Source organism: Nymphalis io, chromosome 1 (genome assembly GCF_905147045.1).
Source record: "Nymphalis io chromosome 1, ilAglIoxx1.1, whole genome shotgun sequence".
Classification (NCBI taxonomy): Eukaryota; Metazoa; Arthropoda; class Insecta; order Lepidoptera; family Nymphalidae; genus Nymphalis; species Nymphalis io.
Window position 1 is genome coordinate 7,284,022 of NC_065888.1, and position 573,222 is coordinate 7,857,243.

Consider the following 573,222-nt stretch of genomic DNA (forward strand, 5'->3'; position numbering starts at 1 on the left):
TATTAAATTTGATTAAATTTGACGGGCAATGATGCAAGGTACTTTCCTATTTTAAGGCAAGAGGGACGTGAACTAATTATTATTTAATTGAATCTCGAAATATAGAGACGATGAATGTTTTAATTAAGAGTTTAGATGGGATAAGGTAGTTCATTCAATGATAATGTATATTGTAACAATATAGTTTATTTTTTTCGTATATTTTATTTATTATAGTCTTTAGTTTCACTCTTATTAACAATATTTGCGTTCAGTATTAATATTAAATCACTCTGGTCTTGATTGTTAGAACTTCTCAATTGTGATTATGTTCGGGATGTAGTCTGAAACAAATATTAACGTTCGTGTTGAAGAAACTTTATTTTTCATTAAGTATAACGTTATTATAAACTACTAGTTTTTACTCGCGTTTTAGAGGGGAGGCTTTTAGGGGTTTTATACTTGTAAAAAACCTATGTCTTTACTAGGGGTTCAAGTTTGCTTCATACCAAATTTCATCAAAATCGGTTCAGTGTTTTAACAGTGAAAGGTTAACAGATAGAGTTACTTTCGCATTTATAATATTAATATAGATGGTACATACGATTTTACGTTCTTAATTCTTATCGTTTGCAACGAATTTAACATGAAAGCATGTACAAATAATGTAATCAATAATAGTTTGTATTTAATATATGCATGAAATATTATTTAGTATCAAAAAGATATAAGAGCTCAACCAAAAAATAAATGTTAACTTAATTTAGTGTTTTGAAAACACTTGACAGATTCTCGTTGTAGTTAGTGCCTAACTAATAAAAAATCTTAAATATACGTATTTAACAAAAAGTGTTAACCGCACACGGAACCTTGACCGGCTAAATAAATTTAGTTAAATAAGAAACTAATACATACTTAATGTATTTTTTGTGTGCCACCGCCAAATCAACCATGGCCAAATTTGCTTTTATGACCAAATCCACCACCACCTCCGAAGCCGCCTCCCCCGCCGCCGCCACCACCGCCTCCACCGAAACCACCACCGCCAAAGCCGCCGCCACCGCCACCTCCGCCAAAGCCGCTGCCACCGCCAAAGCCGCCGCCACCGCCACCTCCGAAGCCGCCGCCACCACCAAAGCCGCCACCTCCACCAAAGCCACCGCCACCGCCAAAGCCACCGCCACCGCCAAAGCCTCCACCACCTCCGAACCCACCACCGCCAACTTTTCGTCTGCGTGGATGAACTAAAATCATGACATGATATCATTTATTTTTATATTGTTATTAATGATACAGCATCTTTTTAATTAAAAGTATAACCGCTTAAGACATAAAAAAACACAAACATACCCGGCGCAGCGTACACATAGGCGATGACTACGAGGGTCAGACAAATTAACACTAACTTTGCCATTTCTGGACTGTGATGGTCAAATGACCAGATACAGCTTTTATACGAAAATAATTGGTATAAATGTTTACTATGATCTTAAAAAAAATGTAAGTGTTTGATATAGGGGAATTACCGCATCGGCTATTTGATTAAGGCAAAAAATTACAATATCTAGACACTCGGTAGCGTGTCAAGCCAAGCTCAAGCAAACAGAACTGGCGAGCAGCACCGTGTGTAATATTACACGAACCATTTGGAGCCCCTTTGGACCTCTCATAACTCAAAAACTATTTCACATAAACATGTCAAATTTAGCTCATATATTGATACTTGCGAGATACGTATGTGCTTAAAATTTCATAAACACACCTCAAACGGTTCTTTAGATATTAACGTCCAAAAATCGTCATTTTTATAACTGACTGACCTATAGATCAAAACTAACCCAGTTACAGATGACCTAGAAAGTTCAAATAGAAACTAGTATATTTTAATCATTTTATTATAATTTTTCAATTAATTGATTTTTGGTTTGAAACACTTACTTATATTGCCTGTAATGTAAGAATAAGCAATCAAAATTGTTGACAGACGGTCTTTATGTGAATTTTAAAGTCTTCATATGAATATATAACGAGTGGAGTACCACCCTTAATTTTTTTTAATCCAAACATATCAGTTTTAGTACTTATAACCACTTATAACTAAAAGTATAGTCGACTTTCATATTTACTACTTTATTAATAATTATTTATAAGTAATGATCTTACACTATTGATGTGCGTTAAATATTAAAATAATAATGAATACTAAATCCCAGTTAATGACTTGGCTAGTTTTTATATACGAATTAAAGTATAGCCTTCGCAAGTTCTAAAGCTGGAACTTTTTATTTTATTCTTCAGAAAATTTGGCTTGCTGGTAGAAACTAGCCATCGAACATAGGGCTCTTTCATGACTGTTTTCGTAGGTACTTAAAAAAAATTCGTATGTGAGAACTAGCCAAGTCAAACCTTCAAGGCTTCAACTTATTATCTTAAGTTATAAGAAGAAATATTTTAAATTGTTATAGAATATTTTATGTTGTTATAAATAAATTTCAAGACTGACCATTGAACTTGGCACCCATTTAGATCTCACTTCTTTTGCCGTTGAAGTCAACAACTAAGGCATATATCATAATATCGAACATGGCTCTCATTTCACATTTATGTTTTTGATGGGATTTATAAATACTATAAAATTATCACCTAAACAAAACGTTCATGTTGCTACATTTTCATAAGATCATGATTAATACACTAGCTATTTTTATCAATTTTGATTTGTATATGCTCATTTAATCCATATCTTAAAATTAAATCAAAATCAAAATGATTTATTCAACATTGAAGCATTACACTTGCTTATTGATAATCAGACCAGTAACTACCACCGGTTCGGAAGAGAAACACCCAGCCCTGAGAAGAACCGGCGAAAGAAACTCAGAGGTTTTTTTTTACATGTATCATGTTTCATTAACAAAAATAAAAAAAGAGAGAGAACGAACCATGTAGTGATGGTCTCATTCCCAAGGTGTACATGTATCCATAATGTATCCATAAATTCATTAATTGTTTAATAACCTTTTGCACAGAAGCGTTCCTTTACATTTTTTTTAAAACTCTGCAACTGAGGCAGTTTGAACGCTTTCTGGGATCCTGTTGTAGAACCGTATACATTGCCCCACAAAAGAGGTACTGACTCTATGCAGCCGAGTAACGGGAGTAATTAATTTGTGTTTGTTCTTTGTACCAATGTTATGAGTATCACATTTTTTCACAAAATCGTTAATATTTTTCCGTACATACATAACATTATATAATATGTATTGAGAAGCAACGGTTAATATTTTAATTTCTTTAAATTTCTGTCTTCTATCTAATAGGTTTATTATGATATATTTACTAAGAATTGTATGTTTGTTATGTTCAATTTGGTTTAAGAAATATTTGGTTTGTGAGCAGGCTGTGTAAGTACTGAGAAAAAAATATTAGCAATTTCTGATACACGTAAATAAAAGCTTGTAATATGTACCTATGCTTTGATGTTTAAATACAAGCGGGTAACGAAGATTATTATAAAACCTGTATACAAAAATATTATAAATATTATAAATATTACCTGTGTAGATCACAGAAGTGATATGATGTGCTTATGCTAGTACTTGTTCTGTGTATATTGTATGTACATTGTATAAAAGACCCGCTATATTTTTACATTATCACATATTACAAATATGTATTAAAAAAGAGGCAGTCAATATTTTTGTTCCCTTAAATTTATTTCTTAAATAAAGTTTGTATATCAACAGATAGTTCCATTAAATTTGAACGTTTTGATTAGTGATTTTAATACGTTTTGCTGTCTTACCAGTTAACACTAGGTTTTTTACACTAAGCATTTTTACGATCATAATTGACCAATGGATAACAAAGTGTACGGTCCTCATAAAAACATAATATATAAACTTTTTTTACGTATTCAAAGTTATGAAGATTAATTATTACCTAACATTATTAAGATATCATCATCGTGAACGTAACTCTTTTAATATTTTAAATTGATATAATGCACGTTTTAACAGTTTTACTATTAATTATTATTTCTGAAACTGCTTACATTCGCGTTGAGGATTATTCACGTGATACGCTTCATAATTAATAAAGCCTTTTTTCTTTAATATATAAATGTAAGAAAGATAAGATATATTAAGATTGATTTTCAAATAATTCATTACTAAAAATCTATAATGCAGCTGTATTTCATTGGCAGCTATTTTTTTTTTCAATGTTAAAATATTTTTAAATTCAGCACACGTCATCTAAATATCATCTTAAGTTTTAATAGCATATTCCGAAAAAGTTAAATAGTATGTTACGAATTTCACACCATAATTTGTATAAGTTTCAGACAATTATTTTTTAATGTTTTTGGTCGATTTAATTGGCCCTTGCGCACAAAAATTGTTCTTCTTTGTATACAAGTAAAACGATAGTTCACTTATTTAATTCTTCTACGTGTTATACGGAATATCTTAATTGTTTAGCGACAGGAATCGATGATAACGACGCTTTATGAATACGTTTGCCTAATGAGAATGCCACAAACTGTATCAAGTATAAGACAGATCACAAAATTTTTAGACCCATTAGTCATTGAATAGTCTATTCATTTTATAAAATGAATAGACTATTCAATAATCTATATTATTCTGGGTTTATAACATTAAACATATATTTTGGAGTTTAAATATCTGATTATTCCAACTAATCGTGGGAAGATAGGCTTGTTATTTATAACTGAACATTAATATTTCGATCAAATACTAGAATGTGTCGGATAGAAAGACTTAAACGGTGTGCGATGGAATCCGGTGTGTAATTATATTTAAGGAGGGTGGGTTATATTATATTTTAGAGTAATAAGTTAATTTATTAAATACTAAGCTGTAATAAGTGTTTTTTACCAGATCACGTATGGTTGATATTCCTGGATGTTTTGTAAAGGAAACACTGATCGAAATTATAGTAATAAAAATAGTCTTAAATGCTTCAGTTTAAAAAAAACTAGTCTTCAATGAGTGTCAATTGTATAATATAAAAAGCAAAAGATCTATCTAAACATATAATATCCGCATTTTTATACCAATTTGGTTTTAAAATGATTTATTTAATCAATTAAAATTGGTTTCATATTTAAAAAATTAGAATGACTCTTTATTTAATTAATTTATAAAAATCACAATATAATTTGATTAAATCAGTTGTATATGTTGTTATCATTTATTTTATATAAACAAAGGTGCGGAACAACGTCATTTTCCAGTGGCAGTCGCCGTGGCAAATTCTAAGATATTTATACCATAAGTTTTGAGTAAATTAAACAAGGAATATGTAAACAATACTATATTTTGTTTGATATCACATTGAGCTTGTTGAGTTTGTTTTCTTGAACTTATAAGGAATTTTTTATTCTTGTATAAAATTTAACGTCTGAAAATAAAAGAAAAAGTTATTAATAAACATAATGTTAACACTTTGTGCAGGCTCATCTTACTTTTATTACAGGATAAAATATCTTTAAGTTGGAATTTCTCACAATGTTAAAAATCATGTGTAGTATTGGGCAGAGGTGACCATCAGGTATATTTGCATGTCTGATCAATAAAAAAAAACTCGAGTATTCCATTTGTAGGTACAATCTAACAATTCATTATAAGAAACAATTAAAAACCTTAAAGCTTCAAGTGATTTAAGATTGGTTAAGGTAAATCAAAAATTAGGACCGCATAGGCGGGCCGGCCGTCAGAGCGTCACGGCCTCCTCATTAAGACGGAAAGGGTACCGCTGGTTTTTTAGTGGGTATTCCGATGTTCGGGGCGCACTCGGCGCCTTGGACACCGGTGAGCCCCACATACCTCATACTGTTTCCGTGGAGAAACGCGTAAAGCGTTTTTCCAGCGTGGAAAAAATAATATATTTAAATATTATTTTTTTATAAAAAAAAAAAAAATATTATTCAAGACGTATTGATATAATTGTATCCAATAAGCTGTTTCTATATGAAATTCATTTTTAATTTACCATGCACCTACTATAGATAATATTTTTAAACAGATACATTAATATACAGAATAAAATAATTGATCCATTGAGACTATTTAAAAAAATGTATCTTCTTACCCGTATCCACCTTTTTGTTTATGGCCTCCGCCGCCACCGCCGCCACCAAATCCAAATCCACCACCACTTCCTTTTCCACCTCCGAATCCTCCACCTATACCGCCGCCGCTACCCTGGCCAAACCCACCGCCACCGCCGAATCCACCTCCGCTACCGTGACCAATGCCACCACCCCCTCCTAGTCCACCTCCACCATTGCCGTGTGAACTTCCACCATTGTTGCCTTTATTATAACCTGAAAAGATAAAAATTATTTAACTGCGTTCAATAATTTTTGAAATATAATATATGTAATTTAATTGTATCTATTAAATACCTGGAGCTCCATGGACGCAGGCAACGACCACGAGGACCAAACAAACTACTAAGATCCTTACCATCTCAGGATTGTGCCCACCGAAATCCGAAGAGAGCTTTTATACATACAAATTTGATGATGTCGTCATTAGATTAACATCAACGATGTACTTTACTTTTTGCAAGTGTTTTTTGTGCCAATTTTAAGTATTTTCGAATGCTTAATCAGTTTTTAATACAAGAAAATAGATAGAACTCACATGGTTCTGTAGACTACCAGAGCCTTACACAAGTTTTAATATTTTTTATAATTAATGTTTATTATAATAAGGAGTTTTATAGTTGTTTACGTTCATAAATAGGATATTTGGATGACTATATAATGTAGGGTTTTAGATAGTAGTTATACTGGGTGTATAGCTCTATAACCACTAAGGTTTTCATCAAAGTATTTGCAATCAAGAAATAAGAAAGAACTTATGTAGTGATACCCATTACAGATTTAAACAAAAATAATAATTTAGTTTCTCATTAAATAGAGCGCGAAGAAGAGGCACATAGCAACTAGTATGCTGAGTTGAATAATAGAAAACGTTGAGGTCATTACGTATAAACAATCAACAATTTGTTTATTTTTTTAAAATATATTTTTTCGTCTGATAAAGACAAATATTTAAATATAAATATATATAAAAGGGAATTGAGTTATGATTATAAATTTTGACTGTAGCAGAAAATAAAAATAAAAATTTGAAAGTAGTTATAAAAATATGTATGTATCAATTTTAATCCACGCAATGTTGTAGTATTAACTAATCATATAATTTTTGAGAGGAAAAAATATATAATAAGTTGTATTAATATTTTCCATGAATTATTTATTTATTTATTTTTCCTTATAAAATTAGCAACAAGACAGAACAAGAAATCAGTACATAAATTAATGCATTTATGCAATTTCAAGGTTAGATCTAATGTATTTTATAATAGTATTTAGCGCTTTTAGTGTGAAATTTACTTTAAGCGAGGTTACAATGATTTGATTCAATGGACATTTAAAACTGGATCTCGAAAAGGTTTTAATATTGTTAACATAAAAAATAAAATTTAAAGGAACGTTTTATAGGATTTTCCTAAGCTAATAATAAAAGCCGAGATGGCCCAGTGGTTCGAACGCGTGAATCTTAACCGATGATCGTGGGTTCAAGCCCGGGCAAGCACGACTGAATTTTCATGTGCTTAATTTGTGTTTATAATTCATCTCGTGCTTGACGGTGAAAACATCGTGAGGAAACCTGAATGTGTCTAATTTCATTGAAATCCTGCCATATGTGTATTCTACCAACCCGCATTGGAGCAGCGTGGTGGATTAAGCTCGAAATCTTCTCCTAAAAAGGGAGAGGAGGCCTTAGCCCAGCAGTGGAACATTGACAGGCTGTTACTGTTACTAAGCTAATGACATTTTAGATGAGAACACACCTTGAGAACGAAACGACCGCCTTCTGGCCGTTAAATAAATACATCATAGTAATCATTTAAAGCAATCATGATTTATTCAGTAGATATTTTTAATAAATAATTTGGATTTCTTCGTACTTATATTAGTCCTTAATATAAATAATTTGATTACTACATATTTAATAATACATATTTACTGTTTCATACTGTAGCCTTAGAACCGATACGTATGAGATATTATAGTGCTCGATTGTGGGCACAAGCATAGGTACTCTATTCACTTATTCATAAGTGCGCATGGTGGGGCGCAATTCGACAAGACGAGACAGGGTTTAGGGGTAGGAATGGCCTTACGTGTTCACCGAGATACGGGATTGTTAACACTGCAAATATCCAAACATTGGGCTACTATTGAGAATTTCTTGAAAAAAAAAACAAATAAAAAAGTAGCCCATGTCCTTTTTTGGGTTTCAAGGTTGTTTCATAACAAAATTTCATAAAAATCGGTAGAATGGTTTAGGCGTAAAAGGGTAACTGTCAGACAGATACAGTTATTTTCGCAATTATAATATTAGTGTTATTAGTTATATTCAGAGAAATAATATATAATCGCCATTACCATTTTATTACCAAAAACTGACACTTCCAATCTTATGTTAATACTATAAATACTGTTTATTAATTTGTTAGTGCCGGCAATATTCACATACATTACAATTGTATCATCACAGTGTAGTTTTGTATGTTTATATAAAAATAAATAAATGCTATAAAATCGGGTAAAAGGCGACTCGGCCTTATACTTAAAAAAATAAATAAAAATATTAGTTTGAATGGATAATGGAAAAGGTTGATAATGATAGGCAAGATCACCTTTAAATAAACTGATAGCGTCTGAGATAAATTTTAAATTACAATTTATTATCTTAGATTTCAAACATACCTTTCCTTCCTATTAATAGAATTGAATGAAACATTCTTCATGTCATGTCGCAGAAGGAGGCAGCGGAGCGGGAGTGTGAGGAGAGGGCCTCTGCAGACCCGCTTCGCTGAAGAAGACCGGGGAGAAGGCGTCAGCGCTATGCGCATGTTTTTCTCCCACCGTAAGTATTGCAGGGGCTAAGGGATCTCTGCACTCCGAGAACCCCCTAGGATTTAGAGACCGGCAGAGGCGGGTCAACCGTCGGTGTAGTATGCGCAAGCGATCCCGTGACGTCCCTCGAAAAGACGGTGTGGGTACCGTTGGTTTTTTAGTGCGTATTCCGGTGCAGGCTCAGGGCAACCCTGCCCTAAACAAAAAGGCAAACATCTCGGCTATGGTCGCTTTCGTCTTATCCAGGTTTCGAAGTTCAGTACAATCAAGGAACGACGTGTCCGATGTAATGTGATATATACAAAAATATATTATATTAAATAGAGGGAAATACTATGTTTATATTTCTTTTAAGAGTAAAAATAATAAGAAACATGAATAGTTAAGTACTATTTATAACTATTGCTAATTATCGAAAAAGTTTATTAAATATTGAATCGTGTGCGTAAGCGATTTAAAAGTAGTTAACAACATACGAGATTAAAGATTGCTCAAATTTCACCCGTGTGAAACCGGGACGCGTAGCAATGGTTTGGTTCGACGGCCGACAGGGCTCAGTTAAGAACACGTGAATCTTAACTGAAGATAATAATACCCAGATTCAAATCCAGCAACATCAATCAGTTTTTATGTGTATAATTTGTGTTTATAGTTTTTACGTGCCCTTTACGTTTTCTTGTTTTTGAAGAAAAAAGGTGGGTCTCAGGACAGCAGTGGGGCTTTTACGAATCTACTTTAATTAAAATTAATAAATATGTATACAATAAAAGGTGATTTTATTTACTAAAGTTGGAAATAGTAGTTTAATTACCTAGGAATGAACCAAGCAGATGAAATATTTATTGACGTAATTCAAAAGAATTTATGATAAATGCAATAATTATTGTAGTCGTGATCCTGATGCTACGATAAATAAACGTTTTAATATAATTGACAAGGATTTACGAGAATATTCCATATGTTGTGTTCATGTTTAATAAATTTATGATATCTCGGCTATAAGTCAAGGTTTGGAAAAGCAATGCCGATCTCTTAATAACCTCAACTATAACTATAAATAGTATATAACAGAGTCGCTAAATCCTTCGTTCTGTATCTCCAACTCCTTCTAAATCACGCAACGTAATTGGATACGGTTTTCGTTGATAGAAAGCATTAAACGTGGATGGGTTAAATATATAATTTGTACTTATTTTGTGCAAAATGGCTGGACTATGTCAGTTTTTTTGTCCAAAAAACAGTTTTCGTAAGCTTACATGGCTAAAGCTAGCTAAACCTTAGGAGATACATCAAAACAACTACCAAATTGTACATTTTAAAAATGCCTAAAGAAAAGTCTGAGATGCTGATGATGTATTTATTTTCTACGGTACACTCACAATAACTATTTTTACCTATTAAAAATTATTAAAAAAATACAAGTTAGTTGCGAAGCTGTTTTCTTGAATTCATTAATAACCCATATTTATATTAATATGTATGTGTCTATTATAGTTAAGTCGCAATAAAAGCTTTTTTTTTAAATTAGTCAAATAAAACACGGGTAGAATCGAAAGATGACATTTGTACCATTATATTAATTCTTATGCAATTAAACATTTTATAATGAAAGTTCATTATGTACATGTGAATTCCTCTTTAAATTATTCGAATCGGATCATTCGTTTAGAAGTAACTACGGATATGAAAATGCTAAAAGTAAGAAAAATTTAAGTGTGAGCGAGTCACGGATTTTGGGAGCGAACAGTGCAAGTAAGTTTGATATATTATTAACCTACACCTTATTTTATTACATTTTAATATTTTTATTATCTGCAACTTGAAACCCCTATATTAAAAATACAGCGGCTGCAGTGACTCGATTCGCAATTTTCGATTCATATGTTCATCCTTCGCTCACAAAAGGTTGCAACAGTAGTTAGGTCAGGGTAATTTCAGCTAAAAATATGAAGTATATTTTAGTTTACTTCAAATTAATTGTGGACATGTGATTCTTAAAAATGATAATACAGCCTTCAACTATTTAAAAAGCTAGTAATGAACTATAACTTCATGTAACAACATAATTGCCGTCTCTTCTATTATTATCAGCTGATTGAATCAGCCAGGAAATCAAACAACGAATTAATATTAAATACTAGTCCGAACTATGTAATGATTATTATTAGGAAAAAAAAACTAAGTTGCTTGACGGTTTGTTGTATAAAAACTATTACTTTATCAAAGTTAAGATTCCTTGTATTAGTTATAAAGACTATTCTATTCGTAATATTATGCTTTGGTATAGTATTCTATTTGTAATAGTAGCTTTTATAATCCTTCGAAAACATACATATATAAAAATTAAGGGTTATTTTTTTTCCTGTATTATTATAATATTATATACGTATTAATAATGACAGAGGCATAGAGGTATCCGGCATTGATTGCTCATATACATAGCCTTCTGGCGTACTGTAATGTTATTGATACTTAAACTAATCATAGACAATTTACTACATTTTACTGTTTTGACGTATATATTTATAATATCGGTAGGCGGACTGGCAAATTTGCCACCTGATGGTATGTGATTAATCTCGCCCATAGACATTGGTGCTGTAAGAAGTATTAACCATTATTACAACGCCAGTGCCTGTAGTTACACTGGCTTACTCACCCTTCATATTGAAACACAACAATATTAAGTATTGCTGTTAGTATATGTGATGAATGGGTGGTACTTACTTAGACGAGCTTGCACAAAGCCCTGCTATCGAGTAAACCTTTCTTAGCTTAATATTTAAATAATTACTTATATTCCAACTAGTTATTTAGTTTATTTTTTTTATACAATAGGAAGGCGGGCGAGCATATGGGCCACCTGATGGTAAGTGGTCACCAACGGCCATAGACATTGGCATTGTAAGAAATGTTAACCATCGCTTACATCATCAATGCGCTACCAACCTTGGAAACTAAGATGTTATGTCCCTTGTGCTTGTAACTACACTGGCTCACTCACCCTTCAAACCGATAAGATGTTGTGTCCCTGTGCCTGTAATTACACTGGCTCACTCACCCTTCAAACCGAAACACAACAAGTACTGCTGTTTTGCGGTAGAATATCTGATGAGTAGGTGGTACCTACCCAGACGAGCTCGCACAAAGCACTACACCACCACCACCACCAGTAAATATTTAAATTACATATTTATAGAACTTATAGAGTTTATGTATGCAGGATTCTTCGTAGTCTGCAAATATCAATAGGAACATCTTTTAATTTATGGCCGCCAAGGTCGTCTTTAAAATGCATGAATATTATGACAAAACGGTAATCAAATATCATACATACAGTTTTTTTTTGTTAAATAAAAAAATAAAATTACTTTTTTAATGAAACTCAGTTTTATTATCAGATGGTAATACTTGATAAATTTAAATACATTTTATTGTGACTAATGGAGTTTTCCACGTGTTATTAAATGTTTATTCATCCTTTGATCTATTGTGAGAATGGCGGTCATTGTCATTAGGATCACGACAAATGGTCATGGTGAAGGGATTTAAATCACAAAGAGCTATTTAATATACTAAAGTAAGTGTTTGTTTTGGATATATCATGATTATACTCTATAAATTATTTATATTTTATAAATCTTCTATCCTGCTATATATATATGTACATACAAACATCGTGGATGTTTTAGATTCGACCCGGTCGTATTACGGGATTTATTTTTGATTTAAAAATATCATTGTTACTCTTATGAAGTCGTTGATAAGCAGTTAGTTAGTTAGCTATATATATATATATATATATATATATATATATATATATATATATATATATATATATATATTACGATTTCGTAAATACATTATTAAATAATTTTGCTAAATTTAACGTAACTAAATTTAAAATTAGTTCTATAATTGAATTGTAATATTTTAGATTAGCTAGTAGAGTTTAAATAATATTAATGTATTGAATTTAACCAGTAAAGATTTTAAAATAAAACAGGCACAGAGAGCTAACATCTTAGTTCCCTAGGTTTGTGGTGCATTGGAGTTGTAAAGTATGGGTAATATTTCTTGACAGCGTCCATGTCTATGGGCAGTTTAACCCCTTACCATCCTAGCCATTTGCCATCTTTTATTTATTTTAAATTAAATAAAAAAATGTAGTTCAAAAACGACCACAGTTTGTATGTAATAAAATTATTTATTTACAAAGTCGTTAAAAAACTTAATAAAAACATTAGCAGATATGACTGTTTAAACAGTGTGTATCATCGTGTATTTCCCCAATCCCCATATTCTAAATAAATGTATAAGTTTGTGCAATGTTTAAGATATTATCTTAAAACAAAAATTATTTCAATTTAAGGAACTTCCAACGATCAAATTAAAGATAGGTGTTTATAAGCTTATAGAGATATGTATATTCTGGCTGTGGCTGATGTAGATATAGGTTTACAGTATATTTCTATTCGTCGGAATATTCGATTTAAGCGCCGAAGAAACTTCCATTAAAACGTAAGCTCTATGCTAGTCTACCTACTATCTTATGGATCGCAAGCATATTTAGTTAATTATTTGATAAATACTTTTTTATATATCTTAGTTTTAGGTGATAGCTCAAAGCGAAGAAAAAGACGTAACTAGAAAAATTGTCCTTTATCAAACCACAAAATTCAGTTTCATTCATTTTATATTACAGCAAAATATTAAAATGTTCTTTCCTCGGACTCTTGAAGGAGATAGTTTTAGTTTAAAAATAAAATAATTTTAATCAATAGCGCCAGATATCAATTGTCATACATTTTTATCGCATATGAAATGGGTATTTTATTTATTAAGGCGTTAGTTTATTTATTATTTATCGTCAATTTTTTCGACAATTTGTAAGTAGAATAATAATTAATTAAATAAATAAATAATTATACCGAATAATTGTTTCATTATAATTTCGATCGAATAATAGGCTAAATATTCGTATTCGGTAAAATCCATATTCGGCCCACCACTAATAAGCACATGTTAAATCAACGTGCGTTTTTATAACATGATGAGCCAGTTCAGTCTTAACAAAAAATGTAATTGCTCGGTAGAATCCAAAAACGTGTTTCATGTTTTTTTTTTGTTAATCAAAGGTTACGGTTGAATATATAAATAATTTTTGGTATAATATTTCATTAAATAATTTCAATTCCCTTTATCTATATATAAATAAATAGACAAAGACAAAATAGTTCAAAACATGAAAATCGTATAGATATATACCAATGGGTGAACACCAGTAGAAATAAATATAAAAGTTTATTCTAGGAATATTTAGTTTGTAAAATCTAGTTAAAAATATAAATTATTAAATTTAAAGGTAAATCAAAAATGTCTTTTTGGACCTTTTTTACTTTAAAATTTCTGCTGAGTTGTAATAGTTTTGCCGTCAATATCAAAGTTAATAGAAAAAATTATAAATGTGAGATTATTAAACTATTTAAATAAATTTAAGCTTTTGTCAGACTCTCAATATGGTTTTCGTCAGGGCAAATCCACGGAGGACGCTGTTGAAGCTCTAACCTCGCACATTGTTAAGAGTCTTGACAGTGGTAAAAGGTCTTTGGCTGTATTCCTTGATTTAAAAAAAGCCTTTGATACGGTCTCTGTCCCCATTCTTGTGAAAAAGTTAGAATATTTGGGAATCAGAGATACCTCGCTGGGTCTTTTTAGGGACTACTTGAGCGACCGAACTCAAGAAGTCAAAATTGGACAGTTTGTTAGTCGTGCCTCAAAAATAACTTATGGAGTACCGTGTCTTAGGACCTACCTTGTTTCTAATTTACATTAATGATCTCTGTAATTTAAAAATAAACAATGCTAAAATATTTTCCTATGCAGACGATACCGCAATTGTTTTTACAGATACTAGTTGGACTAAAGTTAAAAATACAACAGAAAGAGGTCTCTTCACTGTCTCCTGTTGGCTGAAGTCAAATTTACTGTCTCTAAACACAACCAAAACAAACTACATGCCTTTTTCCATCTATAATCGAACCCAGCCAGATAGTAACTATAATATTACAGTTCATGTTTCCAATAGCATTAAATTCGAGGATTGTAATAACTGCTCCATGATCAAACGAGTGAACTCTTTCAAGTACCTTGGTGTGTTAATAGATCAAAGACTATCATGGGATGCACAGCTAGAAGCTATAGGATGTAGATTGCGTAAACTAATTTGGATATTTAAGATGTTACGCCACAAAGCCTCTTGGGCCTTATTACATAAAATATATAAAGCTTTGGCGCAGTCAATATTGGAATACTGTATTCCTGTATGGGGAGGAGCTGCTAAATCTAAGTTCATTGAAGTTGAGAGAGCGCAAAGGCTTTTGCTAAAAGTTATCCACTTCAAGCCACATCGCTTCTCAACGGACACGCTATATTCAATGAGCCAGATACTGACTGTCAGACAAATGTATATCCAATGTATCATTCTTAAAGCTCATAAATCATTAAAATTCATTAAATCCAGTTCATTAAACAGAAGAATAAAACATAAAATTGCTGAAACGTATGGTGCTAAGACTACTTTTGCTAGCAACCAATATATAACACGTTCTGCCTACCTTTATAATAAAATTAATAAAATTCTAAACATATATCCCGAACAATATTTTAACGTCAAACAGAAATTATTTGAATGGTTAAAAACAAAAACATACGATGACACCGAATTAATTCCGTTTCATAAAACATAATCTAATCTACTGTAATCTACACATCCACCCACCTACACATACACACACACATACACATACACACACACACACACACACACACACACACACACAAACACACAAGTAAAATTTATTTTGATATAATGTTAGTTTACCTACTGATTGTGAGTTTTAGTATATAGTAAGATATTGTTTATTCTTTTTAAGAACATGGACAGAATTGTATGTTATGGAAGAGCGGGTCCTTCTGTCACGAGTATTATATTATACTCACTAGAGGGTCCCAACCTTTACTTGCTATGTACAACTTGATAAAGAATAAACTATTTTTTCATTTAAAAAAAAAAAAAAAATTGAACTTAGTTTGTCCTGTCTGATTATCAGGTTAGTATATCACACTTCTGTATGATTTCAATGAGACTATAAAATATCGGTTTTCTTTTCTATTACTTGTTTAATAGAACTTTCAAGTTTAATTTATTATTATGTAAATACTCAATGTTGTACGATAATCGTATTGCTTGTAGCCGTCAGTTTTCCCGTCTCGAACTCCAAGATCGTAATAGACAGCTCGACTAGTATTTGAAAATGGATACCTTAGCGGTAATTCTGTTAGCAGATCATTGTTATTATTATAGACATAATAATAATAATAATGTCCTCCAGGCCGATTTCAGCCACGGCAGCCAATCTCAAGAGAGATTAGTCAACTACGTAGGAGATATTATAGTGCACAAATGTGTGCGCAAACACAGGTGTACTCTCTATTCCCTAACTCTCATAATCCGGTGGGACGGCAATCCGACACGATCGGAAAGAGTTCAGACGCAGGACCATCGGCTTTATGTGCTTTCCGAGGCACGGGAGTGTACACACTTCCAACTTCCAGACTCCGGGCTGCTACTGAGAATTTTCTGATAGAAAAATCCAACAACATTTTATTACCCCGACCTGGGAATTGAAACCAGGATCTCTGGGTCTGCGGTCTTACATGTAGCCACTAGACGATCGAAGCATTTTAGACATATAAGATAATAGCCAGCAGAAATAAAAATCCCTGTAACAACATACGTATAAGTTTGTCAGGAAAAATTCATTACTTAGCGTTAAAATCACCTTATTGTGCCTCTTAATTAATCTTGTGTTATTTATAATGTAAAATTTAAATCTTTGGCATCTACAATAAATATTATTATTATTATTATCATTATATATAAATAGTCAAGTGCAATTTCTTTCACTATGTTTTGACAATGCTGTATATTTTCGGTCTGTAAGCCGATAATGTAGATTAAGGAATAATAAAAAAAAAATTGTAGTTTTTATGCGGTTTAGCAGAAGTTTAGTTCAAGTAGATTACTAATTAAGTGGATTTAGTCATAATGCTGATAGTAAATATATTTCTTAAGGATTTAGCAAAAAAAAAGAGTATCGATTGAAAAACTTATATTTTTATAACTACAATTATATATAAATACAATCACATCATCACTTGACTTTAATTATGTCTAAGATTAATTACAATATGTATGAGTCAACCTTATATTAACAATGATCAATGGGTCATTTATATGCTTATAATAATTGCTTTTATCATCAATTTTTCTCATAGAAATATTTTTATGGAGGTTTTTTATGTAATTAAAACTGTTGATGATTGAGTTAGTTGTATATTTTAAATCCATTTTATACAAGTTTCAACAGAAATTATGTTATTTTCCGTAACTGCTAGCGCTAGCAGAGGCAGATGCTTTGGCACTAGCAAATGCACCTCCTTGTCCACCACAAGAACCAGACCCACATCCACCACAGGATCCTGAACCGCAACCTCCCCCGTTGGCACCACCAGAGCTTCCGTAGCCACCAGAACCACTGCCAGAGCTTCCATAGTCTCCTGAGCCACCGCCTTGGCCACCTCCATGACCACCAAATCCACTTGAACCTCCAAGGCTTCCTAGTCCACCTAGTCCACCGCCAAGCCCACTGCTAAGTCCTCCTCCAATGCCTCCTCCGAAACCTCCGCCAAGACCACCACCTAATCCACCTCCAGATCCAGATCCACCATGCCCCCCTCCGAACACACTACTACCACCATTTGCACTACCGTAACCTCCAGATCCACCATGTCCTCCACTACTACCTCCACTTCCAGTTCCGGATCCTCCGTATCCTCCTCCTAAGCCACCACCAGCACCACCGCCTAGACCACCGCCTGCCCCTCCTCCATAACCTCCAGATCCACTGGTACCACTTCCAAGACCACCTGATCCACCAAGGCTACTTCCATGGCCTCCCGCAGAACTTCCTCCAAGGCCAGATCCGCCGCCGTATCCTCCGGATATACTACTGCCTCCTCCAAAGCCACCTGATCCACCAAGGCCGCTTCCATGACCTCCTCCAGAACCTCCTCCAAGGCCAGATCCGCCACCGTATCCTCCGGATCCACTACTGCCTCCTCCAAAGCCTCCTGATCCACCAAGGCCGCTTCCATGACCTCCTCCAGAACCTCCTCCGAGGCCAGATCCACTACCGTATCCTCCGGATCCACCACTGCCTCCTCCTAAACCACCTGATCCACCAAGGCCACTTCCATGACCTCCTCCAGAACCTCCTCCAATGCCAGATCCACCACCGTATCCTCCGGATCCACCACTGCCTCCTCCAAAACCACTTGATCCACCATGGCTGCCTCCATGACCTCCTCCTAGGCCACTGCCATATCCTCCGGATCCACCACTGCCTCCTCCAGAACCTCCACTTCCACTACCCAAACCACCTCCAGCTCCGCCGCCATAACCACCACCAGTGCCACCTCCAAATCCGCTTGATCCACTTTGGCCCTTTCCACCACCATTTTCGGCACCGTTTCCACCACCGATTCCACCGCCAATCCCACCACCGATTCCACCACCGGCCCCTCCTCCTAGTCCTCCAGATCCATCACTACCGCCAAATCCTGAATTTCCGCCGCCATATCCTCCTTTTCCATTAGAGCCACCAGTTCCTCCACCAGACCCACCGCCAGCTCCAAATCCAGCACCCCCTCCATAGCCACTACCACTTCCTCCACTGCTATAACCACCTCCACCGCCGTATCCGCCATTGCCAGTTGTACCAGTGAAAGCAAAACCACCCGATTTGCCATCATCTGACTTTGTATATATAGATTTCTCATTTCCTCCTCCTAAGCCTCCACCACCGCCTGCTCCATTTCCTCCTCCGAAGCCACTACCACCGCCACTGCCAGCTCCACCAGCAAGACCTCCACCTATTCCACCGCTGGCACTGAAGCCACCACTTCCTTTAAGATGGTTTATGCCTTCGTGAACTTTTCCAAGAATGCCGTGTACACCTTCACGAATAACATCGAGTCCTCCTCCGAAGCCACCACCGGCACCACCTCCAGCGCCACCAACGCCTCCGTAGCCAAAACCTCCTCCACCCCCGAAACCGAATCCACCACCCCCACCTCCGCCTCCGCCACCGCCGTAACCTCTACGGACTCTTTCTGTAATTTGAAAATAAATAATATTTAAAAAACAAACATTACTATAACACGATTTTTTTAATAAAAGTATAATAATTATGAAATATTCTCGAACATATAATTTATTCAATAGATATTTAAAAACTTTTTGATTATTCATTAATTATTATAAGATTTCACCCAACAGAAATAATAAAACATTATTTACTCATTTTGTTCAGAGTATGGATGCAAAAAACATAATAAGTGTAAAAAGCTTATAACTTACCAGTAGCATTTGCGAAAGCCAAGCAAATGGCAAATAATAAGTAAGCCGACCGTCTCATGGCTACGTGTTTATGAACTAGCTGTGATATTGTTTTATCATCCTTTTATACATCTTTACTTATCATTATCTACGCAATCTGAGTCAGTTCATGAGAACAATAACATACTCGTACCGGGAAAACAGCAACCCGTTTGAAATTCACTAACGCGCGTTTGTGGAATCGTTCTTGTTTGATTGTTAAATTAGTTTTCCATCCGTATAATTATATAACACAGATTGTTTTGTTATTACCGATAAATAACTATATATGTTTTTTAATATTATCTATTTCATAAAAAAAATTTTTGGATGTTTATTGTAAATAAAAGCCTTAATAGTTAAATATAAGGCGCAGGACTATAATGCATGTTAATTACATTAAAAGCTTTAATTGCCTCTTAACAGGTTTTTTTTTTGTTTTGTAAATATCAATTTATATATCCGACTTCTTGATATGGTAGCATATTGTACAATGTTTTTGGTTTTGAGCGTCAATTTGTAATTGACGATTGATTTAACTATTTAATGGTAGGTTTTCTGTTTTCAATCTGTTTATTTTAGATTGTATTGTATTGATTGTAGTATTTCCATCTCTAATCCATGTTATCGACCGCAAAACACGCTTTTGTTCCTAAAATTCGTGGAAGGAATCGTGACTATTTTCTGAGAAGCCTACATAGAACCCGCGCATATAGATTTTCTTCTTACTGTGTTCGTTTCAATAGAACCAGTCAAAACCCTAAGTAATGTATTTTTTTTTTATATTCGCCGAGAGGGCAAATGACTACTCCACCTGATGGTAAGTGGTAGTAGAGTCCAAACGCGACGACGGCCAGTACAGACGGGAAAAACGTTCTGCACTAGCCGCCTTCGCCTTGTCGGCCCGCAAGATGCTTCTTCACGCCTCGTTTGAAGGAACCCGGGTTGTAAGAGGAGGGGAACACGTGGAAGTGCGACAAAGAAAGGAGTTACCAAATTTCTTTGTTCGCGATGGAATTGATGTCACAGTTAGGCGGTGACATCGAGAACCAGCTCGCGTGGACTTAAGAAGGAAGGGGGAAGCAGGGTATCTTAATAATTATGTTTCTGCTCGATTATTTATTTTTAAATTTATTTCGCCTGTTTCGGATTTAATTATAATTGCTTACCAAGGCTTATTTTTTAAAGAGAAATAATAAATTTTGCTCTATTTAGATATTTATTATACATGCTGATTTCAGTTGTGGGCTATGTGACATACTTTGTAAATGTATGTACTAATAATACATTAAAGTTATAAGTGGAACTAGAAAATGATTATCCAGAAAACCTATCGTTACGTAAAATTTAGAAAAAACATATGACAAGTTATAAATCTTAAATTTATTTCAATGAAATCAAATACAGATAAATGTTTCTCGATAACGAGAGCTTTCATCTAATTTGAAAATCTCAGATTGAAATCTATTCTTACCTTTTCTTTTGGAAATAATAACAAGATTAAAGCTTATTTGTAAAACTATTTTAGTAACATTGAATAAAATATAAGTAATATATTAAATACAGGTAATTAAAAAAAACGAAATGAATTTTTAAAAACACAAAAACTTTAATCTAATATTTTCATGAGGATGAGAGGATTATATACAAATAGGTTCAACCCTAAATTATATATTTTTGTGTAAAAGCCCTTGTAATTAATGATTCAATATTTAAAACATGTTTTTGACACGATTATCGTTCTAAATAACTTTAAATGTGTTTGTTGTAATTAATGAATACCGATGGATTTTGTTTTATTGCGTATAAATATTCTCACAGCGAATTTCTAACAATATTTTTGGGAACATGGTTCATATTTTTTTGCGCTGTGCTTATAAGAAGACAAGAAAGATAAAATCATGTCTGCGAGGTGGTATTTCCAAGGCTGAAGGTCAATCCTCGACGCAAACTCGTTACACAAATTTAATGGAACCTTTAATGTTGCCACACATTGGAATATATAGCATATAGAATAGTATCGCATAGGCGCACTTGTGTACATCATCGAGTCTTTTAAATATTCTTCATGTTGTTATACGACTAGCTCGTTATTGATGATATGGTATATTGACTACAATAAGAGTACCAACCACTAACCCGCATTGGAGCAGCGTGGTGGAATAAGCTTCTAACCTTCTCCTCAATAAGAGGAGAGGAGGCCTTTAGCCCAGCAGTGGGACATTCACAGGCGGTTACGGTTACGGTAAGAGTATATTGCTCAGCTCAATACCAAACAAATAAGAGTACTGCAGTCTACGGCTATTTATTTATAAATTCTGATTGATATAATATTGATATAAAGACAGTTTGTTAGATCGCTATAGTTATGTAGTTCGTAATAGTGCAACTTGATGCTATACTTTCATGGAATGTGACCCTAGTTCTTAATTAATTCTTACTATAGATGATGGTGTTAATTATATATAACGTAATATTTAATAGCTCACTGGGATTGATTTAGTTAAACTTGCAATTACATTTAATTGTGCAGCGTAGTTTCATTTATAAAAAATATTTTATCATAAATTCATTCGCAATAAAGTAATATAAAACTTTTAAAATATCTCAAGCATTTAGAATTATTAAAAAATAATACTTTGTTTTGTTTTTAATTGTTTATTCCTTATGGTGCTTTTCTGAGTATATTAGTTGATAATTTAAAATGCATTTTGTATTTATTGTGTTTTTAAGCTCAAAAAATTAAATTTAGGTTTGTACATTATACACGTTTTACATTGTATACGTATATTTAAAAAAAATGTACTACTATGTAAAAATTCACTGAAATTCTGCCACATGTGTATTCCACCAACCCGCATTGGAGCAGCGTGACGGAATAAGCTCCAAATATTCTCCTCAAAAAATGAGAGGAGGCCTTAGCCCAGCAGTGGAACATTCACAGGCTGTCACTGACTATGTAAAAAAATAACAATAAACGAAAGAAAGGCAAAATGTTGCCTTTGCTTAAATGTTTATATTTAAGCTCGGGCAATATTTTGGCATAATAGTTTACAAATAAATGAGTAAGTCCGGATAGGCTTATAAATTTTCAATCGTTAGTCCAACTGTATAATTTGTTAACTCTCTTAATGCTTTTAATATAATATGTGAAGATAAAAAGGTTTGTTTTTTTACTTCATAAAGTAAATATGTATTTACGTGTTCATCAATTGACCAAAACAATTTGCTATATGTAGTAAAAAAAATCCGTCTAACCTTTTCCGCAATTTTTTTTCTATTGTTGTTGTGTCTATAGGCCATAGAGGTTGTTCTAGTCGCTGCCGGTCACGATACACGCTAAATGCATCTTGCTTCATATAAAAAACCACATCCGGCTCCGTTTGCTGTTTTAACTGTGATGTCATGTGTGATTTTATTGATTTTAAAGTAGGTGTACAGGAAAAATATAGATACAAAAAATAATAAATCGCTTTTTTTGAAATCTGGTATTTCAAGGGACCTTCATAGGCAACCTATATGTCGGCCGCAGCGTTACACGCTAAATTCAACCAAAAAGTCTCAAAACGATGACTAATTAAGTTTGAGAGAAACACTAACAAATTAATATATTTTAATTGCAGAAATACTCGAAGGTTTGCTAAGATTATAATTGAAAACACTAATATTCATTAAATTTAAATTTAGTTAATATTTTAGTGTTTCTCTCAAATTGTGGTTACGAACATGCCAATAACGAGTGTGAAACATCATCTATTACACCACACACTTCAAAATTGGGAGTGTCACTTCTGATTAGATGTTTAAACTTTCCTAGTGTTCGGATCTAAATCTAAATGCTATAAATAGCTTTATGTAAATCAAAATATTTATAGTTTAATACAATTATTTTGGTGCGCTCTACCGCGCCTGACAATTACAGATAAACTATAAAAGGAGATGGATAGATAATGATAACGTACTAATTTGAATGAAATGTTAATGCATCATAAAAAGTAAAACTTTTTTTTCAACATTTGATATGTTTTGTCCCAAAAGCATCAATAATATTACAGGTCATCGTATTGTGATATTAAAAATAAATATGACTTTGGGAAAATGATTTGATATTCAAAACGAATTTTTAAACGAAAATCTCATTATTCATTTCAAAACTTAATATAAAATGTTAAAATTTAAGAAATATTAACATCTACGGATATTTTTTATCAATTTTTCTTCTGCGTTTTATTAAAGTATTGTTTTATTTCTAACGAGCATGAATATTTTTATTGTGGGTTTTTTAATTATGACATCATTTAGTGCATTATGTACCTACCTCCCTACGTGGCATTATTTATTCAGCAGAATGGTACTTTGTTTTAAAATAAGCGATTTTATATTTTATTTTCCTAACTAAAACTTGCCATAACAAATACATTAACTTACAAAAACTGCATTAGAATTTAAAACAAAAAGGAATCAATTTTATTTCACACACATAAATTTTATTTATTCAGGATACATTACAATGAAATATTAATAGAGTTCCATAACAAGAAAAAATCTACTGCCGTCTCAGTACAATTTACACATTTGTACAGTTTACAATATCAGTAAATAAAAGGAATTACATAATTTTTCTTACTCAAAAATAAAATATATATTAATTTATTACACAAGACCAGACGAAGAAAGTAATATATTAGGAAAGTCAATTACAAGGTTACCGTTTAGTTGGGCAAGAAAAAATATATAGTAAAATCATTTTAAGGTTTTTACTTTTGTCGAATTTAAGTGCAATGTTTCTGTTGCACTAGTTTAAATTTTTGTAAATTAATTTTATTTGTAGCCGAGATGGCCCAGTGGTAAGAGCGCGTGAATCTTAACGGATGATCGTGGGTTCAAACCCGGGCAAGCACCACTGAATTTTCATGTACTTAATTTGTGATTATAATTCATCTCGTGCTTGACGGTGAAGGAAAACATCGTGAGGAAACCTGCATGTGTCTAATTTCACTGAAATTCTGCCACATGTGTATTTTACCAACCCGCATTGGAGCAGCGTGGTGGCATAAGCTCCAAAATCCTTCTCCTCAAAAAGGAGAGGAGATTAATTTTATTTGCGAGCTACTCCAGCCTGATATCTATGTTCGTATCACAGTAATCCATAAAACGATTCATAGTATTTAAGAAACGATGATAATGAATTACTAAAAGTATTTACTATATGTATTTTCCTAGCTAAAGCCCACGTAAACGAATTTCAAACATCACTTTTTTTAAAGGACTTAGACAAGTAATTACTCCAATTGACATTTAGTGGGCACCTTCGCCCATAGACACTGACACTGAAAAAACAATAAACAATCCCTTAGTCAATGCGTCGTAACATTTGGACCAAAGAGGTATATCTTACCCTTTATTATTTTATGAGTAAATATATAGCCTCGTGTAACTGCTAAATGTTATTAAAACAAAAATATCATGTTTTCTTCGTAATCTGCTCAAAATATTATGTTTCTAATTCAGAGAAAGATGAAATTGTTTATATGTTTAATTATGCTTTCCTGCTTTGATAACGGCCTCAACATAAACATAGACTATAAAATTAGTACTAAGAATACAAATAGCAAAATACTAACTTATCACCACGCGCGTTGCAAAAATAAATAATTATTTATATTAAAAAATGGGTAAACCACGTTATTAATTTTTTTTTTCACATTTTGATATTGTAAATTTTTAATAGAAATTAAATAGGAGTATTTGAAATAATTATTTACTTGTGAGATTAAAAAAAAAAATTGTGTATGCATGTTGATGGTTAGAAAATTATTTTTGGTATACATCTATAAGAACTAGGAGGGTAGAAAAATTTTCAATTGAGAAGAAGTAATTTACTTACTTATAAGCAGGCGTTTAAAGTAGTTAATGCAGTAATACTTTTTAATTTAATACTTATTAATCTACGTAGTCAATATTTATGTAATTTTAATCGTATAGAAATCATTAAATTATTTTTAGTTCTTTATTATCGCTTATATTGTTTAGTTAAAAATTGCTTTCTCTCTTCTCGCCAAATGATGATTGAAGATTCTATAGAACATATACAGTTTTTTACAACACAATATTATATTAAGTTTCACAGCAGTATATTAACAAAAAATGTATTGGCTGTGCTGGACTCTGTCGGAATATTTTTTTATAGCTTTTGTAATGCCGTGAGGGTTTTTTCGATAGGTTTTATGACGTATTAAGTGGCGTGCGAGTTTTTGTAATTAGGCTTCGCGAGTCATACATGATTATAAATGATGTAATGGTAGGCAGAAGAGACAAATCCAAATACCTTGCCTACATGTATTGCAATTATTATAGCGACGGTATGCAATATTTCTATAAAAGTCAATAAAAAGAGAATGAGAATGTATTTAAAAATGTTTATTGGTTTTAATTTTTTTCTTATAAATAAATAAAAATAACTGCTTGTATATATTGTGCCACATGTATAATATTAGCTCCACCAAAGGAAATTTGTAAATTTGTTTCAGGTGACAAGTTTCAGTAATATTTGTTAACAAAAATTGATGCAATGTTGTGTAGTTGCCGAAGAGTTTCTGAAGATACGCAATCAGTGGAATATATGTACATTATGTTACGCAACAAATGAGAATATAACTCATAAATAATATGTTTGTTTATCTTACATTTACATATATTATTGGTAAAATCTGTGATCTATATTGTAGAACCGACAATAGTAGATATGGTTCAGTAGCTAGAACATGTGAATTTTAACCGAAGATTGCGGGTACAAACCCGGGCAAGCACACTGAATTTTCATGGTGCTAATAATAATTGGAGGAAAACAATGTGAGTTTCATATGTTGCACGAAAATCTTGTGTATCTACCATCCCACATTGGAGCAACGTTGTGGAATGAACTCCAAACCTTGTCCTCAAAAGAAGAGGTGGCCTTAGTCCAGCTGTGGGATATTTAGAAGCTGTTATTTTACTATGTCAGATATTGTGTTACTACTTAGGATTACTTGAGGAAAAACGTTTATTAATATTATTTCATAATAGCATTAAGTATCTTTTTACAGTGGTATCTATTTTCTTAGTTCTCTAGATAAGAGGGCAATAACTTGACTGCGTGCCACAGTTCAAGGACGTAAACGTAGACTTCCATCAATAGTCAGGCAAAAAAATTGAAAAATAACTTTGGGACTAATACCAATATACGAGTATATAGGATATAGATGGATTAGTATATATTTTTGCTGTGTAAAATCTCAAGTCTAGTATGAAAGATTTTTATTAATAATCTGACCCGCTTACATAAAAGTAATATTTTTTTAATAATAATATAAATATAGCGTTATTTTTGGCCGAATGTTATACTTATTTCATTTATTAGTAACATGAAAGTTTTAAGTTAATTTCGCCTCTATGTATTCTCGTGCTAACTTAAACAATTTTGTAGCAATCATTGTTTTGTCATACGAAGTAATCATTTGAATTGCTAATTAGTTAGTAATTGTAGATTTAGGTTTTGAAAATATGTAAAGAAAATGAATTTATTGATGACATATTTCGGTCGGATAATGGATAGTAATTAATAATACTCATTTTTATGGTAAATTGTGTTATAAAGAATATCAGCATATATTAACCGATTGACATTATAAAATATATATAGGAATCGTGATTGCAATACATTGTAACTGACTTTGAAAAATAGTTTATGTGGTAAGGATCTTACAATATAGCGAGATATATTCATGAATTTCAATAACATTATGTCTTCTTTCGAGCACTTTTAGCATCGTTTATACAGAAAATAAAAACTCATTTTTGCCTACAAATTATTTTTTTTTCGTTTTAAATTCCTCTAACCTTGCTAAGTGTAAAATCAAAGCATTGCATGAAATAAAAAGGTTTTAAACGGTTTAAAATGTAAACTAAATTAGTTAGACACATATTATACCGGTTTATTATATAATTTGTATTATATTGTACACTGAGATGGTCCAGTGATTAGAACATCTGAATCATAATCGTAGATTGTAGGTTAGAACCGGGGTAATCGCCACTGTTGACGTGCTTAATTTATAATTCATCTCGCGGTCGGTAGTGAAAAAAAACTTTGTGACGAAACCTATATGTGATGGATAAAAATCTGCATTATATGTGTATCCACCAATCCGCACTAAAACAGCATGATGGTAATTTTTGTAAGCTTATTAGAATCTTTTGCGTCGGTCTGATTTATATAGCGTGTCACATAAACAATGCATAATAATTAATGTGATTGTTTAGTTTGCAAAAACAGTTATAATTGATTCTAAGTAGGAAAATTATTATGGAATTGACTTAATGAGAGGGAACGACTATGTCTAGAAACTTTTATTTTTTCGTAATAATTAATTTAATTTTATTTGCAAAAACATGGATATCGTTTTCGTCGATTTCCATATAGAACATGAAAAATTAATAATATATGGTTGGTTATGTTATATTTTTAATGTCTTGCAGGTTTTTCTAAATACATACATGTCGTTTTATGTAGAATATTATTAATTTTAATTTTTAATTAGAATATTAATGTATAATTTTGGTACGAAATGTAATCGTTAATTTTTTTTCTATTTAATTGAAATAAAGTAATTAATAATTAATTAATTGAAATTGAATGATTACATTTAAATTTTATTGAATAAAAATTTATCAAATGATTAGGTACTAATACAACACTTAACATTTAATTGAGACGCTAAAAGCGTCTAAATTAAAGTTTCTAATTTTAAACGAGGCTAATTTCTGTCTCTAGATAAAAAAATATTATAAATAAGTATCTATATCAGATTTATTTTGTTGTAATAAAAGAATTATATAAAATAATACAAAATTATATAATATGTAAAATAAAAAAAACACTGACTTAAAAATTCAATTTATTGTTTATAACAAAAATTGAGAATTAAAGATGTTGAATTTTTTCGTTAGTCACGAAACGTTGTTTAACAACTAATATATTATTTATTTAAAACATTTTTATGACTTTTATTAATTGAGTATTACGCCATCTATTATCACTAAGTTTAACTTATGAACGACAATAAAATTAATTTGTCTTTAGATGCAAACCACTAATGCGCGAGTAATACGTATATACGCTAGATGGCGCTACAAATCGAATGAATAAGCTTTTAGAATCCTGTAAGTTTGCATTATAACAGGTTTTTTAAAATTTACTGTCTTGTTTTGGGGGCCCGTATGCCGTTGCATGGCTGGTAGCTACACCTCCTCGTCCTGTGCTAAAAGCATTAGCGATAGCAGTTGGACCACCAGGGGTACCACTACCTGACCTCCCACCGTAGCCGAAGAACATTGGGAAATAAGCTCCTGTTGGCATCCTAGGGAGATATTCTTCACCATCTTCTTCGTCTTCATCTACTGGCCGTTTGACCTGTTTCCTTTTAGTGACACGTTTTTTCGGAGAAGGCAACGCTTTAGGTACCTCTTCTGTTTCAGGTTCCGTCAATTCAGGGGTGATCACAGATTTTAGCGTCGTTGTAATTTGTTCTGTTTTTTCGGTTGGTTCGGCGATTTCTGAAGCTTCGGTGATAACCGGTAGCTCGGATATTACAGCGGGCTGTTCAGGCAAGGGTTCAGATTGTTCAGGCACTTGTGGGTAGTAGACTTCATTCTGCTGTGGGGGATAATTGAACTCTGGTTGTGTTTGACGCCTCCTGTCTGGTAAATAGTATTGACTGGTTTGTGGTTGGTATTGTTCCTCAGGCTTGAACATAAAAGCGGCCATACCGGCTCCAACAGCCCTTGGATTGTAATACGGGTTGTAGTAGCGACTCAACGCCATACCTCCACGGGAGCTATCGACGGAGCCGTATGAAACTGAAAAAGAATCAAGTTTTACAAATCGTTAAATAAGAAATCTATGCCATCTATGAAACAAAAATTGTAAACAACATAATTTAAATTTAGTATGAATAAAGTAACGATTGTTTTATTACAAAATAGCTAATCAAACTTTTACATTTTAGTTTTATTTTATTTCAGTTATTTGAACAAATTAAAATCTAATTTACAACATTAATGTACAACTACTTTTAATTCAACTCACTTGAGTCCACATTTCCGTAATAGGGATAGGGATATCCTTTCGCTTCCAACAAAGCACTTGCAAAGACGAAGAACACGCAAAGGATCTTCATTTTTCACTGATTTACACTTGAATTGCCTTTGTATGTCGAAGGGTGCTGTGCGGTATAATGCTGTCGAGCTATTGTTGGTAAGGAGCAGACGGCGCGTTATATAGTCCAGTCTGGCTAGCGTAATTGAGATTCATGGCACGCTGGTTAGCCTGCGCCTGCGCATGCTACGATCGTCATTTTACACGATTCGGCAGTGTTCTCCTACCGTTATGGGAAACTGGACATCCTAGAGACGGCGAATGCTCGACACGTCTCCTATTTGGTGAAACGTTGAACTTATAGTTTTGTTTACGTGCCGATGACTCATTGTTGCATTTTCATCCCGATTTTTTTTTAAATCAATATAATTATGAAAATTTATCCTATAAATGCATATCTCCGGTCTTTTAAAGTAGTTAAACTGTAAATAGAAAGAATATTAAGAGTAAGATTAATGGATCTTAAAATATTTTTTGTAATCCACATATTCTTTTCTGACAATGTCTCCATCAGATATGCTCATAACTCAATCCAATTTAAAAACATCCTAACAATTCTGTTTATTATAAACATAAATTACGTTACTATTATTTTGAGCAAACCTAACCATTATTTGTAACACAACTTTTAAATAAACAGAGCTGTAAATTTTAATTAACTAGTATATTCGAGTTAATTGACTAAATAAGTCAGTCATTTATGTGTAATTGTGTGTGAACATCATTAAAAAAATATAAATAAATAAGTGAAAGGATTTAACAGTTTAAACAAAAGTTTATGAAACGTACATTACTAAATATGTCACAGATAAAATAAATATGTCCGAGTAACATATTTATTTGAAACCAGTTGGCATTATATCTCCAGACAGTCATTACATTACCGGGTGGGCTATCCGGGCGCCGGCGGGCTGCCTTCCTATCTAATAAATACGGTTACGGTTGCTTCTTGTAATAAAACAAATACTTTGTAATCATTCTTATTTAATAATTAAAGGTTATTTTTTATGTAAGTACACTTAGCGCAATAATAAAAGATAAAACATATAAATACAGGAAGAATGTAGAATATAATATGTATGTTAACGTTGTAAGCTGTAATAAAGCTAAGAAAATTAACGTTAGAAAATTCACGAATTAATTTCTCTGCCTATAAACCTTTGCACGCCCTCTTATTAATATTTCGGGGATATATTTGTGTATTGTGTGGATTCCTATGTAAATACATTTGTCTTGGCTTGCCTTGACTGACATCAATTACAAAAATAACCGATCAAGTACTGATTAAGAAGAAGTATAAAACTGACGTTTTGACAATTTTTCTATAAAAGCTGTCTAAATTAATCATTAATGCTTTCATTTCCGTTACGTAAAAGTTAACATGCGATTTAAAAATCGACCCTTAATTAAATAGTATATATTTAAAATAAACTTTATCAACTTAACATTCTCACTTTATGCTATAAAAAGCTTTCTATCATTAAAAATTTTATTTATAAGTCTTAGATTAAATACAGCTTTAAAAATTTTGTGAAAAAAATTATTTAGATTTTTTGCATTAAATCTTTAGTTGTAAGCAAATTTAAAAACAATTTTCTTATTAAATATGGGTAGGACTTTCAAAAAGCTACACTAACAAGACAGCGCCGCTTAGAGACTTAAACTAAATTTGTATTTTTATAACATTAGTACACCATTACTGTAGCTATTATCTTCAAATTAAAAATAATAGTCTAAATCGACATCGCAATCACAATCAGCAAAGATATCGCGGAAAAGAAACACACAAAAAAGTAAACCGAATTGATTTTCTTTATTTATGAAGTTGCTTAAAAATTGCAAAGTAAGTGTCATTATCGAATAAATTATACTTAATTTTCAGCCGATAGGGCTTTGTTCAGACTCATCTTTATCGGTACCACACATTCATCAGTGAGTCTACCGTGAATAATCAATACTGCTGTGATATTGCTGTTACAGTTTGTACAGTAAGTGGACCAGTGTAATACCAATTTAAAAAATAATAACATATTAGATTCCATGGTTCCATGAGTAAGACATTATATATGTAAGGTGTATACTTCATACCGTGCCAGTGTGTATGAGTGAAGTTGATCATTCGCCATCAGGTTATCGTTAGCTCCTCTACTAATAAATCTTATATTTAACAAAAAGGTTACTAGTGTCAAAATGTATTTTTAGTTTATTGTCGTAGAATAATGTTAATGTTGTAAATAATGTTTGTTCAAATGTTGTACTTTCTTTTTATTGAAAAAAGTCATGCAGCCCTAGCGCCAGATATATTCACCAATCCTCATTGGAGTAACATGTTGGAATAAGCTCCAAATCTTCTTCTTAAAAAGGAGAGGCTTCATCCAGCCGTGGGACATTAACACACTGTCACATTTTTACATACATGATATATGATATATCAAGCTCAAGTCAGATCGTGCATGGAGTACTGCAGCCATTTATGGGACGGCTCTGCTAAGTACCAGCTTGAAGCTTGGGATTCAGTGGATCGTCTTGCTAGAAGGCTCATTGGCGACCAGACACTGGTCGCAAACTCCAGACCTTGGAACACCGTCGTAAGGTTGCCTGTCTGTCGGTTTTCTACAGAATATATTTCGGTGAGTGTGCCCAGGAACTATTTGATTTGGTTCCTCCGTCACCTTTCTATCATAGAACTGATTTGCTTCCTCGTTTCTGATACGCACTGCTGAGATCTGGAATACCCTCCTGACCTACGTTTTTCCCACCACCTACAATATGGGTACCTTCAAGCCTAGAGTGAATAATCATCTTCTAGGCAAGCGCGCCCCATCTTAGACTGCATCATCACTTTCCATCAGGTGTGATAACAGTCAAGCGCTAGCTTATATATTTAAAAAAATATATATTTAGAAGACTTATTAAAACAATTAACAGTATAGTTCGCGTATGCCTGTACACAGGCCCGGACACTGCACGCAGATATAAGGCCCCTAGGCACTTTGACATTTAATGGCCTCCATCCCGAAGCGAGGACATTCGCCAGAGAACTAAAGTCACCGACATCGCGCTTAGAATTAGCTCGCTGAAGTGGAAGTGGGCTGGTCATGTCTCCAGGCGCATTGATGGCCGATGGAGCCGACACGTGTTGGAGTGGAGACCACGCTTAGGCAAACGTAGTGTAGGACGCCCTGTGACAAGATGGGCCGACGATTTAAAAAAGGTGGCAGGTTCGGGATGGATGCGGACTGCCCAAGATCGAGATGGTTGGCGATCTATGGGGGAGGCTTTCGTCCAGCAGTGGACGGCAAAAGGCTGAAAAAAAAAATCCCGAAGCGGTTAAAGCAAAATTATATTATTTTTGGCTGTATGGGCTTAGGAATAATTTCGGTGCTGCATGTGTATACAAAAATATCTCTCATATTTTAACCAATGTAATATTTTATTTAATGCCAATAATAAATATTTGAATTGATTTATTAATTTTAGGTAAAATTAACACTTTTTAATATATAAAATCCTTTGATTGCTCATATTATTTAACAATATTTCAAATTAAAAAATCGCGCATACCTATACTATATGTAACTTTGTTACTAAAAATAAGTGCACTTTAAGAATGAATTAGGTTAAAATCAATTGACGAAATTTTGAAATGCACTGCTTGTTAAGCAAAAGATCATATCAAGGTATCGAGTCTGTTTAAGTAAATCAACTACGTGGCTTGTCAAGAGTTCATTCATAACGATTTATTGCGCTAGCGCCCCTGCGCCAGAGCCTTGCACCTTTCTTAGAAACTTTACGATAATAGCAGGCAGAAATTTTAATGACTAAGGAAATTCTTATTGTTTGTTGTTACGCTTAAAAATACAGTATATTGACTCCCTCGTTGGTCTAGTAGCTTGATGTAAGGCCGCAGACCCGGAGGTCCTGGGTTCAATTTCCAGGTCGGGCCAATAAAAAGTTATTGGGTTTTTCTGTCAGAAAATTCTCAGTCTGCAAGTCCGGAGTCTGCAAGATGGAAGTGTGTGCACTCCCGTGCTTCGGAAAGCACGTAAAGCCGTTGGTCCTGCGTCTTAAGTCTTTCCGGTCGTGTCGGATCGCCGTCCCATCAGATTATAGTCGGAGTTAGGGAGTAGAGAGTGCACCTGTGTTTGCGCACACACTTGTGCACTATAATATTTCCTGCGTAGTTGGCTAATCTCTCTTGAGATTGGCCGCCGTAGCCGAAATCGGTCTGGAGGAAATTATTATTATATTTGTTCTTTTAGCTAATTTAAAAGTCTTATAAGTAGAGAACAGTTTATATATTTTTGTGTTAATCTTAGGAAATATACTCTATTGAAATCAGATTTAGTACCACAACATTTTTAAGTGCAATATTTCTATTTACAATTTATAACATAAGGAGGTCTACTACGATTATGCTTTATCAGAAATATTCCTTTTTATAAGAATGGTTTCACACATTCGAGACTGTAATGTTGCTCTTCTTTTATTTACATTAACATGAATTATATGTGTCATTATTATAACCTTATCATGAATATTAAAATTGACAAATAGATAAAGCCACAAGTCGATTAAAATAATTCAAAAGACTCGTAATGTATTTGAAGAAAAGTACTTTAGAGCACACCGAAACTTAACTTTAGTCTAATCTTGCCGACATGTATCTATTACAAAATGAATGAGGTACATTGCTTTATTTTTAAAATACTTATACAATTTGATTGTTATTTCAGACACGAAACTGCTACCTAGCTCTGATACGATCCTTTTCTACCGCCGCGATAGCATCGCTGCCCACGGCATAAAGTGCCTCTAAGTGGTTATAACAGTCAAATTTGCGAGTTTGCACGTAGCGTACTTGTTACCGGAAACATTTATATGACCACCTGGTAACTTGACTCATCCACGATTGTATCTCGTAAGATGTTTATTGGGATCACGTAGGATTGGTTTGATTTATTATAATGCGTATGCAGTCTTTTTATAAAGACATTGTACTTAGTGAATTCGCTACGAAAGCGAGGTCTTCGCCCTTTTGCCTCTATGCGAAATGTTTTTCAAGTGAACACATAAAAGTTAAAGTACAATTGTTGTTTCATTCAAACAATTAAAAATAAAACATGCCAACAAAAGTTAAATTTGCAAATATTATAGCGCCAAAACAGTTTGATGCCAATTGCCTCTATAGTTAGATACCTTAAGTAGGTTGTGTAATTGATAGATTTTATAAAAGTGCTAACTGTTGCAATCAAAGAAATTGACAACTATTTCAGCGGAAACACTCTTTATAATTATTATTTTTATCTATTTTATATCTATCGCTTTAGAAAATAAAAACATTTGTGGCATTTCAAAAGTATACAAAAATATATAAAACCTTGCACAGGTTTAAAAAAAATGATTCAGTAATATAAATAAACATAACATATTAATATATATACAGATTGTATTGTATATATATATATTATATTCGTGTACATTTATTTCCTAGTAGAACAATCTGATGCTGTTATTTCTGACACAAATTAGTTGAATCAAATTTTGTGTAAATACCACTTACATTATAAAATCCATATAAAAACTAGCTCAAGAATAAAACATAGCCTTAATACTGGAAACAGGTTGTAGACATTGATATTCTAAGAATAATGCAAGTCGATCGATCGTCTCGTAACAATAGGAAACAAAGGATAAACAATAGTAGGATTTCTTTATAGAGGGCAAAAGAGTCGCGACTTGATGCCATTGTAACATTTGCAATGCATATCATTTAGTTTCAATCGGACACATATTCAGTAAAATAATACAAATTCCACAAAAAAGAACATTTTATTAATAAAAATAGAGATTAGAATTTAATTAGTTACGCTTTTAAGAATTGATTCAATTTATACTTACTTATTTTTATCTGAACATTAATTTCAAGATTCTTTTAAGTTACAAAATATGTTTATATATTTTATTTACGAAATTATGTTTTGGCATCATAATCTACAATAATTCTAGCGATTGCCAACAGCCTCACAATCAGAGTATATATATTTTAAATTATCAAACGCTTCCGAGAATTGCATGCATATAGTTTACTTGGTAGACATTCAGCCTGCGCTTCACCTGTCAGATCGACCGATACAACATCAAGATAGTCTGATAACAGCAAAAGAGGTGCAGTGCAAGGACCTCTTTGAACCACCGTTAGCTTCGTTCTACTGCTCGTACCCTAGTCTGTGATCTATGTTTTGAAAGTCAATACTGTTATCAAAGTTTAAAATCGAAAACACAAACAGAAATGCTGGCGATACTAGTCCCTAATAGCCAACGTTGCATACATTTATAGTGCTTTTGATGAAAATGTATTAGCAATTTGATCTTTATATTTTCGACTGTATATTAGATATTCTTGACTGTATTTAACGGAAAATATAATACTTAAGCAAAATAATAACGGAATATTATAATAAATTAAAAGCAATAATTCTATTATAAATATTTTCTTTAAATAGCATAAAAATATAAGTCGCATCTATGTACGTGACTTGTGCGAACATACTTATTCATAAATCAATATGAAACCATTGTCCTTAGCGAATAATCTTCTAATGAAATTACGTCAGAATCGTGCTCTCACTTCGTTAGCGGCATGACAGAAGCTATTGAATGCTATTGAAAAATCCAAATACGCAACTATTCCATATTCAAACAAAAATTGACGTCAAAATATGAATTGCATCGAACGAACATAAATGTGTGTTAATATTTCTACAAATACATACTTATATTAAATGTGAACTTTGCTAGATTTATTTACTAGATAAATTAATTAATCGTATTTATAAAAAATATAATTTAATATGTACTCATTAAATCGTAAGTAAGCCGATCAAGTGGAAGTTCTTTAAGAATATATCAAGCGATTATTAATTTCAATTAGGTACTAATGCAATGAAATATTTATATGAACACATTTTTTTGGGCATAAAGTCCGAATATTAAATTTTGTGTTATTATCACACCTACCACGTGTTCTAGCAAACGAATCAGGCGTTTTCCTGTTCTTTGTACTTTATATGTTCATTACCATATACTTGCTATGGAGACGTGCCTAAGTTCACGATCGATATTGTTATTATTTGCTTCTAGATCACTACGTGGATCGCGTAGTAAGACAATTCTATTCAATTTTTATCAGTTATCGTCTGGTGTAATTTTTTTGCGTTTTGTTTGATTTTTTGCATCGACTGTGACAAGACCCATGCCATGTTTAACAATGTCAATGATAACTCTTTATTATGATTTATGACTGGACTGCGTTACTTCATGAAGCTCAACATAACAGGGCAAATGAGCGATAATACCGCAAACATTAATAAATAAAGTCAGGTGGAAAAGAAACGATTATAGAAATATTGGCTATATTAGATGACATTTAGGTCGGTAAAATGACCGAAACATAAGTAAAAGAACCTCTTGGAAGTCATGTAATTTTATATATGAATAAAATAAAAAGTTATTCATTGTTTTGATGATTTCACACATGTATAAGGCAACACACAATATAAGTCAACTAAACTAAAACTATTTAGTTTAGTATAAAGAAGTTTGAAAGAAACTTCCATGACGGAAAAACTAAAAGGAGATAATTTTTATCATAGTATAGATATATTATAAAGAGATAGTAGCGCAAGAGATATCTCTTCTTTTTTTTACAGTGCACAAGAGTGTACGTAAACACTGGTGTACGTTCTAACAGCTTTACGTGCGTTCCGTGGCCCGGGACTGTGAACATTGCAGAAAAATTCAATAACTTTTGATAAGAGCTCGACCAGGCGTGACTTTAATTGGGATTTGAAGCTTTAGAAGCTTATATCAACAGGATAGCAAAATGTCATATTAAATGAAGAATATGAGGCACTAATGTAAATAGTTATAAGACAAGTGAAAACAATGAGTAAATTAATATAAATTGTATAATTATCACTTCCCACAAGATTGTTATAGTTTAGGGTTTAAACCTATTAAAGTATAACAATATTATGCTTGTGCTAAGAGATTTCGCTCTCTATAACAACATATTTAATATTATAGCAATTTGCAAGAAATAATAGCTTCTGAAGTTATGTCTAGAACTTTAGATATAGAGATAAATAGAAAACACACTGTGCTCGACCCTGGTCCATAAATGGGATAGAGACGAGTGAATGACAATGATCATGGTATTATATACGTATGCAGAAGTAAATACATAACTATTTTTATGTAAGTTTTAACTATACATATATACATATCTATATAAAAAATTAATAAAACCATATACATATATTATGACTGTTTATACATGACATAGTATATTTATATTGGAGTTACATCTTCCTTGCATTTGGCTTGAAATTGAACAGAGTACAATTATTCTGGACAAAGCATAACTGTCCAGGAGAAATACAGTAACTCTTCTTTATTTATAAAAAAAAATCTATCACGTAGCGTCCCGATTGACATATTATGCGAGTATTTTCAGAAATGCCGCGGCTCTTTGCGTCGCAGCAGATAAAGTACCTTTTTATTTGACAAGACGGTTATCACGACAATCATTTCTGTCACCTACATACGTACACAGACTATATATTCTGAAGAAGTTCTGCTTTTAATATTCCTAACATCTTTCAAAGCAATATAGACGTTTTAAATGTGTACTTCAGACGGTTAAGGCACAAATTGTTATGATAATCGACTTTACTGATGAAAATATATAATTTTTATAATATAACAACCGTTATAGTATAAAATATATTTATTTTTAAATTATACACTTAAATCTTCCTCATGAATCGCTCCGTCCATTGGTGTAACTGTATGAGAATCCGTTTGCTATTTTTTGAGTCTATCGCGTTCAGAAAGATAGACAGGCACGGCGGGGGAGTTTGTTTTATAATATGTAACATGTATGCAATGCAACAATATATTTTGGAAAAAATATAAAAATAAATAAGAAAAGAGACGTGATATATAAATATTAGACGAAAATAATTATTTTACTTAGTGACAACTAATCTTTATGCAATCCGCAGCCCACTCATGAAATATATTGCTGAACTCTATCACAACGATTATAAAAAAGTATCTAATTTTTAATTTATGACTTCTTCAGTACTATTCAATTAAGATGCGCGGTGCGACAACAGAATTTTTATTGTTGTACGATGAAATAAATTCCACAAGAGCAGCTGCAGATCATGATATTTGAATATAAAACCTATGCGAGGTCGTGTCTAAATTCCGTTTCGAAAAAATAGTTCTCTTTCAAGTACTGTCGTATAAATCTTAAAAAGACAATGGGTTTGCGGAACGGTCAATTAGGTTATGAATATTTCATTGATTTTTTACATAATTGAGTTAAAATGCGCAGGTGTCCTTATGTATTTTGCATGTATATCAGTAATTATAATTAAATAAAACACACGATTCGTTTAGATGTGATACAAATACTGATTGTTACGACAAAATGATTGGCGCCGTCACGTCTTTTTAAAGACCTGAAACTTACATCAAGAAATAGGTGATCGTGTTTTTGGATATTTTAATAAATGTAGATTTTTTTATCATTCTTAGGACGAATGGTGGCAAATATCTCATTTATGGTCAGTGATGAACTCTATAAAATGTTTAAGCCATATGGATATATCTAAGATATATTAGGCGTATATATGAAATTGGCGTTTTGTACGGGAGGAATACAAAGTCAATTTTTTTTGTAAAATATTTCGTTTAGGGCAGGATTTGGCTGAGTCTCCAGGGTTCATGCGACGAGCGCTTCCGATTATCTTACAGTATCCACTTTTCATCACAAGTAATGATTCGATTTAAAATCCCTTCATTATTGTGTCAGTTGAGCAAAGTAACACAGCAGTCGACGCGTGTTTGCAAGTTCGATTCACTCAATTCATGAGGTACCATTAATCCTTCGAGCTGTTTCTGTAACACTGGTGCCACGGTAGAACTCGTACTCTTAAATATACCGATATTTTATGTTTTCCATTGTGCGGTAATAAGCGACGCTAAAGAAAAAAATAATGAGGAAAAAACAAATGAATGACTGTTTTCAAAATTCTAATGTACCAGCTAAATGAATTTGTAAATTTGAATTTGCAATTCTTAACCAAAGAGGAGATATTTCAGATCAAAGCGGTCAGTACGACAAAACGCTAATTTCATATGTAAGGACCTAATATCTAAGATGTTCTCTTTTGTGCCTGTAATTATATTAGCTCACCCACGCCCATAGACAATGGTTTTTTAAGAATTGTTAACCATCGCTTACATCGCCAATGCGTCACCAACCTTGGGAACTAAGATGTTATGTCCCTTGTGCCTGTAATAACACTGGTTCACTCACTCTTCAAACCAGAACACAACAAGAAAAAGTACTGCTGTTTTGCGGTAGAATATCCGATGAGTGGGTGGTACCTACCCAGACTAGCTTGCAGAAAGCCCTACCACCAGTAGAGTTAAGTGGTCTCATTCTCAAAATTTCAGTTTTATCATAACATTTTGTCTAAATTGATGAGAAAAAATACCTGTCGTGCTATTCGTTAAGAACTCACTTCATTATTCACCCGTGAAATGTTGACAATCGACTTATAGTGATATTCTATTGTAATGTGAGTACTTTTGGAATGTTATTATTATTATGGTCAATGTCGCACATCACTTTCTGCAATTTAACGACCGTTTTTGCGGTGAGTTTTGTTCTTACAGAATAGTCCTACTGCTCACTAAATGAAAATAAAACCCGATTTTGTTTGATTTTTCTTTAATAAAGGAAATTCAGATAAAAGTCTAGAATGGAATGTGAACCCTTCTAGCTGAAATTACGGGTCGCATTGGTGTGTGCATGCTAGCGGATATGCATCTTATGGTTTCGTGTCCACTCCACAATACTTAGATTCTTTAACTCTTTGGAGGTATACGGAGCTGGCTGCACTGATTTCACTAGTTGCTTTAGAACGCTATCCTAATCTTCTTGAGACTAGACACAATTTCTAGCAAAGCTACGCTTCGCGAGCTCGCACTAATTTATAGCCTCGGGCCGTGGAAGGTTTAGGTGTATAACTCATTACGGTTTTGAATAAATTTAAATAAGGTTTAAATATGATTGCTGTATATGTCAGAAAAAATCATACCAACACGAAGTTTCACTGCTGTGCGCCACCAGCAGAGTTAAAAGTATTACGACATAAGCGTTTTACATCGTAATACTTATAACTGTATCTACTATATCGTAAGACAAAGTTAAGGGTAGTTATTTGATATATTTCACAGAAACATCACTAAATTAACAAGCTGGTCAAGGTGTATTTAATGGTATATATATGCTAAGTAATGTAATTATAAAATTATATTTTTATATTCTTTAATTTTAATTCTGTAGCCGAGATGGCCCAGTGGTTAGAACGCGTGAATTTTAACCGATGATCGTGGGTTCAAACCCGGACAAGCACCACTGAATTTTCATGTGCTTAATTTGTGTTTATAATTCATCTCGTCCTTGATGGTGAAGGAAACCTGCATGTGTCTAATTTCATTGAAATTATGCCACATGTTTATTCTACCAATTCGCATTGGAGCAGCGTGGTGGAATAAGTTCCAAACCTTCTCCTCAAAAGGGAGGAGGCTTTAGCCCAACAGTGAGACATTAACAGGCTGTTACTGTTACTACTCTAATTTTAACTGTTTTTATAATGTGTATTAGCATCGCGTCTTTTTTTGCACAATTTTTATACGAAATAGAACACTTTTTTGTACACCATTCATGTACATGTAGATATGTCATATTATGAATAATATAATTTTAGACTAGAATCAGGCGTCTTTTATAATAAATACTTAAAATGTATATACAACATTTTATTATAAACAAATTGTAAGTTTACCAGTTAAAGCTCCTGCTTCGTGTGTATCAATTAACCCAGTATCCATATAAAGAAGTATACAAATACAGATGATAAAACTTATAATATATACAAACTTTAATAAAACTAGAAGAAAATCAAGTTAATAATCGCAACCTATTATGCTCTTAGCTTTTCGACACCTGTTTTTTATAATTTTAACCTTTGTTTTTGACCCAAGACCTTTTTTTTCGTCGATCAAAATAGACCTCATAGTCTGATAAGTGTACAAATTAACCTTTACATTCCCGTGGAGTTATTTAATGAATGATCAATACCTTAAAAACGAATCGATATATTTTAAAAGATCAAACTTAAAGTATAAAAATAAAGGCGGCAAGGCGGCCGGAGGAACGACATTTGCATACAAATACATAAAAATTTACGAATCGCGTTTTTAACTTACGCGTGTAATTAATATAAAGGCTATAGGTTCTAAATCTTGTCGTTGCACGATGCATATTTTATTAGTGTTTACGGAAGTTTGAAATTCGTTGAATATATACCCATGTTTAATATTGTACATACAATTTGTGAACATTTATTGATTACAAAAAATATTTTTTGTTAAATAATATAATTTTTTTTTCTCTTCTCTGGCGGGAAATATATTAATTATATTTGCGCGAAAAACACATCTCCTGTCACAGTCACATGTCACCTACACTTCAAACATATTTTTATTTTTATAATCAGTCGTTCAATCAGACTGTGGAAAAAACTCAATAGCACTTTTTATTAATTATATTATTTTTATTTAAGAGATCTTAACCATATTCTTCAATATAATTTAAAAAAATATGTGCGACATAAAAAAATATTATAAAAGATCGCCAATCGTTTTAGAAAGAAAAGAAAAGCAAATGAGATCGCACACCGCGAGGGCGTGATTTTGCTGGCATTTTTGTATTTTTAATTTGTAGTACCACTTGTACCTAATTATGCAACGTAATGATATTATATTTAAATCATTATGATTAACAAAATATTTTATACAGATGACTTACTTAAAGTGTAAATTTTACACTACAACATAATTAAAGGTACAATTATATTAGAAGCTTTCAATTCGTGCAATTTTATTATTTATTTTGACAATAAGCCTGTGAGATATGTACGACTATAAAGCACACACAGATTATTGTGTACATAAATAATTTAGACTGAAGACTAGTATAGTTTCATTCTATTTTTAGTATCGATATTTTTTATTTATAATTATTGCTGTAAAAATATACCTTTATCTAAAACTTTTTTGTACATTAAAGACAATTTTGCAATAATCCTTAACTAACAAGTGTCTAAAAAAGCATTTGTTTTTGTTTTTGAACTCGCTTGGGTTACCATATAGAAACACTTTTCTATGCTGTGTTTCGGTGGTTAGAAGGGCGATGGAGGCATTGTCATTACAGGCACAAGCACTTCTGGTTAGAGGCGCATTGACAATAATAAGAATGGTTGGCATTTAAGAAAAAAAATAATATGACATTGGTACTCAGGACAAATGGCCTTGCCTGTATGTCTTATTATTTAAAAAAAAATCTACGAAAAAAAAAATTAATCAGTTGTTACTAATCAGTTGTACAGTTCACTTTTGCACGTGTAGTAGATTTTTCTTAAAATCATCAGAACGTGTCTCCTCGACGTCGTTAAATCAGTGATAAAGCGAATTCGTTTCAAACTTTGCCGAGGAATGGATGGAAAAATTGGCATAACAACAAATCAATGACATCTTTTGCATGAAAATCGTGTAATAAGTTCTCCGAAGCTGTAACCGTATTCTAGGCATACGTATGAAATAAGTAATCGTTGATGGTGCGCGCGCGCCTCTAACGGTGGTGATCCTTCCAGCTTGCCGACTGATTGTATTCAAATATGGCGTGATTCTCATTTATACAGCGCGTTTTTTTATTCATTAATTATTAATTACGTTAAAGTCTTATAACTTCCAAAAGTGATAAGAAAAGTATCATTATCTGAATATGCAATGTTGGTAATATTTATTAAATATTGGCAATGTTAATAATATGGGAAGTATTAAATCTGCTTTATATGAGATCCCTTTTTTATCCCTTGTAACTATATTTTTTTCATGAAGCTTCACAATTAATTTTAATGATCGGGCTATATATTTTTCCAAGTAAATTTGTCATATTAGGTGTAGCATTCGGTTGTGTGATTATACTTAAGGGTGTGGTTAAAGTGAAAAATCGTAAAAATAAACTAAAAAAGCATTTTTTCCCTACGCTGACTGAATATTTTGACGGATAAAGAAGCAATACTTCACACAGATTTATTTGCAAAATCCATCCTGTATATCCGAATAAGTGCGTAGAACATTATTCGCAGCGCGTGCGCTTCTCATTGTCGTGCCTGCGCGCGTCTCGCTCTATGAATACCATTGCTGGATTTGGCACTTTTTTTAATCTATCATATATGCCGACTACACATGCGTACACAAAGTAAATCATTATGGCATTATGCTTTAAGTTAGAGATTATGTTTATATATTTCTTAAAACAAAAACAAATGTTATTTAATATATTTTTACGATTGAAGTGTACCTAATTTATTAACTTAAAAGTCTCACTGTTTTCTAAGGAATCCTCTCTTCTTTGGAAGAAGATTTGTAGCTTATTCTACCACGCGAAGAATGTTAAATTTTAATGAGTTCAATAATTATATTATACATTTTATGTTGCTATAGTAAAATGCCTTGATCGCTTTTTTTAAGTAAACTTGTTCAGACATAAGCGTTTTTATGGGGAAAATATTCGTAAGTTTAGTGTAGTGTAGTAACCCTAAAGTTAAACAGTATAAAATCCTATAATTTTTAAATATTGTAATATCTGAAATACATAGTTATGAATTATTAAATATCAATATAATGAATCTCAAGAAACCCCGGTGACCTAAAAGGAAAATAATTTATGAATTTCAAATTCTAATTTTTGAATATGCATTATTATCACGACGAACTAAAATTAACTATCATTATGTCTTAAGATAATAATATTCGTCGTCATGTATGGAAACTTAAACATGCTTTTTACGTTTGATTTACTTCAAGATTCTGCTTAATGATTTGTATAAAATGTAATGTAATTTTTCACTTCTTTCACGAAGGAGTCGCCTTCGTCTATATTTTACTCCTCAAAATACTTTTGTTGTATTGTACTGACCTTATTATTACATGATTTTAAAATCTTTAAATATCGTTATAAATAATACTAATATAAAGTGTATACATAATACTTAAAGTATGGATAAGAACTTTCTTTATTTGAAATACCTTTTTTATATTCATTTAAATTGTTTTTTTTTTCATAATTTAGTTACTTTTATTATTGTTAACACTGTAACTTTTGCAGCATCTAGGACTGTTAAAAATGTTGATATTGTGTAGTTTTGACTAATAAAATATTGTTTTCATCGTCTTTTAAATCTGCATTTTAATAAAATAATAATTACTAGCAAATTCTCAAATGTCTTTAGAAAAATACAGGAATAATAAAAAAAAAACCATTAACTTTTAAGCTACTTTTGAAATAAGTATTATATAAAATATGTTTCAATATTTTTGTTGAATAATAAAATGTATGAGCTTTATAACATATTACATAAGTTTATACTTATATATATTTATATTATTACAAAGAAAAACAAAAATAAGCTTAAGTAAAAACTATTTAAGTTGAACACAATGGAAAATGTATCTTGAGATTAAGGTGGAGATTGAGATTAAGGTGAAGATTTTACACTTGGTAGGAAGACCAAAGCAGTCACACCAGGTAGGTAACGAGGAGAAGCCAGGAGGCCAGTAGCAAGAAGTCTGAAGGTCGAGTGACACCTTTAAAATGACGGCTTCTCAATGATTCGGTTGGCAAAGGATCGGGTTAGGAAGTATTTATCAAGCAGTGGGTTTATGTGGACTCAAATCGGTGTTTATTAAGGTGAGTATGATTAAACTTAAATATATTTTTCACTTAAATCAAATTGATATTATGAAATACAAACATTTCATTTTATATACTTGACTAGTTAGTAAATTACATTGTAGTGATAATAATTAATAAATCTTCGTTTCCGCGACCCGGGCGCCATCTTGTAAGTTAGTTCTGGCGTCAGTCCTCGCTTGACGATTACCGGATTGACTCTTGATATGAAGGACTGATTCTACCACAACCTCTTCTACGGCCTGTTTTACGTTGTTGTCTGAAATATATATATATAATTATGTTAAAACGTTGTATTATAAATTTTACATGGTTTAAAGATCGGTTTCAGTGACTAATTCTTTTTTTGAAGTTACAGAACAATTGTTTTTCAACAAATTAATTTATATCTAGATATGAAACATAATACAAAATATCACTTTTTGAAAATTGCGAACGAAGACAATTAAATGTTATTATCACCGCTAATTAAACATTTATAGGTATTATCAAATAAGTTATACATTAGTAATTATTTTATTAAGATCATAATAATATTTATACTCTACTACTTAAAATTAAAGTGTAAACCTTCATCCTTAATCTTTACATTACCACAATACAAGAATTGTATCTACTATTTATATGATCTAAAACTCGCACTACACGTTACCTTTTGTTGCTTTTATGTTTAGCGATCGATAGACTCTTGGCGCCATTTATTTTTAGAATAACTAACTTTGCATTCTTTTCACACACAACTGTACTACTTCTGCTTATAGAAAAAAAAAGAAATATCTCAGACCATTTGACTCGCAGTAATATTAAATGTGAGGTCGTTTTATATTTAAGAATTTATTTAAATAAATATGGTTGCAATGATTCAGTAAGATGAGTTTTCATTATTTTGGAATATTTTCGAAATAAATATTTTAGTAAATTTACATTTTAGATTGCTTAGTAGATAAATTGACGTGTTTTATTAAAATTAGGTTTGAAAGTAACAATCAATTTTGCTATGAGTCAGTTGTGAACATTGTGACAACAATTTAACATGATGTAAATGACTCATTATGACAAGTTACGATTGTTATGTTCCTTGGCTTTGGTTACACATTGTGCATAAGTTACTTATTGACACTACAAATCTTGTATTTATCTATATATCAGGTAAAAAGTGTATGCTGCGGACTATGCTTAGGATCATTTCACATAAACATTGCATTTGCATCGGTTACAATATAAAATTTCATATAAAGCTTTATGATGATGTCACCTGGTCCTACCCGGAAATTTAACCTAAGCCGTCGGAATCTACAGCCTTATAAGCTAGTGTTGCTACAGCCTTACAACCAACGATGCAATACTGTTTAAAAAAATGCATTTTAAAGTCAAAGTTCAAATTATTATTATTTTGGCATTACCTTTTTTTAAATCCTATATCGGCTTGAGATGTCTGATTTTTGAGAGACGTTTATATAAAATGTAAGATAGATTTATATAAAATAAATTATACTTTCTAGGTATTTTTGGTCGTTATTATCTTTTTTATATTAATAACAAAACATTTTAAATAATTAAAATTATATAGCAGATAATATGAAAAGTAAGAAAAATAAAATAGTTTTCGACTTTCGTAATTACAGGTAAGTAAATAAGTAAGCATTTCTTTATTTTTTGTTATTTAATAGAAAAATTTACGGTGATTTACGATATTAACTTTGTTGTGCATATAATAATGAATTATAAACTAACGAAAACCAAATTTAAATAATTTAAAAATTTTATTAAAATTTTCATTAAAGCACAAATTTGTTAGAATTAATTATAAATACATATTTTGTATCAGAATAAAATGGTTTGTCATTCCATTGTCCTTTAGTTAGCTGGATATCAAAAATCTTATGACGTAAAATATTGAAAAACAAAATAAGGAAAACGCAGATTAGTTCATATTATGAACTCGTGAGTTCATTTTGACATTTTTATGAAATGTTTGAAATAAAGTTTAGTTATTGAATTAATTTTTACCGCTTACGTAGTGTAATTAATTATTTATGTAATGGTATATGTTCTTACGTCACAATCTTTACAACGCAATACAAGATTTGATACATATACACTCGCATGTAATATCATACTTTCAATAACAATAATATACATACGATTTCAATTTATATCAATTGTCTTTTACAAAATGAATAATTAAAACAAATATAAAAAGGTAACAAATTTTAAGTCTTTGAATATGAGTTTCATTTGTGTGATGTATAAATGCCATGGCCATGTTTAGTTAGTAAAAATTGTCTATCGAATTGTGTTAACTTCGTAGGTATTGATTTAAAATTCAAAGGGTACTTACCATTGTTGCCGAATTGGAGTTTCGATTGCGGTGCAGCGGACACTAAGACGATGTAGAGAAGGAATATCACAAGTAGGAGACGCATGGTGAGTGGTGTATTGACGGTGGACGGTGACGCGACGATTCTGTAGCGACTCGACTGCGGACGGCGAGCGATTGTCAACAGTCTCACCTACGTGCTATCTAGGACGCGGTGGGCAATTCTAGATTTAATTTCAATATCTAATATTAATATTTTTTTGCATTATATTTGTATTAACATGAAATTAATAAATAAATTATTAAATCAGTACGTGCAGTAACAATTTTTTTTAAAGTTAAATTTACTGTACTTTTAATCCATTGTCAATTTTCTTTAAATTATATCTTTTATGTTTCTTTGGTGTAGTGGCTAGATGTAAGGCCGCAGACCCGGTGGTCCTGGGTTCAAATCCTAGGTCGGGTCGCCTGAACTCTTTCTTGTCGTGTCGGATTGCCGTCCCATCGGATAATGAGAGTTAGAGAATAGAGAGTGCACCTGTCTTTGCGCACACACTTGTGCACTATAATATGTCCTGCGCAGTTGCCTAATCTCTCTTGAGATTAGCCGCCGTGGCCGAAATCGGTCTGGAGGACTATTATTATTATGTTTTATGTACGTATATTTATGTTTTACCATAACATACATATATTAGAAGAATAAAGTACAAAATAATTTTTGTGCGTTAAATACAAATATCTTTAAAGAAATTTATATTAATGGTAAAATAAAATGCATAACGAATTTTATATAATAATTTATTACAATATTAGAGAATAGTCCACCCGATTGCATAAGTTGCAGAGGTGGGTGAGAACTTGAGAAGCGAGTGCGGGTCGCCTGACTGCTTCGAGTATAGTGAGGAGCGAAGCGATTGAATTAACGCGAATATTATATAGCGGTCTCGTATACACAAATTAGTCTTGTAGCTTATAAGTCGCGAAGACGACTGCCAGCTTTCGTAATTATTATATGCTAATAATTTTGAATGAGTTTTATAAAAATAAGCTTAAAAAACATGAGAAAATAATTTAAAATATTCTATAAAATTATGTATATAATTTCATATTGTATTGTATTATTACATAAAGGTACTATATAACATCGCTTTTTTCACAAAAATTTTGACATGACTATAACCAGATCCATTAGTACCCAAGAGGCGTATACTTATTTACTAGAAGTAATTAGCCTTATTAGTAATGGTGGTAGTTGCATATAAACATGTCAATACATGTTACGCATATAAATTGTATTATTATTATATCTACTAATATAAATATAAAGATAATTTTTTTACTACAAAAATATATTTAAAAAGAAAGTATTGATAATTTTATGTTTTATAATTAAAGATAATGTTATATTATACGTACATTTCAAAATTTGATTCCTACAGTGTGGCTAGTTTTGATCGAGTTGTTATCTGACTAACATCATGTAAATATGTATATTAGTCGATTGTTACCGACATAATAAATATTTTACAATAATTGCTTGTGGCATTTATTGCAACAATTATAAATAAATGTAGTAAATTATATGTAAGTTACGTGTATCATCTATATGAAAGTCAAAATATGCATTAAGCATGATTGAACGGTACACGAGCCCTGAACAAAAAAGGAAGAAAATAGGTTACGAAATTTACGATCATCCAGAGAAGTATAAAATATCAAGATTGCTGTGGCTGGATATAATAACCGTAAAGTTTCTGACTAAACAAACGAAAAACCTTTAAGCAAACCAAAATCTAAATCTAAGATTATTCAGAAAAATAAAGACCAATTTATTTATTAATTTTGTTGAGTACCGTAAATAACATTTATTATATTTATTTATGTATACTTTATTGTTCATCACTACATCATGATAATGTTACAGGAAAATGCTTAGAACTTATTATTGTGTAGACGGGGATTTTACGGTAAATAGCCTTTTCTTTAAAATAACCCAAATGGGAAGTCTTAACATAGCATCTGGGTAGGTGGTGTAGTAATAACATTACAAATAAATGTGTACAAACTAATACTTATACGTAACACATATAAACTATGTATGTATACATATATACTAGTTACTATTCTCTATTTCAGTAATTTATAATATAAATCTTTAATAGTACTATCATTAAGGAGCAAAGAGTTTGCTAACACAATTCGGGTAGGAGTTGGTAAAAGATAAATTTAGTTTAAAAATGGGTTAAAAGTTGGGTAGAGCCAAGTCCTTTTCAAATATAAATTTGGTGTAATGTAGTTGCTGAACATGTCCTTGTGAATCCAGTCAAAATTTCCAGGATGATTGAAATCTCTAGACGGTCCACTAAAAAGATCATTCATTGGCCATATCATTGGATTAAACGGATTAGCCCATGGATTTACATTTGACCCAATATTTTCTGATTTAGCTGAAGATGAAACAGCTACACCTCCTGGATAAAATTTTATAGAACCTTCCGCTATATTACCATCAGAATTTTTTAGCCAGTTTATGTTATTTGGGAACAAATTGGCCGTATTTTCATCAGATTCCTTTATTCGCTTTGAAGATTTCCCATTTTTTATTGCAACAGGTATTTTATTATTTTGGTGAGGGAAGAAATGAATATCTCCAACTGAGGATAATCGCCCGTTTCTTGACAATATCCCAGCGACACTGGCTACACTCATCATATCATTTCTTGGCACAATTGGTATTTCAGTATTATAAATATGTGGCTCAGTCCCATCAAATTTATCTGTTATAATAAATAAATAAATTAGATTAATTTGAGTAAAACTTCCTTTTAATTTAGATTGTGGAATATAAATATAATAAAATAGCAATATTTCACTTATATACCGAATTATTCATTCACATTATAGAAAAAAATAAACCAATAGATTTTTACATAGCATTGGTTTGTATAATTTTTAGTAAATTGTTTTCATCTTATTAAAATTAATGAAATGTAAACATTTATAAATGCAGTTGTATAATTAAATATCATTCTTGCCTTTAAAAAATTACATTTATTTTTATTATCGTGTATAAAATTATAATTATCTCGCTGAAGTGGGCTGGTCATGTCTCCAGGCGCATTGATGGCCGATGGAGCCGACACGTGTTGGAGTGGAGACCACGCTTAGGCAAACGTAGTGTAGGACGCCCTGTGACAAGATGGGCCGACAATTTATAAAAGGTGGCAGGTTCGGGATGGATGCGGACTGCCCAAGATCGGGATGCTTGGCGTTCTATGGGGGAGGCTTTCGTCCAGTAGTGGACGGCAAAAGGCTGAAAAAAAAATTATAATGCCTTGTATATAAATATATTTTAACATAAGCTTCAGGTTTATTGGCAGAAGCAAAAATATTTGTGGAACTTATAGAAATAATATAATCATGCTATCATTCAATGAAATGGATGAACCAAAAGCATTGTTTAAAAGTAAAATAAATAGCCTGCATAAATATTTCCGACATTTACAAATATAGAATACAAAATCACTTTTGAAATGAGATACATGGTGTGAAGCGAAACTCGAAATGCACCGTTGCATTTCGAGTTTCGCTTCACAACATGTATCTACCAACGTCATGCTATATATTCCGACAGAAATTATATGTTTACTATCGCTATCTGGTGGTAGAGCTTTGTGCAAGCTCGTCTGGGTAGGTACCACCCACTCATCAGATATTCTACCGCAAAACAGCAGTACTCGGTATTGTTGTGTTCCGGTTTGAAGGGTGAGTGAGCCAGTGTAATTACAGGCACAAGGGACATAACATCTTAGTTCCCAAGGTTGGTGGCGCATTGGTGATGTAAGCGATGGTTAACATTTCTTACAATGCCATTGTCTAAGGGCGTTTGGTGACCACTTACCATCAGGTGGCCCATATGCTCGTCCGCTTTCCTATTCTATAAAAAAAAAAAATCGCCCTGTAATAAACGAGACTTAATAACTTTTCGTTGACTACAATCTGCATAATTGATTTGTTATAACTCTCATTCAGTTTGAATGTGAGAAATGTACAATTGATACATTGTAACTTATACTTCGGTTTGTAATAAGGTATAATGACACGTTCAAAGCTGTTTCCTTGTGATCTTACTAATCTATTCGTGATCAGTGTATTGAATGTTCAATGATTCTCGTTTTTGCTTCATATTTGCAAGCTTCTTTGAACTCTAACAGTACTTTTATTGCGTCAAGATTAAAAGCTATTCCTGACGTGATAGAATCATAAATCAGACGGGGTAAAGTGTATTATTTATATCGGTAAAGTTAAATTCGACTTACGGTACTCGAAAAATAGGTGGAGTTTATACGTTTTGCGGTTATTTTTAATTATGGTTATCGAATACTCGAAAACGTTTAGACAGATGTGTATAATCTCAGATGATATACATATATATATATATATATATATATATATATATATATATATATATATTAAGCATATTATAATTTTTGAGAGAATTCGGAAATAAACATATTTAACAATTCACAATAATATGGTATTTTTAAATAATTACTTTATGTTATATGTATATTTAAATAACTAAAAATTTTTACGTTTCTGTTGGGTTAAATAAACCTTTTCGTCTACCTGGTACTGTCTGGGTATTTAAGTATCACAGCGAAATCAATCGTTGAATTTAAATGAAAATCCTCTTAGTGATAGCCTAGTGTCTTAAATGTGCCTAACAATACTTTTCGATAGTGGTCCTATGTTAAATAGCATAATCTATTACACGAACTTTTACTAAAGAATGTTTTTAATAATAAATAAAAAATACAATTAACGAATAATATGGTATTTTTAAATAATTACTTTATGTTATATGTATATTTAAATAACTAAAAATTTTTACGTTTCTGTTGGGTTAAATATTTTCCTATCGTACTATTATAATCATTTTAAAAGATTCAAATATTTAGAATTTTATTACCATTTTATGAAAAAAATATTTCTTTTTGTTATTATACACTTAATTATATCATAAGCTTTAGTATAAATAATATAAGAAGACATACTAGCTCCAGGCTACACTACAGAGGATAAAATTTCGTCCGTTTGTTTTATTAGAGTTTGACGTAATTAAGAGTATTTATTAAAATCTCAAGTAGATATACAAGTTTTATGAAATGAGATCAAAATTATGACTAAAAAACATTTAAATCCTCTTTTACATATTAAGAAGCAAATTTTTTGCATATTTGAATTTTATAGTATCACTCCAATGTGGATCCATCAGGTTTACCGTAAGAATCGAGATGAATTTATGAGTGTCAATGGCTTTTGGGAGTATTTTGTGACCCAATGGTCGAAGTGGGGGATATTATCTTCATAGTATATAAGCTCGGAGAAATGATTCACATGTATTCATTACATCGACGAAAGGTCCAATCAAATATATGAAAATAAATTAATCAAGATGAACGCCAAGGTTATTGTAGTATTATCTGCGCTCGCGCTTAGCAACGCGGCTCCTGCATCTTATGGTAAGTTGACGTAATGTGACAATGAAATTTAATGTTTAACTGTATTATCTGTATCCTCCTCATCGATTTCGATGACGGTGACCCTAGCAATTAATTGTTATTTCTAGCATGAGCCCTAATGTAACTCGCTAGACCAAACTTGGTTTTAAAAACCCTACGACACGCGTTACAGTACAGTTGGTCTCTCTTTTCTTAACTGGCGCTTTAAATGTTTAATTTATAGAGTTAACCTCATATGTATACAAACACAATTTTTTTAATACGTGTACAATGTTCAAAACTAAACTTGATTTGATTGTTTTACAAGTTTTAACTGACCGTGATGTGGATACGTTAATTTTTCTTTTTTCTTTTAGGTGATGAATTACCAGGGCTCGTTTGGCGTGTAAGCCGATCTCCAAATGTAGCTTTTGGATTTGGCAGTGGATTCAGCAGTAATATTGGTGGCATCAGCCATTCTTCTAGCGTCGGGTCATCTTTCCAAAGCGGTGATGCCAGCGCTTACGGTGCTGGTATTGGATCCTCAGATGGCAATACCTTTGCTAGAGGCATTGGTTATGCAAATGCTTCACCGTACTCGCACTTTAGATTACAACAGCCTAACTATGCTGGTTATAATAACGCATTTGCAAGACCCTACGGCTCCGCTGTATCCTCAGCACAAAACTTTGGCTCCGCTGTGTCATCTTCTCAAACCCAAAACGGTTTTGGCTCGGCGGTCTCCTCAGTTCAGAACAACGGCTTAGGTCCCTACCAATCAGCTATTTCCTCTGCGCAAAACTTGCGAGGCCTTGGATCTGCTGTATCCAGTGCTAGCTCAAATGGTTTTGGCACAGCTGTTTCTTCCGCTGAAAATATTGGTGGATATGGATCAGCCATTTCGATGACCCAGAATCATGACCAGAATAACTTTGATTCGGCAATTTCTGCAGCCCAGAATATTGGGGGTTATAGATCGAGCACGGCGCAAACTATTCAGCAGCAAGGTGGTTCTCTACGTCACAGTGGAGCGACCAGCATCAATGGACCTGGAATTCAGACGGCACAATCTCACGCAATTAACAACGGGTACTATTAATAGGAGTTTGAAATTAAACATATATATAAGGATGTTGAGAAGACTGCTGGCCACTTATGTCAGTGTCTTTTATAGAATCATATTTTTATGTTTCATAGAGTAATTAGTTTTATTAAAAGGGTTGAATAGATTTTATTTGTTTTTATTTTTTTATTACAACACATACCTATTACACTTTATTTTATATTATACATTACCAAATTTGAAATGACTTTAGCAATTACTTTACAAAACGATAAACTTTCACTGATTATCAGTTTTAACTCTAAAAATGGGTACATTTTTCTACTGTCGCAATATTTCTATAAGTAATACACAAGACAAGACTAGGTAATAATTCAATAATTAATCATAATATAAGAGGAAATGTAAAGGCAAAAATACTCATTCAAAGTTCAAACCTTTAATGTCTTGTATAAAAAAGAATAAATTAAATGTTTAATCAGAATATTTAAAATTTTAAGAGTATGAAATGATAAAAATAGATAATGCATTATATTTAAATATACACTTATAAACTTAGTTATCGTTGCTTAATATTTTTATTATCGTAAATGAAAAATATGTATATAACATGTATATGTATATAACATATTTTTCTATGCCTCCTAATTTTAATGAAAATGGAAAATGCAGTTCCTAGAGTAATGTCCAGGTGAGGGTTAGTTTGATTTTAGCTCTTCCCCTTTACTGTATATTTACAATGCATCGACAATTTATTAAGGGTTAAAGTAAATAGTTAGCGCAATAAACATTTTTTTGTAGTTTTTTGATTCCTTAAATCAAATAATAATTCATTAATATAAATATTACATTAAAAAATTAATTTAATAATTTGATAGAATAAATTTACACAATAAAATACCATATAAAACATTGCAATTTGAATAAAAGTTTGTAATAAAAAAACCCATATGACTCGCGCACAAACTATTCGATATTGAAGTATTTTGGGTCCAACGCTATTTTTGATTTATATTAATGATTTCTGTCTACTTACTCTTAAAAGTTTTAAAATAATAACTTTTTCTGATGACTCTGTTTCAATCTCTAAGGGAAAATCATGGGATGAACTATTTAAATATGCTAATGATGACTATAGGGTCGTAACTCAATGGCTTGACCAAAACCTCCTAACGTGCAATCCAACAACCAAAATTAAACTCCATGAATTTAAAAGCACATTATTGTAGTAATTATTCTAAGGATAGACAGTGAACCGTGAAATACTGAATCAAACCGAATCTATAAAATACCTCGGAATAATAATAGACCGACACTTACGATGAAAAGAACAGATATCAGTGTTGAGTCAACGTATTAGAAAATTAATCTTAATTTTTAAGATTCTCAGGTATGTTTGTGATTTAAATCTTCTGCGTTCCATTTATCGCGCTTTTTGTCACTCTTTACTGCGTTATGAAATTCTGTAGGCGTATTCGTAAGGCGTTTCTGTATGGGGTGGTGCAAGTAAAACTGCAATGCTTACACTAGAACGAGCCTAGAGGACCATATTAACGATGACATTTAAGGATTATATGCATCTGACCGTTTTACTATACAAAAACCTTCCATTTCTAACAGTTCGGCAAATGTATATAATGGAATCGGATTTGAACCCGCAATATACCGTTTAGATAAATGAGATCCTGGCTGGATACCATGAGCCCAAAAAAAAATAATACTCACGCTATTGTGAATTGTTAAATATGTTTATTTCCGAATTCTCTCAAAAATTATAATATGCTTAATATATATATATATATAAATTATAATATGCTTAATATATATATATAATATGCTTAATATATAATGCATTTTCCATTTTCATTATAATTAGGAGGCCTAGATAAATATGTTATATACATATACATGTTATATACATATTTTTCATTTACGATAATAAAAATATTAAGCAATGATAACTAAGTGTATAAGTGTATATTTAAATATAATGCGTTTCCTATTTTATCATTTCATACTCTTAAAATTTTAAATATTCTGATTAAACATTAAGTTTATTCTTTTTTATATAAGACATTAAAGGTTTGAACTTTGAATGAGTATTTCTGCCTTTACATTTCCTCTTATATTATGATTAATTATTGAATTATTACCTAGTCTTGTCTTGTGTATTACTTATAGAAATATTGCGACAGTAGAAAAATGTACCCATTTTTAGAGTTAAAACTGATAATCAGTGAAAGTTTATCGTTTTGTAAAGTAATTGCTAAAGTCATTTCAAATTTGGTAATGTATAATATAAAATAAAGTGTAATAGGTATGTGTTGTAATAAAAAAATAAAAACAAATAAAATCTATTCAACCCTTTTAATAAAACTAATTACTCTATGAAACATAAAAATATGATTCTATAAAAGACACTGACATAAGTGGCCAGCAGTCTTCTCAACATCCTTATATATATGTTTAATTTCAAACTCCTATTAATAGTACCCGTTGTTAATTGCGTGAGATTGTGCCGTCTGAATTCCAGGTCCATTGATGCTGGTCGCTCCACTGTGACGTAGAGAACCACCTTGCTGCTGAATAGTTTGCGCCGTGCTCGATCTATAACCCCCAATATTCTGGGCTGCAGAAATTGCCGAATCAAAGTTATTCTGGTCATGATTCTGGGTCATCGAAATGGCTGATCCATATCCACCAATATTTTCAGCGGAAGAAACAGCTGTGCCAAAACCATTTGAGCTAGCACTGGATACAGCAGATCCAAGGCCTCGCAAGTTTTGCGCAGAGGAAATAGCTGATTGGTAGGGACCTAAGCCGTTGTTCTGAACTGAGGAGACCGCCGAGCCAAAACCGTTTTGGGTTTGAGAAGATGACACAGCGGAGCCAAAGTTTTGTGCTGAGGATACAGCGGAGCCGTAGGGTCTTGCAAATGCGTTATTATAACCAGCATAGTTAGGCTGTTGTAATCTAAAGTGCGAGTACGGTGAAGCATTTGCATAACCAATGCCTCTAGCAAAGGTATTGCCATCTGAGGATCCAATACCAGCACCGTAAGCGCTGGCATCACCGCTTTGGAAAGATGACCCGACGCTAGAAGAATGGCTGATGCCACCAATATTACTGCTGAATCCACTGCCAAATCCAAAAGCTACATTTGGAGATCGGCTTACACGCCAAACGAGCCCTGGTAATTCATCACCTAAAAGAAAAAAGAAAAATTAACGTATCCACATCACGGTCAGTTAAAACTTGTAAAACAATCAAATCAAGTTTAGTTTTGAACATTGTACACGTATTAAAAAAATTGTGTTTGTATACATATGAGGTTAACTCTATAAATTAAACATTTAAAGCGCCAGTTAAGAAAAGAGAGACCAACTGTACTGTAACGCGTGTCGTAGGGTTTTTAAAACCAAGTTTGGTCTAGCGAGTTACATTAGGGCTCATGCTAGAAATAACAATTAATTGCTAGGGTCACCGTCATCGAAATCGATGAGGAGGATACAGATAATACAGTTAAACATTAAATTTCATTGTCACATTACGTCAACTTACCATAAGATGCAGGAGCCGCGTTGCTAAGCGCGAGCGCAGATAATACTACAATAACCTTGGCGTTCATCTTGATTAATTTATTTTCATATATTTGATTGGACCTTTCGTCGATGTAATGAATACATGTGAATCATTTCTCCGAGCTTATATACTATGAAGATAATATCCCCCACTTCGACCATTGGGTCACAAAATACTCCCAAAAGCCATTGACACTCATAAATTCATCTCGATTCTTACGGTAAACCTGATGGATCCACATTGGAGTGATACTATAAAATTCAAATATGCAAAAAATTTGCTTCTTAATATGTAAAAGAGGATTTAAATGTTTTTTAGTCATAATTTTGATCTCATTTCATAAAACTTGTATATCTACTTGAGATTTTAATAAATACTCTTAATTACGTCAAACTCTAATAAAACAAACGGACGAAATTTTATCCTCTGTAGTGTAGCCTGGAGCTAGTATGTCTTCTTATATTATTTATACTAAAGCTTATGATATAATTAAGTGTATAATAACAAAAAGAAATATTTTTTTCATAAAATGGTAATAAAATTCTAAATATTTGAATCTTTTAAAATGATTATAATAGTACGATAGGAAAATATTTAACCCAACAGAAACGTAAAAATTTTTAGTTATTTAAATATACATATAACATAAAGTAATTATTTAAAAATACCATATTATTCGTTAATTGTATTTTTTATTTATTATTAAAAACATTCTTTAGTAAAAGTTCGTGTAATAGATTATGCTATTTAACATAGGACCACTATCGAAAAGTATTGTTAGGCACATTTAAGACACTAGGCTATCACTAAGAGGATTTTCATTTAAATTCAACGATTGATTTCGCTGTGATACTTAAATACCCAGACAGTACCAGGTAGACGAAAAGGTTGAGGGATTTTTTATAAATACTTTTAATAAATTTAACTTTTCAATTATTTTTTCTTATTGTATTACGTTTAGAAAATATTCTAAAAGATAAATATACTAAGAGAGAAAAAAAGATTGTTTTTTAATAACTTCGATGATAATAAATTTAATTTAAGAATAATTTTAATAACAACACAGTAAAATATATAGTTTAACAAATATCTTGTTTTTTTAAGTGAATTAATAAATAAAACTAAAAATATTTCAATTTAGTTCCTACTAAACCATCTGAAGTCGGTGAATTTGAGAAATTATTATTTAATCATTTAAATAAGGCATCGAAGATAGACTTTTATATGTAATTAAAAATATTAAAATTAATAATTGAATTTAGGTTATAAGATTTCACTTCTTACGAATTAATGTAACACCACAATTTGGTCTTCAAATACAACTCGATAAAAGTTAAAATTCCTACTTGAAACAAATATTTATTAGTCAGGGTTAATAAAATAAAACCTTAAAATATCACAAGGTGTATCTAATTGTCCAATAATATACAACATACAGTAATTACATAAAAATTGGCATTCACAGTCTAACGACTATTTGAAAAGGTTATAATTAACTGTAACTGTATAATTAAGTCATAATATTCTTAAGCTTTATTTAAAATTATATCCTATTCAGATTGGTGTATTTAATTAGTAAAGGTGAATAAACCGATGAAAACATTTTAAATAGTTGGAGGTCTAATCTTACCTCTTAGAAGGCTTCTCGATCCGTACTATAACTAACAGGCCTTCATAGGCAGTATCGTAACTAGGGTCACAAATTTATAATCCCTTTGATGTTAACGAAATACCAAAATGAAACAAGTATTGAATAAGTAATGATCACTTATAAATGGAATCGCAAATTTTAGCAATAAAAGTATTATGCGTTACGTCTGAATGTCAAAACATTTAATTTTTTATATTAATTGAAGGCTTTCCTCATTATAACAACCGGGGTATTTAAATTATTCCCAAAACAGGGAATCTGTTTTGGGAATAATTTTCAGGATTTAATTGAAACAAAATTTTTAGGTTATGAAATTTTACTTTTTAATATTTATTTTACATTTTTTTAATTAAAATATTTTTTTGTTTTCCTACTACACCCAATCGTTGTATTGTTTGTTTTTGTTTCCGTTATCAATAATACTTCAGCATCTTTATATGGTACTGGATTAGCATTCTCACGTGTTGAAATCTAAAACATTCAATTAAATTATTAATACAGAATGGTTGCCACATATATTTCTATGTTAACCTCTTGACTCGGAATCTAATAATATTATAAATTCATGAAGAATGTTAAATAATGTTGTCGTTAGGAAATTATAAATAGGAGAACGAATTAATTAAAATAACATATTTACATATAACAAAGCAATTAAGGTTATTTTTAGACTCCGTATTTATTTGTTTACATTATCGACGAGACGATATTTTTTATCGAAAATCGGAACATTTTTTTTAGCTGACGCTGGTAGCATTTACATTTACATTGATAAATTATTATAGGTTATGAATAATAAAAACTGGAAAATCCTAATATCTTTAGGATTTTAATACAATATAGGTTCCGTCATGCTATGGCATAAATAAACATCACTGAGAAACTATATTTGGGGACAAAATAGTCGTACTTACGCGTGAAAACACACGCCGGTAATTTTCTTCTTGCTGTCGCTTTAACATGAAATAATACGACAATGCACCATTGTATAACCATCGATATGATATAAGGATTGTTGTATCCTGATGACCAGCGCCACCGCATATTCCGTATTTATAGCATAATTTGTTCTTGACTAAATGTCGTGGTTCCCTTTTATTTACTTAATTGTTATCTGTTATCATAAAAATATATATTTAATACTATATTTTTTTAATACATACTAATCGATACATAATATAAGATAAAACATGTGAGTGGTATATTGACAGTGGGTGGTGACACGGGCGATTCTGTAGCGACGCGGCTGTGGACGGCGAGCGATTGTTAACAGTCTTACCTATGTGCTATCTAGGACGCGGTGGACAATTCTAGATTTAATTTCAATATCTAATATTATATTAACTATATTTGTATTAACATGAAATTAATAAATAAATTATTAAATCAGTACGTGCAGTAACAATTTTTTTAAAGTTTAATTTACTGTACTTTTAATCCATTGTCAATTTTCTTTAAATTATATCTTTTATGTTTCTTTGGTCTAGTGGCTAGATGTAAGGCCGCAGCCTCGGTTGTCCTGGGTTCAAATCCAAGGTCGGGCATTTCGAGTTTCGCTTCACACCATGTATCTCATTTCAAAAGTGATTTTGTATTCTATATTTGTAAATGTCGGAAATATTTATGCAGGTACCTACCTATTTATTTTACTTTTAAACAATGCTTTTGGTTCATCCATTTCACTGAATGATAGCATGATTATATTATTTCTATAAGTTCCACAAATATTTTTGCATCTGCCAATAAACCTGAAGTTTATGTTAAAATATATTTATATACAAGGCGTTATAATTTTTTTTTTCAGCCTTTTGCCGTCCACTGCTGGACGAAACGCCAGAACCATAGAACGCCAACCATTCCGATCTTGGGCAGTCCGCATCCATCCCGAACCTGCCACCTTTTTTAAATCGTTGGCCCATCTTGTCACAGGGCGTCCTACACTACGTTTGCCTAAGCGTGGTCTCCACTCCAACACGTGTCGGCTCCATCGGCCATCAATGCGCCTGGAGACATGACCAGCCCACTTTCACTTCAGCGATTCTTGAAGAATCGCTCAGGCTGTTTAGCATCTCTTCCAAATCCTGCAGAGTCTCCGCCATGATGACAATGTCGTCGGCAAATCGCAGATGTGTAATGTGTTGGCCATTTATATTAATGCAGCGTCCGTTCCAATCGAGCGTCTTGAAGACGTCCTCCAATGCATTGGTAAAAAGTTTCGGTGATATTACATCTCCCTGTCTTACCCCGCGATGCAATTGGATTGGTCTTGTGCTCTGATCTTGTACTTGGACGGTCATGGTTGCGGCTTCGTACAAACACTTCACCACCTGGACATACCGACAGTCGATTAGGCATCTCTGCATGGATTCCAGAACAGCCCAGGTCTCGATGGTATCGAAGGCTTTTTCGTAGACCACAAACGCTAGGTATAGAGGCTGATTATATTCCTCGGTCTTCTGTATTATTTGCCTTAGTGTATGTATGTGGTCTACGGTGCTGAAGCCTTTTCGAAACCCAGCCTGTTCCACGGGTTGGAAGTCATCGAATTTTCGGGCAAGACGATTCGTGATTACCCTCGAAAACAATTTGTAAACATGGCTTAAAAGTGAAATGGGGCGGTAGCTTTTCAGAAGAGCTTTATCGCCCTTCTTGAAAAACAGCACCACCACACTTCTGCTCCATGTCTTCGGTGTTATACCATTGTGGAGGACGGAATTAAAGATGTTAGCCAGCTCTCTCAGAACTGGTGTGCCTCCTGCTTTGAGAAGCTCTGAGGTAATTTCGTCATCTCCTGGAGCCTTGTTGTTTCCCGAAAGAGTTGCTCGAGAGCAATCCTAATCTCGCCCAAATCGATGTCGGGAAGATCGTCTGATAGGTGGCGTGTTAGTCTGGCTCGTGGTTCATCCGCACTATGGGACTCAGGTGGAGGTACACGTGATGAGTATAAATCGCCATTGTACTTTTCGACTTCAGCTAGAATCTCTGGTTTTGAGGTGACGGTTGTGCCTTGTATGGTTCTGAGTTGTGTAAGTGCCTGACACTCAGATGGCGTCATGTTCTGCTGTTCTCGTCTCCTCGTCATCTCGTTCAGAGTTTCGCCTGAGAGCTTCGACTTACGTCCATTGCTCTTTTGTCGAAAGTAATTTTGGCCTACCTCGCGGATGACACGCACCAGACCATTGGTGGCGTCGTCAATGCCCTGCCTGGTTTCCAACATGGCGAATCGGTTCTGTAGTTCCAGCTGGAAGCTTTCGCAACCAGCTTCGACCTGAGGCAGAGTTGGTCTAAGAGTCGACTTCATTAACCGCGATCGTTATTTCAGTATTATAAATATTAGAGAATAGCCCACCCGATTACATAAGTTGCAGAAGTAAAAATTAACTGTACTTAACTGTTAAGAAGTTTAATTTACTGTACTTTTAATCCATTGTCAATTTTCTTTAAATTATATCTTTTATGTTTCTTTGGTCTAGTGGCTAGATGTAAGGCCGCAGCCTCGGTTGTCCTGGGTTCAAATCCAAGGTCGGGCCAATAAAAAAGCTATTGAGTTTTTCTGTAGAAAATTCTTAATAGCAGCCCGGAGTCAGAAAGTTGGAAGTGTGTACAATCCCGTGCCTTGGAAAGCACGTAAAGCCATTGGTCCTGCGCCTGAACTCTTTCTTGTCGTGTCGGATTGCCGTCCCATCGGATAATGAGAATAGTCATAATAGTAAATAGTAAGTTGGAGAATAGAGCACCTGTCTTTGCGCACACACTTGTGCACTCTAATATGTCCTGCGCAGTTGCCTAACCTCTCTTGACATTAGCCGCCGTGGCCAAAATCGGTCTGGAGGACTATTATTATTATTATGTTTTATGTACGTATATTTATGTTTTACCATAATATACACATGGTAGAAGACAAATATCATTAAAGATATTTACTTATATTAATAGTAAAATAAAATGCATAACGTATTTTATATAATAATTTATTACAATATTAGAGAATAGCCCACCCGATTACATAAGTTGCAGAGGTGGGTGAGAACTTGAGAAGCGAGTGCGGGTCGCCTGACTGCTTCGAGTATAGTGAGGAGCGAAGCGATTGAATTAACGCGAATATTATATAGCGGTCTCGTGTACACAAATTAGTCTTGTAGCTTTTAAGTCGCGAAGACGACTGCCAGCTTTCGTAATTGTTATATGCTAATAATTTTGATGAGTTTTATAAAAATAAGCTTAAATAAGTTAGTTTTAATTTAAATTATGTAATTGATTTCAATTATTTTTAATTAGATATTTGATACCATAAATTATCAAAATGTATAACGGTCTCAAATGTGGTACACACGTGAAAATATTTTAAAATATATTATTTCAATACATATCTCATGTTCTTTAAAATTATGTATGTAATTTCATATTGTATTGTATTATTACATAAAGGTACTATATAACATCGCTTTTTTCACAACAGTGTTTGACATGACTATAACCAGATACATTAGTACCCAAGAGGCGTATACTTATTTACTAGAAGTAATTAGCCTTATTAGTAATGGTGGTAGTTGCATATAAACATGTCACTACATGTTACGCATATAAATTGTATTATTATTATATCTACTAATATAAATATAAAGATAATTTTTTTACTACAAAAATATATTTAAAAAGAAAGTATTGATAATTTTATTTTTTATAATTAAAGATAATGTTATATTATACTACATTTCAAAATTTGATTCCTACAGTGTGGCTAGTTTTGATCGAGTTGTTATCTGACTAACATCACTTCCAACGGACGATGCGGGCTTAATTCCCGTCACGAGTCTGGGTGCATGTATTCACAATTATTTAAAGTTATACATGTAAATATGTATATTAGTCGATTGTTACCGACATAATAAATATTTTACAATAATTGCTTGTGGCATTTATTGCAACAATAATAAATAAATGTAGTAAATTATATGTAAGTTACGTGTATCATCTATATGAAAGTCAAAATATGCATTAAGCATGATTGAACGGTACACGAGCCCTGAACAAAAAAGGAAGAAAATACGATCAAAATACAAAATTTACGATCATCCAGAGAAGTATAAAATCTCAAGATTACTGTGGCTGGATATAATAACCGTAAAGTCTCTGACTAAACAAACGAAAAACCTTTAAGCAAACCAAATCTAAATCTAAGATTATTCAGAAAAATAAAGACCAATTTATTTATTAATTTTGTTGAGTACCGTAAATAACATTTATTATATTTATTTATGTGTACTTTATTGTTCATCACTACATCATGATAATGTTACAGGAAAATGCTTAGAACTTATTATTGTGTAGACGGGGATTTTACGGTAAATAGCCTTTTCTTTAAAATAACCCAAATGGGAAGTCTTAACATAGCATCTGGGTAGGTGGTGTAGTAATAACATTACAAATAAATGTGTACAAACTAATACTTATACGTAACACATATAAACTATGTATGTATACATATATACTAGTTACTATTCTCTATTTCAGTAATTTATAATATAAATCTTTAATAGTACTATCATTAAGGAGCAAAGAGTTTGCTAACACAATTCGGGTAGGAGTTGGTAAAAGATAAATTTAGTTTAAAAATGGGTTAAAAGTTGGGTAGAGCCAAGTCCTTTTCAAATATAAATTTGGTGTAATGTAGTTGCTGAACATGTCCTTGTGAATCCAGTCAAAATTTCCAGGATGATTGAAATCTCTAGACGGTCCACTAAAAAGATCATTCATTGGCCATATCATTGGATTAAACGGATTAGCCCATGGATTTACATTTGACCCAATATTTTCTGATTTAGCTGAAGATGAAACAGCTACACCTCCTGGATAAAATTTTATAGAACCTTCCGCTATATTACCATCAGAATTTTTTAGCCAGTTTATGTTATTTGGGAACAAATTGGCCGTATTTTCATCAGATTCCTTTATTCGCTTTGAAGATTTCCCATTTTTTATTGCAACAGGTATTTTATTATTTTGGTGAGGGAAGAAATGAATATCTCCAACTAAGGATAATCGCCCGTTTCTTGACAATATCCCAGCGACACTGGCTACACTCATCATATCATTTCTTGGCACAATTGGTATTTCAGTATTATAAATATGTGGCTCAGTCCCATCAAATTTATCTGTTATAATAAATAAATAAATTAGATTAATTTGAGTAAAACTTCCTTTTAATTTAGATTGTGGAATATAAATATAATAAAATAGCAATATTTCACTTATATACCGAATTATTCATTCACATTATAGAAAAAAATAAACCAATAGATTTTTACATAGCATTGGTTTGTATAATTTTTGGTAAATTGTTTTCATCTTATTAAAATTAATGAAATGTAAACATTTATAAATGCAGTTGTATAATTAAATATCATTCTTGCCTTTAAAAAATTACATTTATTTTTAATATTATCTTGTATAAAATTATAATGCCTTGTATATAAATATATTTTAACATTACGAATACGCCTAAAGAATTCCATAACGCAGTAAAAAGTGACAAAAAGTGCGATAAATGGAACTCGGAAGATTTAAATCACAAACATACCTGAGAATCTTAAAAATGAAGATTAATTTTCTAATACGTCGACTCAACACTGATATCTGTAACTTTCCATCGTAAGTGTCGGTCTATTATTATTCCGAGGTATTTTATAGATGCGGTTTGATTCAGTATTTCACGGTTCACTGTCTGTCCTTAGAATAATTACTACAGTAATGTGCTTTTAAATTCATGGAGTTTAATTTTGGTTGTTGGATTGCACGTATACTAAAGTTTATAAATTTCATTTTTGATTTGATGTTTAACGTTAGGAGTTTTTTGGTTAAGCCATTGAGTTACTACCCTATAATCATCATTAGCATATTTAAATAGTTCATCCCATGATTTTCCATTAGAGATTGAAACAGGGTCATCAGCAAAAGTTATTATTTTAGAACTTTTAAGAGTAAGTAGACAGAAATCATTAATATATATCAAAAATAGCGTTGGACCCAAAATACTTCAATGTACGCATAGGTTGTGCGCGAGTCGTGTGGATTATTTTTATTACAAACTTTTATTCAAATTTCAATGTTTCTGCAAGGTTAATAAGAACAATTTTCTCTTATCCTATAGAGTTATAAATTTATTCTATCAAATTATTAAATTAATTTTTTAATGTAATATTTATATTAATGAATTATTTGATTTAAGGAATCAAAAAACTACAAAAAAAATGTATATTGCGCTAACTATTTACTTTGACCCTTAATAAATTGTCTATGCATTGTAAACATACAGTAAAGGGGCGGTGCTAAAATCAAACTAACCCTCACCTGGACATTATTCTGCATTTTTCATTTTCATTATAATTAGGAGGCCTAGAAAAATATGTTATATACATATACATGTTATATACATATTTTTCATTTACGATAATAAAAATATTAAGCAATGATAACCAAGTGTATAAGTGTATATTTAAATATAATGCATTATCTATTTTTATCATTTCATACTCTTAAAATTTTAAATATTCTGATTAAACATTTAATTTATTCTTTTTTCTACAAGACATTAAAGGTTTGAACTTTGAATGAGTATTTTTGCCTTTACATTTCCTCTTATATTAATTAAGTATTGAATTATTACCTAGTCGTTGCTTGTGTATTATTTAAAAAAAATATTGCGACAGTAGAAAAATGTACCCATTTTTAGAGTTAAAACTGATAATCAGTAAAAGTATATCGTTTTGTGAAGTAATTGCTAAAGTTATTTCAAATTTGGTAATGTATAATATAAAATAAAGTGTAATAGGTATGTGTTGTAATAAAAAAATAAAAACAAATGAAATCTATTCAACCCTTTTAATAAAACTAATTATTCTATTAAACATAAAAATATGATTCTATAAAAGACACTGAGATAAGTGGCAAGCAGTCTTCTCAACATCCTTTTATATGTATATGTTTAATTTCAAACTCCTATTAATAGTAGCCGTTGTTAATTGCATGAGATTGTGCCGTCTGAATTCCAGGTCCATTGATGCTGGTCGCTCCACTGTGCCGTAGAGAACCACCTTGCTGCTGAATAGTTTGCGCCGTGCTCGATCTATAACCCCCAATATTCTGGGCTGCAGAAATAGCTGAATCAAAGTTATTTTGGTCATGATTCTGGGTCAACGAAATAGCTGATCCATATCCACCAATATTTTCAGCGGAAGAAACAGCTGTGCCAAAACCATTTGAGCTAGCACTGGATACAGCAGATCCAAGGCCTCGCAAGTTTTGCGCAGAGGAAATAGCTGATTGGTAGGGACCTAAGCCGTTGTTCTGAACTGAGGAGACCGCCGAGCCAAAACCGTTTTGGGTTTGAGAAGATGACACAGCGGAGCCAAAGTTTTGTGCTGAGGATACAGCGGAGCCGTAGGGTCTTGCAAATGCGTTATTATAACCAGCATAGTTAGGCTGTTGTAATCTAATGTGCGAGTACGGTGAAGCATTTGCATAACCAATGCCTCTAGCAAAGGTATTGCCATCTGAGGATCCAATACCAGCACCGTAAGCGCTGGCATCACCGCTTTGGAAAGATGAGCCGATGCTAGAAGAATGGCTGATGCCACCAATATTACTGCTGAATCCACTGCCAAATCCAAAAGCTACATTTGGAGATCGGCCTACACGCCAAACGAGCCCTGGTAATTCATCACCTACAAGAAAAAAGAAAAATTAACGTATCCACATCACAGTCAGTTAAAACTTCTAAAAGAATCAAATCAAGTTTAGTTTTGAACATTGTACACGTATTAAAAAAATTGTGTTTGTATATATATGAGGTTAACTCTATCAGTTAAACATTTAAAGCGCCAATTAAGAAAAGAGAGACCTAAGCCATCCTACACATATACATACAACTCTGCGGGCCAACTCTACTGTAACGCGTGTCGTAGGGTTTGTAAAACCAAGTTTGGTCTAGCGAGTTACATTAGGGCTCATGCTAGAAATAACAATTAATTGCTAGGGTCGCCGTCATCGAAATCGATGAGGAGGATACAGATAATACAGTTAAACATTCAAGTTCATTGTCACATTTCGTCAACTTACCATAAGATGCAGGAGCCGCGTTGCTAAGCGCGAGCGCAGATAATACTACAATAACCTTGGCGTTCATCTTGATTAATTTATTTTCATATATTTGATTGGACCTTTCGTCGATGTAATGAATACATGTGAATCATTTCTCCGAGCTTATATACTATGAAGATAATGTCCCCCACTTCGACCATTGGGTCACAAAATACTCCCAAAAGCCATTGACACTCATAAATCCATCTCGATTCTTACGGTAAACCTGATGGATCCCCATTGGAGTGATACTATAAAATTCAAATATGCACAAAAGTTGCTAATTAATATGTAAAAGAGGATTTAAATGTTTTTTATTCATAATTTTGATCTCATTTCATAAAACTTGTATATCTACTTGAGATTTTAATAAATACTCTTAATTACGTCAAACTCTAATAAAACAAACGGACGAAATTTTATCCTCTGTAGTGTAGCCTGGAGCTAGTATGTCTTCTTATATTATTTATACTAAAGCTTATGATATAATTAAGTGTATAATAACAAAAAGAAATATTTTTTTCATAAAATGGTAATAAAATTCTAAATATTTGAATCTTTTAAAATGATTATAATAGTACGATAGGAAAATATTTAACCCAACAGAAACGTAAAAATTTTTAGTTATTTAAATATACATATAACATAAAGTAATTATTTAAAAATACCATATTATTCGTTAATTGTATTTTTTATTTATTATTAAAAACATTCTTTAGTAAAAGTTCGTGTAATAGATTATGCTATTTAACATAGGACCACTATCGAAAAGTATTGTTAGGCACATTTAAGACACTAGGCTATCACTAAGAGGATTTTCATTTAAATTCAACGATTGATTTCGCTGTGATACTTAAATAACCAGACAGTAACAGGTAGACGAAAAGGTTGAGGGATTTTTTATAAATACTTTTAATAATTTTAACTTTTCAATTATTTTTTCTTATTGTATTACGTTTAGAAAATATTCTAAAAGATTGTTTTTTAATAACTTCGATGATAATGAATCTAATTTAAGAATAATTTTAATAACAACACAGTAAAATATATAGTTTAACAAATATCTTGGTTTTTTTTTAAGTGAATTAATAAATAAATCTAAAAATATTTAAATTTAATTACTACTAAACCATGTGAAGTCGGTGAATTTGAGAAATTATTATTTAATTATTTAAAAAAGGCATCGAAGATAGACTTTTATATGTAATTAAAAATATTAAAAGTAATAATTGAATTTAGGTTATAAGATTTCACTTCTTTCGAATTAATGTAACACCACAATTTGGTCTTCGAATACAACGCGATAAAAGTTGAAATACCTGCTTGAAACAAATATTTATTAGTCCGGGTTAATAAAATAAAACCTTAAAATATCACAAGGTGTATCTAATTGTCCAATAATATACAACATAAATTAATTATATAAAAAATGGAACTAACTATTTGAAAAGGTTATAATTAACTGTAACTGTATAATTATGTCATAAAATTCTTAAGCTTTATTTAAAATTATATCCTATTCAGATTGGTGTATTAGTAAAGGTGAATAAACCGATAAAAACATTTTAAATAGTTGGAGGTCTAATCTTACCTCTTACTCGATAAATATAATGATACTGTTTTATTGTTTGTATTAAGTTTAAGTTTAAAGAAGAATTTATTTCTCATAAAGAATTACAGTAATTCACTTACATGAGAAAGTTACAAACTAATATAAAAATCTAAGCGTACAGTGTTACAAAAATTCATAAGAAAGAAGGTAGATGCAGAAATTTTTTCTTCTCGATCGACGATCGACGAGCTTGTTAAACATATCGCCCGCCGTGTCACCTCAGGAATACAAAAGTATGGATGCGGCATATTTAATGAAATCTGTTCATCATTTTATTTTATTATTATTATTTTTTTAATATATATATTTTCCTTTTTTTCCATTTTCTTTTTTTTTTTCATTTTTTAGACAGATTTTTTTTTTGTTTTTATAATTTTTTGGAATTATTGTTTAATTTATTGTATTGTTGTATTAATGATTATATTACAAGAAATAAAATATTTATCTTATAACATGATCAAATACACGGATATGGACAAGCCTAAAAGGAAGGCATCTCGATCCGTGCTATAACTAACAGGCCTTCATAGGCAGTATCGTAACTAGGGTCACAAATTTATAATCCCTTTGATGTTAACGAAATACCAAAATGAAACAAGTATTGAACAAGTAATGATCACTTATAAGTGGAATCGCAAATTTTAGCAATAAAAGTATTATACGTTACGTCTGAATGTCAAAACATTTAATTTTTTATATTAATTGAAGGCTTTCCTCATTATAACAACCGGGATATTTACATTCCCTGTGTTGGGAATAATTTTCAGGATTTAATTAAAACAAAATTTTTAGGTTATTAAATTTTACTTTTTAATATTTATTTTACATTTTTTTAATTAAAATATTTATTTGTTTTCCTACTAAACCCAATCGTTGCATTGTTTGTTTTTGTTTCCGTTATCAATAGTACTTCAGCATCTTTATATGGTACTGGATTAGCATTCTCCTCACATGTTGAAATCTAAAACATTCAATTAAATTATTAATACAGAATGGTTGCCACATGTATTTCTAACAATAATATTATAATAATAATAATAATATTTATGTTAACCTCTTGACTCGGAATCTAATAATATTATAAATTCATGAAGAATGTTAAAAAATGTTGTCGTTAGGAAATTATAAATAGGCGAACGAATTAATTAAAATAACATATTTACATATAACAAAGCAGTTAAGGTTATTTTTAGACTCCGTATTTTATTGTTTACATTATCGACAAGTCGATATTTTTTATCGAAAATCATTTTTTTTAGCTGACGCTGGCAGCATTTACAATTACATTGATAAATTATTATAGGTTATGAATAATAAAAACTAGAAAATCATATTATCTTTAGGATTTTAATACAATATAGGTTCCGTCATGCTATGTCATAAATAAACATCACTGAGAAACTATATTTGGGGACAAAATAGTCGTACTTTACGCGTGAAAACACACGCCGGTAATTTTCTTCTTGCTGTCGCTTTAACATGAAATAATACGACAATGCACCATTGTATAACCATCGATATGATATAAGGATTGTTTCTCGGCCTTTTCACTGGATTATTAATGAATTAATACTGATCGGTGGGTATGGGTAGCCACCATGGAATTCGCCATAGCCTCCATCGTGTCCTCCGTAACCACCCTGGAATCCATGGCCGCCTTGGAATCCATTGCCACCCTGGAAACCATGACTACCCTCATGACCAGCGCCACCACATATTCCTTATTTATAGCATAATTTGTTCTTGATTAAATGTCGTGGTTCCCTTTTATTTACTTCATTGTTATCTGTCATCATAAAAAATATATATTTAATACTATATTTTTTTTAATACATACTAATCGATACATAATATAAGATAAAAACATGTGAGTGGTATATTGACAGTGGGTGGTGACACGGGCGATTCTGTAGCGACGCGGCTGCGGACGGCGAGCGATTGTCAACAGTCTTACCTACGTGCTATCTAGGACGCGGTGGACAATTCTAGATTTAATTTCAATGTCTAATATTAATATTTTTTTGTATTATATTTGTATTAACATGAAATTAATAAATAAATTATTAAATTAGTACGTGCAGTAACATTTTTTTTAAAGTTTAATTTACTGTACTTTTAATCCATTGTCAATTTTCTTTAAATTATATCTTTTATGTTTCTTCGGTCTAGTGGCTAGATGTAAGGCCGCAGATCCGGTGGTCCTGGGTTCAAATCCCAGGTCGGGCCAATAAAAAAGTTATTGAGTTTTTCTGTAGAAAATTCTCAATAGCAGCCCGTAGTCAGAAAGTTGGAAGTGTGTACAATCCCGTCCCTTGGAAAGCACGTAAAGCCATTGGTCCTGAGCCTGAACTCTTTCTTGTCGTGTCGGATTGCCGTCCCATTGGATAATGAGAGTTAGAGAATAGAGAGTGCAACTGTCTTTGCGCACACACTTGTGAATGAATTAACGCGAATATTATATAGCGGTCTCGTATACACAAATTAGTCTTTGAGCTTATAAGTCGCGAAGACGACTGCCAGCTTTCGTAATTGTTATATGCTAATAATTTTGAATGAGTTTTATAAAAATAAGCTTAAATAAGTTAGTTTTAATTTAAATTATGTAATTGATTTTAATTATTTTTAATTAGATTTGATACCATAAATTATCAAAATGTATAACGGTCTCAAATGTGGTACACATATGTGAAAATAATTTAAAATATATTATTTCAATACATATCTCATATTCTATAAAATTATGTATATAATTTCATATTGTATTGTTTTATTACATAAAGGTACTATATAAAATCGCTTTTTTCACAAAAGTGTTTGACATGACTATAACCAGATACATTAGTACTCAAGAGGCGTATACTTATTTACTAGAAATAACGTACATTTCAAAATTTGATTCCTACAGTGTGGCTAGTTTTGATCGAGTTGTTATCTGACTAACATCACTTCCAACGGACGATGCGGGCTTAATTCCCGTCACGAGTCTGGGTGCATGTATTCACAATTATTTAAAGTTATACATGTAAATATGTATATTAGTCGATTGTTACCGACATAATAAATATTTTACAATAATTGCTTGTGGCATTTATTGCAACAATAATAAATAAATGTAGTAAATTATATGTAAGTTACGTGTATCATCTATATGAAAGTCAAAATATGCATTAAGCATGATTGAACGGTACACGAGCCCTGAACAAAAAAGGAAGAAAATAGGTTACGAAATTTACGATCATCCAGAGAAGTATAAAATCTCAAGATTGCTGTGGCTGGATATAATAACCGTAAAGTTTCTGACTAAGCAAACGAAAAAGTTTTAAGCAAACCAAAATCTAAACCTAAGATTATTCAGAAAAATAAAGACCAATTTATTTAGTAATTTTGTTGAGTACCGTAAATAACATTTATGTATACTTTATTGTTCATCACTACATCATGATAATGTTACAGGAAAATGCTTAGAACTTATTATTGTGTAGACGGGGATTTTTACGGTAAATAGCCTTTTCTTTAAAATAACCCAAATGGGAGTCTTAACATAGCATCTGGGTAAGTGGTGTAGTAATAACATTACAAATAAATATGTACAAACGAAGACTTATACGTAACACATATAAAAAATTAAACTAAAATAACACTAGTTACAGTAGTTCAGTAATTTATAATATAAATCATTAATAGTACTATCATTAAGGAGCAAAGAGTTTGATAACACAATTCGGGTAGGAGTTGGTAAAAGATAAATTTATTTTAAAAATGGGTTAAAAGTTGGGTAGAGCCAAGTCCTTTTCAAATATAAATTTGGTGGAATGTAGTTGCTGAATATATCCTTGTGAATCCAGTCAAAATTTCCAGGATGATTGAAATCTCTAGACGGTCCACTAAAAAGATCATTCATTGGCCATATCATTGGATTAAACGGATTAGCCCATGGATTTCCATTTGACCCAATATTTTCTGATTTAGCTGAAGATGAAACAGCTACACCTCCTGGATAAAATTTTATAGAACCTTCCGCTATATTACCATCAGAATCTTTTCGCCAGTTTATGTTATTTGGGAACAAATTGGCCGTATTTTCATTAGATTCCTTTATTCGCTTTGAAGATTTCCCATTTTTTATTGCAACAGGTATTTTATTATTTAGGTGAGGGAAGAAATGAATACCTAAAACTGAGGATACTCGCCCGTTTCTTGACAATATCCCAGCGACACTGGCTACACTCCTCATACCATTTCTTGGCACAATTGGTATTTCAGTATTATAAATATGTGGCTCAGTCCCATCAAATTTATCTGTTATAATAAATAAATAAATTAGATTAATTTAAGTAAAACTTCCTTTTAATTTAGATTGTGGAATATAAATATAATAAAATAGCAATATTTCACTTATATACCGAATTATTCATTCACATTATAGAAAAAAATAAACCAATAGATTTTTACATAGTATTGGTTTGTATAATTTTTGGTAAATTGTTTTCATCTTATTAAAATTAATGAAATGTAAACATTTATAAATGCATTTGTATAATTAAATATCATTGTTGCCTATAAAAAATTACATTTATTTTTAATATTATCTTGTATAAAATTATAATGCCTTGTATATAAATATATTTTAACATAAGCTTCAGGTTTATTGACAGATGCAAAAATATTTGTGGAACTTATAGAAATAATATAATCATGCTATCATTCAGTGAAATGGATGAACCAAAAGCATTGTTTAAAAGTAAAATAAATAGGTCACAAAATCACTTTTGAAATGAGATACTAGAGAGAGATATAGAGAAACGGTTCTACCAACGTCATGCTATATATTCCGACAGAAATTATATGTTTACTATCGCCATGTTATGAACGGGACTTAATAACTTTTAGTTGACTACAATCTGCATAAGTGATTTGTTATAACTCTCATTCAATCTGAATGTGAGAAATGTACAATTGTAACATATACTTCGGTTTGTAATAAGGTATAATGACACGTTCAAAGCTGTTTCCTTGTGATCTTACTAATCTATTCGTGATCAGTGTATTGAATGTTCAATGATTCTCGTTCTTGATTCATCTTTGCAAGCTTCTTTAAACTCTAACAGTACTTTTATTGCGTCAAGATTAAAAGCTGTTCCTGACGTGATAGAATCATAAATCAGACGGGGTAAAGTGTATAATTTATATCGGTAAAGTTAAATTCGACTTACGGTACTCGAAAAATAGGTGGAATTTATACGTTTTGCGGTTATTTTTAATTATGGTTATCGAATTCTCGAAAACGTTTAGACAGATGTGGATAATCTCAGATGTTATATATATATATATATATATATATATATATATATATATATATATATATATATTAAGCATATTATAATTTTTGAGAGAATTCGGAAATAAACATATTTAACAATTCACAATAGCGTGACTATTAATTTTTTTTTGGCCCATGGTATCAAGCCAGGATCTCATTTATCTAAACCGTATATTGCGGGTTCAAATCCGAAAAAGCACCACTGACTTTTTAATGTGCTCAAATTGTATGTACATACAATAATCATTCTCGTGCGATGAAGGAAAACATCAAGAGGAATCATGCAAGTGACGAATTTCGCAGAAAATAACCTTCTTATAATAGGATTATCTGTTCGATGTCCTAATACGGCATTTGCACACCACACATATAATAAATACACTAAACTATCCATCTATCACTAATATTATTTCTCTGTTGTTAATATAAATATAAAGAATAAAATTTAAATATTGTGTCTATCTTTGTTGCTTGTGACCCTTGGGATCCATTGAGTGGATCTTATACTTTGATAACAATAGTTAAAGTTTAAAAAACGTATACAATGTATAACGTAACATATAACGTATAATAATAGAACGTAAATCATTAGATTTGTTAGGTATTGGCAGTTCAGCAATATTTACGTTAGCTGACTCCTTAACTCTACCATCTATTGTGTACAACGGTACTGGCTTATCTTACGGTTCCACCTAACGGCTGACATAAGTAATCAGGCTCACCAAAAATCTTTTGATTAAAAATCGAAAATTACAGCCAGTTAAATAAAGCGTGTCAGTAATTAATCAACAGATTGTTTGTTTGCAACATACATTTATATTATAAGATGTCGAATTGTAGATATGAGGTTAGTTTTTGAATGAAAACTTTAATTTATGAGTCTCGATCCGTTTCTCTCGGTCTGTTCCGTCTTGACGTTTCTTTCGAATATTTTAAGAATTCCAAATGGTCATACTAAAAAATTATAGCATTTAAGATGAGACATTGATGATTTTATGCTATACTTTATAGCCAATTTAAAAAAAAAAAAAAACAATATTTTTGACATTCGTTCACGAACGTTAATTAATTTAATTTTAATGAACGTTTAATTCGCCTCCGCGCTTTTATTTGATAATGTCTTAATAAACTCTTTTAAATATTACGGCAAACTGAAGACTGTTTTAACTAAATTACACTGTAAAATATATATATCATAAAATGCTTTAGGATTTTAATTGTCTTTAATTTTATAGGTATTATTAGATGGTCTGTAGGAAATGGCTAATTGTCCGTAAGACCGGTCCGTGTTCTTCACAATTTAATAATTCGTTATAAGCATTTTTATATACACGTATTACATAGACATATATAAACAATAAAGCATAAATAAATAGTAGCGCATACAATCTATATCTTTCGTTGTTAGTCTCGTGTGAGTTCATCCCTACCATTTATCAGATAGACTTTGAACACTTGTTTTTGAAACCCGCGTTACCGTATACCTATTAATTTATCCAAACTACAACTTGGTTTATTTCTAATACAAAATATACAATATTAAGGGTATAATGAATAGTGCAGTTAACACGTAACTGAATAATTTGTAGTATGTAATAATGCTAAGTAACCCAAGTTCGATTCATATTTCCCTCCATACTAGGTGAACTGTACGACGGTACAAGAAAAATTCTCGATCACGTGTCACTAGCTGCATAATATATGCAAAAGTTACATACTGCTCCTAAAATATATTTTTTTTAAAGAAATTTGTTTCTCATGTTTATGTACACGCGCGTGCATGTGTATGTGTGTATGTGAGTGTGTGTATGTTTGCATGCAAAAGATTGTAAAGAGCTTTTTTTTTAAGTTGTGCTAGTTTATAACGTCAGCGTCACGGTAGAATACGAAAGCAATCCCGTGGCGCTCCTCGTTAAGACGGAAAGGGTACCGCTGATTTTTTAGTGGGTCTTCCGATGTTCGGGGCGCACTCGGCGCCTTGAACAGCAGCGAGACCCACATACCCCCCCACTGTTCCCGGGTGGGAAACGCGTAATGCGTTTTTCCAGCGAAAAAAAAGGTCAGATTTTAACAGTTTTTCAGTTTTTCACATTTTATTATATAGACACGGGGCTAAATAAAGATAGAAAGATTTAGTAACGGCTAACTTATGCGTTGGTCGATCATATACTCTGTCTGGTCGCCGCTTGTTTTGGGATATATTACTTTGCTTTGTATGTTGCGTCATCAATATATCCATTATATACATTTGCCGAACTGTTAGAAATGGAAGGTTTTTGTATAGTAAAACGGTCAGATGCATATAATCCTTAAATGTCATCGTTAATATGGTCCTCTGTACTCGTTCTAGTGTAAGCATTGCAGTTTTACTTGCACCACCCCATACAGAAACGCCTTACGAATACGCCTACAGAATTTCATAACGCAATAAAGAGTGACAAAAAGCGCGATAAATGGAACTCAGAAGATTTAAATCTCAAACATACCTGAGAATCTTAAAAATGAAGATTAATTTTCTAATACGTCGACTCAACACTGATATCTGTAACTTTCCATCGTAAGTGTCGGTCTATTATTATTCCGAGGTATTTAATAGATTCGGTTTGATTCCGTATTTCACGGTTCACTGTCTATCCTTAGAATAATTACTACAATAATGTGCTTTTAAATTCATGGAGTTTAATTTTGGTTGTTGGATTGCACGTATACTAAAGTTTATAAATTTCATTTTTGATATGTTTAACGTTAGGAGGTTTTGGTCAAGCCATTGAGTTACGACCCTATAATCATCATTAGCATATTTAAATAGTTCATCCCATGATTTTCCATTAGAGATTGAAACAGAGTCTTCAGCAAAAGTTATTATTTTAGAACTTTTAAGAGTAAGTAGACAGAAATCATTAATATAAATCAAAAATAGCGTTGGACCCAAAATACTTCAATATCGAATAGTTTGTGCGCGAGTCATATGGGTTTTTTTATTACAAACTTTTATTCAAATTGCAATGTTTTATATGGTATTTTATTGTGTAAATTTATTCTATCAAATTATTAAATTAATTTTTTAATGTAATATTTATATTAATGAATTATTATTTGATTTAAGGAATCAAAAAACTACAAAAAAATGTTTATTGCGCTAACTATTTACTTTAACCCGTAATAAATTGTCGATGAATTGTAAGCATACAGTAAAGGGGAGGTGCTAAAATCAAACTAACCTTCACCTGGACATTATTCTAGGAACTGCATTTTCTATTTTCATTAAAATTAGGAGGCCTAGAAAAATATGTTATATACATATACATGTTATATACATATTTTTCATTTACGATAATAAAAATATTAAGCAATGATAACCAAGTGTATAAGTGTATATTTAAATAAAAATTGTATATTTAAATAAAATTTCATCCTCTTAAAATTTTAAATATTCTGATTAAACATTTAATTTATTCTTTTTTATATAAGACATTAAAGGTTTGAACTTTGAATGAGTATTTTTGCCTTTACATTTCCTCTTATATTATGATTAAGTATTGAATTATTACTTAGTCGTGTCTTGTGTATTATTTATAGAAATATTGCGACAGTAGAAAAATATACCCATTTTTAGAGTTAAAACTGATAATCAGTAAAAGTATATCGTTTTGTGAAGTAATTGCTAAAGTTATTTCAAATTTGGTAATGTATACTATAAAATAAAGTATAATAGGTATGTGTTGTAATAAAAAAATAAAAACAAATGAAATCTATTCAACCCTTTTAATAAAACTAATTACTCTATGAAACATAAAAATATGATTCTATAAAAGACACTGAGATAAGTGGCCAGCAGTCTTCTCAACATCCTTATATATATATATATATATATATATATATATATATATATATATATATATATATAAGGATATATATATATATATATGTTTAATTTCAAACTCCTATTAATAGTAGCCGTTGTTAATTGCGTGAGATTGTGCCGTCTGAATTCCAGGTCCATTGATACTGGTCGCTCCACTGTGCCGTAGAGAACCACCTTGCTGCTGAATAGTTTGCGCCGTGCTCGATCTATAACCCCCAATATTCTGGGCTGCAGAAATAGCTGAATCAAAGTTATTTTGGTCATGATTCTGGGTCAACGAAATAGCTGATCCATATCCACCAATATTTTCAGCGGAAGAAACAGCTGTGCCAAAACCATTTGAGCTAGCACTGGATACAGCAGATCCAAGGCCTCGCAAGTTTTGCGCAGAGGAAATAGCTGATTGGTAGGGACCTAAGCCGTTGTTCTGAACTGAGGAGACCGCCGAGCCAAAACCGTTTTGGGTTTGAGAAGATGACACAGCGGAGCCGTAGGGTCTTGCAAATGCGTTATTATAACCAGCATAGTTAGGCTGTTGTAATCTAATGTGCGAGTACGGTGAAGCATTTGCATAACCAATGCCTCTAGCAAAGGTATTGCCATCTGAGGATAAAATACCAGCACCGTAAGCGCTGGCATCACCGCTTTGGAAAGATGAGCCGATGCTAGAAGAATGGCTGATGCCACCAATATTACTGCTGAATCCACTGCCAAATCCAAAAGCTACATTTGGAGATCGGCCTACACGCCAAACGAGCCCTGGTAATTCATCACCTACAAGAAAAAAGAAAAATTAACGTATCCACATCACAGTCAGTTAAAACTTCTAAAAGAATCAAATCAAGTTTAGTTTTGAACATTGTACACGTATTAAAAAAATTGTGTTTGTATATATATGAGGTTAACTCTATCAGTTAAACATTTAAAGCGCCAGTTAAGAAAAGAGAGACCTAAGCCATCCTACACATATACATACAACTCTGCGGGCCAACTCTACTGTAACGCGTGTCGTAGGGTTTGTAAAACCAAGTTTGGTCTAGCGAGTCATATTAGGGCTCATGCTAGAAATAACAATTAATTGCTAGGGTCGCCGTCAGTTAAACATTCAAGTTCATTTTCACATTACGTCAACTTACCATAAGATGCAGGAGCCGCGTTGCTAAGCGCGAGCGCAGATAATACTACAATAACCTTGGCGTTCATCTTGATTAATTTATTTTCATATATTTGATTGGACCTTTCGTCGATGTAATGAATACATGTGAATCATTTCTCCGAGTTTATATACTATGAAGATAATATCCCCCACTTCGACCATTGGGTCACAAAATACACCTAAAAGCCATTGACACTCATAAATTCATCTTGATTCTTACGGTAAACCTCATGGATCCACATTGGAGTGATACTATAAATTTCAAATATGCAAAAATTTGCTAATTAATATGTAAAAGTGGATTTAAATGTTTTTTATTCATAATTTTGATCTTATTTTTAAAAAACTGGTTTATCTACTTTTAATGTTATCCTCTGCAGTGTAGCTGGAGCTAGTATGTCCAAACGCGACGACGGCCAGTACAGACGGGAAAAACGTTCTGCACTAGCCGCCTTCGCCTTGCCGGCCCGCAAGATGCCTCTTCACGCCTCGTTTGAAGGAACCCGGGTTGTAAGAGGAGGGGAACACGTGAGCTGGTAAGGGATTCCATTTTTTGGAAGTGTGACAAAGAAAGGAGTTGCCAAATTTCTTTGTTCGCGATGGAATTGATGTCACAGTTAGGCGGTGACATCGAGAACCAGCTCGCGTGGATTTAAGAAGGAAGGGGGAAGCAGGAATCAGAGAGAATAATTCCTCAGAGCACTCGCCGTGATACAGTCGACAGAAAGCGCTCAGTGCTGCTATCTCGCGACGCAATTGTAAAGGTTCAAGGGTGTTTGTGACCTTTACGTCGCCAATAATGCGTACTGCACGTCGCTGCAACCGGTCCAAGGCCTCCAGTAGGTACTTAGCGGAGCCATCCCAAAGGTGCGGGCAATATTTAACGCAAGACCGTACCCGTGTTTTGTATAACAGGCACAGTTGTTGTGTCGTGAAAAAACGCCGCACCTTGTTCAGAGCTCCGAGTTTCCGTGAAGCTGTTTTTATAATAACCTCGATGTAATCCCTTGGACTAAGGTCGCAGCGAACGTCCATCCGCAGCATGGCGATTTTGCTTTGTATCATCAGCGGTGTGCCACAGAGGGAGGGAAGAGGGGAAAATGGTAACTTTTTCGCTGTGAGAGCGCATACCTGTGTTTTCTTGGCATAAAACTCAACAAGATTATCAGAACCCCATTTGGCGATGAGCTCTAACGTCCTATCGAGTTCAATGACAAGATTCTCCCGCCTCTCCTCAGTTTCCGCCCACCCAGCCACTACGCGTCCGTGCTATACACCATGCACTGTACTATCGTCTGCATAGCAATCTATGTTCCCAAGAGAGAGCATATTTTTATTTTTTTATTTTATTTTATTTATTTTAAGGACCACTAGTAGCTACTACATGTTTTAATGACAAATGTAAAACAATTTAGTGAAAATAGCTAACATGTGAAGCTTTTTAAAGTAGCCACAACAATTACAATATTTGTTTTAAAAATATATTAACACATAATTATAGCAACATGAGTAGAAAGATTAAAAAAAAAAAAGTCCAAATTGGTACAAATTAAAGATCATAAAAAAATAAACATGCACTTAATAAAATTAAAATTAATAACACAAATAGTTTGAAATTGATATAGGTACAAATTAAAATTAAATAATTCATTAAATTCATGCAAAGTTTACGTTATAAAAAAATTACTAAAAATATACTAATTAATACAAAATAAAATTAAGATAACATTATTTATTATTTATTTATTTATTTATTATTTATTTGCATCTCTCAACAATTCTAGCGCCCGTTTACGATAAATCATGGCAGAGTCATTAAAAATATCTAGATCTTGACAAAAACCATTGTACAACCGTGATGATCTAGGCATTGGTGCATTACATCCTAATTTCGTTTTTGATATTCTGACATCAAAAGTGCCCAGAAAACTACGAACATTGCGCCTTGGAATACGATAGTATATCTTTTCAAGTAAGTAAGTACAGTCGATCTCGTTACGAATTATCTTAAATAGGAAAGAGAGATCTAATAATTGTCTGCGTACAGAGAGACTATCCATATTAAAGTCTTTCAAGAGATTGCTGTAATTTTTATTAGATTTATTGTATGAGGTTTTTTTGTTTCTGGATAGATGATATACAAATCGCTTCCGTATTCTCTCTATACGCAGACGATGTACATTGTAATAAGGATTCCACACAACACTACCGTACTCCAGTACACTACGCACGTAAGCGTTATAGATTATTTTTTTCGTGTTATTCGTGAAGTGTTTACCATTTCTAATTAAAAATCCTAACGTTTTGGAACTTTTCGTAATTATTTTATTGAAGTGCGGGACAAAAGTAAGCTTGTCATCAAAAATGACACCCAAATCACTTATTTCAAAAACTTCCTCCAACTTGATGTTATCAATGATTATATTGAGATTTCGCGTAAATTTTATATGCTTGCATTTACTGACGTTTAATTCCATTTTATTATTTTTACACCAATTATATATAGCATTAATATCCACCTGTAAGAGCTCTGAGTCAGCTAAGTTGTTTATTACTTTTGTTAATTTTAAATCGTCCGCAAATAAAAATACTCTACTATAATGTACCGTATCGCAAATATCATTAATGAAGATATTAAAGAGCCAAGGTCCTAAGTGTGACCCTTGAGGAACCCCGTAACGTACCGTAACAGCCTGTGAATGTCCCACTGCTGGGCTAAAGGCCTCCTCTCCTCTTTTTGAGGAGAAGGTTTGGAGCTTATTCCACCACGCTGCTCCAATGCGGGTTGGTGGAATACACATGTGGCAGAATTTCAGTGAAATTAGACACATGCAGGTTTCCTCACGATGTTTTTCCTTCACCGTAAAGCACGAGATGAATTATAATCACAAATTAAGCACATGAAAATTCAGTGGTGCTTGCCCGGGTTTGAACCCACGATCATCGGTTAAGATTCACATGTTCTTACCACTGGGCCATCTCGGCTCTTCATTGGGTTCCTCATGACTTTGACCAAGTCATGAGGAGTCATGACCCCGGAGCAGGCTTTATATAGACTCGAGCTAAAACCTTTTAAGACAACAAATTGTTGTCTATTGTATAAATATGATTTGAACCACTCAAGCATATTACCATTGAATCCGTACTTGCTTAATTTTAAGAGTAAAATATCGTGCGAAACTTTGTCGAAAGCCTTGGTTAAATCGGTATAAATTGCGTCAACTTGCTTGTGGTTATCAATAGCTGGCACAATGAATTCACTGTACGAAACAAGATTTGATGTTGTAGATCGACCCTTTATAAAGCCATGCTGGTTATTATTATTCATTTGCTTTACATGACATTCTAGATATGGGTAAACTATTGCTTCAAATACTTTGGCAAAAGTGGAAAGTATGGAAATCGGTCTATAATTCTCAATACACTCACTGCCCTTGGACTTATATACTGGTACGATCCTAGCTATTTTCCACTTATCGGGAAAAACACCTGAGCGAAGTGATTCGTTGTATAATAAATATAAAGGGAAACTTAGTACCCATGCACATTTAGAAATAAATATAGGAGGGATATTATCATAACCTGTCCCTTTAGTTGTATCAAGTCTTTTTAAGTATTGATAAATCTGTCTTCGCGATATTACAAAATTAGTGAACGCTCCAAAGTCATGTTTACATTGATTATTATAAGATGGTAATGTATATGAACTTTGAGATTGTGTGTAAACAGAAGCAAAATACAAGGCAAATTCGTTACAAATTTCTGATCCCGATTTCATTACTTTTTGTTTGTAAGTCATTATGCCTGGGAGTGCGGTACTATTATCTTGTTTGCCCTTAAGGTATGACCAAAAATATTTAGGATTTCTACTAATATTTTCTTCAACAATCTTAATGTAATTATTGTAGCAAATTTTCGATAAATCTGCACAACGTTTGCTCAAAAGACGTAATGAAATTTCATCAAGTGGGTTTTTATATATTTTGTATTTATTTAAAAAAACTTGTTTCTCTTTATATAAATTTATCATTTCCTTAGTGAACCATGGAGGATATTGTTTACCTTTTTGTTTCTTTTTTGGTACATATTTTTCGATCAATTTGTTCAAAATTTTATAAAATTTATCGATCATTAGGTTTATTGACTTACAATTACAAAATTCGCTTAACCAATTGATATTATTTAATTCTGAAATTATACTTACGTAGTCAGCTTTAAAATAGTTCTTCTTATCACTAATAACATTACTTTTTAAAGAAGTTCTTGATGAATAAGAAACTAATATATCTAAGGGAGGATGGTGGTGATCTGGAGGCACTATTGGCAAAATAGACTTACTAATTTTTATGTTATTATGATTACTGAATATTAAGTCTAATATTTTATTATTGTTATTACTAATGTTATTATGTTGAACTAAATTATTGAGAGATGCAAAATCAACTAGCAAATTTCCTAAGGAACTATTAGAAATAACATTATCATCAGTAGCGAACCAATTGATATTACTTAAATTAAAATCACCCACGAGCATAACATTTTGTCTATTCTCTGCAATTCTACTATTAAAATTATTGATAAAATTAGATAGCATATTACGGCTGACGGGAGGAGGCAAATAAACTGCACATAATGCAATTGAGTTACACTCATCGTGACAATTTTCTCGTTCAATATTTATCCAAAGATCTTCACACTGACTTTCACAAAAACTGAGTCGCATTGATTTCAGTTTATTTGAGACCGCCACTAAAACTCCACCACCATCTTTTTTACAATGTAAAAGTAAACTATCACGATCTCTTCTGTATACTGTATAACGGTTGTCGAATACTTCATGGTTCTCTATTTTATTATTAAGCCACGTTTCTGTTAATATAATAACATCATAATTTGTACACGATAAATTGCAGATGAAGTCATGAGTTTTAGTACGGAGACCTCGGACGTTCTGGTAGTATATATTAAGACCGTTGAATTTTATAACATGAAACACTAAAATGATCTATGAGTTTAGAGAGCAAAGCAATTTACTGGATATTATTCAAAGCAGTATGATATTTACATAAATACATTCTGAATGTTCTGTCTTTCTCATAAATACCTTGCCCTGTCTAACCCACACAAATCTGTATTTTTTTTCTTTAGATTTTATTCGAGCTGCTGCATGTAAAGACTTAATAGCCGGTGACAAGTGTTCCATAACATATATTGGCTGCTTATCTGCTGCAATACCTATGTGACTTGTGTTAAGTTTATCGTCAGGATGCGATTTATTGTAATTGATGACACATGCTAGCATCGTGTCTCTCATTCGTGGTGTGGATAGCTTTACAATCACAGATCTGGGTCTTTTGTCGCTGTTGTTCAATTTTGCAACTCTAGTACAGTGATGTATATCAGACTCCTTTAGATCACATGATATTGCTTTACTCAGTTGCATTACTGCACTAATTAAATTTTAATTTTTATGCTCAGGAATCATTTGTATTTCAATGTTATTTGATCGATTATACTGCTCCATAGTATGTATTCGTTGTTGCAAATCAGATGTTACATTTTTTAGTGCATTTTTCTCTCTTTCCATTTCCGCAATTTTATCGTCGTAACTTGCAATTATTTTTTTAGTAGATTCGTATTCTTCGCTCAAAAAAGTCATCGAGTTTTCAATAGTAGATATTTGCTCTTTTATAGGTTTAAGATTTTCTTGAATCATTTTGTTTAACATGTTAGTGATATCATCCAATACTAAATATTTAAAGGCCTGAAACTCATTACGAATGATTTGTTCAACGTCTTGTTTAGTAAGTTGTTCTGATGCAGGCGACCACTTTTCAGACTGTTTGCTTTTTTGCCGATTTGTCACATTGTAAGATTCTGGAGAAGTATTATTTCTTGTTGTTATTATTTTTTTCTGTGGAATCATTCTTACTTAGTAACGACTATAACAGCAACTTCTTAACAGAAAAATAAATAAATTGAAATAGGTCACCAACAATTTGGGTTTGAACCCATATCGCTCGTGCGTGGAAGTATGGTTCACACCGTTGGGCCAACGATATGGTTATCGTTCAAGTAAAAATTGCGAACTGTATGTACAATATTATAATCTGCGCCTGGAGATTTTATTAAACACCCGCTACAAAAAAAGTTATTCTCTTTGTATCTACTCACTTCACTGTATATTTTTTAAAGTATTTCTTTGTTTTAAAATAAATTACTAGAACTTTAGGTGTTTCTTAAAATCGTTTTATAAAGCATTTATTTTTATTAATACACTACTTTCTTAACTTATTTTGCTCGTAAAATAAGTGACTGCCCTCAGTAAAAGTACCTATATTATATAATTATCGTTTCACCCTTTTGCGTATTAAACTTATTCAAACAATAATGTTTTTATATAGATCACACACTGTCTTTGTTATTTACACATATCTACGTTTTATGATTTCAAAACACAGTCCTTATATTTTTAAAACAATTTTTTTTTACGGAGCTATATAGTTCCGTGCGCTTACGTCGATGACACACACATAATATCATTGATATGCAAAAGAAAGAGTGTGGGAGATAGCACAGATCCCTGGGGGACCCCAGCATTGACTACATAGAATTGTGAAGCGCAACCATCAACTAAAACACGAAGGCTACGCTTGTGTAGGAAGCTGGCAATCCAGGTGCATAGCTGAGCAGGCAGACCATATGCCGGCAGCTTGGAGAGAAGACTTCTGTGCCAGACCCTGTCGAAAGCCTTGGAAATATTTAGGCTGACAGCCAACGATTCTCCACGCTTGTCGATAGCTTCACCCCAGAGGTGTGTTACGTACGCTAGAAGATCACCTGTGGACCGTTTTGGTCGAAACCCGTACTGACGATCATTAATTAGACAGTGATCTTCTAGGTAATGGATCAGTTGGTTGCTTAGAATCCGTTCCATCACCTTACAAAGTACTGAGGTGATAGCTATTGGTCGATAATTTGCCGGGTCAGACCGATCCCCTTTTTTGGGAACCGCTTGCACATTAGCTCTTCTCCAAGCCTCCGGCACACATCCCGAAGAGAGAGAAAGTTGGAACAGGCGCCTTAACACAGGAGACAGCTCCACCGCGCACTTCTTCAGCACTATGGCTGGTATTCTATCGGGACCGCTAGCTTTCCGTATATCAAGTGATTGCACCTCCGCACGTACATCACGTCGCCTGATTTTGATGTCAAGCATCGTGTGGCCACATGAAGGTATTGTTGGTGGCAGCGCACTACAATCATCGATCACAGAGTTGTCGGCAAAGAGTTTAGCCAGGAGGTCGGCTTTCTCCTGCGCACTGTAAGCTAGCGATCCGTCCGGATTTCTGAGCGGTGGCAGCGAAGGTTGGCAGAAATTGTTTTTCACAGACTTGGTCAGACGCCAGACGCTACGGGAGCCCCTAGGATGCTAAATAAGGTCATGACCAATCTGTATAATGCGCTGTGCATCCGCTCTCGTGTATGCCTTCCTACAGGACTTGGAATTTTTATTGTAGTTTGCTTTCAGTGAGTCAATGTTAGATGCTCCGCTAACGCAGCCGTTGGTCCACGCGCGATATGCCGCCTGCTTAGATAATACAGCGTCGGCACATTCATGAGTGAACGCGTTACGCGTACCCCTACTGATGAGATCTGAGCTAGGAATGTAGTATTCCACTCCTAACATGATCTCATCAGCAACAGCAGCGGCACTAGCTGTCGGGTCATTCCCACTGAAGCAACGTTCCTTCCAAGGGACTGACGCATAGTAATCGCGCATACCATCCCAATCTGCCGACTTATAGTGCCAAACGCGACGTTTGCATACCGCTGATGGCGGCACCTTGGCCTGTTGCACTTTGGTAGATATAAGGCCGTGATCCGAAGAACCAAGTGGAGCTTGAACCACAACCTGATATTCCACCGGGTGAGAAATCAGCAGAAGATCCAGTAGAGAAGGCGCTTGCCCATCAATGTCTGGGATCCTGGTGGGCTGATCAACCAATTGGGTCAAGTCGTGTGTGAGAGCAAAAGCATGAGCAGTTCTTCCGGCATGGTCAGTTTTGAGGGATTTCAACCATGATTCATGGTGAGCATTAAAATCCCCCAAAAACACCAATTCCGCGTTAGGAAGCGTTTGGTCAAATAATCGGCTTGTCTCCAAGTCACCATTGTGGGATTTGTAGAGGCACACGTAGACTCGACTCTGACGAACCAGGTCCACACGTACCACCAACATGGAGAAGGAGGGGTCCTCCAAGCAGCGCAATCGGTGACAACAAACATCCGCCCTGACGAACAAGCATACTCCGGCTTTCGCTTTGAAAGATTCTTCAAGCATGTAGCCGGAATAGTTAAGGTTGCTGGTGTCGGCAGGGCGGAGTATTTGCGTCTCCGTGAGGAACAACATTGCTGGCCGTGCTGTCTCGAGATGTGGTGGACAGCGTTGAGGTTAGCGTGGAGTCCTCGGATGTTAGAGAACTCGACCTCACACAGCGTGGGTATGGTGGGGGTGTGAACCGCTGAACGACCGTTATTTCTTAGTTGCGCTACCATTTGGAAAAATAAGGAAAAGAGACGTGAAGCGAGCGACGTATTGCCACGATAGGGATGGGCAAAGTATGGAGGCGTGTTTTCCCAAATGGTTGCCAAAAGGGAAAATATACTGATCCGCCGGACGGAAGGGCCCCCGAAACCCCCGGAAGTGGCCGCCGGGACCCCAGCTTCCGGTCACCAACCGGCACGACGGTCCACCCCGAGATTATGCGTGGCCTGGTGGGGCAGCCTCGCGAGCTGGTTAGGCATGCTCGAGCCTACAGGGGCTACGGGTGGCCAGCGGAACAGCCGTTTCTTCAGGTCTCCCTGTCCGGCAGGTCAATACAGTTTCCCCCGGCATTGGTTCAACAGCCGTCTCCACTGGACCAACACCCATCGCGGCAATACTCGCTCGGGCACTGGCTGTACGCTGGCTGACCTCGAAACGCGGCTGCAAGCCACTTCACGAGTTTTTCACCATGCGTACGGTGGTAACAAGCCAGGCGGATGTTAGCATCCTATCACCAGATGAGCAGATGGTCGCTCAGATATCCCTTAGTCGCCTCTTACGACACCCATGGGAAATAGCATAGCATAGCAATGTATGTTCCCAAGAGAGAGCATATCATTGATATGCAAAAGAAAGAGTGTGGGAGATATCTATATAATCTGATATATAGATCTTATATTATTTATACTAAAGTTTATGATATGATTAATTATATGAAAAAAGGATATAAAAAGATTAAGTGTATGATAAGAAAAAGAAATATTTTTTTCATAAAATGGTAATAAAATTCTAAATATTAGAATCTTTTTATCTTTTAATAGTACAATAGGAAAATATTGTATATAATATTTAACCCAACAAAAATGTAAAAATTTTTAGTTATTTAAATATACATATAACATAAAGTAATTATTTAAAAATACCGTATTATTCGGTAATTGCATTTTTTAATTATTATTAAAAACATTCTTTAGTAAAAGTTCGTGTAATAGATTATGCTATTTAACATAGGACCACTATCGAAAAGTATTATTAGGCACATTTAAGACACTAGGCTATCACTAAGAGGATTTTCATTTAAATTCAACGATTGATTTCGCTGTGATACTTAAATACCCAGACAGTAACAAGTAGACGAAAAGGTTGAGGGATTTTTTATAAATATTTTAATTAATTTTAACTTTTCAATTATTTTTTCTTATTGTATTACGTTTAGAAAATATTCTAAAAGATAAATATACTAAGAGAAAAAAAAAGATTGTTTTTTAATAACTTCGATGATAATGAATTTAATTTAAGAATCATTTTAATAACAACACAGTAAAATATATAGTTTAACAAATTTAGTTAGTACTAAACCATCTGAAGTCGGTGAATTTGAGAAATTATTATTTAATTATTTAAAAAAGGCAACGAAAATAGACTTTTATATGTTATTAAAAATATTAAAATTAATAATTTAATTTAGGTTATAAGATTTTACTTCTTTCGAATTAATGTAACACCACATTAATTAATTAATAAATTAACGGTCTTCAAATATAACTCGATAAAAGTTAAAATACCTAATTGAAACAAATATTTATTAGTCAGGGTTAATAAAATAAAGGGTTGCATGTCAGTCACCTCCACGTGGTGCACCGTGGGCAACGGGGTCGACAAGCAATCCGATGTTTTTCCGGATTGCTTGTCGACCGCAGCTGAGACTGCCGCGGTGGAAGTGTCACGGGCCGCTCCTGCTACATATTCAGCGTGTTCAGCAGAGTGGACTAGCGAGCGGCTTCGTGGCAAGTAGGTGGACTCCAGGGTCCTTTTGGGCCACCGGAGAGAGAGGAGGAGTTGGTCTCCGGGGTCCTTTCGGGCTGCCGGAGACAGGAGGATGTAGAAGGAGGACGGAGAGGTGGGTTCGCCCAGTTTCGCTGTCGATGCTGGGTGGACGGTCTTCGGTCACCGCCTTCTCAAACTCATTTCCCTATCCAGGCTTCAGCCTGTGGTTGGACTGAGGGCCTTGCCTTTACTGGCTGGGCCAAGACAACCTCAATAAAAACAACCGGTGGGTCGCTAAGCGACGGCCGCTGGCGGGGTCGCGGTGGTGAGCTACAGCGTTCCCGTAACGGCGTAAGAGGCGGAAACGGGGATGTTTTAGTGGGTAGGATGGCTGGCTTTCTGCCCCGTGAGTCCCACATACCCGTCCCGGTCGTAGTCCGGGCGGGAGGCGTAAATGCCTTTTCTCCTCGAAAAAAAAAGGGTTAATAAAATAAAAACTTAAAATATTACAAGGTGTATCTAATTGTCCAATAATATAAATTAATTATAAAAAATTGGTAATTACAGTCTAACGACTATTTGAAAAAGTTATAATTAACTGTAACTGAATAATTAAGTCATAAAATTCTTAAGCTTTATTTAAAATTATATCCTATTCAGATTGGTGTATTTAATTAGTATATAATCTCAGAGGGAAGCATACTATAATTTTTGAGAGAACATATTTAACAATTCACGATAGCGTGAGTATTAACTTTTCTTTTGGGCCCATAGTATCCAGCCAGGATCTCATTTATCTAAACCGTATATTGCGGGTTCAAATCCGAAAAAGCACCACTGAGTTTTTATGTGCTCAATTTGTATGTACATAAAATAATCATTCTCTTGCGATGAAGGAAAACATCAAGAGGAATCCTTCAAGTGACGAATTTCACAGAAAATAACCTTGTTATAATAGGATTATATGTACACTAAAGTATCCATTTATCACTATTATTATTTCTCTGTTATTAATATAAATATAAAGAATAAAATTTAAATATTGTGTTTATCTTTGTTTCTTGTAACCGTGGTTCCTAACCATTGAGTGGATCTTATCAGATAGACTTTGGATGAACTTTAATTAATCAACAGATTCTTTGTTTGTAACATACTTTTATATTATAAGATGTCGAATTGTAGATATGAGACTAGTTTTTGAATGAAATCTTTAATTTATGAGTCTCGATAACAACTGTTCCATTTTGACGTTTCTTTCGAATGTTTTAAAATTTCCAAATAGTCATCCTAAAAAATTATAGCATTTAAGATTAGATTTGATGATTTTATGCTATACTTTATAGCCAATTTAAAAAAAAAACAATATTTTTGACATTCGTTCATGAACGTCAAAAATTAAAATTACGCTACTCAGAGTCAGTAGTATAAAAAACTTTTAATTCGCCTTCGCGCTTTTATTTGATAATGTCTTAATAAACTCTTTTAAATATTACCGCAAACTGAAGACTGTTTTAACTAAATTACAATGTAAAATATATATTTCATAAAATGCTTTAGGATTTTAATTGTCTTTAATTTTTTAGGTATGATTAGATGGTCTGTAGAAAACGGCTACTTGTCCATAAGACCGGTCCGTGTTCTTCACAATACAATTATTAGTTATAAGCATTTTTATATACACGTATTACATAGGCATATATAAACAATAAAGTATAAATATATAGTAGCGTATACAATCTATATCTTTCGTTGTGAGTCTCGCGCGAGACTAACTACGAACACTTGTTATTGAAACCTGCGTGAAGTTTTTTTCATATTATTATATCAACATATACGATATATTTATTTATTTGTCCAAATTACTACTTGGTTTATTTCTAATACAAAAATATATTAAGGGTATAATAAATAGTGTAGTAAACACGTAACTGAATAATTTGTAGTATGTAATAATGCTAAGTAACCCAAGTTCGATTCATATTTCCCTCCATACTAGGAGAACTGTACGACGGTACAAGAAAAATTCTCGATCACGTGTCACTAGCTGCATAATATATGCAAAAGTTACATACTGCTCCTAAAATATATTTTTTTTAAAGAAATTTGTTTCTCATGTTTATGTACACGCGCGTGCATGTGTATGTGTGTATGTGAGTGTGTGCATGTTTGCGTGCAAAAGATTGTAAAGAGCTTTTTTTTAAGTTGAGCTAGTTTATAACGTCAGCGTCACGGTAGCATACGAAAGCGATCCCGTGGCGATCCTCGTTAAGAAGGAAAGGGTACCGCTGGTTTTTTAGTGAGTATTCCGTTGTTCGGGGTGCACTCGGCGCCTTGGACACCAGCGAGCCCCGTATACCCCCCCACTGTTCCAGAGGGGGAAACGCGTAACGCATTTTTTAAGCGAAAAAAAAGGTCAGGTTTTAACAGTTTCTCAGTATTATCATATGTAAACATTTTTAAATATTTATGAAGTTTTGTCTTGAGATTGTATTTAGTAAGATCTTTGATGATTATATTCATACACATTTTATTATATAGACACGGGGCTAAAAAAAGATAGAAAGATTTAGTGACGGCCAACTTATACGTTGGTCGATCATATAGTCTGTCTGGTCGCCGCTTGTTTTAAAATATATTACTTTGCTTTGTATGTTGCGTCATCAATATATCCATTATATACATTTGCCGAACTGTTAAAAATGGAAGGTATTTGTATAGTAAAACGGTCAGATGCACATAATCCTTAAATGTCATCGTTAATATGGTCCTCTGTACTCGTTCTAGTGTAAGCATTGCAGTTTTACTTGCACCACCCCATACAGAAACGCCTTACGAATACGCCTACAGAATTCCATATCGCAGTAAAGAGTGACAAAAAGCGCGATAAATGGAACTCAGAAGATTTAAATTACAAACATACCTGAGAATCTTAAAAATGAAGATTAATTTTCTAATACGTCGACTCAACACTGATATCTGTTCTTTTCATCGTAAGTGTCGGTCTATTATTATTCCGAGGTATTTTATAGATTCGGTTTGATTCAGTATTTCACGGTTCACTGTCTATCCTTAGAATAATTACTACAATAATGTGCTTTTAAATTTATGGAGTTTAATTTTGGTTGTTGGATTGCACGTATACTAAAGTTTATAAATTTCATTTTTGATATGTTTAACGTTAGGAGGTTTTGGTCAAGCCATTGAGTTACGACCCTATAATCATCATTAGCATATTTAAATAGTTCATCCCATGATTTTCCATTAGAGATTGAAACAGAGTCTTCAGCAAAAGTTATTATTTTAGAACTTTTAAGAGTAAGTAGACAGAAATCATTAATATAAATCAAAAATAGCGTTGGACCCAAAATACTTCAATATCGAATAGTTTGTGCGCGAGTCATATGGGTTTTTTTATTACAAACTTTTATTCAAATTGCAATGTTTTATATGGTATTTTATTGTGTAAATTTATTCTATCAAATTATTAAATTAATTTTTTAATGTAATATTTATATTAATGAATTATTATTTGATTTAAGGAATCAAAAAACTACAAAAAAATGTTTATTGCGCTAACTATTTACTTTAACCCGTAATAAATTGTCGATGAATTGTAAGCATACAGTAAAGGGGAGGTGCTAAAATCAAACTAACCTTCACCTGGACATTATTCTAGGAACTGCATTTTCTATTTTCATTAAAATTAGGAGGCCTAGAAAAATATGTTATATACATATACATGTTATATACATATTTTTCATTTACGATAATAAAAATATTAAGCAATGATAACCAAGTGTATAAGTGTATATTTAAATAAAAATTGTATATTTAAATAAAATTTCATCCTCTTAAAATTTTAAATATTCTGATTAAACATTTAATTTATTCTTTTTTATATAAGACATTAAAGGTTTGAACTTTGAATGAGTATTTTTGCCTTTACATTTCCTCTTATATTATGATTAAGTATTGAATTATTACTTAGTCGTGTCTTGTGTATTATTTATAGAAATATTGCGACAGTAGAAAAATATACCCATTTTTAGAGTTAAAACTGATAATCAGTAAAAGTATATCGTTTTGTGAAGTAATTGCTAAAGTTATTTCAAATTTGGTAATGTATAATATAAAATAAAGTATAATAGGTATGTGTTGTAATAAAAAAATAAAAACAAATGAAATCTATTCAACCCTTTTAATAAAACTAATTACTCTATGAAACATAAAAATATGATTCTATAAAAGACACTGAGATAAGTAGCCAGCAGTCTTCTCAACATCCTTATATATATATATATATATATATATGTGTGTTTCTCTCCTATTAATAGTAGCCGTTGTTAATTGCGTGAGATTGTGCCGTCTGAATTCCAGGTCCATTGATGCTGGTCGCTCCACTGTGCCGTAGAGAACCACCTTGCTGCTGAATAGTTTGCGCTGTGCTCGATCTATAACCCCCAATATTCTGGGCTGCAGAAATAGCTGAATCAAAGTTATTTTGGTCATGATTCTGGGTAAACGAAATAGCTGATCCATATCCACCAATATTTTCAGCGGAAGAAACAGCTGTGCCAAAACCATTTGAGCTAGCACTGGATACAGCAGATCCAAGGCCTCGCAAGTTTTGCGCAGAGGAAATAGCTGATTGGTAGGGACCTAAGCCGTTGTTCTGAACTGAGGAGACCGCCGAGCCAAAACCGTTTTGGTTTTGAGAAGATGACACAGCGGAGCCGTAGGGTCTTGCAAATGCGTTATTATAACCAGCATAGTTAGGCTGTTGTAATCTAATGTGCGAGTACGGTGAAGAATTTGCATAACCAATGCCTCTAGCAAAGGTATTGCCATCTGAGGATCCAATACCAGCACCGTAAGCGCTGGCATCACCGCTTTGGAAAGATGAGCCGATGCTAGAAGAATGGCTGATGCCACCAATATTACTGCTGAATCCACTGCCAAATCCAAAAGCTACATTTGGAGATCGGCCTACACGCCAAACGAGCCCTGGTAATTCATCACCTACAAGAAAAAAGAAAAATTAACGTATCCACATCACGGTCAGTTAAAACTTCTAAAACAATCAAATCAAGTTTAGTTTTGAACATTGTACACGTATTAAAAAAATTGTGTTTGTATACATATGAAGTTAACTCTATCAGTTAAACATTTAAAGCGCCAATTAAGAAAAGAGAGACCTAAGCCATCCTACACATATACATACAACTCTGCGGGCCAACTCTACTGTAACGCGTGTCGTAGGGTTTGTAAAACCAAGTTTTGTCTAGCGAGTCACATTAGGGCTCATGCTAGAAATAACAATTAATTGCTAGGGTCGCCGTCAGTTAAACATTCAAGTTCATTTTCACATTACGTCAACTTACCATAAGATGCAGGAGCCGCGTTGCTAAGCGCGAGCGCAGATAATACTACAATAACCTTGGCGTTCATCTTGATTAATTTATTTTCATATATTTGATTGGACCTTTCGTCGATGTAATGAATACATGTGAATCATTTCTCCGAGCTTATATACTATGAAGATAATATCCCCCACTTCGACCATTGGGTCACAAAATACTCCCAAAAGCCATTGACACTCATAAATTCATCTCGATTCTTACGGTAAACCTGATGGATCCCCATTGGAGTGATTCTATAAAATTCAAATATGCACAAAAGTTGCTAATTAATATGTAAAAGAGGATTTAAATGTTTTTTATTCATAATTTTGATCTCATTTCATAAAACTTGTATATCTACTTGAGATTTTAATAAATACTCTTAATTACGTCAAACTCTAATAAAATAAACGGACGAAATTTTATCCTCTGCAGTGTAGCTGGAGCTAGTATGTCTTCTTATGTTATTTATATTAAGGTATGATATGATTAAGTGTTTGATATATTGTTTGAAATATTTTTTTCATAAAATGGTAATAAAATTCTAAATATTTGAATCTTTTAAACTGCTTATAATAGTACGATAGGAAAATATTAGATATAATAATTAACAACAGAATCGTAAAAATTTTTAGTTATTTAAATATACATATAACATAAAGTAATTATTTAAAAATACCATATTATTCGATAATTGTATTTTTTATTTATTATTAAAAACATTCTTTAGTAAAAGTTCGTGTAATAGATTATGCTATTTAACATAGGACCACTATCGAAAAGTATTGTTAGGCACATTTAAGACACTAGGCTATCACTAAGAGGATTTTCATTTAAATTCAACGATTGATTTCGCTGTGATACTTAAATACCCAGACAGTACCAGGTAGACGAAAAGGTTGAGGGATTTTTTATAAATACTTTTAATAAATTTAACTTTTCAATTATTTTTTCTTATTGTATTACGTTTAGAAAATATTCTAAAAGATAAATATACTAAGAGAGAAAAAAAGATTGTTTTTTAATAACTTCGATGATAATGAATCTAATTTAAGAATAATTATAATAACAACATAGTAAAATATATAGTTTAACAAAAATCTTGTTTTTTTTAAGTGAAGTAATAAATAAAACTAAAAATATTTAAATTTAGTTACTACTAAAGCATCTGAAGTCGGTGAATTTGAGAAATTATTATTTAATTATTTAAAAAAGGCATCGAAAATAGACTTTTATATGTAATTAAAAATCTTAAAATTAATAATTGAATTTAGGTTATAAGATTTCACTTCTTTCGAATTAATGTAACACCACAATTTGGTCTTCAAATACAACTCGATAAAAGTTGAAATACCTGCTTGAAACAAATATTTATTAGTCCGGGTTAATAAAATAAAACCTTAAAATATCACAAGGTGTATCCAATTGTCCAATAATATACAACATAAAGTAATTATATAAAAATTGGCATTTGCAGTCTAATGACTATTTGAAAAGATATAATTAACTGTAACTGTATAATTAAGTCATAAAATTCTTAAGTTTTATTTAAAATTATGTGCTATTCAGATTGGTGTATTTTATTAGTAAAGGTGAATAAACCGATGAAAACATTTTAAATAGTCCTCGTTGGAGGTCTAATCGTATATCACATACCTTTTACTCGATAAATATAATGATACTGTTTTATTGTTTGTATTAATGATTATATTACAAGCAATAAAATATTTATCTTATAACATGATCAAATACACGGATATAGACAAGCCTAAAAGGAAGGCATCTCGATCCGTGCTATAACTAACAGGCCTTCATAGGCAGTATCGTAACTAGGGTCACAAATTTATAATCCCTTTGTTGTTAACGAAATACCAAAATGAAACAAGTATTGAACAAGTAATGATCACTTCTAAGTGGAATCGCAAATTTTAGCAATAAAAGTATTATACGTTACGTCTGAATGTCAAAACATTTAATTTTTTATATTAATTGAAGGCTTTCCTCATTATAACAACCGGGATATTTACATTCCCTGTGTTAGGAATAATTTTCAGGATTTAATTAAAACAAAATTTTTAGGTTATTAAATTTTACTTTTTAATATTTATTATACATTTTTTTAATTAAAATATTTTTTGTTTTCCTACTACACCCAACCATTGCATTGTTTGTTTTTGTTTCCGTTATCAATAGTACTTCAGCATCTTTATATGGTACTGGATTAGCATTCTCCTCACATGTTGAAATCTAAAACATTCAATTAAATTATTAATACAGAATGGTTGCCACATATATTTCTATGTTAACCTCTTGACTCGGAATCTAATAATATTATAAATTCATGAAGAATGTTAAAAATGTTGTCGTTAGGAAATTATAAATAGAAGAACGAATTAATTAAAATAACATATTTACACAAAGCACTTAAGGTTATTATTAGACTCCGTATTTATTTGTTTACATTGTCGATATTTTTTATCGAAAATCGGAACATTTTTTTTAGCTGACGCTGGCAGCATTTAGATTTACATTGATAAATTATTATAGGTTATGAATAATAAAAACTTGAAAATCCTATTATCTTTAGGATTTTAATACAATATAGGTTCCGTCATGCTATGGTATAAATAAACATCACTGAGAAACTATATTCAGGGACAAAATAGTCGTACTTACGCGTGAAAACACACGGCGGTAATTTCCTTCTTGCTGTCGCTTTAACATGAAATAATACGACAATTCACCATTGTATAACCGTCGATATGATATAAGGATTGTTTCTCGGCCTTTTCACTGGATTATTAATGAATTAATATTGATCGGTGGGTATGGGTAGCCACCATGGAATCCGCCATAGCCTCCATCGTGTCCTCCGTAACCACCCTGGAATCCATTGCCACCCTGGAAACCATGACTACCCTGATGACCAGCGCCACCGCTTATTCCGTATTTATAACATAATTTGCCAATAACCACGACATTTAGTCAAGAGACTAAATGTCGTGGTTCCCTTTTATTTACTTCATTGTTATCTGGTATCATAAAAAATATATATTTAATACTATATTTTTTTAATACACACTAATCGATACATAATATAAGATAAAAACATGTGAGTGGTATATTGACAGTGGGCGATTCTGTAGCGACGCGGCTGCGGACGGCGAGCGATTGTGTACAGTGCTACCTACGTGCTATCTAGGACGCGGTGGACAATTCTAGATTTAATTTCAATATCTAATATTAATATTTTTTTGCATTTTATTTGTATTAACATGAAATTAATAAATAAATTATTAAATCAGTACGTGCAGTAACAATTTTTTTAAAGTTTAATTTACTGTACTTTTAATCCATTGTCAATTTTTTTTAAATTATATCTTTTATGTTTCTTTGGTCTAGTGGCTAGATGTAAGGCCGCAGCCTCGTTGTCCTAGGTTCAAATCCAAGGTCGGGCCAATAAAAAAGTTATTGAGTTTTTCTGTAGAAAATTCTAAATAGCAGCCCGGAGTCAGAAAGTTGGAAGTGTGTACAATCCCGTGCCTTAGAAAGCACGTAAAGCCATTGGTCCTGCGCCTGAACTCTTTCTTGTCGTGTCGGATTGCCGTCCCATCGGATAATGAGAGCTAGAGAATAGAGAGTGCACCTGTCTTTGCGCACATACTTGTGCACTATAATATGTCCTGCGCAGTTGCCTAACCTCTCTTGACATTAGCCGCCGTGGCCGAAATCGGTCTGGAGGACTATTATTATTATTATGTTTTATGTACGTATATTTATGTTTTACCATAACATACACATGGTAGAAGACAAATATCATTAAAGATATTTACTTATATTAATAGTAAAATTACGTATTTTATATAATAATTTATTACAATATTAGAGAATAGTCCACCCGATTGCATAAGTTGCAGAGGTGGGTGAGAACTTTAGAAGCGAGTGCGGGTCGCCTGACTGCTTCGAGTATAGTGAGGAGCGAAGCGATTGAATTAACGCGATTATTATATAGCGGTCTCGTATACACAAATTAGTCTTGTAGCTTATAAGTCGCGAAGACGACTGCCAGCTTTCGTAATTATTATATGCTAATAATTTTGAATGAGTTTTATAAAAATAAGCTTAAAAACACATGAGAAAATAATTTAAAATATTCTATAAAATTATGTATATAATTTCATATTGTATTGTATTATTACATAAAGGTACTATATAAAATCGCTTTTTTCACAACAGTGTTTGACATGACTATAACCAGATACATTAGTACCCAAGAGGCGTATACTTATTTACTAGAAGTAATTAGCCTTATTAGTAATGGTGGTAGTTGCATATAAACATGTCAATACATGTTACGCATATAAATTGTATTATTATTATATCTACTAATATAAATATAAAGATAATTTTTTTACTACAAAAATATATTTAAAAAGAAAGTATTGATAATTTTATGTTATATAATTAAAGATAAAGTTATTATATTATGCGTACATTTCAAAATTTCATTCCTACAATCTGTATGCATGCATTCACAATTATTTAAAGTTATACATGTAAATATGTATATTAGTCGATTGTTACCGACAATAAATAATTTACAATAATTTCTTGTGGCATTTATTGCAATAATTATAAATAAATGTAGTAAATTAGATGTAAGTTATGTGTATCATCTATATGAAAGTCAAAATATGCATTAAGCATGATTGAACGGTACACGAGCCCTGAACAAAAAAAGGAAGAAAATAGGTTACGAAATTTACGATCATCCAGAGAAGTATAAAATCTCAAGATTGCTGTGGCTGGATATAATAACCGTAAAGTTTCTGACTAAGCAAACGAAAAAGTTTTAAGCAAACCAAAATCTAAACCTAAGATTATTCAGAAAAATAAAGACCAATTTATTTAATAATTTTGTTGAGTACCGTAAATAACATTTATTATATTTATTTATGTATACTTTATTGTTCATCACTACATCATGATAATGTTACAGGAAAATGCTTAGAACTTATTATTGTGTAGACGGGGATTTTACGGTAAATAGCCTTTTCTTTAAAATAACCCAAATAGGAAGTCTTAACATAGCATCTGGGTAAGTGGTGTAGTAATAACATTACAAATAAATGTGTACAAACGAATACTTATAAGTAACACATATAAAAAATTAAACTAAAATAACACTAGTTACTATTCTCTATTTCAGTAATTTATAATATAAATCTTTAATAGTACTATCATTAAGGAGCAAAGAGTTTGATAACACAATTCGGGTAGGAGTTGGTAAAAGATAAATTTAGTTTAAAAATGGGTTAAAAGTTGGGTAGAGCCAAGTCCTTTTCAAATATAAATTCGGTGTAATGTAGTTGTTGAACATGTCCTTGTGAATCCAGTCAAAATTTCCAGGATGATTGAAATCTCTAGACGGTCCACTAAAAAGATCATTCATTGGCCATATCATTGGATTAAACGGATTAGCCCATGGATTTCCATTTGACCCAATATTTTCTGATTTAGCTGAAGATGAAACAGCTACACCTCCTGGATAAAATTTTATAGAACCTTCCGCTATATTACCATCAGAATCTTTTCGCAAGTTTATGTTATTTGGGAACAAATTGGCCGTATTTTCATTAGATTCCTTTATTCGCTTTGAAGATTTCCCATTTTTTATTGCAACAGGTATTTTATTATTTAGGTGAGGGAAGAAATGAATACCTCCAACTGAGGATACTCGCCCGTTTCTTGACAATATCCCAGCGACACTGGCTACACTCATCATACCATTTCTTGGCACAATTGGTATTTCAGTATTATAAATATGTGGCTCAGTCCCATTAAATTTATCTGTTATAATAAATAAATAAATTAGATTAATTTAAGTAAAACTTCCTTTTAATTTAGATTGTGGAATAAAAATATAATAAAATAGCAATATTCCATTCTTATTATAGAAAAAAAAAACTAATAGATTTTTACATAGTATTGGTTTGTATAATTTTTGGTAAATTGTTTTCATCTTATTAAAATTAATGAAATGTAAACATTTATAAATGCAGTTGTATAATTATATATCATTCTTGCCTTTAAAAAATAACATTTATTTTTAATATTATCTTGTATAAAATTATAATGCTTTGTATATAAATATATTTTAACATAAGCTTCAGGTTTATTGGCAGATGCAAAAATATTTGTGAAACTTATAGAAATAATATAATCATGCTATCATTCAGTGAAATGGATGAACCAAAAGCATTGTTTAAAAGTAAAATAAATAGGTAGGTACCTGCATAAATATTTCCGATTACAAATATAGAATACAAAATCACTTTTGAAATGAGATACATGGTGTGAAGCGAAACTCGAAATGAAACGGTTCTACCAACGTCATGCTATATATTCCGACAGAAATTATATGTTTACTATCGCCGTGTTATGAACGGGACTTAATAACTTTTAGTTGACTACAATCTGCATAATTGATTTGTTATAACTCTCATTCAATCTGAATGTGAGAAATGTACAATTGTAATATATACTTCGGTTTGTAATAAGGTATAATGACACGTTCAAAGCTGTTTCCTTGTGATCTTACTAATCTATTCATGATTAGTGTATTGAATGTACAATGATTCTCGTTTTTGCTTCATCTTTGCAAGCTTCTTTGAACTCTAACAGTACTTTATTTGCGTTAAGCTGTTCCTGACGTGATAGAATCATAAATCAGACGGGGTAAAATGTATATTTTTTTTATATCGGTGAAGTTAAATTCGACTTAAGGTACTCGAAAAATAGGTGGAGTTTATACGTTTTGCGGTTATTTTTAATTATGGTTATCGAATACTCGAAAACGTTTAAACAGATGTGGATAATCTGAAATGGTATATATATATATATATATATATATATATATATATATATATATATATTTTAAGCGTATTATAATTTTTGAGAGAATTCGGAAATAAACATATTTAACAATTCACAATAGCGTGAGTATTAATTTTTTTTTGGCCCATGGTATCAAGCCAGGATCTCATTTATCTAAACCGTATATTGCGGGTTCAAATCCGTAAAAGCACCACTGAGTTTTAATGTGCTCAAATTGTATGTTGCTTGTGACCCTTGGGAGCCATTGAGTGGATCTTATACTTTGATAACAATAGTTAAAGTTTAAAAAATACATATAACGTATAATAATAGAACGTAAATCATTAGATTTGTTAGGTATTGGCAGTTCAGCAATATTTACGTTAGCTGACTCCTTAACTCTACCATCTATTGTGTACAACGGTACTGGCTTATCTTACGGTTCCACCTAACGGCTGACATAAGTAATCAGGCTCACCAAAAATCTTTTGATTAAAAATCGAAAATTATAGCCAGTTAAGTAAAGCGTGTCAGTAATTAATCAACAGATTGTTTATTTGCAACATACATTTATATTATAAGATGTCGAATTGTAGATATGAGATTAGTTTTTGAATGAAATCTTTAATTTATGAGTCTCGATAACAACTGTTCTATTTTGATGTTTCTTTCGAATGTTTTAAGAATTCCAAATAGTCATACTAAAAAATTATAGCATTTAAGATGAGACATTGATGATTTTATGCTATACTTTATAGCCAATTTAAAAAAAAAAACAATATTTTTGACATTCGTTCACAAACGTCAAAAATTAAAATTACGCAATCAAGTCATAAAAAACTTTTAATTCGCCTTCGCGCTTTTATTTGATAATGTCTTAATAAACTCTTTTAAATATTACCGCAAACTAAAGACTGTTTTAACTAAATTACAATGTAAAATATATATTTCATAAAATGCTTTAGGATTTTAATTGTCTTTAATTTTATAGGTATGATTAGATGGTCTGTAGGAAATGGCTAATTGTTCATAAGACCGGTCCGTGTTCTTCACAATACAATTATTAGTTATAAGCATTTTTATATACACGTATTACATAGACATATATAAACAATAAAGTATAAATATACAGTAGCGCATACAATCTATATCTTTCATTGTTAGTCTCGTGTGAGTTCATCCCTACCATTTATCAGATAGACTTTGAACACTTGTTTTTGAAACCCGCGTGAAGGTTTCTGCATATGATTATATCAACACAGATGATATACCTATTAATTTATCCAAACTACAACTTGGTTTATTTCTAATACAAAATATACAATATTAAGGGTATAATGAATAGTGCAGTTAACACGTAACTGAATAATTTGTAGTATGTAATAATGCTAAGTAACCCAAGTTCGATTCATACTAGGTGAACTGTACAACGGTACAAGCAAAATTCTCGATCACGTGTCACCAGCTGCATAATATATGCAAAAGTTACATACTGCTCCTAAAATATATTTTTTTTAAAGGAATTTGTTTCTCATATTTATGTACGCGCTTGTGCATGTATATGTGTGTATATGGGTGTGTGTATGTTTGCGTGCAAAAGATTGTAAAGTGCTTTTTTTTTAAGCTGAGATAGGTTATAACGTCAGCGTCACGGTAGTATACGAAAGCGATCCTGTGGCGCTCCTCGTTAAGACGGAAAGGGTACTGCTGATTTTTAGTGTGTCTTCCGATGTTCAGGGCGCACTCGGCCCCTTGAACAACAGCGAGCTCCACATAACCCCCCACTGTTCCCGGGTGGGAAACGCGTAAAGCGTTTTTCCAGCGAAAAAAAAGGTCAGGTTTTAACAGTTTCTCAGTATTATCCCATGTTAACATTTTGAAATATTTATGAAGTTTTGTCTTGAGATTGTATTTAGTAAGATCTTTGATGATTATATTCATACACATTTTATGATATAGACACGGGGCTAAAAAAAGATAGAAAGATTTAGTGAAGGCCAACTTATACGTTGGTCGATCATATACTCTGTCTGGTCGCCGCTTGTTTTGGGATATATTACTTTGCTTTGTATGTTGCGTCATCAATATATCCATTATATACATTTGCCGAACTGTTAAAAATGGATGGTTTTTGTATAGTAAAACGGTCAGATGCATATAATCCTTAAATGTCATCGTTAATATGGTCCTCTAGGCTCGTTCTAGTGTAAGCATTGCAGTTTTACTTGCACCACCCCATACAGAAACGCCTACAGAATTCCATAACGCAGTAAAGAGTGACAAAAAGCGCGATAAATGGAACTCAGAAGATTTAAATCACAAAGATACCTGAGAATCTTAAAAATGAAGATTAATTTTCTAATACGTTGACTCAACACTGATATCTGTTCTTTTCATCGTAAGTGTCGGTCTATTATTATTCCGAGGTATTTTATAGATGTGCTTTTAAATTTATGGAGTTTAATTTTGGTTGTTGGATTACACGTATACTAAAGTTTATAAATTTCATTTTTGATATGTTTAACGTTAGGAGGTTTTGGTCAAGCCATTGAGTTACGACCCTATAGTCATCATTAGCATATTTAAATAGTTCATCCCATGATTTTCCCTTAGAGATTAAAACAGAGTCTTCAGCAAAAGTTATTAGTTTAGAACTTTTAATAGTAAGTAGAAAGAAATCATTTATATAAATCAAAAATAGCGTTGGACCCAAAATACTTTAATATACGCATAGGTTGTGCGCGAGTCGTATGGGTTATTTTTATTACAAACTTTTATTCAAATTGCAATGTTTTATACGATAATAAAAATATTAAGCAATGATAACCAAGTGTATAAGTGTATATTTAAATATAATGCATTATCTATTTTTATCATTTCATACTCTTAAAATTTTAATTCTGTTTAATTAAATCTGATTAAACATTTAATTTGTTCTTTTTTATAAAAGACATTGAAGGTTTGAACTTTGAATGAGTATTTTTGCCTTTACATTTCCTCTTATATTATGATTAAGTATTGAATTATTACTTAGTCGTGTCTTGTGTATTATTTATAGAAATATTGCGACAGTAGAAAAATGTACCCATTTTTAGAGTTAAAATTGATAATCAGTAAAAGTATATCGTTTTGTGAAGTAATTGCTAAAGTTATTTCAAATTTGGTAATGCATACTATAAAATAAAGTGTAATAGGTATGTGTTGTATTAAAAAAATAAAAACAAATGAAATCTATTCAACTCTTTTAATAAAACTAATTACTCTATGAAACATAAAAATATGATTCTATAAAAGACACTGAGATAAGTGGCCAGCAGTCTTCTCAACATCTTTATATATATATATATATATATATATATTAAACAGCAATATATATATGTTTAATTTCAAACTCCTATTAATAGTAGCCGTTGTTAATTGCGTGAGATTGTGCCGTCTGAATTCCAGGTCCATTGATGCTGGTCGCTCCACTGTGCCGTAGAGAACCACCTTGCTGCTGAATAGTTTGCGCCGTGCTCGATCTATAACCCCCAATATTCTGGGCTGCAGAAATTGCGGAATCAAAGTTATTTTGGTCATGATTCTGGGTCAACGAAATAGCTGATCCATATCCACCAATATTTTCAGCGGAAGAAACAGCTGTGCCAAAACCATTTGAGCTAGCACTGGATACAGCAGATCCAAGGCCTCGCAAGTTTTGCGCAGAGGAAATAGCTGATTGGTAGGGACCTAAGCCGTTGTTCTGAACTGAGGAGACCGCCGAGCCAAAACCGTTTTGGGTTTGAGAAGATGACACAGCGGAGCCAAAGTTTTGTGCTGAGGATACAGCGGAGCCGTAGGGTGTTGCAAATGCGTTATTATAACCAGCATAGTGAGGCTGTTGTAGTCTAAACTGCGAGTACGGTGAGGCATTTGCATAACCAATGCCTCTAGCAAAGGTATTGCCATCTGAGGATCCAATACCAGCACCGTAAGCGCTGGCATCACCGCTTTGGAAAGATGAGCCGATGCTTGAAGAATGGCTGATGCCACCAATGTTACTGCTGAATCCACTGCCAAATCCAAAAGCTACATTTGGAGCTCGGCCTACACGCCAAATAAGCCCAGGTAATTCATCACCTAAAAGAAAAAAAAAATTAACATATACATACAACTGTGCGGGCCAACTGTACCGTAACGCGTGTCGTAGGGTTTTTAAAACCAAGTTTGATCTAGCGAGTCACATTAGGGCTCATGCTAGAAATAACAATTAATTGCTAGGGTCGCCGTCAGTTAAACATTCAAGTTCATTGTCACATTACGTCAACTTACCATAAGATGCAGGAGCCGCGTTGCTAAGCGCGAGCGTAGATAATACTACAATAATCTTGGCGTTCATCTTGATTAATTTATTTTCATATATTTGATTGGACCTTTCGTCGATGTAATGAATACATGTGTATCATTTCTCCGAGCTTATATACTAGGAAGATAATATCCCCCACTTCGACCATTGGGTCACAAAATACACCCAAAAGCCATTGACACTCATAAATTCATCTCGATTCTTACGGTAAACCTCATGGATCCACATTGGAGTGATACTATAAATTTCAAATATGCATAAAAGTTGCTAATTAATGTGTAAAAGAGGATTTAAATGTTTTTGATCTCATTTCATAAAACTTGTATGTGTACTTGAGATTTTAAGAAATACCCTAAATTACGTCAAACTCTAATAAAACAAATGGACGAAATTTTATCCTCTGCAGTGTAGCTGGAGCTAGTATGTCTTCTTATATTATTTATATTAAAGTTTATGATATAATTAAGTGTATGATAACTAAAAGAATTTTTTTTTCATAAAATGGTAATAAAATTCTAAATATTTGAATGTTTTATACTGCTTATTATAGTACAATAGGAAAATATTGGATATAATATTTAACCCAACAAAAACGTAAAAATTTTTAGTTATTTAAATATACATATAACATAAAGTAAGTATTTAAAAATACCATATTATTCGTTAATTGTATTTTTTATTTATTATTAAAAACATTCTTTAGTAAAAGTTCGCGTAATAGATTATGTTTTCAATGTAACAAGGGGCACTTATTATACTCAAATGTATTGTTAGGCACATTTAAGACACTAGGCAACATTAAGATGATTTCCATTAAAATTCAACGATTGATTTCGCAGTGATACGTAAATACCCAGACAGTAACAGGTAGACGAAAAGGTTGAGGGATTTTTTATAAATACTTTCAATAATTTTGTCTTTTCAATTATTTTTTCTTATTGTATTGTAATAAAACTAAAAAAAAATAAATGTAGTTACTACTAAACCATCTGAAGTCGGTGAATTTGAGAAATTATTATTTAATTATTTAAAAAAGGCATCGAAAATAGACTTTTTATATGTAATTAAAATTATTAAAATTAATAATTTAATTTAAGTTATAAGATTTTACTTCTTTCGAATTAATGTAACACCAAAGTTTGGTCTTCAAATACAACTCGATAAAAGTTAAAATACCTACTTGAAACAAATATTTATTAGTCAGGGTTAATAAAATAAAACCTTAAAATATCACAAGGTGTATCCAATTGTCCAATAATATACAACATAAAGTAATTATATAAAAATTAGCATTCACAGTCTAATGACTATATGAAAAGGTATAATTAACTGTAACTGTATAATTAAGTCATAAAATTCTTAAGTTTTATCTAAAATTATATCCTATTCAGTAGTATTTTATTAGTAAAGGTGAATAAACCGATGAAAACATTTTAAATAGTCCTCGTTGGAAGTCTAATCGTATATCACATACCTCATACTCGATAAATATGATGATACTGTTTTATTGTTTGTATTAATGATTATATTTTTTAAGTAAGACTGCGTTAAACATAAATAGCTTTCTCTATAAACGTTGTTTAGTGATTGTTTAACTAATTTAAACAATGCTGTCTTCTTCTTTCGGAGTTAAACTCGATTAATGACAGAAAGAGAGAAATCAGTTTTGTCAGGCTGAATATAGGGAAAAATGCATAAAAATGAGCCGTATTAAATAATAAATAGATAATTAATTCAAATTTCACTTTACAAAAATCCATAATATTATTATTTTACCTACTGCTTTATTTCTGGATTAAAAATATTCTTTTTTGGTAATTATTAATTAATACATAACCTCTATTGGTCCAGTGGTTAGCTTAAAGACTGCAGATCCTGAGGTTTAAAACCCGGGATCAAGTTAATAAGCAGTTAATGCGTTTTTCTGTCAATAATATCGGTACGTATAACCGTTCCAACTAAATATTAGTAAATAGAGAGTGTGTTGTTGTTTTTGTGCACTGTAATATCTTCTGAGCGGAGCTTCCTATTTAGATTGGCTACCGTGGTGTAAATTCAGAGACGTACTTTACATACACATTTATCAAAACATTTTATCGCTTCAAAAAAGTGAAATGCTGATTTTATGTTTTTAATTGTATTTATTATACAAGAAACAGGTTTAGTTACATTAGTTTAAAAAAAAATACTATTTATATATCACAGATAAGAAATAAGTAATTACTTAAATTATTCTTTATTCGATCTACTGTAATCACCATCGTAATCCTCATCAGTCGGTTTGTTATCCTCATGTGACACGTCATCATTAAAACCGAAAGGTCTCTGAAATCCATAACCTCCTTGACCATTATAATAGTTCCCATTAAACTGGTTATTATATGATCCATAGCCGTTATCGAAATAACCAGGCCTTTTGTAACCATTGTAACCTCCATTATAAGGATTACCATTATAGGGGTAACCGTTGTTATATTGGTAGTTATTTGGGTTGGTTTCGCTCCCGTAACCTCCACCACCAGCGCTTGCTGATGACTGAGATTGACTGATTCCAATATTGATCGGTGGGTATGGGTAGCCACCCTGGAATCCGCCATAGCCTCCATCATGTCCACCGTAACCACCCTGGAATCCATGGCCACCCTGGAATCCATTGCCACCCTGGAAACCATGACCACCCTGATAACCAGCGCCACCGCATATTCCGTATTTATAGCATAATTTGTTCTTGACTAAATGTCGTGGTTCCCTTTTATTTACTTCATTGTTATCTGTAATCATAAATATATATATATTTAATACTTTTTACGTTACTTATTTTTGTAATAGGCACTAATCGATACATAATATAAGATAAAAACATATGAGTGGCTGAATGTATACGTGAAATTATGATAATTATAATTGAGTTGTGCTTCATATACAGTTTCGATACAAACAAACATCTTATAGATATTTCGTTCACAGAAAAGCTATGTCAGACTTACTGTGTAAAGAAAAAGCATAAAAAGAGGTTCCCGTAGATCAAAACTCTTATCTTAGTACCAAGCATGTTCAAATAAAGTAACAACTAGTACGACTGTTCCTTTACAGATTTTTTTTATTCATCATAAACGTATATCTTAAAAAATATTATAGTTAAAAAAATATAAATTTATTGGTTTCATAAAATCACTTGCATAATCATATACATAAATATCAATATAATAAATATATAAAATTAGGAAACAAACTTTGATAAAAGTGTGTAAAAATTACACACTTTACCAAAGATTAATTCACAAATCTATTTTAAAAATCGTGATCGACATTCCGTCCATTAGCTAACGGTACAGATAATTTTAGATCGGATGGGCCTTATAGATTAGAGCGATAAATAAAGCTAAATTACTACCTTTAGCGAAAACAAAACTTCCCACAGCGATGGCGAAGAAATAGACCAAGTTCGAATACTTTGCCATTTTGAATACAGTATAGAGTATGTTAATATTTGCACGTAAAATAACTTTTATACCACATGCCACGAGGTCGACTCCCACGTTTGAGACATTGAGAGCCTTATTAGAATTTCCCACGGAAGTATTTTGATAATAATGTTCCGATTTTAATACCTTATAAAGTATACGGAAGTAATGTGGTTGATTCACTTTGCATAAATAAATTTAACACAAAAATTTAAACTTTAATAGTTAGAAAAAATAAATCAAAACAACCTGTATGTGAACCTTTCAACATCTTGTAATTAATGGTTTATAAATTATCTATCAAAATATCAGTCAATATTTACCCAAGTATTGAGAGCTTGTCCATAAACAGCTATATAATTGGTAAACCGGTAGTTTTGTAATTTAGTCGAATAGTATTCAGTGCGGTAAACATCCATCCTAATAAAATAGAGAACAGATAATAAATGTCCGGATTGATCGCTAGCGGAATACCAAAGTGTCAATCTAATTGAATTTTATAGGATTTTTTCAACAACTAAGTAAGGATCTAATAAAGGGTTCAACGAACTCTTACAAATGTATATTAATTATTTACAACGGATTATTTTTATAGTAATTTATAGATACCGATAAAAAAGTAATGTTAGTTCATGTATATTTAATATTTTTGCATTATTGTCATTTATTTGGACTGTAGTCACGGACAATAATTGTTGCGTGAAAAAAACATGGCCATGGGCTACGATATTAATCAAATAATTAATAATAGTTCGTACAGTAACAGTAACAGCCTGTAAATGTCCCACTGCTGGGCTAAGGCCTCCTCTCCCTTTTTTTTTTTTTTTTTTGAGGAGAAGGTTTGGAGCTTATTCCATAGTTCGTATTCAACCACAATAATATAATAAAATCATAATTAAAAAATCATACTATTTTTTTTCTTTAATACATCGAAAATAAAGATGCGTGAGTCCATGTAAACAAATACCTAGCATAATCTTACTAAAAAACTTTGTGCAAAATTCTAATAAAATCTAATTAAATACATACTATAATTAATTATTATGTTATATTTTAAGAAATGCCTAATAAAAATATTTATAAATGCTTAATGCTAATAAAAATGTTTAATTTTGCAATTTATGACGGAAATATAAGAATTTATTTTCTAAATTTAAGTTTCGGAATATTTAAAACAAAAAAAAACGATGTAAAAAATAAAAAGGCATCATCTCAGAATAAAGTTAGAAACTATCCACAACGCAAGACGATTTAAACACATTCTAAGTCCTTTATTGTCATATAAATATAAAAAAAATGTAGGATCTAGTCATTGAGGTCAATTTTATTAGTATAATAAACCTAAGAATATAAAAAATCTAACGGTGTAGTATTTTAGCACTTCTGTAATAAAACTATGCAATTAAATTGCTGTTGACAAGAAAGTTATACATGGTAATAAACTTTCTTCATTTTTCAAGTGATTTTTTAATAAATATTATATTTATTAAAAAATATTAATCAGTATTTAATAAATATTATATTTTAGACAATCGAATGATTGTACCATGCCATAGTATTGCAATACAAACTTTGAAACGTGCATCTTTTGTGGATTAATACTATAGACATTTTACTTCGTGGTAATGCCTTGTGCAAGTCCCACTGACTAGGTACCACCTACTCATCATATATTCTACGGCCAAACAGCAGCAATATTTAGAACTGTTGTTTGATTTGGCAGGTTTGAAAGATAAGTGAGCTAGTGTAACTACAGGCACAAGGGGCTTAACATCTTAGTTCCCACGGTTGGTTGCACATTAGCGATGTAAGGGATAGTTAATATTAATTTCTTACAATATCAAAGTCTCTGGGAGCTAGTGACAACTCACCATGAGATGGCCGACTTATCAGTCTGCCTGTCTGATACCATAAAAAAAGACTCGTACTATCGGTGACTTTTAAATTTAATCACGCTAATTAAATATACACGATAGATGGATCTTATTAATCCCGAAGATCGTGGGCTCAAATCTAAGCAAGCTTGACTGAGTTTAATGTACTTAATTTTTCTTCATAAATGTGGATCATTGTTAAGAAATCTACATTTAATTATGTTGGATTAAATTCTGCCATATGTAAAACCACCAAGCCGCACTTAAGCTCCAAATATTTGGCCATCAGTGGGGTCATTAATCATGCGTAAAGCATCTTTATTATTTTGCGTATATATTAATTAGTTTTAGATTAAATTTATCTATGACTTTTAAATGGCTGAATGTAATACTAACTTATAACGAAGAATTATAAAAAAATGCGAAGATGTAGTAGGTATATTAAAAATTGATGTATATCTTAGTATATAGAATATTTAATTAGTTATTTTGCAGGAAATCAGTTCATTAAATTTGTTGTCTGTTTCTAGCCCAACTATGTTACTCCAAAAAATGAAATATAAAAAATGTATAAAAATAGTATGTTTAATTTAAAAGTAAATGTTTTATTGTAAATGTTATTTATGTATGTAATATTATTTACATTATCGATTACAAGCACAGTAATAATAATACACATAATCTAATATCTTTAAAAGTTATGTATGTAAACATTCTATTTATTCGCGTGTGTTCTTGAAATTGAGATGGCTATAGCGTCTCCATTGACGCTTTTTGCATTACTGATTGCTGAATTTTCACCTTTACAATTATCACAAGGTTCTTTAGGGGATTCATTTTGTCCATCGTTGTATTGTTGGTACGAGGGTCCTGGTCCTTCTGGCAGACTTGGTTCGTGGTGACGGTGGTGTTGATGGTGCCAGATTGTGGGTGGTGGTGGCGGTGGTCGCGGCGGCGGAGGTGGTGGAGGTGGCCAATATGCTCGTGGTACAGGCGGCGGCGGAGGTGGCCAATGTGGTCGATAGGGTGGCGGTGGTGGTGGCCAATGAGGTCGATCGGGTGGCGGTGGCGGAGGTGGAGCTGGCTGTGGATCGCAGTAATATGGCGATCTTTTCAATCTCTCTATTATCGTACCATCTGAAATGTTGTTGAATATATTATTTAAAATATTATTTTATTTAGCACAATTGCATCACCGACATGTATTTAATGTAATTAAATTGATGATTTATAATTAGATGATATTAATTTCATTTAAAACGCTATCACAGATTAGTCTTAGCTCACGTCTCAATAATAGTTTTTCAAGATAATAATCAAATTGAATATATTTAAAACTCAATTAAATTATTATAGTTTATCATTAAACCAAATAAATTTCTGTTTCTCAGTTTATTCGTTGTATCGCAACGCTTAGTATTATTATTCAGAAAGTCAAGTCAATTTTGAACGTTTTGTTGAATGTTAGATTAAAGTTGTAACGACTTACACAATGTAAACAAAATTACATTTTAAATATTTCAATCAAGACTTCTTTTATAACATTCACATTTCTTAAGCATTTAATAATTTATCTCTTTCTTTCATCATTGATTTGATATTCGAAAGAAGAAGACAGAGCATTTTTTTAACCAATACCATTTATGTTTAAATTTTATTTGTTAATCAAAAAACAAAAATGACTATAAATTCTATTATTGAATTGAATAATTGTACTTATAATATAGTACTTATAATATAGTACTGGTGGTAGGGCTTTGTGCAAGCTCGTCTGGGTAGGTACCACCCACTCATCAGATATTCTACCGCAAAACAGCAATACTTGATATTGTTGTGTTCCGGTTTGAAGGGTGAGTGAGCCAGTGTAATTACAGGCACAAGGGACATAAAATCTTAGTTCCCAAGGTTGGTGGCGCATTGGATATGTAAGCGATGGTTGACATTTCTTACAATGCCAATGTCTAAGAGCGTTGGTGACCACTTACCATCAGGTGGCCCATATGCTCGTCCGCCTTCCTATTCTATAAAAAAAAAAAAAAAATATTGTAAATTATATAGTATTATATAATTATAGTATATAATATATTGTAATATTATATATAATTGTATTATCCGCTTTAAAAAATAGGAAAAGTTTATTAAGCCAGTCTTATTACCAAGAGAGCAAAACTTTAGAAAACATTATGTACTTAAACGAATTTAAGTATAGGTACAGTACTGAAATAAGAACAGTATCAAATAATTATTAAACACTTACGTTTTAAACTAAGAGGTGAACAATGACTAACAAAAACGACTGTAAACAAGACGAGCCCCAGTCGAAGCATTTTGGTACTATGATTAAAAACTTCATATGTTACATTTTATATTCATACCAACAACACAAATACTGCGAAACGCTGCCATCACAAATGTGTGATAATTTATTATGTCAATTTAAACTACGTGCGAATTAATATATTTTGTACTTGTCTGTTTCCATGCATTTATTTACGTAATATTTGATAATGTTTATCACAATATACCTAAGCGGGAAATTACCCTAGGTATTTAGAAATTCCCCAAATTAAAAGTTCTTCAATATAATAGTAAATAAAATGTTTTATGAGGGGATTAATGTATTGTTACCGTAACCGTAACAGCCTGTGAGTGTCCCACTGCTGGGCTAAAGGCCTCCTCTCCTCTTTTTGAGGAGAAGGTTTGGAGCTTATTCCACCACGCTGCTCCAATGCGGGTTGGTGGAATACACATGTGGCAGAATTTCAGTGAAATTAGACACATGCAGGTTTCCTCACGATGTTTTCCTTCACCGTAAAGCACGAGATGAATTATAATCGCAAATTAAGCACATGAAAATTCAGTGGTGCTTGCCCGGGTTTGAACCCACGATCATCGGTTAGGATTCCCGCGTTCTTACCACTGGGCCATCTCGGCTGTATTGTTAGATACTTAGTAATATATGTAATGATAGATTGTTATCTTTTATTGATGTTCTATTTCTAAAAACAGGTAGAGGAATATTGTAGGTACATAAATGGAAGTAATGATCTTGTCTAATTATGTTCTTGTCTTGTTTAACTTCAATTTTAATATGTTATTATAAAACTAACGTACTTGAGATTACAACTCAACAAGATGTAGTTGGTTTGATCTCTTAACAATAAAACTGATAAATTACCTAATGTTCATTAAAATCTTATTTAGGTTAAAGTTGCAAATAAAAGAATGATAATAAGCTGGCTGATTTTGATATCGATAGTTGATCTCGTACTACTAAAGTTCAAATTCAAAATAAAGTTTTTGAATTTGTGGTAGATTCAATCAGTAAAATAATCTAATATAAATAAAGATTCAACATATCATATTACACTTTCTTATTGATTGACAAGAATCTACCCCCGTTTCCGAAAGAACCTCCTTCACCCATAAAAATTAAAAAGGATACTAAATTATTTGCTCATGTCTAGCTCTGAGGTTTATGGTCAAAATCATCCTCGAAACGAAGAAAATCGATGCGGCAAACTGCACTATCACAAGACGTTATAAACATGTAAAAATAATAAACTCTGCTGCGTTTATAAGTAATGTAATGTCATTTTTAATTAAAAGTACCTTGTTTTGATTATAAGTTCAACAGAGAAGTAATCATTTGATCTTAAGCAAATAGTTCCGAAAATTCACAAAAAATATTATAAAAATAATAGTAATATCTAGAACAGAATATACAGAAAGACTAACTTATCTGCTCATATAAGTGCGGCGCTAGGTACCCGTCTGCATGTCAGTCACCTCCACGTGGTGCACCCTGGGCAACGGGGTCGACAAGCAATCCGATATTTTTTTCCGGATTGCTTATCGACCACGGTTAAGACTGACGCGGCGGAAGTGCCTCGGGCCACTCCTGGTATTTCGCTGTTCAGCTGAGTGGACTAGCGAGCGGCTTTGTGGCAAGTAGGTGGACTCCGAGGTCCTTTTGGGCTGCTGGAGAGAGGAGGAGTTTGTTTCCGGGGTCCTTTCGGACTGCCGGAGACAGGAGGATGTAGAAGGAGGAGAGAGAGGCGGGTTCGCCCAGTTTCGATGTTGATACTGGGTAGACGGACTTCGGTCACCGCCTTCTCAAACTCGTTTCCCCATCCAGGCGTCAGCCTGTGGTGGGACCGAGAGCCTTGCCTTCACCGGCTGGGCCAAGAGGTGACAACCTCAATAAAAACCACCGGTGGGTCGCTAACCCATAGCGACGGCCGCTGGAGGGGTCGCGGTGGTGAACTAGCGCGTTTCCGTAACCCCACCGCGGTGAGGTGGAAACGGGGAGGTTTTAGTAGGTGGAACGGCTGGCCTTCTGCCCCGTGAGTCCCACATCCCCGTCCCGGTAATCCCGGGCGGGAGGCGTAAATTTAATTTAGCATTAAGCAACAAAAGAAGTCTGGAGTCATATTTTTTCCAAGATTGGTAAATTTTCCAAATATGAGAAGTCTGATTACTAATTTAACTTACTATCTGTTTTTATTTATTTATATTATATCATCATCATGTTTATGTATATGATCATGATGAGTGTCCTAGCCGGTTTCGACCACTGCATACATTCTCCAAAGCCAACTTAGCCATCTTATAGTGCACTCGTATATGTGAAACTTAAGTGCACATTTTATTCCTTTATTTTCATAATGTAGAAAGAAATTCGATTTTTTTAGTAACTTTAAGGAAAACAGGATTAAACTCAGGACCTCGGGATATGAAGCGTTTATATGCCAGCTGCTAGACCCTCGAGGCAGTCATAAATAGCTATATACCTATTATATAAAAATATTCTTATAAGAATATAATTTATAGGATTATATATATAGGAATCCAGATATGTTTTTTAACTAAACTCAATTGTTATGTAAATTAATTAATAAAATAAAACAAAATTTTAATTAAGCTCATATTTTAATACCATATTTATTGATTATTTATTTTTATTTTTTTTAAAACTTGGGAGATTTTTGTTGCATTTCTTACAATATTTTTATTTACATTAATAAATAAATCAGACAGGACTCTTAATATATGTCATGTAATAATTTATTTAACCTCCAATAGAAAGCGCTATTGCTGACCCACTGTGACTCTTGGCATTACTCAGAGCATAAGTACTTTTCTGGCACGTACTGCATTCCGAATTCTTGGCAGCTTGTAAGCCTTGAGAGGCTAACTCAAGAGCTCCATGAAGGGCGGATTGATGTTGACCGTACCCTGCTCCACGGTTGCTACTAGACAGAGCTGTTTGACCAGCTACCCCGGCATTATATCCAGCGGACTGTTCGGATCCTGCTGTGGAATTTAACTGTTGTGATTTAAAGGTTTCACTTCCACCAGCCTGATTTTCATAATCACGAACTTCTGAACGTCTATTGACGTTTCCATATCCATAACCATTTGATCCGCTCTGCGCCGATCCTTGAGAAGCAGCGTATTGGCCACTGTTTTCAGAAGATGAAGATTGAGCTTGCGAGCCGCTAAATCCACCGGAATAGGATAGCCTTCCTTCGTCAAAGTTTCTTTGGTCTCTACCGACACCGTTTTGCTGAGATTCAAATTGATTTCCCTCACCATTTTGAACGGAATAGCGAGACTCTTTGAAGTTTTTCTTATAACCACTTCCGTGCCCTCCAATATTTCCAGCGTAGCCTGAATTAAAACTTGAAGATTGGCCATAGCCCCCATTCGATTCTTGACCATAGCCGTTTGATGCACTATTTAGGTTTGATTGACCAGAAAAAGTTGATGATTCATCACGAGTTATATGACTATTTAATCCTGAGTACCCACCACTGTAACTATTCCCCGATTTTCTCTTTAAATAATCAGCTGAACCACTTCCAAGTTGTCGAGAAATCGATTCTGAAGATTTAGAACTATAGTGACCGGCGTTTTTGAGACCAACAGAACCCGTATTGTCATTATTTTCAGCAGATTGTCCTTCAAATTGGCCTTGGACTGCACCAGCTTCAGCCAATGAAAATGCTGCGTTCGAAGTTGGAATTTCACTTTGAGCAGACGCGGCAGCGCCACTGAAGACTCCTCCATTGCTACGGCCTACACCACTCCAATTATGTGTTCGGTAAATAAAAGGTGGCGGTGGGGGAGGAAAAGGTGGTGGTGCAAACAGTGGTTGATTATCGTGGTAGTGTACTCCATAGTGCGGTGATCTCTCCACTCTGTGCAATTGTGCATCTGAAATAATTACAAATAAAATATTAATTTATTTTATATTGATTACTAAAATTACATTTATTTAAATTAAATCGTTTTAGCGATAATACCTCTATAAGTAGCAGCCTGCACGGCAATTGCAAGGCAACAAAATCCCGATATAAACACTAACTTTGCCATTTCGTAGTCACAAGTACTTGTTATGATTAAAAATTCAGCTATTTTGTCATTATATAGTCATATTGAAGTGTGATAATATTTTTTTTTCTAAGAATAGTGTTCTGATGTGATCGTCGCTAGCAAAACGATAATAACACGAACAAATATAACATTCAATTTGAGAAATTCACGATATATTTGTATTTCAAACTAAGTCACTTTAGAATAATTTTTATTAATTTAATGTGAATTGGGTACTTTCCACCATTGCGCCATATCTTATTTATAATATTATTTTTAGTGTCAGTTTAACATCTGAAAGTTATTAATTGTATACTATATGACAAAGTAATTAATTTATTAATCAATTAGTTATATGAAATGGCATTTATATGGTACAAAGGCACCCAAATTAATACATTTATGTCAACAATTCATTTTTTTATTATTTAAATACGAAAATTTCGTATTTATAAAACTTAATATTATATTGCTTAATTATTATATTGTTATTATTAAAACAATTGTGATCTTCATTCAAATATCTAAATCAAATATTTAAAGGAAACTAATGAAATATTATACATTTTGTCCTTGGGTACATGAATGAAAGATAACGAAAATCTTTAAAATGGTACTCAACATGGTGCTTAGCCCAACTCACTACGCTTCACTTAGCAATACAAATTGCCTGTATTAATTAACAACTAAATTTAATTATAATTAGTACGCAATTAATAATTAGCACTTTTATAATAATGTCATTGTCATGACGATAATGACGTATAAGTTCGGACTAAATGTAAATATGTACAAATAAAAATTTATATTTTCCTATTTAATAAGCAAATACTCGTTTCACCATTATTTTATAAAAACAGGTTTAATTTTTTTAGAGTTTTATTTAATTTTATCTATATTAGCCGCGAGTGGAATATAAGAAAATCACGTTACTCAAAATTTAACGAAAGCGCTGTATTTTTCAAGCCAATTAAGCTAACTAGGTAGCTTACTTTATTTTACAACTGTATGCTGCTCCAAGTGGTGGTTGGGCTTTGTGCAAGCTCGATGAGTAGGTACCACCCACGATATTATACCGCAAACCAGTAGTACTTTTTATTGCTGTGTTCCGGTTTGAAAGGTGAGTGAGCCACTGTAATTACAGGCACAAGGGACATAACATCTTAGTTCCCATTGGCGATGTAAGCATGCATGCATGGTTAACATTTCTTACAATATCAATGTCCATGGGCGTTCGTGACCACTTATTATCTGGTGACCCACATGCCCATCTGCCTACCTATTTAAAAAAAAAAAGTAAACTTTAAACATTAGAAGATACTGCAACTTTTAATTAATACACCGTTCAATGCCTATACTCTTACTATAATGTATAATATGTACGATAACGTGTACTTTTTTCTTTCTGGAAAAACGCGACTACGCTTGCCACCACGTGAAGTGCGTGGTATGTGGGACCCGAGTATACGTCGGAATACCTACTAAAATACCCGCTCCGTCTCTTCGGGGGACGACACAGGATCGCTTGCCCATATTGTGGGATGACGTGTACAATTAAATAAATATAATAATACATGCGCTTTTTCATACTTCTTGTAATATCTGCCAAAAGTATATATGATTAAACTATTATACGGCTTAAATAAAATATTATAGGTCTATCTTCTATGGTTCACTCACATTAACTATTTTCATCTATTTAAAATTATTAAAAAATACAGGTCAATTGCGGAGCTATTTTCTAGAATTCCTTAATAATTCTTATTCAAATAATTATATTAGTTAGCTTGAGGATTTAATATAGATTGAAATTGTCTACTACACTATACCATTCGAATGATTAGTTTAGAAGATACCACAGTTTCTTAATTACGTGCAACCTAAAAATGCTCGCAGTCGGCCGGCACTCTGCCGCCGTCGCGTTCGCACTCCGACCAGCGTGTCTTCTTTTAGTTATTTTATATAATTGCAAATTAGGTTTAACTTATTTTGATTTTTTAAGAATAAAACATAATTTCTTTTAATCTTAATAACAATTTTAATGTCGATGACTATTGTATTTATTATATTAAATGCGCTAAATTCATGACCAATCCGCGAGGCTATAAGTCTAACTAGTATGTTAAGTAACAGTTACTGCTTTTTGTTCATTTTAGTAAAAAAAAACGAGTAAGACATTCGTACCATTATATTAATCCTTATATAACTAAATAGTTTCGTAATAAAGGTAGTAAGTAAATTATTCGAATCGGACCTTTCTTTTAGAAGTTACTCCGAATATAAAAATGCTTAAAGTAAGAAAAGTCGAGATGGCCCAGTGGTAAGAACGCGTGAATCTTAACCGATGAACGTGGGTTCAAACCCGGGCAAGCACCTCTGAATTTTCATGTGCTTAATTTCTGTTTATAATTCATCTCGTGCTTTTCGGTGAAGGAAAACATCGTGAGGAAACCTGCATGTGTCTAATTTCATCGAAATTCTGCCACATGTGTATTCCACCAACCCGCATTGGAGCAGCGTGGTGGAATAAGCTCCAAACCTTCTCCTCAAATAGGGAGAGGAGGCCTTAGCCCAGCAGTGGGACATTTACAGGCTGTTACTTTACTTTTACTTTTAAGAAAAGTGTGAGCGAATCGTGGATACACGCAAGTGATCTTAGTATATTATTAACCTACAGTTCTTTATTTGTGAACTAGAAACAGTTGAATAGTTTATAATTTTAATGTTTTTTCATATAAAACATTAAAACACTATATTAAAACTATATGTAATCTTCGATCACTAATAAGAACTAGTTATCGAAGTATGTATATTGTGTAATGCACATGTAATATTTTTAAATATAATTTTCATTTAACAATACTCATAATAATTTAAATATGGGATGTTTGTAAAAAAGTGTAAGTTTATCGTTTGTCTTTTTAACTGTAATTGTGTCTAAATTTCTGAGAAATAAACTCATGATAGAACAGTTTAAACCTTTGTTGTTTTAGTTGCTATTATTGTTAAAGTCCTCATTATTGAATATTGATAGTTCATCATTTCTCCTATAAAGTAATTGTGTAAAATGATTTGTGAAACTATAATAAAAGTTAAGTAAAAGACCTACATTCTGCCCGTGCGAAGCCGGGACGGGTATATTCGTTAATAATAAATAAAAGTGTATGTGTAGCATATTTATCACAATGCCCGTATTTTTGAGAGCAACAGGAATTGAAGGTAAAAGTACTTCTACTCATAAGTTTTTTTAGCAAAAGGTTATTTAACCTGATGTTAAGTGATTACCACCACCCATAGACATTGTCACTGTTAAAAATATTAATCATCCCTTACATACCCATTACCCCATTAACCTGGAGACTAAGACATTATGTCCCTTGTGCCTCTACACAAGCTCACTCACCCTCCAAACAGTTACACAACAGTACTAAGTATTTTTTGGCGTTAGAATAAGTGATGGATGGATGGTACGCAGATGGGCTTGCACAAAACCCTACCTATTATTTTATTATGTTGTATGACGAACATTTAAAGTAAAATATTATATAAGTAGACTTTTATGAGCACTAACAGCTCTTTTTGCAAGTTATTCTAACAACAGTTTCAATATATGTGACGCAACTCAAATTAATATAAAGTTATAATAAAAATTATTGCATTTATATGGTATAATTAAGTGGGGAAGTAAAAAATGAAGCATAATCAAGAAAAATATTTTAATAAAAAACTTGCAAATGTCCTCCAAAAAAAATGTCACCTAATTATTTTAATACAAACACATCACTAGCCCCTTGAATTCGCAGTCGCTTGAGACAAAGAGGTACCACGACCACCAGTGCTTATGCTAACACTCTTAGCGATGTTTATATTGACACCCTGTCTTCCCGGTATATTTGGTCCAAATCCTCTTGAGGGCCCACGTCCAAATCCACCTGGGCCTTGGAAGTTACCGCCCGGTCTTCCAATGCCAAATCCTGGTCCAGGACGCCCAAATCCAGGACCCCCGAATCCTGGTCGGGGAGGATACCTATTGCCTCCAAACGATGTAGCACTGGCACTGGCTTGGCTGAATTGAGGAGAACGGCGTTCTCGTAATTCTGAAAATTTTGATTTTGATTGAATTTTAAAATAATCAAATTTACTGAGGTCACATAAGTATATAACTGAATACCTAAATAGTAATCGAATTATATCTAATTTCTTATTTAACAACCTTATTTTCATTATTTTATATTTATATAATATTAAATGAGCAATTCTTATATATATATATATATATATATATATATATATATATATATATATAAGCAAATTCTTATATATATATATATATATAAGAATTGCTATATATATATATATATATATATATATATATATATATTGTATATCTCGAACATGGCTCTAATGATTTTGATGATGGAGTTACAATTATCGAGGCTCGGTCGTCCAGTGTACTATCATTTTTATAAAAGAATAGAGTCTCCAGTGTAAAGCTAGATTTCAAGAACAATTGAATGTAGTATCTTAGTAACAACAAAAAGTCAATCCATGTTGTAAAATTTACTTCTATCTCAATTTATAAGTATATATTGTAAAATTGTAACTAATTTATTATTTATGGATAAACACAAACCTGCTTCAGCTATGGTAAGAAGCACCACGCAAACTAATGCGAAAATTAAATTAACCCGTGTCATTTTTGGTTTCTTGATAAATGAAAACTGTGACCATACTAGACATTGGACTCTATTTTATATGATCGACAACACTCACTTAGCGTGTTCAAGAATATTAGTTCTGTAAACAAATCATGTCATTACACTTTAATGTAGTACTAATGATAAACATCGGATTTACTTTTCTTAACTTTTTGAAAAGATCGTTTAATTTATTCTCGTAGCGGACGTGCAATCAATATGCGTTTAATTATATTAACGATGTTGGACATATGACGATGTTGATAATTAGTTTTTTTTTTTAATTTAATTAATATTTTTAATAATTTATATTATAAATATGACATATCTAATTGTTTTTTTTCTGATTTGTATTATAACAATAATCATCAATTATTGATTACTAGTTTTTACTTTAATTAATATTTTTAACTATTTCAATTATAAATATGGGGATCTAATTGTTTTGTTTTCCTGATTTATGACAATGAAATTCAGTTATAATTCAATTTTAACATCTATTAAAATTTATTTATCATTTTTTGTTACTTTTCATTTATGAATCTGGAAGTATGTACACTTGTAATTGACATGCATATTAGATATATCAGCAATATTTAATAAATTTATTTGTAAATGCTTTCTATGTCAGTTGTAAGTGTGCTTTTACAAATAAATAAGCAATAATAAAAATATATTGCACAACACAAAATCAGTCACATTGCTAAAGGATAAAAAAATGACATTTAATAATTTTATCGTTTGAATATTGAATCAAGATTTTGGTGATGAAGTATTTTAAACACACTTCACAATAACGCAAGTAGTCATTACCATTTATATTTGAAAAAATTTATAAAAATGCGAAAATGTTGTTCTTTTTTACTGAAGTTGGTATTTTATTCATCCTATATTTATATATTATATATCTAGATTCCTTTCTTATATTATATGAATAACGACGTTGATGCTGATGCCATTTTAGATTGTAGGTATATATTGCGGCCTACTATTGGGTGTACTGCTATGAGGTAAATTATTCGGGGACTGCCACGTTGGTCTAGTGGCTAGATTTAAGGCAGCAGACCCCGAGGCAGGACCTCAGGGTTCAAATCCCAGCTCATGCCAATAAAAAGTTATTTGGTTTTTCTGTCGAAAATTTTCAGTTTCAGCCCGTAGTCTGGAAGTTGGAAGTGTGTACACTCCCATGCCTCGGAAAGCACGTAAAGCCGTTGGTCCTGCGCCTGGACTCTTTCCGGTCGTGTCAGATTGCTGTCCCGTTGGATCTTGAGAGTTTTGGAATAAAGAGTGTACCTGCGTTTGCGCATACACTTGTGCACTATAATTTGTCCTGCGCAGTTGGCCGTCTCATGAAATTGGCCGCCGTGGCCAAAATTGGTCCGGAGGACATTTTTATTATATTGGCGTCGAAGCAGCTTTTCACAAAGGCATTTACATTTTACACTTCATTTTTTTATTTTAATTCTAACATATGTACCATATGACATAAAATTCACCCTTGTCAGATGTAAATACAGAAATACATCGCCTAACCTCATCGACCACTAATTGTATTAAAATTTATATTGAACTAATATTATATTTATTTTATTGTAAGAAATAAAAAAGGATTTGCTTCAAATAGCTTATCAAAATTTGATAGCAATAAACACGTGTTAACGTCAGATATAAAAAAATAATACAAACATCAAAAAAAATATATATATATAACTCAAAATACAGAACATGCAAAAGTAGTATTTGTCCATATTTTGCGAATAACTAGCACAAATTGGCGTCACATAAAAAGATAAGTACAATGAGGGCAGAATTCATTAAAACGCCCGTCCTTAATAAATTGCATCGGCATATCAGTATTCTCATTTGGAAGTCCTATCTTCAAAGACAGTGAGTACATTTTGATATATTGTCCAGTAAAAGACAATACGTCACATAAACATATGTTTTTAGGCGTAGATGGCGAGTTTTACTTGCGGAAGCGCTGTTTTCAGCTGTATTATTCCTAATAGCGATATTCATCGCGAAACCGGTATTCCTTACCCCGCTGCAAGCTGTTCCTACTGCGCCACTCACATCGTCTGATATCTTAGCGTCTCTGAATAAGAAGAACCTACTAGGTTATGCTCCTAATAATGAGCCATTTAATGATATTATGATTCAAGTCGCAGAGAGTCTGGGCGTTGGTAAGAAACATTTCATAGAATACATATTTTATATATTTCATTATCTTAATTTATGTGTTTAAAGTGAATTATTTAACTTTTCCTTATTTAATTTATATGGAAAAAACAAGTAAAACCTTCACGTATTCTTGTTAAACATACTGAGGTTTTATATTTCGTTATTCAATTCGTAACCAAATACTCGGTACATGTTTGATGTTCTAAAATGTTTACAGATATAATAAGCGCTCCGACCGAGGACGATCTTAACAATATATTGTATAATCGGTCTCAGGGAACCCCGATCACTGATCCGGTTATTTGGATCATATGGAAACCAATGGTACAGTATTATTTTCAATTTATTTTTATTATGTGGTCATCAGAAAGATTAAGAAAAGCAAACAGAAAAGGCAGATTTAAATTTTAAATCATATTCAAAATTTTAAAAGATCTAATGTTTTACTTGTGAATACTTGATGCGCCATTCAGCTCTGTCACCTTTACCGTTGATATTGACAATGTCGATATAAAAAAAAGGTTTTCCTTATTTGGCATTACAGGAAAATCAACAACAAATAATATTAATTTGAATTTAGATTTTTGCGGCCAGTTGTGTGACCTAAGTATGGCGTTGCATACATTAATTTGACTCACCGCTTAAACCGGAACTAGCTCATAGAATGTAACTTAAGTGTCTTTGAAAAATCTTTAAAATTATACTGGTCATTATTACCAAAGAATTCGTAATATTTAAGCTACTCAATATATTTATTATGTTCAACTATTTATTTTGGGAAACAAATAATTCAAGATAATAAATACAATTTAATAAAGGAGCATAAAATTAAAACATCGACCAATAAAGTTTCGACAAGTTAATAATGTGACTAGAGCTATAAATAAGTAAGCTAAGATGATCTAGTATAAATTAATGATCGACAAGGTAAATATACATCATGAGGAAATTTGTTTGTGTCGGAAGAGATTTTGGAATATAATTCTGGAAAACAGTGAATTAAGGCCTTGTCTAGCCACTACTTGTACCACGGGCGATCAAAGTGCTGCTACTTTACTTTTGCTCGTTTATTTTAGTTAACAGTTGCTTAAGTAAAAAAAAATAACATTTAATTATTTTCGCAGAAAAGTAACATGTGGAAATTTAGCATACGCAGCACCGAACGCGCCCGACATGTGACGAAACCGGAATATTCTTCAAGTTATCCACATTTACGAACCGGACTATTGGCAATACAACTCGCAATTAGCCAGGCTATATTAATTCACACCAGTGCTTCAACGCCACAGTATGAGGTAATTCAAACAGTAAAACCTTATATTTCCATGTTCAAAAAACAAAAGATACCTATAACATTATAAATCCCATAGTTGGCAGCGCATTTTCATAGTAAAAACTTTTTGCAGTACCAACGTTTATAGATTGGTAACTCATTATAAGTTTGCCCTTCGTCCATTAGCTCGAATTTTTTCCTATAAGAAACATATATAAATATATGAGTTCGCTTTTATTCGTAAGTTAGGTGACTCGGGGATATGAGGCCGAAATTAGAATTATATCTATAATCTAAGATCGATTAAATCGAATTTCGTACATACATTTTATAAGGTTAGAGTTATCGCATACAGAACGATTGGAACTATCGCGCATTTCTCCCATGAGAAAGAATAGCATATTTGTATCTGCTATTTTATTCACATTTTAGAATACATGTTTAGGATTTATACCACTTGTAATGCCAGTGTCTATTGCAAAAGTAACTTACCAGCGGTTTTAAGATGATACATTTGCTTTGAAAATTTTAAAATACTTGGAATCGAAGATTTCGCCGATCAAAGTTAATTAAAAATTAAAAAAATTTGAGATTATTCGACTCGATTCGATTTTGCTAGATTATTTGTCTTATATTTTTAATATGATAACTTTTCATAGTATTATTATAATTATGCTACCTTAATGAGTATTGTTTTTTAATTAGTAATTAAAATACAAAAAAAAATACAAAAAGGAAATTTGCCGAAACCCGGGATTGAACCGGGGACCTTTAGATCTTCAGTCTAACGCTCTCCCAACTGAGCTATTTCGGCTTATACTTGATTGTTGAAATTGTGAATTTAATATTGCGGTAGGGTAATCTTCATCATATCTTATTTTTAATTATGGTAACATATTTGTATAGAGTCGCCCAATCGGGATAACAATACAAAGTAAACATCGATAGCATACAATTATGTATAAGCTTGTTAATTTTCATTGGGATTCCGCGTATAGAATGTGAAACATTCATTTATATTTTCAGAATTTACGAACGTGATACTTATTAACAACAATACCATTTTGAAGAAGTGACTAAACTTAATTATGAAAGAGTAACTAATATTTATTGATTTCCATAAGAATGATTTGTTTTTCGTATATTAATTAGACATAAAGTTAGTTCAAGGATACATCTGGTCTTTGCGCATACATAAATTCATCTTATAATGTTGTATTTGTAAAAATAAAATAATATTGAGATTCCGCGTTATTATAAAAAATATGTGAAAATTTCGAAAATATAGTACACTACTTTTATTATACAGTGTGACATTTACTTGGTTAAACTGGAGTTTAAAAAAATCTTAATCTATATACACGACCACGGCCTGTGGCTCCTGGTTACAATGATTATTTTATGAACGTTATCATTTTAATGTTAAATGCGGTTATGTGGCGGTGCAAATTTAGAAATTATAGCATATTAATTATTGTGCTATATATCCGTTGCTTGTAACGACTTTGCAACTCCTAGAAGCCAATCAGGTAGACGATATCTCGGTATCTATCCTCACTGATAGATATTATAAATGCGAAAGCGTGTTTATTTGTTACGCTTTCACGTCTAAACTACTCAAATGATCATCATAAAATTTTGCATACACGTTAGGGGTACAGAAAAGGGCATAGTGTATCCAACTCCTGACGCCCCTCCCTACTAACACCACTCCCTACTAACACGCTGATGAAATTAGTACTATATACAATGAAATACAAGCTTAAAATCACACCGTTCTAAGAGAATGAAGCTGTACTACCGCTTGCTAGTTCAGCGTTCAACTTTTTAATAATAAAAAGTTGATAAAACGTGTGTATGTAAAAGCAAATATGCAATTACGACTTTTAAACTAATAGATGAAGACACCACTAATAGAAGATATACCTACCTACATGCTTAGTTTATAAGGCGTTCAACTTGACTATTACACAAAAAGAAATTAATACAAAATTGCGTACCAGGTACTATTTTTATGGGTTCTGTATAAAATTACTTCAAACTTACATATTACTTAATGTTGTAAAAACCAATAAAACCTCTTTTTTATATACATATTGGCACGGGCCGTTATACCTTATATGGATATGTTAAGATTCCGTTATATTAAATTAATTAAATTAACTTTAGTAGTTGCTCTAAAGTTTTAATAATTTATTATAACGCGTGTTTTACAACAGGTCTGTAAATCATAAAGATTGATTCAATATTAAAACTCATCTGTTCCCGTTCTGTGTTATAAATGTTACCATATCAAATTATACTTTCGGTGATCTTAACACAAAAAACAAAATAATAATAAATAAGTAAAATTTTCCTGATTATGTTAACTTATTATTTTATTTATTAATTATTTATTATAAACAAAAATGCAGAATTATTACTTGCATTACATATTTTTGCATTGTACTTTGTAATGATCTTTGGTCCCGTACCTCTCTATTCCTCTTTGTCAAAAAATCTTATTCTGTATAATATACCAATGACCTGACTTAAATTGAACCCAGGACCTCGTGATCTGCAACCTTATATCTAGCCACTAGATCAAAATGAAAATGATTTATTGAATCATTACACTTGTTTATTGATAGTCAAACCAGAAACTACCACCAATGCAAACAGTATACATTAGTGAAACTATTAATAGCTAAAGTCGTTTCCGTATTTCCAGCTAAGCATGGCGTCGATGCCGGTGTCGCCTTTGATGCAGCAAGAACAAGTGCGGAGGGCGATTTCAGCTATTCTATTGTGTTATACTTTAGCTTTGCTCCCACCAGTGCTGGAGACTGAGTCATTAGTAGTATCAGAGACAATTAGCAGGTTTAAAGTAAGTAATTAAGCACAAAACCCAATAGTTCTAAATATATCTAAGTCTATATATGACTGCCTCGTTGGTCTAGTGGCTTGATGTAAGGCCGCAGACCCAGAGGTCCTGGGTTCAATTCACAGGTCGGGCCGATAAAAAGTTATTGGGTTTTTCTGTCAGAAAATTCTCAGTAGCAGCCCGGAGTCTGGAATTTGGAAGTGTTTTCACTCCCGTGCCTCGGAAAGTACGTAAAGCCGTTGGTCCTGCGCCTGAATTCTTTCCGGTCGTGTCGGATTGCCGTCCCATCGGATTATGAGAGTTAGGGAATAGAGAGTGCACTTGTGTTAGCGCACATACTTGTGCACTATAATATCTCCTGCGTAGTTGTTTAATGTCTCTTGAGATTGGCCGCCGTGGCCGAAATCGGTCTGGAGGACAGTATTATCATTATCTAAGTCAATACAGAAGTCCAATTGAGTTTTTGTACTTTACCTTTATTAAGTTTGATACAGTGTTGTTATTGAGTACCTATTTGATTTTTTTTGTAGTTAATAATAATTTCAGTCCAAAATAATCATTTACATTCAACCAAGAACACTTTTTACGTATAAAATCAAAATTTTACATAATTATAAAAAAGTCACATGACCTCTTGTGTAATCTTTTTCATTATGTTTTATACTTTAAATGGGACATTTTAAACCAGAGCTCTTAAAAATGTAGTGCAGTTTTATAATTTATTTCATAATTTAATACGTAAGTAAGTAACAATCAAATTTATATGATTTTTCTATGGAATGAAAACCAAAGAAAGTATTAAATTGAATTATGGTTTGTTTTTAAGTCAAGTTAAAATTTTCATTTCATTTTCTACTGCGTTGTGGCTTAGTTTACAATATACCATCACCATAAAATAAACTTCTAGAATATAGTTAAGAATTAATATATGACGTATTCAAAATGTAGTTTTTATTTTAGATATGGTTTATTTTCTAATAAAATATACATCCTCAGCGATCTCTTTGCATTCGTGGTGTAGACTACTCCTCAATGTACTTCGCCTGGTTTGTGTTTGCATTAATGACTGCGCTGCCTGTCTGTCTTTTGGGCAGTATTGCTCTTATCCTGATATTTCGTTGGATCCATCTACTTTTCGCCATGACACTAGTTCTCGTTTATGTGTCAGTCATGATCATGCTAGCATTGATCATGGCCATGTTTCATAATAAACGTAAGTAAAAAAATTAAAGATTTTATGGTGATTGTGCCTTATTATTTCTTTAAATTACATTAAACTCAATTATAGTTTAAAAACTACACGTTTCGTTTGTAGCTTGGATTGCATGTGTGTGGTCTACTCTATTTACATTACTACAAACGTTCCTCGCTGAATTAATAGTGCATCACAAGATCGATTTAAAACACGAGGTCATGACATTCTTTTTACATCTCATCATTCCGCCACTGGGTCTCATGCATGGACTCAATGAATTCGCTCTGTTGCAAACTAGACGTGAGTACATATATGCCAACATATTCTATTTATAATTAATAATATCATACATTAAATGACAGCCTGTTTTGTGAACCTGGGTTCAAATCCCATGTTGAGCCCATAAATTATTGTTTTTCCATCAATAAATTCTCAGTAGCATCTCGAAGTTCGAAAGTTGGCAGTGTTGGTAGTCCCGTAACTCGGAAACACGTAAAGCCGTTGACCCTGCGCCTTAACTCTTTATTATGTTTAGACAGTACACCTACGTATGCACACACACTTTACTGGTGGTAGGCCTTTGTAAAATCTCGTCTGGGTAGGTACCAAACACTTATCAGATATTCTACCGCAAAACAGCAGTACTTGGTATTGTTGTTTTCGGGTTTGAAAGCGGTAAGCCAGTGTGACATAACATCTTAGTACCCAAAGTTGACATTTCTTAAAATGTCAATGTCTATAGACATCAGTTAACCCAGTTACCGTGACCGAAATCGTTTAGGAGGACATCATAATATAGTATATAGTAGGTACGTGATTACACAATAATTGAACCATGATATTTAAAGAATTATAATCAATATTAAGTTTCAATGGTTATTTTGATATGATTACAGAGGAAGGAGAGTGGGAAGTAAATCGCCTTCTGTTCACTATAGTTTCTTGGTTAATTATGATTGTAATCTGTTTTGGAATACTAATGCTTTTGCAAAGAACAGTAAAACAACGCACTATTGGAGGCCAAATGTCATGGAAATCGATAGTTTTTAGGAAAACTGAAGTTAGTTTATTAATTTAAACAAAAATGTTATTTGACACATTCGATTGTTAATCCGTCCTTATTTATCCTTCTTAAGATATTGCGTCATGTATATATATTTTAGGATCTAAGTAAGCTACACCGAATCGAAAATCCTACGGGTAATGAAAGAGAAAAATTGCAAGAAGTGGATGAACTCGTCGCTAAAGCTATAAGCTTCCGAGGGGTATCCAAGGTAATTTAAAAATGAAATTATAATAATATGTATAATATATATTTTACAAGTAAATTATTTCAATTTTACAATTTATATAATTCATTATTATTGAAAAACTTTAACATCAAATACATGACAATATATAGTAAATAACAGCCTGTAAGTACGAAGCTGCTGGGTAGAGGACTCCTCTCTTAAAAAGAAGATTAGGAACCGACTCCATCATAGTAATGCAGTATTAGAATTATATCTCTTTTATGGAGGTTTCTTCGCCATGTTTTCTTTAACTTTCGCATATCAGTAGAAATTTGAAATATAATATGTTCTTAAAATAATCAGTTATCATTACATGAACATTAGAGAAAACGAAGGATTAATCAATTCATAAAAAATATTCAACGTTGGATTATTCAAATCATTGATGTGAAATATTGGTATACACTTTCAGAGTTTCATGGGTGGTCAGGTCTTAAGTGACATCACACTGGATATATATAGAAACGAATTTACCATTCTGTATTCTGAACCTATTCAATCCAAAATGATTACAACGATTGAAGATCTTTTAACTGGTGAAATTAATTTAATTATTAATTAGTTTAATTGTACTTATTTGTGGCTTACTGCAGTTTAAACTACTATTGTTTTTGTTGTATGATTACAATATAGTGACCGTAAAATAACCATGTATTAACCATGCCCACATAAAAATATTAGTAATCATTATTATCCGATTAATGATGATAGGTAAGCATATAAACAAAGTGGTGTAAATGAAATCTATTCCTTATTTTTTTCTAATTATACATATTCACTATTTCATTAAAAGGGCTTACATACCCCGACAAAGGATCCATCAATGTATTAGGCGAGATATTGAAACCTGGTCGTAGTCTAATGGCAGTACCCAATATGATGGGTTACTGCCATCGTAGTGGCTGTCTCGTCGAAGACCTTACAGTAGAAGAGCATCTTACATTATATTGTTTTGTGAGTTTTTATATCTTATGATATTATATAATCTTCAGTTTTATACCAGTCTGCTTTTATGAACAAGAAACAAGGGGACCGGATCAAAGTTTCGAGATGAAATATATATACTGTAGTCGGTATTCGCATACTTTAATTTAACAGTGACGATGTGTGATAGCGTATATGTATGTTATAGTGCTTGAATTGTGTTTATTGCACGTTACAACAACGTAATTTTATTTCATGCATATTTACTATTTAATCATTTGTTCTTGTAGCTGTGCCTATGGAATGAACCTACTAAATATGTAATAGAATATTCTGATATTCGTATCAAACGTCTTCTGTCTGATTGTGACTTGGAAGGCGTAAGATATGAGTATGTGCGGAATTTGGACGCTTATTACCAAGCGCTGCTCTGCTGGGCGATCGCAATATTATTAGAACCGAGGGTTAGTAAACTCCAACCTACAAGAAATATAGCTTATAATCCTACTCCCAAGCAATAAAGCGAGGCTCCGTACTGTATCAACGATCATTTGTCTTTCTAACCGTATTTTGTTTTGTTTCAGATAATTATAATACCTGTTTTGTTAACCGATACAATATATACTTCTGTTATAAAGGACAAAATTATGGTACCATAAAAAATACTAAATTATGTTAAACCAATTAAATTTTATGTACTTTAAGTAGTAAAGGATTATACAAATATAATTTAAAATTTCAGCGTTATAAAAAATACCTCACAATTGTAAAGTTGTGCTTCACGAGCATTTCTGTCGAGTTCGCAGATCGAGTTTTTATATTTGATAACAGGGTGTTAGTCAGAGGTGGTACACCAGCTTACATCTTTTTTAAATATGGTAAAATATATTATGTTAATAGCTTTAATAACATTTTTTATTACTCTAGAAAAAGTACATTTGATCAATTGGCCAAGAATACCGCTGATGTCTGTTTATGTGAGCTGAGAAAAAGCCTCTACACTTACTAAATTTATAAAATCTGACTATCCCATGTTTTCCTTCAGTACTGTCACCAACGACGACGTTATAAAGCACGTGTCCGCTATTACCTCTGACGCGACGGGTGGTGACGGTATAATCAGAAAAATGATAACCTTGGTCCTGAATAAAGTTGTACCTGTTTTCTGCCATCTATTTAACTTTTCGTTATCCTCTAAAACTTTTTTCTAGTACATGGCGCGTTGCCCATATTATTCCTATCCCTAAAATTTCAAATCCTACAACACCTTCACACTATCGACCAATTTGTATTCTTCCTTTTCTGTCTAAAGTCTTTGAACTTATTGTCCACTCTCAGCTTACTTACTATTCCTGTTACAGCATGTTATTTTAAGCCCTTTCCAGTCTGGTTGTCGTTCGGGACATAGTACTGTGACGGCACTTACTAAAGTTCTTGATGACATTAGATACGGATTAGACCAAAGGCATATATGTATAATAGCTTTACTAGACTTCAGCAATGCGTTTAATACGGTTGACATTGATATCCTCCTAGCCATTTGGACTCACTCAACATATCTCCAGATGTTGTCGAGTGGTTCCGAACCTATTTATATGGACGCCAACAGCGTGTACATGCTGAAGACAGGTTCTCATCGTATTGCTATCTCAATGCCGGTGTTCCCCAGAGTAGTGTACTTTCGCCGCTTTTATTCTCTATCTTCATCAACACTGTTACCAATCTTCTCTCCGTCCCTTTTCACTTGTATGCCGATGACCTGCAAATCTATTTGACTACACCGGTTGAGAATATTGCAGATGCTATAGCTAAATTAAACTCTAATCTTAACATTATTACCCGCTGGAGTAAATCTTTTGGATTATCAATAAATGACAGTAAGTCACAATTATGCACTATGGGCACCCCTAAGCAACTTTGTAAAGTACACAAAATTGACCTACCTGATGTTATTTTTGATGGGATGACTTTGCCTAATAACAATGTTATTAAAAATCTAGGAGTTTTAATGGATGCTTCCTTTACCTGGCTACCACAGATTGCTGAAATTAGCCGTAAAATATTCGCGACAATCCATTCTCTTCAAAGGATGAAAAACTTCCTACCCACTAAAACCAAACTACTACTTGCCAATTGCCTTCTGCTACCAATTTTGGATTATGCGGATGCGTGTTACCCTGATTTGTCAGAGGAACTAATTAACAAGTTGGAACGCCTGCAAAATATTTGCATAAGGCTTATATTTGGACAGAAGAAATTTGACCGTATTTCAGAGTATCGTTCTACCTTTAGGTGGCTTACAATCAAAGATCACCGCAACTTACATGTTCTTTCTCTTCTCTATTCTATTCTGTTTCACCCCTGTACTCCTCCCTATCTGTAGGAACGCTTTAATTTTCTTGGTTCGGACCCAACTCTTCAACTTAATCTTCGCTCCCAGAGTGACAACAAATTAAGTTTGCCTATATGTCACTCTAAACTATATGCTAACTCATTCACGGCAAAGGCAGTAAGACTGTGGAATACACTTCCATCAGATATCCGTCAATCCTCTTCAATTTCTATCTTCAAAATTCGTACTAAAACTATTACCTATCTACTTCCTTCATACTTCATCTGTCCACTCTTAATGATATAAATGTTTGTATTGTAAATAGATATATGTATGTATTTATGTATATATGTATTGATATATGTTGTATGGTTTGTAAATGTATATATGTATCTTTGTGTATGTATTGTTTACATTTATATATATATGTATGTACTATGCACTCGCCCGTTAGGTCCTGCCAGCATCTTAATGCAGGGTTGTCTGGAAGAGATCACTACTTGAGTGATAAGACCGCCCTTGCACGCATCATGTTGAGGTCCACAATTTTATTAATATAACATCGCTTCGCTTGAACTTTTGTTTTTCTTTTTTTTATTTACTTGTGTTTGTCTTTTCTTTTTTCGTTGTGAGTGTGTAATAAAGTTATTTAATAATAATAATAATAATATTTCATGTTCAATTTAACTATTACAATTATCATGTTTAATTTAACCATTACAATTTAAATCAGGCAATATGTACTCATGTTCAGTATTACTAGGGAATTGGGATGTAGCAATGACTATACGATTAAAGGATCATAAAACTTGCCTGCTAAGGAAACAGCCTAACATTGCTATTTGTATTTTTTACTCAGAAAATAGAAAAATCTATTTCAATTATTTTATATCTATGTGAAAAATAAATTATATTGTATATAGGTCGAGAGTACCGTGTTCGGTTAACCTTACGAAGTGCTGGAAGATTAAATGAGGATAACGTAAACAAACTTCTTCAGAGGACATCAGAAGCTGGTGCTACAATAAGAGCTCATTTAGGATCTCTCCTCATTTTGCGACTTCCAGCAAGTCCCACGGCTAATGTCGCCGCATTGATATCGGACCTAACAAAACATTCTCACAAATATGGAATCGTGTCTATGAATATTAGCTTACCTGATTCTGAAGAAGTGTGTAATAGGTGAGAAAGAATATGTGCTTCAAAGGAAATATAACAACACACTATTTATGGCCAAATACCTAAGAAAACTCTAATTCGGCATTGACTTACGTGCATTTTTCAATCTGATATTTTTTTCTTACCTTTTGCCAATTTTACACTGCACTCACTTCACTTATATATAAACACAGAGCCATCTATGAGTCCAGGGCCGCTGTGCACGGCACCGTTGAGGAACACGAAATTACAAGAAACGCCCTGAATAATCTGTCTGGTAAATAGAAAAGTGATACTTTTGCTCTCATATCAACATGGAATTCTAAAAAAATATTGTTATTAGTATAAAAACAACCAAAAATTCGTTTTTTTCATAGAACTACACAAGATATTTCCAAATATTTACTTGTTTAGATTTGACATGCTCTAATTTAAAATTTCTATCCCAGTAATCGTATTAGTGCATTCAATGGCTACTTCGACTTATCTTTTATTAGAACCCATACCATGGAGAAGGAAAACAAGTTCATTTGGCAATTTAACTCATTTAAGTTATATGGCATGGAAATTCATCGATTTTTACCGTCACTACAGATTCTATTTTATTATTACGGTAAGTAAAAAAATGTCTTATATAAGGTTAAAAATGAACAATTTATATAGCTATGCAAATAAAGTTTTTAAGGAAATAATTGAATTATTTTGGATAATTTTTGTTAATTTGTGTAATTCCTCTAATAATATTCGAGTATAATTTCAAATTGTATACCAGGTCCTCTCAGCACTTGTTGCGGGCGTATTTATTGGACTTACCCTCGCAACTGTTTTAGTCGAGATGGAAAGAGACAGAGCTACGAAAACAATATTACATGGCGAGGTCATACTTTAAATATTTCCTGAAAATATATTTAAGTTTAAAAACTAATTTTATATTTTCATGTAAAATAATATATACTTGGCAATATTACAAAATTTTAAACATTTGCACAAAAGTTTAACGATCGCATCAATAACATCAGCAATCCTACTAATATTATAAATACAAAAGTTTCTGAGGATGGATTCACGCAAAAGCTAAAGTAAAAATAAACGAAAGCTAGTATTTAATAAATTATTCACAAAAATAATTAAAAAATTCCAACAAATTAAAGAAGGTCGTCAAATCCACATTCGTTAAGACACATTGTTAACTTAACTCATTTTCACTAAAAAGTTCATGCCTTATCATGTTTGATTATATTCAAATATTCAAAACTAGGTAGGTAGGTAGCAAAATAATATACAGTGCCAATAGCAACCTAAAAGTTGACATGTCTTTTTATTCATTAGATGTTAACTGTAGAGTCATTGGAACTCAAAACCAATTTAATACTGCGGTCAGACAATTCGAGCGATGCAAAATCTGTTGCCAACTCGTAAGTAACAATATAACAAATAAAACTGAACACGAACAAATAAACAAACAAGAAAGCTTGATATTTGGATTTATTTTAACATTGAGTATTTAATTGAAGTTGTATAATTCTAGTTACGTTTTCTCTGAAACAAACGCAACTGAGAAACAAATTGAAAATATGCATTATACAGCGCTTTTTTATCCGGAGGTAATATATACAGATATAATTTTATTGGCGAACCTCTTTAATGAAACTTTTCGACTTGTTTTAAAATTAATAAAATTATTTTAAGTCAACTAGTTAGAAGATTTTATTAGAAGATTCAAATCATTTTTTTAATTTAAAGCAATCATTGCTTATATATATATATATATATATAAAATATATATATATATATATATATATATATGGCTCATTAAAGACCTAAATTCATTTAGTGATACCTTAATAACCGTCCGAGTAAACCGTGAATATATCTTCATTAGTTATTGATATTTATTACGTATCTGCGATAATATTGCAGGTTTTCGTAAAATCATTATTTTTTATTGTTTTAAACATTTCTTAATTTATTAAACACAAATATTATTTTAGAGTCTTACTGAATATCTCGTTACTCGAGCGATAGATTCTCCTCAGCAATACGTATATATGTTTGCATATGGATTAGATGTTGCTTCCAAGAATGATACCCTTAATGTAAGTGTAATAAATATTAATATTTCTTTTTTTTTTTTGTTTACGTTTCTTCTTATTATATTTACCTACTCATTAAACTTTAGATCATATTTATATTCTACATAACCAAAATAATATTCAGGTTCAAGTTCTATACAGTCCAATGCACTACGATCAGGGTGCAGCTGCTAGATCTTTGGCTCGGGCGTTCATGGCACTCATACGACATTACACATTAACATTAGATGCGAGCATAGAAGTCACTGACGACCCACTTGCTTTGGATCTTTCGACTGTAAGAATTATTGACATAGAAATTTCATTATAAAGTCGACATTCATATATATGAATAATATTTAAAGCTGTCATGCAAAATTCGTTTCGAAAAATACCTCATTATTATTTACAGTGGTTAAAGACTGCTACAGCTCCTCCGATATTTATACAATTTCTACTCATACTGACAATATCACATATAACTATTTTACCTTCTAAAGAAAGCGGATTTATAAGACACATGCAGGTAATGTTGTTGCTGTACTCCTATCGTATTAATGTACGTACTTTTATTATGTATTGTCAAAAATATTGACAACTGGACATGGTCTAGATATTGTTGTACACTCATACATATTGCGGTCCGTAGCGCGCTCGCAAGTAGCGATATGGCTAATGCCTCTTGCGATATTTATGCAATATTAGTGACCATTTATCCCTATATAGTGATTAAAAGATTGTAAATCTACTCAGAGCCTCATTTATTTAGTAGAAAACTTATAAGGTTACAAATCATATTTGAAACCCGGGCGGATATATATAAGGAATTCTATGTATACTTTTTAACTATATAATTGGAATATTTTATAAATATTACTTTTAATTTCTTTTATCGTAAGTATTTAGATAGTTCTTATTGTTAACGATAAGTATGAGTAAGATGAGGTTTATTATGTTATTTCTATCCAATAGGTTCATGCAATGAATTTCTCTCCGGCTCGCTACTGGTGTACACTGTTCCTGTGTGATTTTATGCTATACTGTTTTCTCGTCTTTTTAATGACAGCTACAATGATTGTTATCATGGCCTTACTGGCACCAATGACCTTTTATTACAGTGATTTGGGTATAACATTTTGTTTACTTTATTGAATACATAATTATTATAAACTTTATTCTTTGATGTTAAAGCGATATATAGCTATTATTTTTATCGTAAATTTGTCTTATCACTTAATTTAATCGAAAATTATGAACACACAATAATAGGCAAATTCTTATTAATCTTAATAACTAATTACAATATTAAAGTAATATAAATTATGTATTTAGTTCTATGGCTAAACTTAAAAATGTTGATTTTAAATACAAATTTGTAATTTTTATATATTCAACTGTATAAGGATGAGTTTTCAGTTGTGGTACCTCTTATGTTAACGGTTTATGGCATCGGTTGTATTCCGCAAGCGTATTTATTTAGCTTGGGACCTCAAGCTGCTCTCAACACTATGACTTTTGTTATACTAAATCTTGTTTTTGGTAAATATTTTCACATTTCTCCTCCTTGTATTACGAATTCATAATAATTATTATATTGTCTATTCAAAAAAAATCATTCTAAGTCAAAATATTAATTACTAGGTGAAACAACCGTCATAGCGAAATTACTTTACGGCAACGCGCTCAACTATGTCTTGAATTTTATGTCACTTTCCCCGCAATTCAACATGGCATATGCATTTGTAAAAATAAAGAAGATATTTCTTTACAACAGTGAATGTATCGTATTTAAAAGGAAAAATCTATGTTCCTCTAAAACTTTGCATAAATGTTGTCGTAAGTACCTACCTACTTTGTATTATTTGAATTAATATAATTCAAAAATCAAATGTGAAAAAAATTTTCTTTAATCGTAAATAAAATGAAGAGTTTTAATCGCTGATTTAATTTGTAACTAATTGGCAGTTTTCGACCTGTATTTGAAATCGGATACCAATGAAGACAAAGTTTATTTTTCATTATTTCAGCTAAATGTGGTGTTTTACAACAATGCTTTTCTAGAAGATTTTATCTAAATAAGAATATGGGAGTTTTAATGGAGATGATTGCTATATTATGCACCACCGTCGTATTCATGGCATTGTTGTTATTATGGGAATATAAATACATACAGCGATTATGGACGTTTTTATTAAACAAGTGGGTATATCCAAAAAGACAGCTATATGAGGCAGAGACGCAAGGAGCAATACGCGAGAGAGAAGATGTTTTAAACAAGCAAAATGATCTTAAGAACAAGCAGCGTTGGTTTTTTCATTATATTTATAATTTATTTGATTACCTAATTATTATTATACGATAAAGCTTACTTGAAATATATATATTTATCTATATTTCTTAATATTGCATTTTAAAATCTAGAAAAGAAGATAAACACTTACGGTGAATACCTCTTAGCATGCAACGTTTCTAAGAAAATATACAGGAAGACCAATATTTCCAACGTTTATTTCGGTCTAGGTAAAGGGGAAGCGCTAGCTATTTCCGGTCTTTTAGAACATGGCAGGCTGGAGCTATGCGAAATATTAGCTGGTATGATTTTTTTTAATACGTGCCACCTCCTATACTTAATTTTGTAGATACCTACATAAGTATCTAGCTTGTTAACATATAAACTTTGTTTCATACAGGATATAAGCTTCCAAATGAGGGAGATCTGTGGTGCTCATCGAAATGGACATTAAGTAGAAATCCTCATATGGTAATTATATAAATTTAAGGATTCAGATCAGAACTTAATTATTGGTGGTCGATGGTTTTCTCGGGTCCCATTATTATTAATTATGAAAGTGTAATTGAAATATATACGCAAATATGAATCCGAGGCGTACGTCATGATTCAATTCAACCTGTGTTGAATAGAAGGATAATTTACAATTATGTTTACGCATTATATTTAAAAATAACAATTATATTTAAACATAATTATTAAGCCCTGAAACTAAATTACTTTTAAAAGTTATTTATATTTTCAGTACGCTCGCCAAGTGACTTTCAGTTGTGATCACGATCCTCTGCCATTATGGATGACAGTATATCGTGCTTTGGAAATGATAACAGTGCTGCGTGGTGTGCCACAAGCTTATGTGAAGGATGAAGTCATGAATTACATCGATGCGCTTGGTGATTATACATAATTTTCTTCCCTGTGCAATTCTTAAAAATAGTAGTAACCTGTTTTGTACATTTTTGTAAGTTATAAGTTATTGCTAATTTCTCTTGAACTGTCAATATTATATAATTTAATTCATTTTAAATACCTAGTTAAAATATGTGATAAGTTCTATTTTGGATTTAGTATTAACATTTTTTTCATTAGAACTTCACCAACATGTCAATACGCGTATCCGCTATCTTCCGTCAAATGAACGCTCTCGTCTTAAATTCGCTGCAGCTGTTGTCGGAGCCCCACCTGTCGTTATACTGGACGAATGCACAGCATACCAAAAGTATTCTGTGACGAGGGCTATGTATTATATATTGTACAATTTAAGAAAACGAGGCCATGCAATTGTTATAAGTTCCAGCAGGTATTCCATGTTTATTATTTTATTTTAAGAGTAATGAATTTCTGTTAGGTACAGCGGGTTTTATTAGTGTTGCGAAAAAAGTTATATAAATAGCTTCGAGCCAAAAGGAAATAATTACCCACCAACAACCACAAGCCAAATAAGCCTACTTTACATATATCTAAGCTTTAAACAAATCCACTAAGCGTTTTTGGCTTCATAGAAGGAACGTTGCTTCAGTGGGAATGACCCGACAGCTAGTGCCGCTGCTGTTGCTAACGGGATCTTGTTGGGAATGGAATACTACATTCCTAGCTCAGATCTCGTCAGTAGGGGTACGCGTAACCGTTGGTTCACTCGTGAATGTGCCGATGCTGTATCTTCTAAGCAGGCGGCATATCGCGAGTGGATCAACGGCTGCATTAGTGGGACATCTAACATTGACTCACTGAAAGCAAACTACAATAAAAATTCCAAGTCCTGTAGGAAAGCATACACGAGAGCGGATGCACAGCGTATTGTACAGATTGGTCATGACCTTGTTTCGCATCCTAGGGGCTCCCGTAGCTTCTGGCGTCTGACCAAGTCTGTGCAAAACAATTTTTGCCAACCTTCGCTGCCACCGCTCAGAAATCCGGACGGATCGCTAGCTCACAGTCCGCAAGAGAAAGCCGATCTCCTGGCTAAACTCTTTGCCGATAACTCCGTCATCGATGATTGTAGTGCGCTGCCACCAACAATACCTTCATGTGGCCATACGATGCCTGACATCAAAATCAGGCAACGTGATGTGCGTGCGGAGCTACAGTCACTTGATGTACGGAAAGCTAGCGATCCCGATGGAATACCAGCCATAGTGCTGAAGAAGTGCGCGGCGGAGCTGTCTCCTGTGTGTTAACACACAACTGTTTCAACTTTCTCTCTCTTCGGGATGTGTGCCGGAAGCTTGGAGAAGAGCTGCACATTAGCTCTTCCTAGCTAGCTAGCGGTTCCCAAAAAAGGGGATCGGTCTGACCCGGCAAATTATCGGCCAATAGCTATCACCTCAGTACTTTGTAAGGTGATGGAACGGATTCTAAACAACCAACTGATCCATTACCTAGAAGATCACTGTCTAATTAATGATCTTCAGTACGGGTTTCGACCAAAACGGTCTACAGGTGATCTTCTAGCGTACGTAACACACCTCCGGGATGAAGCTATCGACAATCATGGGGAATCGTTGGCTGTCAGCCTCGATATCTCCAAGGCTTTCGACAGGGTCTGGCACAGAAGTCTTCTCTCCAAGCTGCCGGCATATGGTCTACCTGCTTAGCTTTGCACCTGGATTGCCAGCTTCCTACACAAGCCTTCGTGTTTTAGTTGATGGCTGCGCTTCATAATTCTATGTAGTGAATGTTGGGGTCACCCAGGGATCTGTGCTATCTCCCACACTCTTTCTTTTGCATATCAATGATATGCTCTCTCTTGGGAACATACATTGCTATGCAGAAGATAGTACAGTGCTTGGTGGATACCACGGACGCGCAGTGGCTGGGCGAGCGGAAATTGAGGAGAGGCGGAAGGATCTTGTCATTGAACTCGATAGGACATTAGAACTCATCGCCAAATGGGGCTCTGATAATCTTGTTGAGTTTAATGCTAAGAAAACACAGGTATGCGCTCTCACAGCGAAAAGTCAACATTTTCCCCTCTTCCCTCCCTCTGTGATACTCCACTGGTGATACAAAGCAAAATCGCCATGCTGGGGATTGACGTTCGCTGCGACCTTAGTCCAAGGGATTACATCGAGGCTGTTATAAAAACAGCTTCACGGGAACTCGGAGTTCTGAACAAGGTGGGGCGTTTTTTCACGCTACAACAACTGTGCCTGTTATACAAAACACAGGTAGGGTCTTGCGTGGAATATTGCTCGCACCTTTGGGATGGCTCCGCTGAGTACCTACTGGAGGTCTTGGATCAGTTGCAGCGACGTGCGGTCCGCATTATTGGCGACGTAAAGGTCACAAACACCCTTGAACCTTTACAATTGCGTCGAGAGATAGCAGCGCTGAGCGCTGTCTATCGACTGTATCACGGCGAGTGCTCTGAGGTGAGTATTCTCTCTAATTCTTGCTTCCCCCTTCCTTCATAAGTCTACGCGAGCTGGCTCTCGATGTCACCGCCTAACTGTGACATCAATTCCATCGCGCACAATGAAATTTGGCAACTCCTTTCTTTGTCGCACTTCCAAAAAATGGAATTCCTTACCAGCTCACGTGTTCCCCTCCTCTTACAACCCGGGTTCCTTCAAACGAGGCGTGAAGAGGCATCTGGCGGGCCGGCAAGGCGAAGGTGGCTAGTGCAGAACACTCTTCCCGACTGTACTGGCCGTCGTCGCGTTTGGACTCTACTACCACTTACCATCAGGTGGAGTAGTCATTTGCCCTCGGGGCGAATATAAAAAAAACAGATTATTTCGTCTATATAGCATAACATTTACAAAACAAAATGTCAATATAGCCGGAAGTATCGACTGTCGTTTCCATTCAATGTCAGTTGTTTATTTGTCTTATGGTATATTGTTTGTTATGGTAGGCAATTTAGATGATAAATGAAACGATGATTTTTTGGTCCTACTTCCTAACAATAAAAGAAGTTCCCAGTGAAGTGTCTTTGATCATGTAATGTTTTTCTTTTCATCAGAGTAGAGAGCCACCTACCAGTTACTAGTCGTCTAGCTATTTTGGTAGATGGTCACATCTACGACATTGACGAAGTCGATATGCTAGTTGAACGGTACAGTGATAAAGGCTTTACGGTGGTACTCCATCTTAAAGATGAAGTAAATGTCAAGATGATATTTTCAAGACATTTCAAGAGTTTTGTCATAAATGACATATCCGAGGTTTGTTATTTGAAAATTTAGTCTATAATAAAAACTTAGTCACTTTTATCGTATCTAAATCATACTTGATATTATATATTACTTATTATATGTTTTTAATTTCCTGATTTTACCAAGATAATATTTGTACAGGTATTAGTGAATGTTCAAGTTTTAGATCCAGATTTAACTTGGGCGAGTATTTTTGAAAAAATGGAAGCACTCAAAGTTGAAAATAGACACGTTTACTCGTACATAGTGTCGGCCATACCCATAGACTATATTTATAATACTATATTAAGTCATAAAACCGGACACAAATATGACGATGCACCAAAAAATCGCTGTTACAAATATCTTTTTCCTTATAAGCCAATGGTTAAACCATCAAATGAAAAACTAGCCCAGCTGATACCCTTTGAAAGGAGATTTAATATTACTAAGTTAAAAGAACTGCCATGGTCAGTGATTTTCAATAGGTAATTTTTTTGTTGCTAATGTAACAGAGGTTAGGCAGAAATTATTTTATTATATAATATAGTCAACTATTATGAGTGCATTAGTGGCAATCTAAATTATTTTTTAATATAAAGCAAGAGTAAATGTTATTTAATTTATTATATGCAAGCAGCAATTTATTATATGCAAGGCATAGTTAGTAAAAAAGAAAAGCATTTTGTTAATAAATAGAATAATGTTTATTTAATATATGCAATTGTTATTTATAAGCAAGATACAGTGATAACTTGCAATATAAGCAATAAATATTGTTTAGCATAAGCTGGTGTTTTCTTAATGACTAGTGAGATTCAAGAATGGAACACTATATAGTGTTATATATTTTATATAGTTCCAGTTGGTAGTGTATGTTTGGTCATATATTCAACAGTGTAGAGCCACCTACCAGTTACGGCTTGTTTAGCCATATAAAACACTACCAACACCAAGACGTATGAAGCTAAAAAATATTTACATAACATATTTTGTAATACTATTAAATTCATGATCAATCATTGACTAATTAGGATTTAAGTAGATTTAGAAATGGATATATATTCACATAACACTTACAATAAAACTAATCTTGTTATCAAACATTTTTCAGTATTCTTTGAAAATCAAGTGTCTCAACAAACCAATTTGTTGACTTTTCTTTCAAATGTTGAAAACATGATAGAAAGAATGAATGAATGTTTTATGTACGTTTTTTTTCATTTTAGTTTATTACTTACTTTACTGGCCATTGGTCTTGACTGACATATGATAGTTATACTAAGTTATTTTTCTGTTTAAATTGTTTCTAAATTGAATATGATTTTAATTGTTTAAAATCATATTAGATAATTATTTTGATTAGTGTAATAGTATGTCTCGAATATTTTTTTTTAACATAACAATTTAAATGTATTTGAAACTAATTCTATTAGAACGTTCCAATTAGTTCAAATACTGTTATGGAACCACTGTTCCATCTCTTAATTGGTACTACAGTAGAACCTCTATGGCTACAATTATCCGAAACATTATTACTGGCTGCCTCTGCCATGAGCAGCAAATTGTTTACGTATGCGGAGGCATTTGCCACTTTTGAGATTGGTCTTGAATGCTTCGAAAGACATGAAGAAGATTGTCCAACACAAGCAACTTCTCCTTCTTAAACCACTGCGAGATGTAGCCACTCAAAAGTGTTACAGCGGTTCATAAAAAAGTTTTATCAAAAATTTCATATTTTATGTATTAATTGGTTCGGATGATCAAGGTTCTACCGTACTAATTATTATTTTGATTATTCTAATGTAATGTAGTATGGGACCTATGTAGTTCATTATTAGAGCCTCTAGCTTGAGTCATGATGTTCTCTAATCTATTTGTTGTTTCACGGATCATAGAGAATTCGGACAGGTCTGGAAGGTCTAACACAATGTGAGCAGAGAGGCGCTTATAAACAGAATTTGTATCTTTTTTATTTCTCCTAGCCTCCTCATATTTTAATTGTTGTTTTAAAAATATAGACTGTTTCAACATCTCCTGAATGTTTTTGAAGCTTGTAGCTGCACCATCCATTGACTTTACGGCACTGTAATTGAAAATCTTTTATTAGATATTTAGATTGTAATGTTATGCATTGTTTTGAAGACGAGATTAAATGTGTTAATTATCCTGTGGAATCATGTTTTGGAGTAAAGAGCACAATATATTAATTTAATGTTTGCTAAAATTCATTGAAATAAATCTGATTTTCTCTTCATTGATGCTAAAACAAAGCCTGAATTGCAACTTCTAATGTAATTATTGTTGTAATTACAATTATTTACAGATGTTCTATTTTGTTTTACTTTTAATTTTCTTAAAAAACAAAAATTAATGAATTTTATAAAAATTATACATCATAAGATCTAGTAGAATTAAAATAAATAAAAAAAATATTTCATACACAATTTATGCAACTTGTTTTCAAGATTTTACTGTAAATATAATTAATAAGTTAACTGACAAATTACGTACAATACAATAATATATTAGTCTCACAATTACTTCAATGTACCTCAAAGCGTACTCAACATCATAGCATCTGCCTTGCAGTTCATGCTGCAATTTCGTGACTTCGACTCTGCGTTCAACCATGGGTGGTAAAGCTTTTCTTACATGTTCCTGCAGTCTGTATAATGCTAGCGAAGGTTCATTTGCTACAATATGCATGTTTTCAGAAATACGCTCAGCCGCTACAGTGACAAAATAGAAATAATTTAGCAATTTTTACCCTGTAAGGTACTTGTTTAGACTTTAGGGTATTTATTTATTTTACTACCTTTTTTAGCTTTTGATTCCAAGTCTGTATCACCTTGATAGACGAATGCCATATCGAATATCGTTAATCAAATGTTTACTTGTCAGAGGTTTAACTAATATTGTGTTTAAGCAAAGCAAGCAAATAAACACCGTTAGTTCAATTTACGTGATATAAACTTCTCGTAATTTATTGTCTCGTATTATTTTATTGTCTCGTAGTATTATTCTCGTAATAAATTTAAAAGTAAAATGACATTTCAATTTTTTGTTCTGCTTGTGACAAGTCAACACTGACATGAGACATTCCTTTTTATAACTGAAAATTAGTGATATTATCCTGTAATTGTTTTAATTAAGAAATTATCCCTGTAAAAATAACCTGTTATAGACATTTTCAAAACTAAAATTAATAATATTTATTATTATAGATTTTATTTACTACTATTTACAAAAATAATTAGTACAACATAAACATAATTTGCACTAGCACAGTAATATAAAAAAAGCATTTTTACAGCAGTAAGTAATTAAATGTAATGATTATTTATTCTTACTGAACAGTGGAATAACATTAGATATCCAACAATTGCTGCAAAATTAATCAAGAAAAAGTTTTTTTTAATGTGACATTACAGATGTACGGAACTTCATAAAATATTACAAAACGTTTTGCAATTAAAATGTAATTTTACTACACATATTCAGTTACAAAATAAATAGGCAATTAACTACATTTAATGGATCAATAAAAAAAGTATTCGCAAGAAGGTGGGTCGTATCTATGACAATTATTGTAAATGCAGTTAGCTGAATGTTATTTTAATAGTAGACCAATTACAATTAGGAATGTTTCACAATCAAACGATAATGCTTAATCAGGACCGAATTGTTTATATGCTTAAGAATTACAATACTTACAAATAATGCTTCTTATATATGTGATTCATGATTTTGTTTCTTCTTCTTAAACATTTTATAAGTTCATCGAATTAAATTAGGTTAAAGTAATATTTTATTGAAAAATTTGAATAATTTTATACTGTTCGTGTTTTTCAACAAAGTTCTTCAAAAATGTAAAGATAAATTCACTCTTTATTTACCTTTTATATTTTGACTTCAGCTTTATAATACGAAACAAGGTTTATTTTTTTTTTCAGATCACAATATTATTTAATTTAATATTCATCGCAGGTAACACTAAACTAAACTCTCCACCTGTCAATTGTCATAATTAAACGTAGACGGCTGTCTACGTATTTAAATAATAACAGTGACAAAATGTACAAATCTGAATAAATATTAACATAGAATAGGTAGTAAAAAATATTATATCGCAACATTTTTATTTTAACAACAGTTAAAAAGTAGACAAAGACTTTGCTTTTGAACAAAAGGTAATAATTAAGTAATTACGAGATACCGGCCTGGGATTATCGTATTCATTATCGTGATTATATTAGATATTGTTATCAGTTTGTTTAATTTAAAATGCACTTGAATTTAAATTTTAGTTCCGTTTGCTTAATATCGATAACATAATTAGTCGGTTGAAAACGTACACACACACTTATAAAATCATATTGCTGTAGGAGATTATAGGTATTATTTATATTTTTGAATTTGTTTGTAACTTAATACATTTTTTTTATTATACATCATAATAATTATTATATATTATATATTATTTAGTATTATTTAGTAAATTATTTTATTTTTAGATCGCTTAACATCTGGCCTTGTCAATTTAATGCTGTTTAAAATGGTAAGTAATGAAATGTATGATTTATCTGCCTGATTTTAGAAAATAAATATTTTTTCGTTTTTTAGAAGACTACAAATAGTAATATTCTTCAAAATGTGTTGAATCCCATGCTTCCCATCAATATGTTACTCAAAGGATATTCTCTCTGTATTTTGGTTGTGGATGTATTGTGGGTAATTGTGAATGCCATATATGCAATTTTACAGACTATTTATGAAGTATTTAAACCTCCTCCTTTGAAATCTGTAGAAGATGAAACAGTAATGGTAAGATATGTAATACAGTAAATGTTTATTTTAGTCTACCATAAATTTGAAATAATATTAATTTTGCATAAGGATAATTATTTAGACAATAATTATATACTTATTTATGATTATTGATGAGCATAATAATTTTCTAATTATTGATTATTAAATAGATTATCATTATTTTTCAGGTAATTGGCTCTGGCAGAGGTGTTGGTAGAGAGTTAGCTATACAGTTAGCTTTCCTCGGTGCCAAAGTGGTTTGTGTAGACTATGATGAGTCTAACAATAGTAAAACAGTAGCATATATTAATCGTAAAGGTGGTGTCGCACTAACCTTCACTAAAGATATAACAAAGAAAGAAAATATAGAATGTTTAGCAGAGGAAATAAGAAGGGATGTTGGTTTCATCAGTATGATGTTCTATTGCTGTGGAATCCCCAGTCCAAGGGCCTTGATGACACAACCACCACAGGACATTCATGACACTCTAGATCTTACTTTAACATCATATTTTTGGGTTGGTACCCAAAAATTTTTCAATAAAAAAACATATAAGAAATAGTATACTACATTAATTTATATTGTTTATTGCCATATTTCATTTTTATTATCTAAAATATATTATGAATACCTCAAAAGTTACAAAATAAGACTTGATTTAATACTTATTTTTGCAGCTCATAGAAAATTTCTTACCTGAAATGAAAGCTAGAAACCATGGCCATATTGTTGCTCTGACTTCTGTGGCTGGTCTCAGTCATATTAAAGATCAGATGCCACTAAGTGTTGCACAGTTTGCAGTGCAGGGGCTTGCAGAATCACTTATGGAGGATCTTAGAATTAATAAGATTAATGAAGTTTATGTCACTCTTATACATATTTATCCATTTATTGTTGAAGACAGTTCAGACTTAAGATTGAAGTAAGTATTGTTATTACATTACTATAAAAATATGTTTTTTCATATGACCAGCCTAATGTATTAATAAGTAGGTAATATTTAAAATAGTAACAGCTTGTGAATGTCCTACTGCTGGGCTAAGGCCTCCTCTCCTTTTTTTGCATACAAGGTTTGAGTTTTTTCCATCACGCTGCTCCAATGTGGGTTTGTGGAATACATATGTGGCAGAATTTCAGTGAAATTTGACACATGCAAGTTTTCTCGATGTTTTCCTTCACCGTCAACCACAAGATGAACACAAATTAAGCACATAAAAATTCTGTTGTGCTTGTCCGGGTTTGAACCCACGATCATTGGTTAAGATTCACGCGTTCTAACCACTTGGTCATCTTGGCTCTCAATATTTAAAAAATAATGTAATTGGAATCAGTTCGTTTTTAATCTTATCTAATGTCAATGTCCACTATAATTATCCTCAATATTTTATAAAGATCAAGTACACACTTAGTGTTACAGTTATTAAAGATAATTTATTTTATATTATTTTAAGAAAAACTTAGATTTAAGGTGAATCTTTTTTATACATATAGTAATTAAAGTATTGTTAATGATGTATCCTAATTGTTATTTTCTAGAATATCCAGTTACTTTGGCACAATAACACCTGCTAGAGCAGCCAACTCAATTTTGGAAAGTGTTCTACGCAATTATCCAGAAGCATCTGTCCCTAAACGTTTACTAGTAATGGGCAATCTGCTTCGAATTTTACCGAGGAAAGCGACAGTGCTTATTAGAGATCTCTTGGACACTGGAGTAGATTTTGCATGATCTGTTTAATATTTACATTAGTCACTCAAACATAATAATTAAAATCTTTGTTAGTATATATCACAATTATATTAATTTAAATGATAAATGATTGTGAGTTAAGAATCAAACTATTCAAAAAGTTATTTAAAAATATTGAAAGATTTCCTATTTTATAATTATATCAAGATATTAATCGCATTTAGTATGTACTTATTTGTATATTATATATTTTAGTTGTGTATACTTTTTATGAAAAATTGTTATTGTTTAAGAAATATGGTATAATTCATGCCATATCTATTATTTTTATAGTAAGTATATAAGAGTGTATTGCGAAATATTTAAAATAAGGCTGAAAAAGATTAATTATTTTAACAATAAAATAAAAACTTAAATTAAGTGATTTATTTAATGGTTGTCTTTTATATTTTTGGTCCTTAAATAAGTATTATGTTAAAATGTTGTTCCAATATCGGTTGGTGAATACTCTTTAGTAGTAAGACGTTTTTCCTAAATTGTAAATTTAAATAGAATACATTAAAACTACGTATAATATGGTGGTTGTCTGTGTTTGAATTGGCAAATTTTAGTAAAGATTCAAGTGTTCTAACAACTGATTCTCTCGGGTTAACATGAATATTTTAAGTTATATATTCTTTTTTATATATTCTTAATTTTGGGTTAAAAATTTCACATTAACATGAAATGCAATGAACCTGCTCTTTAAAAAGAAGTATCAAATAAGCTCACTTTTAAATTACACCTGTTCTTAATTAGAAAAAAAATAAAAGTTTTTATTTATATGTCCTTAAATATTATCGTTATATCGTTTGTACTTAAATCATTTTATGTTTTAGTAAAAACAGAACACGAAAAATTAAAAATCATTTTTTGAATTGGTATCATAGTTTAATCTATGACAACATTTTTACAAATGTCATTATATTTACTTACAATATTTGGTGGCGCTATTGTACTAGTTTTTTATTCTGGACTAAGTCTGTGTTACTTTTGAAGTGAAAAATAACTTTGCAAGAACCAACTTGGTGCTGTGTTATTTTTAAGTAAAAATAATATTTTTTAAAGAAAGTGGGCGAAGCGTTTGTGAAAATACTGTCGCAGACGCTTTCGAAGTAAGTTATAGTTTTTTATCCTAGCGCAGACTGGCACTACGAGGCGATCGATATTACAAAATTACGCTTTTATTGGTTATTTAATTAATTGTTAACTGTAAAAAGAGATAGTTAAATACCTATTCTTGCTTAATAAAGTATAAAATTATTGTACGTAATACAGAACAGTATATAGGTCAATCTTGTTATAATTTATATTAAGTTATTACCAAGCCACAGTTTAAATCTGCATTATTAGAAAAGTTTATGTGTCTTAAATTATTAAAATATTTAACGAAAATAGTATAAAATAAAATTCGAGAGAAAATTCTAAAACCTTTAATAATAACACAAGAATATATAGCAGTCAAACATATATTATAGTGTTAATAATTCAGCATATTAAATATACTACAAAATAGTTTTTTAAGCAAATTGAATTTTCTTTTATATTATACTTATTTGACAAAAGTTTCTGTTTCATTACGAACAGTTTGTCATAAATAAATAGGAAAATGAATAATTGTTTTTCTCAGCTTTATTTAATTTAGAAAGTATTATTTCCATAGTAGAGTTGTTTTTAAATAATGAAAGAAACACAGATTTTATTTCTAAAATAACAACAATTTGAACAGCGATACTCAACCTTTATTTTGCAGGGGCCACAAGCACGTGTTAGTCCTGATGGGCCACAAACAAATTTATTATGTATATTTAAACATTTTTTTTTATAATTTTCTGACGATTCAAACACTTAGCAGTGTCCGTGGTCACAAGCAGTTGGTTAATGCTAATGATTTAGGTGTTAAAAAACCTTTAAAATTTAAAACAGTAGAACATAAACTAACACCAAGTGGGCCAACGTCAAAAGCCCGACGGGTCATAGGTTGAGTACCGCTGATTTAGAAGAATAGAAAGAACTTCCATTATTTTTTTTAAATCCTTATTCTTTAGTGTATAATATAATGTTATATGTCTTCACTGTGCAACTACAGGCACAAGAGACAGAACTTGGTTCATGAGAATGGTGATGCATTATCAATGTTTGAGATAGTTAATATTTTTCACAATGCCTATGTCTAATCTTAGTCATTTGCCTGTTTTAATTGCATACTTCTTAAAATATTAACTCGTTATTATGTTATATTAATATATGATTAGTTTTTTGTATTACCTTGTATATGGTAATGGTAGGGCTTTGTGCAAGCTCGTCTGGGTAGTTACCACCCACTCATCATGTATTCTTTTTTTATAGAATAAGAAGGGAAGAGAAGAGCGTATGGGCCACCTGATGGTAAGTGGTCACCAACGTTCATGGACATTGGCATTGTAAGAAATGTTAACCATCACTTACATCACCAATGCGCCACCAACCTTGGAAACTAAGATGTTATGTCCCTTGTGCCTGTAATTACACTGACTCACTCACCCTTCAAACCGGAACACAACAATACCAAGTACTGCTGTTTTGCGGAAAAAACAGCAGTACTTGATATTTTTAGGGACATAAAATCTTAGTTAGTTCCCAAGGTTGGTGGCACATTGGCTAAGTAAGGTATTGGTGTGTTGGTGACCACTTACCATCTGGTGGCCCATATGCTCGTCCGCTTTCCTATTTTATAAAAAGAAAAAATTAAATTAAATATTTATTTTTACAGTTAGAAAAATTATAAAAATGTAATTTTAATATATTTATATAATTTTTTTTTACAGTAGCAACCTGTGAATGTTCTAATGCTGGGCTAAGGCCTGCTATCCTTTTGTTTTTTTTTTAATATTAATGAGTTCAATATTATGCACATATATTATTTTACGGTTATACAGATTAACTAACTATCCATGCCATGTTTGCTTGATAATATATTAATATAAAAAAAATCTTCCATGCTTTAATAAAGGGGGGAACTCAGTACTAATCGGTATTCCAACTCTTAAATTTTAGTGTCCATTAATATCCGCTAATCTGAAGTCTGCTGTGCTGAGAGATCCATGGCTAGCTATTCGTCACAAGTTGCCAATCCTGGAGTCAGGGCAACCTCCATTAAGTAGGGCTCTATGGAAATTGACAAAATCAAACCCTAACTTTCTGTAGAAACGAAATCTCAAAATCAATACGAATAAATATTATAATTTATGTAAACAACCAGTAAGTGTACCAGACACTCTCCTACTCTTTCACTCTCATAATCCGATTGGACGGCAATCTGACACGACCGGAGGGAGGTCAGGCGCAGGACCAATGACTACGTGCTTCCTCAGGCATGGGCACACTTAAATATTTTATAATTAATAAAATAATAAGTAATAAAAATCGTTTTTTAAACTATTAAAAATTGATCTTATATAGTGCAGCCATAAATAAAAATTCGTTTTAATTTTATCGATCATTTCTAAATTCCTAAAATGTAGTAATAATCAATTATCAAAAAAGAATAATAAGACAAACTGTAGGTTCGCCAGTAGAAAGAAAACAACGAACATTCAACGCCGTCCCACTGAGAACTTTTTTTTGTTCTTCGAAAAACGAAAAAGAAGTCGAACGTTAACCTCGGTTCACATGCAGCTCGTTGGCGCTTCGAATCTCGTGCTAATCACTAGTACCAGCCGCTTCTAAGCTGTTTGGTTTCCAAACAGAATGTAATTCAATCAAAAATGTATCAAGATGAATAAACGTGCAAATCTAAGGGTAATAAAAATATTATCCCCAGGACATAATATCGACAAATAAAATTATAGTTGAATGGGAATGAACGTTTATGAAAAGCTTATTTTTTGAATTTACATTTTTCTTTTGTTGATTAATTACGTCTTAATGACGTAAAGCATTAGGTATCCCTAATTCTTTGTCGAGAATGCTGGCGGTAAGTTGTATTTACGGAGTATAATCATCATTCAATAAGTACTTAAATACTATATTATAATATTTTTTTATACTGTTATAGCATGTAATGAAGTTCGTTCGATTTTTAATATAACAACTTAAAGGACATTAATCAAATGTTCCGCAGGCCTTAATTTCTTTTTATATCTCTTATATTTTGTTTGTAGTGTTTTTATTTAATTTTTGCCTCGTTCATTCATCATTCATTATAATTTCAATATTAAAATTGATTTCAAGATTAAAAATATATGTATAGTATTTTAACGTCGTTTAAAATCTTGGTAATAATTTTGCTTTTGCCGCAGGTGCGCCGTTATCGTTTCCAAAGGTGCGGTATTCCGACGTTAAATTTGAATATGCCATTATTCTGGTTCTCTTCTCATTCCATTTCTTTCACGTTGAATCTACACTTACAACTTTTTTACGAGCCTTTCTTTAATTTAAATTATGTTTTATGTTTATATTATGCGAATAAATATTTGCTTTCTTAATATTTTGCTTGGTTTGATAAACATTTTCTTAATCAAATATATATTTGAAATAATAATCGGGATACCGATATGTGAATTAGTATAAATATGTTAATTCTTAATTTCATTTTTATATTGGTATAGTATATGGTAATACTTTCTTATTTCCATATATATTAAAAATAAAAGGCACACAACGGTTTTTATTGTAGAAATATATTACATTTACTATTGGCAACATATCAGGAACCATCTGATTTCCCTTAAATGTTACACATTTTCAGAAAAGGGGTTTACTTTCACAGTTTGGTCAGCGAAATGTTCGTTTCGCGTATAAAAATAAAGGCAAAAGACCACGGAACTTTCATGCCTCTTATTATAAAATTGACGAGTTTCCTTATAAATTTTTATCCTCGATCTAACATTGGGCATCAAAATACTTACTGTGCAAGCCCGCTTGGATAGGGTACCAGCCACTCATTACATATTTTACAGCCAAATAGCAATTTTGACAGCAATGCTACAATAATGATGGATTCTAGTTTGAAGGATGAGTGAGACAGTGTAACTATAGGCTCTAAGGATATAACATATAAGTTCCCAAGCATGGAACGGTAAATATTTTTACAGTGCCAATGTCTATGGGTGGTGATAACCATTTACCATCTGGTGGCCGATTTTCGTGCCTACTTATTTTATGTATTAAAAATGGGAAATTATTACTTTCTGCTGAAATCAGTCTTTTAAAGAAAGTATTTCTACATGCAATCCATTGATGTAATTACGATTCAGCTAGTAAAACTCACCTGATGCTTTATGCGTTATTGCTGAATCAAATTATGTAAATTACTTTTTATATCTAAATAACGCTAACGTCAAATTTCAGAATCGTCAAAATTTCTGTAATAGTCGTTTTTGAACAACTTATTGTCTGTTTTTCAACAACGGTATTTTTATTTATTTTATTAAAACTTTTTGAGCACCTCAATGTGTAGTTGGAACAACAGGCGGAATTAATGCCTGAAGGCGGTAATTAGTTATCAAAAATATACATACAAATGTAATATCAACAAAATAAATACAAAGCTATAATAAATATATTATAAACTTAAGTAATGGTGTATTATAGATGTCATAAGTTGACCAGAACTAGGAAGTTTCTGACAAAATATGCTCACGGAGACTTGTTTTAAAGTTAAATTTAGAGATAGCTTTCCTAATGTTCAGGTACTTTGTTCCATATTCGGACAGCTTGAACGGAGTAAGAACTAGAAACGAAACCAGAAGTATGAATAGGAACAGAAAGAAGATAAGAATCGTTAGAACGCAGCTGACGATTGTGATAATCACATAAATCTCCCTTTCAAATAATCAGAAAAGAGAGGGTTAAAGAGAATATTCATTTTACAAACTTATTAAATACACTGAAACATTAAAAATCTTAAAAATAAGATAGGCATAAGAAATGACAATTGAAAACTTCTAGAATAATTAAATTATTAACGCTTCTGATTACCTAATAAAATGATCATAAATCATGTGTGTTCATGATAACTTTGACTACTTCATTTAAATAAATTAAATCTTATGTTAAAAAAATAAAAGGTTAGATCATTATCAGTAGAGTACAAGATATATGTTTTATTATGGTAAAGATATATGTTTTATATGCAATAGATGTTAAAAATATATAATGAAAAGAATGTATAAAAATTATTGTATATATACAATATAACCTATATATAGTAATTTAATTAGTAATTCTCGGTAGAACCAGCGGTAGCTTTTTGTTACTGGTGGTAGGGCTTTGTGCAAGCTCGTCTGGGTAGGTACCAGCCACTCATCAGATATTCTACCGCAAAATAACAGTACTTAGTATTGTTGTGTTCCGGTTTGAAGGGTGAGTGAACCAGTGTAATTACAGGCGCATGGGACATAACATCTTAGTTCCCAAGGTAGGTGGCGCATTGGCGATGTAAGGGATAGTTAACATTTCTTACAATGCAAATGTAAGAAATGTTAACTATCCCTTACATCGCCGGGTGTTGGTGACCACTTACCATCAGATGGCCCATATGCTCGTCCGTGTATATGTAATACTATAAAAAAAAACCATTCAATTGTATCCTATAACATGAATGTGATTATAAGAGCCTACTTGAGTAAAGTACTAGTATTTTTTTGAGTGTCGTAGCACCAAACATTTAACTAAGACGGCTTCCCTTCAAAAGCTTTGCTTAATGATGATTACAGAGCAGTGTTTAGTAAGTACTTATATTATTAAGAAATCGACAAAGGTCTAAAGGCGTAGCTTAGTATTCTGCATAATAGGATACAAATTGAAACTAATTCAATGAGCTAGAGTCTGATTCAAATATGAAAGATCAATAAAATGTTGACTCGAACAAAAGTTGATAAATAGGCAAAATTAATTGTGAAATAGAAAAGTTACTTCTAACTTTTATCGTTGATTGGCAACTAAACTAGTATATGTCAGAATGCGTCTGGCAACTTATGACAGTTCAGTTAATTAAAGAGTGCGGTTTCGAAACACTTCAACTTAACTGGAAACTTTTAATTGAACACACATGATTCGCAGAAACATCCCAAGATTACGGTTTAAGAGCCTACACCCTATAACTTTTATGATTTTTGTCAGCTTACATCGTCATTGCTTTGAAATACTTATATTTTTGGCGATAGATTAGAACTAGTAGTAGTACTTACTATAAGTTCTACTCAATCCAGTAGTTATTCTAATGCCAAACATGTATATTTATACAGAATACAAATTGATTGAGCCAGCCTAATTGCATTGCGTTTGTAGTAAGAGAAATGTCTTGTAACTCTAACGATAACAATATAATATGAAAATTATCTCACCACAAAATCTATAAAGAAACAATATTTAGTAATATTTTTAATCAAGTCCATAAGAAGTATCGTAAATTTGTGATTTTTCCAAGCTAGTTAGGATTCCTTTTTTACTTTCAACTTCGTATAAACAAAGGTTTGCCGTTATCATTATGAATTGAGTATGTTTTGTCTGTTGACCCCTTGTTCCATCCAATTCGCTAAGGCTTGTGGTTAACGCTCCTCTTGTCAGTAATAAATTGTTTTGGGAAACATCTGCAAGATTAATAGTGGCTTGACACGTGCTAAGTGAAAACGGCAACACGTCGAATATATTTAGTCGAATTTGAACGGTAATTTCTCGAAGCACCGTCGAATATTTATCGCCCCTTTAAATACTATATTTTATCTCAATAATATTTTTTTAATGGCCCGGTTCTTGAGCGTTGAAATTCAGTTAATAGCATTTGAACTGCGGTATAAAACGCCGCGTGTATCTGCGTCGAGAGAGCACAGGAGCGACGTTAAAAGCTTTTATGTTTTCCGGACAATGGCTCCTAAACGAAACTGTTGGCATAAATTATCAATGTCGCACTCTATACATGAGAGTATGTTTGGTTTATCATTCATATACATTCTTTTAATTAAACCAGCCTTTTTTGGACTACAGATGTAAACTTTTATGAGTTTTAATTTGGCTATATCTATCATTTTGATCGTTTGTTTTTAGCTTCTTTGTTGGTAAAATATTCGTCATAATGTTATAATTAAAAAATGTAATGTTAACAATCTATATGTTTGTCATATTATGACATTGTTATTTCACTGGCTCACTGGCAAATTTTTATTCATAAGTGAATAATATATTACTCCCTTGGAAAAAAATAGAATTATGCTTAATAAAGATACGTACATATATAAGCTCTTTGTTGTCGCGTTTGAATAAGTTGTAACAAATTATTTATATTTAAATTAATTCAATAACCTTTGGCGTAAAACAATCGACGATTCTTACTAAAATCTGATTTGTATTATCTAAGATTTTTTTAATGTATGTCAAAACGATTTAAAAGTAAATCGTACAAATGATTGGCTATAGATTAAAAGTAGTTAAAGAAATAAATATAAGCAGTCAACCTAACTGTAAATATATAGCCGATGAGCGATTTGCAAATATTCTACTTTCTCCGTTTATTTAAATTTGTAATTACAAAAGACCTTAAAGCACATTAAAAGGAACATTATCTAAATTTATTCAAAGATTTTCATTCGTAGCCGTTTTAAATAGGACGACTAAGGTTTAGAATAATTGGTAAGAAATATGGGATACAGGTGGCTGTGGCGAGGTAATAAATAACCGTCTAAATAAAATCGTCGTAAACGTTACACCGAATAATATAATTCAGCCTTAAGGTAGGCTTCGTGTGTCTTTAAAATTCTTAAGGAGTTATCTCGTTAATTCAGACTTTTTTGTATTTTGTTTAAAGATTTAGTGCACTCGCGTTTTCGAAAGAAACATTCAACGCGACGTTAAGAAAACGCGAATTTTTTTAACCGGTTCGAACCGGTGTTGGCAGCTTTCAGTAACGACGCAAGTATGATTTATCGTGGATTACGATGGTGTTGATTACTATTAAGATTCGAAAAGTTTTTCTGAAATGCGTTTAATTGTAGGCGTATTAAAAAGTAACTACACGTATAATGCATGTGTATTATATATAGATCATTTAAGAGAATTCAGAATTAAGGTGGATCGAAGATTAAATTACTTTCTAATAGGTAAAGGTTGTCTTATTGTCGTCTTAATACTAATAAATTAAACATTATTGGTATTTTATGAATTAAACAGTGGAAATTTTTAAACAATATAAAATTTATTACAGATGTTGCATTTGTATTTGTTGTGAATAACCGATGCGATATCATTAAATTGTAACCACGTACGTATTGAAGGACGGGTCTATTATATTCAGCCACAGGAAATAAAACGCCATTAGTATTACGTCAATATTAAAGATTGATATTGAGATAATAATATTTAAATTTTTTGTTATATATTTTAATGCTTTACCATTGATTCACTTATTTAAAACATTTTATTTACCAAGTTATTGCATTTTGCATAAGGTAAAAGTCGTTATTGACTTTAATATCAAAGTATTCTCCAGCAGCAATTTGCTCTACTTATAAACATTGTCCAAACTTTTATACATTGGATAAAATGATGGATGAGGTTGTGAAATATAGGATCTTTCTAGGAAGATCGCCTAAAACGGATTATTTCTGATTTGGGCCATCCCAGTCCATATTAATCATTCTTGTGTGAGTGCGAAGTCTTGTCGCACGCACTTATAGCTTCATCTAGGGCCATATTTGGAAATACAATACTAACGTTATATGCTTTTATGGTGTGCTTTGTAACGTTACAAAATAACTTAAAAGGTATTATGAGTTGATTTTAAGCCATTTAAGCACATTCTTTAAATTCATTACGTTTTTGAAGAATTCGTCTTAAATGGATGAATGCAAATTAACTTTTTAACATTAATTGCAAAGCGTAGTATTTTTTTCAAAGGTTGCTTTTTATATTTAAATATTTGCGAATAATTGATTCGCATGTGTCGAGTACTCGGAGTTCGATATCGGATTCTATTATCACTAAACAAACTATATCTGCCTCGTGCATGAACGCCATTATTGTTTTAGTCAGTTTTTACTGATGTTTGCAGAATACGAATATTTTATATTTGAGTATATCAACTTCAGGCCCTCTAACGAATATGAATTTTTAGCATTGAAACAATTTCTCTTCAAAGTTGGTGTTTTCATCTTGTATCAATGTTTACCTTGTCAGCTAGCTCACTTATAAAATGTAATGCAATAGTACTATTCCATTGAAAAAGTCGTGGCAAAGTTTCTTTGGAATTCTGTTCTTACTCTGGTAAGCATTCAATGGATCCTTAGAATTAAAAAAAAGAACGTTTGTTTTCATGGTCCGTTTAGCTGCCAATACCATACCGATACAATTGTCAATAGCCAGTCGATGTTCATGGCATCGTTTATGTGTTTATCAACTGTGTTAAATAAAGCGTGGAACATATTATTTTGTGTCCATTAATGTGCTCTCTCCGTAGGTAACAATGATTAGAGTGGACAGCTCGATGAATGTGTTAGGTTCGTATAGCTGCAAATGCCGCTGCGATTCAACTGTCACTACAGGAAGTGTATGGTGGCGTTTATTTACCCATTAACTTTTATGTGAAATAACGGGAGAGTATACAGATTTTTGGACGGTTAGAATAAATAGTGATTACGATATTTGTGTTCTAGTTTCTGATTTGTGGATGTGGATTATATATTTGCTCTTAGGTTTTGGTGTTAAAAGCATAGATTTAGTTGAGTAACTTACATTCTAAGCTGATTGGCATCGCGTGAAGTCTAGCTTTGGACTAGGACTGAATCTTGAAAGCCTAACTTGCAGAGTAATTATATTATATAGTTAATCTTTAGTCTGTCTTAGATAAGATGTATTGTTTCAAAGTGAATACGTAGATAATAAACATGAAATCTCATTAAAAGTTTAGTGTTTGACAAATCAGCTTTGCTTGTATCGATACAAAAGGGACTTGATGAAATCTATTTATATCTTCGCGTAGATTTTCTCAATGATTTTCAACTAAAATTCTAAGATACTAATATCCAATAATTAGAATCTAAACTGGTCAAAGTAAAAATAAAATGGATCCATTTCACAAAGGGATATCACTTGATTGTGAAACAAAATTGATCGCAGTGTTTAATCTTTGAGATTATTTTACAAAAGTTTGTTATTTGATGCATGAACAATTGATGCCTGTAATTTTTGCCTTATAAATCAAGAATAAAATAACAAATCAAGTGGTGCCGTGAAATCTCTCAGTACTTTGTTAACCAAGTGCTTTTTTACATGATTTAGCATTGAATATTATATTTAATTATTTTAATTGTTACTTTTCAGATCACAAAAATTTAAATTTTGAAACAAAATTATTATACTTAATGTAAAGCAATAATTTCATGTAATGACTTAAAAGCTGTTTACTTTTATTAGATTGTATTCGTCTGCAAGATTATGACAATCTATTACATTTATTCTGCTTATTTGATGTAACGAAGTAATATAATAAGCACCCACGGCGGCCAATCTGAAGAGAGATTAGCTAACTGCCAACGAAGTAATGTAATTGATATACAGAACTAAGGTTTTTAATGTTTGATTTCGCATGAATTCTGCCGACTAATTTTACTTGCTTTATCATGTCTTCAGGACTTCGACAATGTTCGATTTTCTTGATATTGTTGTATTAATTTATTAATACACATAATGAAGAATATAATGAGGGTAGAACACATTAATTATTTTATAAAATAGAGACCAGAAACAGATGTCTTCACAACGTCCGAGTTTAAAATTTGCACTTGATAAAGATCCCTATATTAACTCAGCGCAAGAGTTTAGGTAAGTGAAATTACAGAGAACATTGTTTGCTGAAACTGTAACGTGGGTCGGCAGTGAAATAAATGAAGTTTTAGCAAGGTACAAAGTTTCTGCATGTCTAGATGTTTTGACTCGAGCTCCGGAGTTAATGTGTAAACTTGTACCGTGAATAATTAAAAACGTACAACTTAATGTAACCAATTTTTTTTATACAAAAACTTTGTTACTTCTCACAAATTTCTTTGCTGTTAAACTGCCAACGCAGTTTTTAAAGTCGTTGAAAAGGTCAGTTTAAAAAATGTTATTTCTTAAGTTTTAGTAATTTGTATTATGCTGTTAATTTTAAAAGTGATGGATTCATTTTCGATTGCCGATTGTTTTGAGATTGCTCTTATATGCCGCTGATAAAATGTAGCTTAAATAAGAATTTCCTTTCTTTCGACATTCTGACAGACGTCAATCTATTTAATGTAAGTATAAATACAATAAAAGTTTTTAAATATTAGATATTATTTACGGAGAAAAGACACGCTACTTATGATGATGTAATCAGAGAGATATTTACTGTTCGTGACAAATATAATCCGATCAGGAGTATCTGTCGCATTGAGATTGAGTTGATTAAACTTGGCTATCTTTCACAGCTCACCGCAGTCGATTGGATCTAGAAGTAACTAAATACCATATTTTCGTTTATATTTTTTTACATATGATTCTTGTTAATTTATTTATTCTTATATTTATTGATTAGTTTATCTATAATTAAATGTATCTAATGAACCTTATATAATTTACTATGATGTTTAGGTTACCTTTTCTAACCGTATTTTTTTAATGTAATAATGTTACATACATCACAGTTAAAAATATATTGAAATAATAAAAATAAGAGTAAGTGTTACCAAAATGAAATCCAGGCCAGTACTATAATGTATTCATGAAATTATGAATCTCAGTCTATCAGCATCATATTACGAATCAACAACCAATCAAACAAATTCCTCCGGGGGGGGGGGCAGGTTAATAAATTTAAAGCTCATATCAAAAACATTGATAAATAAGGCTATTTACTGAACAAAAGTCTAAATAAATAATTAAAAAATCGTGGAGTTAGTAGTCGTTGATTTTCATGCAGAATAGTATAAAAATATTGTATTTAATTAGTTAACATAATGGGTCGCGAAGAGTTACTACTGAGTTTCATGCCGGTTCTTCTTGAAAAACCTGTAACATGTCGAAACCAAAGTGGTTTTTTGAGTGTGAATGTATATTTTGATTTTGAAATAAAAATGTATTTAAGTGTGACAATAATAGTAATGTGCAAACGAAGCCTTCGTTAAATCATATTTTTTTAACCATATATTAATATATCGTATATTTTCACGAACATGCAGTAAGAACATAAAACACTGTTTTTGTGAGACATCTTTGTTTGGTATCAAATTATTTGATACCTACAGTATGAATATTTGAAAGCGCTTAAAAGCTCTAACGTTTAATGGCGGTTAAAAGCTTGCATTCAAGGTTTATCGGTAAGGTTTTCTACATATGGTAAAAGGTTTGTCTAAAAATAGGGCATAATTTATTTGTTGTTGAAAAAGTCAATTTTTACTAAAGCTATGACTTATAAGACGTATTTCTGATAAATAAAAATACTAATGCTTTTTATTAAAATACTTTCCAGCTATAATTTAAACAACTTTTTGTTTTACATTTAATTATAGAATGTGATTTTATAATATGTTTTTTCAATTGTTTCAGAAATTTTGCTTCGGCTGTTTGATGACTACAGTAAATTCATACATTTAATGGAATTGATGTAAGTTTTGATATCTTTTGATATACTGTACATGTTTTTATTAATAAGATTTCGATTAGAAGTTCGACTTATAAACTTTTTTAAGTAGCCAGTTTTATTGCCTTCTCTGTCTATTGAATATAGTTTAGTTTTGTACGTGTATCTATTAGTTTTTTGAAAAAATGTATAGATTATCTTTGATACTATTATTAAATGTTTAGAAAACGCTTATATGGTAGGCGTAACGTAAAACTTTTACAAAGAGTTTCATAACTTTCAGTGCCGAGTAACTCTGGTTGAGTTAGTAGCTATCGTACTCTACTCAATGGCCGGAACGTTATGCCTGACCTGGTGCAGGTCGGGGCGGCGTATTTACTGCCTTTGTCGTTCAAAGTGTTCTTGCTTTGTGACGTCTTATTTAATTTTTCATAATATATTTATTTACCTCGTTTTTAGGATAGTTGAAAGTAAAATACTTTTAACCGGATTTTATGATTTCTCATTTATTCAGCCATCCATTATATAATACATTTTGGGTTGCTTTATTCGAAAAATATATTGAACATATATAATCTGACAAAATATGATTTAGGTTAGATTAAGGAGTTTGTTTTGTGAGTTTGAGTCACTAAAACATTCCAAATTACGATAGTAGCTAATATGATAATATTTTTTTAATTTTGGCAAGTTTTGATATATATAAATTGTAACCTGTTTAAAACTTTGCAAAAAAAGCGAAGAACTCCCAATAACTTTTCCAAGAAAGAAGTAACGACTTTATATATATATATATGTATAAGTACCTTTATGGTTTCATATATTGCCTATAACTCTTTTGTTACACTTAGATAAAATAAAAAAACAAAACATTTAGGCAGTTAAACTTAATTTACTTTTTACAAAAATAATATATCAAAGACTTCAATTCATGCATGATAATTTAAAAATAATTATTGTATAAATGACCATGGAGTAGTTACCAAAATACTAGCAATTCTACGTTAATTAAAAACTTCGTTTCTCGGGGCGAAAAATAAGCCAACCATAATTGTAAAGTGTGAGTAATTATTTTTAGCATTCATTTTTATGCTTAAGTAAATACTTAAGTAAATTGCTTTAAAAGCTAATAAAATCTATCCTAATTGAATGATAATGAATGATGAATATTAACATAATTGGTATTAAATATAAAATTGTATTAATTTATAATTTTCTATTTCGTACTAATATCCTTAAATGAGAAATTGTATTCGAGCGTTTTTAATACTTATTAAATATTAAGCAAAGTTTAATTTAAAAATTGTAACTTATACTCATCATTTTAGGATCAAAACAGTTTGTTATGTTTGTACCGTATTTGATACCGTATTTGATAGCCGAGATGGCCTAGTGGTAAGAACGCGTGAATCTTAACCGATGATCGTGGGTTCAAACCCGGGCAAGCACCACTGAATTTTCATGTGCTTAATTTGTGTTTATAATTCATCTCGTGCTTAACGGTGAAGGAAAACATCGTGAGGAAACCTGCATGTGTCTAATTTCATTGAAATTTTGTCACATGTGTATTCTACCAACCCGCATTGGAGCAGCGTGGTGGAATAAGCTCCAAACCTTCCCCTCAAAAGGGAGAGGAGGCCTTAGCCCAGCAGTGGGACATTAACAGGCTGTTACTGTACCGTATTTACCTGCGTGCAATGCAATAGCTTCGATTGAGATCACCTTCAATGCTGTTACGTCATGCTTGTAATAGCTAAGTTTTCACTCTTATACTGCAATATTAAATACATAAGCCATTATAACATTGGATATAAATTTGTCAATAAAACTCGCTATAGTTGCTAGATTTCATTTTTGTAGTAGTTTTTCATTTTAAATACATATATGTATATGATTTAAACATGATCTTACTTTTAGTCGATCTTCCTTACTTGTATAGATCTTATGCTGATTTGAAATAATAGAAAAACCAAGTGCCTATGTGTACAATGATAGTATAAAGTACTTATATGTACAATGAGAGTAAAATAGTTTTTACTACAAGTTTCACTTGCTCTGGTTTCTACTTCTTATTTGATTTAGATAAAAATCTCTATGATTTAATCTATGTCAGACTACAATATAAAACTCACCAAATATTCCTTTAAAATTTCACCTAGTCCATTATGTTAGCTATCAACCAATTCAAGAACTTTTCTTTAAGCAATGAAAATGCAACAAATAACAAATTAAAAAATTCCACGGTTAATTTATAAAATTAAAATTGACCTGACGGAGTATTTTGACTTTTAAACACAATTAATAGTAATACTCACACACTATAGTATTACATTTAATAGAAATCATAGACTAATCACGTTACCAACACGATATCATCATTAGACCAAAGCTCAGTTATTCAAAGTTTGCAACTCTCCATAAATGCCTTCTATACAAGTCCATTTCCGTTAGTATTGCAAGCCCTTATCATGAAAGTGCACTACGCTTCAAGCCGATTACGTGAACGCGTACTTCCCACGCTGCAACACAATGAACATCAGAACGAAAGCTTTCCGTAAAACAACAATGCTCATTGTTCACTATCTAATGAATTTTGTATGAACAAAACGTTAATGTCAAAAAAGTTTTCAAAAAATTCCGGAAGTCAGGCCATCATTGAGATCGGCGAACGCAATTTCCAGAACCCTCGTCAAATCAAATCGTCCTTTCAGTGCATTTATATTAAAGCATCAGTGAAGCGTGAAAATTATCTTTGGTGGAACAATCATCGATTTGGGGGTCAGGACCGGGTAGCTACATCGCTGCCAATTATACTTTGTGCGTGCCCAAAGTGCTTTATCTAATTCACTGGGCAATGGATTTAAGTGACGGCTGACGATGGGCCTACGTTTCTGGAGAAAATAAAGAATGACGTAATGATTGTTTTTTCTTTTATTTTATAGCGTGAGCAACTATAACACTTTAGCAACTGTATCATTGCATACATGTTTTACTAACAATAGAAAATTCTTATATAAAAACCTATAACTATAGTATTTTTTATAAGAAAATCAATTCAATAAAAATATATTGTTGTTCCCTTTTATTTAGTTACCTTTTTGTTAATGATTAAGCTTGTAGGCATGAACAAAATAAAGTGTATGCCTAATTTGTCAAGCTTTTCTTCCAGTTGCGTTGGGTTAAGATTTACCTATATTATCTTTCCTTTAGTTATTATTAGATTTATACAATCTATATTCTTTCTAACTTTATGTATTATATACATTTACTATGTGCCATCTTAAATAGTCTCAGCTATCGTCAAGATAAACAAATTATTTATTTATACGATTAGCTACATACGATGTCTCGTTCAGTTATTTTTTACTGCTGCGACCTGCCGAGTCCAAAAAAACGTAATATGTGGCTGTTAACATTTTTATTGTTTCTTCAAAACAATAATATGTAACTTATACGTGTATTATGTTATTTGCTATTTTTTATGGAAAACAATGAACTGTGCAATAGTTCCGCAAACGTAAAATTGGCTACGATTAGAGTAGTTGTCTTGGTATTTCCTATACATAATATATCATCAAGATATATAACTGATTTATAGCCCTCCTTACGTAAATAGTTTATGATTTTTTAATTAATTTCGTATAAATCAATACGCCATCGTATTGCGTGGGCGTGGTTTGCGCCGAATTTATATCGTCTTTTTCCTTTTAGGCATAATAAAAACAATAATTTTTCACTAAAATTGCTAGGAACGTGCGAACGTTGCCTCGCTCGGAAAAAAATATGAAGTGACAAGTTCAATAGAATAAGTATAATATATATACGTATATAAACGAGCCTTTAGGAATAAAACTGCCTTTAGGATAAAAGGACTACCAGGTTAATTTTATCTTCGAATGAAGTGACGAAAATATATGTTTTTTTTTGTTTGAAAATCATAAAGAAAAGTTTACTGTATATGTTTGTATTCTTTCATGTTAGTCTGTTGTGACCAATAAATTATAAAATAAAAGTGTGATGTGAATATATTGATATCGGTTTTTTGTAGTAAAATAGAATATTTCAAAACGTTATAATTTGTAGAGGTAGACATTTTATTTTACCTTTGATGCTATGAGTGCTAAGTCAGTGTAATTGTTTCATTCGTTCCAATTTGTACGACAGAAATTTTATTCATAGCTCAGGAGTGCACCTACAGGAAATATTGTAAGCGAAAGGGAAGAATTTCATTTATCAAAGATTTTTATTCGTGAAAGACTTGAAAGAATCAGTAATTTTATATTTACTAATGCTTTCAACAGTTCCTACAGTGAAATATTGAGAATATTTTTTCTAGTGATTCTAGAATCTGCTGTGAAGCTACAATAGTATAACCAACAATTAAAGCAAGAAACATACGCTTAATATATAAATAAGTAGTTTTTTATGTATGTATATTGCTCAATTCTTATTGATTTATGAACTTTAGTTGAATGTACCAAATATTGTAATTATTTTGATTACACAGTTATCCATATTGTCATGAATGATTAAATGAAATAAACAACAATAACAATAATAGCTTAAATTAAATTTTTAGACTTCTATTTGCGTGTGTTCTAATATTCATATTTTTGTACCAGACAGATGTTAAATATCTAGATTTTTCGTCGGACTTTTGCCTAATAAAGGTGAGGGCGAATTTAATTTCGTGAAAGCGGCGACGAGAGACGTTTGTATCGCTAAGGTGCCTAATTCTTACCTACATTTCTTCCCTTTTCCGTTCTGTTTATTTAATACTGAGTTTCCTTTTGTTGCCGGATTATCATTAATTATGATTGCTTAAGTCCTTCTTTCATGGGCTTTTATAAGATAATTGATACAAACTTTTGTTAGTTTTGGGGTTTCTGATTTATGGTGTTTTGTTTTTATTATCTTTAAATATTTGTAAATGTCTATATTATGTAAGCTCCAGCGGATGATAAATAGCCTAAGCATATTATCAAACAATATTTTACTAAAATTTTATTTTAAGAGGTCTTATTTAAAAAAAATGTCGTGGTGTTAGAAAACTTATTTTTCTGTAAATTTCGCTTACGGACTACGGATAACGTAATTTATATATTACCAGTTCTTTTTTAAACTTGCTCACGTAAAATCAAAATAATTAATATATATACATAAATAAGAATATATTTATAAAAAAAAAATACTTTACACCATCACTGCACAAAAAATAGCGTGCGGTAATATACGATAGACTTGTGTGGTTCGAACTAGATAATAAGTGAAGTAGAACGATGTAACCCACGGACAGATAAATCTTGCGTTTGAGTTGAGGGCATGAATTGTTTTATTTTTGCTTAATGGTTTATATCAATCAATAAAAATGTAACCACGTAATACATGTATATAATCCAATTAAAAAATACCTATCTTTGATAACGAAAACACTAAACTTAAATAATAATAGGTTGTATATAAAATACATTTTGTATAAATTTTATGTTCGTCTATTCCATCTATTAAAAAATTTAACTTTATGCAGATGAGTGAAATATATAAGACGTCAGATGCCTGAAATATACAGATGTATAAGAAAATCAAGCTAATTTTACTTTGAACTATGTATGAGCTTTACCACGTTCATGTTCAGCTAAATAAATATGTTCATACAGTGTACAGTTTTGAATGGTAAACTCTAAACATTTATCATTTTCCTTCCGCTGCATTGAAATTTGTTACTTAAAAAATACTGTAGGTATTTAGTATTAGGTAATACATATTACATTGAACGAAAGTTAATTGAAGGGTCTTGGACGGTTTATTTAAAGCACTCGGATATCTATTTGTCTGTAGCCTGTAAATTTCCCAATGCTGGGCGAAGACCTCCCTTCCTCACGCTGTTCCAATGCGAGTTATTAGATACGCACGTGATAGATTTTATTGTTTCAGTATCACAGGTTTCTTAACACTAAATAATTTATATTTCTATAATAGTCTACTAATATTTAATACTGAAAATAATATAATAGAATGTTGATTTTTCTGTACAGTAGCAGTTTAAAATCAAAGTCGACTTGAAGCAAATCAATAAAGTCTGATTTATAACTTAGTTATCTACAATATCCCAATGAATTTACCGTTAACACCGATCTAAATTTCATTTGATTTAGAGTTCAAAGTTCCACCATTTTTAATAGATTAACAAAGAGTTTCAGTTGACTGGATAATTCACTAACTTCAACTGAATTTTAAGTCATAGTTAGTAATTTCTTGGAAAAATATTGTCAGTGCTAATCCTACCAAGTAATCGAATTAGATACGACCATTGTCCTGACAACTCTCCTCGTTTGTTTCTAGAGCCCTCCGATTTTCTTCTTCCAAGGAGTTACTGCTCATTTTAATTGGAATTAGAGCATCGCCCCTTGCTTCACGGTTCACTTCGCATTGTTCGCTAGAAACATGCTTCGGAATAAACAAATCAAATAATAAATATTGTTTTTTATATTTTAGCGTGCTTTCATTAAGTGTTTTTTTTAATAGCTGTTCTTTTAATTCTACTGAATATTTTTCCGAGGAAAATATAATAATCTTGAACGTTTTAAGTTTAAGTAATACAATTAAATTCGTAAATTAGGACAATGTTTTTATTACTAAGTACAGTAAAAATATATTTTTTACGTTATATTGAGTAACCAGTGTTGATTTGTTTTTCATGTTTTCGTCTTTGGCTATACTCTTCATAGTATACGAACTTATTTTTTATGCTGTGATATTCTGCCTTGTTCTAGGGCTATATGTTAGTTCTTTTCTATTTTTATCTTGTGTATTCTTATGTATAATATTAATAAAAATCTGCATTGTGATATTTGACTACTTTGTTTTAAGCATCTGTACATAATTAATAATACATCGTGTTTTATGATGAATATAGTATAAAATTGATATAAAAACGAAAAAAACCGTTTAATAGAAAATGACAAATATTGTTGGATGTAAATGTCGTAAGTGAAGGCAGGATTTGAAGATGGGTTTGCTAAGCGAGGCCGTATCCGGATAACGGCGGACGGATGTCGACCCTAGTTACATGTGAATTGTCTTACTAATGAAATAAAGATTGAGTTAACATTACAACTACTGTTAGTGATCACAGCTTCAAACTGTATAATAAGCGTCGTGCAGGAGATATAGTGCACTCAGCTAGACACGTCAAAAATAGCGAACAAATTAAATAACTATTTAATTTTATTGATCAGTACAATGGAATTCCATTAACAATTTATCTCTTTTTTCTCCCAAATTGTCCATTTATATGTCATTTTAATGTTTTCGTAGGTACAAACTACTGCTATGTGCTTTTTATAGGTAGAGTGCAGTAGACAGATAATAATCATTTGAAAGTATAAAACTATTTCATTGCTCGAGTTTGTTCACTTATTTATTTGAAACCACACGATATGATGCAGGTTTCACCACTATTGTGATAATTTGTCTGGAAAGGTATACAGTAAATTCATATTTAAATTGGAAGCAGTGAAGATATTTGATGTTTTGTAATCAAGTTGTTAAAAGATGTTTTTTGAAGGCTAACTTGGTTTACGCTGAATAAAATATAAAGGGTACATCAAATGAATATCTTATGGAATCATGTCTTAAATGTCAGATATAAATAATGCCGCTTGCTTAAATCCCATTATTTAATAGAATGTCACGGGAAGAATCCGTATTTTTTTCCATGCACAGTCGGGCTGGATAGCTAGTAATAGAGAGCAACGTGGATATATTATGTATAGATATAGATATATAGCCAATATTTAAATATGAAGTATGTTTTACGTAAAAAAGCCGAGATGGCCCTGTGGTAAGAACGCGTGAATCTTAACCGATGATCGTGGGTTCAAACTCGGGCAAGCACCACTGAATTTTCATGTGCTTAATTTGTGATTATAATTCATCTCGTGCTTTACGGTGAAAGAAAACATCGCGAGGAAACCTACATGTGTTTAATTTCACTGAAATTCTGCCACATGTGAATTCTACCAACCAGCATTGGAGCAGTGTGGTGGAATAAGCTCCAAACCTTCTCCTCAAAAAGAGGAGAGGAGGCCTTTAGCCCAGCAGTGGGACATTCACAGGCTTTTACGGTACGGTATACGTAAGTTTTGTTCCGCACATCGAGAACGTGTTCAAGGAGTGTCTAGCTCCTCCTAGTTATTTGAAAATCGCCTCTATGATTTAATCTTTTATTAAGCTTATAGTTTAGAGTTTAAACTGTACCTACAATAAATTATAATCCAAGTTACCGTTATTGACATGAATTTTACAAAATACGATTATGTAAATTACGAGTATATGTCGAATAAGTATCTCTTGATAAAGTAAAGAAAAACTTTTTGTCTGCTGCAACAAGTTTTGAGTTGAAAGAATTCCTTAGTTCTTTAATATCAAAGTGGATTAACGTGATGAATATGCTGCTGCTGCTCCATATCGATTGGGGATATCTGTTACTATTAGTAATGAAACGTAATGAAGCCGCATATGTATCAACCCCCATTGAGCGGTATAGTGGAACTTCTAATTTTATACCTACTCAAGAGGAGAGTACACATTTGCCCAGCATTGGGATGATTTATTGGCTGTTACTTCACTTTTATTCAAATATAAAATGAGGTCAACTGTATTTAAATAAAAAAGTATAATTATAATATTTTTCATAATTTAATTGGCTTCGCATGTTTAATTAAAAAATACCAAATTCATTATTCGGTGCAATGACCGATTGATGTTTTCGACAAACCTTTAAAACAACTAAATATTTTAAAACTGATTCAACTATATAGTATCGATGACCTTTAAGAGTAGAAACATAGAATTACGATTTGTAAAATAATATTGAGTTATAAATACTAACGTACGATTTTGTTTCTCCACGTTTTTAATCAACTGGACGACAAAATATAACAGGAGGTATTTTTAAAATAAAACAAAACTCGACCCTTTATTAGACCATGTATACATTGGAAGAATATTCGCATTTATATAGTTTTTTTTTAATTTTATTTTTTTTAGAAAATATTTAACATTCTCAGTGCAGTATTAATTGTGAGACTTAATTTAAGTGGCACATCAAAGTATTTTTCATACATGGGCACGTTCGTGTTACCGACTTATATAGTTTTATCCTCCAATATACATATTTCAACTTATATATAAAGTAGTAAGTAGTAGCAGTAGTAGAACTACATATATTGTATACTTATATACTCGCACGAGTTAATTATTTTCAATTCACTAGAGCGAATGTTTTTGACAGCTGCCACAACGGTTATATTCTTTTAGAGCTAATATATTATTATTATATTATCCTACAATTTGTAAAAATACCGCTTGTTTTATTTTAATTTAAATTATAATCGGACACTAAATCCTACTGCTAACTACTGAATAATGTTACTATATTATTGCATTCACTATACAATAAGGTTCGTTATAATCTGCGAGGTAAAATTTAAAACTTGAGGACATTAAGTCTTACTTATATAACTTTGTTCTTTATAAAGTATAATGATCTAAGTTTTTCCAATAAAACACCTTCCCGTTAAGTGATGTTAAATGAAAATTGTATCGAGTTTTTTTTATTGCATATTTTAAAAGAATAATTTAATAATTATAGTAAATTTGTATTAATTTTGAAACTTTATATCGTAAATGTGTAGAATGTTATTCAGAAATGTTGAAGGTACTGCAATTGCATTTAAACTTTGTTTTATTATAAATTTTGCAAATTGTATATATGTACATTTAAAAAAATAGTAGCTGTTGTCGCATCTCAATGTATATTATATTTAACATAAGTTAAAGATACATTCATGTCATTTTTCCTTCAGACTACGTATTTTTTTATATAAAATTTTATTCTTTAAATGTGATATGATCCATATTCAACTTGAATATGATATTCTACTTTACTATAAATTATAAAACGATTAATATGTTCGTTTAAAGTGCATGATATTTTATTAAAATATATCTTCATTAGGACTACACCTTTACACAATATATCGAACCGGTTGTAATTGTTATCTGTAATATTATACTGTTGTATCGAAACTGTTAGCTGACCGACGACCGCAACGCAGCCGGCTTTCACATTCTGCTTGAGTGGAGTTTGGCCAAATTGTCTCATTTATTCCTTCATTTACTTTTGTAGTACTTAAAAGATTTTTTTACTCTAAAATGAATATTATTATATATATTATATTAGATAGGAGCTGCCCGTCACTATTTCGTACGAGTAAAATAAAGATTTTTATCCTGAGACATTTGTAACTTTGAGATTAAGTCATAAATAAAAAAATATTAATAAAGGTTGTGCGTTGAAAATTAGTAATTTTATGTGCTTTATGTAACAAATAAACAATAAAAAAACGTTTAGAAAAAATAATATACTTATTTAAACAATAATGTTATTATATGTCGGCAACAGCGACACCTAGGTATCCATAAGTACAAAAAACACATTTTATCAAAATCGATCAAACCTTTGAGGAAGAAAAGGAATACAAACACGCCCATAGGAATGTTATATAAGCCGAAGATTAAAATTGATGAATAATATATAAATACGCTTTAAAAGTTAATTGTATACACACTGGTACTTATTTGAATGGTTCTTAAGTGAAGTGGTATTCGTTCGTTACGGAACATTTAAAAATAATCGGGACTGATTTCAAAAAGAAAAATTGCTTTTCTTTAAAAGGTTTAGTGTCAATAAAATAATAATGTTACATACATTATTACAAACTTGAGAATTAAAACCAATTTAGACAAGTATTTGATACCAAAGCATAGAAACCTATTTATTTCTGTGTAAGGAGTAAAAAAAGATAGTGATTCAAATATGACTCTTTATACATACATAATATTTTGATATTGTTTTGATGATTTTTATACATATGTGTTCGGTTAAGTTAATTATGCTATTTGTCGGTAGATGGCGTTAACCAAAAGAGTCTCAATTCTGAATCGCGCTGGCCAGAACCCAAGATAAAACCATAAAGTGTTTAAAAATGTTATATTTTTTTGTCTTTCAATACAGTTATATATTTCAAGGTGTGTTTTAATTTATCAAATATAAAATAACAAATATAAAATAATTAAATATAATATAATATAACAAATGTTTGCTCGACAAAGTTGCGAAATAGTAACCGATCGTTTTGATGATATCATATGCAATTCCGTTATTTAATCGCCCCTTTGTTGCTTATAATTCGAAATTTACAATTTATCAGTTAATGCATCTACCAATAAATATTTATTATAACATTATTGTTACAAAATTACGTATTAGGGGCTTAATTTGTACATGTTAACTTTAGTTATGTTTTATTATATTGGTAGAGTTAATAAAAAGTATATAATTATTGAAATAGTATTAAAATTTACCCCGAATTATATTTTTTATAAAAATGATTGTAGCTATCAACAATCTTCTGATGTGCATAAACTTTAATCAAAACAAGAAAAAAGCATGAGATTTCTTTTTTTTGTCATCATAAGTTTCAAAATAAAAAACATTATTAACAACAAAATTTTTTTGTATAGTAGGGAACACTCGAAAAAAGGAACGGCAAAACGGTAAACCCATTTGCTGTTCAGTTTGTTTTGTCCCACCCAAAAGCGAGTTTCCCAGATATTCTACCACACAACAGAAGTACTTGGTATTTTTGTGTTCCTGTTTGAAGGGTCACGACGTTTTGTACATTTGGATTTTACTGGTACGATTTTAGCTTCAAGTTGTATTAGTAAATGAATCACCTAAATAAACAACAATAACATCCTAATAGTATTATATATATATATATATATAGGGCTTTTATGGATATATATATATATATATATATATATATATATATATATATATATATATATCCATAAAAGCCCTATTTTGTTTATTTACGTTAGATTATCACGTTATATAAATATTTGATTAGGCTACGGCTAGGCTTACGCTTCTGTGATCCTGACGACACTATATCAGCTGAAACTTTTATAGTAAAGGAATAAGAAAGGTTTAGTGTCGTAATATGTTACGTATGACATGTAACATTCTCAAGTAAGGCAGACTGACATATAATATCTGTAAATGATTACCACTAATATTAATACATAAATGGTGGGAAGAGTGGTTTGCCACCTGACATATTAGGTCAATGACCGATATTTGATAAAAAAATAATATAAAAACAATATTAAAGTTATAACATATTGTTAAATGAATAAAACCAATATAATGTTGCATAACTCCTTCTTTATGTTAAATCAGATTCAGCTGCTTTTTTATTATGAGAATGAAAACGTTTATATTTTTTACGAGAGCGAAAAATGTTTTTTTTAGGACAACGTTTTACATTATTATAAACAAATAGGAATGAAGCGTAACATGACGAATTTATTTAAAAACGTGTCTAACATTTTTGCCTCCAAGGAGTGTTTAGTAGTTGTCTCCCTTATATTTGTTGTTGCCTAGTGGATGTAATACGAAATCTTAATGAGAGATACAAACTACATCTGTTTAAGTAAGTACCTTTATGTCTAGAGTGCTCTATTTGAGTTTTCAATTTGTCTCGTTCGACTGAACACCGTTTAATGTGTTTTCACTGCGTTAAAGGAAAACGTTGTTAGTACCTTAAAAAAAAAACTATCATGAAACAATGTGAAAAATAAATTTTGGATTTTTTTTATATAACTAAAATGAGAGATGAGTATGAAAATTTTATTGACTAGATATCACTATTAAGCCTTATTAAGTTTTAGTATAATTACCAAAGATTCACAGCCTTAAGATTCTCATCACAGCCTAGTTAAATTTGTAGGTCGATAACACTAACGCATTTTTATTCAAGAGTTTAGCTCTTTAAAATTCCAAGATTCTAATAAAAAAAAATTATCACTCCCTCAGCATTTTTCCGCGGCTCAAGTGCCTGTTTCAAATCGAGAGACTAAAGCCGGGTTTAATTTGGACCTGTAACGGAATTTCATCTTCGTTCAAATAAATTTTGGGGCGACGTAGCTTCTAACTAAATTTCTATTATTCTAGATTAATAAGTTTCATTATGATATATAGAATCAAGGTAAATTTTCGAATATATGAAATTACAATTGTATTTTTAACTACTGCATTTATGGACATGATTTCGTTTGTATGGTATTTGTATTTTGTTTGGTATATGCGTTTGTATGGTAAAGTGTATAATCGCTGCATCAAAATACATCCAACTATTTATATCTACCTTAATTAAGATACATTTCCAACTTCTTCATTGATAATGAAGTTGGAGATAAAGGGTTCCCTAGACATGAGATATTAAAAAGTTTTATGTTTTAACTAATTCCAGCATGTTACTGTCACAACACTTAATTACTCTAAAATTCGGATGTGAACGATATAATTAGTTCTCATCTTAAACTTCTCTTTGTCACAGACGTGTCTCTCAGTCTTATAAGGCGTATAATAAATCAGGCTGAGTGTGACACAGACTGCGTCTCTAACTTTTAGACGCTCATGTTAATTCATTGTTTGGTATGTCTTTATAACTAAAATCAACGTGATGTTAATTTTAATTGCGTTAATGGCTTTACAGTCACGACTTTTGAACTGGCTTGCTTACTTTTAAGTAGATATAAAATTAAGGCGAAATTGGTTTATTTGTTTGTTTTGCAATATTATCAATTCTTGCGATAAGAAACCAATTTGATCTGTAGAGCACTGTGGTTGTTTCATATTCTTGTGCCTGTTTTCATAGAAATAAATTATAAATTCATTACTAACAATTATATCTCATCGAATCCAAACATTAAATGACTAATGAAGATAGCGCTTTATAAGTATACGACTTGAGATCGTTCAGCGTCATTGAAAAGACATACATTACATAGTTGACCCAATCAAAGGTCGCTCGGCGATAGACATTCACCACAATTTGTTTGAGTTGAGCGAATATTGATGTAGTAATTAACAAATTGAAAGTATAGATTGGAAGGGACGTCGAACAAAATGAATTAAAATCCTTAATTATAGTTATTCAAAGGTTAACTTTAAACATTCATTTAATAAAATACTCTTTTATTACGTAATGATTTATTTAAACAATAACATTATCTATACTAATATTATAAAGGTTTTAGACTTGAAAACGTCACACTACATCCTATGGGGGAAAAGCACCGACTACTACTAACTATAAAACTTAAACCCTTCTTCGTATTAAAACTATTAAGTTCGTTTGATTCTTAATTTCAACGAGACAATGGTCACGTTTGGTAATTGAATGATACTTAGATTATACTTTGGTCCCATCGAACAATTAAAATGAATCCAAATAAATAAATGATGCCAATAAGCTTAGTTAGATAAGCCCTTTACAGAAAGGCCTAATCTAATCTTATTGTAACCTAGATCGACCTATCTTGATTGCCCATTGTGTAAATACTGGAGTGGCTCTTACCATGGTCTTGAATAATGAGCAATAGCCATTATATCGGTTTTTGATGTGCAACAATATTGATGACAATAATAGTGAAAGCAACTAGGTGTCATTCTTATGTATATATCGTAGAGTGACAGCGCAGTTATATTATTTTTAATTATGCCAAGCATGTTTAAGTAAAAGATAATACCATAGCAAAACTAAAATACAATATTATATATAATTTGCAACTTGCTAGACAAACAGATTTATTTGCATATATACATAATTGAACTAATTACCAAACCAATAAACTAGAAACAAATGAAATAGCAGAATAAGTCTATAAATATGGACCTATTGAAAATTACGCACTACATTAAATAAAACGATCACAAACACGATTTTATAATGAGATGACACACCTTATTCATATATATACAAAATATTAGAATTTGTTTTTTATTTTATAAAATTCTTACATTTTACATAATATAATGTTAGAAAAGCTATGATATAAACATTCTATGCTCTTGAGTGAAACTCGGATAAAAATACGAAATGTAATCCGTTTTACCGGTTGCCAACTGACGCTGTCGGCGACGACTCGCATGATATTTCGATCAAATAACCGCTCTCGTGAAGTGCTCGCGATCTACACGTGAATTTTCTAGAGTTCTAGACTAATTCACTCATATAAATATATTTTATACTCATACTAAAACTAAACTGCCATTTACATCGTAGACTCTTCTGTAAATTCTTGCTACTCTCTCTACGAAATATATAATGTGTATTAATAGCTTTGTAGCATGTAAGTCACTATCTGACATTTTATAGCTAAAATATGTGTACTAGAATTTATTAAGTACCTACTACTTATTTTCATTTCCAACGCTTAGGGTTGGATTTTGAAAGGAGGATAAATAAACCCTTTTGGAATCACTCGACAGGCTTACTTAAAAGCGTCGTATGTTCGAATCCTTAAATCCGGCAAAAAATACGTACATTAAAACGACTTGCCTATATGTAACGATGGCAGTATTTATTCGGTTCGATTTTTAAAACAAATTCGATAAGTGCACACATTGACTGGTTCCCGTTCTATTTTCTGAGGGCGTAACCTTGTTCGTGACAAATATTCTTATGTTACATTTGTCAATGTCGGAATGATTATTGTAAAGATTAATAGTGATATTATTAAAAATTCTAAAAATTACAGGCTTACGTTACATTATATGTATATACTAATTTTAACCTGTTAACTAAATAATTAAAATAAATAATAAATGTCTATGAATGAAGATCTCAAAGTACCATTGTCATTGTCTGTAAATGTTCCACTGTTCGGCAATTCCTCCGCTCATTTTAAAAACAGTTATGTATAACATTAGGTCCTTACATATGAAATTGGCGTTTTGTACGGGAGGAATATAAAGTAATTTTTTTTTTGTAAAATATATTTAATAAATCAAAGTATACACCGTTGTTATCTATGCACTTTTGCCATCTCATAAGTAGTTCATTGATCCCTTTACTACAAAAACCATGGGGCGAGAATCATTAAAGATGAAGATGAACTCTTTGAAGATGGTTTGGACTGCCGCATCGGAGTTGAATTTTTTTCCTTGTAAGAAGTTATCCAAATTCCGGAAAAAATGGTAATCTATTGGAGCAAGGGCCGGAGAGTACGGTGGATGTCGCAGACATTCCAATTGTAGCTCATCTGACTTAGTGGTTGTTTGTTGTGCAGTGTGTGGTCTTGCGTTGTCGTGAAGCAGCAGTGGCCTAGAGCGATTGACCAATCTCGGTTGTTTAGCAGCGAGTTCTTCCTTCATGGTTTGCAGTTGCTGACAATAGATATCTGCCGTAATTGTTTGGACAGATTTTAGAACGCTGTAGTGAACGACACCGGCGCTAGTCCACCAAACACTCACAAGTAATTTTTTCTGAATTTAGATTTCATTTCGTTTATTGCAGGATTCGGCTGGGTCTCCAGCTCTCCACGAGCGCTTCCGATTATTGTACAGTATCCACGTTTCATCACAAGTAATGATTCGATTTAAAATCCCTTCATTATTGTGTCGGTTGAGCAAAGTAACACAGTCGACGCGTGTTTGCAAGTTCGATTCACTCAATTCATGAGGTACCCATCGTTCAAGTTTTTTTACTTTCCCGATTTGCTTCAAGTGGATTAATACATTTTTATCACTTACCCCGAAGCCTTCAGCTATTTCTGAAGTGCTTTGTGATATCCATTACAATTCCACTTCCACTTTGGCTTTTCCACTTTGGTCTCCGGCCGTCCACGGGGTTGGTTCTGAAGGTCGCCGCCTTTCTTTTGCGACACCAGCGCCGTACACATAATTAATCCTTCGAGCTGTTTCTGCAGCACTGGTGCCACGGTAGAACTCGTACTCGTAAATATACCGATATTTCATGTTTTCCATTATGCGGTAATAAGCGACGCCAAAGAAAAAAACAATGAGGAAAAAACGAATAAATGACTGTTTTCAAAACTCAAAGGTACCAGCTAAATGATTTTATAAATTTGAATTTGGAATTCTTAACCAAGGAGGAGATATTTCAGATCAAAGTGGTCAGTACGACAAAACGCTAATTTCATTTGTAAGGACCTAATAATAGTTATGCGGTTGGTTGATACATATTTGGCGGAATTTCATTCATTACATGCACCCTGCATGCCAATTCTACAAATTTATAACGGTTACGATACGTTTCCGATTCTATTCCGATCCAACTTCGATCGAACAGCAACTGGATCGTTGTGTTAGAAGAATAGGATAACGGTTAAACGGAAACGATTACGTTTCGATTCGATTGCGATAATGAAATTTACTTTACCGCCAAACATGATTTGTGTTATAAAAACGAATTCCCTTGTGACTACTACAATGTTTAATACATTAGATCTAATCCTTTTTTTTTCGCTGGAAGAACGCATTTACGCGTTTTTCCTCATATGAGGTGGGGGATATGTGGAAATAGCCGGCACTGAAGGCGCCCGAATAGCCACTAAAAAACTAGTGGTACCCACTCCGTCTCTTCGGGAGACGTTACGGCATCGCTTGCGTATACTACCGCTAATCTAATGCTACGCCAACGTCAGTGAAATAGCAAGAAATATATATTTATGTAATAAATAAATTCGTTGCACTGTGATATTGCTATAATTTTTTTTTCTTTGATGGTGTTACCAGTAACACGTCCTTAATAAAGACATATGCAACCTCAATACACAATCTTTACGATTCTGTGGACATGGTTTATGTTGCCAATATATTTTATCCTCTCTCGGAAGGTTCAGGAACCCTACAAGACGAATTGAGTTTTCAAGATTTATTTGTTTTAGCTGAAAACGTTTGTTTCGACAGTAATTTAAAGTCATTTTACGGATAATAATGTTTTACTTTATGTTGAGTTAATTTGTTATCGAAAGGCCAACATTGTTTTAGTTAAAATATGAGGAAGAGAAAGTTTGTTGCATGTATTCGACAGTTAATAAATAAATTACATTTTCGTTGACTAGTTTATTATCATTCACTTATTTTTAAAATGTTGTTGATTTATTAATGATGAACGTTATTGAGGTTATAATGACGTCATACTTTAGAATTCGTCCTACATACTCGTAATTCTATAATTATAACTAGTCACACATAATGTTTACCAAAATTAAATTTTAATTTTAATTACATACTATAAAATAAAAAAATATCTAAGGAATAAATATAAAACTTCAGATTTTACAGACTGGCAGTTAAGGCGTAGATATAAAATAATAATTTGAATGTAAATAATTTCTTTTAACATTTTAAACAAGTTCGAATTGAAAAGTTTTCTTCTCTCTAGGAACTTGAACAATCGCTGAAACCATTGAATCGTTAAACTTTTCATATAAAATCGTTTTGAACTCGAACATGGTTTGTTTACTTATGGATATATATTTTTCTATCTTCGATATTTGCTCTGAATATGCATCTGAAGAGTTGATGCATCCTTTGTTAAGCCCGTGAAGATAGTACGAAGAAAATACTATTACTTATATAATATTTTAGTTAAACATTTCGACTTTGCTCGTGTTGTTGCTCAGTTAACTTTTTTTTTAGCCAATTTGAGAATGTATTACTGCTTTATTTTTATTTAATTGGGAGTCAATATAGTTGTTGACCTTGTACAGTAGTGGCTAGTGGCCTCGGGAGCAGCAGACACCGAAATCCTGGGTTTAAACCTCGGGTTGGTGTTTCGTTAATTAAAAATGAGATTTCGTTTTTCTGTTAAAAATTCTCAGAAGCGGTCTGGAGTCTGGTTGTTGAAAGTATGTATCGTATGTACACTGGGTCTAAAACATATATCACCCATAAGTATCCACTACAGAAAAGTAAAGAATAAGGATGACATATTTTGTGAACATCCTCTTTATTATGAAGAACTTTATATGTTTATATAACTGACTAAAATATACTGACTAGTTTTTATATTTATATTTTATAATAATAACCAACGTTATATCATAGTAAATATACACGATAGTAAATATCTTACATGCAATCGAACCAAGAAAATAACTTTATGGTATAGACATATAACATTGAAGGTTAATGGTTAGAAACGCGAAGAAAACACTGAGCTACGTGATTCCACGTGAGAGATACCAGGGGAGTGGTAGTAATGAAATATACCTAAGTAATGTCGCACTTGTTTAGAAGTTTCTATAAAAAAAATTTATATCCCAGTGGTACTACTGTTTTCAGATGTGAGCGTGGAGATTGGAGAGCCATTGTCACGGTCCAGCGCGTTTAAAAATTCACTGATATATTGCTTATACTGAAGTGTGTTTTGATAAAATAACTTTAGTATTATTTCTTTATTATTCTTTTATTTTTTATTCAGATTAATCCCGACATTTTATATTAAGAATAAGTGATGCCGAACAATGTTGGATTCCTTGAATTATTGAGTGGCTTCTGATTGTCTACGTAACAAGTTAAACTTAGAGTGCTTTTGATATAGGAATTGTGTTTATAAAACACATTTTTTGTCGAAATGTTCTTATTGTGCCAAAGTATCAATATACGAGACATTAAGCTATTTCAACAGTAAGTTGATGTTTAATGTTTCTTTGCTATAAATAAATATACATTCATCCACCTTCAGACATTTAGTTTACCTACTACCTATATAAGCAACTATTAACGGGTCGCCTAGCGATGTACGTAAATTGTAAAGATGTGTGCATGTACTAACTTTAATTTTATTTAATAATAATGTAATATCTTAGAGTCCAAGGTTGGTGATGCATTGGCAATGTAAGCAATGGTTAACATTTCTTACAATGCCAATGTCTATGGGCGTTGGTGACCATTTATCAGGTCGCCTACATGCTCGTCCTTCGTTTTTGTTTTTTTTTTAACTTTTCTTTTTGTAGCAAGTAATAGTAATTAATGATTTAATTATCATGTAGTGTTTGCTTTCAAATGATTTTACATATTCTGTAGATGTTATTATAATTGTGTGTATGAATAAAAATGTAAAAATCGTTAGCAAACCTTATAAATAAATAATAAATGTAAAAGATGCAGATTCGATCCTGACCCCTTGTGCTGTTATCGTCCCCACACCTAACACAATCTTTACGCTTAATTAGAGGAGTAAATAGGAGTATTCGTATTCCCTTAAAAACGGGGATTACATTTATGATATTATTTAAAGTATACAACAAAAAATTTTAATAATCCATCTTCTTTATATTATTATATGAATGCTAATAAACTGATTAAAAATAGTTTACAGTTTATTTTCGAAAATGTCATTTTACAACAAAAACACCTCCGTCTAAAGCTAAACAGTACACCGGCCATCACGTCGCAGCTTTCCTGGTCGTGTCCCACCCTCTATAAATTGTATTGGAGCCATAAATCCAGCCGTCGATACCGACCTGGGATATAAAACTAGCTACCCTAATAGCCACTCTAATGAAACTTTCCAACTTTCTATAGTTTCCCCCAAGGGTTAAATTACTACAGTAGTTTGTGTTTTGAATTAATGTTTGCAATATGACTACAAAAGTTGAAATACTTGTAACGTAACGTAACGTAATATTTTACGTTCTCTCACATATGTATGTATTATTATTATTTACTATGCGTTAATTAATTTAATGCGGTATAATCTTCATGCGGTATAATCCTCATTTGTATAAATATAAATTTGTTTTATCTAAGTGACACTGAGCGATAAAAGACTTCGGGGTTAATCAAAGTTTAAATTGGTTTGCTGAAAATTTTTTTCGCTATGTAATACAATATAACTTATTTGATTGTTACTGCAGTTTTTCTGTCATAGTTTTTATATAAATGTTATAGTTAATATAAAGTTTATTTGTTTTTGAATATACAATTCAAATCAATTTTATTGAACGACAAAAAAAATGGTTCAATGGTCAATCAATTTCAATAACGATTTTGATATTCTTTTTTAGTTTCCTAATTCGGTTCGATATTGTAACAATACTTGTATTACGATATATCTTTTAAAATAAGTCTCTTTTCGAGAAAATCTAAAATACAGTCAGCAATTCTATATACAACGTCGAATCCGCTAGATATCTGATTCAGCCAATCTTTTCCACTACTTTCCTTTGTGTTTTGTTGCTTCGGCCCGCCTCGCCCGCCATGGCTGCAGTCGCTTTGACGCGTGTCGGAATGCATTTTTATTCCTTCTGACCGACTTAAGCTTACCTTTTACTATGTGCAACTGAAAACGGTTCTCTTGATTTATTTTTGTTTGTAGGATTAAAAAAGATTGCAATTATTGATTTATCTAAACTAGCTATTGCCCGGTATGACTCTTTTAATATGTTTGTTAATTACCTATTATTAGATAAGTCGTGCAATCAATTATTCTCCACTGTACTGTTGTAAACAAATTATAGAATTTGATGTGCTGCAGTGGCGAGCTATAGGGATATATAAAAATCTTTTCCGTGAGAAAATACATATAGGTGCCAACTTTTATGGTGATCCGACAAACGGTGTCGAAAATTTTAATTTCTTATAACTTACAAATATATATATATATATATGTATATATATATATATATATATGATATGATTTATGTATTATATGTAAATATCTAAATGTTCTTGAATATGAATACCTGTTATCTAGTAACGTATAGTTAGATCTTAACACCTCACTAAAAGGTAACACCCTCATAATGCTGAATTGCATGAGTTCAGAGACATTTCGCCGGTAACAGAAATGTAGATAAAACTTTATGTTTCTGTCATAACTGGAAATGTACACTAATATCTTGAGGTTATAAGTGTCATCTCAGTGGTTAGAACCCGTGAATCTTAATCGAAGGTTACGGATTAAAATCCGGGCAAGTACCACGTGACTTTTCATGGGCTTCATTTGTGTTTATTTCGTGCTCGGTGTTGAAGGAATACATCGTGGGAGACCTGTATGTAATGAAAAAACACTGGTATCAACCCGCATTGGAACAGCGTGGTAGAATATAATCCGTATCTTGTCTTCCAAAAATTCTGAGAAAAAGAAAAATTTATTAAAAACTGCAAATTTTGAAAATATGTAATTATTTTCATAACATTTCTACATAGAAAAAAATAAATAAATAAACGACATTTTGAAATTGATTTTTTTTACCTACAACATTCGTTTTTTAATATAATTCATAATCATTCAATAGGCTCAAACTTATGTATGTAATAAATTTATGTATATAAAATAAATTTATGTTATTTAAATAACTTTATCAGCCTCATATGCAGTTACAAACTGAAAAACTGATGAAGAGTTTATAGCCTCATATAATAAGGGGTTTGTGCATAATTTTTAGGTAACTTACTTCAATGTGGAGTGTCGTACAAATCAACTCGTTCTAGATTGACGTCTTGTCTGGCGTTGGCAGAAATCCGATTCGCTATGCATACTAATGTTATGAAATAGGTTATTCAGCATTTGAGAAAATAGGTTGAATATTATATTTATAATTTCTGTATAATATATTGAATATATACAACTGAAAATCTTGAATAATAATTTCTTTTGTTAAGTGCTTGCTGTGTATATGTTAGAGGCAGTTTAGGGAAAAAGAAAATAACCTTATTACGATAAACGAATTAATACAGTTTTTGAACATATGTATAAAAATCGCAAAATGTAATACCGAATTCAAAGAAAGTCATAACATATGAACACCAATTCGATCGTTCTGTTAATCAAATATTACCATTTGTTACTTTGTGATCCAAAACTCGACCAACTCGTAAAAACTGTAATAATCATTGAAGCTCTATTAATCAACGTCAAAACAGGCGACTGCAACGTAATAATGGACGATTACATACGCGAGCCCCATTAGTATTCAGAGTATAACTCTATTACCGAACATTCGTTGGCACGTCGCTCATCACGTAGATTATATTTTATGCCCATTAGAGATACATATGTGGCAGTTAAATTAGATTTAGAACGAGTATTATTTTTTTAATATTTCGATCTTTGTTTTGTTTTTCTATTTATCATGAATAGAAAAACAAAATATTATCTTAGACAAGTTGTGCCATTTGTACCTGCTACTACATGTAATGACTATTTTGTATACTTTAAACACGATGCCGCGTGGTAGTGCTCTCTTATAAAATAAAAATCGCGATCCACAAAGCTTTTACTATTTCCAACATTTTGCTTTTCCTTACATTACAGACATTACAAGCATCTGACACAGTTATAAGTTATTTTATTTAGACTTATAATTGATATAACTTTTGTTTTTTTTTTTTAGTTTGTTTTTTAAATGGCTGCTTTACTGACTGTAAACTGATGTTGATGACTAGGGTGTGGATAACTGAGCCATTTCAATTAAAAATATTTTTTACCAATAATGGTGGAATAAAATGGACTCAATTTTATCAATTATTATTTGTATATTATCTGTCTGCTATTACTATTAATATTATGAATGCGAAAGTAACTCTGTCTTTTTCTGACTGTTGTCGCTTTCACAGCTCAACCATAAAACCTTGATTTTGATGAATGTTATGAAGCAAACTTAAACTCCAAGGAAGGACACAGCCAACTTCTTTATACGTAACACATAAAAATTAAGAATAATATCGGTTTTCATTATAGCCTTTACTTTTTTTATAGAGGATAATATAAGTATCCTCTATAAAAAAAGTAATATTTAAATATTTTAAACCTGAAGTAGTTACCAATATCTCCCTTCTTTTGTGTTGGAATTTCAAGAGACGTCAAGGATATTAAAGTTGAAACGAGTTCTTATGCCGAGTTTCTTTACAGAAAAATTTTAAGTTTAAAATCTTGTTGGATTGTTTTTACTCACGACATATTTTCCTTAAACTTGTACAAATAATAAAGTATTACAGGCTTAATCAATAACTGCACTTCAAGGTTAGCTTTCTCGTGTTATAAAGCAATATTATTCCACTGGCATGCAGCTGTATGCGACCATATTATTAATAGCAGCGATTTGCATATAATTGAACTAATGTTTTCATGCCGATGGGGCTCATCTCCATTGTTCGGGAATTTAATCGAGACTCAAACGCATTATGTACAATATTACGTAGTGATGCAGGCATCTGGTCGTTAAGTCAAAAAGGATTATAAATTTTTAATTAATTTTCTCGTTCGCTTTGTTTAGCGGTAGTCGTTAAGTTGATATTGTCCTTGTCTTAATAAAAAATATTGTCGGTATACCTATACTACCTATTTACTGGTGGTAGGGCTTTGTGCAAGCTCGTCTGGGTAGGTACCACCCACTCATCAGATATTCTACCGCAAAACAGCAATACTTGATATTGTTGTGTTCCGGTTTGAAGGGTGAGTGAGCCAGTGTAATTACAGGCACAAGGGACATAAAATCTTAGTTCCCAAGGTTGGTGGCGCATTGGCTATAAGCGATGGTTGACATTTCTTACAATGCCAATGTCTAAGGGCGTTTGGTGACCACTTACCATCAGGTGGCCCATATGCTCGTCCTCCTTCCTATTCTATAAAAAAAAAAATATAAATGGTAGATATATAAATAGTAGAAAAACTTTAAAATTTTTACAAAAGAATAGTTAATTACATTATTTATTTAGATCTAAATACCGATATATGTTTACTTTGTTATTCGGAATTTAAAAAGTGTAATACTTAGATACGTTTCGTACCGAAAGATCCAATAAGATTTATTTGTATAATCTTTTGGAAAGCCTCCATTTAATATATGCCATAATATCGGTCGTAACGTTATGAGTCAATATGCCATCGGAGTGCAGTGGCCGAATGCTCCTGACTTTACCAAACGAAGGCAATCAACGTCCCAGTTAGTAGCGTAAATTATTTTTGGCTTAACTTCAAGTGATTTTAAAGCATTTGTCTGTTGCTTCGTTTTATTTATTTTTCTGGTAGTAACAAATATAAAAGGGAGGTACTTTTTAAATGATGAAATAAATAAAATAATTCAATAAAAGTATTTAGAATACAATTTCATTTTACCAGAAAATATAAGAGTGAGATTCTTCTGTACGGGTGGCGTGGCTACGTGCTGACTCGTTAGTTATTCTACTAGAATACATCAATACTTTCCTTGTTCTGATTTCCTTCAAACCGCGAATGAGCCAGTGTAATTATAGGCCAAGGGGTTATTGCAGTGCCATTGTCTTTTGTTATTGACGAATGTAATCATATACAATCAGTTGGTACATTTGCTCGTCTGACTTGGAACAAATTAAAAAGTGTATGTTTGCTTAGAGTAAATTTATAAAAGAAGTAACAACATATTAAAACAATTTGTTTGCCTTGTCTGTTTTATATTCAGCTTTAAGGTTTTCTTTTTAAATAAATTTAAAAAATGTTCAACGATTATTATTTAAATGAAATTTAAATAAATGTCTTGACAGATTTGGTTGATTTAAATTGTATTTTATTAAGGTCTTTAGGAGGTCCCATACGTCTTTAATGTACAATGTACATTTTTTTTTATATAGCATTAACGCGTTTATTAAACTCTAATCATCATTAATGTAACGTAAGATACGAGGGCACATCACGATTTCTTTATCAAAATCGTTTCAGTATTTTTTTAATTATATCAATGCAGCTTACATTAAAACGTTACGTTGACTTTGACACCGACTTTATTTTGATCGAAACTCAATTGATTTTGTTTTTATTTTTTTATTATAATTTTGTTATTTTAGGGGTTGATTTTTTTAATTTTTTTTATTCTGAAAATATAAAATATACTTACTTTTTACATTTAAAAATTTAAGAAAAAGAAGACTAGGTTGATACTTGAAATTTTCCATGCGCACCTTATCTTTATTTCCCTCCCTAATATATTTTCATTAGGCGTCTCGAGGCGACAACATTCGCTAATTTATTACTTTGCTCTAATGTTGAATTTTATAAGATACCTAAAATTTACAAGCGAATTTAAGCTTTATTTGTCTGCGTGCTTGTATGCCTTCAAAATTGTAAACGTCATTTTAAATAATCGCTTAAGTTAAATTAACGATCTTAAGCAATTTCTAATTATATAAGCTTTCAACGTAATAATGATAAATATTATTTTTCATTGTATATCTTTGGCCATTTTGCCCTAAAATGTATGTGCGTAAGCAATTTCCATAGTAGCAATGAAGATAAAAAAATACTTTATATTTACGAAAAACGAACAAAATTTTGGAGCATGTTCGTTTCACATATTAAAATTAATTATTTATACTTTTAATTCATTAAATAAAAGTATTTCAACACATACTATATAACACTTTATTTTGTATCTACTTATATGTAGTAACCAAATCTATGATGAATTAAAAAATAATATTTGATCAATATGTATGATATGTGCAGTAGTTGTGGTCAAGTATCAATCGGTATATTATTATTAGTCCTAGGGCTAAATATTCTTTGATTGTAACAGTGTAAAGTAGGGGCCAGTCGTTAGTATATGTTATTAAAAGTTAGGTCCATAGTAGTTGTATAATAACTGCGTTTATTTATTTAATTGTATAATATTTTAACATATACTTGTATATAAAACACTTGTACACACATAAAAAGGTAAATAAATGAATCGTCGAGGCATGTTATTTATTTTAGATTAACTGTTAAATCGACGAACATTTTTAAAACCCATCGGCAAAAAACTCCGATAGAATTTCTATTTTAAATGGAACAAAGCTCTTTACATCGGCGGATGGATCAGTATAAAAAGTTTATCATATATTAAATCGAATGAACTTTTATTTGAACATTTATAGAAAATCTGCATAGCTATTTGCCAGTACGTACATTTTATAAAATTCGTAACGTATTCATCACTAGAAATTTCTTGTTCATAAAACAAAAACTGTATAACAATAGTGTTCACGGACACGCTACATAAATAAAAGTATAAATATACTCCGTGCCTAATGCATGCATGCATTGTGAGCTTTTTTATTTTGGAATTGAATACGTAAATAAAATAACGTTAAGTTGTCAAAAACAAACTTTTAATATCACGTTTATACATGCGTACTAGCGATTATCCTTACTACTTATTACCACCACATTAAACACGACACATTTTACAAGCATTTGTTGTCAGAATGCATATGGTCCCCGCCTGATACGTCTCAAATGTGCGAGTCGTCTCAGCCCAATCTTTAAATGTAACAAAAATAAAAAATAGTATTAATCTGGAAAAAAGTGAACGATGAATATTTTTACGCAACTCATAGAACAGACGCAACTAGCGGTATCAATATATCGTTACGTATTCTGCGGCGCGATTTTTGTCGGCTACTACGACACCCCGGGGAAATCACAATATGACGACCATCTGCTCAATCGGTAGCAGTTTGCGGAAGTATAATGGTAATTTCATGGATGGTGTTAAACAACAAAATTAATATTAATTGCTACAAATTTAATGAATGAGGTGTTTAAACGACAGCTAACATTTCTGACATGGTCAAACGCAAGACCTTATTATACGTACCTAATGTACACTAGTTTATTCATACTTAATGCAATTAAAAAAATCATAAAGAGAAAGTATATTTTGTAAGGGCTAAAGAAATATAAAAAATAACAATTGTTCTGGTGCATATTTCATCAAATTAAAATAATTATGATGAGAATAATTTTTGGTATTTTTTATTGAGGATATTTTTTGATAGCATTGCCTCCAATAAGTATTATTTGTAATAAAATTAGTTGTTTTATTCTTTATTTATTTATTTTAAGTTTGTATTATTCTTTAGATACTTTATTGTATCAAGATGCAATTCTTGCCGACCAAGAGACCCCAGGGAAATCACGATTATGGCAACTCAATATAAAACAATTTTTGGTATTATTATCAAATCATAGTATTAGTTGATGTTATAACCCCCTTCCCTATTTACTATGTATTGTTCCAATAAGAACAAGGACCAGCTTTTTAACAAGATACTTAACCCTGTTTCCATAATTTGCTTCTCATTTGCAGCAGCAATTATATTGTGAAAAATGCAAAAAAAGAATGTGAAAATACGATTATCTGAAAAACGATATGTACATTCATTTTAAACAACGTTTCTATGATTTTTTTGCCCGATGTTCCGGCAGAAATGCACCTGCCGTAGTAACGAGCTGAATCATCACAACTCAAAATAATATAAAAAGTACGATCGCGGTTAAAATCCGAGTATAAGTAAATTATATTTGTTATACGTTAACGAAGAATATATCGGATCACCGGACTTAAATAAAGTTTAAATCTTTCAAAGCAGTAAAGCTTTTTAAGTAATCGGTGAACATACAAAACAAACAAACGTGTTATATTGCTCTCTCGCAAAGCTACGTATTTTATCTCATTTAAAATTATTGCGTGATACACACGATACAACTTTTTTCGGTCATAGCAACGCCCAGGGGAAATTATGATATGAAGACCATCTGCTCAATCTTAAACAATTTTAAAATAATAATAGTGCTTTTTCGGTCAACTTGTTAATAGCTTCCGAGATTGTTCCCAAAATTATATTGTAAGTACCCCAGTATTTGTAATCTTAAAATAATATGTTATTTTTCTGATAGATAAACATTAATCACTAGCGAGATGGTTCTTATAATATTATTGTTCTTTGAGACTTTAATTCAATTATACTATATTTCTTTAAATCTTTATGTCAATATTTTAAAATGCTTAGTAAAATTTATATGTTGCGCAATTTTGTAATATTTGAAGTTACGACTGTCATCTGCTAAATCGTTAACAATTTCTCGAAAACGTGACGATGCGAACGCAAAGTAATTTTATCAACAGGTTGTCGTCAACTGTCATTGAAATTGTTTCTTATATATTTGTATGATTCAATATTGAGATTATATTTAACTCTCAACAAAACTTTTTCTTTAAGTTTTTATTTAGTCATAATAGTATAAAAATTATAATTGTCTTCTGCATCGTTGACAATTTTTAAAAACATGACATCAAAGTAATTTTGCCGGTTGGTTGTAAATATGCTCTCTAAATACGCCATTTACTCAAGCTTTCAACAATATTAAGACTCATAATAAAACTCGTAGTTGGATTGTTAAATTTGGACCTTTTTTAAATGAGTTTGTTATTTTAGGATATATAAGAATGTAAGCACTATAATGATTTTGTCCAAGATAAAGCCATGTTGTCTTTTTGCGTTATTGTAAGCGTCGTGTTTATTATTTATTAAAAAGAAAAGTTTATGCTCAAGGGAAATCCGGTGACGGATATTACGAAGATGAATGAGGTTAGTGCTTATGATAGATGTTGTGGTAAATATAATACCTATTGGTAGAAATATAATATAATTAATTGAAAGTAAGTGTACGAAAAATAAAACTTAAGAGAAGTTTTGTGGTCTAATTGTGTAAATTTAATTCACGTCATACATATTTTGCTTAGTCTGATTTGTATTTTTTGTTTCAACTTTCTTATTCATGTTTTTTTTTCAATATATATATATATATATATATATGATGTTATAGTTCCATAAATTCAAATTGTATTTACCTAGTCGTAAATTATAATTTATATTATAATTTACGAATTTTATAGTTGTTCTATTGAAAGTTACACCCCCGTAAATATTACGCTGCTAGGAAAAGGCTTTTGTTCTTAAGAAAACTTAGAGCTTTTACACTAAGCTGTTCCACTGCGTGGTGATGGATAAACATGTGTCAGAATTTTAACCAACACATTTTTCCGCAAGATATCATTCTTCACCGCTGAGCACCAGATGAATTGAAAACCCCGATTATTATTAATTAAGCATATGAAAACCGAATGGTGTTAGTGTTAGGATCTACGTATTATATTTACTGGGGCATATTGGTAAATATATTATAAGATCATATAAATTACATCTTCTTTTTAAGGAGAAGGTGTAAAACTTATTCCATCACGCTGCTACAATGCGGGTTGGTGGATAAACGTAGCAGATTTTCGTCCGCCACATGCAGCTTTCCTCACGATGTTTTTCTTCACCGCCAAGCATGAGATGAATTATAAATAAAAATAGCATGTAAAGTGAAATGAAAATTAAGGGCTTAAACTTGGAATCATTGGTTAAGATTCTCGACTTCTAACCACTGGGCAATCATGGCTTTATAAAATTTCGTATGAATAAACAAATATATAGAATTTTTGTCATACGAAATTCTTTAAAATCTCTAAATTTTATGTTTAATTTTATTAAGTACGTTATTTTCACTAAAAATAACCTTCTGATATGAATTAAACGTTTCCTTCAAATCATAATTAATCGTTACAATAATGTGACAGTTTGTATACCACAATTTGATATTAATTAATTATAATTTTGTGGGAAAACTTATTTATAACCGGAATATTCCGAACTTTTGCAATTACCCAAGGAAGCTATTCCAACGTCTCACGGTTTAAACTTCCGGAGAATTGTCGATTGAGGACGATTAAAATAATACGAAAGGTGAGAATTATTTCTCTGTTTTATTAACTTTACCAAAATTAATTCTAGAAAATGCGTTCAGATTATCTTAAAATACTTCTATAGACTTCTATAAGATTTAGTTAAAGTTGAAAACTAGCGAATTCGAAATTTAATTTTTCTTCAATTTAAAGTTATTGAGACTAAATTGAAATTTGGCCGTCAATATAAACGGATTGAAAGTTTATGAAATGAAAGTTTACTTGCTAAATCAAAATATACAATATTTAAAGGCAATAGATTCGGTAGAATAACCTACACCAGACGGTAATTTATTATTAAACATTTATTTATTTCTTTTTTTAGGAAGCAAACAAATAAATTATAAAATAAATCTTTAACTTAAATAACAAAATATATAACTGAATTTTGACATTAACATAAACTGGATAAAAGCATTATGATCTAATAAATAATTAATTGAACATAATTAATAATGCAGGTTGCTGTAAAAATAATAATTTTGAACAGCATTTAATTCGCCATTGACACAGGTTATATTATACTCACAACCTGCTCGTATTTTTCATATTTATTCAAATTATATTAAGAATAATCTTGGTTTTACACATCAATGTAAGTAATTTAAGATTTATACTGAAATAACTTGTATTTTTTAATCTACTGAGCTTAAATATACCAAAAAGATTCCACGCATTTCAAAGATAGGATCGGCCCAGCTTAGATGACCACTACACTTCTTCCAACGAAGAAGGGGAAACAGAAAGCGAAGTCTTGCGTCTAACGTGTCGTAAAGTAACCCTCTTGCTGAACTTGCACGAGAATTGTAGTCGTTAATCTCTGATTCAGACGTAAACAATGAAACTTGGCACTGTTTGTCGGAAGTACTGGGCTTAAGTTTATACCTACTTTACACGAAATTATATTTCTGTTGAATTATGGAATTATTTACGGTTTCTTTTTAATTGTTCGGACAAAAAGAGTGATACGATTAATATTTAAATTTTAGACTTATTACGGTTAATTTCAATGTTTTAAATACCGCTAATAGTAGCCGACTTGTGGCCGCCAGCGTAATTTGAAATAAAAACCTACGCTAATAACGTATGTGACGTTAAAGTACACCATATGATGTATATTTTTACAATTAAAATCCACTAGATACGTTAAAAATAAACTACATTTTCACACAATACTAATTACGTAGTACAGATTCTTGACATATAGACATTTGTATAGCTTATATATGACTATCACTATGTTGCATTCGGGCAACTAGAATTAAGTTAAAAAAAAAGCAGTTACTCGCTCTTTCCATTATTTTTACAAATATATTGACACGGTGTTTAACATTACAGAAGAAAAAATACAATAAAAATAGCATGCAATGCTTAGAACTATTGTGTGTACGTCAAAGTGTGTGCACGATCATGTAAGTGTAATCGTGTTTGTTTCTATGTGTATATGTGTTAGAAAGTAAATAATAAATATACAAAAATTAGGATCGTTAAATCAAATTATTAGTTTGAATTTTATTCCTTGTTATTTTTTAACCAAAAGCAAAATAATCTAAATATAAGACGGATATTGCATAATTTTAAAAATTAGGTCATCTGTTTTTAATAAATGAGGAGACATTTTTTGTTTTAACTAACCTAAAAAATTACTAAACTAAGACATCAAACATTACCAGAAGATGCAGCGTGTTTCGGAGAAGATTTTAGTATATATGGCAGACGACGACAGCCCACGTCTTAAAAGCTCGCAAAGGAAATATACAATATAATGTCCTCCAGACCGATTTCTCAAGAGAGATTAGCCAACTATGCAGGAGATATTATAGTGCACAAGTGTGTGCGCAAACACAGGTGCAATCCCTATCCCCTAACTCTTATAATCCGATGGGACGGAAATACGACACGACCGGAAAGAGTTCTGGCACAGGACCAACGGCTTTACGTGCTTTCCGAGGCACGGGAATGTACACACTTCCAACTTTCAGACTCCGGGATGCTACTGAGAATTTTCTGATAGAAAAACCCAATAACTTGTTATTGGCCCGACCTGGGAATTGAACCCAGGACCTCTGCGGCCTTGTATCAAGCCACTAGACCAACGAGGCAGGCATAGACAATATATCACTTTGCTTAAACATTTTTGCTTTATTCATAAAAGTATAAAAATTTAATCTGACGGATGATACACGTAAACTGCTGATGAAAAACTAGAACTTTAACAAAGGATATTGTGTGTAATATTAAACAAAAGGTTGAAGAGAAAGCTACTTATATGGATAACAGACCGAGCAATTACTTTAGGAGATATTAAGGCAGAATAATAAATTTTAACACAATCAATTACTTTGGATTAAAAAGGGTGTTTTACTAGTATATTGTGTCCAGAGTCAATATTAATATATTGAAACCAAATATTCAAGGTTTTATTGTATGACGAGCCGGTTGGCGTGGTTGGTGGATGCTTGCCTTTCACGCCGAAGGTTGTAGACATGTTTCAGGACAGATATTTGTGTGCATGAACATGTCAGTTTGTCCTGAGTCTGGGTGTAGTTATCAATATAAGTATGTATTTACAAAAGAAAAATAGTATATGTAGTATATAAATATTCTAATTTATAATATTAATTGATTAATATAATATTTATAATGATCACATAATATTCATTCAAAATAGTGTATAAATGATCCAGCTTTTCGCATTTCTGTAACATATGAATTATATGTTAAGAATATTTGGGGTTTGGTACAAAAACGCAGTACTGTGTGGATTTAAACCGTAAAAATGAAAATTGTGCAGTCTAAATTTGCGGTGTGTTCCGAGTCTCAGTTACTGTGTAGGTTAGTTGTATAAATAGAAAGCATTTAAAAAAAACCTTAAAAAACATAAAACATGTTTTTTATATTCTTTTAATATTTACATAATAGATACGTTACATCTAATTGCGGATATAAAATGCATTATTTATGTTTTAGCAGAGTTTGTTTTAGGGTGGTATAATATGATGTCCTCATGTTCTAAGTCGGCTATGGTGGCCATTCTTAAGACGGATTAGCCAATTGCGCAAAACATATTATAGTGCGAAAACACAGATGCAGTGTCTATTTCCTCACTCTCATAATCCGGTTGACTGAGAGGTTTTTAATAGAAATCCAATAATTTTTTATAACCCTGACTTGGTTTGAACCCGAGATTATGGGACATTATATCTAGTAACTAGACCATCGAGGTAGTCGAGAAAAAAGTATATTATATAGAGTGACACAAACTTGTCATTTTTTCAAAGAACGCTGCCGCCGCCAGTGACAGCCTCGTGGCCCAGTTCTGTGTGACATATATGGAAAATATTAGGTTTAATTCTTTGCAAGTAATGGCTATTGGTTTTGTATAAAGTATAAATTTTACAGTAAAGTATTAATTAACTTTGTGTCCACATACCGTAAGTATACTCATAAGGCAATGTTTTGGTAACAAATAATGATTGTGATTATATCATATTGTATGACAAATTATAGCATCAGTTGGCATTTCAAATTTTTCGCTTTTCACAGGGTTTGTAAAGACATGAACTAAATAGATAAATATTGTATAAACCTGATAGTAATTAGAATAAGTTTAAAAATCGAATGCAAATCGATATTTTTAAAAACCTTAGTGTTATAAATTAAAGCAGAAATATTTTTTTGATATGTTTATTAATACGTAAGACATAACTGTCTCAATATTTTTTTAGTGAATAACACGAAGGTTATTAGTAGAGTTATCATGTAATCGTTATTAACGATTGCCGCGGATTTTTTTACCGCACCATGAGACTAAAGGAGGGTATTGTTCAACTCTGTCTGGGCCGTTGACCCTGTGTATACGACACGAGTTCTTGGAAGCCAGCTTACGAGTTGCAGGGGTAAGTTGGCTCTCCGTCCCCTCGCTAGACACGTAGGTTAGTTGTTCAAATAGTTTTTATGATATGACCTATACACATGTTTATATATTAAAATTTCCCTAAATTGATTTTACTACTGCCTAAATATCGTTCACTTACCCTTTAAAAATGATAACTTTATTTGTCAAAGTGTTGTACACATACATTATAAATGTTAAGTTTAATATCTAAAACATATGAATTTAAAAATATATTTAACGCTTGATTTGTGAGTACATAACATTTTATTTTACAATTAAAAAAAAAGATTCATTTTCTTCTATTATATATCTATTTTGTTTCTACCTATGCATCTAAACTGAAGTCAATTCAAAGCAAAGATTTAATATAGAAGCTTTTATGATTTCAATATGAAAAGGATTTATAAATAGTATCGCTTTGCTGTGTGCTTCTGCATAGATTAAAGCCTAACAATAGACGTAATAGCTGCAGTATAAAAACGCATTCAATATTATCCTACACAATCGTTGCCATGCAACAAAGGGAAAACTTTAGAAAGCAATTAAACATGCTTTGTGCTGCAAAAATACATTTATATTAAACCGATCAATCTATGACGATTTTTGATGTAAAATCACATTAATGTCGAACTAAAACTTTGATATCGAAATATAATAACTTGTATATAATTTCTGAACATATTATATTTTTAATTAAATACGATACAATTATTAAATACGATACGATTCATTCGATAATTTAATTTAATTTATACGGTTGGGTTTAGACACTTAAGTTTCAACCGTCCTAAAGACTATTGCCTTCTTACAGGAACTGTTATTAATGGGAACTTTATTAGTTTATGTATTTGTTGTATTCATTTAATTGATTGTATTATTATATTGTTTGTTTCCTAAAAGAAATATAAAGAAAATAAAAATACATACGTTTCGTTTGCCGGACGATATGTCTATAATAGTTATTGTGATTAGATTATTTTTTGTAATATACTTTTGTTTGCTACATAATCCAAGTGCCCGAATAGTGACCAATAATGATAACAACCATACGGTCTGTTCGACATATATTGGTTTTAGTTACATATAATTGTTCCCGTTATAAAAATCGAACTCTGCTACAGCTCTAGACAAATCGCTTAGTTGTCCGTTTGAACACTTCCTGATTTAAAAATTTCCTGGAAATCAACAAAGATCATTAGAATCATTTTAATAAAACTCAAATGTAATGCAATAACATCAAATACATGATGTTAAATGTGTGTCGTAGTGTCAGTATTCATCGCCTTCTTCGTTGAATACCTAGTTTGAGCGATTCTTGTCGTAAGCGGAGATATGAGTGTCGTTTACCCACTTGACTTTGACTTGAGGTCTTTGAAGAGCAGAGTTGACATCATATGGGATTTTTTGTGTTACGTTTCAAAACATCTAGGTTAAGTTTCTATTCTATTCTGACTTGAATTTGATATAGTTTGTTTTGTAAGTGATAGAGAGTTGGAAGTCTCAGGTACTAGGTACTAGTTTGCAGTTCATCGGTACCGGTTAAATCCAGATCGAAATAATCTTCTTGTGTGAAGTTACGTAGTTTTAGTAGAGGGTAGAGCTTCGTGCAGACCTTTATGAGTTGGTTCATCATGTGAACAGTTATTGCACCGCCAAACTTTGTGTTGCTGTGCAGTGCTGGTCTGAACGGTGAGTTGGAGGTACATAGCAACGTATATATCTCGTTATTTACGATGTTTCGATCTAACCGTCGTTTTTATTATAAATATACCTTTAAAAACTTAAACCTATTTTATGACACCTTTTTGAAGTAATCAATTATTTTCCTACAATTTAAGTAGTTAAAAAAACATCGATAAATGCTAGAATAATAGCCCAACCCTAAACTTAAAATGAGCCCGTGACGTCATAATCTCACTTTGATGATATGAAGGCTTAATCGCGTGTAAACACCGGCACGAGCGAAGTGTTCTGTACTTCAATTATGCATTCGCGTAAGCAGGCAATAATCTTCACAGTGCATTGCATATTATTTTATAACAGAAAATATAGAGGAAAAAAATGAGGAATTGCTGAGATATATCATTGCATTTAAATAGAGTGTGCACTAAAATAATAGTATTTATTTTGATTTGATATAAAATGCTTATTATATAAAGATTAAACAGTAGTAGAGACTAATCAAATGAATTACAAGCATATTTTTAACATCGACCTAAAGATCTCAATTTATAGTTGTGTGAAAATTGAGACATAATACTTTGGTTTTTGAATATTCGACATTAAAAGTATTCAATATGTATTAATAAGAATTAAAACATATATAGTTCGTTTTTTCAATATATTAAAATACGTCCGAATTCTTAAAACTATAATCTGAGAAATGACTTATAGTATATTTTAAACATTGAAGTAAAATCGGTTAATTACATTTAAGAAATATCACATTTGAATTATAAGCAAAAAGCTCACTCCTATTTGAATGAAAATACCACCCTTTTGTGCATTTTCTAATTAAAATAGCTTCACGGCACTGCTTTGTATGTAGATGATATGAGCTAGTGTTCCATCAGACAGTCTTTTACAAATACTAATAGTCATTTCTCAGCTGTGATAAACTGACTTCCATATATCAGTAGATTTTTAAACATGTATTATATAGTTTTGGCAGACAGAGTAACATGATGCGTAGTCAAATTTACCGCGTATATCGACGCGAACTTTCATTGTTTTCTCGCTTTTGCGATTTTTAATTATATTTAATTGATTATTGCTGCGTAAATATCCATTTAGTTTCTTAACAATATGATATAAATTTGCTCTTTTTTTCATTATTATAAATATTTCAATTTTAGCAACTAACAAGACAAACAAGCGTCTGGTCTATATGCAAACAATTACCACAGTAGCCAGTTACCGTGAACACTGCACTAAACAGTCATAAACATATATGATACTGGCTGGTTGTTTCTAAAATTCATAATTTATTATTGCAAAAATAAACTGGGGTGAAAACGCTTAATTCTTTTGCCAGTTCCTCTCAGGAATTAAGTGTTGCTTTCTGATTAGATTGTACTTTTTTGACAATCAATAAGTAATTGTAATGCTTCTTTGTTGAATGAAGATTTTAAATGTAAATATTTTAACCACATTTCATCCGCTTAAGTTTCTAAGAAGTCTTGTGTCTGTGTCTGAGCTTCAGATATTATTTAAATTATTTTTAGGTACAATACAATAAAAAAATAGTTAGTGCAAAAACGTAAAGTAAAGTATATTCATTTCCATATAAATCATAGTAAGAAGGCAGACGACAAATGACCTCAGATGGAATATGGTCATATACGCCCGACGAAATTGCCATGGTAAGAAATATGAACTATTCTTTAGCTCGCCAATGTGCGACAAACTTATTTCAATTTATAAATATTATGTCCCTTATGTCTCAAACTTCTCTGGCTCGCTCACACTTCACACCAAAAAACAAATACAAAGTAACTAAGTATAGTACGTGCCTAGTTTTGTACAAAGCCCTTTCACAATTGTGATTATCGTGAAAAAAAAATGCTACGCTCAATTACACGAACTTTTACTAAATAACTTTTACGGTTAAAACGCCAACTTTATGCATGAAACTTAAATTGAACATTATGAGAACATGTCTCTCATTCTACGAGTTTCAGGTTTGTATCCTATAAGATATGCTTAAATTGGATTTTTAAAATAGCGTCGTAAAGATTTTTTATATTTCAACTGATATTCTTCAAATAAGTTTTGTAAAAAAACTAATCAGCGTACTTTTTAGTTAACACTAGTCAAACTTTGTTAGAATATATAGTATTATATGTATTTACCCAGTCGAGATGGCCTAGTGGTTAGAACGCGTGAATCTTAACTGATGATCGTGGGTTCAAACCCGGGCAAGCACCACTGAATATTCATGTGCTTAATTTGTGTTTATATTTCATCTCGTGCTTGACGGTGAAGGAAAACATCGTGAGGAAACCTGCATGTCTTTAATTTCATTGAAATTATGGCACATCTGTATTCTACTAACCCGCATTGGAGCAGCGTGGTGGAATAAGCTCCAAACCTTTTCCTCAAAAGGGAGTGGAGGCCTTAGCCCAGCAATGGGACATTCACAGGCTGTTACTGTATATGTATTTAATTATTTAAAATCTCCTGTATTCTTCATTCTGCTGTCACTCATTTGGGAAAATTGAAAGCCATGTAAATAAATACAAATATAATAATTCAATAAAAAAATCTACATTTCTTTGAATCGGCTACTAAGAGCTTAAACGACGACTATGTGCCTGATTTTGATATATAACTTTTGAAAAATCATTATATACAAAGAAATATCTCAAACGTAGCAAGTTGTGTTACGACGTAATTAAAAATATTCTATTAGGACAACATATATCTGCCAGTTGTAGGAATGTGTTCATATCGAAGAAGCATTATTTCATTACTAAAAAGCTTTGTAACATTCTCTTAATGATATTGGAAAAATAATTATAAATGAGTGAATGAATTTATATTTTACTTTTGTTTAAAATCAATAACGATTACACGCCTCGGTCTACAAAGTTAAACCGGTTATTTGAATCTTATTATGTTAAAAATTCGAAAATATCAAATTTTTGTGTTATGAAAATGTAGATCAAATATGGTATAAAATATAATTAAAAAACCGTTTAACCTCCTTTTATAATGTTCGTAGTATAAATGTAATGTAAGTATTAATTTGTAGCAATTATCGTAGAAAAAATAATTAGTCTTACCCTATTTTTTAATTCGTTCTACTTTGAAAGTGTCAATGGAGGTTATAATTAATATTATATCCCTCAAATAACTTGTTACAAGTTTTAAATGGTTGGCAACACACAAGGAGTCGAGCACCAAAGTTCAGAACAACTTACATATGATGTTGATGTGAGCTAAACTTTTATCAAGAGTTATGCATGCAATAAGACCAAATAGTTTTACTTTAAGGGAGAAACTTGCCTCTTTGTCTTTGCGATGTAAATTCTTGAAGAAAAGATAATTTTATTTATTTAGGTTAGTGGCCTGACCGGTTTAGTCTCTATTCGAATATCCATTAAAGGATAATATCTCTATTATAGAAATTCTTATTATTACGTATTTGTAATTTACAAATATCTAGTAGATTTTATACCACTAAATTGTAATCTGAGCCTATCCATGTGGGTAACTAAAAACTAGGGGACGCATGAATCGATGGCTAGGCGCCGGTCGGCCGACGACCGCTCGGCATTCAACTACACGCCTCTGCCATTGCTACATATTAAAATGCTTAAATATCGATATAAGAACTTGGTAAACGGAATTAATCTTGGCATTTGTGCCTGAAGATAAGCTGCTAGCACGCCCATAAAAAATACATAAATTAAAACCCAAAAATTTTGTTTTTAAATTTAGGTAAATACAAATCCAAATCTTGAAATGAAAAGAAAGTAATTTCTGATTTGATACGATGGTAGTGGCCGAATAAACAACGTTGTATGGAATATATGTTAATGGTTTTAAAGGTGAAATATATTTCATTATGATGATAAAGGCATTTCTTTTATACAACTTCATTCGGTTTCGTCTTCAAACAATATAATTTCTCCAAAACCTTTTCTTCCTTGAGTTAAATTGCATTTCCGTAAACACAATGAGGAGGACCGCTTCACGGCTCAATCTATTCCCGATTGCTCTATATCCGGCATAGTGCGGGAAATCTGATAGGTTTCAGTTGGATGGATCCGGCACCAATGTTTTGTAATTTACGTTGACAAAATGCGGGTAGTGATTTGTCAATTTATAAAGATACATATTCTCTATTGGTATCAGTTTGTTTTTGAGGTTATTGAACTACTTGAAATCTTGTGAATATCAATATGTACGTATACCGTTCTCACTTGTTTAGCCCCTGTCTATGTTGTTTAGCCTCCTTTTCTTTAAAAATACTAACTCGCTAACCTCTCATAGCGGATCATAGAAGTAAAGATTTGTTTAACAGTGTACATGTACTACCACCAGTTGGCTGACAATTTAATTTTATCATATAATTTTCCCGTCCTCTTTAATTTTATCATGAACACGTTTTCGCTCGCGGCTTTGAAAATTTTATCCAAATGTTTTCAAAGTCTCAGACATAAAAACCTTACAAACTGATAGAGTTAATTTCGCATTTATAATATTAGTAAAGGTTTGATGATATGAACAGTGCTGTCTAAAATTACATTGTTAATAGTCATTGTTGCTGGTTAGAAAAACCAACAAAAAATAATAATTTCGTTGTTCTTTTTAGATTAATTGAATTTCTAGTAAAAACATACATAGCAAACTTATGGTACAAAAAAAATAACTAAAAAAATGGGACATGAGTGACATAACTTTGTATACTCAATTTCAAAAGCTATTTTCAAACAGTTTTAAGTAGATTTGATATAGGTAGTTTAAATAAAAAAAAATGTTAATTATATTTATAAAATAATTGTTTATCAAACATACATAAAAACAGACAAATAAAATGATAAGTTATTCGTAGTAATTTTTAAAAGATTTTAGAAAAAGAAATTGTGTAAAAGAAATGATACAATTATTATGCTACAAGGATGAAATGAAGCAGATCATATTTAGCATTTTTATCACAGGTATCTATAATAATGTGTCAAATTACATTGATAAAATACACAGTGTGTAAACAAATACTTCAATAAATATCATCAACGATCGTATTACACGCTCATATCCGATAAAAGTGATAGACTAAAATAAATCTAAACGAACGCTTATATAATATTTATAATATAATATCTATGTCACGACATTCTATTGTAAAAAATCGTCCCATCTAATGTTGTCTAGAAGTGATGGTTCAAATTTGATATATTAAGAGAGAACTTGTGTGAATTAAAGTGATCATATTGTATTTCAGTGGAAAGATCATCAGACTTTTTACATTCGTAATAACCTAATCACGTAGACTCTAAATAAAGTTTCACCCAGGGCGATGAAGCTGAAGTATTAAATAAAATTGTAAAATAAATAAACACATTAGCAATGTTGATGAATCAAATACCCTTACCCTTTAGGAACTTTTTCCTTCTATTTGGTCATTCGACCGGAAACATTATAAATAACCATTAAGATAATGAAAATCAATTCGCATTGTTTCCTCCATAAAAGTAAATGTTCATTTCGAGTCCATACGAATCAGTGTGAATTTTCCCATCTTGATTCAGAATAAAACTTTTGAGCACGCACTCTTAATTCTTGGCATCATATCTTAGATGCGTTTATTTGTAAACATAGATTAAATTATATAATCTTGTGTACGATATCGAAAAGATGCGGTGCAAGTATTTTTGCATTGCATTTTTTTATTAAAACGTATATTAACATTTAAATTTGAAGTCTTTTCAAATTTATTAAGATTAAGCAGCGTTTAAAATAACTATTTAATTACTTTTTGGTAAAAATATACTTTCATTTAATAAGCATATTTTAAAAGTTACATTAATTTTAATGTATGTATCTTAATTTTATTCAAACTAGGCAAATGTCAGTTTTGTTCATGTATTAAATGTTTTTCAGCATCTTACTATTTATATATTTCATACAAAATTAATTAAGTATCAAGTTCTTTGTTTGTAGTGAATCCTTAATGACAGTCTGCCGGCGAGCCGAATGCAATTGTTCTATTACCTCCAGCGAAATAAAAACCTGAGGGCCGTCTATAGTACTTCATTTCAAAGCGTTCACGACCTACTCTTGCAGTTCATTATGATAGCGTAATAGTAGCTCGGAAAATTCTCTAGACAAAAGACATTTCGAAAATTAAAAGTCGTTGGATCTGGCCGCGTCTCACAGAGTGATGGAGAGCAGTATATCAATTTTGTATTGCTTTAATAAATAAAATTAAACACCGTCACATTTATATAGAAATAGCAAAAGTCAGCTTCTATAAAATTAGATAACACTTTCATGCCTCAAACATTCGATGTGTCGTACGTCTATTGTATCTTGGTAACCCGGTGTTAGTTATAGGTTATGTCCCCATCGAGTTGGTCGGTTAGCATGACCTTATTAATATTTTAATTTGAGGCAATTTTATGAAACTTAATTTATATAAACTACTAGTTTTTACTTATTTATTTAAAAAAATGAAAATAACTGTATAAATCCTTAATTTCCATGCTAAATCTAAAATAAACTTATTACTAAACTGGAAAGGTCATATGGCGACAATTGTTCTCTTGTGTCTACAAGTAAGACTAGCAGCCTGGCAAAATGCCAATTCTAGTAAAGTCGATAAAGAAATGAAAAAAATATTCCTAGTAAGGTTTTGTGACTGTGATGATTTACTTTTTAAGTTTAAATTATTTGATGTATGTACGCACGATACCAATTTAAAAAAAAACTGCTAAAATTCATACTCGTCTGTAAAGCGATTAATTTTAACTTACAAGAAAAATGTAGACAATTGCTATCCGTAATCCGTAACAGCCTGTGAATGTCCCACTGCTGGGCTAAAGGCCTCCTCTCCTCTTTTTGAGGAGAAGGTTTGGAGCTTATTCCACCACGCTGCTCCAATGCGGGTTGGTGGAATACACATGTGGCAGAATTTCAGTGAAATTAGACACATGCAGGTTTCCTCACGATGTTTTCCTTCACCTTAAAGCACGAGATGAATTATAATCGCAAATTTTTACAATTGCTAATATGCACTTTATTATTATTAGATCAAAACTAATAATTAATTACTAGTATAAATTTACCTTGCGAAATTACAAAAATAAGTGCGGAATACAGGATGCAAAATTTGCTATGACCACCAAGGCTACAGGAAAGTGGCAATTTCCGCAATAGACTATAATATAATGACATTCGATCCTTTTTCGTATTCGGATGAAAAGTATCAAAGGTACCAGCTGTTTTGAGTTCTAGACATGCTTGGAATTACAAAAAAAAACTGACTGTATCCATACCTTATATAATGTTAATATTTATCTAATTATTTTGTAAATGAATGTATGAAGTAAGTAAGTAAATTTCTTAAGTTCGTTTTCGTGTTGTTGAATCTCAGATATCAGTACCACCTGGTGTATATACTATTTTCTATATTTGCATTGTTTTGGATACTATTAACTGTCATGCGATACGAATGTTTAAGTAATAACTATTAACAAATCATAAAACTTTACATAAATTTATTATAGTTACAGACTTAATTTACCAAGCTGTAAATTTAGTCTGTGCCACGAAGTTGCACCGCACTTTGTTATACAATGACTTTTAAATTTAAAATATAAAAATGTATTTTTAAACGAGGTGGCTACTTGTACTCATTACGAAAGTGACTACTTATTTAAAATTACTTTCATATCTAATAAATGTGAACAAAGGATAGACTTTGTCTGTATTTTGTAGATAATATTTTTTTATTAATGTTTGTAGGAAAGCAAACGAGCAGCTAATGATGGTAAGACGTCACATTTTCAAAGAAAATGCCCTGTCATTTTTCGAACCTATTTTAAAAACGGCAAATTTTTTTTACAATATACCTAACGCAATCGGTATTTTTCTAATTGATATGTAACTTTTTATCCTGATTTTAGTTTATAATAGCTTATTGTAAACAGATGTACAGTATTTATATTATATGTACTTCGATGAGAAAATATTTCAATCAGTTTAGTTGCTTTTCTAGCAAAACTTTAAGTATATATATATATATATATTTGGTATATATATATATATATATACCAAAGCGTCCGAGCGGATAACCGTTTTTTGATATATGTGACGACTATAAATTACGCAGCATCGATCTTTGTTTATAGATTAAAAGATGTGTAAAAGATGATTCAGTTATTCATACTACTGGGTCTTTTAAATTTAATACTACGAATACTTTTTAACGAGGAAGTTTCAAGTCTATAATAATTCAAGTTTTTTTTTGTTTTAATAATTTACTGTAGAGGGTATTTGAAAATAGATTTTAATATCCCAATTTCTTTATTTCATATTTGATTCATGAAGGAATTGCGACTAATTAATTATTAATACAAAATGATATTTTATTACATGTATGGATTTCGAAGTTTGCAATTATCTTTTATTACTCAGTCCAGGCCGAAAACATAAAATTGTCTAGAATAATCTGGATAAAACATACAAAGCGCAATCGAAAAAATCAAGTATTTATGTAAGTTATGTCAAGGTTTGCCTCTTGAAGTTTTTTGTTCAGTGATCAAAAGAGGTCCATTAAGCTCAATTCCCCGCTGTATAAAAGAATGCCGACCCGTGCTCTGAACCGGAAGAATCGATTTCAATCTCCTGAACTATTTCGCCACTAAACTGAACGTACTGTTTATTTTATTGATTATATTATTTAAGTACTTCAAAATATCTTAAGTATTTTTTTAATGATATGAAGAATGACATACTGTTGTTAAACGTTATTCTTATATGCTTAATGACGTAAATTAAACCGAAATATTTCTTAATTATAAGTGCAAACTTGATCAAATATGTTATATTTTCTATATAGTTTTATTTAAACCTTTTGTACTACCCATTGTTTTGTCTGTCACTGAGTCATTAGTCGCTTCAGCTGGGAATCACCGCGTAGCGTCGAGTCTTTATTTCAGCCACATAACAACACTACATGACTACGTCCACTGTTACTGTTTGCTCCATTTTAATCTCTATACTTTGTGCAATAAGAGTCACTGTCGATTCAAACCCACTCCTGTCTACTTTGTTCTGTGAGAAAGATAGCGTTCATTCTTTACTGTTTTTCTTTTGACTCATTTTATATTCATATAGTTTTGTATTACATTCCTCTTGTTTGTGGAAGTAATATTGTATCTTTGGACAATATTTGTAACCAAGATTAAACCTACTAACTAATTTAATCTGTATTATTTTATATAATTTTTTCACTTTATAAAAGAAGTATTGTATAATACTTTATTATTGTTATGAAAAAACTTGATTTATTAATTACATTTTGATAGCTATCTAAAATATTTTTTATATATCGGCTTAATTATTCCCAACACGTAACCATAAATATTTTAATTGTAAATGCTGAAAGCTTACAAAATAAAATGGTTTTATATACTGACATAAAAAAGGTTTCTTGCGTTTAAAAATGGTCACGTAAATGTGTTGCAAGTAAAAATGATTGGAAGATATGAAAGAATCCAAAATTGTTCGCTTTGGATGTTTGCTGTTGTGTCTGGATGCGGAAATATGAAAATGTTTCCTGATGTTTGCCGAACCGTGATAAGTTGATTTATTGTAGGTGCCTACGTTGTAGCTCGATAAGATAAAAGGATTCTGTATAAAACTGTCACTAAAACATATTTTAATGTAAATATCGCGTTTCTTTGTCTTCAGTCAATCAATGGTAGAGTAACTTTGATGTCTTCATTCCTCAACTTTTCTTATCGTGGTAATATTCGTTATTTTGTCACAGGAAGTACTTTAGATTTTATTTCCATTACTGGCGAAGTAATTTATTTCGCCAATCCAATTTCCAGTCAATCAAATTAGTATCGAGTAAATTAAGTATAATAAAAAAGCCTCCGATGATCTTAAATAAATGCTATCACTGTGCGAAAGCTTAGATGTTATATAAACGGTACTGCTATCAAGTATTCACCCATGAATTCTATCAAGAACGGACCCTTCAACACGCTATCGGAATTCGGAAACCTAGAAAGGTTTGACAAGACCATTATGCGAATCCATCCCCTACGCAGGGTGTTACGCATGCGCGAAAGCCGACGCGCCGCCCGCAGTTGCTCCACCACACGTCACCCGTGCACACGTTACCAACTACCACTTTGCCGCAGTTGACGCAGTGACGTTCGATAACTTATCGACAATCGAAACGTGTTGAGGTGTTGTGTTACGGATGTGATGAATGCGGTGAATGGATTGCGCCCGTGAACAACTTGCTCGGATGTGACGTAAGTTTTAGTGTGATGCGCATGTTGCTTATATATTTAAATGGTTAATGTGATACTAAAGTTCAATTATTTCGTAATACATGTGGAATTGACAGGGGTGATGTTGACGTAAGAGTTATTATTCCATCGCTCGGTTACATATGGGTTAGATTTCTGAAGGGCAAATATTTCTACTTTTGTTTTTAATGGTATGTAACCTATAAATATTTCTCTTAAAAATTCATATGTAAAAGACATTTATAAATGTAGGTATTCTAGTTTTTTCAATACATATTTTATTAATTAAGTTTTGTTATATGAATGTTTTCAATTATATCGCAATGATCAATGTTCGGAAGTATGACGTAAATCGAAAGAAAACTTCTTTAAATATTTATTTCGTAACTCTGACCGATTTAATGTGACATTCTAAGAATTCTTTCTTTCTTTTAAGGAAATAATGTCGATACCTACTTATGACATTTTGTTAGCAATCTTTTCTTTAGCTTTGTATATGTCTATTCGTGGATTTTTACTTATTTAACATTGTGTCAAAATCTTTTTAACGTTCATAGAAGTATAGCTTTGATATATTTATTTTTGTGCAATTTGCCTTACTTTTTGGTAGTTTTTTTCTGCTCAAATCTGCTGTGTTCTGCTCTTAGTATCGCAGCGGTATAAAACTACCTCATATGATCTTGGAAAAATATAAGTATTAAATACAATGACTTTTTAAAAAATTAAGAATAACTTACCAATAAAAAAATGCAGATTTCTAGGTTAAATGTATACACGAAGTAAACGAATACGAGAAAAAAGAATATTAACTACGTACAAGTACGAAAACAATGACCAGAAATAAAGAATTTTTGCACTTAGGGCTACATGTTTATTTGATGTTTTTAATTAAAGCCTTATTAAATAGTAAAAATTAAGACGGATTCGTAAAATAAAGTAAATGAATATGAGTATCCATTCTGACACCTTTTAATAAAACTCGGATTGTAGTATAAATACTAATTATGACGAAATAACAAAATTAAACTCTGACATTTTGAACGATTTTAGACTGGATTTTTTTGTAGCTCAAATTATATCAAGGTTAAATGTCTCTTTTCTCATGTTACATGTTTTGCTTTTTCATTTTTAATATTTAGCTTTTTAATAGTCATATTTTATTATTAATGTAACGAACTGTAGGAAAATATATTACGTGCATTATGATGTCTCTTTGTTAAGACCATGAAACTAAAAAAAAATATCTTTTAAAATCGAACCGATTTACCGAATATATGTATGTACGTTGGCCAATCTTAAAGCCTAGTCAAGTACGCAGAATATCCACAAGTGAGTGCACAACGTAGATGAACTCTCTTTACCCTTTCTATCGTAGTTCAAAGGACGGCAAATCGAAACGATCCGAGATAAATCAGGCCAACGGCATTACTTACTTACTGACCAAGATACATTGATACAATGTTTTAATAACTTGTTCTACCTTAGAGCTGTTAATGAAAAATGAAATTAAAAAAATACTAACTTTTACATACAAACGTGGATATCGACCCCGGGATCTCGAGATCTACAGCCTTATAAGATAGTCATTAGACAAATTGTGTTTTTGATGCATTTATATATGAGAATTTACAATATTAATATAGTCGTACAGGCTTTATACATTTTATTTATAGGTATTATTAGTCCAAGCGTTCTAACTTGTTTAACTTTCAGACTAGTTTAGATATTTTAAGGAATTGTAATTCCTTGCAATAGTACCGACTATTAGATAAGGCTTAAATATATTATTATGATATTCTCTTTATTACGTTTTTATCTTCATAATTTTCTCAGGTCTACGATTAAATTATTTGACGAAGAAATTGAAGATACATGAAGACAATAAGCCATAACTTAAAAAACCTAAAAGAAACCAAATGCATCATCCTTTTCTAAATTATATAAATCACTTTAACAACCGAAGTTTTAAAAGAAAATATAAAATATATTTAAAAGTGTATTTATTTATTATTAGTTATTTATATAATGTAACAGTAATTCAAATCGTCCACAAGTGGACCACTTTACTACACAAATCAGCGGGTAACGTAACAATGATAGTGTTTGTGCTGTTAAAACGTTCGCTTACACTGAAGTTAGCACACACCAGAGTTTGCTGCACCTCTTCAAGCATGTATTATAAAAGATTGAATGTTTACCCTTCCGATGCTCTGCCGATGAAATATTAAAATTCGATATGACGTTACGAGTTTTAATCGACGTAATGGATATCCGAACATATATTGCAACCCTGTTTTACGAACTTACAATATTATTAATCGTTAATGTATTTTTTATGCATAAAATTATTCGAACAAGATCTATAAAATAACGGTAGGACGTGTAGAATAACATTGAACCTTCGTGTGGTCGATTGATCATTTCAATAAATCAATTTTAAAAAATCCCCAAGACAGGAATATAAACTTAAAAAAAAACCACATAGACAGTTTATTTCAAATATCTTAATAAATTTTAAAACAACATTTAATTCGTCAAATATTGGATTTACCTATTTTTTATTAGGGTACTGTAGCACTTTCCATTGTCAATGAATTACTAATATATTTTCCCCTCCTATTAAGCGTAAATATTTCTTTAGGGTTAGGATCGAAACTGCAATTTTTACATTAAAAGGCGGCTTTTATACGGATCGTTGAGCTGTTGAGGCCTTATTTTTATAAAATATCACCGTAATTAATTGCGGTAATATTTTATTTATGTATTTTATATGTATGTAAAACAAACTAATAGAAGTGAGAGAAAAGACAATAATACCTTTAAAGGTAAAAAAAAACAATAATTTTACTTCAATTAACTAATATAAAAAAAGGTTTAAGGAAACGGAGTTTCTTAAAAATTACATTCTCTGTAAGGTTTATTCTAGATTACAGTTTGGGAAATGATTTTTACTCCTACTTTTAATGCACGTGTAATGCTAGTGTAAGTTTTCATAATCTTTTTAAAGCTCTTCTTATCTTTGCTGTAAAAAAAGTATACGGTTTCTTTTTTCAAAATATTTATGTAACGTCTAACACACAAATGAAACATACATGAGCCAAATTAGATAGAAGCTTGGTATTTCTGGACGTAGTGAGTCAGCCTTTGAATGTTTTTTTTCCTACACAAAAGTAACTATTATATTTGTTATACATATATTTACACAGGATGACAGATAATGTATAATGTGTTTGAAGTTATAGCGTTATATTGTTATTTTTTATATAAAATAAATATTTATACTGGCAAATGGGACACCACCGCGACATTGCCTCTGCACGAAATTAAGTATCCCTCGCAATGTCACTGCATCACCTAACTTGGCTATTAATATGTCATGTTCCTTGTGGCCTGTAGTTACACTGGCTTACTCCACCCTTAATCCGGCACTTAACAATACAAATTATTGTTTGAATATATCGTGACTACTCACGATATATTCAATATCGTGATAGGATATGATTTATGGATTCAAATACTACTCACCTATAGGTGACCTTAAATCATTACGTGCTAGATGTACAAGTATATTCAGACAAACAAATGAGAAAACAGGAATTAGTAAATTTGTAGATAGATATTTTCATCACACGGTTCATTGTTAATGTGATCTCATAGGCAATGTCCTTGTGTCTTTGATTGTATAAACACTGACATCCTTAACTTTACAGAGTAAGACATTTTTTTCTTGACAATAAAACCTTATTTATATAAATGATTTTAATTAATTAAATATTATTAATTATAATACATATCGCATTGAATGATTGCACGATGACTCAGCTAATGGAGTTCGAAGGGGCGCTACCCTCTAATCCGAATTACGAATCGAATAGCAAGGGGTGCAAACTTAAGGGTACCTCTGCGGTCCATTGGAGAACGACATGAATATTACCACGACGCAAGGAGGATTGTTCATCTTATTTCTTGGGTTTATTCTATGAGTCATGTGCTTTGTATTAGTATTTATAAAATATTATCATTTACAATTAAATTACAGTATTATTATTTTTATGTCACTTAACAATGATACAGTGAGTTTTGTTGTGGGTTTGCCGTAAAAAGTTGTCTCAAACTGGCCTCAATCGATCGACGAAAATTTAGTCATAAAGAATCCGAAAGCCCCATTAAAACAGTAACGCGACGCCATAGACAAGCGTATATAATTATAATTATGTCATGTCTATCTGTACTTAGATCTGTATCAACAGACAAATGTAAGCCATTCAAATTGTACGTGATATTCGACAAAGTGGAGATTTGCGTAATCAGTTACAGTTGAACATGGAATTGATTATTTACATAGAATATTTGTTAAATTACAATCAAAATAAATTATAGCTTATATTTGTTTATATAGGTATAGGTATGTTTATATATTATTTATTTATTAGATAGCCAACGATATATATTAAGATATACATTTTCTTATTGCGTATATAAAAATAGTGTTACAGAATGTGTACCAATTATAAGCAAGCATAACATTTAAATAAAAACTTCTATAATTAGCAAAAAACAAAAAATATAAAATAAATCCTTAACTTAAATAATAAAGTATATAACTGAATTTTGATATTAAACATAAAATAGTGAACATCATTATGAGATTCTTCTTATGGATTTATAGACCAAAACTTTAATTCTGTAAATACAAACAAAATTGAATACGTATATGTATGAGGTATTTTTTAATATGTATATACATACTCTTTTAATAAATCGCCGAAAGTATGACTAAATTAATTTTTAACAACACTACTAAATGTGGTTAATCTTTTGATATTAATCTTCTGATAAATTTTATCTTAAAAATAAACAGAAAAGAACAGTTAGTGCCATTTAAAAAACTCTTCGAGAAATACTTCATACGAGGCTATTGGCAGTGCTAGGAGATACCGGTTGACCTAGAAAGCGGGAAATTTGCATATCGGTAATACCGCGCTGTATAGATTGCAGCCTGTTCTGCGGGTCGCCTGTTTCACGTTACACTTTCAAGTATTGGAGTCCATAATTTAATCAGAGTAGAATATTCAAATTAACATTATTTTTAAATTTATGAATACTTTTTGTTTAATGATTTGGTAAAACAAACGTAAAATCCAAGAAACTCAGTGAAGTAATACCTAAATTTCTATACATATTTATAAAATTCTATATTTATAAATATTGTAAAAGTATTCTTTAATTATATTAGAACTCGTTCAAACGTTAGGCGAATTCTAATCCAATGTTGTATGTCACTTAAGTTATTCTGAAAACTACAGTGTCAAAAATGGTGATACATCTATCCGTCTCGATCTGATTCGTAGTAAAATATCCCTCAGTTTGCAAAGAGTCTAAAGCAGTCATTCGAGATATGTGGACAAAAGTTCTTCTAAAGTGAAGGGGACCGAAGCTTCAACCAATATGCTGCTGCACTGCGGATTGACCTATATATGTATATGTAATAGAACTTCTTTCGATATATGCATTTTTCCTTACGATATTTCCCTTTACTGCTGAACGCAATTTTATCTCGACTGGTTAACTTATAAATTAACAATGAAACCGTAAATTTCTTTAATACACAACATAATTATGAACATAAGCGATCATAATTTCGTTGTGAATTAATAATTATATAAACACTAGGTAAAAGGTTTTGCGCTGGCTAAGCTATTTCCAACTTCGTTTTATGTTAAAACTTTATAGTATTACAACAAACAAATAAGAAAAAAAATGTTTAATTTAAAACTCGAAAATGTATATTACGAAAAAGTAATAATGATGATGTTACTTCTGACCTATTTCGGCCACGGTGGTTATTCTCAATGAAGACTAGCCTCCCTATACTACTTGGGACATTACACAAGTGTGTGACAGCTAGTGCGAGTTTGTTTTAGTTATTCAATATCGTTTAACTGCCTTTGTATGGAATGAAAACAGCGCCGGCTAGTAATAATAATCGGAATTGCATACAAATTGCAGTTAACGTCAACGATATCGAATAAATAAAGAAACTTGCATTAGGCATACCAATAGGACGGCAAAATTAACACGATCCGATACCTTCTGATTGTAGGCAGATTTCAGATTGGCAGGCTGCTTTCGAATTATTTGACTAAAAAAAAACCAATAACATTTTTTATGGCCCGACCCGGGATTGAACCTAGGATCCTGATGTCTGTATTCTTATAAAGTAGACATTAGATACGAAGAGACGATAGAGCACGACGTCGTTAATGCCTAGTACTGAGTATACATATGTAAGTTTGCACATTTACTTGTAAGTTTAATTTCAATGCTAAACCTTTGCTTTGAAAAGGGTAACATTGTGAGATAGTGCTCTGAGCTTAAACAATATATCGCGTCGTTAAAGCGTTTGTAATGAATGACTATGTAGGTTGCGATGTAAATTTAATCATTTAACAAAGAAACTTCAGTGTTCACTTAACGTTTAGGTTAATATAAACTCTAATAAACAGCGAATATAATGAAATATTATATTATGAACCGTAATAACCGAACAATTAGAACCGATTTTTCCAAATTATTTAAATGTGAATCGGGCAACTGCTCCTGTTTTTAATTTTTAATTTTTTATTTTATGATTGCTCATAAATGTTCCAAGCTGTTAAAAAAATATCCTCCTTTACATGTAACAACTGACTTTACCCGCAGTTGCATAACCGATGTTTTATTTTAATCTAATTTCTAAAAAGTATAAAACTTTAAGTGTTGCTTGGTTAAAACATGATTAAACTTTAAATGAAAACTCTTTTTTATGGACAGTTTTCCCACAGACCCCTTTTTAGCGGCCATCTCAAAGCTCTTATTTCAAGTGCATTTCCTTGTAAATCGCTTGGAAATATTAATGCCATTGACTTGTTCATTCTGGTTTCTTTAATGCAGCGTACTTCGCTGGAGACGACGACGTGGTAAATCTAGTGTTTATGGTTTTATAATCTATGGACATGGTGTTGGAAGTTTTTAATTGTTGTTTATCATATAATATTTATGAATTCAACCTTTACAAGACTGAGAAGGACTCAGGAAATTATTTTTTATAAAAAAAAAATACAATAGTTTAATATTATTTGAGATATGTTATATATCGTTATTTGGTTTTTGTATAAACTTAAAATATTTTTTTATATTAATAATATTATAACAATATGGGATAGATTGTTACAAATAATTCAATTAATGATGCATATTGATGGCGTAAGCGCGGATAAAACAAACATCCCTCGATGTTGATAGGTCGAGGTTCGACCCTCGTCATTGTTAAGTTAATGACTCAAAATATACCAATTTATCCTTATCGCCGCCAAAATTCAAACAGGATCCCCGTCTATTTCTTACATCGGAGCCACTCGTTACAAATAAAGCTGTTATGAAATCCTTCATTTTTGTTCCCTTTATCTTCATTAACGATTATGAATGTTATGAATTTATCGTTGGTACTCTCTTCTGTTGTTACTTTATGTGTCTATGTGTAGTTGTTTCAAATGAATGTATATATATCATATGTATTAACTTTCCAATCGTCCAACATCCCAGCTTCGCGGTCATTGCTTTCATCAAGCTTGATTACAAGATATTGACTTCAACCTAATTTGACGCATAATTGTATAATGATTTAATAAGTTCACATTAAACATTAGACATTTAGCTTATAAGTAAGGCCTATAGTGTTTTTACATTAAGAACAGCTTGTTTGAACAGCAAATCCGCACGAGCTAAAGCTCGTGAACCGAGTTTTCATATCTTTTATTTTTGTTAACGGTGAAGGAAAAAATCGTGAGAAAACCTGCATGCCTCGGAAGAAATTTACCTCTATGCTTATTCGCAAACTCGCACAATTAATTCAGCGTGATGAAACAAGATACAAACCTTTTCCTTAACAATAAGCGACGCCTTTGTCCAGCTGGGAGATGATATTTACATTAATTACAAAGCTAACTTTAGTATAAAATGGAAAAAAAACTTAAATGTTCTGAAAACTAATCCTATTATGCTCAATAATAGGCTCCTTCTATTTAATTTGTAATTTTAAGGAAACTTAATTTAAAAAACGAAGCAAAAATTATGTTAACCCTGTTCAATTTATTCTATTAATTACACTGATTAATGTTTCGGTAATAAATGCGGTACATTATAATCATGCGAATGTCATACGGTCAGCGCGAGCTCGCGTCAGTCCACTTCGGTGACTAGGGTTATATGTCGCACACTGGTTGAGCGATTACGTAGCTTCGTAAGAAGCTGATTTATGTGTCATAATATATCAGGATTAGTTCAAGTATATAAACTAAATTACGTTTAACGTTAAGAAGATCTTATGTCCAATTCGTGACAGACGACTATAATATATTTTTGACTCGTTGACTCATGGGAGAGATTAGTATTCGAAATCCTGGACGCAGACAGTTTATAAACCCATTTTTCTTTTAAGCCGCCAACTTGCCAGAGTTGTCGTGGCTTATGTCGTAGCTTTCACACATATATACATGGTTTGCATTTTATCCTCCCGTCTACATGTTTCTTATTAAATATTCACAATGACGAATCAGCAAAATATATTTATTAGTTTGGTTCTCTATAAGGTTTTGATCATACAAAGATTAATATCAATCAATCTCAATTTATGTAAAATATATTTTTAACAAATAAGTATGTCGTGTTACGTATACCGCATCTATTTAACAAGCGATTACTGTACACTTAACCGGACCTAGCCAGTTTACTCCACAGCCATGTGAATCAACCGCACGATATGCCCTACGATCGTTAACAGGGTCATTGACTGCACTGCGGGGTTGGCAAACAACCCATTTCGATTGAGCTCAGTTCTCTATTCTGCATATTATGTGCTCTGTTTATACGAGTATTAGTCGATCGACGCTTGAGCACTAGTCGAGACAGTCTTAAGTTATTGCCCCATTTACAATTAAACGGCACAAAGTCATCTTGCTTTAGGTACGCTTGTGCAATAAATGAAAACTTAATATGATTTGATTGGATCTCTTCTTGGCATTTGACATCTTTAAATAGTTATAATGTGGAGAAATTTTGTATAATGAAAAATATAAATGTGAAAGTAAGTCTGTCTTTCTTTTACGCTTTTACAGCTAAACTATTGAACCGATTTTGATAAAATTATAAAGCAAGCTCAAGTAAGAGCATATGCTTCTTTTATACAGAATACATGGCCCCGATAATATGCAGGCAGTGCCGCGTCTGAACTAGTTAAAAATAAATAATTCGTACTGTAAACAATAATGTCAGTGTCAAAACCACGAATTATTTCAAGAAATCTAAGATTGTTTTAAGTGACCCGAGTTACTTCTAAGTATTTTGTATTGTGTCACATAAAAGCTATTTCGCTCCAACGGTATATCACTTGTCTAATTGTATTAAGTAAAATATTTGTATTTGCTAAAGTGAGATTTAGATGTTCTTGTACTTGAACATATTTGTTTATAACAAACCGTATTTGGTATCTTTTGTGAATATACATAATGTAGGTAATTGTACATTGTTATATTTGTTTTTAGTTTGCGTGAACTTTAATATGAATATATATACGTATTTGAACACCTTAATCGCGAAACGTGTTGAGTGCTTTAATGTTTTTATGAGTCTACCTCGTTGGTCTAGTGGCTAGATATAAGATCGCAGACTCCAAGGTCCTGTGTTCAAATCCCAGGTCTGGCCAATAAAAAGTTATTGGGTTTTCTATCGAAAATTCTCAGTAGCAGCCCGGAGTCCGGAAGTTGGAACACTCCCCTTGGAAACGTGTAAAGCCATTGGTCCTGCGCCTGAACTCTTTCCGGTCGTGTCGGATTGCCGTCCCGTCGGATTATGAGAGTTAGGAAATTCCGACACTCTGTGCACTATAATATGTCCTGCGCAGTTGGCTATTCTCTCTTGAGATTTATTTATTTTTATTATGAGTATGATATTTCACTGAATTGAAATCACACTGAATTTGAATTTTCAAAATTATTTCCAAACTTTTTATATAACAGTATAGTTGTTAAAAATGAACACCACTTTAAATCTATTTATTAATTACTAGTTTCAGTCACCGGCTTCGCACGTATCACGTTGTTCGGTTGAGCAGTTAAAACAAACAAACGAACTCACATTCGCATTTATAATATAAGTAAGGATTACTAGTTAAGTTAATTGAAACTGGAATATCCATTCATACATTATGAATGGATATTCCGGCATATGTACGACCAGATAAAGTGTAACAGCTTATAACTCGTCAAAATCAAAGCAGTTTAATTTATTATTATTGTATTATACATATGTATATAATAATATAGCAGTAGTCTAACATACGGAACACTATAAATGTTATATATATGTACGGACGGCGCACGGGCAAATAGGCCTGATGGTAAATTGTCACCACTGTCCATAGATATTGGCGCTGTGCACGTATTTTAAAAAATATTAAATATCCCTTATCGCATTACATATTATGTCCCTTGTACCTGTAGTTACACTGCCTTGTTCAACTTTCAAACCGGAACACAACAATGTTAAGTATCGCTCTTTGGCATTATAATATTGGATGAAAGCAAAAAGCCATGTCACCAAGTGTATAATAATAAAATATACAAAAATATCTCATAAACAAGAAAAGATCAACACCAAAATGTGAATGTGAAATGTGCCATAAAATATAACATACATTATATTGAATTTTTTTCAAATAAAAAGCAATATGTACGTCTTAATTTTAAGGTGACATTTACAATTTGACGTAAAAATGGCGCCTACATTGCTTTTATGAACATTATTATTTCCTTGGCTTTAAATGTTGTTATTAAGAAAGGAGAAAATTTTGAAAATATACCACGACTGGGTTGTTAGTTTCCTGACCAATACATATAAAGAAAGAAAATCAAATGACTTACCTAATGTATCCTCTGTTGGTCTGTCTGAAGTAGAAAGAAGGTTCCAGTGTATATTTTTTCATTCATTCATTTCGTTAAAGTTTGTGTAGTAAGGATTTAAAAGTTATACGTAGATCCTTATTCTACCCGTGCGAAGCAATGGCGGGTAGCTAGTATAAAAAATAATAATAACTACGGGATAATCGTTTCACTCCCGCTCGCACGGAAGCAATATGGCGTTGACATATCTATGTATGGAGCTAATCTCCACCCGGCACTGCATTCGTTTAATGTGGAATACTCGCGCAATTCCTTTTGTTCTGTGTTCTGGAAAAACGTAAAATATTAGACATTCTTTTGAAATAAGCTAACGTAAGAATAGAAAATGTTCCAGATAGTGGTTCGTGCTTAGTATATACTACATATTATATCACAAATATTTAGTTTACAATACATTTGCCAGTTTTTGTCCAATATGCCTCTTGCTTTATTATATTAGGTTTTGGATTTGGCGACAGGAAGAACCTAAAAGTAATTAGATAATTATTATCTGTTCTTGCACTAATCTGTGTCATAAATTATATTATATTCTGTGTTATTCAAAAATAAATATGAATATATACGCGTACACCAAATGCTTCTGGTTTGTTTTTAATTGAATAAGCTGTGAATTTTTTTAAGTACTTATGTTATTTTTTCTCTTTTTTTACAGGTAAGTATTTTTAATACGAAGACAATACGACTACTACTACAGTAAACTTCGTTCTCGTCAGGTGATGTACCAAAATGAAATACTAAACAGTAACAATAAATCTCAAGCTCAATATTACATTCATGACCACTCCTAAAACTATATTACGTCCGGTGGTAAATTGTTGTTAAATAAATATATTTAAAACATTTACTAAAATGTAAATTATTAGCTTATGAAATACTAAGTTACTTCCCGGTGTGAGTTGCCATGCCATTTTTAATTATTTTGTAAAATTATCTGATATGAATTACAGATTATTATATGTTCAAGGTAGGACCACTTTCGATGTGTAAACGCATATGTTACTTACAAAATCGATCAAATGTTAACATTTTATGAAATTCAAACTATATAATTTCAAAGAATTATATATATTCCTATATTCCTTATAGCATTTATAGTATTACTCTGAAATAAATACAATTCCAGGCCATCACCACAGCAGTACAAGCATTCATTAGTGAGATGTAACGTGGTTTTTGTTTGAAATACAAGAAATATGGTTCGTAGAACATATAAAATGATAACAATAAAATGAAAACACTCTTAAAAATAGACTGTAAAGAAATACTTTGTTTATATTAATATATCATGCATATAAAAACGTAATTAAATTCAAGTCATTCATTCGTCTCGTATAATTCCTTACATTATATTATTCACATCTCAACGACAGAACCACGTCATCCCACCCATTCCCCCCTACCCTTTCTTCCGCTTGTCACTCATGTATCCTATTTTCAAGTCTTGCCAGTGAGAAATTTACTTTAATAGTCAAAAAAAAATATTTTTGTTTAAAAAACACTTCAGGCAAGAATAAGTAAAAAAATTTATCGTTTCTTTTGCTTTACTTTCTAAGGCATAGAAAGGTTTTGAAATTAATTTAATTTGAAAATCAATAATATATGTACGCCTTAGAAATAAATGATTTCTGCGTGATAAACTCAAAATATTCATGGCATAGACAGTGGATTAAAATTTTCTTAAAAATGTAAAATAGCTTGTTCACAAAGAGTTTATCTTGTTTTTCTAAAAAAATTATAGGTATATAAAATATAATGTTAAAATCTATGTTACCGTACACCCTTGTAAAATAAAACTCCCCGCTTTAAAATCACGCGGCTTGAGCTTTATCTTTATGTATAAATTCGCCAAACAAAGTTTTAGTATGTTCTACTTTAGGCAGCGTTCGCTGGAAAAATGGTCTTGACTTGAAATATTTTTACTTTTAAACTACTGATAAAATAATGGTGACTTCGGTGGATGAAATAAGAAATACACAATTTTTTGTATTGACCTGAAATCCGAGCGTAGCGCCACTTACCAGATTTAATGGAAACCATCCATCGGTTTAGGTACACACACGCACAGACGGACTATTTAAATGTATAAAGATAATGCTGATTCGATAAATTCCCTTTTATAATAATTATTTCACAAATTCAAGACGAAACAACGTATAAATTCAGGAATACTAGAAAACAATGAAATCTTACCTCGATCTCACTACTTAATATTATATACCTCTATTATGCCTCTAATACCTTATTTATTTGTTGTGATAACGCTATTTGATGACAAATATACATACATCCTTGTAATGTATTCAAATACAAGTAATACGTTGTTTGTACATACTTCTGCACAATATTTTATAGCTACGGTCTCACGGTTCGCGAGCTCCGAGGGAGGAATTGAAGATGATTACAGAAATATTCTTATTTTATACATTAGAAACATATTACGATGGATTTTTTTCATTGACATTCGTTTGCAAAAATATTTATTATTATTTTTATTCTTAAAAAAGCAGTGAACGGCAATGTAGATATATTATTTTTGTAACATTTTGATATACTGTTGTGTACGTCAGTAAAAACTTTAAAAAAGCGGTTTTTTCTAGTACCATTCATTAGTCATATCATTTTATATAATTTATAATAATTAGTAAAACGGGAGTCTATATGAACACGTGTCAAATCGAATATAATATAATTAATATCTTAAGCGTGTAAACATTAATGCTTCATAAATTTTGTCACGGGTACATATACTCGGGGTTTGTAATTTAACGTGACGTGGCGCCTTCGAGAAATTTATTGTGCGTATAGACAATATCGGGCGTAGAGGCGCGTCGTAATGCAAAGTAAATTTTGTGCCTCGTTCATGTTTATTGGACATTTTGTATGAACGACGCGTTACCCTCGTATTTTATAAAATTTGATAAGTATACACGCCGTGTATTTGTTCTTACTTATTTAAAGGTTTTGTTTATAGTTAATATTTTTTTTTATGTAATGTCAATAAAAATTTAGAAATACATGCCTAATAATCAGTTTTAAAAATCAATTACAAATAAATAATGAATAATATCACGATATTTCATCACGAATACCGCAATTCTTGAAGAATCAAGTTTTCAACGAGTGCGTCTTACCCGTTATGACCTACGGAGCCAAGACGTGGACACTGACAGTGCGTTTGGTCCACCATTTTAAAGTCGCTCAGCGAGCTATGGAGAGGGCAATGCTCGGAGTTTCTCTGAAGGATCGAATCCCAAATATGGTGATCCGACACAGAACCAAAGCTATCGATATAGCCCAAAGGATTAGTAAGATGAAGTGGCAGTGGGTAGACACATATATCGCAGAACCGACAACCGTTGGAGTAGATGTGTTTTGGAGTGCAGACCACGCCTTGGCAAAGGTAGTGTCGTCTCTCTACGCTCCGGCTAGGTGGAGTGACGATACAGACAAAGTGGCTGGCAGCGGATGGAGGCTGAGAGTTGAAGATCGAGCTCAGTGGCGTGCCATTGGAGAGGCCTATGTCCAACAGTGGACGACGAAAGGTTGACGATGATGAGGATGATGATGATAATTTTAAATTTAATTACAACAGTTTTTAAATTTTACTGCAAATGTATTGTTTATATGATAAAGGAATCAAAAAACATTTTTTCTTTAATTTCTGTCAAAATACTTTTTTTTAAATAAATCAATTTCTTTATGAAAACACAAATTAAATTCGCACGTCAAAGTTTATTTTACTCAAATACTACTTAGTGAGATTTTCTGCAACACTCGCAAACAAATTTATTGGATTTAATAAGAAAGTCAGTGAAAGATTTTTAGTAAATCCATTGTTGTTGTATCACCTAAATGAAAAGATAAATTCACCTCATAATTTATGGCGTAATAGGTTATTACCTAGCTGGTCATAATCGTTTTGCTTTGCCTGTGAACCAAATAACTTTATTAAAGATTTGACTCTAATGAGGACAATTATTAGGTGGACAAACATTTCATTACGCTGGTGTGATTCTCTAAAAGTGTTATATACCACACACATAGATCATAGTATATATTATATAGATGTAATATAAGTTTTTATATATGTGTTTTATTATCTTTTTTTTTTGTAATAATTATGATAATAATCACTTCGTATTTATAGCATCATGGATCAATGTTTTTTATTTTATTATTATAAGGTAATGTAACTTTCAAAATAACGACGTCATTTTTTTATTTATACCTATTTATATTAAAAGATGAGATGGCCTAGTGTTTAAAACACTTAATTTTAATCGAAGATTGCGCGTTTAAATGCGGGCTAGCACCACTGGAACTTCATATGCTTAATTTGTGTTTATTATTCATCTCGCGCTCGGCGACTCAAGTATAGGATGATAATCTGCGACATGTTTACCCGTATTAGCCGCGTAGTGGAGTAAGCTTCACACCTTCTGTGGACCAAGTCTTCTCAAGGGGTTGAGAAGACTTAGGTCAGCTGTAAGACAGATTTACAGCCTGTTACATACATTTCAATCAAACATGACGTAATAGAAAAAAGGTTGCTTTTTCAAAGATGAGCAGTCATCAGTGGGCTGTAAGTAATAAACGGCTGTAAGTTGAATTCAATGGTGAACTTTCGACGTAATAAAATGATTTTATTGTTGCTATTTAATTATATAAGTGTATAAGGGACTTCCTAATATTCCGATCCATTACAATAACTAATAAATCAGAAGTATAATTAGAGACAAAAAATTAGGCCATGTTTACCATTAGTCATATTCTAAATTAAAATAAAAGCTTTAGATGGAATTTCTAACCTGAATATCTAAAACTAAGCGCTTAACTCAGAGCATACTTAACCCCCTTAGGAACAACCGAGTTTAATTATAAGTAAATAGTACCAGCTATTAGTCGCTTTCAAATGTACATCATAATATTTAAAGGCGTTATACTATTAATATTTTGCATTTACACGAAGACATTTGTGTATTGGTTGTTTCATTGACGTGACGTCAGTTCAGAAAAATATTCAAAGCAATGTTAGAATACTATAATATTAAATTATTTCAAAGTCGAAAATTAAAGTTCATTACAATATACTTATAGAATGTGACCACGTAACTTGTATTTTTATTCGTAGCCGTGTAGACATGATGTAGCAATCGTAATCGGCTTTCGCACCTACATAGCTACAGCGTACATAGCTTACATCGGTGCTACGCGCTAACAATATATAATAGAAACTTAGTAGCTTAACATTACAAAAAGAATCATTCATGATTTATTTTAACATTGCAATATCGCATAGTGCATTGTAAGGAATATAAAAATCTTCACTACCATAAAAAAATGACATGTCATGTTGTATTGCTTACATAAGTATGATTTATAAAAATACTTATTTATAGAAAAAAAAAACAAAAAATATTATTTTAAAGACAAAGTGACTTTCGAAGTGAAACATTCGAATTAAATAAGTGCTATTATGAAAATAATACGACATCAAAGCGTACGACTATATTAGGATTTAAAAAAAAACACGGATAATATAACGAGTAGTATAAATTTGTACTCATGTACCGTTTCTCTAAATAATTGTAGTTTATACTGTTATATTATCAGTCAGCGGAATATAGCTTTGCAATTTAATATTACCAGACAACCAGATATGCAATAGATAAAACATGTCAAAAGTACTTTAACGGAACGCTACTCGCAATAAAAGGTTTAAAATAAGAGCCGTAGCGAGTATGGTACTTCATTTACAACGTCGCCTCTGCAATGAGAAGTCAAGTGGATTCACTTGGCGCCGGTGCAATTTGTGTCCCCGCGTTGCGCCTTTCAATACGCGTGCTAGATACCGTCATGAAGATATGTCAGTCATAATTCCTAATATATTTTTTTTGAAATATCTGAGAATATGTCGAATGTTAGAATGTATAATCAATTTAAAGTTAGATACTTTTAAAAACATTTAAACATCGATCGGGTGTAGTATAAGATCATTAATGATGTGCTCCTGACCGATTTTTGCAATGCGGACATTTCCAAGGGAGAATAGTCAACGTATGACATATTATATTGAAGAAATTTGTGGGCGAACATTAATACCTTTTATTCCCTCACTCTCATAATTCGATGGGACGGCATTCCCACACAACCGGAAAGAGCTCGGGCGCAAGACCAATGGCCTTACGTGCATTCATGGCCTCTACTAAGATTTTTTCAACTGAAAAACCAGTTGAAAAAGGGTCCGGCCCGTGGTTTGAACTCAGGTGATCGAGATCTTCAGCTTTATACGCTAGTTACTAGACTGTCAGAGAGTTAATACTATCATAAGACATATTTAAATCTTATGTCGTTTGTACATGGTATAGTGACACATGCATAAAACATATAAGACACAAACTAATGCATGATTTACAAGGACAAGCATTGATAAAACAAAGCCAAGGTACATATATAAAATGTATTCTATTATAAACAAGACGCGTGTTAACCTTTAAGCATTTAAATTTCCTGGAAATAACAGATGTGACTGTTATCAATAAAGCAACATCCCGGAAATATTCCATAACTTATAGTCGCGACTTTGTTTGCATGCACGGATCGTATTGAGAAATGCGTACTGTTTATGCCCAGGAAATGAAAATGTAAAATTTCCTGAGTATTTTGATATAATATTTTTCTTAAAGTTTTAGTTATAGCATGTATATTAAATTTTATTTTTCAGGCAGTATTCAACTTCGCCTGTTGGATGTTTGGCTTAAAATCGCGCAACTGAATTTTTAACCAAATTTCATAATTATAAACGATTTATCAGAAATTATCCCTTATTTGATGCTGGTATGACCAAGTATCATATATAAATACATTTGATTGTTTGAAATGGCAGCCTATAAAGCTTCTTTTAAAAAATGTATTTAATTATAGTCTCTGCTAATATTATGCGAAAGTAACCCAGTTTGTCTGTTACGCTTTCACGGCTAAATAACTGAACCGATTTTGATGAATATTTAGTATGAAGCAAGCTTGAACCCCAAGGGTGAACAAAAGCTTTTTACGCCAAACACCTGCTGCTCCTTCCCTTCTATTATATAATAACTTTTACAAATTTAATGTACTTTATCGATTTATTAAATAAGATATACATATATAATGTCGTGTCGTATTTATTTATATTATCTTAATGTCAACTTATATATTAAATAGTTTTTGAAGTGCAGCTTTGTTTTAGTGCTGCCAAATAAACCACAAAGTACCCACTATGCGTGATCCTCACAGTGCGGTGAAAAGAGTGGACCTCGCATTCACTACCAGCTCCATTTTCATAATCTAGTCTTTTAGCATATATTGCAAAGTAACACCTAAGCGTATCGCCGGCACTCTTAGGTGAAATGAATGAACCCGCCAAGCGCGTCTAGCGAGGCTACGTAAAGATTAATTGTATGTATTTTATATTTTGTGTTTAACGGTGTCTGTGAGACTATGTAACTTATGAGATGGAATAATGTATAAAAAAATAATCAAAATATCTTAATACACAGTTTCTATTTGGAATTATGGCAAAGTCATGTCAAACGTATTTTTCTTATTTTTAAAATAGCGTGTCAAACTTCTTTTATTTATTAATTAACAGCTGTCTGACTTACAATGTGTAAAATTCAAACAAAGTTACTCCTTCCATTTCCCTTTAAAGTTGAAATTTTCAAAAGAATGGAATTTCGAAAAGAGCGCGGATTACGTTATAATCTAAACCTGTTAAACATTTCAGTATTGTAGGTAATGTAGACTCAGTAGTTTCGCTGGTATTGATAGTTAGTCATGAGAAACGATTTTATAAGTATAGATGTTGCTATATATAAGAATAGATGTCGAGTAATGTCATTGTTATATTTTGATGACCGGATATAAAAAAAATAATATATTTTTTATGAAATTTAAACACACATTCCAGTTTTAAAATTGTATATATGAACATAATTTACGTCCTAAAGGCATTACAAATGCGAAATTGTCCAAAACACTAACTGCATCTACTTCACTACAAATTAATATATTCGGGCTGTTGGGGTCAAGCGCTCTCTGGCGGGTCGAGGACGATACTCGCTTATTTGTTGCAGTGATGTTATTAATTTCTATCAAATTTGCTGAACATCCTTCATACACCGTTATTTGATTGGCAATTATTATTAGTTACTTGTTTGTATAGTGTAGTGTATTCAGAATTTTTAAATTTTCAACTTGTTTTAAAGTGGTAAAGATTTTTGTAAGTATTTGTATAAAATTGTATAGTATTTTCATGATAATAGATTTATAACTATTATTCTTTTTAAAAAGTATCGATTTGATTTTTATTGTATTGAAGTAACTATGATACGAGCATCATAAATATACTAATTAAATTTACTCACACGTTCATTGATGGAGGGCCTTTACACAGTAAAAGACCTTTCTCTCGGTTAAGTCGCAATAATATTAAATTTGTAAGATTTAATAAAACATTTTTTTTTTAAATTAGATGAATTGACAATTAATATATATCTAAATCACAGAAACATAATATTCCATGATTTTGATTATTGTTATTGATGGCAGACAAGCTTCAATATATGAATAAATATATCTGTAGTTCACATGCCAAAATCGCAGCCATCTTAAGGATTTGAGTTGATTTTAACTTTGTGTTAAAATGATACCGACCCTTCCTTACCTAATCTATACCAGCTGTGTTAGTAAACTCAATTTATTTTTCAATCTTTATAAACGAGTTGTCCGTTTCTTTGATGTGTATATAATTTCTATAATTTATATTTATGCTATTTAATGTTCCTGCAGCACTCACCACCACCACCACAATCTTAATTTTAGGATTATCGATAACACTATAATATTCATACACATGTTTGTTGTACATTGTTTGTTGGGCTCTACGATGACTTCTTGGTTGTATTGAAATGTTGTGTGCCAATTGTTCTTGAAGAGGGTTTTACTGTTCTTCGCGGCCTGTATGTTGCGTCATCTCTTATATGTATTCTAGTATTTATGAGCTCAAGGTTTTTATGTGTAAATATTCTTAAAAATTTCTTCATTTGTTTTCATCACAGTTTTTTTAAAGTTATAATAACATGTCCTAAAATACCCAATATGTTGAGTAAATATGCACATTCGTAGCGCTGCTTGTAAAACATTCGTTTCCATTTCAAATTTGTTTTTTTTTCAACATTTACTTTGATGTACGAGTTGGAAGTTATGATTAAAGTTGATCGTATTTAAGTGCAGTAGATGCGGTGTAGCTACTTTGATATTCAGTAAGGGAATATTAAAAGTTACTTTTGTTATTATTACAAGCTTTTGTTTAACTTGCAATGCATGTTTGTTCGGGTGGAATCTTAATCAACTGATTGAGCTGAAATTTTGTATACACGTGTAATTTTAATGACAATGTATGATTAACTGTGTGACGTCATTCTAAATCCGACATGGCGGAACACCCAAGATGACAGTCTAGTTATTTTTAATGCACTCCTGCAATATAGGTATCATATGAAAGGCCTTGCTGAGAAACATTCAAAAAATAAAGTGACGTCACTCTTAATCTAAAACGGCGGATTTCTAAAGATGGAGGACTAAATGTTTTAGGCTTACCTACAATATGGGTATCAAATGAAAGGAATTAAGAATACGAATGCTAGTTAAACACCGTTGTTCCAATTCCTCTGAAATTTTGGTGTATTGGGGTTTTAGGAGTCCTTGATTATGATATTGAGGTCGAATTGTTCAAGTCTGTAGCAACGGTTGGTTAACTTTGACTTGAGGAATTAGGCGAGATAGGTGTCAACAGCAATAAACAAGAAAACATCATACAATTAACAGACTGAGAAACCTTTCCAGCTATAACTAAAAAGTAAAAAATAAATTAAAAGAAAAACAAGCTTTTATGTTAATGCGCTAAAAGAATATAATAAACTTTCCCTTTAAAACTTTTACTATCAACTTATAACGTAATTTATATGAACAGCTTAAGATTTACTTGTGTAGATAAAAATAACTAAATTAAATAACTTGATCTGATTGATTTTAATTTTTAAAATTTTCAAACTAAGTAAATACGAGTACTTAAATCTCGCAACAAGCTTTAAGTTTCTTTTAAGCACATTTAAATAAAAGTTTTGTTTTTTAAAAAAGTTTTTTATTTTTAATTTATTCATTGTGAACTTAACGAGCAATGAACAAGAATACAGATTGATATTTAAAACTTGGCTATCTCATCTCATTTTCAAGGGAAAATAAGCACGAATCAAACGAAGCTTTATATTAGTAGTTAATTGTTTTGATTACATTGATAACAAAGACAGTATTTTATTATAAACCAAAATTATCAATGAGATAAAGATTTGTAATAACTGTGCTTCCCAAGCCCAAGGTATGTTTTTCTGACCTGGCGGTAGATTATTAAGCAAGTGACTTACTTACCTACCTTTACTTATTTACCAGGTCAGTTTCTTTATTAAATAAATATTTTGACTTACTTTGATTAATTTCCACTTGCACTAATAACTAATATTAGTTTATAATTTATAATATTAGTGTGTATTATCATATAATAGAATATTCATATTTTTACTGAAATTGTTGCATAGTTGTGACAGTTACTAATTTCTGATTACAAAAATAACAGCGTTTTATTAAGAGATTTCAGTTAACGAAGTATAAGACGGTTAATAAATAACTTGAATATTACACAGAACCTACAAATTTGGAATACTAAAAATGTCAGACACCGCTGAACAAACGTAAAAGCGTGCCAAATGCATTCTGTTTTACCGCATACTACAAAATAGCGTCCACTATGCTCGAACTTTCTTCTCGACGAGTACACCAAAACGAAATGCGATGTTTGTTCTAGTCGAAATTGGACGAGTAACACATGTTTGTTAATAACATGGCTCATTAAAGTTATAATATCCCCTTTTTTACATTTTGCAAAGACAATAAACATTTTTGTCGGGGTAAGTGGAGACTTCGTTAAAAATAAAATAAAAATTGCAATAAGTTATAAAATGATATTTCATTTGCTACTTCATTATTCATTATTTCACGTGCTATTGCACGTCACGTAAATTTTTTTGGTAGTAATAAACATATTAGTACTATAAAGTTTTGCGAACGAAATAAATAAATAAATATTAGCTTATATTGATATCACGGGTATTATCGTTTGTTGATTTATGTTGCGATGTGTGTACAATTCCATACAAACATATATTACGTTATGAATTTCATTTTATTTACAAGTCACTAAACAATAAATATGAAAATATATTTAGGTGTTAAGATTCAGATGAGATCATGTTTGATACCATTAGTTGTCCTTGTCTATTCTAAAATAAAAAAAAGTAAAAATTTCTAGGTTTCCTATAGCACAACATTTTAACCGTGACTTGTGTTGTGTTAACATGAAAGCTATATTCATATACGTACATTGAAAACCTTCACGAAAGCTGTTAAATCGTAACAAAGTTGATGATATGAATTAACGACTATTAAATGTCCTGTTGAATCATATATATACCTACAAACCAGAATCTTTTCTCTCTAGCGGTTCGAGTCAGCCTTACATAATACAGCTTCCGCTAAGTATTTTAATATCCGGATTAGAACCTTGTACCGCGGCTCGGGTGCGGTCGTCGGATTGTGGTTTGCATTAGAGTATACTCCAGACCCTTTCGCTATTAAATACCTTTTGCGGTATACGGTATTCTTCTTGAGAAATATTTATATGACCAATAATAAATATGAACTTTGTATGTACATACAGTATACTACCATTTGATAATATTCATTCGCGGAGTTATAATTTATATATATATATATATAATTTATTTATATATAAATTTCAGATATTTTTTTATAGTGTGCATTTTGCGAAAATCCATTGGTACTTTTTTAAATAAAATTGCGTACCTATTGCGCTTTGGTACTTTCAATACAAATATTAAATTGCGTTGCACATTTACTTATTATATTATTATGAGTATATCTCATTTCGCGCTTTGCGATGAGTGAAATATATAAAAAATCTTGGTAAAAGTAGTATATTTTATAAAGTTCGTAGTCAGTTATTTTGTACAAAAAGCGATTGATCGGTTTCCGTACTTTTACTGTATCATTAGCCGCCGTTGCTCAGACAGATAATGTTTAATCAATTTCAGCTGGCGTCGTCGGGTCAAGCAACTCTTGCCTCTATTGAGTAATAGAACTATTATGAGTAATGAAATATGTTTATAGATTAAAGTTGTATATACAGCTTTAGCTATGCTACGTGCAATATTTTAAAAGACTGCATTCTTGATGTGATTGATTATCAATAATCTTAGTATTATAAATTCCTAGTGTAGTCATAATATGTGGCACAGAAGGCAATTATGTCGCGGAGTTTTGTAAGTCGTTACGGTGTGTTTAATTCATTATTCATTTACATTTTTTTTAAATTATTTTTTACATTTTAATTCACACCTACTGAAGCAGTGCTGTAACAGTGTGCTAGTTTTCATAATCGTGTAAATTCTGGTTTTAAACGATTTGACCGTTCGAGTTTATATTAAATTTTTATGACTAAACAAAGATTAAAACCTACGCTACGTTCATAACAAAAAATATATTTAATCTTTACCCAATGGTAAAGACTACAACAGTAACAATACATTATAATATATAATATTATTTCTCAAATTAATAATACACAATTTTTAACATACGTTCAACGAATTAATTTTGTAGATTTTCTTTCGTAGTAAATTAAATTCGCTTATGGAAAAATGAAATCGTTTTAAGGAATATTGATATTATTAGAAAAAAATAGGAAAAGAACAATAGTATTGTAGTATTTATTCTCATATTAGATACAGGTTATGTAATGTTATTTAATTACTAAATGGTCTTACAAAGGTCGTTTTATTTTTATTTAACTGCATAATATTATTAATTTTATTATAATTACACACCCAAACGTTTTCTGAGTTCATCTTTTTTACTATTATCACAATAACTATTTTCAGTGAGTTAAAACGATAATCGCACAAAGCAAAGGTATTAAAGAAAAAGGACGAACGCTGCGTTCGTTACCGACTCCCATGTGTGTGTATTCGCTAATACGGCCTCACTTATAGCACTTATATGCTTTAAAACCCTCCTGAAATGTAGCAATAAACAGGAGACAATCCCGTACGTGTATACAAGCACTTTGTGTAGAATGTTTATATTGATGTGTTTTTTTTATACGTTTTGAATCATTACGAAACTGACGTATGTCTGGCTTACTTTATTATTACTTATTTGGGGGTGTACAAACTCGTCTTCCCAAGCACTAGCTTCTAACACTATGTCACAATGAAACCAACATTTCCAGAAAAATAGTTTAATTTTTTGCTTATAATACAAAAACATTAAACACGTCTATGTAATACTATAAAACAAACTATTGTAGAAAAATACGATGTATACGATATACGATGTAGCCACACTTTTATGAATAAAATAAAGTCTATGAAAGACTCTTAAACGTAATTCGAGATCAGTTTGTCCTTAAACTGCCCGAAGTCAATTTACTTCTGACAATTGTCATGTGCAATAGCGATATTATTAGAGAGTTATAATTGTGAAATAAAACCGTGTTATTATTGTATTTTAATTTAATAAAGTGATTTAAATGTGTTAGTGAAGCGATTTAAAATAAATTGTCTGACAATAAATGTGTCTTAAACTATAGTCGCAACCCTTTGTAGTAATTATTTTACACTATAGCACGAAATATACAAATTGCTTCTAACGCTATTATCACTTAACAAAAATCCTATTAACATATAATATTTTTACTTATTATTAATATATGTAAGTACCTTGACATTTTAAGTATTCGAAAGTAGTTATTTTAAAGCTTTAAATAGGTGTAAAATAAAAATAAGCAATGAACATTTATATATCTTACTAGGTACTTCGCTATAAAGCTTTTAAATAATAATTATTTTAACTCTATTGGTTGCCACGGCGCACGACAGTAAATCTCCAGTAAATTTTTCTGACATCGTCAACAATCATTGTCATATTGCAGCCAATTTACACAAAACCATAAAAAATACTCACTAACACAAAAATCCGATCGATAGTTCTTTTATTTATCGCGTTCATATAGACAGACAGACGCGGTGGCGTACTTTGTTTTATATATGTAGTGGTGCATACTGGGCCGCTTTTGTATGTGAATATTGTACATTTTTATATTTATTTACATACGTATGAATGTGAGTGAACTGAACTGAAATCGTATATTTTTCTTTCGCAAAGTGAATAAAAAATAAACTATACAACAAAATGTTCATACCTGCGCTTATAGGAAGGGCGGGTTGGCTGATAGAGATAGTTTTTAGCATTAATTATTATTAAAAACACAGCCGCGATCTCCGATTATTATAAATATTTGTATTGAATATAGCTCGTACAATATGTAATTGTTTTCGGAGTATTTATTTTATGAATTTCGTTGATTTCTTACTCTAAGACAAAGTAATATAGTGAGGACTATTAAATGCAATTCACTTATTTTATATTAACAAATTGACGGTAGCTTTACATTAATTGTATTGCCATGTTAGTAGCGTACAAAATTACTGTATTTTTTATTAAATTTGACATTTAAATTAAGCAATACATACGTATCCTATGTTCATATTATGCAAATGAAGTGCTAGCCCGAGAACGCAGGAACATTGTTTGCATGCAAACATTTTAGACGGGTCCGCATCAGCGCTATGAAGTTATAAGGAGAGTATTACATATTATTTTACTGAAAATGGTAGAAGTTTGAAAATGTTTTACAGAATTCATTATTTAGGATATTATATCATATGAAATATACATTTATACATTAACTGTGGTAATTTTTTTGTTTACAATTATATGATTTTTTCTTAAAACATCTTTATATTTTAAAATATTATTTACGTAGTTGTATATTTACATATATTATATTTAATTAACATTGTATAGTTACACAGTGTTTTTTTTCGAATGCAAAATTGTTAATAACTAATGAAAAAATGTCGATTGGATAAGAGTAATATTTTGTATTTAAGTGTAAAGTTTTGAAATAAAACGTTACATTCTGTTACATGTAGGCTGACTAGTTGAACGCATTTTATTTTTACAAATAAAAAAGTTTAGAATATATTTCTTTTACTTCTTAACAATACCTATTTTTAATCTTCGCACGGATATAGATTAATGTATTATATTTTAAAGCTTTCTTGAGAAAGCCTTTTTTGCTTACAGCAAAAACCGGATCCACTCTTATTTAGAGTTATGTTGATTAAAATACGAATATGTTTACTACTTTAATTCTATAAAAACCTCTTTATAAAAACTGGTTTTAGAACTTCACTTCATATGCATATGTAAATGGTATGACTCATAATCCATTATCATTTTGTTTGTCAGCAAACATTTTAGCTGCGGCGTGGGAGTTATGAAGTCATAATTACCGACGCGACGCCCGCCAGCTCTGGATGATACTCAAAATATATTAAAAAAAACTAAAGTAAGGAATCTTTTACTATATCAAGGTTATTTAGGATAAAGGCTATCCTAGAGAAAACTTACAATTTTCTTGTTTAATTATTTATAAATTTGCTTAATTTTAACTACCTTTTGGAAGGAAAGCTATTTTACCACAGAACAATAACATTTTATATATTGTTTCGGTACGAAGAGTGTCTGAGAGAGACATTACAGAGAGCTGACGAGAGAAGCAACATCTCGTGTTGACATTTAAGATGTTACGGTTTACGGCACTGTTTTTGGCGACAACTAGCCAAAACGAAACTCACACAAACTGATATTGAGCGTTTTATTGTAATTCTTACAAAATTTATTTTAGTTACTGTAAAATTAGTTTGTATGATTTGAATTAAAAAGATATTATCTTTTTTTGTATACTGGGCCTAAATAAACTTAGCTGTATTGGCTTAAAATACTAGATTTGATTCTAATAATACTTCGCATGCGAGTGGCTTAAGTGGGTGCTACATAACGCAAATAATGGTTAGGTCACTTGGTTGGTGAGCTTTCACTATAGGCACAAGGGACATAAAAGCTTAGTTCCCAATATTGATGGTGTATTGTAGAACGAATGGTAATATATACACATACATTTCTTACAGTGTCCATATCTATGGGCTGTGATGATCATATACCATTAGGTGACCTAATTGTTAGACTGACTATATATTTAAAAAAATAAGGTACTTATTATTTACAAAAATGAATAAATCCACAGAAAAATATGTACGAATACACCGTTCATACTAATTCCCACGCGGAGGAAAATAAGAATTAAATGCGATATCAGAAAATCATTTACTTTATTAATTTGATTAAATTAAAAAGTTACACCCCATTCATATTGTACTTATAAATTTATCTACTTCAGACCATTTGAATATGCTAAGATTGTGGGTCACAAATAATCAACTCAAATAAGAAGTCATCGGCGTCGTTTAAAGTATTTTTCTTTTAATTTTTAACAAATTGATTAATAATAAAAAAAATAATTTTATTACATATTTCGTACACTGATATGATGTCACCCTGATAAAAATACCCAATAAATTTTAATTATTGACTAAATCCGCACTTTTTACTTCGGAGCTTACGGCCTTATAAGCTAACTACTGGACCAACAAGGCAGTCGCTAGTATTGTGTCGCTACGCTGATATGACGTCTAACTGCACAGGACATATTATAGTGCACAAATAAGTGCGCAAACACAGATGCACTCTATTCTCTCACTCATAATCCGATGGGACGGCAATCCGACACTACCGGAGAGAATTTAGGCGCGTATCAGCGGATAGCAGCTTTACATGCTTTCCGAGGTACGGAAGTTTACACACTTCCAACTTCGAGACACCAGGCTGCTACTAAGAATTTTCGAAGGAAAAACCCAATATCGAGAATCGTTGGCTGTCAGCCTCGATATCTCCAAGGCTTTCGACAGGGTCTGGCACAGAAGTCTTCTCTCCAAGCTACCGGCATATGGTCTGCCTGCTCAGCTATGCACCTGGATTGCCAGCTTCCTACACAAGCGTAGCCTTCGTGTTTTAGTAGATGGTTGCGCTTCACAATTCTATGTAGTGAATGCTGGGGTCCCCCAGGGATCTGTGCTATCTCCCACACTCTTTCTTTTGCATATCAATGATATGCTCTCCCTTGGGAACATACATTGCTATGCAGATGATAGTACAGTGCATGGTGGATACCACGGACGCGCAGTGGCTGGGCGGGCGGAAACTGAGGAGAGGCGGGAGAATCTTGTCATTGAACTCGATAGGACGTTAGATCTCATCGCCAAATGGGGCTCTGATAATCTTGTTGAGTTTAATGCCAAGAAAACACAGGTATGCGCTCTCACGGCGAAAAAGTCAACATTTTCCCCTCTTCCCTCCCTCTGTGGTACTCCGCTGGTGATGCAAAGCAAAATCGCCATGCTGGGGATTGACGTTCGCTGCGACCTTAGTCCAAGGGATTACATCGAGGCTGTTATAAAAACAGCTTCACGGAAACTCGGAGTTCTGAACAAGGTGCGGCGCTTTTTCACGCCACAACAACTGTGCCTGCTGTACAAAACACAGGTACGGTCTTGCGTGGAATATTGCTCGCACCTTTGGGATGGCTCCGCTAAGTACCTACTTGAGGCCTTGGACCGGTTGCAGCGACGTGCCGTACGCATTATTGGCGACGTAAAGGTCACAAACACCCTTGAACCTTTACAATTGCGTCGTGAGATAGCAGCACTGAGCGCTTTCTATCGACTGTATCACGGCGAGTGCTCTGAGGAATTATTCTCTCTAATTCCTGCTTCCCCCTTCCTTCTTAAGTCCACGCGAGCTGGTTCTCGATGTCACCGCCTAACTGTGACATCAATTCCATCGCGAACAAAGAAATTTGGCAACTCCTTTCTTTGTCGCACTTCCAAAAAATGGAATTCCTTAACAGCTCACGTATTCCCCTCCTCTTACAACCCGGGTTCCTTCAAACGAGGCGTGAAGAGGCATCTTGCGGGCCGGCAAGGCGAAGGCGGCTAGTGCAGAGCGTTTTTCCCGTCTGTACTGGCCGTCGTCGCGTTTGGACTCTACTACCACTTACCATCAGGTGGAGTAGAGTCATTTGCCCTCCCGGCGAAATAAAAAAAAAAAAAAAAATAACTTTTTTAGTGGTCCGACCAGTTATTTGAATCCAGGATCTCTGCTGCCTTATGTCTAGTTACTAGACCAACGAGGCAGTTATACTATTACAGTGAAGTGGTATAATGTACTTAATCGTCCAGAGCTTTCTTATTTCTATAAACTCAAAATGCTAACTTGCAACCAATTCTCCTTTAAGTGAGTTTTTTAAGGCTCGTCTCCCACATTAAGAGAACCGAATCGTATAGGAAAGCGTACCACTCGGATTGTTGTCCTGAAATCTGCAAGCACAAAGTACTGCCGTCCTTATTCAAGACTCGCATTCAACGTACGCGCACTTGGCAGGAAATTTACATGACAATTTTCAACCGCTCTCAGCGCTACGAGAAATGATTGCATTAGAAAATTAGGCCAGAGTGACATACATAATTTTGTTTTGTGTATAGGCTGTTTTCAAAATGAAAAGCCTTTGTCTCATCGCGTCTATTGTGCTTCGAAATGGAACGACTTGGCGAAACATCTATTAGTGTATAAGTGTAGAACAAAAAGTTACGCGGAATTGACAAATAAAAACAAAATACATATGAAAGGGAATATATACGTATACAAAGTACTAAAAGTTATTTCTTTATAAACATAATTTATAAATGTGATATGCCGTGTAATATTAAATAATTGTAGTTTTCAATAATTTTTATTTTTTTAGTATCTACGTAATATCTGTTATATAAAATATATTCTTGTTTCAGGTATAAAGCGGAAAAAATGCTGAGAAAAGGTTTGTTTAATTGAATTTAAATTATTTTAATTTCAGAATATTATCGAAAATGCGACAAACTTATAATCTTAATGACGATGATCTATGTTGTATATGCATGCTAGTAAATATTAATTAAATTTGTGATACGATGATTTTGAAAATATTTCTATATTCCCACATCGAAGCTTTGGTTTAAGAAATAATAAGAAAGGAATTGAATGATATAATTTATCAAATCTTTACTAATTATTTTTTCATAATTTTTGTATGTACAAATGTGTGCGTGCGTGCGTGCGTCTGAATCTGTGTCTGTGTCTGTATCTGTGTGTGTGTGTCTGTGCGTGTGTGTGTGCTTATATTCGACAATGAAGCAAAACATCATGAGGAAACTCGTATCAAAAGAATTTTGCGATATTATCCGGTAATGACATAAGCAGTAAGGGGCGAGTTAAGCCCTAATCCTCCTTAGACATGATAACTGAGGTGTTAGTCCAGATGTGGGATATATAAGGTTATTATATGCATGTAAATTTGCTTTTGTAGCATATATGTATTAATGTAATGTGTTTTTATAAATAGATATAAAAAAATATGGGTTGACGAAATGCTATTCATTGCCTCTATCCACCACTTGATAGAATTGTAGAAAAGTTTAAATAATATTTAAGTAGTGTATTTTGGTAGATAATGTTTAGTAATTATTATTTTAGTTTAATTTATCAACTTATCTTTATGTATGTATTTCGTTATGAGTCGTGGCGCTGACATTGTTCCCTTAGACTTTAGACATGCACGACATGTTCGTTACATTATAAATCAGTACAGTACATCAATCACTATACAGTAATCAGTACACCCACTAAAATGTAAAAAAACAAATGTGGTTGTTGACTTTTAATTTTATTATAAGTACCTAGTAATATTTTAATACAAGCGTTGACGTGTTAGGGGCCGCAATTTAAAATTAATCGGACCTGTAGTAATTGGTAAGACCATTTTGTCAAGTAGGAAATGAGCTGATGATCTTCAAACGCCTGAACGGATTTTTAAATTTTATAGCTAAGAACCATTTGAAAGCTACTACGCCACAAACAGATAGATATACACGTTAAACTTATAACACCTCCCTTTTTACGCCACAGTTATAAAATACTATATTGTATGTTGGTATTAAAGTGCATATTTATAAACGTCAATAATGTCTAGATCTACATTATTACTGTCAAGTTCACCCATGCATACATATTACATAGAATATTTATCTTACAGTCGCGTTCCCGTGGGTCGTAGCGTGATGTAATATAATTTAAATCTCATTACTCAATAAATAGGATAAAAATATATTTTTTATTTTTCAAATTGCCTAGAAGAATCTCAGATAAATCTGAAAAACAAAAAACGGTTTTATATGTTAGTAATGTTAAATCATTACATATAGTTACACTATTACTTATATCTGAAAGACATAATATATTTAAAAACCATGTCTACACAATTGTTCTCGATAGATGTCACCCACAGAGTTGTTTAACAATTGCATTTTTTTACCAACTAAATTTTTAATACGCGTATGGATAATTTAAATTGCGATTAGAACCGATTAGATATTGTTCTTGCTTACGTAAAGGTACATGCAAAGTTACATTTAGCTTTGAATATTAAATAATACAAAATAGTGGTACTCTACAACATCATCATCATACGATTGCTTTTGAAAGAGGTCGGCGCAGTGTATTATATAACAATCGAAAAAACTAGATTTGAAAAACTTCCATCCGTCCGCTTGACCTCAACCCTCGTTGGGAATCTTTGAGCTGGTAGACTAGTTTCCTAGCTCCATACAATTTATTTGAGGATTTATCATCTCAAAGAACTTGTATCATTTGAAGAATGCGCTTAACACAAAAAGAAAACATTCTGCTCTTAAGACGCGTTACGATGAGTTATATTCTATCCTGCCTGCAATCACAGCTTTTTAAAATTTAATAAGCATTACACTTATTTATTAAAAGTCAAAATTACCATGGGTTCCATAAAGAATTGTCCATTGTTCCTGATCGGCGAACAACTTAATTGTTTACTATTTTCAATATGATAAACATAAGAGCCAGGTGGCGATCGATACTTTAATCGGTTGAAAAAATAATCTTTATAAGAATATAAGAAATAATATTTTTTAACACTTAAAACATAATATTTTTTAACTTAAAAATGTGACAAATGTCACACAACTAAATGTTATACATATATACAAATGTTCCATTGCAAAACGCGCCATTATAATTATATCTAAAAATACAATGTAAGGCTCTTTATAGACTTCAATTAGATATAATGAACATTTTATAGCTATTTTATTTAAAAGAAAAGAACTAAAACTGTTTGAAAAAATTCCCATCATAGCCTTCATAGCCTTAAAAACATAATTAAGAAATTTGCATACCGCCGTTAACAGCTTTCATGATTTAACCGTGCTTACAATTAATTTTTATTTTCGTTTTAAAAGTAGACGAAACATTGTAAATTGTCTTTGTAAAACACAAACATTTGCGCTGCAGAACATATAAAATTCTTACTTGATGTCTTTTACACTATTGTAATCGTTTATGTAAACCTTTGAAAAATATTAGATTAATATCGCATTGAAAAATATGAGACTCGTTAATGTAACTTTAGGCAATTCATTTTTGTATTTAATTTTGATATCCGTTACTAGAGCTGCCGACGAGCCGTGACGGCTCATTGTTAAGAACATGTGATTGTTAATCGAAGATTGCGGGTTCAAACCCAGGCATCAACATGGTGTAGAAAAACATCGTAATTATTCTACGTGTATATTGGAACTCGCATAGGAGCAATAAGGTGGGTTCAGCGTTAAACTTCCTCCGTTCTTTATAAAATACTCTTCTGCCCAGAAATGGGAAAGGTTGTCAGTTTTTTATACTTGAGTCTGACGGAATAATAAAAACCCCCATTAATATTGAAAAATATTTATATGAAGAATCTAATCTCGTAGTGCAGTGTTCAACACGGTGTATTTTGTTGAACCAATTTTGTTAAATTATGTACGTGGGTGAAATACCTCTCTTAACCATCCTTGAAAAGTTAACGAAATTGCATAACCATCTAACGAATTCTAAAAGAACACCAAAAATATTTTCTTTCATCCAAGAAACATTTTCTCAAAACTCAACAATTAAAAAGAGTTTTGAAGCAAAAAAATAAATAAAAAAAAGGTTTAAGTAAGTAGCTTTCTTTCAAACAGTCTTTAAAACTTCAATTTCTTGTTTAAATTTTTTACCTTTGTATTATTGTTCATTAAACAAAAGTGCTAAGTCTTATATAATTAAACGTTAAGAGAGCGTTACACTTACATCGATCGTGAAAAGACAACACAATTACTTTATTTTCTTCTAGTGTAGTGTCTCGACTATTAAATCTGCTTAACAAATTAAATATAATCAATGCGTGTGTATGACTCTGTAAATGCGTTTAAGAATACTAGTGTAATTTGCGTATTATGAACAAAGTGTTACAAATATTTTCCAGGTTTTACGTCCATCCCGAATACGCCATCACAAAGTTTCACAATATGGCCGCGTCGTAAATTGTAATCTTCTCACCCGCCGTGTTTCGAGAATATTACCGTACTCCGGCTTTCCCCACGTGCCGGTAATGAGGCGCCTTTATGACCGGTTGGAACGCCAAAAGCAAGATAAAAATTGGCATAATTTAGGTTGATTTTTTCCGCGTTAGATAAAATTGTTCCCTTGTTAATTTCATATTACCGCCGCTTTTAATTCATACTGAATAATTTAAAAAAAGTAAAGTTAAAATGATGCATCTATATACATTAGTAAGCAAATAACAGCCTCTTCTTCCTTTGTGGAGAAGATTTGAAAGTTATTCAATCGTGCGTGTCAGGTGGATACACATTGAACAATTTCAGTAAAATTAGACACATGCAAAATTGTAAAACTTAAATTTGACTAGGCATATTTATATTTATATAGAGTAATACAGTTTTAAAATGCCTTGTTAAATGGCTAGCTGGTCGTAGCAGTGGTAAGTAGCATTGAATATAAAAAAGTACAGTGTTTGAAAGATAATTCTTACGCAATGAAGAAGTTTTTAAATTAGAGCGATGTATTACAATACATTTACTTTATTTAATTAAAGAAAATACATTTAACAAACAATAATTTCATATTAAGACTTTAAGAATGATCCAGGACGCAATTTCCTTTTTTAGATTATGCTTCAACTGAAACATATATTACTGGCCATCAATTTTGCAAAACTACACCGTAACGTAGCACCAAATAACTGAAAAAGATTTATTGATATAAAAAATAAGTATTATATAACTACAAGTCATTATCAAAATTATTTGTAAAGCAACCTGCTTTACAAATAATTTAGGAAAATCTGAAAACATATACATTGGAAAGAAAAATGTAGGTAGTTAGTAACATATTTAGACTAACTACAGTTACAATGAGCCTTTAAATATCTCGTTCCTAGATAAAGGTTTTTTTATGTATATGAAAGAGAGCTAATTTCTCTGTCGAAGCTTTTCTGATGCGCGTTCAAGAATAAAGTACATATGTATGTATATATATCATAGAATATCTTTCTGCGTATTGAGACATAAACATCTAGTAAATATCCATAATAACATTATCAAAGAGACAATATAGACATAAACTATTAGTTTGTTTGTTCTGTTTAAGCGTCCAAGCCTTAATTACTGGTCGTGAAATTCGGTACTCGGATATACTCAGTAGAAATAGGCAGTATGAATATTGTGTTAAGCAGTTTTTCAGAATGTTTTTTTTACAAGATTCTTGTATTCCGAAACGTAAACACTTAAATTCATCTGTTATTATTATCTTTTTTGATTAGATTGTTTCGATATTAGTAAACAATTAATATATATCATTTATATTTGTACAATACCAATGTTCTGTGATTCATAGCCACTTTTACTAAGGACTGTTATGAACTTTAGGCTAATATTATATATTAGATATTTATCAAAAATAAAGGGCATAGACTATAAATGTCGACATTTAAGGATTGATGAGGCCGACATAGTAGACACATAACCTTTACTAATAAAATATAAACAATAGATTTTACGTTCGTAATATCCAATATGTTGAAAATGTAGATATTGTCATTAAAAATAAATTCAAACTAAAATATATTTTCTTTACACTTACTACGTAAAATGGTATTCAATTATTTACTTCGTGTCAGAGGCCAATTGATGTTACTTATGTTTAACTTATGTTTTAATAAATAATTGTTATTTATTTATTTATTTAGAAACACAGACTCGGAAATAACATCACCTGCCACCTGATAAACAATAAAATGATTATTGTAGAAGAAATATTAAACGTTACTTACTCTGTCGAAGCACCATCAACCATGGGATACTATGTCCTTTGTGCCTGTAATTACACTGGCTCGCTCACTCTCCGAACGGAAACAGCGATACAGAATGTTAATATTTGTCGGTGAAATTATTAAAACGATATTTTGGTCGCAGGAATGTGCAAAAATTGTTTCTTGATTTTATATTAAATATTTTTTCAAACCAATTCAATATTATCTAAACGTTTGACGTTTAATGTAAAACCGAATAAATGTAAGTATTTATATTTTTGAATAATATAGTAATTCTATTAGTCATCTTATAAACTGCTTAGCCGCTAACTAATCAGGAAAAATAGATATAAATATTTTTTATTGACCTCACCATATGTGACAATAAATATGTTCACACAATACGATAAGGATAATGTATTGAACTACTTAAATGATTTTTTATAAAATTTTATGACCATATAAATCATTAATCAAAACGTTATCATTGTAAAATGTTAATTGTAAATTAAACTTAATGTTAATAATCTTAATCTCAAGCAATTGCGCAGAATATTAAAGGAAAAAGTGTGTGGGTACATGCAGGTGTACTCTTTATTTCCTCACCCTCATAAAGAGATGGGACGTAAATTGTAAGGGGTTTTTAAAGGGAAAGGGGAGTAATACTCCAACTGCTTAAATCTGGCCTGTTAACTGAGAATTTCTAGACTTAAAACCGATGTTATATTAAATAATTCGTGTTAAAGTTGAGTTATTTTATATTTTTGTTTTAACCCGTGATCATGGGATTTGCAGCTTTACTGGTGGTAGGGCTTTGTGCAAGCTCGTCTGGGTAGGTACCACCCACTCATCAGATATTCTACCGCAAAACAGCAATACTTGATATTGTTGTGTTCCGGTTTGAAGGGTGAGTGAGCCAGTGTAATTACAGGCACAAGGGACATAAAATCTTAGTTCCCAAGGTTGGTGGCGCATTGGCTATAAGCGATGGTTGACATTTCTTACAATGCCAATGTCTAAGGGCGTTTGGTGACCACTTACCATCAGGTGGCCCATATGCTCGTCCACCTTCCTATTCTATAAAAAAAAAAAAGAAATACATACTAGATCTATAGAGCTGTTAGGTGAACTAAATAAATAAAAACAACAATAATTCGAAGCTGTGCTTAGACTATTTGTTACATTTATTTAATATTTAAGCCACATTTATAAAGCATAAATAATAAATGGACCAGAATTATGCTAAAATTGTGACTTGAAGTCGAAGTATAAGCGACTTTACATTGAAGGAACCGAACATTTTCCCCGAGTTTTCTTTCAAAGAGCCGAAGTGTCCCCTGGGAAATAATTTTCCAATGTAATCAACGGTGGTATAGATTACGTGAATTAATAAACGGGAAAACTCGCATTAAAAGGAAAACGGCGGAAAATATAGAATATGTTATAAAATTAAATTATTTATGATATTTTCATTTCTTAATACGTTGGTTTCTAGTTATACTTATATAAACTAAGTTATTACAATCCGGACGTTGACATCAACAGAGCATTTCTGCTCCATTTAAGAATTTGTTAATCTGTGATTTTTTATTAGACATAATATTAGATGAGTTGCTTTCGCACATGCATAATTGGGGTTTTTCCTATATTTGTTGGAAATATGATGAGGTAAGCAAATTGTATAAAAATATTAAATTTAGGAGGAAGCGTTTTCACTGTATGTACGTTTTTACGTTCCAAATAATTGCAAAATATACTTTAAATTCTTATAAGAATTCAACGATACATGTTGTATAACTACTAATTAATTAGCTGCGTATAAGTAGTAGAAGTGTAAGGCATACTATCATTATTATACAATTAATTTCTCTGTATAGGTAAACGCTTGCTATACAAAATAAAGCGATAACAAAGGCTCTATTAAAATAATACTAATTTGGCTGAATGAAAGGAATTAAAATGGAAATATTTCAAAATATTTACATAATTTATTTAGTATATATACATAAATTAAAGTAAAATAAATTTCTATAAACAAAAGGTAAATACCTCAAATCTCTAATCTAAAAATGTTTTTGTATCATCTCATTCGAAACTGATTATATCAATCTTATTCTGTGACCAAAAAAAAAATTTGGCCTCGACTGAGACATTGAATTCAGTATATTATCGTTCAAAGAGAACTGTAAAGTCTTATTAAAACGCCGTACAACCCACCTCTACTTATGTACATTAATATTATTATTAATTTAACTAGAAAATAAAAATAATATATAATCAGATCAAAATATAATAATGTAGCAGATATTATGTTTGGTAGAGCTTTGTGCAAGCTCGTCTGATCAAAACTGAAATACTTGGTATTATTGTGTTCCGGTTTGAAGAATGAGTGAGCCAGTATAATTAGGCACAAGTGACATAACATCTTATTTCCAAGGTTGGTGGCGCATTGGTGATGTAAGTGATGATTAACATTTCTTACAATGCCAATGTCTATGGGCGTTGGTGGCCACTTACCATCAGGTGGCCCATATGCTCGACCGCCTTCCTATTCTATAAAAAAAAAAAAAATGTTACTTTATTATTTTGACATACCACTAAAATTTATAGGTCATTCACAATTAATCTAAGTATATACATATGTACATACCATATATATACTTGAATTAAGTTTAAGCTCCTTACATATTTCAAAAAATCCTATTCTTCCAAATTTGTCAAATCTTTAATAAAGTCTACAATGCTATATATGTTATGTATATGCTGTTCATTTCAGTAATAGTGTTATGTATTAGTGAATTTTTATTTTATTTTAAATTAAAAATGGACAACCTTTTTATTATATTCAGTTCTACCCATAGGTGTTTAGCACTCAAAGAAATATTAATAATTAATCATTTGGCGCCAACCTCGACATCTGATCCGTTGAGTCAGTAATTACTTACTCACAACTAAGATCCGAACCCAACAGCACAAATTATTAATTAATACTTGGTGGTGGAATAACTGATGAGTCAATGGTTTCTACCTACCTAGACAGACCGACTGGCATAAAAGCCTTACCATCTCTAAAAACCACCACGTTTTGTTTACTCTATTCTTGAATAGACTCTTGAGTCTAGCTTATGTCACTGCGTATTATGAAAAATGTTAAAACAGGTCAGCAACGACGTATAAACCTGCGATATTAAAGTTCATAGCTTAACTTATGACCCCACCGGAGACGCACTAATTGGCGAAGTGCGAAATCTTAAAAGACAGTCATCGCGGTCACTCACCAATTAGTGGGTATCAAAGGAATTTAGACCATATTCCTTTCATTTTAACTTTCGATTTCGACGCTCTGATGAAAATTGTATAAACCGTAATAACGCTTACTCAACCCTTAAATTTCATTGCTCGAAAGCCATCTTCAATTATATCTTCCGTACCCAAATTTCGATGTGTTTTATTAAAGTTTGCTTTGATTGTACTTTTTATTTGTTTTCTAGATCTCACTTTGCAATATTCTATCTTTTACTCTTTGAGAATTCTTTAAAAGTTATCCTCGGATTTTTAATATTCAATAAAGCATTTTAACCTGAAACATATAGCTACTAACAAAGTAGCTAATTATATTTAGAACAGAAATGACAGAAATAATAATCATTAAGATTATTTATATATAATCTTAACGTATAACGCGATATATCGTTAGATATGTAGTTAAAAATTAGAAAACTATCATTAAAAGGGGATATTATCCAGGAGTATTCTATAGAACAAATTGGTGACAAAGGCCCATGGTTAGGAAAAGGCAATAAAAACGTTCTGAATAAATCTAACAACAAGCCGCGCGTTGCTCCACCCGCCTACGAGTGTGGCCATTAAAAAGAGTAGGCACGAGTATATTTTAAATATATGGATGAACTAAGTTATGTTAAAAGTATACTTTTTTAAACACTTTTTGGGTCAAATCGATATGTCGATTTTTTTATCGACCTTAATACCAAAATATGACCTTCATGGAATATAAGTATATAACTAAAGCTAGATACTGCATTCCGGATATTTTTTCGTGAAGTGGTACGCTTACGGTGGCATCACAATATATTTACAACAATATTATGTCTATATAAATATATAATAATACTGATTATTTCGATAAAAATAGAGTACCTTGCCGGTTCTTCTCGGTAAAATCTACATTCTGATCCGATGGCAGCTTAAATTTTATTTTGTAAAATGATTTAAAAGTGCTCGCAAGAGCCTACTTCAATAGAGAGTATTCAAATTTTTTTTTTTCGCCACAGGGTAGCGTACAAAACGTTTTAATTCCTAAATAAATATTTTGCTTAAAGACTGTCGCTCGTTACCTAACGCTTATATCTGCGCTGGTTGAATAGCCTTGATGCTAATGTATTATCGATCGCATAGTTTGGCAGAGCTGGCTGTCGTGCCATGCGGCACGCGTCGCCGACCCAGCGAGACTAATGCGAAATTGCGTTTTTCTTTGAATCAATGTTTAGAAATGTTGTATATGAATTTATTATTATATGAATTGTTTGTAATTCAAAATCATCATTGCTTTGATCATATATTTTGGTTATTTAGATGATTGAATATTTATTATTTATACTTTCGTCTTAGGATGAACAAAATATGCCGCTATTTTTAAATTATAATTCATTAAATTATTATATTCCTCATCGATGTCGATGACAGCGACTCTAGAAATTAATTATTATTTCTAATATGAGCCCTAATGTGGTAAACTCGCTGCTGAATCATGTGCCCCTATTGGCTTCGCCGCATTCGGGCAAAATAATTTATTTTAGTTCTCCGCTCTAGTTCTTAGTAAGTGATACGATATATGCGGTCGAATAGACGACTGTTCATTTGCTTTGTAAATTAAAGAGTCATCTTTCATTTATTTTTACAAGCAGTCTGGTACCACTCACTTATTACGTATTCTACCGCCTAACAGCAATATTCATTACTCTTGTGTTCTAGTTTTTAGGGAGAGTGAATCAGTACAACTATAGGCACAAGGGATATAACTTAGCACCCAAGGTTGGTGGCGCACTGACAATGTAAGAAATTGTTAATATTTCTTACAGTGCCATTGTCTATAAGCAATGTTGGTCACTTAATAACTGGTAGTCCATTTGCCCGTCGACATAACTGTTTTATAAAAACTTAAAAGTATTAATTACATGCAATAAATTTGTAATGTACGTAAATATTCTTATATTGATATTCGTTATAATGTAGGACCAATTTAGGCCCTATATTACAAATGATATAATGATATATATATTGACTTAATAACAAAAACTAAATAATATTATTTAATCATAATTTCAATTTGTAAAATTAACGACTACAAATCATCTCAATTTCTTTAGGTTGAAGGAAATACTAGTTTAAGATTTAAAAGACCAGACTATCAAAGAAACTTAGAAGTAAAATCGCAAATATCGCTAAACGAGTGGCATTGCCGGTAGAGGCGGCGGAGGCGTGACGTCGGCGCCGGCGACATGAGTGCGGGCGCGCTGCGGGACGCTGCGGGCGACTCCACGCCCGGCTCAGACGTCGGCGAGCGCATCACGCGCCTCTTCCCAAAGTGCCGCCCAAAAATGCAGCACCAGCACGACAGGTGAAGCAGATGTCAATTGTTATACTGTTTAACTTTAATACAAGTTACAAGGAGCTTACGTTAAATAACAAAAACAACGGATTAAAGCTGTTTTGAAGATGAGAAATTATATTTGATCAGGATGAGTCATTATTGATTCTAATGTCATAACCGTCTTAACACTTTCTGCGGAAATGAAATGTACAAAAATAAAAATAAATATTTAATAAATAATATTTTAATATCTCGTTTCAGAAATTAAACTAGCAGATTACAAAAAAAAAACTAAAAATAAACAAAACCGAGGTACTCGTTCGGAAAATGATTGAAACCAACCTGCGCAAACAACGCGTAATATACCCAATTGTCGCTATAATATTGATCGGTTACGATGTACAGTAATGGAGCATGGCTGTAAATGGACGTAATCACCTATTCGCGTGTCGACGGCTAACTACCGGCGCACGACCTACTTGCTTAGAACTTTGTGATTTTCGAACTAACCACAAGGCGAGCAGCCCTCTAATCAGAGCCCATGCGAAATGGTTAATCCATGATGTTCCAATTCACTAGACTGGCATGTAATTTGTTCTTAGTTTTGTATAGTAGAAGGATATATTGTAATAATTGTGAATGTTTTTCTATATGGAAAATGTTTTATGATTTTGTATGAATATAGTGGAATGTTTTCAGTTATAATTATTTAAATTGCAAATATTTTCATTTACTATATATATACTTAAATATTGTTAACAAATACTGCACGATCTCGCAATAAAATTCAGTGTTGTTTATTAATCATTGTAATTTTTATATATTATTACATGATTGAAAATATGTAAGAACTTTTTTAGAAATAGTGCTGCAGTAGATCAAAGTCACCTTATTTCACTCGTCTGTTTGTTCGAGTTGATACATAGGCATACTATGGACTCTAATCCTGGTGTTCATTATCCGTCACCGTATACATGTTCAGTGTACACTCCTTTGATACTTGGTATTTACAAAATTGTGATGTCTAGATGAGGCTTCGTTATTTATATAAACACGTCTATTTACGAGTACATAGAACATTTTCTTTTATAACGACTCTTGTTGATCTTTTTTTAAAGTTGATTATCTGATACGATGACATTATGATAATATTACTAAGAGTAGTGGAGAATTCTTGCAGAAAAAGCTGCATGAACGTATTAATGTAAAGAATAATCTATATCAACCTTACACTTGAAGCATCTGCTTGAAGAAATATGTTCCCAAAACTTTTTAGCTTTGGTTTGCTTAAATTCTTAGCATAAATTCTACGTGTTTTATGCTAACCTGTTATCGTACTCGACCCGTTATCAAGATTTATGCAACTTAAATTTTAGTAACACATTTAGAGTCATTGCACTAAATTTAACAGGATTTAATTTTATGTGAGCCTTTAACAGAAACTGCTTTTGAAAAATTTACCAAATTTTATATTGCTTTTCAAACATTTTAAAAATATATACCTTTATATCGATAATAAAATAAATCTAATTTAGTTTTTGTCATCTGGATTCTTGATAACTGTCTTCCTTATTTTAGTTTTTCTATAAAAGTTTAAAATCCATTAAAAAATGATTCAAGCACGAAAACAAATACGTGTGAAATAAGTATCTTTCGTATGCTTTCAGACTGAATTCCGGGCTGGAGGGTCGAGACATGATCAGTGTACACAACGTGTCCTCTGACGACGAGAGGGACGATCAGCCGGTGATTCTCAACACTAAAGGAGGAACATACAAACTCAGAGACTCTAGGTATATAAAAACTATTTGTGTTTACATAACATATATATTTAAAAAAAAAACACAAATAACAAAGTCGTGTATGTGTTTGTAATTTGAATACAAAATGTTGATTCTAACTTACACTAAAAATTGAAATAATAGGTTTGTTTTCTATAGAAATAAGTTCGAACTATTTGTAAAATGCACAGAACGATATAAAGGTAGAATTCGTGAATCGTAAACAAGGGTTTTAACACTAATAAGTTTTTATAATTTATTCTGTGTCGTCGGTGTAGAAAACTTCGCTAGGAAACGTATGAATTTAATCACTTAAGTAAGACTATATATCTCTATCTTATTGTTGTAATTATGTAACACAGTAACATTTATTTAGAAAATGTTTATAAAATCTTTAATCTCATTCAGGATATTTTCTTCGAAAATTATGTATGGCTTATGACAAGTATAAGATATATTACATCAGTACAGTAACAGCCTGTAAATGTCCCACTGCTGGGCTAAGGCCTCCTCTCCCTTTTTTGAGGAGAAGGTTTGGAGCTTATTCCACCCGGTGGAATATCAGGTTGTGGTTCAGGCTCCTCTTGGCTCTTCGGATCACAGCCTTATTTCTACCAGAGTGCCACAGGCCAAGCTGCCGCCACTAGCGGTATGCAAACGTCGCGTTTGGCACTATAAGTCGGCGGATTGGGACGGTATGCGCGATTACTATGCGTCGGTCCCTTGGAAGGAACGTTGCTTCAGTGGGAATGACCCGACAGCTAGTGCCGCTGCTGTTGCTGGCGAGATCATGCTGGGAATGGAATACTACATTCCTAGCTCAGATCTCGTCAGTAGGAGTACGCGTAACCGTTGGTTCACTCGTGAATGTGCCGATGCTGTATCAGCTAAGCAGGCGGCATATCGCAAGTGGATCAACGGCTGCATTAGCGGGGCATCTAACATTGACTCACTGAAAGCAAACTATAATAAAAATTCCAAGTCCTGTAGAAAGGCATACACGAGAGCGGATGCACAGCGCATTGTACAGATTGGTCATGACCTTGTTTCGCATCCTAGGGGCTCCCGTAGCTTCTGGCGTCTGACCAAGTCTGTGCAAAACAATTTCTGCCAACCTTCGCTGCCACCGCTTAGAAATCCGGACGGATCGCTAGCTCACAGTCCGCAAGAGCAAGCTGATCTCCTGGCTAAACTCTTTGCCGACAATTCCGTCATCGATGATTGTAGTGCACTGCCACCTACAATACCTGCATGTGGCCATACGATGCCTGACATTAAAATCAGGCAACGTGATGTGCGTGCGGAGCTGCAATCACTTGATGTACGGAAAGCTAGCGGTCCCGATGGAATACCAGCCATAGTGCTGAAGAAGTGCGCAGCGGAGCTGTCTCCTGTGTTAACGCGCCTGTTCCAACTTTCTCTCTCTTCGGGAAGTGTGCCGGAGGCTTGGAGAAGAGCTAATGTGCAAGCGGTTCCCAAAAAAGGGGATCGGTCTGACCCGGCAAATTATCGGCCAATAGCTATCACCTCAGTACTTTGTAAGGTGATGGAACGGATTTTAAACAACCAACTGATCCATTACCTAGAAGATCACTCTTTAATTAATGATCGTCAATACGGGTTTCGACCAAAACGGTCCACAGGTGATCTTCTAGCGTACGTAACGCACCTCTGGGGTGAAGCTATCGACAAGCATGGAGAATCGTTGGTTGTCAGCCTCGATATCTCCAAGGCTTTCGACAGGGTCTGGCACAGAAGTCTTCTCTCCAAGCTCCGGCATATGGTCTGCCTGCTCAGCTATGCACCTGGATTGCCAGCTTCCTACACAAGTGTAGCCTTCGTGTTTTAGTTGATGGTTGCGCTTCACAATTCTATGTAGTGAATGCTGGGGTCCCCCAGGGATCTGTGCTATCTCCCACACTCTTTCTTTTGCATATCAATGATATGCTCTCTCTTGGGAACATACATTGCTATGCAGACGATAGTACAGTGCATGGTGGATACCACGGACGCGCTGTGGCTGGGCGAGCGGAAATAGAGGCGGAAGAATCTTGTCATTGAACTCGATAGGACGTTAGAGCTCATCGCCAAATGGGGCTCTGATAGTCTTGTTGAGTTTAATGCAAAGAAAACACAGGTATGCGCTCTCACGGCGAAAAAGTCAACATTTTCCCCTCTTTCCTCCCTCTGTGGTACTCCGCTAGTGATGCAAAGCAAAATCGCCATGCTGGGGATTGACGTTCGCTGCGACCTTAGTCCAAGGGATTACATCGAGGCTGTTATAAAAACAGCTTCACGGAAACTCGGAGTTCTGAACAAGGTGCGGCGCTTTTTCACGCCACAACAACTGTGCCTGCTGTACAAAACACAGGTACGGTCTTGCGTGGAATATTGCTCGCACCTTTGGGATGGCTCCGCTAAGTACCTACTTGAGGCCTTGGACCGGTTACAGCGACGTGCCGTACGCATTATTGGCGAAGTAAAGGTCACAAACACCCTAGAACCTTTAGAATTGCTTCGTGAGATAGCAGCACTGAGCGCTTTCTATCGACTGTATCACGGCGAGTGCTCTGAGGAATTATTCTCTCTAATTCCTGCTTCCCCCTTCCTTCTTAAGTCCACGCGAGCTGGTTCTCGATGTCACCGCCTAACTGTGACATCAATTCCATCGCGAACAAAGAAATTTGGCAACTCCTTTCTTTGTCGCACTTCCAAAAAATGGAATTCCTTACCAGCTCACGTGTTCCCCTCCTCTTACAACCCGGGTTCCTTCAAACGAGGCGTGAAGAGGCATCTTGCGGGCCGGCAAGGTGAAGGCGGCTATTGCAGAACGTTTTTCCCGTCTGTACTGGCCGTCGTCGCGTTTGGACTCTACTACCACTTACCAACAGGTGGAGTAGAGTCATTTGCCCTCCCGGAGAAAAAAAAAAAAATACGTGCCGATTCAGTCTTTGCTTACCGTTGTGCCAGTAGACACGGATTTTTATGTCAACATTTGCAGAGGTGCTACTACAGACAACACTAAAAAACGGTCACTACATAAAGAACGTTGATACTCGAAAGCGTTCATCGTACATGTTAGTTTACTTTTAGTTTACTTGCGTTTTAACATTAACAAAAGTTGTAGGAATAATTAAAAAATAACTGGCAATTTTTCAGACCGGTATTTCATTTTGATGATAATAACATATCTCCTTGGAATTTTTTAACAAGTTTAATTCTGTTTAAAAAGGCTGCCACGTAGCTAAGAGTTCTAGCCAAAAATTTGTTAATAACTTATGTATCTACGCTTACCCTGTCTATATAATCTAAGAAATAAACTCAGCATTAGATGCTATGCCATTTAGTATTACCAGATACATTATCATTACCGTTTTATCTGATGTCGTGCAGCGATACCCACGCGATGTTGCAACCAAAAGTTATTAGATTAAAATATCATTTCTCTAATATTAGGACGTTGTTATGCAAACAAATAAAATTAAGTGAAATCATTTATTGGACTACTACTACTTTTTTTCCTTAAACTTACAAATCGTGAAAGTAATTTGTAATAGTTTAAAAAATAAAGATTTTAAACGTTTGATTTTCGCGTCAATTAATCGACCAAGTTATAAATTGCAAAACTGAATTATTTCGCATATCGGTGAAAATAATGACGATAATAAATAAGTGACATTTACTATCAGGATAATAGAAATCGCAGGAGGTAGAGAATTGTACTCGCAGAGCCGCATGAAGGCGGCGCGGAAGTTGAGACACAACAACACACACAAGCACAACTTGAGAAATAAAGTACGGTCTCTAACTAAAGACACAGTAGACTATGCGACTGATAACAACATTACTAATGAAGTGAGTATGATTAATAGATAAATTTAATATTTATAATTGAAACTTAATAATGAATACATAATAGAGATGTTCACAGCGAAATCCATAGAGAATTAATAGTCAAAATCAATTTACACAGTTCAATCAATCAATCTTCAAATGCTTTTGGTAGTAATTAATAATATATTTAAAAAAGTTGCTAAAATGAAAGCAACTAATTTCAACGATAAATTTAATTTTTAAATTTCAGATTTCCATACACAGAATAAATAATGAACCAAAAAAGATGATATCTCGTCATACGTCACCCGTAACCTACACGAATGGTGATCGTGAACCGATAATTGAACCCAATACTATGGGAATACCCAAAAACAGTTCTCCGATATTAGATCCACATAAGACTACTGATGTTAGTACCAAAAGCAGTCCCATCGCAGTCGTTGCCGATGGTGAAGTAATGGTTTTTGACGATAATGATGATTGGAAAGGTAATTTTTTTCCAAGAAGCTTTCTAAAGTCTGTAAGAAAAATTATTTTCTCTGTAATAGTGTTTCGTTTGTTTTCTGAAATGTTAATTACTATCCTTTCATAACATATTGTTTTAATAAAACTTTGTTTAGATGGTACAGATTAATCATATAATTAAAACTTTGATACAATAATAATACTAAGCACATTGTTTATTTGAAAAGTTCTATATATGCTAACAAAAACATCAAAAGCAATCGCTTTATATTTTAGTTAATTGAAGTAATATTTTAGTTTATGTTTTGCTTCATTGCTCTTTCGGGTGTTTTCGTCATCATTTCTTGTTAACATCCGTCGTCATAGTTTTATTCTAAAACATTTGCTGACACCTTTTTATTTCATATAAATCATCTTTTCCCTTTATTCAAAACTCATAAATGTTTTTTTCTCTCCTTTTATTTTCAGTGATATTGAATTCTGTGTCTCTAGGTTTGAGGATGGACCCAGATGCTAGTGATGATGAAATTGATTTGAGTGTTAAAAGAACTTTAGACAATATGAAAAATGGTGATAGTGACATCTTGAATAATAAAAGTGAACTTAGTTGTGATGGAAGTGAATCGACACGATCAAGGGAAGATGTGAGACTTAGCGAAGGTAGTCCAACAGGGATTTGGCTTTCGGGTGACGAGGATAAAAGCAGGGTTACGAGAGTGATAGGGGAGTTGCCCATCGCTGAATATGAGGGTTCTCCTAGAAGATACGGCATTGGAACTCAGAAGGCGCCAGTCAGATCACCGAGACCTGGATTTCCTCAGGTAAATTATTACAAAATATTTAGAACGATTTTTATAAGTGTAAAAAAAAATCGTTATCGCATTTTTTATAGTTTCAACTTTGTTTAACATGAGATTATGTTAGCAAAGTTTTGTATTTTCTTAATTTACTTTAATATTATTACGCAGTCATATGCTTTATCGCAGAGAGTAGTAACAGAGAGCAGAGAAGTTACACCACCACCGAGTTCAGCGGCTTTTGACTACTTATATGAGTTCTCTGAGACCAGGAAAGTTTTGGAAGAGTTTTTCCGGTGTCCGACATCTGGTCAACAGCAGAACAGTACTGAAGAAATTGTGAACTTTCAGGTTGATATATCACTTGGTTTATATTTAAACGTTAAGTGGAACACTTTTTCTTAAATTATTGTCTGTACCAAACATTAAGATTCTCTTACAGGAGTTAGACTATGAGCTGCGAAGGCAGACGCAAGATTGTCCATCTGAAAATGGCATTGAAGGAAGTGAATCAGACTGGCTTCAGAACGATGGAATTGACTCACCCCATGCTTTAAATAACCATACCGACTTTCTAGGATTGCAGGTAATTACTGCTGTTTTTATTTGATTTGATAAGAAAACCAGACGTGACTTTACAATTTTATTTCAATTTCAGTACTACGTTATGATATGTATGCCTTATTAGATAATTTGAATTTCCATAAAATATATTTGAATTGTTTATTATCGAAAAAAAGCAAAAAAAAGTCTATAAATATCGTCGTTAATTACTTTTTTTAAGACATTTAAAAACTACATTAACTCTATTGTATAAGAGCTGCCTGTCGAAGTCAAAGTCGCAGACAGTTCTTGAGCTAGTGTCGTACCCTCTCCCCAAAACAAGCTTTACCCTTAACTGGAATGGAAAATATAGATATCAGCAATTCTATGAAAAAAACGCACATTTTGAATATATTTTTATCAAAAATTTTGTTAAAAATATCATAATGAACAATTAATTTGCGCAGCCGAAGCATCGTGGTCGATATCCGACACCAGACGTTGCAGCATTACAACCGGGAGATAACGGAAGTGCGTGTGCGTCTCCAGCGCAACAAGTCGACGTTCATGTGGCACTCGCTCTATCGTCGGCAGCTAGTGATACTGCCAGTGAACTTTCAATGGCCATCATGGAGAACGAGCTGGTTGACATGAAAGGTATAATGAACAGTTGTAAATGGCCTAACACCCCAATATCGTACGTTTATCGTCCGATCAAAACATTATATTTTGTAAAGTGTGGTGAGATTAATTCAACTAATATAATTTGATATGTACAAGAAGCTGTTTTTTCGACAGAACCAAATCGCCGAACGTTGCCCATCGTGGAGGACGGACTTTCATCTGGACACGCGTCTGACACTGACAATAACAATCCATTGATACAGGTAAGCGATACGTTACAATGAAACATATGCTTCAAAGTAAAATTACAATTTTATCGGTCTTTATATAAACAATCGGTTACATATTTCCTAAAAGTGTTATTTCATTGTTGTAAATTGTATATAGTAGTAATATGTAATAATTGTTTAATTTTAAATATGTTTTAATAAATTTGCATTTTTTTAAAAAATCGAACAATTTTATTTATTTATTTTAGACACATTCAGTCACGATTGAAGAAATCGTTGATAGCGGAACAAATACGGATCCTCACATGTTATCTGATGCCGATCTTCATTCTTTAGATCCATTAGGTAAGGAAATTAAAGTTAATATAAGGTAATTAAATAATTGAAACTAAAACTAAACACTTTCTATATCTGCGATTGTCCCGCAGCGTCAGCGCCCCCGCCGCCTGCGCCCGCGCCGCACCGGCCCGACACGGCGCCGCACACGCCGCACTCGGGCCACGCGCTCGCGCACACGCCGCACCACCACCACGCACCGCACCACGACGACGTATACCCCAGGTGAGTGGCTCCAGCACTTACCGGTAACCAACGGGCGCCGCACCGGCCCGACACGGCGCCGCACACGCCGCACTCGGGCCACGCGCTCGCGCACACGCCAAACACACGTAAAATGGGCTGCATTTCAACAACGTCTCCCTCGGGTGAGCGACCTTCGTAAGCATACGTCTGCGTCGTATCGACAAAATGCGTTGCACAAGCATCTTTCAAAACACGCTAACGTAATGCCTCATCGGGAGTCACGCAATAAGGAGCTTGGGTGAGAGAGACTAAGAAACACGACCCTGGTCGTATCACGTATATTCCCCTAGTTAATATTTATTGTCAGCATTGAAATAAATTGACTGATATTAATTATTAAAAATAAGTTTATCAAGAAAAAGGACAATAATAAATTGAAATTCGTCAACTGATAACTGATAATTTGGGACGTTTTTATTACAAAATATTATTTTAATGAATATCAAACATAAAAATACTTAAATTTTTTATCGTCACGTACACATAGAAAATAAATAAACTTTTCTAATAAATGCATCGCTTGTAACTAAGGATTTGGTGCTATACAAGTTACGACATTTTTAAGATCATATTGCTTAACTAATTTCAAAATAAACGCAAATAAATGTATATTATTATTATTTATTTAATTACTAATAATAATTACTGACACAAAAAATAATTTCAGAGTTTTGATTCATTATTTTTTTCATCAATAAAATGTTAGTGAAATAAACTATTTTTATATATATTTCTGCTTTTATATTTCAGAAAAAGACCATCGTCAGTTCAAAGTACGGAATCAGTGGAAATCAAACCAGCAAGTGGTGACGAAGGTACCTTAAAATCATTTATATTTTACTTATTAATGAAAAAAAAAATCATCATTCCAATAAATAAACGGAATAATTTTCAAATTGTAGTTGAAAATTTTATAAAAGCTTTTTGTAATGATGTGACGTAATAAGTTATTATAAAGTTTTTTACTATTTCAGATGAAGCGGATACGGATTTAGAGACTGACAGATTGCTGGGACAGCAACGAACGGACGACCAGGGCTTCTTTGACGATAAAGTGAGTAAAGTGGTTTTTCTACAATAACATGACAGATCTAAACATTGCCATTAATGACGAAACTCAATTAATTATATTGAATAAAATGTCAGAAGAAAAAAATAAAAAAAATAAAAACTAAATATTTATTAATTAAAAAAAAACTAAGGTGATAAATTTTTAATACGTTTCATTAAATATATCGCAAAATAATAACTCCTTTCACTAGTGGTTGCGCACATAGTTGTGCACTATAACACCATTATAACATTTTTTTTAACGCTGAAAAAACGCGTTACGCGTTTCGCCCACGGGAACAGTGGGGGGTATGTGGGGTTCGCCGGTATAAAAATACCCATACGGAATACCCACTAAAAAACCAGCGGTACCCTTTCCGTCTTAACGAGGAGCGCCACGGGATCGCTTTCGCATGCTACCGTGACGCTCTGAAAACTATAACACCTCCTGCGCAGTTACCAAGTAGTATAATCCAGTCGCTTAAGCATAAATATGGGGTCCTCCTCAACCTCTGAATGAGAGATATTAAACTGGAAACTTGTATACCCGATTTTTGCGGCCTTTGACCCTAAATAACTTACTACGCAAACACATTTTATGAGACTTCTGGAACAACTTGTAGAACGCACAAAATAAAGGTGTATACGAGTTTTCGGCTTATTATCTCTCATTCTGTAGTTGATCCCTAATTCGACCGGACTATTAATCTCGGAGTCGCTTAGATATCATCAGTAACATTAAATACAAACCGTAACCGTACTGTGAATGTCCCACTGCTGGGCTAAAGGCCTCCTCTCCTCTTTTTGAGGAGAAGGTTTGGAGCTTATTCCACCACGCTGCTCCAATGCGGGTTGGTGGAATACACATGTGGCGGAATTTCAGTGAAATTAGACACATGCAGGTTTCCTCTCGATGTTTTCCTTCACCGTAAAGCACGAGATGAATTATAATCACTAATAAAGCACATGAAAATTCAGTGGTGCTTGCCCGAGTTCGAACCCACGATCATCGGTTAAGATTCACGCGTTCTTACCACTGGGCCATCTCGGCTTACATACAAACAATTTATTATAAAGTTATTTTTTTACACAAGATGGTGTTAAAAACAAAATCATTTTGTTGTTATAAGACTATGGGCTACTTTATATTTATATATGTTTTTTTAAATAACATATATATTTAATTTTACTGTATCTCTTTCATTATTATACTAATTGAATATATATTTTAAGTGTGTAAAAAATAGCTATTTAAATATAATAATATTTTAAATACACAGAATAATTTGCAATCATATTCAGTTAGCTCATTACATGTTAAAAAAGTGAATAAACGACACAATTCATTAAAATAATTGTAAAATAAATAAGGACAAATAAGGTAACTTGTTAATTGAATTTCAAAAAATATAAATTAACTTTACCGCCTGTGTCGTTTTTAATTGATTGCTGTCCAATGTTTACGATTATATTAAATCTTTATTTAGGTTTAAATGTATACTGTATAGTATTTTAAATAAAATTATGAGTATTTAAAAATAGTAGAACATCACTGTCTAAGAAATCGATATAGAATAAATATAAAAATTGAAAACAAAATTATGAAACATTAAGCAATAAGGTCATATGTGACTACCTCGTGTCTCTTCAGACCTTTAATAACTTATTATAATATTAAAGCAGTAAATTTTCTTTATATTTACTAATTGAAATCGATGTGCGACATGCGATGATTCAGTGAGCCATGAAGTAACTGCCAACAGTGACTGCAATAAACGGCATTTGGTACGAGTCGGTAGCTCGCGACCTTGCTCTCCTATTATACTCGTTCAAAGATTATATTTAGTTCTATGCCTACGAATTATATGCCTCTTAAGTGTTATATTTTTAGAAGAAAGTTATTTATTAAAAATATATATTTGTTAATTATTTATAATGATTGTTCTGAATTATTAAATAGCGATAGTCCATAACAATTTCAATACTTAATCAAATATTCGTTTGGATTGAGGTATTTATAGATTTCATCTTATTTTAAAACGTTAAATTTTATCGTTCGAAGAAATGAATAAGGTATTTTAAAAAGGTAATTATTGCATCGTTTTTACAGACTCGAGTTTATTGAGTTTTCTCTGTAAATCAAGTATTTTTTATAATCTTTGAACACACACGCACTAAGTCACCGACACACCATGTTAACCGGTGGCAGACCAGTCGGTATTATCATACGGTAACGCGCACGTGTGTCGTTTAATTTCGCTTAATGATAACATATCGCTGGGAAACGACCAAATGTTTTGTATTAATACCTGCGCCATTTCTATTAGTATCAAAATCGAAACTTCCATTATAATATTTGCTTTTGGTAAATAAAATGAGTGAAGTGGAAAAAACTCATTTGGTATTGGACATTGAAGGAAATAATGAAAATGATAGCAAAGATGAGTTAAATACAAGTAAAACTTTCTCAACGGATAGTGTTCGTGTTAATATATGTGTGAGAGATAAAAACATTGATAAACAAAATGATAATGAAAATATAACTGAGTATAAAAACGCAACAGATTCAGAAGCTGGCATAAATATTGACAATGAAATCAGCGACCAAAATAATTCAGATGTAACGATTGTTTTTAATAAAAGTGATAATAATTTAACTTCGAATAATTATGATATAACGGATGTATCAAATAATACGAAAAGTAATGACTTAGAAGACGGTAATTCGTGTAATGAACAATTTGATGAATCAATTAATGACGATTATGGTTCAAATGTAAGCGATGCAAGTGATACGGAAAAATGTGAAATAAACATTTCTGAATATAAAATAAACAAGGTTAGCATTTTCGAGAAACATTTTAAGTAAACATAACATTATGGTTTTTGTTATTCTTAAGTGCAATTAATATTAATAAAATTGACATTGATAGGCCGATCGCGAATGATAATGCAATTTATATAAGGTAGAAATGATTGAAATTAAACTTATGTTACAAATACATATAAGGGGCATACATATAACATTAAACGGTGATGTTTTTTAACAGCAACTACCAATTTATTGTGGTTGTTTTCAATCTTAAAAATCTAAAACTTTCAACAAATAATATATACAATAATTAAAACACTTTAATTATTTCAAAATGTGGTGAATTGGACGAATATTATCATCAGCCACTAAATAGTTTACAAGTACCATTCGCTGGGACCTATCAGACTCTATTTTACGTATACATAACCGAATGCGAGATTGTATAATAATTGCGTCACGCTGTCCATATTTCAAATCGTAAAATATCCTAAGCTCTTAATCCCGTAATCTACTGTAGAGTTATAATATAACTACTAAGGATAAGGTATATTCAACATTATTATCTGAATGCCATAAATAGCTTCATATCGCGAAAATAATGAATGATAATAATAATTGATTTAGTAAATACATGTGTAGTCCGGTTTGATTGATTTATCCAAATCACCCATTGCTAGGTTAATGCGTTTTTTCTCTTTGATGAGAAGTTTTTGAGCTTATTCCATCATGCTGCTCTAATGCGGTTTGGTGGATATACATGTGGCAGAATTTTAGTAAAATTAGTTACATGTAGGTTTCCTCACAACGTTTTTCATCAACGTCAATCAGAAAGCACATGAAAATTCATTGATTTGAGCTCGCGATGATCGATTAGGGTTCACGCGTTCTAACCACTGCGGCGTCTTGGTTCTTTGGATTTTTTTGTACAATTATATATAAGATTGTTTAATAATTTAAATAATCTTTGTTAAACTCCCAAAAATAATACAAAATTATAACATTGTCAAAGGAACTAAGTTTAGAGTAATAAGAGTGAAGATATAATGTTAATTATTTTTTGTTTATAATTAATAGGGATGGCGCAAACCAAAATCTCGAACAGTGATGCCATCTGGTGGGTCGACGGGAACGAATCGCGACCATGCCCACGATGCCTCCGACTTGAGAGACGAAGATACATTGCACAATGGGAAGGACAAAGACGGAAAGAAGAAGAGTAAGAACAAAGAAGGTCAGTAAAGAATAAGTATAATATTGATTAATTTGTTCGTATACTTTTAAACCCTTACATTTACCTTCTTATAATTCTTCTGCTTCTTCTGGACATTTTTATGGTGAGTTGTATTGATACTATTATTTCATAATTCTCTCTGTAATTGCCCGGAAATTATGTTGTACCATTTACAATTATATCAATTATAATTAATTGATGTAACAGAAATAAGGCCGATTTTCATTTCTCAATCGATAATAATTATGTTTTTGTCTTATATATTTAATACGGTTTGGTTTTGGAGACTGAGACTCGAAAACGTCGAGAACAATAATCTCCGCTATTAAGTAATTGAAAACAATCTTGCAGATATGGCCTCAGTTCTCATCGAAGGAGTATTATTCCGGGCTCGGTACCTCGGTTCGACGCAGCTCGCTTGCGAGGGTCAACCGACGAAGGCGACCAGAATGCTTCAAGCCGAAGAAGCGGTATCCAGGATTAAGGTTGGGCTATATTTATACCGGAAATTGTTACATTTTTATGTATTGCAGAGAAAAATATTTAGTTCTATTTTATATAAAACATTAGTACATGATGAGGCAAGGTTTTGAGTTATATTAATTATTTATAACTCAAACTTATCGATATATTATAACATTAACTATTTACTAAAAACACACAGGATAAGCTATCATTAACAAAATTTTAGTTTGAATGCTTACTCTAAAAAAATATATATAGATATTTTTAAATACACTCATTAAATTATTTTGCTTATCTATACATACATATATGACGTTCTATTACGGATAGGTAAATAAACGCATTCTCATATGAAATATTTCATATATATTATATTAATAGACAATACTTCGCCCGTGTGAATCGGTAACATACCATACAGTACAATGTTAAATGTAGATGTTTACAAACGAGCATGAAATTACTTCTTTCATTAATTCTTTTCTTTTTCTGGCTTCGAAATGTGCGTTGGTCGTTACCTCGGATTTATATATATGTTACGACGTTTGTATCTTAAAATAAGTCCAATTTTTTTAATGTATTTTGAACGTAAACACACTTTCAGTATTATCGTAGTCCTGGGGTAATGTCATATTTTTTTTTTATATTTACTGTCTTTTCTCTTTACGTTTACGGGTAACACCATTCGATAAATGCTTAAATATCGCGATTTTCTAATTGAATCAATTGGGCATTTAGCGCGTGGTGTTACAATAATAAAAATATGCATGGCTCTACCGCGGACAATTCAATGTAATTTCATGCTCATTAGGTATAGTGTTTTGAGAATGCTAGTGGGATATATCCTTTTGTCCTTATGTCCTTATAATAGGAACGATGCCTATATTACTAGTAATAGACAAATGTATGCTCGATGCCTTTGACGTGTGGTCATCTGCCAAACCGTTTACGGTCTTATTGACTTGGCATTAGAGTATTTTTTTCAGTGATATCCTCACCCCTCGACCCGACCCAGGAAGATTGTCGGATCCCGTCTTGGCCGGCTAGCCTCCTCTGGACTTGTTTGTTTATTTATGGCTTGTGCTTTGCTATGCTTGGTAACCGTATTTTTTGCAACCCCATTTAACTTTCTAGGTGGGATAAAGCAGGAAATTGTTGTAATTTAACAACATATTTTCTACTTTTTGTCGTGGAATTTATTGTTCGATTATTTGTAAAACTCCATTTTCTTAATCACAACCTATCGTGCCCATTGTCATGTTTTTTGTCATTATTACTTAACCTATATTTTAATTAAATTAATTTATCTTAGTTATTATTAATTCACGAATTAATTATTTTTGCGATACTTTTTTTTGCCAAAAACGAAATTATTTTCTTTATCTACGCGCGTGATCTCATAAAGGTGAGTCTACACTGTGCGATTTGCTTGTGCAACGACACGCGACAGTCGCGCTTGGCTCACGCACAACATCATATATAAGCACGTAAAGCATGAAACATACCCGATTCACACCGGCAAGGTGGTCCCACACACGGACGGACTAGCTTAGCCGCACAACATATATCGAACCTTATTTTAATGGTCTGAAGGTTGTTTTTCCGTTAGGTTCGCTTTCATAATGACGAACGGATCGCTCGCTTCTCACATATCATTGTCGATTTGTGTGTATTCGAGTTGTTTTGCTTGCTTTTGCGCAGATATCGAAAGAATTGGCTTATTTGTGATGCATTTTAAAATTACAGGTTATGCCAAATTATTGGGAAGTTATCAAAGTAATAGTGTGATATTTTTGATCGCTAAACGCGTTTTGCAGAATTTTTTCATGAATATATTATTAATTGGCAGATTTACGATTTTATATAGCTTTTGTTATGCCGTTAACGAGAAAGCTTATGCTTACGCCGCCTGTGCAATGCGTGAAAATAAAAAAAAGGATTTAAAAATCTACATAAAAACCGGTATGTCTTCTAAATAAACAAAATTCAAAAAATTAACCAAAACAAGCAAAACGACGCGGCCGCTGTCTCAATCCATAAACGATCTTAACCGAGTACACGTACGCGAGACAGCGACATAAGTGCAGCGGTATGTGAGAGCGAAAGGAGGTTAGCCGGTGTGTCCCGCAGTGGGGCTGCGAGGGCCCGTACTCTGGCGTGTACGCGGCTCCTGCGGCCGTGTTCCGCCTGTCCTTCCTCGGCTCCGTGGAGGTCGAGGAGGACTCGCGCCGCAGGAAGAAGAGACCAAAAAAGAATATGGTTGAAGAGGCCGTCACTAAGATTAAGGTGGCGAAACACGTGTCTTATTTGTCGTTTTTTTAGTAATGAAGAATTATAAGAAATATACTTAATATAAATACGTGGTTATATGTCGGATTTATTGTCGCATTTTAATTTCATATTATGTTTTATAATTATTACAAATTGGATATTAGAAATTACGAACAAATCACACTAGCCGTCTCAAAAACCTAAATCTTGTAAAATGTCTTGTGCATGCTACTAATATTTAAAATCTGCATGTCTTATTATAATTCCTAACATGTATTAATTTATACACGTTTTCACATGCTTTCAATGGAATGTTTTAGGCTCTGGTAAGTTCGATAAACGTTATTCTCATTATTTTATAATATTCCAATATTGAAATATTTATTCTATTCATAATCTAAATATTCTACTTTTGTAGATGTTTTTATTTTTTAAATATATATGCATTGAATAATTTGATTGAACTGTTTCCTACCGATTATTTCGTAAGTGGAATTAAAGCTGTTTTATACGTGTATCTTTACGTTAAGATATTTAAAAACAAAATAAGCTATAAGCTACCTCTTTCATTTCAAGGCGTGTTTTTTATAAATTAGGTACTCATTATTTCCAGGCCCCTGAAGGCGAAAACCAACCGAGTACCGAAGTGGATCTATTTATTTCAACGGAAAAAATTATGGTCCTTAACACGGAACTGAAGGAAATCATGATGGACCACGCATTGAGAACGATATCGTACATCGCTGATATCGGGGATCTCGTTGTTCTGATGGCGAGACGACGCTTCGTGCCGCATGAGAATGACTCCGATCAACCAAAACTGAACCGTACGCCGAAGATGATATGTCACGTTTTTGAAAGTGAAGAAGTAAGTTGTTTTGCGTTCTAAGTAGACTAAATAAATCATCATTTATTTCTTTGTATTATAAATTTCATTACATATAATTTAAAACTTATAAAAGTATGTGAATTAAGAAATATTATTACTCGATCCCCTTATCTTGTGATGGATGTATTAACCTCGCGGAGTCGGAGACTAAGATAAACTGTCACTTCACCATTATTGTAGATATCAATAATATTGTTGTAAATATCTTTGAACAGAGTCTCGAACTTCAAAGTATGTAAATAGCCCGATAAGATCTTTTGTTGAATTAATGCACTGTCTTATATTATATATTGTTCTCTATAACATAAAAAGTGAAGTCATTTATGTATATTATAGCTTGAACTGTGAAATACTTTTAAATCAATTCTTATTATTAATTATGTTATGTAATAAATGTATGTATGTATTGAATATATTTTTTATATGTTATGATAATTATTACTAATTACTTTTCTAATAGTCGGTTTAATTATTTTGTTTTATTAACAGGCTATTTAATATCTTTTAAAATATTTTTTTATATTGTATTTTAAAATTCGTGTTTCTCTGGCTCTACATAGCCTTATATGTTTTTCTAATTAATGAATTGTTAAGAAAATTTTTAACATTTAATCCTTTACAGGCTCAATTTATAGCCCAATCCATAGGTCAAGCGTTCCAAGTGGCGTATATGGAATTTCTTAAGGCCAACGGCATTGAGGACCACAGTTTTGTAAAAGAAATGGATTACCAGGAAGTCCTAAACAGCCAAGAGATATTTGGTGATGAACTTCAAATGTTTGCGAAAAAAGTGAGTGACTATTTTAATATATTTTTAATCATTGACTTTCTTAACCAGAAAGTAGTTTATAATATTAGTAAAAAATATCAATATTTTAATGTTTATTTATTTCGCAATAGGAACTACAAAAAGAAGTGGTAGTTCCGAAAACGAAAGGTGAAATCTTAGGTGTGGTGGTTGTGGAATCTGGTTGGGGGTCGATGTTGCCCACCGTTGTGATCGCTAATTTGGCCCCTGCGGGTGCGGCTGCTAGATGCGGACAACTTAACATTGGTACGTTGGATTTACCATTCGGTTATTTAAACTCTTCATATTTTATCGACTTAAATTCAATTTGTCACAAAATATTTAAAGCCATTGTAAGAACAATTTTTTTTTTATATTTTACTTCGTGTAATATATAATTTATAATAACTGCATGAAATTCACGAATGAATAATATTTACAATTAAAACTTTTTTGTTACATTTATAGGTGACCAAATAATAGCGATAAATGGAGTAAGTCTCGTCGGCCTTCCCCTCTCGACTTGTCAGACATACATCAAGAATTCCAAGAATCAGACTGTAGTGAAGCTTACGGTGGTACCGTGCGCTCCGGTGGTCGAGGTCAAGATTAAAAGACCTGATACAAAGTACCAGCTAGGGTTTAGTGTGCAGAACGGTGTGGTGAGTAGCCTCACGTATCATAAACCCACTTACCATACTCGAGGAACTTTATATAAAACGTTGGTTGTCAAAGGCGGTCACAATCACGTGCCTCAGAAAGTACGTTTATAATAGGACGACATTATTGATTATAAAATTTACTTCGTATTTTTAAGTTTTTTTGTGTTCTAGTGTGGAAATGAAACAACTGTACTACTAGACAAGTAGATGTTGATATTTGCGCTTATCAATAACTCTTTTAGACGATGGCTACGACAGTGGATTGGGTTATTTTTTTTTTATAGAATAAGAAGGCGGACGAGCATATGGGCCACCTGATGGAAAGTGGTCACCAACGCTCATAGACATTGGCATTGTAAGAAATGTTAACCATCGCTTACATCACTGATGCTATGTCCCTATGTAATTACACTGGCTCACTCACCCTTCAAACCGGAACACAGCAATACCAAGTACTGCTGTTTTGCGGTAGAATATCTGATGAGTGGGTGGTACCTACCCAGACGAGTTGGCACAAAGCTCTACCACCAGTAGAGTAGTAGAGTAGTAGGGTTATATTGATGATTATATTTTTCTCTGCCGGTGTCGAACTTAAGTACGACAACAGAACGGCATTCGATGTAACGTTTTAAGTAACAATCTAAAACGCTAAGCGTTCCGACGGCTCGGCCGCAGATCTGCAGCCTGCTGCGCGGCGGCATCGCGGAGCGCGGCGGCGTGCGCGTCGGCCACCGCATCATCGAGATCAACTCGCAGAGCGTCGTGGCCGTGCCGCACGAGCGCATCGTCAACCTGCTCGCCACCTCCGTCGGAGAGGTAACCCACCCGCGCAAGCTCCACTACGTACTAATTTGCTGCGAATAAATCATATCACACGACTATCGTTCATCTTTTGTTATACCACAGTCTACCGTAAGTCTATCGCGAATGCTGTTTCGAGTTTAAATTCTGGATTCTAATTCAAATTTACATTTAATATAAAATTTTAGATGGGCTTTAAAATTAATTTAATTTTCCCCAGTAAAAATATTATACAAATTGATTTCAGATTCTAATGAAAACTATGCCGACGTCAATGTTCCGGCTGTTGACTGGACAAGAGAATCCCGTATTCATCTAAACGCGACGCGCCACAAGTGCCTGCTTCACGCTCACCGCCAGGGCTCTTACACGCGTAGTTTGTTACAAATTATATAAAATATATCATTTACACGACAACACTTTTGACCAATGGATACCGAAACGTTATTATCTAACTAAAATTGACAAATATTATTTATATTTGGTTCATTTAAGTAAAAAAATATCATAATCGTAATACGAATATTTAACTTTAGATATAAGATTTGAAACAAATTTAAAGATTTCATAGTCACTCGATATTTTATGATGTACGTTATTTATGACTCACCTCGTAATTTGAGTCAAGTATTTACTCGTAATACCTACCCAATTGTTATCGCGTGTAACTGCCCTGATAATTGCATTTGGATAAAGAACTAAAATAAAATCCTGTTGCGATTGTTCTACGAGTTCCATAAAACAGATAAAAAAACAATATATTTTAACTATTTTAAAATTGTCTTATAAAGCATGTTTCATACTAATAATTAAAAAAAACTACCAAAACTCATGAAATTCGTAGACTAACTTCAACGCGGTTTTTACCTTAGCTATGGAAATAATACTCAAAATAAAAATGTGATGTCCAAGTTTCAAAATGCTTAATATGCTTAAGTGGCTAAATAAGATACTTAGTTCTAAGTTATTGTATTTAATTACAGAAATTTTGCACTCACTTGATTATAATTTCCTTATTAAAAAATTAGAAAAATGTAAAAAAAAAAATTATAACATCATTACTGACAGTGATGATGAAACAAAAACAATGAAATAAACATACAGTTATTATTTGGTAATACCAAATAAATTAATAATATTAATATACATATTGTGTATGTATTTCAGAAAATCAAGGTGATTTTTGTTCTGTTCTTTGATCCTGTCAAGTGCAAAATTTCTGAAAATCTATTATCACAATGTGTATACATAGTTATTCCAGTCAATAATTTATTAATTGTATACATATTATAATTGAGAATCAAAATGGCTCATATCTTGCTTAGATATTATTAAAATAAGTTAAAATTATCGTCATACAAATATTTCTAATATAAATTGTCGCGATAAAATTTCTACAAAATGCACTAGCCGTTGCCTTTCTGCCATAGACAATAAGTGTCTCTCTTATCATAGTTTTTAGATTTTAGTTCATGTTGCCATTATAACATTTTTTTTTTTTTCATTTTATCTTTTAAATCATTCCATTATTACTTGGTTATTTTACATGAATTAGTATTTTTACGATTTATACTTTTTTTATTCCAGTGTTTTTTTTAAACATTTTTATATGTTCATCATTATGGAATATTAGTTTATATAAAAATGTATAGCTGAATAGTGTGACTGAAGAGTCTTGATCTGTAATGACTCGGATAGCATATGCATGCAAATTATCTTGAATATCCGAGACATAAAGTCTCGGTCGAGTTGAATCTCGATGTGATCATTGATAAATAAATGAATTGATTAGTGGATATATAATAAAGCATTATTTCGTGTAGCGTTTCAAAAGATATGTCATATTTTGTAAATTTTATAGTGTGGCTATAGCGTAACTATGTAACCTATATATGTATGTCCTGGTCTTAGCTAAGCTTAGCGCTCTGAGGACGAGTTTTATTTATGTATAAAAATCGATATTTTGACAACCTAATATAATAAAACACCTTTTAGTATTCCTAAATTTATTCCGCTTCTATATATCATGTCCCGAGTTTTGATGCTTTTAAATAATTATTATTGTAGGTATGTACTTCTTTCTATTGTACTCGACGTAAACCTTCTGTCTTGTGTTGCTGTTAGGATCAGTGTCTATTTTATTATTTTAAAACAAACTTCCATTGACACCGAATCGATTAGTACATTATTTAAATAACAAAATATTTAAAAACTCAATAGTCACTGGTCATGCCCTTTAAAACAATTTATTTAAAAATTAATGAAAAAGATATAGTAGTACCGTCTGATGTGTAATTTTATATTGCTAGCTGTTGTGAATAAGATTTATTTACATTGATAACACAGATAATAAATAGCATTTTATTGTGAAAGCTGATATATAGTAGGTACACTATAACATGTGAAATAACTATTGTTGTTCTCATTTCTAAGAGTATTATTCTAGTCTGCATTAAAGTTAAGAATAAACTGAACAAATTGATTCGTTTCTTTTATTTATAACCTACACATTTTGTATTTTTTTACTAAGCCTTTTTCATCCGTTACTACATTTACTACTTACTACCATGTTTTTTATTGAAGCACGAAGTTTTACAATAAAATGTAAACATATATCATTCAACAGTAAGTAAATGAGATATGGAGGAAATTCAAGTTTGGAATTGTGGTTCTGATGTTGGAGTTCATGAAGTCGTTAGTGTATATACGAGCGTACCATACGCGTTATCTAACCATCTGGACCGAAGATAGCCATGAGTTCCTGCGCAAAAACCATTGCATAGAATGAAAGTACAGGCAGTACTAAGGCTGATACAGATGTGTTACAATTATGGAAAAAATCGATTTACATTGATATCTATTATAAAACATGAAGTGAATTTAGTATTTTACTGAAAACATTTAAGGACCGCCACTCAAAAGTCATCGTCAATATGTAATAACATAGTAGATGGGTACTTCTTTATATGTACTCCGTTATTGTTTAATAAAACTGTTTTATTAATTAGAACAGAGTGCAGTATACCTATTATATTGATTGACACCGACTTGAGACATTTTTTTTTAATATTTATCATGCCTACATGATAAATATTACATTACCAGTTACATTTTGTTTATTCTTTTATCGACGCTCTGGAGGAATGATATGAATGGCAATGACTACTCGTACATGTGCGAAGGTTTCTAGGTGCCTACTTAATTTATTTAAGAGGAAAGCTTACTTGAAGCATTTCTAAATTAAACGGTTCGATTGGATAGAGTTAAAGACTATGGGGCCCGCCCCCCTTAGAATCAAAATTTCGCAAAATGTTGCATAGCATGAAATTGCACCTCAAATGTAAATTTGAAGTCTGTTGACTTGATAATCGGCTGGTCAAGCACTTCTACATAAACGATGACATAATATGCAATTAAAACTAATGACGAAAATTATAAAATTGCATTAAACTGCTGAAAAATAATTAAATAAGAAGATTGAACGTTTAAATATTTTCCTGTGACACTAAAAATATAATTAAAGAGAAATGCGTTTGCAAAAGTAACTCTAAGATTTCTTTACATTTGAGTAACCACCTAAAGATTATTATTTTACTTTAACTAAACTTGCATCGAAAGTTGAACAATTCGATTATTATACACGTCTACAAATAAAACGAATCAGTCCATCCCTAATTATTAAGTGTAAAAGCTTTGTAGATTTGAAGCTTTTTCGATTAGTTTTTAATGTTTAATAATATTTTATAATAGTATTGGATTATCCAGTCGTTGACACGTCTAATAAAAGATTACATTTTTAATTTGACCTTAGACGTTGTAAAGGTCAGATTTATTATAATATGATAATATTGAATAAAAAATCTAACTGGTTTTTTCTTTATATGGTTTAACGGAAAAACAATTATACTTTATTACGGTGTAGAAAATAAACTTTCAAAAAATATTAAGATATTAAAAATATTTTCTAGTCATTTGCGGTTTCCTTGAGTTATGGACCGGTGCTCTGACCCGCTTTTAGTCCCGCCACACACGAGGTGTTAAAGAATAGTCGATCCTTATTTTTAAATTTATTTAGTAAATATTTACTTGGTGGTAGAGCTTTGTGCAAGCTCGTCTGGGTAGGTACCACCCACTCATCAGATATTCTACCGCAAAACAGCAATACTTGATATTGTTGTTTCCGGTTTGAAGGGTGAGTGAGCCAGTGTAATTACAGGCACAAGGGACATAAAATCTTAGTTCCCAAGGTTGGTGGCGCATTGGATATGTAAGCGATGGTTGACATTTCTTACAATGCCAATGTCTAAGAGCGTTGGTGACCACTTACCATCAGGTGGCCTATATGCTCGTCCGCCTTCCTATTAATATTATAAAATATATTATAAAATATAGTCAATGACCTGGCAACACAAAAATTTTTGACTGACAACTTATATTTACTTTCCAAAACATAACAAATGTAAATAATATTAAATTAATGTTATAATTCATAATAAGTATTGGTTTTAGAGATTAGGTCCTGTAGGCATAGCAACCTAATTCGTTCATTATACTTTAAAATTTGGAATGTAGATTGAAATAAAAATACCTTTTTAAAAACATATAAGAACATGTAATTTACTAAATTTTGATATGGTAGGGCAGTAAAATCACATGAACTATAGCCTTGAAAAATCACAAATAATTACTTCAACATATACTTAAAATCAAATTTCTTTCATTATTTATTGCAAATAATATGTTTTGAATGGTTTCCATTTCATTATAATCTTTGAAGATTAAAATCAGTAGCTCATACAGAAGCCATTATACTTCTCAAGGTATTTTATGTAATGCCCTCATACCGCCTTTATTTAATTAACTTGTTCCAGCCCGACAGTGAACAAATATATGTTACAAAAGTGCAAAATAAGTCTCAAGGCTATTAAATTACTCAAGTCTTGTTTATTAATACACTGTATAACACTTTTTTTAATTAATATGCTGTTTTTACTATATTATTATTCTATTATAGTCACTTGTGGGTTATATTATACAGGGTTTTTCATTATAGGTAAATACACAATTTGCATTGTTCAGATTATATATTTAACAACAGGGATAGCTATTGTAAATGAAATAGAGATTAGCGTTTGTTTATTATGTATTTTCAAGTTTGCTCACAAAGCCAAATTAAATTTACATAAATACAAATAAATGATAACCTTTTTATACAAGATGTATATAGTACTTAAGATTCATTTTAAACCATTCTATGCAGATAATCACTGGAAAATAAATTAATGAATAATCTTCCACATTCTATAATAAAAAAATCAGTATTCATAGAGATCAAAAACTGATATATAGCATTGTCCTAAGCATATGACGCTGATAAGATTTACAAAGGTTGAAATGTTGAACTTTGTGACAATACACTATCCTTTGTATAAAATTAACCAAATTTGATCAACTATGAAATATATACAGTAAGGTCTTAGGAAATTCATCATTTAGCTATTATAATTATAGTAAAAAAATATGCATACCTAATATCATAACGAAGCTACATGTGATAGGGTAAACAATAATCTGTGGGATTTTCGGACTACATTGAGACAATGAAGGGCGAGGCTATGAGGAAATGCAAGAGGTTGACCGGAGCAGGTTGACTGCAGCATAAGTGCCACAGGGCCAGCGTCCGCCAATAATAAAAATTTATCCACAATTGTCTCTTCACAAGTTACTCGATCTAGGTTGTAAAACATAACTTGCACTCTTAAAATCATGATATATATGTTAGTTTCGTCCACTTCGTGTAGCGCGTAGGGGAGGCACTGGGTGCAACAACGGGCGCTCAGTTGTCCATGGCATACCTCCTGGTCCACTCCTTAGCGTTTCGGATAGCTTCGCTTTCGTTCACTTTCCAAAGTTCAGCCACATCGTTTGCTAGCGGGTCGTCGGGGTTAGGAGCAGATAATAACGCTTGAATCGAGAGTAAAACCGTGCGAATTTGCAGGGCAGGGCTCCATTTATCTTTCAAAATATCCAAACATATACGGCCGAGTCGATCTATATTCGGATGATAAATTTTTGTAATAAACCTAACCTTAGGTGCTGACATAGGATAGTCCTCTGGAAGGAATAGTTCTAACTTGAATAGACCTCCTTCGAATGGCGAGTCTTCCGGCCCGGTGACAATTACATGAAAATAACGTGCATTGTTTTCGCTAGGCACCGCGCTGATACCCGGCACAGGTTCCTGCATCAATCGCTGTGTCTCTTTGATTATTCTACGTGGTAGGGCTGCCATTTTATTTATGCGGTCTAGCGCAATTTGTCAAATAAAAGCAGGTAATCATATAACTGTTTAAAATATCAAATTGTCTTAGCACTGCACGTGTTTAACGAAATTTGAGGCACGTACTTTAGACTTATGAATTATAACAGCATATTAGCCATGATAATGCTGAAAACGCAACTACAAAAGCGATGGTAAGGTACCAACTTCAATTTTTTTTCTCATTTTACATAGACAAAATAGAATTTTAATTACCATAAAGAAAACATGCAATATAGAGTAAAATGCGTTCATGTTGATTACAAGGCTTACAAAAAAATAATGCAGAAACAAATATTTGATATATTGCAATATGTAATAACATTTAATTACTTAGTTTTCCAATAAATTATCAACGAAATATTTTTATAGAAATGAACATGTGTATATAATATTTTTTGCAAGAAAGTTTTGCTATTCCACACTAGATGTCACTAAACATGATAAACAAGCAATAATGTTGTAGATCAAGTATGTTAATGAAAGTAAAAAAAAATCTTATACGCATAAACAAATATTATTGGTTACATACAATATAATTTTTGTCGATGTAATTAAATTATGAGTCTAAAAAAAATACATTTTTTAACAATGTCTAAGTACCTTCTGATTTTTAAAGCAGAGATCTATCTATCTGAATAATTGAATATTTACCAATTCGTATCAAATCAGAAAGAAAAATAACAGATCGTTTTAGTCTACGACGTCTATAAACATAGTGAGAAAACAGAAATGTATCGAAGGAAGTAGTGAAATCAAATAAGTTAATACATTAGTACATATATCAATGAGCAATAGGGCAGCGTCCAATGATATTATGCATGTAAAAAGGCAGCGTCCAATGATATTATGCATGTAAAAAGGCAGCGTCATTAATATTATTTTATAATATTTTCTTATAGCGACGTTTTCGTGCTTTCGTGTATAAATAGTGATGAAAAAGAAATATGAAACAATGAATTCGTTCTGCTTTGTAATGTACATGATACTAAACATGATCTATTTATTCGTTTGTGTGATGAAATGCATTTGTTATTAATTATAATTATGCCAATGCATTCATGCATGGCATGAAATTAAGCACTAAAGGATGCGTCAGACTAGGTGACGTAACAAAGGAGTCGTTTCCTGATTGCTTTCATTGTGTGGCGGTTTCAATACCTACATAATTTTGCTCTGAATTTATGCGGTAAATTATATTCCATTTCAAAACAAATACAAATGGCAAATAAACTCGACATATTTCAAAGAGATTGTTATTCCCCTCGTTGCCACAGACAGTATCGGAATACTTGGCGTCGTGATTTTGAACGTTGTTCAGTTCCGCGGTCAATTGGAAGGTAAAGTCAAATTAGCTTCTAAAAAGCTTGGAGTGCTCATCAAGGTGAGACAGTACTTCACGTCTAATACTTTACATGGCGCAAATTTGGCCCCACATGGAGTACTGCTCTCATCTCTGGGCGGGAGTTCCCCAGTACCAGCTTCTTCTCTTTCATCGCATCCAACGTAGAACAGTTCGAATTGTCGACGATCAAGGTCTTACCGGCTTGATCCTTTGGATTTGCGAGTGATGTCGGGTCACTCTGGATCCTCTATCGCGTATTTCACGGGAAATGTTCTGAAGAATTGTTTGCCCGTCCGCCGAATTTCACCACCGGACTTCGCGGCTGAATTCAAAATTCCTCCCTCACCACCTCAATGGCCTATTTCCTGCCTCGCACAACCACTCTGTGTAACCAGCTTTCGTCGACGACTTTTCCGAACCGATATGACATAAAAACCTTCAAGAAAAGAGCGTACTCATTCCTCAAAAGCCGGCAACGCACCAGCAAACCCTCGTGTGTAGTAGATGTCCATGAGGGGTGGTAGTCATTTTCCATCAGATGAGCCTCCTGTTCGTTTGCTCCCCTTACATAAAAAAATACTACTACTCTAAGGCCGTAGATCCCGCGGTCTTGAGGTCATTAACAATTTTTATAGTTTTCTGCCGAAAATTTCTGAAGAGTGAAGGAAACAGGTACAGTATATGTACATGATGTAAACAATGCTATTTTTGGCATTGGCTTATGTTAAATAAAAAAAAACGAATGTTGTAAAATTTAACATGATAGACCCAGAGAGAGTTAAATCAACTGAATTTATCTGACTTATGTGCAAAGGGCTTCCCATACTAACGGATTGGTGAGGAGATTAAGCTCTGTGGCTTTTGCGGTTAATAAAATAAGACCGATATTAATGTTGATACTGCTCGGCGATTTGTATATTTTAGTAGTTTTCACAATAATTTCAATGTGTTATGGCATACTTTAGTGTAATGCTGCCGCTACTAATACGATATTTTTGCTGCAGAAAAAGGTACCAAAAACTAAAGAATCATTAACGCATAAATTTAACGAAATTAAAATAATTATTAACTATTGCTTCTCAATACATATTCTTTAATGTCATGTATATACAAAAAACTATTTTGTGAAAAAATGCGATACATATAAACTTGGTACTAGGACCAAACACAAGACTAATTATTCCTGTTACTCGACTGCATAGTCAGTAACTCTTTTGTTGAGCAATGTATACGGTTTTACAACTGCAAAAACAGAAAGCGTTCAAATTGCTATTGTTGCTAAATTTAAAAAAAAATGTTAAGGAACGCTAGTAAGCGACTTTATGGATGATAGAACCTTGGCAGTAAAACGATCGCCTCCTGCCTACTATTTACTTGTCCGAAATCATTTCTCCCAAATTAATTTTAAAATTAATGATTACATACTATATTATAATTACACTCACTCAATAGAAATTTAACATGATATCTATAATAAAATACGGTTGAGATTAGAATACAGTAATATTAATTGCAATATTGTACTTATATTTTAGATTTCATACGATAAACATATATTCAATAAAAATAGAATTCATATTAGCATTTATGTATGTATTATTAATACGTATTCAAATCTTTAAATAATCTGTTCGCATTATATTTTTTACCACCTTGGGCTGGTTGACGTAATAACAATTACGAGCTAAATCTCGCTGTATGAGTGCTGTCAACTCGCGTCGACATTCTTCGAAAATTGCTGGCGAAAAAATCCTTGAAGGGATTTCACTCGGAATTTTTGTGTATGTATTTGATAGGGTTTTATCTTTGAATAGTTGTCTTGTTTTATAGCCAGATTTTATATTTAAAAAAATCAATTATTTTTGAATTATACGTTCTCATCCTTTTAGTATACTTTACAATTCGCGATTTTAAGAATAAATTAAAGAAAAAACTATATAACTTTCTTAATTAACAGTACCTAAAATATTTTCTGTAGGACATTTTCTGTGCATCTGTGTATCTTTTTAAATTTCGGTTAAAATCTTTTTGACAGCTCTAGTTTTACGAGTTACAATTGACAACCCCCAGCTTACAGGTAAGGAGACTCCCATATATAGAATCCCATATTAAACTTGTTCTGACTATTATATTTTGCATTAAGTAAATCTACGCATTGTTTAGTACTGTACTATAGTCGTTATAAAGAAAATGTCTTACTTTTAACAAAATCTGTTTAGTAAAAGCACTTTTTGTGGCATTATGAGTAATACAAACAACATATTTGTTTACTAGCTGTGCCCTCGTTTGCACCTACGTATAACTTAACGAAATCACTAAGAGCAAACTTATAATATTCACTTATCTATTTTATTAATTACTAATCATATATACAACATTTTTTGTTTAATTTTCGTGGGATATTCGTTTTTTTTTCGTCGCACCCATAGGGTAATATAAAATTGGCCATGAAAAAAACAGCATTCTCTTAAATTTATTCCGACATAGGTACTTGAATGTCTTTCCCTGTGCTTTATTTATCGTGACTGCAAACGATACCTTCTCAGAAAATTGTGTGCTTTTACAACTGATAGGTAGATCTGTATATTTGAAAAGTTCCTTATTTATTATAAACTAACCGACTAATCGTAAGTATAAATTTAACGAAACAATGAGAAAAAAATATATGCGGCGACGAAACGAAATACTTGTCTAACCTATAAACTTTAACTTCCAATGTTATTTACAAACCAAAAAACTTTTCAAGAGGAAAATTTCCGACATATATAAGTGTAGTTTAACCGCTTACGCAGCGCACGCGACGGAAGCTCTCAAAAGGAATAAATTTAAAAATACAAATTTGTATCAAAAGATACAATACGTTCCTGCACGAAATCCAGCAATTATTCAATCAATTGTTAGTTAAGCTTATAGTGTCGAAAAACAAAATAAATGTGTATTACATGTATTGATTTTTTAAATCCGTAATATGTTCATTTTTTTATTAAGCCACTTCCCTAACAAAATATAATACAAATTAATACAGACAGAAGTTTACCAGATCCCTATTATCAATGAGCGCCGAACGTCTCCGACATACCTGCGTTCTCACATACCTGCGTATAACTCAATACATATAACAGTGCGGCAGTCGGCGTGCTTTACATGTACACGTGGGCACGTTTAACCGATGTATGTCTAGCATTAGCATAATTTTTATTATATGTATTGATATTCGTATACTTATATTAAAAGTATACATATATATTCTTTACCAGTTCTGTTGCAAACTTAAGGCCCTTAATAAAGACCCCACTTTACTTTGTAATTTGTATTGAAAAAGAGAACATTAATAATTATCTACCAAATACATATATTCATATGAAATTCATATTAAGTACATACTTAAATTTTCTACTGTTCGTTGCATTCTGATAATAATACGACGTTCTTTTATAATTTGTTTTGAGTTAAATAGCCAAAATTTTCATATTATTTTAGATGTAAAATTTAAATTACTTCATAATTTTTAAATGAAAAAGTTAAGAGAACGCAAACTTTGACAAGTCCATGATGTCTTCTTAATTAATATTTGCTTTTCGATTTTCAATCAACTTTAGCATTCTTTGTATCATATTACGAGTATAATTCTCCAGATTTATCTTATTGGTACCACGACCACCTGGTTAACCATAGATATTACATATTATTATATAATTATTTATTATATAATATTTTATCTATGGTTAGCCAGGTGAGCCTGGTACTAATTATGGAGTAAGCTACATCACAACACATCATAGGTACGGATTTATAAATTATTAAGAAATCAAACTATCGTTAAAATTTATACGTAGAGAGCAAATTGTTATAGATTATTAGCTGCCCGCCCCGAGTTCGTACTTGTAAAATAAGGATTTTATCTCGTGCATTTTTTAATCAATAAGGTATAAACATTCGTCAATCGATCTATTCACCCATACAGTATAATTATATAAGTATAACCAAAAACACTGCGTATTTTTTAAAGCGTTTATTTATTATTGTTTTCTTAGGTTATCTGTTTGTCTACGGATTTTATGTGTGACTGGTGGCTCATCGTACATTCGTCCCACATTATTAGACAGAAGTTTGAAAAGGTGGCTCGTTATTTGTTTTCTTTTTAATATTGGTAAATAGTCACCCCCACCCATATACATCAGCACTATAAAAATATTAACCATTCCTTACATCGCTAAGGCACTACCAACCTTGGGAACTAAACTGTCCCTTGTGCCTGTAGTTACATTGGCCCATCGCCCTTTAAGCCGTAACACAACAATATTAAATATTGCTGTTTGGCGGTACAATATGTGATAAATATAGTACATACGAATAGAACATACGAAATCTTTTCGCTGGCTATTTCGCTATCGCATCGTTGGCCATCACCATAATATTTTTTCCTGCGCGAGAATTTTAATTTTGCCGTGAGTCCTAAGATATTCATTTAAATTAAGCATTTAGTTTAATGTTCAAATTTTGAAAGGGCACCGCACCGTAGCCGCTCTATTTATATATAGCGGCTTGAAGTTGTAATAATAAAAAATATACATATACATATATTGTAACGTGTTTTAACACGTTTTGAGTTGAAAATATGTAGATTTTTATTTATTACATTATTGTATTTTTGGTACACCATAAAGCGTAGTCTTCCTTAATTTATTCAACTCTGTCACTAATTTGTATATTTTATATATATATATATATATATATATATATATATATATATATATATATATATATATATATATATATATATATATTATTTGTAAATATATATATATATATATATTTGTAAATATATTTATATATATATATATATATATATATATATATATATATATAAAACAACTTCACAACTAAATTTATTTTCTTTCTTCTCTCTAGGTCTTTTATTACCTTTCAATCGATTCAAAACGGACTTCGCGTTATTAGTCACTAACAGTTTCTATTAAAACAGACAAATTGAATTACTATTATTAATATTTTTAGAAATATAGTTTAATATTTTATATAACTCAAGATGATTTATTTTATACAAATTATATAAACAAACATAGTCTATAGAATAATAGTCTATACAAATTATATAAACAAACATAGTCTATAGATTATAAGTGATAGACGTGTAACAAGTTATAACTTTTACTAATTACTATTGTTTAATAATAGTAAATATGTAACTTTTCTCTTAAACTCTGATTTGTTGGTAACTCATCTCAGAAAACTTCCTGCTCTTAATTAGCTAGTTTTCAACCGAGATCCTGTCAGAAAATCTACTTAAAAAACTGATGGCTTTCAAATGAATAAACTCATGTAAAAATAATTACGAAACAAATTATAAAACAAACATTCTAAACTAATAGATAAAATACATATAAAATTCTACACATTTCGATTCATGTCATCAAGAAGTCCATATAACTATTAAAACCAAACTACAAGAATAAACTGATTATTTTATAATTATAAAAACATCCATAAATGTTAATGCCAGTAACCGTCTTTAAAAGATAAAAACTACCAAATAACGTTGCATTAAAAAATAAATATAATCGTTTTACGAGGCAAAAATTAATTTTAAGCGGTCACGAAACTTCTAGCGCTATAAAGATTTTACATTCACTTTTTATATTATATCGTAAAGTGGACAACGAAACAACTATAAAATTATAGGGAGAGGAGATGTTATTGACTTTATGACGTGAACTTAACGCTACCTCTCAAGTCAAATGATGTAAAATATAATTAATTCAAGGGAGATTTCTTAAGCAAATTGACTAGTTTTTTTTTTTTAATGTAGGAGGTATAGGTGACGCTGATTCAGAATTTGCGTTATGTAGAATCTCAATCTCAGAATCTCAGAATCGAAGAATTTGCCTTCCAGTTTTTAATAATACACGCTATTATTAAAAGCTGGAAGGTCAAAAGATTTTATCGACCATTATAATTTCAAGTACACTCCAGGACCTTTCACTTACATTTTCTATGTTTAAGCTTTGAAAAACGATTAAAGATGAATGTGCTATAAATAATCGTATTTTCTTTACTAAAAAGCATGTTAATGTAGAAAGATGTTATAGAATATAAATATTTATCTATGAACAAACACATGTTGAGTATTGAGATCTGAAAAAAAATATAGTTAGAAAACTTTGCTAATGTCTTTATTTAAAAAAATTAAATGCGTATATGGAATGTGGATAAAAAATCCGGAGCGCGAACTACAACATGTTCAAAGTCCATAAACGATAATCTTCCATCACCATCAACATCTGCCTCATCCAGCACACTGGCCACTATTTCGTCACGCTCATGAGGATGCAACTCTCCCTTGGTGAGGAGTCTCGTCGCCTCTAAGAGGTCCTCGCGACCAATGAACATGTCATCATCCAAATCATATATACGGAATGCGTACCTGTAAATACAAATAATTTAGCTTCGATCGTTGTAGTTAATGTTTTTTATTAAATTTAAATTATATTATTTTTATCATCCTAAACAAATGAATTTTTGCGGTACATTTTTATCTCTATACCGAGTTCAGTCCAATAATTATTTAATTAATTATTTAATTATAATTTACAGATTATACAGGCAGACGATGTCTTCATTATAATTTAAATATTTTTTGAAAAAAAAAGAATAAAATTTCGATAACACAGCTTTGTTATATGTAAATGCTTTTATTAAAGGTCGCTTTCAATTTTTATGTCGATGGCTCATTATTAATAACTGTTCAATTAATTATGAAAATGAAATTCGATATTTATTTTAATTATAATAAAAAGTATAAAATTATCTATAGTTTATCAATTCTTCAAACGGATTACACATCACTTACGTAAATAGGTGGGCCGCTCCGCTAGTTGTCTATCATTAAAATAACCAAGAAAAACTTAAAATTCGTTGCTAATTTTTACACTTTGATGAGTGGAGTGTCGACGATTATAGTTGTGTTTACCGTAAGGTTAATTCCTATTAACGATATTTTCATTAATCTGTTAGTTGACGTCGCCGAGTCGTGAACTGCATATTTGATTGAACTATTATTATAACATATTTAAAAGAAACATGCGTATATGAACCATACAAATCAATGACGAAACGCTTACGTTGAGTTAATAGATCTTCTGATAAATCCGAACAGCGAGTATCTGCATTTGAGAACAGGAAATTAAGAATCACGGCAATTTTTTGTATAGGTAACAATGTTTTTCATTTCAGAAAAGCTCCGAATGTGGCAAAATTTGCGATTTACTTTAGATACAGCTGATTTTTAGGTAAAATTATATCCGTAGGAGCCCAAAGGTTTGTTATACGGGTAATGTATGGAATCATCGTTTGTAGTAATCGCCTTACTATATACGCAAAAAATAATCATACAATATTTAAATTTAATAGGAAAGGGCACAATTATCGGTATTAAGATATGGGAATACAATGGTCGAGGGTCTTATTCCTTTTGCTAAAGAGAAACTGACTCTGACCTTCTCGATAATATTTCGATAAGCTTTTAGAATCGGATATACTTGTGTGACAAAGCAAAGCTAAAAAAATCGATGCGAAATTAATTATACCTGTGTATATATCTGACTAAGTTAAGTGAATAGGATCGTGTGATTTTTAGAAAGATTGATTTTTTAGATTTATGAAGGCAGGGATTGTTTTTAAATTAATAATATTTATATTGAGCCTTCTTTCTGACCATTAGTATTGTGTAAGGAGTTGTTAAAAATTAGTTAATCTAACCTATCTAATTCTATCTTATTAATCACACCCACCGTTTTTAGATAAACAAACGGATACATGGTATAATACAGTTAGGTTAGTTATATATATATATATAAATAATGTTTCAGTTAAAGACAGGGCTCAGTTACAGTTACATTATATGTATGTATAATAATAATTTATACCAAGCCTTAATATCTCGTGGCGCAGCTTCGCTGAATACTGACATCATATCTAAGAAGTCTTCGAAAGTAAGATTACCGGAACCGTCGTGAGAAAATACTTTGCAAATCCGTCTTTTAAAAGGATTTTCCTGTAAAATATCGTGTAAGATTTTTTAATATACATTAGGGTTTTTATAGCAAATATGTTACATTTTTATTTACTATTAATGTTATGTATAAACAACGATACATTTAGCTGAAAATAATTTACAGTTGTAAAAAAAATCTTACGTATAACCAAATTCAACGAAAGTTCTTATTTTTATTTCATAATATTATGTTACATTTCACATTTAGTAACGTATGAAATACTTAAGAATACTTAACGAACGAATCTGAAATGACGAATGCACTATATAATCGGTATTGGACGTCCTGATTTCTTATACGAATACAAAATATTCTTCACAAATATACCTTTAGCTCGGGTAACTTTTCTATTTCTTCAACTGGCACAACAATTGTATGAGCTTGGTTTTTTGTCATTCTTTTCGGCACTAGCTCCGGGTTTACTTCTCGAAATCTTTTGAAAACTCTGCAATGACATCGGTATTATATGTTATATTTGTACATGATGTCGAAATATTTATTACTTATATTATTTTTCGCTAACAACTTGACCTCAGTTTAATTCAATTAACGTAAATTTATTACATTATATATGTACCTTATCGACTTAAAGACAATAGCACAGTTTAGTAGAATTGAAATGATCGAGATGATTAACTTTAATTTATTTTCATATAAAAAATTTATTCAATTAAAACCTAAACGTACTCTATTAAAGTCTCTATTGATCACTTTTAAAACATTATATTACAAGATAAGGTTGAATGTAACCCGACCACCAGAATGTATTTTCTATCAAGAAGGATCGGTAATAACATTAGTAGTTACTTTTTTCACATTTCATCATATATATTTTTGTAGAGATATTCAGTACGAAAATCAACAAGCACTCCACGGTTTTTCATTATCGATATAATCGTGTTATGAGTACTATACATTATTTAATGATGTTTACATAAGGTTCAAATTTATTATTTAGCAAACCTCATATTTTCTGGGGATTTTTTAATATAAAAACAAATACCTTGCCTAAGGAATAATATATATTTACTTTACGGAGTCGCAAAGTAAATATAGGTTGAGATTAAAAAGTTTATATTTAATTGTCGTGTTTATACAATGTTTGCCACTGTTTTTAGAAAAAAAATATAATATTGTTGTGGATTTATAAAAACATGCTATTTAAAAAAAAAATGACGTAATTTTCTAGAGAAACAAATTATAAAATTTCGGAAACTTGAAATTTCACGGTTAATATTAATAAAATTTAAAATGTTATTAAGTTAAATTATTATTTATAATAATCGTAGATGTTACTAAAAAAATATCGCATAAATTTATTTGTTCTTCACTTTCATTTTCTTAGGAATAGGATTAAAAATAACGTCTTTCTTGCTTTAATTTCTCTATTTATCTTCATTCGTGTGAGTGACTTAAAAATAATAAAATGATATATGCATATTTTTTTTAATGAAATTAACAAATATCCATAGAAGTATCCATTATAGATATTCTACCGCAAAACAGCAGTACTAGGTATTTTTGTCTTCCAGTTTGTACGGTGAGTGAGACAGTGTTATTACCGACATAAGGGACATAACATCTTAGTTCCCAAGATTGGTGGCGCATTGGCGATGTAAACGATTAGTAACGTTACTTACACTGCCAATGTCTATGGGTGTTTGGATCACTTACCAACAGGTGGCCCATATGCTCGTCAACCTGATAGCCGCCGATAAACATGAATTTGAACACTGTATATTAGACGATATAGCAAACAACAAACCGATAGAATATGGAAAAATAAAATAATTTAAGTAATTTACCTTGAAGTTCCAATGTCAGAAGAAATTTAAATACATTTTAATTTTATATTTTTGCCACATTGGCACCTCAACTTAGTCTAATTCGAACGAACAACGAAACGAACAACGAAATAGGTTAACTTAGTATTCATTGTTATTTGGTTATTAATTCTGGTACAATGTAATCCGGCCTTTACAAAGATTTAGTGTGTTAATTTTTTTTCTGTGAGTTGGGTGTGTTATCTTTTTTAGGTGCTTTATGGTGCAATTTTAATGAGCCCTACTCGACTGAGTAAAAAATATCATTGTCATATTTTTGTAATTTTAATACCCTACTACTGTGTTCAAAAGTAGCATTAACTCAATTACTTTTTAAAATTCGTAGTAATTAATTTAAAGGAATTTCAGTACTACATTGATATAGTTTATTGCCAAATTTCCCCGTTTTATGTAATTAACCGTTTGTCATTTTCCCATTTATTTCGTATCAGCGCAGTGTGTGTGATCACTATACGAATTAGGAATTGACACACTTTTACAGTCGGCCGCCTGTACGACGCCATGTCTCCTTGGGAATATTTTTGCTGGTGCTAGTTTCCCACCACTATATAGTTGAGTACGCCTATATAGCCTGTGGTACTGATAAACGTGCTTAATAGAAAATTCTCTGTCACGGGAATTAAGGGATTTTTTGATAACATATTACACACTATTGTGAATACTTCATTATAAAAAATACGTATGTCAACTTCAAACTTTATATATATATGTCATTGCTGAAGTTGATGCATATATGAATTAATATCGCATATGTTGAAGTTTCCCATTTATTTTTTATCATTAGGCTCAATTTATAGTTACGACTATAAATTTTAAAATTACCCATAAGAGAAACTGATCATTGTGTCCAGGATTATATAAAACTATCAAACGGTTTCCACATGAATACTTGCACAGGCAACTTAATTAAAGTATACATGTGTTGTTGAAATCTGCAATAAAGATATTTATAAAGATAGTTTAGTATACGAATATATAAATGTAATAACAGATGTATTATAATTATTAATAAAACGATGTGAAAATGGAGGAAATACGTTTGTTATTATAGGACTAATTATTATCTAAACAACACTTTTTTCCCATATATAATTTTATTTAAGTAAATATGCATCACGTTACACGTACTTTAATGGTATAGGAACTACTTGTAGACTAGTTTTATTATAATATATATACGTACGTATTTAGTTTTAAACTAGAACTTGTTACTTAACTGGGTCGGTATTGCACGTGTACCAATTAGTTAATTGAATTTACTATTATATTTAAGTTTGTTCTACTTCGTAATTGGAATTTTAGTAATGGTAAGACTTTATACAAATCCATCTGGGTTTGTACTGCTGTTCATTAGCTATACCGCCATATATGTAATATTTTTATTGTTCTGTTCCAAATTCAAATTGTTAAATTTAAGATAATATAACACTAGTATCCACGGTTGGCTAATGCGGTTCAAGATATTGTTACGTTTCCAAGTGCTAATGTCTATGGGCAACGCAGATCACTTTTTTTTTTATAGAATAGGAAGGCGGACGAGCATATGGGCCACCTGATGGTAAGTGGTCACCAAACGCCCTTAGACATTGGCATTGTAAGAAATGTTAACCATCGCTTACATTACCAATGCACCACCAACCTTGGGAACTAAGATGTTATGTCCCTTGTGCCTGTAATTACACTGGCTCACTCACCCTTCAAACCGGAACACAACAATACCAAATACTTCTGTTTTGCGGTAGAATATCTGATGAGTGGGTGGTACCTACCCAGACGAGCTTGCACAAAGCTCTACCACCAGTACCACTTTAGGTCACCTACTTGCCGTCTGTCATCGAGTTATACAAATTTAAAAAAAATTGTCATCTATGTAAAAAGCCATGTGATTATAAATTGCTATGTTCTATGATAATAATCTCTGATTAAATATTTTCACATTGTAAAACACCTAATACGAAAAAAGGAATTGTAATGTTGTGTATACTTACGTTCAGATAAGCTAAGTAAGCAACTCGAAAATCCTCTCAAAATTAAATGTCGTAAATACACCGTAAATTATATGAGTTCTTCGTATTTTCTTACAAAAAATAAAACAACACAAGGAATGACGTCATAATCTCCACTGTTTATCCCTAATCCGATTTTTGTGTGAAACTTCACGTGTATCGTAACTGTTTACGTGCCGTAAAACTACGAAACGTACGAGTTCGGCAGCTTTATACTCAATTTTCGTTTCATTCTATTATAGCTCTTACAACTATAGGGTGTAAGGTTAAACTCTTATGAAGGTCTGCAGGATTTCTCAGATGTTATAGCAGTGTATTCAAAATTGCTATTGTTGTTCTTATTGCTATAGCTATAGAGATTATTTTCACACCAACATATGGTGTTCCGATAATTCGATAGACTGACGATGGTTTGTTCTTTGCAAAATATCCTTCATTCGGTATTAAGTCCACAAATCATGCTGTTGTTAAATTAGTTTATTACGTAATTATAAATTGTTAATTTACTTTTATATATATGTTATACAATTGTTACACAAAAAGCATTAATAAAAGAAATTACGTTCTAAAATATTGAGTTTTTCGTATCGCAAAGGTGATATTCTGTCCTTTATAAATTTATTATATCCTTTATAAGTTCATTTTTTACTTTAGGATAAAAATAATGTTTTGACTAATTAAAATAGCAATGTTTCATTAAATATAATTTGCATTTGATTTGTTTCGTATTAATCTATTCAATTACAGTGCTGATTGTGGTTATGGCGCGTGACGTTTATCTGTTTTCTATAATTATTTGTTTGTATATGTTGCGCACATACTGGTTTGATGATATTAAATAATTTGTTGTTTTATTCATTGTTAATATTAATATCCGACTATTTCTTCGCCTATTTAGTATTCACAAGCCATCCGCTCTGAATTCCCACAGCTAGGAACTAAAGTTTTATTTTGCAATTGCGTTCGTGATTTTTCTTCAACACTCTTTTAAACACATTTTAATAAATTCGAAACTTTTTTGAAATATGTAGGTATAAATAAATATAAAATATAGATTTTTTTCACACATCCTTCAAATCGGAAAATAACAATAACAAGTAATGCTGTTTTGCGGTAGAAGATTTAATGAGTGGGTGGTACCTACCCTGACGAGCTTGCACAATGCCCTACCACCAATAAAATAGTTATTTTCAAATAGATAAATCATGTTGAAACGACATGTCAAAAGTACTCTTGCATAGACAGTGTTATGATGTGATGGGTAGCTTTAGACGAGGTTAAAATATTTATAATTTAATATATCATACCCATACACTTTCAATAGGTCATACCCATAATGCAAATATTGCAATTATGCAATTTTGTTCAATCGATCTTTAAAAATATATAACTTCAAACCTTTATATTTGTAAAAATACTTTTAGCTCGTTTCAATAGATTCGATTAGTATTTTGTATGATAGCCCATATAACATAACATATTCAAATTATATTACAATGATTGTTTATTATACGGTTATATTATTATTTAGTCTTAAATTACATTAGGAAGTAAGTTGAGTGAATGGAGCAGTTGATGGTTACAATCACTCACAGATAGTGGCTCTGCAAGAAGTTAATGTGGCATGTTAACCACAGAATTAAATAGAATATTGAATGAGAGATATGAAGTCGAGATGGCCTAGTGGTTAGAACGCGTGAATTTTAACCGATGATCGTGGATTCAAACCCGAGCAAGCACCACTGAATATTCTTAATTTGTGTTAATAATTCAACTCGTGCTTTACGGTGAATGAAAACATAGTGAGGAAACCTGCATGTGTCTAATTTCATTGAAATTCTGCCGCATGTGTATTCTACCAACCCGCATTGGAGCAGCGTAGTGGAATAAGCTCTAAACCTTCTCACCAAAATGGAGAGGAGGCCTTAGCCCAGCAGTGAGATATTAACAGGCTGTTACTCTTACTGTATTGAATGAGAAGCAGGGAAATAATATTATTAATCCTGTTCTTGTTCAGTTATCGTTAGTGGCTAGTACACGTGAAACATAACTGAAGATTGCAGGTTCAAATCTCTGCATAATTTTTGTGTGCTTAATTTGTATTTTTAATTCATCTTGCACGTGGCTGTGAAGGAAAACATCGTGAAGAAAACTGCATACGTCGGACATATTCTATAAACCGTATTGGAGCAGCCTGATGGAATATAATAATAAGAGGACCATAACCAGCAATGGGAAATTTACAGGGTGCCCTTCACTAGTTCAGTCATCAATCAAAGAAACTGATGAAAAACATAAATCTTTGCCGCTGTTAATTTTTTAACAATTAACAATTCAATATGTGAAATCCTTGGCGGTTCATAGATCTTTGAGTTCTTGACAAGTAATGGTGACTGAAGTCACTAACGAATGATAATCTTCATCATGTGTAATTGAAAAAGTATTTTAAATGATGGGATTCCAAAAATTATTATGTTATATATGTTTGCCACAATTTTAATTCAATACGAAAATGTATCTACGCTCAAACACTGTAAACGTTGTTCTTTTTTAATTCTGTTATTTCGTTTGGTTACACTTGCGAAAATGTATATTTACAGATTATATGGCATCAGAGTCGTGTTCGCTTCGCTTGTTCTCGGAATATATTTAAAAGAAATTTTAAAATAAACATTTTCCTTGAAAACAAGTTTCACAATAACAACATAAATAAACATAATACACTCTAACAAAGAAGAATATTACAGACCAATAAGTTTGTGAGATCGTTAAGAGTCGTGGAAAAGCGATAGCAATCTTTTGTTAGATCAGAAGAAATAATCGTAATAAGTTAATGTTATGACTGGATGAATTATTGTACAAAAACAAGATATTCTTGTTTAATATTGGAATACCGAATGGAAAAAAATATATAATAATAGTCTAATCCTTCATAAACCTCACCGTAGTATCTCCTTCCTTGTGAAAAATGTACAGTCCTGTTTAAAACGAGAAATGTATGTTTTGAATAAAGTTTTATGAGAGACTCTTGTTTTCTTTCATTTGCATCCTTTCCCATTCATATGGAAATTGTTTATCTATTTTCTTCTTAAATAAGTTTCGTCAAAGTATACTGATGGCATAACGTTTATAAATATAAAATTATCTGGCCAAAGTATTGCCAAATCTTAGGGCACCTGTCGAATTCTAATACTGATTTTATATTTTACTATCTAGTTAATATAGCAGTAGCTTCTATTTAAAATTTAAAAAGTAAATTTATTATAGTAAATTTTAGTTAAATATTTTCTTCATATCGGTTCGGCGTTTTCTTTGATGTGAGCTTTATTCCTAGATTTCTAAAATATAGTTGATGGTGTTTTATTAATCTCTTCAGTAAAATTACATGTTAAAGAGACAAAAGTAATTGCGTAAAATTAGACTGCAACGTTTATAATTAATAGTCGAAGCGTAAATTTATGTTGATTTTAATTTATACGATAATAGACCATTCATCGTTTTATATGTACGTAAATGAATAAATCTATATAACAATTTACTACACTAAAATTCTTTTCGTCACTTACACTGGTATTCATTTGTATATTAATAATTTTAAAACTTTTGCTTAAATTAATTTTGTACATTAATTTTATATAATACACAAAAATTAATACATATTATATTACTTGTGAACGATGCAAGGCTTGTTGACACTTGATATTATATTTTTTCAAATTACGGAATTATGTTTACCTGATAATCCTCTAATTGCTGTTCTGTAAATGTCACGACTTTATTTCCCATTGCCAATATTTAAATATAAACAAAATAAAATGATGTTTTTTTACAAAATAAAAATATGAGGCCAAAGCCAGCCTGTTGCCTCGTCGACCAAACACTGGCGTTATTAGCACGATCGTTTAGGGAGTGTTTCGCATAGAGTAACTGAACGTTATAGAGTATTCATTAAAATTCTATTTTTATTTTTTATTAATCAAATTCACTCTTTCAAAGTATTTTTTGCTATTAATTTGTTTTATATAACGTAAATTCAGATATACATTTAATTTATATTTTTAATTAATTATTTTAAAATCTAACTATAAAGTAACACAGTGGCGACTTTTTAAAATATTTTAGTTCTGTGTTATAAATTTCCATATTGTCGATGTAGTATATCAAGATTTGAAATCAATACAATTAATTGATAATAGTTTTAAGATATGATAAGAATTTTCATTTTTTTTATATAAATAATAATTACAAAATCTATATATAACATTAGTACCTAATAAAAAGACCATAAGCCCTGACTTGAATCAATATTCTGAACGAAGAATAGCACTTATTTATAACAGGCATTTTATCTATTTGTATTGTCTATATGAAGTCTATTAAATTAATTTATATTTATTTATTATTGTAAGTGTTTTTTTTAATCTGAAATGTACTATCTGATGAAGTTTGGAGTATTTTAACACTTACCTCTATCCGTACATTATTCTGTGATAAAACTAAAGGTGGGGAAAGATCGGCGCCGCGCCCCGTCCTCGTCTAGTGACATGCTATCTGTTAAATAGGATGTCTATCTTTCTATAAGATAATAGGTAATAACTTTAATATAAATACAGCCGGAATGGCCTTGTTGTTAGGATACTTGAGTCTTAACAGAAAATTTCGAGTGATTTATTTCTTTAATTTAATGTAGGAAGCCATTTGGTAAAATTCGCCAACTGATGGTAAGTGGTCAACACTGTCAAAAAACAAAATTTTTTTGTAGCTTTGTTAAAGTCTTAGAATAAATATTTTCATTGTTTGTAATTTGTTAAGTTTAACATACTAAGTTATAGCTTATCAATCTAGTAAATAGAATAATGACAATTTAAATATTTGTTGTATTTGCTTTATACAGTTACGTTCACATGCGACAACGAATATATTTTCCCTTGGTGTTGTACCGAAATGACAGTCGCAAGTAGTTTCTAGATCAGAATTTATTAATCTAAGCTTGCGAAGTTAGGCAAAGAAATCCTAGACAAAAATAAGAAAAAAAGTCATTAAACGCAAGCCTCGAAGTAAACAAAAATGTATTCAGTAGAATCAAAACATCTGTTTTAAAATAGATGTTACTTTAGAAAAACGGTTTTGATATGAAAATCAGGAGAAACATCTATTTAAAAGAGATGTATTAAAACGTTGGCCTACTATTCAAAAGATATGAAAGAGAAGGCGGAGAGGTCTAATGTCTATCTATTGGGACAAAGTCATAGGGGACCGAAACTGGAACAAGCTATATCCTATTATAAGTAAAAACAAATACATTGAATCGACATGATATAATTGGTCAAGACCTTAAATCATATAAATGGTATCATGGATTCGTGAAAAATTTGCGTTTTGAATGTAAGCGACGTTGTTATCGAAGCTTTAGAAGTAAAATTAAAGAGGATATATATAGTTAAGTGAAATAGGCTTGTATTATAAAGATATATTAATCAAGAATTGTTTGTAGTGTATTATATAGTAGAGCTATTAGCAAAGCTCATAGAACATATAAATCTGCGGTTTGTTTCTCTGTACTCATCTTACATAGGAATAGGCTAAATATAAACAGCAAACATAGTCATAAACGTGATAAATACTTAAAATAGATAGTTTTATTTTCAATTTTTTATTAGACGAACTAACTATAAACTGTGTGGGTCGTCTGAAGGTAATCTGGTGTTTAGTTCCAGAAGGCAATAATTGATTACTTGAAAAATATGAGAACAAAAAAGAAAATTCCTCTGATCTATAATAACAGCGGCTTATCATACAAAATAGAACCAAACAACACAAATTTTGGAGGTGAGGTTTATAAATATTAAGAAAAATAAAATTATTACTTAATGTGAACCGACTAGAATGAAACAAATACAAATAACTTGTATATCCAAAGAATACAAAATAGAGAAAGACATTATTGAAAATTGTATTAAAATATTTTTTATAGTTTTCACGTGGCATGGCAAATCTGATTCACAATATGACGCACGCTGTGGCAATAGCTATATAAATTTTTATACAATTAATTACTTCTTACAAGCATAGTTTAGTCCTCTAATTAGGTATGCTAATTGGATGTGACAATTTAGTCAGATATGTTAGGTAGATATTATTTATATCAATTACATTGCATTGGATACTAAAATCAAGTCAAAACGTCATGATTTAAGGACGTAACCTTCATTTTTAAAGTAATATATTTATGATTTAAAAAATAACATCCTAATAAACACCGCAGCGTTAAGGCCTTATTCTCCTTTCGAGGTTTGTAATTTATGAAAGTCATTTCATACTCATACTGCGTTTTAATTTTTGGGTTTCGTGCCAAAAGTTAATGTTATTCGTCCCTTAAAACTGATTAAAAACATATTTGCATTTATAATTTTATTAAAACAATTATTGATAAATGGGATGATTATAAGTCATAATAGCTCTAAGCCCATCCGGAACATTCGGTTAAACATTTACACTCCGATTCGAAATTATTGGTATCAGGCTTCGGGTCTGGGCAATGGTTAGCCCAGCGGATTGTGTGACAAATTCGACGGCGCCAATCGTAAACCCATCTGGAAAATAATAAATGTTTAACATGAGAATGAAACAAACTTAAAATGTCAACTTAGTAAATTTTTAATTCCAGTGCAAGTAAGGTAATAATAAATAAGTAATAGGTACATACAATCCTAATTATTACTGTAATTGGCTTTAACATTAAGCGGTCCGAGATCAGATACAAAAGAATAATTTTAAGAGACAATGTGTGATCACACGTCCATACTTACCCAACTCAATGACTAAAAATTTAGAGAGATAAGGAATAGCGCCAGCGTCATCTTTGAACGGTGGATGTATATGGTTACAATATATTTCATATATTAAATAAATCTTGTGACATACATACATTAATTTGTAATGTATTAATCAACTTAAATATACATAAATATACTAGTCAAGATGTCCAAACGAATAGACCACATGCATCGTACATGTTTTCATGTGTTTGCTTATTTCGACAATTTTTTGTTTAAAACTCATCTCGTGTTTGACATTGATGGAAAATATCACGAAGGAATGTGCGTAGTTGTGCATAATCAATAGACACACTGTGGAGTACAAGTGTGGAAAAGACTACACATTCTCTTTAAGAGAAGAGAAAACCACTGTTTAGAAATGGGAGTTAGAATAAAATATACCTATTTTATATATACCTATATATATTGTACCTTTTAGTATATACTTTCAATTTCAATTCAATTTGATTTATGAAATATATTTGATCACTCGCTATATTTTACTGGTGGTAGGGCTTTGTGCAAGCTCGTCTGGGTAGGTACCACCCACTCATCAGATATTCTACCGCAAAACAGCAATACTTGATATTGTTGTGTTCCGGTTTGAAGGGTGAGTGAGCCAGTGTAATTACAGGCACAAGGGACATAAAATCTTAGTTCCCAAGGTTGGTGGCGCATTGGATATGTAAGCGATGGTTGACATTTCTTACAATGCCAATGTCTAAGAGCGTTGGTGACCACTTACCAACAGGTGGCCCATATGCTCGTCCGCCTTCCTTTTCTATAAAAAAAAAAAAAAATCTTTGCTAATTCGCTAGTTTATTACCTTTCTTTGTGCGGCCACCTGTCTCGAACAACCCATTCAATTTGACAATGTTTTTCAATCGGTTTGACTTGACATATTTCAGCTGTAACTTTTTAAAAACATTACAATTAATAAAATTGACATAAAAATGCTTTCATTGCTTAACTCAATATCATAAAATTTTACTTGACTGAAATAAGGAAATTTGAGTTGTTCATTTTAATTTAATAATCTGTTTGACAAATGATGAAAGGAAAATCAGTCGTTTTGTTTCTAAATACGTTAACAACTCTCAAAGAAAATGCCTCATATAAAATATGTAAGATTTTGCATTTTAAGTTCATCTTTATATGTGTATTTCCTGAAAGAAAAGAAAATTTTTAGAAGAAGAAATCATTTATTTATAACTTAATATTAGAGTCGAGCAAATCTCGTCCAGGTACTACTGTCATAAAAGCTTGCATTTATTTTTGATTTTCTATTTTTCATCCATAAATCTAACAAAATAAATATTTACTAAAAAACGTCTAATTTTGTAATTAATTTTATAATATATTTTATAATATATTTTGTTATTAATTTTATAATTTTGTAATTTTGACGGTGAAGGAAAACATCGTGAGGAAACCTGCATGTGTCTAATTTCACTGAAATTCTGCCACATGTGTATTCCACCAACCCGCATTGGAGCAGCGTGGTGGAATAAGCTCCAAGAACCTTCTCCTCGAAAAGGGAGAGGAGGCCTTAGCCCAGCAGTGGGACATTCACAGGCTGTTACTTGTCTAATTTTGTCAATGAATATGATTCCAATTCACAGTAAACAGAACACGTGGATCCTTATCAAAGGTCGCGGGTTCAAAACCGATCAAGCAACTCTTAGTTTTCACATGCTTTATTTGTTTATACTTAATCACGCGTACCGTGGAAAAGGAAAACATCATGAAGAGAATGGAAAAAGTTCTAAATCTTCTTCATCGCAATGAGGAAGGAAACCTTTGACGCTGGGAAATTTACAAGCCGTTACTGTAGATATTTATAATATACACATACAATATTAAGGTTTATTATCGACTATTACACACATATGTTATATATAGAAATATCTAAAATTTATAAGTTAATGAATATAACAAATATGCTATTACTTACCACGTGGTTCAATAAAATTCATAAAACCAGCAACGAAGATAAGGAATAAAATAAACATACTTGTTATTAAGGTCAATCGATCTCTCGTACTAATATATAAAATGATTTCATCGTATTGTTCCGATTTTGAGAGCGATCATTGTTATGTGACAATTTATAAGTGTTTTTGTTTATGTGTGCGTAATATCCATACATACATATAAGCAAGTTTTGTCATTAATTTCATCATATTTGTTTACATGTACACACATAATACGCGTATATAAAATGTATCATAACCTAGATATCTCAATCATAATGGATTTAAAATTAATCATGTATATCATTTTGTTATGTCCTGCGATATGTTTATTTGAGTGTATTAAAGCCAAATAAATAAAATGTAAGACTAAAAATAAAAAATCGCTCCGCCATGACAGCTTTTAGCTGCCGTGACCAGGATTCGAACCTGGGTTACTACGGCCACAACGTAGGGTCCTAACCACTAGACGATCACGGCTATCGGAGCTCTGAACGTTTCTTCTCAAAAACTGAACTGGATTATTTCTTATATATAATCATAATAAAATTAAAAGGTATCAATTTTAAAGCATTTGAAATAAAATGACGTACATCTCATTTTGATCGAGTTATCTCAAACTGGAGCACTTACTTTCTCTACTGCTTAAAGAGGCGTTGTAACATAATATTTAGAGTTTGCCAATAGTTTGCTTGTTTATATTACGAAGAATTAATTTAGTAATACGAAAAAAGAGTAGACTAAACCGAAAAAAAACATTAACTAGTTGTAACAGTACAATGATTTCATATACCTAGCGAATATTTTATACTTGGTTTGCTTCCTCGAATCCAACGATTTTTTTTCGTTTTTTGGTTTAATACCACTTTTAGCATATTATTTTCTAATTAAAATTTCTCCCCGAGGTTATAATCTATCAAATAAAAAAGTGCCATCAAAACGGATCAGAATCGACGAACCAAGAGAAGAAAATACGCATAAAAAATAAGGCCGACATAAATCTGCTGTTTGAAGTCGAGTTTCTTGTTAAGAAATGTTAATCGCACAATTTTTTTTTTTGATAATTGTTGTATTTTGTACAGTGTCAATAATAATTTATGAGGTATAATATCTAATACTTTACCTCTAATATTTTTTTTCAAGTACCCTGGTACGGTAAATTGCTTGCTTAATACACTTAACAACAATTTAATAAATAATTTTGTTTTTTTTTTTTTTAAATAAAACATATACATTTTGCTAATTTGCTAATGATAAATTGGGCAATTAATTGTTAAGGTTTATTTTAAATAAAATCTGTAAACTTTTCCCTAGATTGGTCTTAACTTCCAACGTCTTAAGCCTGACTTTTTAATGAGAAGTAGAAGAGCTGGTAAGAAATTACCCAAGTACAGTTACTATTTAAAAATAAATCACTCCATACCATGATATTTCTAACTAGTTTTTAGTGTTGTGTGTTTTTATATTATTCATTCGATTGGTTTGCAATTTTGTTTGTGCGACAGTTATCGTGTTACAGTTTCCGGCATAATACTATCATTTTATGTATAAGTTGCGCATTGTATTTTTCTCAACTCAACTCTTCATTATCTGATTTTAAGGTTATATTATATTAAAAGATCCTTTTGAAATCTTACTAAATTCTCTCTTATTCCATGTGATAAATTATCTTCAGCTTAGATTACAGAGCCTTGTCATTAGTATAATTTAATGAATATAGTTTAGTATGTAAGGCGCTTAGTTAACTTGATAAATTTTAGTATCTAATATATTATTACTTGTCTGTAATAATATTTTATATAATATAAATATTTTGTATCAAAAAAAATTTGAAGGCAGGTGCAATATATATCTCTCTCTCTCTCTTTCTCTCTCAGTCCTTTCAGACCGATGGGATGGCTATCCGTGAAGATCAAGAGATAACTTACCAATTCTGGACTGCTGTAATAATATTTTGTACGAAAGTCCTCGAAACACATACTAGCTGGAGACCTCAGAAAATTAAATAGCTCTACTAAATTTATTTTAAAAACATTAAAGCCCTTCACCTTAATTCTACATTCTTTTAGTATTGTCACCATTACCAAAACTGTGTGTAAAGTTTGAGCTCAATTGGTTAGGCAGCCACGATTCAATTATACACAAACACTTTATTGTTTTAGATAATGTAATTTACAGGAAGCATCATTTGTTCTTTATTTGAATTCTACTGTTTTTAAGTTTTGTTAAAATATACTATGTATAGTATGAAGAGCATTTATCTGTCTGGAATTCTTCTGTTTTTGGAGAGTAAAATATTTCTTATTTCAATTTCACGAAGGTACTGAATACCAAAATTAATGACATAGTTATGTCGGTAGCACGGCTATAACACTACAATTGTATTATTTAATATTCATGAAATTTGACCTAAAATTATTATTTTATAGGTATTTTACAATTGAACAAAATCGTTTACATAAAAAAATATCTAAGGCTGTTTTGGTATATGTGCTAGAACTTAAGATTTGTTCACATTATTCCAGTTAGAAAAACACCGAATATTTCTTTGATATAACTTCGGATTGTGAAGTCAATTTTAAAGCACTTCAGAAATGTTTTGAAATAGATGTTCAATAAAACTGCATTTTAATAGATTTTTTTTCAAAATAACCTTTAAAAAGCTAAGTACATGCTTACTATGCTTATCCATTTCCGTTGAATGTTTTGAATAATTTGTAATTTTTTAATATAAGTTTAATTGTTACTCTAAAAGAGTAACAATCGTCTTGTATTGGAAATGTTGTATATTATCTAGATTTCTATGATAGTGCGTTTTTGCTTGCTAATTTATTTATTTTTTTCATAATTATGGTGTGGTCAATATATTTTTAATGGTAGTAAAAAGATATACCAGCAAGTAAAATATTCTATCATTTGTTGTATTTGTATGTATATTGTATTGTATAGTTTTTTAAAATTTGCTTAATATAGTTTATGTAATGATTAAATGTTTTAAAAAAATTTAATAAAAAGGTCTTTTTAGGGTTGAAAATTACATGTAAACTATAAAAAGTGACTTTATAAACACGTATTCATGTATTACAAAGTGTTTTCAGTGGAAGAAAGTGACCCTCGAACCTAAATCTCGTGTTACGAACTTTCCTCCGGTAATTGATCTCGGTGGAGTTGTTTTTTCTGTTATTCTGAGTTGCGAATCCCGTAGTTTATTAAACTTTTTAATAGCTGTTTAGTAACTTTATCAGATAAAACGTGGAAGAAAAAAGGTATTATTTTTAATGTATTTTATTTTTTATATGTATACATTAAATGATAAAGTATCTTGGAGTATTCCTATAGAATTAGCACATCATACATATCTATTTTTTCTAAAAGATATGCAATTTACAAAGCGTGTTTTTTTTACGCTAACATCCTGACGTTAACTTTATGTAAGGTTTTACATCTTCTAAGTAAATGCTTACAAAACTGTAAACAATTTTGTAGGATAATTACAAGTCATTAAGCATTTATACCTCTATTCAGTAAGACAATAAAACAAATATATGTTTCATACACTTTATTGCTTGACGGATATTATTCACAATAAAATCTCAAACAACGTTTGTAACGACGAAAACGAGACGCTCTTGCGTAGACTATACGAGGCACTGAGAGACAGGAATCACAGATCGAGACAGCTTAGAAGATAGATGGACATCAATATAAGAAGCTAGAGGGAGGAGGACGTGGCGACGGAGCCGGGCGGGCGAGACGAGGATGAAAGGCACCCAGCGCGGCCTCATTCGTTGATGAAGGTCTCTCCTCGCGTACCCTCAGTTGAGGAATACGCCATGCAGCACAAGCGGCTGTCAGCGCATGTCTGTTCAGCAACCAATATGCTGCTGCATTCAGTGCTGAGTGCGCATGACCAAGCAACAACGCGTACTGTGTTATTATTGTTGGAGCGTTTAATCCAAACGCGCTGCATATGACAATAGCTGCGTGTGGACACCAACAAACGGCAAATATTGCGGCTATGCCAATCAAAACATTCCCAAGACGTCGCCTTGATCTTAGTGTTGATGTTGCTGGCTGTGGACCAAGGAGACTGGGTTGAAGTTTCTTCGCCCTGACATCACCCACATCAACTGCGTCACGGCGTTCTCTAGCTCCGACACCGGCAACAATGATCACATGAGTTGGCCGGCGTATTAGTGGAACTGGTAGGGGCAGTTCGCCGTGAGCAGCTCTTGCTGTCAGAGATAGAGCTGTGAGCTTAACTCGAACACTCCAGTGGCATCGAGTGACAGCAACGACTGGCACGCAGTAGGTGACTATAGCATGTGCAGCGGCTAGCGGGGGACATGATAAGCACGTAGCTATCACTGTCATAGCTCCTGTGGAAGGAAATTAAGTAAAGGCATAGTTTTTAAGACCGCAAAGTTCATTGTGGTATAGTTGTTATTGTTTGTTGAGAAGGAATGATTAAGATAATCCAATAGGTATTTGTTAGCCAGCTAAGATTGTGGATATTAGATAGCAATAATCTTAAAAGTAGCAATCTTTTTGACTCTACTTATAATTAAAACCAGGAATAGGAGATACAAGAATACTTGAAATAGACAGCTTAGTGGTTCGCCTGGACAGGTACTACCAGGTACTACTCACTTATCATCATACTTATGTCGTCAAACAAAAACATTGCATTGAACTTTCTTCGCCTTGACATTACCCACATCAACTGCGTTATCACGGCGTTATCTTAGTTGTATTTTGGTTTAAAAGATAAATGACTCAGTGTTATAATAGGAGCAAGGGATATTTAGCGATTCCTTGAAGAGAAGGAGTGGGTATCGGTATTATAGTGGGTACTCCGGCGCACTTGGCGCCGGTGATTCCCATATATCATGCGAAAAAAAGGAGCAAGGCACATTACAACTAATTCGCAAGGCTTATGGCGCACTGACAACGTCAGAAATAGTAAGTAATTCTACAGTATCGACGGTGACCACTTCATCATAATTTCTATACTAACCTTAAAAAAATATAATTACCAAGCAATAAAGCCGTAGTCCATACAAGTCCAACAGCTAAGAACGGTTTCGCACACAGAGAGCCACGTCTGCGCCGCACTGCACTGCACCGGTCTGCCGCTATTGCTACTAGCGATAGTGTACTTGCGGCTACTGGTAATGACTGCAAAGGTAATAGTCGAAAACACAAACTGTATAAAAAGTTATACTTAAAGAACTTAGTATCATCATAGAGTTCTCTTATATAAATTACAAGAACAGGAAATTCACGATTGTCACGTCAATAGTCTAAATTTAAAGCTGCTGAAACTACGAAGAGTTACTCATATTATATAATGTACAAAAACTTAAAAAACTGCGTTACTTCGTCTGGTATAAATTTTGCTCATGTTGGTTTGGATTTTTTTTTCAGTTAGGCATTACAGAAGAAAACGTCATCTCATTTATTAGTATAGATAAGTGAAGTCATTTTTTTATAATAATTTTATACAATAAAATTATAGTACATATAACTTTGGACTACTTTTTTTAATATTATAAGAAAGAGTTTAGTTTTAGATTAAAGTTTAGTTTTAAGTTAAAAACTCTCAATTAAACAATATCATCAGCCATATAATATATCCACCTCAATATAAAATGTGACATGGCACGGTAAATGGTGTATTCTCGCTGCCCTGGTGGCAGCAAGCGGCGCACTTGCAGCGCACACGAGAAGATCAGCAGCACAAGCGCTGAGGAGCTGAGGTGTTCGTAGCCGGGAAGCACCGCCAGATGCAAGTGCTGCCATAAGACTTACATTGCCTGAAATATTTTGTGATAATGAACTGCTCATGTCTTCATATATTTCAATTATTTTATTACAAATATCTCATATAAAACAGACTAATATAATAAAATATAAGATTTAATTGTTTTTTCTGCATCCATGAAAAAAGTACGAATCTGATTAACAAAAATTTTTACATTATCTCGTCTTAATATACTATATGTTAAACCAAACGGAGAAAATATATTCTTTTTCTTCATTCTCAATTCGCATTGATAATATTAAGAGCGCGAATTATTATATTATAGACTAGCTGCCCGCCCCGTTAAAATAAGGAGTTTATCCCGTGCATTTTTTAATCAATAAGGTATAAACATTCGCCAATCGATCTATTCGCACATACAAAAAAGTCCTAGGGATGCCCCTAATATATATATGCATAAATTGCCACCCTGCGTATTTTTTCTTGCTTTTATTTATTACTAGCGGTGCCCGCGGATTCATTCGCAAATAACTTAAAGAAATCACTCAGAGCACACTTATAATATTTCAGTTTATAAAATATTTTTAGTTTTCACAGGAACATATGTCGTTTTAAAATTGAAAGTTAAATATGTATTTAAAAAATAAATACTTATTATCAACTAACCGACTAAGTATAAATTTAACAAAACTATGACAAAAACATATATGCGGCACCGAAACGATATATCTACATAACCTATAAACTTTAACTTACAAAGTTATTTACAAACCGAAGACAAATACACAATTATGTATAAGTATTTTCAAACAATCTACTCAATTCAAAATTATAAAAAGTACAAAAAACTATCTATGATCTTATCTCGATATCTTTCATAAGAATAATACGATGTTTATAAACGCTTTATACGACTTCGCAAATAATGCTTTATTTTAGAACAAATTTGATTTCTATACAAGTTTATAGTGAGTCCACCTTAAAGGATAAAGATATGCTATCAAGGACTTTTTTTTTAAATTTTGACGACGAACAATGATTTTTGTGTACCTTCAACCGTTTACACATCGCACGCAACGGAAGCTCTCAAAAGGAATACTCGTAATTTTTTGCAAAATTTTTCATTGATGCTGCTCCACTCCTATTGTACGTAGCGTGATGTTATATAGCATATGGCCTTGATAAATGAGCTATCCAACACTAAAATATTTTTTCAATTCAAACCAGTAGTTCCAGAGATTAGCGCGTTCAACTACACAAACTCTTCAGCTTTATAATATAAGTTATATAGATATACATTATACAGCTGTCACATATTTTTCCTTACATATTTTGAGTGCTTTTTTGCAAACGTTGTCAAAACGTTAATAATTATCTAACAAAACTGTGTATAAGACTGGCATATCTAATAAATAATTACTGAAATTATTTATTAGATATGCCAATCTCAACGCCTGAAACTATATTTTCTATCTTAAATAGATAGTGAAATTTCTCGAATGAGAAACTCATTGACAAAGCTTTAATTGAACAAATCCGGGGCTCAAATCAGGGCTCCGAGATTTGCAGCCGAGATTGTCAGCTACTAGACCATGAGGTATGTTTGAAATGCCATAATTTAAGAAAAATATTAAATAAAGAAAGTAGTTCAGGACCTAATATATCTACTAATAAGCTCGACGTATATGTGTAATATTATTTTTATGGTAGCTTCGGGCCGGTCACCTGTTGTTGCTACCATTTGTGGTGCCATGAAATTACCGAAACGAGTCTGTTGAATCGTTTTATGAACTTGGTTAATATCTTCATACACACAAGCTTATATCTCAAATAAATTATTTTTTTAGCTAATATTAATTTTTTATTACCGATAATTTAATCGGATCACGTTAAATCTAATATTCAAAATATTAATTTATATTAAAAATTCTTAAAATATTTTAAAAATGTTTGAGACTAACAGATCAAATCCAATATTTCTTAACAAGTCTACCTAAAGATGGTCTTATCTATTAGATAACATACATTTTTTCTCATACTTAAATTATTTAATATTGTGTTAGTTGTAAATTAAAACAAATAATGAATATAAATAAAACTAAATATTTTTAAATTTTATTCTAATTATTAATAGGATTTTCATACCAACAATACCGACGATAGAGACAAGAACGTAGAGTGTAAGGAGTACAGCTGTATGCGCCTGCGCACGCGACGCTCCAATTCCCTCCTCTGTCACGTTACCGTACATCCCGCTGCATCACTGGCTGCTGAAAGAATTATAATATAATAGTTCCAATTTTTTACATTCAGTAGAAGTATACTATAAAGATTAAGAATTTATACAATAAACTAAGTAGCAACAAGTTGAATGGAGCGTTTTTATAGATCATTTTAGTTTTCGATTGGCAGAAAGTTACTACAATAAATTGGCTTCTGCCTGTGTGACTAAAACCTTAATCACATATGTGTAGGAGTGTTAGTATCTCGGGATTTGAACGCGTGAGGTTGTGGCTTGTGATTGTTTGTTTTAGATAGCCCTGGAAAGAATGACACCCACGCAGGACGTGTTCGCGCTACCGTACGCACTAGCGAAAATAGGGGTAAGGGGGAGTGTGAAATAATTCCTTTAAAAAGCCCCTTATGAAAATTATCCTTGTTCTCTGTGTGGTTGTTTATAAATTATGAATCTATATTGAGGTAGGAAATACTCACAGTTTTCAATAAATGAATTACCTATTACCTATATAAAATAGTATTAATATTAATTGTCCCATATGACTGTTTTTGAAAGTTTCTATGGTAAGCCTCTGATTTAATTTAGTTAGAAAGTCTGGATAATTTTACAATCTCAAGTACACATTTAATGGCACTTATCCGTATTAAATTGTACACCTTATAAATTACGCGTTCTTAAAATAAATTTTGGTTGACAAAATTTATTACAGAGAATAGGCTAACGTTAGCAGTACGAGCCTCTTCGTATGAAATTAAATTAATTTAAGTAATTATAAATTTATACCGCTGAATAAATGAGTCATAAATATATAATAAGAGAAAGCGAAGGAGGCTTATATAAATTATTATTTCGTTTTTAAATATGCAACGCAAAGTTAAGTAATATATTTTAAAGTGTCTATTCAACAAATTTTAACTCTTACTTAGCAAATACAAATAGGATGAAACTCCAATCCTGAATATTGCAATACGAGCTTTATTACAATGGAATAAGGTCCTTAAATGTCATATAGCCACAAAGTCCGAATAAAAAGTAAAAAGCTTACAACCCATTACGGCGATAGTCGACGAGTCTAGACGCTGTTATTAAGTTCCACAACTTACAAGCACTTTGTCCCTTTATTTCCTTCTAATTTTCAAGTAACAGATCTCTGATTTTATTTATACTGATGAAAAAATGCAAACGCGCAAGTGAAATGCATAAATTCCTATGTTTTGGTTTGGCGGTAGAATATTTTATGAGTGGATTTTGTCTACTCGGATTTACATTAAACCCTGCTCTCAACTAATTGTTGGGATATGAAAATTTAACACACACGAGTATTTCAATATGATACATCATGTATCACGAACTAACTACGAATACATAGAAATATTAATTTCTATGTACCCACGTCAAGTATGAACTCAATGTTTACATCCGAAATAAAGCAGGTTAAACGAACCTCATATTCTTGCATATTTTATATCTGATAATAAAGAAATTATACAAGTTCTATATTTATAGAATAATTATTTGCATTGTACACTTAAATAAGTATATACAATTTCAGTTTAAAAATAGTTACTGCACAAATCATGACCACCTGGAATGATACCAAGAATGCTAGCAGCAAGGGAGAAGCCTTGAACCGAAATTTGTGTAAAAAGAAATAATATCAAGACATATTGATTCATTAAAGGCAGATAAATAGCTATCGGATGGTATAATTGGTTCAACTCTGTTTTTATGAGCGGTCTATACTCATTTACAACATTGTAAATAATTGAAATATAAATGGAAATATATGTATATATGTTCTATGCAGTATTTACTTATGTGATAAAAATCATGAAATAATTTATTTTAAGTAAGTCTTATAATGTTTACCTTTTGGAAAATTTACACAATCTAATGTTTCAGTTACAATTTAATAATTATTAAAATTTTATTTATAGCAAATCTCCTTTTAAATAATCCATTAACTTTACAACCAGTATGTTATAATATATAGTATGTTTTGGGACAGGAAAGTTCAGTTAATTAAATCCCGGCGAAGTGGAAATAAGTGGCCTGGCGAATCTAAGCTTAAGACTTCCGATGTTAAGAGGATAACGGTAATATAACAATAACATAAATATATAATATAATAATGACATAAATATATTTATTTTTTATTTGGATAACAATTTAAGAGTGAGAGTAAAAAACTCAAACTTTCAATTATGTTTATGGTCTAATTGTGACCACTGAATGAACTTGAATCTTGTGCATTTTAAACATTAAAATTATAAAAAATATTAGCTTCACCGTAACAGCTGCTCGCTGCCGTGACCAGGATTCGAACCTGGGTTACTACGGCCACAACGTAGGGTCCTAACCACTAGACGATCACGGCTGTAGAAGCGGATACTTAAATTGTTAAAATGTTCTAAGTAATATAAATATAATATTAATGGAATAAATTGAATGTCAATTATTTAATTCGAAAGTATTCTCATATAGAAGCTGTTTTAAATCGACCGAGTAACATTGCGTATAATAGTGATAAAATGAAGCGTTAGTTCAGATATACGGAGTTGTTTGCTTAAAAAGGCTTTTTGACTCAGTTGGGTTTTAATTGGAGCACTTTCTCCTCGCCACAACGGATTACAGTAATGGCCGCAGGTTAATTGAATGGTCTTAACAATGACGCAGGTGTTACTAAGCTGGACGTGAATTTTGATATCGGGTATCTTGTAATTACATAAGATTAAATAGTTACTTATTAGATTGAAGTTATTTAAAAACATTGTAAAAGTACACACTTAGATAAATGCCTTTAACATATTTGTCTCAGCTTATGATACACATAGGTAATGGACTGGAATGAATGGATGACAAATCATATTCAGTGGTGAAGTATAGCCCTCAGGGCCCAGGTATCTTTCAAAGAAGAAGAAGAAAAGTGGTATTGACCGCATAGTCTCTTTGTCTTTTCATAGTGTCTTAGTCTCCTCTCCTTTTTAGTCACGGCAAATATTTCTGACCCAGCTTTACTGATAAAGAATATGCGGGAAATATGAACGATATAGAGCTAAAAAAAAGTTTTTTTAGTTTTATAATTAATATTATTTTCTTTTATAATAAATTGCTTAAAATTATGTATTTCATTATATTGAAAAAAATAATCTTGTAAATTAAAATACAAAGGCAGTGTCGCAAATGGACCACACGATGTGTGGCCACAAAATATGCTATATGTCATTACTAGCCATTAACATCGGCATTGTAACCAATCGTTACATCGGTATAGTACTATCAATCAAGGGAATTAAGTTATTATATCCCTTGCAAGCACAAGGTACTCACGCTGCTTAGGTCTCTTTAAATATATTTGTTTATATTTCCTTTACGATCAAAGGAGCAGTTGGGTCACTTGTGTGTGGATCAAGTGATTACCACCGCCCTTGGACAACAGAAACAAACTCAGAATACATTGCCGGCCTTTGTTGTATCAAAATTTACCCTAAACTGGAACACAATACTTTGTTACCCTGACAGGCTTGTACAAAGGCTTACCATATGTATACGAATGTTTATAAATTAACATGCAAACGATAGAAACAATACACGAAAACATACTAAAAAAAAGAACGTCAACCTATCTAATAAATATTGCTATTTAAGTTCAAAAAAATGCTCAAATTAACGTGTTTTATAATATAAAGGTTTTTTTTAAGTAGTCAATCAATGCCTCGGTCAATGCTGTCATCTTCTTCCGAATCTCAAATCAACAATGACAGAAATAGAATGACAGAGAGAGAAAATCAGTTTTTAAATAAACATGCGTTAAGTAACGTTTATTAGGCCATGCAATTTAAGCATAATAAAATTAAATCATTATTAAATTAAGGAGCTACGAGGTCATATTTAACATTTTTTGTCTTCATTCATTTAAATAAATTAAGAGTAAAATATTTACCCAAAAATAAATAAATTATAACGTGTTAGAAATTATGTAATTGCGTTCTTTTTAACTCATTATATATAATACAGACATTTCAGTAGCAGTTCGTTTACCCTGATTAAAGGCTCAATCTTTTGTTCGGACGATCGAGATTTGGAGCTTATTCTAGATTTCGCAACTGGAAATTAGTAGACGAATATGGTGTAGCAGTTTCTCATAAATACAACATATTAAATAAATAATTCTAAGACTAGTGCTACATAGTTATATTTATGAAATGCGGTTTTGTAATAATTAATTCCTTCTAAGTCGATCAAGTAGACGTTTTATTGTATTTTATTGAACATAATCGTTGAGAAATCAAATAATTGTATCATACTTTTAACAATAGTGTTATGAAATTAAATAATAAAGATATATTAGAACTATAGTATTATTTAAGACCATTGTGAACGATATAAAATGAATATTTCTCAACAAAAATGATAATATTTTTATTTCACTGTAAAGTATAATCTACGAATAAATGTGAAACAATTTGTATGATGGAAGATCGCTTAACATTTGTACAAATGGTAACACTTTTGAGGAAACTTTTACAATGTTTTTACGGATTGTGAACATAAATCTGGTATTTTTTATTACATGGATGATTTTAAGTACATTGAATCGATAGCTTCCTTATACTGCTGTGATGTATTACTTTAAATTTCTTATTATTTATTGAACATAATTGAAGCGATAATCGAAATAATGATCAGTTGTTGAGTTTGTTGATTGAATATATTTTCTGTGCCATATAATTCCTATTCTACTTGTTTCATAATAATATAATAACAGAAAAAAGCCAAATACAAATTTATTAATTCATCGATCTTGTGAATTTAAATCTTACGCAATTTAGTAAACTACAAAAACAGAATATTCACATTTCATTGCTTTAATATGAAGTATTTTTGCGAGTGCGGAATATCACTTTTGCTCACGATACAAAGAAATAAGCAATTATTTGATTATCCTTTTGGAATTCAATCGCTTACCAGAATAAAAGGCGTTCTATATGTTGATCAGAGTATAAGCCATTTATATATTTTCTATTCGACGAGAAATATTATATTGTCTTTTAACAAGACCGAACAAAAAATAAAACTGACTTGGAAAAGATAAAAATCAAAGCTTGGAAAAATTGGCAGAAGAAACTCACCAGTGCTATTTTCTAACTGGTGGTAAGTTTAATGAAACTAAACAACATATTATAACAAATCTTGGTCATTGGCAAAATTATAGCTTTTTATACTTATTTTTTTGACAAGTTTAATATTAAAGAAAAACTATGTATTATAAAAATTAATTAATATCTGAGTGACTTTTTAAGCATCTTAATATTTATAAATTTCGAATTCATACGTTTCCGACCGCGTACACGTCAGTTTTAATTTAAATAAAGCTTTCCTGTATTATATGTTTGTGTCTATAAAAAACCTTTTTTTAAAGCATTGTTTGTATTGTTTTAGTTACTATAACCTATAGCACGTTATTGCATAAAGTCGGTATACAGTTTATTATATTTTAAATTTTAGAATTTTTTGAATTTATAAAGGGAACGTCAGTACATACTTCTCTCAGCATAAAAAAACACTTTACTACACGCTTTTTGCACAAAGCTTGCAACGCAGTAGGTGCTAGGTTTAAATAGTCTTAATAATCAGTTGCATGGGTACGTGTTTTTGAGTGAAATATCAAGTACTGGTATGTTTCCAATATTATGGACACAAAGAATCCTTATAATCTATAATTATTTATTAATATCTGTAGTATATATCGTAGTAAGTGTTGTCACAGAAAATAAAATTATGTGCAAGAAATATTGTATAATAGTAGTTGTCCATCGCCAAAATATCATTATAATATATCTTGTTATTTAATTGACCAGGTAATTGTACATACTAATGAGTATGTATTTTACTGAAAGCGCTTAATTTATTTTGTTATAAAAAATATAAGTAATACATATATTTTGACTGGCTCCTTCGGGCACCCGTCCTTCCCAGGATGGGGCTGTTGTGCTACGCGGACGACAGGCGGCCCCCTCCTGACCGAAGTCGGAACGTCCTATCATAATATACAAAATAATCGAATAGTAAAACGAATAGTAAAATGAGAAAAAACTGGATCATCACAAAATGGGAGAAAAATCAATGGTGTATGAATGACAAATGAAAGACTAAAAGTCAAGTAAATATTCAACCTTATATATAATTATGGCGTTTAAAAATGCGATGAGACTTTAATGTCAATGTCGGCTTTTAGTTACTTTTTCATTTATTTATTTATTAGATCACCAACAAAGTACACACAGATACATGATAGCACACAGTTCATAAAATAAAAAATAAAAGAAGTGGTACCTCAATTACAGGTGATAACTGCATGAACAATAAAGCAACATATACAATTGTAGCACAAAAAAAAAAACAAATAAAAAACAAATCAAAATTTCAAGTTACAAAACAAAAAAAACAATGAATATAAAATTAATAAACTAAAATAAAAATAATAATGAAAACTACATATTAGTTTTCAATTATTATAATAATTAAGTATTTAAGTATTACTCATTAATGGCATTATGGACCTTTGAAATTTAAGTATATTGTTGGTAAAGATGTCCATGATGATCTTTGTCCATGTCTACGCAATTATAGTTTTTTATAATTCTATTTATAGATGAACTAAGTCCTAGGTTCGATTTTGAAGCTTTAGTTTTAAACTATTTACGCCTGTTCAAGCGTAAGCATTTTGTTGGCGCGGAAATACAAATAAGTGTACTTATAATATAATTATATAAGTACTTAGTTATAATAATTTTAAGAATGACTATTAAATTTAATAAATAAAAGTCTCTCTATATAGATGGATTTATGTATCAATTAATACGTAATGATTAAAGTGCGCTATAGCGGTTAAGCGTTTTAGACGAATATAAATTGTAATTTTAACTTTATAATCATACTTTATAACTGTGAATAAAGAGCCTTCGTTATAGTTCCCCGCGACCCTATCCCGCATCGAACCCTCGTAACCTAAACCCGGATGACCGGAGTGCAAGGTCAATGAACAAAATTTTACCCTGGGAAAAGCGCCGTTGGGATTAACAATTAGATTTAGGATCTTATAACAAATAGAGGCTTCTTTCATCTTGCCTTACATAAAAAGATTAAAAAAACCATGACTTACTTGCTTTAATTAATCTGAGTTATTAAATTTTCAACGTCAAAATTAATAATTGATTGCTTTGAAGTTAGCGCCTAAGACTTTTTAAGTATGTATGTTAGGTGTTTCTTTCGTCTCGCATAAATTCAGAACAAAATATAATATTGAACCTAAACCAGTAACAGTAACAGTAACTCCTCTCCCTTTTGAGGAGAAGGTTTGGAGATTATTCCACCACGCTGCTCCAATGCGGGTTGGTAGAATACACATGTGGCAGAATTTCAATAAAATTAGACACATGCAGGTTTCCTCACGATGTTTTCCTTCACCGTCAAGCACAAGATGAATTATAAGCACAAATTAAGCACAAGAAAATTCAGTGGTCCTTGCCCGGGTTTGAACCCACGATTATCGGTTAAGATTAACGCGTTCTAACCACAAAGCCATCTCGACTTTTTTATTTTTTACCTAACCACCTAAACCACTCCACCCTAATCCACTCATATACTCAGACTAGTATTCCTCTAAATGGGAATTTTGTTAGTGCGGAAAAATTAAAATATTGCTATACATCTGTTGTTGTGTCCACATATTCGTTTTTTGTTTTAGTTGCACATGAAGTTAAATAAGGCAAGTATTTGTGGTACCCTGGTTACTTGATTCATTCAAAGACATTGCACAGCTCCTGCGTTCTATATTTTGTGAATAAACAAATATTTAAAATAGTTATTTGTTCCGACCATGTATGTGATAGCTTTTCATGATTATATTGCAATGTTCCTTTTATTTTCTTTTATAAGGAAACAAAATCCTAAGCACACGGGCCGTAGTCAAGCGCGAGTAGGGGCTCGGTTATGGTACAAGCATGAGTTGGATGATGTTGCGAGGAACATGCGTAGTACGGTAATTACCATTTAGCATCGCGGGCTACTTCCCTTCCTTACCATTTATTTACTCATGTTTTAATTAGATAAATAAGTTATATATTAATAAGTATTGTAAAATAGTAAATGTTACATAATTACATGGAATGTGTCTGTCTGTAGATAATAGCGTTATAGCTAAGTCGACACTTCCAAACTTCTCCTTATTATCAGATTGTTCGTATCAGTCAGTGAAACAATGCGAACGTATACAAAACAGAATATTCGCTAATGAAATACCCGTAATTGAAACAAATGTTACTTCTTATTTTCGTAACGACTAAGAACATTCTGTATTTACTCGTAATGTATACGTATAAATAACTGAAATAATAGAAAAATATAGAAAAAAGGATTGCTTTATTTTTAAAAAGTCATAAATATACAGCCATGTTCTTTTTTTTTTTTTTATAGAATAGGAAGGTGGACGAGCATATGGGCCACCTGATGGTAAGTGGTCACCAAACGCCCTTAGACATTGGCATTGTAAGAAATGTCAACCATCGCTTACAGCCAATGCGCCACCAACCTTGGGAACTAAGATTTTATGTCCCTTGTGCCTGTAATTACACTGGCTCACTCACCCTTCAAACCGGAACACAACAATATCAAGTATTGCTGTTTTGCGGTAGAATATCTGATGAGTGGGTGGTACCTACCCAGACGAGCTTGCACAAAGCCCTACCACCAGTAGTTCTTCTTCTTTTTCGTTTGTAGTTTATTCCGTTAAATTGCGAGTTATAGGATACGCGTGTAATAATAATAATAATATCCTGGGACATTTTTCACACACGGCCATCTGATCCCAAATTAAGCTTGTACAAAGCTTGTGCTATGGAAACCAGACAACTGATATACTACATATACTACTTTTCTTGTGTAAATACATACTTATATAGATAATAACACAGACACCCAGACTCAGGACAAACGTACGTGTTCATGCACACAAATGTCTGTCCTGGGTGGGAATCAAACCCAAAACCTTTGGCGTGAAAGGCAAGTATCTACCAACCACGCCAAACGGCTCCGCGTGTGGTAGATTTTTACTCGACAGATACGACCTATACGATATTTTCCCTCATCGCTCAGCACAAGGTGAATTATAAGAATCTTATGAAAATTTAGTGGTTCTTGGACGGGTTTGAGAAAGCCACAATCTTCGGATATGATCAAATGTGGCAAACGTAAATAAAATTATAAATATATATTATCCGTAATAACAATTAGAGATAGATTTTATTTGTTAAATAAACATAAGATAGAACGTGAATAGTTAAGATTGAATAGATCAATTTTTTTTTTATTTGACGTCATAAGTATCCTAAGGATATTGCAAAATTATATGGGTAGGTTAAGGCTTTAAATTATCAACTCAACGACAGTTCTCAAAAGTAGCTGAAAGGCATTTCAAAGACAATAGGTCATTCTAATGTGTTGTCATTAATCGATTTTACCTCTGGACATTGTATTTACATAGGATGTTCATACAAATATCATTCACCATGACCGGATTTCGGCCAAGCGGCAGTTTAATCTCAAAGACCAGCCAACTACGCAGGACATAATGAACGAATGAATTAATTATATTATAGTTCACAAGCAACTACAATGCACTCTGTAATCCTTTACTCTCATAATCCGATGGGCTGACAATCCGACACGACCAGTGGGAGATCAAGCGCTCAACAACGACTTTACTTGCTTGCTTTTACAACTTACTAAATCCGGCGTACTATTGATAAATAATTTATTAAGCAATCCTCCGCAATCTGCAGTAAGTAATTAATATAGGAAGTATAGTTCATAGCCCATTACTTACTATTGGACTATTTTATCTTTAATTATGCTGGCTCAAGAACCACCACATTGAAATACGACAACATAGCGCGTTGGAATTACAAAGCTTTGTGTTGGCGAGTCCGGATTTCAGTACTTTACTAGTTTAGGTAAGTTACTGTTGAATTTCTTGTCTATTCCGCTCGGTGTACATTACAAGATATTTGAATGTCTTCATAGAAAAGTGAGTTAGAACTTGGAATTTGATGGTTGCTCAGATTTCACCATAAAAACGGTAGGAAGTTTAGAGTCAGCGATATGAGCGTAGGTGACCATTTACTAGAAGCTGGCCAATTAGTTATAATAATGATTATATTAAATAAAAGCTTACTGATTTATTAAAATATTATAATAAAAATAAAATGATACCCGTCTACCTGGTAAATTAATAAATATAAAGTCTTTTATATTTCAGTGAATTTGACCTATTATCTCAAATTACTACTCTAAATAATTAAAACAAACATATATAACAAAAAAATGTTAAGTTTAATTGAAAATTTAATTTAACGACAATATTTTCCAAAGCTGATATTCTGATCATGCACCTCTGACGTTTCAAATTTAGTACGTTGTTTGAAGTTTAATTTCAACTTCCGAGTCTTTCTACACGGTCACACTCGTGGACACAATACTTTCGTTATGTCATTATTTTTGTCCTCCAAATACAATTATAAGTACATATTTGAAAACACGTTTAAATTTTTTGTAATAAATAAACTTACTTAATATTTTCTTGTTAAGCGCACTTCTCATTTTCTTTATTACTAAATTGCTCGTGCGAAAAACTGCATGTGTCTAATTTCATTGAAATTATGCCACATGTGTATTCTACCAACCCGCATTGGAGCAGCGTGGTGGAATAAGCTCCAAACCTTCTCCTCAAAAGGGATAGGAGGCCTTAGCCCAGCAGTGGGACATTAACAGGCTGTTACTACTACTACTACTACTACCCGTGCGAAGCTGAGGCAGGTAGCTAGCACATGATACTATTAATATTAGTTTATTGTTCATTTTTTATACTTAATCCATGGCAAGTTTCCATATATACGTATACGTAAACCATAGTTTACGTATATAATTATGAAGTTGTTGATTCTACTAGTTGTTGCGTACTATGTACATAATCACAAATGTTATGCGAATGTTGCTAGTTCTGTACAATCCTCTCCCGTTAAAGCGTAATTCAAATCTAGCGGCGTCTAATTACCACAACGTTCGTAATGACATAGTAAGAAGCGTCGTCGAATAAACATTTTCAAGATTTTGTTAGCGTAAGACTTTCAAGTCCTGAGCAAACGTTTTATCTAGTTCTGGTCCCGATAACTAATTCTATCACGAAGTTCTTCTTTATAAGCAATCAGACTATATCATTTCATTGCTTATTGTTTTTATAATTTACCTGAAGGCCTAAATCTACATCCACTATTACTCATCGAACAGCTCAATTATATTTTCATTCCACTTCTTGCAGCTCTTTTGGCAATCCATATCCGAACCTTATGATTAGGTTAGCGAATAAGTAGCGTCGGATATAGCACTGAGAAGAATTGTTCATCTATTAACGCCAACCGTTTCAATTAAATCGTGGAATTTAGATTTGTCAATTGAAAAGAACTATTTCGTTTATGATGATTGAATAATGCGATCAAAAGTTGATAAATTACTAAAATTAACAACAGACATTTTGAGTTAGTAAGACGCGGTAAACTTGTCGTCAGATTATAATTTTATTAAAACAATGTAGGGTAGCCATCAAAAGCTAAATTTTATAAAAAGTTTTATTATTTCAATATTGTTTTATAAAAACTATAAACGAGAGAGATTCTTTCAGATCCAAAACGTAATATATTTATTGAATGTTCAATTAACTATATTTTAAATAATTTTAAATAATCAACATGATCGAGAGAGAAATAGAATTAGTGACCTGATTAATACATAGGAATTGAATAATATTATACACATTATATAATAATTTGACTGATTATTGTTCACTAATATACAATATACTTATATATGATGTGAATATTATTCTACTAAAGTCACTTTTTAGTTGTTCATAATTATATTTTATTTGATATGAACAAAATATTTTATTATTTTAAATTATTTGTATTGTCCATTCAACATATTGAGTTGTTAAAAAATAAGATAATCACTTACATATTCAATTCGTGAAGAAACACAAATATGTTTTTTTCAAATTCCCATTAAATGACCTGATGATCCAGGAATAATATTCATAACCAACAATAAAATCCAGTCCAGTTTGTGTCCACGACTGGTGTCGAAACGTCCGACAAAATAAAATAAACGGAAGATCGCTGCTTCAGCATGAACATAAAATATAACATTAAAAATGTACATCGCAAAAGGTTAAACCTAAGGTTAATGGACACCTGTAAACCTTTCGGTGTTGCACTTGTCTATGGGCGGTGATAATCATTTTCCATCAGTTGAGCTTTCTGCCATTTCGCCCCCCTCTAACATAAAAAAATAAATAAAAAAGAAAATGGGGACAACAATACAAATTATTAGTGTAAAATTAGTGATCCATATAGATCATGAATAAACTTCAAGTATCTTCTTTAAAATATGTTAATGCAAAGTTTGTATCGTTTTTCGATCTACTAAGCAATAACGAAGTATTATTGTATTCATAATACTTGAATCCAGCGTAACAAGCTTATAAAACGTAAAATCAATATGTAATGTTCGCGAAACATTAAAGCATTTTTAGCATTTGAAAATAATAATGTCTCAATTTTGAATTTTTAAATCTGTTTTTTTCTAAAAGTGATTATAAATCACAAAAATATATGAGTCAGATGTCACACTAACTGAAACCTTTTCCATTTTTGTACAAAAAATATTATTGTAATTAAAAATGAACATTCCAACTATACAAATATTGTATGTAGATTTATAGTACCGAGACGGACACGAAAGCATACTAGTTCCGTACCGTACGTGGAAAAAAGTATATAATATTGAATTTTAAAATTTATTTTGTCATAAATAAAATCGATTTCCTTATTTCGAACTTCACTTTCACTCAACTAGGGGGAGAGTAAATTGCCTTCCGATAAGCAGCTTAATTCACCACGTAGCTATATAGCGGATTTCAATACTTAGATATTTTGCTCAGATTTTCTTCGTGTGGATCTCGTGACCTTTCGTTATGTGCTTTATAATATCTCATCTAAGAAGTTCTAATAAGGGAAATATTTTATCAACACAAGGAAAAATTTAATTATTGTCGAAATAAAGGTGCCTATATTATTAAGAATATAAGGATATGTTTATTAAATTTAATAATACCTGAAAATGAAAACATTGCAAAAAAATGAAAACATTACATTTATATCTCTATATAAAAAAATAAATTTTAATTGTAATTCTACCTACCTGAATTCTACTAATAGACTTGTATTATATGTGTTGATACATCAAATAAAATAATCTAATGAAAACAAATGAAAGCCGTAATAAAATTTACTTTCAAGCCATCAATTACCGTAACGTAGTGGCATGCACTGCCACATTGTTATCGTTTCGATAGAATCAATAACTTCACACGGTCTAACAATGTTGACTGAATAAAATTTTTTCACTTCACGGCTACGATACGTCGCGATAACGACGAATAATGTAATATCAAAAACGTAAAATATAGAAATAAGATAGATATAATATGGTCTACTATGAAAACTGAACTTAAAGTAACAGCCTGTGAATTTCCCACTGCTGGGCTAAGGCTTTTTCTCCTTTTTTGAGGAGAAGGTTTGGAGCTTATTCCACCACGCTGCTCCAATGCGGGTTGTTGGAATACACATGTAACAGAATTTTAAGTAAAATTAGACACATGCAGGTTTCCTCACGATGTTTTTCTTCACGAGATGAATTATAAACACAAATTAAGCATATGAAAATTCAGTGATGCTTGCCCGGGTTTGAACCCACGATCATCGGTTAAGAATCACGCGTTCTAATCACTAGGCTATCTCGGCTGTTATATATTTATTATTATATATTTATTAATAGGTCGTTGTTTTTTTATTTACTAGCAGCCTGTCTAGAATAAGGATTTTTGCGTGAAACCGGAGATAACAATCAAAATTTACCTCTTTATAACATCAGTATGATTAGTTCATGACATATTAAAGTTTTGTTTAATAACAATATACGTAATATAATATTTGCTTGCTTTTCTTGCTCTTATTATAAAAATAAATAGTTAATAAAAATATTGTCCTAATAGAAATGATTACAAAACGTTTTAATTATTTCACATACACTTGCAAAATTTACTTAGTATTTACAAAAAAATGAGCGCCTTGCACAAAACCACTAAGTTTATTTAAATTAAAAAATGTCATGACCATCTTATTTATAATAATAATATAAATATTTAGAAAGCCAGTGTCTCAAGGAGTTGTCATGCATGCAGTGAGCCTTGCTTGAGCAAAGCTGCTGTTCATCTACTGGTCTTTGACAAAGAGAACAGAAGTCATTTAAAAAAAGTAGCTTAGTTTATGATTTGTTTCTTATATGTTATATTTTATGTAGTAGCCTGTATTTCGATTTCGATAGTTCGTTATATTGTACATGTATGTAAAAATATTTCCAGATCATTTACATTAGATTTTTATCTTATCTCCTAGTATATTTATTGTTTACTTGTTTAAAGTCATTTCGTTTTTATTGACTAAATAAAGACGAACCGAATTAATTTAGTGTTCAAGTGTATTACTACTGCAGGAATACAAGGGGCTGGTCTTATATTTTAATTTGAATACATAGTGTCCATATCCTCGGTGTTCTTTTATTAAGTTAGACATGGTATTAATTTTACTGTGATTTTCAATGTTTTCTTTTTGTCAATATATCTATACAATTCTTAATATATACGCTACCTCAGCCATTTTTCTAAAAATAATAATACCGTGTGTATAAAATGTATATTTCAGTTTAAGCCTAAGATTGAATACGCAGGCTTAGTACGAGTAAATTAAAAGTGTAAATGCATAAAAATTAATGTCATTATGATAAACTCATAGCCCAAATGAGTCTAGAGAAAGATATCCAGGTCACACAAAATATCAATATAACGTAAACAAACATTTGTTATAAGAATGACGATTCAAATATTAGTGCAGAAATATTATTATTCAGAAGTCTTAATAATAATAGTCAGTATTGTGGTAAGTATTTAATGAAAAATGTTAAAAAATTTAAAATGTTAAAATAGTTAAAAATGTCGTTTGATATGAAGTGCACTGCTATACCGTTCCACCACTGTACCACACCGACTCTCAGCCGCGACATTATTCCGCCCTCATTCTATTATAACGTGACTGAGGAGAAAATTGGGTATCGAAAATCCCTTCACCCTCAAAAGACTGTGCTTTTGTGTCACGTCGAGTGAACCATTAAATATACAAAACTTTTGTGTTTTCCAGTCGTTGACATGTTAAAAATATATTAGAAAAATATATGTACTGTAACCTATAGCAACAAAAATTGTATAAAATGTTTGCAAATAGGTTTCGTAATAAATTGGGCTGAACTTTAACCTTATTTAATTTCAATACTATATTGCACAAAAAGTTAGCTTAATGGCTCTTGTATTCTCTACCAGAAAATCTCAAAACATCAAATCAAGGTATATTACAAAATGAGAGTAAAATAAATAAAATACTTGCTTATAGCCCTAGAAAAAAGATAATTTTGTACTACTTTTTATAAAAAGAATTACCCTAATGGGTATGGAAAAGGAGATAAAATACGAGACTAATACGGCAATACGACACGACTAAGATATCAAGCTCAGGGCCAACAAATTTATTTGCTTTTCGAGGCACGGGAACTAACAATGTAAATTTTGTGAAAACTAGGACATATCCCATAAAAGTGTAACTACACCGAACGCGGGTTTAGAACCAAGATTTTAGGATGTATTCGTACAAAGTGCAGCATTATAAGCTAATAACTAATAGACTAATACTGAAGGGTTTCTAGATATATTTATGTAAAAATACAAGCATTTCAAGAGCCATTTATGTTTTTAATGAAAGAGCAGTAATTTATTTCTGATGGTCGTGTGAGTTTCAAAACTATGAAAAATAATATAAAAGTGAAATGAAAATTAATACGCGACTGTATGCAAAAAATGTGCAAAGTTTGGAAATTACGTTTGCACATGTATTTTAAAGTGTGCATTTTTTCATGCATTAAATTTAAACCACACTGGTGACTCTTCATTACTTTTGCGGTTGTGTGGCTGCATTTCAGTGAAATTAGACACACGCTGGTTTCCTCATGATGTTTTCCTTCACCGCCAAGCACGAGATGAATTATAAACACAAATTAAGCACATGAAGATTCAGTGGTGCTTGCCCGCGCTTGAACCCACGATCATCGGTTAAGATTCACGCGTTCTAACTACTGGGCCATCTCAGTTTTTTCATGTCTAATCTATCAAATAATTAATCAACTTTTATTAATTTACTAGTCTATAATTTCTCCATAAACAACTCTTGTTCACAATTAAAATTACAAAACATGCGACTGAAAACTATAGTCAATGGTACTGGCCTTGCATTTACGTAACCAAATTTACCTAGTTTGCTTTGAGTTGGACATGTTGCTAACTGATTGCGGTAAGCATCTTGCTACGAAGTTGGAAAGTTTCAGTAGTTGCTTTCAATCAATGTGAATGAAAAAAACATACAGATGTTAGTTTTTTGTCAAATCAGCTAAAAAAATAAATCAATATTAAATAAATATCAAGCCAAAAGCCAGCTTGCCGTTGACTGCACTGTCTTTTCGTGAAATGAAATCACGTCTCTTTGGCTCTGTTAAGACGAGAGGACTGTGGAGATAAATATGGCTGCGCTTTGTAACAATTATCATATTTTAAAAAAGCGTATAAGGGTGAAACGCGCTGGTGAAATCTAAAATTTTGCTGGCTACTTAAGAATGTTAAAACTTTCAACTTATTTTATCACGTTGCTCTACGATTATTAACAGTGGACTATATATCACATAAATGGAACAACAGATAATTTTACAATATAGCTTCCACAATAAAATAACAGAAATACAAAATGAAATTGCACAAGACCTACACAGGATTTTCTAGGAATTTTATAAGAACAGTCATTGAGGCTTCGTGCATCGCCGCATCTACACCGGTGGCGTTCCGTCGCTATATATTATATGAATAAAATATTATTGTATTTCTCAAAATGAGCTCTTTTATTAGATAATCCTTCCTATCCTTATTTAGGATAGGAAGGGAGGATTATCTTTCTTCAAAATTTACATCTCACGCTGCCTCCTATTACAATTCCCTTCAATCCAATGACAACCTGTTGCTCTCATTTCCTTCTCATCGTACTGAGTTTTATAGCCAATTTATTTACTGTAATAGTCGTTTGACTATAGAAAAATTTACCTGATACTATTAAGAAAAACCCATTCAGGGTACTTTTCAGTGTCAGGTGAAACAATTTTATCTTAACAAAGTATCAGCTTATTAAAACAACACAAAATATAATATAATAAAGTAAGCAAAGGTGGTCTTACCACTTGCAGTGATCTATTCCAGTCAACGTTTAGGATTAAGCTAGGACAAAAATCGAGCACTGTGCACTTACAATAAACTTTAGTAAGACATAGCTCATAATATATACTAAATACATATAACATAATATTGTAAGTAAAAGTATTACTTATATATAAATATACATACATTAAGTAATATTGTTAAGCAATAATTATGAAAATGATTTATAAAAATACATATGGATTCAGTTTGATGAAATTCACGCTTCATTTATTAATAATATTTTAATATGAGAGATTGTAAATTTATTTATGTACGTCACTGTTTTTATTAAAATATTCAATATTATTGTATCCACATAATAATATAATATTTATTATAAATACAGCTCTGTTTTGTTGAACGATAAATATATATGAATGATGATTAAGAGCAGCTACTGTACAAATGACGTAACCGCGTGTAATTTTGGCAAGAATGCTAGCAGCTTTTCCGCATCCATTGTAATTCCGATCTCTCAGCGAAAAATGAACCAGCCCTGTCACCAGTAGAAGCAATGAATGGTATTATGTTTCTTAGAAATTTATTTGCAAAAATATATTTTTTGAAATTTATTTTTATCACTACGAAACGAAACAATAAAAAACCTCTTTTACAGTTCCGAGTGACTTAATATCACAAAACATTTAACATCGAGTTTTTAAGTTTCCTACAAATTTCTATACCCTGTTATTTATGAAGAAAATTCTACATTGATTAATATTCAGGAGCCTTTCGTTTGTTGTTTTGGTTCAATTAACTCCCGGGGAGAGTTAACCATCAAAAATTTTAGCATGACTCTTTGAAAATGACGTTTATTTGTATACCATTAAATTCCGTATTTTCGCAAGTATAAGGTCGTATATCCCTTGCGAGAGCATGTACGATGGTTTATTTAATTAGAATCCAATTCGTGAGTCAATCAAGAAGGGAGATTATCGCCGCAAGCCACTAATTAAGTCGAGCTGACTGTTATTGATACAAAACAAGATTAAACGTAGATATCTATATTAAGATGAATTTGAAAGCATAAAAATTTATTTCTTTCAAAAATGGAACATTCTCTCGTTAATTTCCTGATTAAATCACAAATCGGATTACATTACAGATTTTGAAAATAATTATGTTACAAAAATTAATTAAAAACTGTTCATTATTTATAATATTATAAATGTGATTATAAATTATTTTAAATTTAAATTGATTATATATGAAAATAACACTTAATTTTAGGTATACTATTTGAAATATTTATTTATTCATTATTCTTTATATCAAAGCTTTTAAAAATTTATCAACTAACACATAAACAATCTTATACACATATTTGAAGAAAAATTATTAGCTCCACCGTAACAGTTATTCGTTGTCATGACCAGGATTCGAACGGGACAACGTAAGTCCTAACTAGATCACGGCTATAGGGGCTGGCGAACAAAAGTTGTGAACCAATTGTAATTTATTATGTAACAGTATATTCGTAATAATTTTAGTTGATTGGACGATTTTTTTTTTAAATACAGAACATTTTAAAATACTATTGCTAACAATATGTTATATAAGTCAATTGTGTAAGCCGAGAGCGATATTACTTTATCCTATATTATGGTAGGGTTTAAATTGCAGTAAAAAACTAGGGTTTACAACATTATATAATATTTTTTAACCATATCATACCATTAAGTATATTAGTAAATAGTTCAGATTAATTTATTAGAAATCTCTTGATTGAGACTTTAAAACGATGATTTTCCTATTCATATATAATGTAACAAGTATTTGTATAATAGGATACGTGTTACTTATGCTCAATCAAAAAAAATACATATATATATATATATATATATATATATATATATATATATATATACGAACTCCACCGAATTGGCTTTTGTCTTTAGATAAGGTTTTGCTTTTTAAGTTTATCCATATATGTATGTGTTGTATTTAAAATTAGTCATTAAAATATTTATTATTAAAGCTAAGCAAGGCTGGGACTAATAATACACATTAAACAACAAATTATAATACTCAATAAAAATATTATTGATTCTTTAAAAATCGCAATTCATAGTGTGTATTTAATTAATATCGAATTTCATGTACAGAATTCACGTAAAAAAATTTAAAAGTTTTGAATACGATTTCTATTAAAATTCATACATCGTTTACGTCACAGTGCAGCGGTTCAGTTAATTGGTTTTATTTCATTGACAAGCTTTCGCATCACTATAACTCATTCACGGACATTTAACATGCAACAATATACAAGTATCCGTATTATTTTGACGATAACTTGCTTCATTTTAAAACAGACATTTATTAATATGAAATAAATATATTTTTATCCGTGCAGTGACGGAGAAAGAATACATTTCATTGCCCCTCTCTTTCCCAATGTTTGTCGTAAAAGGTGACTAAGGGATATCTGAGCGAGCATCTGCTGGTGGTAGGATGTTAAACATCCGCCTGGCTTGTTACCACCGTACGCATGGTGAAAAACTCGTGAAGTGGCTTGCTACTGTGTTTCGAGGTCAGCCAGCGTACAGCCAGTACCCGAGTGAGTCCCGATGGAATACCAGCATAGTATAGTGCTGAAGAAGTGCGCGGCGGAGCTGTCTACTGTATTAACGCGCTCTCCTGGGGATGTGTGCCGGCTTGAAGAAGATCTAACGTGCAAGCGGTTCCCAAAAAGGGGATCGGTCTGACCCGGCAAATTATCGGCCAATAGCTATCACTTCAGTGCTTTGCAAGGTGATGGAACGAATACTAAATAGTTTGGACTCTTCTACCACTTACCATCAGGTGGAGTAGAGACATTTGCCCTCCCGGCAAATATAAAAAAAAAATTACCCATACCGACATATTCAGTGCAACTCTAGCGTGTAGTGTACGACTTGTTTCATTTGAATTGTTCATTAACTTGTCGTGAGTAAAAAGTAGAGGACATTGATTGCTTTCGACGAAATTGACTATTGTTATTGACAATTAAACTTTGGACTCATAAAATGTATGACTAGGAGTCGTGTATGTATAAAATTAATGAGTGTAGCCTTCATACTAGGTGGATTCGAAGATCCAGCCAGGCCAGGCAAATTAAAAGTTACAGGACGTTTATTAATTTTTATAGACAATTTATTGAGAATTGCCTTGTCCCACTAGTCATCTAACTGTTCAGTGCATATCCGGTGCGGGTTGCTAATTCTTAAATAAAAAGTTATAAAATAATGATCAGTACTTATTCAATCTTATATAAAACTTAAAAGTAAAAAAAAAGTATTTCAATATGTAATTGACAAGATCGATCGGAAAGAAAAAGTTTACTCTTACAAAGTAAAGAGAAAATTTATTGGGTTTTAGCTCACGCATATAATATTTTCAAAGATAATAAATATTGTGAACGTATTGTGTGACAACTTGACAAGCGACTATCACTCTATGTCACCCAGCGGCATAGTACTGCGACCAAGGAAGCGGTACTGACCGACTCAGACAAATAGTATAAAATAAATTAGTTGTAATATAAGAAAACAAACCACTACAAATAGTTATAGTAAGAATAAATATTATTAATTATTTCATTCGCGCATATGGTAGGCCCGATTTAAAACGTTACGCCGTTGTGTTAGTAACAACTTGGTGAAATAATAAATAAAATAGTTTTGAGTTGTCAAGATATATAAATTAAATGCCTATAATCGCTCAATAGTCATTCAAGATCAAGGCATTATACATGTCGGAAAAGCCGATTCCGCCAATTAACGACACCATGCGAGTTGCAAAACATTTAATACAGTTACACGACTGGTGCGTTACGTTTGAATACTTTTTTGTATTTTCAATATCAATGTGCTTTTATGTGATAAGAATAACATTTTTTATTCTTAAATGCAATATAAAATTTTAATGTTCAAAATTCAGCTGAGCTTCTTTAATATTAACAAAAAAAATTAAGGACTCTGCTTTATACAGACACACAGATACATACTTTAAACTTATTACACGGCTGTTTAGCGTCAAGATAAAAAGTAAGTAGTAAGTACATACATTTTAATCGTGATGATGCATTTCATTTTATAACAACGTAGGATTACTTAGTCTCTACACAAATATAAAATTGAAAAGCTTCGATCAATATATTGTAGTTTGCTTGCACCAAAATCAAATATAAAAACAATAAAAGTGGAATGGAAGTAGGCGAAAAAAACTCGTGCAGTCGACGTCGGAGGGCGCGCGAAGCTCCTGATCAGCTCATGACTGCACACATGTACTCTAACAAAAATCAACATTTGATTGCAGTTAAAACTCAAATACAATATTATATTTTAATTTTAAATTTGCTACTTCTAATAAACATTTACTTTAACAACGTTAATTTTGTCAATCTTAATATAAAAACCATTTCAATATAGATATCATATGGTTATATTTAATGGCATAGTTACAGATTTGGAAGAGGTGGTAAATTCATTCTAAAGGCAAGTTAGATGGTTACATCTAACTTGCCTTTAGAATGAATTTAGCCTTAGTTAGTTTGCCTAGTTTCGACGGTAATGAGAGATTGACTATACTCGACAAATTTCTGTTTTATTGTTAACTTTCAGTAACACTTTAATGATTTGTTGAAAAATAACTTCAATTTAGTATTTTGGATGTTTAATCATTGTTGCTTCTTTTTGTTTCGTTTCTAGTAACTTTACACTATTAATATACAAAACAACCCAATATAAAATACAATATCTGAGTTTACACTCAATTTATTAATTCAATTTTAATTTCCTTGTGGAAGTTACATGTACTTTTACAGCTATAAAAGTGCATCTGAGCAGATAAACCATATAGCATGCTTGCTATATAGCTCAAATCCCAGTTCCCTCTACTATCCTCTCCCATGTCGTCTACAAATTAGTAGGTCACCATTTCATAAATTTAACTTATCAATAATTACGAAAACATTAGAGAAATACCAATTATGAAAACAAACTATCCGCAAATTCGTAAAATATGGAATAAACAAGTCGCACGGTTATCTGACGCGTCATTCAGGATGTTAATGACATGCATTTTCCAGTTTGCGTCGTTTATTTATGCAATCCGGCCAGATATTGACTTACAACACAAAGCGAATTATTAAATTTAATAGTTTTGATATATACCTATCTTAAATATTGTACAGCCAATCCATAAGGACAAAATCTAAGCTCGCCGCTAAAACACGATTGCGTAATGCTAGAAAGTTGTATGCGACATCGATTACATTTAATTTAACACATTAGTGTGAAATTAATAGTAAGTATATCATTAGATATACTTGTCTCACTTTATTTATTTTACTGGAATATAAAAAAAGACAAGTATGGAATATTTTAATATTTGTGACTGTATATTTTAATCAAATCAGGAATAAACATCTTTCGCGTAAAAGACAACAATTATATTGACAACGACTGAAGCTTGGAGACAGGAAAAGATAGAGATAAATTGTCTTTTATCTTAACTGCGCACTGAGACGCTGTGGCAAGACAAATTATTATACTCGTGGATGAAAAAACGGTTCATGCTAGAGTTACTTAATATCACTATTGTCAAAAACATCTAAGAGCTTCGAGAATCAAGATTGATCCTTGACAAAGTCTGAATGATGTACAATAAAAGATTACGAAACTCTGTTGTTGTGATCATAGTATATAAAAAAAGAATACTCGACATTATTTATAGTTGAAAACAACATGATATATATGGAATTCTAGTGTTCTAGTCTATGATATACTATAAACCTAAAGCCTTCACCATGAAAAATTACTATTATATGTGCCTAAAAATGGTGTACATAAAAAATTAAAATTAGTTACCTTAGTAATATAACAACCATTCACCATAATTCATTGACCTTTATCACTTTTATTTTGGTCGGTACATAGAGTAAGCCGCATTTAAAAGATTGGACTGACTTTTGCATGCCGCCTGCCTTACGCTTAAGTTGGGAAATTCTTTTGCCAAGTTTATTTCTCGCCGAGGTGGCCAAGTGGCTCAAACATATGCTAGGCAAGCACCACTGAATTTTCATATACTTAATTTGTGTTTATAATTAATCTCATAGATGATGGTGAAGAAAAACATCGATCGTGAGGAAACCTGCATGTGTATAATCTCACTGAAATTCTGTCTCATGTGTATTCCACCAACCAGCATTTAAGTAGCGTTCTGGAATAAACTCCAAGCTTTTTCCTCAAAAAGGAGAGGCCTTAGCCCAGCAGTGGAACGTTCACAGGACTTTACTTACTTACTTACTTACTTCTTATTCCTCGCTACCATGTGGGCAGTTAAAGCACTTACTCAGTTGATAGATGCGCTTAACCAAAATTTCTTTACTCCACCCTCATTACATACCCATGGGAGGTTGAGATGGACTAGCTAAATTTATCTCTGCCGAAGTTTACCAGTTTATCTAGTACGAAAGATTTGGGCTAGGCTGATAAAAATGAAAGTGAAAGTTGTCATATTTTTCTCACACATTTTGATCACTTGGAGACAATTTTAACCGTCCCTAATTGTCGTTTGATATCAAATAGGTATGTGCAATTTGGATGATAATTCAATAATATTATTATTGTTTTTTTCTGATGATGGAGTTATTTTTTAACAGTTATTCGTTAGCTACTCGAATTGTAGGGCATAGGTGCATTGCTATGGTTTGTCTAGTCTCATACGATAGGTTTGTTATGATACGATATACTGAAAATGGGCGGAGTTTTTCTCATTATCATTCTAATATCTTTTGATTAAAATGATCGGATTCTGCATTCATTATCCGCTATTGTTAGTATGCACGTGAAGGCTTTGATACAGTTGAGTGCTCTCGATAAAGCGAAAAGCACGGCTTTAGTGACATCGCTAACGATACGTCAGAGGAGAACATTACGTCACTCCCTTGAGATATAACGTACTGCTTAAAAGACAGACAAACAACGAAACACTAAGCATTACTGTTCCTCCTTTTTAAAATATCCAGTAAACATTTATAAAAATAAATAACGTAACCTTCACAAAATTTTGTAAATTTATATTGCGGCTACACCGATCGCAATCGATTATCAAAAAAAAAAAATCTGATACAACATATTTTTTATAATATATTTTTTCCATCTTTCAAACGTATTATAATAATTAGTAAGTATTTTTGTAGCTCTATCTATATCTAAAATACTTCTCATAACGTCTTTTTGAGAAGTTATTTTTAATTTATTCTTATTTTATTGTAAAATTAACTAAATCGTTTAAAAATTTGAAAAAAAAGTTGTGATTATTTATATAAGTCGGTTATGTAAATGAATTCTTTCGAAGTTTACATATTTTGTTATTGTTTTCAGTTTCGCATAGAAATTCTTGTTTTTTATATTTATGAAATATATACTCGTATATATCGTAATATATTCCAGCTTTGATAAAGCTCCCAGTCTTGATGATTTTTCCCGACATCTTCAACAATCATCATCATATTTAACAATTCTAAAATACACAAAACCTTTAACTATTATTCCACATGAATCACTCCGTCCATTAGTGAAAATCGTATGAAAATCCGTTCAGTATTTTTTGTATTGTAAAATTAAAGTTTTTATTTGTCTTAACCGTAACAGTAACAGCCTGTGAATGTCCCACAGCTGGGCTTAAGGCCTCCTCTCCTCTTTTTGAGGAGAAGGTTTGGAGCTTATTCCACCACGCTGCTCCAATGCGGGTTGGTGGAATATACATGTGGCAGAATTTCAGTGTTTATTAAATTTAATTTATTTGTTTTATGGCTTCTGAAAAAAAATCTAAAATATTACAAAAAGCTACCCAAATTGTGGACGGACCGCAACATTTCTATTGTTAGCACGCGACCATTGTTGAAACAGTTTTAGAGAATTCTTATCAAACAACGGTCTCACTCAACTTGAGTATTCATCTAGTACGTGACGGCGTACACGACAGCTATATATTATTTTACACTTTTTTCGGTGAGAATAATATTGTTCTTGGCATTACAATGGCAGTCAATACATTACTGATTTTGAGCTACTTAATGAATGTAGTTACAGCAAGCTAATGAGCAGCTGCAATGCTGGCATAATAATGAGGTATATAAGAATTCGAAACACAAGCCATGTTCTCGCCACTTGATAACCCAAGATGGAGTATAATTTCCTCTGCGGTTCGAGAATATACATCTCCGAGTTGCATGTACTTTGTTAGTTGGACGTACCTTGATATTATTTAATTATTTTATACATAAATAAAAAAAACAATGTATGAAATGATTTAAAAAAAAGGAACTTTGAGTTAATATATATTGTGTGTTCTATCAATGATGATTTTCTTGCTCCGTGCACAACAACCTTTCTTATTTCCCCAATTGTAGGAAAAATTCCTTCTCAAAATATTTGAAATTAATTTTTATTTTTGATTAATCGACAAATTAATACGACATGTTCGAAAACATTTTCCCGACCCATCTACAAAATTTGTCAGGCACAAATATAATTTCAACATAATAAAAAATCAGTGGTGCTACCCTGATTCCCGCAAACTTCGGTTAAGCTCTATGTAACACTGAACCTCTTCATAAAGATTTTTATACTTATTATGGTTAAACATACTTCTAAATCCTTTTTGAGTGAAGTTATACACCGGTTTTTTTTCTATTCCTTATTATGTTGTACTTTTTTGGTATCCAGGATGGTAGTTATCATTTAAAGCTGGCTGGAAGCCAAGATGGTACGGTCTTACTGGCGCCAGCATAAATAATGTCTGATTTACTATCTGAAATGGACATTAAAGTAGCAAGATTCGAAATTGTCTTCACTTCTAACGGCAAAGTCAATCAACTAAATCTTCTGTTAATGTTAATGTAATGTTTTGTAGTTAATAACAGGGAGGTTTTGTTTTTAAAATACTTAATATAGTATTATAAATAGATTATTACAATGTAATTATTTTATTTTCATTTTCATTAGCTAAAGTAAATCAAATAAGATATTTGGAACTTGATTTGTGATAAAATACAGACTTTTTTTATTTGGTAAGTCAACTATATAAAGTAACTTATTTATTATATATAAAGGGACGACGATGGTATCTACTTATCTACCATATATATATATAGTATAAACCTTAGAGATTTTTAGCTGCTATCATTTTATTTTAAGTTTTGTATTGTTATTGACTAATTTGCAACAAACAAACAAAAAACAGTTATTGTTAATAGTTAGATGTAATGATTACTATGATCATGTAATACATTATTTTAGGTATCATCAATAGTTTTCGCAGCGCTGAATGACTTTTATATGAAAAAATAAACGTTGATATACTTTATTGCAATTTTCGTAGGAATATCTAAATAAAAAAATATATATATTCTGTTACCCACCGATTTTACCCTACTGAATTAAATTTCTGTAGACGTTAGAATTTTTAAAATCAGTTTATAAGTTTTTGAGTTTATCTACAAACAAATAAATAATAGTCTCGACAAATAATTATATTTTGCCATAGGAAAAAGCTAGCAATAGGGTCGCCCTGTTTTTATTTGTAATTTCTGTTTTACTTTGTGTGTCCTTCTATTCTATTCGATTTTTTGGCTACTTTTTTTCGACTTTTGTTTTCGATGAAACAAAGCTAAATATTGTTTTGGTAGTATGAGATTTATTGTAATCGGTTGAAATCGATTGAGACAAACCTTTGAAATATAAACAGTGCCGTCTATGTTTTTTTTTTGGAGTAACAACTATACACATCGACTAACTCATCTTCAGCTCATGTAATTGCGGCACTAGTTTTCTCAAAATCTGTGTTAATTTAGTCAATATTTCATTTCCGTGCAGCAGTTTTTGCGTGATGTAGGTACAAACATATAGACAGACAGACAAAAATTCCAAAAACTGTTGTTTTGTTTTCTATTGCTTTAATAAAGACCCGATATTCTTTTTTTTTCCAAATATTTAATACACAATTTTATTACAATTTTATTATTTTAGAATGAAATACTTTGCTATGGATTTCCTGCTTTGTGAAGGAATTTAGTGCAGTTCTAACCAGAACCGGCATTTTCTCATATATTTATGTATATAGTGAGCATGAATAAAATTCCTAAGCTCCGTAGCTTTGGTCGTACGGAATCTATGTTATCTTAGTATGTTTTGGTTATTCGTAAAGTACTACTACGTAAAACTTTACCGTTTGAAAGCTGTGGTGTATATCTCTTCTTATCGGCGGTATACAGGTTTCGAATCAGGAATAGCTTTACTTTTAATTAATTATTATGAAATGACGATTTAAGAGTACTCTTAAGACCTTACTTCGCTTACTATTATATTAGCTTAGCGTCCATGTTTGAAGATTAAAAAAAGTACTAAAAAATATAGCTCCGCCATGACAGCTTTTAGCTGCCGTGACCAGGATTCGAACCTGGGTTACTACGGCCACAACGTAGGGTCCTAACCACTAGACGATCACGGCTACCGAAGCATGTACCAAAAATGTTCAATAATCCAACTGCATTCACATTTCACTAATAAGCGATACAATTTAAAAGACAAAAACGTGACGGTATAAAAAGAGACAAGTTACCTTTAACTTTGGTGGGGTTATTTATTTTGACGATTAAAAAAAGAGAAATTGAGACTAAATTAGAGTGCTTTATTGTTCGCTTATTTTTTATAGTCGACGACGTGACCGCGTTGAATTTTAAATGAAATGCTCCGAAAGAGTTGGCATTTTTAGTTATTACATTCACCGGTTCCAACAGCCGTGATCGTCTAGTGGTTAGGACCCTACGTTGTGGCCGTAGTAACCCAGGTTCGAATCCTGGTCACGGCAGCAAACAGCTGTCATGGCGGAACAAACTTTTTTTATTTTGTTATTTAAATTTTAAGCTGTTATTAACGATATTACAAACTAAGAAATATAAATTCCCTGGCATTTACCTGGGTTGCTATGAAAGTATCTTTAATTTTTGTAAACAATTATGCAATGCGACTTGCACCTCCTATGGTATTTACATTTTTTATTTTTACATTATAATTACCTTTACCAATTTCTCAAGCAATTTTAAGCAACACGAAGCTCCAACATACTGCCATATCTGTTATCAATTTTGATAAGAATAAAGAAACACACACATTATTTTTTTATTACATCTTAAATAAACGGTATAAAGGAAATCGACATTTACCCCCATGGCGAATCAAAGTTTCCATAGAATTACAAACAATCCTTGATTCAGAAGAATTTTCGTTCAACTTTGTGACGGATGATTGGAAGACGTATTTCGCATAGTTGTAAACTTTTACTTTGAAGATTAAGGAAAATAACTTTGGAGCCTCAAGACGGATTGAGCCTCTGTTATCTTTAATTTTAATAATACTTGCCATCTATTGGATTAATAGCGCAAATCTGCGCTATCAATCCAAATTTTATAAATCTTATGTCTCTTTGCTATGACACTGCGGTCTTTGACGTTCATACAATAATGTATATTATTAGCTTACAATAATTATTTTTACAAACATACAAAATAACCAGCCCTGGTTCCTCCAGAGACGGTCGCGCAACGTCACTAGAGCCTTCAACCTGCCCACCACCTAGCACCACGCAGACAGAAACTAGTGACCATATGTATGTAACGTTTAAGCAGCTAAGCTTATATTTCGCTACTTGCAGCAATATTTCTAGTGAAATAAAAGCCCTACGCAGCCGCTGCGTATATAAATAATCTCGGTTCTAAAACATTTATTGTTAAGAATATTTTACGAAGTAGAAGAGATATTCATCAACGTTTGGGGTGCAAAGTTTAAAAAGAATTTCAGTAACTTCGAATCTTGCTAAACTTTTTGTTGCTTAAAAAGCTATTTGAATTTAATTGTATGAAATGATTTGAAAGCGAATGTATGAATATACAAAGTTATAAGATTTGGAAGTTACAAATACGATCTTTAGCCACCAGAGCTTATGTAGAATGCTAAAAGACTTACTCACGCTTAATTTTGAAATGACTGAAATTACTATTAAATTTTAAAAGCGGCATTACTGCTACAAATGTCACAAAAAATCTTACATTCTTAATATCATAATTATAAGTGGTAGCTATTTATGTATTCTTCTTTAAAAAGTCGTTTTCACAAATATATTCAACACGACACATTGTGTCACCGGATAATTTTATTTACCATTAAACTATAATAAATCTAGCAAGACTGTAAACTGACTGTTAACCGTTATGAATTATATTTACATTATATGCATATAAAAACTTTATAAATAATAATAAAATATTAGGTTAGTATGTTTATAATTTCAAGTCTATTAGAAACTAATTGTAAACACAGTACATAACGAAGAATCTGCAATGACATCACATCGATATTGATTGTGATATATAAAAAAAACTATTATTATTTATGATTATTATTAAACAAACAAATTTATTGCACACACCAAAAAGAAAATACAAACACAAAAAAAAGAAAAACAAAAGTTGAAGAGAAGCCACGCTATATAAATAAAATTGCGGACCTCAACACATCAATCAGGACTTAACGGGCGAGTACATTATATATACAACTATGTTACCCATCAACATTTATAAAAAGATAATTTTATTAAACGCACCAAATACCAATGAAGACAATTTCATATGAATAAAATGTTCCTAATAATAGCATTTGTCGTCCATAATACTTGTCTATAAGTAGTATGCATGATCTGGAACGTCTATTATTATATTTATCTTTCTCTAGTCTCTGGTCCTTTATGGTGGAAGTTAACAAAAGGTACTTTGAATTCATCTTTTTTTTTTTATAGAATAGGAAGGTGGACGAGCATATGGGCCACCTGATGGTAAGTGGTCACCAAACGCCCTTAGACATTGGCATTCTAAGAAATGTCAACCATCGCTTATAGCCAATGCGCCACCAACCTTGGGAACTAAGATTTTATGTCCCTTGTGCCTGTAATTACACTGGCTCACTCACCCTTCAAACCGGAACACAACAATATCAAGTATTGCTGTTTTGCGGTAGAATATCTGATGAGTAGGTGGTACCTACCCAGACGAGCTTGCACAAAGCCCACCACCAGTGGTATCTTACATTACTTAATAATTTGAACTAAAAACTGACAAGTTCAGAGAAGTTCAAAACTACGTATTAATTCATTTTTAAATTTTACTTATTATTATGTATGGGTTTATGGAATGTACTTTTTGTCCATGTCTTCTGTCTGTGATATTGTTAAACGAATGTTCCTCATGTATAATCGGATAATAAGTTAATTTTTAAACGCTATTTATTTAATTTCGACCCATTACCAAAATCGGTTACAAAATTTCAAAGGTCACAAAAATCAATTTTAGATGAATATTTTATTTAGAGTTTTGGGTAGTTACGGTTAGTCTGCAATTTATGAACACATTTCAATTTATTTGTATAAATCAATAACCTTATTTACTAGCTATTATTTTATATATCTTAATTATCATGGCGGATGGTTGAGCGGTATAAAATTTGATATGCTGCAGCATAAAGTGTATAATATAAAATTCTTCTCCATATTTCTCCATGCGGTATCGGAGTCTAATCTCAAAAAGATATACCGTAATTGATTTTTACATATGAGATTATATTTATACATAATTAAAAGGCTTCACCAATTATTAATACTGTAATATCCTCATCTGACCAGAGTATTTTGTTTTTTTTTTTTTTTTTATAGAATAGGAAGGTGGACGAGCATATGGACCACCTGATGGTAAGTGGTCACCAAACGCTCTTAGACATTGGCATTGTAAGAAATGTCAACCATCGCTTATAGCCAATGCGCCACCAACCTTGGGAACTAAGATTTTATGTCCCTTGTGCCTGTAATTACACTGGCTCACTCACCCTTCAAACCGGAACACAACAATATCAAGTATTGCTATTTTGCGGTAGAATATCTGATGAGTGGGTGGTACCTACCCAGACGAGCTTGCACAAAGCCCTACCACCAGTAAATTGTTGGCGCATACGCACTTGCACTTGTGTGTCAGCTGGGTATGGGCTGTAATACCAGCATAAATATTAGTGGAATAGCTTAAAAATGTATATTTAATAAAAATATATGGACATATATTACATAAAGTTTATGAAAAATTAAAGAAATAGTATGGTTAAAAATAATAATTTGATTAGGCTTTTTCTATAAAATGAAGAACCCAAAACGATATATTGTTATAATTTTATTTCTGTTTGAGTAATATTACCACGAACTTTTCACTTTAATCGCACAACTTTTGTATGTAAATAAAGAGTACCATACTGTTTCCGGTTTCCCGAACCGAGTGCTGTTTCATTTTTTTGTTTCTGATTGTTTGTTACATTGTTAATTTTGTAATTTTAAATAAATCTGAATAAATCTGACAAATAGAGAGAATAACCCTCATTTCAATGTTAGTTTTTTCCGCGCTAAACGACTTGATCACGTTAAGAAAATAAAATTCTTCTTTGCAAATTGTTATACTATTAAATATATGAAATTTTTGATGCTCTTATGAAACAATTAAAACTGCAATGTCTACAGATTAAAATACTTGTGACCAAATCGAGGCGTGGAATAACGAGAGCTTAGTTGGCAAATAGCATTGACGTGCTCTGAATATATAGTAGAGGAATAGAGTTTGTATGGCATTGTTCGATGACGTTATTCGATATTTGCATGCCGCAAATCTCATTATTTGTTTTTTAATTCTATACACATGATTGGTTGTTTTAGTGATTTCTATTGGGTGTATTTTTAACGAACTCGGATTTTACCATTGCTAACTAACGACAAAACATTGTACACGATATATTCAATTAAATTAAGTCAAATTCATTTCAAATATATAGAATCATTACTTATTTGTAGTCAATATTAAAGTCACTAGACCGGTTTCGAAAAGAAGACTGACCTGAAACTTCAGGCGAATGAAATTTTCGGGATAATTTTTGTCAAATTTGGTTAATAATCTATCCAACCAAATCCAATAACGCAAAGAACTGTTCATAATGGCTTATAACGTTACCTTGTTGTAAAACCCTCAGTGGGATATTACAGGCGCTGAGCGGGCAATTTATGAATGAAAAATGACGTTGGCAATTATGAAATTTCAAACGATGTCGAGTTTGTGTAAGGATCATTCGACATGTGTTTTTAATTCTAGAAAAGTAGTCAATTTTTCACTTTGAAAAGTTTAATATCTTTTATATTTATTTTATTAATTTGCCTATTTATTTGTGTACCCAGGATATATTTAAACCAAAATTTGAATTTGAATTTAGGAAATATCAAACACATTTAATATTAGTTTTGGTTGATGTCTGCCCATTCTTTAGTCAAGGTATTACTTAATTATTATAATTAACTTCAATAAGTTGAAAAGGTAAATATGTATATTAGCAATGTCTTTAAGAATAGGGATTATGTAGTAGTATGCTTTTTACGTATGTACTACACACATACCTACATTAGGTATGATTTCTTATCCGTAGCACGAACGATCAAAGACTTTTTTACCTACGTAACTAAAGGCAAATATTTGATCCAAAATTCTTCGAGAAAGATAAATTGAGTCAATGTTTACGCGTCAAGTTCAATTTTACACGTGCCTGAGCAATGATCTAGGCTACACGTCGTAACGCCTCGTAATGTGACGCTTAAGTTTCTGAGACAAATAGATGCTTGCTATGTAATTTTGATCTCAATATTACTTTGATATTTTTTTAAATTATAAAATAGAAGTTCAAGTAAAACGCATGCTATTAACTCCTCTCAACTGCAATGTTCTACTACAGCCTCTTTGGAAAAGTTTTAGGGAATGTTATCATCAGTCATCTGATTAAGTATTGCTATTTTACCCGAATACATTAATATTTTTTTTTTAATGAGGGACTAATTATGATGATTGTCGTAATATTTATGTCATTATACATTAAATAACATTTAGTATTGATTTTAATTGTGGAGTTCAATGAAAAAGGGTTAATGTTAAACTAAAATATATTTATAAGCTTGCATTTAAAACTTCATGAAAGAAATAAATCATTTGTTAATTTTTGCTAAGAGAATCGGAATTCGTATTCAAAGGAGAAATGTTGGCATTCTTGGCACTATTTTACACGATTTGTACAGTAACTATTTTTAATTTTTATTTGTATTTATTTAAGGCTTTAATATAGATAATTAAATTCTATTTATATAAAATTGTACGTTTGTAATATAATAACTGACATGTTTTCCTTGCATTCGTACGGAGACACATTATTTGTCACTAAAAAATAACTAAAGCTTTGTATGAGAGTTAAAATTAAAGTTAAACATAGCTCATACAAAAATAATCCAAGCTTATTTTAAGCTCACACAAGAGAGATGACAAAATTTGGGTAATCTCGAATCAGTGTACTATGCTTGTAAATAAAACGACTTGTTTATTACAAAGAAAAGTTCAACGCTGGAATTGCACTAAAGTTTACGTTCCTCACATAAATGTGTATGTTTCTGTTATTACTATTCACAAATATGATATACAATATTATTTCATACTGTGGGAGAGAGGTCGAAAGTCGCATAATAATTTAAATCACAGACTGTTTTGAAAATAAATGACAACCTAAAAATTACGGCTAGTGAAATATTTGATACCAATAAAATCTGAATAAGTAATTCCAAAGCAATATTCATTCTTTTATTTATAATTAATATAAGTATACAAGGTACTACGTACGTACTTTGTTTAGATTTTGTTTGTGCAGTAAGCCATTTCATAAGTAACAGCGATTATTTCAAAAACCTCTCATTTTCTCTTGTATTTTTAAACAGAAAACACTTTCACTTTTCTTTTATGTATAAATTTATAACATTTAATGGTTTAAAGACTGCTTTAAATCGATTTTATTTTTTGTGAGAAAAAGGCAACCCTTATTAATTCAACTAAGCAGCTTAGCGATTCAAAGCGACGAAACGAGAAAGCACCCCCGTATTGAGTGAATAATTTCGTTTATTTTCGCGCTTAGACACAAACAAAATTGAACGAGGTCTGTTTTTAAGTGGCCTGCATCTTAGAAATATAAATTTCGCAAAACTAATACAATATTAAAATATAAGTATTTTGTTTCCTCTTTTCGTTATCATTTAGATTATTCAAATTGTTAAGCTCGCAGTCCTGATAACAACATTGTCTTTCATATTAAAAACCGTATCTCTGTCTCGTCAGTCATAGTTTGGTTTTTAGAATTTGGGGACGAAAATAATAGGAATTTGGTACTCAAATAGAGTTTGGTGACACAATAACAGATTATAATTTAAATACGTCGTAAATCGTAAATACAATTTTTTTTTTTCGATTTATAGATATTATAAGAAATACGATAGGATCTTATATTAATAAATTATCCAAAAAAAAAAGTAAATTGAAAATAATACGGAATAAAGCGTTTCACTCAAAATTTAGAGTATATCCTGATAACAACATTGTCTTTCATATTAAAAACCGTATCTCTGTCTCGTCAGTCATAGTTTGGTTTTTAGAATTTGGGGACGAAAATAATAGGAATTTGGTACTCAAATAGAGTTTGGTGACACAATAACAGATTATAATTTAAATACGTCGTAAATCGTAAATACAATTTTTTTTTTCGATTTATAGATATTATAAGAAATACGATAGGATTTTATATTAATAAATTATCCAAAAAAAAAGTAAATTGAAAATAATACGGAATAAAGCGTTTCACTCAAAATTTAGAGTATATCCTAAACGAAAAACCCTTCTTAAGTCTTAAAATTAATATAACTTTAGCTTTATAGCTCATCGTATTACATAATTTCAAACCAATTGAAAAGAAAAAAATCCTTAACTCAATATAGTCACGAGTATTTTGTAAGTTATAAAGTTGTTATAATTTAAACAAAATCGGATTACCAAGGGAATGTTAAGGACCGGGGCTTTCGCAAATCTTGGAAATGATCTATGTTCTCAATCAATGTGATACGTGCGTCGGATTTTAAAATAAGAAGCATTTAGAATGTAATGTATGTAATTTTGTAATCATATAATTTTAATAATTTAAATCAAACCAATTCAATAATATTTATTAAACTTAAAATAACTTTATTAAAGTAGGCTCTTACAAGCACTTTTGAATCGATATTTTATAATATTAATTTAATGTTATAACTTATTCGGAATGTAGGTCCGACCAAACCCAGCAACAAGTTAGTGGTTTCTCTTTTCCGACAATTAAGTAACATGGGTATTTTAATTAGCTAAATACAATTTAATTAATATTTATCCTGAACGAAAATCAACGAATGCTAGGTAGTTTATTTTTAATTTACATATATAATAAATATTTAAATCGTCTTTTGATTCTTATTTTTATTTTATTTTTTATTCTTATTTGATCTGATTAATTTAAAAGATAATTATATAGATTTCCGTTTCTCCACAATACTATAATAAAAACTATATTTTCATTGACTTGTATCTGGCAAAATAAAATATAGGTGTGGTCTCAATTACCAGCGGTATCAAATATTTAAGGTAATACATACATTTATGATTTTGCTTTGGAAGGTGTCATTGATGACCTCCTAACAACCATCTAAAACTAAAGTATTTACTAGTTTAATCAAGCAGAACATTTTGTAATTATCTGTTGGACAGATAGGAAATTATAAATTAACTGAACATCGTAATACACTTACATTTTTTCGGATCAATCATTCGAAAGAACCTTTCATAGTATTTATAACAACATCCATCAGTGTCTGATGTCAGTCCGGTGTAAATAATACTTTTAACCCCCGAAAAAGTGTGAAGGCAGTTCGTTTGACAGTGTGATCATTATATATGTTCATTTAAATACACTCTATAACCAGATAAGCTACGAAGAATTGAATTATATATATATATATATATATATATATATATATATATATATATATATATATATATATATTAAGCATATTCTACAATTAACAAAGACAATAATAATTGCTGATTAAATATCTGGTTTCAGGAAAAATTCTATTGCGAAATAAAATTTACACACATAAAAATCTTATAGGCTTACTTTCCTGCTGATTGTGCAAATGCATAAAAGGGACACAAGAATTATCAGATCACAAGAGATTCGTTCAGTTCGGATTTATTCAGATGCAAATTCGCCACTCACGAAGCACACTGGTCGTAGAGCTTTGTGCAAGCTCGTCTGGCACCTCGTCTACCACCCACTTGGTATTGTTGTGTTCCGGTTTGAAGGGTGAGTGAGCCAGTGTAATTACAGCTACAAGGCCTACTACAGGTGGCCCATATGCTCGTCCGCCTTCCTATTCTATAAAAAAAACAACATTTTCTTATAGTCTGAAGTACTCAATTTATAAGTCTCGCAACCAATTCTATGTATATGATAATCATAAAGTAAAGAAATGCAGATATAATCCTAATTTCACTTTTAGTTTTATATGCAATAGAAATATGCCAGTATGATTATACAAATAATGAAACGCGGTTATTGTGTATTGGTAAAATAAAAATTACAATATATATTTTACAATTGTAATGGCAGTTTATATTTAATAATCTATAATCGAGAACTTCTGATTGTAAATAATTAAATAAGTACAACTGATTATACCTACATTTGTTTTAAATTTGTTACAATAAGTTAGACGCAGATGTTTACGTTTAGAATAGTAATTCTAAAAGGTTAAAGATGATCGAGCCAGTGACGTGCACTTAAGGCTATATTGTATTACAGCTTTTAAAAGAGAATCCTGTTTTTGATGCTCATTTTTAAAATCCACCAAAAGGTTGTTACTGTATCTACTCTATGACCTGTATAGTTGAATCAATATTATTAATGTATAATTTGATTTCTAAATACCCGTATAATTTTTTTAAATAATTTGAAAATCTGTTAATATCTGACACTACCCCTATCAGATGAATGTTGAAAATCTTTTCTTAAAGCTGAAAATGAATATGAACTCTAGTGTTTGTACTTTTTTCAATTATATTATTTATATTGTCTTTTATATGTCATTGGTAAGACGTATATGATTCATCTGAGACTAAAGATTTTTACTTGTGTACTTCTTCTCGTACGTTATTCTTTTAAGATCTTTTTATTTTTTGATTAAAGCCTTATATAAATTAAAAATAGCTATTGTACAAATCGCGACCACGTAGAATGGTAGAATAAATAATAATAATATGTTAGCATTCTTGGCTAAGATATTATTTATTATTAAATATCATTTTCAATATTCCAATAGGACTGTTTTAACTAAAATGTCGATAGCACAAAGACGGCTTATACCCCTTTGTGTTCGTCGCTTTTGACGCTATTGAAAACATTTTTAATTATTATTATAAATATCAAAATTCTGACTATCTATAATTCCAAATCCAAACTTTATTTTTTAATTGCTTTGTTAGTTGTTAATTTGATCAGACTAGACTTGTATTTATTAAAAATGGAAGACTAATCTGTGTATTTAATATTTTTAGCTACATTTTTATTAATTAATACAGCCGTTTAAGCGAATAAATTAATTTTATAATAATTATCACGTGGGTTGATGTAATTAATTATAACTGAAACCAATTGTAGAAAACATTTACGTACATATTATATTTAATATTTTATTGAATATTTAAGTTAGTTTAATATTTAAATATGCTGTCATTCTGTAAATATTCTAAAAATAACATAGAAACAGCTGTGTTAATGTTGTAAAAACTAAATCTCAACACGCAATTGGCGATGCTCGTAAAAGAATTCAAAGTTCTATCAGCTTCCCGCCAAAAAGAGTATCTGTCAATGTTCTTGTTTCCAGGTTAAAAATATAGATTAATATTGATAATATTATTACATTCAATATTATATAGTTGAGTGGCTTAAAAAAAATGAAGTAATATAATCCTTATAAAATTAAAGGTATAAAGGATGTGCAACTACGATGTATACTACGACCCTAAAATAAAAACTCATATTAGGAAACACACAATCAATTTTATATTCGAGTATAAGTGGTATTGCACTACGAAGAAAATGTTTTTGTCATGCTCCTTTTCTCTCATACAATAGACTGTACCGTTGCTTGTTCCCGATAGTAAGTTCTGGTTTGTATTCCTCTAATAGATGAGGATCATTACTAGATGTTCATTGACCTTGATTTTTACTTTTCTTTACAGGACAAATCTCTTAATATGAATAATGGGTCAATTATAGCTCTCCCAATACGAATCAGTTATCTGGTAGTATTTAAAATATTTATTGAAATTACTCTACTTGAATCGTCTACACTTTTGCTGATAGCCTAAACATGACAGTTTCGACTACGGATCAGCTCCGTGACAAATTAGCTAGAAGATACCTGCTTACTTTGGATAAGAAAAGATATTTCTTGAATCAAGAAAGTAATTCATGCCTATGTAACAGCGAGTTTATTGCGGTGTTTTTCCTTATTTGATGATTCGTATCAAAAATATATTTCAACGATAAGTTACCAAAAAGTATACATAAATGATGGCTAAGTGCGTACAGAAAAAACGTACAATTACCGACTGGACTCGGTTACGTAATAAAAGAAGGGACAATACTTAGGTGACACGTGACAACAGGATCGTTGACGCATGCGACAAAAGGAAACAATAATTTTCCCTTTCAGATAAACATAAAACATGTTCGTACTGCGAGTTATCCACTCGAAAACAAATCAGCTCGTGCATATGTTGAAAATGTTAGCCTAACGATAAGTATGTTCGAAATATTTGAAATATGCTCATTTTTTTAATTGCCGAGATGGCCCAGTGGTAAGAACGCATGAATCTTAACCGATGATCGTGGGTTCAAACCCGGGCAAGCACCACTGAATTTTCATGTGCTTAATTTGTGATTATAATTCATCTCGTGCTTTACGGTGAAAGAAAACATCGTGAGGAAACCTGCATGTGTCTAATTTCACTGAAATTCTGCCACATGTGTATTTCACCAACCCGCATAGGAGCAGCGTGGTGGAATAAGCTCCAAACCTTCTCCTCAAAATGAGGAGAGGAGGCCTTTAGCCCAGCAGTGGGACATTCACAGGCTGTTTCGGTTCGGGTTCGGTTCATTTTTTTAGACTAAATTTGAGTTTTCAGCAATATTAAGGAACTACAATCTTATATAGAGTTATGCAATAGAAAAAAAAGAAAATTGTAAATAAATACATAATTCAAAAATTAGTTTTATAAATTTAATGGAAAATGCTTAGACATAGTTAGCAGGATAATTTTCAGTCAATCAAAGAATTAATTAGTATGTGTATTGATGAGTTTCAAAAGTTTTTGAGTCGTATAGCAGAGCTGGAAATAAAGTTATTAATGCTCAAAAGTATATACTTAAATTGCAGTTAAGTTAAATAACACAGGAAAGCGATTCTACTCAATGGTTATACAAGAAGTCGGTTAATCATATGTACTTCTGATCTTAATACGACATCAATAAATACATGATTAAAGGAACGGCGTTGAGTGTTGTGTTTGTTATCTTGTTTAAGTCATTTATTTCAACACATTGTGAATTATTCCGTATAACCTACTAGAGTTAGAGAGTAATTTATACTACTTATACGGAATAAAAGTCGAGATGGCCCAGTGGTAAGAACGCGTGAATCTTAACCGATGAACGTGGGTTCAAACCCGGGCGAGCACCTCTGAATTTACATGTGCTTAATTTCTGTTTATAATTCATCTCGTGCTTTTCGGTGAAGGAAAACATCGTGAGGAAACCTGCATGTGTCTAATTTCATCGAAATTCTGCCACATGTGTATTCTACCAACCCGCACTGGAGCAGCGTGATGGAATAAGCTCCAAACCTTCTCCTCAAAAAAGGGAGAGGAGGCCTTAGCCCAGCAGTGGGACATTTACAGGCTGTTACTGTACTGTACGGAATAAAGCCATGGAATCGTGATATAAGTTTTTGAATGATTAAAACAATATTTCTAAGCTTTTTATTTATGGAAACACATTATTTGACTATTTTCTTTCGTATTATCGTAAATTGCTAGTCAATTTTCGTAATATCTGCAAGCTTTTTTTTCAAGATTTACACATTAATAGACTACTAAAGATAAGATTTTGTATCAATAACAATCTTCACTGTAAATAAATTAATGTTGGGTGTCTAATTTATTATTAATTAAATGACACATAAAATAAGTATTTATATGTGATATTTATCGCTAATTAAAAAAATAAGATAAATTTTCATGGAATCTTTATTATTCACTCACTTAACTTTTATTTATTTTGTATGAAAAGGTTTGAACGGTTACGTTTAAAAGAGCCTATAATAATATAATTCCAGAGGCAAATCGTTGATCAAACCTTTAGGATAAGGATAAAAGCAACGAAAATGAGCTAAAAGTAATTTTATATAATAACATCACGTAATAATACCATAACGTTTTAAGTAAATTACAAAGCATTCCAAAATTCTTGACCCAATTCGCAAAAGTGAGTTCTGTAATATTTGTACGGGAAATGAAAGATCATTCAACTCTCTTGTTAGGTTATTTGGCAAGTGCTTAAGTTTCAATCTATTCTTTCATAAAAGAATATACTGAACTCAAATTAATAATTGTAGGCAATTACAAAAGTATTAATATTATATGTAAAGGCAATCTAGATAAGTTCAAATACCAAATACATTATATTTTTCGTTATTTTTACTTTGAATTCTTTATATATACTTTTAAGCGTCCCGTAAGTATAATATTAGGACCGAAAATTTTCAATTTCCGTGCAACATCGACGTTTCATTTCCTCATATTCTAGATTTCAAAAGCACTTTAATATTATCAAATTTTAATATATAAAATCAAATGAAAAATATTTATTACATTCGTAAGCAGTTTTTATTACTTTTTGATAGTGATATTATTGAAGGCTCGAATGACACCATACTTAAACAAATCATTTTAATAGTTTCGTAATAATATAACAAGTTATTACTTTTGGCAGCGCATTGGTATTGTCAAGAATGCAAATGTCTACGAGCAGCGATGTCTATTTGCCATCAGGTAGTAAATATTTACATTGTCTTTTAAAAATATCTATTAAACAATAAAGTTTGTATTTCCTTCAAGTGTATTAGTTTTTTCTTTGGCCAACAGTGTTTCCTTAAATTCATTTGAAAAAGTTACATCTCATTCAGTCAAAATATTTTCAGTTAAATTTATGCAATTTATTATAATGTCTGTAAACACACTGTCTAATAAATATATGAACTATGAAATTTAAATAGAAATCTTATCTCTCTATCTATAATTGTACTGGCTCACTTTATAATTATTATTTAGCAATAAATAGTACTGCTATTTAGAGCTTGAATATTGAAGTAGGCGCCGCCTACGCAGACTCAGTGGTCTGCTTTGTACTGTTGAATACTTAACATCCATTTACAAATTCAATTATATTATTTAAAAAAAAAATCCTCCTTTTAAATCTGGCTAGTAACTAAAGACGTAAAGAGTAAGTAATATTAACGTATATTTATAAATAATTTACTTTTAATAAGTAATCTAATGAATTAGTAGCTAGACAATATAACTTTGGATCCAAAGAACCCAGGTTCGAATCTCAGGTCGGATCAATAAAAGTTATTGGGTTTATCTATAAAAAAATTTAAATATAAATCCGGAATTGAGGAATAACCATATGTATATCGTTAAGTCTTAACCAACGCGTAAAGCCGTTGGTCCTGCGCCTAAATTCTCCTCGATAGTGTCAGAAGTCCATCCTATTGAATTATGAAAGTAACGAAATGAAGACACTTCCAAGTTTTCGAACACACTTGAAATCGGCCACTGGTGCCGAAAACTGTTTAATATATAAACCATTATTTTCATGAACGTCTCTATCCTAACAAATATTACAAATTCGAAAACCTCCTCTCACGTTACACGCGTGTGAAGCAGCGGGCGGAAACTAGTAATTAATAATATTAATATTATATTATAATATCAAAGATATAATTTATTAATTAACTTGAAACATAACTTGACTTAGATTATTTAATGTCTTTATTTCCAACCTTTATACTTTTTCAATCGTAACAGAATTATAAATGGTAATATAATAATTAATGTAGCAAGAAAGTTGGAAAGAAAAAATAATATAATACCACTGATTTTATTTCACTGTTTCTTTTTAGGTCTAAGCTATTTAATCTTTTCCCGTCTGTAGTTTATACTGAACTCAATATACGTTGATCAGCAGAAGCAACGTCCACTATTAATATTCAAAATTTTCCCTTTGGTTGTATGTGTACTAGAATATATGCAAATAACTTCGATATTATACGATGCTATACGATGTACACTGTGTTGAGTCAACCTTTATGCGTATCATACAAAAATGTGAGTACATAAAATTATTTAAATTGTATAGTTATCACAATATTTGGCTTTTAAGAATGTCACTAGTAGGTTTTATACTAATCTTGTTGTGCTCTCGTCCATTTTATGTGTGATCTTAAACATACATCTGTTATATTATAATTGATATCTCCACTTATGCATAGCCTACAATAATAATAATAATATCCTCCGGACCGATTACGGACCCATTACCTCCGGGTCTGCGGCCTTACATCAAGCCACTAGACCAACGAGGCAGTCATAGGCTGCAATATGCATAATATATATATATCTTACCGCATCCATTATTTGATGTGATTATATTCTATATTTTTTTATAAATCTCAATCTTCCTGGAAAACCATATATTAAGTATTGTAATTTTTGCAGTACAATATCTGATTAGCGGGTACCTATCAACAGGGTCTTGCACAAAGCTTTACCACCAAGTAGAGCTTCTTACCCTTATAACATTAATACTACGACTTAAGTGTATCTCGTAGTCTTAAGGATTTATACTATATGACAAATACATTCAACTAAAATTATCATGATTTTCTTGTTGCTATTTGTTTAACCTTAAATACATTTACTGTGTATAATTAAAATTAAAAAAATATATTTAATATGTCCGACCAACTCTACAAAACTTACTTAATGTAAAATAAATTTATCTTAATAACATTATAGTCATACGTCGCATAAAATTATTATCACCATTTATTCTTTAAGAACGTTCTTATTATGGAAATCTTAATTTTTATTATTAAATCATCGACAAGTCAGACAGTGATTAATTTTATTTCATTCGTTTATAGTTCTATCAAAAGCGTATCCATGGAACAAAAATATTTTTATGAAACAACATTCAATCTCATTCATATTTCAGCTATCTCGGATAAAACATTTAAATAAATCAATTATTCATATATCTCTCTGTTCTGCATGACAGAGATATTTGATCTGTCCGTTCAAATATCTATGCTAATAAAGTTTATAAGTGAGTCTCTTCCGATCCGAGACAAAATGTTGTTTTGTGGTGTGCTTAAGAATTAGTTGATTTAACAAATGATTAATATTGTTGAATAAATTAATAATTCCTACATAGGTGAATATATAAATATGACTATCATATCACTTAACTGTCTTATGGTTTACTTATAAGGCTGCAGATCCTGCGGTCATGGGTTCATAATTTAATTACCCAACGCAGGGTGCGTTGGGTAATTAATATTATCAGTAGCAGCCGACGTTTGAAATTTGGCAGTGATAACACTGCCTAGGAAAGGTCGTAAAACGTTTGAACTCTATTGGCTTTTGTCGAATTACCATCCTAACAGATTCTGGGTGTATATGCAAAACATCACCTGTATTCTTAACCCCTATTCTGATTCGTATAATTTTATTTACAAAACAAAGACAAACAGTCTCTAATTTTGCGCTTCGATGCGTCATTTTGTATAACAAAGGACGCATACACACCAAAGGAAAGATAATATCCGGTACAATTACAAAGAAATAAGTTAATTAAAATATAATATATCGTTTCCCATCATGTCCTTAACAAGAAAGGCGGGCTTATATGTCCCACTGTACGTTTTCCACTACCAGGATCTGGCCACGCCTTCTATTAAAGAGAAGGGTTAGAGCTCATTCCACCATGTTGGACCAGTGTGGGTCGATGGATACACATGTAGCCGATTTTTATCCAATACATGCAGGTTTCCTTGCAACGTTTTCCTTCACCGCCGAACAAGATGTTGAATATCAACCTAACTTGAGCAAATGAGAAATCAGAGGTGCTTGCCCGAATTCGAACCCATGATATTCAGTTAAAACGCGTGAGTTCTATCCGGTTTCCTCATCATGGTTTCTTTACAATGTTTCTAAATGATTAAGATTTAAGTATTAATTTTATCTATTAGTAATAATGAAATTAAAATATATATAGTTTTAAATTTTTAAGGAATTAAAAAAGACAATTTACATTTATTTTAATTATTTTTAACAACTACCATTATTCATTTTTCAACAACCACGGCAGTGTTGATGAACAATTTCCCACGAAGCGAATGCTATGTACAATTAATAAAACAAGTTGAAATAAAAGAAAACGAATGTGGTAATTGCTTAACGTGTAATTGGGATTTGAAAATATTACTGAATCCATTTATCATTTACTGAAATGATAATGTTTTTTACACCAAAATTACACCATTAAGATCAGCAGTCTCTTGTAATTATTGCAGAAGCAAACTTTTTTATTTTTCATTTATTAACATTTATTATATTTGTGTATTTTGTTCGAAACCAATAAAGTGAAACAATTATTCAGTCTATAGAATTATCTATAGTATTACTGAAATTGTTTGAAAGAAAAACATTTAAGAATCTTAAAATAGAGGCGAGGCTACAAAGTCCTTTAAATAATAAAAATGAATCCTATTAGAAAAGTAATAATATCGTTCTCATCTCCAGACAAATTTTCTATAACGCAATATTTATCGTCAGCCCTTGAAGGTACGACAAAATGAAGACACGAACAATATATTTTTTAGAAGAAATAAAAAACATTTTGTAAAATCTTGCTGCTCTTGAAATAAATTTTGCGTTGTCACCAATGTAGTAAAGATATTTACATATTTTTATAATATAAGAATTATAATTTATTAATCCAGTAACATTTATTTAAAAAATAATCAAACTGTAATGCCAAAAGGAAGATTTATTTAAATTTTGCCTTGATGTCAAAAGTCCCTTTAACATATCAAAGCCTCTATGATAAATAATTAGTTATAAGAGAAGAAAATACCTAAAGAAGTAATTATATTTGAATAATACATTTTATCAGCCAATATATATAATAATACAAATAAAATAATTAGTACAGAGAAACTAAATATTTTAAGTGAAATTGCAATCATCATTCATGCCAAGTTTCGGTGCAACACACCAAAGAAACTTATATTGCTACGATTGCCGTAGCTTGCGTCGTAACACTAGCCTCTACGCATCTATAACTAATGTTAGTGGCACATACTTATTAATAAAAAATATAAGATCTAATATTTCTTTATTATATTACGCTATTGTAAGAAATAAAAATAATTTTAAGCCTGACAAAGATAAGTAGATAGTAAAGCTGCCATGGCACTGTGTTAATTCATTGAGGATTAGATAGACCTATAGATTCTGTGACCCTGGGTTTACATCCTGGGAAAAAATGCTCAAATATATTACGTCGTTAAATACTGATATTACACAGGTCCACTTCATACCTTTAACTTCAGAATTAACGGCGTAGCTCGATTTTCAGTTATGAGTGAAACTAGAGTTCATTTTAAAGGAAGCTTAAGTTCATTGTAGGACACTTACAATGAACTTAACTACACCTTTCTGTTTATTGCATCGCAGAAGTACTATCTAATATTTACATTACTTGATTAATTGATTAAGAACTTAGAGGCCATTAAGTAGAGTACCCATGATAAAGATGAATTGGCTCCTATAAGCAATAATGTGAAAGCTGCAGCGCTGACAAAGCTCTTGCTGTTTCCATCTGGATTTTAAGGAGTTAGAGGAGAATTATTAATGATGGATGGAAGTTGTATTCGAGGACCACCAATTCCTTGTCCTACACCTTCCAGGTTATAGTGAAATACAAACTAGTAGAAACGTATTCCACGATAATAATTTGACCGTACGGTTTAATAAAATATTTATTTAAAATTGAAAACATGGTCTAAACATAATTAAAGTTAACGTATCTATAATTATAAATATTCTGTGCTTCTCTATTGCTAATGAATCAACAAATAAATATTACTTTAGACTTTAAATAACGAAGCTTCGGCGCGGTCGATATTATTTTACGTTTAAGAAATGCCTTTGAAAAAAAGTTACTAATTTTAACGCAATCATAATAAACTACAGATTATACTCGTTTTGTCTATTGTACTAGTAATATAAATATGTTACTTAAACGTAAACGATTTAAAGTACACATACACTTGTGAGGTTATTAAGCGTGTGATTCTGAGTATTACATTTCTCATATAATCATGGAATTTTTTGTGTTTCTTTGACTTTTGATATACAAAGTCAATATAATTTGTTAAAATTGAACACTTTAATTTTACTTTAATTACTGATTGGTTTTACCTGATGTTTACTAACTATATATATTTTCTACTCCATGGTTTTCTGTTGTGATATCTAAGCTTAATATACCATACTGGATATAAATTAATTAATAAAAAAGACTTAAACTTAACGCGATATATTGATTGATCCAGCTTAATTAAACTGCCAATTCAAACGAACGCTCGGTGATGATATTCTGCTCACGTCAGTTGGTAAATGCAAGTGAACGTAGTGGGTAATGATTTATTTATTTAAATGATTGAAAAGAGCGATTGCCGCTTAGCACACGTTACATATGTGAGGATTAATTTAGAAGTTAATTTTTTCCGACATCTTGGTGTCAGAAATAACAAAGATTTTCTTCAAAAGAAGAGTAGGCCTAAGTCTAGTAGTAGGTAATATTTAAATGAATAGCCTGTAGATACAGGCTGTTCATTTAAGTATTACAACAGATTAGTAATACTATGACTGTCTTGACTATTTTATTAATACCGGTACTGAATGTGGTTTCTAACAAAATCCCAAGAAAAAACTTAGTAATTACATTTTAGTATTCGCTTTAATAAATGCACGTATTTTAATATTAATATTTTTTAATAAATTGTTAAAACAGTTTAAATGAAAAAGTAATTTATTTTAATAAAAAACACGTACGTTATTTGCCCGGGTATTGCGGAGGTTTGAAAACTTTATCGTAATTAAAGTAATCCATTAAGTATTTAATAGAGTTTTCGTATTTTATTTTAATAAACCCATTCTATTAAGAATTTATAACGAAATGATCTAACTGGACTTGGTTTGTTAAGAATAATACTCGCTTAATTGTTCTGAAGCATTCGAGCTATTGTTGTTCACTTATTCAATCTATTCGTTCAAATGCTGTTCTGCTACAAACAGTTTGTTTGTTGGGGTTTCTTGTTTTATATATTTAACGGTACAATACATGACTTTAGTTAATGTATTAATAATATGTCATCGTACCTTTACAAAAATATGTAAACTGCATGTTACTAATATTAAAATTAATTTAATTAAAAAATAATATATGTCACTATTACGCCTTATTCTTTAATTTATTAAATCTGCATTTTTGTAAGAAATGTTAAAATTTTAAATATATTAAGCCGATATCAATATAAGTATATTTAAACATAGAATTATCTAGTCTTAAATTTGTAAAACCACAATCGCATCAATATAGAGGGAATTTCCCAAGCATTAAAGATAAAACCTCAAAGACGAACTGTTCATATCGGTTCGTTTGGTCTGAATTGCGTGCTAAAGCTTGTTGAAAACTAGGACACAATCGGTTAGCAATGATTTTGCGGTGCATTGTGACGTCAAAGTGCTTAATCATGCATTGTGTTATTTAAATATTCATATTCGAAATATGAACAAGTAAATTAATTTATACATAAATATAATTGGACACGGTTCATCTGCTACTCAATTACAGGTAGGCAAGTGCACATAAAAAAATAGAGTTATGTTATTTTAAGACATTCTTCCATTGATGATAATATGAAAAAAATGTTAGGTTGTAAGTAAACTACTTAAATCTGGCTGTGTACTACAGACACGTAACTAATTAAGACAGATGGATGATTAAACAACTTGTCTACGGAAATGTATTCGTAAGTCATACTCGTAATGCGAAACTTCGTAACATCCTGTTGAGTTGTTATGAGTATAGAGGTCAGCGGGGAAGACGGCATCTTTTGATGTTCTAACAGCTGAACATTAACAAAATATTGATTCTTCATCTTTACATTTCTACTCATTTAATTAAACATTTATGTGGCTATTTCTCAATTAATCGTATTTCTTAAAATTAATGCACAGATCAATATTCTTCTTATATTCTTCATCCGACATGGTAAATATCATAAATTGAATTAATTTGAGTGTGATGTTTTGACGTTATATTATTAAGTACGTATACGTATTTATCTAAGGCGATTACATCCATTCTTTACGTGCATAAAAAACATTATTACTATATTCAAAGTCGGAACTAATGAAAAAGCAAAGATGACTCGTTCGCCCTTATTTTATGTTTTATTTAATCCATAAGTAACATGTCTTAAATCTCGAGAACAAATTGAAGACCCCAATTGAATATTAAACGAACCTAAAAGGAATTTCAATCGTAATTAATTATACAAAGCTCGTCGTCACCGCTAACCTAAATAAAGTTAGTTTTACATTAAAATTTATTATATACAGCAAATACGTAAATCCACCTGGTAATATAACACTCATTTAAATAACTTTATTATCTTACTAGCTACCCATACATAATAAATAAAACGTTTATATAATAATACATATAACACTTTATATTTACGCGGCGCTCGCCAGTACAGTTCTCAGTCGGCCATATCATATTTCAGTCATATTACACAAAACCTTAACGATTTATACACTTAAACCTTTCTTATTAACAACACCGTTAATTTGTGAAAAGCTAATAAATATATCGCTTTGAGACAGACGCGGCTAGGGCTTTGTTTTTAAACTTGTAGTGATCTAATTACAGAGGAATATAATATTATCAGAAAATTTAAGATATAAATGTGTCATCATTATTCTCTACAAAAATGATAGATGTCAAAGTAGGATTTTGACAAATAATAATATAATTCTAAATAAATTTGGCGGTGTTATTTTTATTATTCGATGCATTTGGCATTGTTCGCTTTACTTGCGAGAGACCAAAAATAAAATTTTGTAACTTACTACAAAACAACTATGTAAATAAATTATTTACCATTTATATAAATGTATGTCTGATCTTCTTACTAACTACATAGATTCTAGGTTTTCTACTTAGTTATAATACTAACATGGTAATAATATTTCATTGAAGCATAAGAGACTTTATAGCCATTTAAATTATCAGAAATCTAAAATGACGATAAGCAGTTTCCATATAAACAACTGATATATATATACTACATGTCAGTCTTCAGGTTTTTCTTACGACTATTTTAGAATTCGACGTAACAAAAGTTTACGATTTTAACAATATATTTTACTTGATCATCATCTGTTCCCGAGTAAACTGCAAGGGGTCCTATTATACATACTATATTGACAAATTAAGTGTTGTTAGGTTGGTCTTCTTAGGATCCGCGTCTAACGATGGAATTTGTATAATTCACCAACAAAAATAAGTAATAGATAAATGTGTCATGATTGTTATTAAATTAACTAACTTAATAAACTTATCCGTGAGAAGAATAAGAAATAATATCCACTTTACTACCGTTTATATCACATACGAAAGGATCTGATGGATATGACAGCACATTTTTCTTAAGGGATAAAGAATTTCTCTATTAATGAAAGGACACAATCACAGAAGGCAATTATGGTATTAAAACAGCTTTGAGTACGCGGTTACACATAGTGTTATAATATTTTGAGTAATTCTTTGTTAACCATTCTCATATGCTGAAAATAAAAGTGTTCTGACACTAGACAAAACACTGTCTAATTATTTAAGCTTAAAAAAATGGTATACTGTTGTGGCACAACGTACTGTTTTCTAACTTTAATTGTATTTTGATTTCGAATTTCGAATTGAAGGTGCTTAATCAAGCCTAATAATGTGCTCGAGTTTATTCGAAGCAAATTTTTTCACTCTTTAGAAAAAATATTGTACTACTACTAACTACTTCTTCATGGAGAAATAACTAATTAACATTTTAAAATATTGTTTTCATACCTGGTTATATATACAATAATATCTTCGATAGATCCTGATATTGTACATTTACTATCTATACACGCGTGTAAATAACAACAAGTGACTCACAACTCAATTATACTAAAATTAATTACATAAGATATCAAGTTTCTGCGACTTCAAAGGTCAAGTATATTTTAATATTAAAAGAACTTAACACACATAAACCCCTAGTGACTGTTTTGTTATTCATTTATTAAATTGCTTGTTTTTAATATTTTTTTTGTATTTGTAATGTGATCTATCGCTCTTTATTAAAATATATATTAAACATATATCTTTACTTAATATAAAAATACACGTAATTGTGTATGAATATGTTGATGTTTATTAATCTATTATTTTAATTACTTTACTTGACAATGGACCACAAACGTTAGGAATTAAGATGTTATTTCCTTTGTACCTGTAGTTATACTGGCTCACTCACCCTTTAAACCGGAACACAACAATACTAAGTATTGCTGTTTGGCGGTAGAATATATAATAAGTGGGTAGTACGTACGCAGATGAACTTGCACAACGCCTTACCAGTAAGTAAGATCTTCTACTTAATAGTAAAATTATAGTAACATACATTTAAACAAGTATTAAACGTTTTCAACTTAAATTTTATAAAAAAATACTCATCATTTATATTCCATATTTTTACATTGAGAAAAATTATGCAATATCAATACCATTTATTCCTTATTTTTGTATTCCTGTGAATAATTGTCAAGCATTTATTTTTAAAACGTGTAATACGGTAATTAGTCTTTTATGATACAAAGTATCCAAGTTCAATTTACATAATAGTCAATTGTATTAATTTGCATATGAAAACAAACAACACTCACCGACCAACTAAAGCAACACAAGCCGATTTTTGGTAGAGACTTTTGATGATCCAGCACGCTTGCATCGCAATTAGTTGCTGTGGAAACATGAAACAGCTACACCAAGGATTAGGAATAGCTTTACCATCAAATAATTCAACGACGCCACAAAAGTTTATATTTCAGAAATCAAAACACATCGAAACGTAGACAGAAATTGACCAACTCCAAAGTAAGATCCGAATGTGTTTATCTAATTGTAAATAATTTATTTTCGCGCGTCTGCTATGCGATTTTACGTAAATACGAAGATTCGGGATACACGTCCTCGCTCGACGCCGGTCGCGAATGCACTAACGGGAAGGGTGGGATAAGGCTTATTCACACTTTTAGACTTTTGTAAACAAACCCTCTGAAACGAAGCAGTGCTTGGCGATTTTACCCTTTCAGTGAGTGACGGCTAATTTTTTGATACTATTAAGACCGTATTACATGTAATGGTCACGCATGATAGGCTTTCACGTATGAGTTAATTCGCCACAGATTATACTTATGTAATTTTGAAGTGTTAGACGAGTGAGCGAGCTTACGAGGTCCGGGTAATGACGTGGAAAGAATGTACCCGTGATGATATACCAATTTGATGTTCGTATTTTTATGATCTGTCATTTTTAAGAGTATAGAAGTACCTGTGCATATATTTTTTTTAATTATCTCAAGTTAGGCGGTGAAAGTAAACATCCTGCGGGAGTCTGCATGTGTCAAAAAATGTTGTGCTTCCATTTAACTTTTTTATTATGTTACACTACTGTGGTTATCCTTTTTTAACATAAATATTAACTTAAGCTTCGATGTTTATCTTTCTCGATCCTTTATAAAACGACTTAAATTTCAGCTTGCGTCCATCATAAGTTTCCGAAAATTATAGATTACTTAGATTATTGCTTTATTCGTTCAAATATTTTGGCATTACCTAATTCTATCAATGATAACCAAAAAATATATTATTAGAATAAAATCTTTTTATATTATATCATATAAATATATTTTTAGAATAAAATTTTAAATGAAGATTGTCAAATGATTAATTAAATACCGAAATAAAAAAATATATAATCGAATTTTGTGGCAGGAAAACACTGTGAAGAAAGACGAATAAATGGGATTCTTGATGAAAAGTGCACATCTGATACAAGTTGGCAGTCAATGCCAGACAGATTGACATTTTATGTGTTTAAGAAAATCATTGTAAAAAACCTAACCTATCGAAATAACAATAATATAAAAGTTGAATCACATTGATGAAAATAAGTTTAAGGATTATTCGGAGAGAACTCAACAGATTAGTCCAGTGGCAATTTATAGATGAAAGTGGAATTGAAAAGGATTTTTAGCAAATAAAATATTTTCAAAGCCGATTTTTATCGGATTTTCCTACGCTTTGAAAAATTCAAACATTTTTCTATATCTTGAATTTTAATAGTCATTCAAAATGCGTTAGGAAAACGAATTCGAATTTCGAATAGCGTTGATTGGATATTAGAATGAAGTTCTTTAGTCTGAAAGGACATGCCGGCAACTTTTTTAATAAGGCAGCGACGGTTAAAAACAGTAACGATAATGAGGTGAAATAGATTATTGTTTATGGTCCACATTGAACATAAATTGAATAAAAACAGTTATTTTTTATGTTAGTGTCTACTATTTTTTTATGAAAGTTAATATGCACTCGTAAATAGTACATTTTAGTAACACTACTGAAGAAACCAAAACAACCATTTTTTTATTTTTGCCTAAAACAAAAAAAAACGTCTAAAATTAAATATTGAGATAACTGAAATAAGGAGCATTTGAAAGTCTATCAAAAGTTATAAAAAATTAAGTTCACGTTCATATTTTTGTTGTTATAACATATGTTGCGACCATTAGTCCATAGATGGCGGGATGCTAAATTCGTCAATTTCTGAATCATGATATTCAGATTTTTCGGAGTGACTGTCTACCATACATATTAGCATTCGCGTTTCGTTCATATTTGCGTTGTCGTTTTTCTGTCGTCGTATAATATGATTCGGCGAGTCGACGAAATCATAAATACAATTGTGTGTGTTGTGTATATTTGTTACTTTTTCACGCTTTATCACAGCTAAAATAAAATATGTCCCGTTCCCCGGTATATGGATTTTCGATTATGATGTGGGTGAAGCCGCGAGCGAACCTCTAGTATATTAATATGACAGAAAGGCAGAACTAGAACATCTTACAGTAAGAACCATCAACCATATTTTTAACCATTCTGTTACTCGTTAACTTCAACCAAAACACAACTATACGAAGTATTTGTTTGGCAGTAGAACAGGCGATAGAGAAAAGTGGATGTCACCTAAACAGACTAGCTTAGTTAAGATAAAATTGAAGAGATAATCACAATAAATACTCCTTTTATGGCCTTCGCTTGAGCAAAAACTACGTATAAAATATTAATCTCAATTTATATTAGTCGGTAATTCTCGGTGGGAGAATTTACAAACTTATTTCACAAATGAGTTAAAACTTACCCACGCGTGTTACGTCACGTGTCACTTGTGACAGAATTGGGTTGAATTAGGAAGGAAAAGACAAGACAAGACGTTGAAATTCTCCGTAGGGAACTTTTCTCAATTAATTAGAGTATATATATATATATATATATATATATATATATATATATATATATACCGTATATAAAAATTGTCATACGAGTATGTTAATTTCATTTATGGTCTTAAGAACCAATGTAGCTAAGTCCATTTTAAATTTTCAATGATGTTTTCCATACATAAATTACAATACTATATATTTTGACTTTACATAAAAAAATTGTCTTCGGAAATCGTGTGTTTTAAACAAATTTTTTTCATATCCCTATTGAAGCTAACGCATAAATAAACCGCCTCGAGCATAAATAATTATTTAAACTAAACTAAAAAATATGTATTTAAACTGCTTACGAAAATTTAATTATATGCAAATTTAAATTGTAAGACGCTTACAACATGACTATTTCAATAAGTAATACTGTGCTTCGTTCATATAGTAAGAAGACTGTCTTACTCAACTACAGATCCTGAGGTCCTGGGCATAAATCCAGGTTGAAGTGATATTATTTTTTTGTTAAGAGTTATCAGTAACAGCCCTTAGATAAAAAAATAGTCTCGTTTTCATTCTCATGCCTCGAAATCATTATGTAAACCGCGGTCCTATCCCTCATCTGTCTCTTGTTCTGATAGACTGCTGCTCCACCGAACGCTCAGGTTCACAGATTATAATATGCTCTGCGCAAGTGGTTTGTCTTGCAGATTGGTTCCCGTTACATCGGCTATCGAATTATATCGATTCGGTCAGGAGAATATTAACATTCATATTCACTAACAGCTTACCAGGATACCTTGCCGAATCAAATTTAATGCTATCCACTGTATATATAATCATATTATATATAAACATATTCAATAATTTTTTTATCAAAGGACGAAATCCCAGATTTCTCAAAAATATATAATATATTCGTGATCAGATGTTTGTACTACGTAAAATTTGATATATATAATATAGACTGTACGATTCTTTATATGGTTAAATTCGATTAAAAATAAAATTTATGCAAGACGATATTCTATTGTTCCCAGCTTTATTGAAGAAATAAAGACAATAAAAGTTTAATGGATGTAGACGAAGAAAAGCAAAGCTGCAAATCGCCTCTTGACCACGATATATGCCACTCTATCGAAACTTTTATTTGCATGTGTGAGTCAAATATTTCTACATGTTTTAAAACAATTACGACTCAAAAGATATGTATGAAATTCATCATGATCTGAAATTATGGTTCTATGATCATACTACCTAGTTTAAAAAATAAAATTATTTATTCAAATTGTAGGCAAAGAAAATTTGCAAATTGCACAAACTTTAAGCCGAGATGGCCTAGTGGTTAAAACGCGTGAGTCTTAACTGATAATCAAGGGTTCAAACCCGGGCAAGCATGACCGAATATTCATGTGCTTAATTTGTATTTATTATTCATCTCGTGCTTGACGGTGAAGGAAAACATCGTGAGGAAACCTGCATGTATCTAATTTCACTGAAATTCTGCCACATGTGTATTTTACCAACCCGCATTGGAGCAGCGTGGTGGAATAAGCTCAAATTTTCTCCTCAAAATGGAGAGGAGGCCTTAGCCCAGCAGTGGGACAATTACAGGCTGTTACTGTAAACTTTTAGTATATATACGAAGTTTTATAGTTTTAATACATGGAATAAATTAATTTAAATATATAAAAATTAGTCAAAAAACATAAAAAATAATAATCAATGCATTATATTTTTATTATTTGAAAGTTCGAGGAGTATATGTACCTTTTATTAGAAATATGAAAAGCATAACACTTTATTATGTTTTAAAGCATACATTTAAGAATAATGTTGTTAATGCATTAGCATTGTATCAAATGCTGGTTTTCAAATAAGGTTTACTTTCACATAATATAATACAAAAATTAAAATTATATTCCTGTAATAAAAATATTATAAATATAATTATATAGGAACTACATAAAATTGTAACAAAAGCAATTAATCGTAAAATATAATTGGATTTTTCTTTACTTATTTACGGGATATCTCATTTGATTAACAGACAAAAAGACTTTTAGGGTAATCGAAACGTATCTAATATTTTATAAATCCTTTTAAAATTATCTTAAGCAACTCGTAAGCCTTTTTAAATTCCTTCTTATAAAAGGGAGACAATATCGGCTTTATTAATTTTTTGACTTAACTTAATCCGATAATAATGAAGGTAACTCCCATATCTTTGAATGTCTCTTACTACTTTACTAAATGTTTTCTTGTGACTTATCTCAATTCATGAGAAACTTTTTACGAAAATAACAAAATATGTAATTGCTTTTTCTTAAACAATATTCTTCTATTATTTTTATATCCTTATTCAGGTTCTACTTCTATGTCAAATTTCATTACGATAAGTTCAGTGGTTTAGTCGTGAGATAGCAAATATACAGAGTTATAATAATAATATAGTCTGATTTATAATAAGTAAATATAGTCTCCGCCATGACAGCATTTAGCTGCCGTGACCAGGATTCGAACCTGGGTTACTACGGCCACAACGTAGGGTCCTAACCACTAGACGATCACGGCTATCGGAGCTGATAATTTCATTTATCAAAAATGCGAGCGTATTTAAATTTTGAAATATACGGCCAAATACAAATTGTCTTTGAATGATAAAATTGTAAAGAAAGAACATTTCATTACAATAAAGTAGTATTATATTACTGTTGATTAAAAAGAAACAAAAGTGTACTGAAATTGGAGCATCTTACGAAACATTACTGTCATTACAACGTTGCCGCACCTAAAAAGTGAAATTACTTTAGTTTGAAATGAATGTAATAAAATATTTCGCCAAAACTCTTACTTGCTTCTATAGCCGTGATCGTCTAGTGGTTAGGACCCTACGTTGTGGCCGTAGTAACCCAGGTTCGAATCCTGGTCACGGCAGCAAATAGCTGTCGCGGTGAAGCTACTTTTTTATTTTCAAAGTATATAAAAAGTGGTAGCTATCGTCGGATCAGTTTAATTTATTTAGATGAATTGGCGCAATACAACAAAGAATCTTAAAATTTCTATAAAATAACATTAAACATATTATTTTTCACATTTAATATTGTTTATATTTACATATTAAATATAAGTACGTCTTGATATTATAGCCGCACTCATTTTTAAATCCAATGTATATTTAAAAAATTATCTATAAAATACTTAAGATAAAAAACTGATTAGTTTTCGTTATATGTAAAATATTTACAACTTATTATAAAGTATGTAATATTCAATAAATTAGACTTATTGTCTTTTTCTTTCACTATAGTATACATCTGTACCAATTAAATAAGTACCAATAAATGTATTAAAGTAACGGATGATTGAGCAGGAATAAGAGAGAGAAATGAGTGAATGACTATTCGGTACCAAATTCTAAGTATTAATGAATAATGCAATATAAGATTACATATTTAACTTGATATAGTTAATACATTTTAGGTGAATAAATAACTTAAATAAAATACATATTCAGTTAACATACTTTACTTTTTATATTTATCCTTATAAAAAATAATAGCAAAATTGACAAAAAGTAATTTGCTTGTTATAATATTAATATATACCGTAACAGGTTTTCAATATAATATTACTAGCGTTTGTACCCAGAAATTAAAGTTACCTTAATAAAAAAAATAAAATATTACAAAGTAAAAATTTAAACACAAGCCAATATATTTTTCTTGTTATTTATGACCACCCTAGGGGAGCATTCTCCTGCGCACCTTCTCCCCCCGTCACAATAGGCGCCGCCGGGACTAGGGGGGTTCACAGTACCCTGGGAATCCACCTAGATAATGGGGGCCGGCATAGGCGGGCCAGTCGTCAGAGCGCCACGGTAGCATAAGCGAACCCGTGGCGCTTGTCGTTAAGACCGAAAGGGTACCTCTGGTTTTTTAGTGGGTATTCCGATGTTCGGGGCGCACTTGGCGCCTTGGACACCGGCGAACCCCACATACCCCCCTATTGTTTCCTTAAACGCGTAATGCGTTTTTCCAGCGATAAAAATAGAAGAGCATCTCCTGCTCGTACAACTTTACTTCCTAGAAGGGCTTTGTGCAAACCCTGGGTAGGTACCGTTTACTCATCACATATTCCACCGCCAAAAAGCATTGCCTCGTGATGCCATTCGTGGTTGGCGGCGCATTGACGATGTAATGGATGATTAGTATTCCTTACAGTGTCAATATTTATTGTGCGTTGGTGATTTGTATGGTTTTTACATTTCAAAGAGTTAAAAACCATTTTTTCGTGGATCTAGTGGTAGCTTATAAGCCTGCAGAAAGGTCTGAGGTTCTGGTTTCAAGTTATTTGGTTTTTCTGTGAAGAAATTCTCATCAGACCAATGTTTGGAAGCTGGTAGTGATAGCACTCCCTCGCCTGAACTGTCTCATCGGATGTCGTATCGGATTGCCATCCAATCGGATAATGAGTGAGGTACATAAAAGAGAATACATCTGTGTTTGCGCATACACTTTAGAATTGATCTCATCAAATCCCCTACGCAGTTGTCTAATACGGCCTACGAAATCGATTGGCAGGATATCAATCAATCATCAATGTATTTACATTATTCTAAATATTATTCATAAGTTCCTACTACAAGTTGTAAATAATATATATTTTTTTTATTTATATCGAAATAAAACCTATATTTTGGCTGATATCCATTAAGTTTTTGACGCCATTTCTTGATTAAATTTAAGATGCAATATAACAGATAATAACAAATATGCAAAACTTAATAGCTTATAAACATTTTTGCATGTAAAGTTATTAGCAAACTACAACAAATATATAAAAGTATTTGTCATGAAAAATATATATACAAAGCTGAAGCATGATTTTCTAAAGTTATGTTTTAAATGATAAATTTATAACGAAGAAACCTGCTAAGAAATTAAGTTTGTTGAGAAAAAAAAGTGTAAAGTCAGTGCTCTTGTCGAGGCGAGAATTTTAAATACGATTTCGCTATAAAAAGAATGTGAAGACTTAAGCTAGCGAGTTAGAAAAGGTTAAATTGGTCTTTCAAAGGTAACGCTGCACAATTTCTTTTTAATTATAAAAATATCTTCTTTCAGATTACACAGGAACCTAGCACTATTATCATTTAAAGTTTACAATATCAAAATAAAATATCGGTTAAGGTAATAATTATGTAAAGATACAAGTACAATATTAAAACGATAACAAACCTATTATTTTAATTTTTGAAACGGATTCAATTTAGTGTCTGATAGATTTTTAGAAAAACCAATACTATATGAGAAGTGACTTTAGTATAATATAAACCAAAAATGCTCATTAAAATTATTAAATTTTTGAATAATGAAATTTTTACTTATTTAATCAAAGCCTCGTTATCAGAGACATTTATTTTCATTACGCATAAACAGCCATGTTAAAATTTATGAATTAAAATTGAAGCTTAAACAATGTTTCGAATTCCTTATAACTAACAATGTTTATAATAATAATCACTTTCAAATTTTTAATAAATTAAATTATACTAATGTATTTAATATTTTACTCAATTCAGTTTTAATTATAGCGTTTCTCGAATCATGTCTATTTCATAGATCTATTTGACTCTAGCGATTTCGTAACATACATGTTATAATTCATATTATTATAACGGCTCGTAAAAACATAATTGTAAATCATTTTGTGCTACAACCATAAGACATACATTACCAAGAACTAAGTTAGACAGATGTGAGGGAGCACAATAATGGGCTTACACGAAAAACTCACAAAAGATTCCTACGTGTGTATTATACATGATAAGTGAAGCGTTAGGGTCCCATAGTTGAATGTGCGGAAATACCGACGTACATACATAATATGGATGTGTATACAATAATATATTAATAACTAACACGGGTAGAATAAGGATTTTTACCTCGTGTTATTTTTTTATATTATTCCAATGAGATTTATCCACTCGTACGATGCTAATAAATCTAACCGTAAGACCTATTTAATAACACTTTTATTGTGGATTATCATTTTTTTCATTTTTTTAAATTACTCCACACTGCAGAGTATAAACGACTATTTTGAATACGATTTTTTTTTAAATTAATAGTTATTTATATAGGCTTGGCCTTATAACAAATAAAAAGACATCATAATAATATATATGTATTTATAAAAATATATAAATTATTAATTCTTATGCTGGCTCTACATTTAATAGCTGATGGATTAGCCCTATTCTATTCTGTCACATGTATAATTCAAACTAAATACGGGATAACACCGCCAAATACAGCTAGTCAGGCAACAAACCTGAATTATTAATTATTTTAATTAAATAATATAGCTTACCTGTTTGTGGACGTGTCACATGAACGTTATTTAAGTAATCGATTTAGTAATATAATTATATAATTTACTATATGTTAAATACATGTAGTAGCTAGCGCTAAAATACAGTAAGATTTCATGAACATATAACGACTTTACTACATGTAATTTATTTATTTATTACATGTAATTACATGAAAATAATTTCTACAATAAAGTAGAAACAAAGAATACGATTTCATTTTTCATTTCTCAGACAATACAACACGTAGACATACAAATAATGTAATCTAATGGAAAAATCATTAGCCTAGTCTGTTAGCATAAGTTCTTAAAAAGCCATCATAAACGGAAAAGCGTCGACGAACAGCAAATGATTAAAATGTATAGATACTGATTTCAGTTCGATTGTTTTAAGTTTGCGCAAAATTCTGTTCTTAATCACCTTGAAAATAGTACCTCTTAGCAGCACAAGAAGCATTAACGTTATACGAGTACTTCTAAAATGGTAAATGGAAAAAGATTTATCACCTCTCTCGTTGAGGTTAAAATTAAATAACATACATGAGACGGTTGTTCGAGAGTTTTTAATGTTTTTCACATTTTATCGTCTTATTCTTCATGTTTATATATAAAATCCTCTGTTCTGGTTTAATGATTATCAACACACATCTTTAGAGTTGAATTTTAGAGAAAAATGTTCTTGTTTTAGTTTTTTTAAGTGGTCTGCTAAATTTAATTTTTAATCTAATCGAGCCATTCAATGTGTATTTGTTTTTAGCACACCAAAACAAATGACGCACAATGACAATTTACTGAGTCAACACGGGATTGAACCTGTGGGACAACATGGGATTCTCCCAAGATCTTCATCCTTAGAAGATATCAACTAGACTAACTGGCAACTATAATTTCATATTAATAAGTCAATCAAATAATAAAGTTACTCTCACTTACTGTCAAATCTTATATCAATCTACTACAAAATAGTTTTGTATTTTTGGATAATTCTACGAACAAGTGAAATTTCTGTTAGCGTGATTTAAGTTCAACTAAGAAACTTTCTGAGTAGCTACAAGCTGTATATATGCAATGGGATATCTGTGTCTATATATGCCCTTTCATATTTTTAAGTTATATATTTATTTCATAAATTTAATTAATTGTGGTCAGTAAGTGACTTGTCACACTCTGTCGACTGTTTGCGGACGCCTTGTGAAATTTTGTAGTGATTAAAAAAAACGCTTAACTTACATAACAAAATTACAAATTTTACATTTTTTTTATTTTTTATGATAACATTAAATCATACTTGTCAGTGATTACTTACATTTTTAGGAGGATAGAGGAAGGGGGCTATCTTTTCGGCTCGGCCCTCCCACAGCCCCGACGCCTCGCGTGTCTTATTTCAGACGGCCCTGAGGATGACGGTAGCCAGGATGGCCTCGCGCGACCGTACACACTAGCGAGGAGTGCAAGATTACCTTCGCCCCTGAGGAGAGCTCCGCCGAGCCACGAGTAGAGCAGCACGGGGGAGACCGCGAATGCGTTATATCAACACGATCTCCAATTCGTGCCGAGGACGGCCATCGCAGTCGTTATAGTTAAATCTATTTTTTTTAACCCAGCACACTTTAATCCGCTTACCACTGCTACATTCATACCATACCCTGTCTACCTACGTTAGCGCCATTCTGGAAGATTTTTGTACTGTTACTCAGTGCTTACAGCTGGTAACTTTTTCAGCTTGTATATAAAATAGTCCTACTTACCTCTATCTTTTTGCTATTAATAAAGTGAGTTCGAATATTTTTAATAAAATGGTAGTTATACAGGTATATTGAAGTTAACAGGTCGCTTATTTGAGGAAAAATTAAGAAGTTAATAATTGATGTAAATTACATGCATAGTATGGCCTTGTACAATAAAAAGTTTCATGTAATTTAGGTAAAAACTAGATGCTTTAAGCTTACTCATAGAGTAATTAATCTCAATTGATTAAATTTTTTCACTTCTCTCGTCACCATTTCTGTCATCTGCTGTTGTTACCTGACTCCGAGAATCATAAGTAGCGTTCACATTAGCTTAATCAAACTTTTTGAAACTTACAAGACCAATTTAATTCCTGTTTATTATTGCCAACTTAGTCTCGGTACATTTAAATCGCAACCAATTAATATTTTTTACGAGATGATTGATGGGTGTAACGAAGACGACCATGACATGAATGATGATGATTAATTCTTCGGATACGTTAAAATTTGTATGCACTGAGGTGCAAAGATTTAGTCGATCCTAGCTCAAGATTGAAACGAGCGGACTCATACATGTGCAAACAACGACAGAAGTAATGCAATTTCCTCAACCACTCCTTGGGAAATAAGGTAGCCTTTTCGCTGGAAATTCGAAAATTCGTAGCATTTCTTTTTGGTTTATTTTATTCGTTTAACGTAAATAAAAGCAAAAGTGAATTAAGCACTTCTTATTGACATACTTCTGACAAAAATACGCTTATTTTTTTATGTGACATACTATTTTTTAAATTTGGTTTCATAAATTTTTATTACGTAAATGCAAATATACAATTAATCACAATACAGCCCATCGAAATGGTTTGATGGATGAAGCGCTATTTGTTAATAAGCGAATAAAAAAGTACGACTATTTAAAATAAAAGTTTAAGCTTATTATGTTTATGTTAGTGATTATATAATTCATTTCATTTGATCTATTTACTATCTATCAATTAATATTTCCTTAAATTACTTATTAAGCTTATATAATCACTAACTAGTATATGCGCTGTGTTATAGCTCCCCACTAACATACCATTCATTTAAATCTGCTAAATTGTGTCGAATATCTTTTAAAATTACATTGAAGATAAAGGACAACAATTTTTTTTTAACTATACACACATAATACAAAAAGATTGTAACATAAACATAACACCGCATACAGTAAGCATAACAGTAAGCATAAACTTATTTTTGAATTAGATGACATTATTACTAATATTAAAATTATATATACTATTGTGTAATATTTAATGCTTATTGCACAAATGACGTATTACAACAAAACTACGGCGAGATTTATTTAAAAAAATAACGAAATCATTGAGTCGCCTTTTAGACTCTTGATTTAGTTAAATATCAATAAATATTTCAAGCGGCAGAACATTGTTATATTGTGAATAAAAAACATTAATCAGAAAATGAAATGCATAAAATCACCAATGTAATGTCTATATTATAGTTATTATAATACTATTACTAGTTTTAATACTTCAGGACATATTTTGAAGATTTTTTTCTTATTAATAGGCATATGAACTCTCATAATAGTTGATACTTGAATTAAATACAAAGCGTTCTGCGTATTTAGTAATTTTTGTTTTTAGATAGCTCAATTAACTAATTTCGAACTATTGTATGTTTGGAGGTCCTTTGAACTGTACTATATGCATGTATTTCAGTTATTTTAGACACAGATCATATAATACGTTTAGATAATATCGAGCCTGTAGTGCCCTCTTGGGTTCTTGATAACATTACTGAAAGTTCCACGATTTGTTTTTATTAAATTCTGACTAGAATTATTAGCCATAGTAAGAGCATAATAAAATAAACTATTAGATATTTATTTTAATAATATAGCAGCCATTTTCCACCATTATGTAGCAGTTCATAGAAAAGGCTTGCCTTTCAGATTTCAAATATTACATGTGAATATTTTTAAGTAAAATAATTGGGACTTAAGGACTGGCACACGATTAAATTATGAGTACTCATACATTTTCACTACGAGAAACATAAAAAAATAGCATTTTTTAACAAATGAAAAAATGGCTCTGGTATTTTGACAGGCGTTTGATTAATTTTTAATTTTCACTAATATTTACAATTTGTTATAACTTTAAATGAGACAACAACAAATTATTTTTATTTTATAAGTATAATAACACATAAGCAATAGAAGATGTACAAACATTATTCGCTGAACTACTGATCTTTACCAGACAACATTTAGCTATTAGAATCACAGAGGTCATGGAATTAGAGCAAAATTTTTACGATGTTCGTTTTTTTTTACAAGTATCCCCTAGAAGATCGACACGATAAAAAATGAGTCAAACATATTAATGTAGAGGAAATTAAGCATCATCGACAGCTTTATCTATCTATGATGCTGACTGTTGATGACAAGTTTCTATTAAGCTCAACCAAGACAACCAGAAGAAGTGAACAGCCAAGAAAATAATATGGCGCTACAAATAACGAAATAATATATACATGCGCCGAATTAGATGGAATGAAAGATAATCTTACTTGCGTAGAAATATGTTATAATCGCCCATCAATACCACATTTTATATTTTTATACTATGGTCTACGATTATAGTTATTTTTTAAGAAACAAAATAAAATAAAAAAATTTTTGTTTAAATTTTTTTATGATATAATGAGACATTCGAAAATATAGAGGTTATTGGCATTTTTTGATTTTTTTTTAATTAAAATAATAATGGCTAGTATACGTAGAAAGCAACGCAACGCTATCCCAGTTTAACTTTTATATATATATATATATATATATATATATATATAAAGGTACATGTATATATACAATGTATATATAAAGGTAGGTAAAAACTATTTCACAATTATTTATAACATGATTAAACTTAAACTTCGGACATATTATGCTCGAAAGTAAATCGCTCGTACGAATCGTGTCAAAGGCAATATATCGCTTATTCCAAACCTACAGAGATATTCAGAAAATTACTGACAATTACGCCGACAGCGTTATTTCGTCTTTCCTGTATTTTACATTAATGAGTACATCCAAATCGCATCTTTGTGAAATTTAACGTATATTTGCTACGAGTATGTAATTAATAACGTTTAGTTATTTAATTTATTTATAATATAACATAACACAACTAAATAATATCAACTTTGAATTAAAAAAAAACAACTTTGAATAAAATCAACTACGTTCTGCTAGCTTTTTAGCTAACTAAAATAATTAAAAAAAGATCAATTTTATAGGATTTGGTTGTTATAGTTTTCTAAAAAAAAAATCATCTTCTCGACTTTATTAAAAATTCCATGCAACAGCTGCATCGCAAAAATTGACATACATACAATTTGTTGAAAATATTGAATATTTAGTTCCTTTCATGTATACGACAGTAAATAACCTAATTAAGTACAGATACGAAAGATGCATACATTTTTTTTTCTCGAGGTGGAAAGGCATTTACGCCTCCCGCCCGGACACGACCGGGACGGGTATGTGGGACTCACGGGGCTTAAGGCCACCGTCCTACCCACTAAAACCTCCTCGTTTCCATCTCAACGTATGGTGGCGAGGTTACGGGAACGCGTTAGCACACCACCGCGACCCCGCCTGCGGCCGTCGCTTTGGGTGAGCGACCCACCGGTTGTTTTTTATTGAGGTTTTCTCCTCATGGCCGGTGAAGGCAAAGCCCTCGGTCCCACCACAGGCTGGCGCCTGGATGGGGAAACGAGTTTGAGAAGGCGGTGACCAAAGTCTGTCCAACCAGCACCCGATACCGAAAAGCACTGAGCGAACCCGCCTCTCACTCCTCCTTCTACTCCTCCTCCTGTCTCCGGCAGCCCGAAAGGACTCCGGAGACTAACTCCTCCTCTCTCTCTCTCCGGCGGCCCAAAAGGACCCCGGAGTCCTCCGACTTGCCACGAAGCCGCTCGCTGGTCCACTCTGCGCAACAGAGAAGTACCAGGAGCGGCCCGCGGCACTTCCACCGCGTCAGTCTCAACCGCGATCGACAAGCATTCCGGAAAAAACATCGGATTGCTGGTCGACCCCGTTGCCCAGGGTGCACCACGTGCAGGTGACTGACATGCATCCCTAAAGATGCATACATAGTAATGTACCTATTTTATCTTTTTCGCGAAACATAAACTTAAATAACACAAGTTGAAACATTTGCAACTTAATAAAAATGTTCATAGGTTTAGTGTAGTGAGTCTGTTATTAAACTTTATTTTTGTCTAGTTTTCGAAATCGAGGACGAAGCAGAAATTTCTAATAAACAAAAATGATACCTAAAGAACAAGATACCTAAGTAACAACGTCTCGGCTTTTCATTATCATTTTTATATCTGCATTTTATAAGGGCAACAATGTTATATAAATAAAACGATTTTAAAGATTTTATGGTACAGACAGCGATCCGTTACATTTTTATTATATGTATAGATTAATGAATTTTGCAGGTTATATATAAAAAGGTAGCGAACTGTATGACATACGATACGTAATTATTAAATATGATCATTTTTTATGGTATAGGTAGGCGGACGAGCTTATGGGCTACCTGATGGTAAATGGTCGCCAGCGGTCATAGACATTTGCACTGTGAGAAATGTTAACCATCGCTTACATTACCAATGCGCCACCAACCTTGGGAACTAAGATGTTATGTCTCTTGTGCCTGTAATTACACTGGCTCACTCACCCCTCGAACACGAAACCGGAACACAATAATACTGCTGTTACTGTATAATTGTCACAATTCCTAGTATAAACTTTATGTTTAATTGGAGGGATAAATTACTACAATTCCTAATATTAGTAAATTCCTTAAAATGGAGATTGCTATTATAATAAAAAAATATATAGTGGATGTAACTCGAATGCATACAAACTCAATAACTGAACTCACTCAAATTACATAGTGAAAAACACTGAAATTTCACAAATATAAAAAAATAATTTTATTGTATTTTGAGATACCTGCTGGTCCGGGCTTCCCTAACTATTGAATTACTAATCATAATTAACAACATTTTAAGGAAAAAGTAAAACAATAAATAAAATAATAGAAAAACTATCAAGATTGCTTAGTCACAGCGACAGCGTTGTGTCGTAAATACCTAATTTTGAAAAATATAATTTTTTGATAGGCCTCATTATATCGGCACGCTCGTCTAGGTAAGTTACCTAGGCTCACTCACCCCTCGAACGCGAAACCGGAACACAATAATACTGCTGTTACTGTATTATTGTGTTCCGGACAACGGAATTGTGACAATAGTCCAAGATTTGAACCTGGGCTATTAGTATATAGCATAGCACTATTGGTCCTTATATGGTTTTGTATTACCTTTATATTTTTGTTTTTGTATTTATAAGAACGTTAGGTAAGTATTTTAAATAAAATTAATTATTTTGATTGAGTTTGCTTATATTTAATTATTTAACTTAAATTAAGAAAAAATCTACAATAGGTAGGCGCACTATACAGTTCACGCTCTGTCGTTTGACGTGGTTTGGCGCTTAACAATTCGGCATAAATCCTACCTCCAGAAGCGCTCGCGCAGTTCTGATTATTGAATTCAAACGCCAATGCGTCGGATTTTGTATTATTTTAGAGGTAGGCATAACGCTATTTCATTATGTGACATTTTCTACCATTTCACTCCACTGTAAGCCGCGAACTTCGTTCCAAAAATGAAAATTTACCTTTATTCAGATGAATTAATTAAATTCCATTCAATAAATAATTAAATATTCCCAGGTACGAAAAGTATGCATTCAACAAATTTAAACTGTAATTTATTTGATTAACGGAGAAGAAATCACGCAGAACTTTAATGGCCTTTTCTCTAATGTTTTCTGCATTTTATCCAAATAGTATTCAGCACAAATATTTAACAAGAATGAAGAATTTCGATTTCAAAGATAACTTAGTTTCTAGTACCTTTTAATAATACATTGCAAGGAATACAATAATTTACATATATTATGCAAACTTAACCAACAAAATCCTTCTTCTTGAAAAGAGAGAAAACCTTTGTTCAGTAGTGAGACACGTTTAGTAAAAAAAACATTGCTTAACTGGTTATCTCATGTACATTTGAGCACCATTTCTCTAAAAGCTAAAGAGCGAACTTTGACATAGATCCTATTATACATGCCATAGCGTTGAGCGTCTTGACCGAAAGAGTGTCTTATTCTTTGATCTACAACATTACATTATTACAAGTCAGTAGAGACCCGACAGTTTCCATTGATGTCTCGATCCAATCAAAGGTTGGCTCACAAGCGCAGAGAAAAGGAAGCAATTACATATATGTACATATACCATACGTATATGTGTCTCAAGGGGATATTGGTGTGCGGTTCCTTTCAATTACTCGTCTTCCCCTGGAGAATAGCATTGTTTTTTGGTCCTTTACAAATTGGAATTTGTTGATATAAATTCTTAATCAATCTTACTTCGAGATGTCACGAATAGAACATTATTGACGAAGTTGCGAGTTTAAAAATGCATTAGCTATTCCCATTGGAGCAGCGTGGTGGAATAAGCTCCAAACCTTCTCCTCAAAAAGAGGAGAGGAGGCCTTTAGCCCAGCAGTGCGACATTCACAGGCTGTTACGGTACGATATTATTTTATTGATCGTTGAGAAGTAATTTGCATATCTAAGAAGATTTTTTTCTTGCGAACAATGCTGGTTTTCAATCATTTTACTAAATATTTTAATTGACAACAGTTAATTATTAATAGAAAGAAATAGAAGAATATTACTTAGCTTTTATGTACTTTACAATAATAACATTGCTTGCTCTTTCATCCTTTTAAATTGGTAGAATATTATGAACTGATTTAACAGAACCATAAATTGATTAAACCTAACTTTATCATTTTTGTCACATTAGAAATCAAATAAAGTGAACATATTTTTACCAACAATATCGTCTAGGGCAAAACTCTACTCGCGAGCGATCCGCCCTGGGAACTCCAGGCAGAGGTGCTTGCGGAAGTTCACCGGTTCCGGGTGGAAACGAGGTCAAACGGCGTCCGTCCAGGGTCGGCGGAGGTTGAGCAAGTCAGGGCCCTAGCCCAGCGAGCCTTGATTCATAGGTGGGAGGAGGACCTGAGGTCCCCCTCGGCAGGCCTAGTGACAGTAGAGGCGGTCCGCCCCCACTTGAGTCGCTGGGTGGAACAGAGTCACGGCACACTCACATTCAGGTTGACGCAGGTACTTACCGGACACGGTTGTTTCGGACTGGATAGCGAGGCGGGAGGTAACACCCTCCTGCCATGAGTGTGGTGCGCCTTCGGACACAGCGTGCCACACTCTGATGGAGTGTGCTGCTTAAGGACCTCAGCGCCTGTCCCTGGCGGCCTTAGTCTCCTTCTGCGAAAATGTCATGTCGCAATAGGAGGCAGCGGAGCGGGAGCGTGAGGAGAGGGCCTCCGCTGACTCGCTTCGCCGAAGAAGACCGGAGAGAAGGCGTCGGCGCTATGCGCATCTTCTCCTCCCGCCCTAAGTGTTGCCGGGGTTAGGGGGTCTTTGTACCCTGAGAACCCCCTAGGATTTGGAGGCCTGCAGAGGCGGGCCAACCGTCGGGGCGTCACGGTAGTATGCGCAAGCGATCCCGTGACGCCCCTCGAAAAGGCGGTGTGGGTACCGCTGGTTTTTTAGTGGGTATTCCGGCACATACTCGGCGCCGGCAAGTCCCACATACCCCCCCACTTCAAGTGGGGGAAACGCGTAAACGCGTTTTTCCAGCGAAAAAAAAAAAGGGCAAAACTCTCACACCCACAAAATATTTCATATTCCTTGCGTAATCTCGTATTGGTAAACAGGCTCCCTTAGTACGGTTGTGTAATAACTATAATAATATCGTTAAATCAATTCCGGGAATTGACATTTTTTATGACTCTCCCTCAATCTTTAGTAATAAGTTATTTAATTATTATAAAATGCACGATTAGTTTTAATTAATACTTTTAATAACTTCAATTATGATATCGGAGATTGATTTTTTTATTATAACAATGACATCAATTTATTATTTAATTTTGACTTTATTTAAAATTACTGAAGGATTTTTGTTACTTTTAATTTGAACTTGATAAATCTGAAAGTGCTATGTACACTTATAATTGAGACACATTTTAGATACACTATTATTGTTTCATAAATTATTTATTTTAATGTTTTATATGTATGTTGTAAGTGCGCTTTTACAAATAAATAAAACAATAATTTAACATTGTTGTTAGTATGTTTTACGCCTAACTTAAAACTACAAAATATATTTAAATTATCAGACCTATCTGCTAATCAGATTTGAATGGTCAATGAATCGGTAATAAAGCAAAAGTGAAATCAACACACAAATTTCTTTTACTCGGAGATTTAAAGATATGAACAAAATAAAATTGAAAGCAAAAATAGAAACTGGCTGAGAACTAATTAATCGCAACAAGACAATAAGAAAATACAGATATTGTAATGTATTAAATAATCCCCCGCCGTTACGAGAATAGAAGTTCTGCTGTTCATGTTTCTTTACTACATTATGAATTTATTGATTAGTACATTATTTAACAGACTAATAATATAAATTCCTTATTATGATAAAGTAATTTCATTATAAAAACATCTTGTCACATTCACATATGAAGCACGAATTATCCCGCATATCAATGCATTGTACATTCTGCCTGTAATTGCACTGGCTCAGACACGCTGCAAATAAGAATACAGCAATATAAAGCATTAAGGTTTGTCGGTATAATACTCATACGAGTATGTCTTATCTGTGTGGGTAGACAGGCTTCCATAAAGCCCTTCCACAAGTATTGCGGTATGAGTTCCTTGTCAGGTACTGGTAGCCTGACATGTGCAATATAATACGACGTAACATTAGAATAAATCAGGTTGGTATATTTTAGACAGATTATAAAAATCAGTCCATAACATAGCTAGTAATTATTGTTTAAATGATTACATCATTATATCTAAAACTAAAATTGGTCTACTCATAAATCCTTTGAGGAACAGCTCAGCGAAATTTATTCATAAAAAACTTGTACACTGCTTGTACGAGTAGTTCAAAAAATATAGTTATGTGTCAATCGATTTCCAACCTAATAGTTATACAAGATGAGGTATTTTATTGTTTGTACATTAAATAACAGTCGAGAGCACTGACGTGTGAACAGCTTAATACATAGCGAATAATACGATAACCTAATTAGTATCATGAATTTTCATCACAGAATTAATAACAAATTACTTTGTCACATGTGTCAATGGTTATAAAAATGAGTAATAAAGAAATATGACTATTATATTGAAAATTTTGATCAGATCATTTTTAGTAGTATTGGTATTGTATAGTAAAATAATAAGCTGTACCGAATGATAATAGTCTGTAGTAGTAGAAAAGCATATTTTTTTCAAAAACATCAAATATTTTTAGCGAGTAATAAATACTGGTTTGGTACCTAAACAAATTTTTTGAAACTATAACCCAGAATCATCTATTCATTTGAATATTTCCTTGATAGGTACCTTGTCTATTTGGAATCTATTGATTGTTTTGCACTACTAATTATTTTAACACTTCAATTTATTTACCGAATAATTAATTAGAATGAACAGAAAAAAAAGACTTGAATAAAAGCAATGCGGATTGAATTCTAAACAAGTGCAATAAACTAATGTTTACAATTCATCATAATTTCGAAAATAAAAGGAAACATCAAAACCCAAGATTAGTAGAAACTCAACTCTTTTTTTGTAACTTATGGCGTGAATATACGAATATGTGAAATTAGCTCATTTGGATTGCAAACCTTTTACTTCAGTGATTGTTAATATTATATTATTATTTATAAAATTCCCTTTTTGCTTAATTTTTCAACATTTAGAAACAATATAGAAGATGCTCTATTTCTTTACTTGTTTCCAAACTGCTCCGAAGTTATCTATGTCAAGAAGTTTTTATTGACATCAGCATATTGAATAATATAACAACAAGGGAACCTTTACGTAATTGATTTAAGTAAATCGCGACGCAACCCCTCTGTCGTCGGACTAGACGTTGTGCTTGACATACCTGTGAGACTTTTCTCCGTAAACATAGGGCGCAGAGGATATTAGGTCAACGACGTATCTATCTTTTATGTAGGCCAACCTACTTCTAATAATTTTCCGAACTGTTTACTTTAAGATAAGCAGTGTCTAAATTTTGACACAATGCAGATTAATTTTAGGAAATAAAAACACATACATAATAATATACATAAACAAGATCTATAATAATCGTGATTATGCCTTGTTTTTATCCAACAGATTAAAAACAGAACAATATATTAAACTTGGTTTCATTCTCAGAAAAACCACAATAAACCCTTTAGTTACTTTTTTTAGATAATTTTGTAATTGTCTTTACAGAGTAAATGTACGCAACTATTAGGTGAGAGAATTGGATATAATTAACAGACAAATTAGCACGATTTATTTATAGAATAGTACTCTACTCCTTGTAACGAAAATTGTTGTCTAAACTTTGAAAGTTGGAGAGGTATATGAAACGTGAGTACGTAAAAGCAAAGTGCGTGAGGTAAGGGGATACGCTGCCTGGGTAGGGTTAAAGATCACTTGGCGCGATATTAAATCTATTTCAATTTCTATATATATTTTGTATTACCAAATACAAATTTTATCTATAACAGTATTTGTTGGTTGGACTATAATAATTAATATGTATATTTGATTCAAATAGTAAGATCTTTAATTAATATTCTCAATCTCTATTCTCTATCCCAATTAACTGAGCGATACTGAATATATACATATTTCTTGATTACTCAAATATTCAGCATACTACTAAACCGTTCTAAGTGCCTTTTCTAAGCTATATATAACAGATAATATCACATTTCTTATTTTATTAGCTACTGTCACGTACATTGTCTCCAGTACTTTTTCTTTCACCCTCATTACTGATGATAATTTATATATAAGTCTTGTTTCACTATTAAATTGGTTGTAACCGAGTATGGCGAAATAAGTGGAGACGTTTATTCGAATATTAAGAAAAGGGCCCCAATATCCGATTATACATTGAATCTTCGTGCTTGTTACTTTGTATTCTAGTCTTACTGATTTCCTGTGCAAGTCCTTCGTAGCATGGAATTTACTGCCCATTGAGTCAAGAAAAGCTATCACCAAAGCTCACTTAAGTACAAGGTTAAATGACTTTCTCTCGCTACAAGCTTCCTAACTGACTTTTTGTATACAATCTCTTTCCTTATTTTAGTTCTCTACCCAAGTGGCGTCCATTTGGTTTGCTACATGTTTCCTGTTTAATAACAAATATATCCGTACACTTTTTTAATATTATATAAATTTATATATTTTACCGTGTAATTTGCTCAGTAGTTTATTTTCTCGTATTGTATTAATTGCGACATGTTTTCCCATTATGTCTTACTTTGCATAATTTGTACAAAAACGATTTTATTCTAATTTTAATAATGATACCCGATTTCAATATAGGGTTATTAATGGTAACTGATGAATGATTATGTTATTTACTTATGTTTTAAATTTTTCTATTTCTTTAGTGTTTTTTTTTATAATGTACGATGTGAATCTCTTTTCAGTATATTCATTAAATACGAATGATAATAAAATTAGAATTTATTATTTTCTTAAATATAAATAACATGGAATGTTCTGTTTGTTATATGAGAATTCTAAAATCGGATAGGCGTTAATTGAATCAAGTATTTTATTTTAGTACAAGCAATACATATAGTCATTATATAAATTATCGTTTTTAAATCGATCATTAAATGTAAATGATATCATCGAATCTTAAGAGGAAAACAATTATGGAAATGCTACGTAACTTGTGTATGAATAAAACTTTAAAACATATATTTTAATTACAAACGTTTTATTAAGCAGTGTTGCAAAAACAATAAAATGAATATTATTATATATATAAATTTAAATAAAACATCATATATCATACATATAATTTGTTTTTAATTATACAAACGTATTTCCTAAAATCTGAAAAGTTCATCAACCTCATATTAATATTACTGTATTTTAAAGTTTGTAAAATGTTGACAATATAAGTTAAAATAAACTACAAAATTTGTCAACAATAACACAATAAACAAATACATTTGATAAATTCGTTGAAATAATAGCTAATACTAAGTGTAAATGTTAGAATATAACATGACAATAATTTAACAAACCAATAAATGCGGACAATGTTTCAAGAATGTTTGATGAAGTTAAATAAATCATTGCATCAATACTTCGATCACGAGCAATATTACTTGCAAAACGTAATAAGAATTCTAAATACATGACAATATTTCGTAATCTAGACCATAGTATAGGTGAAATTAAGTTAAAGCTTGTAAAGAAACATATCACTGTTAAATATTTACGTTTAATAATAATTTTTTTTTAAATTATAATATCAATTATTCAATCAAAAGCAAAATGTATTCTTCTATCAATATATTCTGGACAGCTTCTCTTGAATTCCAGCAGCTATATCGTCGAAAACAGACGGTTGTTAACTCCGGTAACCTAGCTTTATGATGTCTCAATACTCATACAGCTAGAAAACCAAAGATAATTAACCTATCTTTCTTCGAACTTCAGATGTTGATACTTGAAATTCTTCAAGCTTATTGAAATCTTCACAGCAGTTTTCTTCAAATAGTTTCACGCTCGATTAGAATCATACTTCTTTCGAAAGTAGGTAGCTCATTGTTTGCTCGTAGGATGTTATCTTCCGACTACAGATACCTAATAAATAATTATGCAAAGCTATTAGTAGTCCATTGTATAAAACTACAAATATACAAAATATTTGTTTGTATAAAACATACATAAATTACAATTATGAGACTTATTTTAAAAATTTGTAAAATAATAAACTTTTGTTATAGTGCATAGTAAATTCAAAATAATACTTATAAATAAATTTAAAATTAAATCTTCAGTGATGAAAGTCAGTCTTCATAAATATCACTCTTTCGTCTGCCTGCCGACCTGAAATTGAAATTAAAAAATGTTATTTTTTATAAGTATATTATTATTTCACAAAATAAAATTATCTTTCCTCGAAATAATTCAAATTAGACACATTTTACTTAAGAATAAATAAAAAAGTAACTTTTTAAATACAAAAGAACGTTTAAAAAAAAAAAAGAATAAATTAAGCCCGAGGGATTTTAATCAGGAAATTAAAACAGGCAGGAATGGACAGCATTACCGTCGAGACTAGTAATTAACGCTCATTTTTATCTACTTTTACATCGATTATTAAAGAAAGGAAATTAACGACTATTCATTTATTGTAATTTGTTCCTTAAATTAAAAACAAATCCTTTAAATTGATGAAGGTTTCAAATCTCATAAAAAATATTTTCAATATCATCAACTTACACGTAGTGGTTTACAATTACAGTATAGTTAACAAAAAATTCAATAAGTCGTTCTGACGGTAAAGTAACTCACAAAAAAAGTTAAAAGTCATATTTAAGTAAAAAATGTTCTCCAAACAAGTCACTGAGCCCACCAAAGTAGAGTGTAAATGTGTTGTGTAAAGCTTGTGACTAGTTTCGCAGAATCGTTTTTGTTAAGTTAATACATTCTGTGTGGAATATAGACTCCATAGTATCTTGATATGTTCGCTACAAGCCGTAAATAGTTAAGGGACAGCTCATACCCATTAAATGTAAGTTTACACGATTTTCATAATTATTATGGTTAATGTTATAATCTTGTGGCGGATATATTGTCATTAAATTTTAGCTTATTTAAACATAACATTTACAAGCAACAATTGACTGCCGTTGTAGTTGTTTATATTATTCTTATATTACTGTTTTTTATTATTACATTTTTAATACGTTGATTTAATTACATTAACAATTTTATGGTGACAGTCCTCATATAATAATAATAGCGGCGCAAGATAAAGTGGTTTTCGCATGGCCGTGACAGATGTAAGAAAATGACGTACACTTAGTGGATTTTCCTCGCTAACATTTCCATATAACTGTAATTACATTAACTTTAGTTTACCAGCATTGAGGTTAAATGTAGACGTGACATAACTCCGTGTTTGGAATGAAAATGTAATATTTGGAAAAAAAGCTATTTAAAGACAAGGCTAGGTGAAGGCGACCATGACAGTCTTGTAAGGAAATATTATTAGTCATTTACGAAATAAATGCACAATCCATTTATAAAAACATACGTGTTTTATTTGTTTCCAAGTCGAAATATTATTTTAACGATTATTTAATTTGTAGCTGCTTTTATCTTGTATAACATAAAAAAATAGATATGTTTTCGCCAGTTTTCATTGCGTCTATTCCGTAAGCACATGTCTTCACTAATTTATTTTGCTCAAATCTGATATGTTACTGTTATTATGTTACTGTTATTCCATGCTAATAAACACAGCAATTTTATAAATCATTATATAATATTTTAGTTTTATTTAATTCCAGTTTCATGACCGTTATTATTTATTTAAATACGTACACCATATAAGTGAATTATAAAATGTGAGTTATACTGAGAAAAGAATGAAATAATTATTTGGTAAGATTTCTCAGTTGAAACACTCTTTGCTGGACAACCTTGAATTAACAGTAATTTACACGACAACAAATGATGTCAAATCATTAGCATTAAACAGATATATTATACATAATTATTGAAACAAAAACCTGAAACAACATTATTTAAACAACAATTAAAAAAAATTTTTAGTCCAATATGCCTTAGTATAGAACAATAAATATGATCCAATCATGCATACAAATCTTAAGCTCGTCTGGGTAAGTACCACCCACTCATCAGATATTCTACCGCTAAACAGCAGTAATTGGTATTGTTGTGTTCTGGTTTGAAGGGTGAGTGAGCCAGTGTAATTACAGGGACAAGGGACATAGCATCTTAGTTCCCAAGGTTCGTGGCGCATTGGTGATGTAAGCGATGGTTAACATTTCATTTACAATGTCGATGTCTATGGGCGTTGGTGACCACTTACCATCAGGTATGCTCGTCCGCCTTCCTATTCTATATTAAAAAAAAGATTCATTTTTCGACAGTCACCTCACGATATAACCTTTGTATATACGGAGTGGCTCCAGCCTAGATTATGTATAGACTAAAATACGAAAACTTACATGACTTGCGAATTAAATAAAAGTACGGCATCGAAGAAATTTGTAACTTTATTTATACAACCTGGACTTATACTGTGTTCGGAACTCTTAAGTTAGTTGTTACTAAACAAGTACACTCCCGTTACTTATAAGTAGAAGAATGTAATTAAAATTTCTATCCATGTAAATTATTTTAAATAATATTTTATTTTATTTCGTCTTTTTTAATGCCTCACTTCACTCGTTGTTGAATCACTTAAATTTAATTAAAAGGCACAAACGGATGTTAACATCTTAATACATTAAAATTGATTGGAGTCGTTTTAAAAGATAATTAATTAACCATTTTTCCTTTATACTGAATATAGTATGCGTAGTATTCACTAATATGGAGAATGATAAACTAGGGTATCATAAAAGTAAGTCACGAAATTCGTCTTATATGTTTAGTATTACTGTTTGACATTTATTTAAAATTAAGTGGCGTTAAAAGATTATGTTATATAGAAACTTGAATATATCCATGAACCTATTTTCATCATTCGTTTTATCAAGCGTCAGTGTTTTAAAGTAATATAATTTTTTTTATTTAGCTCTATTTTTTAACCTCTACAATGTACATTTCGGCCGAATTCAAGGCAACACAAAATTCGACGTTTTAACTTTTTACGAATATCGATGTCTAAGCATGCTACCTTCACGTCACGTACCCACAAGGCAATTCCGACGAGGAACGACAAAACACCTTATTCAAGCTCCGTACGCATCTATGAATATCAATGGACAATACGGCCAGAATCGAATTTAAATCGTATTTGTCAAGCGCTTGGTATGACAGCCTTGAGACAAAAAGTATGACCTTTCTAACAACCATATTTTGTATTTTTAATTCATTTTTTTAAATTGTCCACAGAAACGTATGCCGAATGAATGAAATTAATATCCTCCGTATATAAATAAAATTTTACAAAAGTTTTATTAAAGTAGAACCTTTTGAAATTACGACTTATATACGATAAAAGCTTGAATTTTTAGCACCAAATATATTTTTTATTTTTTTTTAGGTTATTCTAAAACGATCATGTCTAAAGTCTGCGCTCGTCATTCACTTGACGCGTACCGAAGGACATGCGTTACTAAGTCCAATCAGACTTCGTGACATCCTGTTAACGTTGAATTTCCAGAACGAATACATACTAATACTAAATTTTCTTGAGATTATAAGGCACGCGAAGTTACGGGAATCGAGTAAGTGATAACATTTGTTTACTGCACCTTCACGTGGCGTACATATTAACTGCTGTTTATAATATCATTTACATATTATGTTGTCTGTTAAGCAACTTTTTTTAGATGATACCAACGACTTTTTATTTCTATATATTTACATCATAAGGCAGCCGTGCTAGGCCACCTGATGGTAACCTTCATAAGCCGTAAATCACAGGACCTTTGACGTAATGTGCCTTTCTAGACTGTCTATTCTGGCTCACTTACCTTTCAAATCGGAATACAGCAATATATTTGATGTTTAGGGATAGAATAAATGATAGGTGCTCTAAGTGTTACCAACTGAGAAAAACCTACACGAAGACCGATAAAGACACCTCTCTCATCTTATAAGTGACAGCCGTCCTGTCAACCTGAAATTATTTCAACAACTTTAGATGTACCGGATGTATGTTCATAATTATAATACATATTACTTTACTCTATATTTCTGTCATCCTTTAAGAAATGCCCTATTATCAAGTAAAATTTCATGTCTAAGAGGTTTTATTTACCTTCGAAACAATATACGAATTTGAATTTGTGATACTAACATAAATTTTACATTGATTGACAGATGTTAAATAAGCATCTTATTTTAAATTGATTATATTTTGATAGTATAAATTTAAAAGCAATTTGATAGCAGCAGTATAATTGTGTTAAGACACTTTGGCAAATCAAATATTTACTATCCTGATATTTTACTCTCATATATCAGTTAAAATTATGATTGCTGTTAAATATTTGAATGAGGTGTAGTTAAAAAGTTTTACGGTTTTTTTTTAAATTATTACAATGAAATGCATTTCAGTAAAAACTTTATTTCTCTATTTTAAAATAAAACGGTTAATATTAACAGCGGTTTCATAGAACGTTTTGATTATCCGGTTCAGTGAAATATAGCTAAAACACCTAGTAATTTTATCGTTCGTGGTGTTCGCTTCAATAATTGGCCAATTCGAGTCACATAAAGTTAATACGATGGAAGCAGACATGACCATTTAAAGGCAATGTAATTGATGTAGAAACTCCGGTAATAGCTTATTCAATCTGCAGAACCAGTTTGCGGGTGCAGCCTTTTGAGGATCACAGGGCAACACCGCATCACCAGGGTTGTATCGTTTTATTTTTAATAATAAAAATAGATAAATAAAGAATAATGTTATTAAGAGAATAATACGTTTGGTGAAACGGTAAATACTAACTATAACATTATTCCAAAAAGATAAAACAATTTGAACACTACTGTGTTTAGCATATTTTCGTTAAAAAAATCCTAAAAAAATGATTATAGTTTGTTTAAAATTAACCATATATTTTAACCAATACTTCTAAACATATACACACATATACATTTCTTAAAGAAAAATATATAAAACAACTAGATACAACTTAAACTAAATAAAACTTGTATTGCTTTTATCTTTTGTCACAAAAGAAAATCCCTTCGTCGCCGTCCCGACAATAATCGATTTATCCTTAAAACTTTCAACGATGGATACGATCGCATTACATATCGTTTCATCAGCTCTTTGTCCTTTTACTTTAATTATATTAAATCGATAATGTTATTAACAAAATGTAACTTCAAAATTCTAAAAACAATGTACGCACTTGCTTTCAATACATTAAAATCAAATCACATCAGTCCCGATATTTCATATCAAAATTATCATTTAACTGTAATTCGCACAAAAAAACCAAATTTATAAATTAACACTGACTTCAATGAAGTCTCATTGCTAGTATTGTAATCATTCATCACAGTCATATGCGTAGTGACTTTAATGACCAGCTACAGATTATACGTCAAAATACATCGATATAACAAATGTCTTTATGTTTTATTGCTTTGTTATTTTAAATTATTTATTAAATAAATAACAAGTATTACATTTTATCTCAGTTATAGTTTAGTTAGTATGCTTATTTACTAAATTGTCAGTTTTATAATCTGAAAATTTGCAAATTATTGGCGAAATATTTTTGTATTCCCTTAATAAATAAGTTCTTTATATAGAAGAATTAATAGAACTGTACGGAATACACTATACAACAACACGATAGAAAAACAACAAGCTTAAGCAGACATCTATAAATAAACATTCATTTATTATTTAACTCCCTCTTACGAAGGTACGTGCGATTCGAATAAACCCCAGGTGTACCCGGTATAAACGGAAATGGCAGGTGAATGGGGGCAGGTATCAATCTACTTATGTTTTGTCTTATTTTTAAATGGATACACAACCAGTTTTTTACGTACACAGTATTTATTAATAGTTATTGATGGTAGTATGGCCTTGAAAAGTATTACTAATTTACTTTTTGTTGTCAATATCAATAGAGTAATTACGTCATTCTTTTTTTTAAATTAAATATTAATTTAACGCATTCCAAAAGAATTGTGTATAGGTATACATTAAAGTACAAATTGCGCACATTTTAAGACTTTATCTAAGCTTATAATTCTTATTCTTCTTAGATGAATCTGCTAAGTATTCTAAAATTTACATTTAAACTTTTATTGAAATATTTGACTCGAGAAGATTTAGCGTAGAAATAAACTATCACATTGTAATTGGTCTCATTTAATTAGTTTTATAAGTACATAATAAAAGTACGTTTTTTTAAAACATAGTTACACTTACTTGCCTTTAACGTTCGCTTTTATCATTCCAAGATATTCAAAATGAAAAACAAACTAATAACAAAATACATTCTTCTTATTCATACTCGCAAACAAATCTACCATTACATAAAAGATAAAAAAGATTTACCTTCAGTCCGGCAGATGTGCACAAAGCGGTTTTATCGATTGCAAACAAAAAGGAACTGGACAGGTAACTGACGAGACCAGATAATAAGACCTATCCTGTCCTTCCTAAGATTACTGTCTAACAACATAAAAGAGTGCCGTAAGAAATCATAAAGTGGTTCATACTGGATACCAGAGCAGGTGTTTACCTGACCAAAGAAACTACCTGCGTCCAGTTGCTTTGAACTGATTGTTAAAGAACTAATTGGGATGACCGCTTTGAATTTAAATGTAAAATTTTCGAACGATATAAAGAAAAAAGATTATGCTGTAGTAAATAAAATGAATAGATACATAAAAGCAAATAATTGTATAATCTTAATTACTTGATTATAAAAATCATTACGTATTGTTTAAATGAATAAATAATATACATATTTTATTAACAGACTTCATATCAGTATTATAAATTATATTATAAATTATTATTTTCTGAGCTTTATTTTAAAAATATTAATTGATTTATTTTGATTAAAAAATAAGTAAGAATACAAAAACAAATTAAATATATGTATACAAGCATTAAAAAATTATAATCCATTAAACGTGTTTGATATAGCATGTACTTCCATTTAATGTTGAATTCTACATAATGTAACCCCCCAGCTGGGAATTTCACGAATCATTAAGCACTTTGTGCCTTACTACGATGGAGGCTACGAAGAAACAAAACATATGTTATAAGAAATATCATTTGCAAGATTTTCGTAAATTATTTTTGCGTATCAAGTATTCTATTATTTCTTCATACATATCACACAAGGATAAAATACAAACAATATGTTTTCAACAAAAACTCTATCATACATCTCAAGTGAGACTTTTCAAATCATCTAAGTCAAATGATTTTTTTGAAGGAATGCAACATGACATAGCTCACGATATGTGAACCAATATATACTTTATTTACTTAAATAAAGTAAAGCCTACTTAGGCTATTACAACCATTTTCGGTCCTTTAATAATTTTCAATTATATTATATCGTGTAAATGTGAATCTATCATCGGTGAGGAATGCAAATTGCAGCAAAACAAATATGTAACAAAATAAATAAATTAATTTATAATAAATTCTTATTAAAATATTAAAATAATATTTCAAACCTTTTTGTTTGAATACTGTAACCATAATAACCGACAAATACAGACACGTCTTCAGGATTTTATTACAGAAATGACTACTAAAAAGGATATCTTGTTTATATATTTATTTTTAAACAATTATATTAATAATAATAATTAGTTAGTAAGTTTGATTAAGGTATAATTTCAAATAAAAGTTTTTTATTATTTTATTTTAGTAACATTAGATACTTGTTCGGAGCTAAACAATTTCGCACAAACGTAAACCTGAAAGAGGCCATAATATTATTATTCAACTTCAAGTTTCATACCTGCCATTGTTGGCTTTGTTAGCTTAAGATCTTTATGGCTACAGTCAATCCTCGAATACATTGACCATTATATATCCCTTTTGTTAGACAGACAATTAAACCACTAAGTCATTTCACTTCAGACTTTATTTTTTTAAATAAATTTAAAGTAAAGAAGAACTATATAATTTTATGTTCAGGTAGTTTAGACCCGATTTATCTTTATTTTTTATTACCCAAATGCCTGCTTTTTATAAAACAGGCATAATTTACATGTAAATGTGTTCGTAAAAGCATCGACGGCGAATCGGAGTTATCTCATCGTCAGAATATAATTATGTACTTTTAAATGGAGAATATTGTCATTGTATTCACTTCAGCGATGGGTACGATGTTGGTATAAAGTGGTGTCAAAAGGTATGCATTGTTCTTAAGAACAGGGATTTGACCCAGCAGTGGGGCATTTACTGTTATTATTATTTTTTATCACTTCTGGGTCAGATGCTGTATCTGTATTGAGAAGATTGAGACTTGATTGATGTTAAGGTAGTATATTAGGAGGTACTTTCTTTAATTTCTATTGAAAAACTAATTCCCTAACGCTCAGTTAGCTCATAAAGTATCACCTTGTCGATTTTTTTAAACTAATCGTAACATTTTTGACACGTGAATAGTAAGTAAGCAGCAATGTGACAAATTTTCACATGTTTTCAATTTATTCTGTATGTATGTAATTTTACTGATTTTTATATAGATACAGACAACACATAATTATAGTTTTATTTTACGTATTTTATTTTTTATAATATACGACTTACAGTACATTATTTTTTAAAAAAATGTAGCGTTTAATAAAGCTCTTCATCACTGTCGAAATTAAACAATTTAATAGAAGCGTCTACAAGCGATTATTTCGTTCTTATTGGTATGAAAATAAGAAGCATTTTTTTCGATTTGTAACTTAAATTAAATTGCAAATAGACCTTATACCGATAAAAATAAGAGCTATATTCAAGGTAAAGTGACCGTGCGAACCAGTCTTGATTCCGACGTAGATATGACTGTATTCAGACGGGCGTCGTCCCGCAATCGTGATGATACTTCTAATGCACTCCATTATGAAGTTCGCGATAGGGTAGCCATAATTCTTAGTAATATTAATACACATTTAAAATTATTAGTAATCGTAACAGGTTCGCGATAAGCATTGTATTAAGTATATGTACTATATATCATTTGAATATTATGAATCGATTCATATAAAATTATATTTTCATCCATATTATATTTATAAAATATGAAATATATTCTCGTAATATTAATATTCGCTATAATATCAAATATAAAAATACTATTATAATTACTTTAATCATTTGTAAGACACTGTAATATCACCTTTTTACGATTAGAATATTTTAATTTATAACATAAATATTCCTATAGTACATAAATGTTTCATAAATTCTAACCAAAATTAATTGCTATAAATTAAAATAATTATCTAACGTATATATCACGATTACTGAAGCATTTCTTTCATTTTTGACACACACAACCAAACATTGCAACGCTTCGTTCCGCCCGTTCTCTTTCACACGAGAAATTCACGGTCACTGGCTATGTAAATGGGGTAACAAGTGACTAAGTCTTGGAACAGAATCGAAAATAGCACTAATAAATCCACGAAATTTAAACAGACGCATTTAGCATCGAAGGCAGTAAATAAGGTACCGTTAATGATTTACATGTTAACAAGCAGATTTTGTAAATTATCAAAAAATATAATTTTACTTAAGATACACAAAATGAATCATATTATTTTAAATATTTGTACATATAATGGTTTTAATTTAATTTAGTGTAATTTATTTAAGTATTACTTTATATTTCAAGTAATTTTTCGATTCAGTAAAATTTGTATTACTTACTTATCCGTCTCTGTCCCACAATATAACAAAAATGAAGTTATTTTGATTTAGTACACCCATATTAAACATCACAAGATATTGATATATGAAATGTGAACAGAGAAGAATCAAACTCACTTTGACATTTATAATAAGAATAAGAATCAACAAAAACACTAGATACTTTCAAGCCTTTGAAACAACAACTTATTCCTACTTTAAAGTTCATCAATAGACTTACTTCTTTAAGAAATAAAATTAAGGAGTACACAATAAAACTGTCCTTCCAAAAATCATAGTCACCTTATGAATCGTTAGATTTTTCCAGCTACATTCTTCGGGCTGTGGATTCACACGAACACCCACACATTTACGGTCAGTGAGTATGTAAATATACGAATGTTAACACTCGAACTCAGAATTATAGGAACAATGCGTAACGGGCCTTACGAAATGATTATCTACCTTTTGAAAAATGTATAAGATGGTCTCATTTATAAAGGATTGAAAAACTTTATTGTCAGTTTTTATCCGCATAAGATAAAAATCACTCTTGTTAGTGACCAAAGTATTCTTCTTATATATTCACGAAAATTAAAAATATTGATCATAAAGATACATTACTATTATTCAATAACTATTATTTAAAATCGAATCAATAGATTAAAATAACGTCTGAAATATTATACATATAAAGAAAATAATAGTAAAATCATACAAATATATTCTTAATTTCAATAATGTAATGTTCATCGAAATAGTAACCAAAGACGTAGGGTTTGAAGCGATGTTTGATTATTCTATTCCATTTAAATTAAATTAATGTTTATATTGGGTAATGTACCAAATAATCAGCAAATTGTTATTTTATATCAATTCAAATATCATGCAGACAAACCACGTAAAAAGATAAAAACTAAGAATGCCAATATGTCTATTATTTTTGACAGAATAAAATAGGACTAATAAAATAACAAAATTATTATTTGTTTTTTATGTTCTATTTTTAAAAGCATATCGACGGTTTTTACATAAAGTTATTTTAAGATAGACTCGTATTACTAGTCCTGGGAAAGGAATGCAAGGTCCTAGCCAAGTTCCCTATGAAACTTGGCGAACCTCTTTGACACGAACTATGTGTCATGGTGACTTAATTTACGACAGAAGAAAATACTTAGTTCATAAAATTACTTAATCTTGTTAAATATTTTTGTATTTTTAATGCGCTTTCCGTTTTTATTAAGAGATTTATACTTTATATAATTTTATTTTATTAAAAACAATTACGATCAAAATATTTTTTAAAGTTACGAATAAGCCGAACAATTTCTTCTTACAAATCCGTGTCCCCAATTCAATGAGTAAGTAGTTACTTGGCTGTGTACATTATCGTTACGAAACTATCTCACTTATTTCAGCCTTAATGCAATACCCAATGATTACTCTATAAATAAAAATACAAAAGTCGATAGAAACATTATCCATTTTCATGCGATTATGTATAATGTAAATATAATTTTCTTACATTTACATATTATGTTTAATAAATCAAAATATTTATTGTTGTATTGATAGATTAACATACTTTATGTGCTTGTTAGTAATAAATGCCAATACTAATCAAGAGTTTTGTTTAAATTTCATTCCATTTAAATCCTATAGCTATTATGATATTTTTTTGGAAAAAATTAAGAGTCCTAAGCACAGTGTATTTATTTAATAGTAATCGAACGCGTGATTACAATATTCTCAATTAAAAAAAAGAATATGGCAATGGATTTTCATTTACCTTTAATTTATTTATTTATATAAGTACGCTTATTTACGTACGCATTAGACACAAGATATAAAAAAAAAATGGTTTCTGAAGTTACTTATCCAAAAATAGCAAAAAAGTGAATGACAATTTTTATTCAAATACACGCAAACAAAGAATGAATATTCAAATATTTATGTCAAACCCCCCCTCTTTATAAAAGACATCAACGCGCACTCACTTAAATTCCTGAATAATTAGGCGAATACAAGTTTATCTTCACGCTAGAATCATCACTTAGCCGGAATTATAAAAAAAAAGTATGTTGAAACAACATAAAATGAAACAACATAATAAAATGGAGTGATAAAAACCTTCTTAGATCTCTAACTATCAAAATCACAAACTAAAAATTCGACTTCCGCAACTTCGTGACACTTAAATAGAATTTCTCAATATATAAGTTTACAATACAAAGCATTAATCATAAGAGTTTTCTCATTTCATATGAGATTACAAAATGTCAAGAGAATCGACTAATGACACTTAACGACTGGAATTTCACAACTTATTCATTAAGTTGTCCGGGCAACTTCTAACTTTCTAATATCTAACGCTACTTGATGTCTTGCAGGTTGAAATATCATGGTATAGACATAAATATATACGTTACATGAATATTTATATTTAAAAATCATTCATAATAAAATAAACTGAAAGTAGTTATTTTAACTACCGTCAGATTAAATACCTTAATAATTGTAATACTATAAAATATATATAATAAATTTTAATTTATCAATAAAGCTCTTAATTTAATTCTTAGAAACAAAAATCGAGATTATTATTTAACATCGTTAATAAACTACCTACAGAAGATAATAACCAATCGCTTGTCGAATGTATATTATACATTACTACATACGCAGTATAAAATAAGAAGCCTCAATCGTGTTAATTTGCATCGAAAACCTTTACTTTCATTCGACATCGTTAATTCTATTATACGTGCTATTACTAAAGGAGATATCTAAATTATACGTGAAACTATTTTATAATTATTGTCATTACTATTGCTTTCAAGCGCTTTTAATTGTTTAGTCAAAACTGAAACTGAAAGAGTCACTATAATGCGTTCAATTTAAGAACAAAGAAGTGTTATGAAATTAAACGGCATATTCAAAGATTTTTCCAAGCATGCGTCATAAAATTTTGGCGTGTCGTGAGACGAGTTCGCGCCGGTCAAGGTCTGCGTGGGCAAGACGCGACCCGGATGCGTTTAAAACCTGATGTACTGAATATTAAGTCTCAAAATTAGTTGCTTAATATAGGAAAATCACGTTACTTTAGTAAATTGCAACTCACTTCTATGTAATCGTCAAAATACAAGTGTACATGAAACAAATGTTAAGGCGTATTAGTGACTATTACGTTTAAGGTAAAAAACATGAAACTCACCTGCGCAGAAACGGACGCATCCGGCGATTTGATCTCGTACAAACTTAAGATGCCGCACGATTTTATTAACATGGCGGGTACCTCGCGAAGTACCGGACACTCGAACTGCACGTCGTTAAATGGACCCCTCCTGCCGTAACCAAAATCCCGTCAACTTCGCCGAAATTTAAACGAGAAATGCACATGATTATTGAGGTTGTATGTAGCGGCTTGGTTACGGCAGTGGTGCGCAGGCGCCGGCGAGTCAGAGCCGTGCGGTGCGTGGAGAGCGAGCGCGGCAGTGCGCGGGCGGCGGCGGCTGGCGACTGCCCGCCTCACGCCCCGTACCCCGCCACTCCCCTCCACCTACCCCCACCCCCACGATGCCTCGCGCTACATCACTAGATGACCACCTCAAAATCCTCGATGACCACAGACAAACCAAGCTGACCGATTCGATGTTTGAATTTCAATTGGATACATCGCGAGTGACGGTTGGGTCTAGGTTAATTTTCCTTTTACCGCCTTTTCGCGATACAAACATGGCCGAAACTCCTTAATGGCGACGGTGCGCAGACCGGTTTAGGGTTCGACTTTATTTCGCGAACGTTCCGAAAACGGTCATTAGGTATTATATTAATAAAATTTCTATACGTCCTCTCTGTACAGGCAGCCTCGTAATACTGAAATAACCGGTTCTCAAACAACTAATAAGTAATAATATGAAGATTTGAATCCACTGCAGCCTTTTGACTGTTGAAAGCCGTTTGTTCGTTTTGGTTTAATTACTCATAAATATAGAGTGGCACCACTGGTTTTGGTTGAACTCGCCAGGTTCAATAAAGTGTTTATCATGATATCTTTTTATGAGGTTTTTAATGGTTGCTGAGAGTCAGTTTCTACTTTATTTAATCGTCTTAAGCAAATTTTTAAAGAATAAATCTAAAAAAATATTGGATTAAATTAACGCTAAAATGCTTACGAATGAACTGAGTCTTTCTCGTATATTTAATTATATCTATTTAATTATATCTAATTAATTTCATTCCAAAAAGCCGAGATCGTCCAGTAGTAAGAACGCCTGAATCTTAACCGATGATCGTGGGTTCAAACCGGGGCAAGTAACACTGTTTTCATGGGCTTAATTTGTGACTGTAATTAATCTCGTACTTTACGGTGAAAAAAAACATCGTGAGGAAACCTGCATGTGTCTAATTTCAATGAAATTCTACCACATGTGTTCTACCAACACCACTGGAGTAGCGTGGTGGAATACGCTCCAAACCTTCTCCTCAAAAAAAGGTCGAGGAGGCCTTTAGCCCAGCAGTAGGACATTCACAGGCTGTTACTTTAATTTAATTCCACAAAAGAAAAAAATAATAATATATATGGAAATTCTCATATTAACTTTAAACTATTGTTGATTTTTTTTTTGAAATTAGGTATTCATTTTATCATTTCAATAAAATTATTTAGCATTTGAATAAAAATGTACGAGTTCTTTTTTAAATGTTAAATTGCATATTGTATATAGTTAGCATGAATATTGCACGAATGAAACTGCAAACCTTGGATTTGCCGATATTAACCATATTTTGATAATCAATACCATTGTATGTTATCTGCTGTCTTTACTACAAAAAGTACTCTGCAGTTATAACATATTTACAATAATACTAAACTAGTGCTAGTTAGCGGCTGAGTAGCATGCTGTTAGAGGAGAGGCCGACTCTAGTAGGTACTATAATTGTTATGTTAAGCTAAAATAAAGCAATTTGTATAAACTAATTATAATCAGTAAAAATGTTACGTTCTGTTCACAAATAATCTCCCTTAATATTGATTTGACTTTAATTTTGAATATAGATCCTTTAATTCATATTTAATAAAATTTATATTTAATAATTTGAGTATTCTATAATACGGATCATTTTTTTAAGGTCTCTGACCTTATGGGTAACTATTTTGGTCATTTTTATTTTATTGAAAAAACACCTTATTGCTTAGCATGAACAATTCATTTATTTAAATTCACTGAAAATTATGTTAACATGAGAACATTTCTTAGATTATTTTTTGTTTAATTGATACTTAAACAAAGCGTTAATCCACACCAAGTAGGTAACATTAATCTAAGCATTCGTCTACCGTTTAAAATCATAAAAAACACTTTAGTGCTGAGACATCGTATAAAAATCAGTTTAATATAATTTCACTACTGGGAAAACACATTTTATACAAAACTATTCTTCTAATAAATAAAAGTCTTTAATAAAATGTTACACATTTATTTAGTTCATAATTAACGAAACATATTTTATTCATGTAAATAATTAACGTTAACTCATTAATTATAAACATAACAATCAATATACGATGACGTATTTTGTATAGAAATAATTGTCATTCATTCATGTAGGTATGTACTCTTGCGGTTACAATGTGGGTATAACTACATTGCATAAGTGGATAACGTTCGTTGTAAATTAATACTTTTTTATTATTAGATATTTGTTATTTTTATTTATATCTGTTGTATTATTTAACCTTTTATTTGTAATGTAAATTTAACCATCAATCTTTGAAAAAAAAACAGATTTAAATAAGATTTACGTTTTTTATTATTCTTACTAAGTCGCAAAGAGACCGTGATGGCCCAGTTGATACAGAACGTGGATCTAACTAACGAACGTGAATTTAATTCCAGCTAAGATCCACTGTAGTTTCATGTGCTTGTGTTTATAATTCTATTCGTGACTGAAGAAAAACATCTTGATGAAACCTACATATTTCGGATAAAATCCTTTGTAGAATTAACTCCTAAATTTCTTTCAAGAGTAGAAGAGGCCTTAGCACAGAAGTAAGGCTTTAGAAGAACTCAGACTAAATAGGTTAACGATGGAATTTATCTTTTATAATAAATAAGCAAACCGTAACGAATCAAGCAAACAAAGGTGTTGAATCATAAAGCTATTCGTGAAGATATAAAAATTCTAAGAAAAGTATTAATTTAGAATTTTAACCTGAGAAAGACATTTCGTATACTTCACGCGCTCTATATAAACAACAAAGCAGCGTTTGCATTTTTAAAATAATTTTTGGGAGAATTATTTGTATTGTTATTTTATCATACTGATATACCGATTGAATCTAAAAAAGCCATGTTTTAAAACTATTGCGCATTGTAGATTATAATAAAAATAATGATGTTAACTTACCAAGAACCATTTGTTAACATGTAATATAAGTATATTAAGTCTTGATTTTTTTTAAATAATGTTTATAAAATAACAATTTTTATAATCAATATCTAAATAAATATAGCACAAGTCATTGCAGTAGCTGCAGTTGCACCCATTATATGTCCAACTATTGAAAGAAATCGTACAAATTACGTAGTGACAAAACCGCAAAATTACTTTTAAATCGATCTCAGTATGACATTATTAATAGGTACTTCAGCACCATAAGCTTTCACAATTTTTAAATTAATTGAAAATAAAGAAAAACCTTAATTTTAGGGAATTAAATAACACGATAAATTCTCACAGCCACAAAAACCGATTCGACGTTGCTTTCAAAAGTGCCAATAGCCTTTTTGGTATATCGTATTTTGTAGATATTATCTCAACAATTCACAACATTATCACCTTTATATTTAATATAAGTTGGACTAGATTCGCGTGTACACATCAAAAGATGAATGTAACTGTATTTTCTTCATGTGCGGTACAAGAGATCGCATTCTCGACATCAGTAATAAGCGGTCAACCATTTTTTTGCGGTCATCATTCTAAATGATGAGACAAGCTAGAAACGTTACAAAGATATCGGATGATTGATTTACACCTGACCACTATTCCAAAAAATATCTTGACCCTTTTGGGTCGTCAGAACGTGTTTTTGGATCGTGAGAAATCGGAGGTTTTAATTTATGATTTTTTGGTAATGGTCCTTTTGGAGACATACCAACATTAAATACAGGATAAACTATTGAAACGCTATCAGATCCAAGTTGATATAAGGTAAATTAAATTAAGCTTAATTAAATTTAGCTGGAAAATAATAATTATGTTAGTGACAATTAATTAAAAAAAACAAATCCGTGATAAGAATAATATCTTGTTTAATTTATAATATGTCATTAGAATTTCTAAAAAGTGTTTCTCTACCAATGTATTGAGTACAGTAGCGTCATAGACGAGATGACATTTTCTTGCACTTTTTACTGGATTCAGATATTTCTGTTTAAGAGCATAAAGTTTTATTAATAAAATGCAATATAGATTTGCTTTTCAATTTATAGTTATTTTACAACTTCTACAACATATAAGTTTAAAGATCAAAAAATTTTAGTAAAATTAACTATAAATCTGTAATTTATACGGACAGTAACAGAATAGAAATCCTTACAAATAATTCTATCCTTATTTTGACCAGCTCATAAATCTTATTGAATTAATACACAAAAACGACATGATTTAATAAAATTTCCTATCTAGTTTTATTGAGGTATAAATAATTTAATAGTCATATCATTCGAGAAAACTTAAACCGCAAACCAGTAGGTTACGGATTTGTCACTACTATAATAGACGGTCATCTATATGTGTAGGTAAATTAAATAACAAGCCCGCGGTGATGTGGGTCGAGGTTAATCATCAAATAGTACTCTTAATATTAATAACCAATTTATATTATATTAAAGTTTATATCTTTGAGCTGAAATAGCTTAGTCCTTAGAATATGTGAGTACAAACCTAAGATAGCGGATTCAAACCCGGTCAAGCACCACTGCATATAAATGTGTTAATTTTTTTTTTTCATTTTGTACTCGGTGGTATAGGAAAATACCTTGAGGAAATTTGCTTATTTCGAAGGAAAATATCGCATGTGTGTCAACTAACCCGCATTAGAGTAGCGTGGTGGAATAAGCTCCAAAACTCAAAAAGCCCAGCCCAGCTGTGAGTCTATGAGTATAGAATATATAAAATATTTATGGATATTGTAAGTTCACAATGAAAAAGAAAATGTCAATTTTTATGGATGGTTGCATATCGTATAAATGGATTACCTTATGTTGAGTATCTCACCTGCTTATAGACATCGAGAATCGCTACAATGTCACCTGAGTGTCGCATTCTGAACCTATTGATTTGAATTTGATTCTGGAGATATCATAAAATATTAAAAGAAAATATTTTTATTAATCCATTTTCATTTATGTAACTAATTTAATATGACTGTTATCAATACAAACTAAGCGTTTTGGTAAAAAGTATAATTACGCGGCAATAGTTTTATTCTTAAAAATACAGTCGTCGATATGTAATGCTCGCGTAGAGAAAGCTCCGTATGTACTGTTCTATATGTCATAAAAATTAAAGGACTTATATTCTGTTTACTGTATTTTTTGTTTAACATCTCGGTTTTAATCGCTTTAGATATAAGAAATTGGTTGTTTTTAGTTTTGTACAACGATCCCTTTCATATAATGTTGCTCATATCATGTATTTTAAAATGAAAATAAAAATAATGCAACTTAACAAAAAAAAGTTTTTGATATATTCGATGGTAACCACACAAGGTATTCCATGTATCGTGAGTGCCTTGAAATAAATATTTCTAAAATTTGCTTATTCTTCCATAGATAACCAATTTTTGATATAAATCCATATAGGCTGAAAATAGGCTCATAGACGTACATAGATCGGTACCATTTCCATCTTAACAGGTTTTCATATTTTCAAAGGATATATGGAACATTAAAATGAGTTCAAAATTGCTGTTTATATATTTATTCGATAAAATGATTGTTCGTTTTCCTGATTTATAATTTATTTTTATTCCTCTTATAAATCATGATTAATGTCAGGCGGATGACCAAAGGGTGACACCTGATGGTAAGTGGGCACCACCGTCCATATACATTGGCGATGTAAGAAATAATGACCATTAATTACATCGCCAATGCGCCACCAACCTTAGAAACTGAGATGTTATGTCCCTTGTGCCTATAGTTACACTGACTCACTCACCTTTCAAACCGGAACACAACAATACCAATACTACTTAATGGCAGAATATCTGATGAGTGGGTGGTACACCCACCCAGACGGGCCTGCACAAAGCCCTTTTTTATTTTTATTTTTTTAACGCTGAAAAAACGTGTTACGCGTATCTCCCACGGGAACAGTGGGGGGGGCGGTATGTGGGGCTCGCCAGTGTCCAAGGCGTCGAGTGCGAACATCGGAATACCCACTAAAAAACCAGCGGTACCCTTTCCGTCTTAACGAGGAGCGCCACGGGATCGCTTTCGCATGCTACCGTGACGCTCTGAAACCTGCACAAAGCCCTACCACAACATAGGAATTTAACGAATTTTTTCATTTGTTTAATTCGTACGTAATTCGTACGAATTTAACAAATGACGTAACTAATATCTTGTTCTTCGTATCATATAATATCAAAATGAATGACAGCGAAATACCAAATGCACATATTGATTTAGTATTTTTGAAAAATATATAAAGACACTATGTGTTACTTACAAACTAACTTTCACATCCGTATACACAGTCTTATTATTATTATCTTATTATATATTCGTTTATAATTATTTTAATTACAAAATTATAAGAAAATCTCGAAATGTTTTATAGAAATAGAAAGAAAATATATAAATTAAAAACAACCTATTCTGTTCTGTGTGTATCAACCAAGCGTATATTTGATATCAAAACTTTCTAGTTCACAATGGAGGGCGGAGTGATCGTGACTCGTGACTCGCCCTCCCATGACTGACTCATTCCTCTTTCTACTATACCACGGATATGCTATATTTATGACTAATCTTAAACTTAGCAACGGTACATTTTAATTAATCCGAACGCCGTTACTAGATATTTTATATATCCTTAAACGACTTTAACCAATTCTTCCTCAGAATATGTCTAGTAGGTATAATTTTTATGTAAAAATAACAATAAAAATGTGTGTAAGTAATATTAACAATATTGAATAAAATCTACTTTACATTATGATCGAAGAATTTCATATTATATATTATTATGGGAAATAGTTGCGTTTTATTTAGCATATTATGTTCAGGTACAGATAAAATAGTAATATATTTAATCATTTACAACTTTAGTCTATATGTATGTATGACTCCCTGCCTACTAATTACGTCTACTAATTAAAATTACGTTTGAAACCTGAATAAATTAATGAATTCTTTTAAATACAGGTTTTAAAATAAATTAAATATTATATTCCCAAAATGTTAAATTAATTTAACTCAATGAATTGACAATTATAATGCCACAATAAAGGTAAAATCCCTTATCTTAAAACATAAGACGCTTACTCATGCTTCAAAGAAACATTCTTTATCCTTAAAAATAATCCTAATATTGTGGACTTCTTTTTCTTTGAAAAGTAATCCATCGTAAGTATCATTAACTTCAGCTCCGTCTTTTCAATTAAATTGCCTTTTAATATGAAAGCCTTCGTGCTTTTTCCTGTCTTTCATTAATTATGACTGTGCACTTGACTACTACCAATTGTTATTAAATAATGGAAAAGCGAAAGACTACAACTTATTATTATGGTGACCGACAAGGACAGAAGGATCAAAAATAATCGAAAAGAAAGAAGGATCTGGAAAACAAGCGTGCGTCAACAGTCGACTTTTTTTCATAATCACCAGTCCTGAATACTTGTTCAAAATGTCAATTGTGTGCCAAGTACCAAACCAGAACTACATGACAAATAAAGATTTATGAACATAATTTGCGTTTTTGAGATAAGATAATTTTTAATTTGAAACATTTTTGGGCGAAAACTACTATTACTTTCTTCTTCATAGAAGCTACAGTATTGTTAGGAGGGTCGGAGTTCTTATTTCATATGTGGCCGTGTGTCCATTTCAACAACTCCCTGATGATTGACATTTTTACACACTCGTGTAATTTCCGTTGTAGTATTTACCAAATCCATGATATTGTTTATCTAATGTATCTTCAACTTATACTACCAGCTATTCTATAGTCTCACCTTCACATCCACAATCAAAACGAAAACAGAAAAACCAAATATGATGGCTATCCCACCCACTAATGCAATCGTATAGTTGCAGAAGAACTAACTAACTAACTAGACTGACTGTAGATCTTTATACAATTGCATAATTCGAAAAAGTAACAACACATAAACATTGTTAGAGGATACAACTAAAAATTAAAATTATCAATAAATACACGATTAAGTGTGAAATATATTTTTACAATATAATTTATTTAAATTTTATTTAACAATAAAAACGAATAAATGTCAATATTAGAGGCACTTGTAACCGTAGAGTTACAAAGAGCTTCTCAACAAGTCGTTGTTAGCTTAACGTCATGATGAATTATGACTAAGCTTAGATTGTCCGATTTTTGTTAGGTCCGGATTACACAGATACTCGAATTGATGATTAATGCAGTAAAAATATTTTTATGTTTTTGTATATTATAGAAAATGGTATGTATAATAATTAATTTAATGTAACAATATTTATAGGAGACAATTCAAAAATCATTAAGTTTACCATTAATAAACTAAGAACAAATTTGGTTACCGTTTATCTTTTGACATAATTATTTCATCATATTAAAACGATAACTACACACAAGCAAATTTAAAACATAAGTTTTAACTACAACCTGTATCAAGTACCGACGTATCCTAATACTGAGCAAAAAAGCTTCGTTCACACTGGTAAATGCGGTCTCAGAATGTCTAATGTAATAATAATATGTAGGCTTCCTCTCGTTACTTTTATCTACCACGAGTGCGTTATTAAACACAAACTAAGTCTGAAAAAGTGTGAATCATCCGGATATGACCTTGTAACTTTAGCCTGACGGTATATATATATATCCTTTAATAATTTCAATGCTTCATTGTCAAATTATTTTCTATTTTAAGCAAAAAAGACACTGGGTTTATTCGATTTTACTTTCAGCCTTGTGATTTATTTTTTGTTTGTGTTCAGCATACACTTACGATACAACATTGCGTTAAACTACAAATAAAAAAAAGTTGTTACACATTATTTTAAAACATAATTAATACCAATACCTTTTAAAACGTGAAATATTTTAAACAAACGCTGTGGTATTTGATTCTTCGCAACCTTGTAACGAGCACCCAATTTGAATGCCCACAAAAAGTTTCTAAATCACCGCGGACTTAGTTGAGCTCATTGTGTAGGTGGACTGTGGCGGTTTGGTCTTAGTAATGAAAGGACAGCGAGAAAATGAAATTACATCTAGGTTGTATTAAACGACCACGGCAAAATGAAAGAAGTTTTGTATATTCTATAATAAATATTATACATAATTGTTTTTAGCAATATCAATTATTACTAACGCAGAAAATTTCTTTTACTCCGTTACAAAAAAGTAGTGAGAATTATCATCTAGATTTAATGTAAAAATGTAATATTACAAATTATTAATTAACTGCCATAGACTAAAATAGTGCTACCACTAGCAAGTAGCAAAAATTAAGACGTCGCTTAAAATTAGTTCAGAGTGGCCATTAAAAGACATTTCAAATTTAATAACTTAAGAAGCTAAAGAAAATAGACTAACTTTCTTATTTAAAAAAATACACATACAACTTTTGAGATTAAATTAATATAAATATGAGATTGAAATTCTTTTCAGATAATAAGATCTTTTCAACTTGTGGGATTGAAAAACGATACGAAATACTCTTACACTAAGTATATAAAAGACTAAAATCGAAGGTTTTCAAATATAAGTAGCTTGATTTCATATGTACCTTATTAAAGTAGTTAGATAAACACTAAACTTAATATATTTTATATTCATAACAGTATATCATTATTTTCGATCGATTGTATCACAGTTTTAAAATAATATTTAAAGATATTTCGGCATAAAATTTAATCCTTAAAACCTCTTTTACACAAATCATAAATTATTTAAAGCGATAAAATTCATGTTAGATATTAATTACTTAAGAAAATTTCGTTGTTATACTGTAACTTTCGGAGTAATCGGAATGAAATTTGTGAAAGGGGTCGATTATGTCTACTAAAAGATAAATTAGGAAAATAATACGAAATATATCTAGCGATAATATATAATATAATATAAGATAATATCTGATAAATTCACACAAATGTTAAATTATTCAACTTATTACCAAGAATTATGTATAAAATATATCAAGGCGCATATAATTGCTAATAATAACGCTATATAGTCGTTATTAATTTACTCCTTGTAGCGATATATAAGCTATTGTTCATATCTTCAATGATAAACAAATATATAAAGAAATTCTATTGGTATGTTGTCACGTATACGTCACCCTCGTATTTTCCTCTCGGATTAAGTGTATTTGTACATCTTGTTAGTGAATATCACGTATAAATATAACGTTGACGCATGATGCCGTAAGCTATGGTAGTCTCCAACGAAGTGACCATATTGCGTTTTTACATGAATATAGTCATTGAGGGTTATGTGACCAGTTGGAATCTAAATTGTTTAAACAGTTTTTTATATAATTGATGTTTCATTCTACAAATTCTTAAAAGTACATAAAGCTGTTTTTGAGTAGGTTAGACATGTTCAATTCCTTAGTATTTTTATAGTTGAATAATTCTATATTAATATTAAAGTAATTGATAATTATATTATTGATAATTATATCTACAGTACTTATTGAAACGATCGTACATTGCTGTTCATGTTCGTATTCATGAGTAATGTATTTATTTGAGCAACTATATTAACACGTGACGTAAGATTTAATTGAATATAATAAAATAACAGCCCGTAATGGTGAACATGAGCTGAATTATAACAAATGACGCACATTTACGCGGATTTAAACCTCTTATTCTCTGCTCTCAAGCGATCTTTTAAGATGTTACAAATTATGACCACTGTGTCCTGTAGGCGATCTCTTTATTTTATTACATATAAAGTTTTATCTTAATTTAATATAGAAAGTACTTGATATATATATAAACATTTCCACCATGCCAACGTGAAATTATAGTAAAAATGCTAACAGCTTATTTACGATTAAATCGCAATTCCGTTTCTCAAAGCGAAAAATAAACCTGCCTTCCTGTCGCTAATGAGACAGGGTAATTAATACTGGTTCGCATTTATTAGTAAATTTTATTGCTATTATATCTTATGTATAAGGTAACTCAATACTTTAAGTTATAATAAATAATATAATAAGCATTTTGTAACTTTCAACAAAATTTTTATACTGATTATGTACGCTAACATAGTTCTTACAAGTCACTGCAACGTTTTCCCTAAACTTTCGCTTTTAAAATAGGTTTAGCGTTTATAAAATAAACTTAAGATTTACAAAGCTTACGTACAAAGAATTAATTAAACAATAATGTATTATTGAAGTGTATTAATTTTATTGTACGAGTATCGGTTCTAAGTAGCTCAATTAACTATACAATCAAATATTACAGTCACACACGGAAGTATATTTCATAGGTAGCTTTGATTCATTGCCCTTTACCGCTTATAACATGGACCGCTCCACGTGGGAGGTTGTTACGCTACATACGAACCGTCCAACGCATCTGCAGCAGGCCGTTGAACCCTGGATTATAACAACTGTGAGAAGTCCGTGACGTAAGTTTCGCAGCCAAAATACCTTCATGTTTCGACTTAAATGCCGCGTTATTTTACGAATCTTTTCTCTAAAGTCGTCGAGTATCGCTAATCTAATCAAAGGTGTTCGTTTCTTTTAATTTTTTTATTTATCTCTTAATATAACTTTTTCTTAAGTTTGTAATTTTTTTATATCCATTATTTGCGTTTAAAGTAACTTAATATTGTGACATGTACGTTTTAAATATGGTTTAAGTACTACGAGTACTACTACACTACGACATTTGCCAACAGATGAGTTTAAATCTTCTTTTCAAAATTGAATAATGGACAAGGCATATTATTTTATAAAAATATATGTAATTGATAAAAAGCGTGGAATTGTTATTCGAATCCACGAATAACAAGTAGCAGAATATACAAATATAGTAATAGTAACAGCCTGTGAATGTCCCACTAGGCTAAGGCCTCCTCTCCCTTTTTGAGGAGAAGGTATGGAGCTTATTTCACCACGCTGTTCCAATGCGGGTTGGTGGAATACACATGTGGCATAATCTCAGTAAAATTAGACACAGGTTTCCTCACGATGTTTTCCTTCGACGTCAAGCACGAGATAAATTATAATCACAAATTAAGCACATGAAAATTAAGTGGTGCTTGCCCAGGTTTGAACCCATGATCATCGGTTAAGATTCACGCGTTCCTACCACTGGGCCATCTCGGCTATTGAATATACAAAATTAAAATATAATTAAAATTTACGGTATAATCCTAAATAAAATAGTTACGACTATCCTAGTATATTGCTACTATAATAATAGTATTCTATTCTTTCTACAATCGACATTACAAAAAGGTCAATGATATAATAGCGCTGGAAATAACCTATTTTAACAAAGTTTAGTGCATAAGAAGCCGTGACGTATCTTTTATCGCAAGATAATAAAAAACTTGATCAATTCAGCTTAAATTATTTTAATTATTATTTAATCAAGAAATAAAACAAAGTTGTATGTTTTGTTTCAATTGGAATCGCAATTTAATAAAAAAAAAACAATATATCCTATGAGTATTTTATTTATAAATTATTCTAGATTATGCAGGGAAAAATTATGAAAATTCAATATATCGATTCGTAGATATATATCAACATACAAATTATAATTAAGTTATTCGAGCTGGAAACAGATCGGCTCCAACTGTTTACATAGCATTAATGAGCTTTTTATTCATTTAAACATAAAATGGATCAAGTTTTATCGTTTAAAAAAATCATTAACTAATTTGGCGTAGTGTCTGTTGCTAGCTGTTGGCAGTCCTTAATAATGCAACGAAAACTGCAGTAAAGTTTGTACTAAAGATAATGCGTTATATAAGATTTATTTATAATTAATATAATATAATTAAAACGACGTGAATTAATTAGTAAACATAATAAACTGTAAGCCTAAAGGAAACTAAGATTACTTTCACAAAAAACTACAACAGAACTTCTAGCGAATTTCGTACTGAAAACAAATCGAAGACCAACCAGGCAATTTACAAGATCTTGATTAGTGCGTACACGTTCGTGAACATAGTTAGTTAGTGTTTAATTAACAAATGAAAGTTGCTTAAGCTGTTTAAGCGTGGCTTACACGAAGAAATTTAAAATCGGAACTTAAATATAAATAATTATTTCGTAAAAGTAACGAAGTTGTCGAGTTTCGCAAAAAAAAGTTTTTGCTAATCGCTTTTTACCGTTTATAATATTTAAATTCATCTTTATTATCAAAGACTAAAAGCCATATAATTATTTAATGGGACACGATATTAATTATTCCAATAACATTAAAAACCCTAGCGATATTTATCTGCTTATTATGACCATAATATATAATAAAAGATAATATTTAAAATACAAAACAATTTTTGTTTTCAGGCACATGTTTTTATAAAGCTTATCAACGAAATATAAATATAATTCATGATAATATAATAGAAAAAGCAGTGAAGAACGCATCCTCCAAACTTATTTGAAAAAATAATACAAAACAATGCGTTCGAAGTCGAGGTAGGCGGTTTCCATTTATAGTTTTAAAATTCGAAATAAAACAAGACAGTTGAATAGTGTAATGCTTGCTTTAATAGCACACGTGACGGCTTGGTGTCGATGCACACTTATTATGCTGGACTAGACATAATAGCAAAGAATAACTTATATATAAATATTAATTAGCAGATGTTTATTATTGTTTCAAATATACTTAACTTAATTGTGAAGTTTTGTGTTGCAATTTATTACATACACATCAACAGAAAAAAAGGTATAAATATTTTTTCGGGGGATTCGTTTGTATAATCACATTGTTTTATTTATAACTGTATATATTATTTAAAACAAAAAAAATATCTTAATTTTTATATTTCTTATGAAAATGAATAACAAAAACTTAAGTTGAAATAAACTTAGGTCATAGCTTTAACCGTTGTAAACGAGGCAATCAAAATTTATATAAAAGTATAAGCACCGAACGATTTTTTAGATCAAAATTAAAGCCTCTTCGAGACAAATCTCATTAGGTATGAATCAAATGAAACTGATTCCTTTATTCTATACTTGCATCTTTCATGCAAATTCAACATTGCAGGTTTTATCTCGGCAGGCACAGACTCGACATTTCTTAAGGCGCGTGTACATTCAACCTCGTGATTGGAAGGGTCCGCCATAAAAGGCGAGGTATGGGACAATAGTCTTAAAAAACTTTTATACATTACATTACAGACGTTAATGTCGAGTTATATTTTAAGTATGACACATGGAAATTTATTATTACGATTTACGAAAGTTGATTGTGTGAGATAAACGATTTATGTAATGTTAAGTCTTTTTGCAATAACGTTTCAATGGCACTCCTTGACATCGTTAAGATGTTTGGTGTTTAATATTTAAAAAATCCAACTTAATTTTAATTGCTATATAAAATTTATTTCGAAAGACTTACCACATCCAGACAACTTTTGACGTATAAGCGAAACTTCGCTCAGACTGCTCGTATAACCCTTCTATTTTCCGAGATTACCCTACAAGCTGCTCATTATGTTATTCAATCTTACCATCGTGACAAAATTTTATCTAAATGTATCATTACTTTCCGCATGATACACGAATAGGTAGAAATTGTGTTAGCCTCTCCATAGAAAAACCTATAATAATTTCAATATTCAAAAGATATTTCACAAACAAATTATTGTCACAATTTATGTCATAGCCAATTTCCCGCTTGCGTTGCAATGCCTGATATAACATCCAAATTCTATGTCTAAGATTAGTAGATATGGACTATGTAAGCATAATTATATATTTATACATAAATACAACTATATAATAATATGATTTTCTTACACGAGCACTCTTACATATAGCAGATAGTAATCGATTGGTTCTGTTCATATTGATCCTTCCAGTCAATTCAAAAATTGTTATTCTTATTTGCTATTTCAAAAATTCAGTTTCTACTGAGATATTTGTATCTATATAATAGAAAATCACCCAACAACGCCGCTACTGTATTTCTCTTATATTAAACATTTGATATCTATTTCTAACTTTATGTGCAAGTTAAATTTTAATTGGATGTAATTTAATAATGGTCGGGTTTTAAACCTTGATTAAGGTCCACATTCTTTATTGGATGCAATAAACAATATCGATAACATTTAAGTAAAATTCTGACAAACCATTAGGCACCGAAGTAATAGAGAAATTAACTATTCCCGGCAATGATACATACTACAAACTAAACTATGAAAATAATACTCAGACCCATATAAGTTGTAAGGCCTAATACTAAGTAAAGTAATATAAATAACCGAATCAGTAACGATAAGTATCATTGTGAGTATAGTAAAAATATCGTTAAGAAAAATAATACAATAATAATAGTTCTCTAGACCGATTTCGGCCACGGAGGCCAATATCAAGAGAGATTAACCAACTGCGCAGGACATATACAACTGCACAAGTGTGCGCGTAAACACAGGTGCATTCTCTATTCCCTAACTCTCATAATCCCATGGGACGGCAATCCGACACGACTGGAAAGAGAAAGAGTTCAGGCGCAGTACCAACGGCTTTACGTGCTTTCCGAGGCACGGGAGTGTACACACTTCCAACTACCAGACTCCGGGCTGCTATAAAAAATTTTGATAGAAAAACTCAATAAGTTTTTGTTGGCCCGACCTAGGATTTGAACCCAGGACCACCCGGTTGTCTACAACGGCGATCTGACATCTAGCCACTAGACCAACGACGTAGTCAATAAAAAAATATATACATACATTATATGATATTCACCTAAGATATTCCAAACATTGAACGGCAATCTATAATAAAATTATACGGCTTAATAGAAATGTGATCGTTATAACGGTAATACCATTCGCATTCTAGACGAGGTCAGATGTTAGGTGTTCCAATTAAAGCGAGAGCCATATCCGCTACTATTAAATTGCATGTCTTATTTAAACTTGAAAGAGAGGAATACGAAGGAAAGTTAATTGAATTCTTATTTTTTTATGTTAACTGCAATTTTCTCCAGTGCTTAGGATATTTTATGACTTCATATTTATTTTTATGGGTAGATGTTTGTAAAATGTAAATACAAACGAGTAGATAAAACAGCAGGATATAAGTTATTTATTTTCCATTAATTTTGCAAAAATAGACATAATGCCAAAAGACATTCACTTTCAGTCAAATCTAAGTAGTTTTAATTGGTATATAAGGCGCAAATAATGTACAATGTAATACGAATATAAATAGTAAAATAGCAATAATAAGCAAATAGATCCACCATACAAAAACATAAATATAATGGTGATAAGATTGGTGTCAAAGTTTACAGGTTCGAATCTAGGTAAGCAGGACTGGGTTCTTTTTTAAACTTATCCTGTGTACAGTCATTCTCGTGTTCAGCTTCCATCTTTAAAATCGTGAGGAAAATCCATCTGTATTAAACGCTAGTTCTAGTTAACTCGTAATTTGAAGTACAATAAGACTTATTAAATTTACTTTTACATGAACAAACTAATGATGCCCTACAAATAGATTTTGGCAACGACGCCCATTCCCAACAGAGGTGACGAAGTATAACTGCACACGAGATATTACAGTACCAAGTGCACGCAAGCAAAAGCACTTTTTATTTCCTAAATTCTTATAGTCTGAAGATAGATAATGCCCGGACCAACGTTATTACATATTTTCCGATAGATGTAATTGATGACCAGGATTTGAACCCAGGATCTCGAGATCTTCAGCCCTATAAGCTAGTCACTACACCAACGAAGCAGTGTTGCACGTATTTATATGAACAAAATCAATGAACAAAACATCTTTACTCTATTCAATATACAATTCATTTATCAATTCCAGCGTTCTAGCTCTAAAAAGTACGAAAATGCTAAAAGCCACTGCTATTTATCAGTATAAATATAAGGCGATATATTGCAATTTAGACAAACTCTTTTGGCTAAGCCACTGTCTGGCGAGTTTTTTTTACGACACTAAAGGGACAGACGTAGACGGCATAACAAGTTGTTGACCTTTCATGAACGGTCCCAGTTTCCGATCGCTTTATCTTAAATCCCTCTGAGAAACTACTTGAAACGCTACAATTCGATATAATCGTTGAGTCGGTGAAAGTAGGTTTTATATGAAAAAAGTTTCAATATTTTCTTATAAATATAGATTATAATAGACAAGAAATATTAGGAGCACAATTTTTCCCAGATCTAGCAACATAATATTTTATTCAATATTTTATACTTGCATTGTATTGCGTTATTGAACACATCTTATTATAAACATATTTCTTAAAAATTAAAACGGCTTGTAATAAAACAAACATTACGTTTTCATATAATAACAAACGCAACAGACGAGGAACTGAGAAATCATATTAAACTAGGATTGGCTTCGTTTGAAAGTACTACTCGAGCGCTCGGAATACCTTTTACTCTATACATATATTAAACTTTTATTAAATTTTCTGCCAACGTCGAATGTTCTCATAACGTGATTGAAAATATATGTAAAAATTGGACATGAAATAGAAACCACTGCTCTTTTAAAATTGTTTTATTTAATATCTTGATTTATTTACACATACATTGAATAATGTACTATTTTTTTATAAAAAAATAAATTTGAAAATGGGAAATAAATATACAAAAATAGTTAATTATTTATATACATTTGTATTATTAAAACTCGTGGGAACCAGTTAAGTCGTAAATAAAGACGCATGCTCAGACATCGCTAAACAAGGAACGTTAGAAACTTTAAAACTAAGACGAATTCCTAAAACAAAAAGCCGTTTCGCTTGTTCCATACCGGCATGAGAGTATCGCCTTTGTTAAAATATTTCGCACGAAAAACAATTTGCATTGGTCAAGCATTTAAACCAGCCAAAACATGCACACGTCACAGCAACTAGCGACTACGATAATATGTATAATGCAAGAGATATACTAAAAATCATACCAAAAACTTATAAAAATATTTTAATACGTTAGAAAAAAATGTATGATACAGTGTAAAAATATATAGGTAAGAATATTTATTTAATATTTTGCGGTCAAAGTGTTATACTATAAGTATTATCTAGGAATATGTGGACAGGATTTTCAGAAAAAGTGTTTTTTATAACGCTATAAATAAGTTAATAATAAGTATATAAGTTAAGTTAATAATCTCAAAGTTTGATTAATATAGAGTGACTGGTACCTTCCCAGACGGGTATGTTCAACATCGTTTGTTCACCTAATTATGTTAATGCATAATCCGACACTAAATTAATGTAAACTTATATTAACAAAACAACGAAGAATGAAAATATTTTATATTTTTTAAATAATAATAAATAATGTCCTCCAGACCGTCGGTCACGGCGGCCAATCTCAAGATAGACATATTAACTAGATCTCACAATCCTATGGTACGGCAATCGGACACGAACGAAAAGTGTTCAGGTGCAGGACCAAAGGTTTTACGTGCTATCCGAGGCACGGGAGTGTAAACACTTCCGGACTCCGGGCTGTTACCGAGAATTTTCTGACAGAAAAACCGAACAACTTTTTAACCTGGGATTTGAACCTAGGACCTTCGGGTCAATGGCGTTACATCTAGCCGCTCAACCAACGAGGTAGTCAATTTTTTTATTATTAAATAATTTAATAGTTAAATTTTTAATAAAGTAAGATATTAGAATATATCTAAAAAAATGCAAATGCATTTTAATACCAATAAACGTGTGATATTTTAAGCCCACATAACAACAAGGGTTACGAGAGTATACATAGTACCTCAGTGTTAAAGTCATCCAGTTTACAGGTCTACTCATTCCCAACACTACTAATTTTGGTAGAGTAAATTTCTTTGCGTAAACTTATATTTTGTTAGTAGAATTCTCAGTGTTTCCTTTGAGTTAATAACAGCAATACTAACTTCAATACTAAAATTCCAATGACCAAATTGTATGAACCAGCTCCTAATATTGCAATCTTGAAAAGGCAGCTAATTCCTGATGAACAACTACTAATCGTGTTTCGTAATATTGAAACAACTTGAAATAAGCTAAAATTTATTTATTTTTTGAGTAGTCGCTCGTAGGAAAAAACTTACTTTAATTTCAAATTTTAGCTCTTTTCTATCTCAAATCGGAGTTAATTAGTAGCATAGCTATTCTTATAGTTACAACGCGCTTTAATACACTACTTTTTTTGAAGTTGAAAGTGTAAAGGTATATAATAAATAACTATTGGCGATGACTTTAAACAAACGTTTAAATTTCTCATACTAGTATAATCAGTTTTAAAATAAGCATACATTTTTAAATCGCATTCTAAATTAAAATGATCGAACCGTAACATCGATAAGACCCAAAATACAATGAATATAATTAAGAACTGAAGAATGAGAAACTAATAAAACATTTTAAAAATAAATCATTATGTTTTAGCACTCATATTAAAAGAACAAAGGGTCAGTCTTGTTTGAACGTCCATTAGTTTTCACGAATGCGCGGAACAAGCTAACGGCACATTAACGAACATTAATCATTACGTGAAAAGTGCAATGTTCTTTTACTCACATGACGTGAACAAAATGATTATATTATGGTATAGGTACTGCAATTTTTATTCAATGTGTATATAATATATTTATTGGAACTATTAACCAGAAAAATTCTAAGATATATTTACGACTGATTAATTTGTCAACTCAGACCAGCTTGACAACTGGCTCACCGCAAGGAGGACGACTCTAGCCGAATTGGCCCAGTGGTAAGAACGCGTAAATCTTAACCGATGATCGTGGGTTCAAACCCGGGCAAGCACCACTGAATTTTCATGTGCTTAATTTGTGATTATAGTTCATCTCGTGCTTTTCGGTGAAGGAAAACATCGTGAGGAAACCTGCATGTGTATAATTTCACTGAAATTCTGCCAGATGTGTATTTCACGAACCCGCACTGGAGCAGCGTGGTGGAATAAGCTGAATGGAAATACTGAATTATTGTAATGCCTCCTTATGTTCTATATTAGATTTAATATATTTTATTAGTATAGTCTGATAGGCTTTGCTACATATTGCCCATGGGTAAGGCAGCAGGAGGTAATAGGAAAAAATGACAACCATTCTTATATAATGAAACTATGAATAATGCATGGCAGAATAAGCTCCAAACCTTCTCCTCAAAAGGAGAGAGGAGGCCTTTAGCCCAGCAGTGGGACATTCACAGGCTGTTACGGATTTACGACAATGATGTACACTTTTTAAAACATATGTACATATGAACTTTTAAATTGAACATTTTGATTGTTTTATTGCGGCAGGCGGTAGAATACGCTTGGCGGTAATTGTCACCATCACCCTTGACAGCAAAATGTAAACTATATTATTGTTGTAACTGCATATTATTGTTAGTATAGAGTCAAGAAATATAATTTATTGCGATTGTATAACATTAGATGAAAAATATTGTTATTTTGTGTTTTTAAACTAAATCCATAATAATTATAATATATTGTTTGCTATATTTTTATTTCTTTTTCATATATAAAGCTAAGAGAAATAAAATAAATTGAAACAGTTTTAATATCTTACGTAAAAACATTATTTGACGCAATACTATTTACTATTGAGTTTGTAAATTCATAACTTTAACATATTTCGGACAAACCAATTGGATAAACTAAAATCACATAATATTTAGATAATGTCAGTGCACACATATTGCATATTATATGCTGACGCGTGAAAATCGGTGACATCTTTTTATGATTCATAATGCTATATCAAATCGAGATTTGAATATTAAGGACACCGTACATTGAATTTTTAGTGTTTAAGTAACCGACATATTCCACGTTACATGCGTAATGCGATATTTAAATTTATACTTTGTTGTGACTATAAGATATATCTTTTTTTTATATAGAATAGGAAGGCGGATGAGCATATGGGCCACCTGATGATAAGTGGTCACCAACACCCATAGACATTGGCATTGTAAGAAATATTAACCATCGCTTACATCACCAATGCCACCAACCTTGGGAACTAAGATGTCATGTCCCTTGTACCTATAATTACATTGGCTCACTCACCCTTCAAACTGGAACAGAACAATGCCAAGTACTTTTGCGGTAGAATATCTGATGAGTGGGTGGTACCTACACAGACAAGCTTGCACAAAGCTCTACCACCAGTAAAATATCTATCAACCAATAGAGCTAATCAGAATTGCTCAGGTATTAAATTTTTTTTTTCCTCTGTTTATCACCCGATCCTATTTTTTTGTATGATAGCTATTGGCGAGCATTAGTGTTGTAAAAAAAATGGAAAAAAGGGTAAACTATATATGTTTGAAATATACAAATCCAACAACATATATATGTTTTTTAAAATTTTAAATAATTATTATGGTCAAATTTATATGATTGGGCGAACACTAGAAACTAATAAATGGGTGTTTATCAACTAAAAAGGGGTAGGATGATTTCAAATCTAATATAGCTGAATAAGATAGGAATACATATCATTGTGTTATCTCGCCCGTGATGATCACGAATAACTGCATAATAAATTTCCGACGTAATCTCGATTGCGGATCAATCTCTTCCCCTCTTCTCATTCCTACGTGACTTGGAGAAATGGCCTTTACTCAATACCTAAAAACATATTACATGGAGAATTTTAATCGAATTAACATTTTTATCTTGATCATCGTAAAATGTTGCTACAAATATTTTTTTATTTAAGAAACTGAAAAATCTATTGTTTAGCATTGCAAAGTATAAAAAGTTCTTTTAAGTTTAATATTTTAACTTAATAATAATGTGTAATACCGGCCTAATAAGTAATACCCACAATAAGTCTAGCATACTGTTAAATTTAATTGAACTATGACGATAATACATGATTTTATCTGAATAGATAACAAAAAAACAAATAAACAATATAATAAATAAACAATTATAGTCATGTAAGAATAGGTACGGCTAGTGTACGGTATTCCTTATAACTTATTCGTTCACATTTCACTCGTGACTGTAAGGTCGTCGGTAACGGTAACTGCGCAAGACGTGAAGTTCACAGGGCAATCGTCGTAAGCAATTTATGCCTGCTATGAGCAAATTGCACGATGTGAATTGATAGTACATTCGCAAATGCAACGCTTGTAAGTAGATTTTTTTATCAAATGATAAAAAAATCTTATGATATTTACATAGGACTATTGACTAGAGAGCCATCCACATCGTATTAAGCCCTTATAAAACAATGCTATACTTAAAAAAATAAAAATGATCTGTAGATAACTTAAGTGGTAACAACAAAAAAATATATATATATAAAGGGTTCGGTTGCTAAAGGATTACTTTTTTCTAGACCGCGTGATAGCGATAGCGTATATTGGATTACAATGTTTACTTATTTCTCTTAAATAAATAGCTCGAAATAAAGCCTCACTGATACGCGTCAGTAATCGGAGCGGCCTTGGTTATGGAGGGTAAAGTAAGTTATACTTAGACGCAATGTATAAACTACTACCAAGCCAAGTTTCCTCAAAAATCAATATAGATTATACGCAAGACAAATAGATGATAGTTTCAAAAATATGTTTTTTTTTTATGTAAAAATAAACACACTGATATAACTTATCCACGACTTTAAAAATACGTTATCTACTTAGTACGTTTTTTTATCATTTATTTTTAAATGAATTATTAATCAACTTTTATCTCAGCGTTTCTATTAACAATTAATTTATTAAACAAACTTCTACATAAAAAAACTTGTCATTTTTTTTATTCTGCGTCTGCGGTCGTGGCGACGTCATCTGTGTAAAATGCTATATCGGGTGACGGCCGTACAAGGCCACGGCGGCCGTTACACAAAGACGCCGATGTTCCAAAAACGAACTATAAAAAACAGACCTTAGGACAATCGCTCGCGGATAAATAGCTGTCTTGTTAGATTTACAAGACCTTCATTTATTTTAAAAACATATTTTATACAAAATAAACCAAAAACAGTTAAATTACTGGACCTTATGATTAACTCATTTTATAGTGACAATCGTTATAAGTCAAGATAAGCTTACAACATCAAATTACATACACTTAAAACTGAATTTAAATTAAAAGAATAATTAATATACAAGGCATATTCTATAAAATATAGATAGAATGTATAAATTTAACAGATGCATATTTAATTTGATTTGGTAAAAAGAGAAAGTACTGATCTCCTAGCCGGTTTATTTCGGTAAAATGTACGTTCTGAAACGATAAAAGACCTACATTTAATTTAATCATATAAATATGATTAAAAATTGCTTGTATGAACAAATTTGAATAAAATAGTTTGATTCGAATGTATGAAGCAGTTTAAATTTTTTTATAATACGTTGCAAATATAATTCACAACAAAATCTATGCATGTGATGCCATAAGCTTAACATACAATGAAAGAATTTAATTCGTTGAAAATAGAGAAGAATTTTCAGTCAAAATTCGATGTTATATATATAATACGATAGAATATTGTTATTAAAAATAACACGATAGCCTTATACTTTACAAATAGATTACTGATATAAGTTAAACGATCCTCGGTGATAATTCTAAGGTTTAAACCCATAAGCGCGCTTAATGTTTAGTAAGCTCGAAGTATCGTTAGATGAACTATGAAAAACAAATGTTTAACAAAAATTTATTCGAACGAAGCCAGTTTTGATGTTAATATATCTTATAAAGAGCCATAATAAGCTTCGTTTGTCTTTTATGTCCCAATTCTTATTACAGTAATTGAGGAAAAAAATTATACAAGTACACGTTCAATATGTCTCTCGATACAAAGGTCTTTGAATAAATAATTTTAATTACAACTTTGTTTTTTGTGCTAAAGCAATTTTGCTTACCACATCCACTTCTATTTGCCTTTCATCTCGATAGGGGATTTTGTATAATAAGATATTATTAATTTATTTTACGTTTAGTGGGTTTTTTGTTAAATTATAATATTTAAATATTATTAATATATACTAAAGGCACATGGGAAAAATTTTTGAGGTTCTAAAAACAATATCAGTATATTGTTTTAAAAAACCGGTAATCCGGTGATAAAATGATCATATCTAGCCTCTTCTCATATGAATAAGATGCCAACCGCAAAGGTACACCGCTACTATATAAAAAGGCAAATTTAAAAATCGAAATTGGTGGTAATAGTTACTGAACCATTGTAAGTACATAATTGCATAGTTATGTTACATTAGTGGGTAGAATAACTTGTAAATGCATCCACTGTATAATTACACATACCACTTTCCATGAGTAAGAATAGTAAAGAAATATAACAAGCACTAAAATCTTACATTACTTAGTTTTTTTTTATAACGCAGTACTAATATTTAAAATATTTAAGGGGAAATACGAACCAGATATCGTGGGATTTTGACTTACTAAAACCCCTGCAATGTCATTGCTCGTACAATTCAACATCACACTGACAATAACATTTTTAGCATATTTTAGCCAAAAATTCTCAATTTCCATTGCTTAGGATATTTACTACTATTTTAAATATATCACACACATAGTAGGTACTGTGCATTCCCATCAAAAGCGTAGTCGTCACGCGGAGTGCGTATTTTGTAATAGGACATGCAACAATTCCCCCCGACACGTGATTATAATGTAAAGGTTTCGTGCATAACTTACACATTGAATTAAAAGCTACGTCCAATGATCACTTATAAATTTTCTGTATGAACAACTTATATCTTATATGCAGAACCCTATATCTCATCAGTACAAACTATAGATTCGTCACAAAATGTTGATTATTTTTACGAATATCATTATTACTATTACACATTTGGCTTGGAACCAGTTTATATCGTCCTTCGTGGTCCAGGCTCTACTTCTCCGCGTAACATGTAGCAGGCAAGCCACAATGGCAGAACATAGCCGCAGTTTCGCGTCACTTATCCAGGCTTCGAAAGCTGGAACGATGGCTGCCATCGCTGTGTCAAGCCCGCAGCGCTCCCGCCGCTTCAATGCTTCAAGTGCACGTAGAGTCGAAATCAAAGTCTTTTAATATCTCTAAAATTATTATGGAGACAAAGCAATATAAATAATAAATGTATGTTAAACTCTTTCATACCAAAGTTTGTCTTCTAATATCTCTACAAAAATAGTGGCATAATGTAACTTTAGCAAAGCACCAATAGTTGTTTCGTGAAACTTACTAAAATTGGTAATCAAACCAATTTTATTTTATATAATTAATTTTATTATTGTCCGTATGCATTAGATGTTGCAATAAGAATTCTTATTTAATTAGTTATGTTATTAATGACAAATTATATTATCGACATGTCGCGAAATTGGATAAGACGAGAAGCGATTTAGGTGAAATTTAAATGATCAATACAACACAAGATAAAGAACATTTTATAGTTGTATTAACAAGTTACCTATAAAGTTCGCCGCAGAGTACATTGTGCCTCATTATTTTACCTCATAATGCCTCGGACCCAACGGCGGATAACAAAAAGTATAAATCGTAGACTGAATTGCCACAAGAATTTATATTCATGCGGCGTGCACTTTCTCAAAATAAACTACAATTGCGTCTGCATACAATGGCGGAGGCATCCTAGTGCGTGGGTAGGACATGAGTCATACTAGCAACCTAGCCTGGACTAGATCTGTGTGGGCGATAATTAATAGCTGAAAGTTGCTGTCTCCTGTCGCCATCTTAATATTACTTAAATTATTATGAGAACTTTCTACGTATGTAGAAAACAGTTTAGTTTTTACTTAAGAAAATTCTTAAGTAAAAACTTTCGGTATGAACAAACTCTGTCGTAAAGAAACGAGTGACGTGAGAAGACGTGAGTATTAAATATAATTATATCGATATCTTATTTTTCTACTATGAAATGTTCCATCGTGATAACTTTAGAATTGATAACTAAAATTCAATGTAGCTATTCATTATTTTATTGTAATGATTATGAACAATGGAATTGAAGTCGTTTTTTTTTTCATTATGTAGGCAGACATGCAAGTGGACCACCTGATGGTAAGTGGTCACCACCGCCTTTAGACATTAGCGGTGTAAGAAATATTAACAATTTAGCACATCGTTAATGAGCCACTAATTTTGGAAATAGCATCCCTTGTGCCTGTAGATACATTGGCTCACTCGTCCTTCAAACCGGAACACAGCAATACTATTGTTGCTTGATGGTAGAATATATAATAAGATGGTGGTACCTTCCTAGAGGGACTTGCACAAAGCTCTACCATCACATATTATTGCTATCTATATAACTATACTATTAAATAGAGAAGAAGAATTATTTCGTTTGAATGTGCGTTTGAATTTGTCTCTGGATTTACCAGTCTGATTCAAAAGATATTTTTGTATTAGGTAGCTTATTTATAAAGAAGGGTTATCACGTCACCAAAGGGGGCAGAGCAGTAGCGTTTAATGCTGGTAAAAACCGCGCGTAACGGCTAGTTTACTTATAAACACATACAATTCATAATTTTATTAAAATCAGATCATAGTCAGAGAATAGACTAAACAATAGTGTTACAAAATTTACTACACTAGGAAGAAACAAAGTGACTGAACTCATTCGGAATAATTAGCACTAAAAGTGCGATCATTCAATCAAAAAATCCTAATCATTTTTTTTTTCGATTAAAATATGTTAAAAGGTATGGTATATAAAGCCAAGTTTTCATGTCTAGAGAAGCTTTGGTTACCAGATATCTTTATTTGCAAAGATTCTTTCCTAGACGATTTGAAGTATTATCAAAAGTGCAGACAAGTAGTGGCTGCATGATTGCTTTGTCTCTGTCATATAATTTTCGCTAGTAATTACTTCACAGCATGATTGGAAACACTCATTCCAATTTCTATCTGTAAGTCCAGACTACAATCGTATTGGTAAGTATATTTTTCGTTGCATTTTGTTTGTAGAATACTAATTCGATATCCAAAATAAATTCAACATCTTACCGTCCAACTAACTTATCGATTTATTACGTCACATAAGAAATACTTAGAATTTAATACGTTTAGCATGTTATAACGTCACAAAGAAAACGTATTATTAATTATTAATTTAAAATTATTATAGCAAAACATAATTAATTTGGTAGAAACACATTCTTTCAAACTCATATGAAAATATCAGCCGATACTCATCTTTGATCTCACTTCATTAGTCTCAATGGCACTTGCATTATTAATAAAACCTTTACAATAACATCTCTACAGATTCCATTTTACTTTGTAATAAGGCGTCCCACTGTGAACGACCGAGCTCTGATTACTACATTCATAACTAAAACTTAATATCCTACGTTCATGTCAATTCTAATCTTTCATTGCGTACAAAATTCATCAGTTTGGAGCTTTACTGTGAGTAAAATCTCTACAATCTGCAAATCTAAGAAATACACATCTACATCCATTTTCAACGGAAAATTGCCGCCGGAGATGTAATAATGTATGTGTGTGCACAAACACTGGTGCGCTCTCTGTCATGGATTGGAATGAGTCAAGCACAGATCAACGTCAGTAGTTACGTGCATTCCGAGGCACACATTGCCAAGTTTCTTACATAGGTTGCTACTGAAAATTTGTTGGGAAAAAATATCGAAATAACTTTTAGCTTCGACCTGGTCTGCAGTCTTACAAGCTAGCCATTAGATCAATGAGACAATCATTTAGGTAAATATAGTTTAGCCGAGAATAATAATTTATTTAAAGTTATTTATTTGATTGCTATTCTCATAATTAACATAAGAAAAAATTTAATTCAAGGAGGTGTTCTTTTTAAATAATATTTGAAACAAAAAATAATATTCAGGAAAAAAAGATTTTTAAAACATGTCTATTATTTGCGCTTAAAAACGATTAAAAGTAAAGTAACAGCGTGTGAATTTCCCACGGCTGGGCTAAGGCTTCCTCTCCTTTTTTGAAGCTTATCTTCAAAAAAAGGTTTAGAGCTTATTCCAACATGCTGCTCAAATGCGGGTTGGTGGATTGCACATATGGCAGAATTTTAGTAAAATTAAACACATCCGGTTTCTTCGCGATGTATTCCTTTACTATCAAGCACGGGATGTATAATAAACACAAATTTAGCACATAAAAATTCAGTGGTGCTTGCCCGGGTTAGAGCCACGATCATCGGTTAAGATTCACGTATTCTAACCACTAGGCCACATCAGCTTACTAACTCTCGGCTTAATAACGATTACACCTATTTATTTCATTTATTCTACCACGAAACAGTAATGTCTATCGTTGCTATATAAAATTAGTATTTATGATGTGGAATTAGGTGATTTATATATAGCAAAAATTAATCTTACAATCTTTTGCTGAGCTGGACTCATGTAGGTTTGTATCCGTTGGTAAGAGATAAGATCTATTTAGAAGTTATTTATTCCACTTCCAAATACAAATACGCCGTCTTTCCGTTGAATGTATTGGTACATTCCGCATTGAAAACCGAATGAGTCAGTAATTACTACCCGATCACGACAATAGCAACAATTTAAAATTAAAATCACTTTTTCATAGGACAGCCCAGTGTAAATATTGACATAAACTACATAGTAAGTGTTTCAACCAATTTCTTTAAAGGTTACATTTTTACATTATTTATCTGTAAATATATACGTATTGTTTTTCTATTGGAACATCCGACAAAAATAAAACACATTTGCCATGATATTATATATATATAGCAATTATAATAAAACGTTTAATCCAATTTAAATCCGACCTTAGTATTCAACCAATATATAAAATCAAATGAGCAATAATAACTTTTTGGGTTATTATATTAACCGCTATATTTGTTATGTTAACATTTTTCAACAGTGTCGGACTAGTTTTTAAAATCCGGTTGATTGACAAAAAGGTTATTGATACCTAAATTAATACTAGCCAATATAATTCTTAAATCCTACGTCGTAAAGTCGTTAAAGGTCGGTAGGATTTTAATACGATTTTTATGCGTTGGCGTGCGTACTGAGGCCGGTGAATAGACGTGGTACGTTCACTTACAAAAAAATAATATAGATTATATGCATATTTAATGTTAAAATTAAACTTTGAATAGAAAATATTTAACAACTTTATACTAAAACAGATTGACCGTAACCATCGACTCTTCGAAATATAGTATAACTTTATAGATCAATTTATGAACTAACAAGAAGAATGAAGTATTTTGTTTGAAATATGTAGATATTGTATATCTTTATTTATGTCGTTTATCGTATTTATTTTTATCTCTTTCTTTCGTTTGCGTCTTATCTCAAAAACTTTCCATAATATACCAGGTAGGTGTAAAAACGCGATTTAATATGTGGACAAGTATTATATTATATTTTAAAACAAGAATTACACTAGATACAATCATAACCTAACATTAAAGGAATATTTTATTTTGAATCGAACTCAGATTCAACAAAACAACGGTAAAATGTTAAAACTTTTTACTTGTTTTTTTATATTTAGAACACAATAATTGTATATCATCTCAATAAAGAAAGGACCTCTTTGTATCCGTGAGGGTAAAATTTCAATGTTTTAAAAAGTGTTCTTCTTTCATAGGATTTCATAGTATAGTATGAGTTGTGCTATTCTAAGAAGCGGGTATGTGTTTGTATTTAATCAACTTTCTAAACATCTAAGTTTATCTAGTTGACCAAAATTCTCAATATTTATCTTCCACTGACAAAAGAAATAATTTTGAAGTAATGACTTATTATAACTTAAAATACCGCACCCTCTTTAATATCATAGTCGGTGAAGCGTTCAATAGATACAATCAGCATACGATGGTATTTGGTAAGATGCCAAACAGGTTGGTGTCATTGACCCATTGAATTGGATTACATATAAGTAAAAACGTAGCCTGTGACTCGAATGTTCTTAGCGATTTTTATCAAATAATTTAGATGTTTTTAAAAGTTATGTAAGGTAATTATAATAACATACTAACCTTGACTTTATAAACAGAAAAGAGTAACTTTTAAATAATAACGTAGTTTTCATAACATTCTGTTTCAGAAATTATATTACGATTACATTAAAGCGCTAAAAATAGGCACTTAATTTAAAAAAACTGTTTTAATTTCTTGAAAAAAATCGTTAAAACCAAAATTTAAAAGTTCTAAACATTAAATAACCTTTTTTAATAAAAAAAATTCAAACTTTCCGTTACAAAAATACATTTCTAATTTATTAACAAAAATATATCATCACATTTTAACTATATTTTTAGGACAAATAATCATCATTAAATCATTATAGTGTATGGCTGCCATTATAATAATGAGTTACCAATTCAATGGCGTAACCGTCATGTTCAATTTAATGGAACATGTTTAAGATAATAGAATTCAATTTAAGATATACACTCATAGAAGATGATTATTATTGACGATGTCCAAACACCGTATCTCAAATAATACACGTATATTATTTCAGTCTGCCTTATTGGTCTAGGGGCTTAAACCCTGAGTCGGGCTAATTGATTTTTTCTATTAAAAATATTCTCAGGAACAAACCTCGTCTGGAAATTGGCAGTGTTAATACTCTCGTGCCTCGCAAAACACGTAATGCCGGTCCTGCACTATAAGTCCTCAGTCTTATAGTGCAGGACCGGCATTTTTATGGGTCCGGGATTTTCGTCCGGGATTTTCGTCCCATCAGACTATAAGAGTAAAAAATCTAAAGGGCACCTTTGCCCACTAGAGCACTATAATATCTTCTACGCAATTGACATTTCTTCGTTGAAAATGGCCGCAGTGACCGAAGCCGGTCAAGAGGACGTCATATTATTATGATGGCAGCGGAAATGACGGTCAACTTAAGTAGTACTACATCCGACGCGAATGTCAATTATTTTTACAAAGTGATCAAGGATCTGGTAAATAATCGAGTACACTTTGCAACTAGCATTTTCGGTCGGATGAAACTTTTAGCCCTCTGCACTTTCACATAATACATAACATTGTTATATCCGTTGCTCCAACAAGAGGACGTTAGTGCAAATATTGTTTGCATAACCTAAACCTATATTGAACAATATGCTTAAAAGCTTTGATTAAGTGTTAAAGATAATTTCAGAGTTCATAAAAAGACAATCTTACGATCATTACATATTTATTTGTCTCTATTTGATAAAATGGATTTGTTAGAAGTTATTTATTGATATAAATAACTTCTAACAAATCCTAAAGAAAAAGATCTTCCACAATGGAAAGTTTTAATACATAAAGTTTTGATTAAATGTTCACAAACAAAATCGAACATTTAGTATGTTTGATTTTGTATCTAAGCTTTCGAAGGGACAAAATTGATCTTACATGATTTTATTTCACACAATCATTAGCGTAACCAATGTCTTCGCAGTAGCTATGTTACTAACAGTTGCGTATAATAAATAGAATTTTCATGCTGATAAAGATACAGAAATACAAAAAAAATATTTTATCATATAACCTTATAATAAACCTCACCCATTCGTTAAGCTTTCGCTAATCCGCTTCTGCCTGCCAGATCCTGCCAAATTAACTGCCCAAGTTGTACACCTTGTGCTTATAAATATAATAGCTTAATTAAAAACATAATAGGCACTCAAGAATATTGAATTTGCAAATAAAATTAAAATAACTTTTAGGGTTATCTCCTAATTAATTGAATTCTTACCTACATAAAAAGATATTAAAGTCTTGCTACGGGTTATAAATATCTCCTTTAAGTAAATCTCTAGAGTTTACGCAAATTGAATAATTGCATTAAAAAGTTTTACTTTAATAAAATTTTTGACGAGCCGGTTGGCGTGGTTGGTAGATTCTTGCCTTTCACACCGAAGGTTGTGGGTTCGATTCCCACACAGGACAGACATTTGTTTGTATGAACATGTCTGTTTGTCCTGAGTCTGGGTGTAATTATTTATATAAGTATGCATTTACAAAAGAAAAGTAGTATATGTAGTATATCAGTTGTCTGGTTTCCATAGCCATCCATCCAACATTATAAATACGAATGAACCTCTGTCTGTCGGTTACACTCCATGGTTAAACAACAGAAGCAATTTTTATAAAATTTGGTATGAAACAAACTTGAACTCTAAGGAAGGACATAGATTACTTTTTTATACCTAACACTTGCACCTCCCCCCTCCCGCCCCAAACACGCGCGTGGTTATCAGTGGACCTTACATACCGACGTGACAGTACGGAAAACTTATGATCCAGAATGAGAGAGATAGATTTGGACTGCTAGGTGTAAATACTAAGTGTTAGCGAGTGTGGAATACTTGTAGATATTAGTTATTATTCAAGTAATTTTAGTAGTTAAAACAGCTTCAAACGTGAGAAATATACCACTACGCTTAATACGTTTTAAATTACAGTCTTATTGATTATCGAGGAATCGATAAAAGATTATTCATAGACGAGCTGTAAGCATGAATTTATAACGCTTAGAATACTATATATATAAAGAGTTAACTGAAAATGGTATCAGACAGGAATATCTAATTGTTTTTTTTTCTGTAACGCTAATTTGTAAAGCAAATTTATACCATATAATATAAGAACGTTTTATTAATTAAGAAAAAATTAAAAATATAGTCACTAGGATCACCTTATTATTTGCAAAACTTTTTTATTTATTTATTTTACATTAATCATATTTTAAAATAGTTTCGAGTTTTGACATTCATCTTGAACGGATAAATAAATACTACTCAAAGCGCCATCTTGTGGAATAAAAGCGACAAGAGTATTCAAAAGAACAGCTGATAAAGCGTTTCTATCGTACTTCCTGTTCTAAGGAAACACGCGTAGTAATTCAGGCTCGGACAATACGTGTCAAGATTATTATCTATCTGTGACTAGTTGTAACTATAGCTTATATTACAGTTCATTGTCAGTATCGAGAAACGAGCCGATCTTTAAAGATCTTCGACTTACGAACGTAATAAAATCTATAGAAGTCTTACTATAGAAAGGGCTTATTATGAAGATCATCTTAAATTTAACACATGGATTCTGTTTAGTTTAACTATAATTTTGTAAGCTGTAAATGTAACATCCTATTGTAAGGTAAGTACTAGGCTCGGTAGGTTAATGGCCGTTGGTCTAATGACTAGCGTGCTTGGCTGTAGATAATAAGGTCCTGGGTTCGAATTATGGATCCGGCTACCAAAAACAAGGTTTTGGTTTTACGACTTGTGACTGAATTTTTATTGCTGTATTTATAAAGGAAGATTTATTTATAATATTTCATAAACTCGGAGGAAAAATAAGGAATGTATAAATTAATCTTAGCTTCTTGTTTACTTTGAACGTGAATTCGTGATACATACAACACCAAATTAGTTATAGTTTTTTATTTTAATCATATCAACGAAATAAAATAAATACCCCAAGTGCTGTGCCTCGTATCCGAGCGACACCCCATATTTTCATTATTCGTTTATTTTTCATTATATGTAAATTGTATGATATTATTAAATACAAAATTTATTTTGCATGATTATTCGTCATCTATTAATTTTTGTTGCATAGCAATAAAAATGTTATTTAAGAAGAGTCGATCACTATTAGTACTTGTTTTACAGATTTAGCTGTATGTTATAATAAAAGCCCTTAGAGCTGTCATATAAAATTGAGGTGTTTAATTTTTTTTGTTACCCTACTGAATATATAATAAACAGTATAATAAGGAGTCATCTGTGGAACTTAACATGTCACTAATATAACTCTTAGTTTTTAACGATGTCTGGTGTACTTTAAGATAACCGTTCTAAGGTCTGCTTAGACATTACTACGGTATAAAATAAATACATAATTTATTAGTTTTATGCAAATTATAAATAATTAATACAAATAAAACAGATATATACAATATTTTTATCCTACAATTAAACTTTTCCTTTTTTATTTCGTAAGAAACAATCACAACATTGGTATCAAAAAGACATGCTGTTCACAAGAAAGACCGAGACGATGCTGAAGAGTCAAATCAAGTCAAGGCGGTCAAGCCCGAAGATGGTCATACACATAAATTATACATGTATGTATCCATTGAAAATGTGATTAAATTATATTTCTTGCACATTTGCAAAACTTATGAGACTATATATAATTCATTGAATGATTCTAGTTAATTATTTCATCACGATATGTGGTTTAAGCGCCTGAATAAAATAATTTTGATATATTATGACGTGCTATTATTCCAAAACACGTCAGTGTCAATATTAAATGGGTATTGAGATCGTTAATATCTTTATGATTTCTATCTAGATATGTTACCACAACCAAAACATTTATATAGGGTAAATCAGAATAAAACGTCATATCGAATGATGTCAAAATACTCATTCTTTATCACAATCGGTTCCCTATCTTACAGGACAGCGAGTCTCCGTTAAGAGCTTATCTTGCTGCAAAAGCCTTTCCTGGTTTGTATTGAAACTACAATACAAAATGGTATCTAACTGGAATGGTGTATACGAGGAGAAAAATTTAATCTTGATGCAGTTTAGATATTTTAAAGTACCAAGCCTTGTTGGTGCAATATTTTGATTTATAAGGCACTTTATATTTATAGTAGCAAAGTTTATTTTTAAAAAGCCTGAGTGAAAATGTGCGTGAGACTGTGTCTCTAAATCGCCGTCAGGTATAACGATTCCAAACAATATCTCCAATAAAAATCGCGAGACATTGTTCTATTTGGACCATAACTACGTTACTATTAACTTCAAAACTTTTGCTATTAAGAAAATAGTATAAATTTGTAAAATAATAAAAGCAGCTGAATTGCTTTTTAACCGACAATTAATTTGTCCAATCAATTGTTAAGTAATTTGATTATTTGAATACTGTTTACAGTGTTATTGCCGGTGGTCAAGCTTTATGTAAGTTCGCCTGGGGAGGTACTTAATCTACTGACAAACATGAATATTTTGTAGTTAAATTTAAATAAAGAATTATTAGCTAGTGTAATTGGCCGCTTAATTAACACATTTTCTCGTCTGCTTTCCCGTTATAATTTAAAAAATGCAAACATATTATTTTATAAATTTATATAATTATGTTTTCACTGATTCAGTAATAATAGCAATATAGGTCAACAGTTCAACAGTTAATAAGGCTTTAAAGTCTTATAAGGATTCCTATGCCAGGACGAATCATAAAAAGTCACTGGGTTTTTCAATCAAGTCATTCTCAATATTACCGCAAAGTTACAAAGTTCTCTCCTCCCGTGCCTTGGAATGCAAATACAGCTACTGGTCGGTGCTGCACCTGATCTGTCTCCGATCATTTTGGATAGCCGTGTCATCAAATTGTAAGAATGATCGAATAGAGACAATATTCCCACCGCATATAACTATTATGTTATTTGGCCGCCGTGGTCAGAAGGACATTAATGTATAATAAGAGTTTTGTTTTAATTCCGATTTATAATTATAGATTTTCTTTTAGAGTTTTCATTTAGAGTTAACATATTTTTTACATATGTGTACTTTTATGGTGGTTTTACTGGCGGTAGAGCTTTAAGCGAGCTTGTCTGGGTCGGTACAACCCACTCATCAGATATTCTACCGCAAAATAAAAAACCAAAACACAACAATACTTGGTATTGTTGTGTTTTGGTTTGAAGGGTAAGTGAGCCAGTGTAATTACAGGCACAAGGGACATAATATCTTAGTTCCCAAGGTTGGTGGCGCATTGGTGATTGATGGCAATGTCTATGGGCGTTGGTGACCACTTACCATCAGGTGGCCCATATGGTCGTCCGCCTTCCTATTCTATAAAAAAAATGTTGTTATCTTACATTTAAAACAACGGAATTTTTAATAAGACTATATAAATAGATATAAAGTGTTATACTGTTTGCTCATATGGGATACAAAAATGTTTGATGCACACAGACATACAACGAGTACATTATTATTTATATACAAATACAACTATTTATATATATATACTAGCGATTCACCCGCGGCTTTACCCACGTCATAATCGAAAATCGGATAAAAAGGCATATTTTATGTCATATTTTAGCCGTGATAAAGATTTAGAAGTAATAAATATTCATGATATTAGCGCGATTACTAATTTTCTAGTAATTAAAGATAAATGCATGTACTAGATTATTGTAATGCCTCCTTATGTTCTATATTAAGTGTAGTATATTTTCCATTTGCTAGAACACCGATATCTTTGGCTTGACTTACACGTGGACTCGCTACATATTGCCCATGGGTAAACAACAATTACAACCATTCTTATGAAACTATAAATAATGCAAGGCAGAATAAGCTCCAAACCTTCTCCTTAAAAAAGGGAGAGGAGGCCTTAGCCCAGCAGTGGGACATTCATAGGCTGGAGGTTATTCCACCACATTGACGTACAGGTTTGGAGCTTATTCCACCACGCTGCTCCAATGCGGGTTGGTGGAATACACATGTGACAGAATTTCAGTGGTTTCCTTTACCGTAAAGCACGAGATGAATTATAATCACAAATTAAGTACATGAAGGTAAGTGGTGCTTGCCCAGGTGTGAACCCACGATCATCGATTAAGATTCACGCGTTCTTACTACTGGGCCATCTCAACTGGTGGTAGGGCTTTGTACTGGTGGTAGGGCTTTGTACTGGTGGTAGGGCTTTATACTGGTGGTAGGGCTTTGTGCAAGCTCGTCTGGGTAGGTACCACCCACTCATCAGATATTCTACCGCAAAACAGCAATACTTGATATTGTTGTGTTCCGGTTTGAAGGGTGAGTGAGCCAGTGTAATTACAGGCACAAGGGACATAAAATCTTAGTTCCCAAGGTTGGTGGCGCATTGGATATGTAAGCGATGGTTGACATTTCTTACAATGCTAATGTCTAAGAGCGTTGGTGACCACTTACCATCAGGTGGCCCATATGCTCGTCCGCCTTCCTATTCTATAAAAAAAAAAAACTATACTGGGCCATCTCGGCTATGACAGACAGATAAAATAAAAAATATATTTTGCTTTTGGTAAGTCGCAAATAGCCATATTAACTTATAAAGAGGCTGTTGCTTTGAAATCACAGACAAACACTTCAATTTTGATTTATTTGCATAGATTGTACATTACACAAGTACTGAAATGTCAAATACGGGGAAGACAGGCCACTTTAAAGTTAAAAAAAATCAAGTCGAAGTCGTTTCAATAAAAACTTTAATTATTAAATTCAAATAAATATTAATTCCTGGAAGAAGACCTAATTAGAAATAAATAAACACACTTTGATTAACACACATTAAAATAGCTTCAAGTTTCGTTTTAATCAATAAAATTCGTATTTATGATATTTTAGGTAATAAAACGGTTTAGAGTATGTAAATTATTTCGAACAGCACGTATCGGAGGTACAAGAACAGTGCCTCTAGCGAGCTGTCTGGTTTATTTTTCATTCCCGATAGAAACATCCTCTAGCCTGCAGTAATACGTTAATGGGATTTCGAATTGGACTGAAATTTAAATCACAATATATTTCATTTTTTACTTTATATAAATAAGATACACCGAGTATTTTTTGTTCTTTTTATAATTAATAAAAAAAAGAATATTAGTTTGTGTTTACATCTGCGTAAGAAATTTAGTTTTATAAGTCAAACATATTAATTAGTAACATACGACACGTAACTTATTAAATTAAATTGAACGAAACTTAAAAATGTAATTATTATTTAAATACCTACACAATGTTTCATGACTTTTAAACACATAATTAAAGAAATGTTGCTATGAATTATATCTAATAATAATTAAAAGTTTATTTTTTATCACAGAATGATGACTAGTAACAAACACTTCTAAGTTGATTGCTTAGAAGCTTGCTCATTATTATAACTTCACATTGTATCTTAAACAAATAATTATATTGGAGATTGGTTCAAGGTTCAATCCTTGGGTCAGTAAGTATAAAGTTATTGATTTTTTTTTGTATAGAAGTTCTCAAAAGCAGGAAGCTTGAAAGTTGGTAGTGCTTAAATTCCCTTGGTCCTGCACCTGAACTCTCTCCAGTCGTGTAATTAATCATGACATACAATGAAAGCTTAAAATAGTTTTCAAATTTAAATGTTATTATTTATTTTAAGTATTTTAGAAATAAAGTCCTTAATTATAGAAAATCGATTTTTTGCAAAACGCCTACCTAATTAAATAATTAGATAAGTCTACTAATTTACTATACTATATAGATATTAGCTCACCATTTACATTATTTTCTTATAATTAATTTTTAAAGTGAGTTTGTGAGTAACAAATATAATAAAAGCAATGAAATATAATCTTAATTTAAAAAAATAAATCACGTGACCCGTGCTGTACCGATACCAACTTTGTCTAAGCTATCATTAACAATTTGAACCGCTTCAGAAACACGTGCAAGCCAGACAGTAGGTACAGATTAAAAAAATACAGAGATTGCTATTATAGAAATGTTTAACGAACGCTTAAATAGCACAAATATTTTTTGTTGCAACAGTTACTAAGCATGCACATATAATTTAATCAGAAAAATAAGAGTTAAGAATACTTGCCTATTTATTGAAAATTATACTATTAAAAAAAAGCAAAAATGGACATAAGGGTTTCATAAAAATCAAAGCGTTACTTAAATAAACAAATGGCTCAACTTTGACTTTATAACTAATTTGACATTTTGCATAGCATTCTTATTTATCTCTTTTTTTTATAGAATAGGAAGGCGGACGAGCATATGGGCCACCTGATGGTAAGTGGTCACCAAACGCCCTTAGACATTGGCATTGTAAGAAATTTCAACCATCGCTTACATAGTCAATGCGCCACCAACCTTGGGAACTATAGGGAGGTAAATCATATAATTATTAAATCTTAGGATAGTTTTATTTATGTTCTATGTGATTATTGATCATTTCGACATTGCTATTTAAGTTTATTTCCTAAAACAGAATTTACCTAAGCACATATCATTAATCTGTACATCCACAACCAGTTTCGTTGCTCGCTATGATTACAGATCTCATAGTAATAACTTCCAAACAATAAAAATACGTAGATAACTCAGATGATAACAGTGCTATTCGAAATAGGTGTGGCCACATTTAAATTTTGTAATATAAATTGCTTAGCAAAATTGTTTTGCCTTCAAAAATAAATATATTTTTTATTTTACTTACTCTGCTTCCTTACGTGGAGTTCAAGCTTACTTTCGTTTCCAAATTTCGTATTTATAACATTCGTATAGATATAAATAAATAAGAAATACTTTTTGTAAGAAATACTCATTAGAATATAACTATTCTGGTGAGGGATCCGGTACTACACAGTTCTACACATACAATCCAGACAGGCTTCGTCTGTCTAGTGAGCCATTCTGACATTTATATTATATTTTTATTATATTTTATACTCTTCAATAGCACTACATATGCGTTATCAGGGTACAGAAAAGGACATAGGGTGCTAATCTGCCCTTCCTCTTTTTTCACGCAGTGGAAACCTTCAAAAGGTACCCGGCTCTCATAGGAGGGGGACCGGGTTATGTGGGATTCTTACCCACTAAACCCACTGCGCTGGCCGTCCTTGGCACAGATCGGAAAGGTTGCAGGATCATGTTGATATAACGCATCCGCGGCCCCTCCCGTGCTGTGCACCACTCGTGGCTCGGCAGAGCTCTCGTCAGGGGACAAAGGTTATCTCGTCCCCCGCACTCACTAATGAGGAGCGCGAGATCATCTCGGCTGCCGTCCTCCTCGGGCCGTCCGAAATACGGACACGTAAAGCCCCCACCTCATGCATCCACGGCACCAGGGTTACGCCCTATCTTTTAAATCCCGTGCGTCGAACATGCCTTCCCTTTCCCTAACCTAACCTAACACACGAACTAAGCTGCGGGCGAAAACTAGTATAATATAACGTCATATATTTCTGATATGCTAATGGCATTATTTTTAATAACATAATTTTGTTTCTTTGATTTAGAATTTTAAATAAAATGGACTATAGATTATACAAAAATTTAGTTTTTAATTAAATACTAACAAAAAACTGGACTACGGAATGTAAATGTCAGTCATACATAAAAAATTGACAAACGCCTAAAACAGGTTTAGATCATAACTAACATGGCAGTTATATAATATATAAAGTCTCTCTGCTCTACAGAGTTTTGAAGTACTCGTGATTTCACAACGATTTTACGAATTTAAATGCCGTAAATAATATATAGTATCGCAATTTAAGAAAATCATTATATGTTTAATTTAATTTTTCTATTATTTTATTAACTCTATCGAAGACTAACGAATATGCACTTAAGCAAGTTATACATACAGAACACCAAAAATATTATACCATGCAATAAATTAACTCAGTAAGGGGGTACTGGTACTGGGTAAATATAAGATACTACTTAAACAAATCGATATCCTTTGATGACAAATTTACAGGATAATCTAATGTGTACAACTTTATTTCAAGGTTACATGATCAATTGTACAATCGTGATGAACTTTCGACTATAAATGTATTAAAATAATATTAATGAAGACATATATACATATATATATATATATATATATATATATATATATATATATATATATAGACATATATATACATATATAGACATTGTAAGCAAATACTTATTTTAGTTAAGGCTAACTTTTAAAATAATGTTTTAAGATTTATTTTGACTTTAACTTTTTTTATAAACCTATTGATAATTGAAAATAAGGCCAAATAATAATACAATTTTTATTATTTTACTTGTACTCTTTAAGATCCTTATTCTTATGCGTCGTTTCGTTCTTTAAGTTTAGTTCAAACTTTGTTCATTTGTTCTTGCAACTTTCGTGAAGGCTTTTAGTAAAACATATAATACTATGGTGGTACATAGTATATTAGGCAAAACTACTAGCGTTTTGCCTAATAGACCAGTACTAGACCATGCATTTTAAAATGAAATAAATACCTGTATAAGTAATAGGTAAAATTTTATAACTGCGCAAAAGTCTTATGTCCACTAAAGAAAAATATTTTAGAATTTATTCCACAACGCTCCACTGATAAAATAAAAATAAAAATTCAAAGCCATAATACATGTTTCTAATTTTCTTTTTCGTCTTAAACGTTTTTAAATGTTTGTTAAATGAACTTTTTTAGACAAAAAGATTTGTCACGTCATGTCAGTTAATTGAGAAGATCCCAAGCTCTTGAATTACTTCTGTCTGTCTAACAAAAATAAACATTTTTCTTCACGATAAACCTGTAAGATATTTTTTTTCTTACAAAAAAAAACAATGATTCATACCACACATATGTATATGTATCTTTTCGAAAATATATTTAAGCTTATTCCATATTATTCCATAATAATTACTTAATATTTTTTTTATTACAATTTCAGTCAAAAAGAACTGTAATAATTATGATAATCTCCTCCTAACCGATTTTGGCAATAGTGGCCTCATTAGGAAGAGTACCCATAAGTTCAGCATGTATTAATGTGTGCGCAAACACAAGTTCTCTCTATGTCCACTCTCTTACTCTCATAATCCAATGGCAGCGAAAATCTGACAACATCAGAAAGTGTTCAGGTACAGACACTTGACATGCTTTCCGAGGCACGGAACTACAAACACAGCCAACTCCCAGACTCATTCTGCTACTTAGAATTTATCAACAGAAAGTCCCTACAACATTTTTATACAACCCTAGAACTCGGTTCTACAAGCTTATTAGCTTACCAACGATGTAGTCAAATTATAAAATAGAATAGTCCATTTTCTTACATTGGACATTTTTCTGCTTACAAGATTTTCTACAAGTATTTTCCATTATCATCATGTAAAGCTAGCTATAATGTCATTTATGAAGCGGGATCATTTCAATTGAAAATGGTTTTCAATATTGAATGCAATGCCGCCTGAACTCTAGAATCAGAAAAAGATTTATGTTATTCGCATCTAGGCATGAGACGTCGCTGACCTTTAAGCATTTCTATGTCTTGTTCATTTCAATATCTATGATCGGCGCCCGCCTGCGCCTGCGTCGGCTTTCCGTTGTTTTCCTTTTGTACATACTTGTTCATATTATGTTACTTTAAATTTATTTGCTAACTCCTGTCTCGCTTAATTAGTTTTATATAGATACAGCAAATCATAATTGAATAATATGAAATATAAAATTGAATAATAATAAAGTTCATAAATGTATACAACATTCACCAAAATAAAAACCATCTTATAAGATTATTTTTAGCATGTTTCTTATTTTAAAAAAAAATCTATATCATCGATAAGTTTTACCGTAGCACAAAATTATCTAAACAAGATGAATGAAATAAGATGATTTTATAACTTAATATGTATTATAGCTAACAACTGGTTTAAGATCTCTATTATTTCACTAAGTTTATAATATAAATTACTTATGAGAAATAAATAACAATAATTTAAAATCAACTTCGCAACGTGCACTAAAACATTTGTATGCTTTATGCGGGTTGTAACTGAGATGGTCCTTGTGAGTGACAACAACTTAATATGCATGAATATAATAATTAATTGCATTGCAGTAATTTTTAATTTATTTTTGTTGGCAGCTATCAAAGATGTGAAACGATTGTTTTTATCATGTTAAGGATTTTTATATACGATGGAGTATTATATAATATTAAATTTTATAATTTGTTGCAGTCTGTAAAATATGAAATTTCAATTTGTATAAAGTTTTGCAATCTTAAAACTTTTTGGTAATTAATTATACAATTTTGTAATCCCAAACATATTTCTTTTACCGTATTTATTTATTTGTTTACTATATTTATTTATTTGTTTATATATAATAAATAGTTGCACGTTGAAGTCTACGTTTTATTAATGTTAATGTTTTTCGTGAAAAATATTTTTGTGAATAAAATTTATTATGAAGTATTTTGTAAATTATACTACATATTTAGAAGGTGTAAAATAATCATTATAGAAAAGAACCTTCACTACATTTTTTAGAGCAATTTGGGTTGCATGAAGATTTATTTTACATAATCTTTCCCAAAGTTCAATAAGATATGTTAATTGTGATTTGACGAGAGAAATAAAGTTTATCGAACACTATATGAGAGACATTTGACTATATTACGTATATGACCCAAATTTGATGTTAATTACGCATTTACTTGTTCGAAGGGTGGCTTCCACGTAAACCCCTCAACTAAAATAGGTCCTAGATCTTTTACTCGTATATATATTTGTTGCTTTTTATTCTATCCAATACTTTATAAAGCAAAGCCATAAATAAACACCCTCTAAGAAAAGATGATAAAATTTGGTTTACATATGGAGAAAATATCGAGGTATGTACAAAAAAAGGAAACCGAATTGATTATTTATTTTTTAAGCTACATAAAAAGGTCCTATTTCAATTTGATCCTCATATTGAGATGTTGAGGTGATCCTCATATTACGTTTTTTTTTTTTTTATATGCCCCGGGATGGCAAATGACTCTACTCCACCTGATGGTAAGTGGTAGTAGAGTCCAAACGCGACGACGGCCAGTACAGTCGGGAAGAATGTTCTGTACTAGCCGTCCCCGCCTTGCCGGCCCGCAAGATGCCTCTTCACGCCTCGTTTGAAGGAACCCGGGTTGTAAGAGGAGGGGAACACGTGAGCTGGTAAGGAATTCCATTTTTTGGTAGTGCGACAAAGAAAGGAGTTGCCAAATTTCTTTTTGCGCGATGGAATTGATGTCACAGTTAGGCGGTGACATCGAGAACCAGCTCGCGTGGACTTAAGAAGGAAGGGGGAAGCAGGAATTAGAGAGAATAATTCCTCAGAGCACTCGCCGTGATACAGACGATAGAAAGCGCTTAGTGCTGCTATCTCGCGACGCAATTGTAAAGGTTCAAGGGTGTTTGTGACCTTTACGTCGCCAATAATGCGTACTGCACGTCGCTGCAACCGGTCCAAGGCCTCCATTAGGTACTTAGCGGAGCCATCCCAAAGGTGCGAGCAATATTCAACGCAGGACCGTACCTGTGTTTTGTATAACAGGCACAGTTGTTGTGGCGTGAAAAAACGCCGCACCTTGTTCAGAACTCCGAGTTTTCGTGAAGCTGTTTTCATAATAGCCTCGATGTAATCCCTTGGACTAAGGTCGCAGCGAACGTCCATCCCCAGCATGGCGATTTTGCTTTGTATCATCAGCGGTGTGCCACAGAGGGAGGGATGAGGGTAAAATGGTGACTTTTTCGCTGTGAGAGCGCACACCTGTGTTTTCTTGGCATTAAACTCAACAAGATTATCAGAACCCCATTTGGCGATGAGCTCTAATGTCCTATCGAGTTCAATAACAAGATTCTCCCGCCTCTCCTCAGTTTCCGCCCGCCCAGCCACTGCGCGTCCGTGGTATCCACCATGCACTGTACTATCATCTGCATAGCAATGTATGTTCCCAAGAGAGAGCATATCATTGATATGCAAAAGAAAGAGTGTGGGAGATAGCACAGATCCCTGGGGGACGCCAGCATTCACTACATAGAATTGTGAAGCGCAACCATCTACTAAAACACGAAGGCTACGCTTGTGTAGGAAGCTGGCAATCCAGGTGCATAGCTGAGCAGGCAGACCATATGCCGGTAGCTTGGAGAGAAGACTTCTGTGCCAGACCCTGTCGAAAGCCTTGGAGATATCGAGGCTAACAGCCAACGATTCTCCATGCTGAAGCTATCGACAGCTTCACCCCAGAGGTGCGTTACGTACGCTAGAAGATCACCTGTGGACCGTTTTGGTCGAAACCCGTACTGACGATCATTAATTAGACAGTGATCTTCTAGGTAATGGATCAGTTGGTTGTTTAAAATTCGTTCCAACACCTTACAAAGTACTGAGGTGATAGCTATTGGCCGATAATTTGCCGGGTCAGACCGATCCCCTTTTTTGGGAACCGCTTGCACATTAGCTCTTCTCCAAGCCTCCGGCACACATCCCGAAGAGAGAGAAAGTTGGAACAGGCGCGTTAACACAGGAGACAGCTCCGCCGCGCACTTCTTCAGCACAATGGCTGGTATTCCATCGGGACCGCTAGCTTTCCGTATATCGAGTGATTGCAGCTCCGCACGCACATCACGTTGCCTGATTTTGATGTCAGGCATCGTGTGGCCACATGAAGGTATTGCTGGTGGCTGCGCACTACAATCATCGATCACAGAGTTGTCGGCAAAGAGTTTAGCCAGGAGGTCGGCTTTCTCCTGCGGACTGTGAGCTAGCGACCCGTCCGGATTTCTGAGCGGTGGCAGCGAAGGTTGGCAGAAATTGTTTTGCACAGACTTGGTCAGACGCCAGAAGCTACGGGAGCCCCTAGGATGCGAAATAAGGTCATGACCAATCTGTACAATGCGCTGTGCATCCGCTCGCGTGTATGCCTTCCTACAGGACTTTTATTGTAGGAATTTTTATTGTAGTTTGCTTTCAGTGAGTCAATGTTAGATGCCCCGCTAATGCAGCCGTTGATCCACGCGCGATATGCCGCCTGCTTAGATGATACAGCGTCGGCACAATCACGCGTGAACCAACGGTTACGCGTACCCCTATTGATGAGATCTGAGCTAGGAATGTAGTATTCCATTCCTAACATGATCTCATCAGCAACAGCAGCGGCACTAGCTGTCGGGTCATTCCCACTGAAGCAACGTTCCTTCCAAGGGACTGACGCATAGTAATCGCGCATACCGTCCCAATCTGCCGACTTATAGTGCCAAACGCGACGTTTGCATACCGCTGATGGCGGCAGCTTGGCCTGTGGCACTTTGGGAGATATAAGGCCGTGATCCGAAGAACCACGTTTCTTTTGTTTATGAAATGATTTTGATGATTTCTTTACATTAGTTTCAGTATAGTTAGAAGTGTCCCTATCTCAATTTCACTGGTATTAGTTGGTTAAGATTTTATTTAAACGCGTACGTGAAAATTATATAATTAAAATAATTATATACGCTAGATATTGAACATCTTGGAGGTTTTTTAAGTAAGATTACTTATGGTAGTATTATAATTAAGTTGCATAAACACAACAAGTAAATATAAACTTGTAATGACATGTTTCAGACTCTGCAAAGTCAATACACCCTTCCTGTGACAAGGTTTTCGGTTTTGTGACAAAATAGAGCAAATTCATTTAACAATAAAAAATTAAGACTTTGGGTATAACTAAACATAAATAAATGGCTTATTAATAATTCTGTATAAAATTATAAAGTCGATAAAAAAGCGTACAGATGGATAAACACTGAAATGCTTGTCGGTTCTTGGACGGTACGAAAATGTTGTTAAAGTCTACTTGAGTCGATTTTCATTTTGATTTTATTAATTTTAAGGTGTAAAATAACTGATAGGTGTATGACTTAACCCAAATGGGCTTGTATATTGTCCTGCCACCAGATAACCAAAACTCACGACAAAGAAATACGTCATTATTAAAAGAATATTGTACATATCTATTTATTACAATTTCAGCTATATATTGCATTTTATATATTAATTATACAGAAAATAAAGTACATATAAAGACTTCGCAATGACTTCACGGAGAACCCGTTACCCAAAAGCATTAGATATGGGTAATTAGTAAGATGATTAATACAGTTACAGCTAAATTTAACAAAAAAATAAATTAAATATAATCGAATCGAGAATAGTATTTTACACCCCAGATAAGTATGGTATAAACAAATGTCTTATAAAATACACTGCGCTGGGAAGTGTGGGAGGATAATAAAATTGAATACACACGTATGTGGTTATTTATTATACTGTCGTTATGATACTAAAATGTTATATTGAGAGCTCTCAAGCCGTCAATATTTACAGTTGCAGTAGCTAATTAGACTCCCCTATAAAACGAAACGACGCTCATTATCTATTATAATATTATAAATATATATCCAAATCAAAACTTTAGATTGCAATAATTAAAAAAGCAGAAGCTTTGACGGTGTGTCATTTTCATATTTTGTGTATTTGACTGCCTCGTTTGGCTTATGTATAAATATAGAGGTCCTAGATTCATAATAAGTTTTTTTTTTGTCTTGATATAGAGATCAGCGAATACGAAGTTTAATATTCCGCTTGCCGAAACCACAAATTAAAGGTGGTAGACCAATCAACTAGTAGACTAGTCAACTACAAAAGACTGCCCCACTACCTCGCAATTCTATCCATTGGCCTTTCCATCTTCTATACGCTTGGCGACTACAAAAAGAATCTGATATCGAATTCGAGGGGGGTTCGAGGGTCCCCACATTCCATCAATAGTACGTTTTAATTTTTTTGCTTGCACAACTATGGTTCCAGTACAGTTCCAGCATCGATAATGGAAGTTAGTGGTTACGACGAGGCTAGAAGATTAGCTTTGTCAGATAGACAGTAAAAGTTTGTTTTAGCCAATTTCCCGAGAGACCTTAAACGTGAACAAATCCTCATGAGTTTTATTGACACCAAAATCTCTTTAATTAGCCCAAATCCCAAAGTCATATGACCTTGCGGTTCATTTTTTTTCGAATAAGTGATTATTTTCCAACCCAGACAATTAGAGATACATGGCAATCACCGCCATAGTTATTAATTAAAAATACCTAATAAAAAAGTGGACGTAATTTATAGGGGCAGCCCCAAATTGAAAGCACATTTGAAATAATTCACGCAATTTTAATATAATCTTATCTTTTGTTATCGAATATTATAGTTTCAAAATATTCTCGTATATACGATATTTCTTTATATATCTATACCTATATAAGCAAATGTGTTGATATAAATATTTATTATTTCAAATCGGGTATGAATAGATAGAAAATTATATAAATGAAGCTTAAATGTTATATAAAACTTGCCTTGCTGTAATTTACCTTGACATAGAACTGGTTCAACATTTAGCACACAGGTGTTACATGACAGATATAAGAAAGAATTAAATAAATGGATGAAAACGTTTTGAGTATTTGTAATAATGGAATAAGCAAATAAGTAGTTTTGGACATAATGAGCCAATTCATATAGCTTTATATGTTCTAAATACAACGCTTTCATCTGACATTTAATAAAAGTGATTTTTTTACAACTGATCATTAAATAGTAATTATTAAATGCCAAACTATGAAAGCATTGTAGTAAAAAGTAAATTGCTAGTTTTTAAGATCGAAATATATCCAGAATAAAACAAAAAAAAAGACTATTTTAGTTCTTGGGTTGAAATTTACTATTACCACTGAGCCAACCTGTCTCAATTTAAACTGATCTACAGTTTGCGCTGAATATTATAAGAAACGTAATAAAATATAATAATCCAGTAAATAAACTGAACGTATCAGCGTTTAATGTAAAACAAAACACAATACTGAGAAAAGCGTCGTAATCATAAAACTCCTGTTATTGCTCTCAATGTTTCGCACTGTCTGAGCACTATAAATCCCTGTTCTTGATCGATGGGTACTAAAACATTTTAATTATCGTATAAATTATATTAATAATTAGAATATATAACTTTAATCAAAACTGTCGTGAATTTAAATTAAGATGCTAAAAATGTATACACTTCGACACAAAAATAAACATTTTAATATAATACAAATAATTTTAAATTATATATATAAAATATTTACAATATAAGAAACATCGAGTCTGGTGTGGAGATCGTTGGAGCGCAACGCAATAGTTCGATCCCACGACACGTGACTTTGACACTGGCTTTAACTTTGGAAGAAAACGTCATGAGGAAACCTGTATGTCTAAGAGTTCTCAAAGGTAATTAATGTTTGAATAAGAAAACTTTTACCGCCTTCAAACCGCAATTGGCCTGCGAAATTTACTAAATAAAACAGATATTTACAAATGAAATACATATATAGATTATGTATCCATTTTTAAGATAACAAATATCATAACATCTTCCATCACATTCTTGTACATGTTCTAGTTTTAGTTTAGGTTGAGCGCGATGAAACTTAGATGCAATTAAAACTTGCTTAGTATAGTTGTTCTTCAGGTATGCATTCAGTATGTATGGTATATAAATATTAATTCTTCCTCTTGCTAAAATTTATAAGTATTTGATTTTTTAATTCTTCATGGGAACGATAATTAGAGCGATACCCAAGAAACTTTCTTGACGAGAAACGTCTTTTATATCCGTCAGTAGAAGACTACTTGCAAAAACCAAGTATTACGAAAGAAGTCACCAAAAGAACGGGAGTATAGGACCTATCGGCGTTTTTTATTACCATTATTTAGAGGATAGAAGCCATTAGTCGGTGGTGCATATGTCGATATTTACGACAACTATTTGTCGTAAATGGTGATGTTATTGCGTGCAGCACGACGCATTCGGAACCATCGCGAAGTTTACCATCGCGCATATGTTTTTATTAAGTGATTACTCAGCAGTATGCCAAGTGCGACTGTTTTTACTTATTTGATAGCGTTAACGTTAACTACAATTTGTATAAAATGAAAACAGCATCTAGTGGCAATAATGGAAATTCCAAAGTAAATAAACTCGCATAGGCATTGATCGTGTAGGTTATTATATCCTAATGGATCTTCCACCAAATTTTCGTATATTTAATTTGTGATTATAACTTATCTCGTGCACAGTGAAACAGCAGCTGCATTTGAGCAGCGTCTTGGAATAAGCTACAAGTAGGATATTTACGGGCTGTTATATTACTTTACTCAATGTTGGCTTTTTCTAAGAGAAACTTATTATATTCTTCAAATGACACATTTTTCAATTTAAAAGCACTTTCACTTTCACTTTCACTTGATGTACGGAAAGCTAGCGGTCCCGATGGAATACCAGCCATAGTGCTGAAGAAGTGCGCAGCGGAGCTGTCTCCTGTGTTAACGCGCCTGTTCCAACTTTCTCTCTCTTCGTTATGTGTGCCGGAGGCTTGGAGAAGAGCTAATGTGCAAGCGGTTCCCAAAAAAAGAGGATCGGTCTGACCCGGCAAATTATCGTGCAATAGCTATCACCTCAGTACTTTGTAAGGTGATGGAACGGATTTTAAACAACCAACTGATCCATTACCTAGAAGATCACTGTCTGATTAATGATCGTCAGTACGGATTTCGACCAAAACGGTCCACAGGTGATCTTCTAGCGTACGTAACACACCTCTGGAGTGAAGCTATCGACAAGCATGGAGAATCGTTAGCTGTCAGCCTCGATATCTCCAAGGCTTTCGACAGGGTCTGGCACAGAAGTCTTCTCTCCAAGCTGCCGGCATATGGTCTGCCTGCTCAGCTATGCACCTGGATTGCCAGCTTCCTACACAAGCGTAGCCTTCGTGTTTTAGTTGATGGTTGCGCTTCACAATTCTATGTAGTGAATGCTGGGGTCCCCCAGGGATCTGTGCTATCTCCCACACTCTTTCTTTTACATATCAATGATATGCTCTCTCTTGGGATCATACATTGCTATGCAGACGATAGTACAGTGCATGGTGGATACCACGGACGCGCAGTAGCTGGGCGAGCGGAAATTGAGGAGAGGCGGAGGGATCTTGTCGTTGAACTCAATAGGACATTAGAGCTCGTCGCCAAATGGGGCTCTGATAATCTTGTTGAGTTTTATGCCAAGAAAACACAGGTATGCGCTCTCACAGAGAAAAAGTCAGCATTTTCCCCTCTTCCCTCCCTCTGTGGTACTCCGCTGGTGATACAGACCAAAATCGCCATGCTGGGGATTGACGTTCGCTGCGACCTTAGTCCAAGGGATTACATCGAGGCTGTTATAAAAACAGCTTCACGGAAACTCGGAGTTCTGAACAAGGTGCGGCGTTTTTTCACGCCACAACAACTATGCCTGCTGTACGAAACACAGGTACGGTCTTGCGTGGAATATTGCTCGCACCTTTGGGATGGCTCCGCTAAGTACCTACTGGAGGCGTTGGACCGGTTGCAGCGACGTGCCGTACGCATTATTGGCGACGTAAAGGTCACAAACACCCTTGAACCTTTACAATTGCGTCGTGAGATAGCAGCACTGAGCGCTTTCTATCGACTGAATCACGGCGAGTGCTCTGAGGAATTATTCTCTCTAATTCCTGCTTCCCCCTTCCTTCTTAAGTCCACGCGAGCTGGTTCTCGATGTCACCGCCTAGAACGTTTTTCCCGTCTGTACTGGCCGTCGTCGCGTTTGGACTCTACTACCACTTACCATCAGGTAAAGATATACAGGTGGAGTAGTCATTTGCCCTCCCGGCGAATATAAAAAAAAGGCATTTTCAAAAAAACTCATAAATGCACTTATGATTGGAAGATAGAAAACAATTTTGTTAATTGAAAAATTTCAATGACTATTGATCGAAAGGTACATTTATGCCGTGTAATTTTAACTTTACCAATACGATCGTAATAGACTTAATTCTTTACTTTCCTAATTAAATTCTCGATAAGACCAACTTCTCTCTCCGATACGTTCAGAAACAAACATTCTGTTTACGTATATTCAATTAAAAGTTGTCAGTTTGCAATTCGAGGAGCGGTAAAGAGAATATCAAAAATTTATTAAAGTATGTGCACCTCAAATTCAAATCTTTTGTTACATTAAAGCATCAAATATATGATAAAATTGTATTTTTTTTAAAATATGATCTTTTAATTACAGTTTTGTAATAATCCGTTGTAAGATTCGTAGCAGTTTTTCCACAACTCAAGTGTCAATAAATTTTACTTTATTTGGTAAGTACCACTTACTGTCTACCGTTTAAAGCCTGTCTTTTTACTGTTATGTTTCGTGCTTACGAAATAAAGCAATCAGGCTTCAAAAGAAGTAGCAATATAAGCTATGTATTCTTCAGATTTTATAATGACAGTGCCTAATGTAAACATCTTTCTCTACCATCAAGTGCCGGTGGTAACATTTGACCATAAACAAAAATAATGCTAATATACTTATTGGTGTATACATTAACTTAACTAATCACTAATTTGTCTTGCACTGTCAATGCGCCGCCATCCATGATAATGAATACCTCGTCCCTTATGTCTGTACCTACACGCGCACTCATTCATCAAACCGGAAAACACTAATACAAATTAATGATATTTGGTAGAATAACTGATGAGTCGGTGGTACCCAACCCGAGGGGTTGCCCAAATTGCTACTTACCGATAAAACTTTTAAATCTTAATTAAATAAAAGTTAATTATATTCGGTAGTAAGTAAGTTCTTCTATTCAACAGGAAGCTCTTTCTCCTTCACCAGCGAATTATTACTTTTGTAAGAAGTTTTTAATACTTACAAAAGATACGAATGTAGTCGTAAAAACAATGATATGAACAAAAATATCAAAATTGGTTTTTGTCGCCTCAATATAGAGGCGTGGTACAAGAAACATTACAATTTGAAATGTAGGAAATACTTTAAAGACAGAAGGAACAAGAACGGAAGCATTGTATTGTACATTATTATGTACATGTTATTCAGTATGTAAAGAAACTTGTATACAAATGTAGAAGAGTCATGTCCTATGTAAATGTACATAGTTTTATTTAATATCAAGACCACACGCGAGTTAAAAACATACTAACTTGTATGGTAACCCGTATTTTAGATACGACCAATTACGAGAGAAGTTATTATGTTGTATTTCTTCGTTGATGCTTTGGTACATACCCATCTTATAAGCTAACAGCCATTCATTAATTAATCGACAGTTATTATAAAAATAAATAATGAAAAGGTAACTTTTATTTTTATATACTATTATGGTATTTATTTAAATGTTTCAGTACATATTTAATTATGACATGAGTGATTTAAACAAAACCAACACCATGAATATACATGTATTAAAAGTCAACAAGCTGATCTAAAATTACACAACAAATCTGTTAATACGTGGAAAATTAATATTTTTTCCCAAATTGACATAACCATTTTTAATAATTGAAATTGTAGATAAAAATTTAAATATAAGTATTTAATACATAGCTTGCTATACAAGGAAGCAGTTTTAAAACAAATTTTTGAAGATAGAAACCTAAATAAGTTCCTGAAGTTTTATATGTGTAACTGAAATAATTAAAAGTAGCAAGAACATATGAAAATATTACTAACCAAATATCTGTTTACGCAAATTACAACCATTTGTACGTAACTTCCATTGTTACTTATCAATTTTGTACAGTAGAGCTTATTCTGTACGAACAAATTCGAAACTTACCGCAGAGCAGTACCTATTGGAAAACATAGAAAGTGATTTGCGACATTGATTATAATAAACATCGCAAATGTAAAAATGAAAAACACATCAAAAGAGAAACCGAGATGGCCCAGTGGTTAGAACGCGTTAATCTTAACCGATAATCGAGGTTTCAAACCCGGGCAAGCAGCGCTGAATTTTCATGTGCTTAATTTGTGATTATAATTTATCTCGTATTTGACGATGAAAGAAAACATCGTAGAAAAACCTGCATGTGTCTAATTTAATTGAAATTAGGCCACATGTGTATTCCACCAACCCGCATTGGAGCAGCGTGGTGGAATAAGCTCCAAGCCTTCTCCTCAAAAAAGGGAGAGGAGGCCTTAGCCCAGCAGTGGGACATTCACAGGCTATTACGGATTACTGACTGCATCAAAAGATCATATCAACGTAAATCTGTCTTCATATTTTCACGGAAAGTAAGCTCTTACAGAATAGTACTCCTTTAGTTATAATACTTTCATTTTTTTATTCTTACTATTAATTGGTATGATGCATATTTAAATATGTAGGAAGAGTGAGCCAGTGTTAACCAAATTTCATTGATAACATAAGCTTTATCCTTTTAATATATTATGCCAAAGTATGTATCTTTTTATGATTGAAAAATATATATGTACATATAAATATAAATCATGGCCAATGATGTGTGTAATGCAAATAAATAAATATATTTTTGTAACTTCAAAGATAAAAATAATAGCATTAATTATTTATGGTAAAATTTAATGCCACAGTCTTAAATTTATGACCTGGATTCGATTCCCATGAGCGGTTTTTTTATTCCTCTCAATACTTTACTACTCAGCTGACCTCCGACGAGGAAAAAATAACGAAAGCTCGACCACGCCCGACTTAAGAAGCTTAACCCTTTTTTATTTAAGGCAATACACTTCAACGTTTTATACAATTTAAAGGACGTTTATGATGCCTAGTTGTTGTTACAAAAACGTACTCTACTTATTCGCTATATTAAAAAAAACTGCATCTTAATTCGAATTTATTTAATGTTTTATATATATAGACATACATACATATATGGAACAAAAATATTACAAATTTTTACATCTTATACCTTTACCAAACTAAGGAAAATCTTGTTATCATTTAGGGCATAATATATGTATGAAGACAGAATAAAACTTACATAAAATAATAATTTTATGTATGTATTTTTGAGAACTTATTGGTATATACTAAAGAACAAACATAACGAAGGTTCGAAACTTGCAAGTCCAGTATGCGCAAGCGCATGGCAACAGTCCGACGAAGGAGGAACGCGGGGCGAGGGATAGCGGTTAATCACGAACTTACTACCAAAATATAAATTTTTTAAAAAGTATGTATATACTACACAGTTTGTTAACAAAAAAAATTATCAGACACCGAATATTAATCTTGATAAATGTCATTACAAAGAAGGTAGAACAATTTAGATCCCATCGTATGCATCGTGTTGTTAATGTAATATCCAAATATATAACGGCAATCTGTGAATAGTGACATGCAAATGTTGGCTTAGTGGGATATCTGCTTGCGTACTAGCAATAAATGTCAATTTTATTGAATCAATTATGAAGCATCAATAGAATGTTTATTCTAATAAGCTTAAGAACTTTTTACAAGATTAAATAAAATTTAAAGCTTTTACCGATACTGAATGTTGATTCTACCGAAAATAACCGACAAGGAACTCAGTCGTTATTCTTTTCTGCAAATTAAATTACATAGGTATATTTATTTAATGAAAAAAGAATCTTGATAACAATTAAATTATTAAATTATTGGTACGTGCATGGAGTGTTTGACTCAGGTGGACTACATCAGCATTTCAGAATACTATTTGTTTACTAAGTGATATTATTATATAGAAAAGAAAATTATAAAAGAGGTCTTCTTCAATTATATTTAATTTAATAAATATCTTAAAAGACCTTTCGCACGAGATCATTGCATGATTCTGGTTACTCAAGATCCGGCATATATAACGGCTCGACTCCGACCTCGCCATTCAATGAGATAATAGTCCCAGTGTAGTTTTCTATAGTCAGTTAAATATTTTAGAAGGTATGCGTTCGAATTTTATAACTATTAAGATAACTCAAACATATGTTTTAAAACATATCTGAATGATGAACTTCATAAAAATATCATACTATGTAACGATGACCATATAACAAAATAATATTAATAAATTTGATTACACAGTTTGTTTATATTATATATACTTAAATGTAACAAGATTAAATATTTTATATAAGGTATATGTTTCTGTATTGATATGACTGCACAAAAATACGTATGTAATGCGAAGACGTCGGGAAGGCGGCAGCGTCGGCGCGGGCGGGGCGCGCCTACCTGCGCGGACGCTCCCCAAAACGAACAAGAGCCCGCATTCCTGGTCGTGCTCTGCGCCCGCGCACCTTTAGTATAGGGTTGCTATCTACATGTTTAATTTAATTTCAAAAATACTTATATCAATCATATTAATATATTTTTCTAATATCTTAGAATGTCTAATTATGACAAAAAATATATCGGTAAAAAGACACGGTAACCAGCTACTAAAAGATAAAGTATGTTTATGATTCTCAAATTTAAATATATCATTAAGTATATCAAATATTAATCACATAAATTGATCAGTAATTTACATTTAAAACCTTAGCTTGGTTAAATCTTGTTTTTTGCTACTTTAAACGGTCTCACGTCAATAAAAACTAGTTTTTTACTTTATTGTAATTCATTGAAAAAAATGATTACGACATTTAATTTTTTTTACAAAATTGGAATAAATGGTTATCAATAAAATGATGAATAAATTAATAAAACTTAGTATACGATGTTTTTATTACTATACAGGTTAAAAATGAAATCTAATTCTCTATATTCCTACAAATACATCAACTGCTTTAAATTAAAAATAATATTAAATATTACATTAAGACCAAAATTTCTGATTTGCTTCCGGAAATGGATGAATGAAGCCGGAATGGCTTAGTACGTCGAAGATGCGGATCTCGGCCGAAAACCAATGCTTCAAATTGCCCGAAAACCACGGAGTTTTTTAAATTTAATTAATAAAAAAATGCGAAGAAACCTACATGTCTAAGATGAAATTCTGCCATTTGTATATGTATCAACCGACGTCCGAACCCGGATCAGCATGAAATAAGATAAACAATAAACCTTTGTTAAACAATCACTTTGCCTTTTTAATTAAAAATCACCAAATCACATTATAAAGGAGTGACAACCATAAGCATCCCTCACATTCCCTACACAAAGCGGACCTGTTGCTGCTCCCCGCTCGCCGCGCTACTATAAATAATTCAACGCGAACGATTAATTCGTGCCCGATACCGATTCATCTGTCAATTAATGCGTAGGACAAGTAAGATATTAAAGAACTGACCCCGGCGCCCATATCACATGCAAAGCTTCAATTAGCCGGCTTTATTACCTGAGCGTAGCTCATTACTGATAGAAAATAACTTATTACCTATATTAAGTCGACAATAAAGCTCGTTATCAAAGAGCAAGTAATATATATACTAAAACCCTTTTCTATTTTATTAGACCAGTTAAAATACAACTGTAATTTTTAATACGAATATCGTCTACATATATTTAATAGAAACTAAATACAATAAAAATATTACAAAGTATTTTTAAATAATCTTGTATATAATCAGGCGTGCTAGCTATGATTCTAATTTATGCTTTATTTTAGATAGCTTAAGTTTGAAACGACATATAAACTTACCTTTTTATGCTTCTACGTAAATGATTGCAGATACCATTAATTTAAGAAGATGAAACAGAATCTGCTAAAAGATATATGTGCTAGTAAAAAAAGAATATTGCTACTTATTCAATGAAATTGCTAGTATGTTATATAATATATAAGTACAAAAATATTTACTTAAATATAAAAGCTAAACAAACAAATGCCGATATTATATTGAAATTTCAATGAAAATACAAAACTTGTATCGTCCATACAAATCCTCACAATCCGAAATTATTATTACCGAAACCCTTTTGTGGCGAAATAAAGATATGCTTTGATTACTAATAAAAAAAAAACATATTTTTAGATACATAGCTTGTGTCGATGATATTCCTTACCATAAAACGTATCAATAGTACAAAATTTATATTTTTATTTTAGTCATCTTCGTCTAGACAATATTGTGATTACTTTATACTTGAAATATTTACTTGTATTCAAGTTGTACGTAGTAGTTGTTCGCCGCAATTCCATTCGTGTGAAATTAAAGGTCTCAACAGCTTTCCTTGTGAAATCTGCAATGGCGTCTTTTTTATATTTGTTCCATCATTACCTATATTACTAGTAGCTTTTGGTCAATTATCAGACCCCTAGCTTTATTATAATTTATGGTTTATATTTAATGAGGTAAACATAGGACCAATAAAAATATTTTCTCATTTATAACAATAGTTTGAAATAATGAATATTATTGAAGGAGTTTTTTTATAAATACAAATATAGGCTTTCAAAATACCGACCGTCTCAACCATCTATTGAATTTCTGCGAAATGCGTGCAAGATGTTGAACGCAAACTCCAAGAACAATGTGCGTAACTACTTCCAAATTTGTTTCAATAATTTGATAAAGTATAGGCTAACTAATAATTAACTATCTCATAATATATTAGAAAAAGCTTTATCTAATATCACATCTGAATTCATCATCAGAAATACAGTTACCATTGCATATAAAGTTATTAGTTTAGACAGGTATTAACATAATTCTAAGTAATACTGTAATAATTGTAGTGTTAGACAAATTAACATTAAATATAGACCTCAATATAATAAACTAAGAATAACAAATTAAACCTAAAAAATCATAGTCAGTGATCCATATTCAATTATATATTCAATAAATACTAAAAATAATACACATTTTAAAATTTTAAAGTAAATTTTAAATATATATGTATTAATGCAATTTATTTAGATTTTGATTTACCTATTAAGACTTTCATCCCGGGAGTCTCAATCTCGAAAATTTCGACTCGAGACTCGAGTTTTCGAGACTTACTAATACTAAAAAAATCTACTAAGATACCATTCTTTTTTAATTCGGTTTCATGGCAAGTCGAAGGTGAGAGAACTTTTTCTAACTCAGATTATTTTTGCACTAAGATTAAATCCTCTTTATCTGAAATCACTTTAAACGTATTTTCAAAAATCTTCTCATCTTCAAAAAAGGTCTCGAATGTCTTGTTTTTCTCTGGATTTCGAGACCGGACCGAGCCTGGATTTTTTTCCCGGAACTCAACAGTGTATCGAGACTGAAAGCCTTAATGCCTCCATATGTTATATGTTATCAAACCGAAAAAAATAGTTCGATTGGTAGTCGAAATTCAAACACAATGGTTGAAGCCTGTTTTAAAATTCGAACAGCATGTAATTAATATTTTAATATGCATATTTATTTATTTGGGTTTGACGATTTTTTTTTTAGTCTTTACAATATTTTTTCTGATAAAATGTCATATTCGAACAGGTGTTAATGCAATATTAACCATATTGTTACAAATTTATTGCAATTTTAAAATGCGACCAGCCGTTGCTATTGAAACGATATACTAATAATAACTGATACCCTTGCACAATAGCGCTGTTCTTAACTGCAACAGTAAGGTTTTATAGTACGAGATCCAGTAACAATCGATTTTCTACCTGCCTGCCCCGGTCTTGTCAGTAGACTCATCTTCTCACCCTCTGTCGAAAAAGAAGATATTAAAAAAAACCGCATTAAAACAGATAGGATCTTCAAAAACGAACTTTATGTATAAGCTCTTAAGACTTTAATTTATATGGAGACAATATTTTTTATAGTTTTATTTGTCTAAAAATAACGAGTCATCGAAATCGTCTTAGGGTCCGCTTTTAGACACAGGTGCTTGTTGAATAAAAAAATCCCAAAAAAACTTGATCCCAGCAATTAATATATTATGGTATAAATAAGTTAGAGCGAGCGTGAATTGTATGGGGTCGTGATGTTATGACACAGTTTTTCAAACATCACGCTAAGATATAACGTAAGGATTTGTATTTATAAGGATTTACTTAAGTTCCTGTAACTTAACAGTATTCGATCATCCTAATGATTTAAAAGTCTTAGATTCGATCTTTATTTTATAGTGTCATACTTCGCAGTCTTAAAAAAATGCGTAAAATAATGTATTAAGTATAATGTTTAATATTCTATTTGACTAGGTTAATATTCGTTATTATTATTTTTTTATATAGAATAGGAAGGCGGACGAGCATATGAGCCACCTGATGGTAAGTGATCACCAACACCCTTAAACATTGGCATTGTAAGAAACGTCAACCATCGCTTCCAGAGCCAATGCGCCACCAACCTTGTGACCTAAGATTTTGTCTCTTGTGCCTGTAATTATACTGGCTCATACATCGTTCAAACCGGAACACAACAATACCAAGTACTGCTGTTTTGCGGTAGCATATTGTCTGATGCGTGAGTGGTACCTACCCAGGCGAGCTTGCACAAAGCCAGCTACCACCAGTAACTAATAAACAGTAGTTCTATAAATTAGAAAATTTAATTTAAGATAACTTTTCAAACTTATAATTAGTTCACAAAAGCCCTGAAAAAATATAATAAGATTAGTTAATAGACTTTTTAACATTCAACATTATTTATTAAAAATTATATTTTTTATTACTACAGACTTAATTACATTAAAGCTATACAAATAAATATATACAATAATTAAAATTACAATTAGGTATGTAAATTAACTAAAGCTATTTGAACTTTTTTTTTTACAAAACAAACGAATTTCTTTAAACATTTGAAATATAACTTAATTTTAACTTGAAACTTTCTCCAAAATATACGCTCTTAAATACAAATAAGACAACTTTTTATCACAAAAAGAAAAAGACTTCTAATAAGTAAACACAGAGCACACTGGACATTGTTTATTCGAACAGTTTCCTGCCTACAAGGGCCGAACTTGTTCTGCCTAGTCTTATTAAATAAGCTGACAAAGTAAATAAAACGACTATAATAACATACGAGGCGGGATGAGGAACTTTGATAGGCGCTGGCTCTCGTTGTTATCGACCCGAAGTTACTAATTCGTTTATATCAGTATATTAAGTAGATTTTAGTATTATATACTTTCATTCACATAGATCTTTTTTATGGAAATAATCTTGCACATTTCACTTGTAAAAGCATGTTTTTGGTTAGAAACAGCTATCATCGTGCCATGTTTTGTAAATTCTATGCAGTTACAGCACACAGTTTCTAATGAAAAAAAAACTATTTCAATTATTATCCCCAAAAAAAAATCCACTTTCATTGATAGATTAATATTAATAATGCAATAATTTTATCACAAACTCCATACAATATAAAATATTACTTACTAAGCATATCTAATTTAAATGAAATGATTAACTCTGCACGTATATTTTATATTAAAATTTCATGCTATCACCAGCCTCTCACTTTTACGCAGGAAAGTGAACAATGAACTTTTCCTTTGTTTTCTAGACAAAGTGAATCTCTCTCAAAAGGTCAAGAGAACGTCTTACAAGTAGTGATTGATAATGAAGATATGATTCAACGAAAACTGACAATACATTTTTATTTCGATGGTAAAACTATATTAAAATTATATATTTTATACCTCAAAGATATTACATACAGGTTTTTTTTTCAGCAGGCCCATACTCTTACTGGACTAGTGCTCTCACCCAAAGTTGAATAATATTTTTAACGCGTTAAGTTTGTCTAATCCCTGAAACAACATATATTTGTCTTTGAGAGGAAATAATGACAATTGGTCAATCAGAATTAACAATTTAAATATAAATATGTTTTAACACGTCATAGTATGTAATCCAATTGAGGGAATGCAAAGTATTCCTAAAATTAAATTCTTTATTAGTGAGAAATAAAGTAATAGTAATTGCCTATGATGTATATCCTTAAAAACTCTTCTTAAAAACATTTCATTAATATATAAATAGTTGAATTTATGTTCTGGGAGGTCTTTCATTTCATGAGGTAATAATGATGAAGCCAAGCTTCGATGAAACACATCCATTAGCTTCTGCGTGCGTTTTCAAATATATTTATATACATCGGTAGTAAAATCCGTCACGATTAATGACTTCAAAATAATTAGATGTACTGCTCTTACAGTTTCGTTATATATAAAGATTAATTGATAGAAAAGTAATATAATTAACATAAGATAAGCTGTTATAAAAATGTATTCATTCGACTCTTGTGTAACCCTTGAAAAAGGGCTAATATTATAATTTGTAATCTAAAGCGAGCCCACGCTTAATAACGTGGAGTTTAAAGCTGTGGTTTCATTGAACATTATTTTGCGGTCGCACGACTTACGCAGTTAAATTAATTGCAACACTATTAACTTCGAGGGAAAGTAGGTATATAATTTACATTTTGCGTTTGTGAGCACATTGTTGGTTATAAAATGTGAATTACACCAATTATTGGGCTATTATAGTTTAAACTGTTATGTTTACATTATAATAGGATTGCGTGTATCTCTAAAAATAATAAAGAATAATATGAAAAAATGGATAAAGTAGCTTTAGGGCTGATTTGGAAATAAAAAAATAATTTATTGGCACCATATTAATCTATTATTTACCATAAATATATACTTTTGCTTAAAACGTATAAAAGCCTTTTTACATACAGTTTGAACCCTAGTAGCTTCATATATTCTTGTAGTTTCAAATTTGTTCATTCACGAATATTTTAATACATACATATATAAAAACTGTCGGATAAGCAATCAACGAGTAACCTTAACGGAGCCTTTAAATTTAGGTGAAATCATTAATAATGAAAAGACCACTGAGAAAGGCTTACACAAAATGAATTTATAAGCATGTATGTACTAACATAATGTATGTACATACACATGTAATATGTTATAAGTTATTTTAGACTGACTAATAACAACCACAGTCATCATGAATTTTTGCATAGGTTGTTAGGGGTACATAAGGGGCGTCTGACATCTCCCATCTCACACGTTAGCAAAGTTGCGAGCGGAAAATTTTATAAATTGAGGTAGCGATGGGATCTGAAGAAAGAGGTACATCGACTGATTAAATATTTATGAAAAAGAAATTGTATTAATCTCGTAATAAATATTTACTGGGCAAAAGATAAGTTGAAAGATATCTAATAATAATAATAATATCGTTATATGTATTCGTCGATGAATTTATATATATTTTTTATTTTATTTATTTAATAAATATACCTTATTGAAAATTTTGAGTATAAAATTTATTTCTAGTGAATGTTCCATTATTTGAATACTAAGAAGTTTGCGTACTTCTTCTTCTATTCAGCGATTTTTAGCTTACATTTTAGTTTATTATTAATTATTTATTCAACAGAAACTTGTTTCCTGTTACCGGAGGAATATGAAGTCGGGAATATATTTAATAGGTGCCATTTAAATAATCCGGTGTAGATTGTAATTAACTGGTATACCGGTTAATTAAAGTACTTTCAACAAATATGACGAGCGAGATTAAACTTTCATCTTGGTTAGTACATTCACAAAGTAATGAAGTTTAATTTAATATTTATACATATGTATATAAAATAAATATTTTTATTTTAGGTATATATTTTATTTAAATAGAAATATAAAATACAATAATAAGTAACTTCTCAAAGAAGTTTACATTTTGTACATGATTTTGGTGACTATTGAGCGCAAATGGACAAATTATCATAGCACAGGACTGATAATGTGTTAATAACATGCAAATGCAGCCTTATCGTTACACCAATCTCTTAAAAACAACCTTTGCGGAAGAAACCTAATGACCAGAATTAAAAATAGGCTAGTTCAGTTAAAATTAAAAAGTATGTGTTAAGTTTGATGTCTCCAGCTTCTTTTTTATCATATTTTTTTTAATTACCATATAAAATATACATATATCAGCATAGTTAAAATTAATTAAACCTATACGTTATTACCATACTTATTATTCAGTATTCATTTTGTTTTTAATGGAATAGTAAATGTTAATTTATTAATATATGAAATATATTATTCGTAATCGCAATAAGAGGAACAAACCTTAAGTGAACCGAAACTTGAGCGAAATTAAAACTTTGACAATTACTGTTTCTATAAGAAACCTGAGATTAATTTTGTTTGAGCTGCACACTTTTGTTTAATGTAATGGAATGTTTATTTTATAAAATACCTAACCTTTATCTTAGTATATATAAGGTTTACTGGTGGTAGGGCTTTGTGCAAGCTCGTCTGGGTAGGTACCACCCACTCATCAGATATTCTACCGCAAAACAGCAATACTTGATATTGTTGTGTTCCGGTTTGAAGGGTGAGTGAGCCAGTGTAATTACAGGCACAAGGGACATAAAATCTTAGTTCCCAAGGTTGGTGGCGCATTGGATATGTAAGCGATGGTTGACATTTCTTACAATGCCAATGTCTAAGAGCGTTGGTGACCACTTACCATCAGGTGGCCCATATGCTCGTCCGCCTTCCTTTTCTATAAAAAAAAAAAAAAAAAAAGGTACATTTTATATATAATTTGTAGCATAGACAGGGATGGATGGATAGGATAATACAAAAGTTTGGACAAACGAAATTTATATAATTGCCAAACATTGCGAATGATAAATAGAAAGGATATTAAAAAGTTTTGATTCTTGTTTTTATTATCTGTCTTTGGTTTCAAAGATACATTAGAAATATTTCTGCAAAGTATAATTTGTTTGTTATACCAGCTGAGGTTTGCACAATTTTATTAAAAATAAATATGTTAACCATTAATTAATTGTCATAACATATACAGTTGTTATTGAAGATTTTATGATTTTTTGTTTTACAGTAAAATACAACGACGTAAATCCTGTTTACTTGTCGATTGTGCTCTCATCTAGCATCTTATAAAATATATATACAAATAGCTTCATTAAACTAAAGATGACTATGCACGTTGATTCCGGCCACTTAGAACGTTCAAGCCATCAGAGTGCTACACTAATATATACATACAAGTTCTCGAATGTAACAGACAAACATTCATGAGTAGGTACACATTGAACTAGTGCTGCTATGTCAATATAATAGCTATACTTGACTGTTCCTTCGAAGTATGGAACACACCTAAATTAAGTAGAAGCGAACTTAACACTGGATTATACGTAAAGTTACGGCAAAACCAATGCGAGAAAAGGTATCTTCCCCGATGAGATTTCGTAACTCCTTCATTGAAGCGTGTTTGAGAGCTGGGGTAAAGATTAAGGATACTGCACCTAAATATTATTAATTAAATATCTGCTTCTGTTATAAATAACAATATTTAAAAAAAAATATTTTTTATCTTAAATTACTTAAACGTTTGTTTTTGTTTGTGTAATGTATTACAGTATGTATGTACATTCCTTATTATTATTATTCATAGACATTAGCATTAATCAGTTAACAATAGAGCAAATAAAGAAAAGACGCCTGAGACATTAAATATATAAAGATGAATATTTTAAAGATTATTATATATATAATGCATAATAAACTTGACATATTCAATGGTTCTTCAAATAATTATGAAAAAATGCTATAATTCACAAAGTAATTATATTGCTCACTTTTTACTCTTCATCTTCGTAACAGCCTGTGGGCTTTTAGCCCAGCAGTAGGACATTCACAAGCCTTTTTTGAGGAAAAGGTTTAAGAGCTTATTCCACCACGCTGCTCCAATGCGGATTGGTGGAATACACATGTGGCAGAATTTTAGTGAAACTAGATACATGCATGTAAAGCACGAGATGAATTATAATCACAAATTAAGCAAATGAAAATTCACGGTCTTGCCCGGGCTTGAACCCACGATCATCGGTTAAGATTCACGCGTCACCACTGGGTCATCTCGTCTATTTATTAAATTCAACTAATTAATTGTAATATTCGATTCTAGTAATTTGTTTATTTTTTTTGTTTTTATAATCACTTTCCTATGAAATTATTCAACCATAAATAAAAATCACCCAATCAACTTAAAATTATAACAACTGCCTTCAGCTTTGTAATAAAATGCTCTCTTTTCTATAATATTCCTTGAGGGTTTTTTGTTAATGATGTATTTTTATTAAAATATTTTTCTTATATTAGAACTGAAATACATTAACTGAGCCTGACTGACTACGCACTTAGTTATAACCAATATTGTTTGGTTGTGTTACGCTTTAAAACGTAAGAGGGACATTAAACTTAGAACTAAAGTTTTGACAGGTAATACTCACATATTTGACGAGCCGGTTGGCGTGGTTGGTAGATACTTGCCTTTTCACGCCGAAGGTTGTGGGTTCGATTCCCACCCAGGACAGACATTTGTGTGCATGAACATGCCTGTTTGTCCCGAGTCTGGGTGTAATTTTCTATATAAGTATGTATTTACAAAAGAAAAGTAGTATATGTAGTATATCAGTTGTCTGGTTTCCATAGCACAAGCTTTATACAAGCTTAATTTGGGATCAGATGGCCGTGTGTGAAAAATGTCCCAGGATATTATTATTATTATTATATTTGTGATTTAAGATGATGGTCAGGTTGGCTATTTGTTTCTCCTTTTTTTTACCAATATTCTTTATTTAAAAAGACGAACAAATGTACCACAAAATACCACAAAGATGTTATTATTATAAGAAAGAATACTTCTTGACGTTTTTAAAATTTATGATTTATATCAAATTAAACATGTAAATATTGAATCGATAATGAATAATTTTAAACAACGAAGAAAGAAAAAAAAGTACTTGTCCCGAGCTTATAATCTATTGTACCTACTTAATTTATAAACAAAAAAAATTTTCGGCTTGTCACATAGTAATATGGGCAAACTTAGAACATGTTTTACATACAATTTTATAATTTATGAAATAAACATAAATAGGTAGATAACAAGCAAATTTGTTCTGTGTTTTATTGTATTATAAATTTTTAACGCTTGACGTTGTGGTAATTTTGTTATATTAGGGTTGCGAAATCGATCATTATTACTTGTTTCATTTTATATTACACTCAAGTAGTTGTGTTTGATGAAATTGATGATTTTTTGTACACATATTACTACTTCACTTGTTATCCCATATTTCAAGACTAAGGAGACTTAATGAAAATTAAAGTACATGTACTTCTGTGCCTGCCATTAAAAATGGATAGTGTCTGTTATGATTTGAGTGGGCTCATTACTACTACACTACAGTGATTATTTATTTATTATAATATCAATAATGAAATTCGGCTACATTTATGAATTTATTGTTATGCAATTAAAATTATTAATACATTGTTTATAATGATAGTTATAAGTTGATTTACTAAATAAAAAATAGTGGTGAGAAATCACGAACTTTAATAAAATTAATATAATAGTTCGGCTTATACCGTCAGAACAGGATTACTGGAGGATGAAAAGATATTTTTGAAATAGAGATATTCTAAGTAAAAAGTTCTATGAATTAAACTTATTTTTATTTTATTTGTATCAACTTTTATTAGTATTTTGTTGGAAAAAGGTTTTTAAGTAAAATATTAACATCTGATGTGTAAGTAGGTCTGCAAATCAATTAGTTGAATCTCACATGAAACATGCGCTCACGCAGGTAGCGCTCGTTGATGTCTATAATAAGTACTTGTATACCTCATAGTTACATACATAATCGTTTGTACAACTAGGGAAGCTTTAGTTTTATATAAGTACATTTAATCATAATATTAGGAACTTGATTTAAAAAAATACAAATATTATAAGCTTATAAGATTTACCTGCTACTTTAGAATACTTTCAAGTTATTATAACATAAAGATATATAGAACAGTCATTATCTTGAGATTTATGAATAGAAAAGTGATATTGCGCCAATATTTAATTTTTTTCTAATTCTGTACCCATAGTAGCAGTTTCAGTTGCAGACTATTAATTTTAACGAAAAATTTATGTAGGTAAACTTGCAGTGCCCTTTGATGGTAAATAATTAAATGTATATTGTTGTAATAATATTCGAAAGATTATATATTATATCTACGTTAAGTTTTAATACAATTCTATATAAAGAAAACGTTCCCAGACAACTGACTCCGCAGACGGTATCCCACATCATAAAAGACAGACGGATCGTTTGCGGCAACTGCTCGAGTTAAACTTGAAAACTCATGTTGAAATGAAGGCAAATAAAAATTAAAGAATTTCATTAATTGTATTATTACATACATTACTTTTTATCTTTAGTTTATAATTTTATCAAACCTACACCATATTTTGTTATATACCCTTACTTAAACAGTGATAGTTAAAATCGTAAAAACGTTAAATTCTTTTTTTTCCAATGCCATCATGCCATGTCATGGTAGGAAAGTATTCAGTTTAGCCTAAATAAATTGGCTCTTATTGTCTTTGAAGTTTTTGTTTATTGTCATGTACCTCGTGAATTAGCACCATCATATCCTACTACACTTGTTTACCTCCCTAAGTAATCATAATTAAAAAAAAGTAAAGAATATGTTAAAATCGATTCAATACTATTTGACATCAGAGTAATTATTATACAACGTTCCTTTCTGCTTATTCTTCAGAAAAGGTATGATTTTTTAATATGTTAATAATTCTTAGTTATCTTAAAACGTGGAATGCAGCGAGAATACAATTTAAGAAATTTTGCATACATTAATATGTACCAGCTGCGTCGAATAGCGCTGACTCAGGGTTTAATGACCTCGCGGTTAGGTATTTAATACAACTGAGTAATGTAGCTAGAATCATTCATAAATATTAAAGTATTTTGTAAAACATACATATTTTATACAAAGTTAAATTATTACATAAAATTAAAATTCATTTATTTTTTATTGAAATGTGTCTGCATATAGACTGACTCGTTATTGTATAACAAGTCTATTTTCTATAAAATTTAAGCTAAAGATACTTGTTTTCAAGATATTTCTAATATTCTTAATTTGTACTTCACATAACGTTAACCTTTTACTCGAAGAAGATACTACAATATCCTAAAGAGTCGCGATCGAATCTGACACTTTCACGTCATTAATTTTATTACAAATATAAAATACAAGTGTAAAAACCAATTTGAAATATTTTAGTTTTATTTTTATTCTTATATGGATTTTATATGTAACGATTGAAAGCCAAGTCAAACCAGATTCGATCCAACTCGTTTCACTTGGCTTTAATTCATGCAACTAACGAGTTGTATGAATAAACAGAACAGTTATAGATAAATACTATCGTTTATTTTGCTCGTGCCACAGCTTCAGTGATGCAGGAAATGTCAAGAACGACTCGAAAGCCTCCCGTGAGCTTGTGCAAACAATACTTGAACCCTGTGAAGTGAAATGGTGCCAGAACAAAACAGACATTTTGAAAAAAACGTAATTTTAGTCTGGACGTCTTATGAAAATACAACAATTATAAAGCAACTATTCGAGCCTTAAAAAACGTATAAATATAAAATGGAAGATGAATTATTTACAAAATGAATCTTATAAGATAAATATCACACTTAGTTCTCTTAAGTAAAATATATTTATCTCACTTGGAAAACTTTGTACATTCATACCTAATCAATTTCATTAAAATTGGTAGTAGTAGTATTGCATTTCAATTACGAACTAGTAGATAGTTCATAGAATCGAATGAATTTTATACACGTAACTTATAATAATTATTTTAAAATGAATATTTGTATACTCATCTTTACAATTCGTGTATAAAAGGTACAAAATATTTGTTCCCAATATTTCACTGTTATTTTTCAGTATGCGTATTTTAATTTTCTCATATATATGACTTCTCAATGACGGTATTATTGAATTTTATGGTGACATTAACAGTAAAAATCTATCACGAGCTTTATGGAGCAGATGGAATATGAACAATATAGTATCTTTGTCTTTTATTTCAGAGATATAGAGAACAATGAAACATTTAGATGTTCTGCTTCCTTGAGATGAGCTTCTGTAAAATATATTGTATATTCATATAACCTTTTAATATTTAAGCCTTTTAATATCTTACGATACGGGAGTATAATTGTTAATATACATATCGTCCAGACCTCGGATCAAGATTGCTCGATAGAAATGGTAAGGGATGTGGTACAATTTTTTTAATACAAAGTACTTTTATGTTCTGTTGACTGTTTTTTTTCTGGATTTACATAAAAACGTTAAATACATAAAAAAAATACATTATTTATAATTTCGGGATGGATGTAACCTTTGTACGTAAGTAATATGCGTTTACTTTTTTTTTAATAATAAAATGTAATTACGTTTTTCAGTCAATAGCAGGCTGGAGTTAGAAAAATGTTTTCACTTCAATGCCTCGGAAAATACTTAAAACCGTTGCCGACACCTGAACTTTCCAATCCGATTTCCGTTTCTTTAGAGTATGAAAGTAACAAAATAGTGAGTGCATATTCTGTGTTTGTTCACACATATGTGTACTATACCAACACCTGCGCGTTAGTCTCCTTTGAGATTGGTTGCCGTGATTAAAATCGTTTACGAGGATCGTAATTAAAACCGTTTAGAAGATGATCATCATCATATTTTTTTAAAAGTACCTAGCTTATTATGTCAACACAGTTGGGAAAAAAATGTCAGTTTGAGCGTATTCCAAGCTTTATATGAATGACTCTCTCTCCAAAATATTTATAAAAAAATGCGCCAGCTTATCTATATTTTTGTTTTAAATAATAAAAAAAATAAGAATTTAAATGTTAATATATTATGGACGTTGCATATAACCATCCTCTTCAAGTTATTATAACAATATGTACGTACGTTAAAAAATATAGAAAGTAAGCTTTTACTTTTTTTAACTGACTTATAAAATTAAAGGTTCTATGTTAGCCTTTATTGTACAGAAACTATACGACAGATTTCTAAAAAGATTTTACTGGGGTACTTTATATACTTATGTTAAATGTCGTATACATTTGAAATATACTATTTAATTAATATTTTGATGTACGTACTTATAGATGTAATAATTGTATTGAATTTGATTCATTTAATATATATATATACATATAAATATAAAAAATCTTACTCTTATTGGTACATAAGAAACCTAAATTCAAACTTTATCTGACTTTCAACTTATTAGTAAGCACTCAGCAATATATATAAATATGTTCGTTTTCATTTCACATTACATATTAAAATATATTAAAAAACCTTAATGATGAAGTTTAAAAGCATATTATATAAAAATACGATTACCAATATATTTTGTGTTCTGTACTGCACTATGAAATGCAATATACAGATATAATGTTCCTTAGAAAGTAGAATAATGATTGATGTGGTTGGCCAGTTTGGTCTCTTTCTCCGTACCGTTAATCGAACTAAAATAGATAAGGATTATTTCAAACTGACTGCAAAGATAGAAACGCTGCGACAATTTTGATGTAATCGTTTATATTGATATCATATATATATAATCTAATATATATATATATATATATATATATATATATTATATATATATATACAAAACTTTTTAAACTCACTGAAAACATTATTTATAATTATTAATAACTATTTTATTATTTATATTTATTATTATTATTATAATATTTCATTAATAAACCTAGTACCTCTTCGCAACATAAAACTGTCCATGTGAGAGCTGCCCTCACTTAAATGAATGCCGGTCATGTTCAATGACTGGCCTTTTTGATTGTCATGGTAAAGCACTAATTTAAAGGGAACTATATATTTTGAAATCCTAAAGAATATTCTGATCGATGGTATTCTTGGAATGAAAACCTTCCTCTCCTCGAGCACATCCAACAATAAATGTACAGGAATTGTGGGTCGCGTAGACGTAAAACTTCGAGACTACCAAATAAATGGTCTTGACCTTGCTCTTTGAAAGTGCACCATGTTGTATAATTTGTTTGGCTCTAAAATAAGTCATTTGCAAATATTAATTATACTAAGTCCATAAAATGTTTGTGTTCAAGATGCTGACCCTTGATCAAGCCGTCAAGGTAAAGTCAAATAAACTGGAAACAGAACTTTACCAGCAATACTTCACTTTGGAAGTGAAGTTTTGTATAATGAAAAGCATTTCTTGCACCTCCCTATGAGATATTTATCTTAAAACATTGTGTATTTTACATTTCATTATTTGGACCCAGAAAATTATAGATTCACTGGTGGTAGGGCTTTGTGCAAGCTCGTCTGGGTAGGTACCACCCACTCATCAGATATTCTACCGCAAAACAGCAATACTTGATATTGTTGTGTTCGGGTTTGAAGGGTGAGTGAGCCAGTGTAATTACAGGCACAAGGGACATAAAATCTTAGTTCCCAAGGTTGGTGGCGCATTGGATATGTAAGCGATGGTTGACATTTCTTACAATGCTAATGTCTAAGAGCGTTGGTGACCACTTACCATCAGGTGGCCCATATGCTCGTCCGCCTTCCTATTCTATAAAAAAAAAAAAAAAATAAAGTTTTTTAGCAAATATGTCCAAACCAAAATTCTAACCCTACACAACAAAAATAAAAAAATCTCACCCGTTTGGACGGAATTTCCAAAACTTTGAAATAAAAGTTTATCAATTCATTCAAGAAACGTAAACAATAAATTTCAAGCAGATCAGACCTTCCTCTTCTTCTGCCTAGCATTTTCCTGGTCTAGTAACGCCAGGGTCCGCTTTCCTGCATATATTCCTCCACTTTGCCCGATCTAAAGTATCCTCCTTAGTGAGATCGTGCTCTCTCATGTCGTTCCTCACGATATCAAGCCAGCGCTTCTTGGGCCGCGGGATCTAGGGCCTTCGACAACAAAGTCTAGGTATCTGTTTCTGACATAGCCTGGCGGTCTGCGGCTAATGTGTTGGCCATATCAACGCAGACGGCTTTCCTGCAACTTATCCGCTACATCGCAAAGGCAGAGGCTACCATGGATGTGCTCGTTACGAATGCGATCCAGTCGCGTAGGCCCTTTAATTTCACCGATATCCTGCGATCACAGATTACCCGGTGACTTCCCGCCATTTGGCTTAAGCTGTAGTGTACCAGACTCGTGTAGTACGGACCCGAGATATTTAAACTTTACCGTCTTGATAACGGATTCTCCACCTTGAATCTTTATGGGTTCAAGGTCGGTACTGTCACAGGCCATATACTCGGTTATCGCAACATTTAGCATCAGACCGCCCCTCTCTAGCGCACCCTTCAACTGGTTCACCATTTGCTCCAATACCTGCTTGTCCTCATCTACCAGTGCAACGTGATCAGCATACATCTTTTTTTTACCATTTTCTTATATTAATGTTTCCACCCCATTTCTCCCTTTAAGGATTGAATTTCCAAAAATGACAAAATTCGTATGCTGTATGTAATATTTATTTTTGCTCAGAAGCTTTAATATTAAATTTCATTCTTCTTACTTCAAAAATGAAGAACTCCGCAATATAAACTTTTAACCCCTATTTCACCCTCTTAGGGGTAGATTTTCAAAAACCCTGCAATACTTATTTATTTATTTCTAACCATAAGCTTGTATATAAAATTTCATGCTTCTAACTTTGAAAATGACGGATTTCCATCCCTTATTTCATCCCTTTAGAGGTGAAATTTCCATAAATCCTTTCATAGTGCGTGTTTTCATCATAAAAAATAAAATATAAATGTCAAAATTTCAAGTTTCTAACCCCTGTACTTAAGGCCCCCCCTTAATGAGACAGTCAGGACAAGTCATTATATATGTATATATATATATTATAATTGTACCTGTAATTACACTGGCTCACTCACCCTTCAAATCAGAACACAACAATACTAAGCATTATTGTTTGACAGAATATCTAATGATTGTAACAATAAATTAAGTAAAATTATATATTTTTTTTACCTATTTTGCATCAATTGGATAAAGGTCGTATTGTCATTCGTGTTTGAAGTGTGCCTAATAAAAAATGCTAAAACCATTGACTATAAAAAAATATATTTATTATGTCATTCGAACGCTCGGAATTAAGGAGCAATTATTATTAATAGTATATTTTACACTGTCTATATAACAGCATATATAGCCGAGATGGCCCAGTGGTAAGAACGCGTGAATCTTAACCGATGATCGTGAGTTCAAACTCGGGCAAGCACCACTGAATATTCATGTGCTTAATTTGTGATTATAATTCATCTCGTATTTGACGGTGAAAGATAATATCGTGAGGAAAATTAGATGTGGTAATTCCAGTGAAATTCTGCTACATGTGTATTCCACCAACCCGCATTAGAGCAGCGTGATGGAAAAAGCTCCAAACCTGGTTATGATTTTAAGCAATGACAGTACTATAGACAAGTAAAAAAGGTAATATTCGCTTTTGTCTGTAAATAGTAAATTCTATCGATCCCAGTAAAAAACTAGATGTATGACTCACTGCAAAAATAAAAAATAATAGCAATTGAAAAGAAAAGTTCTATTCCCACATTTACACCAAACAGAATATATATTAAACCAATTAAATATTTACATAAATAATACTTGAATTTCTACAATTATTTATAATATTCAAAATAACTTCCACGATACACAAATCACCATTACTCTAAACATTGTTATACATTTAGGAAGTTCATTAAATCTCTGATATTTTTTCAACAGGTATGTAACAGTTTATTTGCTTTAAATTAATCCCTTCCGTGATTTTGCTGAGAAAAAATAACGACATCGTGGCGTACTTTATTTAAAAAATATTTCATTACCAGAAAATATTATGCAAACATTAACCTTATTCGAACGAAATAAGACTCTTTAATTTCAGCAAAGACCGCAGACATCTCACATAGCAACATGCTGCCGCCAAAAAGCAAATTAAAAACAAACGTAAGCCTTAGTCCTTTGGCATAAGGTTTTACTGATTTTCGTAATGGACTGTCAGCTGGCCATCTTGTGACCAATCTTGGAAATGTTTCAGTCATTCAAATCTAAGCTTTATAACCTTGAATTAAGGTTGTATTAAATTTTTTGTAAGTAATATTAAATTGGTAGTAAGAGCGGGTTGCGGGTCGCGGGCGTGGGTCCAGGAATGCGGTCTGAGATACCCCATAGGCTATAGGTATTGATGCTTGTTAATGTATATAATGTCGCTGCGACTATATAAAGTATGGACTTTCATATTTTGTAATAAGAAAACATAAAATAAGAAATGTTACAACAATTATATTAGGTCAATTGTAAATTGAACATAAACAATTTATGTTACTCCAAATTTTAAATAAATTTTAGAAGCTCGTTAGAACAGGTTAGTTATTACAAGTACTTTTAAATGACAACATTTCATAATGGGGCTCAGCAATTACTCTTTGAGACTTATTCCAATATTAAATATAATAAAAGCTAATTAATAAAAACTGATAACGTATTCTTCATTCTGGACAAGATTTATCTACTAAGGCTTTTTTTCAAATATAAAAATAAATATATATATTTATTGAATGGAATAATTTTCTGTTGATGTCATTTAAAATTCCATTTCTTATATTATATGAAAATTATTTGATGTATCTTTTTAAAAAGGTTTTGACGGTTATAAATTAGGTGTTATTTAATATTCTTTCAAGTTTGTATTGACCATGGTGTAACTTGGCCATAATGTGTATGAGTGCCCGCGGCGCGGCTGGCGGTTTTTTGACCGCTCGTTTGGAGGTCGCCGACCGACAAAACAATCGATTCTATAACATATAACAAACAGTAACTACAGTTTCATAAACTAGTTCTTTTAAGTTTGATTTTTTTTTTTTGTTATTATTGTGATCTTCATCACAATTTTTTATTTTAAATTAATTCATTTGATTTGTGTATAACATACACAATGATTGCTGTATAGTATGTAGTTTTTTTAATTTTAGTTACGTAAAAATATGTAATATGGAAACGTTTAATACATATCAATGAGGGTATACCTTAGCCTACGCAAGCCTTCTAAATGGAGGCCCATAAAGCATGGAATTTAAAGTCGAAGAACTGTTCTAAATGCAAATAACACCCTGTAGAAAATAGATATAGGAATGAATAAAGGTAGTCTCATACTTAACGCATTAGAATTCACACGATATAATTTTGTAAGTACAAAATATTAAGCCGAAAATTTAGACTACTAATGAATCAAAGAAGTAAAAATATCGTTTTAATTGCACCCGTCTCCTTGAATCATATTGAGGCGCATCAGAATTGCCATCAATTGATATTAAATACAATAATATATATAATATAATAATAATAAAATAATATATTATCTTTTGTATTATTAATTAGTGAAAATAATTATTGCTTCTACTACCAATACTGAACTTAATTGAAAATTGTGAAGAGTACAGTTGTGTTGGCTAGTCCAATCACCGGCATCTACTCTGATGGTATTTGTTCACTCAGGTGTGAATGTAGCTTAAATCCTAGATCCTGCATCGTAGTCTTTTCTACTCTGCTTATTTGCGCTTGTGTGTTTCTAAACAGCATTTCTCTTAACTAGTCTGTACTCATTTACATTCAGTCGCGTGTGGTTTGAAGTCGTGAGGTCACTATCATTGAAGTGCGGTTATAAATAATGGTTATAATTAATATTATTATACCTCTTAATACTCAGGTTCACGTTATCACTTGTAGTAAAATAGTTATCACGATTCTGATACAACTAAAGGCCACTAATAATGTTTGTTTACTTGTTCCTATAGTTTACTTTTCACACATATTTATACTTTATACCTTAGATGGCAATGCACTGTCTAGATCGTGTCACCACAGTTTACATGAACATATGTTTTACGTGTTAGCTTTAATGGCTTACTTATTTTCATACTACAATACTGCTATATGACATAATAAATAACGCATCAACATTTATCCCTATAATAAATATGTAACGAGTATACAAGTCTGAAATTCGTTCTTATTAAATATATATTATTCGTTCCCACCATTTATGTTTTAACTTCAAATGTTTTCAATAACAATTTGCAACATTGATTTACTAATATATTAAACGGATCATAAAATCGCAAATAATAAAACAATAAATAATAAAACGAGTATGAAAAATACAGATCGAGACTGGGTTTCGATTCTAAGCACGAGCTTTCAAGAACAAAATTGTAGATTTCACCTGCTTGTCTTTTCTTGCCAATCTCGGTATTCGATTTATGCTTTTTCTATCTGCAAATAAAATAAAATTAATTTGAAAATGGAAAAAAATCCTAATGTCAGTTCTAAATTATTTGTAAACTAGCTTCTGATCGCGTGGAAGGGGAGGGTGGTGCAGGTGTGAGGTAGTCTATGTAAGTCAGAGGTAGCTATTCCATCTTTCATCCAAATCCGTCCAGTAGTTTTTGCGTTAAAGAGTAACAAAGATCCATCTACCTATCGTCACAAACTTTCACGCTTGTAATATAATTAGGACTTTATTTTTAAATTTGAACTGGTTTAACTCATGCATAAACTTTAATATTTGGATGGTGACGTACCGTAGGCGAACCGCCTAAAATGTAATAGCGGGCACAATGTGACCGTTTCACGTGCGATTCTGTTATAATTTACACAATCTTTATTTGTTATTATTATTCAAATAAGGACTTACAGTATATTACGAGTATATCAAAATGTTAGTTCTAACAATATTTGTGCCGTTATAAGAAGAATTATTATAGTGAAATTTTATGAAAATTATCTTATTTTCAAAGATTTGACTCATCGTCACCGCAAAAGGGGTTAAGAAAATTTAAGGATCAAATGTAACCGCAAAAATTGAATTTTATGTTGAGAAAATTGGTTTTTAAGCTGAAATTTGGTGTTTGGTGCAATATATATTTTCAATAAATATTTAGTTCTGACACAATAATTAACATATTCAAGTAATATGTTCTTTCCATTCAACTGCAAGCTTCGCTAATAGTTGAATAGTCGGTAAATTACTTTAAACACAACGTTAGTTTTGTTAATCTACATAAGTAACTTGAAAATATCCACTTATAAAAACGAAACCTTTTCAACTTTTATAATTACTATAAGTAGTGACGTCAGTAAATCTTATATGGTGTATAACGAATAACTTTAATTGATATCAAGAATCTATTTAACTCAACAATTGCGATTATGTTATAATATTAAATATAAATTAAAATACGAAACTTTGGCACCATAAATAAAATATAAAAAAATATATTGAGAAACAACGAGGTGAATTTGTGGCATCGAATGAGTTCGATTAAATAATTAAGATGATTCAAACGTGAATATTAATCAAAGATAAAATGTTAATAGATTGGAAACACCTAGATTTTTTAATAGTTTTCAATTGTTTTTATTTTAAGTGCTAAATACTCGCGCGCCTTTCTCTTATAACACATATTATATGGTAGGCTATCTCATTTTTTTATTTAAATTTAATCTTATTTCGGAAATAATACGATAATATACTATGATTAATCCTGTGACTTAAGATTATAATTCTCCTTCTTAAGTTGAGCCATTGAAGCTTTGTTCGTAAAGAACAGTTTTACAGGTATCGTTCGATTTTAACTATCGCATTTTATTACACAATAAATTGCGTACTGGTTTATTAAAGTTCAATCAGTTTAAAATCTACTTTAACGTTGTTGAATTAAATCGTTATTGAATCAATTCTACAAAAACGAAAGTATGCATCTAAAATATTAAGAAGGAAAGACACTTACTTTGTATATATATATTCTCGTGTAGTTGTCTTTGTAAACTTGAATAATTAAATAGTAAACTACAATTAACCGAAATAATAAATTAACTATTCTACAATTTGTATATGTTATTTTATCAGAGAATGATTAGGGATAAATTAACATAGCTATCAGAAACAAAGCGGTCTTGTCTCTGGAGATGATTATCTACTTCGGACATGCGGCTCGGCATAAGTGCTTCGTTTGAATTATCCTAGGGTAGTCGTATATAAATGACAATTAACCGGTTTTTATCCCAGACTTTACACTAGCATATCGATCAAGCCAATTCCACTATAATATAAACAACAAATATTTCACTATAATATAGGTAACTAACCACAGTTATTTTAAATATTTACGACAAAAATGTCCTGAAATATAAATGTCCACCACCATTGAATAAATAATTCGTGAGTGTTGTAAGAGGCGACTTTAGGAAACGGAACCAGTCTGCTTGGAGATATGAGTGACCTGGGTTGATGTATCTGACACTAAAATTTACGAAAATGGAATTCTCTCTTAAGACTTTTGTTGCATGGTGTGGTGTCGTAACCGTTTTATCTGGACAGTACAGAGTACAATCGAGGATGTCTTTGGTGCATCATACCGTATAACCAAAAACCTCGTGAGCACAGAAACTGAGAAAAACCTATCTTGAACTGTCCCATTAGGTGTCCACCAGGTCGTATGTGTGGTCAACTGAAACATCCCATTCGTATTATTTGCCAAAGGTTTGGTCGAAGCCAGCCACGCTCAATATCTGAGGCATCTGGGGTTGTGTGGCAGTTTTCTCGCAGCTAACATGCGAAATACAGTGCCGTTGCATTTAGCTAGTATAGTTAGGTGGTTTCTTAACCTGCCAGATTTCTGATTCACGGCCGTGTGGTCTCTCTTGCTAAGTTGTAAATTGTGTTCCTTGTAAATTCATATTTTTTTATATATCAAAGTGATTTAATGTTGCCTAGTTTATATTGTTGTATCTATTTTTTTTTAGGCGTGAGCGTGAAAACTATACATTAGTAGGTCCTTACATATGAAATTGGCGTTTTGTACGGGAGGAATATAAGTCATTTTTATTTTTTATAATTTATTTAATTAATAAAAGTATGCACCGTTGTTATCCTTTTACTAAAAAACCATGGTGGCGAGAATCAATAAACTCTTTGAAGGTGGTTTGGACTGCCGCATCGGAGTTGAATTTTTTTCCTTGTAAGAAATTGTCCAAATTCCGGCAAAAATGATAATCTGTTAGAGCAAGGTCCGGGAAGTAAGGTGGATGTCGCAGACATTCCAATTGTAGCTCATCTAACTTAGTGGTTATTTGTTGTGCAGTGTGTCTTGCGTTGTCATGAAGCAGCAGCGGCCTAGAGCGATTAACCAATCTCCATTGGTTCCTACATGGTTTGCAGTTGCTGACAATAGATATCTGCCCTAATCGTTTGGCCAGATTTTAGAAAGATGTAGTGAACGACACCGGCGCTAGTCAAACACTCACAAGTAACTTTTTCTGAGTCAATTTTCGTTTAGGGCAGGATTTGGCTGGGTCGCCAGGGTTCAGCCATTGCGTCGAGCGCTTCCGATTATCTTACAGTATTCACTTTTCATCACAAGTAATGATTCGATTTAAAATCCCTTCATTATTGTGTCCGTTGAGCAAAGTAACACAGCAGTCGACGCGTGTATGCAAATTCGATTCACTCAATTCATGAGGTACCCATCGTTCAAGTTTTTTTACTTTCTCAATTTGCTTCAAGTGAATTAATAAAGTTTTATCACTTACCCCGAAGCCTGCAGCTATCTCTGAAGTGCTTTGTGATGGATCCGCTTCCACAATAGCCTTTAATTCTTCATTTTCCACTTTCGTCTCCGGCCGTCCACGGGGTTGATTCTGAAGGTCGAAATTTCTAGAACGAAAACGTTGAAACCAAGAACGTACCGTGCTTTCTTTTGTGATACCAGCGTCGTACACATCATTAATCCTTCGAACTGTTTCTGCAGCACTGGCGTCTCGGTAGAACTCGTAGTCGTAAATATACCGATATTACATGTTTTCCATTGTGCGGTAATAAGCGACGCCAAAGAAAAAAATAATGAGGAAAAAACATATGAATGACTGTTTTCAAAACTCAAATGTACCAGCTAAATAAATTTATAAATTTGAATTTGCAATTCATAACCAATGAGGATATATTTCAGATCATAATGGTCAGTACGACAAAACGCTAATTTCATATGTAAGGACCTAATACAATAATAATAATAACCATAAAATAAGTTAACAACATTCGTATTATTTTATGATCACGACTCGTCTTGTTACTTGTGACTGGTCGTTTGTTATATTGTACGTTACACCTGAACCAAAAGTAATTTTATATTATATTCTCATAAATAAATAAATGTTTCTTTACTTTAGACGCACACCACTTCACCGCTTGCCGTATAATGACAGAGCATACAAATGCAGTGACAAATCTAAACGTATCCAATACACGCAAAAGAGGCATGCACGATATAGTGTAATGTATATTCGTTGTACTGAAATGGCTGCACTAAATCTGCGGGTGCGTAGAGAAATTCCAGGCATTACAACTATATGGTGCACTTACTTTAATGAATAAATCGAATTGGCTTTCTAGTATATAAACTAAAATATTCGTGTTATTATCTTACTGCAAATATTTTTCGCTAATGTCTTCGAGGACTTAAGTAGTTAATATCTACATTTGATATACAGGCAATTGATGGTATATCTTAAACAATAATATCTACATATACATCTACACACATATATCCATTGCATGTATTTTCTATCTCGGAAACGGCTCTAAAGCTTTCAAGTCTTTAAAAAAACTTAATAATTTAATTTAATGCCACCTTGAAATTAATTAAAACATTTTAAATAAGTTACTTTTAATTATTATATTAACTTTTTTTTTTGTTATTAACAAGTTAAAGCATGTATTCGTGACACTGTTGCTGATTCCGCTGTCTACGACTCGAGAGTGGTTAACTCTCTCATTTTAACTACACTAATTTCACTGGTGATAGGGCTTTGTGCAAGCTCGTCTGGGTAGGTACCACCCACTCATCAGATATTCTACCGCAAAACAGCAGTACTTGATATTGTTGTGTTCCGGTTTCAAGGTTGAGAGAGCCAGTGTAATAACAGACACAAAGTACATAAAATCTTACTTTCCAAGGTTGGTGGCGCATTAGCTATGTAAGCGATGGTTGACATTTCTTACAATGCCAATGTCTAAGGGTGTTGGTGACCACTTACCATCAGGTGGTCCATATACTCGTCCGCCTTCCTATTCTAAAAAAACTAAATGACATTTTTAAACCACGACATGAGACGACATAAGAAATAACTATTTTACTGTAAGTCCTGTTTAATTAGTTAATATATTTTGTGCCAACAGAATCTCTTTAATTCAATAATGATTTAAATATTGATTCGAAGCGATTAAAATTGATAGAATATAATTGTAAGTTAAAAAGGAACAATTATTAAATCAACCACCATTATAACAGCCGATAAGAATGATCGATAAGTACACCATTTACCACATTTTTTCAAGTTTTACGCACATACATACATGTAGATGTATATGCGTTAAGAAGAAACCGGCTGGACCAGCATCAGTTAATTGATGACTGTCGGGAACGAAGCGGTAACATTGCGTCTACCAAACATTCGTAACTGATACATTTTATTACTATAGCGCGAAACATTTTGTATACATTGCTTGTTGAATAAACTTTATGATATTAATACATAGGAAAATGGAAGCAATGTAAGAGCTGCAATTAAATATATCGATACGGATTGTTACATAATAACCGTGCGGAAGCGGCGACTTTTATTGGTATGCGAGCGTGATCCATTAGTACCCATGTCTACAAAATTGTTTTCAAAAGTATATGGAAACACCTTAATGTATTTTGATATAGAAACGAATTTTATATGAATCGAATGTATATGACTAACTCACTTTAGCAGATTTTGCAATGTAATATTTTGAATTACGTCCGCTGAAACAAACTTTTATAACAATAAATTAATTTCACTGTCATGTTTAATGCTCTAAAATTGTAATTATATTTTGCTTAAATGAAATACTCACAAGTAATGGGATATTTTTAACAATTTATACACATACTACTTTTATTAGGGTATACATTCATAAATTTTCGATGGATTAATTAATTATATTTATGAAAACGTGATAAACATGTAGCATAGAAAAATAGAAAATAGAATTTATTATGTTTTTAGGACAAAATATTGCTTTCATTGAATATCTTGAATTCGTTACTTTAACATTAACAAACCTATAAAAATTAAAGTTTAAACCTATAAAAATAATATATTCGAAAACCCAGTCTAAGTTTCTTGCTACTTGCAATATATCTTGTCACTTTATTAGCTCAAAGACAAAGCATTGCCATTTAAAACAACGAAAGCGTCAACATTGGAGACGTCAACGTCGCTTGGTATTGTAATAATATTTTCTTCTACACGGATACTAGCTGCAGCAGTTCATTTTAATAGCAAATACAATGTGAAGCTGCTTAACAAAAGTATGTAAACAAATCTAGGAGGTCGCATTCCTGATATATGTAATTTTGACAATACAATGCTTTGGTACCATCTATGTTCTAATGATGATCCAGTGAGGTGGACTCTTTGATGTCTACTAATGAGCCTTTTCCTACTACTAAACCGTATACGAATTTGTTATATTTTTACGAGTCATATATGGTAATACATTACAGATACAAAAGCGTGTTATAAAGTTTTTTATTAACTAATGAAAGGAAAAATCAAAACCAAATGTCAAATGTCAAAATGTCAAAGTATGAGTACTGTTTAGAAAAAAATATATATTTATTTATACTGGAGAACTTTTTATTGCAGTTCTGGCTATTCATTTCGAAAACTAAGTTACATTACTTAACTTATGATGTGAAAGTCGCATCTGGCCAAGGGAATTGCTAAGCTACAATCAGTTAATAAGAATTTCTCAAACCGTCGCATTTAAACGTAGCTACTATACAAAAACATATACGCAATATTAAAGTAATTTAAATTGCAACGGTTTTTTGTTCATATTATTTTAGTTATTTTGGTTATGTACAGTATTTTTAAGGTATTAATAAGATATACCTACCGGAGATATTATTGATATTTAGGTATTTAATTTAGGAATATTATACACGATATATATAGAAACACAAAATATATAAAAAGAATAATCTTTTGCGAATTCGAAATTTAAAAGGCATTTTGTATATATTGCGATCGTAATATAATGTTGTGTCAACGTTGTAATTTAAAACGCAACGATCTCTTACAGGAAATGTTTTCGTGTATTCTTATTCAAGGTATAAAATAGAGTGCTCGAAGCATCTTAGGAACTAGTCGCCTAGGAATTCAACAAAGATGGTAAGCTAATGGGGTAATGGCAATGGCTGCCTGCCGCGTCTGTATTCATATTGTCAAGTTAATTAGGTATTTCTTAATTATGACGTCACTATACATGGACCGTCTGTGAGACTGGTGGATCAAGATGGAAGAAAAATGTTTTGATTGTTCTATTTAACTGATACAATTGCTTTAAAAAGTATGAATGTAGTGTAAACATAATTTACTGGTCTCTATTAACGAAGAACTGGCATATATAAATTATAATTTGTCTTCTGAAGAAAAAAAATCGTAACTAGACCAGTTTCTAAAGCATGTACTTGCAGCATTTTATGTAATTTAATAGCCATGTTAAAATTATACTAAATGTGACTGACTACAGAACAGTGACAAAAATTGTTGGTTAAACCAATATTTATACTCAATTTATGTGAAAGAACCAAGACAACTACATACATTTTTCGTATGTGATCTTTACACAGTGATTGGCTGGACATTTATTAGGTATGCTCATGCCTTGAGTTTTTATAAATACATTTAACATTTATTAGGTATTACAGAATTATTTATAAAGCCTAAAATATATACAAATAAAAATTAAAAATAGCTACTGTACAAATCGTGACTGCGTGGAATGGTGGCAAGATTAATATTAGATACTTATAATCCATCGAAAAGTTTGTGTGTGTACTTTATGATGGAACGTATTAAGTATATAATAATGATTTACTTTGAGGACCGAACGAAATACATACAGATATAAATAAAAAAATATCTACTGCGCATGTCAAAACAGGGTTGGTAGCATGAATGTTAGAAGCATCGATTCTCGGCGAAAAATTAACCAGTCGGCCTATCACCAGTGCACAATAAGATATTTTTTTAAGAATATATTTACAGTTTCCACCAACCCGCATTGGAGCAGCGTGGTGGAATAAGCTCCAAACCTTCTCCTCAAATAGAGGAGAGCAGGCCTTTAGCCCAGCAGTGGAACATTCACAGGCTGTTACGGATTACGGATATTTACAGTCCAAGGCAAGTCTTTCAACTGCAAACAGCACAAAAATATAGTTTGGAATTATTGACGTTTTTAATATATTTTCGCAACTTGCTTCTTTAACATTTTACACATCAAATATTTCATTTTAAACATCTAATTACATAAGTCAAAAATATAATTATATTTTTAAATATATTGAAATACAAGTTATAAATTTAAGATGAATAAGAATTAAAATAATAATAATTGGTACGATCGATTTATTATAAACAAGTTATATCACCCGAAAAACAATCGAAACGTAAGGAATGAAAGTATTCACGGAATTTTGTTCCTTAATGAGTCGTCATAAGTAATATTTAGGTATGTCCTTGTTTGAAAATTAGGTGCATTGTACAGAGAGATTTGGTCAAACCGGTTGCACAGGTTCAAAACTGACAATTTTTTTTGCAATATGATTCTTCCTGCTCCTGCTCTGTTCTCAGTTGTCACACGAGTTTTCGATAACCAAAAATATATTACATGGTAGTATAGATCTTTTTTAAAGTTGTATGAGGCACTTTAAAATGTTGTCATTTTGCAAAAAAAAAAACAAATTATACGGTAATTAGTTGCTAGTCTAAATTGTTTCTATCCAGAAACATAGGGCTCATATAAGAAAAATATGAATAATCCACAATTCTCTACTCTATTTTTATATTAATTTTTCAGAACATTAATTCATCACAAATTAAAAAGATGTATGTATGCCTTTCCAATTTACAATATATTCGAATGTAAAAGTGATTTTTTAGAATCGATCATAGCTTTGAATAGAATGTAAGTGATTATTTAATTGTATTGTGTTCGCTGTTATATTCAACTTAAAGCAGAGGGAGTTTATTATTATGAATTAAGAAATCATAATACGAATTACGAGATTCGAATGAACGTATGATTCTGTATTCATTGCCGAGTTATGGCCACATGTGCGTATTAAATGGTATTAAATAATTTAATTCAAAAAAAAAAATTAAAAATATTATTCTAGTGAAATGAACCGGCATCGCGTAGTTTCGCCATACTCCAGTTACTCCTTCGCCATACGCCGGTTACTCCTTCCTATATTTAACGAATCGTTATCGTACATCAATAACCAATCATTTATGAGCCACCAACCCGCATTGGAGCAGCTTTACTATGAATGATGTCATAAAGCCACATTAATCCACCTGCTGACTTTTGAATGACATACTTTGAAACATTATAACATTTTCTGTTTTGGGGGACTTCTAGGCTACAAAGAATTTAAGGGTATTCGTAACTATATAAACTAATTTCATTATTACACAAACTAACTACATAAACTAATATTATTATTCCATTGAAACAACATTTGTTTTTAAGAGTTCTAAGCCATCCATCACATATTAACGGACATAGAATTCAAGTATACCGTCGAATGTTTTACGTATGAAACCCACTTCCATAAAATTTATCACTAGTTTTAAATTTTTAGGATCCACCACAATGTTTTCAATAACAATAAAACGCACATAATAGTAGTTTTATACGGATTCATACGTTATCACACAAGCGATCCACATAAACTAAAGCTATATTTAAAACCTTTTCATAATTGCGAGTTCAATTTAATAGATAAAAAAATGTCGCGGCCTTTTCTGGAACAATTTTGGACCTTCATTTGTTCAGTTGAATCAGTTTGTTACCTTCGTAACATGTTTTTTGGCTAATGTCCAAGAGATTGATGAAAATATTCTTGTGGATGGATACTTAATATACAAGTATGTTCGTGCTTATTCTCATGCTTATACTCACGAGTCAGATTCAGATATATAGAGTTTAGAGACTACTAACTACGCTAGAAAACATTTTATAAAATAAAAAACACTTTAATTGCCGACAGGACTACAGACCAAGTTTAGAGATTGACAATGACAATATTAGTCTACAGACAATATTAGCAGTTGAACAAAACTCGACAGAAATGCAATTTAGAGGGTAATTACGGGTTAATCATGCTTCTGTTTTATTTACGTTTACTGTGCTTACGCTATTATATAAATCATTATTAACGAAAAATCTAAGCTTTTACAGAAGGCACTGCATCAAGGTATCTTATTGCCAAAATACTAGCAACATTACACGTTAGTTTAAATTAAGTTATTACATCATCAACAATCTTTGAATGATGATGATTGATCTAGTATATAAAAAAAAACCGCTGAGTTTCTTTCGCCGGTTCTTCTCAGGTCTGAGTTATTTGTTTCCGAACCGGTGGTAGATTTATGACAATCAATAGGCGAGTGTACCGCTTCTATATTTAATAAAGATTTTTGACTTTGAATTTGACTATCAAATATAAATTACAGGAATAAGTATGTGTTACATGAATATATCTCCGGAAAATATAACAACTTTTTCATGAAAGTTACGATATTAAATTTGTCATAATCGTAAATATCAATGTTCGCATTCGACGTATCAACGGAGTTATAACTACGAATAGCAATATGTGGTGACATGGCGGTAAAAAACGCAGCCGAATTCTCGTGCATTGACTCCTCGAATGAACCATTTAGCCACGGCGGGCGTGTAGACTGCGAAACACGAAACAAGTTTACATACTGTTTTCATTGTATATTCGAATACAAATATTACTTATGAAATATATATATTATAATAATTAAACAGAGTTTGAACATAATTGAAGGTGAGAGAGAGAATGTTACTACTAGATGGTAGTATCAATAATTGCCATGGAAAATGTCGAGATGATAAGGTGCAAGTGCATGTTAAAATTTAATAACCGTCCCCGACTACACCACTGTATGTAATAGATTTCTGAAAAATATAGTAGTTGTTAGTAAATAAACAACGATTAATATTTTTATAACGAAAAATGAAATTCATAATTAATCTGTTCGATTTTGTAATTTATTAAAACATATATCTCTATTTGCTTATACATTTTAAATATTATTATTATTATTATTTTTTATTCAATATGAAATATTTTCCTTTTCCTAGAATTTAAACAAAAAAAAAACCTCTCTGTTTTAGTAATGCTTGCATGTTTTTTATTTTAGTCTATTGGGCGTGTTATAAAATTGTATTAACTTTTATTACTTAAGTAATTTTATCTTCTTTTACGTTTTACTGCACTGAATGTAACGTTTTTGTTGGCAGTATATGTACAAGGCGTTGACTGAAAAGCATTATATATTTATTATTATTATTATTATTTTATGTGACATTGTACAAAAAAGAGCTTTATACACGTACACGAAAGAAAATACCGTCTATTATTAACGGGCAGATTGGCACGGTTGGTAGATACTTGCCTTTCACGCCAAAGGTTGTGGGTTCGATTCCCACCCAGGACAGATATTTGGGTGCATAAACATGTCTGTTTGTCCTGAGTCTGGGTGTAATTATCTATATAAGTATGTATTTATAAAAGAAAAGTAGTATATGTAGTATATCAGTTGTCTGGTTTCCATAGTACAAGCTTAGTATGTATGTGTGTGTAATATCCCAGGATATCCTACGATATTATTTATTCAAACTAGGAACAAACCGAAAAGTTGTTGTCGTGACATTAAACTTTTTACTATTAATATAAATTACCTTATTACTTTTATACATTACTTTTATTTTAAAACATGGGCATGGGAACCCTTGAGATAATAGATGTCATTATCGAATATAATTTGAGCTATCTAAGAAATGGAGAACCAATTAGGATAAGAGGCGATTAACCAATGGTGTGTAATGGAAACGTGTGGAACACCCACACATATACCTTCCGCCAATCAGTACATAGCACATGCGCAGGAGTTTGGTCACGAACTGGCCCGAGACTACGATGAGATTATCTTCTCTGTCTAGTGTATCTATAATATAATTTCTATATATAGCCTTACGCTTTTATACTTGTTTAACTGTATAGTAATAAATGTATATAATTTTAACTTTATTATAATAGAAGAAAGGAAAAACTTACTTAATTTGTACATTGTGCGTTGTAATATATTTTAGAATAGTTAAGTCACCTGGCCAGACGTGACTATGGCAGGTGGACCAAGATCCTGACCGAATGGTGACCGAGACCGTCGAAACTCTGGTCACCCAGCTGCACGATATGCCACCTAAATGAAAAAGACAAAACGCCGTTAAAATTGCAGAAACAAAGGAAGCCTCCCTGTGTATATTGTTGTTATTATGTTTATAACCAACATAAAGTACTCACAAGCTGATGAGAAACTCCTCATTCTCCAGTAATTATACCGTGAACAAATTTAACAAATCGAAACACGCACACAAACATACTCGTATAGTATTTTTTACGTTATGTAATATAAAATATTTATTTTATATAATCATATTTTTATATTTAATTTATGTATTTTTTTATCTCCATAGACTTCCACGTCTGTGTCTTATTTGAGTTTTAATTTTATTATTTTATTTTACGGTTATATTAAATGTTAATTTCATTATTTAGTAATAATGTGATGATTTTATGCAATAAAAATATCTTATAAATTATGTCCTCCCGACCATATATATATCGGCCACGGCATCCAGTCTCATTGATCAATTTTTACTTATTATAATTATACTAACAGTGTTCGGTTAAGATGCATATATCTTGTAGTCAGTATAGATTAAATTTACAGAACATATATTTGTATACCCATATATATTTAACTATAAACAACAAGATTTTTACTGTTTTATTTAATTACCAACTAGATTCCACCCGTGGATTTGTCATTTACTGTTTCCATGACAACGAGTATCCAAAAAATCATGATAATCGCTTGAGTAATTAAGACGAAAAACCTTTAACTGGTTTTCGCATTTATAATATTAGTTAGAATACATTCAATTATATTCCAACGACACTGCTAAAAGTTAATTTGTCTTATTGTTACTTTTTTCTAACTTACCACAATTAATATATATATATATATATATATATATATATATATATATATATTACACAATATATATATTGTGTAATTGTGGTAAGTTAGAAAAAAGTATATATGCTTTTTTATATATCGCGTATATACAAAAAAAGATTTTGCAGATTATTGAATTTTATAAATTAAATTAAATAAATATCAACATTGATATTCACGTAAGCCGCTATTTGTGTTTCGTATTTTGGATTTACTTGCATTAAATAAATTATTGTCGCGAGATTAATGGAGCTTCATTAGGATTAATTTGCAATTCTAATTTTGTAAGATTTGTCTTTGTTAGAGAAGAAAGAGCTTTAAATAAATCAGATGCTTTTATTAATTAATGATTTCTTTTTAATTGTAACTTTAAGCTCGGAGGTAAACGTAATTATGCACGTACAGTAAAAATATCTATTATTGACTTTTCACTCATTCTTTATTAAAAACGGTTAATAAATAATGAATGAGCTTATAAATGTATAGGTAATTATTTAAGTATATCGAAAAAAATCCAATTATAATGATTGGTTAATTTCAATTCGAGTCCCATTACAATTAATTTATGATATACCTAATTATAATTTTTAAAAAGAGAACGACTTAAGCTACATATTCAAATTAAAGTCTATTAAAAGTTTGAAAATATATCAAAATACATATCGTAGTAATATTTTAATTATTAAAATAAACTTTATATCATTTCATAAGTATCAAAATTGTTTTGGGTGCGATAAGAAAAACCTTCAAGTTCAAAGAGTAAAACTTATGTAACATTGAAAATAAAAAATATATACGCATTTCTGAGGAAAAAAGGTGTCACTGATATCACGTCCACTGAGTAGCAGATGATGATTTAAAAAAATAAAATAAGTAACTTAACCATTTTTAATGTAAGCAATCGAAAGTTTTAATTTTCAATAAACTTAAAGCCTAAAATCGAAATTCATACTCACGACGTTTTGTAAAAGGAATTGGATCGGCGTCACGCCTAGCTATCAAGGTAAGGCGACACTAGAGACGAAATCCGCTTCGGCGACACCCGGAAACTAGAGTTGGAATCAAAAAGTATGGTTATAAAAATTATATACGAGAGTGAGAGATTATATTTGAGGTTTTTGCAACTAGATAACCTGACCGTTGGGCACATAAAAAATATTAATAATATAATTTATTTTAATATTTTAAAAGGCTATAAATTTCAAAGATTGTGAGCAACCGGACTTCGCTAGGTTCTAATAATAATATCAGCTCTATAAAAATTTTGGTTTTTTTTGTAAAAACAGATTTTTTCAAGAAAGACTCCAATATAGATAAATTTAAGTAATAAACCTTATCTAAATACAAAATTTGAGGCAAATCGTTAAAGCTGAAATGGGTTAGAAAGCTTTAAAGTTAAACATGTATATTTCAAAGCCATAGGAATTATGAGGTAAATGTATATCTGTCACTATTATTTAGAAGTTAATTCTTGTGAAAAGTAAATACAGTACAGTACAGTAACAGCCTGTTAATGTCCCACTGCTGGGCTAAGGCCTCCTCTCCCTTTTGAGGAGAAGGTTAATGAAAAGTAAAAAAAAGAAAAGTAAATGTGTAATGTTAATTGTTAAGTAAAGATTTATTCAAACCGATTACCGTTGTGGAGCTTAGTATTGATATTGTATTTACATATGAACGCATACACAACTTGAAAACGAAATTTGATGTCTTCTCAATCCGTTGTGTCGTTCCCACAGGAACTGCGCTTTTCCGTTATAAAATAGTTTTCTATATGTTATTCATAATCATAAATATCTTTAGGGGAGAATACTGCGACATACCCCCAGCCATCTTAGTATCACATGGTAAGGAATTACAGAATAATATTATAGGAATTGCAGTTTTTCAGGATTTAAAGAAATCCAGAAATGTCGACTCGTCGATCCATTGTAAAGCTACACTTTAACCAAACAATGTTCGCCAGTATTATCTATACTATAGCGTATTCCAATCGAAGTAAAGATAAACAAACCTTAGCTTTACATACTCCATGTGATTTGCTAAAAGCTCTCCTATGTTATGCTCTACAAACAGTACTTGATTAATATATAATTAAGTTATAATGCAACTATTCCACTTCTACACTAGTTATTAGCCGACACTCAAGAGATTCCAATTAAATAAGCTATTAAGATTAAGTAATAAAATAAAGTGGTTTTTTTTAATCTCTTATTCATACTACTAATTTTTTTAAATGAAATGATTTTATTTAAAATTATATCAATTAGCTATTTCAATACTAAGTATAAAAAAATTTTCTCGGTTAAGCATTATCAAATTTAGACAAATAATAAAAGTTATGTAATCTCTAATACAGCTGATGCAACTCTTAAACTAATAAATAAACTAAATTTATGCTTAAGTGCAATTTAGTTACAAATAATAGGAACTATAATATTAAATCAGATACTATCGACACGAATCTCACCTTGACAGCAGCACGAATGACAGAAATTAGAACATTGTAAAAGGCTTGCACCTTTAAATTTAAAAAATTGTGATTTGTGGTAAAATTGCTCATAATGTATATTTAAATATGATAATCAAAATTGATGTTAGCAATGGTTTCATTATTGAATCAATAATTATTTTCTTTTCAAATACATATTTTACTGCGATCTTCTTATCTATCTGGTCTAAGACATTTCCAATTAAATCATTATTTATTACAAGACGAAAATTCAGATTGATTAGAGGTATGGGCTCTTCGGAAGTTCATCTATTTTCTTATCCGTGTGTTTATGTTTAAGTAGCACTTATCTATAAAATACATGTGTGTACATATGTGACGGCGCGGACTTATCTATAGAAAATTTTGCGGACTACTTTTCTTACACGCAAAGTTATTGTATAAAATACCTATCTTGGTTTTAGCTCTAGCTAAAAGCAGTAGGGACGGATATTTTTCACCATAATTTAACCTACTATATTATCCTTATTAATTTTATAAACGCGAAAGTGAGTGTTTGTTACGTTTTCATGTCAACCGTGTATGTAAAATATAAAGGATATAAAATTTTTGAGTACACGTTGTCAGAGGTCCAGAAGAGAACATAGGGAATGAAACACCTCACACAAACAGAAGCGAATCGATGACAAGTTTTAGAGCTTATTTCACAAAACAAACATACATATTATGTGACAGATGTACATCCGACACATGCATTTTTCCTGACAATATTTATTGTTTACTTTCACCGTTGAACACGAGATATTTAATAAACTCATATCAAATAGATGACTCTAATGTAGAAGAATAAATTAGACGTATAGTATAATTAATATATAATACAAAATACTTAATAACAAAAATTAAAAGATATAAAAGAAAAACCTTACAATATATAAAGAGTCACGTCTCAAAGTCAAAGTTGAATTATATAATCACGATTTAAGAAGGGAGTGAGAATTTTATACAAAAAAAGGAGGCCGTTGATTTCGGGTCGAATAATTTTTTTGCCAATCGAACCCTCGGATCGTGGTACTCGCTGGCGGGCTACAAGGGGCCGAGGCGAGGGGAGAGTGGTACAAAAACTGACCACAATAGGGTTTAGCATAACCGGTCCGTCCGGTCGCAGCCTCCAACGCTATCATCCCGCCATACTTTCTTCTGTCTGATCGACGCGCGATCCGGCTCGAAAATATTTACTTTAAATAAAACAGATTATATATGTATAGACGTTATACATTCCCTGTATAAAGCTTTTACAATATTACTACTATTAGGTAATTACTACTATATACTAAATATGTAACTTTGTGATTTTATTGTTGAATACATTTGATTTAGCATTATTGGAATACAATGATTTAAATATATTTTTTTACCAGGTTTCGGCATCAACCGATATTAAAGTTTTCAACTTAATAAAATTATATATTAAAAAGCAATTAAAAATTTGTTATAATAATAATTATATTACAACGTTGATGTTTATATGATTTTTTTCCTTAAATTAAAATATTATTGCTGTTTACTTGCTATAAAATGGAGTTATTTTTTTATTTGAAAAAGAACGTCTTTAAATTTGCTCGTTTAAATTTTATCGTTGAAGCCGGATCGCGCCTCTTCACCCATAGGACGAGCCGAGCCCATTGCTCTTCATACCAACGCTCCACGGAGCCGACTCGATACTGTCAATTGCATGCTTTTACTATAAACATTAAAGTGGGACATTAATATCCTATTTTCGTCTTTAACTTTTTAAATATAAGGGATAAAATCGTATAAAGCCATTGTATGCACAAGGAATACTTTAAATCCAGCTACAAATACTTTGTCGAGACTTAGTAAATACTAACTATATAATTATATATACGCTAAACATGTATGGACACACTAAGTATCTGCGAAATGTTTTGTCAAATTTGTGATGACAACTAAACAAAACGCTACAATGAATAGATTTAATAGAAAAAAATATCTATATAATTTGTAACAACATTAAGCTAAACTTACTCTATGTCAACCTTTTATGATTTAGAAATTTGGCGCATAAAAAATAAAACTATAATGTATAAATATAACCCTAATAGAAGCCCAAAAGTCTCTCAAAAATCAACGATAGAGGATAATAAGAAAATCATTTGAAATTACTAAAGTACAATATTATTAGGAACAAAGCACGTTTTGTTTCGCCAAATACGATACGAGAATTGCTCTGCACTGCTCTGGATCACGTGACCAGATTTTTTTAACAAAAAAACAGTAAGAGGCTCTAATTTTGCCACTTCTGGATTAAGGCGTTCTCTCCGTTTGTAGAGAAGGTTAGGACCTTTTTCCACCACTCTGCTCCAATGCGAATTAGATAAACATGTGACAGATTTTCATCAAACACGTGTAAGTTTTCACGATATTTTCTTTCAAGTATGCATGAGATCAATTACAAATTTACACATGAATATTCAGTGGCGCTTGCCCGGGCTTAAACCCCTAATCTTCAGTTAAGATACAGATTTTCTAGCCACTAGCCACGTCTCGGCTCTATTTTATAATAATATAATTCAAAATTAAGAATTTTAAGCAATACTTTTTTTTTATTTTAAGACATATTTCATACATTATCATCAAATACCTCACAAATCTCTTACAAAAACTAGATAAGGTATATGAATGCTTGATCGAGAGACACTTGTAAACATGACGTCTAAGAAACCAATCAAGTCAAACATTCCCGATATACAATATAAAAAAAATACGTTTATTTTTTATACATTATATGGCTACCTATGGCTTATTTATTCAATATTAGTAGGCATATTGGCAAATAAGCCACCTGCTAGTAATTTGTAACCACCACTCTATGCAACATTGGTACTGTAGGAAATATTAACATCCCTTACATAGTCAGTGCGCCACCAATCATGGGAACTATGTTATGCCTCTTGTGCTCTCGCCTCAAACTTTACACAAAAATACTAAGTATTTGGCGGTAGATTATATGACGAGTCGGTGGTATCTAGCCCGCAGGACACTTGGACTGCTTTAAAATTATGTTGCAAGATTTAACCTTCAAAAAGTTACTCGGGAATTAGAATATATACCTATACTATACCTCACTAATGCCAAATATACAAAATTAAACGTTGGTCGAATATTTTAAATAACGTTAAAATATATTCACTCACCCTCCCCCCGCCCCCTCACACTTGAGAGTCAAAGAAGTCACTATAGAAGGGAACATTTTAATGTGCCTTAAATTAATAGGTAAAACAATACTTTCTTTTCTAATAAAATTGTTTATTCATAATACTTATTGTGTAGTATTTAAGGAATATTAAAATCCCATTTATATTTATAAGATTTTTAAGTTAAGAATATAAGAAAAATACTCAATAATAATGATTATTATTATTAGACTTCGGTCTATGTATGATGATTTAACTATTATTCTTATTTTACGTACCAGCACCCTCTCTTATTGAGTAGCTGCACTACAATAGAGTAAATGTTTTTTACAAAATGGAATTGAAACTTAATATAACAATAAATATTTTAATATTTGAAATTATGTATCGTTATACATAATATAATTCCATTATGCAGGTAATAAACTTTTAAAATTTAAATTAAAAAGACATGTCTATGGATATAAGTATTACTTGCTCGTTTTACGTTTTAGCATAAACAACAGAGTACAAATTAAGAAATTACATTCAATGACGGCTCATGGAAGGTTGGATATCTGACTTTTTGTCAAAAATGCCTTTCTGACGTGATTTGCCGATAAAATAATTTGAAATAATACATTTTTACAAACATGGGTGGTTCTCAAAGCTCTAGAAAATTGAGTGTTGACAATGAAAATGCCATACAAGTGTCCCAAGAAGCCTTAGATCGCATACAAGCGCAGCTAAACGCTAAAGTAACTACATTTCCACATTACATAATTTACATCAATGTCATGTATTTAAAACAAAATAAAAACTTAAATTTGAATAATATGTAAATTAATATAGTCACCTATTATATTTTTCATAAATGTTTATTAATATTTTTGAAGAGTATTAGGTTAGAGTATAATATTAAAGAAGTTGTTGGATAAAAAAATTGTTAAAAGTATATTTTCTTTAAAGTTTAATTTTTTATATAGTGTTATTATTATCGGTATTACTAGTACCACTTAGGCAATATACATTTTAAGGAAATTTTAATTTTAGCAAGCCGAACAGCCTGCGTCTCGACCTCAATATGCCCCGCCTCCTTATTACGATACACAAAAACAAAACGACTATGCAGCTGAGGAAGCATATTGGGCTCGACGTATAGAAAACTTAAAACGAGCCCATGAAAAGATTAATAGTGGTATGCATTTAGAGTACCAAAAAACACTTAAAGAAGCAAATGATTTGTTTGATCTAGTACAAGCAGACAAAGTTGTTAATAAGTTACCACCTTGTCAGGAAGAAAAAGGAAAGGTAAATTTTTAGTTATGCACTGCTTTATTACTAAATATAAGTCTTTTGGTCTTAAAAAACTAGCTGGTCCATGTCCACTTTGTTGTGCGGTAAACTTTTTTACTTGTTATGAAATTGTTTATAATTTGGTTAGTATTGAGTGCTATGATTTATTTCTTGACAGCCAAAAGCACATGAATAAAATTATCTCTTAAACTAAACAACCAAAAAACATACCAAAAACCAATTTCATCTAAATAAAATTTCCTTGTTGATAAAGCAATTTATTTCTAAAGAGATTGACGTGTTGTATATGAAAAAAATCGTCTAATAGAAATATTACCAAAAACATTACTATACGGTCACAGTTCATACCTATGTTGTATTCTCTTTAACCATTCGTCAAATTATATGCAGTAAAAGGGAAAAGTCTTGTTTTAAACACTTGAGATGAGTTTACTTATTTTGATAAGAATTCATAATTGATAATATGACTTAATAATTTAAATTATTTTTTTAATATAAAAAACTACTTTTTGAGACTTAAATATTAAAGTTAGACATATGCTGTAGCTGACTTTTTTATAGGCATTATCAATAATATATCTCTCATCATAAAGGCAGCGTTTGTGAGAAACATTTTTGATCAACCGTTTTTTCTCTGACTTTGCAAATCCGACTAGCACGAAAGTATTTTCATTTTATGCGTTAATATATAGCCTATGACACTCACAAATAATGTGGCTCTCTATTGATAAAATTATTTTTAAAATTGGTTCAGGAGATCCAGAAATTACCCCCTACAACCTCACAAACTTTACCTCTTTATAATATTAGTATAGATAGACTACATTTCATTAGAGTAAAAAAGTATCTACTTAGTATTTTGTTAGTTGTTATCAATACAATCTGTATTCCAAATATTATAAATTTCAATTTAATCCTTTAACAAGACAATTCAAGAGCCTATTTGAATAAAGATTTTTTTTATTTTGATGTAAAGTTTCTTCTGATACTGCTAAAACTAAATCAGTTTGCCAGTTCTTCTATTTGACAACATCAATAGACAAATCTAAAATAAAATATTATATGAACATAAAAAAACAATCAAGATTTATAATAGAATCGGATTTTTGTTTTGTTATTAATAATGTGTTCAAGAACACATGATTATTAACATTTCCACTTGGATTTTGTACTGATAAGCCCAATTTATTCTATTTTCTTACTGGTATAAAGTTTTCACCTGACATAAATTCAAAGTAAAAAGTTTATTCTAAAAATGTTACCTTAGTTGTAATATATATAAAGTTTGCTTATCTCAAAATGTATCTTTCAGATGCTAGAGTGCTACAGCTCAAATCCTGACAAGTCACTTCTGTGTTCAGTGCTAGTGAATGAATTTAATGACTGTGTATGCAGAAGCAGAATTGCTGCAGTTTCAGCGTCATCCTGAGCTATAGGACTTGTGTATAAATTATAGAAAAAGTTCGAAAACCATGCAACATTGTTTAAACAACTTTCATTGCCAGAGGCCCCGTGAAGTAGAGTTAATAATATTATTTCTGTATGAATAAATTGTTAATCTAAAGCCATCTGTATTTTTTTCCCTTTTATATGAACCTGAACTTGTATTAAGAATGTTTGATTTGAACATTATATAAATAGGTATATCAAATGAATTTTCTTTAGTTGAATAAAAGCCACCAAAGAGAATAGAATCACTATGATAATATTACCATAGCAACAATGTCATTAATAACATAAAATATAGCTTTATCAGCAATTATATTTTATTTAAAAGACATCAGATAAAATGGCAGCACAAGACAAAAATCATTGTGTTGATGAGAAAAAAAAGCAAGTGCCTCTTTATCCAGGATTTCCAGAACTTGCTAGATCTGATGTCAGCATATACCCATCATATACCAAGCTAGCTTTGGCTTAGTAAGTAGATTATTAATAAACAAATTTTAAAACATTTTTTTCTAAAATTAACATTGTATAGGCTATATCTCTATACTGAAACTTGAATAATGTAAAAGTTCCATTGTATTACATTACAAACTACTAACTCAATTAATGAGTCAGTACTTTTTGAAAATCAATCAATCTGAAACAAAAGAATCAGACATACATAATTCTTTCTTTCTTAATATTAGACTTATATAAAAGGTAAATTACTTGAAAATCTACATTATAATTTTGCTGCAATCAGGATAATTTTATTAGTACTTATAACTACTTTTTTTCTTGAAATCAATTAAATATTCTAAATTTTCGTAATATATATTAGTATAATATTTTTATTAAGAGGTAGTAAAGGCAATAAACTTTTTTCAGTCGTGTCGTTTGTCGTCATCGTTACCATTGGGCAAAGGTTGATCAACGTCGCCAGTTTATGAATGAACTACACAGCTTTGAAAAGTTACAAGCAAATGCCTTAGATGGAGTTCGAGTTCACCGAGAGTTTTCTCAGGGTATCTTATCACATAAAATACCTCCAAGACGCTATATACAGAAGCTAACCCCTGATCCTTTGACTTCTCACCAAAGAATGAGGATTGAAGAAATTATTAGCGGACAAATCAATTTCAGCCAAAAGTAATTTTTTGTCAATAATGAAAATCTTTATAATGGTGATGATTATATAATAAATAATCTCAAAACAAATCAAAACAATAATGGAACAATAGGATAATACTAGATATCAACATGACATTGCTATCATTGTAGTGAGCCAAAAAATTGAGAGTGCACAAGTACAAATATCTAGGGACATGGCTTAATGACACCTGGAGCTGTGAACAGGAGGTAAAGACTCACATAGAAATATCTCGAAGTGTCTTCTGCACTTTAAAAAAAGTACTCTGCAATTGCAGACTTAAGATCCCTGTGTGCCTACATCTCCTACATTGTTACATCTGATCTATACTTCTTTACGGATGCAAGGCGTGGACAATTAAAGAAGACCTCAAGATGTGGCTCTCGAGATGTGGGCATATAGAGGTATTGTAGCCATTAGTGGGGAGTCAAAAGGTCTCAAACATAGAAGTTCTGTGACACATCAACCAGAAACAGTAACTTTTGGAGACTGTCAAGTAGAGAACTTTTGGAACTCATTATGATGGGAAGAGTTGCTATAAGGAGAGCTGTTGGTTTTAGGAAAAAGGCTTGGCTGTGCAACATCCGAGAATAAACAATTCGCAAAGAACAAGGACTGCCTGACTGACTGCCAATCTTCGCTTGTTGGAGTAGCACTCGAAGAAGGATATCAACATACGTGAAAGCAGTATTAGAGGTCATTAGCCATGACTAGGTTACAGAGATAAGCTATAAAAGAATTGCCATGAAAAAGTTACAAAATAACATCAATATCATCATCATCTTTGCTATTAAATTATAACAGCAACAATATAAATCTATTTTTAAATATTTATGTCTAATCAAGTAAAATTATAATGTCTTATGAACCATTTATTTTTAAACACTTCATACAAAAAATCATTCAAAGTATATTGCTTCCTCATTCATTACTTTCATTTGTCTTTACTTTTGTCCTTTTTAATTTTTTGCTTTTTTCAATGTTATTCTGCAAGTAATGTGCTTCTTTCTTTGCCTGTGATATTTCTGCTCTTAATCTCTGTTTCATTGCAGCTCTCTCATATGCAAGCCTCTCACTTAAATGAACCCATTTGAACCTTGGAATGTATTTTATATTCCATATCATGTCATAGTAGCGGGACTTTTTTCGTGAACCTATTTGTGTGTTGTTAAGATTAGCTGCAACAGATTTAGCAGTTTTCTTCTTTTCGAACTCAACCCAGCCTTCAGTAAATAAATTGGGTACTCGTTTTCTTTTCTCACCTGGTTCTAAAAAGAAACATAATGTTACCATTTTCCTTAAAAGCAAAATGACTAAAATGTAAAAGTATGTTATAACCTTAAATTACTTACTAGCGCTTGACTGTAAATATATTCTTTTAACATCACCATATTGGCTAAAAATTTCTCTAATTTTGGCAACGTTCATATATGGAGGAATTGTTGACAAGTAAATAATACCACGTTTTCTTTTTTTCTGTTTTGCGAGCAGTTGATCGTTGTCCGAAGTATCGTCTGCGCTGTTTTCTAAATCAGAATTACAGTCAGAACCATTTTCCGGTACCCGCTCCATTTCTATCAAGGGCATTTCTTAATTATATTCATACAAAAAGCAATTAGATCTTTATATTTTATACGAATATATCTGAACTTTGTAGCTTAAACCTTAAGAGTCCAGAAACAATCCATGTGTTTGACATTTATCTTTTAATCTACAGAGTACAGATTCTTTGCTCACAGAGTACAAAATCAATATACCTATTTCCTATTCAATAAATAATACGAGCAAGTAAGTCATATAAGGGTGAAGTTTGACGGAATTAAACTTTGCATTTTATTTTTACCAGTTTTCAATGTAAAATATATACTTATTCCAATCGGATAGATTTATGTTATTTTATTCAAATATAATAATAAATATTGAGGTTAGAATCCCAACCGTTGCAATTGATCTTTTTTTAATAACTAATTAATTAAATTAATAACATTTATTAAAAAGAATTGTTATTATTACATCGCAATTGACAAATAGCATCGCTATCTCGTGGTAGGGCTTTGTGCAAGCTCGTCTGGGTAGGTACCACCCACTCATCAGATATTCTACCGCAAAACAGTAGTTCTTGGTATTGTTGTGTTTCGGTTTGAAGGGTCAGTGAGCCAGAGTAATTACAGGCACAAGGGACATAACATGTCTTAGTTCCCAACGTTAGTGGCGCATTGGCAATGTAAGCGATGGTTAAAATTTCTTTCAATGTAAATGTCTATGGGCAGTGGTGACTACTTATCAGATTATTATGTATATATATATATATATTAAAATAAAAATCTTTATGTTACTACTTACTACAAAAATATATTACTCTTTGTGTATGTAAGGTGTATATTAAATGTGAATCTATTGTATGTGACGTATAATTTATGAAGAAATTATACTATTCTTTTATCCTGTCAAATGTTACATCAAATCAAATCAAATCAACAGCCAATCGTTGTCCACTGCTGAACATAGGCCTCTCCCAAGGTGCGCCAAAGCTCCATACAACAATTTAAGTTTTGATCATGATCATCTTTGTCCTTTCCACACACAGTAAGATCATCTAAATAGCAAAATATACCTTTCAGGTGTTCTGTGTTAATTATAAAATTTAAAGCTCGTTGAAATGCTGCTACTCCATTTGTGACTCCAAACGGTATTCTCGTAAATTGATATAGATTACCACAGGCTTCAAAAGCAGTATAAAGTTTTTCTTTTTCTAGTATTGGAATCTGATGGTAGGCACTTTTTAAATCAATTTGACTGAAATAGTTATATTTTGCAACTTTAGATATTATATTTTCTATATTTGGTTGGTCAAGTACATAATTAACAATAATTGATGAATACAGTAGATTTCCTTTTTTATATGCCTGTAAGGAAATGACAACTTCAATTGTTATAAGATGTTTACAAGATTTATTTTACATGTTCGAAACACCTCTTTATATACATAGCGATAGAGGATCTGCTTTTATTTCTAAAGAGTTTACAGATTTTTTAAGTTCCTTGGGAATCGCTTTTGTAAAGCATATAAATGGACGCGAATGCAACAGTTTCAAATCGAAATTTAGCTCCACTTCCTTCTCCTGTTGAAAACTCTATGAATCAAAATATAGAAGAAGAATTAAATTACTCAAATACAAAAAGTCAGAAAGAACAAGAGGACATCTTCGATGTTTTTTATGACTCTGAAGATAGAGTTCTGAGCTCGGAGGATAAGGATCTAGACAATATACAATCTACAGCGCCAAGCACATCTGATGACCAACATCTTAAGAGATCCGCAAGGACAAAACGAACTCCATATTATTTAAAAGATTACAGCTGTGTGTAAGAAAAAGGTAGAGGGGGTGAATGACGTATAATTTATGAAGAAATTATACTATTCTTTTATCCTGTCAAATGTTACATATTGTCAGCTTATTATGTACAATTCTTTAAGTTAATAAAAGCCAAGTTTCCTTTTGGTTTTGTCTTTTATGTATCAATCAACAGCCAATCGTTGTCCACTGCTGAACATAGGCCTCTCCCAAGGTGTGCCAAAGCTCCCTGTCCTCCGCCTTCCGCATCCAGTTGGTGCCCGCCACCTTCTTAAGGTCGTCGGTCCACCTGGTTGGAGGGCGCCCTACGCTGCGCTTGCCGATTCGCGGTCTCCACTCTAGGACTCGTCTGCTCCAACGGCCATCGGTCCTACGACATACGTGACCAACCCACTGCCACTTCAGCCGCCTAATTTTGCAAGCTATGTCGGTGACTCCGGTTCTTTTCCGGATAATCTCATTTCTGATCTTATCCTTCAAAGATACTCTGAGCATAGCTCGCTCCATAGCACGCTGAGCGACTTTGAATTTGTGGACTAGTCCCGCAGTTAGTGTCCACGTTTCGGCACCGTATGTCATGGCAGGTAAGACGCATTGGTTGAAGACTTTCGTCTTCAAACATTGCGGTATAGACGACTTGAGGACTTGACGAAGGTTGCCAAATGCTGCCCATCCCAAGCGAATTCTTCGATCGGCTTCCTTCTCGAAGTTGTTCCTACCGACTTGTATTATCTGTCCTAGGTAGGTATATTCACTAACAACTTCGAGAGGTTTCCCCTCGACGTATATCGGTCCCGGCACGACATGCCTATTGAACATGACCTTGGTCTTGTCCAAGTTCATACCGAGACCGACACACCGGGAAGACTCGCCTAGGCTACGCAGCATTTCGGTGAGTTGTTCCAGCGACTCTGCTATGATGACGATATCGTCGGCAAATCGAAGGTGTGAGATGTACTCGCCGTTTACATTGACTCCATACCTAGTCCAATCCAGCGTTTTGAAAACGTCTTCCAACGCGTTGGTGAACAGTTTCGGGGATATTACATCCCCCTGTCTCACCCCTCTGCGCAGTTGGATCGCCTTCGTCTTACAGTCCTGGATGTGGACAGTCATTGTAGCGGCGTTGTACAGACATCTCAGTACCTCGATATATATCCAATCGATATGACATCTCTGCAATGAGTCGAGCACTGCCCAGGTTTCGATGCAGTCGAAGGCTTTCTCGTAGTCCACAAATGCCATACACAGCGGCTGATTGTACTCTTCGGTCTTCTGCACAATCTGCCGAACAGTATGGATGTGGTCCACGGTGCTGTAGCCTGATCGAAAGCCGGCTTGCTCTGGGGGCTGGAACTCGTCAAGTCGTCTGGCGAGACGGTTCGTGACGACTCTTGAGAACAGCTTATACACGTGACTCAGGAGGGAGATTGGTCTGTAGTTTTTCAAGAGGGTTTTATCACCTTTCTTGAAAAACAGTACCACCTCACTCCCGCTCCACGTTTCCGGGGTCTTGCCATGTTGGATGGCGGAATTAAAGAGGCTTGCTAGCTCTTTCAGGACCGGAGTCCCGTCTGCCTTAAGCAACTCTGTTGTGATTCCGTCATCTCCCGGAGCTTTGTTGTTTTTAAGCTGTTCTAGAGCCGCCCTAATCTCTCCTTGGTCAACGACCGGGAGCTCCTCGGAGTAATGGCGCATAAGAGGGGCGCGCTGGTCATCAATACTGATTCCCACGGGTTTATCCGATCTTGAAGAGAACAACTGCCCATAAAACCTCTCTACTTCTCCGACAATCTCAGGCCTAGAGGTAACGACCCCACCATTTTCAGTTTTAAGTTTTGTCAGACGCGGCCTCCCAAACTTGCGAGCGAACACTTTCGATCCCCGATTTTGCTCAATCGCAGCCTTGATGGCACGGGTATTGGAGCGTCGGAGATTGCGTCGCGTCAGCGTTTTTATTGTTCGGTTTAAGGCCTTATCTGACAAAAACGATGGTAGTTCTCGTCGTTTTCTCATGAGCTCGAGTGTCTCAGCAGAGAGTTTTGGTGCGTTGTCTCTTCTCTGTGGCGGAAAACACTTGCGGGATGTGTTTTGCAGTATTTTGACCAGCGTGTCGGTTCTCTCATCAATGCTGCTTATGGTTTCCAACGCGGTGAATTGATTTTGAAGTTCCATTTGGAACTTTTCGGAGCCTTGATCAGCTTGGAGCATGGTAGGTCGGAGAGTAGACCTCATCATTCTCGATCTTTCGACTTTTAAGTTGATATTTAGAGTGCCTCGAACCAAGCGGTGATCACTTCCGGTATTAAACCTGTTGATCACTGAAACATCTCTAAATATGTGCCTTTTATTCGAAATGATAAAGTCTATCTCGTTCCTTGTCACGTTATCGGGGCTTCGCCAGGTCCACCTCCTCTGAGGCTTCTTTTGAAAGAAAGAATTCATCAAAAAAAGCCCTTGCGCTTCGAGAAAGTTTACCAGCATTTGCCCATTCCATTATACGTTGCCATGTTCAGTCGTTTTATACGGTAGCCTGCCGTGAACCGGTGATTCTTAGCACCCCCTGCCCTGCCGATACCGCGACCGCTACCTTGGTCGGGCCTAGCGGGCTTGCCGGTAACTGGGGGCCTTTTTTTGGGCGCATCTGCCATTAAGGGAGGGGTTTGCCCATACTCGCCGCGCTGGGCAGGCGTGTTGGCGAGCGCAGTAGGGGGGTAAGATGTTTATGGGAGGGGGGACGCTGCTGCCCATACCCCCTTTTCCCCGTCCCTCAGTCGCCTCTTACGACACCCACGGGATGAGATTGGGGGAGTACTATTCTAAGCCGGTACTCCACGGCCAGTATTTTATGTATCAGTATGCACAAATACCTAATATATTTGGATGTTATATTGTGCATTTAAGTAATTTATTTGTCGACAAATAATAGTCGATACTTTTTCATTATCAAATGTTTTACTTTAATAACAGATAGATGATGATCATCTCCAATAATTTAATAAAATATGTTTTTATAAAATTGATGTGCCTATGCTACACTTGCAACTAAATTGACTAAACCATAATGCTCGTATTCAAAATACTATTTCTTTGCACCAATCAATAAACAGATAAGGTTAATTATAATGGATTTGTGCTAGTTATCAAAGTGTAAATTATAAATACATACATTTGATACTATCGTTTCGACCAAATTGCTTGATCGAAGACAAAACAAAGACCGATTATTTTATATAAAGAATAAATACTAATATTAATAGTCACTAAGCATTATAAGCCTTAAAATAAAGCGTGAGAGACCAAATGAATACGCAAAAGTACCACTTTTTCATATCAGCGTAAAGGTTTTTTTACTATTTTATCGTCTAAATTGAGAATAAAAATAAGCGCTCGTCAAAAATTAGCGACATCTATACTAATATTATCGAACAACTGTCATATACACTTTAATGGTTAGCTTAAACTGTAGTAATTGTAACTATGGAAAAAAGTACAAGAAGGACAAATGCGGCTCCTATAAATGAGGCCTAAGTATGAAAAAAATATAATCATGACTTCGTATTCCCGTTTCTACCCCAATACTTGGCTGATTTTATATAAAAAAAACTAGCAATGGCTATAGGTTTTTTAATTCGTCAACATTGTTTGCTGGATATTCCTAATAAGGATGGTAAAACTTAACAGTTACAAGGTTCCGTTTTGTTATAAAAAACAGAAAAATAAAATATAAATGGCGTCGCTTATTATTCTCACTCACACCCTATTAGTATCTATACTCGCACATGCGGCAGTAATGCGTCTGAAAAACATAAAATAATTTTCGAGTAACTATAACAATGCATTATTCATTATATATCCATCATCACACATATGGCTACACAATACAATAAATAGTAAACATCAGCACTAAATTAATAATACAAAATTTTAAGGTAAATCTTTTTTGCTAACTGTACTGTTGTAATTCCAAGTAGGTACGCTGCCATTTGAGATTATTTTCTCTATTCTCGGCTTATATCGGCGTGGATATAGATTTTGTCATATAAAATAATTATCTCTAATCCCTAGATATAGCTACAGAGAGAACAGAGAAATAAGTTAGTGTGGACCACTTATTTTTAAGAGAAAATGCGGATAGTGTAAGCTGTAGGTCGTAGTATGACGGTCTTAAATAAACAGACAACTAAATTAATATCTCACGCAAAAATAACTTCTAATTGGACTACTAATTTCTGATATTACTTCGAACCATACAATCTCATCAACTTTATAAAATAGGGCTTTTTTTAGGCTTTTTCATAAATATGATTGCGTTTGTTGTGCGTAATGATAAACCAAAGATTTAATTTAATCATTACCAATTTTTATGATCATTGTACAAAGGGCCTAATGCCACTTATCCATTTCCTAAACGGGAACATCTGCGCGAATACTTCTTCTGTTTAGTAAAACAATTTACATATTTTATACCACACTTACGTGAAACGTGTGTGCACTCTAGTGCATTTCTGCCGGGGTTCTCCGCTAGTGGTTGCGAATGTGTTCATCGGAAAGCATAACCAAAAGACAAGGCTTTGTTTTTTTAGATTCGCAACACACTCCTAACGGCAAATATATAAAAGGACTTTAAAAAACCTTAGTCTTTTTCCTTACTTGAAAATACATTAGATAATTTTATTGAAACAAATTACGTAGGTATCAGTTTTATTATCACTTAATATCTAGTGATTATTATTAGTCAATTCTTATCTACTTATTTAATTAACTAAGATTAAGCAATTGACTAGATATTTTATTGTACATACCTACCTAACTTTTTTCCAACATATGAAAATTAAATGAAGTTGCAAAGTGAAATAAAGTTTTATTAACTCTTTTAAAAAAAACTCATAAAAATAATTTAATATAGGTACTTTAACCATAACCACTAATGTTTACATTATTAAATTTATAGACAACATTTACTGCACACACATTTATTTTGTAAATGAAAGTATGTTTTGAATAATTTAGTTTCTATGTCAAATCTTATATAGGAGCTACTGGGGAGAAGACAAAATAAAACACCAAAATTTATTGTGAATATTCCAGAATATAATGTGTAACAATAGTACAACTTACAATCAGTCACATTGGAGACCAAGCTTTCATTACATGGTATACCAAAGACATAACTGATAATAAAATAAAATAGAAAGACAGACAATTGCAAGAACAAAAGCCAACTCCATTAAGGGAGAAATAAAGAAAAGATTAAGACTAACTTAAATCAAACTTCTTGGTCAATAGAGAAAGTCAAAATTGCTTTTTTAACATAACTGTTTCATATAATATAGAAATGTTGAGAGTTGCTTTGTTTTTGTTTGCAGATATGCACTTCCAATATGTTATAGTAAAGTTATAAGTTGGAAAAGTGCATTCTACTTTTTTATTTATTTTTCAATTTTTATTTATACATTTTTTTATCATCGGGACTTTTATAATTATACATATGAAGATGTTCAAAGCATATAATAAACAAGAATACAGCAAAATAAAACACCATCCATTGTCAAATCGACTAACTTAATCCTTCTTTGTGGCTTGCTGTTTAGCTTGGTGAGCTTGTAAAACAGCAACAGCCTCATCTACCTTTGCCTTAAGGGATTCTGCATGCTCTAGCATGTGGAGCAGTTCGGAGTTATCAATTTCCAAAAGCATACCAGTTATCTTACCTGCCAAATCGGTATGCATTCGTTGGATAAGTGGGAAGAGTCGTTCACCCAGCATTTGTTTTTGTTCCTGAAGTGGGGCTGCTGCTAACATTGTAGAAGTTAATGGTTCTTGACCTTGGATGTGCACAGCTGGTTGAGGAGCTGGAGGATTACGCATATTAGAAGTGTATTTATATCCTGCTGCACGACCGCTAGTAACAAGTGGTGCACGAATAGTTGAAGCAGCAGCTACACCTTGCTGTCCTGTGATTGGTCTGGCTCCCAATGATGTGCGTAGAGCAGTTTGAGTTGGACCTCGTGGAGCAGGGCGGAAGGGAGGTTGCATATTAGGATAAGCAGAAGCAGCAGTCTGGGTACTTGGTCTTACAGAGGGCTGAGCAGTCCATCTTGTTGAAGGACGTATTTGTGTCATTTGAGCTGGACCATAGAATCTTTGAGCAGGGGGTATAGTTGGTACGAAGTAACCACCTGCACTACCTGGTTGGAAAATTTGGCCCATTTGTTGCATTCTCATACTTGCCATACGTTGCATGTACTGAGAAGTTAGGTGAGCTTTGCGATCTTCTTTACGTTGAGCCAAAGCCACATAAAGTGGTTTTGTTCCAACTATTCTTCCATTCATTTCAGTTACAGCTTTGGTTGCCTCTTCAGGAGAAGAAAAGCATACAAATCCAAATCCTTTGCTGCGACCATCTTCCAGCATTACCTAAAATAATTATTTAATGTTAAAAATTTGGTTGTGTAAATAATATAAGTTATAAAATGATACTAAATTAAAATAACCTACCTTAGCAGAAGTTATGGTACCAAATGGTGCAAATTCTTTGCGTAACCTTTCATCATCAATAGTGTCATCCAAGTTCTTTACATATAAATTAACTCCTTGATAACGAGTCAAGCGTTCTGATTTCAATTGTTCAAATTTACGTTTTAATTCTTTTTGTCGCTCTGCCTTTTTCTGAGCACGGCCTACATAAAGTGGTTTGCCTTCAACTAATTCTTTACCATTTAGTTCTAGGCATGCCCTCTCAGCTGCATCTGGGTCTTCAAATGCTACAAAACCAAAGCCTCTAGATGATCCATCCTCTTTATACATTACTTTATGGCTTGTTATTCGGCCATATTTTTCAAACATGTCCCTCAATAACTCATCAGAAAAGTCTTCTCCAAAGTTTTTGACATACACATTTGTGAACAATTTAGCTTTCTCTCCAAGTTCCTTTTCACGTTCTTTGCGTGGTATGAACCTGCCAACGTATACTTTCTTCCCATTCAAAAGCATACCATTTACTTTATTTATAGATTTATTAGCCGCCTCTTCAGTTTCAAAATGAACAAAACCATAACCTTTGGAACCACCATTTTCATCTTGAGCTACTTTACAACTCAAAATATTACCAAATGCCGAGAATGTATCATAGATAGCTTTATTGTTAATATCTTTATCTAGGTTTTTAATAAAAACATTTCCAACTCCAGACTTGCGTAGAGATGGATCACGTTGAGACCACATAATTCTAATGGGTCTGCCCTTAATCATATCGAAATTCATGGTATCCAAAGCTCTTTCGGCTGAAACAAATACTTAATATGATATAACTGTGACAAAAATATCGAAATGTGATGGAATTCATAATATGAAAAGATGAGATGGATAAGTAATATGTTAACATGTAGTTTTGAATTCCCATCATTCTAGCATATGCAAGTTGTCATATTTTTTAATTTACACAACATACTGGTTAAAACATTGTAAGAACAAACTTCAAGGCCAGTCACTGCTTACCTGAATTTTAGAAAGTAAATACATTACTAACATAAATGATGGATAAGAAATCCATATATCTTTAATTAAATTACAAAATTAATATCAAGTTTAAAAATTTAACTCTTGCTAAAATCAGAAAATTTTAAGACAGATGTGCATAACCTAAACTTTTTAAATTTCGTTAAATACTGATAATCAAAATAAAACTGGAAACTTACCATCAATAGGCTGCTGAAAATTTACGTAAGCGTAACCTAGAGATCTACGTGTTATCATATCTCTACACACGCGAATGGAGAGAACTGGACCAGCAGTTGAAAATTTTTCGAACAACATGGCTTCAGTAATGTCCGAGTGTAAATCTCCAACATACAGCGAAGCCATGGGATAACTTGGTGGTCCAGGATTCATTTTGATGTATTTAATAGGACCGGATTGTAAAAATCAACAATTAACAGTAAAAAGCTGCTTCACTTTCTCTTCACGATTTCCTATCGCATTCCTTAGACCACGTTGCACGCTTACGTACACTAAATTAAAAACAAGTGCTTCCCGTTATTTTTTAAATATTTTTTTCTATTTTTTTGGATTTTTGTTAATTTTATAATTTTTTTTTATATTTTACAAGAATATTTCACGAAATTCTGAGGATTGTGTGACCTATTTCTGAGGGACCACACAACCTCACGTGAACACACCTTGCTCACCAAAGGAAAGGTGACGTTTGTGATTTGTGATTTGTAAAAGACAAAAAACAAGATGGCGTAGGTTGTGTGGTAGCTAGAAAAAATATGGCGTAATATTGTTATTAAGTGCTGTGTTTGTTGTAATTTCATTAATTCCAGTAATTCTTGCTTAAGATGTATTATTAATCATTTTCAACCAAGAAAACAATGAGAATTTATTGTTTTCTCTGCGCTTATAATATTATTTCATTTATTATTGTTACACTCGAACAAATTTTAATGTCTTTGGTTACATTTACCAGACCACTAAATGCCCACCAATGAATCAGTTACAACAAATAAGCTTTTTTAATAGGAGTTCCATAAATTGTTTTTGCACCGATTACGACAAACTATTTTCATCCTTGTTATTGTAGCTTTTTTTTTAAGATTATCTTCTTTCAAATAAGTCATGAGTAATAATAAATTATTTAAATATTGATATTATTAAATCAAAGTTTTTTTTAAAAAATCAAATATAAGACTACCATAGTAAAATATAAAAAGTAACAAATCTATTCCATTTGAATTTTTAAAAATTTGTGACTATTTAAATCTATTTAAGTTGTCTGTGGTCTATAATAATTGCATTATTATTATTTAAAAAACTTTGTTAACGGCCAAAAATTCTTATTAGGCAGTAAAAACTTCGTGTTAAGTTAAAGGTGAATTGCGAGGTTAATATTTTAACAAACTTTCACTAGGTTTAGAAGAAAAAATAAAAAAACAACCAAAGTCCTGCAGCTATGTGACCCAATTCTAGAATCTTTGTTTTGTAACTTGTCTTATGTATTTAGGTAACTTTTTATTAAGTTTCTTACATCAATTGACTCGCCTGAATGATTTGTAATAGGATGAAGTACTTCGCCAGACATGCTGCCATATCGCAAATCTTCGCCGAATCTGAACAATGTGGTCGAAGCATTATAATTGATATATTGACACATTTTTTTGGCATTGCTGAGACTATGAATGCTGATAGCCTGATAGGCACCGTCACAAGTAAAATTGAGACTTATTAAATGAAAGAAAATCATTACGTCCCAGAGTGGTCTGTACTACCACTAAAAGAAGTATCTTGCTGTCTTAAATTCTATAATTCATAAAGAACAATATATAACATATATATGTGGTTTCTCAAGAGTTGTCACGAACCGTCGAGCCAAATTATCTAATGAATGTCGTTCCCCAGAGCAAGCCGGCATTAGATCAAGTTGCAATAGCGTAGATCATTCCATACCTTTATCTTTCCTGCCAAATTGTGCAGAAGACTGAAGGGTACAATTAACTGCTATACTGTACTTGTGTATTTTTATAGATTAGATTCCATCAAAACCTGGGTAACGATCCAGATACTACACATATGTTATATCAATGTTGTATCAATTATTCACCAAATTTCTTTAAGACTCTGATGTGTACTGGATACGTAGTCAATGTTAATATGCGGCTAATGATTATGTAGGTGTGCATGCACAGAAACTCTGACCTCGTGTGTGTGTGTTGTGGTAAAGCGATAACTGCTTACCCAAACCCTAATTATACCGTTAATTTTTTATGGCGTTTAACGATATTTTACAACGACAAATAAAATAACGAAGTATTCAAGGCTTAGCAAATTTTTATTCAAGGTTTATAAGAAAATGTTGTTTCGTTCGGAGCATTTTGGACACTTATAATTTTGGAGCCGTATATAATTCTGAAACATTTTGGATTGGCCCAAAATTGGGGGTGAGCTTCACCAATATAGACGTAACTCAAAACAAGAGCCCGGCGGTTCACGGTAATTCAATTTGCTCACCGCTCGTTTCGTCACGCAAGCGTCACTTAAACGAAGTTTTCGGCTTCACGTAATTTCTCTCATAATTATATTATTAAACTACTTAACATTTTTTGGATTTGACTATAAAATTAAGTATCGATTATAAATTGCAATTGTTATTGGAATACGCTTATCTTCAGTAAACATCGTCGCATGTATGGCGCTGGATTAATTATTTTAAGTATTGTAAGAAAAGAGCGTAAAGTTTTGTAAAATTCATTAGAATTTCGAAGATTTTTTTTACATCGATATGGCAATGTGTACTTCGGTTATTGAAATTTTGAATATTAAAATATATATACAAATGCAACACAAAAAATAAATAACTTATTTTAATAAAATAAGCACGATTGATTGATGACATTAATAAAATAAGTGAAATAATTTAAATATAAAGATCATTTCTTTACGACTTTCTAAATGAAGTATGTTGATATGTTGTATTGATCGACTGTTGACTCTGTAGTCCTAAAAATTGGTAATCAAGCCAACTGTCATATTGCAACTGCACGTAAAAGGTGAAATTTATAAGATTTGCATGAAACGAACGATAAAGCTAGTTATTTAATTTCTGTAATTGTCGTTTTGATTGTGCTCTTTCACTAAAAAAATCATAGGTAATCATTTTTAACTTTAAGAAAACGTTAGATAGATGTGTCATAAAAGTTTGAAAAGTAGGTTTTATTTTCTCTTCATTTAACTGATTATTTATTATCCATTCCTTAATAATTTTGTCGTAGGCGTTATATCGAGAAAATAAGTATTCTCATAGAAACAGATATGTAAGCCGACTTCGAAAGAACATTTGCAATATCCTATGTAGCAGAGTGCTGACGACTACATGTTTTACATGTTCTATTATAAGGTAACAATTTTTTTTGTGACATTTTATCATTTCTTTGCACTTTTTTTATTGCTATTAAACAATTTCTAATAACCATCGATTCTCTTCTAAGATGATTCTCATTTAAGGAAATTAAAGATGCTTCTGTGTATACTGATGCAAATAAAAAGCTAAAAAGCACCATGTTACTAAATTAATAATTCATTCAAAGAAATTTCAGTGAAAAAACTAAAATGGCAGATAAAGAACAAGTTATCCAAGCTCTAAGAGCTACACTTATATCAGTGAAAGGTGCTTTGACTGTTAAACAATGCAACCGTAAGTATTACATAAAAAGTTTAGTACCTTGAGATATTAAGTAATACATCAGTGTTTCAATTTTTTTTAATGTAATAGTAAATAATATTTCAAATAATGTGAGTATTGAAATATACCCTAATAAAGAGTTTTAATTTTCTATATCAGGATATATTTTTCTCAAAACTAATATTACACGGATTCATTCATATAACTCTCAGATAATAATAAATAAAAATATTTGATTATATAAACTTTTTTATGAAAGAGATAGTTGTTTGCCCATATACTGGATATTCATTTCGTCTCCCATCATTATGAAATTCTAAAATTAAATTTTCATGTTATAATACAACAGTAAATAAAAAAGTACTAATGATATACTTTGTTTTATAGATATTGAAATCTACTAACACTGTGGTCAAAATAAGCTATCACAACTCTTATTTTAAGAGAGACTTTTTTGTGATTTTCTTATTCTTTGCTTGTGTATATGTATTGTATTACATAAAAATTGTCATATAAGTAATTTTCTAATAAAAGATTTTTTAAAAGTATAGTATATTTTTAATCCTTATTTGTAGGTGATTATCGAGAACTACAAGGAGAATGGATACCATATAAAAAGTTAGGCTATCCGACGTTGGAAAAACTATTTCAAGATGTTCCTGGATTTAAAATAACTCAAATAAATGGAGATTGGGTTGTTGATGCTATTGCAAGTCAGGAAACACAACACATAGCTTCTATGGTGTCACGTCAGAAGTCAAATAAAAAACACAACTTGAAATTGAATTATCCAGTGAGTATATAGATTAGTAAAAATTATTTCCTTTTCATTCATAAAAGAAGTACCCGAATAAAGCAAGTTTAAGCTAATTAAGCAATCTACAACAGCTAAAAATATTTTCATGATTCAATTAAAAAATATATATAAATTTCTAAGATTAAATAAATGTAATAAATCCTCATGTAATTGGGTTAGCATGCAATGCAGTAATCATGTTTAAAACATTAAAATAATTATATAGTAAATTGAATTAAAAACTAATATATAAATATCAAACAGTAAAGATGTTTAAATGTTTGATGATGATATATATATTGTACTGTATGTATGTCTTGTTGATAAAATGTAAAAGTAAAGTAAGGTAAAGCATAATGATTATGTTGGACTAGCTATCTGACCTCGATTTGCATGTCTATTATAAAGCAATCAGTATCAGCCATTTGGTTCAAATCAAAGTGATATTTATTATTTTTCTTTTATTTATTTGTTATTGCATGGCACTTTCATAATATAATGGATTTATGGGTTTTAATAGTCACTCACACATAGTTTTGTCTATTGTACTAATTTTTTAAAGCTATTAATTTCTGACCATGACATCATATGTTTGTATCTAAAAATATACAATATAGTCTATTTAAATCTTTATTCAGTGTAGTATATTTAAATCTTGGAAGTATAAGCTATTATATAAAAGTGTTATGTTAATTGGTTTAGTAGGTTTTCTATTAACCCAGTAAAAAAAAAACTTTTTATAATGTAAATTATATTATGATAATCCATACAAATGTTTATAGTCACTGTTGTAAAAAAAATTGATAATATTCTATATCTTTACTATATAAAGATTCACTGACTGATGAAGAAAAACATTTCTTAAATATTAAAATAAAGTTACATATTGATTTTTATTTATAGAATATATATGACATACAATTAAAAAAAATAAAAATTGCAGAGTATTCTTTGCCTTATATATGACAAAATAATAGGATATTTGTATTAATTGCTTTGCAAAATATCATTAGCATTGAGACTGAAAATTAATCAAAGATCAAATCAAAGAAACAAAAATGTTTTGTATTCAAAACAAATGATTTCTGATATATATAAACACATAAAAAAAACCATAATGTACACATTAATAACTATAAATATAACTACAGTTATTAATGTGTATACAATTAAATAAATAGGAATAAGTTCTACATTGATATTTTCCAAAAACATTAGAAAGCAGTAACTGAATGATCATAACAACAAGTTTAACCATAAAAGTTTAATGGTAATATAAGCCATATGTACAGTTAAATATTTATCATGTATGTTTTTTTTAAGAATCGGATACCAAAAAGGCAAGGATCTTGGAGAAAACCAACTTCATCATATTATTCCTCCAACTATAGTAATCAATATTCAAATCAGTTATATCGAGCTAAATCCAATACTCCATTTATTAACAACAACTACAATAAGGTAGGTGTTGTAAATTTTAGTAAATAAAGATCTAATATAATTATTTTATTGTAGTATGGGTAAAAAAAATTGTGTTGTTATAGAGTAACAAATACAATAAGACCTATGATACCAAAAATTCATCTCAAAATGTAAAAAATTACAAAGGATCAGCTGAAAATCAAGACAAAACTGGTATAAATACATCAAAACGCGTAAACACAGCTTTGCAAAACACAAAGGAAACTGAAGAAGTTTGTATCGCATAATATCTAATGTTTTATTATTACATTTTTATTATAAATATTATGAATGTAAAAAATTCCTTCTGCAGCAAAAACATTCCATTAAAAATGAAAAAGAGACTGACGGAAAAGGTGGCGGCAAAATTTCGGCTTCACAAAGATTGTCTAATTTACGTGATAGACTTAATACGGTTGACTTGATACCGTTGCAACTTCCAGCTCACAATGATTATACAGTATGTATTTATGTATGTTTTTTATAGACATAAATAAATAATCATTTGACATTAAAAAAATTCATTTTCACTTTGCAGGAAATTAGTGATCTTGTGACTCATGTAGCACCGGCTCATACATTGGAGCCTCCGCCAGATTCGACTTCTTCGATTGAAAAACTTGAATGGACTTGTCGCAAGCTAGGGCTACCTCAGCCCACGTACACGGTCCTCGACATACGACCCAAGCGTGGCCCGGCTAGTTACATCTGCTCAATCAAGGTTTTTTTATCGGATATCTTAAAATATTTATATCGTACAACTGTAGGATGGCATTTAATGTATTCTCGGTATATATGAAGAAAAAAGGAGAAAATTTTGTATAAAATTTATTTCTCAATGTAGTCATCCATAACCTTAATACAGTTGTTTAATATTTTTAATATTCTTTGAAAATATTTTTTCGAAAAGTGTGTGTTAATTGCCGATTTTAGCTTATTCGTCGCTCGGAAAAACGCTTTCCATGAAGATATTTTTTTAGGTCGGGAACAGAAAGTAATGATTAATCTCTTCAAAGCTAAGTTCTGCACAGTTCAGCAATCTTAGCAACTCGACCTGTGTGAGTCGTGAGGTACGTTGTCATGCAAAAAGCAACACCTAAATCCTGAGGCTAATTTTCCCTGCGTTTATTCTTAAAATGCCCTTCAAATTACGTAGTGCTTGCGCGTAAGGTACATCAGTAATATTATGTATTTTTCTTGTACTCAGTCATTAAAATTTCTTTGTAAGTCCCAAAACATGTAGTCATGAGTTTTCCGGCCGACAGAGTGCGTTGCTCCTATTCTATAGCAATGCCTTGACTCCTACATGCTCTTTGAATTATATTGATAAACCTACATTATTTTCCGGTAAAGTCCGGTCTAAAAACTTTTCGAGTTTTACTTAAAGATGTCCAAAAAGTCGCACTTGTTTCTGAGTCGCAATGAGACCATTTGAGGAACTCATCTTCCACTATCATTTGACAGGTGAAGAGAGTCAATGATAGATTGAATGGTACCCACAGATAACGTAGTGATTTGTGTTAATATGATTTTTATACAGGCATCTTCCAGTACTAGTTTCTGAACAATTTGCACATTTTCCGAAGTCGGGGAGCTGTCTGTCTTCACGAGAGTCGTCTTCAAGCCTTTCTCCCCTTTAAATTTAATTGACCACTTTTGAATTGGCTTATAAAGGTGCTTAATAAAGCCAATGTTTCATCGTGGATGATATTTTTATATCTGGAATAGTCTTAGAAAAATGACTGTTACTCCGATACTGAAAATACATTAATCTATAGGTAAATATTCTATATTTAAAATGCTGCGAAATGTGTATGAAATTTACAAACATTTTTTACACAAATAAATGGATAATTATCGAGCGGAATACGATGCCCGTGCCGTGTTAACCGTGCGACCGATGGTCAGGTGGGCGGGACGTACTCCGTGTCGTCGTACCCGGACTCGTCTCCGTCGGAGGAGCTGGCTAAAGAGGTGGCGGCCGTGAAACTGCTGGCCGTCATCGAGAGCTCGGAGATGGAGGGGCTGCCCACGTCGAGCCCAGCGGGCGCGCTGCAGGCGCTGGCCGCGCTCGCGGCGGACTTCGAGGCCGGAATCTGGGCCACGCACGTGCCGCATCTCTACAGGTATCTCGCTCCTTCACGTTCTGACATATACAAACTTCGATCGTATATGAGAACATTATACAATATATAATATATTTTATTAAAAATGTATTAAATATTTTAGTAAAAATGTATTTCAGACAGAAATATAATGAAAATTTACCGAACAACTGGCTGGAGTTGGTGGAAAACTGTCCCCTTATACTAAAGGATAGGCTGGTCAATGGATTGGTACTTTTACCTAACAATGAGGTATGTTCACTTCTTTTTAATTGAAAATATGTTATTTTAAGAGATTCATATTATATTGCTTGATTTGATTGCACCTTAATATGCTTTTAGGACGTAAAATCGCTATTAATCGAGTCTATATCTTTTGAAGAAACGATCGACAGTGATTTACCACCATTGCAATTTCCAGAGGATGACTTTTGGAATGTATTCATTACCGTAGCAAATTCAACTCTCGAAGTTTGGCTCAGGATAATTGGCCTTCAATATAGTGTAAGTGGTCTAAATAAAATTATTAAATATATAATTTTATTTCAACGTTGGCTATTTATTTAACACACTATTTAATTGTAATAATATTTTACAGGATGCTTTTGAAGTTCTTCTAGCTGATATGGTCGAATATTATGATAATGGTGGCACAACATTGGACAAATCTATGATTATAAAAAATGCTTGGTAATATTTGTGAAACGAATACATTTTTGGTGGATATTATAGTTCGAAAGAGTGTTCTTTAATGTTTGGAATTTGTACAATAGGTATGCAGTAAAACTAGATGACGGCGGATGGCAACGAGCGAAAATATTAGAAATCGAAGACGAAAAAGCGACCGTTTTCCTTGGAGATCATGGAGACGACGATTCCGTTGATTTTAACAACATAAAAATACTCGAACCACAATTCCGAAAACTGCCTGCGCAGGTTATCTTTACAAATAAATCTTAAAATAAAGGTGTAACAGGCTAGCTCACATAACTATCAGGTATCACAAAAACATTGTATACAGGTGTACCAAAAGCAACATGGGAACCATGTCCTCTCACTTTGAAGAAATAAACATATCAAGGCCTTGACAATAAATACTGTATGTATCGAATGAAGTCGGAGACCCATCCTATGTATTTTATTTAACAAGTGCTTATTGCAAATATTTGAGAGTCGTAATACATAGAACAACGTGTACGCGCCGCAGGCGGTCCTGTGCCGGCTGGAGGGCGCGGAGGAGCTGGCCGCGAGCGAGACTGGCGCGGCGTTGGTGCGGCGCCGCTTGCTGGGCGAGGTGCTGGTGGCCGCGCCCGGCCCGCGCACCGACCCCTCCGACCCCTCCGTGGCCGTCGTGCTGTACGACACGTCTACGCCGCGAGACCTCAACATCAACAAGGAGATCGTGCATGACTTCTGCATCGCCGGCGCTTTCTCGCTCACGCAGGCATAGTGGACTTTATGATACTCCTCGAACGCCCCGACTCGGTGCGATCGAATCGGATAGTCACTTTGCGATCGGTGTGCGCAGAAGCTGTGTGCGGTGGAGGTGGGCTGCGTGACGGAGGAGGGTCGTGTGTGGGTGTCGCGCGCGGGCGGCGCCGACACCGTACGCGCGGCGCTGGCGCTGCTGACGGCCGGTCCCTACCGCCGCCCGCTACCCGCCGCGCCGCACGCGCCGCCCACGCAACCCAACGCGCTCTACATCGTTCGCACGCTCGACGGAGACTGGTCAGAACTCTCTACTTTCCAACTGTATTCTCTACTCCATATGCGACTATGTGGACATGGAACAGCGACCGAATTATCCTAAAATATAAGAATTCATTCGTGAAATTTTAAGACTATTTTCTATAAATATAAGAAACAATTGTTCTTTCAAATTGAAGTATGGTTTATTAAAATAGTCTACCATGTCACAGGGTACGATGCATCATCATCAGCGGCCTGGACGGCGAGGGCACAGTGCGCACGCAACTGGTGGACAGCGGGCTCATTTTACGCGCGCCGCTCTCATCTCTCGTACCTTTAAACGCCTTCTCGCCGGCCCTCGACGCCTACCCCTACCAGGTGCCCGCAGACGGCGACAAAGAGGTCACCGACAAGCGCTAGTTGGGCTGGCCTGACCCTCGCTCTCGTCCGCAGGCGGTACAGGTGCGACTGGGCGCAGCGGAGCGCGTAGCGAGCAGCATGGTGCAGCGCCTGCGTGAGCTGCTGGTGGGTGCGCCCGTGCTGTGCCGCGCGCTGCCCGCGTCCGCACCCGCGACTGCTGCTGCAGGAAGCCCGTCAGGCGCGCCCGCGCAGCACGTCGAACTGTTCGCGCGCTCGGGGCCCGAGAACTTCCTCGTGCCCGTCAACATTTCGATACTCATGGAGTACGAGTATCTTCAACTGTTGAGTTTTTTTTTTTTTTCTTTAAAAAGTCAGACTGACAGATTTATCGATGGTAAAGTGGTCACCATTGCCTATAGACATTGTAACACTGACATTGCATCGGTAACGTAGCGCCGTAGAACAATTAATAAATAAGTAGGACTACCAATTCATGACCGATACCTATCTGTCTCTCTCTCTTTTTGTTTTATTCTGTTTTGTTTGTTTTTAAGTTCCAGGTTGTTACTAGTATCTTGTGAAAAATATTACATGCCATATTGGTCTTATAATTTAATAACTAAAATGTGTATATTTCGTATGAAACTAATAAAAGTAAATTGTAATGATAATTTTGAAACAATGTAAAAATTCTGAATTAATTTTAAAGCTGTATCCCGTTTTTTACATTTTTACAGTTACCTAAAACATTATTTAAAAATGTTTTGGTACAAAAATTATCAGACTCTTATAGTTCTCTTGGACACAAAAAATACATAAGAGAATAGTCGAATAAAATTTAAAATATAAAGTAAATATTAGAATGCATTGAAGTCATTGTAATGCAATAGCTTTACAGTTATCAGAGCGTATCAGCGTTCCGCGACTTTCACTAACTCGACACGCAAGCCGTCTCGCATTATTAGTAAATTAATAGTCAGTGACCGAAAAACCTTACAACAATAAACAGGTTCGGTTACCTTATAAATATTTATATTGAAATACACCACCACCGATAATTTGTTTCGTAATACTAAATGGTTTCTAATAAAATATAATATATTTTTAAATATAATTAAAATGTTTATTTAATGTTCTATATAAAATAATATTAAAATTACGTAACTTATGAAAAGAGAAAATACGTAATTTAATTAATAAATTTATTTTGGTTTTTTTTTTTATGAATGTTGTTCTACTGAATATATTAGTAATGCTTTCATGAGTTTTAAGGAATATGTAAAAAAATATTATTTTATAATAAAAATGCAGATAGAAAGGCAGGCTATTTTTATCAAGTATGATGAATTAGGCCTCCTAAATTTCGACTGCAATGTAAATATTATCGAGAAGTACGTTACATAAAGCTGGTTGTCCATTATTCTTTAATTCTCCTAGGGATGTCACTTAGCTAAGGTAGAAATATATATAAATATAATGTAAAGAGAGAAGAATTAAAAAACGAAAATAAATGAAATAGAAAACAAGATAGTTAATAAATAGCGTTTCAATTCTATACTTAGATTTACCGTTAGAGGTTTGTTTGTTTGAGAAGTTTTCTTTTTTTTCTTTCATAAATGTAATAATATAAATTTTCAAAATTAATGATGAATTCGCGACCTAATTATATTCATACGCACAGCGCCAACCCGAAGGAGGAGGAGAAGGAGACGTCGAAGCACCTCGAGGAGCTGCACAAGAAGAAGGAGCGCATCTTCCGCACGGCGTCCGCGGGCGACGCGCGCGACCCCCGCGCCGCGCTGCCCCCGCCCGCGCTGCCCGCGCCCGGCAAGTGCTTCGACGTGTTCGTGTGCATGGCCGCCAACCCCTGGAACTTTGTCGTGAGTCCACTCGTGCACCGGAGTATCCATTCCATACTCCGATAAAGGTATTAATCGCTCCCGCGTCCTGTTATAAAAGGTTCAACCGAATAGTACGAGACCTACGCTGCAAACGATGATGGCTTCGTTGCAAGTGGAGTGCCCGAAAATACCGGAATCTGAAGCTCCGACGAAACCAGCAAGCGGACAACTTTATACGGCATATTACGATAAAGACGAATCTTGGTACAGGTGATATATCGTCCGACGTTTTGATGACTTGTTTATGAATTTTGTTATTAGGGCACAAACAGACAATGGTATATTTATTATTATTAATTCAATGTATTTTTAATTCTCAATTGAACATTTTAATTCCCATTCGAATATCTCCCTCACTGACCTAATTTCATACACCGCCGTACTGGTTAAAAACTGTCGATGAATGTACTCAACCGAAGGTCCATGGCGTCATATGACAGGGTCGTGGTGGCGAACGCGGTGTCGACAGAGATGGTGTCGGTGTATTTCTGCGACTTCGGTGACCTGACGCTGTTCAGCACCAAGTCGCTGCGGCCCGTGCCGGCTACCGTACCGCTCGCGCGCTCTTTGCCGCCGCAGGCCATCAAGGCGCGTCTCTACGGTGCGTATTGGCGTATTTTATATGAAATGCGACTTCATATGCTTTAAGCTTTTTTAGGTCTATACGTAAACTTTAGTTCTTGTTTATGATCTGCATTCATATTGGATTCGAAGAGTGTGATAAATACGTACCTATATACCTGTGACATTATTTAAAGTATGTTGCAAAAGTAGAAAAAAATTGGCATTAGAATGTTATAATTTCACGGAACCGTTAATTCGCGAAAATGCCATAACAGACGTGATATGTCTATTAGTAGAAGTTAGTCTGGAGGACTGCAGTCACTTCTGAGAAGGTTCAGCCAAATAATATGTCAATTAGAGATTGAATTCTGTGGATCGGTCGCGCTAAAACTGGCAAGTTTCACTGTTGTGCAAGTTGATTTTTTGGAGAGTGTGCAAAAAATAAAAGTTATAACTTCATTCAGGAAGTATTAGGTATACTCCTCTTATCTCGACTTTAAATCCAAAAAAACATAGTTGATAGTCTTTTTAAAAAAAACAATTACTCTAGTGTAATAGTTGTTCGTATAAACCATAGTGCCTGTAACAAAACATTTTTGCAAACAAGACTTTGTTTATTGATTTTTTTTATGTTACCAAATAATAAATTTAATGAGGAATATACATTAAATTGTACATAATTTTTTTTGTATAATTGTTCACAGATGTGAAACCTCTTCATCAAGACTGGACAGTTGATGACTGTATTAGATTTCAAGACTTATGTGTGGAACAACAATTTGTTGGCGTTTGCAAGGAAGTTGGCAAAGATCCGATAAATCCTACTGAACCGTTACTCATCCTTGACCTTATAGATACCTCGACAGATGAAGACATTTATATAAACAAACAATTAGTCAATGAAGACAGAGCACGACTGGCTTCAGCTTCTTAAATATCGTCGTTTTAATCCAACAAGTTTAAAAAAATATTGATAACATATAGATAAAATAAATTTAAAAAATGTATTTCGTCTGACCCGTTAGATGTTTACGTTATATTTAAACGTGATATATTCTCTTAATTTATGTGCACTCGTTGTTTATAAATACTTCGGTAATTATTGTTTCGTTGATCTATATTGAGTTTTATTTTCCGTCAATTCTTAATGACATAAAATTAATATTTCACTAAATTATCAACATTAAAAAAGTATAAACCATTTTCTGTGCAGTTAAAACAAACATTGTCTTATCGCTATGTTCTCGCGTGTAGTGAATATTGACAATTTAGTAATTTTCATATGAATGCATTTATTATGACTGAAGTTATATATCATTTTTTGCCTTACACAAGTATGACTGTACAGATCTGATCTCATTTGTTCTTTCTTTTTTTTTTTAATAATAAACTTAAGTTTAAGAGTCAGTCCATGAACTTCCATTTTTGTGATTTTGTCTAATCTTTTTAAATGAAGGAAGGATATTGTCAATTTTTTTTAATAGTCATTAACGAGATTAATCTCATGTTCGTTACTATATAAAGATACCTTGTTATGTGATATTTAAGTTCTTGTTTATAGATTTTGATTTTATCTTAATCCTTGTTAATTTAAAAATATATAAAAAAGAAAATGTATAAAAAAAATCTTTAAACTCGGTATAAAGACATATATCAAGACTTATTTTATTTATTCTGTGTAAACCACACATGTTATTCCATTTAATCTGAAATGATATAGAGATAAAAACAATATTAGTGCTTGCTTATTATTATTACTATGGTGACACTATATCTACAAGCATTAGTTGACTTTATTGCCTATAATAACCTGTAATAACTGTTTGTGCACGATCAAAATAAAAGTACTGTGTAATAAGTTGTGCATTTTGATTGCTCCTCCACCTTTAAGAAGACCTAAATTTTTTTTTGTAATTTGTATATTTACTATTTGCTTATGTTGTTTTTTTTTATAGAAAAAGTAAAGGTAAAACCAGTATGACTACTTCCATTTTCATTTCACAGGAGAACATTTTAAGCCATTTTACTACCATTTCTGTTATATTTACTTTTTTCTTTCTAGAAAAAAATCCTTAACTCAAACTATGAGAGAACTTAAACGTTAACGATTGCTTAAAGAAAGGAGTAGTTTTATAAGATTATCGTTAGCAATCACGGTTTTTAAGTGTTTTACATAATCAAGTCGGAATTTATTTTTCACATCAACCACACAATCTAAATGGGTTTGGTTGAACTGATCAGATATTCAGTTGCATAACATATTATGTTAATGAACCAATATAAAAAATTCAATATCATACGAGAGGAGACTGGGATAAAGGGCAGAACTTAAGCAGAGATTGTGCTTTTATTTAAATATTGGGATTTAAGAACCAAGTAAAAGTTGAATGCTGTACAGAATTGTTAAAGCAATTGTTAATAAAGATAAAAAGTAGGTCTGGCTGCCAGCAGGGTTAAAACTGGCAGTTAATATTTAACTTCAGAGACAAACAAATTATTTAAAACTAAAATATCCTAATGCCTAGGCTTTTTCATCCCATGTGAGAATTGCATAAAATAGAACCTTAATGCTGACTTTAAATTTACTTCATAAGAATAACTGGACATAAAACAGACACAAAAAAGTCAAATCAGAACTAAGTATAAAAGCCTGCTTATATGTTGATGAGAAACCAATACATCCAAGAAATATACCAAATAATTTTAACGATAAAGAAGAGGTTTATCTATTTAGTTAAGTCCCATCTCAATTTAACAGTATTTTTCATCTATTATATCGTGAATTAAGTTTTGCTAATTAATATCAGACTATTCTATATTTAAACAATAAAAAGATATAATTAATACTAAGGTTTTTATTTATGAAGTTCATCAGTGGAAATGCCATATTTTTTCTTTAATGTATCTAATTCTTCTTGCTTCTTTTCAATATCCATTCCCTTAAATGCTTTGTTTGATCTATAATATAATACAACTAAATATCTGTTACATACATTGAAACCAGATAAATTATCACAAGCATTTTTAGCATCGAAAATGTCCTCATACACAACAAATGCTGTTCCTCTTGTTTCTGGCGTATTTCCACTACAAAAAAAGTATAAAGTGGTTTAATATCAAATGAAGTAGCTAAAAAACATAACAGTATTACATATAATATAGTCATACTGGAGATTCTTTTCACTTAAAACAAAATTCAAATGTATTTTGAATAAAATAATTTTATTTATATATTAATAACCTTAATCTGAAATTGTGCCCAACTTTATACTTAGGTTTTACAATTCATAAGTGTAAATTGCCTTGGTAAAATTATTCTTTTTTTAATCTCTATTTCGGGTTGTTTACCGTTTCCAATACCAAAAAAGTTTACTTACACTCTTATTTGTCGTATAGCCCCGTATTTGCCAAAAATATCATACATTTCTTCAGCGGATATTTTATATGGTAAATTTCTTATGTACAAAATTCTATTAACTTCTGGTGGAAGTCTTACCTAAAACATAACAAATTAAATAATTACAATTCGTTTTTACTTATCATACTTTTTTGTTATTGATAATAGTCAAACTATTTACATTTGCCCGTCTTTGCAGTGCTAATGCCATATTTTACGTTGTATTCTTCTTCAAATTTTTTCTTTCAATGGTTAATTTTTCTTCATGAATATTTTCAGTTTTCACAATATAAAACTTCAAGTGATAATTAATACGTTAAGTTCCACAAACCAACGAGAAAACTATTATAACCACTAAGTTTTCCTAATAACTAACAGTCTTGTCTTGCAGTTCTTCGAATTAAGCCACAGACAATATCAAATCTGTACAACAGATTATATATGTGCATCGTAGACAGCAAAACTAATAGACGCAATGACGATTTCTATTTCATTTACACAAGAAAGAGAACGAAAATGACGTTACAAATGGTTTAGACAAAGATAGAATTATCCCATATCATGTTTTATTATATCATATTTAGACAAAGATATAATTATATAAAGATATAATTATAATTATATTTTGGCCCTTATCGCGTAAGTAGTTTTAATGGTGTTTCGCTACTTGAGTAGCGAAGTAGTTACATTTATTAAAAAGTAAAATTTAATAGCCTCATTTTGTTTTAATGATTTATGATTGTTTCTCGGTCGTTTCACTGGATTAGAATCGTTTTCTGACATAAAAATAAGCAAAAATTGAACAATAAACACAATGAACGCACCAACCGTCAAGTTTGCTTCGCTACTCAAGTAGCGAAACAAACACTAAAATTCGCGATAAGGGACAACCAAACCATTTTTTAAAGTAATTTTCATTTTACCTCTTGTGTAAGTGAGAAGGAAATCGTCATTGCATCTATTAGTTTCTCTGTCTACGGCCTCCGTATAAGTCTTATCCTTAGTTATATAAGGATAAGACTTATATAACTAAGGATAAGACTTATACGGAGTAGGAGGAGTATATATATCTTTGTATACGAAAAGTGTCACTCAAATGTTTTTAATGCCCGGTTTACATTATTCCAGTCCAGCGATCTAGTCCAGTACTGGATTGCTCACTGGAAAAATGTAAACCGGCACTGGAATGAACTGGATTAGATCCAGTACTGGATTAGATTCAGTTCATTCCAGTGCCGGTTTACATTTTTCCAGTAAGCAATCCAGTACTGGACTAGATCGCTGGACTGGAATAATGTAAACCGGGCATAACTCACAATCAAGAACAAATTAGCGTTATAGCCTGTTGGAGCTAGAGGGTGAAATTTAAAGGAATTAAATGTTTCATTATTTAAGGAACGCATCTTCTACATTAAGATTTTCTCATTCATTTTTCATCTTCATTTGAAATTACATTGTATCTAATAATTTTTTGATTAGTAAATCTATTCTCATGTTTATTGTTCAGCAGCATAATTATAATACCAAATTGTTATGCACTTTGATTAGTTAACTATTAATAGAAATAGCTATTCTCTTGGAATGCTTATTATGGTCTTTCAACAATGGTTTCATAACATGTGTCACAGACTCTGAAAGTTACAGATATTTTATGTATAATCATTTCATAAAAACTTTATTAAAAATATTATATAAAAACACTTGCATATTAAAACTTTTTAAAATCTTAATTTTAAAGGTTTATCTTTAGATAAATACCTTTTTAATTACTTATTTATATATTATTATAGTTAGCAAGTAGCATAGTTAGCAAGTGCGGTACTTTTTGAATTGTTAATGTGGCACCGCTTATTATGTGAGATATGGCCAAGATATGACATACTCTTTTATACATGATTAATGACTGTTTAGACAGAATATTTTGCGCTCAACTAGCGTAAACTTAAGCCAAAATAAGTTTAAAAAAATAGTTTATCCTTAATCTGGATAAGCTACTAGTACTCTCTAAGTATATTAATAGCTTTTATTTTGTCAATGAACCTATATGATTTGCTCATGTGGCAGACTTGTATAGTCTGGTATTTGTAGCTTGTCATCGTGGATGGTAGTAACTACCTCTGCATGGACGCAGGTCAATGAGGGCTATCGTATCTGCTGGCTCACTAGTTGGCGTCAATAATGAGTTGCTGCCATTGAAAATTATTTGTTACTGCAAAAATCAGATTTTATTTAAAATAATTGATATTATATATATATTAAATAACAGTTGACTTCTAATATAATTTGAATCATTATATCCGGTTTATTTTTGGTGTAGATATTAATTTTAACAAATATATATTATCAATTACCTAATAATTATTTTTAAAAATATTTATTAGGTAACTACAATTATTCAACAATAAAATATAGTAAGTTTATTTGCAGTTTTAATCATTAAGAGGGCACTTAGTTTAATTACTTTAGAAAACAAAATGACATGACAATAATTATTCAGTGTAATAAATACTGTATATTTGAATACGAGTTGTGTTTTTAAATAATTCACTGTATTCAACATAATTAAATAAATAAAAGATTGATTATGTTCGCGTTGTTCTATTTTGTTCCAAAAAAAAAGAGGATATACGTTTCTAAAAGTCAAATTCGCCTAAAGCTGTTGTTTACTCTATGTTTAATTAACCCTGGTTAAGAAGATTAATAAGATTGTGCCACGCAATAAACTAGTTTAGCGTGCCTCGTGCTAGTTTTTTTTTCTTATTCGATAGTATTGGTGGTGTTGACGTTAACATTGCAGTAGGCACACTACTAGAGAAATTTTATGGTATAGACTTAGTCATTTTTCTTATTACATCAAAGTTAGTCAAGTATGGTTATGGTTAGTAAACGTACAACATTAACTTTATTAAAAGAATACGTATTTTTATCAAACAATAGATAATGGTTTGAAGTTGAACACTGTGGGACGCCTTGGGGTGCATGTCAGTCACCTCCACGTGGTGCACCCTAGGCAACGGGATCGACCAGCAATCCGATGCTTTTTTCCGGAATGCTTGTCGATCGCGGCTGAGACTGACGCGGCGGAAGGGTCGCGGGCCGCTCCTGGTACTTCTCTGTTGCGCAGAGTGGACCAGCGAGCGGCTTCGTGGCAAATAGGAGGATTCCGGGGTCCTTATGGGCCGCCGGAGAGAGAGAGGAAGAGTTTGTCTCCGGGGTCCTTTCGGGCTGCCGGAGACAGGAGGAGATGTAGAAGGAGGAAGGAGAGGCGGGTTCGCCCAGTTTCGGTGTCGATGCTGGGTGGACAGATTTCGGTCACCGCCTTCTCAAACTCGTTTCCCCATCCAGGCGCCAGCCTGTGATGGGACCGAGGGCCTTGCCTTCACCGGCCGGGCCAAGAGGAGACAACCTCAATAAAAAACAACCGGTGGGTCGCCCACCCAAAGCGACGGCCGCAGGCGGGGTCGCGGTGGTGTGCTAACGCGTTCCCGTAACCCCGCCATCATGCGGTGAGACGGAAACGAGGAGGTTATAGTGGGTAGAACGATGGCCTTCTGCCCCGTGAGTCCCACATACCCATCCCGGTCCCCCCGGACCGGGCGGGAGGCGTAAATGCCTTTCCTCCCCGAAAAAAAAAAAACTGTGGGACGCCTTATTTATACTTCAGATCTAGGATCATCTTAAATAATTAAAGTCATGAGTAATTAATGAATTTCTACGCCTTGTTTTAAATCCCATAATAATTAATCATAATTAACAATATCGTAAAAAAAACGACAATATTTTTCATCTTTATTTATATCATATAGTTTAATGTTAAGGATTTTTCACGTGTTTAACTTCGTACAGCTGAATATGATTATTAATTTGCTACTTGTGAATCGAAGTCCAAGGGTCGTCTAGTTCGCCATTTATGTAGTATAACAACGCTAACACCCAACAGCAATAAAAACATGACTGAAACGCCGCACAAGGCTATAACACCTCCGCGAAGCCGATTGCCATCTGAAAAGAAATCATTTTAGAGATGACATTTTTAAAGATTGAGTCAAATACTTAAAGGTAAAGAATTCAAATATTTAAACATCATTACGTTTAACATAAAATATTTTTACTATATAATTAATAATTAACATGCAGGTGATAAGATTGACGATTACGAAGAATAAATGATGATGGTACTTATGAAGAAATGAGCATATATGACGAGTTTATTGCAGATTAATAAATCTATTTCGTATAGGTTTATCGCTTATATCGACTTAGAGCCCACTTATGATGTACTTTCTGATTGTCTTATAAAAAATCTAATGTTTTTACCATTTCCAATAGTTATTTTTTCAGCTTGTTCATTAAAACTGAGTTTATTAGATAAGCGTGGTAAATACTGAAGCCAAAAAGATATCCTCCTTATGAGCTTGTATTGGTTGTAATCGGTAAAATCTGCATTACATACTTCATGTATATACGAGTCTCCCACCATATATCTTGGCCATTCCTTTTGGGTACCTGGTGACCTTTAAGTAATAGTTTATTGATTTTCAAAGAAAACAAAATATTTGAATATTCTATTGCTTCTATTTTATTAATTCGCCTCGGAAGTATTCCTTAAATCTTCAATCCGTAAGCACTTGATATACATTTCCTTTTTCTAATAATTTTATTAATCCATAATAATAATAAATTGGATTGAAATCTAGGTGCATAATGCACTTTATTGTTGTTGTTTTAATTTATATATGAACTATATAGAGCTGTAGAAATAATTCATCTTTTAATAATAAAATTTTCTCAAACAGAGGAAAATTTATCTTCTTGATCATGTTATTTTAAAATTGTCTATATAATTCAGAATGAATCATCACAAATATCAAAAACTAATATTAAGAAGTTTTGAAAAAAAAGTATTCATTATAAATTAATTAATGTTTTTGCCCAATCTAAAATTAAATTAAGAATAACACAGCATTTTAGGAAAGATCGACAGACAGTCTACCTTTTTAACTAATTCATAATAATTAAAACTAAATAAAAAATAGTAACTGTACATAGGTATCCATGACAAGATAAACGTTTCAGTTGAAACGCTTAATCCCTAATCGTTAATAAAGTAGAGGCAATGTACAAATAAATTGTAAAAATACCCATATGTAACGAAGTTTTTAATATATTTTCGAAATTTATTGAAGATTTCTTTTTCATTTTGCGATGTTGGTCTACGTGCTATTTGGAGCATTAAAGCATCACCTAAAACTGCTAACAGTTCTGCGCCGTGTGTTGCCCCTGTAAATTATAACGATCAACGAAATAAAGCAATTGAGATACTTGAAAGTGTTGTGTGTGCTTTTATTCAAAATTCTAACAATCGGAAATACAACACAACAATAGCATATTAATGTATCAGCAGTGTGATGCGCGTGACAAATAAAAGCGCAGTCGCATCAGTGGCAATTTTTAAGTTAAAAATATACTGGACACATCAAAACGTTATAACCAATATTTAGATTTTATAACGTTCTTCAAGCTAATTGTCATAAATAATACTGGAAAAAATATAAAAAATGTCTTAACTCATTACGGAATAAATCTATAAATAGTAGACATTTTGAAACAATTCTCAACTAAAAAAAAATTGATAAACAAGCGTTACCTGTAAAATTAAATTGTTGACCTTTTAAATCTGTTCCAAATGGTTGTGAGTAATGATAAACATATAGATGTGAAATTCGGCGAGCTAACCTCGCTGCCAAAAGAGCACATCCAGCTTCCCATTTAGCAGATGTCTCCATTCGCGCAATGGCTTCTATCATTTTTACAGTTTGTTGTTCATTATCTTTTCGTATTTTAGTACCCAAAAATTCCCATTGAATTATCTGTGATAACTGAAAGATATTTTTTTTATAATTAGGTATTAAAATTTATTTTTAAACGGATTTGTTATACTTCACAATAATTACAAGTGTCGATGTTTCTGGTCGGTCTAACGAAAGCAAACGTAATAAGCTTGGAATAACTGTTGATTTAGTTTGATTGTATAAGTGATCACCACCAAGTTTTATAATTTCTTCGTAATTGTTATCTGTAAAACGTAAAAGGTGTAATTGAACCTAATTTATTAGTAGGCAATTTATGTTATGAGTTGTGTTTGATAATAACCACATTATTTTACCATAATTAATTGTTTCCAGATCAGTAGTTCCTATAATGACATCAACAGGAATAATAGGTGATTTCGCCGACGCTAACGCCGCTGAAAGTGTTGTCGGTAAATATTGTTCCGATTCTGGTAAAAAATTATCAGGAATTGGTTGAATAATATCTGTCCAATTGTTCTAAAACATTACAAAAAAAATTATTGAAATATTAAAAATTCAAATACTCATCTTATAAATTTGCAATTAAAAAGAGATAGCGAGTAAAATAACTACGTGAGAAGAATAATCTATTGCATCCAAGCCGTTCGTACGTGAAGGCTATTTTTGGCATTTATTCCAATCACATGTAATATTATTTTTAGTACGTGTCGGACTTCTTCCGGACAAAGATGCTAGCTCAACTAACTATAAATATTTCAAAAATAGTGTAAGCAATTGGATAAATGGTGTTATAATATTGGTATTACTTTCTAACGATAATAGAATATTCTTTTTGGTCTTTTAAATTAGAAGAGATTGTGTTCAACAGGATCAACACGAAAATATTTAGTCGCTGATATATCTTTAACATCTCATAATATTGTTGTAATTAAACCAAGATTACCTACTATGAATTTTCTCTTCAAATACATAGATGTAACAAAAACGAATTAATATTTCAAGGATTTATTAATTAAGCTGCAAGCGAAGTGTATTAGTCATTTATGTAAGAATTGCTATAAAACAATCCCTTTTACTTGTGTATGCTACTGTCATAGCATAAACTAGATAACAGCAACTTACAGAATATATTTTAATTTATGTAGTAATTTATATTAGTACCGAATATTGAGACATTATATCCTTTAAAGATTGAATTTTTAAGCACTGAAGAATTTCACTTTCTGTAGCACTTAAACAGCCTAAAGATTGTGCGACGCCTCTTGATAACTTTACGATATCGGAATTATTATGATCGTTATCTTTTTCAATCGCTTTCCAAATGTTTTGAGGTGACATAATTATGGCTCTGTGGAATAAACCTAATAAAAGAAAAGATATTTATATCAACAACTTTATAATAAATCAAACATGTAAGTACAAAAAACTGAGATATTAAAGATATATTTGTACAGGAAAAAAAGAAATTTGAAATATATCTCCGGCAAGAATATAAAAACTTACCTATAGAACGAGGTGACACCATGTGAAGAAGAACACTATCTGCTCCAGCAGAGTGGCCCGCTAGTGTTATTGAATTTGGATCTCCACCAAACGCCGCTATATTTTCTCGAACCCATATTAAAGACATATATTGATCTAGTAAGGCAAGATTTCCACGTGCTCCAATTGATTTTAGAGTAAAAAATGCTAATATATGAAGCCTGTAAGCTACGGTCACAACCACGAAGCCTTCTGCAGCTAACTCTTGGCAAGGCAAATTAACGCCGTTTTTGAGCCAGGTTTCACTGTACAGAATAATAATTACTGGCTGCAGACTTACATCCACTCTCTACCTAAAAAAAGTTTTGTTTTATAATAAAATAATATATATTTTTTTAAATTAAAGTTAAAAAACTTAAAGTAGACCTAACCCGCGGAGTCCATATGTTAAGATATAAACAGTCTTCACTGATATCACTATCATTCCCTGAATGGGGACATCGTGGTGGCAAACGATGAGCAAATAAAGTTCTCCGCCAACCTATATGTCGTTCCGGAGGCTATGGGAGAAATTTTATGTTATATTTTACATTTGTGTATCATTCCAATGGAGACAAAAATGATTTCTTACTTACCGAAAATCTTAATCTCCCTGTTGGTGGAGCTGCATACGGTATTCCAAAAAACACTTCAATTGGTTTAAGTGCATTTTCAGTAAACACTTTTATCTAAATGTAAATCGTAATAATTACTAACTATAGAAATTTAGAAGTTACAAATAAATCATGAAAATAATAATTCTCACCCCAACAACACGACCTTGGGATAAATTTACAACAGGATCTTGACTAACAACAGAACACGAAAGTAAAGAAAGAAAAAAAATATATAAAAAATACATAACGTTCGACTTATGACCGAAAGTTTATTTAAAAAAAAATCACGATATGAATACATGCCATAGTGACGCGTTAACATTCAAAGCATGCAAAAGGTGAAACTGATGGCTACCCATTGTGTACGGTTGGTCATTACAATAAAAATAGATCGGACAATGATTATGCGTTAGTCCATGACGGAAACAAAATAATGCGAACAACAGTGTACTAAAACAACACAAGCCCCAATGCAATTAGATAATCATCATCGGTGTTGTGAACGGAAGTAGGTAAACATATCTTTCGTAAGCACTTTATCCTGTAATTTATTCTTTTTTTTAAATCATATTTAAATTATGAAAAACAATTCAAATATGAGTAATTGAATATATATAAAGTATTCTACTGCTTGCGTGAAAATGAATTACCAATAAACTCTCGTAAAAATTGCATTATTATCATACTAAGTTTCTATTCTCTAACATTTATTATGTAGAGGCAACCGGCAAAGGCTCTAGTTCCTCCTCACATGGCATACGCCATGTGAGTAGGAACTAGATCTGCTAGCGAAAATATAGAAATACTAACTTATCAGATTTAATCATCCCATATACAGAATTTTACTACGTCAATTAACTAATAACATATATTCCTAACAGAAACGACATGATGACATTCAAATAAAATTCAATGACTATTATTTAAAGGATTTATTTTAAAACCATTTTGCACAAAAACATTAATAAAAATTTTAAACTAAACTAAAAAAAACTTTACATTTTTGAATTGCTGATTGCCACATCTAATTTCTTTAATAAAAATTTGTAATAATACTGTATAGGTTGATTATTTGCAAAACCAATAGTTGCTAGCATTAGTCCGTATCCAAGAAGAATTGAAAACAGCTTATGTCTCGCTAACCACTGACGTAGACCTGCTGCAAGAATATAACAATTATTCATAATAAAAAACAAAAAATATTTTATTATATCATTTGTTTGCCAATTTACTACATTTTATTGGTTTGACATATTCCTAACACAAACCCACAAACTCCTTACCTCCATGTACTCTTTGAAAACATGTCTGTCAAAACATCCACCTATATAAAACATTCCTCGCTAGTCGAAACATCCATCACCACAGCTTTCACACAAATTAACGTTAAATATTACATCACATCTAGTATGAAGTACATACATAATATATATATGTATTAAAACCCAAACATTTGTAAATATCACCTTCGTGTACGATACACGTCTTAGATCCCAAAGTTGGTGGCGCATTGGTGATATAAGGAACGGTTAATATTCTTTACAGCGTCAACGTCTATGTGCGATGATGACCACTTACCATCAGATTTCCCGTTAGACCGTCCGTCTACCTATTTCATATATAAAAAAATGCAAACAAAAGCCATTTTGTACTATTACAGTAACAGCCTGTTAATGTCCCACTGCTGGGCTAAGGCCTCCTCTCCCTTTTGAGGAGAAGGTTTGGAGCTTATTCCACCACGCTGCTCCAATGCGGGTTGGTAGAATACACATGTGGCATAATTTCAATGAAATTAGACACATGCAGGTTTCCTCACGATGTTTTCCTTCACCGTCAAGCACGAGATGAATTATAAACACAAATTAAACACATGAAAATTCAGTGGTGCTTGCCCGGGTTTGAACCCACGATCATCGGTTAAGATTCATAATAATGCTTGTATCCTTCACGAATTCCTTATAATCTTTCCATTACGTTTCTTTCCACATTTATCTGTTATTTATCTACTATATATTTTTTATTAATATACTCATTTTAATTGTATTGAATATATATTTGATTTAAAATTATTTTTTTACCATCCCTATTTGAACTGCTTGTAGAAAATCTCATCGAAGTAGGTTGCTTAGCGTATACCAATAAGTAGCGTACTTTTATTAAATCACAGTTGGTAACAACATAGTGCACGAGCCGAGAACCAAGATTTTGTTCGATGGTCATTTTATTTTTTTCTTCTGCATATGCACTATCACCTTAATACAACAAAATAAGATGTGTTTATTTACTATTATATCATACAAATACTAAGGCTATCAATTACGTCACAAGCATCACATTGAACGAATCTTATTGATTGCTGTAGTTGCCTGTAAAGCTTTTCCTATGCAAGGAATATCTTAAATTGCTTCAAAGATAATGACGATTGAATTTAGTATTAAAAAAAAAGATAAAAAGACTGTCTCCGCGACCCCAACCGCTACCGTGGCCATGGTTAGCGGACCTGCAGGACCAGTCGCAATTTTTTATGCGTCCTTCCATCGAGAACATTGCCCATACTTGCAGAGCTTTGCGAAATTTCTACTTGCTGGTAAGACTGTGTTCAAGCCCGTCTGGGAAAGTACCACCCACTCATAACAACCGATGTTCAAGTTGTAAGGGTGAGCCAGTGTCACTGCAGGCACAAGGGAATTTAGATCTTAGTTCCCAAGGTTGGAGGTGCATTGCATTGACAATGTAAGGATTGGTTAATATTTCTTACAGCGCCAATGTCTATGGGCGATGGTGACCCTTCGCCATCAAGTGGCCTACCTGCCCGTTTGTCATCCTATTTTATATTAAAAAAAATGGAGATAGCGCTTCCTATCCCCCCGATTGTTACTAAGTCGCCTATAGCACTGATAGATAAGGGATGGAGAGAGAGATGGGGACTGCTATTCCAGGTCACGATTCCTATTTACATATATATAAATATTTATAATGATAACAACTTTCACCTTCGTTTGTTACAGGTTTCTGGTAATTGATTCCTTCAGGCGCGTCGACAACTTCGCACAATGCGACACATGATAGGTGACCACCGATACAACTAGCTCCCCAGCCAAAACCTGAGTGGCTATATGGCAAACTGACACTCAATTCCGGTGATAAATATAAGCCGCTTCCCATTAATGTTGTCTAAAAGAAGTTAATTAGAATTCATAAAAAGATGAAATACGTATGTCTTAACAAACTGCTCCTAAGATTTTTGTTCTGTGTGCGATATTTTGAAAACGTTCAATACTTCAAATTGTTGATACAATCTTTAATATTAATAGAGCTACCTTGCTTAGGTGTTGTTGTAGTCCAAAGTTCAATATCGTAAAGAAGTTTTCCAAACGATTTCCATAGTAAGCGTAAAATACTTTGTGATCTTTTGATAATTCTTTCCATTTTAACTCTGAATTCGAGTTATTTGAACTAACTACTTGAAAGATATATTGTGGTTTTGGCGCCGGCAGCAAGGAGTGTGTATTCATTAATATTGCTTCATGCTGTTAGAAAAATATATACTGGGTTTACATAGTACCTTGTACATACTTTTAAACCTACATTTATATGTTTATTTATAAATATATAAGTTTATTTATAAATGTAGAAACTATAGATCCAATTGACTTTAAATTTAACATAGTGACTCCTTTCGCAACGTAGACACTGGCTAAGAAATGAATTTTGAATATATTCAACTTCAAGCGGGGGAGCGGTTAAATGGCAGGAGTAACTTAGTATGAATTTAACTTTTGTGAAGTTGAGACGGGCAGCTTTTTTATATATTATAAAATAATTGCAGCCCGCACAACGAAGCTCGTTAAAGATAAACGAAAAAAATATTTTTTAATACATCAAACGTTAAATATTTGTGAAAGACAAATTTTAGAATATTAAGTATTTAAAAAAAATTATTTATTCCCTACATAAATAAATAAAATATTAAATTGAACTACGCATGTAAAAAAACGTACCGCTTCCGGTGGTATAGTTTTTAAATATGGTTCTTTTAATCTTACAAGCACATAAAACAGTAAATCAAGAATATCACTTATATTGGCCAAATTATCAAGATTGTCTAACTGTTGTAAAACTAAATCCAGAGCAGGCACGTCTGTTATAACGCTAAGCTGAAAATATTATATGAGCAATTTTAATAAAAAAATTCTAGGAAACTTTAATTTATTTATGTACATATAAAATGCTAAATTTTATGATAAATACCAATTCGTCCATATCTTTAATTCCATTTTTAATAAAAATGGGTGGGAACGGTCTAAGGCAGCTTTCATATCTGAAGCTAAATGCTGCAGCTACAAATAAACTCCACTTTACATCCGCTGCCTTAAAGTCCTTTTCGAGTACTAATCTTTAGAACATAATTATTTTTAATGTAATCGCTTTTTCGAAATACAAGATATTTAAAATGGTGCTACCTTAGATGAACTGCTTTTTTCTCTAAAGTATCTAACTTTGCTTGATTGTCTGATAAGGTGTCTGAAATTGCTGCTATGTTGCAATTTGTACCTGTATCTGAATATCCATCAAGTTCTCCATCCATATTATATTTTTAATTTTAGTTATAAAATTTAAGTAATTTTATCATAATTTTGAAATCATAAAAAGTAGTCTTGATTGTGTAATTTAATTATTCAACGGTGTAACTTGTCAAAAATTTAAAAACCCAAAAGAACAAAATAACCAGTAAGAAATATTATCTGTTATAAAAAGAATGTATAGGGTATTTTAAAGTTAGCATTACAAATTTTAAATCACGTATCCTCAAAGAACTGCGTTTCGTAAGAATAAATGAATCATAATTAATGTTTATAACATTTACTGTTCAAGTTACTTTTCCAATTTTCATAAAAATCTAATTTGATATTTTTTGAGGCATACTCAAAATTAATAAAAAGGGCTGTTGACTACACCGACCCTTTAAGCAAAGCAAGGTAACGACATGAACACGAATAAATTCATGTGGTGCATACAATATTATTTCTGCAGGATAAGACTTTACAGATTTTACTAAAATACCTTTAATTTCTTATTTTTTTTAACTGGCAAGTAAAAAATTGTTTCCTTGCGACTGGCAATTTTTTAGATTCTGTGGTTGGCAAGGTAATGTCATGTCATCTATTAATGAAAAATGGCGTTTGTGTTGTGTTGAAAAATTACTATAAACATACATTGTGTGTTAATAGTATTAAAATTGCCCTTACTTGGTAATTAGTGTTAAATTTCATTTTTAATAGGGTAAATAATCGTGGACTGATGAGTTTATTGACAGATGTCTGCCGTGGCTCCCACTATCCCCGGTTGGTGATGTTGTACTTGTTGCAGAATATTTGTTCTCAATATTAAAAGTTTTGTTATATAAATTAATAACATTACCATGATTGTTCTATTTAACAATATTTTCATATAAAAGGTTTGTCAGTGTTATTTATATGTGTGCAATAACCGACCTATTTTCTATTGACGTTGCTGTTGCGTTGCTCCGCGTGACGCGTTGTTAGCAAAATTGGTTAAAAAATAAATTAAAATAAAGGCTCAGGTCGATACACGAAAAGCGTAAGGTTTTTTAAATCTGTTGTTATTGCAATATTTTAAGTTTATGTGGATCTTGTATTCATTACTCTAATAATGTTACGTTTTACAGGCAAACTTATTCTAATCATATAATACTGTGTTCATTATTGGCGTATAGTATTAACAACAATAATAATTTCTGATTAAAAAAACATTTACATTTTTTATGGTATTTAAATACTTTACCAAAATATGAAATCAAAGAATATTTTATGAAAATTTTATAATTTCTCAAATTGCCTGTCTATTAATAATTTTATTGTCAAACTTAATTTAAAATAAATAACAATGCCTATAAGCCTAAAATTATTAAATGTATTATATTTAAATATAAATATATTAATTCCATCTGTATACCAAAAGGTTGTCCCTTTTGAATGACTCCTGTTTTTTTGAGTTTGAAATTACATGCAATGGAATATTATTTTGTGTTTACATGTGTATTTTTAAAGTTCTAGTATACAATTATTTTGTTTTATAAACATTTATTGTTGTTTCATCATAAATTCTTTTTATTTTATAATAGTTCATTATTATTTAATAAATTATTTTTTGTTTTATTTCTATTAAGTTGAATCCAAAATTTAATTTAGGGTACTCAAATTGAGTTTGAAATTGAAATTGAGCAAAGACACATAGGCCCAAAGGTAAGCGAAGCAACAAAGAGGATTTAGGTTACTTTTGACCTTAGACTGTCTATTTTATTATATAATACATAATAAACAAATTATTTTCAAACATATATAAACTGTTTATATTATAGCTATCATTATTTATTTACTAATCAATGTAGAAAAAAAACTGGTAACATACTGATATAAAATTGTGTTTTTAATTTTATTTATTAATCAATAAGTTTAAATTAAAATATTGTTTGTAGGGGCTGACCCAACCAAGGACATACAAAAGCGTCGGGCTGGTAGTATTGGGTAAGGAGGACTCTCTGGCTCAGCAATTTTTATTTTTTATTATATTTATAGTGCATTACCTAACAAAAAAATTGATAAAGTTATTAATGTTCTTTTTGGTATTTAATTATAAATAATAATTTTACATCAATCTTTTGTCTTAGATCCGATGAAGACGACGCAAGTGGTGGGAAATACACAAGGATGGAGGAGGATAATATTCAAGATAAAGAGAGATTTGCTAGGTAATCATCTTAAATAATAAAAATTAAAAAGCTAAAATAGCTAATAATCTTATAAAATAAATTTTTAAAAAACAATTATGTATGTTTTGTATATTTTTCTGTAAGTATTTTCTTTAGGGGAGATAAGACCTAGTTGGTAGAGAGTTTTTTCATTAATCATACTTATAACAGAAATAAACAGTTGATTGAAAAGCTGCTTTTCACATATTTTGCATTTTCAAATAAGAGACCTATTTTATTTATATGTTTGATGGCATCACAATCAAATATCATAACTACGATTTTTAGTCATATAATTCCAGTGACTTATTTTGATAAAGCTTTTTATAGATATATTTTAGTAGTTATATTTACTTGTACTGGTGGTAGGGCTTTGTGCAAGCTCGTCTGGGTAGGTACCACCCACTCATCAGATATTCTACCGCAAAACAGCAATACTTGATATTGTTGTGTTCCGGTTTGAAGGGTGAGTGAGCCAGTGTAATTACAGGCACAAGGGACATAAAATCTTAGTTCCCAAGGTTGGTGGCGCATTGGCTATAAGCGATGGTTGACATTTCTTACAATGCCAATGTCTAAGAGCGTTTGGTGACCACTTACCATCAGGTGTTCCATATGCTCGTCTACCTTCCTATTCTATAAAAAAAAAAAAAATTTAAATTATCTATTTTTAATCCAAAAAGCTGATGCAGTTAGGCTATTTGGATTTTTGGCCATTGGCTGAGTTAATAATATATTTGTCAAATAAGCGAAAACAATGGTATCAATATTAGACAAAAATTGTATTATGAAGAAAATACAAAAAAAATTGTAACCTACCTACAAATTACTAATACATTTAGACAACCAATACAGCAATTGTTAAATGTTGGTGTATTTGTTAATGTTTCATATATTAAAAAAATACACCAACATATAACATTTCTAAACAATAATAAAAAGCTGTGTCTGATAACCAATATCAAACTAATTTCTTTAATTTGCAATGCTTTAAAGTCGTAGTATTCGTTTTTATACGAACTTAATTCGTAAATGTAAATAAAATGAACATTTTCTCACATTAGTCTCACTAACAATAGCCAACCGATTTCCAATTATCATTTAGAGGTACCTATCATTATCTTAGCAATGACATCAATTCGTTAAGATACTTATTGTGATTGAAAACGTGACCTATCACGTTACCTCCTCACCTCACCTTCATGTTTATTTATTAAAAAAATTAAGATACTCGAATAGATATGTTAATATAACGACCATTTTTTAACAATATTGGTAATATTAGTACCTATCACAACCGTAGATATTATATAATAGAATCTTACGAAATGTGAGATTGTCATCCATAAGTTACGTTTTTAAAAATATGTCGTATATTTTTATATTACGAAATTTAATGAGATGTTTTACTCTACTTTGTGTTCAATTGGTAATACACTTAAAGAAATATTAAATATTAAGTTCTAATTCATATATTAAATTTACAATTTAGCCGCGAGAATCATTGTGAAATTGAACGTCGTAGAAGAAACAAGATGACAGCATATATCACGGAACTATCTGACATGGTTCCAACATGTTCCGCTCTCGCGCGGAAACCAGACAAACTTACCATATTGCGAATGGCCGTAGCGCATATGAAAGCACTGAGAGGTAAATAATACTAACACAATACAAAACCAATTCATCTGACTAACGAGTATATTACGCGTAAAATAATTCATAACCGTTTACTCCTCTCGTTTTCAACGTTTTGTTTTTACGAACTTTATTGTGATTTCGATTACTGGGCGAACACAAGTTATTCAAATATACTTTAAAATACACCATCTATATTTATTATGCTCTCATTTCAGGTACTGGAAACACTTCGACTGATGGTACATACAAACCTTCTTTTTTAACTGATCAAGAATTAAAGCACTTAATTCTAGAAGCTGCCGATGGATTTTTATTTGTTGTTAGTTGTGATACCGGTCGCATCATTTACGTTAGTGATAGTATAGCACCAGTACTTAACTATTCTCAGGTAGGATTCGTAGTTATCTTAAATAATTTATGATTTATTATAATACATTCTATTCTAACAGAAATTAATTTGATTTTAGGGAGAATGGTACTCGTCGTGTTTTTATGATCAAGTTCACCCGGACGACGTTGAGAAAGTTCGGGAACAGTTGAGCACACAAGAGCCACAAAATACGGGTCGTATTTTGGATCTTAAAACGGGAACTGTCAAGAAAGAGGGCCATCAGTGTAAGGATATATTTTAGTGTCTCCATCGTTTGGTTGCGTGAATCTTATTTATCAGGCGTCGGCGCAGTGCGTTTTATGACTGCATAGCTATCACGGCCACCTGCTAACGTTATACGATGCTCGCTGTTATACGATTTTTAGAAGCGCAAATACTTACGGTATTGATGAATGCGCTTAACACACACAGAAAAAAAATTCACTTGACTGACTCAACTCTCTTGTTGAGATTGGGGTAACTCTATTATATTTGCCGAAAAATACGACAATCATTTTTATTTGTGTAGTTTTTAATGTATAAGAATTAAGTTTGGAAACTATTAAATAAAAAAAATTACACAATTTGGTTTGTAGCCTATTTCAACCACAAGAGGTGTGAAGATGAATAAATAACTTTGACATTGAATTGTCGCGATATCATGGAGATCTTGTATAATCTATGTTTATTATTTATTCACGGAAGTTATAATAGGTCTTTGGAGGTAAAATTAAAGCGGAAAATAGAGTAACTTTAAAATTAATATATAATAGAAACCTTTGTAATTACTGAAAAGATAACAAATTTAAACTTGTCGTAATACTTTTGAGCGCTACTGTAAATTTAATAATGATGTATTATAAATAAACATATATTAATCAAGAACTGTTTGTAGTACATAATATAGAACTATTAGAAATTCACAGATCATAATAATGTGTAAATCTAAGGCTTACTCATCTTTACTCCTTCAATTGGTATAGAGTATAGGTTAACCTATTAGACTGTGATAATTGAAACGTCATGATTAGACACTAAAAGCTCGTGTAGATTCGTTCTTTGGCCATGGCGTGGCCCATGTGATATCTAAACTTGTTATTTATAATGAATAAACATATTTATATCCAGCTTTCCGTTTTAAGTTTACTGTGTACATTCGATGTCTTCACTGAACATGTGTCCACAGCGTCCATGCGCCAGGTGATGGGGTCGCGGCGCGGCTTCATCTGCCGCATGCGCGTGGGCGGCACGGCGGAGAGCGCGCACCTGGGCCGCCTGCGCGCGCGCAACTCGCTGGGCCCGTCGCACGACGGACACAACTACGCCGTCGTGCACTGCACCGGATATATTAAAAATTGGCCACCTACAGGTTTGTATGCTAATTCGTTACAACGAGTAGATATAAGAAAAAGGTAATTATGTTAAGAACGATGGTAATTGACATCGATGTTGAGTGGGAAAAAATTTAGAAATTTTTTCTCGTTCTAAAATACATAATTTTATGTGTTTTGGGAAATCAGATCTGTTTCCAGGTATGCAGATGGACCGTCCGGTGGAAGATGAACTTCACGCCTCTCACTGTTGTCTCGTCGCTATTGGCAGATTGCAGGTAAAAAGAATTAATGCAATTAACCAGTAAATGAATAAATATTACAATTTACCGCCTTAAAGCGCAACATGCGTGTTCACATTTAAGCTAAAGTTAGTTACCGCCTCTTGTTCCTGTGCTTCAGTTGCAAAAATCTACGCAGCAACCCGTGGCTAACGGCAAAGTAAAATTGTACGAATTAAAAGAGTAATGGCGTGCGCAGGTGACGTCGACGCCGAACAGCACGGAGGGCAGTCTGTGCAGCGGCGGCGTAGAGTTCGTGTCGCGGCACTCGGTAGACGGACGCTTCACGTTCGCGGACCAGCGCGCCGCGCAAGTGCTGGGCTACGCGCCCGCCGACCTGCTGGGCAAGCTCTGTTACGAGTTCTACCATCCGGAGGACCAGCAGCACATGCGGGATAACTTCGACCAAGGTACGACGCTACAACTCATACTCTAATCAACGAATAGAATATATTTTTTTAACGTACTTAATGTTATAAACTGTTGAATTACATAATCTACTAGTGCTATATTTAACATATTTATATAATATAAACATTTTCTAACTATTATTATATATAATATATAATAGTTCAATTATTATCTAACTAATTTTTTGTTTGTTTTTCAGTTTTAAAGTTGAAGGGGCAAATAATTTCACTTATGTATCGGTTCCGCACTAAGAGCAGAGAATGGATCTGGTTAAGGACATCTGCCTTTGCATTCTTGAATCCTTACAATGATGATGTTGAATATATTGTATGCACAAATACATTAGCAAAGTGAGTTTTTCTTTTTTATATATTACTATAATACCAACATGCTAATATACCCATTATAAATATAAAGACATGAGCTACTTGCTATGGGTAACAAAAAATGTCAATTAATTGTTAGATTATTTATTTATTTAGGTACACAAATCAAAATGTAATCTTTCTGACTTTAAATAATTTGATTGTTATGACTATTTTAACATATTTTTATTACGAACTGTATTAAAGTCACAACTCTAAAACTGATGTATTTTAAATGTTTAATCATTAGACCTAATAGACAATGTAATGTAAATAGCTGAAGTTAGCAAGTAGATATCAGAGAAGTAGACTTCAATCAAGTATTACTGTAAGAACTATTTAATTTTTTGCAGTCGGTCATTAGGAAGCACCACTGGGGAGCCAGTTGCAGAGGAGAATTATGATTATCATCTGCGTCAGCGTGACGTGTACCAAGCGCCTCCTCCCACTATACACCAACAACATCACCCACCTCCAGGTATGTTAAAGTTGAATTAAAAGTAATTCTTTTAATATATTTTTTACTACTATGTGATTTTTGAGCATATTAAATAATATTCGAGATGCACCAATGATTTCTAACGTTCGCATTTACGTCAACAGGAGCAGTGGGCGCGCGGTCACCAGACGAGGGCGGCGCGGGCGGTGGAGCGGGCGGCACTCCGTACGCCGCGCATGCACCGCACGCGCCACATTACGCGCCAGACTATTCGCCGCACCGCCCCGCAAACACTCCTCCACACACAACTTGGACCACCCTACGCCCAGTTAGTCTTATATCTCACTAGGTGTAACGTTAGACTATCGCGGTTTCTATGTCAACTTGGGCTAAGTAGCATGGGCTCTTTTTTAAAACATGTTTTTTCAAAGCAAGGAAAAACAAGTTAACTTATTATTATTATTTTCTATAGTAGTAATGGTCATGTAGTTTGTTGTTTACTTTTAATAAATTCGGGTTTTGCAGAGCGCCGGGGCGGGCACGGCTGGTGGCGCAGGAGGTGCGACTGGTGAGACGTACGCTTACAGTGGCGAGGCAGGTGCGGGAACTGGTGCGGGCAGTCCAACGCGTTCTCCGCCCGCGCCTGCCTACCTACCGCCCGCGCACTACCATCATAACCACCACCCGCCGCACCCTACGCACCCTACCCATGGTAACGCATCGTTCTGTAATTATTATTGTCGGAAATAAAAGTTATTTTTTGCTGCCTTTTGAACATGAAATTAAATCAACTTTATTAAATAAGGTTATGCTAAATCAAAAAAGTCGTAGTCTAAAGTAATTATTCCCATGTCGTGACAGGCATGTGGTCATGGCAAGGCGGCGCAGGAGCGGCCTCGGGTGCGGTCGCGGAAGGCGGTCACGCCCCGCACGAACTCTCCGACATGCTGCAGATTCTGGACCAGGGCGGCGCTGCCACTTTCGAGGACCTTAACATTAATATGTTCAATTCCAACTTTGAATAGTGATTGCCTTCTATAGTGATCCCCTGTAATCCTATATTAGATTTTATTAATTCGGTTTGGAGCACGATCGTTCCATTGGTGCGGAGATAATATTACGTTTGACACTCTTTATGGTTATGTGTAAGAATGGTGTTTACATCCTCGTAGAAGTTGTGTCGTTATGTAAGACGTCACGGGTTGGCTCGGACTGCAATGGCGAATAGTTGGTATTGCATTATTGCAACGAACCAATTAACCGAGGTATATCTAGTAATAAAAGCTACGAGCTATTTATGAATAAAATAGAAAATTAATACTTTGTATACAGATATTTCAGAAGTAATTTTTGCCTTGAAATCGTAACTGCATATTTATATTATTATTTAAGATATTACAAGTTGCAGGGCTTAAAAAAAATCCTGTATGATATTTTGGCGAAAACGAAAAAGATTTGCAATAGTAAAATCTATAATTTCACTTAACAATAAATATGAGAGCCGGACTTATTACAATATTACAACCATGAATTTTAAGTACTTTCAGTTACTGAATCTGCAACTTGAATACTTAATAAAAACAAGGTAATATAAATGTATAAAACAAAAGTATCTAAAAATTATTTTAAACAAATATTAGTACTGTGTTGAGCTATTATTGAAGCCCTTTTGGCATAATACATATTTGATTTCATTTGATATCTGAAAAGTAATACTAAATATAATTTTTAAGTTAAATTAAATGTATAGAATAGACTACAAGTTTTGAATAAAAATCAAAGCTGAAATTAATAATTGGAGATACTAAGAGATATTTTCGAGAAGTACATGTACAATATAATACAACCAAAAACCAGTGAGATAAAAGATGGTGTCAACAAGATACAAATGTTTTGAAGCAATAAGAAAATCATCCATACTACATGTTGTGGAACATAAACTTTAATATACAATATTTAAACAAATCATGTACCAAACTGAATGAAAAATTTGGATATGACGATTGTTTTACGAAACATTAAGAATTTTATATATTATTTGTTTTCAATAACACATTTAAGGTCACCTTCTCAATCTTGTTATAACTATTACCATGTGCTTTTCTTATTATTGCTTTATCATTTGATCACAATCGGCCTTTTTGTTTTATTGACATATTCAAGATAAAAACACTTCAGAAAGCTTGTGGAAAATATAAACTTTATAATTAAAAATTTGTCAACTTTATGATTTATATAATCTATATGCATTGCAACAATATATATGAGGCAGTAGTAGTTGTAAGATATTTCCCTTATCAAAGCTACTGTTGGCGATCAACTTATCAAATAAAATGATAACATTTTATTATGTTAGCAATATGAGATTTGTTATTAAGATTTATGTTTAGGTGCTTAAACATTTTATTTTTACATTTTTATTTACTATAATATATTTAGGAGGATAGTTAATAAAATTTGAAACACTTCTTAAAATGTGTATTACTATTTTATATAAAGCATACAGTGCTGACTGCACGGGTACACTATAAATCTAAATACTTTTTAAACATTGTTGAAAATGAGCAGAATGGATGTTTTGTTTGGCATTGTTATATTTATAGATAATAAATTCACCTACTGGCTAAATTTAATTAACGTCAATGAGTTTTTATATATATATATCACCTACATATATGGTTGTTTGAAGTATAGAAATATATAAACCATAAACTATTTATTGATTTGTCTATTGGCTATTTTAGTTTCTAAATTCGTATCAGTAATTTTGAGTAGGATTTTACCAATGATATTTTCGAAGGTTAAATTACAAACAATCATAAACTTGTAATTTATTAAATTCACAGCAACTGAGCTATATTTAAATCTGAAATAGAATTAATAAAATTAGATATAATAATTGAGTAAACAATTTCGGTTTCGGTTATGTGACAATAAACATTATCACGCATGACAAAGTGATAAATTGATATTTTTTTGAATCTCTCGATTGCTGTAGTTCGAAATTCTCAACATTCCGTCAATTTCACGAAATCGAAAATTATCTTTTAGCTAGACTAATCACGAAGTTGTTATAATTTTTATGTCTTATAAAGTGATCTTAAACAATTATAGTTGTTTTACATATTGTATTAATTTTCCTTTTTTATACAGAAATTATTGTGTAAGTGACGCATTTAAGATATTACTTTTTAATTGAAATTATTTTGAATCAATTTTAGGTATACCAAAATTTTGTAAAAGATTTTTTCATTAAATATAAGCAACATGCATGTTTTTTTTATTTAATCATTGGAGTAAAAATCTATTAATGTGTCAATGAAGATTAATAAGGCTTAAAATGATTTAACCGTTCTATAGTTTATAAGAGCTAGCAAGTAACTATTCAATATTAGTACGAGATCCTAATTAGAGTTGATCTTCACCAATCTGCCTACTGGATGAAAATATTTTTTTCTTAAATTTTACAATTAACTAAAAATCTTTCTTTATTAGGTTGCCCAATAAAATACAGTCATGATTATCTTAAATTATTTATTCTTTTTTTAGGTTTTTTTTTTAATTCTTCACCCATGTGCTTACCACACGAGTCTTACACCAGGTACACTAAGGTTGCCCACAATTTTCCTGTCACTACTCCCTGCCACGTGTGAATTTTTTTAGCAATTTGTACTCATCTGCTTACCGATTGATTTTTATATCGAAATATAAATAATTTTATCACGAATGTAATGGTGTATAAGGTTTCTTCAGAAAAAGTGGTCATGAACAATAATTGCCACGGCTTAAAAAATATAAATTAGAGTAAGCACTAATGTGTGAGAGAGATTAGCGCGCAGCTACTAGCTGCGAATGAGGATCTGCGCATTCTGTGTCTCATGCTATTGATAAAAGACAGAAAGACAACAAAAGCCAACGTCGTTTTCGTCTAGTTTTTCGAATCATTACTTAATTCAGAAATATTTGATTTAGTTTTCACCCTCGGCTTTGTTCGCGTGTTATTTAAATTTAAACGGTGGTAGGCAAGTGTTAGATATCAAAATAGAAGCGCCTATTACACCTATTCCTGAGGTTCAAGCTCGCTTCATAACAAATTTCATCAAAATCTGTTTAGTATTTTAGCAGTGTCAGACAGAAACTGTTCCACTGATAAAAGTCCCTCATTTGCTTAAAACTATCACAATTAAAAATATTAGCGTTCAAATATGATGAATATCAAGAAACTTAGACCTCCTGACACGCCTCGCTTTGCCCTCGCGAAAAATGTGGGGCGAGAATCATGCCAGGAAATTAAGTAGGTCGGTGACAAATGAAGATATTGTACAAATTTTCTTTTGCAGTCTGACCCAAATAGAATAAAAATCATTATACAACATGTTTATAATATATTATTGTGATATAGAGGTGTACTAAAATGAACTTTTTATTTAATAATTCATATTTGCCATGCCATTCTAATCCCTTTATCTTGAAGAATTTCAACTTTATGCACATGTAAACTATGCGTAATGACTAGAGACTAAAGAGTTAATTAGGATTGTTTTGTTAATGATCCCAGGTATCTTCAAAACAAAGTTTTGTCAAAGTATTTATGATTGTATGATTATTGCGTCCATTATACACATATTCTTAGTAAATAGAATACAGAACAGAGTTTTGGTTACTTTATGAGATCAGTAACATAACATAAAAAAATAAAAATAATATTTATTTGTCATTTTTCCAATCCCTTAATCTCGAAGAATTGCAGACTAGACTAAGATTAAGATAAAAAAGGTTGAGAAGGCGGGATCCAACAAGACTTCGACACAATTTAGTATTATTTGATGCGTTTCATACAAAGAAAGAAAGTTTTTTTTCTGTCCAAACTATAATGTTTAGGTAAAAAACGTATAGGACAACTATTATTTGAGCTAATATTCTCTGTTGATTAGCATAAAAAAAACTGAAAAAACAAACTTGGACCCTAAGTCTTTCAAATCACGGTTTTGACAAACTGTGCGCTGGCGGGGTCGGTGTGTATTTACTTTGTAACCTATCATGTTGATATTGGCCGATGTAATCTTATCATAGGAGGCAATAAGGATGTTTTTAGGACGCCTACGGGTCGGAAAGGAGGAACTGTTAGAAGTACTCTGTATTAACTTCGTCACATCGTCACGTCAAATGATTATTAAATACAACAACATATAGTGATACATGTTCACTATGATTTATTAAATTCAAATTAACCCAGTTTTTAACACATTTTTAAATTTTAATCATAAGAATTGCCTCAGAATTAAACAATAAATAAAATTCTTCTTTTTACATGTATATTATAATTTATCACATTCATCTTTATTTCGGAATTATTCAGTTGGCAACATTTATATTGACATTTGACATATGTCATAAAAATATAATTATCAATAATATTTGTAATTTATAATAATATTTTATGATTACAATATTAACTATTAACACCCTAGAAAAGTCAACAAGTTATTTAATTATGCTTGTTTAAATAATTATATTTACCAGAAGATATGTCAAGTATTATGTTTTGAGAAAATTGAAACAAAGTAAAAATTATAATCATGGCTAAAACAGCTCAAGAGTTTATTCAAAGTTCATTTTCTCCTCTAATTGCAACATTATGTAGCCAGAAAGTAGAAAATATTGTTTCCAAAAATAATTTGACACTTCCTGAGCTTTTACAACCATTTACGTCGATGGACTGGGAAGGTATTGTTTAAATTAAACCATTACTATAAAAATAATGAAATCTACTAGTTGGTAGAGCTTTGTGCCAGCACGTCTGGGTAGGTACCAACCATTCATTAGATATTCCACTGGGAAATAATGATACTTAATATTGTTGTATTCCGGTGAGTATCCAGTGTAACTGCAGGCCCAAAGTAATAACATCTTAGTTTCCAAGATCGGTGGCACATTGGTGAGAAATGATTAATGTTTCTTACAGCACCAATGTTGATGGTGCTGACCACTTATCATTAGGTGGCCCATTTGCCTGCCTGTCTACCTATAACTTAAATAAAAAATGAGAGACTTACTAATAATATACATGTGTTTACTTTTTAAGGGCAATTTAGGGAACCAGGTGGAAGTGTTTGTACTATTAAAAATTTTAATCTAATAATAAGAGATGTGAATTGGAAACCACTTCAGCCAACTGAAGCTAGAAGACAACTTAATAATGCAGTTTTACACAACTATGATGACAAAACAGTTCCCCTTAATATTGGTCTGAATAATTTATTATATTATCATTAGCAAAACTAGTTTTATGAAGTATAAATTGAATGCATTTATCACTATATTTACAGAAGGACATCAATTTGATATCCCTCATGCAACACCTTGGTTTGATGCTTGGAGAGAGACTTATCTTGAAGTACAGTTTCCTTCTGACCATGAATTCACTAATCATTATCTGGGTTGTATTATTGTGGCAACTACACTTGATGATAATACAATTGATGTATACAATTCCTTAAATCAACAGTATGCACAGTTACAGAATGTTGCTCCACCTAAATTGCCTAAATGGTTCAATAGCTCAGTTCTTAAGTCATATCTTTTATTACATGATGTCTCTTCTGTTCCAAAAGAAAGGTAACAGCGATATAATAATAAAACATACATAATTAAGTCTATTTTGATAATGAATAACATATTGTAAATTTCAGAGCTGATAAAGCATTTGAAACATTAAAGCAAACATTTGGGGCCACAAACTGCTTTATGTTGTCAATAAACTCTATACATTCTGTAGATTCAAAACTATCAAGTGATTACTGGAGTCATTATCTTAAAAGAACTTCAGAAGTTATGGTAAGGAGATTGATAAAATTTAATTGTTCTGTAATTCTAATAATACCACAACATTTACGTTCCTTTTTTAGGTTTTAAAGGCACAAGAACATTATTTCTTTAAGTAAATGTCAATAAACAAACATAAAAAAGAATGTTCTTAGATATATTACAAAATTTTATTATTTAGTGTTCATTAATAAAATTATCATTATTATGACATATTATTATTTAATTATTATTTGAGAAGATACGAAACGGTAGTTTTGTTTGATAGCAATTATAAAAAATTATTAAAATAAAAATTAAAAAATAGTTACAAAATCACTTTGTGTATTTACTAGAAATTATGTGTCCAATGTATTATGGTGTGTTTTCATGGTGAAAAGATAACAAAAATCTGATATTAGAAAAATGTTCAAAAATCAAATCTTGCAGTTATATACCTACCCTATATACTTAATTTCTGTTTAATTTTGCAGAGTGACTCTTTGTCTGTATCAGCTCAATCTGTGACACCTGTTGAATCCCAAGCATCATTTCAATCTGTTACTATAGCAACTCCAGGTAACAATTTTAAAAAGTAAAATTATTTATATAAATATAACCTACATGTTAATATTAATACATTTTCTTATTCCAGAATGTTTTCAGCATTTTATAATGACTCCTAATTATTGTAAAAGTTAAACAATGAAGACATTGTTTTATTGTATCAATTTTACATTATTGTAAATATAATAAATAACAAAAAATGCTGAAAATTTTACTTATTTCTTTAATAACAATAATAATATCCTGGGACATTTTTCACACACGGCCATCTGATCCCAAATTAAGCTTGTACAAAGCTTGTGCTATGGAAACCAGACAACTGATATACTACTTTTTTTTTTGTAAATACATACTTATATAGATAATTACACCCACACTCAGGACAAACATACATGTTCATGCACACAAATGTCTGTCCTGGATGGGAATCGACCAACCACGCCAACCGCCTCGTAACTTCTTTATCTTAGCTTTTCAGTTTAACTGAATACCTAAAATGTATACTACTACAGATTTTAAGCATTGTTTAATTTTGTTCCAGAAGAAAAACAGGCCTCTAACACAGAAGGCATTCATCCCCTTACTACTGAGAATGATGTATATGATAATGCAAATAGTTTACAGGTAAAGTCTCATTGAAATGAGTAAAAAAAAAACTATAAAAGTTAATTTATTTATTTATATGTAATATATATAACATTATCAATATATATATATATATATTTATTTAACACAGTGACGTGTATATCGGTAACAAATGTACATAATATAGGAAAACAAAATAATAGTAATAAAGCATAAATGATATAATAATAAGAAATGCCTAAAACAATGTTTCAGCCTTATTCATTTTCTGGAAGTTCAGAAAGTGTTAATGTAACTGGAAAACCTTTAGATAGTTTAACTGAAACTCATGGTGCAGCCTTAAATGACAATGACATAGAATCAATAAAAAACTTTTTGCAAGAGTATTCAGCAAAGGCCTTAATTCCACATTTAGAAAAACAAATAGCCCAATTAACTGAAGTGGTAAGTATAATTATAAATTTTACATGTAATCCTTACTAATATTATATGCTTCCACATCTTAACTATCACTCTAGCAATCACCATGACATTTGTTATACATGTTAGTATACCAAATTTCATGGTGGTAGAGCATTGTGCAAGCTCGTCTGGGTAGGTACCATCAACACTCATCAGATATTTTACCGCAAAACAGCAGTACTTGGTATTGTTGTGTTCCGATTTGAAGGGTGAGTAAGCTAGTGTAATTACAGGCACAAGGGACATAACATCTTAGGTCCCAAGGTTAGTGACGCATTGGTGATGTAAGCAATGGTTAACATTTCTTACAATGCCAATGTCTATGGGCGTTGGTGACCATTTACCATTAGGTGGCCCATATATGTCCGCTTTCCTATTCTATAAAAAAAATAGTACAGAAAAAAACATAGAGTACCTAACAGTTCCCCCTCACATGCGGTCGTACCACAGGAGAAAACTAGGAAATTATATATATATAATATACATATATGTAAATAGACTGCAAGTGTTACATGACTATAAAAGATTACCACCAAACATCTGTAATTGAATGCTATTTATTACTGTCATATTACTGTCATATTCATTTAAAGGAAGCCAGTATAATTACAGAGATAAGCGATATAACATCTAAGTTCTAAATTGGGCAGCAGATTGATGGCTTAATTTCATTAATTTTTATAATGCCATGTTTCAATTTAATGCTAATAACTTCCCATTTTAGGTTGCTAATAAAAAAGGTGTAAGTAGATCTCTGCTGTCAGCCACAAAGAGATGGTTCACTACGGGAAAAGCAGGCAACACAGCTATTAACAATGCTGTTATGTATGTACACAGTCTGATGATATTATTATTGATATTCAATAACGTGTGGTTGTATTCCCGTATCAGTATTTTACCAAATTATTGTCTCTTCATGATTGCACAGGTGTTTGTAATATGATTCAACAAATCAAACAAATTAAATTTTCAAATATACTGTTACCAAATTATTTTCTATAAAAATTTACTGCTATTGTATTAGTGATAAGACCTTTTGGGCTGCACATATTTCTTAATTTCCTTTTGCATATATATTTAACTTGTGTAAATGAAGTATAATGATATTCCAGAATATACCATGTTGTACAACTAATGGGGAGGATAAAGCATTAAAATGCATGGAAGCATATAGCTTTATGTTACTTACGCTAATTATATATAAGTCTTACGCTAATTATATATGTCTTATGTGCATATGATCTTCATAGTTCCTTAAAAATAATAACATTGTATGGTTGTAGATATTCCAGTGATTGTCCTGAACTGCAGTTACGACGCCTCGGTGACCTGTGGTTTCTATGTGGTCAATGGCAACGCGCGTTCGACGCGTATCATACAGCAAAAAGAGAGTTCTATGCCGACAGTGCGTGGCTTTGCTATGCAGGTGCTCTAGAAATGGCCGCTATCAGCGCCTTTATGGCAGGCGAAGCAAATCGAAAAACTTTCGGTTATATGGAGGAGAGTATAGTCACATATCTTAATACATGCAGGTAATTTTTTACATGTAACGCATTTACATACAAAATGTAATTACAAAAGCGTTACAGTAATTTCTATTATAACAAATAAATTAATAATTTACAGAATGGTACAATATGCCGTAAGAGCGACATTGCTTTCCGTTCCTTGTTTGATCAACGCCGGGTTCTTCGGTGAAGCTGCGAAGCAACTTATACGCATGACTTCAGAGGATAGCGATTTGCGTAGCGCAATGCTTCTGGAACAGGCAGCCTTGTGTTTCCTTAAAGGACCGAGTAATAAGATAATGTCGAGGAAATACGCTTTCCACATGGTACTTGCTGGCCATCGATTCTCAAAGGCAGGGCAGAAAAAACACGCATATAGATGTTACAAACAAGCCTATCAGGTAAAAAGTTGTTTGGAATTATTCTTACACGATTTACCCCTATTTAAATAAGACAAAATTGTTTTATTATATATGTTTCGCAAATTCCGTCTTTAATCAGAAGTAGATAGTAATGAAAAACAATCGAGATTTATTACAAATCGAACCCACATATATGCAGTAGCGTATCTATAGTTAACCCATTAAGACAATGTAGCTTCATGAAGGCTCTCCTTCGAGGTGTACGCGGGCAGCGGCTGGCGCCTGTCGACGGACCACGTGCAGTTCGCGCTGGGCCGGCTGGCGGGCGCGCTGCGGGCGCCGCGCGACGCGGTCGCGTGGCTCGCCGCGCCGCTCGCGTCAGACTCGCCGCAGCCGCGCGCGCAGCAGGATGCCTTCCTGCGGGAGTTCATGCTCGCGCACCAGGTCAGCCGAGGACTTATTTTTTTACGATATAGGCCTCGTTGTGATCATTCGCAGTACGGGTCGAGTTATGCGTGCACACTTGAACGTTCCGATTGTCCTGTATTCATAAATCACAAAACATATATATTTATCAATTTTAATACTTTAAAAATTAATTTTCATTGCGTATTATTTTTGTTTTAACTTAAAATAATATTTTCGCCTCGACAATAGAAATCAGTGTTATTGCTTTAATACTTAGGACGCTAAACCCTAATGATTGTTACTACCTTTATATTAGTTAAAATCTGATTACATTTTATGTAATTCAAATAAATAAAATAAAATATTTAGATTTAAATATAACACAATAGAATATTTATATTGTAATACATTTAAAATTTTTGCAAAGCATGTAGTTTTGTTAAAAGTTATTGTTAATTTTATCATTTTGCGTTGACTCGTATATTTATATAATTACTTTTGGGATCGTGTTAAAGTTTTTTTCTGGTCGAATAAAAAAATTATAACGGAAGAACAATTGAAGCCACTGACTCGTACACGATCGATCTAAAAGAAAAGAGGACGTCGCACGAAGCTTGCATCCATGAGTATTTTTACAAAATTTATTATTATTACCTATCTACCAAGTCGACAGTCGGACTAACCGCACCGGAACGAAATGAGTACAATTTTCAGCAATGGGTAGAGACGTCGGAGGAGTTCGGCTCCCGCCTGTCCGTGCCGCCCGTGCCGTTGCTGGTGGCGGAGCGCACGCGCGTGGAGTGCGTGGGGCCCGCGCCGCTGTCCGCGCCCGGCCGCGCGCCCGCCGCCGCGCCCGCCGCGCCGCCCGACGCGCCGCTGTGGGCGCGCCTCGAGGAGACGCTGCTGCACGTGGCGCTCGGCGCGCCGCCCATGATCTTCCGCCCCTCGGCCGACGTGTACACGCAGCGCACCGATGGCCAGCCCATTGGGTCGCAGGGGGGTGCGTGCTCGTTGACATAACGTTAGCGGCATTATCCGGTTTGATTCGTTTCCAAACAATTATTTTTTCTTTTCCAGAACCGATGCAGATATCTATTACGCTCCATAATCCGCTGAAAGTTTCTTTGCTATTGAAAGAAATCGAATTACTGTGGCGGTTTACACCGGGCGATGGTATGGAAATGCGAGAGGAAATCTTAGACAACGAGCCGTCGTTGGCCGCGGGCCGAACGTTCGAGAGTAACGTGATTCGAGTACAGCGAATCAAATCGTTCCTGTTGGAAGGCGATTGCAAAAAACCTTTAAACTTTACGATCACCCCCTTGAAAATAGGGCAATTATCAATACATGGTGTTGCCTTTAAGTAAGTTCTTCTGCATGAACATACGATGTTATATAATTTTTTTACGAAAAAATATGTTTTTTTTTTATTATTTACAGACTTATAAATGGTGAAAGTCAAGAAAATGAAAATGGTGTCTCAATTTTTGGAAAATTGGATTTACAGAGTGACACAAATGGCTCAGATAAACTTTTACATATAACGGTTATTCCAGAGACTCCTTGTTTGCAGGTAATTTGTAGATATATATTGTCGTTATTAATAATGTATTAACCGAATTTTTGCAATGGTGGTCAATATCAAGGATTAGCCAACTGCGCAAGACATATTATATTGGAGCCTAAGTGTGTGCGCAAACACAGGTAGACTCTTTCATCCCCCTATTATATACTTTGATAGTTTTTGATGGCAATCGTACGATGTACGAGACACTAACATTGCAAACTTCTTAACTCGGTCTGGTTACGAGTGAAAATTTCTGAACATGTTATCTCAACTTTTGATAGCTCAACTCACGGCTTGTAATGCCTATCTATTACGTTGGCCTTGTCAATATACTAGTGCTAGTTACTAGTCGACGGTGACAATTAATTATGGAATAAATAAATAAATTTCAGATGACACTCTCGGAATTTAGCCCAGATGTGATAAGTGGAGAAATAATAACAGTCGACCTTGAATTTCGGAACGTTGGTCCAGTTGAAATGAAAAACTTATATGTAGCAGTCTCTCATCCAGACTGCATGAGCATCTTAAACGCCGACGTGGATGAGGACAATTTCAAAGCGCTATACGAAGAAAAATACCGGGAACCGCCTAATTTTTCTGGTGAGAAAATGTTATACATCATATGTATTATTATCAGATAGTCCTGTAGGTACTATTTGATAATAATTTGAAATAAATTACGTTTGAAATAAATATAACGATTCCCGTAGAAGGTGGTGAAATAATAAACTAGGTCATTGAACAAAATTCAGTAGTAGTAATAATATATTTATGTTCAATTTAATAAATTGTAGTAAAAAAAAGTGTTATATTTAATCAATTTATTAAGAAAATTAGAAACTCTTACATACATTTCACATTTGAGTTATTGTTCACAAAACACTATTTTAATTACCATAAGTAGCTAAGAGAAGGTGGTAAAATTAGATATATTTCGTAATTCCTTTGATCGAGTACGAGAGCAGGTCATTGTACGTCTCCCGCAGACGAGCGCGCGGCGCGGGCGGCGGCGCGGGCGCAGGCGGCGGCGCGACGCACGCGGCTGGTGGCGCCGAGCCTGGCACCCGCCGCGCCAGTACGCGCTGCGCTGCTTCTGCGGCCGCATGCGCGTGCCTCGCGCCTGCTATTGCTGGCCTACTACGAGACAGGGCAGCGCGCGCGCCCCCATCGACTGCTCCGGCACGTGTTCTGCTTTGAACCCGCCGTGAGTTTCCGGTGATATGAGTTTCCAAACTTTATAATTATTTCTATTTACTTGTAACCGGACATATATACTATTAACATGGCATGCGCCTACTATACTTCTGTCGAAATCTCCTTTTATAAGAGAAGTATCGATCGGCGAGATATTTAATTATTTAATTTTTGTTTCTAGGAAACAGTCGAAATTTTAGCTACGCCTAGAAGAGGCTTGAGTGTTACCGATGATAGAGTTTTTGAGAATATGCACTTATCTGTCGAAGTCAAAAACATATGTAACGAAAAAGAAGATGATATTACTGTAGAAATATTAGAGGCGTCACTATTGAGCAGACAATGGAGGTTGACAGACCTAATTACGACTCTGGATGCGGACAATGCGTTAATTTCTCGTGAGAGAGTACATCTTATACTAAAAAGCGCGAGAATTTTCGAAAAGTTAAACGAAGGTCAGGTGGAATTTTCTTCCCTCAAAATAGCTAAACATCTTCCAGAAAGCCGAGTAGGCGTTAATAAACCCCCTTATTCAAAATTTGTGACAGATGGAATATCATCTTTAAGTGATGGTGTTGAATCTATACAAAACTATGAAAAAAGAACTGGACTTATACAGTCAATGTTTATATTAAGATGGAAGGCTCACAATAAAAAGACCAGCAGAACGGCTATAGGTCAACATTGCCTTTGGTTAGAGTGTTTCGCTAAAGCGATCTCCCATGTAAGAGCAAAAATAACTATGGATATATTAAATACTATCCAACTTGATGGAATCGAAAGTCGTTCCGAATCAAACGATGTGAAAGAAAAAAGTAATATTGTTATTTTTAGACTAGAACATTCCAATCACATTAATCATAATTTTATAACTAATAAATTATGTATAATACCAGTAACCATAAATATAGTAAATTGCTATGGAGTGCCTGTTTCGGTGTTTATAGATATGTCAAAGCAGCAAAATAGGTAAGAGTTTCAGAGTAAAGTTGATTCAAATATATCAAATGTATCACTTTTGTTACTTAAGAACATATTGTTATAATATATTTTACTAAGAGATCACTTACAATATTACCACAAACCACACACAGCCCTTTTGCAAGAAAACTATGTTTGTTCGATTTATATTATTTCAAAAATGTGTAAAGAAATGTCTGAATCACTATATAATCTGTTTTTAATGAGTCACAGTTGCCATGTTTAAATGACAAAGGGACAAAATTAAATTACATATTTAGTTCAATACATCACACAATATTTATCAAAATAAATAACATTTATGTTTAAAAAGCTCATCATTAAATAGTTTTAGAGATATAACAAGATATTTTAATCCCAAAACGACATATGTAACTAATAAATATACAGTTATTATGAATATAGTGCATATTACATATTAGTTACTTAGTGTTAGGAATAAGTCAAAACTATAAATAAAAAGTACTAAAAATTGTCTATGATCTCATCTCAATATTTTTTATAAGCTACGTGTGAGTAGAGTCTATGTCAATTAACTCAGTGACAATTAATACGTTAATAGTATATAGTCGAATGAATAAACAAAAACAAGACTAATAATAACAATAATACACTTAGTTTATCTTGTTACAATTCCAGTGTCAATATTATTTTATTTAATGAAATATTAACTTATTAGAAATAGTTACGTCCACGCGAGCAAAAGGATAAATATGGTTGTATTTTTATTGGTGTATCCATCGTTAAAGTGCAGTGACGGAGAAAGAATACATTTCACTGCCCCTCTCTTTCCCATGGGTGTCGTAAGAGGCGACTAAGGGATATCTGAGCGACCATCTGCTCGCCTGGTGGTAGGATGCTAACATCCGCCTGGCTTGTTACCACCGTACGCATGGTGAAAAACTCGTGAAGTGGCTTGCAGCCGCGTTTCGAGGTCAGCCAGCGTACAGCCAGAGCCCGAGCGAGTATTGCCGCGATGGGTGTTGGTCCGGTTGGAGACGGCTGTTGAACCAATGCCGGGGGAAACTGTATTGACCTGCCGGTCAGGGAGACCCGAAGAAACGGCTGTTCCGCTGGCCGCCCGTGGCATAGTACAGGGGCCCGAGCGTGCCTAACCAGCTCGTGAGGCTGCCCCACCAGGCCACGCATAATCTCGGGGTGGACCGTCGTGCCGGTTGGTGACCGGTAGGTGGGGTCCCGGCGGCCACTTCCGGGGGGGTTCGGGGGCCCTTCCGTCCGGCGGGTCAGTGTATTTTTCCTTTTGGCAACCACTTGGGGAAACACGCCTCCACACTTTGCCCATCCCTATCGTGGCAATACATCGCTCGCTTCACGTCTCTTTTCCATTTAATTTCTCCCAAATGGCGCAACAAAAAAGAAATAACGGTCGTACAGCGGTGCTCACCCCCACCATACCCTCGCTGTTTGAGGTCGAGTTCTCTAACATCCGAGGACTCCACACTAACCTCAACGCTGTCCACCACCATCTCGAGACAGCACGGCCAGCAATGTTGTTTCTCACGGAGACACAAATACTCCGTCCTGCCGATACCAGCCACCTTAATTATCCCGGCTACACGCTTGAAGAATCCTTCAAAGCGAAAGCCGGAGTATGCTTGTTCGTCAGGACGGATGTTTGCTGTCACCGACTGCGCTGCTTGGAGGACCCCTCCTTCTCCATGTTGGTGGTACGTGTGGACCTGGTTCGTCAGAGCCGAGTCTACGTGTGCCTCTACAGATCCCACAATGGTGACTTGGAGACAAGCCGACTATTTGACCATCTTAGTCGGGTGGCAGATGCTGCGCAAGAGCAATTTCCTAACGCGGAATTGGTGTTTTTGGGGGACTTTAATGCTCACCACGAATCCTGGTTGAAATCCCTCAAAACTGACTATGCTGGAAGGACTGCTCATGCTTTTGCTCTCACACATGACTTGACCCAACTGGTTGATCAGCCCACCAGGATCCCAGACATTGATGGGCAAGCACCTTCTCTACTGGACCTTCTGCTGACTTCTCACCCGGTGGAATATCAGGTTGTGGTTCAGGCTCCTCTTGGCTCTTCGGATCACAGCCTTATTTCTACCAGAGTGCCACAGGCCAAGCTGCCGCCACTAGCGGTATGCAAACGTCGCGTTTGGCACTATAAGTCGGCGGATTGGGACGGTATGCGCGATTACTATGCGTCGGTCCCTTGGAAGGAACGTTGCTTCAGTGGGAATGACCCGACAGCTAGTGCCGCTGCTGTTGCTGGCGAGATCATGCTGGGAATGGAATACTACATTCCTAGCTCAGATCTCGTCAGTAGGAGTACGCGTAACCGTTGGTTCACTCGTGAATGTGCCGATGCTGTATCAGCTAAGCAGGCGGCATATCGCAAGTGGATCAACGGCTGCATTAGCGGGGCATCTAACATTGACTCACTGAAAGCAAACTATAATAAAAATTCCAAGTCCTGTAGAAAGGCATACACGAGAGCGGATGCACAGCGCATTGTACAGATTGGTCATGACCTTGTTTCGCATCCTAGGGGCTCCCGTAGCTTCTGGCGTCTGACCAAGTCTGTGCAAAACAATTTCTGCCAACCTTCGCTGCCACCGCTCAGAAATCCGGACGGATCGCTAGCTCACAGTCCGCAAGAGCAAGCTGATCTCCTGGCTAAACTCTTTGCCGACAATTCCGTCATCGATGATTGTAGTGCACTGCCACCTACAATACCTGCATGTGGCCATACGATGCCTGACATAAAAATCAGGCAACGTGATGTGCGTGCGGAGCTGCAATCACTTGATGTACGGAAAGCTAGCGGTCCCGATGGAATACCAGCCATAGTGCTGAAGAAGTGCGCAGCGGAGCTGTCTCCTGTGTTAACGCGCCTGTTCCAACTTTCTCTCTCTTCGGGAAGTGTGCCGGAGGCTTGGAGAAGAGCTAATGTGCAAGCGGTTCCCAAAAAAGGGGATCGGTCTGACCCGGCAAATTATCGGCCAATAGCTATCACCTCAGTACTTTGTAAGGTGATGGAACGGATTTTAAACAACCAACTGATCCATTACCTAGAAGATCACTGTCTAATTTATGATCGTCAGTACGGTTTTCGACCAAAACGGTCCACAGGTGATCTTCTAGCGTACGTAACACACCTCTGGGGTGAAGCTATCGACAAGCATGGAGAATCGTTGGCTGTCAGCCTCGATATCTCCAAGGCTTTCGACAGGGTCTGGCACAGAAGTCTTCTCTCCAAGCTACCGGCATATGGTCTGCCTGCTCAGCTATGCACCTGGATTGCCAGCTTCCTACACAAGCGTAGCCTTCGTGTTTTAGTAGATGGTTGCGCTTCACAATTCTATGTAGTGAATGCTGGGGTCCCCCAGGGATCTGTGCTATCTCCCACACTCTTTCTTTTGCATATCAATGATATGCTCTCCCTTGGGAACATACATTGCTATGCAGATGATAGTACAGTGCATGGTGGATACCACGGACGCGCAGTGGCTGGGCGGGCGGAAACTGAGGAGAGGCGGGAGAATCTTGTCATTGAACTCGATAGGACGTTAGATCTCATCGCCAAATGGGGCTCTGATAATCTTGTTGAGTTTAATGCCAAGAAAACACAGGTATGCGCTCTCACGGCGAAAAAGTCAACATTTTCCCCTCTTCCCTCCCTCTGTGGTACTCCGCTGGTGATGCAAAGCAAAATCGCCATGCTGGGGATTGACGTTCGCTGCGACCTTAGTTCAAGGGATTACATCGAAGCTGTTATAAAAACAGCTTCACGGAAACTCGGAGTTCTGAACAAGGTGCGGCGCTTTTTCACGCCACAACAACTGTGCCTGCTGTACAAAACACAGGTACGGTCTTGCGTGGAATATTGCTCGCACCTTTGGGATGGCTCCGCTAAGTACCTACTTGAAGCCTTGGACCGGTTGCAGCGACGTGCCGTACGCATTATTGGCGACGTAAAGGTCACAAACACCCTTGAACCTTTACAATTGCGTCGTGAGATAGCAGCACTGAGCGCTTTCTATCGACTGTATCACGGCGAGTGCTCTGAGGAATTATTCTCTCTAATTCCTGCTTCCCCCTTCCTTCTTAAGTCCACGCGGGCTGGTTCTCGATGTCACCGCCTAACTGTGACATCAATTCCATCGCGAACAAAGAAATTTGGCAACTCCTTTCTTTGTCGCACTTCCAAAAAATGGAATTCCTTACCAGCTCACGTATTCCCCTCCTCTTACAACCCGGGTTCCTTCAAACGAGGCGTGAAGAGGCATCTTGCGGGCCGGCAAGGCGAAGGCGGCTAGTGCAGAACGTTTTTCCCGTCTGTACTGGCCGTCGTCGCGTTTGGACTCTACTACCACTTACCATCAGGTGGAGTAGAGTCATTTGCCCTCCCGGCGATATAAAAAAAAAAAAAAAAAAAAATACAAATGTATGAAATAATTTCTTTAACAGATAATCATCGCTCAACTTGTCCATTATTAAAATTTTATAAATAAATATCCCAAAAATATGATTACCTAATTTTTAGAGAATCGTCTGGCGAACTTGGTTGGACTGGTGCATTAAGCAATGGCTTAGATCCAGACTCCAAAGAGTTGGGCTTGAATATCACATTGGAGAAATTTGAGTCCCGGCGTGTACAGGTATAAAATCCACATATTATCTATTAGCAATTCGATGTTACTATATTATTATTAGTGTCGCTATGTATTTCATAAGGTAAGAAAGTAATTTTTCACGTAAATAACGAGAGTAAATAATAAATAATTTAAACCGGTCAATCAAAAGTATTTTAAATATCTAAGATACAAAGAATATCTAAGAAATATCTGAAAATGTCAATAATTTTTTGACATGTTTTTATATTAATTGTTTATTACGTATACATTTGTTAACATTTTATTATTACTTCCATGTCTACTGTTACCCAATTTTGCAACTACGATTTACTAATACCTTAGGATTATAACTTACGATTTGGATTTGGCTACTACTAGCTAATACGATTATTTCAGCTATACCTTGTGTTCACCGCTAGGACATATTGACTCAGAATAAATTGACATAAATGTTATTGTTTGAAGGTACGTGCTTTATGCGCAGCACCTGGCACCTACCACGTGGGCTCCGCCTTCTCCGTGACGACGGCTTGGGGTGCTGACAACCGCGCAACCACCCACTTTCCTAATAGCACCTCTTTACTAGTCGTTAAACAAATTATCTAAATATAGTACTTGTTTATTTATATAATTAAACTACTCATTATTCAAACTAAATAAATCCAAGAATAAAAAGCTTGAAATTCACAGTTTTATTTATTTCACTTTCTAAACGGTATTACTATCATTATACATTTATAGGTACATGGTAACCTATAAATATACATAGTAGTATACATGAATATATATTTTTAATTTTATTTTAATTAAAATATACGAAATAGACAAATAGCTCAGGAAAAACTAAAGTATTCTTAAATTAGATTGTGTCCATCTTAAAAAGGCAATATTTTTTTAAGTGTCTACCTATATAAAATTATTTCTAAGACTAACTGGTTACTATAAATATTTTACGATCTGGATCAATATATGATTTTGATTACATTCGCATATCTATATAAAAATATCGAGTTTAATTTTAAAACAAAATCAACATTGTTTATGTTGATTTTTGACATTTAGAAAAATTTTACCAGCAAATTAAAACAACGTGACGTAATCTGCGTCGGATGAAATTCTGCTTCGTCTTTGATGGAGTAGCGTGGTAAACTAAGTTCCAGAACTTTTCTTAAGCAGAAGAGGAGGAAACAGCAGTTTGACATTTATGGGCTTTTAGTTTGTCTCTATTAAGTACCTTTTTTATTGTTGAAATGAATTGAAACGCGTAATGTTTTTCCTGTTTTTCAAGAAAGGTGATAAAACCCTCTTGAAAAACTACAGACCAATCTCCCTCCTGAGTCACGTGTATAAGCTGTTCTCAAGAGTCGTCACGAACCGTCTCGCCAGACGACTTGACGAGTTCCAGCCCCCAGAGCAAGCCGGCTTTCGATCAGGCTTCAGCACCGTGGACCACATCCATACTGTTCGGCAGATTGTGCAGAAGACCGAAGAGTACAATCAGCCGCTGTGTATGGCATTTGTGGACTACGAGAAAGCCTTCGACTCCATCGAAACCTGGGCAGTGCTCGACTCATTGCAGAGATGTCATATCGATTGGAGATATATCGAGGTACTGAGATGTCTGTACAACGCCGCTACAATGACTGTCCACATCCAGGACTATAAGACGAAGGCGATCCAACTGCGCAGAGGGGTGAGACAGGGGGATGTAATATCCCCGAAACTGTTCACCAACGCGTTGGAAGACGTTTTCAAAACGCTGGATTGGACTAGGTATGGAGTCAATGTAAACGGCGAGTACATCTCACACCTTCGATTTGCCGACGATATCGTCATCATAGCAGAGTCGCTGGAACAACTCACCGAAATGCTGCGTAGCCTAGGCGAGTCTTCCCGGCGTGTCGGTCTCGGTATGAACTTGGACAAGACCAAGGTCATGTTCAATAGGCATGTCGTGCCGGGACCGATATACGTCGAGGGGAAACCTCTCGAAGTTGTTAGTGAATATACCTACCTAGGACAGATAATACAAGTCGGTAGGAACAACTTCGAGAAGGAAGCCGATCGAAGAATTCGCTTGGGATGGGCAGCATTTGGCAACCTTCGTCAAGTCCTCAAGTCGTCTATACCGCAATGTTTGAAGACGAAAGTCTTCAACCAATGCGTCTTACCTGCCATGACATACGGTGCCGAAACGTGGACACTAACTGCGGGACTAGTCCACAAATTCAAAGTCGCTCAGCGTGCTATGGAGCGAGCTATGCTCGGAGTATCTTTGAAGGATAAGATCAGAAATGAGATTATCCGGAAAAGAACCGGAGTCACCGACATAGCTTGCAAAATTAGCAGGCTGAAGTGGCAGTGGGCTGGTCACGTATGTCGTAGGACCGATGGCCGTTGGAGCAGACGAGTCCTAGAGTGGAGACCGCGAATCGGCAAGCGCAGCGTAGGGCGCCCTCCAGCCAGGTGGACCGACGACCTTAAGAAGGTGGCGGGCACCAACTGGATGCGGAAGGCGGAGGACAGGGAGCTTTGGCGCACCTTGGGAGAGGCCTATGTTCAGCAGTGGACAACGATTGGCTGTTGATTGATTGAATGTTTTTCCCCCACTGTGGGGGGAAAACATTACCGTGGGGGAAACGCGTCGGAATACCCGCTAAAAAACTAGCGGTACCCTTTCCGTCTTAACGAGAAGCGCGACGGGATCGCTTGCGCATGCTATCGTGTCTCAATTAGGTACCTTTTTTTGACGCTGGAAAAACGCGTTTCCCCCGCGGGAACAGTGGGAGGGCATGTGGGGCTCGCCGGTGTCCAAGGTGCCGAGTGCGCCCCGAACATCGGAATAACCACTAAAAAACCAGCGGTACCATTTCCGTCTTAACGAGGAGTGCCAGGGGATCGCTTGCGCATGCTACCGTGTCTCTATTAGCTACCTTTTTTTTGACGCCTACTGTAACTAGTTTGTCTCTCATTTTCGAGTTTCATTTAATTTTTTCTCGGGTTAATTAATTAATGGCGTTAATGGGTTTCGCGAGAAAGGTAGCAGCTGATTTTACCAGTTTTTGTAAAATCCAGTTTAGATTTTAGTTTTCAAAATGTATTGTCACCATATGACCTTGACATCATTTATTACATTTAAAGCAGCGCAGCGAAGCTAACGTCTGGTAAGCTGTAACTATAATTGCCAAATGGTTCCTAACTCGTTTGTCATTTTTGTTAATGCTAAAACTGAAAACTTCAAGGCAATGGCAAATAGAGGAACAGCGGCGAAGAACGACGGGTTTATTTTAAGCATTTTGTTAAAAAAAACATCATTCGACTTCTGAAGTAAGAAATAAGTTCACAAAACTATGAAAAGAAGATGTAACTATAATAGAGGCGTATAATAAGAAAAACATTTTAATTCTATATTTATTTATTGTTTACAATAACCATCACTTTCGATGTTGTATTTATATTGGGTGTCCCGTGACGGCAACATTTTTTTTTTTTTATAGAATAGGAAGGCGGACGAGCATATGGGCCACCTGATGGTAAGTGATCACCAACGCTCTTAGACATTGGCATTGTAAGAAATGTCAACCATCGCTTACATATCCAATGCACCACCAACCTTGGGAACTAAGATTTTATGTCCCTTGTGCCTGTGATTACACTGGCTCACTCACCCTTCAAACCGGAACACAACAATATCAAGTATTGCTGTTTTGCGGTAGAATATCTGATGAGTGGGTGGTACCTACCCAGACGAGCTTGCACAAAGCCCTACCACCAGTAAAGATGTTTTTATGTAATGTAAACATGTTTTTATGTAATTATTTATTGAAGTATTATAAATAATAATTAACTCATTCTATTTTTTATCTCCTACAGATAATTTACAAACAAAATATATTTTGCTCTATTGTTCTCAAATTTTACTTTAGGAAAAATATTACCAGTATTATAAAATTGTTATTATAAGCAAGTATAGTTGTCGATGTAACTAGTTTTCACAAAATGTAGATAATAATACATTTTATTTAGATTTAGAAAACTTTGCAATAATGATTTAATAAATAATAATAAAATAAATAATAAAAATGAAATGGAATAACACGTTTCTCTATCTACGTTTAGGTAAATATTAATTTACAAACTAAATAGTACTATTTGTTATCTGTTTGTTTCACTTGCTCTCATTTTACATAAAACATAAATTTGTTTAAAAGGTAAAAAAAACGAAGAAAAACCAAAATGTGTGTTCATTTTCAAGTTCCGAACTTTAAAAGTTAATTTAATTTTAAATTTGTATAAGAAATGTAACATTAACAATGCTAACTTAATAAAAATTGCCTACCTTTTAACGCTACTTATTAAAGTTTTTTTATTTGCTTTACAGTTGTTTATATTTAAATAATTCTTGTTACTTGATGAAGTACTAAATTTACTCTCTTCACGGTAAATAATATTAACTAAATTGAAAGAATAAAGGAAAAAATAAAAATTTCAAACCTCAAATATATATTTTTAAATGCTATAAAGCTTGAAATTTTTTATATACAACTGCTAGGTATTAAAAAAACAAACACATTAATTATATCAATATTTAGCATATATTGGCTTAATATAAATTATTACGGTACGTTTGAATTTTTTTGACTAAAGACAATCTGTTGTACATTCTACATTCGCTTTGTAGGCAGTGTCAAACAAACAACAAGTCGACAAAATGGTGTATAGTAGGGGCGGGAGGGAGAGAGGAGACTAAGACTAGAGCAATGGTAGATGGATGGATGGGCGTCCATCTTGAATTTTGCTGATTTTGTGCCGGTTATGTGATAAAAGTGTAATTTGTATATTAGACCTCCAGTTAATTGTTAATTTTCAAGAAGTTTATGTATGCTTAAACTATTTATTGTTTAAAATAAGATAATCTACAGGAATGTGTTAGGTATGGGAATGTGCCTGATTCATTTAATCATTTGACGAGTAATGGCGTGCGTTTTTCTCCTGAAGACTTTCAAATTTTAATTCATGTCATAATTGTAGCATTAGCTGTACATTATATTTAACTAACAATTTGATATTATTAATACTAAAATAGCATAGCCTATCCTTTCAATATTAAATAAAGTCGCGTAGTTTGATTTGAAATGACTGAGTTGGATGTCGTTTTTAGGTTATACATCAATACAAGTGACTCGTAATCGCTCGCAATCGCTAGTAATGACTCTCAGTGTGACAAGTTGAACAATTAAAATTACTATAGTCAAGTGTAATAGTGAATGTCTCAAAGTGACGTCGAAAATATTTTTATTCACAGTATCATTACTCAAGACATATGCGATTTCCGGTAAGAGTGTCGTCGACAAGAACTTAGGTTGGCAAAGACCGCATTATAATACCATGGCAGTACCTAGTAGAGCCCGGGTATATGCCGATGTTAACTCACAAAAGCCAAGAGAATATTGGGATTATGAAAGCTATGTGGTGGACTGGGGAAACCAAGAAGACTATCAGTTAGTTCGAAAGCTTGGGCGCGGAAAATATAGTGAAGTATTCGAGGCAATAAATATCACAAATAATGAGAAATGTGTAGTAAAAATATTGAAGGTGAGTTAATTTACATCCATCACTCAATACATATAATAATCTTACTAACTTTTTATAACTTTTTTTAATGTTGTGGATATTTAATTGAATTAATTTTGAGCATGGTAGAAAATTAGCAAAATGAGTATTAAATATGATCAATTTTGTTATGATATTCAAGGATTGTAAAATCAAATCGAAATTAAATTATTTAAAACATATTAGTAAAGTGAACAGAGTAATTAATAAAAGCATTTGTGTTTACATTTTTAAATTAGTTTTAAGTGTGATTAAATATTTTGTTGCAGCCGGTTAAAAAGAAGAAGATTAAAAGGGAAATTAAAATATTAGAGAACTTAAGAGGAGGCACAAACATTATAACTTTACAAGCTGTCGTAAAAGATCCAGTATCTCGCACTCCAGCTTTAATTTTTGAACATGTGAACAATACTGATTTTAAGCAACTATATCAAACATTGTCAGACTATGATATAAGGTAATATATTCAACTATTTAAAAAAATATTTCAGTTGTTAAATATTGACCCTAATAATATAATCATTCTCTATAATTCATTGGATATTCTTGGTTTAAGTTACTCTACATTTAATTCATAAATGTTTTCTCCAGGTTTTACTTGTATGAACTTTTGAAGGCTTTAGATTACTGCCACAGTATGGGTATTATGCACAGAGATGTGAAACCACATAATGTAATGATTGACAATGATAATAGAAAGTTACGTCTCATTGACTGGGGTCTAGCGGAGTTCTACCATCCAGGTCAGGAGTATAATGTTCGCGTAGCTTCTAGGTACTTTAAGGTAGTAAATTTTTTTACCGGTCAATTTAATATCATTTCTAAATTAGAATTCTTAATAAATATTCTTTTATTTTTTCAGGGTCCGGAACTTTTAGTTGATTATCAAATGTATGATTATTCACTTGACATGTGGTCACTAGGATGTATGTTAGCGTCCATGATCTTCCGTAAAGAACCATTCTTCCATGGTCATGATAATTATGATCAGCTTGTACGTATTGCGAAAGTGCTGGGCACTGAAGAGCTCTTTGAATATTTGGATAAATATCATATAGAATTAGATCCTCGATTTAATGACATTCTTGGAAGGTAATATAATGGTACCTTATCATGTGATATAAGATTATAAATTAATAATAATAATTAAAAATCTTTTAATGTTATAGACATTCTCGCAAACGATGGGAGAGATTTGTCCATTCAGAAAATCAACATTTGGTCTCTCCTGAAGCATTAGACTTTCTAGATCGCCTCCTTCGCTACGACCATTATGAGCGCTACACAGCTCGTGAAGCAATGGATCATCCTTACTTTTGTAAGTTATTATGCCTTTGTCTAAAATACCAAACTGGTTACCCAATAGGATGTTTACAGACTGTCATATAGATATATTGCATTATTATAACAAAATTTTAACATTTAAATCTTCTTTGTTACTTTCAAATATAACTTTTACTTGGTGGTAGGGCATTGTGTAAGCCAATTTGTCTAGGTACCACCCACTCATCACATTTTCTATCACCAAATAGCAATACTTAGTACTGTTATGTTCTGGTTTGAAAGGTAAGTGAGCCAGTATAACTACAAACACAAGGGACATAATATCTTAATTTCCAAGGTTGGTTGCACATTGACAGTTATGTTCCAATGCCTGTAGGTGGTGGTGACCACTTATTATTATGTTACAAATTTCCCAGTCTATGTAGATTGGGAAATGAAACCTGTGATAGGTATGTACCATTTAAAAAAATCTAATATTTACTTAATTTAGAAAACAAACTAAAAGAGTACCCATAAAAGTTTTTGTTTTGACAATATTGGTTAAAACTCACATCTTTTTGTGTACTATATGAAAAGTATAATAATGTCCTCCAGACCGATTTCGGCTACGGCGGCACATTGTATTGTATTGTGTACACATTTCCAACTTCCCGGCTCCAGGCTGCTACTGAGAATTTTCTGACAGAAAAACCCAATAACTTTTGATTGGCCCCATCTGGGAATTGAATCCAGGACCTCCGGGTCAGCGGCCTTAGAGGAGTAGGCTTGGAGCTCATTCCATCATGTCGCTCCACTGTAGTTTTATGGTCACACATATGACCAAATTTTATGCATACTTGGTTTAATGTTTTAATATTCAAACCAATGGGCCATCTCATGACATAATATGAAATAAAATTTCCAATAAATTTATGTAATTTCCTATATAATAATCTAATAAATTATAATTTCCAGACCCAATTGTGAAGGAGCAAGGCCGAATGGTTTCTTCAAATTCACCTAGTCCTAATGCATTGCAAGGACCAATAAATGCAGCAGAGTAATTGTTATTAAATTCCATAATGCTCTTTATTAAACTATATATTGAAGTATTTACCTGTAAATGAATTCCTGAGAATGAGAAAAGAAGCCAAGAGTAACAACACCAAATACAGTCTACTGAAAGTATAATGAATACACAAAGGAGATGGCAAAGTGTGTTTCCATTCAGTTTACAGCTCTGAAGTATTTCCAATGTAACTAAATGGAAGTAAATTTGGAAAGACAATATAATTTAGTGTTTAATGTTAGTAAAATCTGGTTTATTCATTGTTTTTAAAGTGTTTTTTCTCTGGTACAAACCAACGAGTCCAAGGAAATGTACACTGCTGTTACTTTCAAGTATCGAATGGGTTTGAAATTTTAAAGAATTTAGATTCAACAACCATCTTTTATGTAAAGTTCAATATGAATTATTGAAATAACAAAAAAATATCTGGAGTTTCATTGCACTTGATCTTTTGCATTTATTAACCTATGGTATTGATATTGTAATTACTTGTATGATATATTGATAACACCTGCATACCATTTGCAAATACTGGTTAGCAACTTTTTGTTGGTACTTCAATTAAAATTTTGTATTTATGTTATAATAATAAAATGTAGATATGTGTGATAAATACAAAATTTTAAGATGTAACTGTTTTTTCATTACATGATTTATACAAATACCAGTAAAATTTAATTTTGATTAGATATGTCAATAAAATATTGCTTCTATTAGTATATTTTTAGTAAGTTATGTTAGTGTCCTATAATATAGTTAAATCGAATCAATCTTCAACATTAAAATGGGCCTCATTGATTATAATTTATTTTTAGTGTGATAACTTCAAGTTAATGCATCAAAATTCTTAATAAAAAAACTAACTGGTTGGAAATGGTTTGGATTTTTTGTTTATTATAAAATATGCTTTTGAAGATACTATATACCTATTTTTAACCAACTTCAAAAACGGAGGGTCTTAATTCCGTTTTTTTTTTAAATTAAATACATCAAAAACTAAACGTATATGTCGGAAAATCATAACACTGAGTGGTAAAGCTAAACTAAATTTATTTTTAGTACTTTTCAATACAGTAAGTTAAAGGTAAAATCATTTCAAATATTTATTTCTTGAAATAAAATTGTCGATCATAATATAAAATTTTGATCAAGAAGATACATAGTATTACCTCAGGACAACTTCTAAGGTGTATAACTTAAGCATTAAAAAGTATTATTAACAAACGTTAACGACATCATGGTTTTATAAATACATATGAGTAATAACAAGTTTGATAACCCATGTAATGAAATAAAAATAAATTTGATTCAAATCGGATTCTTGAACTTCGGACGGCACATTTTGTAGTGAAAATTGAAATGACTGAAGTGTTTTTAATTTAATAATTGTATTTTTGTAATCAAAAACTTGTAGTTTTTGTTCCAAATTGGAGTTTCACATAAATGTCTAAAAAACCTCGTCTGTGTTTACACAATTTTTTTGAGGAGACGATTCGCGGTATGGGTGAGTATGCATATGCGGTAACAGATACCAGTAAACCAGATTCGTAAACACTAATTTCGCCTTGTGTATAAATAGAGATTTCAAGATTGTGTCTACAGAATCGGCACCATTACTAACTTGCTTTATTCTCCGGATCCGATGTTAGAACTTTATACCCTAAAATTAGCAAAGCTATTGATAGTATATTTAGTTAAAAACAAAAAAATATAACCACCGCCTCAATTTCTAAATTTATATAAAATTTTATGTGATTTTTTGTTGTTCCGAATTAATGTTTTTGGTATGTACTAATTATAATAATAATAATAATATCCTGGGACATTTTTCACACACGGCCATCTGATCCCAAATTAAGCTTGTACAGAGCTTGTATTATGGAAACCAGACAACTGATATATTACATATACTATTTTTCTTTTGTAAATACATACTTATTTAGATAATTACACCCAGACTCAGGACAAACAGACATGTTCATGCACACAAATATCTGTCCTGGCTGGGAATCGAACCCACAACCTTCGGCGTGAAAGGCAAGCATCTACCAACCACGCCAACCGGCTCGTCAAACTATATATATTCAAATATATGCAAAAAAATTAACGGTTACTTTAACTAATTGAATTTGTCAGAGTACTAAGTATTATTAAAATTAACCGCTGTCATTTTAGGGTTATGTTGTAAAATGAAATTACATTAAATATTTTTTATTTATTTTAGAAAAGCAGCGTATTTAAGTGCCGCTGTTGTAGGTAAGCGATTAATTTCACTCATATTTGGCATTTTAAGAAATATAAAGCCCTTTCACTGTCAATGTGCCACCTGAGGTGATAAAGTCCCTTATGCTTGTATTAAACTGATTTATTTTTATATTTGAACATTTTACAACATTCAATATATAACAAATATTTTATGTAAATGATGACGTCCTGACCGATTTCGGTCGCACCTGACTATCGGTGCATAGCTACTGCGCAGGAGATTTTATAATGCGCAAAAATAATTACACTTCCTTCATTCTTATAATTTGATAAGACGGCAATCTGACTCAACTGGAGACAGTTCAGGGGCAAGACCAATACATTAACGCTGCTTTCTGATACACGAGTGTAAACACCCAAATTTTAGACTGTTACTATAAACATCTTGACAAAAAAAACTTATAATATCCCAATACGGCATATGAATCCAGGACCTCGGATTTATTACCTGTTAAGCAAGTGTGTGAC

General features: G+C 32.0%; 27 protein-coding genes and 7 non-coding genes across 74 annotated transcripts; 11 read left to right on the plus strand and 23 right to left on the minus strand.

Annotated features, from left to right (window-relative positions):
• Positions 1-17,103: 17,103 nt before the first annotated feature.
• LOC126768917 (uncharacterized) lies at positions 17,104-19,520 on the minus strand. Of its 14 annotated transcripts, none has more exons than XM_050487474.1 (4): positions 19,428-19,520; positions 18,344-19,180; positions 18,167-18,241; positions 17,104-17,962 (listed from the first exon to the last, which is right to left on the minus strand). In XM_050487474.1, exons 1-4 carry the CDS (start codon positions 19,483-19,485, stop codon positions 17,385-17,387), a joined length of 1,548 nt encoding a protein of 515 aa, XP_050343431.1. In that variant the 5' UTR covers positions 19,486-19,520; the 3' UTR covers positions 17,104-17,384. The 14 variants fall into 14 exon arrangements, with proteins under 14 accessions (XP_050343431.1, XP_050343404.1, XP_050343386.1 ...); XM_050487447.1 differs by adding an exon at positions 18,065-18,136 and having other exon boundaries at positions 18,239-19,180; XM_050487429.1 differs by having other exon boundaries at positions 17,104-18,064; positions 19,428-19,519.
• An 8,844-nt stretch (positions 19,521-28,364) lies between these two features.
• On the minus strand, positions 28,365-29,744 carry LOC126769412 (uncharacterized). Its single transcript, XM_050488178.1, has 2 exons — positions 29,572-29,744; positions 28,365-29,342 (listed from the first exon to the last, which is right to left on the minus strand). Exons 1-2 carry the CDS (start codon positions 29,660-29,662, stop codon positions 28,672-28,674), a joined length of 762 nt encoding a protein of 253 aa, XP_050344135.1. The 5' UTR covers positions 29,663-29,744; the 3' UTR covers positions 28,365-28,671.
• An 18,353-nt stretch (positions 29,745-48,097) lies between these two features.
• On the minus strand, positions 48,098-124,168 carry LOC126769624 (translation initiation factor IF-2-like). 4 transcript variants are annotated; one of them, XM_050488510.1, is made up of 3 exons: positions 124,040-124,168; positions 123,180-123,503; positions 48,098-48,107 (listed from the first exon to the last, which is right to left on the minus strand). In XM_050488510.1, the coding sequence occupies exons 1-2, from the start codon at positions 124,101-124,103 to the stop codon at positions 123,190-123,192; spliced, it is 378 nt and encodes a 125-aa protein (XP_050344467.1). In that variant the 5' UTR covers positions 124,104-124,168; the 3' UTR covers positions 48,098-48,107; positions 123,180-123,189. The 4 variants fall into 4 exon arrangements, with proteins under 4 accessions (XP_050344467.1, XP_050344477.1, XP_050344485.1 ...); XM_050488520.1 differs by lacking the exon at positions 48,098-48,107 and adding an exon at positions 60,984-60,993; XM_050488528.1 differs by lacking the exon at positions 48,098-48,107 and adding an exon at positions 99,697-99,706.
• On the minus strand, positions 67,666-68,853 carry LOC126769395 (fibroin heavy chain-like). The gene is made up of 2 exons (XM_050488157.1): positions 68,782-68,853; positions 67,666-68,387 (listed from the first exon to the last, which is right to left on the minus strand). The coding sequence occupies exons 1-2, from the start codon at positions 68,846-68,848 to the stop codon at positions 67,666-67,668; spliced, it is 789 nt and encodes a 262-aa protein (XP_050344114.1). The 5' UTR covers positions 68,849-68,853.
• Positions 79,682-96,665, minus strand: LOC126781589 (fibroin heavy chain-like). The gene is made up of 3 exons (XM_050506497.1): positions 96,452-96,665; positions 95,909-96,089; positions 79,682-80,192 (listed from the first exon to the last, which is right to left on the minus strand). The coding sequence occupies exons 1-3, from the start codon at positions 96,516-96,518 to the stop codon at positions 79,682-79,684; spliced, it is 759 nt and encodes a 252-aa protein (XP_050362454.1). The 5' UTR covers positions 96,519-96,665.
• On the minus strand, positions 106,743-107,723 carry LOC126781595 (fibroin heavy chain-like). The gene is made up of 2 exons (XM_050506510.1): positions 107,657-107,723; positions 106,743-107,464 (listed from the first exon to the last, which is right to left on the minus strand). Exons 1-2 carry the CDS (start codon positions 107,721-107,723, stop codon positions 106,743-106,745), a joined length of 789 nt encoding a protein of 262 aa, XP_050362467.1.
• On the minus strand, positions 109,920-111,151 carry LOC126781601 (uncharacterized). Its single transcript, XM_050506523.1, has 2 exons — positions 111,085-111,151; positions 109,920-110,461 (listed from the first exon to the last, which is right to left on the minus strand). The coding sequence occupies exons 1-2, from the start codon at positions 111,149-111,151 to the stop codon at positions 109,920-109,922; spliced, it is 609 nt and encodes a 202-aa protein (XP_050362480.1).
• Positions 113,700-115,355, minus strand: LOC126769563 (uncharacterized). The gene is made up of 2 exons (XM_050488435.1): positions 115,286-115,355; positions 113,700-114,165 (listed from the first exon to the last, which is right to left on the minus strand). The coding sequence occupies exons 1-2, from the start codon at positions 115,353-115,355 to the stop codon at positions 113,744-113,746; spliced, it is 492 nt and encodes a 163-aa protein (XP_050344392.1). The 3' UTR covers positions 113,700-113,743.
• Positions 118,061-119,406, minus strand: LOC126781610 (RNA-binding protein FUS-like). The gene is made up of 2 exons (XM_050506535.1): positions 119,337-119,406; positions 118,061-119,247 (listed from the first exon to the last, which is right to left on the minus strand). The coding sequence occupies exons 1-2, from the start codon at positions 119,404-119,406 to the stop codon at positions 118,100-118,102; spliced, it is 1,218 nt and encodes a 405-aa protein (XP_050362492.1). The 3' UTR covers positions 118,061-118,099.
• A 1,733-nt stretch (positions 124,169-125,901) lies between the features above and the next one.
• Positions 125,902-146,374, plus strand: LOC126781616 (ABC-type organic anion transporter ABCA8-like). The gene is made up of 33 exons (XM_050506548.1): positions 125,902-125,990; positions 126,054-126,286; positions 126,502-126,613; positions 127,414-127,579; positions 130,268-130,423; positions 131,417-131,633; positions 131,736-131,915; positions 132,512-132,675; positions 132,779-132,889; positions 133,320-133,443; positions 133,701-133,861; positions 134,122-134,295; positions 134,416-134,481; positions 134,574-134,709; positions 137,087-137,345; positions 137,516-137,598; positions 137,819-137,934; positions 138,094-138,198; positions 138,651-138,736; positions 138,850-138,925; positions 139,313-139,417; positions 139,539-139,691; positions 139,806-139,919; positions 140,366-140,519; positions 140,810-140,932; positions 141,035-141,229; positions 141,421-141,696; positions 141,815-141,985; positions 142,084-142,154; positions 142,429-142,576; positions 142,773-142,983; positions 145,648-145,849; positions 145,982-146,374. The coding sequence occupies exons 1-33, from the start codon at positions 125,902-125,904 to the stop codon at positions 146,309-146,311; spliced, it is 5,067 nt and encodes a 1,688-aa protein (XP_050362505.1). The 3' UTR covers positions 146,312-146,374.
• Positions 128,299-128,371, minus strand: Trnaf-gaa (transfer RNA phenylalanine (anticodon GAA)). The gene has a single exon. It is a non-coding gene; the product is annotated as a tRNA-Phe (tRNA).
• Positions 146,375-146,534: 160 nt separating the features above from the next.
• On the minus strand, positions 146,535-148,703 carry LOC126769688 (BLOC-1-related complex subunit 8 homolog). Its single transcript, XM_050488600.1, has 3 exons — positions 148,638-148,703; positions 148,374-148,551; positions 146,535-147,905 (listed from the first exon to the last, which is right to left on the minus strand). Exons 1-3 carry the CDS (start codon positions 148,687-148,689, stop codon positions 147,620-147,622), a joined length of 516 nt encoding a protein of 171 aa, XP_050344557.1. The 5' UTR covers positions 148,690-148,703; the 3' UTR covers positions 146,535-147,619.
• Positions 148,704-149,866: 1,163 nt separating this feature from the next.
• On the plus strand, positions 149,867-152,575 carry LOC126769268 (epidermal retinol dehydrogenase 2-like). 6 transcript variants are annotated; one of them, XM_050487963.1, is made up of 7 exons: positions 149,886-150,012; positions 150,130-150,217; positions 150,337-150,380; positions 150,446-150,646; positions 150,820-151,149; positions 151,310-151,554; positions 152,169-152,574. In XM_050487963.1, the coding sequence occupies exons 3-7, from the start codon at positions 150,366-150,368 to the stop codon at positions 152,359-152,361; spliced, it is 984 nt and encodes a 327-aa protein (XP_050343920.1). In that variant the 5' UTR covers positions 149,886-150,012; positions 150,130-150,217; positions 150,337-150,365; the 3' UTR covers positions 152,362-152,574. The 6 variants fall into 6 exon arrangements, with proteins under 6 accessions (XP_050343937.1, XP_050343902.1, XP_050343920.1 ...); XM_050487980.1 differs by lacking the exon at positions 150,130-150,217 and having other exon boundaries at positions 149,867-150,012; positions 150,449-150,646; positions 152,169-152,575; XM_050487945.1 differs by lacking the exon at positions 150,130-150,217 and having other exon boundaries at positions 149,867-150,012.
• Positions 152,576-153,310: 735 nt separating this feature from the next.
• LOC126768604 (protein lin-10-like) lies at positions 153,311-275,604 on the plus strand. Of its 7 annotated transcripts, none has more exons than XM_050486793.1 (25): positions 153,311-153,476; positions 165,898-165,955; positions 242,277-242,305; positions 253,170-253,319; positions 254,960-255,085; positions 258,763-258,928; positions 259,158-259,398; positions 259,844-260,196; positions 260,362-260,523; positions 260,615-260,758; positions 261,183-261,372; positions 261,514-261,602; positions 261,818-261,914; positions 261,998-262,130; positions 262,902-262,966; positions 263,126-263,205; positions 267,091-267,247; positions 267,599-267,732; positions 269,843-269,998; positions 270,597-270,851; positions 271,495-271,662; positions 271,773-271,926; positions 272,128-272,321; positions 272,997-273,137; positions 273,370-275,604. In XM_050486793.1, exons 4-25 carry the CDS (start codon positions 253,201-253,203, stop codon positions 273,439-273,441), a joined length of 3,396 nt encoding a protein of 1,131 aa, XP_050342750.1. In that variant the 5' UTR covers positions 153,311-153,476; positions 165,898-165,955; positions 242,277-242,305; positions 253,170-253,200; the 3' UTR covers positions 273,442-275,604. The 7 variants fall into 7 exon arrangements, with proteins under 7 accessions (XP_050342750.1, XP_050342758.1, XP_050342767.1 ...); XM_050486801.1 differs by having other exon boundaries at positions 267,611-267,732; XM_050486810.1 differs by having other exon boundaries at positions 259,868-260,196.
• Positions 275,605-278,243: 2,639 nt separating this feature from the next.
• On the minus strand, positions 278,244-279,635 carry LOC126769586 (ubiquitin-conjugating enzyme E2 N). The gene has a single exon (XM_050488452.1). The coding sequence runs from the start codon at positions 279,412-279,414 to the stop codon at positions 278,959-278,961; it is 456 nt and encodes a 151-aa protein (XP_050344409.1). The 5' UTR covers positions 279,415-279,635; the 3' UTR covers positions 278,244-278,958.
• Positions 279,636-286,967: 7,332 nt separating this feature from the next.
• LOC126769495 (calcium and integrin-binding family member 2) lies at positions 286,968-301,605 on the minus strand. Of its 2 annotated transcripts, XM_050488350.1 has the most exons (5): positions 296,444-296,572; positions 295,652-295,686; positions 289,186-289,303; positions 288,730-288,857; positions 286,968-287,228 (listed from the first exon to the last, which is right to left on the minus strand). In XM_050488350.1, exons 1-5 carry the CDS (start codon positions 296,492-296,494, stop codon positions 286,991-286,993), a joined length of 570 nt encoding a protein of 189 aa, XP_050344307.1. In that variant the 5' UTR covers positions 296,495-296,572; the 3' UTR covers positions 286,968-286,990. The 2 variants fall into 2 exon arrangements, 1 of the variants encoding a protein (XP_050344307.1); XR_007669383.1 differs by lacking the exons at positions 286,968-287,228; positions 288,730-288,857; positions 289,186-289,303; positions 295,652-295,686; positions 296,444-296,572 and adding exons at positions 299,266-299,301; positions 300,353-300,440; positions 301,481-301,605.
• Positions 301,606-301,907: 302 nt separating this feature from the next.
• Positions 301,908-301,979, minus strand: Trnah-gug (transfer RNA histidin (anticodon GUG)). Its single transcript has one exon. It is a non-coding gene; the product is annotated as a tRNA-His (tRNA).
• A 3,190-nt stretch (positions 301,980-305,169) lies between these two features.
• LOC126769242 (galanin receptor type 3) lies at positions 305,170-361,492 on the minus strand. 2 transcript variants are annotated; one of them, XM_050487890.1, is made up of 5 exons: positions 361,216-361,492; positions 309,409-309,530; positions 307,140-307,315; positions 306,536-306,677; positions 305,170-305,878 (listed from the first exon to the last, which is right to left on the minus strand). In XM_050487890.1, exons 2-5 carry the CDS (start codon positions 309,512-309,514, stop codon positions 305,199-305,201), a joined length of 1,104 nt encoding a protein of 367 aa, XP_050343847.1. In that variant the 5' UTR covers positions 309,515-309,530; positions 361,216-361,492; the 3' UTR covers positions 305,170-305,198. The 2 variants fall into 2 exon arrangements, with proteins under 2 accessions (XP_050343847.1, XP_050343839.1); XM_050487882.1 differs by having other exon boundaries at positions 309,409-309,533.
• Positions 311,808-311,879, minus strand: Trnah-gug (transfer RNA histidin (anticodon GUG)). Its single transcript has one exon. It is a non-coding gene; the product is annotated as a tRNA-His (tRNA).
• On the minus strand, positions 337,446-337,517 carry Trnah-gug (transfer RNA histidin (anticodon GUG)). The gene has a single exon. It is a non-coding gene; the product is annotated as a tRNA-His (tRNA).
• On the plus strand, positions 337,806-337,877 carry Trnah-gug (transfer RNA histidin (anticodon GUG)). The gene has a single exon. It is a non-coding gene; the product is annotated as a tRNA-His (tRNA).
• A 4,832-nt stretch (positions 361,493-366,324) lies between the features above and the next one.
• Positions 366,325-366,396, minus strand: Trnah-gug (transfer RNA histidin (anticodon GUG)). The gene has a single exon. It is a non-coding gene; the product is annotated as a tRNA-His (tRNA).
• Positions 366,397-366,687: 291 nt separating this feature from the next.
• Trnah-gug (transfer RNA histidin (anticodon GUG)) lies at positions 366,688-366,759 on the plus strand. The gene has a single exon. It is a non-coding gene; the product is annotated as a tRNA-His (tRNA).
• Positions 366,760-493,752: 126,993 nt separating this feature from the next.
• LOC126769577 (uncharacterized) lies at positions 493,753-496,105 on the plus strand. The gene is made up of 3 exons (XM_050488439.1): positions 493,753-493,978; positions 494,274-494,531; positions 495,850-496,105. The coding sequence occupies exons 1-3, from the start codon at positions 493,874-493,876 to the stop codon at positions 495,964-495,966; spliced, it is 480 nt and encodes a 159-aa protein (XP_050344396.1). The 5' UTR covers positions 493,753-493,873; the 3' UTR covers positions 495,967-496,105.
• A 169-nt stretch (positions 496,106-496,274) lies between these two features.
• Positions 496,275-497,745, plus strand: LOC126769602 (uncharacterized). Of its 2 annotated transcripts, XR_007669404.1 has the most exons (3): positions 496,275-496,457; positions 496,854-497,324; positions 497,676-497,745. XR_007669404.1 is itself a non-coding variant. In XM_050488475.1 (2 exons), the coding sequence occupies exons 1-2, from the start codon at positions 496,327-496,329 to the stop codon at positions 497,116-497,118; spliced, it is 396 nt and encodes a 131-aa protein (XP_050344432.1). In that variant the 5' UTR covers positions 496,275-496,326; the 3' UTR covers positions 497,119-497,337. The 2 variants fall into 2 exon arrangements, 1 of the variants encoding a protein (XP_050344432.1); XM_050488475.1 differs by lacking the exon at positions 497,676-497,745 and having other exon boundaries at positions 496,854-497,337.
• Positions 497,746-497,974: 229 nt separating this feature from the next.
• LOC126769523 (uncharacterized) lies at positions 497,975-498,815 on the minus strand. The gene is made up of 2 exons (XM_050488387.1): positions 498,468-498,815; positions 497,975-498,383 (listed from the first exon to the last, which is right to left on the minus strand). The coding sequence occupies exons 1-2, from the start codon at positions 498,700-498,702 to the stop codon at positions 498,037-498,039; spliced, it is 582 nt and encodes a 193-aa protein (XP_050344344.1). The 5' UTR covers positions 498,703-498,815; the 3' UTR covers positions 497,975-498,036.
• A 6,728-nt stretch (positions 498,816-505,543) lies between these two features.
• LOC126768987 (polyadenylate-binding protein 1) lies at positions 505,544-508,677 on the minus strand. Its single transcript, XM_050487517.1, has 3 exons — positions 508,172-508,677; positions 506,973-507,757; positions 505,544-506,891 (listed from the first exon to the last, which is right to left on the minus strand). Exons 1-3 carry the CDS (start codon positions 508,362-508,364, stop codon positions 506,037-506,039), a joined length of 1,833 nt encoding a protein of 610 aa, XP_050343474.1. The 5' UTR covers positions 508,365-508,677; the 3' UTR covers positions 505,544-506,036.
• Positions 508,678-510,967: 2,290 nt separating this feature from the next.
• On the plus strand, positions 510,968-522,386 carry LOC126768638 (tudor domain-containing protein 7). Of its 2 annotated transcripts, none has more exons than XM_050486869.1 (21): positions 510,968-511,117; positions 511,241-511,365; positions 511,556-511,662; positions 512,226-512,443; positions 513,770-513,907; positions 513,991-514,140; positions 514,221-514,367; positions 514,446-514,628; positions 515,816-516,033; positions 516,153-516,264; positions 516,355-516,516; positions 516,611-516,702; positions 516,786-516,948; positions 517,220-517,456; positions 517,541-517,740; positions 517,932-518,079; positions 518,155-518,402; positions 519,743-519,941; positions 520,021-520,172; positions 520,403-520,563; positions 521,231-522,386. In XM_050486869.1, exons 3-21 carry the CDS (start codon positions 511,578-511,580, stop codon positions 521,458-521,460), a joined length of 3,243 nt encoding a protein of 1,080 aa, XP_050342826.1. In that variant the 5' UTR covers positions 510,968-511,117; positions 511,241-511,365; positions 511,556-511,577; the 3' UTR covers positions 521,461-522,386. The 2 variants fall into 2 exon arrangements, with proteins under 2 accessions (XP_050342826.1, XP_050342816.1); XM_050486859.1 differs by having other exon boundaries at positions 511,565-511,662.
• Positions 522,387-523,366: 980 nt separating this feature from the next.
• On the minus strand, positions 523,367-524,322 carry LOC126769614 (splicing factor 3B subunit 6). Its single transcript, XM_050488490.1, has 3 exons — positions 524,105-524,322; positions 523,904-524,022; positions 523,367-523,613 (listed from the first exon to the last, which is right to left on the minus strand). Exons 1-3 carry the CDS (start codon positions 524,132-524,134, stop codon positions 523,382-523,384), a joined length of 381 nt encoding a protein of 126 aa, XP_050344447.1. The 5' UTR covers positions 524,135-524,322; the 3' UTR covers positions 523,367-523,381.
• A 3,367-nt stretch (positions 524,323-527,689) lies between these two features.
• LOC126768973 (carboxylesterase 1F-like) lies at positions 527,690-532,183 on the minus strand. Of its 3 annotated transcripts, XM_050487486.1 has the most exons (11): positions 532,024-532,183; positions 531,854-531,946; positions 531,650-531,778; positions 531,240-531,567; positions 530,898-531,097; positions 530,090-530,252; positions 529,878-529,999; positions 529,571-529,802; positions 529,065-529,203; positions 528,241-528,437; positions 527,690-527,925 (listed from the first exon to the last, which is right to left on the minus strand). In XM_050487486.1, exons 1-11 carry the CDS (start codon positions 532,117-532,119, stop codon positions 527,783-527,785), a joined length of 1,842 nt encoding a protein of 613 aa, XP_050343443.1. In that variant the 5' UTR covers positions 532,120-532,183; the 3' UTR covers positions 527,690-527,782. The 3 variants fall into 3 exon arrangements, with proteins under 3 accessions (XP_050343443.1, XP_050343460.1, XP_050343451.1); XM_050487503.1 differs by lacking the exons at positions 528,241-528,437; positions 529,065-529,203 and having other exon boundaries at positions 529,660-529,802; XM_050487494.1 differs by lacking the exons at positions 528,241-528,437; positions 529,065-529,203.
• A 608-nt stretch (positions 532,184-532,791) lies between these two features.
• On the minus strand, positions 532,792-536,549 carry LOC126769222 (protein mono-ADP-ribosyltransferase PARP16). Of its 3 annotated transcripts, none has more exons than XM_050487867.1 (7): positions 536,338-536,549; positions 536,126-536,270; positions 535,876-536,031; positions 535,195-535,404; positions 534,868-535,048; positions 533,953-534,126; positions 532,792-533,030 (listed from the first exon to the last, which is right to left on the minus strand). In XM_050487867.1, exons 1-7 carry the CDS (start codon positions 536,460-536,462, stop codon positions 532,870-532,872), a joined length of 1,152 nt encoding a protein of 383 aa, XP_050343824.1. In that variant the 5' UTR covers positions 536,463-536,549; the 3' UTR covers positions 532,792-532,869. The 3 variants fall into 3 exon arrangements, with proteins under 3 accessions (XP_050343824.1, XP_050343819.1, XP_050343831.1); XM_050487862.1 differs by having other exon boundaries at positions 532,792-533,033; XM_050487874.1 differs by lacking the exon at positions 535,876-536,031 and having other exon boundaries at positions 532,792-533,033.
• A 471-nt stretch (positions 536,550-537,020) lies between these two features.
• Positions 537,021-546,756, plus strand: LOC126768901 (aryl hydrocarbon receptor nuclear translocator homolog). Of its 4 annotated transcripts, none has more exons than XM_050487333.1 (14): positions 537,021-537,126; positions 538,374-538,422; positions 538,566-538,646; positions 540,139-540,299; positions 540,503-540,675; positions 540,755-540,902; positions 541,844-542,026; positions 542,178-542,266; positions 542,469-542,679; positions 542,880-543,030; positions 543,399-543,523; positions 543,649-543,812; positions 544,010-544,196; positions 544,346-546,756. In XM_050487333.1, the coding sequence occupies exons 3-14, from the start codon at positions 538,606-538,608 to the stop codon at positions 544,507-544,509; spliced, it is 1,797 nt and encodes a 598-aa protein (XP_050343290.1). In that variant the 5' UTR covers positions 537,021-537,126; positions 538,374-538,422; positions 538,566-538,605; the 3' UTR covers positions 544,510-546,756. The 4 variants fall into 4 exon arrangements, with proteins under 4 accessions (XP_050343290.1, XP_050343273.1, XP_050343280.1 ...); XM_050487316.1 differs by having other exon boundaries at positions 537,028-537,219; XM_050487323.1 differs by having other exon boundaries at positions 537,033-537,219; positions 542,190-542,266.
• A 2,161-nt stretch (positions 546,757-548,917) lies between these two features.
• On the plus strand, positions 548,918-563,231 carry LOC126770722 (trafficking protein particle complex subunit 8). The gene is made up of 19 exons (XM_050490247.1): positions 548,918-549,211; positions 549,570-549,731; positions 549,814-550,102; positions 550,177-550,321; positions 550,783-550,867; positions 551,397-551,479; positions 551,696-551,884; positions 552,627-552,727; positions 553,186-553,434; positions 553,529-553,811; positions 554,031-554,216; positions 554,895-555,180; positions 555,258-555,543; positions 555,621-555,753; positions 556,140-556,350; positions 556,737-556,954; positions 557,126-557,913; positions 562,454-562,568; positions 563,010-563,231. The coding sequence occupies exons 1-19, from the start codon at positions 549,064-549,066 to the stop codon at positions 563,148-563,150; spliced, it is 4,098 nt and encodes a 1,365-aa protein (XP_050346204.1). The 5' UTR covers positions 548,918-549,063; the 3' UTR covers positions 563,151-563,231.
• A 3,292-nt stretch (positions 563,232-566,523) lies between these two features.
• LOC126769741 (casein kinase II subunit alpha) lies at positions 566,524-571,122 on the plus strand. 3 transcript variants are annotated; one of them, XM_050488661.1, is made up of 7 exons: positions 566,524-566,663; positions 567,850-568,139; positions 568,427-568,614; positions 568,749-568,941; positions 569,020-569,249; positions 569,327-569,475; positions 570,396-571,122. In XM_050488661.1, exons 1-7 carry the CDS (start codon positions 566,627-566,629, stop codon positions 570,482-570,484), a joined length of 1,176 nt encoding a protein of 391 aa, XP_050344618.1. In that variant the 5' UTR covers positions 566,524-566,626; the 3' UTR covers positions 570,485-571,122. The 3 variants fall into 3 exon arrangements, with proteins under 3 accessions (XP_050344618.1, XP_050344625.1, XP_050344633.1); XM_050488668.1 differs by lacking the exon at positions 566,524-566,663 and adding an exon at positions 567,255-567,477; XM_050488676.1 differs by lacking the exon at positions 566,524-566,663 and adding an exon at positions 567,272-567,477 and having other exon boundaries at positions 567,706-568,139.
• The last annotated feature ends 2,100 nt before the right edge of the window (positions 571,123-573,222 follow it).

Coding starts and splice junctions, on each gene's coding strand:
- LOC126769395 (XM_050488157.1), bottom strand. CDS start 68,848: ATGAACGCCAAGGTTATTGTAGTATTATCTGCGCTCGCGCTTAGCAAC. Junction 68,388..68,781: donor CGCGGCTCCTGCATCTTATG/GTAAGTTGACGA, acceptor TTTTTCTTGTAG/GTGATGAATTACCAGGGCTC.
- LOC126781601 (XM_050506523.1), bottom strand. CDS start 111,151: ATGGCAAAGTATTCGAACTTGGTCTATTTCTTCGCCATCGCTGTGGGA. Junction 110,462..111,084: donor AAGTTTTGTTTTCGCTAAAG/GTAGTAATTTAG, acceptor TTATGATTACAG/ATAACAATGAAGTAAATAAA.
- LOC126769614 (XM_050488490.1), bottom strand. CDS start 524,134: ATGGCATTAGCACTGCAAAGACGGGCAAAT. Junction 524,023..524,104: donor CACTGCAAAGACGGGCAAAT/GTAAATAGTTTG, acceptor GTTATGTTTTAG/GTAAGACTTCCACCAGAAGT. Junction 523,614..523,903: donor GCTATACGACAAATAAGAGT/GTAAGTAAACTT, acceptor CTTTTTTTGTAG/TGGAAATACGCCAGAAACAA.
- LOC126769602 (XM_050488475.1), top strand. CDS start 496,327: ATGGCAGCACAAGACAAAAATCATTGTGTTGATGAGAAAAAAAAGCAA. Junction 496,458..496,853: donor ACCAAGCTAGCTTTGGCTTA/GTAAGTAGATTA, acceptor AACTTTTTTCAG/TCGTGTCGTTTGTCGTCATC.
- LOC126781595 (XM_050506510.1), bottom strand. CDS start 107,723: ATGAACGCCAAGATTATTGTAGTATTATCTACGCTCGCGCTTAGCAAC. Junction 107,465..107,656: donor CGCGGCTCCTGCATCTTATG/GTAAGTTGACGT, acceptor TTTTTCTTTTAG/GTGATGAATTACCTGGGCTT.
- LOC126769495 (XM_050488350.1), bottom strand. CDS start 296,494: ATGGGAAATAAAGTCGTGACATTTACAGAACAGCAATTAGAGGATTAT. Junction 289,304..295,651: donor ACAAGGAAGGAGATACTACG/GTGAGGTTTATG, acceptor ATGTCATTGCAG/AGTTTTCAAAAGATTTCGAG. Junction 287,229..288,729: donor CCACGAGATATTAAGGCTTG/GTATAAATTATT, acceptor TTGTATTTACAG/GTACGCATTCCGTATATATG.
- LOC126769412 (XM_050488178.1), bottom strand. CDS start 29,662: ATGAAGATCCTTTGCGTGTTCTTCGTCTTTGCAAGTGCTTTGTTGGAA. Junction 29,343..29,571: donor TTACGGAAATGTGGACTCAA/GTGAGTTGAATT, acceptor ATTCTTTTTCAG/TTTCATACGGCTCCGTCGAT.
- LOC126769741 (XM_050488661.1), top strand. CDS start 566,627: ATGAAATGGAATAACACGTTTCTCTATCTACGTTTAG. Junction 566,664..567,849: donor GTTTCTCTATCTACGTTTAG/GTAAATATTAAT, acceptor TTTTATTCACAG/TATCATTACTCAAGACATAT. Junction 569,250..569,326: donor TTTAATGACATTCTTGGAAG/GTAATATAATGG, acceptor TTAATGTTATAG/ACATTCTCGCAAACGATGGG.
- LOC126781610 (XM_050506535.1), bottom strand. CDS start 119,406: ATGGCAAAGTTAGTGTTTATATCGGGATTTTGTTGCCTTGCAATTGCC. Junction 119,248..119,336: donor GCAGGCTGCTACTTATAGAG/GTATTATCGCTA, acceptor TAATTATTTCAG/ATGCACAATTGCACAGAGTG.
- LOC126768901 (XM_050487316.1), top strand. CDS start 537,192: ATGTCTGCCGTGGCTCCCACTATCCCCG. Junction 537,220..538,373: donor CGTGGCTCCCACTATCCCCG/GTTGGTGATGTT, acceptor TATTGTTTGTAG/GGGCTGACCCAACCAAGGAC. Junction 538,423..538,565: donor CGTCGGGCTGGTAGTATTGG/GTAAGGAGGACT, acceptor CTTTTGTCTTAG/ATCCGATGAAGACGACGCAA.
- LOC126768973 (XM_050487486.1), bottom strand. CDS start 532,119: ATGTATTTTTTATATATTTTTTTTCTTTCTTTACTTTCGTGTTCTGTT. Junction 531,947..532,023: donor CCCAAGGTCGTGTTGTTGGG/GTGAGAATTATT, acceptor ATTTACATTTAG/ATAAAAGTGTTTACTGAAAA. Junction 531,779..531,853: donor CAGGGAGATTAAGATTTTCG/GTAAGTAAGAAA, acceptor TTTCTCCCATAG/CCTCCGGAACGACATATAGG.
- LOC126768917 (XM_050487358.1), bottom strand. CDS start 19,485: ATGAGACGGTCGGCTTACTTATTATTTGCCATTTGCTTGGCTTTCGCA. Junction 19,181..19,427: donor GGCTTTCGCAAATGCTACTG/GTAAGTTATAAG, acceptor TTCAAATTACAG/AAAGAGTCCGTAGAGGTTAC.
- LOC126769624 (XM_050488510.1), bottom strand. CDS start 124,103: ATGACACGGGTTAATTTAATTTTCGCATTAGTTTGCGTGGTGCTTCTT. Junction 123,504..124,039: donor TCTTACCATAGCTGAAGCAG/GTTTGTGTTTAT, acceptor CAAAATTTTCAG/AATTACGAGAACGCCGTTCT.
- LOC126769577 (XM_050488439.1), top strand. CDS start 493,874: ATGGGTGGTTCTCAAAGCTCTAGAAAATTGAGTGTTGACAATGAAAAT. Junction 493,979..494,273: donor AAGCGCAGCTAAACGCTAAA/GTAACTACATTT, acceptor TTTTAATTTTAG/CAAGCCGAACAGCCTGCGTC. Junction 494,532..495,849: donor GTCAGGAAGAAAAAGGAAAG/GTAAATTTTTAG, acceptor TGTATCTTTCAG/ATGCTAGAGTGCTACAGCTC.
- LOC126769523 (XM_050488387.1), bottom strand. CDS start 498,702: ATGCCCTTGATAGAAATGGAGCGGGTACCGGAAAATGGTTCTGACTGT. Junction 498,384..498,467: donor ATATTTACAGTCAAGCGCTA/GTAAGTAATTTA, acceptor GTTTCTTTTTAG/AACCAGGTGAGAAAAGAAAA.
- LOC126769563 (XM_050488435.1), bottom strand. CDS start 115,355: ATGCTTCGACTGGGGCTCGTCTTGTTTACAGTCGTTTTTGTTAGTCAT. Junction 114,166..115,285: donor TTCACCTCTTAGTTTAAAAC/GTAAGTGTTTAA, acceptor ACAACATTTCAG/ATGGTACGATAATAGAGAGA.
- LOC126770722 (XM_050490247.1), top strand. CDS start 549,064: ATGGCTAAAACAGCTCAAGAGTTTATTCAAAGTTCATTTTCTCCTCTA. Junction 555,181..555,257: donor GCCCATTGGGTCGCAGGGGG/GTGCGTGCTCGT, acceptor TTTCTTTTCCAG/AACCGATGCAGATATCTATT. Junction 557,914..562,453: donor ATGTCAAAGCAGCAAAATAG/GTAAGAGTTTCA, acceptor CCTAATTTTTAG/AGAATCGTCTGGCGAACTTG.
- LOC126769586 (XM_050488452.1), bottom strand. CDS start 279,414: ATGGCAGCCCTACCACGTAGAATAATCAAAGAGACACAGCGATTGATG.
- LOC126781589 (XM_050506497.1), bottom strand. CDS start 96,518: ATGAACGCCAAGGTTATTGTAGTATTATCTGCGCTCGCGCTTAGCAAC. Junction 96,090..96,451: donor CGCGGCTCCTGCATCTTATG/GTAAGTTGACGT, acceptor TTTTTCTTGTAG/GTGATGAATTACCAGGGCTC. Junction 80,193..95,908: donor GGATCCTCAGATGGCAATAC/CTTTGCTAGAGG, acceptor AGATGGCAATAC/CTTTGCTAGAGGCATTGGTT.
- LOC126768638 (XM_050486869.1), top strand. CDS start 511,578: ATGGCAGATAAAGAACAAGTTATCCAAGCTCTAAGAGCTACACTTATA. Junction 517,457..517,540: donor GCGCTTTCTCGCTCACGCAG/GCATAGTGGACT, acceptor CGGTGTGCGCAG/AAGCTGTGTGCGGTGGAGGT. Junction 518,080..518,154: donor TCGACGCCTACCCCTACCAG/GTGCCCGCAGAC, acceptor TCTCGTCCGCAG/GCGGTACAGGTGCGACTGGG.
- LOC126769268 (XM_050487945.1), top strand. Junction 150,647..150,819: donor TAGAAGATGAAACAGTAATG/GTAAGATATGTA, acceptor ATTATTTTTCAG/GTAATTGGCTCTGGCAGAGG. Junction 151,555..152,168: donor AGTTCAGACTTAAGATTGAA/GTAAGTATTGTT, acceptor GTTATTTTCTAG/AATATCCAGTTACTTTGGCA.
- LOC126769688 (XM_050488600.1), bottom strand. CDS start 148,689: ATGGCATTCGTCTATCAAGGTGATACAGACTTGGAATCAAAAGCTAAA. Junction 148,552..148,637: donor GGAATCAAAAGCTAAAAAAG/GTAGTAAAATAA, acceptor TTGTCACTGTAG/CGGCTGAGCGTATTTCTGAA. Junction 147,906..148,373: donor GATGTTGAGTACGCTTTGAG/GTACATTGAAGT, acceptor TTTCAATTACAG/TGCCGTAAAGTCAATGGATG.
- LOC126769242 (XM_050487890.1), bottom strand. CDS start 309,514: ATGTACGGTAACGTGACAGAGGAGGGAATTGGAGCGTCGCGTGCGCAG. Junction 307,316..309,408: donor CTCTATCGTCGGTATTGTTG/GTATGAAAATCC, acceptor AAAATATTTCAG/GCAATGTAAGTCTTATGGCA. Junction 305,879..306,535: donor GACTACGGCTTTATTGCTTG/GTAATTATATTT, acceptor TTCCTTCCACAG/GAGCTATGACAGTGATAGCT.
- LOC126768987 (XM_050487517.1), bottom strand. CDS start 508,364: ATGAATCCTGGACCACCAAGTTATCCCATGGCTTCGCTGTATGTTGGA. Junction 507,758..508,171: donor TTTTCAGCAGCCTATTGATG/GTAAGTTTCCAG, acceptor TATTTGTTTCAG/CCGAAAGAGCTTTGGATACC. Junction 506,892..506,972: donor GTACCATAACTTCTGCTAAG/GTAGGTTATTTT, acceptor TAATTATTTTAG/GTAATGCTGGAAGATGGTCG.
- LOC126768604 (XM_050486793.1), top strand. CDS start 253,201: ATGAGTGCGGGCGCGCTGCGGGACGCTGCGGGCGACTCCACGCCCGGC. Junction 260,524..260,614: donor AAGAAATTGTGAACTTTCAG/GTTGATATATCA, acceptor ATTCTCTTACAG/GAGTTAGACTATGAGCTGCG. Junction 270,852..271,494: donor ACGTTTTTGAAAGTGAAGAA/GTAAGTTGTTTT, acceptor AATCCTTTACAG/GCTCAATTTATAGCCCAATC.
- LOC126781616 (XM_050506548.1), top strand. CDS start 125,902: ATGAGGGCAGAATTCATTAAAACGCCCGTCCTTAATAAATTGCATCGG. Junction 126,614..127,413: donor ATATGGAAACCAATGGTACA/GTATTATTTTCA, acceptor TTCGCAGAAAAG/TAACATGTGGAAATTTAGCA. Junction 142,577..142,772: donor GAATTACATCGATGCGCTTG/GTGATTATACAT, acceptor TTTTTTCATTAG/AACTTCACCAACATGTCAAT.
- LOC126769222 (XM_050487862.1), bottom strand. CDS start 536,462: ATGGATGGAGAACTTGATGGATATTCAGATACAGGTACAAATTGCAAC. Junction 535,405..535,875: donor AAACTATACCACCGGAAGCG/GTACGTTTTTTT, acceptor TTTTTCTAACAG/CATGAAGCAATATTAATGAA. Junction 533,034..533,952: donor AAGCAGTTCAAATAGGGATG/GTAAAAAAATAA, acceptor ATATTCTTGCAG/CAGGTCTACGTCAGTGGTTA.